Below are 460,143 nucleotides of genomic sequence, written 5' to 3' on the forward strand. Positions count from 1 at the left end.
TGCCGCTCCCCCACTCTGCTGTTCCCCCCATGATACCACCGCTGGCCACCCACTGAGCCCTTCCCCACTTTATCTGAAAACTCTCTTCCTTGCGCAGCTTTCTCCCCCGCCTGTGGGGTATCTCGATGCCTTGAGAGGCTCACACCGTGGCAGCGCACAGAAAGTTTTTGGAGGGAGACTTCCGCGTTGCTTTCATCGCTGTGAATGCTGTCCCCTTCTTCCAGAGTGCCCCTGCATACTATACGAGGTGGCCATGTCTCCTCTACACTAACTTCCCAAGATATTTTTCGGTGTTCTTTCCCACTACATGCGTGGTGTGTTTTCCCCTTTTGGGTCCGTGCGATCTTTGTGCCCGGAGCAACACTTTTCACCAAGGGCAAGCCCGCCGGGTTGCACACACCAAGAAACAGCCACGCCTTTCTGGGCACGCTTTGGGTTTTGGAGGACCGATTGTGCCCCCTCCCAAATAGCGTCCCAGAGTGATGAAGATCTCTGCCGGTTGTGTGCCCCCTGTTGCTGCAACTCTTAACGCATGCCCGTGCTTTGGAAAAGAATGAGGGCTGAGCAGGTGGGACTTGCATTCCAAGGCTTGTGTGCTGAATGGCTTTTCGGGCTTCAGAGAACACAGAATGCATCTGGGCACACAGCACCTGGGGATGGCATTTTACCTGGTGCATGAGTCAGGGAGGGTTGACCCGCTTTACCTCCCTCTGAAAAGGCTGCAAAGCCCTGCGGTTTCTGTGTCGTGTGACCCACCCCGGAGGTGCTGGGGTAGATCTCACTTTTGTGCTCCACCACGAGAGCTTGCTGCTGCTAATGAGGATGGTGGTGCCCTGCGTGGAATGGACTCGAAATCATGGCCATGACATGTGGCTGCCCTCTGATGCCCCCCCCCAGACTGGGGTCTGGCTCGGGCGAGAGGCTCTATTACCAGCGGGGGAGAATTGACAGGGGAGGGGGGACTGCTGCGTACAAGAACCATGTGGCCCACTCCCTGCTCTGATATTTACTTGCGTGTGCTCTTTTCTTATTCAGGCTCTTACAACGTGGAGCGTCGCATGATCCTCTACAGGAGAGAGATCCCACTGCTGCTGCTTGAAATTCCGCCCGTTTTGTTCCGGGAAAGATCTGCTAGATAGGACCCCTCCCTCTCTTTCTACCATCAACGCCAACCGAGGATGGCATCAACTAGCAAGGGAAGAGGGGTGTCATGGAGGCGCATGGAGATAGTGGACTTGCTAGATGTTTCGGGGTAGCAGAAGATCCAGGAACAGCTTTGGAGCAGCCACAAGAACCTGGACTTCTTTAAGATCTCCAGACAGATAACTGCATGGGGCCACTGCTGTAGCGCCATTGAGTGCAGAAGCAAGACCAAGTCCATGTGCCAGTACAGGAGGGTGGTTAACCACAACTTCAGGTCGGGGAACAACGCTGTGACCTGTCCGTATTACGCAGAGCTCCATGGCATTCTCCGGGGGATGCCACCGGTCGCCCAAAGCACATATCCGGAAGTTTGCAGATTGCTCGTGGCACCGTGCATGTCGAGTCTGCAGATCCAGACGTCGGAGGGATTGTTGAAAGAGGGGAGTCACCTTCCCTTGGAGAGGCATGACATTGGTAGGTGCTGGGGACCGGGTTTGTGTCTCAAGTGGTGAGCATAGGGCGTTGGGTGTTCTCCGGGGGCATGGCCGCATACACCGCTCTGCATGATCCTGGGGTAGACATACACGTAGAGCCACGTCACCTACACCCATAGGCTGCACCGTCGCCCACCCTGGACCAGACCCACCCGGTTATTTGACATTAATGGCAGGTTGCGGCTTGGAGAGATGTTGGGGGGCATGTGGGGAGCGGCCCCGCAATCAAAAGGGAGGGGTGTCTGGTTCCTTCCATGCCTACGTGCCAAAGGACACTGCTGCCAACACGATACTCACTTTTCGCAGGGCTGGACAGCCTGGAGCAGGAAGGAGAGGGGGCCTCCCAGGAACAGGACGTCTACCCCCCCCCCCGGAGGGAGCAGTGAGTGGGAAGATGCAGCCTTGTGTTTTGGAGCACTAGCCGCTCGCTGTGGGGAGTGGGTGAGGTGGACACGCTCTGTTCTTCTCATTGCTCGAGTAGTTCCAGAGAGAGAACTCGGCAGCTCACCCCATAAGGCCTACGCCTCTCCGGTGTAGCACCTTGCGGTTTGCCGTCCCTACCCAGCTTGAAAATTAAGATGTGCTGTTCTCAAACTGGCTCAAAGGCCAGGTTTGGGTTGCTCTGGTGTCATCATCCAGGCCGCTTACGCCCCGACCAAAAAGCCCCCCCCCCGGGTTCTCAATGTTGGGAAGGATCCCGGAAGAAGTGCGCCTAAGATGGCTTTTCCGAAAGTGGCTTGAACTGTAAATTGGCTGATGTCCACCATGCTTTTTCAGGTGGGGAGCAGTGCGCCCGCGATCAGAGGGGAAGCAGGAGCGCTCCAGACAAGCTAGAGGACACAGGTAGGCAAGGGGATGAATGTACTTCCGTGTGTTGGGTCCCCGCGAAGGAGATCTCAAAGCATGTATGCAACGTGCACGCTGCCCAGGGGCCCCCAGACTGCCCCTCCGTGCCCATGCTCTCCATAAGCGACAACCAGGTTCGCCCAGACGACGGAGCCCGGGCAAAGGTTTCCTGATCGTAGGTACAAATTCCCGTCAGCTAGCCCTCCCCGTCCTGATCTCCAAGTTATGTCCTCATGGACAATGTTGGGGGCTAATTGCAGCGTTCCTTCGCTGCTGTGTCGGGAGGGAAGCTAGCAGAAACCCTGACAGCTTGGAAGGATCGATACCTTCCCCAGGACCCAAACGGAACGAATCTGCCCCCATGGTCCCTGCCCGCAAATTCACCAGCAATAGCCATCCGCCAAGCCTCGAACATCGCCCAAGCTTTACGTGGGGTAGCGTTGGCCAATTGCAGAAGACAAATGTAGGTTGGCCGAGTAGTGTTTTCCACGCAATTCCTGTCCGTGGCTCTCATTTTATGGCGGCCACCACAGGCTATACTGCGCTGCACAGTTAAACCCTTTCTAATCTCTCTAACAGAGCATCTAGTAACCAACAGGCAGGCCACCTTTTCCCCTGCTACGCACCTGTCACTGATCAGAAATAGAAAGGGCCATACAGCAGCCAACGACATTGCTGAACACATCATGCATCATGCAACTGTCATGTCCTCGAATGATTGTGTCCTCGCAGTCATGGAAGGAGCTGTGAAGGTGTTTAGGGAGTATGTGAGAAGATCCGCTCTGGACGAGGAGGCGGAAAGCAGGGCTAGGAAGGTGCCCATCGCCTCCATAGATGCCCACGTGGTCATTTTCAGGGCCATACTAGATAAAATGCCTGATCACCGCCCAAAGCGGGACACTTTGGATTTTTTTGGGAGAGGATGTTTTTGAGAGAGGGAGAAAGAACAATCAGACTGCTCTAAGAAACAACATGCTAATAATGGCAACATCTAGCACAATGCAAAACAGGATTGTGCCCAGTTGTCAGGCTGGCCTTCTTACCTGGCAGACAGGGGCGACCACCACATCCGCTGCAGTGCCAGCTCCAAGCTTGTGAGGACCCTTGGCCAAGACACCCTCGATGGGCCCCCTGCCTTCTCCCCACCCCCACTGAGTGTAGTCTGACCCAGTCTGGTGTAGTGGCGAGAGTGTTGGACTGGGAGCTGGGAGATCCGGGTTCTAGTCCCCACTCGGCCATGGAAGCTCACTGGATGACTTTGGGCCAGTCACAGACTCTCAGCCCAACCCACCTCACAGGGTTGTTGTTGTGAGGATAAAATGGAGGAGGAGGGGGACTATGTACGCTGCCTTGGGTTCCTTAAGGAGGAAAAAAGGCGGGATATAAATGTAATAAATACATAAAATACATAAATAAAGATCCTGTTGCTCCTCCTCCTCTTGCTACCACCTGCAGCCAGCCAGCCAGCAAGCAGGGGCATCCACTGCTCAGCCTTCTCACCATCACTTTTGAATGGGCCAGAGAGAGACAACCTGGGGCGGGGGGGACTGTTTCGCATCAAGCTGGATGCTGCGGGGTTTTGTATGCTTGTTATGCCAGTCCAATTGTTCTTGCCATAAATAACGCATTTTGCAGGAATGTAAAGTCTGCATGTTGTTTTTGCTGTCCCCACTGGTCTGTTAGCACCAGAACCAGTTTTTGCAGCCCTGGCTCATAGGACCTTTTATCAACAGCCACGATACACAGTGGGAACCCCCATGTTTGGAGGTGGTATATCTCCAATGTCCAAACGCTGGGGAACAAACAGCAGGTGGCTCCAGTCTTCATGTTCTACCCATAGATAACCAGGGGTGTAGTGGCACCAGGGCTCCCAGGGATGCATGGCCGGCACCTTTCTTTATTAGCAGGGATGCTGATGGAATCCGCTATGCCTCCCCTCCCCAGACTTCCCTGTTCCCTCTGCAATCCTCACAGGAGCTGGGGGGAAATGAATTTTCCCAGCAACAAGATATTTTTCCCTGTTGTAATGCGCAGTGTTTGGGGGTGGCTTGGCCTTCAGTGGGGAATTAAGATGCATTTGCTTTACAAAAGACCTGCTTCTGCTGGAGAGGAAGCCTGCTAGACCTGGCTTGTTGATATGGATCAACACAGCTGCCTGCATTTTTGGACTCCTTGGGGACGTGGCTCTGGGGACTGTTAGGATGGGCACCTGCACTTCAAAGTGTACCACTACACCACTGTAGATAACAAAAGGTTAGCTACTGCCAAAAATAAAATGCTGAGCTAGATTTACTTTGGTCTAATCCACTAAAAAAGCAACCTGTGGCCCCTAGACAGCATCTGGGGGTCCACAGGATGGTTCAGATTCCTGGATCCAAGCTTGGATTCCTGGATCCCAGGAGTCTGAGCTCCCCACCCTCACCCCCTCACAGCCAGTGCAGAAAGAACCGCGCGGACTGCCTCTCCAAGGATGCAAAGGCAAGCTCCGAGAGGAGGGAAAGCGGGTGGTTCTGGGGAGGGGAGGGGACTAGGGAGGCCAGCTTATGAAGAATCCTCTGGCCTCCCTCCCTCCGAAGAGCCCCAGCCAGATGGGCGAAAAAGCCCACCAAGCTAAAATGCAGAGCGGGAGGAGCTTGGAGGCGAAGAGCACCTCCATGTTCCTCCCACTAAGCACAGGTTGCCTGTCAGCCTCCGAGTTCGGAGGCTGATGGGCATCCCAGTAGGATTGCTCCCTGAGAGAATTTGTTTCTGTTCTAATACAAAGAAGAGTGGTCCTGAACACGTACAGAATCCATTTGCCTCCTGACATCCAGTCCTTTACATATCTGGATTTAAGGAGAAGGACTTGTAGGTTAGGGAGCATCACTCTGAGGCAGTCTTGAGCTCCACCACCTGTTTTAAAAATGCATGCAGCCCTCTGAGCATGAAGCCACGTGTTTGCTGGGTGCCATCATTCTGCACTGACCATCTAATGGCAAGGATTGTCTTTCACAAGTCTCCTTTGCTCCTCTCCACTGTATATGCCCGTAGTAAGTGTCCCAGTAGGATGTGCCAGAGTTATCTTCCTAGACAGGAGACCAAAAAAATAAATAAATCACAAAACATCACAGACTCAAAGGAAGTACACAGAATCACAAGGGATGGTGAGTGATAATACATAATATACTCTTCTATAGAAAAAAAGGTTACAAAAAGGGGAAAGGAGAAGAAGTAATGAGCCTTCTGAGTCCAGAATTTCGATTTCCTCCGTGCAAGTTTTGATTACCACCTCCTTTTCTGATGCAGGATTGTTGTTGTTCTTCAGTCGTTCAGTCATGTCCGACTCTTCGTGACCCCATGGACCAGAGCACGCCAGGCCTTCCTGTCCTCCGCTCTCTCCCAGAGCATGCTCAAGTTCCTATTCATTGCATCGGTGATGCTATCTAGCCATCTCATCCTCTGCCGTCCCCTTCTCCTTTTGCCTTCAGTCTTTCCCAGCATCAGGGTCTTTTCCAGAGAGTTTTCTCTTTGCATTAGGTGGCCAAGATATTTGAGCTTCAGCTTCAGTATCTGTCCTTCCAATGAGCACTCAGGGTTGATTTCCTTTAGGATGGACTGATTTGACCTCCTTGCAGTCCAAGGGACTCGTAAGAGTCTTCTCCAGCACCACAGTTGAAAGCATCAATTCTTCGGCGCTCAGCCTTCCTTATAGTCCAGCTCTCACAGCCATACGTTGCTACTGGGAAAACCATAGCTTTGATTAGACGGACCTTTGTCGGCAAGGTGATGTCTCTGTTTCTTACTATGCTGTCTAGGTGTGCCATAGCTTTCCTCCCAAGGAGCAAGCGTCTTTTAATTTCATGGCTACAGTCACTGTCTGCAGTGGTCTTGGAGCCCAAGAAAATAAAATCTGTCACTGCTTCCGTTTCTTCCCCTTCCATATGCCAGGAAGTGATGGGGCCAGATGCCATGATCTTCATTTTTTTAATGTTGAGTTTCAGACCAGCTTTTGCACTCTTCGCTTTCACCCTCAACAAGAGGCTCTTTAGATCCTCTTCGCTTTCTGCCATTAGGGTGGTATCATCTGCGTATCTGAGGTTGTTGATAATTCTCCCAGCAATCTTAATTCCGACCTGTGATTCATCCAACCCTGCGTTTCTCATAATGTACTCTGCATGTAAGTTAAATAAGCAGGGCGACAATATGCAGCCCCGTCGTACTCCTTTCCCAATTTTCTGATGCAGGATAGGACTGCCTATTATTTTTCTTTGTAGTTTACACTTCCTTTTGGGGACCATTTCCATTTGTCCAAGGTTATCGGGCAGGGGCAGGTTGCATCTATACTGCAACATACTGTGCAGCTAATAGTCCACCTCAAAGGTTAACTGCACTAGAAATACAGAGGCACATGTGTGCCACTGGTCAGAATTGTAACGAGGCATCCAGGTGAGTCAGCAATGCAAGAGCAATCCAGAATATCAAATTAAAAACAACAACAACTGCATGTGCAAATACCAAAACTCATTTCATTTGTAAACACAACTAGATTTGAGAAGAGAGAGTGAAATATGTGTAAGATTGTTGATATTTCTTAAAATGCAAAGTGTAATAATTCCAGAAATATCTTGTGTAAGATAGTGAGAGCCAGTGTGTTATAATGCTTAGAACACGATTAGGGAGACCCGCAGGGTGTCTCCACAATGGAAGGAGAAACCAATGGTGGCTACCCGGATTTTTCAAGGAGCCAGCTTTGGTCCATGCAGGACTTCACGAATGAGTGCACTGCACCATTCTAAGTCCCTTCATAGGAATGTACTTCCAAGTGGGATGGGGGGATTGGAGTGAAGCTATCAGACTGGCAAGGGCTGACCAACCAATGCGAGAGGCTTCCCCTATCCTTCCTTACAACTGACAAAGGTGCGAATGATCGAAGCTTTGCATTCATTACTCCAAAGCAAACATTAAAGAAACACAGGTGTAGCCTTCTTTCTCCCCTGAGGCTCCTGATGCTGCAAACAATTGAAGCTTTGCATTAACATGCAAAGCTTCAAACCTTACAGCTGAGAAAGCAGCTTCGACAGAGTGCTTCACAGCCTTTAGGAGAGTTAACCCTCTGAATACTTGAAGCACTGGGTGGTATCGTCTGCATATCTGAGGTTGAACCAGCCCCCTTTCTAATCCCCTTTCTCCTTTCCACTGAAGCTCCTGATACTGCAAGGATCAAAGCTGCAAATTAATTACTTCCAAAAAGCAAGGAAGCAAACATCAAAGTTTTGACATCAAGACTCCTAAATGTTTTATTTTGATGCATGGGAATCTCAGTAACTTCTGGAGTGAATATTTCGGGAACACACCTCATTGACCACAATGGAAGTTACTTCTGAGTAGACACTAATTGGTTTGTGCTGGGAAACACAGGAATAGGAAACACCCCTTGACTGGGGTCACAGTGAAAGGCACACCCCTGGGCAGGCCTAGATACCCGAGGTAAATGCAAGGGTTGGGGCACACAACAACAATACCATGGAGAACCCGACTTAAGGAAAAGAATTGGACTGTAAGCAGTCTCAAGAAATCTGGTTTTTCCCTGATCTCTGTAACTTCTCAGCTAACAGCTCTGGGGTGGTTGCAGGATGGCCATGGCATCATGTGCCCTGAACGACCTTGAAATGGAGCCAAGAGTGGAGATTTGAACCCCCCTGGGTTCAAATTCCCACTCTACTGTGAAGCTTTCTAGGTGACCTTTTGCCAGTCACCATACCTCAGCCTAACCTACCTCACAGGGTTATTGTATGTCTCCTTGAGCTTATTGAAGGAAAGGCAGGATATAAACGCAATAAGGAAATAAATCAAACTTTAATGGAGCCAGAACACCACTTCTCCTGGCTTCTGCCTGGATAAAATTATTAACAAGAATGATGCCGCTAAGGGGTTGTCTCAGAATTCATACACATTTCATTAGGGGAATATCACCCAGTTCCTCATAACTGCTATACCTACAGACATTTTGGAGACATACATCTGTCTCCAAATTTGATGTATTTGGAGACATACATCAACATTCTGGTTGAATATTTAATGGATGGATAAATCTTTGGTGTGATCCTTACATGCTCAGCAATTTGACAGAATAACTCTGAAAAATATTAATTTATTCAAAATGGTTTAGCTCCCTACAAAACAATTTGTTCCAAACTGTTTTTATTCTTTATGTCAGAACCTTTCAGCTAATTTTCATCTCAGTGTGTGTCGATAAATCTCTGGGGCAATGATATTTACTCAGCAAATGTTAAGCATAAACAAAATAGAACACAAAAATCACACTATTCAAGTCTCAATAAGACGTTTTAGCAATATATTGATCAGCGTCCTTTCTTCTCTTTATTGGTTCTTTGATTCCCTGTGATCAATAAGAAAAAGATTCACACATCACAGAGTTCTTTGTGTATGCATGGATTTGCATGAACATTTATGGGATGCCCACACATACCCCAACAGACTTCAACCTTGATTGTGTTTTTGCCAGAAATATAACAAAAATGTTTTGGATAGTCATAGTGATACTAGGAAACAATGAAGTAAATATCGGAATGTTGTGTCTTGACATAAATCCCATTTATTTCAATAGGAAGAAAGTTCAACTAACTTACTTTGGATCCACCCAGAGCTAGTTAGACATTAAAATGATGCTTTGTTGCTTGCTTAATTGTTTCTGTTATTTTAAGAAAGTAGCTATACTCTTAAACTAGTTTATTTTCCTAATCAAAACCATTAGCCAATTGCCTTTCTCTTATCATCTCTCCACTCACAGAATATCACAGAGGTCTAAACCTTAAGTCTTATTTCTAACCAGAGATTCACTGGTAACAATACAACACAGAAGTCTTTCAGTTACCTCTCCTTGAAGACTTGCAGCTTCTTGAGATCAACTGCCTTCAGCGTCCAATTTGGACTCAGCTTTCCTGTAAATCTGTTACCATCTTCCGTTCCCAGAAGATCTCACTTTCTGCCTTCTGTGATTTCAGATCTATCATCCTTCTTCATCTGGATAGCCTCTGCTCTCAGCTGCTGCTTCAGCTTCTTCTTCCTCAGGCTCTTCTTTACCTGGATCGAGCTCCATACTGATGCCAACTGCCTCTCTCTGGACAGAACCCTCTAACAAATCACATGTTACCTTCTGGCAACCTGACAGTCCATTGACTTATAATTAAGGGCCAATAAGTAAAGATAGGATGTTCCCTCATAGACCTATCACTGACTGACCTCTGATGTCTTTTCAGATTCCACTGTCCAGTATAAAATCAATGGACATAACTAGATCTCGTAAGGCACATAGTCATGCCCTTAGTAACAGCTCTGCTGTTTCTTGGCAGGCTGCCAACTGTGAGCCACATATACAAGGCATCTTTTAAACCTCAATTAGAGGTAAACTACCAATCTCTTCACATCACATAGTTAACCATTCACAATCCAAATAACTTTATATTGCATAAAGCATTCTTCATTATTAATCTACATAACATTTATATAACCTTTCTCCTCAGGATTTACTGATTTTCCACAGGTGCTGGGGCAGGGGGAGGGGTGTTCTCCCAATGCAATTAGCAGTTTTGGATAAACAATTTTAATCAGGATTGCGGCAGAGGAGGAAAGGATTAAACTCCCCCTCCTCACCTGCTGCAATCCTGATAAATCCGCCAGAAGCTGCTATTTGCAGCTTTTAAATGTACTTTTAAGTACATAATGTGCTTTTAAAAACAGGTACATTAAATGCAAAGATATACTTCACAGCATGTTTAGTTTGGGCCTTAGGTTCTCCTCAGCAATGAAATAATTTACCCTTTGGTAGAGATCTAAATCAGCAGGGCTTAAAGTGAGCCAGGCCTTACCAGATATCGGCTTCAAAGCTCTGGCACTGAGAACAGATTTGGAAAGTGCCTCTGAGCATGTACAGAGGGTCTGTCCCTCCCCAGTAAATAACTTCAGCCAGTCTCCAGGCATCTGGGGTTAGAGGCCAGACTGCATACTTGAGCTTAGTCGCTTTCTTTTTCAGAAATTAACAATGAGAGTAAGGTTGCAAGGCAATCCCCATAATCGGAGCAATCAAAAGAGTACATTGTGATTTGAATATGAGGAAACACTATTAAGGAGAGAGACCTTTTTGCTCTGAAAGAGAATTTGAGAATTACCATAAGGATTATATTTATGCAGTTCTGGTCAGCACTGTTACTGCCTGCTATGGACAAAAGTTCAAGGAGATCTTTCAGTAGACAGAGGAAAACCTGTTCCCAGGGCAATGTCCTTCTTGAACCTTGCTACATGGAGGCTGATATGCACCCTGGCTCCTGACATATGACAGTTGCATACATGGTATTCTGAGAAAATACACCCTCTTTGAGATAAAAGGAATGTTAAGCCCTTCTTCATCACTACAGAGAGGTTGAAAAGTGATTGTTCATTGCACGCTACAAACTCTTACTATTTTCTTTTCATCTCTGTGCTGATCCACTTCAGTCTTGTACTCTGCTAGAAAAAAAAGATTTAATTCTGTGACTTCAGATTCCTCATAGTTTCTGTGACACTTAGTAGATTTTAGGGTCTAATTACTTTTAGGGTCTAATTGCTACTTTTTCATGTGTACGTGTCACCCGTTAAACCATATACTTTTATCTTAAAAGCTGCTTTTTCAAGTTGATACTAATCCTTGTTTCACTAACCAAACTGACCTCTGCTGTTACTTTGGGTTCCCATATTAATGTATTTTGCATTTAGATTATTCAGATCAAAGTATCACACCCTACCTAACCCTGCTTAACTCTATATTTATTTATTCAGTTTTCATTAGAGATCACATAGTAGGGGACAGAAGCCCTTTTTAGCAATAGGGTACTGGTTTTTACTTTCCTAAAGTGAGGCACATGGCCTCTATAGGTGATAACATTCAAAGCAACTATGGGTATACACACACACACACACATTGACGAAGCCAGGGAACATGCAAGGTGCAAAGCCAATTTGGAACAGAACTGGAGAACATAAGCCTGGTAGGAATTTTTAATTTGTATGAATTATAAGCTGCTTTTCAGACACATGCTCATAACAGTTTACAAAAGACTAAAAACATTAAAACCAACATTAAAAGAACACAGAATTAAATGGAAATAACTAGCCACACCCCTTATAGCAGCCATTTTGTGCTGGTGCCCACAACAGTTTCTCAAAGTTCCAAATATGCCCATGCTTGGGTTCCCCTGCACTAAATACTAGAAGTCTAAAAACCTGGCCTTTTTAGACTTCACTGTGAAAACTTGGGGCAAGACATTAACTTTATTCCAGCATAGAGGATGTCAAGCCAGATGTGGGGCAAAAAGTTGGGCTGTGGGAGTTTTGCTGTCTCTTCAGACCTTGAGTTGGGGGTGGAGGCATTTTCTGTTGCAGCAAGAAATATATCTTCAACCCTCTCCATTATTTGGAAATGGAGATATTGCTTGCTGTAGTTACCACAAATAAAGCACTGGCAAGTGCAACCAAGCAAAGGGTCTTTGACTTTCACATTTGTTGACCAATTTCAGGCTGTATAAAAACGAAGAATTAAAATCAAATACACTTGAAATGTGATCAGGGAAGGGTTTTGGTTTTTTTTTAAGTCCACATGTTGGCATAAACTTGCAAAAAACAATAACCCCAAAGCCAAAATTCTGAAAACAGAACAATTTGTTCTCCAAAATGACAAGGATGGAGTACAGCAAGTTTTGACAAATAGTTTACTTCATTTGTTCAATTAAAGGAGTGTAGGCCTTGAGCCTGCGCTCCTATATGGGTGGGCGTAGATCAACAGCATTTCATGCAGATTGCTCTTGGACCAGGGCTCTTCCCTGCAATGCCCGAGGGTCAGGGCAGCTCCCACTCACCTCAAGTGCAGTTCTCTGGCTCCCTCTCTCTCCCCCACATCTTTGCAGGAGTTGCTCACTCTCAGCAGGAGCTCTCTACCTTTGCCTTGTTGTTTGCTTCAGTGGTGGACTGGTTGCTGTGATCTGGGCTACCGGAGAAGGCTTCAGGGGTGGGGAGTCAGGAGTCCTTCCACTTGTCATCTGCAAGGTGGTGGTGCAAGGAGAGGAAAATGCAGGAGCAATCAGCCAATTAGCTGTAGTGGGGGGAAAAGATCTCTAGCCCAGTCCAGTGCCAAGTGTTGCCACTTGACAGGGGGAAGGGAGAGGAAAGACCCTTAAGTGGGATCAGGAGTGATGCCTGGAGCCAAAGTGGCTCCTGCTTGAAAAATAGTGAAGATCACTGTCTTAGACAGTAAACAAATGCAAAAACAAAGTAGATCATGAAAGCATGATGTCTGCCCAGCCCTGCCCATTTCAAGTAACCTCCTCTGCCTTTAATCTATTTATATCACACACTTGGGATTTTTACTGATTCCCGCTGTGCCTTTTTGATGGTGATGCCACATACATTTTATCTGCAAAAACAAATGAAAACCAATAGAGATAAATATCAGAGATTAATGAAAAATGAAGGGTTTTTATTATTTATTAGAAAAATAAGGTACAAGATGCACTTCAACCTCATACTTTAGTTGGAGTTTTACAGAGGAAGGGTCAGCCATTTTGTTTTGTGATGTTCTGTCAGTTCATTTGGCTGTGGCTGAAAGAAAGGGCGAACCGTTAGACTGGTGCTTCTCTAAACAAACAAGTGCTTTATATTGAGATATTATATCAGAGGAAACTTGCTATTATTCCAGTACTGAAATTAGTTGATTTTATTAATCAGTTTTTACCTGATTCTATATTATGGCTATTATGAATGCAAAGGTTCATGTATTATTATTTTTTGTTCTGATCCTTGACCTCTAAATAGATAAATCAGATTATCTGCTCCCACCACTTTCCCCCACAAAATAGATAAATACCAGTGATTCTTTTGTGGTGACAATCAATGTCCATAAAACTACCTCAATACCTCAAGGCTTTGTACATTATTGAAACTATTAGATACAATTTGTTGTTGTTGTTGTTCAGTCGTTCAGTCATGTCCAACTCTTCGTGACCCCATGGACCATAGCACGCCAGGCCTTCCTGTCCTGCGCTCTCTCCCGGAGTGTGCTCAAGTCCATATTCATTGCATCAGTGATGCTATCTAGCCATCTCATCCTCTGCCATCCCCTTCTCCTTTTGCCTTCAGTCTTTCCCAGCATTAGGGTCTTTTCCAGAGAGTTTTCTCGTCGCATTAGGTGGCCAAAATATTGCAGCTTCAGTATCTGTCCTTCCAATGAGCACTCAGGGTTGATTTCCTTTAGGATTGGCTGATTTGACCTCTTTGCAGTCCAGGGGATTCGTAAGAGTCTTCTCCAGCACCACAGTTCAAAAGCATCAATTCTTCAGCGCTCAGCCGTCCTTATAGTCCAGCTCTCACAGCCATACGTTACTACTGGGAAAAACATAGCTTTGATCAGACGGACCTTTGTCGGCAAGGTGATATCTCTGCTTCTTACTATGCTGTCTAGGTTTGCCATAGCTTTCCTCCCAAGGAGCAAGCGTCTTTTAATTTCATGGCTACAGTCACCGTCTGTGGTGATCTTGGAGCCCAAGAAAATACAATCTGTCACTGCTTCCATTTCTTCCCCTTCCATATGCCAGGAAGTGATGGGGCCAGATGCCATGATCTTCGTTTTTTTAATGTTGAGTTTCAAACCAGCTTTTGCACTCTCCACTTTCACCCTCAACAAGAGGCTCTTTAGATCCTCTTCGCTTTCTGCCATTAGGGTGGTATCATCTGCGTATCTGAGGTTGTTGATAATTCTCCCAGCATTCTTAATTCCGACCTGTGATTCATCCAACCTGGCGTTTCTTATGATGTACTCTACATATAAATTAAACAAGCAGGGCGACAATATACAGCCTTGTTGTACTCCTTTCCCAATTTTGAACCACTCGGTTGTTCCATGTCTGGTTCTTACTGTTGCTTCTTGACCCTCGTACAGGTTTCTCAGGAGACAGGTAAGGTGGTCTGGTACTCCCATCACTTTCAGAATTTGCCACAGTTTGTTGTGATCCACACAATCAAATGCTTTAGCGTAGTCAATGAAGCAGAAATAGACGTTTTTCTGGAATTCTCTTGCTTTCTCCATGATCCAGCGAACGTTGGCGATTTGATCTCTAGTTCCTCTGCCTCTTCGAAACCCAGCTTGTACTTCCAGTAGTTCTCGGTTCGCATACAGCTGAAGCCTAGCTTGTAGGATTTTGAGCATCACCTTGCTGGCATGTGAAATGAGCGCAATTGTACGGTAGTTTGAACTCTCTTTGACGTTGCCCTTCTTTGGAATTGGAATGTAAAAAGACCTTTTCCAGTCTTGTGGCCACTGTTGAGTGTTCCAAATTTGTTGGCATATTGAATGCAGCACTTTAACAGCATCATCTTTTAGGATTTTAGATAGCTCAGCTGGAATACTGTCATCTCCGCTAGCTTTGTTGTTACTAATGGTTCTGAAGGCCCACTTGACTTCACTCTCGAGGATGTCCGGCTCAAGTTCAGTGACCACACTATCATGGCTATCAGGGACATTCAGATCTTTCCTGTATAGTTCTTCTGTGTATTCTTGCCACCTCTTCTTAATCTCATCTGCTTCTGTTAGGTCCCTGCCTTCTTTGTCCTTTATCAGGCCCGTCTTTGCACAAAACATTCCCTTGAGATCTCCAATTTTCTTGAAGAGATCTCTAGTCTTTCCCATTCTGTTGTTTTCCTCGATTTCTTTGCATTGTTCATTTCAGAAGGCCTTCTTGTCTCTCCTTGCTATTCTCTGGAACTCTGCATTCAGTTGGATATATCTTCCCCTTTCTCCCTTGCTTTTCGTTTCCCTTCTTTCCTCAGCTACTTGTAAAGCCTCATCAGACAGCCACTTTGCTTTCTTGCATTTCTTTTTCTTTGGGATGGATTGAGTTGCTGCCTCCTGAACAATGTTATGGACCTCCGTCCATAGTTCCTCAGGCACTCTGTCTATCAGGTCTAATCCCTGAAATCTATTCCTCACCTCCACTGTATATTCATCAGGGAAATGATTTAGGTCATACCTGAATGGTTTAGTGGTTTTCCCTATGTTCTTCAATTTAAGCCAAAATTTTGCAAGAAGCAGCTCATGATGTGAGCCACAGTCAGCTCCAGGTCTTGTTTTTACTGACTGTATGGAGCTTCTCCATCTTTGGCTGCAAAGTACCTAATCAATCTGATTTCAATATTGACCATCTGGTGATGTCCATGTGTAGAGTCGCCTCTTGTGCTGTTGGAAAAGAGTGTTTGCTATGATCAGCGTGTTCTCTTGGCAAAACTCTATTAGCCTTTGTCCTGCTTCATTTTGTACACCAAGGCCATGCTTTCCTGTTACCCCGGTGATTTCTTGACTTCCTACTTTAGCATTCCAATCCCCTATGATGAAGAGGACATCTTTTTTTGGTGTTAGTTCTAGAAGGTGTTGTAGGTCTTCATAGAACCAATCCACCTCAGCTTCTTCGGCATCAGTGGTTGGGGCATAGACTTGAATTACTGTGATGCTGAATGGTTTGCCTTGGATTCGTACTGAGATCATTCTATCGTTTTTAAGATTGTACCCCAGTACTGCTTTTCCCACCTTTTTGTTGACTATGAGTGCTACTCCATTTCTTCTACGGGATTCTTGCCCACAGTAGTAGATATGATGGTCACCTGAATTAAATTCGCCCATGCTTGTCCATTTGAGTTCGCTGATTCCCAAGATGTCGATGTTCAATCTTGCCATCTCATGTTTGACCACCTCCAGCTTACCTTGATTCATTGATCTGACATTCCAGGTTCCTAAACAATATTGTTCTTTACAGCATCGGATTTTCTTTTCACCACCAGACACATCCACAGCTGAGTGTCCTTTCGGGTTTGGCCCATCCGCTTCACTCTTTCTGGCGCTACTTGGAAATTCCCTCTGCTTTTCCCCCATAGTATATTGGACACCTTCCGACCTGAGGGGCTCATCTTCCGGCGTCATATCTTTTAGCCTTGTGATACGTTCCATGGGGTTTTCTTGGCAAGAATACTGGAGTGGGTTGCCATTTCCTTCTCCAGTGGACCACATTTTGTCAGAACTCTCTGCCATGACCTGTCCATCTTGGGTGGCCCTGCACGGCATAGCTTATGGCTTCACTGAGTTACGCAAGCCCCTTCGCCACAACAAGGCAGTGATCCATGAAGGGGAGATACAATTTAGAACCACACAAATATCCACTGTCACCTATTATGAAGGGAATAGTCACATAGTTCAAATCTAGTAAATGTTTGAGTGATGGGAGTGGGGACCAGTTGCTAGTCATTACACAGTGAGACCCCTGCTGGAGAACAGGTACTAAACCTGGTACCTTTGTCTCAGGCCCAGAGACAAATCTAGCCTTCCTAAGGCCCCAGTCTGGCCCTCCGGAGTACCGCAAATGGCCACACCCCTCCCCCTGGCCCCTCCCCCTTTCCTCCAAAACCACCAATTGTTTGGTGGTTTCCCAGCTTCCCACCCTTCTAAAAGGTTGAAATTAGAGCTGTGCACAAATGGCCTCTTGACATTCCTCACCCTATTTGTGGGGAGAGAAATTGGGGGGGGCACGAAATTTCTCCACGGGAGGAGAAATTCTCAACAATTTCTCACAGGGAGGGCTCACTATTGGCAGAACTTGTAGTACAGCTTCTTTCTTTTTTCCTGAGAGTTTTGGTCATTTTGTGTGTTTGCGCTGCCACTGCAAATGACATCAGCTGTGTTGGCAGGCTGGCCTCCATTTTGTATATACCACAATGCAAGTGTGAGGGGAGCAGTGTCGTGTCATGCTCCAGGGAAGAGGCGGAGCTAGTGCTGTGCCATTATCCTCCAATTTCCTGAAAGTTTTCTTCCCCCATGAAAGAGGCGTCCTTTGTTCTGCCTCATTCTCAGGGTTTCTTGAATTCATTTTTATGGTATTTTGAGCTTACCTAATCACTAAGAGGCAGCCAAGGATGCTGCATGTGTGTTTTCTTTCTCTTACACATCTCTTAATTGCTCTGCAGCCTCCCAAGGTGCCTGCACTTTCTGAGCTGAAAAAGTGCTATGGGAAGAATTACTTCATGATATGGGCTTTAATTGAACCGTGGGAAACCAAGGAGGGTACAGGCAGCCAGAGAGATGATTGTCCAATGAAAGAAAGGACACTCAGGGCTTCTCCACACGGGGCTTTTATTTTGCTATTGAGATTGGTTACTCATGGAAGTTTGCGGGTTCTTTACATGACATCTTCAACCATCAGGTTGTGCTAATGACCTTTACCCCATTTTTTTAAACATCAGAGATAATGAGCTATCAAATTACGGTGGGTTGAGTTCCCTCATGAAAAGAGGAAATCTCACAATAAGAGGAGCTAGACCACAGTGCCATCTAGTGGCTGTATAATGAAACATATAGAACAATGCAGATAAGGGGGAAAGGGGTGGGGAAGGGAAGTGTGTGTAAAGGGAGCCTATTGTGATCCTGCATTTAAAATGGAAGCAGAGTTAAGTTACTGGTTAAGTTACGGGATTTAGCCTGGTGTAGAAATGCTCCCACACACACTCCTTGGCCACCTCTTAAGTAAGATAAGCACAAGAAGCCTGAACTCAATCTATAAGAATTTCTCCAAAATTGTCTTCTCCTTTGAATTTCTTTTCAGAAGCAATGTCTTCTCTATCAAATTGAGTGAGAGTGGTTGGAAAAAATGTGGCAGACATTTTCAGCATGGTGCTAGTTGAAATGTTTCTCCTAAGGTTCAGTTAATGGCAGTAATAGCTTTAAGCTACAATATGCTGGTTTGGGGAGGGGGGGCTGACTTTGCCCCACCCTGTTTTGCCTTCAGCACTGATATCACTGGAATGCGGCCTCCCAGAGCTTCTTCAAAATATTAAGGCCTTCGCCTGAAAAAGGCTCAACATCCCTGTATGAATGCTTCTCTACCCATAGGGCATTTCACAAGCCCTTTCACAACTGTGATGCGGACTGCATACGTGTGCATGTGGGGCTTTTAACTGCACCCTTCATACGTAAGCCTCTCATATTGAGTTTGTATTGACTATGAAGTGGACAAATATTTATTTCCAATGACTGAATGGAAATACGTGATGGCCAAAGATAAAACTATGGTTACAAGCTGAGCAGCATTTTTTTCTAACATTCTGAAGTAGTAAATGTATAATCTTAGGACCAGAAGCACTCTTTATAATATTGGTCCTTTAAGTACCACTGGCTTGGAACCATTCTTTCCCCCTCAAAACATTTATATAGTTGCAGTGGGGAGGAGAATAAAGGTCAACAATCTGGTACATTTTGTCCCCAACATCTGGCTTGAAGTACGGATGAAAGTGTTACCCCGAGAAGGCCTATACACTTGCAGAGGAGGGAGAAATGCAGTTTTAAAAAGCAGTTTGGAACTGCATGTCCCAGGTATTGCATGCATTTATAAAATTCCAAGTATGGGTTTATGCAATGTAAAGCAAATATCTATATCAAAAGTCCAAAACTGTTGTTTTCAAGCACTGCTTTTAAAATGAATGCAACAGTTCAAACAATAACTAAGACCTTAAGGGCACAATCCTATGCATGTTTAGACAGAGAAAAGGCCTACAACTCCCAGCATGCCCCAGCCAGCAATTCTGGCTAGGGCATGGTAGGAGTTGTAGGCCTTTTCTCTCTCTAAACATGTGTAGGATTGCACCCTAACTGTTCAGGCTTAACAGGACTGGGATTCTTTGGCCTTTTGCCAGATGTTCTACTTGCCATGTACTCCGTGTAACAGATTGGGCGTCAGAAGTTTACCATCTAGGGGAGCATAATAAGCAAGAAAGAAAGCCTAGAAAGCTTGATGATAATTAATCGGCCTACTTTAAGTGTCAAGTGTTTTGGTTTACAAAAGCATAAAAGGAACTGTGTAATGCAAAGTAAGGTTATTTTGTGCTATGACATGGTTTGGAGGGGATTATTGGGTCTGGAGTTAACGTGGGTGTGCTCACCCTGACCAAGATGAGTATTCAAGACAAACCCTGAGGGCAGATTGTTAGTAAAAAAGGAACTTTTGTTGCTAGTTTTTGTTCAAGGACATTTGAATGAAGAAAAGCTGATTGGATAGAGCACAAGTGACGGCAATAAAGAGTTAGGAGATTACTCTGGCTTCTTTGAGAGCTGCAGTATTATGTATTTTGCCTTCTGGAGGAAAGAGACTGCTAATCCTGCCTGCACCAGAAGCTGCTTTGCTTGTTGAGGAGCTGAGAGGGCTGAGAACCCCCTCTACAGGCCAGCGTTTGGTGACTGCTTCAGAGATGGAGTTCACTGGCTGCTGCTCCCTGAGCCAATGCTGAGAATGCCCATATTTTGTTATCTTTTGTAACCAGTTACTAGACCAGCCGTCCCCAACCTGGTGTCCTCCAGATATTTTGGACTACAATTCCCAGGCTTCCTGCCCATTGGCCATGCTGGCTGGGGCTAATGCAAGTTGGTCCAAAACATCTGGGGTTACCAGGTTGGGGACAGGTATAAGTGTGGGATGTTTGTGGCCAATCCATCCACACACATTTGGAGGAATTTTGCTAAGCCATTCAGGGGTCCTCTATCTTTTTGGACCCCTGGGCACATTTGGGAATTTGAGAAACTGCTGTGGGCACCATCACAAAATGGCTCCCATGGAGGATGTGGCCAGTCATATAATGGCTGCTGTGGGGGCCTGGCCAGTCAAAAGGCAAATAATTTACCCAAGAAACTGAGTACAAGCAGAGGAAGGGTCTGAACTCCAAAGTCAATCCACATATTTCACCTCACAGAAGCACAACCAAAATACCCATTTAAAGATGCAATCCTATGCATGTTTACATGGAAGTCAGTGGGAATTACTTCTGAGTAGGCCTACACAGGATTGGTCTGCTCATTCTATCTGTACACACACATTTTCCCCAGCCCCAAAAGGAAAGAAAAAGTGTTCCCTATCTCTACTTCAGGCTCAGCCACTCCGTTCCCTATCTGATGCTCCTACCTCCTCCTCTGCCATCAGAGCCCCCACCTGGGAAGGCTCGCGCTGTGTGTGTGTGTGTGTGTGTGAGAGAGAGAGAGAGAGAGAGAGAGAGAGAAAATGAGAATGAGAGAAGAGGGCTGGGAAGGGAGAGAAAAAGAGCAAGGCTATCAGCTGGGAGAAGGAAAAAATACCAAGAGAAAGGGTGAGAAGGAGAGAAAGAGCAAGGCTAGGAAGGGAGAGAAAGAAGAAGGATAGGGATGGGGGAGGGAGAGAATAGTGAGGAAAGGGTTGGGGGAGAGAAATAGTGAGGCTAGAGGCTGGAAGTGGCGAGAGAGAGCAAAGGGGGAAACTCTCTGTTGGCAGAAGACTGGCAGGGCCAGGAAGCAACTCTTTTCTTCTCTTTCTGCCCGCCCAACAGCTGATCAGCAGCAGGTTCAGGAAAAAGAAAGCAGAGCCTGGTGCCCTGGCATTTTTCAAGGTTTTTTGGTTTTTTTTTAAGGGGGCAGGGAATGCAGAGCTTAATGGGTGCCATTGGGGGGGGTCCCCACAGGTGCCATGACTTTAGGGACCACTGGTTTATCTTGTAAGGACCCCTGGATTACCTTGTGAAGGGGCTGCCTTTGTATGATATCCTGCTGGGTTGGGAGATCTCTGTTTACTGTCTTTTAATAACTCATTTGTTAATTAATTTGTCCTTATCCAGGTGTGTGCGAATAGGGTTAACTGCCTTGTTTGTAAGTACCAAGATTTGGGTTACGCTCTGCAGCACATTAAAAAAGTTTCCAGATACTAGGGGTGGGAAATGTGTGTGGCCCTCCAGATGTTGTTGGACTGCAACTCTGATCAGCCCTAGCCAATGTTGAGGGATGATGGGAGTTGTAGTCCAGCAATATCTGGAGGGCCTCACGTTCTCCATCCCTGCCATATACTTTGTGATTTGCCTATATCCTCTTATGGAACTTTCCATGCAAGCTACATGTTTCAGAGGATCATTTAAATTGATGGAAAGCATTATCAAACATATAGAAGGACAAGTCTTGCTGAAGAAGACTCAAAGTGGCTTCTGCAAAGGTAAGTCCTGTCTCACTGACCTTTGAGAGTTCTTTGGGAGGGTCAACACGCATGTGGATAGAAGCGATCTGGATGCATTGCAATATAGATTCCAACCAGCAGATGACAGCAGAAGACCTCCTGTAGCTGCTTTTAGTCTCTGCAGTAGTGATGTCAGAAGAAATCCGGGGGGGGGGGGTGGAGCTCACCGAGTTTTCATCAGCTCAGGTCCCCTGGATTTCAGCTCATTTTCCTATGAATTGGTCCAACTTGATCTGCATTGAGTCAGGCCAGTTCTTGGACTTGGCGGTGGTTTTTTGTGTAAATAGCAATTTGCATACTTTGTGCAAATTTTGGCCACAATTTGTGCAAATTTCAGCCATAATTTGCATAGTTTGCACAAACTGTGCTCGCAATTTGTGGAAATTGTTATGTACGCACTTTTTTTGAAAGTCCAAAAATTTCCCGGATTTCAGGAAGAAACCTGCGGCTTGCCTCGCAAATGCAAGCTGAGTCAGGGTGCTGCAGAAATCCAGCAAGCCCCAAAAGGGTAGGGTTTCCCGGTGACGGACACCCTTCCTCTACTGCTCCAAGGCAATAGGAATTGCTAAGCCAGATCCAAGCTGCTGGTGTAAACCTCCCATCCTAGTGATGATTTCAACCAATATGAATTACAGCATAGGAGCTATATCGCAAACTTGGCAATTCTCTGCTTCAAGCATGAGGGTAGCTCAGCTCTTATAGGCACTCCAGCAAACAGTCAACTCTTTAATTTTCAGTCCATAAAAGTCAAAAGTGGTTCCCACTCTCAACCGTCTTTCCTGACCAGATCTGCATCCCCTATGCTCTTAGTGTCACCTGTGGATTGAGGTGGAACCGTCTGCCTGGATGTTCTGCTGAACCACCTCCTGTCTTCAACCATCAGTGCTACTGGTAATACTGAGGAGGGCCACATCAAACTTAATCTGCTTTCTCCATTTGTTTGGCAACATTTCAACCAGGGTCTTAGTGCTGTGGCCCTAATTATCTTTGGAGTACTAGAGGCTGCAGAATAATGCCAGACCAAGCTGCACTTAGGCTACCACGACCTCCATTTCTTGCTTCTCCTTTTTCTTGGCAGGGCTCAAGAGAGAATCATATATTGTGAGTTATCAAAATGCCTCCCATCACCAAAGTTTTGCTGCGGCTTCCCCTGCACACCAACCAGATTGATACAGTCAGTTTGCTTCACAAAACTCTGCCTCTTCACTCTCGTTAGCTTTAGTGACTTGCTAGGCTGCGTGCCAAATTGATAAGCTACAGAGACTAGCCAGACTTATGTAAATCTAGACAGCTATGGTTTATGTAAATAGGAGCATCTATCAGCATAGTTGGTTATGACTGCACTGATTCACAGGGCTAACTTTTATATTGCTCTGATCCGTTCTTAAAACCAACCCCTTTCTGCTTAGCTATAACTGCAGGCCTGAATTTATTTATTAACAATAAGCCATCTTTCATGTTGAGATTGATTTTAATGGTGCCAAGGACCACACGGCTCTCCATGACTCTTTTGAAATGTTGATTTTTAGATCAGTTTCCCATGCCAGCCTTGTTCCCTCTGCTTCCTCAACTGAAACAGCTGGGCCATTTAACATTTTGCAAGGCTGTGATACAATACCCTTTGATTCGCACTCAGGTGATCACAACAATCTCTCAAAATCAGTTAGGGGTCTTGCAGCTTGGGATTTGATACAAGGGAGTGATATGAAATGTATTATTTGGTGTATTATTAGCCACCCAGCATTAACGTTTTGAAGCTGAGAATGAATTTATTCCCCTATTTTTGGTCTAGGGCCGTCATAAAGATCTCTCACTCTGTATATTTCTTTGTCCTCCCAGTCCCTAAACTGTTCGAGTTTATCTCTAGGATAAAACAGTGGGTGTGTCACAAAAGGGGGGGGGGAACATTTTAAAAATACAAATAAAAACAATCCACACCTTTAAGACAATACAGTTAAGACATGACAGCAACAAAATAAATAAAAACTACCTAAAAGCAACAATGCCTAACAGAATAAGGCTGCAATCCTACACATACAGTCCTGGAAATCCTATTGAATGCAATAAGACTTACTTCTAAGTAGACATGTATAGGACTGCACGGTAAAAGTGTTGTCAGCTGTCTAAAAAAGTAGACTAGGAAAGAATACATACAGAGAATGTTCTACAACTCTGGGACCACCAAAGAAAAGGCCCTGTTCAGGATAGATTACAACCTTATCTCCCTAAAATAAGGAAACGTTCACTATTTGATCTTCAGGCCATGAGTGGGGGAGGGGAAAACATATGGGAGAAATCATTCCCTACTTGGAACCCTGATGGTGCAAAGCTTTAAAGGTTACAAACAGTACCTTGAATTGGTCCTTGAAATAATTTGGTAACCAATACTAATGTTTTTTAATGTTCTCACCAAGCTAGACCTGTCAATAGATGAGTGGTGACATTCTGTACTAGCAGTAGTTTCCAAACTATCTTCAAGAGTAGCCCCACATAGAGTTCATTACAGTAGTCTAATCTCAAGGTCAAGGTCGAGAGCCAGTGTGGTGTAGTGGCAAGAGTGTTGGACTGGGAGCTGGGAGATCCGGGTTCTAGTCCCCACTCAGCCATGGAAGCTCACTGGGTGACTTTGGGCCAGTCACAGACTCTCAGCCCAACCCACCTCACAGGGTTGTTGTGAGGATAAAATGGAGAGGAGGAGGATAATGTAAGCCGCCTTGGGTTCCTTGCAAGAGGGAAAAAGGCGGGGTATAAATTAAATAAAATAAATAAATAAATAAGGTCACCAAGACTTACATGTGAATGGCAAGTCTCTATCTTTCAGTAAGGAGTGTCACTGATGAATTAACTGAACTTGATCAAAGGTACTCCCAGCTTCTGCTGCCACCTGAGGACTGAGGAGCACCCTGAAGCTATGAACCTACTCTTTAAGGGAGAGTGTGAAAACATCCAGAGTGCACATTTCCCAGCTAGCCAGTCCACTGATTTCTCCACCATGATTACTTTGTCTTACCTGGATTATGTTTAAGTTTATACGCTGTCATCTCAGACACTCATTCAGGGAAGCAACTGCCTAACCTGGATCTCAGGAAAAAGTGAAATAGAACTGGTGTCGTCAGTATATTGATGGCACCTCACCCCATATTAATTTATTACATTTTTATATCACCCAATAGCCAAAGCTCCCTGGGCGGTTCACAACAATTAAAACCATAAAATACAACAAGTTTAAAAGTTTAAAACTACAATGTAAATTAAAAATAAAAAGCAAATTAAACCTAGCAGCAGTGCAAAGATTTAAAATACAGTACATATTTAAAACAACAGAAAATGAAAGACTAAAATGCCTGAGAAAATAAGGTCTTCACCTACTGCTGAAAGGAGTACAACGTAGGTGCCAGGCAAGCTTCTCTGGGAAGCTCATTCCATGACCAGGGTGCCACAAGAGAAAAGACCACCTTAGAAGCCACCTACCTCACCTCCTTTAAAGGGGGCTCCCAGAGGAGGACCACTAAAGAAACCACTTTCAGTGGTTTCATATAGGTGTGAGGATAAAATTGAATCCTGAGGAACCCTGGCTGTAGGACAATTTCCACATGGAGGAAAAATAGTTCCCCAGCAAAATCTTCTGGGTCCTGGCCTCTAGGAGGTTCCTAAACCACTGCAAAGTACTGCCCCCCCAACTCCAATGGCTGGTCTTTAATTCATATCCAGTTTCACAGTAGATCTTAAAGTAAACAAGATCAGACAGGTTCAGCATATGGATAAACTAAACAATCCTGTGCAAGTAGAGAAACAGGTTGGTGGTGGTCAGATGCTGTAAACAACTTTTCAAATATGTAATGCATTCTGGTCACATCCCTAACTAAACTTCTTTGCCAGAGCCAAACCAGACAGGACCCAGGAAGTGAGTTAGCAGTCCCCTGATTTTTTTTTAAGAACCAAAATATAGCTGCAAAGTGTCCACAGAGGTGTTTGAAATAGCAGCAATCAGGAGGGAGAGATTCGCCCTTTCCTGCAGGCTTCTCCCCCTTCAGACCCCACCCCTACCCCCAGTTGTTTTCTCTGCAGGAGAAAAGATACTTCCTTGTATTTTTACCCTGTGTTGACAAAAGCAACTGGGGACCAATTTTATTCAGGAAAAATTGACCACAGGGAAAGGGTTCAGCAACCTGTCCCCTGCAGCTGCTCTGATCATATATGCAGACACCCCCCCCCCCCGCAACTGCATTTGAGTTTTAAAAGAAAACATTGGGAGAGCGCTCACATGTTTTGGCTAATTTTGCCCTCAGTCATTCTACTGAATCAAAGCAACTCATGTTTTAGATTTTAGCTTGAATGCTTTGGTGAAACCCAACACAGTAAAATAGACATAATTATGTGGAACAGGGCCTTCTTTGTGGTGGTGTAGAACTCGAGAAACACCCTTCCTATGGAAGCCTGCTTGGCCCAATCCCTTTTAACGGTAACAACTTCCTTGAAGTCATTCTTATTCTGTTCAACTTTTAATTGGTATTGATTATTATTACTGCTGTTTTTATGCTTTTAAGCCTATAACTTTTTTGTTATTAGAATTATAGAATTGTTCTAATTGTTTTTGCTGGGTTTTACTGTTTATTGTATTTTGTTCTTATCATCTAAATCACCTTGGTAGCCATTCGACTGAAATGTGGGGTATAAAAAAAAGAAAAGAAATAATGATATTCCTTCTCACATTACTTTCCCTATGGAGAAATTAAAAGCTTGTCTTGTGGCTGGCTTAGTTTAATATAAAATAAACCACAAATATCTCTCTCTGCACACACAAAAAACCTTTAGCAGAAAAATACATACATATTCTATTACAGGTAGAAGAAGATGGTAATATTCCTCCCATTTCCATCATCGGAGAGTTTCATCGAAAATTAATTAAATTAATTAATCAATTTGCTTTTAATAGCTCCAAAGCAGCAGGACACTAAGTGAAAGTGGTGACATCTGTCCCCCTGCTATGATCAGGAATGGTGTGAATATTTCTCCATTCCTCATCCCAAGCGCCTTCTTTACCCCCCACCTAAGATTTTGCTCCATCCCACCAGTTCTCTGGTGACGCTGCCACATCCATTTGCAACCGTGGCTGCAATTGCTAAGCAACAACAGCATGTTCTCCCTGCCAGTCTCCAGGTCAGCTAGGTTACTTGGCAACCACTCAGCCTCCAAACAAGGAAGTGAAAGCTGATTTGTGCGGGTCACAGGGAACAGACCCAGGTACTGAGGGGAAAGACTCCCATTTCACAGATAGTAAGAAGCCAAGAATAAGTCACAGAGGGGGAGCAGAATCGTGAGGAAAGGTATACAACTAGGAGCTGGTGATCCAGAGTGAACAAATGTCTAAATCAGCCCTTACAGTTACTTATAATGTTATAATAATAACTGGACATTATGCATAAACTAAAATTACTCAATGTGTTTGTGTCCCCTCTGAAGTCTACCTCACACAAGATTATTTTATGTCTGTCTGACTGTCTATGAAAGTCACTTCTGTGTAGGAAATTTTGTGAATCCTACACATGGTATGTAAGGTGTGACAAATACACACGCAGACTCCAGCTGTGTGACCGTGCTGCCCTGGGAACTAGTGGTTGAAGGTGCAGGATATTCATGTATTAAATAGAGATGTGTGTGCATTTTTCACACATGATGGATTAATTACACACAAGGTTCATGCAATTTCCTATACAGAAGTCACTTTGCTATGCGAAATTTCATCTTGGGTGAAGCAGCCATTATTTTCAGCACTGAAAGAAGCTAATTATAAACAAAGAATCCTGCCAAGAACACATCTCAAAAGAAAGCGGGGGCAAACCTTGTAAGACGGACTTGTGTTGCTGTAAATTGCCATATGTTGAATGCAATCTCTGTTACACAAAGAAGACAGTAGACCAATTTAAAAGTTTTTAAACAAAAAAAAGTAATGAGAAAAATCTGGGTTGTGTGACTGCAGAACCTGCTATTGGTTAAAGACCTACATGCATAGCTTGGATTCCATACCAAATAACAGAGCTGCATAGGTTGGAGTGGAAATTATACCACATTTTAATCTTGCTTTGTATCTCTCCCAGTGGGAGAGACTCGGGCCCCATCTACACAAACCATTTACTCTGGGGCTGCTGGGATTCAAGGTCCTTCAGGACATATGATATAGTTGCCACTTCGCAGCCAAACTGTAGTTTTCACCCAGAAAATGCAGATTTCCAAGGAGGCGTTTTGCTGTGATGTTTTTGATTTGCTGAGGGTTTCCCACGGTTGCAAGCTGTCCATCCCTTCCCCTAACCAACTTCGCATTTTGTGGTGCACGTGTAGTAGGCATGCCTAGTCCTTGTGGCACTCTGTGACACCCCTTTGTGGCTGCGCAGTTACAGAGTCATGGAGAAGCATGTTCATTTCTTCAACCACACCTTAGCACACCTTTGCGGCATTGTATCTTCGCAATGACCGCTTTGGAGTCAGTGGCCAAGGGCTGGGGGAGTGTTGGGGGAGCAGAAGGTCCAGGACCAACTTCACTCCAGCCACCATTTTGGAATGATGGGTAGGCACATACCTATCATGGGCACACGTCTTGGCGTGTGCGAACCATGGAGAGAGTCTTGGGCTGGAGAACTGCCAAATAGTTGGCATAGTAACGAAGGAGTAGACCACCCACATTGTACCTAACGAGGAACGGACAGACACAAAAGAACACCTAAAATACAAAACAGCCACTAAAACCCTAAGTGTTGCACCCCAACCCTCACATGGCTACACAGCTGCACATTTAAATATAATAGTTAAAAAAAAGAGCAGCACGACTGCCACAGTCTGTTTACTTCACTTTAATGGCTATGTGTTAGGGCACAGCAGATATTCTCACTGGAGAAGTCCACAGTAAATCACGTGTGTACCACAGCAGAAGCTAATTCGCAGCTACAATGCTGCGCAGTTACAACAGAGGGAAGGTTGAAAGCAGTGCCATGTAGATCACCCCTCGGTCTGTTTGACAATTATATTTCCGGATTTTAATCAGCCATGATCTGTGGTGCCTTCTGCACCTAAGTATTTTCTGACATTTCTTTAATATCTTATCCGGATTGCATACTTGCTACATTTAAAGCTTCTTTCCTAGTTTTAAATGCACTTGTATGTTTATTTGTTTACTTGTCATTGATTGGTGACTAGTAATGCAGGAAGGCGGTTTTACAACTGCATTTCAGCCCTTTGCATTTTTTGTGTCACATTATGAACAGTTGCCTTCTCTATGGAGCAGTTTTAGTTTCCCACTAAATTGAATTGTACAGATTTGGGAATAGCTTTTTCTCATTTTAATATCTCCTTCAGTAGAGAGGTGGATATCTCTGTGCTGACTGTCAAGAGATGCAGATCCTCCTCATTTTCCATAACTGTAGGCATCTATGGCACATCCATTCCTTTCACCATGCCCGTCTCCATGAAAAACTGGAAAGATCAGGAGGAAATCTTATCATTTTCACTGGCCTGTGTGTGTTTTTTTCTTCTTTTTCAAAGGGGAAAGCATGTCCACCTGTGCCAGTATGCATAATAATACTTTATAGCAAGGATGTGGAACCTCAGGCCTGGGGGCCAAATCTGGCCTGCCTGGGGTCCCAATCCATCCCTTGGGGGTTCCCCAGATGGCCACACCCCCTTCTCTACATCACCAAGTGGTTCCTGTTTCCCCACGCACATCTCCTGATCATTTGCTGGCCTTGTCTCTTGCACTCTTTTTGCAGAGCTCCCTGGCTGGTGGGGTTGCCTTGAAACTAAACCTTTTACATGAGAAGCTAAGAACTAAGAAAGGCAACAGCGGGCATAGTAACTCGAAATGTAAATCCACAGTGCACAGCTTGCCTCTGAATGAGGCGCTGCAGAGAAAGAAGCCCCCAGCCGGTGTAGTGGCCAGTGGCCCCCACAGTAGCCATGCCTCATGATCCCCTTTCAAGTCCTTTCTTTACCCTGCATTTTGAGCATGGGGAAAACTGCTGCCACCACTCACTTACCCTCACTGCAGGGCAGGGCCTCGCTGTGTGAAGTTTGCTGGATGGATTTATCCTTGTCTGAAGCACAGAACAAACCGAAGGGGAATCTCAAGGGAAGGTTACTTGTAAATCAGCCTGTTTCAACCTGGTACCTTCCAGGTTTTAGAATTCAGCTCCCATCACCCCCAGCCAGCATGGCCAATGGTCAGGAATCCTGGAAGTTGTAGTCCAAAAGTTCTGGAAGACATCAGGTTGAGGAAGGCTGCTTCAGACACTTTGGGGACTGATGGATACTACAGCTCCTGGGATATTTGCCACACAATGTCTCAGTAAGGGGGTCCCACAGCCTGGTCCGAAAGCACATGAAGCAGCCATCTTGCTGAAGCTGTGCAGGTTTGAGTCTGGTCAGTGCTTGGAAGGGAGCCCACTTGGGAATCCCATGTAGCCGCCTTATGTTCCACAATGGAAGAAAGGTGGGGTATGAATGTAATAAAGAAATAGAAAAGAGTCCAGCATATGAACCCCTGCAAGGTGGCTAGATGGAGACTGGAAATTGACAGATACGTGCAGAACACAAAAAAAGACAAATATAAATATGAAAAAGGACAAAAGTGAGGGAGAAGGACATTGGTATTACATCGTTGCTATCCTAGAGATTGTGTCTGCTTCTTTAATATAGGGCTGTTGAACCTCTCTCAGCCTGAAGGCCAAATTCAATGTCAGAGTAGTTCTTGGGGGTCGCACGTCGTGAGTGGGTTGGCCTTAAGGCAAAAGGGGTGGGCCAAACTACCAAAAAATACTGACATATTTCAGCTTAAAGCTCTCAGGCAGTATCTAATGAAATGAATGGGCCTAGTCTGGGTAGGACTACCACTGGATACTGCCCTTTACTCCCAGTAACGAAGCCTTAGGAGAGGCATTTCAACCTTTTAGAATGGGGAAAAAACTGCACAAAAGCTGGGAAACCTCCAGATGAGTGGTTCCTGATTGGTGGTTTGGGGAAAGGGGGTGAGGCTGGGGAGTGGGGGCATGGTTTTGTGGGAAACCCCAGAGAGGCAGATGGCGGCCTCAAGGCCTGGGCTCCGCACCCGGGCACCAACAGATCCCCAGCTGCAAAAAAGAAGAATGTAGCCAGAGCTTCTCTTGTCCTGCTTCTTTCCCTGGCCTGTCACCCAACCGTCCCTGCTGTGCTGTGGGGCAAAACAAGTGTCCTGTTTACTCCAGTAGAAAAGGAGGAAGACTCTGACAGGGCTGGAAGAAGGCTTAGGTGGAGGACGCTGTGGCTGCACCCTCTCCCACAGATGGATCTGTTAAGGAAGCAGATACCATGTCCAGGCTGCAACCTCCCACAGCCCACCTAGCCAGAAAGAAAGACTAAATGGCTGGAAAATGTCTATTTTCATCTCAGACCTTCTAATGTAAGCTTTTTAAGGCTGTTTCTGTAAGCAAAATAATCCCTTTTATGTTTTATACTTCCATTTGAGGTTCCTCTCGGGGGCATATAAAAAAAGATCAAAGCTTTTGAATTTATCAAAGGGTGGGCCAGGTATAATTTTATAATATGGTAGGTGGGAACATGCTGAAGACTGGTAATGCCCTTTCTGAAACCAAGGCAGAATTTCCCCCCCTATTTCAGGTTAACCTTGTTTGAATTATTCTGCTATTTTAAAGTGAAAGAAGATCCCTAATTAAATTGCCTGCCTCAAGTGGAGCAATAAGAACACCTCCACTAAGTTGCTCTGTTTGAGTGAGAGCGAGAAGGGTAATTGGTATCCAGCTGCTAAGTTTCAATATCTTGTCACCTTTGCATTTTCTGTTCATCCCATTAATTCCAGAACATTTTACACATTCCATTTGTTAGTTTCTGCAAATGTAAGCCTATTAACTGTAACAACATTTTCTTGCTGTGCATATGAATAATGTACATTTTCCCCTTTAAAACCTCACTTGAAGATGCTTTGGCTCACCGAGGTGTGTAAAAAAGAATGCTAGGCCATAAAACTAATGTAGGACACTGAAAATGATGTTGTTTTTCCAGAAAACAAAAACTTTAGGATTTGTTTGTTGCTTTAAAAAAAAACTTTTTCTGATCAGAAATATAAACCTTCAATATTGTTCAGCTGATATTATAATATCTGGACAAATATGTAGAACTGAGGTGGATCATCAGTTATTATTGAAGAACTCATGCCAGGAATAATAGGTAGAGGCGATGACCTGATCTGCTATTCAAAGTCACGTCTATCAAGCAAAACAATACAAGAGAACATACAACAGATGCTTTGGCAAGCATCTGTTGAAATTCATCGGTGTTGGGGAGAGCAATCCTATGGCCGCTAGACAGTGTCTAGACAGCCATAGGATTTTTCGGTTTCTGGGAACCAAGCTCCCTGCCCCCTCCCCTGCCCCTTCGTAACTGCAGTGCAGAGCAGGCGAAAAGAGGGCATTCCCAGGGAGGGCAGGGGACCGCAGAACTGTCTTTAGGACATTTTCTGTGTGTCGTCCAGCCTCCGCCCACCCCAGCTCTGAGCCCCCAGCTAGACAGCCAAAACCAGCCATCTAGCTGCAAATGCAGGGCAGCCGGAGTGCAGAGAGGAAGATCCCCTCCATGCTCTGCCCGCCCTGCATTGGATAGTCGGCCGCCTCCCAGTTCAGAGGCGGCTGACTATCCTAATAGGAGTGTGCCCTTAAAGACTAACAAATTTATTATGGCATAAGTTTTCATGAACGACAGTCCACTCTACCAGTTCACTTCAAATATACCCAGGGTGAGACACTGGAATAGGACCAGTTAAAAAAAAAAATGGCAACCCTAAGCCAGACCTTACTTGACTCTAGGAACTGCAAGCTTCTACACCCCAAGGCACCCAAGTGGGTACTGCACTGCTTTGCTTGCTGTGCCTTGGGAGCAAAGTTTTGCTGTGGAGGGAGGAGCAAAGCTGAGCGCTAATGTGGGAAGAAGGACGCAGAGCTGAGGTCGAGAGAGAAGAGGCCGAGCCCTCAACAGGGAGCTTCTAGTTCTTGTATTGTCCTATGGTTACATGCATCCCAGTTCTCTGAGCAGTGAGAACTCCAGGCATGCAGCACTACCCAGATTTATATTCTTTTGGAATGAGGTCATTGTTGTCTTGTAATGCTTGCATTTGAGTTGAGCATAGGTGGAGTTCCACAGCGTAAACCACTCCAGACACCCCCAAATGGGCAGGGCTCACATCAGCTTTGCTAGGAGGCAGCCAGCACCCGCAGAACTCCACCGATCCCAACTCTTTTGAATCCTGTTACCATCAGGGTCCCGCTTCTGAAAGTACAGGTCGTTTGCATTTGCAAAGACACCGCTGGATGACATCATCCTCAGAGAAGGGATGGGAGAGAAAGTGGAGGACGAACGATATGCCTCCTTCTAGAAGGAGTCTGTCTCTGGCTGTTTCCTTAGCCTTTGTTCAAGCTAATCTTCTTAACAACAGGAGTGTCCTGAGTACTTTAGTTTATTTACCAATAGAATATGGCTGGCCAGATGATATGCCTGGGCCAGAAGAATGTACTCAGCCTGATTATTTTAGTTCCATCCTCTCTCTTAGAATTAAGAACCACCAAATTAGATGGGACCTCTGAGAGTATACGTCCATTCACGCATCACGGTGGTTGCATGCCATGCGCAAGCCAGTTCCACTTTGAATAAGCAGCCTCCGATGGGCCTGATCGTAGGTTGCTCTGTGACATGTGAATCCAGGCACTATGGGTTATTTGTGGGTAAAACAACTCAAAGTTAACCTAAGTCAAAGTTCTTAGGCTGACTTTCGGTTGTTTAACCCATGTATAACCCATATTGCACGGGTTCGCACATCACAGAGCAACCTATAATCGGGCCCATCAGAGGTTGCATATTTAAAGAGACTGCAGCGTGTGACCCAGCAAATCATAGGTCTGGGCAGCATTTTTACCTCCTGGACCCTCCCCCCTTGCTGGCCACATCAGCTATTGTTATTATTATTACTGCTGGTTTGCTGCCAAAATTCTAAATTAAATTTGAACTTTTAGCAATGCATAGCAGCTAAAATGGAGAAATCTAACTTGCAAGCTAGCTAAATTTGATGCTCTTGGCACTCTGTAGCCGCTATGTGCCATTTTGCTTGCTTCCCTTAAAAAAAAAAAAAATGGGGTGGTGGGCTGCATGTTGCCCATCCCTGGTATATATTAATAGACAACTCAGTTCACCAAGTGCTGGTCCTAATGTATCCAAGACGGCATCATCTAGGCATAAGAAGGAGTTATAAGCAGGCCTGGGGAAAATCCAAGGCTGGCAAAAGTACCTCCAAAAATACTTTAGGGGAAAAAAAATAGGGGAGGGGTCAAAAATAGCATTGTGAAGACTGAGCATGCTCAGTGGGCATGGAATGCTGGCTGATTGTTGGAGTGGGGGAGGAAACTGAGAAGGGAGGGGAGAATGGAATGGAATAGAGTTGCTGGAGCACTGAACAGAAGCTCTCCACACTGCAACATTTTGTTGCAGGTCCCATTTGTTCTATAATACTCATAAGCTGTGTCTGTACTGAAAGTACAGCTGGGATCCCTTTGAATTTATTTTTTAATTTAATTTTTCCCTCCCCCCCGCCCCCCAATCATTTCCAGTGTCCCTGAGCCTGGATTTGAAAAACCATGTAAGAAGCCTCCCTTCTATAGCATTGGAGTCTGCCATTCAAAGGGCAAACAAATCCTACTGGGCATGCTCAAGCCCTCCAACACACTTAAAAGTAGCTCTTTGGATCCTATCCAGTATACAGACTTCAGCCTTATCACATAGAAACAGAAGAAGCTCATCTTTTCTTTTATGAGCAGTGGGGGGAGCTCAGGATTTGATGTGATTTTTAATACAACACATTGAACTTTCCACAGTATATCATCATCAGGGCCAGCATCAAGAGTGGGCATGGTCAGGCACCTGCCGAGGTCTCACACCTCAGCAGAAACCCACTGACAAGAGCCCCCAGAGTTGCTTCTCCTCTTCACCACTGCAACCTGCTTATTCACTTGCCTCTTGCTCTGGCCCAGACAATGGTGGCGGTCAGAAGGAGGAACAGCAGATGCCTCGGCCCGCTTGCTCACTGGCTTTCTGCCTGCCGTAGCAATGATGAGAAAGAGGAGAAGGAGCAATAACAGCTGTAGACAATGGCAGTGAGAAGGTGAACTCACTAAGAGAGGGGCCCACTGAGAGTATCTTGCCCAAGGTACCGCAAAAACCAGAGTTGGCGCTGTTCATCATCATTAACCGCCTTCAAACATGAATTGCGTGAAGCACACAGCGATTCTGGAAAGGGAGGTTGGGCTGCTGACCATGTTGCCAGATATCCACGCATAAACATAGAATCATAGAATAGTAGGGTTGGAAGGGGCCTATAAGGCCATCGAGTCCAACCCCCTGCTCAATGCAGGAATCCATGTCAGAGCATCCCTGATGGATGGCTGTCCAGCCTCATCTTGAATGCCTCCAGTGTGGGAGAGCCCACTACCTCCCTAGGTAGTTGGTTCCATTGTCGTATTGCTCTAACAGTCAGGAAGTTTTTCCTGATGTTCAGCCGGAATCTGGCTTCCTGTCACTTGAGCCCATTATTCTGTGTCCTGCACTCTGGGATGATCAAGAAGAGATCCTGGCCTTCTTCTCTGTGACAACCTCTCAAATACTTGAAGAGCGCTATCACATCTCCCCTCAGTCTTGTCTTCTCAAGGCTAAACATACCCAGTTCTTTCTGTCTCTCCTCAAAGGGCTTTGTTTCCAGTCCCCTGATCATCTTCGTTGCCCTCCTCTGAACCCTCTCCAGCTTGTCTGCATCCTTCTTAAAGTGCGGTGCCCAGAACTGGACACAGTACTCCAGATGAGGCCTAACCAGTGCTGAGTAGAGGGGAACTAGTACTTCCCGGGATTTGAAAGCTATGCTTCTATTAATGCAGCCCCAAACAGCATTTGCCTTTTTTGCAGCCACATCCCATTGTTGGCTCATATTCAGCTTGTGATCGACAACAATTCCAAGATCCTTCTCCCTTGTAGTATTGTTGAGCCAAGTATCCCCCATCTTGTAACTGTGCATTTGGTTCATTTTTCCTAGGTGCAGAACTTGGCATTTAACCCTATTAAATGTCATTCTGTTGTTTTCTGCCCAACCCTCCAGCCTATCAAGATCACTTCGAATTCTGTTTCTGTTTTCCAGGGTATTAGCTATCCCACCCAATTTTGTGTCCCCTGCAAATCTGATCAGCATTCCCTGCACCTCCTCATCCTCCAAGTCATTAAGAAAAATATTGAACAGCACCGGGCTCAGGACTGAGCCTTGCGGTATCCTGCTTGTTACTTCTCCCCAGTTTGAGAAGATCCCATTGATAAGCACTCTTTGAGTCCAATACTGTAGCCAACTGTGGATCCATCGGATCATTCTTTCATCTAGTCCACTTCGAGCTTGTTTGCTCATCAGGATATCATGGGGCACTTCGTCGAAAGCTTTGCTGAAGTCGAGGTATATGATGTCCACAGCATTCCCACAGTCCACAAGGGAGGTGACCTGATAAAAAAAATGAGATCAGATTCGTCTGGCAGGATTTGTTCTTGACAAATCCATGTTGGCATCGAGTAATTACTGCATTGTTTTCAAGGTGCTTACAGATGGATTGCTTTATCATCTGCTCCAGAATTTTCCCAGGGATTGATGTCAGACTGACTGGTCTGTAGTTCCCAGGTTCCTCCTTTTTGCCTCTTTTGATGATAGGGACAACATTAGGTCTCCTCCAGTCATCTGGCACTTCCCCCGTCCTCCATGATTTCTCAAAGAGAATAGACAGCGGTTCTGAGAGTTCTTCTGCCAGTTCCTTTATTACTTGAGAGTGCAGTTCATCTGGCCCTGGAGATTTGAACTCATTCAAAATTGGGTGTTCCTTGACCACATGCCTATTGATCTCAAGCTGCAATCCTGCCCCTTCAGCCTGTACATTGCCTTTACCAGGGGGCTCGTAGACCCTCTTTTGGGAGAAGTCTGAGCCAAAGTCGGAATTGAGCACTTCTGCCTTTTCCTTGTCACCTGTTATCATTTTGCCATCCTTATTTAACACCATTTCTTTCCTCTGTCTTTTACTATGCACATATCTGAAGAAAGCCTTTTGCTTGCTTTTAGCATCCCTTGCTAACCTCAGCTCCTTCTCAGCTTTAGCCTTCCTGACGCCATCCCTACAATTCTGTGCTACCTGTCTGTACTCTTCCTTTGTTACTTGGCCTTCTTTCCACTTCCTCTCTGTGTCCTTTTTTGTTTTCAGGTCATCTCTAAGCTTCTTGTGAAGCCACACTGACTTCTTCTGTTGTCTTCCACCTTTTTTTCTTGTTGGAATTGTTTGTAATTGTGCCTTGAGAATTTCCTTTTTAAAAAACTCCCACCTATCTTGGACTCCTTTTCTCATTGGAGTTGCTTGCCATGGGACCTTACTTATCATTGTTCTGTTAAAATTGGCTTTCCTAAAATCCAGGGTATGCGTTAGGCTACACTTGGCTTTTGCTTCCTTTAGAACCAGGAACTCAAGCATAACATGGTCACTTTCCCAGAGTTCCCATAACTGCTATTTTATCCACTAAGTCATCTCTGTTGGTTAGGATCAAGTCAAGGATAGCCGATCCTCTAGTTCCTTCTTCCTCCACTTTCTGTAGGAGGAAATTATCAGCAACACAAGTCAGGAATCTCTTGGAGGGGCCATGTTTTGCAGAATTTGGCTCCCAACAAATATCGGGGAAATTGAAGTCCTCCGTTACTACTACATCATGCTTCCTTGAAACATTGGCAATTTGCTTTTCAAAAGTTTCATCCTCGTCTTCTCCTTGATTGGGTGGCTGGTAGTAGACTCTGACCACCAGGTTCCTTTTATTCTTTGCTCCATTTATTTTGATCCAGATGCTCTCAATGGGGCTACCAAGCGCATCCTCCTGTATTTCTGTGCAGAGATATGTATTTTTAACATATAGTGCAACTTCACCTCCCTTTTTGTTCCTCCTGTTTTTTTTGAACAAGTTATATCCTTCAATTGCTGTATTCCAGTCATGGGAGTCATCCCACCAAGTTTCAGTTACACCTATAAAGTCATAATTTCCCTCCTGTATTAAGAGTTCAAGTTCATTCTGTTTGTTTCCCATACTCTGGGCATTAGTGTATAGACACTGAAGACCATGTGCTTCATAGTCTGCCTTTCTTCCTACATGTTTCTGAAAACTATTATTGGGAGCTATTAGAGCTGTTCTCTCTGTTGTGGTGCATGAGCCTTCATCCATTGTTACCCCCAACTTTATGTCTCCCTCCCCCATAGGATTCAGTTTAAAGCCCTCCTGATGAAGTTCATGCTGTGGCCAAACACATTCTTCCCATCTTTTGTGAGGTGCAACCCATCCCTTGTCAACAGTCCATCTTCCAGGAAGTATAGCCTGCAGTCCCAGAATCCAAATCTCTCACGCCAGCACCATCTTCGTAGCCAGTCATTCACCTGGATAATTTTTCTTTCCCTTTCTATCCCTCTTCTAACTACTGGAAGGATGGATGAGAAAACTATCTGGGCCCCAACGTTCTTGAATTTCCTTCCCAAAGCTTCAAAATCTGACGTGATTTCTTCGTAGCTCTGCTTGGCGGTATTATTTGTTCCCACATGGATGAGAAGAAAGGGATACCTGTCAGTGGGCTTTATGAGTGCAGGCAACCCTTCAGTCACGTCTCTAACCAATCCTCCTGGCAGAGAGCCAGCATACCTCCTGGCAGTCCATGGGTCTTCGCAACATACTTGGGTTTCGCTCCCACGCAGCAAGGAGTCTCCCACTACTACTACTCTTCTCTTCTTGTTGTTGTAAGCTTTGGTTTCATCGCTTCTGCCTGACTGACCTTCAGCCTCTTGCTCGCTCTCATGCAGGTTCCCCAGTAATTCTTCCTCTGCAGGCTGTCCTCCAGTCTCATCCTCAAGTACCTGGAAATGGTTCCATAGCTCTACTGCTTCCACTGGTGCAGAGTGTCTTCCAGTTCTTCTGCTCCTAACTGTTACCCTTTTCCAAGGAGTATCCTCTACTTCATTTTTCCTCACCTCAGCATTTTCCTCTTCTGCCTCAGATTGCTGTTGCTCTTCTAGCGTCTGTTCTTCACTTTGCTGCTGTAATTCCACTGTTCTGTCCAAGAACTCTTCTCTTATTCCCTGGAGGGTCGACACTCGCTGCTCCAGTCCTCTTACTTTTTCTTCCAACAGTATGATCAACTTGCACTTGTTGCACATGTAGGCCATGTTGATCTCAGGCAAGAAAACAAACATGGCACAGAGTTGCAGGTCACCACCACTGGAGACGCTTTTCCTTCCATGGTCTCTATTCCCTTTATGTTTCTAACTTTCTGATTGTGCTGGAATAGCCTGTGCTTTGTCCTCTATTCACTGGAGGTTAAAAACAGTCCCGCTGGTATGTAAGTGTGTATTACAAGAAAAAGAAATTAAAAAAAAAAAATTAAGTTAGGGGCCTCCCCCTTGGCCTCCCCTGCCAAACTCCCCTGGCCAATTCCTGTTTGCTCTCCCTGTTCACTCACTCTGATCGCTCGCTCTCTGGGAGCTTGCTTCCTTGTATAGCCCCTATTCCAGCTGGAGCAGCTTCCTCTGCTCTGCTCAGCTAGGAGACAGGAAACAGACTGAAACTTCCTGCCCACACAGCTGCTGGGATTACTCAGTCCACTCCCCTCAATTCAATTGGAGCTCTCAGGAGCACATGGTGAGCACACGGCAACTCAGAATGGAAAGGACAGCCCCCTGGGCTTACTCCAGCCCACTCACCACTTTGCCTTTGTCTCCTCTTCCACTGCAACTCTGCTGGCCAACTCCTGTTTGCTCGCTCTGATTGCTCTCTCTCTGGGAGCTTGCTTCCTTGTATAGCCCCTAGACCAGCTGGAGCAGCTTCCTCTGCTCTGCTCAGCTAGGAGACAGGAAACAGACTGGAGGTCTGCAGTAAAGAAGCCTATGCATGAGCAACTGCTTGCACACAGAGTTCATGCAGGCAGGATCTCTACACAGTCAGGAGCCCTGGTCACCTGGAAGAAAGCCTCCAGGCAAGCATCTGCCCACCTGCTCATGCATGGATGTTCAGGATGAGGGCCAGCAGCACAACATCACCAATGTTCTGAACTCAGCAGGGCTCCTGTAGGTTTACCTCCAAGACCCACTAGCATCAGAAACTAAACCTCCCTATCGGAGTTGTTAGAGCATAGGATTACCCTGTAAATCTGCATTAAACTCAATGGCACATCAAAGTGCTTAACTTTGGCTGGATCATGCCCATACAGTATTGTTTTATATTTTCCATCACTGCAGTGTTTGGAATCATGTTAGGAATGTGCTTTGTTTTTGGTTTAACAAAAATATTTTAATTTTCCCCTCTAATTCTCAACACATTTCTTTTGCATCAACAGAATAATGCCGACTTCTTTTTGGAGGCTATTTAAGTCCTAATTAGTCATTTTTGTGGCTGGGAAGCAAAGACATGTCATAGCTGAAAAGTAAAGCATTTCTGCTTGTAATCTAGATTTATATCCACCTCTGACATATCTAACACTTCAGCTATTTATGAACATTTGCTACTTGTTAGAAAGCCAACACAAACAATATGTGACCCAAAACATTTCTTCATACAACAGAAGCAGAGTTAAATGAATGGCCCCAACTGAGGCCTGAAGCTGCAGTCCTATACCCACTTACCTGGGGGTGAGCTCCATTGAACCCATTCTGACTTACTTTACATAAAAGTGATACATAAAAAGAAACAGCACATCATCAAAAGATAGTCAAGGGTATGCATAAACCATTATAAAGGTTAACAATATTCCCCTTTCCCTTTGGAAGGAAACAAAGGTAAATTTTATGGAGTTTAACCCAACAGTGTAACTGGCTAACTTTTGTTCCATTTTTTCAAAAGACCTCCTCGAGTCACTTTACACACTTTGGCTGGATCCATAGATTTGCTTATCTGGAAGTAGATCCCACTGAAAAATCTATAGGATCTATAGGTAAACTTGGCTAGGATGCAATTGTTAATCTGGACTCCCCATGATCATGAAACTGACAAGAAGCTTCTCTAGTCCAGATAGGGTTGCCAATTTTTTTACTGCCCTTGTTTCCATGCCTTGACCAGCCACCTGACACAGAGGTATTTAGTAGATGAAAGTCTTCCTAGTGTAGAAAAAGTAACAAGGGAAAAAATTACCTTCTAAACTTCTGTTGTGTCTAGCAGATGCTGTTCAAAACACAGAAGCAGCCTCCTCCCAATCTGTTCTATTTTGCATAAACCTTACTAACTTCAATGAAACTTGAGTGTAATTATTTGAGGCACACATCCCAGGCGACTGTCTTCACAGGGGATTTCCAGCAGATTGGGAATGTTTTGAGGTTGATCACGGCAGATGACATCATGGCCAACCAGCAGTTTCGGTCTTGAAAAGCTGCATTATTGGAAAGTCATTTTACTCCACCCACCACCCCCAAGTTAAAGCAGCTCCCAGGCGGTTCCGCTGCAGTGTGCCATGTTCCTCCACATTAATTCCTGGGCATGCCTTTATGACCTGGCAGTGACCTGGCAGTGATGTGGTCAAGGGGTGGGGCCGCCTCCCCATTCACTCATTTTCCCTATTGGCACTACTATCCCCAGGGAGAGGGAGTGTAACTAGCCTGAATTTCCAACTCATCAAAGTGCTATTGTGCTCTTTTGAGCCTTCAGAATTGTACTGCACTTCCTTTTTGCCAGTGGGAGTAACAAGCCTTTCTTTCCCCATTGAGAGCCATCATTATGTGCTTCTCTGATGTTTGCATTACTTCACTTCTCTGATGTTGCGTTAATTCGCTTCTGTGATGTTGCGTTACTTTGCTTCCCTGATGTTTGCTTTACTTTGGTGCTTGTCTGATTCTTCTGTTACTTCGCCACTTTTCTGATGTTTGCATTACTTTGCTTCTCTGATGCTTACAGTAAAAACAAGGAGATACCACTGAACTATGTGGGAACTCTGAACTATAACTCTGTGACAGTTTGCTGGAATGGGGCAAAATTGGAGTTGTGGGGTGCCCTCATGGGGAGGCTTCAGGTGCTGCACTGGATAATCTGGGATTTTGGCTTATTCATGAAAAGTGAGTGAACAGGGAGCTTATATTCTTTCCGTTGGAGCTATAACTCCCTGACTGTTTGCTGGAATGAGACTTATTTGTGCTAGTGGGGTGCTCTCATGGGGAGCAAGTATCTAGCCTGCCTTTTGTCTTTCATAAAAGTGCTACAGCGCTGTTTCTAGCCTTCAGAATTATGAATTAGTTACTCTCTGTTCCTAATAATGTAGTAGCAGGGGTAGCCGGGACAGGGGCAGGAAACAAGCTTCTCTCATTGGTTGAGCAGCCCCTGCAAGGCTGGTGATGTTCAGTTCTACTCCGCCCACCCAACCTGGAAGTATGTTGATTTCAAGTGCTGTGTGACCTGTGAAAAGCGTCATTTTAGGTATGATATACTCCACTTGTCTGGCTTTGTATGTCCCTGATGGATCAAAGCCAATTTCCTGAAAATGCGGAGAATACACTGATGCGCTTCTCCTTCCATTGTCGTGTAGATGGCCCCTGGACTTTAACTATTCTATATTTAACTATTTGTTATATTTGTTAGTCACTTTATAAAATAAATTCATACAGCAATTAACAATAAAATCCAAATATTATTGCAACATGACTTAGGTTCCAATCTCTTATTCAGCATTACATGGAAGTAAACCCCATTGAACTGAATGGTTCTTATTTTAGAATAGATATGCATTATAGGATTATTAAAAACAAAAGCATATACATCCTGATGCTAGTAGCATCAGGATTTGAAGACAACCTGAACCACCCCTCAAAATATTACACTGAACATCAGCAGTTGGCAACTTTCAGTTCATTAGTGGTAAATGGGACAGAAGCTTGTAGCTTTAGAAAATCAATCATCACATCTCTGACTATTCTCTAACTCAGGGCTGGGGAACCTGGAGTCCAATTCCTATCATCCCCAGCCAGCCTACCCAAAAATGAGAGATAATGGGAGTAGTAGTCAACATCTAGAGGGCCCCAGGATCCCAGCCCTGGTATAAATGTCAGACAGACTAATTATTCCTTTTCCTAAAATGGGTTCCACTGGTATGGCTGAGGTCTGTGGAGAGGATGAGCTTAAAGGCTCCTTGGGTAAGCAGACTAGTGCTTCTTTTAACATCAAAAAGCAAGGTCTTCCTATAAAACAAGTAGGTTTTTTTCCCCCAATGAGAATATAAGAAAAAAATGGCAGGATTTCTAATGCTCTAACAACATAGAAAAGTTAAGAAAAAGCATTTTGTTATTCCACTACCAGATAGATGAACAGAAACAGTTTGGAGTTGATGTTGCTTGGGTCATAAGTCTTCATAGTCTATCAATAGAAAGAGGCTGGAGATAATAATAATAATTTCTAATAATAATAATAATTATAATAATAATTATAATTATAATAATAATTTCTAATAATAATAATTTCTAATAATATTTCGCTCACCCCCCACCCAGCAACTTTTGAGACCTGGACTTTAAAATAATTGGAAAAGTGTTTCAAAAATTGCACAAACTGTATGTTTCATCATATCCCTTGACTCCCAATATAGCATCCCCCACAAAATCTCCTTAGGGAGTGCGTCTCCATCTTGTTGTAGCTTCCCAATGTGCTGCTAATAGCACAGGAGTACTGTGCGAATCAGCTTATTTCTCCCATCAGACAACTGTTTCCATGCCCACTCCCCTCTGATTTAGGGCAGCCCAGATGCTGCAAAAGAAGGTAGTGCTCCTGCACATTTGGTAACTAGGTGGAACAGGGCATTTTGGCAGGCGCGGCTTGTCACACAAGTGACATCCCTGAAATTCCCTATTCTATCACCAGGGGTGAGCAAACCTTAGGCTTGGATTGAGTGTTTTCATGAGAACCTCAAGGTCCACCAAGTGGAGCCAGGTGCAAACTAGTGGCTTAATACGCCAGACACAGAATGGAAAAACAAGCTCAGCCCAGGAATTTGTTCTCAGTACCAAAACTGGAGCTCACACACAAATCCTTTTACACACAATCTACAACTCTTTCCACTAATGTAGGAGTGGGGGAGAGTCTTGTCTCTTTTTGTTAACATTTTGTGGTCTTGTTTGTTAAACAGTTGGGAGTCAGAAACCAGAGCCAATCTTCTGCAAATCACCCCAAGACCTACCAGCAGATCCCAATGTACCTTCTGTCTGCCCCTGTTTTATATGATTATTAAAAGTGCAGGAGCCCTGTCCTCTTTTGCACCTGACTGTCTTATAATCCGAGTGTAATATCTCTGTTGTGGCATCTCGGGGGGGGGGGGGAATTGCAATGGTGCAGAATATTGAACAGGGGTGAAATCAGGGGCATAAGCCTGGAAAGGCTGGGCACCAAAGGAAGAAACTGCTTGATTAGTATTAGCTGAGAAAATGTCCTGAGATAATCTATATGCTTAAATAGCCACTACCTGATAGGAGAATGCACCATATAGGTGGGTCTCCTGATACTTTAAATTTGGAGTGAATATCTGGAAACATATGAGGATATTTCATTATAACAGACTTCTATTAGCCTCATTTAGTGCTTCATTTCCCCCTTTTTAAAAAAAGCACCCCCAATTCTCTTTTTACTCTTCAGTTTGATTAGTAGTACAGGTTGGGAGTGGAATTAGAAAGATGCCTACTACATGAAAAGGCCTTGATGAAATACTTTGTTTTTCAGTTTATTGTTTCTTGTAAAATAAGAAAACGTCTTTTCTTTTGTAAACCCAATTCTGTTGAGATTTTCTGCTTGAGGATTTGCGTCTGAAAATTGTATGTTTTTTTTGTTAAACTGTTGTATTTGTTGTATTTGTTGGAGTGAATTTGCTCCAGGCCTGAACAAGTAAACCCTTTTCTGTGGAGTACTATTAAAACAGACTTCCAATCTTAATAGGGAATACTACAGTGACACCTATTGGGAAGCCTTATGTTCCATGATGAAATAATAGTACATTGGGAGAAACTATAGGAAAAACAAGTGAAGAACCTTAAAAGGAGGTGCTTCTTTACACAGTGGATAGAAAACTTACGGAATTATTTTCTTCAACATCTGGTGATTCATGGAGGATAAGGCTAGGGATGTTAGAGAATTCCGCCACGGAATGAGGCCAGATTCTTTAGAATATATATTTACGTAGCCTATCATGGCAAAGAGCATAGACGCAAATGGCGTCCGCTACATCAGTTGCATCCCTGCTCTTTGCCGTGATAGGCTACATAAATATTTACGTAGCCTATCACGGCAAAGAGCAGGGATGCAAATGGCGTCCGCTACGCCGGACGCCATTTGCATCCCAGCAGCCGGAAGTCCGCCAACGGCCAGAGCTGGCCAGCAGCTCTGTGGACTCGCTGCGGAGCAGAGCCGGCCAGCGAGGATTCTGGGGGGGAGGGACGGATTGCCTCCCCCCCCCGCGGACTCCAGGTAAGGGGGTTTCACACATCCCTAGATAAGGCTATCAATGGCTATGAGGCTTGACAAGTGGTGGCTATATATTACTTCCAGTGGGGTGTTTCCACCAGGAATTCACTCCGAGCTTGCTGTGTGTTGAGGTAGTTAGGGATAGATGATGTTGTGGCCATCCAGCAGCCACCCTGGAGCTTATCAGGGAAAAAGCAGATTCCCTGAGGCTGCTTAAAGTGTGATTCTTTTCCTTAAGTCAGGTTCTCCTTAGTATAGTTGCTGTGTGCCCCAACCCCCGCATTGACCTCAAATATGCTAGGCCTGCCCAGGGGTGTGCCTTTCACTGTGACCGGGTCAAGGGGTGTTTCCTGTGTGTTTCCTGTCCCTGCACAAACCCATTAGTGTCTCCTCAGAAGTAACTCCCATTGTGGTCAATGAGGCTTGCCCTCTGAATGCTCACATCAGAACTTACAGAGATCCCTCTCAATTGACATGGCATAGTTTAAGACCAATTCCCTAAGTGCAGTAAAGCATGATCTTGAGGCTCTGATTCTCCTTTGTTTGGTTTAATAGAGATCCTGCAGGTTCAAAGGGGGGCTGATTTCCTATCTTTGTGTTCTCCCCCCCCCCGCCACCTTTCCCAGCACAAGCATATGTGTGTCTACTCGGAACTAACTCCCATTGTGCTCAATGGAGTTTGCTCCTGAAATGCAGGTTCATCTGGACTTTCAGGTGAAAGGAGAAAAGGAGGGAGGGGGGAAGCCTTTCTTATTGGTTGAGCAGCCACTGGCAGTTAGATGACATTCACTCCAACCCCCACCCCCACCAGGAAGTATGTTCTGTGAAGCGATTTTTACTGGTGTAGAGAACCTGCTCATGGAGCCCTGCATGGACCAAAGTGCAGCAAACCTGGTTCCTTTAAAAAAATCCAGTACTCCTCCATTCGCTTCTCCTTCTGTTGTTGTGGAAGCACAGCCCAGAATTAGGGGCAGCATGTCTCTGAATAGTTGCTGGGAAGCCACAGCAGGAAAGGGCTATTGTTCTCCTGTCATGCTTCAGGACTACCCATCATCATCTGGTTGGCCACTGTAGGAAACTCAATAGGCCCCTGATCAAGTCCAGAAAAACTGCTGTTATGGATAAGCTCCAATGTTGAGCAAACAGATTTCTGCTCACACAATGGGACTTTCCCCTTTCCTCCCTCCTGCAGCCTACTGCACATACCCCTAATCTTCTCCAGAGGGTCCTTCACCCCATTGGAGCAGATTTTGAAGACACTTGGAGGGGTCCGAGGGGGTAGGGGAATCACTGTGTTCCGCTGACAGAAGCCAGGACAAGTTAACTGAATACCACCCTATGTTCTTAAAATAGGCAAGGGACTTCATAACAATAATCCAGTAATCTACTTACTTCTTGATATGCTATAAAAATCAGTGGTTACATGTAATCAAGAGATCATTTCCTAAGTCATTATACCTTTCTCTGGGCTAATCTTTCACTGATGTTCATTGGAATAATGTTGGATCCTGGATACTTGGACAAAAAAATTTTTCTTAGATGAAGTTAAACAGGGAGCTGATGCCAAATTTTGATACATGATAATTTCTGGCACCCAGTTTAATCACTTACCTCTACTTGAACCTCTCAAAAAGATCAAGAAAGGAATTATTCATGTGTTAACTTAGCAGTGCCAGCGAGGTTGGCTGCCCTACTACTTTGATAACATGTAGAAAATTCCACCCATGTGGTTCAACCATACCCTGGGATTATGCCCACTGCTGCAACTAATGATGATAGATCACATAGAATGCTTCCTCCGCCCCCTTCGGTTACCTCAGTGGGGTTCCCTTTCTCACTGAAAGTTGGCTAGAAACCCACTTCAGTGGGCTATAAATGACTCTGTGTTACTATACATTTCACCTTGCAACTATACCACATTATTCATGCAGCAGACTGACATAAGGAGGGCCAGCCCTACCATTAGGCAGAGTGAAGCAGACACATCAGGCATCTGATTTAGGGTGTCATGAAAAGCAGCAAACTTAGCATTGTATGTTTGCTGCCAGAGAGAGGGAGAGGGACTAGTGGATTATCTGCCTCAGGTGCCTGGAGCACTAAGCACCTTGACTTGAATTGGGGGGAGGGTGCATTTGCTTCTCCACCTCAGGCAGCAAGATGTCTTGGGTTGGTCCTGGACATAAGCCTTATAGAGTGAAGTGAAGCTACTTAGGAAGAGCTTTGACCATGTTTAATTCATATATGCCTAATCTCTCTTTTCTTTCTTTTGAAAGGGGGCTGGAAAACCAGCAGTAGGAGCAGCTGCTGATTGACTGGTTCCAGACTTGACCCCTCCTCCTTCTCTCCCTTCCCCAGTCCCTGGAGTCATTTTGCACAAGAGACCACAGACTCAGTGAAGCTCTACTGAACTTCTAGTTCCCAGCTGAATATAGCTAGATATGAAGAGCCCCACATATGGCTATATATACACGTGGGAACAGGAAGTGATCTGGTTTGCTAAACCAGCATTTGTTATGTAAATTGTGATGCTGGACTCAGAAGTGGTGTGTGTGTGTGTGTGTGTATGCATGTGAAGAACTTGCTGGAACATCTGCCTTAATGTTGTATTTATCGTCATGCTTTCCTTACCATTTTGAGAGAATCATACAGCTGATTAAACTATTCCAGAGGGAGCTCTCTTAACCTAGGGTAGTATGGTCATCTCTATAGACTCAGTAACTCTGTCACAAATGTCGCTCCAACCCATTAGCATTCTAAGGGCCAAACTAAACATTACATGGGAGATCGAACCAATGATCAAATCTCCTGAGTGTTTATTTTTATTTAACAGGAGCCAGGGTGGGGCTCTGAATGTAATTAAAGTAGTGATACTGATGGACAGGCTTTCTTTTTTAACCTTTTTGTCTGTACCATTAGCTCAGTCTTAATCAGAGGTGGGCAACCTGTGGCCCTCCAGATGTCTTGGCCTACAACCCCCATCAGCCCTAGCCAGCATAGCCCATGGTGAGGAATCATGGGAGTTGTAGGTCAAAACATCTGGACGGCCACACGTTACCCATCCCGATCTAAATCAAGCCCCTGAAGCTATTATATTTGTATTTTTCCACCAGGGTAAACAGTAGCCAAGAGCAGATGCAGACTTAAATTGGTAAAATGACTTAGGGAAAAATGTTTAAGGGGGGGAAAAAAAGCTCTCTTCCCCCGCCTCTCCTCCCAATGTAGCTGCTCCAATCAAATTTGGAGCGCCAACTCCAACCTGGTGGCAGCATATAAATGAAACTAAAAGCATTAGGAGATCTGATCAAATCTCCCATGAAATGTGCAGTTTGGTCCATACTCCTTGTAGCCTTCCCCAACATTGGAATTCCATAGTTTGAGTAACCAACATATGCTCATGACATCAGAGCTGCAGCTGCCATTCAGCTTTAAAATGGAACGTTTCATGGACTTTGCTGGGATGGGGGCGAATTTGCCACAATTCTTATTTTCCTGCATGGCTACAGTGCGTCCAAGTTCATTTATGCCCTGAAACAAATCAGTGACTCTACAAAGTGTCTTATAGCCACACAGTGCCTTGGTGATTCTTATTAGTATATCAAGAACTTTATTTAATGACTTACTGCATTTCTACAGCACCCAATAGCCAAAGCTGTCTGGGCAGTTCACAAAACAAAAGTTAAAACCATAAAAATTTATGAATATAATAAAACAATGTAAACTCTAAAACAAATTAAAAACAGCCACAGAATAAAACCAAATTATTCTGGAAGAAGAATTAAACATGAACTTCAAAAAGGATGTTCCATATGAATTATAGGTATCTTTATGCAGTAACAAATTCTCCATCCTTTTGAAGCTTGGAGAAGCTGCTTCTTCTACTCTGAAACTCAGAATCTTTCACTTCAGCTAGCCATAGTCTCATATGCCTGATTTCCACAATGAGTGTTTAAGCCCACAGGAAGAATGTCTGTTTCTATGTCTGTCATATGTTGTCTCCCTGCATTTAGATTATTAAATGCCTACCAGTGTATGCATTTTAATATCTGGGAAAGTGTTGTTAAAATAAATAATGAGAAGATCTTTAGGAAACCAGAACCAAGCTTCAAAGATAAAAGACCTTTTGACACAAGGCTTACCATAACTTGACATGTCTAAAGATCTAGCAAAAATAGGCTATTGTCCTATATTGGAGCCAAACATTTACAGAAAGGGAAAATGTAGGTGGATACCTTCTCATTGGACTAACTGCTGTAGGTGCCTTCAAGATCTCAAATGAATAAATTAAAAAAAAATCTAATATGGACACATTGCCCCTCCATGGGATCTCTGGCTGTTGACCAAGACAGGCCAACCTGTGTCAGGGGTGATGGGCACATTTTGCCTACACTGCAATTTTGTCCCCATGTGTGGCCCATAGGAATGAATGACAGCCATTCGCATAAATATGAGAAAGTAAAGAGGTTCGCTAAAGGACATCTTTCAGAAGAGGAGTGCTAAATCTATCCCCTGCCCACCATGGTAACCCCACTGTCTGGAGTGCACGATAGATTTTCTTCTCAACTGTGTTCTGAACTGAAACTGGATATTAGTTCTTGGCCATGCTTGGCTATTTGGGGAATTTGGGAGGGCTGGATTTGAACCCCAGGTAGACGGGATTCAGCCTGCAGTCCTGCGGCTCTGCATCCCTGTGCTGCAGCTTCCCTTCAGAGAGAACAGCCAAGGGATAGCAGATGGGGATGCCAAAGGTAATGGCCCACACTTGTTCATCATTGTCCAGTGCAATATCAGTTGTGATGTTTTTGTGATTACACAAAGCAACTGAAGTGTGTCTACCCTATCTTATTTTATTTATTATATTTTTCGTCAGATGTAGGCCTTGCCTTTCCATAAAAAAATGCTCACAGCAGCTAGAAATAAAATGCACAACAAAAATACTCTGCATACCATAATAAGCAATAAGTCAGGAAAACAATAAAAATCAGATAAGAGCAGATTAAAAATTTTTTTTCAAGTGGGCAGTTAAAAACATAAGTACATTGAAATACAGAGAGCAGCAGAATAAAACACAGAGCTTGCTTCATTCATATGAAACAAAAACCTCCCTATTTTCTTGTGAAATCACTTCATCTAAAACTAGGACTATTGGATTTAAATCTCTGTCTACATGCATCCCCCCTTCATGGATCACTGCCTTGTTGTGGCGAAGGGGCTTGCATAACTCAGTGAAGCCATGTGCTATGCCGTGCAGGGCCACCCAAGACAGACAGGTCATGGCGGAGAGTTCTGACAAAATGTGGTCCACTGGAGAAGGAAATGGCAACCCACTCCAGTATTCTTGCCAAGAAAACCCCATGGAACGTATCACAAGGCTAAAAGATATGACACCGGAAGATGAGCCCCTCAGGTCGGAAGGTGTCCAATACACTACTGGGGAAGAGCAGAGGGTATTTCCAAGTAGCGCCAGAAAGAGTGAAGCGGCTGGGCCAAAGCCAAAAGGACACTCAGCTGAGGATGTGTCTGGTGGTGAAAAGAAAGTCCGATGCTGTAAAGAACAATATTGTTTAGGAACCTGGAATGTAAGATCAATGAATCAAGGTAAGCTGGAGGTGGTCAAACATGAGATGGCAAGATTGAACATCGGCATCTTGGGAATCAGTGAACTAAAATGGACAAGCATGGGCGAATTTAAGTCAGGTGACCATTATATCTACTACTGTGGGCAAGAATCCCGTAGAAGAAATGGAGTAGCACTCATAGTCAACAAAAGGGTGGGAAAAGCAGTACTGGGGTACAATCTCAAAAACGATAGAATGATCTCAGTACGAATCCAAAGCAAACCATTCAACATCACAGTAATTCAAGCCTATGCCCCAACCACTGAGGCCGAAGAAGCTGAGGTGGATCGGTTATGTGAAGACCTACAACACCTTCTAGAACTAACACCAAAAAAATATGTCTTCTTCATCATATGGGATTGGAATGCCAAAGTAGGAAGTCAAGAAATCACCGGGATAACAGGCAAGCATGGCCTTGGTGTACAAAATGAAGCAGGACAAAGGCTAATAGAGTTTTGCCAAGAGAACCCGCTGATCAGAGCAAACACTCTTTTCCAACAGCACAAGAAGCGACTCTACACATGGACATCACCAGATGGTCAATATTGAAATCAGATTGATTAGGTACTTTGCAGTACCTAACACTCGACAGTGGCCACAAGACTGGAAGAGGTCAGTTTACATTCCAATTCCAAAGGGCAATGCCAAAGAGTGTTCAAACTACCGTACAATTGTGCTCATTTCACATGCCAGCAAGGTTATGCTCAAAATCCTACAAGCTAGGCTTCAGCAGTATGTGAACCGAGAACTACCGGAAGTACAAGCTGGGTTTCGAAGAGGCAGAGGAAAGCTATGGCAAACTTAGACAGCATAGTAAGAAGCAGAGACATCACCTTGCCAACAAAGGTCCGTCTAATCAAAGCTATGGTTTTCCCAGTAGTAATGTATGGCTGTGAGAGCTGGACTTTAGGGAAGGCTGAGCGCCGAAGAATGGATGCTTTCGAACTGTGGTGCTGAAGAAGACTCTTACGAGTCCCCTGGACTGCAAGGAGGTCAAATCAGCCCATCCTAAAGGAAATCAACCCTGACTGCTCATTGGAAGGACAGATACTGAAACTGAAGCTCAAATATTTTGGCCACCTAATGCGAAGAGAAAACTCCCTGGAAAAGACCCTGATGCTGGGAAAGATTGGAGGCAAAAGGAGAAGGGGACGGCAGAGGATGAGATGGCTAGATAGCATCACCGATGCAATGAATATGGACTTGAGCACACTCCGGGAGAGAGTGGAGGACAGGAAGGCCTGGCGTGCTCTGGTCCATGGGGTCACGAAGAGTCGGACACGACTGAACAACTGAACAACAACTACATGCATCCAAATGGTTAGGGCATTTCATGACTGCATTTGAGAAGGCTGAGGTGTGACGGGGCTCTGCATCCAGATCACTGAGATCATTGCAATAGTATGCCTGATCCTGCTACACCCACTGTGAATCAATTATACCGAAACCCCCACTGCCTTTTGTTTGGGTTTCCATGGGGGACATGTGAAAGGCATTGAAACCTCATGGTCCCCAGCTTTATTGCTCAGCCATGGATTGGTGGCGTGCATGCTGTGACGGTCCACTCAGAGAGTCAATGACAATATTTTATTGCAAACTCCCGGGCTCTTTGTAAGATTTGAATCAACGGTGTCATATACCAAATCCTCCCAGTGGATGGCAGTGAAAGCTCATGGTTCACAGTATCATGCTAATATGCTTACATCAGTACTCAAGGCTTAAAGCTTGTCAAAGACTTAAAAGTGCTCTGCGTGATGCGATGTAGCGGGGAAGAAAGGAGCCTTGCGGCAAAGTGCTGGGCGCACAAGGGATTAATCATTCCAAGAGGTAGTGATGACCTTTAATTCAGGCGCTTTTAAAAGGGTTAGACGGGGAGATCCATTCAAAATCGTAACGTTCATACTGAGGCAGTATTCCTTTTATGATTACTAGATGCTGGGGCCGAACAACAAGTAGCTGTTACCATCCTGCCCTGCTTGTGAGCCACCCCTAAGCACCTGGGTGGCCACATTTGGAGGCAAGATGCTGGACTAGATAGACCTGGGTGGGTCTGGGCCAGCACGGCAATTTGGATTGTATCCCGTGTTAGTCCTACTTAGAGTAGACCCATTGAAAACAGTAGCACTTACGTTAGACTAATGTTGGATATAGCCATTTAATTGCGACTGCGCTATAGAAAGTATCTACTAGATACCTCGCCCCTCACTCCGAACATAGAAGTAGCCACTTGAACGCGGCACTTTTAGCAGGTGGCGGGTGACTCCCTTATTCTTATGCCAGGCGGCTACGAAGACCTTGACAGCACATATCTTGGTCACTACAGGGGACCCTCGCTGAGCACGTTTACTTTGAAGTACGTCCCACCATGTTCATTGGGACCGGCGGGCAGGAAGCCCCACTGAGCACCGTGGGACTGTGTAAACAGTCTGAGTAAACAGGCATAGGATTGCTCCGACTACGGTGAAGCGTAAATCAAGCAACGTTGAACAGGAGGCTGTGGGGTGGGGGAGAAAGACCCCTGCAAGGGAAGCGTGTACAAGTTCAGGGAGTGGGTTGATCTCTCTTTAAACGCAACTCTCCTCAGCTACAGGTTGTCTTGCGGGACAGGAAGAAGTGGCTGCTGAAGGCGAGTGCTCATGACTCGTGTCATATGACACAAGGAAAATGGCTGAAGAAGGGGAGAGTTGCAAAGTACCTGCCGCGGAACAGAAAGAGGACTTTGAAGTCATCGATAGCGCCCAGATCCCCAGCACGTCTGAGCTGAAGAGCGATGGCAAAGAGAGAGGGGCCGAAGAGCCGGGGTGGTCGGCTCCCATCTTGTCGCTGGCCAGGAAAGCATCGGAAAACTTCGCAGTGAGCTATGGGAATGCCCTGAAGTCTGCTGCCTTGGCAGGACTCATTCCCAAACCAGTCAGCAATGACAGCACAGCGAAACCAAGTATGGCTATGTTTATTGCTCGTTCTATGAAATAATGATTTGGGGTGTGTGTGTTTTTAGGTGGCTTTTATTGCGGCCGAACAGACACTGCCTACTAGGCACTTCCAAAAGGAAAATTTTCAGTGTGACTCAATTCCTACAAAGTATTTATCTTGTGATAAGCTGCTTTCTCGAAGGAGAAGTGCCCAGATGCAAGAGCCTGCCTGGATTGGATACATTTTATTTGGCGTGGAAGTGCTTCCCTTAAATTCCAGACTGTGGTCCTTGCTTGTAGGTACTGCTGATACAGAAAAAGCACTCTGCATATTCTCCACATGTAGTAGGGGTGAACCTTGGAAATGAAAATAGATTAAGGGTGCAATCCTATGCATGTTTAGACAGAAAGAAGTCCTTCAATTCCCAGCATTCCCCACACAGGATGGCTGGCTGGGGAATGCTGGGAGTTGTAGGACTTTGTTTGTATAAATATACAGAGGGGTGCGCCCTAAAGCGCTAAACTATAGGAAACCTTAACTCAGGCTAAACCTCGTGGTACACTAGTCTGGAGGTATTTAATGTTATTGTGAAGTACATACTCTTCGTTTTGGTTCTCCTATTATGTTGTTTAATGGGCTAACTTATCTTGATGTAAGGGACTGTAGCTTTAGTTCTGAGTATCTTCTCATCTTTCTCTCCCCCCCCCCCCCGCGGATTATGTGACATTTGCAACTGGACTTACTTTTCTTATGACTTCTTGAGAATTAAGCTCAGTTGCAATATGACTGCACTATTTCCCTTTATAAGTTGAAAACAGCTTAGATTAATATATGAAAAGAAAATATAATTGTGAATAATTCTGGCATAAAGTTGTTACTCCTAAATCTAGGCAACTCTGCGCACAATCCTATCCATGCTTAGACTGAAAAAAGTCCTCCAACTCCCAGCATTCGTCCAGTCAGAATGGCTGGTTGAGGAGTGCTGGAAGTTGGAGGACTTTTTTCTGTCTAAATATTTTTTCTGTCTAAATATGCATAGGATTGCACCCTAAGCTTATTTAAAAAGATACTTTTGAAATTCACTGAATTCTAAATATGGCTAATGGATGTCAGTTGTAACTTACTATTGTGTATAGGCCTAGAGTATTACAACAACTAGAGTATTATAATTTTCCAATGGGAAAAAATCCAATCCAAAGGCAAAGAGAAATGGAGATGTTCTAGTTTGGAAAATTAACTATTAAATTAATTTTAAGAGAATAAAATGTAAATTATGAGAGGAAGAGATGGAACACAATTCTAATAGAAAAGCATTCCTTAGGGCAGGAGGTGGGCATAAAGTAGATGTCCAGACATTTTAGACTTCAACTCCCAGAAGTCGATGCCAGCATGACCAAGGGTCAATGCCTTGAAGTCCAAAACATCTCAAGATCTACTTTCTGCCCACCCCTGCCTTAGGGTGCCTCTACATGATTTTTGGCAGAATTTAGGGTGTGCTAATTTCAGCATGTACAATCCTTACAAGATGCCTACTGGATCAGAGAATTCTGGAATTAGAGTGCGCTGCATAATCCATATGCAGAAATTATGTGCAGATCTCCATACAATATGGTATGGTACCTATTTCTTATGGTACTGTCTATGTCTGATTTAGCACTAAAATTTCAAAACAGCCATGTAGGAAACTTGGGGTGGGGGACACACAAAAGTGTTGCAAGTGTACTAAGGTTACACATGTAGGAGGTTATCCATCCTACTAAATTCGCTGGGGCTTACTCCCAAATAAGTGTGCATAGAATTGGCAGCTTCTCTTGAGAGGAAAGTCCCACCGAAATACACTGGATAAAACCTGACTGTAAGAGTTCTAACATTCTTCCACTCCTGCAAACATCTAGTGATGTGACTAAACATGTGATGTGGCCACCTTGGAATATTAAAACATGTTTCCAACCTTGAATGTAGGAATAGTATGGATTAAATGAATGGTATAAAATATGTCACAAAAGTGGAATGTATGAATGACACAGGGAAATCAATGAAACTGAATATAAATATATACAAATACATCAAAAACCAAGAAAAAAGTAGCCTAGAATTTCAGTAGTTATAGATGTTACCGACCAAGACTAACTGGGTTATTGTGGCATTTTATAGGCCTGTGTACACCACCTAAGATAACAAGCATATCCTAATTACTGGTGCATTACGCCATACAATACACTCCCAAATAGGAGGTATTGCGCTTTTTTGTAAGAAGAAAGGAAAACACCCTAATCAAGCTTTTAAAAATATGATCAAACTTATTAATTCCACTTTGCATAGGGAGTCTTAAGAATTCTGTGATCCCATTTAAAGCAACATAACCCTAAAGTCCAAGATGGAAAGTACAATGTAACTGAAATGTTCCCCCCGCTGATTTCTGCAGGTTCATACTTTAAAACAAACAAAAACAAACCTCAAAAGTTTTGAATATTTCAGTATGACAATCAAGAAGATAAGTTATAACCTTCCCTTCACCATTGTTATTTGCACACTCAACTTCTAAAGTTCTCTCTGGGTTCATCTTCTTACATAGTAATTGTTCTGTTTTGCTAATTACTAAAGGATATTGGCTGGCAGATGATTGGATTTGTAACTTAGTAGACAAGGATTTATATGGGCCATTGATAGACTCTACAAAGCCAGAAGTCTTATCTTGAGATTGTACCAACGTCCAAAATTGTGGGATACCCTGGATTACTTGATTTATGGATTTTTGGTCACCTGCCATTTTTCTGATATTCCAACAACTCAGAATATCTCAAGTCATCCTGTTCATTCATTCTGAGCAGGGATCATGTGATTTCAGTGTACTTTACAGTGCACAACAATGGCTCTAACATGGTAGTAATAAATACAAACGTTTAGTATCAAATAGTACCAGATAGTTGTATCTGAGAACATGAAATTTGCCAGGAACAGAGAGCTGTCCTGAAGTGAGGGAAGATGCAAAATATGCAGAAAAAGATACTTTATCCCATCACACTTCTACATGGAATTAACTTATTCTTAGTACAGCCTAAGAAATATTCATTCTCTGTGTTATTACCATCTTGTATGGCTGATGTCTAGAGATGAATAACCTCTCTTTAACAAGGACATGTGAAGGATATGGTTTATGTTGAAGTTGCTTCTTGAAGTTACACTCAGCCACATTTTAGAGCACATATGCAGCTCACATGCAGCTCTTGGACATTCTCTTACCATCTTGTATGGCTGATGTCTAGAGATGAATAACCTCTCTTTAACAAGGACATGTGAAGGATATGGTTTATGTTGAAGTTGCTTCTTGAAGTTACACTCAGCCACATTTTAGAGCACATATGCAGCTCACATGCAGCTCTTGGACATTCTCTCTGCGGCCTGTGGTATCCTGCCTACTTTTCCCCACTATCGAGCTGATCAGCCATCAGCTGCAGGGAAGAGAATGCACCAGTTTCCTGGATCAGGATCACTGGGGAGGAGAAGCTTTACCTTTGCCCCCTGCCCTGCGATCTTGATGCAGAAATTCTACTCTCCGTGATCCCATTCCTTGATTTCAGCATGAAGGGAAGGTAGATTGAACCCGCCCCTGCCCCCATCCCTGCATGCTGAGAGCTGGCTAAGAGGAAGAGTGTGTGCGTGCGTCCGTGTGCGCACGCGTGCACACGCATGTATGCATGCTTGTGAGTGGGCATCCGTGTGTGTGGACCTAACCCATAACCCGGCACTGCATGCAGCCCACAGGGCCAAAAAGGTTGCCTATCTTTGTTTCCAGACTAATCTGGAGATATTCTCCTCCAGAATTATTAGGAGGTTATAAATGAAAGCAGAAATATTTTATTGTGAGTTTCATGCTGTTGTCCTGTACACACTTATTTAGAAATAAGCTCCAATTATACCAATCCGAGTAGCTTCCAACTAAGGCTGCAGTACTATCCATACTTAATTTGGAATAAACTGCACTTAACTCAAGAGGGATTCACTTCTGAATAAACACTTAAGTTCAGTGTATATATGTAACTATATTTAGGGTTAGAAGAAGCATATATTTACATTTTATCAATGTCAGAAGTATCTTAAACTTTTAAGAGTTCTATACATAGTTTTGTATGAACTGGTATTATTAAATGCCCCAATATGTATACTCAAAAATTGCTTTCACACTTAAAGCTGGTTCTGACTCTCAATTTAAAATGAAATGCAACTGAAATAGCTCAACTATTCTAAAATAGACTTCATTTGAGCTGATAGTTTAGGTACAGTATTTGTCCAATACAACAAACAACTCGCTCACAATCATTTTAATTGCAAAGGCATTTTCTTCCAAGGAAGGCTGCAAGCCTATACCACTTACTTGGGAGTAAATCCCATTAACCTCCATAGGAGTTACTTCTCAATAGACATGCATAGGATTGCAGCTCAGTCTATCATTCCTTTGGCTAGTCTGTTAGAATTCTGCAACGCAGGCCTTAGGCTACTTTAGGGTGCAATCCTATGCATGTTTAGACAGAAAAAACTCCTACAACTCCTAGCATTCCCCAGCCAGCTGTCTGAACATGCAAAGGGTTGCACCCTTGGCCATTTTAACTTTAAAGCTAAGCAAGTAGTGCAATGATTTCTCTGCAGATCAACATTTAAAGCTTGCAAAAACCCATGTAAGTTCAGAATGCCTTGCTTAAGTTCATATAATCAAACTTGCAAGTAGTGTCTGCATACCGCTTTCCTTCTGTCCATTGTACAATCCACACTAGTGGATAGTGCCTAAGCACCTTGGTACTTATGTGCAGTGCACATAACCCTACATGTAGCAAATTCAGTGGGAAATCATCCAGTTTCTCATAAAGTAACATTTAGTCACTTTGTCCATCATAAATTTGGCCATATATTAATGTGCCGTTAGGAGCAAGTGGCTAACCTATAGCCTCACTACCCTATAAGGCCAAGGACAGCAACTTCTGAAAGATCTAGTTTCACATTTCTCATAGCCCCAGTTGCTGGCATTTAAATAATAATGTAGTTACAGTAAGTGCCAAACAGAAACAAAGTGGCTCCTAAAAAGAATACAAAACTTATCTGGTTTAAATTGTGCTGTAAATTATTTTAAGGTCTTGATTTTGGGGATTTGAACTCTGTAGTTATTAATATGCCTAGTTAATAGACAACTGTTCAAATAGCTTTTAAAATTGGGTAAGCAATTCTCTCCATGTAATTCAAACCCACAGAGTTGTCTAGCAGCATCTTGTAAATGCAGGCTATGTTTTGTTGGCAGCCTTGCATTTTACAATGACTACATCAGGATTTGATGTTGAAAGTGGGTGGAAGTAGAAAGAAATCAGCATTTCCTAGCAGGAAGGGTGGCATAGAAAGATGAAACAAATGGAATACATCCAAAGGTGAGAGTATAAGAGTTACCATTGCATAATAGTTTATCATTACTTATTGAAAGTAGCAAAACATGCCCATTTATTTGCCCATCAGAATAATGGGGGAGGGGGAGGGATTTCTCCTTTCTGTCTGATTATGTCAGAACCAGGTAGTCAATGAGCCATGGTGGGGAAAGCCTTGAAAGCTGTGGGGAACACATTGTTAAGTTTAACTTTATCTGACAGACTTTACGTGCCTTTAATAACTGCATGAGGCAGACATTCAAGTGGGGAGGCACCCCTTGAGGCACCCTGCTTGAAGTGGCAGTGGTAGGAAAGCTCCACTGTTCCATTTCTGCACACAGCTGTGGAAACAACAGCCCTGCCAAGGGAGTGGGTAGATGAGCAGAGAGAGAGAGAATGCCTCCAGTGGAAATGGTCAGTGCAAATTTATTTAGAGGAGCAAAGCAAATAGGAAGCACCTTTGGGCTTTTTAGTGTGCTTGAAGTGTTTCGCATACTTTTAACATCGTCATGAAAACAACCCCATGAGGTGGGTCATCTTGGGAACTGTTGCTGGAAGGAATAAAGGACTTGAATCAATTTTCCCACGAAATTACTACTCAGAGGCTGCAGTAGGCAAAGCCCTCTAGGAACGGGGCATTTTTCTTCCTCATGTAATACTAGAACGCAGGGTCATCCCATGAAGCTTTTTGGTGGGAGATTCAGGGCAGATAGAAGGAAGTACTTCTTCACACAGCGCAGTTAAACTATGGGATTCACTTCCACAAGGTGTAGTGATGGCCACCAATTTGGGACAGCTTTAAAAGGGGACTGGACAAATTCATTGAGGATAAGGCTATGAATGACTAGCAGTCCTGATGGCTATGTGCTGCCCCCAGTATCAGAGGCAGTATGCCTCTACACCAGTTGCTGGGGAACATGGGTGGGTGGGTCCTGTTGCACTCATGTCCTGCTGGTGGGCTTCCCGTGGGCAGCTCGTTGGCCACTGTGTGAACAGAATGCTGGTTCTCCTGCATGGCTGTTCTTATGAGTGAGGCGGAGATTCTGGGCAAACGGGGCACAAAGGGCATTTGAAAATGAAAATGCGGCATTTGAGAGGGCAGAAACTGAGGTTTCCCCCGCGGGCGAAGAGAGAGAGACCACAGCCTGTCTTTCTGAGAGCAAGAGAGGAGAATCCCACTGAAAAGTGAAGGGAGGGGGTCGACCTTCCACGACAACAGACGGGAGAGAAACTGCCTGTAAAGCCGCCGCCACGAAAGGCGGCGAGCAACTAAGATGGCGCCCCTCGCTTGCGCTGCCCCTCCCACGTCCCTTGTTTACAATTTCGCGTCGCTCTCCTTATGCCAAGTTGTCTTCATACCCATTGAGAATCGAGGTTGGGGTGGGACGTCGAGCTTTTCCTAACCAGTCGGAACATGGGCGGGCTGATCAGTAAGCGTGGCCAATCCGGGGCGTCGGGATTGTGCACCCAGAGTTTTAATTGGTTTTCAGGAAGGGGCTCAGAGACTTGGGCGCTTTTATCCAATGAGGGGCCTCTCTTTGGACTTGGAAGGGGTGGGAAGTGTTGCTCCGGTAACGCAGGTGGAGGTGAGAAACCAATGGGGAATAAAGGGGGGGGGGATGCGTGAGTGCGGAGGGGTTGTTAGGATCAGCCTGCCGAGAGAACCTGCCTTCGGGAAGCGTATCAGCACTGACCAGCCAAAATATGTGTGCAGAATGCGAGACCACAGAGAATAGGAGCCTTATCACAGGAGGGAAAACATGCTGTAAGGAGGCCAGTTATTCCGTCCCCTTCCTATGTAGGGCTTCTTTAGCCTTCCTAGGAAGCTAAGGTGCATGCTTCTCAGTGCAAAATGTAGATCATACCAAGACAGAAAGGGTTTCCCTGTTTGTTTGGTTTGTAATTTTTATGAATTGTTGTGAACTGCTCAGAGAGCTTCGGCTGTTGGATGGTATAGAGATGATGATGATAAATATAGCCTTGACTGGCTGATGTTTCTGTCCTCCTCAAAAGTCCTTCTCCATGTACTTGTGGAGAGGTCTGACATGGGATTCAAACGGTTGCACCAAAATGGTTTCTCAGCTATCTTGTTTACGAGTATATAATCCCTGATATATGAATTGAACAAATCTTGGAACATTTTTAGCTTTCTGTAACTGCTTCCCTGCCCCCAGGACATTTTTCATAATATTGCATGTTAGAAATGTATTGTTTGTGAGGTTTGATATTTGAGAATAAACCTGCACATCAGTTCTTCTTTCATGTGCATGTCTTCATATGTTTAGCAGCCAAATACGTGATGGAAGAGCGTTCAAATCTCATGAATATGATGAAACTGAGCATTAAAGTCTTAATACAGTCAGCTCTGACTTTGGGTAGGACTCTTGATTCGGACTTCCCGCCCCTCCAACAGTTCTTTGTGGTAATGGAACACTGTCTGAAGCATGGACTTAAAGGTGAGTTTGCTTTGTGTATTTGCCACTTAAGAATATTTAAATAGTACTGTGGCTTTCTGTCTTAGCAGTGTTCACATAAACATAGGATAACCACCAGGTACGTCTAGAACTTATTCAAAATGTTCTAGCGCATTTCTGTAACAGCTCCATGATAAAATGCTTAAAAACAGTAATGGATAAAGAGAAGAGGAATTATGTGTTTGAAATGGAATCCACAGTTTGACTCATTTGTCAACCTGCCTCTGTTTACTAAGAAAACAAAAGTGGCAATAAAGCAAGTTAAGGTGCAATCCTATGCAGGTTTAGACAGAAAAAGGTCCTACAACTTCCAGCATTCCCCAGTCAGCCATAGCTTGCTGGGGAATGCTGGGAGTTGTAAGACTTTTTTCTGTCTAAACCTGCATAGGATTGCACCCTAGATGTCCATCCACTGAGTCCATTATTGGACGTTGTTCTTGAATGCTAAGGGTTGAAAAATGGAACAAATTTAATAACATGAGGCCGTAGTCACATGTGGTACTAAAGATGCTTTTGAACCTCTCTCCTGCTATTTCTGTGCATACGTGAATGTAGCTATTATTTGACAGATAGTCCTTTTTGAACTGAATGTTCATTCTAGCCACATTATATAATAATATATTAAAAAACAGATTTTTTTAAAGAGCTTGACAGCTCAATCCTATATGTGTATTTGGAAGTAACCTCACTGGATTCAGTGGATCTTATTCCCAGGTAAGTGAGCATAGGATTGCAGCCTGAGTGTGAGGTGTGAAAATACCTTAATAGAGCAATCCTATTTGGTTTTTATTCAGAAGTAAATCATACTGTGTTCAATGAGGCTCACTTCATTGTAAATGTGTTTAGGGTTGTCGCCTAATTCTCCTTTTGTGGATATTTGCTTTATTTGCATTGAACTGAACTAAAGTAATATTTCTTTGCCTATTGCTCCCTTTTTAACTAGCTAAGAAGAGTTTTATTGGGCAGAACAAATCATTCTTTGGACCTTTAGAACTGGTGGAGAAACTTTGTCCAGAAGCATCAGATTTAGCAACAAGTGTCAGAAATCTGCCAGAGTTAAAGTGAGTTGAAACAGATTCAGGTTGGGGCTAATAAGGGGGAAAGGTTGTGTTTTATTTATAGCATCTATACCCCAATCTTTTAGCAAGAGTGGCTTACGAAGATAAGTAGCATGACAGACTCTGCCCTCAGGCTTACAATCTAAATTTAAGACATGTCACATAAGGAATAAGGGATGGGGAGGGAGGCGAGAGAAAGCAAGTTAGATTACAGCTCTGATAATGACCAGCTGGGATGGAAACAGTTCAGATAGCTTGTTGGAATGGCTGCTGCTAGGTGACAGCTGAGGGAAGGCCAAAGGCAGTGGGTCTCTCAGCAGAACTGATGGAATAGCCCAACTTCCCTTGTTGAAAGGGACAAGACTATAATGCTTTACAGTACCTTAATAAGATTTTATGAGTTGGTTTTTTTTAGCCTAGCCAGATGATCTCGCTACCTTCAGGACAGAGATGGGAACTTTTCACTGAAATTATCCTTTATTGAAGTGTATTAAGTGCTGATGCCATTGTTGTATACAGTGACAGCCTAAGCGCATTTCTCTATGCCTTTTAATTCATTTACTAGTAATATTTTACATTTTAAGACTGTCAGAATTGTCTTGCAAAGGAAAAAAGTAATACTGAACTCAGTAGGACCCTGAACATGATCTATTCATCCTTACATATATGACTTCCCTAGCAATAAACCATCAGTCCATATTCCCTTTGTTAAATAATTCTTATTTAAATAAGAATTAAATAAATCTTCTATTAAAAGGTGTTATACTGTTAATATTAATTGATAGTCAACCAATTAATCAATTAAAGGAAATAAAATAAGTTAAAAATGTACAGGCCTAAATATTTAAATTATTTTTCTGTCTCTTCCAGTAAGCATTAATCTCCTGGTGGAAATAGATACTATGCTTTTTGCAAGTGCAGTTCATGCTAAAATAGTCAAAATGTTTATCTGATTCCTTTTATATAAGTGATTTGACATGTTCGATGCCTGGTGTTCTTGTGGAATTGTAGGACCCCAGTAGGGAGGGGCAGAGCGTGGCTTTATCTTGCTGTGATGCAAAAGAAACTGGCAGACTACCTGAAAGTGCTCCTGGACCACAAGAATCTGCTGAGGTATCTCCATATTCCAGAATAACATTTTTTGCTAACCAGAAAAACATTTAAATTAAATGGTTGGATCCAGAGTCTTATCTGCTGACAGAAAGTGGGGGAGTCAGTTTTTCTTGCTTCCCTGCCTTCTGCAGCACTCAGGGCCATCTCCCCTGCCTATCCAGATCAGATTTTCAGGGGACATAGGGGACTACAGAGGGAGGGGGAATTGGTGAAGATTGCCACCTCCCCCTGTTCAGCCAGCAGGAAAGCTCTGCTGGATCAAAGGCCTCCCACTAACTGAAGGAGCCTTCCGTTTGCAGATGCTTGTGCTGGTCCAATCCAATGTTTGTATTTGAAATATAAAGTGGGTAAGAGATGCTGACCTCAGTATAATATTTTCAGAATTGTCCTTAAGTAAGTCTTCTGCCATGGCGGGTAATAAAATACCCCCTTAAATATTTCTTAAGAATCTTTTTCTTTCCTAGCGAATTTTATGAACCTGGTGCCTTGATGATGGAAGAGGAAGGAGCTGTGATCGTAGGTCTGCTGGTGGGGTTGAATGTCATTGATGCAAATCTCTGCTTAAAAGGAGAAGATTTGGATACCCAGGTGAATACCATCCCTGTTAACTAAGGAGTAATGTTCCTGATTCACAACCCTGTAGGCCTATGGTAGTCAATCTGTCTTAAAACCTTAAGTTTACACAGCTGTGAATAAATAGTAGCATTTATATAATGTTTCAGTATTCAGTTCTTCATATGCATTATCTGTACTCAGTGGGTTGGATCCAGAGTAATCATGAGTGGAGTGCTGCTCATGGGACATCCTGTCCCTGTGGAGAGAGGATTTTCACCAATTTCCCCTTCCCTCTGTGTCTCCTGAAAAGCTCTGGAGGGTTTGGGGGATCCTCTGGAACAGCCTGGGAGGAGGCCTGGATCAGCAAAATTGCCTCTCCCCCCCCCCCAAAGTGGGAGCCTCCACAGGATCAGAGTGGCGTGCCTTCCAATAACAGAAGGAACTATTCTGTTTGTGGAAGGGCATGTCTGGATCCATCCCAGTATCCACGAGAGAAAAGTGTTTTCATTAGTATGGGGAAAACTGACAGACATGCATGGCAAGAAGTGTACCACATGGAGAAAACTCCAGGCTGTAAAGGCCGTTGTGTGTCTCTTTGGTGTGAAGTAGGCCCTTATTATGTGTAAGATTGGCCATACCTCCAGAGTAATTCACTGATCTGTGCAGCCTCTAGCAACTGTTCTGGGAAATAGCTGTGGAGCTCATTAGATGGGGCAGAACAAAACAAGGAGGGGGAAGCTTGCTAAGCATTCAGTGCCAAACTGCATCAGAGAAAGCAAGGAGCCTAAGGATTTGTCTTTAATCTGAGGCCGTGAAAATCGGTGTCCTGTAGAAAGGGGTGGAATGATAATACCTATCGAGAAAGACAAACATGTTGTCACATCAACCTTTTATTCCCATAAACCTCATTTATTTTAATGTGAAACAGGTATGAAAATAAGTAAAACATAGTTAATCTGAGCAGGACTCTGGCCACAATGTTGTTAACCAAATTAGATTGTATACATCTAATATGTCTTTTCAGGTTGCAGTGATTGATTTTTCCTTGTACCTTAAGGATACTCAGAACAGTGACAATGGCAAAGAGTATGTATAGTTGAGCCTCTGTTCTTAATAATTGTTTCATAGACCGTGATGAAAAATTATGTAGGGGATGAGCACAGTTGATTTTGGGGCCTTCTCTAGTGCCTTCAGATTGTGGGAGGGAGGGAAATGGAATTTAGAATAGATACTGGTAAATGATTAGAGAAGCATAAATCAAGTATGTAGAATATCATACATGCACTTCTGGCTTGAGGATTCCTGACACCAGTTTCCTTATGTCTTGACACATTGGTGTGTCATCTGCCTTTTCATATCAATAAGTAGTTTTCGATAAAATAGTTAATCTTTGGAATGTAGTTATCTTTGCTGCTGTGACAGTCATATTTAACCCTGATGGTCAAAATGTTGGGTCAGGTTGATTTTAATTCCTTGGAATGAATCATTCTTTTTTAATATGGAGCCCATCTTATGAGACGTACTGGTTCCAAATAAGGGAACAGCATTTGCAGCCTTGCGATGAAATGTAGCTTCTAGTATGACAACTGTTATCTAATATAAAAGTAGCACTTGAAAAAAAATGGGTATTCTGAAAAAATAAAAACCTTTATTTCAATACTAGAGATGGAGGAATTACTGCTGTGCTTGATCAGAAACATTATGTGGAAGAACTTAACCGCCATCTAAGGTAGGTTTTGTTGGTTAATGCTTCTGTTTTCCCTCTACTGTGTGAAGTCCAACATTTTAATATAAACGATGCTATACCTTTAGAGGGACCTGCCGTTTTTCCTCTTACCATCTTGGTCTTGTGCCTGGTCAACCTCATATCCTTCTCCCCCACCAAATTCTCTCCCTGTGCTTATAATCCAATAGTACTGTTTTGCATTCTCCTGCCTAAATTGTCAACACTGACAAACAATGTTTTGAAAAACTACGATCAGTGTTGGTCACTTAGACTTCCTCTTTGGACTGACATTTGAATATTTAGAATTAAAACAGATACTGCTGATTTTTTGTTACAGTGGCACTGTTGGAGATCTACAGACCAAAATAGAATGCTTAGAGAAAACCAATTCGAAGCTCCAGGAAGAGGTTGGTGGTGATGAATTTTATTTCTGTCTTACGTCTTCTGCTTTCTCCTCTTACCCATTTGTATTGACTTCCTTGTTGAAACTGATAGTCATCAAATGATTCTCACAAGGATCTGAGCGGAGCAAAAACTTGTATGAATCAGCAAGCTAGAAAGATCACGGTGAGGAAAGCCATACAGTTCACTTTCTCTAGGTTAGAATACAACCTAAAGATCCACAGTCATTAGCTGCCTTTATACCAAGTCAGGCCATTGGTCCATCTAGTTCAGTATCATCTACACCCACTGACTGGCAGTGGCTATCCATGAATGGTCCATCCAGTTCAGTATTGCCTACATTGACAGGCACTGCTTATCCATGGTTTCAGACAGGAGTCTTTTCCATCTCTAACTGGTGATGCCAGGGATTGAACATGGGACATTCTTGCATGCAGAGCTACAACCCTTCCATGGTAACTGGACTGAGAAGAATGTTGCAAGTTTGAGACAGTGAGAGGTTCTGACTCTCATACTGTCTTCCTGAAAAGTGTAGTGCTTTGATGTCAAAGCATAGGGGTAGATCCAACATCATGTGAGTGGACTTCTGCGCATGCAACAAAGCTTCCCCTTTGTTTGCTTCCCCCTGACAACCGCCCCCCCCCCACACACACACTCACCCCAAATCTACTCCGGAGGGTCCCCAACCCTCCAGAGCAGATTTGGCACATGTCCAGGGGGCTACACAGGAGAAGGGAAATCCATTCCACCAGTGGTTTCCGTTCTGCTGGTGGACAGCTAGTGCTGGATCCAATCCATGATATGGTAACCTGTTTCTGTATTGATTTATTATTATTCCAGTCATGTGCATTGGTCTTAGCAGCTGAATGATGAGATAATGACCTTGCCAGGTCTTTAGTTTTGTGCCACAGTTGAGTGGCAAGTTTTTATGTTCATCCAGATGATACCTGGCTGTTTCTTTCTATTCTCTCTTCCCACATCACCCCCCCACCCCTGGCCGCCCTTTTGCCAGCTGGCAGCAGCAACAGATCGGATCAGGGCTCTTCAGGAAGAACAGCAGGAGCTGAAGCAGGAAAATGAACTAATACGTGAACGAAGTGAAAAGCATGTCGAGGTCAGATAAACTGTAGAGATTATATGCTTGAAGACTACTTAGGAGACTTGAGTAGTTCATTTTGTTAATGTTAACTGTTTATCTTTCAAAAGAGAAGCAGCTCACAACATACTCATAATAGTTACAAACCATATATACAATCCATTGCATAGGCTGGAGGGAGAAGTAATCCTTTATCTGTCCTATGAGACATCATGACAATGATTCATTGTGCTGGTAAAGAGACAGTGGATTGCATTCAAGCATGTGCTCATCAGAGTGCCGCCAATGCTGGAGGACAGGGGTGGGGCAATGATTTTTTCTGCTTTCCCCTTCCCCCAGCACCACTTCCCACACCCTCCTGGAGGATTGGGGGAGCTGCAGGGGGAATGAGGAATCAGAGAAAATGGCCACCCTGCTGTCTTCCTCCAGTGGGAAGCCTTGCTGGATCTCAGTGAATGGAAGGAGTCCTTCAGTTCACAGTGTGGTGAGCCTGGATCCAATCCTGTTTTTCTCTTTAAAATTTACATGTCTTTCCTTCTTTTTTAAAAGAAAACTAATCCCAGAATGCAGTATTTTGAAATACTTCCCATATTTCATTCTGCCAGTATTGCCCTCCATCCAGAGCCCTTCTGTATGTGCTGGGATGCATACACAGAGCTCCTCTAGGAGAGAGCTTCCCCATTCACTTCAGTAGAAGAGTCAGCTCTCTGTGCCATTTCTCTAGTGAAGCAAATAGATTAGGGTTGAGAGTGTTGTTAAGCTAACTGCAACAATTTCGGAAACTAAAACTTAATATACACCTTTGAGGATGTGGGCTGGTTTGCGCAATCAGAAAAGCTCACTGTAGGTTGTTTAAGCCATGGTGAGCTACAGTGCATGCCAGACGGTATTGTGCATATTCAACCCCCAACCGGGGTTGTACTGTCATGCGAACCCTCACATTACCCATGGTCTGTTGTAAGGTTATGAGAGGGTTGTTCAGATGCAATGACAACCCCCAGTCAAGGGATGAATATGCAAAAAGCATGCTCTGTGGTTCACTTTGGCCTAAACAACCCATGATGGGTGTTTTGATCATGCGAACCAGGTCAATATATTGTTGGCAGTACTGGCCATAGGTATAAAATAACGTGTAATCAGCCATAACTTCTCTTGTAGAAACATTTCTACTAGTAGGCAAATTTCTCAGACCATTTTGTATTGTAGGTAACTAAACAGGACACCAAAGTTGAACTGGAAACTTATAAGCAGTCACGGCAAGGCCTGGATGAAATGTACAGTGATGTCTGGAAGCAACTGAAAGAGGAGAAAAGAGTTCGAATGGTGGGATACCACTTTTCCTTGACTAGCAATGAATAATTGTTCATGTATTCAGTTTGGTTTGTGGTGTTCCAAGCCTATAATGCAGTAGGTCTCATGAGCTGCTGAACTCAGGTGAGACAAAAGGGGGTAAATAGTGGTATTCCACAATGAAAGCTGAAGTATAAATGCCAGGGCAGGTTTGAAACATTAACAAGAGCCAGTATGATGGAGTGTACAGACAGGTGAAGACACAAGGAATTCCAGTGGTGGTGGTGGAACACTGGTGGAGGGGAGTCAGTGCGCAGTGCTGGATTTTGCACATGCATGTGCTCATACAGTTCTCCACTATATCACACTCCAGCACGAAAGAACTGGAAAAGCTGGCTACAGTTATAACAAGTCAGGGCGTCGTTATTAGGCTTCTCCTTTAATCTTTATAGAATTCTTTTTGGATTTCCAAATCTTGTTTAGTGTCGAGAAAAAAGAAATTGATTATCCAGTGCAAATCTTGGCTTCCTTATCTAGTCCTTCCTATGAAGGACTAGATCTGCTGGTGGATTGTGGGAATACTTATTCCCAATTTCCACATACCATGATTCCAAAAATCCTGTGCACTTGCATGAAGTGCTTCCATGGGCACACACAGGGCACATCCCCTTTTTCTGTTTGGGTGCTACACCAGACGGTCTCCTGACCCTCACACAGGGCAAAGGAGGGGAGAGGGGAAGCCTAAAATGTCCCAGCATGCATACAGAAGCAGCCTTATTTGGATACGAACCACTGTACTTCTATTGAAGAAATAGGTTGTGTCATCTGTTAGAAACACAACTTCCTTTCACTTGTTTGCTCCCAAACATGGCTGACATTTTACCCAGTGCAGCAAATGTTTAATTTCTGTGTTTCTGCATTTTTGTAATTTTGAAGGAGCTGGAAAAAGAGCTGGAGCTACAGATTGGCATGAAAACAGAAATGGAAATTGCCATGAAACTCCTGGAGAAAGATACTCATGAAAAACAAGATACTCTGGTTGCCCTTCGCCAGCAGCTGGAGGAAGTTAAAGCGATCAATTTGCAGATGTTTAATAAATCTCAGGTATGTGTGTGAAGTAAATGGCTATCTACATAGCACCTTGAATGTGTACTGTGCTTTAAGATGATTAATTTGGTGGTCCATGGACATAATGGAGAACTCTAGTTTAAACAAATCAGGATATCCTGAAGTTGGTAAGGGAGAGGGAGCATGCAGTCCCAGCACTCAGGCCCAGCTTGGGAAACTATGACTTAGGAAGCCAGGAATGTTGTGTCTAAATCAGCCCACTGCCTCTACTGCACAATACCTTCTGGTTCAGTAATACAGCAGCTCTCTACCCTTATTCTTAATTCCCTGGGGAATGTTCATCCTGTTAGGTACAGTATCAGGATTCTGTCCCGATGTCACCATCCTACCTCTTCGTATGAACCCAGCCATAATATACGTTATATGCTTTTTGTGCCCACTTGTCTACTCAGGAATGCGTAGTGGGTGTGGGTACGTTCATTCACACTCTTTGTGACTAGGAGGAGAGTAACTTCCTGACTACTAGAAAGAGTGGAGCAGCCTCTTCACATGTTATGGTTGAAAGGCAGGTGATTACTTGGTTAAAAATTATTTCATTGCAACAGCCTTTCCACAGGAACAAAAGTGATTTCTAGGAAAAGTGTTGGTGTCTGTCTGACTAAGCTAGTTTTTTGACTGGGCAAGGAGGTGGAGACTGCAGTGCCTGTGTACCTCTCTGCTTACTGTTGGCACTGGTTTTTGAAGTCTTGGGGAATGACTAATTTGACATGAGCTGCTTAAATTCTTTCCCTCCAGAATGCAGAGAGCTCATTGCAACAGAAAAAAGAAACAATATCATCCTTTGAGGGCAAAACAGATCAAATGATGGCTTCTGTGAAGCAAATGGAGGACAGGTAACTCTTTCCAGAGGCCTGATCAACCTGTGACTTTTCTAATTCCCCAGTGATCCACGACTAGTTTACTACAAGCTGTTTCTAGTGAAGGCATGAATATCTCCCTGATGCATTCCCCTAATCTCCTTTACCCATCTATGCTCCCAGTTTACACACCCTTCCACCGTTTTCCACATATCTGCCTTCTCCAAATGACACCTCTGTCTCCAGGATCTAAAACGCTGTAAGGCATGTTCAGACTAGAGAAATGCCAGGCAGTGTCTGTGGTGTGATCAGCTGACAGCCTGTGCATTGCAAGCTGCCAATGAGATGGTTCCATCAGGTTCATTTCACCTGGCTTCTTCCCAACCAGCTGAAATTGCTCTGATGGAAATGTCTTCTAGGCAGATGGCAGCCCACACACTGAGGTACTGCCTGGCATTTTGCTAGTCTCAACATGCCTTGCAATATCTCCATGCTGGAGAGGGATAGATCAGTGTTTGAAGGTTGGGGAAGGCAGACATGCAGCAGAAAAGGTGGAAAATCAAGGGAGGAAGGGAGAATCATGGGGGGCTTGGGATGTCCAGAGCTGGGACAAGAAACTCTGAATTTGGAAGAGGGACGGAGCGGATTGTATGTGTAAGTTAAGAACTTGTTTTTATTCCATTGCCAAGGCACCCAAGGTGGTTTACATTTTAAAATGTTAAAAAGCTATGTATAAAATATAGAACAGCAGAGAGTTCTCTTAAGGCCATTAAAGGTCGTTTCAGGAGCTGATGGCCTGAGTTCTCCACCTTCGGTCTCTTCTGCCTTCCCACAGGGCAAACAGGTCTTAAATAACCCTGGGAAGAGCTGCCCAGTAGTTTCCCTCAAACTGTTGCTGGTCTCTTTAGGAGCTGATGGAAGAAGCTCCTTGGGCTAGGACTAATGAACAAAGTGCCGCACTAGATTGGATAACATTTATATCTATGGACCAGAGTGCTGAGAAGATTGCCTGCCCTGCTCTGACTTACAGCATGGTATAACATGTTAATGTATGATAAGGAAGTGTTCAGAGGCAGTAGCTCTGGTGAAGGACAAAAATCAGCATAATTCAACATAGTGATCACTAACTTCTGTGTGAGTGTATGTTTTTTGTGTGTTTTTTAAAGACTGCAACATGCAGAAAAGGCCAGGCAAGTTGCAGAAGAGAGAACTGTCAAACTGAAACGAGAACTAGGTGGCAAAATTGAGACCCTGAAGCAACAACTGATCCAACTGGATAACAAGTGGTATTCTTGCATTATATATTATTTGAAGCACTGATGTCTTTATCCTATCTTTTCTTATATTTTTATTTGTTTTAATAGACTGTGTTACAACTTAAACAGATACCTTAAAAAATCTGTAAGCCATTAAGAGAGCAATCCTAACGCCTATACCTCTTGGGTGAAGAGGATTAGGAGGGCATGGAAGTGTCCTTCTGTAGGCAAGGAGGAGCTCTGCCAGGTGTGGGGGGAGGGCGTGTGCCCTGGTGGCCCACGGTATGGTCTCAGAAAACTCCACCGGTATAGATTTACCGCTGGCAGTAGGGCCTGGAACTGGGCGTTCTGAGGGTGGATCTTGAGCTGGCGCAGGTAATTTCCTCCCTGTTGGAATTGGGGGGGGGGGGGGGGGGAGAGAGCTCTCTGGAAAAACCTCCTGACACCACCACCTGTTCTAACTTGTTGTGAGCTGGCAGGGTTTTGGACATGGAGGATCACTGTGCATGTGTGTGTATAATTTTCACACTCTCTGTCTGTCACTCACACTCACTCACCATTCAGGATTCCTTTATTCAGGGGTGGGTAACTTGTGACCCTCCAGATGTTTTAGCCTATAACTCCCATCAGCCCTAGCCAGCATAGCTAATGGTGAGGGATGATGGGAACTGTTGTCCAAAACATCTGAAGGGCCACGAGATGGCCAGCCCTGCCATGACAAGCCCTGCCATGTACCAGACAAAATTAGTTTACACCATAGCTTCTGATAAAGTGTGTGCTGTATACTTTGTGAAGTGTCATTTCTAATGCTTTCCTCCATATCTTCGATAAACTTGTGTATGTGGAGGAAGTTTGCGATTCTTCATCCCTCTTTAGTGAGGATGGTGGAGGGCAGGAAATAAAAATGTGTTTGAGTTTTAACTTTCCTAGCAGAACTTCAGAACTAGTTCACAGGGGACCAGCACCAGTAAACTCGCCTTTGCCCTTTCTTTCTACCCTAGTTTTATGAAGTAGTCAGAATTGCTCCACATGGACCATGATTTTATAAACTTCTGTCATGTTGCCTCTTAAGTAAAGCAACCTAACTTGTTTCCTGTAAGGATAGGTAAAGGAGTTTGACCCCTTTGATCATTTACTTGTGGGGGCATCGAAGGAAAGAACTGTGTAACGTATCGTAAATATGACTGCACCTTAAGTGTATGTATAGCATCTATATAAGCATATGCTTATGTATTCCTGTTTTATTATTAGTCCCTTTCATATCCATTTCTAACACTGAATCTGCCTTCTTGATTACTGAGCATACTAAATTGATATTTTCATGTTTGCTTTCCGCTATGAACACAAGAAGCTCTTTCCTCAACAGTCCGAACCCATCAGAGTATATGTAAATTGTGATAATCTGTTCCAGTTCCAAAACCCAGAATTTTTTTCCTTAGAATTTGAAAACATTTGGCAGGAATAGGAATACTGGAGGAAAAAAAGTTGACTATGGGGGCAATGTAGGAAAAATGGACAGGAGTGGAGTCCAAAGGAAGGATGTCCTTGAGGACATCCTACTCACAAATACCAGAAGCCCATCACAAATATTTTAGTTTTCCTAGCTTGTTAAAAATCCATATATTTTCAAATTTGCCTAGATGATCTTGAGAACAGAAATGTGGTTACTGGAACTAAGATCATTTAAATGCTGTGGTGTTACATCAATATATAACGTAACTTGATCATTAAAGCATTTGGGTCCTCTTAGATAGGACTTCCCTATACCAAACCAAACATCTGTTTACTATTCAAAGCACTTTGAACATGCAGGGTGCTGTACAATAATTCTTGTATTAATATGCACAACAGGCCTGTGAGAATGCCACTGTTCCATTTTGCAGATAGTGGACCTGAGGCTTCCCCCCCACAAGTCTACCAAAATGATCGACACTGGCCAAGCACAAAGTTGAACCTGATTTATTTATTTGATTTGTGCCCCATCTTTCCACCAAAAATGGCCCTCGAGGCAGCTTACAACCACTAATAAAACTTGGTAAAAACAATAGTAAGCAAATACATTTAGAGAGCAATCCTGTGGTTCCTTGACGAGCATCCCAGGCACCATAAGATGGCTAGGAAAACCCTTCCAAGGTTGGAGACAGCACTCCAACATCAGAAGGGGGAGTCAGGGATCCACCCCCAGACCTCTTCCCCTCACAGCCCTCTCCAGCTGCCTCTCCAAGGTCGGAAAAGCGACTTCAGAGGAGGAAAGGGTATTACGTGGGGAGGGGAGGAGACCAGAGAGGTCAGGATACGACTTATCCTGAGCCTTCTCCAGCCTCCTTCCCTCCCCCTCTGAAGCACCTTCGCTTAGAGGGACTGAAACACCCATCTAGCAAAGATACAGGAGATTGGAGGACAGAGAGGTGAAGATCGCCTCCACCGCTCCTCCTTCCCTGCCAGCTCCAGTGCAGCAGGGCATAGGAAACACAGAAGTCTCTAAGTTTGGGGGCTTCTGAGTGATTGTGCCCTAAAACACAATTAAAAACCCAACAGAGTAAAAGGTCCCAGGTGGATTGTGCTTATAGTTTAAAAGAGTGGGGGTGCTTCAAGACAGAGGACTCCTAACACTACTAAATAGAAGACATCATGCAGAAGCTCTGTCTTTTTCTCCTTAATGGATTTTCTGTGGTAAGAGGAAAGACGGAAGAAGTGATGGGAAAACCCAGGAGGGTTATGAATGAAAGACCTTGTCGTCTGAAAATACACATACACCCGTAAACTTCTGTGAACGAGGCAGGCTGATGGCACCATAAAAGCCTTGTCTGGAACCACCCAGAACTTAACTTGCTGGGACTTTATTGGCCAGGATCTACAGACTGCGCAGCTGGTTCGGTGCACCCACAAGCAGGCCTTTGAATCTATTTTTTGAACAGCAGCCTCCCTCTCCCCCAAGCCACATGACAAATGACTCTTGAAACTGATGGGAGTTCCAAAAGTTGTTTGCAATAGAGCATGAGGGTGTGCTGTTCAACAGAAATGTAACCCAGAATCTCACTGGCAAGCTCTTGAACATGCCTTAGAGTAGCTCTCTAGATCCCAGCGCCTGCCTACACAGAAATACAAACCCCTTGTTTGGTGAACTCATGAAAAGAGCATATTATTCATACCCTTCCATACCTATTTCACAATTTCCAGCTAGTTCAACATTGTTGGAAAACAAACTTTGTAACATAGGGCTTGCTTGTTTGAAATTTAAACAGTTCAACTCTTGAGAGAGAATTAAAATCTGAGAAAGAACAGAGACAGACTCTGCAACAAGAGCTGCATCAGGAGAAGGACACAACGACTTTACTAAAAACTGAACTGCAGCAAGTAGAAGGGTTGAAAAAAGTAAGTGAGCTGGAAATTTAATTTCCTTCTAGAGAGTAAGGGGGGGAATAACTTGGGTGCCTTTCAGCTAATGGACAATGTTCAGAGAATTCTCTCCTTTATGATGAAAAAAGTTGTTATATTAAAGTTACTGGCTAGGGAAAACTTAATTACCAGTGAAGTACTGTTAATAACAATACTAAACACACTTTGGCTAGAATCCAATTTGTGGAAGGCTTCCGTCATCTGAATAGGGAAGAGGTGATCCCCTCTCCCTCCTTGTACCCCAAATCTGCTCCAGGGAGTGATGGACCCTCTGGAGCAGATTTTGGAAGGAACGGCACACTACAGGGGAGAGGGGGAACTGACGGAAGCCTTCTAAAGGCAGAGGGACACAACTTGATTCCACTCTGAAAAAAAATGATCACATCAGTGCACTTCCTTTGAATTTTCCTAGATGCTTTTTATTGTTTTAATTTTTTTTAAAAAACACCGTATAGCTGACTGAATAGGGGGCTGAAACAGATGAGGCTATACAGGTAAGGAGCAGGCATGATTCTTAACAGCTGGGATCACCCAAGGCAGAGAACAGGGTTACTCCCCACCCCAATCGTATCCCCATGTTTTCTTTCTTCTATGGGAGTGAGTGGATGCCATTAATTTCTATGGAATAAAATACTTCATGGGGGGCAGCAGGGGGAAGGAGAGAGAGAGTGCCAGAGCGAGAGGGGACAATGCGGGAAGAGAGGCTAGTATTGGAGAAGGGGGAAAGTTGAGTACCAGCACCAATGGACTGTTGGAGAGAAAACAACCCAGGTGAAATTTCCAGGAAAGGGCAGAGGATTGCTAGGTTGATGGGATGGGCAAAGGACTAGAGTCTTCCCTTCATCCCAGCCTTTTCTCACCTGTGGAATTTAGTTACAATGCAGTAATTACAGTACTCCACATTTGGGAAATGGCGATAGCTTAATGGTTAGCATGTGGAAAGCTTAATGCTTAGCATGTGGAAAGCTTAATGCTTAGCATGTGGAAAGTTCCAGACATATCCAGGTAGGATTGAGGAAATACTCTTGCCTGAGAGCCAGCCAGAGACAATCCTGAGCTAGATGGACCAATGGTCAGGCTCAATAGAAGGCAGCTTCTAATGTTAGCAAGGGTGCTGTCCTGTGCATCCTCTTCAGTCTGGGTCAGGCTGATTTTTGGCAGGAACGCCATGCACTAAGGCTAGGCGACCATTCCATACACAGTTTCTACAGTATATTGGAGTGCTTTTCTTCATGGTACTGGCAGTCAGCCGCTGCCTTTGATTAATGCTACAGGAGATCTTCATGGAATGGCTTTCCAGCATTTATTGACTTTACAATAAAACAGTGCAGTGCTGCAAATGCAAGTAATTTATTCCCTCCCTGCCCAGTTCAGTTTTTATATAATCAGCCTAAAATAGGAAAGGAGGGTTTATCCCTAATAAAAAAAAAATACACGGCATTTCATATTTGTGTGTGTTTTATAGGAGTTGCGAAAACTGCAAGAAGAGAAGCAGCAGTTAGAAAAAATCTGTGAAGAACAAGAACAGGCCCTTCAAGAAATGGGGCTTCACCTTAGCCAGTAAGCATGTTCTAATAATTCCTGTTAATCTAGGCCCCGTTTCCTTCATCTTGCATTCTTAGAAGTTGCATTTTTGAACTATCATAAAAGGAATGGCATGTAGTTATTAAGACATGGATCTATATATTTTGGAAGACCTTTTAACATGGGATCCTCGGTCTATTTCTACTAGAAAGCTGGTTTTCACTTGATATGGCAGTTGTGTTTGTCACCGTATTTCCTGAAGTAAACTGGTGAAAGTGTCAAGGCCAGCTGTGCAGCCCTAAAACATGTAGTAGATGCACACAATGGAGCTCAGGTTGTCATGTAAAGCCAGAAGTGGCTCAGAGAATGTTTTTGTTAAAAGTCAGCGTGACTGCTGCAAAGAGAGGAAGTCATTTAGAGAACCACTGCTGGAATGGAAGTACAGGTGGCTGGAAAAGGATCTTACTGTCTTTAAAATTTGGAATGTGTTCCTTCTAGAAACATTTCAGCAAATTGAGAGCTGGTATGTAGCATAGTAAGTGAAGGAACCATGAATCAGGCAAGATTCAAACCAGGGAGTTCCTATGTTATGAACTCGGTTGATGGCTTTAGGCACACCATTCTCTTTCAGCTGCATTCCCATCTGCAGTGCAGGGATGACATTAACATTGTAAGGTTCACAAGAAAATACGGCTTTCTTTAAGACTGTTCAAATCACTACAAATTTATTTAATATGTTTTTTCTAGATCCAAGCTTAAGATGGAAGATATTAAAGAAGTAAATAAAGCATTAAAGGTATTCCAGCTTTAACAATATACTAAGATTGATTTCAGAATCTGGCTACTACAATTTTATTTGCATCTTTCCCTGTAGCATTACGTGACACAGTGTGCTTGAGTTATCTGGGATAGGGTGGGGCATTATCAAACCTGTCCTACTAGCTGAAAACACGTCATTCTTTCTTGTCCTAAACATGGCATGCTCTAATCCAAAGAATCATTGTCAATTATGTAACAGCACAATTCTGTGCATGTTTACTCAGAAGCAAATCCCACTATGTTCAGTGGGGCCCATGCAAGTGTGGATAGATAGGGTTGAAGCCTAAGTCTGTTGGGAGGAGCAAAATATAATTGATCCTTCCTACATCTGGCTTTGAAGGGGTGGATTGCCTAGATGCCCCTTCTAAACCTACAGTTTAGTGATAAGTTAATCTTAGAAGCAGAATACTAAAATAACGTTGGTTTTGTTTGAATATTAGGGCCATACCTGGCTAAAAGATGATGAAGCAACCCACTGTAAGCAATGTGAGAAAGAATTCTCCATTTCAAGAAGAAAGGTAATGTTAATGGATGGCAAGCCTTCAATGTTAAAGAAAGCAACATTACTTTCAGTGTTGCTTTCTTTAACATTCTATTAAAGGACAATCTGTAAAGCCGCAGTTCCCTTTAACTGCAACAAGGAGTACTAGAGATGAAAGTGTGTTAAAGTACATTTGGGCCTCTAAGCTCATGTATTAATGCTTGATTTTCCATGGAATTTAGGATTGCTGCATCAGCAAGTATACATTTGGCACCAAGTTTTCACCTGGTGCTTTGTGTAGGAGGAGGAGCTCCTTTAGGCATGCAGGTCGTAAGCTGTGTACATTCAGAGGTTGAGTCTTTTTATTAAGCCAGGAAACCACATATTAGGTGCAATCAATAATGTATTTGTTCAAGAACAGCCTTATAAATAGAATGAAATTACGTCGAGTTCATTGACTGTGGATCAAGACCTTAAGCCTTTTTTGTTCAGAACTCCTTTGATTTCAACCCAATCTATGCCCCTCTGGCTTATTTCTCATAAGACAGAGAAATTACTAGCACATGAGGAAATCGTTGTGACAAAGTCATTCCATTGATTTTAGTAGGACTTCTGCATAACTTTCTTTGGCTTGGATACAATATTTAAACAGCACTGCTTTAAATAGTATGCGTTAGATAGTCATGGCTGTCTAACTATCTTTGCAGCACCACTGTCGAAACTGCGGTCACATCTTTTGCAACACTTGTTCCAGCAATGAACTTGCACTCCCATCCTATCCAAAGCCTGTACGAGTTTGTGATACTTGCCATACTTTACTTCTTCAGAGGTGTTCATCAAATTCTTCCTAAGATATCAACTTGTTACAGGAGAACAATATAAGACTAGAGATTTTACCAAATGTTTAAGCTTTTTGGAAGATGTAAATTCTACTATTCTTTACCTATCACACAACTTACTTGTGGTACTATTTGCCATGTGGGAATGGGAAAAGATTTAATTTATAAAAATGGGATTTACAGAAATTAGGGATGTTAAATATTTTGCATAGATTAAGTGCCAGAAAAATGTCATATCCTAAGATGTGCTCAATGTGCTGCAACTTTGCCATGCAGTCATACTTTTGGTTTTAAATTACAAAAATCTATTGTTTGTATTTAGCTTTGTACTTGACATTTGTACATTAGATCTCTATCTGAACACTTTAATCTCATGGGTCTACATGACAGCTCCACTTAAAAATTCCTCTAGATTTGTATGTAGTCAAAGATGAAAATGTCAACATCTTAAAAGTTGTCCCCATGGAAGACCTTTTTTAAGCAAGGTATAAATGAATGTGCCTTTACTATACTTTGAATGTAAATATAGATTGTTTCTAAAGCACCTATAAAATAGTGGTTACGCAATAAAGACTGTTAAATGGAATTAAAGAAGTTGATCTGCATCTTCGTAAAATATTCCTTGGGAAAAAATTACCTATATGGCTTAATATCCATGATTATCTATATGCAAGTATTTCATATGACAAAAGTTTTGTTCGCTACAAGATGATACCAAAGCAAGGTCAGTATGCTATCTGTGTGAGCTCTTTAAGTTGTCTTCTGTGAAAGGCAACATTTTAAAAAAAAATCCACATTCTGACAGCAAAATATTATAAAAGTGTGAAACCTTGAGGCAGTACAATTGTGGAGTCATTGCTCACTATTTTTGTGGAATCATTAATATGCCTTCAGTGTATGGATGCTTTGCAGTTACATAAGCAAAATCTAGCATGAACAGAAGAAAATGGAAAAAGATGTAACGGCTTTGTACCTTGTTGACGGTGTAGATAGTGATGTCATTGGGCTGGTTCATATGATAAGCTCCCATGGCTTATGTAAGGCATGGTGGCTTATTTAAATCACAGCACATGCAGGGGGTATTGTAGTTATTGGATAGTTGTTTCCCCCTCAAACAAGCCAAGCCATCCGGGTTCACGAAACACAAGCCTTGCCTGGGCAGTGATTACTCAAATAGCACTCATGTATCCTCTTCTGAAAGTTACCCCTCCTTCCTCCCATCCGAACTTACTAAAACCTCTGACCGTTCTGGCAAGAGGGAGGGGAAGGCCTGTTCTCTGAGAGAACTCCACTCATGCCCTCCTTGTTGCCCTGGAAAGCAGAAGCAGTGGGGAATGCTTACATCTCTTGACTGTTACGCCTATGCACCCCCGAAGGTGAAAAAAACACAATGACCCTCTCTTCCTAGTTAGGGAAAGCATGGGTGAGCGGTGGTTTGGTGTCCTCCACGCCTTACAAATTGTGCCAACCCAAGGCCCAGCCTCTTCCCAATTAGAGTGAGCGAGGGACCAGGCAATGAAGGTCTGGCTTGCATGCCAAAAAAGAAAATAGACCCAAGAGCCACACTCCCTCCTATCAGGGATGGGTGGGGCTGTGCGCATCAGGCCCGCCGGATCTGAGGCAAATAAGGACAGCAAAGTCAACCTGACAGTCCAGCCTCCTCCCAGTCAGCACACAAGGTACTTCCACATGCACCTAGGGGGCACGCGTACCTGGTTAGGCCAGCCTAGCTTGCAAGATGCTGTGAGGTAAATCTCCGACAGCCTGTCCATGTGGCCCTCCCTCACTAGGAAACAATGCAGCTAAAACCACCTCTAGTGAAAACAGTGAACACCAACCACAGCCCTGGCTGTTAAGATGGAAGGGGAAGGAAAAGGAGGAAATATTTGGGGAGGAAAAAACCCTGTCAAAAAGTTAAAACTACTGCTGAGCTTCTAGAGCTCTGAAAAAACCTGTTGTCCTGTCACTAGACAAGACTGGTCTGGGAAGATGGGTAGCTCCTCCCCTTGGAGAGGATATTTTTTATTGGACCCTGCCTGTCACCCAGTGGGAGGGGTGAACTCAAAGGGAATACCCGCTCTTGGATACCAAACAGGATGCCAAGACCAGAACCCAGTAGATAGGGGGAAAGAATGGGGCAGCTGCAGTAAGACTGAGCAATCCTAAGAAACAAACCATGTTTAATAGTGATCTAAGATGTAGAACAGCAGTGCACAACCTGGGGGCACCTGACCTGCCCCCACCTCATCACCAAGTTCACTCTCCCAATAATCCAGTACAGATCAGCCTTTTCTTGTTGAAAGGGAGATCTGTATCCAGATCACTTATCCGCCTGCAATCCTGATGAATCGCTTTCCCCACTACTGCTAGCAGCAAGGAAAAAAACAATCTCTACCAAGATGTCTGGAATGTCTGCACAGCCCGAAGCTAAAAAGTTCAGTCCTGGCATAGGATTCATGGAGTAAGACCATGCTCAAGTATACAGCAGGCAGCTCAACTAAGATGGAATACAGACTTAGAACGATAGATTTGACAATATCGGAGACTTTTGCAAGGACAATTGCAGTCAGAGAGTGATCAGAAGCCAGATTATAATGGGTCAAGAGAGTTGGAAAGAACTGACATTTGGAATAATTGGTATGTTCCTAGAGTCAGAATGCAAACAGAGGGGCAGGAAAGGATATCACATTTAAGAATGTAGAGAAATACTGGCATGTTTGAATGGGAAGGAGCTGAAGGACTAGTCATAACTAGTGACCTTAACACTAGTATGAGCAATAAAGCTCCTGCAGACAGGTAAAATGTCTTTTGAGTAGGGCTTTAATTTTGTTTCTTACTACACATCCAAATATACACAACTTTGTTGCATACAATGCCTCAGATAACTTTTCTCCTTATAAGGCTACCTTACTTTTCTTATCACCTCCTATTGTGTGTGCTGTGCAGTAAATATGGTGTTATTACCAGCAGCTTCAGGCAAGTTGAGCCTCATGTGCCAGAGTGGTAGGCGGCAGTATTGCAACTGAAACTCTCCCCACGACCCGAGTTTGATCCCAGCGGAAGCCGGGTCCCAGGTAGCCAGCTCAGGTCGACTCAGCCTTCCATCCTTCCGAGGTTGGTAAATTGAGTACCCAGCTTGCTGGGGGAAAGGTAGTCTGGGGAAAGACAATGGCAAACCACCCTGCTACAGTCTGCCATGAAAACACCAGTGAAAGCGGCGTCCCTCTAGGAGTCAGCAATGACTCGGTGCTTGCACAGGAGCAACCTTTCCTTTTTCAGGCAAGTACTTCTCAACATTCTTCTGATCATTGGATAGTGCTACATGTTTCTTCTCACTGGAACCTTGATTATAAACAAATTGAATACAGATATTTCTATCTAAATATTTTCTTTCAGGATGGAACATGTTATGATGGATGAAAAGTAGAAATGTGACAAGATCAGCCTCGGATGGCCGCCTCTCTCCCATCAGCCAAGACAGCTAGGCTGGTGAGGATGAGGGAAGGCCTTCTCTCTGGTGGCCCCCACTCTGGAACTCCCTAGGGAAATCTGCTATGCCCCCTCTTTAATGAGCTTCTGCCACACATTAAAAATGTTCAGGCAAGCATTACCAAGTGCACTCACACATAACTGCTCTTAGCTTAAACACACCAAAACATCCCAAACATATTGTCCTCTAAAATTTTTGTTACAGGCCTGTATCAAAGACAAGTGTTGTGCTTGAGTTCTATTTAGTACTACTATTAGTTTAGTTACATGTGATTGTTTATATGAGCTTTAACATTTAAATTTCTTAATTGCCCATCTGGCCGGTCAGCCGGCCACTCTGGGCGATGTACAGCAATACAACAGTTTTAAAACATTCTACATTATATCATATTTCTAAAAAATACCCTAACCCACCCCAAATGCCTGCCTGAACATTTTTAATGTGTGGCAGCTCATTAAAGAGGGGGCATGGCAGATTTCCCTAGGGAGTTTGAGTGGGGGCCACCACAGAGAAGACCTTCTTCCCTCATCCTCACCAGCCTAGCTGTCTTGCCTGATGGGACAGAGGCAGCCATCTGAGGCTGATCTTGTTGAGCAGCCTGTCTGGTGTTGCTGGAGGTGCTCCTTAAGATAGGCTGGGCCGGAACCATATGGGGTTTTAAAGGTCAAAACCAACACCTTGAATTTGGCCTGGGAAACAACTGGTAACCAATGCAACTCCTTCAGCACCAGAGTGATGTGATCATGCCGGCAGCTGTCTTTAATCGGGCAAGCCACCGCGTTCTGTACCAGCTGCAGCTTCCAAACCATCAAGGGTAACCCCACATACAGCGTATTATAGTAGTCTAGACGAGAGACCAGGGCATGTACTACCGATGACAGCAGATGAGCAGGAAGGTAGGGGCACAGCCGCCATTATCAGATGGAGTTGGTACAGCACTGTCCGGCTCACAACTGACACCTGAGCCTCCATGGACAGCTGGGAGTCTAAAACAACCCCCAGGCTGCGGACCTGGTCTTTCAAGGTAACCATACCCTAGGTCAACATCCCCCAGCCTCCTCTTGTCTCCCACCAAAAGTACCTTGGTCTTGTCAGGGTCCAGCTTATTCCTCCCCATCTCCAGCCATTTGGACAGGGATTTGAAAATTGAGGGCTGTTTTGGGTGTTATAGAAATAATTATATAGTTGCAATTGTGCCCCCTTGTCTCAGTGGACTATAGATAAATCAGAAACATGTTCTGGCATGTGACATTCAGGTTTTTACTTCGCTCTTGAGTATTGGGATCAGCAATAACTAAGAACTGGGTGTTCTCTGCTGTCTGGCCAACATTTGAAGATGGGAAAGCATTTTAAATCAACCAGTTTTGCTGGGCTTTAAAAACGTATTTGTAAGTTACATTATTACTGTGCCATAGTCTCATGGCTGAGGGGTTGGTGAGAGAAGAGATAAAACTTCTCAAAGCTGTCTCATGTTCCCTAAGAGCTATGAACATTTCAGATAGAGGATAATGCTGGACAAAGATCAGATACTGCTATCACCATAACAGTAGAATGTCTATTCTTGATCAAACTCCAGTCCATGGGTTACCACCAAGCTCTGCCGAAACACTACTCTACCTGAATCTGAAGTCTTCAATATGAAGCTATGTCAGACTCCGTAATATTAGGTAACTAAACTGGTGGAGGCAATTAGTGTTTCAGAATAGTTTCTGGCAACATAGTGCTTTGCTTAAATCAAGAGAAATTCCAGTTTTTAAAAGGAAGTTTTATTTTAACAAGTTTCACTTAGCGCAATACACCTAAAAGTAAATCACAATACAATGAAAGATTAAATCAAGGCCTCAGATTTCATACGAACACCAAGACCAAAATCCTAAAGGTAGCTGTATTGCATCTCACATTTCCCCATTAACTTAAAAAGCTTAAATGTGCCTTACAAGATATTAAAAAAGAAAAACTAGAACTAACATGCCAAATGTTCACTTGAGTTTCCAACACAGCTCCTATTATCTTGTTTGTACAAAAAAGCATGTTCCTGAACATGCACTGAGAACAGTGTTTGGTGTTACATGGTATAAGAGCAACATTTAACATAATTGAAACAGCTTTAACCTAAATACGCTTACTGCTCAAATACACTCCTACAACAAAAACTGGAAAAAAGCTGAAAATTGTTTAACAGGAACTTCTTTACTTGACTCACACCCTAGATGAATGTTTCAGCATATTCAAAAATACTGAACCTGAATGTTTTAAAATGATCCTGATTTCACTTACAAGTAAAGCATAAATCACAAGCTTGTATTGCAAAACTGTTAAACTTAGTTTTTTGTTTTGTTTTCTTAAAAAAGTTGACCAAAAATTAGGAGACCAGTTACATTCCCCAGCCACCACTCATGTTGGACATGTTAGACATTCCAGCCATGCCATTCACTCCCATGGATGCACGATTGCCACTACTATAGTAGCTGCTGTTCATTGCACTCTGGTTACCTAAGGTAGATAACAGGTTAGACAATTTAGTGCAAAAGTATAGTCCTCTTTACAGACATGGCAACACACTCCCCTGCCACCCGAAGTTATCCCTCTTATACCACCTTGCATAATCCTGTACTATTAAAAAGACAAACTTCCTCTTAGGTAATCACAAATTAAAAATTCTATGAAGCCAACTGCAAACCAGTTTCTCAGATCTTTTGTAAAGAATGTGCAAAGCAAGTTCTAGAACATCTGCATGCCCTCCCTCTACTGCAGTCTAATGCACATTGCTTTTCAAATCATTAGATTAAAAAAATCTTTGCTTGATCAGTGGCTATCAGGAAATTTTTCTTGCTGCTCTAGTCTCATTTTCTAGTTTTCCTTCTAAAAGGTAGCTGAAACCAAAAGCCTGAATAATCTCAAAGTATTTGAAGTTAATTATTTGCCAAAGCAAGTTCATCCTTGCATACAATGGCTATGTAACTCCAATACACACCCATCTAAGACTAATAAAAACATCTTACCATATCCGCTCATGCTGCTTTGGCCACCATAGCCTCCTCCATAACCCCCACTCAACTGTTGGTTAGCTGGACCACCATAACTGGATTGGCTTCCTTTCAAGTTAAGGATATGCATGTTAAGACCTTGACTACCACCATCTTTTATAAAGAACCTATGCACTACATGCTACCTAAAAAGGGCAAGTCTGCTCCTATTTTATTGTAAACCTGGATCTCTAATTTGAAAATACTACTGCTAGTTTTTCCTTTGTTGCTAGGGGAAGGATTTGCAGACAGTGTCCTAATAACCACGTTCATTCTTGTGGCATCTGAATTCAGTTATATGAACCATTCAGTTAGGTGCAGGGTACTGACTTTGTTATATATATCTGAATATGGTATATGTATTCCTTAGTCAAGTTACTGTACAGTCATTTCAAATGTATTGACAACATCTGAAGTGGTATTTGGAACTCTGGAGCTAGATATTTTGCTGCTTGCACAGCCTTTGTATGCTAACACGACACAAGCCATTTCATATGTGTGGCTTAAAACTCAAGGGAGATGCCAATTTGCAACAGAATGTCAGCCTTCCATATCAAGTGACTAATAATTTTACAGAACATCTTTCTACATTTATAAAAAACAAAATTATGCATAGCCCTATTTGGTTAGCTCACTTATTTCACATCTCTGCAAAACTTTTTTGCAGTTGAGAATATGAAGTTTGCTTTTTTAACTTAATCTTATCTTGTAAAGCACAAAATCCAAGCCATTCTGCAAAGTGCTATAAAAGCAGCACACACACCCCAAACAGATGAAACCCACTACCGCTTTAAGAACAAAACTCAACACAAGCACCCAGCTTCTGAAATTATTACTTCTATACAATACTGAAACCCAGACACCCAAATTTGGGCCAGTGGTTTAACAAGACATCAGTAAAGGGAATGACTACTGTGACAATTGTTGCTAGTGTAATTCCACCCCTTATCCCATATCAATAACCCCTTCTCAGAAAGGAACTATAGTAATACAATGAAGAGAAAGCATCTATTTCTCCACACCCAATATGTTATCACTCCCCGCCCTGGAAACCACTCATACAACACACGCATTTATTTATTTAACAGCCTAATTGTTTGAATGTATACCTAAAAGGTTTATATACCTGCCAATGTGTTAGTGTTCCAATCTTGAACTACCCCTTCCGTTTCCTTGACTGTGATTAAGACAGAATGTTGAATTTCAGTTTTAGGCCACTTAGAATAAGCAGGAACTGTATAAAATTAGCCAACTTTGTTAAGTAGCAGCAACACTTAACATGAAACTGAATTGCTTACACATACCCATTGCTCCCATCATCTGACTGCCATATGCACCACCACTCCCTCCGGCTGTAGAATTCAAGAAGAGTTCTACATATCGGTGTTCTAAGGAAACAAAAAGATAGTAATGCTCTGAATACACAAACACAGGTCAAATTACCTCACATACCATACAAGAACTTCGTTATCTTGATACAAAACCCAAGACTTGTTCAATGCTGAAACTTAAACTTATATCATCCCCCACCAAATTTCCACGATGTTAGAGGCAAGACCAATATGGACAAATGATTTGTTTTACTCTATAGAGAAAGGAGCGTACGCACTTCTGTAGAGTGAGTGCTTAACTTACGCATATTTGCTTTGTCTTTGGACATTGCAGCAACAGCATCCTCATGAGTAGCAAACTCAACATCTGCCTCCCCTGTTACTCGGCCATCAGGTCCAATTTCAATGTGTACTCTTACAGGATTAAGAGGCGAGAAGAACTAGGTAGAGAACATTAGATAGATGCCATCATTAACTTATGAGAAAAATTCTCAAACAATGTTCTCTAAATACAAGCAATTGTGAGGAGAACACATCAACCAAGTATAAGCCAGCCAAAACAGTAACTTACATTGTAGATGTCATTCTCTGTAGCTCTGTAAGGTAATCCTCTCATATGTACACAGTGACCAGTTGTGCTTTGGAAAGTAGAGGATCCATCACCATATCTGTGATCTGACATTCCTGTAGAAAGGAGAGTCCATTCTAAATCTTTTGTATGTAGAATGAGTTGCCTCATTCGCCCTAATCAAGAATACTTACCTCTTCCAAATCTATCAGATCCAAAGCCATAGCCATCATTATATCCATTGTAGTCATCATAACCACCATAGCCTGCAAACCATAATGTAAAATATGTTGAAATGAATCTTTTAATAGTACATTCATTGCAGGCAATTTTTGAAGCATAAGAAAGCTTTGTATATTTACCTCCACCATAAGCACCACGTCTCATTCTTTCAAAACCACTTCCTCTACCAAGGCTGTTATAGCCTCTTCCCACACCTGGCCGGTCATAAGGACCTGGCCTTTGCATGGCCATTAATTTGCGAGGAGGATCATAATGAGTGCGCACTTCTGCTCTGCTGCTCTTGAAGATTTCAATGTACCTAGAAGGTTCATACACATAAAGCTAGTTGAGTTTTTTAGAACTTGCACACTGAATTACACATAGAGTAATACATTCTAAAATCATAGCCTTGGAACTGGCAATTTTAAGCCAGAATTTTTAGTTTATAATAATAAATAATCATCCAAGGCTAATTCAATAAATCAGTTTGAGGTTGTGTGTGCTCATTAAGGTATCCCAACCTTATGGGTTAGGGAGAGCAAACTAATTTAGCTTTTGAATAATCAGAACATGTTCTGGAGGGACACAAGTCCACTCAACAGCACCCATATTTTGCTCATATGGCAATATGCAGGAGGGTTAAAAAGCTAGCCTCCGCCAGAATTTTAACCCATCAATACACTCCAAAAAGCTTTATGGGCTCATGAGCCCATCCTATGCATTTGCATGGCAAATTAGCATAGACAAAAGATGCATGCTTCAATTAATAAGTCACAAAACTTAGAATAAAACCCTTTGTGACATTTTTGGAAGTTATAACTTTTATGTGAAAAATTATACAAGAAAATGTTACATTAATGTATAGAACAAGTTTAGTAATCACATTTTCTTATGGTAATAAGATACTAAGTGTCTTTAGAACTAGAGGCATAATTGGTGCTATTAGAGAAACTTAAAGCCATAGTCTCTCAACTTCCTTAAATATCTTAACTTGTTCAAAATTAACAGCCTTGAGTGATCAAGGAAATAACAGAACTAGCACTTCAGCCAGCCTGCACATATGTAAGAAAAAATTAACATTTTATGATAAAATTGGAGGTGTTAGTAGGGTATGATATTACATATTGTGAGGTGAGCATTTGAGAAGAGAGAATATGGATTTAACAACAGTTTACCATAAGAAGAGCGACATATCCAACCAACCATCCATCCCCACCTGTGCCCTATTCTTTCCTTGTGTTTCTTTAGAGCCTTTTCAGCTATTTCCTGTGAAGCAAACTGCACGAAGGCCTCCCCCGTACTCCTCCCCTGGAAGTCCACCGGCAATGTTATCCCATTTGGCACGATTTCCAACCCTTCAACCCAAGGACAAATAACCCCAGTAGGGGGGTAATATTAACATCACAAGCCCAATCATGATTTTCTTATAGCTTTAAAATACACCAGAAGTTATACTTTAAATTTAGAATCAGCATACCATACTATTAACACTATAACAGAAACATGTCAACACAAAACACTTATCACATATACTATCTGACAGATTCTTAACTGAGCCTGCTTGTATAAAGGACATTTCTGCAGCACTTAATTAACATTTCCATATAGTGCAGAATATGTTAAGAAAAACATTAAAGCAATTTTTACTAAAAATAAATCATTTTATCTATTCGTTTCTTTGTAAAAACACAGCAAGATAAATTCTATAGATTATAAAAAATACAGCAAGATCAATTCGAAAGATCATAACAAGTTCTAACTAGCAGACTCAAAGAGGATTTCATGCAAAATATTTAACAGCTCTAGTAATGAAATCAAGGATTTGCATTGTCATAAACACTCAATTCAAACATCTGTATATGCACACAATTAAGATTGGTAAAAAAAACACAACTTAGGAATAGGCTTTTTAAATAAAATCTAAAATTATGCAAGTTGATCTCATCACCATAATTCAACAGAATACATTCAAACTTATCTGGACTATTGCAATACATTTGAAACATTCTGATGACTTTTATATTTGCTTTAATCTAATCCTCGTTTCTCATATGCACAAGCAATACTTCAGCTCCAAATCAGTTTTTATAAAGCAAACAATTGTAAAACATGCCAAATCTTGAAGCTAACCTGTATTTATAAACATACAGGGCAGATACATATCTTCTGTATTCTTACTACAACTGTCAATAAGAGGTACTACCACCTAATCCAGAGTAAATAAAAAGCGAAAGGTACCAGTTCGGGTACAGAAAAGGAGACTCCAAAATCCAGTTGGGCAATGTAACCCGATACGTGCAGCACCTGGCAGAGACTAATTCAACCTTGGGACAATTAACCCTGGAGACCCTAGGACTACATCAAGACTAATTTTTTTTTTCTTCCCCCGCACCGCTTCCTCCCCACACTTTGCATAACATCCAACCTGATGATGTTTAGTGGACATCTCGGTTGGTCCTAATAAAGGTATTGCCAACTGTTGATTTTAGAGTTACTCCAAGGTTTCATTTCACCCTTTCAACCAAGCTATGATTATATTACCAGCCTTCCCCAACCTGGTACCCTCCAGATGCTTTGGACTACAACTCCCAGCATTCCTGACCATGTTGGCTGGAACTGATGGGATTTGAAGTCCAAGACACCTGGAGGGCACCAGGTTGGGAGAAGCTGTTCTAGACACTCATATCAAAAATCAGGTAAGCATTCTAAACACTTGGCTGAGTAGAGTGGAAGGATTAAAAAGGTAACTTTCCCTCCAGTCTATCAATATCTACTTTGTTAATGTGTCAACCAAACCTCAAACTTTGCATGGTTAGACTGGTGCCAAGTTTTAGTCGATACTTGAAATTCTGGAGGCAAACAAATGGAAAATAACTTAAGCTATTACTTTATCTTTTAAAATACCTAAAGCACAAACCATTCAAGATTGGCAGTTTAAGCATGGCTTTTTTTTACTAGTGCTGCTGGGCATTATTTCAGTGTCACTAGAATTCTAGTTTTACCCACAGCTATAGCTAGGACTTATACCCCACATACCTGAGAAAAACTGAACAATTTCTTCCTTGCTACAACCAAATGGAAGTCCTCTAAGACGTACAAAACCATCATTAGCAGTATCAGGGCTGTTAGGACCAGTATGCTTCAGAACCCAATCCATTTCAACGTTGTTTGACTTGAAGACTGCAAGAGGCACTTAGAATTAATGAATTTTGGAATTTGGCACAAAAGGTTAATGCACGACAATCATTTGGAGAACAGTTTCACAGTAACATACACACAGAAAAAGTCATGCATCTAAACTCCACCCAAATCAAAAGCTATTTAGTTTGTTACTATGTCAATTCAATCCAAACCTTCAACGTATCTGTGTCCCATTGTTTCTCTGTCTTTTTTCAATGCCAACTTCACATCTTCTTCAGTTTCCAATTCAACAAATGCTTCTCCACTTGGTCGTCCTTCCCTTGTGTAGATAAAACGGACCCCTGAAGATCCATTTAGTATTTTGCATTCTAAGAAAAAGTGGGAGAACAAGTTAACACACACTAATAGACATGACCACTGTCAGAAATGCCACTGAGTTCAAGTGTGCAAAGGCTTAGTTCAGTGGTGCAATCTGGAAACATGCACTTTAGTTTCAGTAGAGGTCACTCAAACTATTTCTGAAGTATTTTTATCCCAGGGTATGAAAGGTACATGATCAGTGTACATGGTGCTTCACAAAACTTGCCATCGATTAACAATCTAAACTGGGCATGGAGAGAAACTAGGAGACAAGAACAAGGAATAGATGTGAGTTTTGGTTCCATTATTTCTACATAGATCTCAGTGCCATCAATTGTAATTCTTATTTCTTTATAGTTCTATGCAATGCAGTCTTTCATACTTATTTTAAATACAGACTTGATACGACTAAGTCTTAAACTTCTATATATTTTAAACCACAACAATAATGAAGCAGCTGCTCCTCTTACCACAGGGTAGTGTACTCAGAAGTACTTTAAAATGTGCACCTTACTACTTCCCCAATGCTAGGCAATAGATTTAACCTAACCTGTAACATAAAATAGGGGGACAGTGGGGGAGAAAGAACTCTACAGCAGCTTTATATTTCGAAGACGAACAACAGAGGCCTGCGCCCTGCAGTCTCATGCCCACACAGGAGGAGCTAGTTGGAAAGTGTTCAAAAGGCGTGGGAAAAACCACCCACAGACGTGTCTTACCAGAGAAAAACCTCTGTACTTCATCCGCAGAGCAGGACCAGGGCAGCCCACGCACTTTTACGACATAACCCTCGCCGCCTTCAGTATTCAACATCATGCTGGAAGTGAGCGTAGTCTCAGTTTCGCCTTCTGTTGCTACGGGGCAGACAAAGGCATCGCCACACTGAGTGGGGCAGAAGATCGGAAACCCCACACACCCTTCCTCCCCCTCCCCCGAAGATTTGCCGCCCGCCCTCTACCCCACCTACACATAGCAACAGAAATCTTCGTCCGGGGCAGCGCGGGCGGTTTTAAGAGTCACTTCGCCTCTCCACAGAACAGCCGGGCGGCGGCGGTACGTTCTTAGGAAATGGCGCCGAGCGGGTATTGCGTTTCTGCTCGGGGCTGGGCCTGGTGCCGACTCCGCCTCAAAAAGAACAGGCCTCAACCGCCGACAGCAACCCGGAAAAGAGACAGCTGTGCAGCAGGACCGCGGGCCTACGCGAAGACCTTAGAACAGCGAGACCGAGACTAACGGCTACTAAACTACGAGCGGGCTCACCTGCTTCTAAAGTCTGGCGCGGCGTGGCCGAAAATGGAAGCCAGGACGCATGCGCACACATATGCTCCCTCATCACGCACGCGCTGCATAGTCTGCCGATTCCCCTCCCCCACCGCCTTTAAGCACCACCTACGCATGCCCTCTAACAGCAGCAGCGTCCTCTCCACCCCAGCGCAATCCCAACGCCTTCTTACTTGGGAGTAAGTCCCCACTGAACTGAACAGAACTTACTTTGGGGTAAAATTGCATAAGATCGAGCATTCTCCCCTCCCTCACAACACACTTTCTACCACAACCAACGTCGCCCCCAGAAAGCACAACCGCTCGATGGGAGGTCTCGAGATACTGTACGCATGCGTCCAAGAACAAAGCCACAAAACTGTGTTTAGTATTACTTACACATACTAAATACATACTAAATACATACCAAGTACACTTTATTACTAAAGTGTACTTAGATTTTACCCAGACGAAACGCGCCTGGAGATACGTCTAAAGAACAGCCATAGCCCTATAATGAAATACGGGGATAAAGGGTTTTACAGAATACCTCAGCCCCAGCGATATTTACGGGGAACTAAGCCCCAACTGAGTTCCTTAGATCTTCCTTCCAAGTTAGTCCACTTCTATGTAATAAGGGTAGTTTTAGACCACTGATTTCGTGGGCTTAGGATCGGTCAGTATGCTTAGCATCCTGGATATAAAAACACCGCAAATTTTTTTTTTCTAAGATGAGATTTCAATCCATATGAAAAGATTAATAGATTAACCGTTGTTCCAAAATCCCCCATGTAATCTAGCTCACAACAGTCCAACCTGGCTAGAGGCAGACAAATTGTGTCTGGTTCCGAGGATGGAGGGGCGCGAAAAGGTGGCGGCCAGTTTGCAAGGCGTCGGCCGAGACCACCGCCTGCTATAGGAAGGGTGGATGGCAGTTCCCCAAAGCGGGAACAGGCCGTCTTTGGCAACTGAGACAGAAGGGGAGGGGCAAGGGCAGAGGCTGGCCGCCGCTGTGGATTGGCCGACCAGAGGCGGGATTCTTGAATCGAGGTGAAGGCGCGGGAGGAACGCGCGCATTTCCTCCCAGGAGCTCAGAAGACTAAGACGTTTGCCATGTATCCCCCTTCCAAGCGCCTCTGCCTCAGCCCAGCCACTTCGCTGGACCGCAGCTTCCAGAAACGCTTGAAGAAAGTCTCGATTGAAGGGAACATCGGTGAGTGAGCTTTGCTAGCTCAGAGAGCAGCACCTTTGAATCCTTTTTGTTAACGCCCGCAAGGGACTGGGGGCAAAAAAGTGAAGCGTCCTGTCCAATGGAGGCTTATTGATTATAAGGGCTCCATTAGGACGGAGAATTGCCCCCCCCCCCCCCGGTTTGGCGGGACTTAACGAACTCGCATTTAAACTTGGGGCAGGAAAACTTTGTACTCTCCAGTGCCTCTAAGCTACCGCTAAGCAACCTCTGATAAAAAGTCACTTCATAAACAGTCAGGCACTCCTTGCTGTCACCAAAAATAAGGTAACAGATCAGACTTTAGCTCTTGATTCACACTATGCACTTCTGTAACGTTCGTTCTAAAATTACTTAACTAGACAAGTCATTCTGCCTCAACAAAACCTGAAGTTTTTCAGGCAGGTCACTACAAATGAGACTACTTACAGCTGCCCCAAATCATGCTGCACACTCCACTTGAAGTTGTGCAGAGACAAGTATTATCAGAGGCTGAAACTTCTCATACTTGATACTGGTTTGCTCACATAACATACTATGCTATTCAATCCATTATTTGGTCCTTTGGGGGGTTTAAAATCAAAACAAAACATAAACGCAGGGTCTTGGGGAGGAAGAAGTAACGAGGATGCAAGTGAGAAAACATAGTACGAGTAAAGACCGGAGATTTTGAAGGTAGCCATGTACCAGAAGATAGTGTTCCTTGCTATAATGCTACTAATGCCTAGCCCCAAAGGTGCCTCATTTTCTTCACAGCTGCAGGAAAGTCCACATTTGTCCATCTACTAGAAAAATATAGCGATGAGTGGGAAATAATTCCTGAACCAATTGCCAAGTGGTGCAACATTCAGACATCTGAAAATGAGTGTGAAGTAAGTGCTAACAGTTGTACTACAGTGATGGGGGTGGGGGGAGAGATGTATAGTTAACCTATACTAAAAATCCAGCTAAATAAAAAGGCCAGCATGACTTATGATTTCAGGATTAGACATAGGTATGAGTCACCGAGGTCTAAAGATAGTTACAATAGCGCAAGTGCTGAAGTTGTCAGTGTAATTAAGGGTGCTTTACACTTCTGGGCCATCCTGAATATTTATTTTTTTCCTACAACAGATGGGCAATATAGATCTTTGACACACTGAAAACCAAGTGACTGAGTAATGTCTAACAGACTTCTATTTTTATCATCAGGAGCTTTCAACATCTCAAAAGAGTGGGGGAAACCTACTTCAAATGTTGTACAGCAAGCCTACAAGATGGGCCTATACGTTCCAGACTTATGCCTGTTTGAGTAGAGTTAAAGCACAATTAAAACCGGCTTCTGCTAAACTACATGAAGCAGAACATCCTGTGCAGTTTTTTGAGAGATCAGTCTACAGTGATAGGTAAGAGCATGCATGCCTTGTGAAGTACCAAGCCGGGATCAGAAATAGTAATCTGAGATGTAAGTAGTACAGTGAATCCTTATCTCAGACTTTTAGAAGCAAACTTTTTGAGTGGCTACAAGTATTCTACATTTCCCAAGAATTCCCAGTTAATGAGTTCCCCATTTTTAAGTGGTCATGTGTGAATGCATAGCTACATCTACATTTGATCGCAATGCTTCTTCAGATTCTCATTTAAGAAATTCCTAGTTTTATCTTGCATTTTTCAGATCTAATCCACAAAATCACTAGTTTCAGTAGAGCTATGCTCACTTGCCAGACTTGATACAGTATGAGTTTTGGAAGTATTTTAAGTTTCAATATGTGCTCATTTTATCTTCAGAAAGTAGTATTAAGAGTGCAACCCAATACCTTGCAGGCCAATTCTAGGAATGTTTACTTGGTTGAAAGTCTCACTGTGTTCAGTGGGACTACTTAAGCATATATAGGATTGCAACTCAGCCATATATAACATTCTGAAGCTTTTTCCAAGTACATTGTATCTATTTATAAGCAATAACCTTTTTATTATAGGTATGTGTTTGCTTCTAACTCATTTGAATCAGGAGACATAAATGAAACAGAGTGGGCAATTTATCAGGACTGGCATGCATGGCTTCTCAACCAATTTGAGACCAACCTGGAGCTAGATGGTATTATCTACCTCCGGACAACTCCTGAGGTATGCTTCGCTCCCCCTTCTCACAGAGCTAGCTACAGTTTTAGATACAATACTGATACCAAAATTAGGAGTGCGGAAATTCATATGGATCTCTCATATCCATAATGTATATGTATAATCCTGAACTAAACCTAAGTTTGACACATTTTGATGGCATCCAAAGAGTGTATGATGACTGAAACTTTCAGACTTGTGTCCCAAAAGGATGCTTTTGAAGGTCAGGGGTCTTTCCAGTGCAACCTGGATGAAAACACTGGAAGAGTTTCCTTGTATGAACAAAATTAGATGTGACCATATGGGGTTCTGGATCTAGGCTGTAGCTATTTGCTAAGTTGGATTTGTCACAATGCAGTTACTGAGGTTATGTAATACATTGTGGTTAAAGATGGCCAGGTCACAATCTTATCATTTTAGATCAACACACATGAAACAGCAGCAACTTTTGTCTTCAACAGTAAACATGGGACATCTTGTAAATCCACATACATAAAACTGCAACTTTTCTCCTTGTTAACTGCCCAGGGGACTTGGTTGATGGGCAATATAAAAGTGTCACAAATAAGTTGATGCTTCATTTAAGTTATATATATACAACATTATATCCTACTTACTTAGAGCAATTGTAGTCCAGAGGCAAGCCGAAATCTAGAGCACAAACCTTTTGACTGTCATTCTGTTGTCTAGAGATTCCATATCAATACTCATTGTTGCCAAGAGACAACAATGAGGACTCAACTGTTAGTTTTAAACATTCTACTATTAGGATATCCATTTAAGTGCAGAATGTGAGCAAAAAAAATCCCAAACTTGTTAAAATAAGTATTACTATTGAGCAGAGGCATTTCAGTCTTAAGTTTGGTAATAGTGCTATAACTTCAATCTCTTATTCTAAGTTAGGAGCTTTTAGATGCAATGAGAATCAAGAGCCTGCAATCCATTTACCCATCAAGCAAATTTACTATTCATTACAGCTGCAGTCCTAAGCCTATTTACCTGGAAGTAAATTCAACTGATTTTAACAGAACATGCTAGCATGCTTTGCCTCAGGGTGTTAGGCCATGTTTAAGCCAATCAACAAGAGGTTCTGAAATCAGTGGAACCCCTACATGCAAAGTTTAGGAATCAAGTACACCTAGGTAGTTATTCTAGTAATTTTAAAGGCAAAATATTGATCAATTGGCATCATTTCTACATAAAGTATACAATTCCATGTAGGTATAAAGGTATGGAGTACCCACTGTAGATGAGACTAGTTAGATGCAGTTGAGAGCCCTTTCCATAATAACCATTCTGCATGCTTAATGTTCTATTTTGGCATTTAAAAACCACAGAAGTGCATGGAAAGGCTGCAGCGTAGAGGAAGAGAAGAAGAACAAGGAATTCAATTGGAATATCTAGAAAACCTTCACTATAAACATGAAATCTGGCTACATGAGAGGACAATGAAGTAAGTAATGTTTACACCTTTGACAATGTTATGCGGAGGGCAGGTAATATAACTAAAGCCTTGAATTTAATCTTATAACTGCATATAAAGGCTCTATTACAATTCAGCTGGTATGCTAGAATGTGTTTAGCCTAGGTTACATTACTGTCATTTCCCCCCTTAAGCAACATCTCTTACAGAATGCCACACCAGAATGGTGAAAATGTTAATTTGTAGCACAGTGAAGGCTACACACTACATATAAGTGCTTTAGGAGACCCAGAAGAAACAAGATGCATCCAGGAGTTCTGTTGTTAGTTACAACCAACACATTATACAGGTCTTCAACATAAAGTTCAGCCAAGCATTATAGTTCAACCTAGTAGTCAAAATTATTCTATCATGTGCCTACACTGCAAAATTCTGGGACAAGTGATAAGTGCAAGTAAAGTGTGGGTAAATGCAAAACAAGGTTCTTGTTAGCTCAGAAGTTTGATAGGAGCCATAGGTCTTTCAAGTTGTACTTTTGACTAGAAGCGTCTGTAAGCTATAATTCCCTCAAACATTACAATTTATAAACTAATGCAGGATTAACAAATGTAAGATGCCATAGTAGGAAGTTCTATTCAAGTCACTGGGGATTACTCCCAAGTTAACACCCAATATTAGGAAACTGAACTATGCGCCATTGCACTTAAGCCCTGGTGAATGCATCACTGTCTAGGTCAAATGTATTCCACAAATAGCTACTCATTTGAGACAGTGAGATGCTTAATTACTACTGGAAAAATAAGGCAAGGTGACTCTCCTACTGAAGAGGTAGACTAAAGTATACTTACAGTACAAACTAATTTTGTTTTGTAGGGTGGATTTTGACAACCTGAGAGCCATACCCATTTTGGTTTTAGATGTTAATGAAGATTTCAAAAATGATGAAATAAAACAAGAGTACTTATTAGAAAAAGTAAGTATCCTTTCCCCTTGTTTCACCCCACATGATTTTTAAACCCATATGCTACTGGGTTTAGTTCAACCTGCACTTTGTAGTTAGACACACTTCACAAGGGTCTCACTTGAGTGTCCTGAAGCTGTCTGTCCTCTCTTCAAGTGGCCTTTTCTAGTAGGGCTATCCTTAAACTGCTACTGTTTACAGTCTGCTCTGCAATCCAGTTAAGCCCTAGTACTTGAATGTCAGTTCTACTGACAAAGGCTGCCTGTCTAAACACCCTTGACTGTCTTTTGCAACATATTTGGCTAGTATTTTATGTGCACATGAGCTCACACAAAGTCATTAAATTAAAGCCTGAATTCTCAAATGCACACAAGTCAGTCTATCAAAAAATACCGCCATGAATATTGTCCACTGAGGGTTAGGTTTGTGTAACCCCAAAGTTCATTCACAATGTTGAACATTAAGCCAAACTAGGTATATGCATGTTTATCAAACATGTGCCTGCTGGTTTGCTTATCAAGTGAAGATGAGGGGATTAGTTTAAAGAGGAAACAGGGCACAAGACTGGAGCAAGACCCAATCCACATCCCCTGGTGCTGAACCTATTTCCCCTTAGCCTGGATCAGATCAGTTTTGGTTATGAGACCTGAGCTAGGAGAAACCTACTAGGAGTGCATAGAGACAGAGCAGGGAAGAGGATGGTTTGGGTTCCTACTCCTGCACTCAGTTTTACCTCTGAAGAGAACTTCTCCACCTCTGCTTTATAGGCAACCCAGCATGCAATTGTTTAATGAATGTGCACATCTTGTTTGCCCTAGGTTTCTGATCGGAATTGCCTTCGACACCTGTTTGTGTCTTGTTTTCACAGGTCAAGGCTTTTGTGACTACTTAGCAACTTGTGATACTGCTCTGAGGACACTTGTAAAACTGCCACTTTATCTACTGCATACAAACCACTTCCATAGCAAGGAGTCTCTTACTGTTTTTCTGTTTGTACATAGGGGAGAGGTTGCTACATAACAGAACTAAAAAGTTAACACATGCGTGTATAAAGTAGTTACTCAAGACACTGGGATTGTTTCAAGAGACAACTCATCTTGTGGTTTGGGTTTCTCTGAAGGAAATGACCATTCACACCATCTCATTCAGTGATACAAACTTGGTGTAATCTTGCTACTGGGAGTGTCTGAACAATAGGTTGTTACAATGCTTATGTCCAGTTGTATATCTTGCTTTGGTGTTTTAAAGATGCTTTTCCTACAATAAACATTTTGTAACTGCAGATGTCTATACTGTTTTCATCTAGAACCAATTTGTGCAAGGAATGTCTCCTTCATGAGAGCAGCACCACCATGCAATGGCAATTTCCAGCTGAATGTTGGCCATGTGCTTGCAGGGACAAAGTTGAAGATCAGGATCTCTCATGGGGATGGGGAAACATACCATGAACCCAGCCCAGTGTGTTAATGAAAGGTGGATTGAAAGCATATTGCCCTGGCAGCTTGAGTGCATTTCAGATTTTCTTAAGCCTTTATCACAGAACTTTTTCTGGTCCTTTAGACTATGGAGAAACACTGAAGTTCAGAAACATGGAATTATAAGAACTTATGGTACTTTAAGCTAATCCTCTGCATTATTTAGAAGCAACTTAAAGTGTCCAATAGTATTTACTTTGTGATCCCGTGCTCACTAGAGAGCATGTTTTAGAGTGCAATCCTATGCAGGCTTAGACAGGAAAATAGTCCTATAACTCCCAGCATTCCTCAGCCTGCACAGCTGGCTGGGGAATATTGGGAGTTGTAGGACTTTTTTTCTGCCTAAACCTGCATAGGATTACCCCCTGAGAGACTTAGGGAGCAAACCTATGGCTGCTAGACAGCAGCTAGATGGCCACAGGATATAGTGTTATCCGGGAACTGACCTCTCCCCATTTCTGCACTGCCTTGGAGGCAGTGCGGAACAGCCCCATCCTCCACACTTGCAAGAGGAGTGCGGAGCAGCCAAAAAGGGGCATTCTGGGGCAGCGGGAAATGCCTGTACAACACTGTCATACAGCAGACTCCTCCCCTGCTCCGCCCTCCCGCAGCTACACTGTCTAGCTGAAAATGCAGGGCAGAAAATAAGCAGCCTCCTATCTGGATAGGATTGTGTCCTTAAAATATTAAGGGAGCAAGAGAAACTAGTCATTTCTGTTGAGGTATGCATAGGATTGCACCATTAGAGCCTTAAAATATTAAGGGACAAAGAGGAACTAGTCATTTCAATAGCTAACTAAGAAAAGTATTTTTCATTTTAAGTCTTTTAAGTAGAAACCTGACTAAAGTGAGCTCTCAGGTCTGCCTTCCGTAGCTATGTAACCCTGAGCCAGTTAGAATATTTTAAGACAAGGGATCCCTGCCAACTTCGATTTAAAGCTGTTCCCAGACAAAAAGAATCAGGCAGTTTTCAAAAGACCAGACTTTCCGGGAAAGCCACGTGCCATGGCGCCTTCGCGGCCACCACTAGCACAGATCGCATTAGAATCAGTTCTTTTAAGGCCAGATAAAAATGGTGGCAAAGTTTCCTTTTGAGCGTTCTGACAACACAGGAAGAGGCCGTCTTTAAAAAACATCGAGCGTAGGTCACTGCGTTGTGCAGAGCTGGGGGAGAAGAGGACTTCAACCCACTCTAGCGTCACCCGCTCGCATCGTCTCCGTACTGCCTTCGGTCACGTGTTACGCTCCCCTCCATTTCGGGGATTTCCACAATGCAAATAGAAAGAACTTCCTGCCTCTCCCCCTCCATAACGCGATCCTTTATCGCTGTCCTCGCGCGAGTTTTATTACTCTCTCCGTTGACCCCCCCGGGGGGGGGAGAAGGCAGGCGAAAGAGGCCTAAGGCCAAGTTAATAACAACCGTTCCCTTCCGCTGCGGCCTACGAGCCACGCTCGCTGCCACCTAGGCCTCGGAATGGCCGCCGAGAGCGCAGCGCGCAGTCTAGGCAACACCCACCACAATGGCGGAGGCAGGACGTGGTCAAAAGAAAGGGGGGGCTGAGAAGGAAGCGGGGGAAGGAGTGAAACCTCACAATAACCCGGGGAGCGATGAGAAGGGGAGGGGGAGCCAGTCCATGCTCCCCCCCGCACTCACGGGCAAACGGGGGGAGGGAGCTTACATAGGCAGACAGCGACGGATCGCGGCGTCGGAATCAAGGCCCCGCCCCCCGGTCTGCGCCAGCCCTCGAAAACCCGCAGCAACGGCCTTAACGGTCGCTAGGCCGCAGGCTTCTTCCTCTCTCGGTCGCTCCGCCGCTCTGCCAATCGGCGGAGCCCACTCACCAAGGCCGGGGATCTCTGGGCCGGTCTCCTCAGTGTGACACGGATCCATCACGTCCCGCTTTTTTCTTTTTTCTACGGTCGAGGAGGATACGGAGGACGGCGAGTAAGCAATCGAGCGGGGCGCTAAACAATAAGCGGAGGAAACGAGGTGGTTAAAGCGGCGCCGCGCCGGCTTGCGAGAAAACGCTCGCTCTTCCTGCCGGAGCACGCGCGTGTGATCCCCCCCGCCCCGGTCCTCAAAACCAGGCCGCCCGCGCGGAGGAAAATAAAATACGCCACCGCGCGGCTCTCGCTTTCTCCCTGCGACTCACCAGGCTTCCTCACGGCTGCTCGTCGCCTCTATAAATAACTCCTTCCCCCACTTGTAGGCTTATGACATCAGATTAAGTAACCCCTCCCCATTCCCGTCCAGTGGAACCAACCAATCGCTCGGTTACAAAGGAACTGAGAGGCGGCCTTCTCAGCCCCCTCTTTCTTTCCTTTAAAGTCCCAGGGTCTTTGTATTTTCAGCGCAGAATGCTGGAAACAAGAGCTGGAGAAAAGGGCTCCCTACTTTCTCCCCCTACTTAAGAGGAGGACGGAAATTCCATTGAGCTCAGTAGGAGTGAATACAGAGTAAGTAAACAGGTTTAGGATGGAGCCGCACAGCTTGCCCCCTTGCAGAAGCTGGAACAAATTAGCTTTGTCAGCGGTCTATAAGCCCTCATCTCTGCTGGTGGACTCTTGGGTATGCTCCTGGAGAGGATCTAGAGTTGATAGATCAAAAAATATGCAGTCAGTACACTCCTCTCCGCAGATCCAAATGTTTCCCCTCGAGGTTCCCCCTTTCTTTTACTTTGCCCCAGCTTTCCGCCTCTCGCGCACAGACTAACATGTCAATTGCATGAGCTTCATCTCATGATTGTTGGCCTGACACAAGTCTCTCCCCCTGCTATTTTGTGAATTTCTAAAAATAATCAGTTGTGTCTGGCTGACTGCTGCACCACTATACTGAAAAAATGGAGTGATTATGGCAAAACACCAGGAAAACTCTCAGTGTCCCCCACACACACACACCAACAATGGTTCTCCATTTCGCCAGTCTTTTACTTTTTGATTCTTTTCAATTAACTCTTCAGTACCATGCGTTGTCCCTCTCCTTTGCTCAAATGCATAACTTCCCTGATTTAGGGTAGCAAAAAAAAGAGAGAGCAGCAAATACAAGTATGTCTTTTTCTCAGTTGCAGGCCTATTCCCCCTTTCCTCATCTCTTACATAGAGACCCAGTTAGTTCATCATGGTGGCAGTTCCTGGGTTGTTTAACCCAGGAATTGCTGGGGACGAGCACTGTGTGTGAGCCGCTTCTGGTTTTAATCAACAACCCAGAAAACAACCCCATTCCTGGATTGTTTCATGACATCTGAACCCAGAAACTGGATTGTTTGTGGCTAAACAAGCCAGAGTTAACTCAAACAACCCAGATGTTCTGGGTTCGGACATCATAAAACAGCCCAGGTCTTGGATTGAAATAGGAAGTTGCTTGTGCACAGTGCTCAAACACAGCAATTCCTGGGTTAAACAACCCCAGAATTGCCACCGTGATGTCCAAACTGGATCACAGACAGAATACCTTGGTACTGGCTCTGGATCAGAGCTATCACACCATAGCCCTTAAGATTAAAGTTCAGATTTGTCAGCTTCTAGGAAAGCCTCAAGTTTCTGCTATAAAATGTCCTGCCTCGACAAGTGAATGTATTCATGCAAATGGTTAATCCAACAAAATGCTTGGCTAACCAACTTTTAAGACTTCCTCTGACTAATATCTTCATTTGATACATGTTTATTTGGAATTAAATCCTTTGAGTAAATGCACATAGGATTGCAGCCTTACAGTTGGAGAGTACTTCCTAACATCCAGTCTAAATCTTTTCCATTTCCCTTTGAAAGCTTTACTGTGTCATTCTAAACATTTACTGCTTCCATCTTGGCCCAAGGACAGCAAAAGATGCAAATAGCACTGCCAAACATAGCTTTAAACCTATTGCAAGTGATTATGAGGGCCTGGGTACAATTGTGTCAAACCAATTGCCACAGGTACAAAAAGTTAAAACGTGCTGAAAATTGACACATTTACCCTTTTTACTCTAATTTATGGACCGGCATATCACATATTTTGGTCAAATTTTGATGAAAACTACTGATGTACTTTATTTAGGCTTCTCAAGGAAGGCAATCATTCATTGGTTTGGAGAAGGTCTGAGCAGCAGTTCAAAAGTTATTAAGGTTTTATTTCCCCATTAAAGCCTATGGCAGTCATTGGTGGCAGTTATCTTGTACATGCTCAGTTTCATTCTGAAGCTAGAATGCTGACAGTATTCCAATTTTTTCAGAGGAATTCTCTGTTGCAGAGAGAATCTAGTGCAATACCTATTCCATTAGTTATGGAATGTGATCTCACAAGGTCACACATTACTACATTGACTGGGATCCTAGCATGAAGGGGTAGGGAGGCTTTAACTTCCTCCTCCCACGCAAGATTCCTAGAGGTCAACTCTTTTTGGCCTGGGGAGCAGACAGGGGAGATTCTGAGGAGGAGGCTTTTTGTGAGGCAATATTGAGGGAGATCTGTAAGAGGAGAGAGATTGGGGAGGCCACAGGGAGAGCACAAATAAAAATGTACCCACTAGAAAAGACAGTGGAAGAGAGAACTACAGCCAAATGCCCTCATGCAACATTCATCTAGCAGTAGCTTTGAGGGCAGAGAATGACAGGCTGAGGCCTATAGCTGCATTCCACCCTAGGGGTGTGCAGCAGCAGCAGAACTTCTCCAATGTTTGTTTGTTTTGTTTTGCTTGGAGACTTAAATTATATACTTTTCTGAATTGTTCCTATTGGTTCCATCCCTCGTTTCTCCTCCTTACTAACTTTTTCCCAGCAAATATTTTTGACTTTCACTAGTGTTTTTATTCAGTTTTCAAAGTTTCATAGTGATGTTCTTGATGGGTAGATTTTTTTTAATCTATACATATGGGCTACTTATGTTTATAATAGGGTAGAACTAGTAACTTTTCCAGAGAGCACAGTCCTATGCAAGCTAAACACATTAGGAATTATTTCTCTGTTGATTAGCAGCAGTACATTTATGAGCAATTGCTTAAATTAAAAACGGGAATCCATTTACTCAAGATCCAGATTCCTTATTTCTACTGTTTGTTAATCAATAAGCTTGAATGCAGCAGCAATGCAAGGGTTACAGTATTCTGTTATAGGTTCTTCCAGGTGAAGGAATGCCCTTCAATGGGCAAAAGCATACTGGGCTATCATCTAGAAACCTGTGTTATGAACACATGTATGTTCCATTATACGTGAATAAAATTACATGTGTATAGATCCGGAGTCTGTGGACATTCTACATAGATTGCACATATGTTGAATGTTACATGTGAATAACTGTATGTTTGTACAGATCAATAATGCAAGTTTTGAAAACAATCTGTTTCACAGATTTTTAAGAGACTCCAAGAAATGGAGCATCTTGGCATTGTAGGGTTGGAAAATGTACTGATTTTGAGCACACCTGGATTACTTAATTATTTATATTTCACTGAATGTGTAGGCCAGAGCGTCTTCCCCTCTAAAAAGTGTTCACAGGGACTTACATAGAATATCAAGTTAGACAAGTGAATCTCATAAATCTTACACACACGTCTTTTCTGTTGTGATGTAGGAAGTATGCTATTTGCAGGAAGAGTGTGCATAACTCTTATAACTTCTTTTTTAACTGCAACACCACACCCAGCATGAGCATCTGCTCGTGGGGGCAAGGGAGTGCAACTGCCCCCGCCCCCAACTCTAGTAATAACATCATCCTGAGAGCAGCAACTAGTGCTGCGCCTGCCCCATCTATCTCTACTTTCAGTTTCCAGGTACACCAGCAAGGCTCAGGACAGGGCAGGATGTCAGTACATGGGAGCAGGGGATGCCCTTGAGTTTAACTGGTCTTGCAAGAGCAACTCCTTGCAAGGCAAAGAGTTAGTAGCAAGCAGTAGCATGACCACGTTCCTTCACTCCAAAGTACCTCCATTCTGAGAGTGGCAACGGTACCTTATGCTGCACATGCCTGCTTCATCTAATTCCAGTTCCCTGCAACACAGGAAGGCAAAGTCTAATCACGGCAGGTCAGTAAATTAAATCTGGGGTGAGGGTGGGGTGGGATTCCACTGAGCTCAGTTGAAACTGGCTGCATTGCAAATGGTAGAATGTGGACCTGGAAGGGGCAGTGAGGCTGCCTTTCTGGCAGGCCCAGCCAGGCAACACCGCAGCCTGTTTGGCCTTGGGTTGGGTAGCCTGTGCAAGTGCCTGCCTCGTAAAGCATCCCTCACTGACTGTGTGACTATGGAAATCACTGACTTCCCATCCTGTTTCACCTGGCATGGGCCCCTGGCTGATTTAATTTAAAGTGAACCAGTGAGTTGTTTTCCAGCCCACAGGTGAGGTGAGGTGTGGGGAGAACACAGGAACATCCCCCATCTGGGAAGCTGGGAGTATTGCTTGAGAGGACAATCCCTGCCAGTCCCAGAATCACAAGGGAAGATACACTCCTTATGTACATTGGCTTTTTGTGGATTAAGCCACCTCCCCCACCTGCCCCTGCTAAACATGCATAGGATTGGACTATGGTATGTTGATATGTGAAAGCACTTAAAAACCCTATGCTTTCACTCAGGAAGGCTGGGAAAGTGCTGAAAGAGAACATAAAGGAAAGGAGAGATGGCTAACTGTCACATTATGAGGATAGCCATTCCAAATTTCATCCATGCTCATGAACATCACAGGGTGGCGCAAGGAGGGGAAATTGATCCTCTGGGGATGAACCATAATCTTCAGATTGCCAGCTTTCATTAAAAAAAGCAAATCTCTAGCCTTTGTAGAACCCAAGATATGAGGCAAAATGTAAAGCTACTATTCTGCCTATTCATTTTGTGAGAAACTAACCAGCTCCCACCTTTTAGTGTTTTTAGCCAATGCATGAAGGCACAGCAACGGTTAACACATCTACTATCTGGGTCTGTTAACCCTTCTGTGTATGTTAAGCCTTTGGGGGGGTCTTCCCTATTAGGAAGTAATTGCAGCCTCATAAACACAAATTTAGATATCCAGGAGTATCCTGCTGTGTGTCTACCAAAAAAACAAAAGGGAGCAGAAAACACAGGAGTCCATGCTCTTTCTCACTCAGTTTCTTGTTAATATTTTTCCTGAGTTTATAAACATTTTTAAACTACCTTGACAATGTGTGAGATAAAGTTCGTCATTATTATACCCATATTGCAGGAGGCAGGGCTGTGGCTGAGAAAGTATGGGTTATGCAAGTCCTGCAAAGTAGCCCAATGCTGCTATTCTTATTTTGCGGAGGGGGTGTGTGGTAGTGTGTTACAACTCTGCAGTGTAGTCCAGTGTTATTGGTGTTTTAGGGAAATGCAGATGGAGCTGTGAAATTGATTGTAGCAGCAGTGCAGTTTATTAAGGGTTAGAATAGATTGTTATGATACGTATATATATAGTTTTAAGAGAACGTGCCATTTTTAGCTCTTGCAGGAGGCCCAAGTGGAACCTCTCCCAATCTCTCTCTTAGTGTTGTCGGTAGATCTGAGAGAGTGTGCAGCTCCACAGTGTTTTCTCATGTACTGTAGAAATAAAGAAACCTCTTGTGAATGTACCTGACTCTATTATGTGTTGCCTGTAGAGCCGAGCCTAGCAATGAGCTGCAAGCTGACCAGCTCACCCCACCCCACTCCCACCCCAATATTAGCCATGCCCTTCAACCCTGTAATGGCCTTTGGTGCAAAGGCAGTCATGGAAAGAACTGAGGGTTTCAGCAGTAGGTGGAAAGACGTTGTCTGGAGACCAGGTTTACCCATTGAGAAACAACAGAGGAGTAGACCTGGTACACAAATTTCTCAAAGGCTAGAGCTACCTATCTTGGGAGACCTGGTGACCAGGCCTTATTGCTGCTCAGTCACCAGATCTACCAGCAATGGTAGATCTGTTGTCTGATGCTATCAGGGCTTTTTGAAAATGTGCAACCATACACAAAATGTACAGTTCAAGGAAAAGTATACAATACCAAAATAACATTTTTGTAGTTCAAAATTCATGCCATGCAAAAGTTGTATTGTTAGCTGATGTAAAAAGTGGCTGATAATGTGAAAAGTAGTGACTAGCCCAGGCTCCTCTAGAACCCTAAAACCTGATCAAGGATACTCATTTGTTCTTCCACTGCTAAAGACACTCCCCACAGACTCCACTGCTACTCTCTAGAGCTGCCTTCCCCAACCTGGTGCCCTTCAGATGTTTTAGACTTCAACTCCAATCAGCCCCAGCCAGCACAGCCAACGGTCAGGAATGCTGGGGTTGCAATCCAAAACATCTGGAGGGCACCAGGCTGAGGAAGGTGATTCTAGAGCACGTTTACCAATGTTATGATATGGGCACAGATGCCATAAAATATACCATATGATATTCTTAAGACAGCTGTACTGTGTTTGTGCATTTGCGTTTTTTCTCTTGTTCCTAGGTGTTTTTTTATCCCTCATTCCAAATAAAGTTTTCTTGGAATTCATGATGCTTCTAAAATATAACACTCCTCTGCATTAGTGTTGATCGATTCCCAAGACCTTCTGCATGTAAGCTTTAAAATGTCACAGAATGTGATGCTCAGCAACAAAGCACACACACAAGGAAAGCACACAGGTGTGATGTAGCAGCATGTGCTACAACTACAAACTACTGTACAGCTTTTCCACCCCCACCAGAAAAATTCCAGCAGCCGCCCATGCCACCCAGCCTGTTTTATCCCCCCCTTATCTTATGTTCCAAAGCAAGATGGAAATCTTTCTGGGAGAAATCTCAATGTAGTAATGAATGAATATTTTCCTGGCTTTGTGAAACTTGAGCCAGTATGAGAAAGCCTTAACTTTGGTCTTAAACAGGCAGGATTTTTAAAATAATTGAATATGATATGATAGGCATTACTGAATTTATTCAAAAGGAACATGCCAAACAGGAAGGGAGGAGGATTAGCATTATATGTAAAGGATGTATACACATAAAGAAATCCATTAATCTGAGTGTGGAAGGTTGGTTGAGAGCATTTGGGTAAAAATTAGAGGGAAGTAATAGCAATATCATTGGGTCTGTTCTCAGGGGGATGAGCAGGAGAGAGCACACCCTCTTTCACTTTTATTCCACAATCCACTCCTTCATAAGTTGTGGAGCATGATATACAAACCCAGACCACTGGGTTGTTTAGGGGCTAAACAACCCAGGGGTCAACCCAACAACAAATCTTTCCCCATTTTTTTCTGCCTAAGTAAATTGCAATAATATCCTTATCCACTTGAGTCAACATGGCAGGCAACAAGCTAAATGATGAAGAAAGCATAAAATGGGGCATTCTAGTGTACTGGATCTTGTATACTAGTTCAAGAAAAAAAATGTTGCAACAGCAGAACAACAGAATCATAGAATAGTAGGGTTGGAAGGGGCCTACAAGACCATCAAGTCCAACCCCCTGCCCAATGCAGGAATCCAAGTCAGAGCATCCCTGACAGATGGCCGTCCAGCCTGATCTTGAACGCCTCCAGTGTGGGAGAGCCCACCACCTCCCTAGGTAATCGGCTCCATTGTCGTATTTCTCTAACAGTCAGGAAGTTTTTCCTGATGTTCAGCCGGAATCTGGCTTCCTGTCACTTGAGCCCATTATTCTGTGTCCTGCATTCTGGGATGATCGAGAAGAGATGCTAGCCTTCCGCTCTGTGACAACCTTTCAAGTACTTGAAGAGCGCTATCGTATCTCCCCTCAGTCTTCTCTTCTCAAGGCTAAACATGCCCAGTTCTTTCAGTCTCTCCTCATAGGGCTTTGTTTCCAGTCCCCTGATCATCTTTGTTGCCCTCCTCTGAACCCTCTCCAGCTTGTCTGCATCCTTAAAATGTGGTGCCCAGAACTGGAAACAGTACTCCAGATGAGGCCTAACCAGTGCTGAGTAGAGGGGAACTAGTACTTCCCGGGATTTGGAAGCGATGCTTCTATTAATGCAGCCCAAAAGAGCATTGGCCTTTTTTGCATCCACATCCCATTGTTGGTTCATATTCAGCTTGTGATCGACAACAATTCCAAGATCCTTCTCGCTTGTAGTGTTGTTGAACCACGTATCCCCCATCTTGTAACTGTGCTTTTGGTTTCTTTTTCCTAGGTGCAGAACTTGGCATTTATCCCTATTAAATGTCATTCTGTTGTTTTCTGCCCAGCACTCCAGTGTATCAAGATCACTTTGAATTTTGTTTCTGTCTTCCAAGGTATTAGCTATCCCACCCAATTTTGTGTCACCTGAAAATTTTATCAGCATTCCCTGCACCTCCTCATCAAGTCATTGATAAAAATGTTGAAGAGCACTGGGCCCAGGACTGAGCCCTGCGGTACCCCGCTCATTACTTCTCCCCATTTTGAGAAGATCGCATTGATAAGCACTCTTTGAGTCCGATTCTGTAGCCAACTGTGGATCCACCGGATCGTTGTTTCATCAAGCCCACTTTGAGCTAGTTTGCTCATCAGGATATCATGGGGCACTTTGTCGAAAGCTTTGCTGAAGTCGAGGTATATGATGTCCACAGCATTCCCACAGTCCACAAGGGAGGTGACCCGATCAAAAAATGAGATCAGATTCATCTGGCAGGACTTGTTCTTGACCAATCCATGTTGGCTTCGAGTAATCACTGCATTGTTTTCAAGGTGCTTCCAGATGGATTGCTTTATCATCTGCTCCAGAATTTTCCCAGGGATTGATGTCAGACTGACTGGTCTGTAGTTCCCAGGTTCCTCCTTTTTACCCTTTCTGAAGATAGAGCCAGTGTGGTATAGTGGCAAGAGTGTTGGACTGGGAGCTGGGGGATCCGGGTTCTAGTCCCCACTCGGCCATGGAAGCTCACTGGATGACTTTGGGCCAGTCACAGACTCTCAGCCCAACCCACCTCACAGGGTTGTTGTTGTGAGGATAAAATGGAGGAGGAGGGGGAGGACTATGAGCCGCCTTGGGTTCCTTAGGGAGGAAAAAAGGAGGGATATAAATGTAATTTAAATAAATAAATAAATAAATACAACATCAGCCCTCCTCCAGTCATCTGGCACTTCCCCCGTCCTCCATGATTTCTCAAAGAGAATAGACAGCGGCTCTGAGAGTTCTTCTGCCAGTTCCTTTATTACTCAAGGCTTCACTTCATCTGGCCCTGGAGATCTGAACTCGTTCAAAGTAATTAGGTGTTTCTTGACCATGTGCCTATTGATCTCAAGCTGCAATCCTGCCCCTTCAGCCTGTCCTTCGCCTTTGCCAGGGGACTCATAGACCCTCTTTTGGGAGAAGACTGAGCCAAAGTAGGAATTGAGCACTTCTGCCTTTTCCTTGTCATCTGTTATCATTTTGCCATCCTTATTTAATAGCTGAACCACCATTTCTTTCCTCTGTCTTTTACTATGCACATATCTGAAGAAAGCCTTTATGTTGCTTTTAGCATCCTTCGCTAACCTCAGCTCGTTCTCAGCTTTAGCCTTCCTGACACCATCCCTGCAATTCTGTGCTATCTGCCTGTACTCTTCCTTTGTTACTTGGCCTTCTTTCCACTTCCTATATGTGTACTTCTTTGTTTTCAGTTCATCTCTAAGCTTTTTGTGAAGCCACACTGGCTTCTTCTATTGTCTTCCACGTTTTTTTCTTGTTGGAATTGTTTGTGATTTTGCCTTGAGAATGTCCTTTTTTAAAAACTCCCACCCATCTTGGACTCCTTTTCTCGTTAGAGTCGCTTGCCATGGGACCTTACTTATAATTGTTCTGAGTTTGTTAAAATTAGCTTTCCTAAAATCCAGGATATGCGTTTGGCTACACTCAGCTTTTGCTTCCTTTAGAACCAAGAACTCAAGTTTCCTGGTGGCACTCACCAGAACTGAGTTCCAGCACCTTTGCTTCTATTTGTGTGTGCGCACATGTTCACTATTTTAATGCTCTTCGTTACAATTTAATCGCCATCTACTCCTGCGGAAGCATAATCCAAGAGTTCTGGTATCTTTTTTACAGAAGAAAAGCACTGAGAAAATGTCTCTGTGAGAATGACATTATGACAGTGCTTCTCAAACTATGGTGCTGTCCTTCGAGCTTCTCCGTGTGGCTTTCAGCAACCTTTCCATATGGCCATTCCGCTCATTGCATAGAGGAACTGGAATGCCTCTGAAAACAGCTGCAGATAGTTTGATAAGAGCTGCTACTTATCTGACATGGGGAAGAAGCAGAAGCCACTGCTTACAGCAGAGTCAGCAAAAGATAAGTTTAAAGTATAAACATATTTGTCCAACTATGAACAGTTCCGATGAAATGTTGCATAACCTCCAAGATTATAAAAAACAAGGAGGAACATGCGCAACAGTCACAAAGAGCTATGTGGAAGAAAAGGCATTTGTGTACATTCTAGTAAAAGGTTAATATGTAGCTTACTGTTTCTGATTAGAATTCATTTTGTTTCATGTATTTATGAAAGCTTCTGCTACAGCAGTTGTGCCTTATCCTCTACAGAGAGGGGAATGGGTTGTTAGCACCCTCTTTGCTCCTCTTCCTCCTGAACCAGCTCATCAGCCATCTTTGCCTGCCTGTGCATGGATTGCCTACCAGGTTCAGAAACTGAGCAGCCTTAAGATTCACTCAGTTCACAATCATGCAAGATCCCACTAACCATGTCTCCTCTCAAAATTCCCCATCACTACCATCACGTTTGTTTCTATCCATGGCTGCCTCTTCCACAGTGGGCCATCCTCTCCTTCCAAAATCCCATGGGTGTCTTCCCATACACAATACTCATAATTTGATCTCTCTTTCATTGAAAATGTATCACTGGGGCTGTTCGCATGACATAGCCTACCATGGATTATATAACCGACGGTAAAGCTGCAATGTGTGCAGGGTGCATACATTATTCTCAGTAAATAATTCCTGATCCAAGGTTGGACCCATATTCATAATTAAGATACTTGAAAGTAGATAAATTTTTGTGAATAATTAGTAACACAGACTTAGGCTGGGTTCGGACAATGTGTCATGACTCGTTATTTAATCCACAATGAGCTGCAGTGTCCATGGGTGCTACATGGCATATGCAACCCCTGCTCAGAGCTTATCGTGTAGTATGAACCTACTGAACATGGGTTATGCAAGGGTTGAACAACCATTGCATAACCCATGGTGTGTTTTAGGGTTATGTGAGGGTTGTTTAACCCTCACATAACCCATGTACATCAGGTTCACATGACACGACAAATCCTGAGCGGGGGTTGCATATGCAATGTGGCACTCATGGGCTTCGTAGCTCATTGTGGGTTAAATAACCCACAACAAGTCATGACGTGTTGTCCAAACCCGGCCTATGTTTGCATTACTAATTAATTACAAAAATGTATTTTCATTATGAATAAGGGTCCAACTTTGGATCAGGAATTTACTGAGAATAAAGGGCATATCTACACTATAATCCTATAACAATGTTATACCAATTCAACATGCATGGCTTTTGCCAAAGAATCATGGGAAAAGTATTGTCCAATATTTGAGAGAGTTAAAGAAATACACCTATTAACCCATGAATAAGAGATTCATAGTACAATAGGGAGCAAGCAAAATCTGTGAGCCTCTTCTGTGGGGTCAGGTGAGATATCTTACAAATAATTTTTGAAGTATTAAATTGAAATTAACAACTAAGATCCATTAGATGTGAATCTGCTGTGAACTCACTGGGTGGCCTGACTCAAATTACCATGAGCATGATCCTGTCAAAGTTAAGCAAGCTTAAGGGTGCTTCCAGATGAGACTTTTATCTTGCCATCACTCTGCCTCATTCAAGAATTTTAGTGGGGGGTGGGGGTGTCCAGACAAAACACTCACTAACACTATTCCCATCTTGTTTGGATTGAGCTTCAGTTTATTGGCTTTATCCAGTCCATTACCCTGCTTGCGCACTGATTCAGGACATCAACCAGAATCCTGTCAACACTCATCTAAGTTTACTGTTGGAGTAATTCTATAATTATCATATATACTAATGGCAATCTCAGTTATCTAAGTGCCAGCACTCATTTAGCTAAAACAGTACCATCCACACACAAGGGAGGTATTAGCGGGGGGCGGGGGAGGTATGCAGAAGTACAAAAAACCTTAAGGGAAATAAATCTCGGGGGGGGGGGCAATTCAGTGAGGACTGAGCATGCTCAATGCATATGGAATGCTGATGGTGGGGTGGAGATATAATGGAGTATATGGAGACCTGAACAGAAGCTCTCAACATTTTGTGGCAGGTTCTATTTGTACTAATAATAGCAAATATACCAAATAACACTAGTAGTTCTTAGAGCCATGTGAGAAATGTCTTTATACCAGCTATATGCATCACACACATTTCTCACTTGTTAAGGGTGGAGGCAAGACTACTTTCTGGTGATATGTTCATCATTGGAAGCTGCCTCATACCGGCTCATACTATTTGTCCATCCAGCCCGATATTGTGCACTATTACTAGCAGCAGTTCTCTGGGGTCTCTGGCGGAAAGAGATGTCATTCCCATAGCTTCTACCTGATCCCCCTAAGCTCCTTGAAGAAAGGGTGGGATCAAAATACAATATAATAAATAAAGCCCTTTCTTCTGTCTGTCCTAAATCTGAAAAACAATTTAATTGGATGGCTCTGAGTTCTATTTTCTATTTTCTCCACAGCATGCATGATTTTTAAACTTCTATCATGTCCTGCTTAGTTGCCTTCTTCCTAAACTTAAAAAAAAACAAACATTGCAACCTTTCTTTGTGGGGAAAGGTGCTTCACCCCCTTTTGATGTTGTTGTTGTTGTTGTTATCATCATCATTATTGATTTATAAGCCACCCAACATCACAGTATTTTTTTCTGCACCTTTTCCAGCCCTACAATATCCTTTTTGACATGGGGTGAGCAGAACTGTACACTGTATTCCAAGCGTGCCACACTATAGAATTCTGCATTGACATTATGATACTGGCAGTTTTATTTTCACTCCCATTACTAATAATCCATAGCATAGAATTTGCCTTTTTCACAGCTGTCACACAGTGTCAGAATTTTCATTAAATGATCCACCGCAATTCCAAGTGCATCACTTTACAGTTTATACTGATGTACGTTGAACCACATTTGTCATTTTGTTGCTCATTTACCCAGTTTGGAGTGAAAGAGCAACATTTGGGAGGTGTTAATTGTCTGCTTTGGTTTTCTTCACCATTCCAAATCATTTAATGCCATCAGCAAACATGGTCACTCACTGTTCAACCCATCTCCATATAATTTACTAACAAGTTTTAAAGCACCAGTCCCAGCGCAGATCCTTGGGGGAGCCCACTTCTAACTTCTCTCCATTGTGAGAATTGTCTGTTTATACCTACTCTCTGCCTTGTGTTTTTTAACCAGTAACTGATCCATTAAAGGGCCCATCTTCTTATCCTATGACAAGTTTACTGAGGAGAGTTTGGTGAGGGACTTTGTCAAAAGCATCACGAAGTCCCTCACCGAATCATGACTTTCTGTATTGACACCCCTGCTTTAGCCATGCAGTGAAGGCACCAAATAATACACAGCAATGGCCATAATGACATCACCAGCTTACCCTATTGACATCTCATAAAGTACAATGCACCAGTTTGATGCTAGGAACAAATTGCTCCTGTCTGAGAGGCCACCCATGGTTACAGGCACATGCTCCAGGGCTACCCTCAGACATAAGTTGGAATACCTCAACAGCCCAAATCTTGTCAGCCACAGCCTGCAAACAACTACCCCTTCAACAGAGAAAAGGCTGGGGCCTCACAAGGAAGGAAGGAAGGACTGCTATTCCAGTTAAAGCAGTCAGTCAGCTCCATTAGTCCAGTATTTGGGAGGAGGCTTCCATGTAGGACTCATAGGCCACAGGAAAAAGATAAAGGATTCCACACACACAAACTCTGGATGCAGTGCACATAGCCTGTCTGTGAGAGAGGAACAAGTATTTTGTGAAGGAGAGGGAATGAAGCCAGATGGACTAGGAAAAATGCACACTATAACAGCAGGGCACTTGTGAACTAGCCAGTAGCTCAGTGGAAAAGAGCAATGAAATAGGAGATGTAGGTTTGGTTCCTGTCGCCATTTGGAAGATGTTAATCTGACCTCTACAAGGAAATACCTACTGTATAGGTATCCTGCTGGCAACAATAATTTAGGAGGGGAAAGAGAGAAGCAGCAGAATGAGAGCCTAAGACCCTCACACCACACAGCCACAACTGAAGAGAATCATAGAATCATAGAATAGTAGGGTTGGAAGGGGCCTACAAGGCCATCGAGTCCCACCCCCTGCTCAGTGCAGGAATCCAAGTCAGAGCATCCCTGACAAATGGCTGTCCAGCCTCGTCTTGAATGCCTCCAGTGTGGGAGAGCCCACCACCTCCATAGGTAATTGAAGCTCATTCTCAGATCCTTGTGGTTTCCCAGGCCAATGAGACATCCCTTCCCTCCCTATGGGTGCTTTGCATGGGATGATTCCATCTATATAACCCAGTAGTGAAGGGGCCCTGTGTAGAGCTGTAGCTCTGTGGAAAAACCTGGATTGGTATACAAAAGTGACCAGGTTCAGTTTCTGGCTATGAGCATCCTGGTCAGAGACTGGTGCTATAGCCAAGCAGAGTGACTGTGAGATGTACCAATAGCCCCATTCAGGGAATTTGCCTGACTCAGCTATGGCAGCTATGTCCCAGGAAGCCTCCCCTTCATGCCACCCAGCCATGCCTTTCCCATGTTCTTTGTTGACTGCCAGTATCTGCTGGTTATTTTCCAAACAGACCTTATGATCAATCCTCCACCCAGCACCATCATTTACTTTGTGCAGTCCATTGAGCCCAATTACTGAGTTTATCTTACCTGCAACAGCCATGTCAAGAATAGGACTGCCGCCACCCCACCCCTCAGGTGCTCTTCTATGCTGTTGGTGGAATCAGCCTGTCCCACCCTTGCTAGGATTCTACAGCAAGGATACTAGCAAAATGCAGATCCAAACTCCAGTAAGCTAGTGGAGAACCCCATCTCCTCACATTGTGAGTCCCCCATCTCGGCACACAGCACTCACTGGCGGGATGCCAGGGTGATTTCCCCCGCATTAGTTAGCATTGTGCTCCATTGGCTCAAGGAGGTTTAGGAGCAATTCTATCCCACCCAGGTAATCAGTCAAAAGAGGCAACATCATGGAATTCACATCATTTCTAGTATGTTTTACACTTCTATGATTATACATTACAGGACATAGAAATGAAGTATGGGATGGATGACTAGAACTGTTTCAGTGACAGCTGTGAAATGCAGCCTTTTAGCTGGGATAATATATAATGGGGTAGAAGCTTTAGAATTACAGATGTAAATGAGTTTTGAGAGGCTGGCTCTATCCACGATTTTGCAGGTGGAAGAAAAAGATAATGTATTTCATGGCTTATTTTCATTACATTCATTAGAACAAAATGTAAAAACCCTGAGGAAAGGAAATGGAATAATGAAACTAATTAAATAAGACCAAAACCATTATCAGAGAATCTTCTTCAAGATTTTATTAAGTGTCTGGACATGAGAAGGCAAACTACTTAAGAAATACAATTCTCTCAGACCTTATGTCCACGGTGTTTATTAAGACTGAAGCATCAGCACCTTGTTTGTCTTTTTAATCTTTGGATGCCATGAAGTAGTGTCCAGCCTTTTCTCTACTGAGTGTAGTCTTGCTGTGGTTTCTGTTAACATGTCCATCAGCAGCTCAAGTTGTAGCTTCAAGTAGTTGTTCTCTTCCAGTAGTGCTTTGTTGGCTTTCTTCAGGGCCTTGTTAGGTGATTCCTTGTCAGGAGAGGAGAATAACTGCAGTAAGGGCATCTGTCGAGGGACACTGTCACTCTGCCACTCACCATCCTGGAAGACAAACTTTACTTTGCTCAGCTGAGCACATGGAGGGCCGTAATCCATTCCAAGTTCAGCTTGCCGGGTTTTGTAGTCCAACAGATAGAAAGTGGACAAGGAGGTTGCTTGGCGAAGCGTAGGCCTTCTGGGTAAAAATCTATGAGAGAAATGATCAGCCCAGTAATCACGCATATCCTGCAGAACGTGAGAAATGGCTTCCATGACAAGGACAGCTAGAGATGGAGGATACCAATAAGAGACCTACAGAAGAAAGTTCTGGAATAGAAAGCCAAATGTGCAATATTATATTACTGTGCTTTCAGATGAAGCTTTTGTTACACCATTGCTCTGTCTCATTCATGGAAATTTAGAGGGAGTTCAGATGATATCGTCTTCCACTCCTAATGCTCCCATGTTTTCTAACCATTTCTTCCATCTTTTTCCTTACCACAGAAAATATGTTAAGGAAAAAGGACGAAAGAGTTGCACACTATCTTCTGGTTGCTAATACTAGGAACCCTCCATCTACAAGCATCCTAGATCTTGGTTTAATAAGGACATTGATTAATTTGGGTCACCACCACTAATCTAATCTGTAGCCTCTGGCTACCTTGCCTCACCTATTAAGAGGTCTTTCTAACAAAGCATATGCAGACAGATCACCCACCAGCCTTTTTTTTTTTTAGAATTCTTTCAGTTCTCAAAATACTCTGCTTACCAACAGCTTGGTTGTAGCTACTCAAGTGCTCACATCAGTTGAAACTTTAGATATGAACTGGTATAGCACAGGAAAGAAACTGTTGCTTTTGAGTACACACACACACACACAGAAATTATGCCTGACATCACGTTGATAACCTCATGTCATCATGTGGCTTGAGATGTCTCACAATTGCTTTTCCTATTTTGGCCAATCATATTTTTCTATGTAATAGAAACCCAAATGGACATATTTGTGTTTTATGATAGTCAGCAGTCAGCTTAGTGAAGGAGTGTTGAACTACTTTCAGCCTGAGGGCTGAATTCAATTTTGTAGAAGCTCTCAGGGGCAAAATTCCAGTGGTGGGTGGGTCCGAAGACATAAGGGGGCAGGGCCAAACATACCAGAAATACTGGTATATTTTAGCTTGAAGCTTTTACTGCCAGTAACTAAGCATTAGGAGAGGCATTTCAACCTTTTACAGTGGAGAAAAAACACCCCAAAGCTAGGAAACCACCAAATGATTGGCGGTTGGGAAAAGTGGGGCCAGGGGAAGGAAGTATTGCCATCTGAGGAACCCAACAGGGCTGGATTGGGACCCTACATGGGCCAGATTTAGCCTGCAGGCCTGAGGTTCAACATCCCTGTCTTAGTGTTTAGTTTGAGTTAACTGGGAAGTTAATGTTACCATCTACATGGCACTTGTATTGTGTAAAGTACTTACAATACATACCTCTGACATGCACACAATAACCAGTGCATTAATTGATTAATCTGACACTTTACAGGTAGGAAACTGGAGATGAGATACTATGTTTTCAAGGCAAGAGGTAGGGCATAATTGTGGTATATCAAAATTTATGTAGGATGCTGGCCTACATAATGTATACCAACCAAATGCACATAAATAACATACTGCTTGAGTATACAGTTCACCTCCTACAGATGTTACAACTCATTTCCACATACACAGCTTTTATAATAACCTATAATTAAGGGCGCAATCCTATCCAGATAGGCGGCCACCTCCAAACTCAGAGGCGACCGTCTATCCAATGCAGAGCAGGAGAAGCACAGAGGGGATCGTTCCCTCTGTGCTCCTTGTGCCCTGCATTTTCGGCTAGAGAGCTGATTGCGGCTGTCTAGCTGTGGGGGGGCTGAGCGGGGAAGGAGGCTGCTGTACAACACATTGGATGTGTTGTACAGGCATTTCCACCCTCCCCAGCCTGGAACACCCCCAGACATGACCCTTTTCAGCCGCTCCGCACTCCTCTTGTGAGCGCAGAGCACAGGGCTGTTCTGTGCTGCCTCCGAGGCAGCACGGAAGTGCGGGGAGGTCGGTTCTCTGGGAACTGACCTTGGAGAGCGGGCTCCAAGGTTGGTTCCTGGAAAACAAGATATCCTATGGCTGTCTAGCGGCCATAGGATTGCTCCCTCCGATATATATTTTACCTTTTGTATCTATATTCTTCATTGGTATTTGGAATGCTTAAAGGGTATCATACAATGTTGAAAATTAACTTTGTATGATATAAAATGCAAAGTAGCTGTGTTGGCCATGAGAAAGATTCCAAAATTAATTTTAATGTAATACCTTTATTAGGCCAACCACATGGGCACAAGAATGTGAGCAAGCTTTCAAGATATCCAGGTCTCTTCATCAGGCAAAATGTTACAAAAAGCAAGGCAGTGGGAGGGAGAGGGGGGGAAATGTTGATTTGATGTTGGAGTTATGGTGTGTGCATGATCACAGTCCTGAGATGGAATCATCTTGTCTGAAAGAAAGATCTGGAGATCTTGAACGCCCGCACAGATTTTTTGTGTCCTTGGGATTTTCCTGAAAACATTATGATGCTAATATGGATTGTATGATATAGTAACTCTCATGAAACCACTCTGAAGATGCTTTCCCATATTATTAAAATATGCTCATTATTAGGAAATGTATGGAATGTGTCAGAGAACAACCTGGAAAGACATAATGTACAACAAGGATTTCCAGTTTGTGGGGCAAAGCTATCAGTTTATTGCGGCTGATTACATTGTGTAATTGCCAGTAGCTGATGTTGGAGCTGGGTCTCTCCTTTGTTATCCCACAAATGTGCTTTGCCTTCCGTTTGTTTCTCATACAGAACAGTACCAATAAGAGGGGCACACAACATGAAAAAAGCGCTGGCTAAAGATAAGACAAAATGAGGCGGTGCAGTGATGTATTGCTAATTAATCTCCAGCACTGTGCAGAAAGAGTAAAAATTAAGTTATCTGAAGTTCCAAATAAGTAAAAGTTACTCTGTACTGTGTTTCAAGGATATGCAAAGAGTCTATGCAAGGGCCTCTGTCTGCAACAAGCATGTCCCCTTGATAAAGGAAGGGGTGTCCCTCACCCATCCAGCCCCTATTAATGCTTTATTTTTTTAATTATTTATTTATGACCCCAAAATATCCCCTGCCTTTCTGGTGCCTATGCACCACTCAGATCAGCTAACAACATTTAAAATAAATAACAAAAGACAATAAAATTACAAAAGGGGGAGGGGAAACCAATAGCATAAGAAAATAGAGAGATGCAGCAGATAAAACAGAGACATAGGATAAAGCTCGTCCAACTGACAAGAACAAACACTATCTAAAGAAGAAGGTTTTGCTGTACGGCAAAATGCTTAAGTGAGAGTGCTAACTGAGCCTCCCAGGACAAGGAATTCCACAATTTTGGTACAGCTATAGAGAAGGCCCCTTCTCTTGTTCCCATCACTGCACCTTCATCATAGTTGGGACCTAGAGAAGGCCCTCTCTGTCAATTTTCAATGTTCTTGCTTTCATTGTTCCAAGTAGAGCTGTGCGCAGGTGGCCTCTTGAAATTTTCCACCTTACTTGTGGGCAGAGAAATTTAGGAGACAATTTCACCAAATTTCTCCAGGGGGAGGAGAAATTCTCCACAGTTTCTCCAAGGTAGTGCTCCCCACTAGCAGGGTTTGTAGCACAGCTTCTTTCTTTTTTCTTAAGGATTTTTGGGTGTTTCGTGCTGCAAGAGCATCAACTGTCTTGGCAGGCCAGCCCTCAGTTTGCATCTACCACAATGCAGGTGGGGGCAGTGAGGTGGAGTTAATGTTCTGCCAAAATCTGTCTTCCTGAAAGTTTTCTCCCCCCATGAAAGAGGCTTCCATTGTTTTGCCTCATTCAGGATGTTTCATAATGTATTTGTGTGGTGTTTTTGAGCTTACCTAATCACAGCTAGCCTCCCAGGCTGCCTGCACATCCAGATTTGAAAAAGCCCTATGGGAGGAATTGCCACATGGTACCTTAAACTGGCCTTTAATTGATGTGTAGGAAGCTAAGGAGGCCACAGGTGTCCAGAGAGATGATTGTACAATGCAGAACAGAACACTTGTGCTCAGTCCTCGGCCACCTCCTAAGTAAGCTAAGCCCAAGAAACCCAAACCTCACCCATGAGAATTTCTCTGAAATTTCTTCACCATTGAATTTCTTTTTGAAAACAATTTATCTTCTATCAAATTGAATGAGAATGGTCAAAAAAATGTAGGATAAATTTTTGGCACAGCACTAGTTCCAAGGTTCTATTGTTTTAGATTATTGTACACTGCCTTGATGGCTTTTTAACAGATAAAGTGGTATTTATATATGCTAATAAATAGTGTGAAAACATTGTTACCAACAAGATGTTCATCTAGAAGACGGCTTTATATGGCTCCCTGCTTCCAGGTTGCCACCATGTAGATCCTCCACTTGTCTGTCCACATGAGAGCTATGGGGTACATCACAGGCTGTGCTTGGATGGTGCAATGCACATGGAAGAACTACCGCTGGTGCACAGAGCTTGTAGACACAGTTGAACCTTTCCCTTTATATGCTAGCCCTATTCAGGCATTCTAAACCTGAATAGGGCAAATGTGTGAAGAGAACAAATGCTCCAGCCTTGGCCTTCTCCATCGCGTTTGTTGCCCTCAGCTCATGGAGGGAGGAATACAGTTAGCTTTGAGGGGCACCCAGGCAAGTTACTTTCCTGCCTGCCCGCCCCCGCCCTCTGTGTTGCCACCAACTAGTCATCCTGCTTTCCCTTCCTCCTTAAAAAAAGAAAAAGAAACCTGGCAGCCACAGTAGCAGCTCCTTCTCCTCCTCCTAGCTCAGCATGCCATTTTAAAAGTAAAGGCTTTTTTACTTATGGTTTAAGTAGCAGCGATCTGAACCAATCAAATGCTGCTTTTGAGGTGCCATGGCAAATGGGGGCATAGGAGTGGCAAAGTGGCAGTCCTTATGTCACTCTTGTGCCCTCATTGGCTACCCCCCCACACACAAAGGTAGCATATGATTGGTTCAGATTGGCGCTACTCAAAACATGTTTTAAAAAATCACATTGCTTTTTAAATGGTGCACCACAGGGCCTTCAGGCTTGCCTGGCTGGCTACCATGGCACATCTTTTTACCATTGCTGGGGCAGGGCTAGAAGGAGAGGGAGTTCATAGGGTCAGTTGGGGCCCCTTCAGACTTGCACACTGAGGCCCGGCCCTGGCTGCACCACTGGTGGAGTGCAGCTGTCTGTGGAGGCTCTCCACATTTGCTAGAATGCTGATTTTCCTGCATTCTTGCTCACGTGGAGAGCCTCTACGGATAGAAGAGGCTCTTCTCTTCAGACAGTTGCCCTCCACAAGTTGAGGACAACAAATACCTCATTTGGGGCTGGAGTGCTCCTTCTCCTCAGATGTTTGCCCTATTCAGGTTTAGAATACCTGAATAGGGCTACTATTTCCTGAATTTCCAGTTTAGTGATAAAGTACTAAACCAAAAGGACAAGAAGATTCTAGAGGCTACATAGAACCACCGATGTCAGTTCTGAAATACATGTTTGTTATTTTTAATCAAAAACATTTATGTTACAAAATAAATGAAAAGTGCTACAAAACTGCACAGAATACTCACAGCAAACTAAGATCCATAATTCCAAAATGGTGGGTCAGCATTTCCCAGTGTTGTGGGAGTCTTATCAAAAGGATCAGTCATCTCACTGCCAGGACTAAAACCTAAAAGGCTTCACATGTTACATGTGTTTTCTCATACATGGGGTACCAGTCATGTGCTCCCTCTGACACTTACCCACATTGCACATGTTTTAAAATGTGTTTCGGACAACAAGTATTGCATAGAATACACATACATGCTAAATGTGTGCCATATAAGCAGCCTTAAACACTGAGAGGATTAAATGCAGGAAAAAGTTGTTAATGACAACACATGACACATGTTTTAGAATGTGCGTAGATGAACAGGTGTACATTGGGCTTAGGGAAGTAGGGGTGGTGAGTGAGGTGGAAATGCTGAGCCCTTCTCCTCTCATAAATCTCATATCCTGAGTTACTTTTCTCCTAGGTAGGCTGTGAGATGAGAAGAAAGCCCTGCTCAGAGAAAAGTGGCTAGAGGAAAGCCATTTTGGACACACACACAAAAGATGGGGGAAGGGTTCCACACCTTTCTCCTGCCTGTTGCTTTCATTTATATCCCGCCTTTTTTCCTCCTTAAGGAACCCAAGGCGGCGTACATAATCCTCCTCCTCCTCCATTTTATCCTCACAACAACAACCGTGTGAGGTGGGTTGGGCTGAGAGTCTGTGACCGACCCAAAGTCACCCAGTGAGCTTCCATGGCCAAGTGGGGTCTAGAACCCAGATCTCCCGACTCCCCATCCAACACTCTAGCCACTACACCACACTGGCTCTCAGTGCACTTTATACCATATTTGGTAGACCCTAGAATGCTAACATAGGGGTCATATTGCTGTCAGAGCTGGTTGAATCTCCTGAACAAAGGCCAGAGTCTGTGTGTCAGGAAAAAAAATACTGGGAAGAGTCGGACACGACTGAACGACTGAACAACAACTGATTTAGGCAAGTTGGGGTACAACCCTATGCACACTCACCTGGGAGGAAGCTGCATTAAATTTAATGATAAATATGCATAGGATTGGGCAGTCAGTTGTAAGTGAGAAGGGCTGTTTATTGTCCAATTGCACACTGTTTCATGTTTGCCTTAATACAAACTTGAACAATACAAATGTACAATTAAAAGGTTGCTCCTGAAGCTGTTCCTTGGCCTGAAAAAAAAAACACTTGCAAACCATTTTACGTAATAGCTTTGCATCCTTAACTCTTGTCTCTGTCCTTCCCATTTCTCCTCCTCTTCTTTCCTCACTGATCTGGATGTTTTTCTGATCAAAGTGAGTATTATTTAGATCAGTCTGACCTACTTCTGCCCTGCAGCTGGCCCCCTTTTGTTATGGATGCAGCTACTATGGCAACCTGTGTAACACATCTGCATCATAAAGAGGAGCGTACACTCAATTCCATTGCTACTTTTGGGTTTCACTGCAGGCTTTTTTCACATGCTTGTGCCAGATTGTTTGTTCACAAACTGGGAATATATTGATGCTCAGTATGATCCAAAAGAATAAAGGTGCATTCTTCAGAAATTATAACTCTAGAATCCAGAAGGGGTAATCATGTTAGCCTACTGCAGCAAACACAATGAAGAGTCTTGTGGTATCTTAAATATGAACAAATTTATTATGGCATATAAGCTTTTGTGGACTAGAACTCACTTTATCAGATGCAGGAATTGTTATCCTAAGTTGTCAGATTTATATGCACAGGGGGGTGGGTTTGGTACTGTAAGAGGTGAAGTCAGAGGGAAATGAAATGCAAAGGTACAGACTATGACAGTTGCATCAAGGATGCAATCCCATGCATGTTCAGACAGAAAAAAAAGTCCCACAACTCCCAGCATAGCTGGCTGGGGAATGCTAGGAGCTGTAGAACTTTTTTCTGTCTAAATATGCATAGGATTGCGACTTAAAGCTTAAATATAGGTACAGCGACCATTCACAACGCAGTGTTGATAATACAATCCAGGGCATTTTATCAGAGCTTTAATACTCCTAATAGTAGGGTGACGTACTTGCTACTGTTTATAAATTGGATGCTTGCTAATTCAGGAATGTATCTCATTCATTGTGCTTGTAAAATTAGGTAACACACAATTTGCTCATTAAAGCTGAAAGTTAAAGGCTGTGTAATATTGCTTTATGACAATAAGACAAGTTTCATGATTTGAAAAATAAACAAAGATACATTTTTGCGAAGATACTTTTGCATACATAGTATTGGATTCTTAATGCTAAAATGCCAGCTGAAATAAAAGACTAATTACATTCAGGCCGTACGTATATTGGGGCTGTAAAAGCTAAAAACACACAGAACTTATTGGTTATTAATCATCCAGTTAAAAAAAAGATTTACATAAGTTAGCATACTATGAAAACAGTAGGAATATATATAATAAAAACCATGTCTGCTGGAAGTTGCATATAAATGGAACTATTTTTCTATTCTAACATTCACCTGGCATTTTGCTACTCAGATTTCAAATACATTAGTTAAGATCCAAGAAGCTTCAGGTTGGGCCGCCTGTATGGCCTATGTAGGAACTAGGAAGGCAGGCAAGTTCTTCAGGTATGCAAAATTACAGAAGGAGCCCCACCTAATAATCAGGGGTGGGGTGGGGTTAAATCTGTGATTAAAGCTTGCAGACCTAATAGGCAGATATTAGTATCAGTTACAAGGTGTAGCACAGCTGGGGTATGGGTCTGTACTTACTGGCCATATGAGTGTTCTCAGAGTATATCCGGAGAGCAATTTCCCTGCAGAATTTTGTATTGAACTGGAAGCATACAACAATAAAGACACAAATTTATTTAGGGTTGCAGAACCATCTCTAGGCAGCTCCTTGTTTTGGACTGTGACACACATTGCTGACCCCTCTAATCTCTGGTTCTGCCTGTTTTGACCTAATAGGGACCACTGTAAGAATTGAGACAGGCCACATGTGGCTTGCAGATAGTGAGTAAACTGAATCAGCAAGCCTGCCACCCAAATTATTTTGTTTGTTTGTTTATTTAGAAGATAGATAGGTAGATATGCCCCTCTACTCAATAAGCACTCCAGGCAATGTAAAAATAGAAACAATAAAATTATCCTCATCTCAGTCATCTGAAAGCAGTCCTAAATTGTTATTTTTCCTGGATGTAGAAATGCCAATAATAAGGTTGCAGTTACAGGACTCTGAACCAACTGGAATAAGATAAGGCATATTAGAAGGGTAAAGATTTGCCACCAGTGGCCTATGTATTTCTCTGATCATAGAAATTCTCCCACATCACTAATTTTGCTTCTACTAACTATTACTATTAAATGGGGTATACCAAGAGTGTCATAATTACTGCCGAATCCTGCAAGAACATAAAACTTGGTCAGGGTGGGTTAGGGCCTTTCCAGATGTTTTTTAGACAATAACTGTATAGTTATGATTGAGCAGTTGCATAGAATAAACACATCGTTCAATATATTTCTGTTGTGGGAAATCATGATGAGAACAGTATAGCACATGAGAGTATTCAAAGTGCTTTACATACATTATCCCAATTTCCAGAGGACCAGCAAAAACAACAAGGTGTTTTGTGGCATGCTGGCATAATCTTTTGTGGACTATAGATAATGATAAATTTAAGAATAAATTTGTTATTCTTTAAGGTGCCATAAGACTCTTGAAAAGAAGCCACTGTGGATTCTTTTCCCCACCCTGTGTCTGTTGCTCACGCAACCACCATTTCCTTAATTATCCGCAATGCGGCGTGAGTTAATGTGCTGTCTGAACCCAGCGTGGCAGGGGTGGCTTCTAAACCACCCCACAAGTCCTACAAGCCTAGCAAAACTGTCTTGGAGGAGAAGGGAAGGAGGCTGGAGAGGCCTCAGGATAATTCCCGGCCTCCCCAGTCCTCTCCCCATCCATCAAAATACCCCCCTTTCCTTCTCTCTGAGGTTGCTTTCCCAAACTTGGAGAGGCAGCTGGCACAGTTCTTTCCATGCTGCATGCAAGGAGGGGAGGGTCAGAGCTCTGATTCCCAACTCCGAGGTTGGAGCACTGTCTCTGACCTTGGATCTGAGAACCTGAACTATCCTATGACCCCTAAGTTGGTCTACAGCTCACAGGACTGTACCCTCCCTCACTTTATTGGAACAGGAAGCCCTCTTTTTGTTCTTAATTTCCAGGAGAATCCTGGATGGTCATGGGGAACCTCATGTAGGCCACACATTGTCCACCTCTGTCCTAGCATCTTGTTTCCAGAGCTCTATTTTGTCCTGGGCAGCTAACTAACCAGGGACTTAAGGACAGCCAAGACAAGAAAATAGCTGAGGACAGCTGAAACTCACATTAAAAAATGAGATTTATTTTTTTTTACAGGTAGGCTACTAATCTTTGTTTATTATGAGCCTGGTGGCCTAGAAACTAGCAGTTTGTAGAAGAGATTTGAAAGGAATCATGTGATACAGCAAAAATTAGGGGATTAATTAGAACATGGGACAAGGGAAATATTGATTCTAGATTGATGACCAGTGTGATTCTAGATTAGCCCTGCCATCTCACAGCTGGAGTCCATTGTCAGGCTGAACACGTGAGTAATTTAACAGACAGTTACCTATAGAGACTAATATAATTCAATACATGCCAAACAAATGTTTAAAGTTTACAGTAAATAAAGGTGTATCAGGAAGCAACATCTCTGATGCAAATAAAAGTATGTACTGTTGGGACATAATGCTGCTCCTGTGTATTTTCTGTATTTTCTTGTAATAGGTGTATTTTTTGATATGGGCCCTTTTGGCGTTTTATACCAATACCCTTGACCTATTGCTTATCTCATTATTGCTGTTTCCCCACGCTCAAGACCGCAACTAGGAGGGAGGAATGATCTCAGTACAAATCCAAGGCAAACCATTCAACATCACAGTAATACAAGTCTATGCCCCAGCCACTGAGGCCAAAGAAGCTGAGGTTGATCAGTTCTATGAAGACCTACAACACCTTCTAGAACTACCACCAAAAAAAGATGTCCTCTTCATCATAGGGGATTGGAATGCTAAAGTAGGACGTCAAGAAATCACCGGGATAACAGGCAAGCATGGCCTTGGTGTACAAAATGAAGCAGGACAAAGGCTAATAGAGTTCTGTCAAGAGAACATGCTGATCATAGCAAACACTCTTTTCCAACAGCACAAGAGGCAACTCTACACATGGACATCACCAGATGGTCAATATCAAAATCAGATTGATTATGTCCTTTGCAGCCAAAGATGGAGAAGCTCTATACAGTCAGTAAAAACAAGACCTGGAGCTGACTGTGGCTCAGATCATGAGCTGCTTCTTGCAAAATGTCGGCTTAAATTGAAGAACTTAGGGAAAACCACTAAACCATTCAGGTATGACCTAAATCAAATCCCTTATGAATATACAGTGGAGGTGAGGAATAGATTTAAGGGATTAGACCTGATAGACAGAGTGCCTGAGGAACTATGGAGGAAGTCCGTAACATTGTTCAAGAGGCAGCAACTCAATCCATCCCAAAAGAAATGCAAGAAAGCCAAGTGGCTGTCTGATGAGGCTTTACAAGTAGCTGAGGAAAGAAGGGAAGCGAAAAGCAAGGGAGAAAGGGGAAGATATATCCAACTGAATGCAGCGTTCCAGAGAATAGCAAGGAGAGACAAGAAGGACTTCTTAAATGAACAATGCAAAGAAATCAAGGAAAACAACAGAATGGGTAAGACTAGAGATCTCTTCAAGAAAATTGGAGATCTCAAGGGAACGTTTTGTGCAAAGATGGGCATGATAAAGGACAAAGAAGGCAGGGACCTCACAGAAGCAGATGAGATTAAGAAGAGGTGGAAAGAATACACAGAAGAACTATACAGGAAAGATCTGAATGTCCCTGATAGCCATGAGAGTGTGGTCACTGAACTTGAGCCGGACATCCTAGAGAGTGAGGTCAAGTGGGCCTTCAGAAGCATTACTAACAACAAAGCTAGCGGAGATGACAGTATTCCAGCTGAGCTATTTAAAATCCTAAAAGATGACGTTATTAAAGTGCTGCACTCAATATGCCAACAAATTTGGAACACTCAACAGTGGCCACCAGACTGGAAAAGGTCAGTTTACATTCCAATTCCAAAGAAGGGCAACGCCAAAGAGTGTTCAAACTGCCATACAATTGCGCTCATTTCACATGCCAGCAAGGCGATGCTCAAAATCCTACAAGCTAGGCTTCAGCAGTATGTGAACCGAGAACTCCTGGAAGTACAAGCTGGGTTTCGAAGGGGCAGAGGAACTAGAGATCAAATCGCCAACTTTCGCTGGATCATGGAGAAAGCAAGAGAATTCCAGAAAAACGTCTATTTCTGCTTCATTGACTACGCTAAAGCCTTTAATCGTGTGGATCACAACAAACTGTGGCAAATTCTGAAAGAGATGGGGGTACCAGACCACCTTACCTGTCTCCTGAGAAACCTGTACGAGGGTCAAGAAGCAACAGTAAGAACCAGACATGGAACAACTGAGTGGTTCAAAATTGGAAAAGGAGTATGACAGGGCTGCATATTGTCGCCCTGCTTATTTAACATATGCAGAGTACATCATGAGAAACGCGGGGTTGGATGAATCACAGGTCGGAATTAAGATTGCTGGGAGAATTATCAACAACCTCCGATATGCAGATGATACCACCCTAATGGCAGAAAGCGAAGAGGATCTAAAGAGCCTGTTGTTGAGGGTGAAAGAGGAGAGTGCAAAAGCTGGTTTGAAACTCAACATTCAAAAAATGAAGATCATGGCATCTGGCCCCATCACTTCCTGGCATATGGAAGGGGAAGAAATGGAAGCAGTGACAGATTTTACTTTCTTGGGCTCCAAGACCACTGCAGACAGTGACTGTAGCCATGAAATTAAAAGACGCTTGCTCCTTGGGAGGAAAGCTATGGCACACCTAGACAGCATTGTAAGAAGCAAAGGCATCACCTTGCCGACAAAGGTCCGTCTAATCAAAGCTATGGTTTTCCCAGTAGTAACGTACAGCTGTGAGAGCTGGACTATAAGGAAGGCTGAGCGCCGAAGAATTGATGCTTTCGAACTGTGGTGCTGGAGAAGACTCTTACGAGTCCCCTGGTCTGCAAGGAAGTCAAATCAGTCAATCCTAAAGGAAATCAACCCTGAGTGCTCATTGGAAGGACAGATCCTGAAGCTGAAGCTGAAATATTTTGGCCACCTAATGCGAAGAGAAAACTCCCTGGAAAAGACCCTGATGCTGGGAAAGCCTGAAGGCAAAAGGAGAAGGGGACGGCAGAGGATGAGATGGCTAGATAGCATCACGGATGCAATGAATATGAACTTGAGCACGGTCCGGGAGAGAGCGCAGGACAGGAAGGCCTGGTGTGCTATGGTCCATGGGGTCACGAAGAGTTGGACACAACTTAACCCCTGAACAACAACAACAATGGTATTACAATGGCAGGAAAGGGTATCACCCGAAGCCTAGCACTGCCAATTCAAACAGGTTTGAAATCTTGGTTGAAGAATGACAGCGAGATGTTGGAGCACTATGGGCCAATACAGATATTACTTTAAATCCGTATCAGCTACAATTTCTTTCATTTTTACTCCAGGGTAAACACATAGGGCCTGATTCAGATTGGGACCTTAGGGTGGAGTGGTGGGTAGGAGGGGCTTTTCAGATCCGGATCGGACTCCTGCTCCCTCTAGAGCAAACATGAAACAAAGACATAGTCGCTAGATACAAATTTAAAGTAATGTGTTTTGGCCCTATGTTGCTGCTGTAATAACGATTCGTTCTGTAAACAAAAAGGGGCGTTTCCCCCCCCTTCAGAATGATAGTGTCAGTTCATATGCAAAAAGCCCCATTAATTGGTTACAAATAGTACGATTAAATTAGTGACGCTTCTTTATGTTGACAGCTTTAGAAGTCAGCAAAACAAAGTCTATGCTAACTAGTTGTACAGGTGTAAATTACTAGCGCTCCCCAGCCCCTCTAGTAATGCAGGACAGGTGGAACAACGGTGGGGAAAAAAAACCCCGTCGTCTGAAGCCTGGACTGCCTAGGTTCTTTTGACGCCATTTTTGGGACCTCCATAAGGCGGAAGTGACTTCATCTCTTCATGGATTTCAGCGTAGTTGTGATTGGGCAGGAGCGTGCCCTATCCCCCAACAAAAGGTAGAAGCAATGGCAGGGCTTCCCGGTTCTTCCAACTCGGGTCTTATTTTGTGTGAAAAGGTGTCCTTTAAAAAGTCCTGCTGATGCAACCGTAGTCAGTTGTCGTTATTCCTTATTGCTGGTTGGAGGGCCGTGGCTGTGAGAGAGAGCCTAACGCCCTTGTGAAGTATCCTAGTATCATTATACCCATGCTGTGAGAGGGCACTGAAAGATAATGGTGTACAACAGCCCTGCGGTGTGGTCCAGGTTTATTATCTAATATCCGGGTTTTTTTTCCTGTGCATTTGGGGTGGGGTGTTAGGGAAATGAAAAAGGGGATGGTGCTGGGAGATGAGACTAAACTCAACCTCCCCCTCCTCCTCTCACGGGAGGCCCCCTATTTTCCCTCTGGGGCAGGAAAGCAGCTGAGGGTGATTTTGATGCCAAAAATGACCAACAGGAATAGGTTTTATCGCACAATGTACTAATGACCAACAAGAATGCCTATTGGAAACAATGGGAAATATCTGAAAGCCTATAGGAAATAATGGTAATGTAAGTGCCAATTGACATGACTGGGCTCTGTGGAAATCAGTGCAAGCTACACATTAGAAAGGAGTGGATCCTGAGGGGGAATGGAATGGGTCACAGAGATAGAAATTAAATGGTTTATATTGTTTCTGTTTTATTATGTTCAATGTTAGTTTTGAGGTTTGTTTTAATGTGGTTTTATTATATTCTGCAGGCTGCTTTGGAAAAAAAGTATTTTGAAAGGTGGCTTAAGGGTTAGAAGCCTCTTAAATAAACAAACAGTCCAGGGGCCATGATTGTAATCCAAGGCCTTTATTCCTCTCCCTGGGGCCATCATTCTGCTCTGAAAGTTTTTCATTGTTCTCTCCCATCATTTCTCCCTGTCAATGAGATTAATATAGTTTATTTATTTAAGAGGCTTCTAAACTCCCTTTCAAAATAAAAGTTTTCCAAAGTTGATGGGTGTTGTAGTCCAAAGCATCAGGAGGGTATGGGGTTGGGGAAGACTGTTCTTATTAAGCAGCCCTCTTAGACAGCCTTCCAGTCTGCATCTAATGCTTAATTGGACTAGGAAACCTCATGCTCCATGAACTTGCATTCTGAATACTGCATTTTTCCCCCTACCAAAGTGTCAAATGAAAATTGCTATTGGAAGCCTGGCAGTATGTGTAGTCTGAATTTTATTAGTCTATTGAGAGGAACAGCATGAGGCTTTTGTTCACAGACGAGTCACTGTGCTTCTTTAACTGAAGCAGAAACATGTGAAAAAGGAAACATCTGGAACTGGAGTACAGAATAAGAACAATAGGTAAAATAATAGGGCGTGGTGTTTATTGAACCGGCTCCTTACATGACTATCAGCATATCATATGAAAAATGAGGTTTTGGACACACCCCAGTTATGAAAAAAATTGTAATGATATTTTGTTCAGGTTGTGTACTGTGTTCAGTGATTGTATTCTGCATTTGTGAACAGTGCCATCTGGTGAGAAGGTGGAGTATTCAAGTAGCTAAAAAGAATTTTTTATTTTTCTAATATGCTTGAAATTAACTGTGCTTGAAATTAACAATAGTACAGAAAAGCAAGAACAGAAACATGCCCCCAAACTGGGTAGTAGAACCAATTCAGTGAATCCCTCCAAATATTGAATGGAAAAATGGTAAGGCTATATCAGCCATGTACCTTGGGAACCCTACGGATAACTAGAATCCAGGACATATAGCCCAGTAACAGAAGTCCCTCAGTAGACCTGTAGCTCTCTGGAAAATACAAGTTTACAGGTTGAATTGCTGGCTATGAGAGGCGGGGCTGAAAACTGCCACCCACACACTTGAGGGCCAAGCTAGATGATGTCATTGTGGAGTTCAAATACATTATTATTTCAATATTTAGTATCATAGGGTGCTTTAGAGCATTCTGTGCAGTTCACTTACATTATCTCAATCCCTGCAAGAGCTTATTGGTCAGTATAATTATCCCCATGTTGCAGATAAGAGGCTTGAGGCAGAAAACTAGAGGTTTACCTAAGGTCACCTTGTGATTTTCTGGCTCAACAATACAACCTGGAGTTTCTAGGATAACAGCTCCCACTTGTGGAACACAATTTATTAGGAAGTGTGACCCATGTTGTTGAATTGGATTTACTTTTGCATAAGCATTGCAGTCTTAGCCACGACGTTTATCCCCCTTCTGTCACTAAACAAACAAACCTATTCTGAGATTTTCACAGTTGAAAACAAGAAAGCATATTTTATGAGAAAATGGAGACGTGGCTCATCTTGAGAATCTGCACAATTGGGTAAAATGTAACTGTATAAATCCTGCCAACCATCTTTTGAATTATGATTTGGACAAGGAAAGAGCTGGGAAAATAACAATCAGATTCCACTCAGAGGACATGGTTACAAAAATCCATTTACATGTTTGCTTAACATGGTAAGCTGAACTCGGAAAATTTGCCCCTTACATACTAATATAATTTTATTTAGCTCTGAGATGCAGTTAGTGCAGAGGTGGGAAACCTGTGGCCCTCTAGATAGTCTTGGACTACAAATCCCATCATCCTGGCCATCTGTCATGCTTGCTGAGGATGATATGAGTTGGAGTTCTCCAATATACTGGAGGGCCACAGGTTCCCCACTTCTCTTAGTGCAAATGATACAGATCATATATCACTTGGCTCACTTTAATCCATGGTTACCCCACCCCGTTTACAAAAAATAATTTAAAAAACAGATTAAAGCAATCCTAAACAACCAACAATAACAAAAGCATGATCAGCAATTAAAAGACTCATTTTGTATAATATGGTTGTAACCCTGAATGATAAGGTCTCAAAGCAACATGGGATACAGATCTAAAATGTTCACATTCTGTGGAAAGTTGGAAGGGGATATGGAACAAAGTACTATTCTAATCTATTTCAGCCAATGCATGTGAGAATAGGTTAAAGTGATTTATTTATTATATTGGACCCATTAAAGGTACATAGATGATGTTAATCCTAAGTACTGAAGAGGTTATGATGAGGTTTGGGCTGTTACTACATATGTGGTGAACTTGTGAGATGGTTGAGGGCTACTGGAAACTAGTTTTGGAAGAGCTTAGTGGCTCTTTAAAAGACCTGTTTTAACTAATCCAAAACTGGCTTAACATTCTTTAGGAAAACCTACAGAAACATTGTGAGGTTTGCCATGCCGACTGCAAGTCTGGAAATACCTTCACATTGGAAGAATCACCATATGCTAGACATTAAGGGCACAATCCTATGGCTGCTAAGACAGCAGCTAGATGGCCATAGGATTGGTTGGTTCCCGGGAAATTACCTCGGAGCCCGCATTCCAAGGTTGGTTCCTGGAGAACTGCTCTGCACCCCCTCCCCCGCCGCCTCTTAGGCAGCGCAGCTTGGCTCAGTGCTTGGAGGAGCAATGCAAAGCTGGGAAAATGGGGTGTTCCTGGGGGCAGGGGGGGCAGAAGTGCCAGTACAATACTTCCTATGTGTGGTCCCGCCTCCCCACCCCACACTCTTGAGGTTCCACGGCTAAACAGCCAAAGTCAGCTGTCTAGCTGCGACTCCAGGGCAGCTGGAGCTCGGAGGAGATGCGCTCCTCACTGCTCGTCCCACCCTGCAGTGGGTAGGGTGAGTTTGGAGGCGGCTGTCTACCCTCATAGGATTGCTCTCTAAGTGATGGCATAGGCTCTGGAAATTAGCTTTAGAATGCAATCAATCCTCTACGTTTACTCAGGAAAAGGTCCTACAGCACTGGGAGTTGTAGGACTTTTTTCTGTCTAAACAGCAGAGGATTGCACCCTTAGCAGATAAGCTAACAAAACAAATTCATGCCTCCACTGGACAAACTGGTATCCATTTATCAGGGCCAACTGAAAACATTTTGCTGCCTGAGGTTAGGAACAAACTGGCACCCCCTCCCATTCTATGTACAACTGAACTGCCAGTTGAATTTTTCTTCAACACTGACAATGGGACAGCATCCTCTACCACACCTGAAGGTAGATTAGTGTAGGGGCTGCTGGGCAGGCCACATGGCATGTAATTCTCTCCCCCCAACACCTTGCTGCAGCCTCCCAACATTTGCTGTCTGAGGGAATTACCTCACTTTGCGTAATGGTAGAGCCAGTCCCGCTATTCATAGCTTATGTCCTCCAACACTTAACCTGTCTACATATTACTAAAACTTCTGAGTTAATGTGGTCAGATATTCAGTCTTCATAGGATTATACTAGAGCAGCAATTGAAGTAGAAAAATAGTTATACCTCCTGGATGTTTATTGCTATTGCTGTATTTCTGCCCTCTTTGTTATATTACATTGGCTTTGTCTATATTATCCTGCTAGTATGTTTACAGAGTTTTAAATTTTATTTTCCCCACTTATAGTTACATAGAATCATAGGGTTGGAAGGGGCCTACATGACCATCGAGTCCAACCCCCTGCTCAATGCAGACATTTATGAATCAATAAAAAGATGATTAAAAAACAATTGAAAGACAGAAGTGGCAGGTAGAACAGCCCATCCACAAAATAATATGTCATATTTTCGTGTATATGTGCAGAATGCAGGAGTGAGGTTTTGTTTTGGAATTTGGTTGCTCATCTCAGCCCTCTCATGAAACCAAAAGATCCAGCGCAATACGCTCCCTATAGTCAATAATTTCTTGCATCTCCCATTTTCTCTTCAACTTTACCAGGTTCCTATGCACCATCAGACTCATGTATCAGTTTTTCTTGGGTTCACGGGATTTTACAATTGCTCCATCGGTAGCAGGCCGCACACCTATGTAAAGTGAAATAACACGCTATTCTCATTGCTGCCACTACTCGCACAGTTCTTTCCACTTTATACAAAGAAGCGCTCTATGCCCTTGCCCATAGAAATGTCGGATGCGCCTTATTCAGAAACATGACCCTTGCTAGGTCTCTCTTCAAGGGGGATAACTTATGTGTTTCACAACAGAGAGACCAAGGTTCCTGCCATTTGCTGATTCCCCAAGCAAGCCCTTGGATCGTCCGTTTATGAAGTCCAATGTCACTTTAAGAATGAATTGGATTCCTCTTGATTCAAACACCGCCTTCTCAGACTTGCCTGCCAATCCGCAGGCGCTTCCCTCCTAGACCATCAGCCAATGGAGGCGCTCCACGAAGGGCAGCGCCGTAGGGACGTGGCTTGAGGCGAGAGCAACGGTAAGTGACAGCGTCGCCTAGCCAATGGCACGCAGAGATGAATCCAGGGGCGGGAAGTCAGCGCCCGCCTGAATCAATGGGGTAGGAAGTATCCGAGCGTTAGAGGCGGAGCTCGTGCTAGGTAGATAGGCGGCGAGTGGGTGGCGGTGCTCTAGAAGGGGCACGTGATAGGAGACGCTGGGGCTGTCCGGAGTGCTTTGGCGGGTGGGGTGTGTGGTGAGGTGAGTGTTCCACTCCCCCCACCTCCCTTTTGACCTGAACGAGAGGAGAGAACAGACGCCTCCGGGCAGGGGTCTCTCTCTTTCGCGCGCGGGGCATACTGGGATTCTGGAGGTGGCGAAGGGGGGCGTCTTGGCCAAGTCGCGGGCAGGGGGAGAGTGGGTGGTGTATATGGGGGACTGGCGGTGAATTGCGCTGATGCATGGGGTGGGTGAAGGAGGCCGAATGGTGAGATGCGTGAGGGGTTAGATGAGAACGTGGGACGGTGGGGGGGGGAGTAAGAAGGCCTAAGGTGTAACGTGTGTGTGTGTGTGGGGGGGTGTTGATGCGTTTGGTTCGCAAGGTCGGAATGGGGTGATCCTTTTTTTCTTCTGACAAGCGTAGTCAGGGTCACTTGTACTTCGGGTTCCGGGTGAGCTGCGTAGGCCCCTTGGGGTTGGGGGGAGGCAGCGAGGATACATCATGGGTGGGGAAAGCGGGCCTTTAGTGTTCAGGCATGCGGACCGATGTGGTAACGTTGCAGATCTATTGGCGAGCAGTACATCCATGGTATGACTAATCAGTATTTGGAATGAGTGTCTGATCGCTTCTAGAGGCTTAGAGATTCATACCTTTTGTGTTGGGGGAGGGGATATTGATATAAGTCGAAGGACCCTATAAGTGATTGTATCGTATAGGGAACTTACCCTAAACTGAAAGGAAGATCAAGAAATGCGTGGCTATGGAGTAGGAAGCACGGCCTCGTGCACAAGAGTTATTCCTGCCCCTGTTGAGTTTAAAAATATGTGTGACTTTGTGCAAGACGTATGTTGTTTTGCTGTTTCAGATGAGGAAAGAACAAGAATATGACCGAACGTAGCGCAGGTAGATTAATAGAGTGTATGTGTAATCCAGGGTGACATTGCTGTATGTAGAAGGGGAGTTCACACAGTTAATTGCTGTATGAAATACATGGTTTTGTTGTGGATACTTGGAATTAGCACTAAAATAGGTTCATTAATTAAACTAATTCTGTAACGTGCCAGGGTATTAAAACTGGGCTCCTTGGATATGTAGCTCTGAAAATAATTGAAGGAAACATGCAACATAAAATAATTGAAGCAAACATGAAATATGACTTAAGACTGTCTTGAACTTAATCTAGACTATTAGCAAAGGGTGTGTGAGTTGAAAAACTTACTGGAATTAGGTAGTTCAGGAAGATAAGTCTGAAGTCATCTCTGGTGTGAAGAAGGAAGTGATAATATAGCCATGTGCCAGTATAAGAGAACAAAGATAAACCCAACATGAGTAGTGAACATGAATAGTGTCATGAACATGAATAGTGTCATAAACTGTGCAGGCCTTGAACTTCAAATAGATAACACACGCACAAGAATGAGGAAATACTTATCAATATACTTAGAAGTATCAGCTTACTGAAAACGTACATTTTATACTTGTGCTTAATTGGAATACTACATTTCTCCCCTTCTGTTGCTAATGTTAGATGTTTTCCTGTATGCAGACCTGAGGCAGAGATACCTGATAGCAGCAAAAAGGATAAAATATGACATGGAGGGACTCTAAAAGTCCTTAACAAGTTACCTTTGTATTTTTATAAAAAAATACAGTTCTACACGATACTGCAGAAAGGCTTTTAATCCACAGTCAACTGAACTGTGAAAGGAGCCTGAATTCCTCACAGCAGTTAAGGTTTTAGGGGATATTACTTATTTATGATTCTTAGGCATGTTTGACACCTTTCTTGTCAAAAGTAGTAACAACTACATGTTTCTAACATGTTTTGTGTACGGTTACATTGAACTGGAACTGGCAAAACTCTCTACATGTACTTCAGGGATTCCTTTAAGCATGATTGATTGCTTTTATTTGGTATGGGCTTAAGTAGCTACTGGGTGTGGTGTCCTAAAATAACTGAAAGCTGGTTTGTATGAAGAGTGGCATGCATTGCGCTTCTATGCATGTTTATTCAGAAGTGCATCCCACTGTGTTTAATGGGGCTGACTCCCTAGTAAGTGTGTTTAGGATTGCAACCCTGGTGTAGGAGATTATAGTAAGGTTTCCAGATCAACATTACTTAAGAGAGACAGAGGCACATTCTGTAGAGGACCAGAAAGTAGTTTAATGCAAGGGACATATTATAACTAGCAGCACCAGACACAGAAGATTTAAAGCCTTATTCAGTATCGCCTAGTAGGAGTGACTTGCAAAAATGTCAGGTTTTCCCCAAAACTATATTTATATCTAGCTGTAGCACCATTTGATATATTTTTAATAGAAATGTAGTAGCTTTAAGTGTTTGTAGCCCAAGGCCAGGTGAACAGGCATATGCAAGACCTGCAAAAAGTAGGAATGGAAATGAGCATGGTTTTAAGGTAGTTGCTGCTCAATATTTAGCACATGGTCTTAAACCGGGAAAGTTCTTGGTGCAATTCTCACCTCTACCATGAACTGGCTAGGTGACTTTACCCAAGCCATTTTTGTTTCATCCATCCCCCATCTGCCCAGTGCAGGTGTTACAGACCCACCTTACATGTCCATTGTAAGAATTAGCATGTGTGTCTATGTGAAACACACTCTAAAGTGTTTATATAAGCATTTATAGAAGTGCAATTGAAAGAAGCTTGCTAACCTTGCTGAATTTTAAATTCATTTTTTCTTCAAGGGAAGTGAGTTTCAGTTTCATAATGGAACTATTTTTCATATTTGCAGCTGCCTTTCATCTCCCTATCTTCAGCATTTGATGTAATCTGGTCATCTTTGAGGATGGAATACTTTCGATGAGAGAATATAGGACAAACTTCTAGATACAATAGAAAGCTTCTTACACTGCAATAAATTCTGTGGAGTTCAATAGGGCTTACTACGAGGCAAGTGGTTGTAGGATTGGAGCCCAGGTGTTCATTTCTTCAGAGTTCCTATAATCTGGAGATATGTCCATCAATACTGTTAAAATCAGCTCAGAAAACCTGCAATTTGTGCCATATTTTAGGATTTTTTCCAGTTATGAGAAATCACTTCTGTTGGGAGACTTTCTGTGTAACCTATATTGAAATGTGTTAATTTGATTCCGTCTCTCGTAACTTGAAGAAAACTGGTACAGTTTTGCTAAGAAAAAGTTTCTGGTATAGAGGATGGTACAGAACGCTATGGAGGCTGTGGTGTGTGCAGTGAATTTAGTACTTATATTGACTAATAAAATAGCTGAATTGTTAACTTACAAACCATGAGGTAAAATCTGATTGAACAATGCAGGGGAAGGCTAGAGAGATGCCATTTCTGGTGGGATATTTGTTTGCTTTGATGCTAAGTACAGCAGGGGCTCTGATATTCAGGTGTTCTGTAGGGAGCCAGTGTGTACAACTTGATTAGCATAAAGAAATAATGCTTAATATACTTAAACGTGTAATTGTAATGTAAAATAATGAGATATTCCTAGCAATGTAACCTTGAAAATAATGTTTCAGTGGGTGAATCCCCCACTTGGTTCTATTGCCTGCCTGCATTTGCCCTCCCCCTCCCCCTCCCCCTCCCCCTCCCCCTCCCCGTGTTCCCTTTCCTTTCTTGCCCTCCTTCCTAAAAGACAGCAAGGGGGCAGCTGCTATTAGTGATATGCAAATGTTCCATGATGCAGTTCCAGTGGCAGCTGCTCGCTATCATCCCAAGAATAGGGCTAGAGGAAGAACAAACCTGGAAGGAAGAATAAAGGCTGGGGCTACCACCTCCACAACACACTGCTGACCTGAGGATTGTGTTATGGAAGCCCTCCATGCCACCTCAAAAATGCAGCCTGGTCTTCAAAAGAACATGTGAATGTCCCCCTGTTTGTAAGAGAGAAATGGAACTGTGACAGAGTTACAAAGGCTGTGTATAGAACTGTCTTGCCTCAGGCAATTTTACTTGTGCTGGACAGCCAGGCAAGTGATTATTTGCAAGCTTATAGTGATGTGGGTTGTGGCACAGAACTGCAGTTGTACACTAAGTAGTAACCAAAGTTACCCAGCTTATGAACCAGTGTAGTAACTTAGTCCATTAACTTCTTAGCAAAGAAGACACAAATCGGAGGTAGTTGTGATGGTCTGCTAGAAAAAAAATCAAAGTAATAGTAGGGTAATATCATGTTTAGGACCTGTTAAAATGTTACAAAATATAGTGAATAATAAACTGACCAGCCACAGTTTTTATTGGTATTCTGTTTTTAAAAGAACAATTTTAATATGCTGTTTAAGTTCTTTTTATGTTTTTTATTATTTTACCTTTTCACCACTGTGGAATCTGTTTTAGGTGTGGAGCAGTATACAAATGTTGTAAAATAAATAAATAAATAAAATATTGATAACTGCACATAACTGAGAAAGCTAGAAAAAAATCTACTGGTTAGCCCAGTTCAGTCTGTGTATCCTCTGTAACCCTATGTGAGGGATGAGTCTACACTAGTGATGGGTCAAATCCAACCAGTGAAATTATTTTATCAGGTTCTTGCTACTGTACCACAGGTGAAAGTTGCAGGCAAGTTCACTTTAATTTGCATCTCCTTACATTTCATATGTATCGCTGCAACCAGTTGGAGACTACTGTAAAGCCTAATCACCATGTAGTATAACAAATTAGATTTCTGACCTCTAGCACACTGAAAAATATAGACCATCAAGAATTTAGAATTGGTCATATCTGTTTTAGGTTTTGGTGTAATTGAAAACAACTTTAGTTCATGTTTTTGTCAGTCTCCTCAAACAAAATGCCCATATAGATATTATTATCTTTTGCCATATTGCAGGTCCTTCAGCTTTTTGTGTAGACATTCTAGCATCAAACTCACTGCTAAGCGGTAATTCATCATTAACTCATTTTTCAGATCAACCCTGTGTATGTTTTCTTGGAAATGAGTTGCAGTGAGTTCAGTGGGACAATCCAAGCATGTATGCATTGTTGTTGTTGTTGTTCAGTCGTTCAGTCGTGTCCGACTCTTCGTGACCCCATGGACCATAGCACGCCAGGCCTTCCTGTCCTGCGCTCTCTCCCGGAGCGTGCTCAAGTTCATATTCATTGCATCCGTGATGCTATCTAGCCATCTCATCCTCTGTCGTCCCCTTCTCCTTTTGCCTTCAGTCTTTCCCAGCATCAGGGTCTTTTCCAGGGAGTTTTCTCTTCGCATTAGGTGGCCAAAATATTGGAGCTTCAGCTTCATTATCTGTCCTTCCAATGAGCACTCAGGGTTGATTTCCTTTAGGATGGACTGATTTGACCTCCTTGCAGTCCAGGGGACTCGTAAGAGTCTTCTCCAGCACCACAGTTCGAAAGCATCAATTCTTCGGCGCTCAGCCTTCCTTATAGTCCAGCTCTCACAGCCATACATTACTACTGGGAAAACCATAGCTTTGATTAGACGGACCTTTGTTGGCAAGGTGATGTCTCTGCTTCTTACTATGCTGTCTAGGTTGGCCATAGCTTTCCTCCCAAGGAGCAAGCGTCTTTTAATTTCATGGCTACAGTCACCGTCTGCGGTGATCTTGGAGCCCAAGAAAGTAAAATCTGTCACTGCTTCCATTTCTTCCCCTTCTATATGCCAGGAAGTGATGGGGCCAGATGCCATGATCTTCGTTTTTTTAATGTTGAGTTTCAAACCAGCTTTTGCACTCTCCTCTTTCACCCTCAACAAGAGGCTCTTGAGATCCTCTTCGCTTTCTGCCATTAGGGTGGTATCGTCTGCATATCGGAGGTCGTTGATAATTCTCCCAGCAATCTTAATTCCGACCTCTGATTCATCCAACCCGGCATTTCTCATGATGTACTCTGCATATAAGTTAAATAAGCAGGGTGACAATATGCAGCCTTGTCGTATGCATAGGATTAGTAAAAACGTTTTGGAGGGAGATGGGATGGATTGACTCTTGCTGATGGATTTCCCCTGCTGTTCTGTGTTAAACAGTATAACAAGGTCTGTGAAAATTAAATCTCATGTTAGAGTACAATTTTTGGACTTTTAAGTATAGAGGGAGGCTGCTTTGGTATTGGTGATAAGTTGTCCTACTTGTGGAATGATAAAATACTGGTAACTGTTACTGAACATCAAACTGGACAGGCAATTTAGGATCAATCCAGATAACATTTTATATAGAATGGAAGTGAAATACCTTACAAATTTCTTCTAGGTCTTAACTTTAAGGGGATTATGAGAAGGTATAGTAGTGGATCGTTAGTTTACACTAGCTGGCTTGGTTGCTTCTGAGATGAACTATAGGGTTAGAGTCTTTCAGTACTTAAAACATGAATACACATCTGTGTTCTAACAGTTTCCAACCAGCTTTGCTTTGACTTGTATAGAGTTTGGCATCTCAGTTTCAGCTTACTGTGATTGAGTCACCATGTACATTGCTTGATCACTCCCACTTGGTTCTTCCAGCCAACGGGGGCGGCTAAACAAACCAGGGGTGGAGAGTCCCTGGCTTGTTTAGTGGAGATTTGCATAACCTGGGGTTTCCCAGTTAGCCATGCTCCTTTTCCCTGGTCCCACCCACTTTCCCCTAACACTGGTAGTTCGGTGGTTTCCCAGCTTTGTGCAGATTTTTCCCTATTCTAAAGGATTGAAATACCTCTCCTAAAGATTAGTTACTTGCGGTAATAGTGTTAACATAAAATATGCTAGTATTTTTTGCTCCTGTCCCTTTTGCCTTTGGCCCCACTCATCACTGGAATGCAGCCCCCAAGAGCGTCTCCAAAATGAAGTTTAGGCCCTCGGGATGAAAGAGATTTTACGCCCCTGTTTTTTGTTTTCAACCAAAAAAAATTTATAACAAGAAAGAAGAGAAGAAAAAAGTGAAGAAAAAAATATATACATACATAGATTATACTCCTGATTTAGGCATCCAAACTGGGAACTCTGGCTTGTATATCCCCCAACAATGCTGAGTCATAAGCCAATAACACACTACTCACGGCATTGAACCTTCCAATGGGTTAACTAAATTAGGGTGTAATCCTGTGGCCACTAGACAGCGTCTAGGTGGCCATAGGATTTTTTGTCTTCTCGGAACTGAGCTCAGTGACAGCGTTTTGAGACTGGTTCCCAGAAATCCGACTCCCTGCCTCCTCATAGGCAGTGTGGTTTGTCCCTGGCTCCATGCTCATCAGAGTAGTGTGGAGCAGCTGAAAAGGAGGCGTTCCTGGGGAGAGGGTGGCAGAAGTGCTGTTATGACGCTTCCTATGTGCAGTCTGCCACCCCACCCTGCTCTGAGGTGGCCTGGCTAGACAGCTGAAATCAGCTGTCTAGCCACAAATGCAGGGCAGCCGGAACGTGGAGGAGAAGATCCTGTCTGTGCTCTGTCCACCCATTGGATACTCAGTCCGACTATCCCCATTGGAATGTGCCCTATATGTGTGATACGCATCCTCAGGTAACCAACTATTGTAGTATTTTCAGTAGCTGTGAACTGTTAACATCCAAACCTGAGATAACACTACATATGGTAACAGTTGTTGTTAACATTAAGGTGTTTAATAATGTGCTAGAGATTCCTTAATTTATTTGCAAACATACAGCTCCTCTAATTTTATTATATATATTAAATTTTGTGTGTGTGTGTGTGTATGAAGAGAGTTAGTGGGTGGTAATTGAGGAGGGGAAAGGGGGATTCTGATATAAAGTTAAAAATATTTCAATCAAATGTTAATAACAAAAAACCAGGTAAAACAGTCTATGTAGATGCTTTGCCATCTACATATGTAACCTTAATATCAGTGCTTCTTTTACACAAGTTATATGATAACTGATGTGATGTGTAGCTTTCCATCAAGTTATGCTAGACACCTGGATAACCCACAACTTCTTGGGTGTTGAGTACTCATGTATATTCTCAAATATCCAGTGTTTTCCAAGCTGCATATAGGCTTCCCTAAACAAGTGTAAGATTAGGGAAGGCAAGAATTCTTCCTGGGAGCTCTAGTTCCTTTGGATGCTTTGTTGGATGAGACCAGAGGCCCGTCTCTTTCCAATGTTGGACAAGCAGGTGTCCCTAGGGAGTTTCCATACAGAGCATGAAGGTTACAGCACTCTCCCCAGTATTTGATATTCAGTTGTATACTTCCTCAGAATTGCTTTAGTTCTGTAGGACCTTCTGATACCCTGATGCATGTTATAGTTAGTGACCTAAATTAAATGGTAAAAGCAAATTTATTGTGGCTTTGACACTCACAAAAAGGCTATCTTACCTATTTCTGAAGTTCAGAGATAAGTATGGATCCTTGTGTAACCAAAATGGCACCATCCATCCACACACAAGTTTGTGGTATCAGCAGGCTTGTGAAACTTCAAGATTTGCAGAAGTGCAACAGGTCATTGGGAAAAAATATCTTAAAGGGAGAAGCCCCAAAACAGTCCAATGAGGACTAAACATGCTCTCTTGCCACAGAATGCTGCCCAAGGATGGGGAGATAGAATAGAGTATCCTGGAAGCGCGCATGGCTAGCTGGAACCCTGAACAGGAGCTCTCTACAGTGCAACAAACATGTCATAGAAGGTCTCACTTATTTCTACTAACAGCTGAACATCAATTAGAAGAAGGCGTGTTGCTTACCACTTGAGCAGACTAATTTGCTTTTCTTCTGCAGGGGGCAAATGCGCATCACAGTAGAAAAATGTGTTAAAGCAAAATTTGCTGGAAAGTCTGAGTAACCAGATTTAATCAGCAAGACTGTCCTAGATAGGAAAACAAACACTATGTAATAATATCCACACGTTAAAATATGGAGTATATCAGAATACTTTAAAAAGTCAGAAATCTCCAACCTGCTGTTACCATACCCTGTACTTGGTTTTGGCCGATTTACTGGATCCAGCTGAGCTACATTCTCCTGTAGTATTTAGTTAACTAATAAAAATACTTGCATCGCTCCTAGCCATTGTTGGAAGCCCTCCCCTGATAAATGATTGCCTGATTGAATTCTGTGAAGAGGCAATAGAACTGCAGCCCTAATATTCTATCATGTATGAAACTTGGCTTACTCTGTGAAGGAATGCTGGTTTCTACTGAGGTAAACTTCCATGTCCCAAGTTTTATCTACTATGGACTAGCCCACTAGATTTTCCTAGTAAGCATGTGTTAGGTTTTGTGGATTAAACGTCAGGTTTCTGAGTAGCTGACCTTGCTGAGGATAGTGTGGGAGTAGTGTAACCATTTTATGGTAAATGTTGAATGCTCAGGTTGGGGAAGAAATGTAAAACTGTCAGCATTATCAATTTTCTTTTAACCAGGGTGCCTTAAACCAGGGCTGGGGAATCTCAGGCCCAGGTACCAAGTCCGGCCCTTTGGGTTCTCCAGATGGGTGTGCCCCTGGCCCCACTCCCCTTTCCCCAACCACTGATAGTTTGGTGGTTTCCCAGCTTTTTTGCAGTTTTTCCCCATTCTACGGCACTACTGGTAGTAAGCACTTTAAGCTAAAAAATGGTGGTATTTTTGCCCTGCCCTTTTTGCCTTCAGCCCTACCCACCCCTTAAATATAACTCCCAAGAGCTGCTCTGAAACGGAATTTGTCTCTCTGGCTGAAAGAGTTTCCTAATCCCTGTGGCTTAGACTATGTGCATACTAAAGGTCAGGGCTTTAGCTCATCCCTAACAATTCCAATATCTGTGTGAGTCTCTCCCAAGCATCTTTATATCTATCATATGAACAACTAGGAATTGCAACAGAACGTTGCAGTATGGAGTGCTCCCCAGCCAACCAGCAATATCTTCTTTCACGATACTCCATTCCATCTCCCCAGGTTCTCCCCCCAGTCAAATCGGCATTCTCTGGCCACTGAGCACACTCAGTTCCTATTGGGTGGTTTTTGGAGTGCTCCCTTGGGTTTTTTCTTTAGACATGCGGAAGTACGTTAGACGTGTTGCCCTCCCAAGCCTGCTGATACTAGGGATGTCAGAGAATTCCGCCACGGATCTCGGTAAGGCCGAATGCCAGTGCATTCGGTCCCCCGAACTCCGTGGCAGAATGGCCTGCCACCCCCCCGCCCCCCTGTGGATCCCTCCCGGGACGAGACTTACCTGGGGCGGATGTTCCGGATGGCGGCGGCTCCGGTGGCGGCGGCGGCTGGTCTTCTGACCGGCTGCCGCCGCCATTTGCAGTCTGTTTTTTGTTTTGTTTTTTCCCCCATTTGGAGTAGGCTACGTAAAGACTTGCGTAGCCTATCACATCTGGGTTAAAAAAAACCCAAAAAACGTGTACACAAATGGCGGCGGCTATGGCCGCCGCCATTTGCGTTCCTTATTTTTGGCCGTCTTAGTCTACGTAAATATTTACGTAGACTAAGGTGGTGTAAATAAAGGGGAACGCAAATAGCATCCGCTACGCTATTCGCGTTCCCCTTTCTTGTCTTCGTCTTAGTCTACGTAAATATTTACGTAGACTAAGACGGCCAAAAATAAGGAACGCAAATGGCGGCCATAGCCGCCACCATTTGCGTACGCGTGTTTTTTTTTTTAACCCAGACGTGATAGGCTACGTAAGTCTTTATGTAGCCTATCACGGCTGAATTCAGGGATGCAAACTGCGGCGGCTACAGCCACCGCCATTTGCATCCCTGCTAGCCAGGGGCCGGATGTCCAGCTGCTGGCGGAGCTGGCTGGCGGCTCTGCAGAATCCCCATGGAGCGGAGCCGGCTGGCGAGGATTCCGGGGGGAGGGATGGAGTGCCTCCCCCCCCCCCCAGCGGAACCCGGCGGAGCCAGGTAAGCGTGGTTTCGTACACCTCTAGCTGTTACCTCCCTCTTATGCATGGGTGGTGCTGTTCTGGCTATGTAAGCAACAACACTTGGGCTTAAACATTGAAAACAGAGGTCATGATGTATGTGCGCATACCCAAACACGTGGAAGTAAAGCTTCCATTCTGCAAGCATGGATCTCTTTGCTTGAATGCTGGCCTGTTACGACATATATATTGATAACTTCCTTTTCAGCTAAGATTGGCTCTCAAAACAGTAAAACATTTAAAATTCATAACAAAGATGCAATCTCAGATTCTAGGAGTGTATGTGTGTGTGGCAGACACTTCTGGCCTGTGGAACATAGTCTAGGTTCCAGGCTCTTACCTCTAGAGGGAGGGGACAGGAGGAGCTGAGGTTGGGCTCTGGCTGGCTGATGGTAAAGATACTGACCCCCATAGGTGTATAGCTCATACTCCCAACTTTGACTGTCAGGTGCACAATGTCCTATTTTTCTGAAACATTTTGTGCTACTACATGTTTACCAAATATCTGCTTTCTGGTAGCCCAGAAGTCCCTTAAGCATTCTGGGGTGCATTTTGAAGCTCCTTTTTTGAGATAGAGGTGTACTTGTGTGCCTTCTCCAATCTGAAGGTTGTTTGTCATACTGTTAAATGGCCCTCTTCTCTAGAATCATATTTGAGCTAGTTCAAGGAGTGGGCAAACCCTGAGGAATTGCATGCAATGCTTTTTATATTTTGAAAAGGCTATCCTGGTGCTGCATAGTGCCAGATGATGTATGGGTTAGAATTTGGCTTGCTTGGTTGTGGGTTTTAATATGTAAAAGGGGTACCCTTAATAGTTACAGCAAAGACTAGAAAAAATGCAGAAGGTATCTGAAATGCTTGGATACCAATGGTCAGAGTTTCCACTGGCCTAGAAGTAAGGGCATCCTGTTACTGCCTCTCCATCTCTTCTCCCCATAGAGCAGAGATGGGCACTGAGCAGCCCTTCAGATGTTCTTGGACTGCAACTCCCGTCGTCCCTCACCACTGGCTATGCTGGCTAGGGCAGATGGGAATTGCTGTCCAGCAACATCTGGAGGGCCACACTTTCCCCACCCCTGCCATGGAGTAGAACTGTATGTAGATGTGAGCATTTTGCATCTACCTCAAACAGTGATTTGAGAGCAAAACATAAAAGGGAGGAGAAACAGGATTTCTCATATAATGCAGGGTTTCCTATAGGATAGAATAGCTCCACAAAAACTAGAAAATAGTACTTCAGTTATGAAACCTGGAGAAATGTGTGTGCTTGTTCCTAATACGGCATTCTTGCTGCCAATTCTGACTCATTCGGACTGACTACATTAGCTTTTGCAAGCTTCCTTACAATGACTACCTGTTTGGCTCTAATGCATTTCTCTTCATTATTTCAAGTGAAGAAATGCAGAGATGCTCCTGTGGTATCCATTATGTTACAAAAGTCCTAAATTACGCTGTGTAAATTCTGTATTGGTACGGTAACTACTTTGCCTGACTAAAACTGCTTTCGGCTCATGTCCTTGTTTGCTAAATGTGCTCATCGCCACACATTTATTGCGCGTGGAATGGTTGGAACCTAGTGGCGACGTATGGTGAAAACACAACCATACTAGGGTCTTTGCTAGTGTATGTATATGTTGAATTATGTGGATGGCTCCTTGATTTTGCCGGCATGCTTAGCGTTGTTTTCTGTTGATCTTTCTTTCACGTATGCATAGATCATGAAACAAAAGTGGTTGCTCTATGCAGCGTTGCTGTTAGCTGGAGCCTCCACTGTCCTGGCACATGAAGCGGGTGATCATGATCATGACGACGACGTAATAGATATTGAAGATGACCTTGAAGATGGTGTTGAAGAGATAGAAGAGTTGAAGCATGAAGCCAGCACTCCTCCTCCACTCCCAAAGGTTTGCTTGAATACATCATTCCGGTGCCGATCTCCATCAAAGAATCATGCTTAGTATTTTATAAATTCTGTCATTATGAAGATTGGGTCAGGTCTGCAGTTTTTTAATTGTAGTTTATTCTGACCTGGCCGTTGTCTGAGAACTTGGGGGCCAACATGCAATTTGGTGCTTGCTTTTGGCAAGTAGGAGCTGTTCCCTGATAAGATGTGGCAAATGTTAACTACATTCCTGCATCCCTGCTTAAGTTGCTGCATTGTCCAGAGTAGCTTTTGATGTTTAATGCTTGGAGCACTTTATGCAGGTGTATTGAGGTCATTGTTTCCTGTACATGGGAATTTGTGCTTCACTCTAAATCAGTACTGTTTAGAACTGGAAAGTTAACTATGTTGGCTGTGCACATGGCCAACACAACTATGTTGAAAAGCAAACTAGAAATGCACCCTAGCTTTGTGTTGGTTATGTGCTCTGCTCTCTCTTTTGCCTTTTGAACTACTGGATCTTTAAGGCAAAAGGAACGACAGAGTAATATGATGAGTTGCTGGCATAGTGCTGTACAACATTCCCAGCTTGGAAACTGCAACAGGAAGTGGAGCAAGCATATAAGTGATAACCTTCTGAGCAATCATTTGTAAGGCTGTGTTAGACTGAAGAGTTGATTTAATAATAAATACTGCTTTTAATGTTGAAGGAGAATAATTTGGAGTATGGACATACAAACCAAGAGTGTAAATATCAGTTCTGCTTGATCATAAGTAATACGTATCCATTTAAAATATTGTTCAGAATATGAGTTAACAAATTATATTGAACATCCTTCTCCATCAGGTTACCTATACGGCCCCAGTCCCAACAGGAGAAGTTTATTTTGCTGAGAACTTTGATAAAGGAACTTTAGAAGGGTAAGTGTTTGTGTCCAAAGAGGCACTAGTAGATTTACAAGTGTCCAAAGAGGCACTAGTAGATTTACAAGAGAAAAGCTTTGGTTTGAAAACATTTATATCCTTTGTTTGACTTGGTAATGAGATGCTTTTGGATTGTTTTTTATTCTTTTGAACAAGTCAAAATATAATATACTCAGACTTACTTGGCACAAATCAGCAACTAATAACCACCACAATAATTGGGGGGAGTGACCGAAGACAGTCAGAAAAACACAATTAAAACATCAGATGAAACAATGGCCTTCCAGAACGAAAAGGTCTTCAGCCTGGCCTGAAATATCAGGGAGGGAGCCATACTTGATTTCCTGTGCCAAGGGCATTCCAAAGCATGGGCACTGAAACGGTGAATGCCTTATCATGCTTTCCCAGCAAAGCATGCTTTGTTTTAAAATGCATAAATCACAGAGCCAATAACTTGCTTATTAGCAACACGTGATTAAATTGTAAGCTCTTGCACATGTGTCTCAGAGGTTTGAAGCTTGGTAACATTTACATCTACTTAACCTGTTACAAGCCATATTAATCAACTGTTCTTAAATCTGTGGGAGATGCCCGTCTCATCCCACCACTGGGGGAAGTACATTGAGTGGTGACACAAGATAGGGCCTTCTCTCTGGTTGTGCCCTGACTGTAGAATGTCTTTCTCCAAGGTATATGCCTGGCACCAAGCTTTTTATCATATTCGCACCAGGCTAAGGCCTATTTATTCACCTGGGCATTTGAGTGGTTAGCTCTCCTGCTGGCAAATTGGCTTCAGTAGAATTTTATCTTTTATTTTATTGTTAGATGTTTTAATGCAGTTCTCCTTTGTTGTTGTTGTTTAATGAAGGGCAGGATATAAATGGAAATAATACATTCTATAATTGGTGGACAGCTCTTGTTGAACACCTGCTTGCTATCCAATGTCTTCATTTGAACCTTGGTTTTTAATTTTAGATGGGTTATTTCCAAAGCTAAGAAGGACGATACAGATGATGAGATTGCTAAATATGATGGTATGTATAGCATCTTGCTTGGTCTTCATTGTGTGCTGTGAGGAGGGCAAGAAAAAAAAAATCATACTTTGGGGCACTAGCATTGAGCTCATGGATGCCTGCTTTTTTCACCAGCTTTTATTGAAGATAAAATAGCGTCTACATGTAGATAAAATGTCAAAATAGTAATCTTCCTCAAAGTTTTGGTACTTTAGTAGAGCAATCCTATGGCCTTTAGATAGATCTGAGGAGCCATAGAGAGGGGAGGAGACTGGAGAGGCCAGGATATGAGTTATTCTGAAGCCTTTCCAGCCTCCTTCCCTCCCCCTCAGAAGCACCTCAGTTAGACAGGCAGAAAGCCCATCTAGCAAAAAATGCAAGGTGGGAGGACGGGCAGGTGAAGATCACCTCTGCTACTCCTCCCACCCTGCATTGGTTGACTGGGGGCTCACAATCATCAAGGGTGCAACCCATAGGATTGCACCCTAAATTTCTGTAGGTGTATAGTAGAAACACATTCTTGGAGGAAGATTTTAATTGTAGGAGAACTACATTTTATCATGTTTTGTACATGTTGCTAAGCATAATGAAAAAGACATTCATGGGAAATTCATACTGTAAATCTCTAGCGGCTGTACTTGTTCAGAAATGGCAAGATGTTTCTTTTCCAGAAAGATTTTAATGACTTGTCTTTATGTTAGAATGTGGTACGTGTTAGGGCTGTTCACACATAACCCACAATTTGCCACGGTGCATTCCACAGCCTTTTTTAATATTCAGCCCCTTATCTGGGCAATCAGGAGTTGCTACATGACATCTGAACCCAGACTCTGTAGATTAATTGCAGGTTAAACAGCCCACACTTAGCCTAACTACAAATCATAAGTTTTAACTGAGTTATTTAACCCACGATTAACGTAATGGGCCAATTTGCACAATCAAACAAGCCACGGTGGTTTAAATAAGCCACGGTGGCTTGTTTGATTGTGCAGATTGGCCCATTAGGTTGATTGTGGGTTAAATAACTCACAGTTAAAACCTACGATTAGTAGTGGCTTGTTTAAATCGGTGGTGGCTGAGTGGTGGCCACGGTGGCTTGTTTAAATCAGCAGTGTGTGCTGGGTGCCATTAGCCTAATTACAAGGTGCAGCTTGTCATGTCATTCAAACCTGGGTGGCATGGCTTGTTTGAGGCGGAAACATCTCTCACATAATGCAACAGGCCACGGATTATTTGAGGGTTGTTTCCCCCTCAAACAAGTCATACTGCCCAGGTTCTCACGACACAGCAAGCTGCACCTGGGTGGATAATTGAGCTAATGACACCTGGCTGCTGCTACTGATTTAAACAAGCTTGTTTTGAGCATGCAAATAGGTTATAGTGTGTGGGTTCAGACGTCATGTAGCAACCCCCGATCAGAGATGAGAATTTATTCTGGCATAAACTCTTGTAGACTATAGTCTTCTGCATCAGATGCATGAAGTGCTACTGAGAGTTTCAGGCATATATACAGTGGGCAGTAGAACTGTAAAAGTGAAGTTATCGCCAACAAGTTCAATTTTATCACGAGAGGCTTGAATCGGGAGGCGGGGGGGGGGGGGGAGGAGATTTTTTATCACACTACATGTGTAAATTGGCTTACCTAGTCCAGGATGGTTGTGTTATTGGCAGCAACAGCTTTTAATAATGTGATTGTCACTGTTAGTACTTTTCTGCATTTAATTTTCCTCTGACCTCACTACTTACAATTCTTCCCCCCACCCCATCATATGTATTGTATATGTACCTGAAACTCTAGATAACCCTTCATGCATCTGAAGAAGTACACGATAGTCCATGAAGATGCCAGAATAAATGTGTTAATCTCTAAGGTGCCACAAGTCTCTTTGTTATCATTTGTTTGTGTGATCGTGATGTAACAGTATTAATTTTTGTAAGCCATTTTTATTCATTGCAGAGAAAGCAGGTTCTATGTTTGTCTTGCTTACTATATTTATATTCCACTTTTTTTTCAAGGTGTTCAAGGCACTGTACATGGAGTGTGTGTGTCACCTCCATTTCAGCCTCACAGCAACCCTGTGTGATAGGTTAGGCTGAGAAAGAGTAACAGGAGTGGAGGTTCACATGGATCCTAAAATGGCACTACCATCTATCTTTAGTGGCCCTAATGAACATTTACCAGACAAAGAAATGCTGAGCTTTATGATGGTAGCGTGTCGTCAATTAATAGCAAAGAATTGGAAAGCGTCTACAGATCTATCAATAATTGTGTGGTATAACTACCTTTGGAATATTGTGTTAGATGAAAAATTTAACTAAACAGATAAGGGCACAAAGACAACAAAAAGAATCTGACACCTTCCATACAATCTGGTATAAATTCATAGAGTTTATCAACAGACAAGGTTCCCAGAGAAAACCATCATCATGTCATGGACAGATATGGAGAGATACATTTCGATAATTACAAGTGAATCTTAAACCTCGGAAGAACTTCTGTGGATAAATATAGGGTTACTAATACATCAAAACTCCTGTGATCCCAGTTGACTGTAATTGAATTTCCTTTGTAATGTATGTGTTAGAATATTTTTATGTGCTCACTGATTACATTCAAAATATGTGATTAAAACTCAATATAAATATTTTTTTAAAAAAGAGTAATTGGCTCAAGAACACCAGTGAGCTTCATGGCTGTGTGGGAATTTGAAGACCTGGTTTCCCCAATCCTAGTCCAACACTCTAACCACTACATGAAACTGGCTATCCCCTATGATACCAAACAGCAACTTAAATTTATATCCATTGAAATCAGCATCTCACTGATTTCACTAAGACTTGTGACTAAAACTCTTGTTCAGATCTGTATCTTCCATTGCACCAGAGGCCTAGTTCTCAACCTGTGCCTAGATTGCATTATTTCAGAATCCATACCAAAGAAAATCCCTCCACATAGAAACCATTCTAGCCTTATCTCCAACATGCTTGTTTTCCTATGTAGAAGGAATGCTTTTGTATGGAGAAATACTCAGCCATGTGAGCCCCCAGATGCAGTTTAGCCAGCCCAGACACGGGTTTATTGCCTCATTGAGAGCTAGGTCGGAGTCTTGCAAGAACATTTAAACTTATTTGTAATCATTTTACTAGCAAATCTGTTCTATGGATGCTTCCTGCATATTCTTTCTTTCTAGTACTTGATTATCTTCTGAAGGTAGGGTTTTTTTCAATAGGACTATTCTTAGGATCATTTATACAGCAAAAAGTTATGCTAGAATCAATAGTCAGCGTGGCTCTTTCAGTAAATAACCCTTGAGCAGGAGGAATAACCAGAACAGGAATAAAGTTCTCCACATATATTTATCCACATTGACTGTTCCAACAGCACTCACATGTTGCCTGATTTTAGAGTACTTCATGCGTTTCTGATTCTGACAAAGAAATCATCTTGATATGAAGTGGCTCCTAGTAATATAGAAACTTGGTTTAACATTATGGATTGGATCCTAAGTTCCCTTTTGCAAACAAAATTGCTCCTCCTATCTGCAGAAGTGATTCCGCTGAAGGAAGAGAGGTAGGAGGAGATTTTCACCAATTTCCCTTCCTTTCTGTGGCCCCCTGTGCCACTCCATCCCACACACTGTTCCAGAGGGGGCCCCGAACCCTCTGAAGCAGATTTTTGGGTATGGAAGGGGGAATTGGCAAAAATTGTCTCTAGTCTGTTCTGCTGGCAAGAGCATCCTGTGAGATGTGAGTGGAACTTCTGCTGAGGGGATGCTCCCACCGACAGAGCATTAGCATCCAAACCATAGTTGCAAGATTGCAGTTGGGCTACGCTGTGGATGAATCTCCTGAGCAAAAGTAATTCTGTGTTTTATGAAGTTGCCTTTACTCATAAACTGACACATCTTGTTTCTTATAGGCAAGTGGGAAGTGCAGGAAATGAAGGAAAGCAAACTTCCTGGGGATAAAGGGCTTGTGCTGATTTCCCGGGCGAAGCATCATGCAATCTCTGCCAAACTTACCAAGCCTTTTGTCTTTGATACCAAGCCCCTCATTGTACAGTAAGTAGAAGTCGCTTTTTGTGCCCTTTATTTGGCATCTAGTAGTGAAAAAGTACACATAGACATAGACTGAGCACAAGAGCCTCTGTGGGAGTGCACTCAATGTGCTATATACAGGTGTACAAGGAAACAGGCTTTGTTACTGTGCAGCAAAAGCCAGCGATTTGTACAGTTAGTAAAAGCTGCCATTATGTTCTTGTAGGAACCTAGGTCAAAATGTCTTGCTGTCTTTTTCATTATCTGAATACATGTAATACTCAAGCCATGGTTTGACTGTCGAAGACATGTCTTGGGCTCACGCTCCAAGTTAGGCCCTCACTAAACCACAATTCAGTGACATCTGAATTGGGCAAACTGTGGTTTGCCTTCAAGCACAATTTAAAATTGTGGTTTAAGGTGGGTTTCCAAATAATTTGGAGGCAAACCAAAGAGGGTAAGCTCAGCCTTGATGGTCAAACCTTGGTATGGCTGTTATGTGAAATGAGTAATTGTCTTCAGGAAAAGATATGGGTGGGGTTTTTTTGACAATGTATCCTCTTGTGTTCCAAACTCAACTAGGTACGAAGTCAATTTCCAAAGCGGAATTGAATGTGGTGGTGCATATGTGAAGCTGCTTACCAAAAGTCATGAACCGAACCTGGTGAGTGGTGTGCTTTTGTTGCCTCCAAAGCTTTAGCTCCTAATGTTTTGTGTTGGGTTCTTCCCCAATGTTTGCTCACTTGCAAAATGAATGTGTTCAAAGACTAACTGTTGCTGTAAAAGAGTAGGCTGCTAGCCTACACATGTACAGTTGGAGCTGTTTTTAGGTAATCATGAATCATTTTTTTGGTCCACCAAAGGGGGTAAGTACACAGTTTTCACTGAAAACTGATAAACTCCTTGCTTTTTAGACTACCCCAGGCAGCACATTGCATACATTTCTAATGCTAATACCACCGAAAACATCTGTGGATTGGTAGCTTGAATTTCAAATTAATTACACACCTGTGTCTTACCATTTTGTTGTGCTCTGTCACTGGAGTCTTTTGAAACTCCGATTTCCGGAACTGCACTGCTCCTTCTGTAGAAGAGGCATTCTGACAAAGGAAATCTTCAGGTTTAGATGTTTTTATCATTTGTGTTGATTTATCAGCTATAGGAAGGTTTTTAATTTGCTGAATTGAGCAGAAGTAGAATCGAAGTGTTCGTGAGATGTAAACAGGATCTTGTCTTGAAAGTTAATTTATACTATGTTTTTGAAGCACTGTCCGTATGTGTGTTTTAAAGGATCAGTTCCATGACAAGACTCCCTATACAATCATGTTTGGCCCAGACAAATGTGGGGAAGACTATAAATTGCACTTCATCTTCCGGCACAAGAGCCCTAAGACTGGCAAGTATGAGGAGAAGCATGCCAAGCGCCCTGATGCAGATTTGAAGAACTACTTTACTGATAAGAAGACTCATCTGTATACACTGGGTAAAGCAACCACATTTTTGGAGTTTGGATAATTAGGTTTCTAAATACGTGTCTTAAAAAACATAGGATAAAAATAACATAACATAAAATTGACGTCTCTAGCTCGCTGATGAGCAGTATAAGAAACCTGAACTACTATCGCATTGTTGAATTTGAATGAAGTGATCTTTTTAAAATTCTACATCTGATTAGCTATAAAAATAGCTTCTGATTGGTATTTGAAGAAAACAATAGACCAGGGGTGCAGAACCTTAGGCTCATAAATCAAATCTAGCCTACCAGGGGTCCCAGTCTGGCCCTCCAGGGTTACCCAGAAGGTCCTGCCCCTTCCCTTTACAGTCAGTCATTTGGTGATTTCCTGGTGATTGTGACTGTTCCTACAGACAGTCATTTGGTGATTTTTCCATTCTTAAGGGTTAAAATGCCTCTCCTAAGGCTTAGTTACGGGTAGCAATAGCTTTAAACTAAAATATGCTGGTATTTGGGGGTGGGGGTTGCCCCTGCACTGTTTTGTCTTTAGTTCCATCCACCACTGGAATTGGGGAAGTCCCCAAGAGCTTCTCTGAAACTGAATATAATATGGTTGTATACCGCCCCAAGGGCATTTGCCAGTTGAGTGGTTTAAAACTCTTAACAAATAACATTTAATTCAGCCTTTGGGTTGAAAGAGGTTCAGCATCCCTACAATAGACTAAAGGGGAAAACAGAGCATCTTGGAGCTCATTTTATAATCTTCTCAAAAGTATTTTATCTTTATTTCCCTGGCTTGTTATCTTAGTTTTGAACCCAGACAACAGCTTTGAAATTCTGGTTGATCAAACGGTTGTAAACAGTGGGAATCTGCTGTCTGATATGACCCCTGCTGTGAATCCTCCACGTGAGATAGAGGACCCAAATGACCAGAAGCCAGAGGATTGGGATGAGAGAGCCAAGATCCCTGATCCAGATGCTGCTAAACCAGATGATTGGTGAGTAGCTATTAGAGGAGCCTTGGGAGAAGCAGTGGCCTGATTTAAGCTACTGTGACATCTTGGCTAATGGTATGAAAAAATCCATAAAAGGACTAAAGTGAAGTCCAACTTTTGTAACCTATTCTCAGATCATCAGGATACTTTGATTGCACTCTGAACTGCAGCAGAACAAAACAGTGTAACTGGGAATTGAAAAAATCAAACAGAAAGCAAACCAAAATCTTGCCTGAACAAAATTCTTTACTCAATGGCAAAAGGCCATCAGATAATAGAAAAGGCGTATATCTCTTGGATATACACAGTCTGGGTGCTACCACAGAGAAGGGTCTTTCTCTTGTTACCACCAACTGTGCCTTCACTGGGAGGGGACATGCAGAAGGGCCTGTAGCTGACTGCAAGGAATAGACAAGATCATATAGGTGGAGGTGGTCCTAAGGTATTCTGGCTCTAAACTTGAAGGCTTGATTTGCACCGGGAAGTGACAAGGGAGCCCATGAAACTGGTACAGGAGCAGAGTAACATGGTCCCTGAAAATGTGGCGATCTCGGTTTCTCCTGTCTTATAGGGATGAGGATGCTCCTGCTAAGATTCCAGATGAGGATGCTGTGAAGCCAGAAGGTTGGTTAGATGATGAGCCAGAGTATGTTGCTGATCCTGATGCAGAGAAGCCAGAGGATTGGTAAGTTGACACTGGTTCCGCATTGTATTGTTCTCTGTCTTAAACTATGATAGTAACTGTGCTGCTAAACTTTAAATTAGTTTTTCAAGTGAGTGATCATTTCGGGAAATTGAAAACATAGATTCAGAACTTGTGGCATCTTACTGCATTTTCTGTCTTATGAATTAACCTCTATCTAGTTGTATTTGTGAAATGTGGACTGTTATATTCCAATATTGACCTCTTACGTTCTGCATTTTCTCACTCACTTTTTCAGACACTGAACATATATAGTTCTGCTTATCAGTCTAAGATTGACACTTTGTTTGCGAAACTTGGAAAAGTTTGATAGGCTGTCTCCATCCTCTGCTGAGCATGTTGTTAAAAAGAAGTCAGTATTGATTAGAGTAGTTTTACCATACTGAAGACAAATTCTTCTGACTTGCTCTGACTTGGATTCCTGCATTGAGCAGGGGGTTGGACTCGATGGCCTTGTAGGCCCCTTCCAACCCTACTATTCTATGATTCTATGATTCAACTTTTATGTTAATGCACTGTATGCCACAGGCTCTTAGATGGTTTTGTATTATTATACAGTTTCACTAAGTCAAAAGACTGAAGTGTGGGCATGAAAACACGGTAAAATGTATATAATTAATGCATGTTATGGAGATTGTGGATAGACAGAACTTTCTCCCTCTGATAGTGCTAGAACTCGGTCACTATGAAATTGGCGATAGATTCAGGATGGAAAAAATGGTGCTTCTTCACACAATGTATTATAGGTTGGATCCAGACATAATCATGCGTAGAGTAGATCCATTAGATCAGGGGTGGAAAAGTTGTGGCCCTCCAGATCTTTTGGCCCACATCTCTCATCATCCCTAGCCGTCGGCTATGCTGGCTAGGGCAGATGGCATTTGTAGGCCAAAATATCTGGAAGCCACAAGTTCCCCACCTCTGCGTTAGATCAGTGGGGCTTAGTAACTATAGTCCTACTCACTTCATTGGGTCCACTCTAAGTATGAACAAGTCTGGATTCAACCCAATGAATTTATGGAGTATGGTATTATAAGATGTGGTAACGGCCATGGGTTGGATGGCTTTAAAATTGGATTGGACACATTTATGGAGTAATAGGTCTGTTGGTGGGTATTTGTTGCAATAGCGGAGTGTTTAGCTCTAAGTTAGGCAATGATATTCCTTTGAATACCAGTTGTTTGTGTCCATTGCAAACAGCAGGAGAGGGCTGTTGTCTTTGTCTTAGGAAGCTGTGAGCTTCATAAAAAGCCTCTGCTTTAGACCTACATGGCTCCTTGGTCTGTATCCTGCCTTGATTGGAAGTTTAACAGAATAACGATCACAGTGAAGTTGATTATTGAAATATGGCATGTAAAGGCCATACTGGCCCAAATAGCTAACAAAGGGGCAGATTGGTATTGCACAGTTCAGTAATATTGCAATCTCTACTAATCTTTTGTTTATGTAATTGGCATGAATGACAACCATAAGAATTGCTGTGGTATAGTCTTAATGACATGGTTCACATGTCAGGGTGGCAAATCATTAGTTAATTAACCCATGATTTGTGGGGATACACGTTGCGTGAGAGCTGCTTCCAGTTTGTATAAGCAACCTACAAATGTTCCATCTGAACTAAGAGTTAATCTATGATTAGTTGTTAGGTTAACCCTGGGTTGTTTAACCTGTAAACAATACTGAGTGTCCAGATCCAGCTCATTATAGCGCACATCCTGGCAAATAATGGGTTAAGTAATGATGCATGAATTGTCCCAATATGTATGATCACTCTTGTAAGACATGAGGCATGGTTAGGTCAGATTGTCTTGAAAATGTATACTGAGAAAAATACAAAGAAGTTGTGAAACCTTTTGTCTTTCCTAATTTTCTATTAGCCAGTGGAAGGAAATCCAGCATATAAGGAATTTAATAGTTAAGCAAATTGAGTTGCCTTATAAAATCACTTGGAGACCATCACTTCATTCAGAGACCATAATCAACCATTATGAACTTGTCTCTAGACTGGCTTGCCTCAGTTAAGCAATACACACACAAACTGCTATCTCAAGAAACTGAACACTGCTTTTATTTGTGGAGCAGTGTCTGGACATACTGTTGTCCTTCACAAACTACTAAGGTTTCAGAGTTCAAGCTCCAGGAGACTGAGCTGATCCTGCAGTGCTCTTCTTAAGTTTATATTAAGTTTATATTCTCATAAAAATAGGGTGGAGGAGGAATATATATATGTATGTATGTATGTATTTGTGTGTGCACGCACGTGCACACACTCGTGTGTGTGTGTGTGTGTGTGTATTATATAATATATACGTGCGTGTGCACATAAGGGTGTGGGCATAACAACTGTCTCACCCCACCACCACCATTCCTAGAAAATTGAATCAAAACTAAAAGTAAAAAAGCAGCCAATATTTACAACTCATTTGTTGACAAAACAGATTTTGGAGCAGTGAACATCAAAGGTAAAATAGTAAAAGGACAAAAAGATTAAAACACTGTATTAAAATTATGCTTTTAAAAAACAGGATGCCAGTGAAACCGTAGCTGGTCACTTAAGGAATGAATGCCTCCTGGAACAGTGCTGTTTTCCAGGAACATTGCAAACAACACAGTGTTGGCGCCAGCCTGAGTTACAAAGAAAAGGGGCCACCACACTGACAGCTCTTCTTCTGGTGGACTCCAGTCAGGCCATAGGTCCATGTGGAACCACCAGGAGCATGCCTTCTGATGACCTCAGTCTAGAGGCGTCCGTAGTGGTAGAATTGGACAATGGTGCACGTAGTCTTCTTGATGTATCATGCATTTAAATGGATATGTGACATTTAGGAACGCCAGATCAGCTATAAAAAATACCTTTAAGTTAGCTGATGCAGCTGGTGAGGCTAGATGAGAGGTAGTATGGATAAGTGGCATCTGGGGGTGAGTGGGCACACCCTTACTGGCAGGCCTTGTGTCAGAGGTGTTGAGTGTTGGCTAAATACTACCTCCTGTGTCACCTCACTGGCTGCATCAGCCAGTTTTTTTAAAAAGGCAACAAGATTTACCAGGTTTCTCATTTGGTAACCCTAGTGGAGTAAGTTACTACTCCATAGGTAGAGCTGGTCTGAATAATACTGAAAGTATTGTATTCTCATTTAGTCATACTTTTGCTACAACTTGTTTCTTCAAGATGCCAACATTTTGGTCGCTTATGTATTGGATAATCTGAATTAAATTTTAACTCTTGATTGTAGTTCAGAGGTCCTGTCTGAGTCTTAATAGACTCAAAAAGTATGCAGATTTTTGAGTTGTTGACAACTCAGCTACAATGATTTTACTTGTATTTTCGGTTCTTAGCTTCTATTATGCCAGGGTTAAAAAGTATTTCTAGCATAATTTGTGTGGTGGTTCATGTTGTCTATGACTTGAAGGATAAATCGCTATAATAGGTCAAAGATGTTCTTTTTAAAAAAACACACACATGTGGGATCCTAAAACAGAGCTCCTTTATTCAGGGATGAAGATATGGATGGAGAGTGGGAGGCACCTCAGATTGCAAATCCCAAATGTGAGTTGGCCCCTGGCTGTGGTGCCTGGCAACGACCCACAATTGACAATCCCAGCTATAAAGGCAAATGGAAGCCTCCCATGATTGATAACCCTAACTACCAGGTAAATTATCTTGTATTTATATATAAAGACCCAAATAAATAGAATTTAACTTCTTGATCGATTGTATTTGTTGTTCTTTAAGGTGCCACAGGATTCTTTGTTTTTGCCACAACAGAGATTAACATAGCTAGCTGGAAACTGTGTGATATGGAGTTAGGTTATAGGTCCATCTAGCACTACACCATGGAAAGGACTTGCATGCTATGCTATATACAGGTTGCTATTGTTGCCCACCAAATACTTTTATGCATGCACCTGCATTTCCCAGGAATGATATATGCTGCTTTACTGCCTATGTCTTAGCTTGTAACTTCAAACATTCCTAAAAAAAAGAAGAATCTACTCCAGCAGTGGTTCCCTGGGATCTTAGCAGCGTTCTTTCACAGCGCTGCTCCCTAGTCTACTTTTAATTGGAGATGTCGGTGATTGAACTAGGATATTGTGCATTCAAAGCATGTGCTCTGCCACTGACCTATGAGCAGAAAACTGCTGCAGATGTTGAGGAAATATTAAAAAGTTAATTGGAAAAACAGTGGAAAATACAGATCTGTATACATATCAGTAATCAATTTGTGGGTGTAAGCTGAGGAAAAAATGAAGATTTCTTCAAGTATTCTAATCAGTTCAGGAATCTCTGAAGGCTCAGTGAAAATGAATACTTGTGTTAGAATTGACTGAGTGGTGTCTGTTCATTCTTCAGGGCATCTGGAAGCCAAGGAAGATTCCAAACCCAGATTTCTTTGAAGACTTGGAACCTTTCAAAATGTCCCCCTTTAATGCTCTGGGACTGGAGCTATGGTCTATGACTTCTGACATATTCTTTGATAACTTCATCATCTGTACAGACCGGGCAGTGGCAGATGACTGGGGTAATGATGGATGGGGTCTGAAGAAGGCAGCTGATGGTGCTGCTGAGGTGAGGAATAAAAGGTTTGCTTCCTTGTGTGGTTCTGCCAAGGTTTAGCAGGGAATAGAATGCAAACATTTGCCTTCTTGTTCTGCATTCCTCTCTAACAGATCCGTGTGTGTGGCTTTGTATATTCATGTTCAACAGAAAGCAGAGTGCAAAAGTTTAGGTTTCTTCATTAATTGTATGGGAGATTGTATGTGCTGTCAATTCTAACTCTTTATTACAATCTTATGAGTTAACCAAAGTGACTTTCCCGTTTGTACAGATTAGAAGCTGGGCAAAAAACTGACTTGTTCTAAGGTCAAACAATAGAGCTTTGGATCAGAGGTCTTTTATTCCAGACCTGTGGTATATATGAATGTAAGAAACTGAATTATATCACTGGTCCATCTCCAGTGCTTCAGAGAGGAGCCTTTTCCAGCTCTATCTGTAGATGTCAGGGATTGAACCTGGAATCTGTTGCATGAAAAATACATGTTATATCACTCAGTTACAGCTGTTTTACCATAGTATTATCCATGGAATGGTGGGATGTGCCAAATATATGTGATTAATCTTCCTGTAAAACTCTTTAACTTGCTTGCACATACACATATTAGTTTGAACAGTGTTAAAATACACTTTTATTAGAGGTTGTTACTATTTGGGCATTCTAGTACTAAAAAGAGTATAGAAATGACTGTAATCAGTTCATATTCTTATTTAAAAATATTTCAACACTGGCTGTCATGCACAACATATCCAGGCAGTTTACAATGATAAAATTTCAATACAAATATAAATTGTAGCTAAGACAATCATAACATAAAACCAGTGTCCACGAATTAAAAAACATGAGAAGTGTTGTGAACCAGCAAATGTCAAGCTGAATAAAAAAGTTTTCAACATGCATCCACACTATGAAAAGGTCAGTGCATGTTTTATACCTGGGGAGAGGGTATTCCAAAGAGTGGGTGCCACCACAGAAAAAGCCCTCTTCCTGGTTGTCACCAGATGCATATCTGTAGGATTTAGCACAACTAGGAGGGCCTCTGATGATGGTTGCAGCAGCCAGACTGATCTATATGAGAAAAGGTGTTCCCACAGATTTCCTGGGCCCAAGTTGTTTAGGGCTTTATATGTTAATACCAAAACTTTAAATTTGGCCTGATAGCAAATTGGCACCCAGTGCAGTTTTTTCTACAACTGTGTTACATGGCAGGGCCTAGGCGCATCACACAACAGACTTACTGCTGCATTCTACACTAGCTGCAGCTTCTAGACAATGTATACTGGCAGCCCCACATAGAACATGTTGCTGTAGTTGAGATGTGAGATTACCAATGCATGGGTTGCCGTGACTCAACCATCCCTGTCCAGGAATGGCAGTAGATAGTCTACCAACCGAAGCTGGTAAAAGGCACTCCTTGTCACTTGGGCCTTCAGTGAAATTGATGGTTCTAAGAGCACCCCCCCCCCCACTACATACCTGCTCCTTCAGATGGCATGCAACCCCATCCAGAACTGGCAACCTGCCGAGTTCCCAGACTCAGAAAACGCCCACCCACAAGACCTCTGTCTTACCAGGATTCAGTCTCAGTTTATTGGCCCCCATCCAGCCTATCACTGCATTGAGGCACCAGTCTAGGACCTGCACAGCCTCTCCAGATTCAGATGTAACAGAGAAATAGAGTCAAGTGTTACTGCCAAATATATATGATTAATTTTCATGCAAAACTCTTTAGCTTGCTTATGCATGCGCATATTAGCGTGAACCGTACTGAAACACAGTTTTGTTAGTAGCTGTTACTATTTAGCTTCCAAATCTTCAAATGAACACTGCTTCATATAGCTGTTGAATTGATAGCATTGGGGACAAGATGGTACCTTGTGGCGCTCCCTGGCACAATTGCCCAGGGGGCCAAAAAAACAGTCACCCAGTGCTAATTGCTGAAACCAGTCCTGCAGGTAAAAGTGGAACAACTGTAAAATGGTGCCCCCTACCATCAGCCCACAGATATGGTCCAATAGAATATCGTGGTCATTCGTGTCTAAAGTCGCTGAGAGATTGAGCAAGAGATTGCACTCCCCTGTGGCAGCCATATTGCCTGTTACACTCTGGGGAGTACACACAACTTTAGATTTTAATTTGTTTTCTAGCCTGGCGTTGTGAGTCAGATGATAACAGCTGCTGAAGAGCGTCCCTGGCTTTGGGTAGTCTACATCCTGACTGTGGCTCTGCCTGTGTTTCTCGTTGTCCTCTTCTGCTGTTCCGGAAAGGTGTGTGCTCTGGAATTAGCTAGTTTCAAAAGCATATTGGTAGGATCAGTATGGAAGTAAACTATCTCTGAGAAACTTCATTGTGGAATACCTGTGACAATTGTTTCAGAAACAACCAAGTGCTGCAGAGTATAAAAAGACAGATGCCCCTCAGCCTGATGTAAATGAGGAAGAGAAGGTGGAAGAAAAAGACAAGGGAGAAGCAGACGATGAAGAGGAAGAAACAAATGAAGAAAAGCCAGGTAAGCAGAGTATATTATATTTGCTGTTCCTGAAATCACTTGAGAGATTTAGAAAGTTGCATATTTTAAAAGTGGAAGCTTAACACCAATGGAGAATGAGAAGATGAATACTGGTCTGCAGAAAACACAGTGCCATCCTATTAAAGAGTAAAACTTTATATATACATTTTAGAAGAGAAGCAGAGGAGTGATGGTGATGCAGAAACTGCTAGTCAAGAGGAGGAGGAGGAAGAGGAGGAGGAGGAGGAGGAGGAAGATAGTAAACCCATTGTAGAGGTAAGCAACACTTTGCACTGGGGGAATAATAAAACTAGAAGTTATGAAATTATTCTTATAGGAGTTCCCTGCAAATAAAGCATGTCCTAAATTATGAATCACAACCTTGGCACCATCTGTTGATAGGATCATTTGCACATCACAGCCTGTGGGATCTGTTCAGTGAATTCTGAAAGCCAATGCAACTTCAGTTTTTTAAAGAAAAATGTTTTATTTGTTTATTTATTTATTGCATTTATGTCTTGCCTTTGTTCCTCTTGCAAGGAACCCAGGGCGGCTTACATTATCCTTATCCTCTCCATTTTATCCTCACAACAACAACCCTGTGAGGTAGGTTGGGCTGAGAGTCTGTGACTGGGCCAGAGTCACCCACAGAGCTTCTATGGACGAGTGGGGATCTCCAGCTCCCAGTCCAACACTCTCACTACTACACCACACTGGTTCTCAATGCTAATATGCTAATTTCTGTAAACTGCTGATAGTTGCTATGAATTGAATGTTACGTTTGCACAGGATTTCCACTAGTACCCTTCAAAATTACAGCTGATATTCATGAAAGGAAATATTAGTTGGATTTTGTCACATGTTCTACACTCTGGTATGCTGTTCTGCACAAACCCTTGCTACAATCCATACCTCCAGTCTTTCAGGATATTGTCAAAATGAAGGTAAATGTACCAGTGCAAGAAGCTATTTGAAGACTGCTCTTGAATCATGGAGCACTGCTAAGTGCAGTGTCAGATATCGCATGGACTTGGTGCCATTCCTATATGATAAAACATATTCGGCAATATATAAACTATTTACAAGGTAAAAGACTATTTCAAAGAGATCATCGTTACCATGAGTATTTGTTTTACATTAAAGAAACACACACTTCGCATCACTATATTTTTGAGCTGATGGGAGTTAATATTTTGTAGTTAAATGGGAGAAAATAAACCTGGCTTCACTATTGATTTTTCTCCTGCATTGGTCAACATAGTTCTAGACTCCAGAGACTTATGGAATTGGTTTTTAATACTCAGTCTAAAAAGAATTATATGCAATGGGATAGCAACCAAGTTTGGTTTGACTGGCAGCTGAAGAAGCAAGCCACTGAGTTTTAAAAAGTAGCTTGTCTCTGTTGAACAGTAGTAATTGCTGTAGTAGAAAGAGTAAAGTTCCAGCTGTAGAATCACTCCTCTTGGATCTCAGCAGATAATCAAAGGAACCCTCTCATTACTTTCTAAAAATAAAATCTACATGTAAAGTGACCACATTGTGTATGTAAAAGTTGTTTCATCTTTGCAGGAGGAAGAAACTGTGAATAGGTCCCCCAGAAGCAGAAAACCAAGAAGAGATTGAAATACCCTAAGAACTTGATCAGATTAAATTTCCCCAACATGGTTTTGGGAGAAGGACCTTGGATACCTTTTACTGAAACTCAAACCTCAAGACTTCACCATCCACAGGTTCCTGTCAAATGCTCTCCAGTGTAAATGAGTGTTTAGCAGTCAAATATTTGCAATTGTGTTTTAAAATAGAATATTCCTGTAGAAAAAGAATGCATTTAACACAATCGAGCTATGAATTTCTGGAATGTTACAAGAACTAACATTTTTCTTTGTTTTTAAATAGAATGATAGAATTGCCAGTCTCTCAACCTTGGCTTAAATTAATGTATTAATCTGTCAATGGAAATGAACAGCAAACCTTAGAAAAATGCTAGGTATACAGTTTTTATAAATCTTTTTTTTTCTTTTTTTTTTTTTTACAAACATGGACATTCTTATACAATACTTATTTCCCGTAGTTTGATCATGTTAAAGTAAAGTGATCAATGCCATTACATTAATGTTTCCACTTCCATCAGAGATAGGATAAAGTTAAAATCCACTTAAAGAAACTATATCAAGCCTTCAAACTTTTCTCTTATCTGGAGGAAAACTATAGGCCATGAAATATGTATATTGGTCATGGGTACTGCCCAGTTAAAACAGTATTCACAATTGGCCTGAGTTTTGGAGCAAGTTCTGGTTTAGGGTACTAAGACTGAGACTGGGTTATCTTGTTGCTTTAGGCCTTGAATTCTTCTCAACATGGACTTTGTTTTCATTGTGTTTGGGGTTTTTTACCATTTTTCTCCGTGGTTTTTAAACTCCTTCCTCCTGTTTCAGCTTCTTCTGCTACTGTGCAGTTTGTTCAGAGTGCAGCTTAGCTGCTATAGAATACATATGCTCAGCTCACTGCTAAATCTGTTGTGTGTGTTTTTTTGAATCTCAAAAGGTAGAACGATACCTTTCTGGGGCCAAACACTGTGGACAGGACAGTGTTGCTAACTTTCTCATTGTTGCCATTGTATGTACATTCATGCACAGAGATGAGACATGGGCAAGCTGACCTAAAAAAAAAAAAAATTGCACCTAAAGCAGATGTCAGTATTTGTGGCTGAGGAAGGAGCATGTGAAAACATACTGGGCGTATGTAACATTTTGAGTCTCAATCTGCTCTTCATGTATCAGACTATATTGTGAATGTAGGGGGTTCCAATTCCAGCTGAATAAATTTTTTTAAAAAATGTGTTGCATCAAGTATCTAGCCATTAAAAACCCTTTTTGTGTGGAATACAGACTATCAGAGTGTATACCTCTAAGGATAAACGTATCCCTTAATGTTGTATTGAAAGACATGGGGGCAGGAGGAGTGAGTAGATATTCTGTCGTCTGTTGTCCTCTGTTTAAGCATATGGGCAAAACTGTTGTATATGCACTGAATAGGAACACTCGAGGTTTTTACTTGTGGATAAGAAATTTTCAAAGTAACTAAGAGAGCTTTTGCTGCCTGCAAGGTATGATTGTCCCATTCAAATTTTTGACCATAAATGCCCTACAGAACCTTTTGGCTTGGTCAGTGCATAGCTTATTCAGACCAGCTTAAAAGTCTGCTTCTGGACCATTTCCCTTTTAGAAACCAAATTTTATTCACCTTGTAAAACTTTCCTAGTTACCTGATCTTTCCACAGTGGTGCTGCTGTCCTCATTGGAAGCTACAGAGCTTGCAGGCATTGCTTGCTTTATTAGCTCTTTTTAGTTGTTAGGCAGCAGATTAAAAATGGAACTCCTGTCCATAGCTGCCTGTCATTCATTTTCCTACACATAATTGACTTGTAGTTGCCATTTAACACCTCAGTTTGTACTAATTGTAATGTATTTGAATTAATGCTATCTGTCTTGTGAACCAGATATTTTGTCCCTTTTTCCCCTTGGTGGAACATGTGATCCCCTTTTTCCAGAGTCCTGAGAGAAATGAACTTCTAATTTCCTTTTCAGATGAAGGTGATGCTTAATTTAAAGCTAAAGGTAATATACTTGACATTCACAGGACCCCTTCAGAATGCTCTCTTGTTTGCATGTTTTGGCTTTTTTCATGTCATTGATATTAGAAAATGCACTACAATAATATTTTTACAATCTATTGCTGGAAATGTACTACTTAAAAAAAAAACACAAACGTTGAGCCCAGTGTCTAATTGTGAACCCATCCATGTTAAGGAATACTCCACACTGGGAGAGGACTGTCGGATCAGCTATTTCAGAATAAAGCAAGAATTCACATATTATGAAGTCAGTTGTAGTTTCCAAATAACTGACTGTGACTTGATGATGATGAATATTATTAAGTTTGAAGAAAACACATTCTTTATGCTGACAGTTGAATTGATAGTGGGAAAAGCACAGTCCTAGATTGCATTAGTAACATAAGGAAAATGTTCTTTCAAAGAAGGGAACTTAAGGGAGCAATCCTATGGGGATAGATGGCCTCCTCCAAACTCAGGGGCGGCTTCCTATCCAATGCAGGGCAGGAGGAGCACGGAAGGGATTGTCTCCTCCACACTCCAGCCACCCTGCATTCGCAGCTAGACAGATGATTTCAGCTGTCTAGCCGCAGGACCTCAGAGCATGGGGTGGGGAGGCCGGATGATATGTAGGAAGTGTTGTACTGGCACTTCCGAACTGCCCGCCCCCAGAAGCGCCCCCTTTCCGCTGCTCTGTGGAGTGTGGGGACGATCTGCGCTGCCTACAAGGGGGAGGCGGTTCTCCGGGAACCGACCAATCCTATGGCTGTCTAGCCGCTGTCAAGCAGCCATAGGACTGCGCCCTAAAGGCATTAGACAACCTACTTGATTTTTACTTTGTTTGGAAAATAAAGTGCATTCTAGCAATTTCAAATCCATCTTGTGTTAGTGTGCTGGGTAAAAGTTAGGTGCTTTTAAACAAGATGATGCTCTTCAATGAGGAAGTGAACTTTCATGGAATACTTACACTGCAAACTAGCATAAATTTAAAATGCTGATGTAAAATGCACTGATAGTCTCATATGTGGATATTATGGACAGGGGAGCCTCATGCAATCAGCCATGAATGGGGAAAGGTATCTTGGATCAACGTTTGGCTCAGTTAATCTGTGGCAGTAAATACGGTGCTAAAGACTAATTTCTTGGCACCCTTCTGCCTTTTCTCCGCTATAGTTTTCTAAATGCCAGTATTGCCTACATACCAGTTTCAGATGCAAACCCCTCAAGTGTTGGTAAACAAGACTGTGACTTTCTCACAAAAGTCCTGACTGTTATAAAAATAATAAACCTGAAGATGCAGTATGCATATAAATATATTGGTTAAGTTATAAATAAATGTAAGCTTACTCTGATTAATAAAGAAACGTAAATCACTATTTTTTCTATTGTCTAGTCTGCTATAATGTTTTTAATCCTTGGGTTTAAGGTGTCACTAATCTAAGGACAGAGAATTTGGCAGGTCCCAAAGGAAACTTCAGGCTTGTCAGGGCACAAAACCAGCCAGTTTTGGAACAGCTGAATATCATACGAAAGGCACGAACGACAGTGAAAAGTTCTGCATTGTTTCAAATGTACTACTGAATATACCTTACATACCTTTTACCAGGTTAACTGTTAAAAATACTGAGTTGCAATTATTTCATGCTTTAACCAAGTGGAAATGGTGTTTTTTTTAAGGGAATAGTTCAAGTAAGTTTGTAGTGAGAAACTTGTTTTTAGAAGTCCAAGCAAGCTGTTGAGTGGTGTCAAGAACCTTTCCAACTTGGTCATCAAAATACACAATTGCTTGGCTTGTTCATAATTGCTTTTTTAGCTTGACTTGTTTAGTATCTGGACATGGTAGGATTTCTTTCAACCTGTCATAGTTCTACAAAAGTTAACAGGCTACAAGTAAAATTGTCTAGAAACTAGCAAAACTCCAGGGCAGGCATGGGTAACCTGTGGCCCGTAAGACGATGATAGACTACAGTTCCCATCAACATTGGCCATGCTGGCTGGGGCTGATAGGAATTGGAGTCCAGCATTTGGAGGGCCACTGATCTTCCACATCTGCTCTAGGGGATAGTGTTCTATAGAAAGTATCAAGCTTTTAATTGTGTGTGTGTGTGTGTGTGTGTGTGTGTGTAATACTGATCTTGCTTGTACATGATCCTAAGACATGAACTACTGAGGAAGAATTGGATGAACAATGTAGAGGTGTAAGAAGCCAGAATTTAAAAGCCATTCTTAGATGGTAGGCTACCTTGGGGACCCCACATATGGTGCTCCCGGGACCGCTAGTTCAAAATTACATTATAGTTCAAAATTACAGACCTGTGCTATGTTTTTGACTTGGGCAGGAGGGAATGACTACCATAGAACTATTGCCATGGATAATGCACAAATCTAGGCCAATCGTTTCACCACAATCCCTATTCAAAGACCTATTTGGAATTGCTTGGGCAACAGGTTTTTCTTTCATAAGGTAGCTTCAATAGTCTGGTAGCAAATTCCTTGATTTTCTCCAATTAGCCGAGAGGTTTATTTTTTTCCTGTAGATTTAAAGTTCATCAGTTTTGAGTCCATTATTCTGTGTACCCATTCCAGTTCACTAACTGAAAATCTGTATTTGAAAATCTGGCTGGCTCTTTAAAGTATTTGTGTATTTCCACATAGAACTACCTTTTTTCTGGTATCTTGTACAAGCATTTAAACTGCATAGAGGCAATCGTGTTGACTTGATTATATTCTATAGTACCAGCCCAGTTGCTGAGGTGCTGAGAGAGGGGTCCTATGCTAGCCCAAGTTTGTACTGTGCTTGATAAAACTGATAGATTTGTTTCATAAAGCAAGCAAAAAAAAAATGTTTGGTTTTACCTAATTTCCTGCTTTCTAATTCCCAAAGCCTAATGGAGAAATATTTTCTAATCTTATTCTCAAGGTAGCTTTGTTTCCACTGTCCGTGGGCTGAAGTTGAACCAGTAGGGGAATAAGTGTAAAAACTTGAAATTGTCATAAAATATCTGCTGCATAAAGCAGAAGCAGTAGGTGGTTTATAAAGCGAGAGGGGTGGTGGTCTTATAGTTAAGCAGTGACAGTGAGATTAGGATTCTACTTATCTTGAAGAATGTTAACTACTGGACCCTGAGATTTTCTTAAGACCTTTCGCAACCAGGCACTGTACTTTTCATCATGCAGAAAACAAATAAAAAACCTTAAAATGGCAGGACTTTTAAATTAAAGGAATTCGTGAGAATGCAAGTTTGATTTCGGCCCTGAACTAGAATGAAAACACCACACACACACACGCGCGTGTGTGTAATAATTAGTGATGGGATTTTTTCAGTACGAGAAGTAGCGCTATTCTTTTAAATACTTACTCTCCCCTTGTTACTGCTACTGTTACCGAATATGTAAATAGTCCTTCGCCGTTCTTCTAAGGGGAGGGGAAGAGGGCGTTTCAAGGCGCAGTAGCCCTACTAGCATTTCAGCTATCACTATTATAGGCAACCTAGGGGGAACCTTTTGTCAATTATGAAACTCCACCCTTTATGCTCTTCCGGAAAGGTCGTGGGGGAGGGGGAGTGAAGGAGATGGAAGCCGAGGGGGAAATCCTTTCCCCCAACCTTACCCTGCCTCTTCCGTTCTCATGTCCTATTGGCTTGTTCTACTGTCTGCAAACCGCTGTCTCCAATGACAGCGTGGGCAGTGACGTCAGTCACCACCTAGGGAAGTCCACCCCCTCAACTGGGCTGGCTCTCAAATGGGGGAGGGGGCGAGGAAAAGTGATAAAACAATTTCAAGATGGCGGCGACTGAGGCGCGGATAACAATGGGGAACGGGAGGCTCGGTTGGCTCTGGGCCTGAGCCAGGAGCGGGGCAGGCGAGAGAAAGTCGGTCGTGGGACTCGAGGCCTGAGCCAGGAAACGGGGCTCGAGTCCGGCGGGGAGCAGGGCGCCCCCGCCTGGAAAGAGTGGCGGCGGCAGGAGAGGAGGGAGCGTTGTGGCTGAGGGCTGCCCGGTGCCCCTCGCCGCCAGCCATGGCGGAGTGAAGATCCGCCTAGTCTTGTGCCCTCTCTCTCTCTCTCTCTTGTCCTCGGCTCATGGTTCTGCCTCCCTGCCCCATGGCGGAGTTCGTGGTGCCGCGGCACAGCGCGGTAATGGAACGGCTCCGCCGGCGGATCGAGCTGTGCCGGCGGCATCACAGCGCCTGTGAGTCCCGCTACCAGGCCGTGTCTCCCGAGCGCCTGGAACTGGAACGCCAACAAACTTTCGCCCTTCATCAGCGCTGCTTGCAGGCCAAGGCCAAGCGAGCTGGGAAGCACCGCCAGCCACCCCTTCCTCCCCCGGCTGCACCCCCGCCAGCCGCCCCGTCGCAGCCGCCTTCCTCTGCTCCAGCCCCGGGTTCCGTGGGCTCTGCCTCTACCTCCACTTCTTCCGACAGGCCCGGAATCAACGGCCTGGACGCTGACACCGCGGGCGGTGAACAGCAGCAACAGCACGGCCGTAGCAGCGCCCTCATTGCGGTAAGGTCCCAACTGGCTGGGCCCAGGGGTTTGTTTTGGCTTTGAGGCCTCCGCATCGGCTCTTTAGAAAGACTTGTGATGTGTGTATATTTTGTAGGAGTGGGTATTCTTGTCTATGAAAGCCAATGTCAATTTTTAGAAGAGTTGCGGTTTGAAATGAACTTTCCTTTAAAATTTAATAACTTAGGAATTGTTTTCCCCACGTCTTGAATTACCTATACTGGGGACAAAGTAAGAGGGTATTTGTTTATTTTTCTTCCCACCTCCGATGTAACTGTAGGACAAGAAAACTTAATCATTGCTTGTTCTCTGATTGTTTTCTCTCCCTTTACATATATACATATGGTCTCTTCCAGAGGCTTCAGGCCTCGCTATAATCCAAAATATGTAAATGGACAATTTTTTCAGGTAGTCGGCCAAGGTCTGTAGAAAAATAAGCAAGAAAAGTAGCAAACTGTATGTTTCCGGTTGCATTGTTACCAAAATAAAGGGTAATGTAATATTTTTGTTTTCTTTAAAAGCCCAAGTGGATGTTTTTGGCTCTCCAGCTGAATGTTGCATTAGTATGAACCATATTCATACCAGTTGAATCTATTTAGTGTTTGGAGTTAAAGAGATGTTCTTGACGCCCTACTCATAGCCAGTATAACAAGCATGTACGCATAATCATTTGGCAGTAAGCAGTACACAATTACTATTTCTTCCACTTATATCATGTTCATTCTCCAAGGGTCTAGGGTGGTTCACTTAGGGATTAGCCTATTTTATCTCCATTTTATCTTGTGAGGTAGGTTAGGCCGAGGTTTCTCTTGTCCAAGTGTGACTGCAACCACACAGTAGAAGGGAGAGTTTCACATATGTAGAAGTTCTACTAGCAGTCAGAAATAAGTGGAGAATAGGTATGGAGCGACTATGCAGCAGAGGTTGAGAATTTTCCTCCAGATAACTTGCTTATTCTTGGTTTCTAAACAAATTGATTCTAATGAATCAATTCACCATATTGTGTAGACAGTGAGTTTCTAGAAAATGAGAAAAGTTGCTTATGCCTTTCCCTCTCAACTGTGGGATTTGAAGATGTGTTTGGAAACTTGTCTTCTCTGTACTGGAATAGGTTTTACTAACGCATACACCCTGCCGACTTATTGAATGGCCAGCGCCGTGGGGCTATTGAATAATTACCAAAAAAGTTAGGAGTGCTAAAAAACCAAAGACCACAGCAAAGCTATTGTGGTCATCCCAAACAAGTATGCATGTGAATGTTCCATTTTCACTTTGAGATCTGTGCCTTTGAGTTAGGTATGATAGATCTTGATCACAATTCTTTTTACACGTTCAAGCTACACCAACAAATTACAAGAATTAAAAGAACTCCTTTATACAGACTGTCTAGCCCAGAGCTGTCAATTCAATCTAGCAACAATAATTCAAGGTCTAAAACAGGGCTTTCCCAATCTTACATCTGAGATTCTTTAACCAGAGATACTAGAAATTGAACCTGGGACCTTATGCACACAAATCACTGCACTGTGGGCTCTCCCTAATGACACAGTCAAAGTTTTGGCCTGCCATTGAAAATGGAAGACATATTCTCTGATCGTAATTTATGTGTTGAAATAGCAAAATATTGTTTAAAATACACTGGAAAAAAATGGAATGCTGTAAATTTGTTAGGATTCTACTTGTTTTCCACACTTATCTTAAAGTGAAGGAAATCAGCTGTGCAGGTAAAGTGGAAGTGCTTTGCCAGGCTATTCAGGAATATATGACTTTCAGCAAATCTGAAAGATGCATCTAAAAATATCCTGATGTTCTTAGGGTGGCATCCTATGTATGATTAGGCAGAAAAAGTCTGACTAGCTGGGGAATGCTGGGAGTTGTAGAACTTCTTTATTCTAGACATGCATTGGATTGCTCCCGTAGTAAGTTAGTGGGCCTATTCACACACGCATAGGGGGAGGGTGTTTAGGGTAACTATGGAGGGGGGGGTAGCAAAACCACAACATGCATGCCTGTTATACAACGAGGAACCACGCTGCGCCATGTGGTTCCGCTAGCCTCCCCCCCCCCCCCATAGTTACATGGCGATCTTACTGGAGTGCATAGGGTGCATCCCAATGTCTTCCACAGCATGAAGGGGCTCCCCGCGGCTGCTCCATCATCCCAAATGGCCATGCGACCATAGAGGAAATCTGCTGTGGCTAGAGAGTTGCCTGCAATGGCAAATGCTCTAGCCAGTGGACTCTATGGTTGCGGCCTGGAAGTCCTCCAGAGCTTGTTTAAACCACTGGGGAGCCTGCCAGATGTCATAATAAGCCTCCCCGGGTGCCCTTAAGCCTTTTGCAGGGGGTGGTTAGCAGGGTAGCTTACTAACCACTGGGAATGTGGTTTTTTTCTCCCCACACAGCACACTAAGCCACTGTGGTTAGCAAAAAAAAGTCTAACAAATACAGCTTAGCATTATGTGTGAACAGGGCCAGTGTCTAAAAAGGAAAACAAAATTAAGCCTCTTTCTATGGCATTTTAAGTTATTATGATCTCTGTATCTGGTTGAATCATAAGTTGCCTGGTCCATTCGTCATTTCTCTATTTAGAAGTGGGCTGGGACACAGTCAGAAGGATGGGGCACTTTAATCTTTTATCTGACAGTGAGATTGTGTGTCGTAAATGGTATGTATTCTAGCATGAAGGCTGTTCAAACCTTTTTGAAGTAAAAATTGATAGATTCCTTGATAACATAGCAGCTTGTTACATTTTGAAATATAGATGTAGAAGAGGGAAATGGCTAAGAGCATAATTGGGTGACTTGTTCTGTATAGACTTTATTGTAAGAGAAATAAGGGTTAAGTAGAGCAGTCATATCTTCATCTAGCTAGAATATTCTTGACAGCGATATGGTATTTCTAGACTAATTTAGTATGAATATTAAGGGCTACTTCATCCTCTACTTACCTTGTAGGAATATATTATAGCCTAATATTTTCCCTTAAACCTTGAGGTTTTGAATTTCTATCACCCCTGATTATTTTCTGGTGGTGTCTCTCAAATCCTTTTGCCAAAAGGGAAGGGAAAAGTTAAGAAACGCCTGAGTAGACCTGCTTATGACCTTACGCTCTCTGCGGAGCATATTTTATAGATGGTTTGATGCTTTGAACCGTTTGCGACAGTGTTCAGTAATCTGGTCATACAGAATGGGATAAGCTTCTAATTTTAACTGCTGAGCAGTTATGTGAAAATAAAGTACCATAGAAACTGGTCACCTGCCGCCTTCATTTCTTCTTCTCGTAACATCATAGAACTAATGTTCAAGTGATGGTACCACCATCAAGGTTGTTTCATAAAACTAAACAACATTCTAAATATTTCTGGAAGAGATGTTGGGGGATTGGACGCTATTTTCATAAGTAACTGATCTGCTAAGGTTTAAATAGATTGAGTTCAAATAATAATAAAAAGAAAATGGGAGTGTTTGGATAATCACAGTGGGGGAGGGAATCAAGCCATCGTGGTTTCTTCCCCACACACACATGCAGACGTGGTGCACATGTGTTGTGCGTGTGCCTGTTTACATAATTACCCACGCTGTAGCACAGGTTGGCATATTGTTCAAACCTGGTGTGCAGCACGGTGACGGTGGCTTCATATCCACCCTGCAACCCCCACTGCATGTCATGTGTTGTAGGGTGGGTATGAAGCTACCCTCGCCACACTGTGTGCCAGGTGTGCACAGCATGGGTGGGGGAGAAGCTACAATGGCTTGTTTTCCCCCCATGATTGTAACCCAGACAATATGTGTACTCTGTTTCTTTGTTCAGGCAGCAGTCTTGTTAAATGGGAAGGGGGAATCCATCTCCGCCAGCAGGAGCATCCCGTGATTGAAATTCCACTCCCACGATCTTAGGATCGATGCCCCACGCAATTTCTAAGAAAAGTTGTATATCAGTTTCTGATGTGCATATAAATTCAATGAAATGCAGCATGTATGAACTTAAGGGATTTTTATTTTCTTCTGTAACTAATGTTCCCCCTTTTAAAATAATGTCATGCACGTGCATATTCTTTTTCCAGGAAAATAGCAGTATCCAAAACGTTCAGTGGTGTACTGTCTGCTCATCATAATTAAACAAAGTTCTGTTGTTGGCCTCATTCCCTCCTGCAGTGCAGGAAGCCATGCCCTGGTAAACATCAGGCATACCTGGAGCCAGATATTGGACAGGCAGTGCTGCGTAGTTCATCTATCTTGGTTTGGAGATTTTGTGACCGATTAGATTCAGGTACATGGCAGCACCAATAGACATTACATAGCCTGTGGGCCATGTGATATCACGCTTCCAGATATGCCTAGGGTATGCTGGGATGTGCCTCCCTATGGTGATGCATGTTGTGGAGATGGAATGGCAGCAAAGCATTTGCGGGGCTTATAACCACAGTTGCTTTATATGGGTCAATAGAAGTTTCTGCTAACAAGTTGGATAACTTGTTACAAAACAGGTTGAGTTAGGGTGTTGTTTTTCATTGGTCTGTACTTTTTTGGCAAGATAATGCTGTTGTCTGGCATATCTCATTACATTTTATTGTAATTATCTTTTCTGGGTTATTAAGCACTAGGAGCAACACGTAGTGCTGTTGAGTTGAACTGGGGTGGATAAACTAGCTTTTACAAGCTACAGGAGTTCTGATTTAGCAAGAACGTTTCAGCTATAGATGCAATTTACTCCACTAAACGAGTTGAGCTGACTCCCATAAATAAAGTGTTCATAGTGCAAGCCCATTTAAATTTATTTTATTTATTTTATTTAAATAAAGCTGTTGTTTCTTTGAGGTAAGATCAGTTGTGTATTTTGTGCCCTAGGAACAAATTGTTAACATAATTTTGAGATCTGTATTTAAGTTCCAATACTTGAAATATGTAAAATGTTGCAGTAATATGCAGTCTTTTAAACAAAAGTTATGTTTGTATATCCTAAAAATCTTTGGATCTACATGGTAGCTCATGTAACATTTGACTAGGAAAGCTAATTGTTCTCATATTGTATGCTTGTAGGAAATCTGAATTTCATATGAGTACTCCCATTAACAAACGAATAGATTTTGATTGCTCTTCAAACAACTTGTCCCATATTTCTCTTATTCTATTCATAAGACTGGTATTAGAATATTTTCTAGAAAGTATTATCAGGGTGTTAAATATACAGATGCTGCTAGAAAAATAATTTCACTAATTTTTAATTTGGTGTGTAACTGTCTAGCAGCCTTAAATAGATTAAAGGCATTTTAGTATGTTGGCCGATAGTATTAATTTCTTTTTCAGTGTTTCCTTTCCTTTGAGATTTCATCTTAGAACAGGTTTTTCTTGACTTAACACTACTTTGGTGGGGCTGCTGTCTGACTCATTTGCCAAGCTTCTGTAAACTGATCTTTTGAGAGTGCTGCATATGTTAGTGTAGATTTTGTCCATTTTTATAGATTACTATATGAATCTTAGCATAAGCATGTACAAAGCAGTTCATCATATATCACTATTAGTATGTTGACAATAATCTTATTAGACTGAGAATAATTAGGAGTAAAATTGTACTGCGTTCTCTGTCTGTAATAACTGAGAGACAAGTGGAACCTGTTGAGGTATAGAGTTCTGTTCAGGATGCCAGCCATGCCTTTTTCCACAACATGTTCCACTTTCCCTCCCAACAGACAAGTGTTCTGTAGTAAGTGATCATGGTCAGTCTTCATTGGGTTGTTTTGTGTTGTACCCAACCCCAGGGCTTTTTCTAAAGTTTTAATTTTTTTCTACTTCTGCAAACCTTGAGGTTCACCGAAGTCAGCTATTACCTCCTCCTTGTGCATGGATGATGCCATTTTGACTAAGAAGAGATCAGCACTTGGAAAATTATTTTGCTATTAGTATATAGGATTAAATTATCCTACATAAGAATAATTTAGCATATCAGTGAATTATTAAAATCATTGTATGCTAGATTATTGTATGATCTGAAACAGGATTCCATGTGTAGAAGTGAGAACTTGGTCAAGTGCAGAGTCTACAGTACTACGATGGAAAAAGGTGTATTTCAAATTTGACTCGTCTATATAAGTGAGACCTGTGCAATCCACTAAGCCAAAAGCAGCCATGTTTGGTAGCCTGCCAGGAGTTTGATAAAGTTATTGTTTTGGGGCTGCCTGGCTGAGCCTGCAATACATGGAGATTGGTGATCACTTGGCAGATCACTTAGTAGACCAGAAGTTGTGCCTGCCTGAGAAGTTAACAAAATGGCACAGACATCCCAGCTCACAGAAGTAGCCATTGGACCTTGAGTTAGTTAACTGTTTGCACAATAAGCTTGAAAATGCATAATCAGAACTGAACTGAAAATCACATTCAAGCAGCCACCTGTCCTGGAATATTTTCATTGAAGTCAAATGCCATTGTTGTATTTTACACAAAATGATTTTCCCAAACAGAGATGGCAGTGCCATGTAGGAAAAGCATAACTTCAACAGATGGGCTTGCTTATGCAATGGTGCAGGTTCTTCTTTTCTTCTCTTATGCATACACACTGTGTTTTTTTGGCATGTTGTCTGTGCTTTAACAGTCAGAGGCTATTTGGAGTTAACATCTTCTAGGGCTGAGTAGCCATGTTATTGTGCTGCAGCAAAAACAACAGTGTATTCTACTGCAGGCTGAATGTATGGCCATTTGACCCTACTATCTTTACATTTTGTTTCTTCATACCTGTGTCCACGCTTTCAACATATATTTATAAACCTGTATTGATAGGAGATAGGGGGGCCGCAGTGGCTTAGTGGTTAAGACGCTGAACTGCAGACTGGAAGGTCGGCCCGTCAGCAGTTCAAGACCCGAGTGCTGCGTGACGGAGTGAGCTTCCGTCTTCAGTCCCAGCTTCTGCCAACCTAGCAGTTCGAAAGCAAGAAATTGCAAGTAGATAAATAGGTACTGCCTCGGCGGGAAAGGTAACAGCATTCCGTGCACCTCGGTGTTCAGTCATGCCGGCCACATGACCACGGAAGCGTCTTCGGACAGCGCTGGCTCTTCGGCTTAGAAACGGGGATGAGCACCGCACCCTAGAGTCGGACACAACTGGTTGGGGACACCTTTTTTTTACCTTTTTATTGATAGGAGAATCATCAAAATTTCAATGGTACAATAATTTAAAAGGCAGCAAATTTGATATCTCCTAGTTAGCAAAACTCTCCTCCTTCCAACTACGATAGTTGATTTTAAATGGTGAAAAGGTTTAGCCCAGTGGGGAAATAAAACAACTAAAAGAAAAAAAGGATTTGGAGGGGTTGTTTATGGTGAGAATGAGATAAGAGTTTAATAAACAGTTAAAGAATAATTCCAGAAATTGTTGCCAAATTGTATCATATGACTCCTGTGGCACATTCATTCATTCATGGAGAAATCTAGAAAGTCCCTAAACCAGTTCTCAGTTATCAGTGGACTTCCAGAACCATTATACAATTTGCCTTTTTCTTTTCTTTTTTTTAGTAATTCCTGTTCTGCAATCCAGTGCGTAATAGTTTTGGGAAGTACCCACATTGCAGGAAAATGTCCCAGAATAAGAAGATTGAATGAGAATTCTAGTTTCAAAGAAAGTGGTTTTGTGGCTCTTCCCGAATAGATTCTGTGAAAAAACAACTTCAAAACATGTGGACTAAAATTGTTTATGAACTTTTCCAGCATTTTCACTTTATAAAATGTCCACATAAAGAAAAAAATGGGGAAGGGGCAGGGGGGAAGTACGAAATTCAATTTTCTGCTGAATAAGCGAGATTTATAGATCAGTAGACAGGATTTGTTTCGAGGGCAGTCTTTCATTGTGGTTGTATAATGTTCTGTCCTAAATACAATCAGCTCTCAAATAGTCCATATCAGGTTTGGGGACACTTGAAATGAACTGGTATAAAATTTACCGTTGGCCTCAGGGAAGGGGTATAATTTATTTTTAAATCTAATATTTTCAGAAGTTTTGAGGCAGCAAGTACATCAGGCCCAGATTTCTGAGGCAGACTTTGCTGTAACTGATTGTATTGAGATATATCTGTTTCCGGGATCCCAAGTGTGCTGCAAATCTGTAAAAGCAAACATATATATTACAGTTTTCATAATTAAAATTCTGAAGAGGGAAGATTCATTGTTTTGTATAGTTTCCTTTTCTTCTTTTTAGAAATTGGAAGTATAGGTGTGAATTATTTTTATAAAGGCTTGCCTACTGGTTATAAAAGCATAATCTTATAATAGGTTGGCGGTTTTCCTTGGGACTCAGTACAATTTGCCACTTGGCTGGGGTGAGTGGCAATTATCCCCAGCTAAGTACTTTGTTGGCAAACTGAGCAACAAAGCTCCGTCCTGCTGGGCCATGTTAGTACAGAGCTATGGCCGCTGTACATACGGTACACTTGCTTCTAGCCTTAAAGCCTGAGTAACCATTTAAGACTAGACGGGCAAGAAGGAAAGCCATGAATGCAGCTTTTTTCTTATTGCATTGTGTTTAAATGTAGAGAAGTCTTATGGGAGTTGCCTGTGCAGTGTGCACGTCTAGTCTCAAGCTGCATTAGTCATTTAAGGGTGCAAGGGAACTGTTTATAAGTTTTAAAAATATTTATTTATATTTATCTCTTATATGAGGCTTCAAGTAGACTGCGATCGAGGAGCTGATCAAGTCCAAAGGTGCTTCAGCAATGTGCAACCTCAGATGCTCCCAGACCTTTCACTGGGTTCTCAATCTACAAGAAAATTCAATTTACTCCATAGCAATGGAAGAGGTGGAGCCCAAGCAAATAAACCAGCACTGAGGGAAGCAGTTGTGCACTCAGTGTTTCCAAGACTGTTTTAGGGTTTTAGTTTGAGAAGCACTTACACATTGTACAAAATCTATTTCTTTTTATTAACTCCAAAACAAATATAGATTTTAATCATGTGGCTTAACACAGTTAAAGAAAATTGTTGACTGAAAGAGATTTTACCCCTTTGTAATTTTTCACCTGTAGTGAAAAAAATTGATAGCTAATAAACTGATTGCTAGCTTAGAAAACCAAGATGATTGTACTGTATGGTGTATAAAACTAATTTAAAGTTGTTTCTGTTTTAGCAGCTTCATGAAACAGTGAAAAGGAAGCTTGATAGCTCTGTTTCCCCTCAAAATGGTGACCAGCAGAATGGCTATGGGGACATGTTTTCTGTGTCCAAGAAATTACGTCATGATGATAGTCTCAGTGGGTTGAGTGGCTCCTCCAATGGAATTCCTTCGGTATCGCCACTGCACCAGCTTGACAGCAAAACCTCCAGCGGAGACGCTTTACAGCTTAATGGAAAACATTCCATGGGGCTAGATGGCATCAGCAAAAAGTGTCTGCCGGATTCTAACCTTCAGCTAAATGGAAGCAGTGATGCTGATGACTCGTTCGCTATGGTTATTAACAAGGAGCTCAAACAAGAACCAGATGATCTTCCCTGTATGATTACGGGACCAGGAAGTTCTATATCTCAGAACAATTTGATGTCTGATCTTAACCTTAATGAGCAAGAGTGGAAGGAGCTCATTGATGAACTTAACAGATCAGTGCCTGATGAAGACATGAAAGATCTGTTTACTGAAGACTTTGAGGAAAAGAAGGATGTTGATTCTTCAAATTCAGCTGCACAAACTCCATTACCACAAGACATCATTATAAAGACTGAATTTTCCCCAGTAGACTTTGAACAGGAGCAGATGGGATCTCCACAGGTCAGATCTACTTCTGCAGGCACAACGTTCATTGGTACCTCTTCTGTCCCTGCTAGTGCTGCTTCTCCAGCAGTTAGTAATTCTCAAACTATGTTTCAGCCATCCAATCAATCAGTGACTGAAAATCCCAACCAATCCATGATGCAGCCATCAAACCAGTCTCCAAATGTGCAGAGGCCTCTACCTAGTTCATTGTTATCTGGACAAAGTACAGGGGGTGCCAAAGAGATGTCATCTGCTAAACAGCTTCAGCAGATAGCTGCCAAGCAGAAGAGAGATCAGTTGTTACAGAACCAACAGCAAGTCCACCAACCCAACCAGATTTCTAGCTGGCAGCAGTCTGGATCGTCTCACAGTCCATTGGCAGTCCCATACACAATGGAAAATCCCACTAGCCCTTCAATTTACCAACAGGACTTCAGTAACCAGAAACTCATGATGTCTAGTATGCCAAACAAGAGTTCTCCCAGGGCTGGAGGTAATTATGGTGGAAATATATTAAGCCATCAGCCAAACAGCTTGAACCAGAATTCTGTGTCTAATCAAAGCTCTGTGCTAGACTATGGGAATACAAAACCTCTTTCACATTATAAAGAATGTGGGCAAGGGGTTACAATACCTGGACAAAATAAGCCCCCTATGTTGGCATATATGCAGCAACGCCAGCAACCTACGCTGCCTCATATGAGCGATGAGCAGAATGGGATGTTTGTAATGAAGAAGTCTGGAAGTATTGCTTATAGGCCTCTAGGACCACACAGCCAGGTAAGTGCATCTAGTAGCAGGTTGGTTATAGTAAATGAGGAGGGCTGAATACATGGAGTAAACAGACAAAACTAATTCCATGGTGAGGTGCATATGCTAGGGCCTATTGTAAAGAGGAAAATGGAGATGACAGCACCAGCCTTTCATTGGGAAAGTAACATGTGACTTCATGATAGACAATCTGATCTAAAATGCCCATTGTATGGGGACCTTTTCACTTGCCACTAAATAGATCTTTAAAGATTGGTGTATCAATCTGTTAAAAAGGGTGCAATTAACTTAAGGAGATACCGCTTTTCCTCTGATGGTTTGTTTGCATTCCCTTGCTAAGGGTAGAAGATTTTTCAGTTTGGAGACCTCACCAGTTGAATGGAAAATTTACTGTAGTGGTGGTTTAATGATCCTCTCTTTAACTGTGGAGAGGCAACATGGACACTGTATGTGGTACTGAATGTTACTGATGCTATCTGATCATTTAACCACCCAAGAGCCTAGAAAGGCAAAGAATCATCATCTGTTTTATTCAGTGTGGACCCCCATTGAGCACCTCAGGTTGTAATCTAGAGGATTATTGCACTTGTAATAATCAAGAAAATACAGAATAATGCACCTCTGTTTGCCACCCCTTACCAAACATACTGACACCTATATATTCCTATTCTCCTTCTTTTGGCCTGAAGTAATAGGGTCCCCAGTGAGAGGACATGATAGAGGAAATGCATTCCTTTTCTTTATAGGAAGCAGCATCTGTTGTGTTTCTATTTGGTCCTCTATTTAATTAATGAATCCTCTTTGATATGGCGCCCTTTGGTCTGCTTCTCACAATGAGGCTTCTAGAAACTGCCTTTGTGTGACTGCTGCTCCACATGATAAGCCATCGTATGTGCCTTGGCTCATTTCTGTTGGAACCAAAGTTATGCTGAACATCAATTCTTGACAAACAGCTATGAACAAAGTATATAAGTAAAGTTCTCCAGGGCTTGGGCAATCAAAAAATGAAGTGAGTTAATATTGCATTTCTAAAGTGAAGTCCAGGCTGTCTTACCTAATTGCTCTGTCTGCTTTTGTAGGATCAAAATCCTTCTGCTGGTGTGCCTTGCATTCCTGTTTCTGTTCCTGGCCCTGGTGTGAATGCACAGCCTCCTAATGTTTCCATGGCAGGTAACCATGGCAACACAGCCTATCTCAACAGTCAGCAACAAGCAGCCGTAATGAAGCAGCACCAAATGCTACTAGATCAGCAGAAACAGAGGGAACAGCAACAAAAGCATTTGTTAATGGAACAACAGAAACAGTTTATAATGGGACGGAGGCAACTTCTTGCTGAACAGGTAAGGGGGCATGAGAATGAGAACGAGTAGCCTTTTCTTTTTGTGCCAGTCTTGTTATTTTGATGGACTTGAACCCTTGTTACCTGTTTATTGCCCAGCTCTGCCTGTTGAGAATTCTGAAGCCTCCCCCCCCCCGGGGATATTTGGAGAGGATTGCAATCACATATGCAGGGAAGGAAGAGCTGCTCTCCACCTTTCTTCACTCATCGTTTATACCCAGTGATCTCTTTACTTTAGTGGCTTAAGTTCAGAGTGGAGTGAGGATCCTTATGTAGCCAAAAGAGGGAAGTATCAGGAAACTTGAGGGAAGTACAAAACATCTTTAGGGAGAAAAAAACCTAAGTGAGGGAAGCTCCAAAACAGCCCAGTGGGGACCGTGTGTGCTCAGTGTCCACAGACTGCTGAGTGACAGGGAGGAAGAAGCAGGAAAACTGGGTGGGAGGGGGAATGGAATAGAGTATTGTGGAGGAGGGCATGGAACACTGAACAGGAACATTCCACAGTGCAAGATTTTGTTGCAGGATCCACTTGTTTTTCCTAATTTTCAAGAGGACAAACTAGCTGCTAATTTTTTATTTATTTAAACTTTATTTTAAAATATTTTTAGGCCGCCTTGAAGGGGAGAACCCTCTCAAGGCTGCTTAGGAGAGGTCAGTGGAGATAAACAATGGATAGAGAAAGGTGGCCAGCGGCTCTTCCTCTCTGTATGTGTGATTGCAATACCCGCCACCTTTCTCTGCTTCTAGGTAGGGGCGTCTTCAAAATTCTCAACAGGCAGAGCTGGGTTGCTCTCATGTGGTGAGTGGAATGTATAGTGAAATAATAACACATTTATTTTGAGGTGGTTAAAACAGCTGGTTTACATGAATATATCAACCATAACCTTAATGTATGGTCACTGCTGCTGCATTAGTTAAGAATTTATGGGCTATTGTGTAGGTTTAGGTTGTGATACTGTAGACAGTGATGAGGATTTGGGGGTTGGGGGGAAGTGCCAAATTGTCAAGAAGGATCATCTGTAGCAAACTTCAGTTTTGATAGTCTCAGTGAGAAGAAATCGTGGAAGGTGTTTTTAATTGTAAGTAAGAAGGTTAGTAAATTTTGGCACTCATCTTTTGCCTGATAGTTGAATGGGGACTTTTAGGGCACCATTATTAGAAGGATGTGAAAGATGAACAATGAGAAAACCGCAATAAAGAGGAAGGATTGTCACATAGAAAAGGGCAAAAATGTGTTCTCTGTTGACCCAGACTAGATATTAATAGGCTTAAGTTGCAGGAGGGTACATTTTGATGGAACATTTGGAGAAACAACAGTAAAAACCATTTGACAGTGGAATCGAAACCTAGGGGTAGGTGGACTCTAACTCCCTGAAGGTCTTCAAGCAGAGGCTGGATAGCTGCATGTTGGAGATAATTTTGCTCTGGAATTCCTACACCAAGCAGGGAGTTGTAGGCCATATAGTTTAAGGCCCCCTCTAACTCCATAATTCTGTGAAGAATCTGTTTAAAATAGCAGTTGGAAGGCTTTTCTTGATATAAGCATAAGATGGTCAACAGCTTTAAATTAATAAGAGCAAATGCAAGAGAGCTGCATTGTGGAGGGAATTCACTATATCAAATGTGGAAAGTTCTAGTGTACTAAGGCAAGCAGTTCTCTGGTTCAAGGATGAAACCAGAGGCGAAAAAGCGGCTCTGTTTCACAGTATTGGTAGCTGCCATTCAAAAGCTCTCTTGAAATTAGGCCATCGTGTGTGACTTTTTAGTAGTAAAGAGGCTATTTTTCTACCAGCTTAGCCAAGAAAGGCAGGATGAGGGGGAGAGTTAGCAGAGTAACTGCATTTCAGAAATTTGAAACAGTTGCTCTAGCTGCAACACAGTGTAGAAAGTGGGAAGATATAGAAAGGCGTGTGTTTGTGTCAGGCTGGAATGCAGTTGTCAAGGGGCTGTCCTTAGTTTTATGGGTGGAGGAGTCTTCAAGATGAGCAGAATGCATGTGGAGTCTCGTCTCATGCTTAGACTTTTATGGCTTAAGTTTTACACTATAAATTGCCCCCCGCTTTTGTACTTTTGGTCATGTGGATGTACACCAAGACTTTATATATCGTTGCTGCATGCTTTCTTTTATTTTCCTTTCCCCCCCCCCCCTTTGATCCAACATGATGTGTAGACTTGCACAGTGGGCACAAGGGAGATTTGGGCTACGTTCCAGACATGCAACTCAACTTGCTCTTGGGATCACTTTTACATTTTTATTCAGTCATGTTAACTGCAGGAAAACATTTTTTTTTTTGCAGTGTTTACCTGTGTGCTCCTTTTAACTCTTTCTGTTACCTTGTTTTTCTCTTTGTACCCTGTAGCATGCTCTGTCTCTCTGCACCACTGCAGATCTGCGCTTCATCTCCTCTGTCTCTCATTTTCTGTTTCCCCAGGCACACGTTTCTCTGCCCCCTTTTAAAATTTATATTTATCCATTAGATTTTTATACCGCCCAATAGCTGATGCTCTCTGGGCAGTTCGCAACAATTAAAACCATAAAATATAACACGATAAAACATAATTTAAAAGTTTAAAACTACAGTATAAAATCAAAATAAAATTTAGCATCAGTGTAAAGATCTAAAATACCATGACAAATTTAAAACAACAGAAACTGCAAGACTAAAATGCCTGGGAAAATAAGGGCTTCATCTGGTGCCGAAAAGACCCTTTAGTCTTTCTATGTTTGCTCCCCCACCTCAGCCACTATTTTTCACTTGGTGTCAGATGATGGACCTTGGGGTTCTAGGGAAGAACAAAGTGAATCCCACAAGCCTGAAATCTGCCCACTCCTGTCATAGATTTTTCCATAAACAGGTGAGAAAGGGCTACAAACGGTATTTAGGACTCCCCTGAGGGTGCACAAATAGTCAGGGGGCTCCAGTCAATCTAAAGATCTTCATGCAGGTTTAGGTTAGCTGTAGCCAATGATGTAAACCCAATTATATTGTCCTGTTTTTCCATTTGTCTTATTGAGTAACCAGTAGCTTATTTGGCTGGGTCAATACTCATTAGAAAGTATCATAGGGTTGGAAGGGGCCTACAAGACCATCGAGTCCAACCCCCTGCTCAGTGCAGGAAGCCTGATTCAGGGCTGACCCTGCTTAGCTTCCGAGATCGGACGCATCCAGCCCTTTGCTAGATTTGGTTGAACATGTTGCCCCTTATGAGTAAAATGAATTTGAACGGAGGCGTGACAGCACATTACTAGAACAATTCAGATAGCGTTTTACTGGACCTCCAACCTGAATCATTCTGGTAGTGTGCTGCTATCTTCCTCTCAAAATAATGAGTGGAGGAATAGCAGTTTGCTGCTAGAATCCCAAAATAATTTTTCCCCTGTGCCTGAACATGATGAACCCACCTCCTCAGAATTAAAATGGCACCACTGGTGTTATTCCCCTTAAATAAATTTATGTGAGAGGATACGTTGTTTAAACCCATGGTTAATCTACCCAGGGTTTGTCTGGTAGGTGATCAAACAAACCGTGGTTTGTTTGCTCAGTCCCTGGATTGATTTTTTCCCTCCTCCTTCACCTGATCCCTACCTGTATCCCAAATGCCTTTATAGCACTGTAATACTGGCATGTTAAAAAAAAAACTGGTTGTTTTTTTAACAACTCTTGGCTGACACCTCTGTAGCCTAGCAAAACAACCCATGGTTCTGGATTCGCATGTAATTACAATGCATGGTTTAAACAACCCAGAGTTTACAACCCAATAACAAACCATGTATTTTTCTGAGTTATTTGTGGTTAACAAACCATGGTGTGTTAGCGCAGCTGTGTTCACATCACAGCAACCCATGGGTTAAATAAACCATGGGTTAGCATTATATGCAAACCAGGTCACCATGTTGCCATACCTCCTTTTAAGCAAATTTGCTAGAGAGGAGTAGCAGCACAACAACCTTTGAAGAATGCCAGTGGAAGGGGCGATCTCCATTCTCTTCTATTTGGGGTAAAAATGTGGAATTCTGTTCAGTTTCCCTAAGAATGTCAGTTTGGCTGCTGCTCACTATATTGGTATAATTTTTCTTTTCTATCCACAACATTTTATAATCCATTTTTCTGTTCTGTTTTAAAGAGCAAAGCGCTGCACTTGCTTTCCTTGCATGTAAAGAAGTAGCATTTTTCCTGAATTACCTTTAGGGTGATGTTAAAGCCATGATAACCAAGTCATTGACTCATATAGCAGTATGATCTACACTGACTGCCAGTCCGTTTCCAGGCCAAATTCAAAGTCCTGGTATTAACTTACAAAGCCCTAAATAGTTTGGGGCCTGGTTTCCAGAAGGATTGTCTCTTTCCATTTATACCTGCCCAGACCCTATGATCATTCTTAGAGGCCCTTCTCTGGGTGCCACACTGAATGACTTGAGGTGGGTGGCTGCTAAGGAGAGGGTCTTTTCATTGGTGGCACCCCAGTTGTGGAATGCCTTCCCAAGAGAGGCTTGCCTGATGCCTACATTGTGGTCTTTTCAGCCCCAAGTGAGGACCTTTTTATTTTCCCAGGCTTTTTAGCCCTTTAGTTTTTAAAAAAAAAATGCGTTAGTGCATTTTTAGATTTTTGCACTCCTGCTAGCTTTTATCTTGGTTACTACTTTGGTTTTATTCTGTTTTAAACTTACGATTCTGTTTTATGTTTTACTATATTAAGTTGTATTTTAGTGTTTTAAGCCTTTGTCTTATAAGCCGCCCAGAGACCTTCAGCTAATGGGTAGTATAGAAATGTAATAAATAAAATAAAATAAACCTTTACAAGCATTGCTCTGTACAGAGAGAGATTATTTATGATGAAATGTAGGTTGTGTCTTCTAACGCTCTTGAATCTCCCCGTTTTAGAAGCAAAGACACCATCAGGAGCAACAGCTCCAGAGGCATCTGACTCGACCACCCCCTCAGTACCAAGATCAGACACAGAATCCATACCAACAGCAAGTTGGACAGTTCACAGGTAAATTGGACTATGCGGTTGACTTACAAAAGACTCCCTGGGATAGGGACATGGACTAGCAAAGTTCCTTCAGATTTTCTGGTTTGGTCATTAATTTTAAAATGCTGTTTTGCAGCCAGAATTCATAACCTTACAATGGTTTTAGGAACCTGGATTTTTTTTAAAAAAAGCTGCATTCCACGGAAGCCACTGAGGAATCACTTCTACTTCAGTGCACATGGATGTTGGGCTGTATTTTTTCGTGAACACTATTTCAGTTATTTACTACATTTGTATGTTGCCCAATAGCCAAAGCTCTCTGGGTGATAAAGCACTGCTAAAGAGAAACAAAAGCTGATTCAGTAGTCACAGTAGTAGTAAATTCTTTGTTGTTGTTGTCATTCAGTCATTAAGTCGTGCCCGACTCTTTGTGACCCCATGGACCATAGCACGCCAGGCCTTCCTGTCCTCTGCTCTCTCCCGGAGCGTGCTCAAGTTCATATTCATTGCATCGGTGATGCTATCTAGCTATCTCATCCTCTGCTATCCTCTTCTCCTTTTGCCTTCAATCTTTCCCAGCATCAGGGTCTTTTCCAGGGAGTTTTCGCATTAGGTGGCCAAAATGTTTCAGCTTCAGTATCTGTCCTTCCAATGAGCAGTCAGGGTTGATTTCCTTTAGGATGGACTGATTTGACCCCCTTGCAGTCCAGGGGACTCGTAAGAGTCTTCTCCAAGTAAATTATCTTACTTCATAGTTATTGACTGACTCAGTCAAGAATGTTACTTTAGGCAGGGCTTAGTACCAGGGTTGTGATAAATGCAGTGTTGTCTTACATTGGGAGCAGAGACAAACTGAATTGACATATTTTTTCATATGGTGATTGTACTTTCCATGTTACCGCTTATTCACTGAAAATTTCTAACATGTATTTGCTCTATCTAGGCTAACTTCTCAATATGAACAAACAGCAGCTGTAAATAAGGACAGAAGTTACCCCTTGAATGGTTCATTTGATTTTACCCCCTGAATTAAAGAATATGCATGGTTGTTTTTTATCTCCATCCCCTTGTTTGGTGGTTGTACACAAACATGTAGTAACAAGGGAATTGTATAATACTCCTTGTTCTGCCCAACATCTTTTCCAGGTCCTAAATCCAAACTTATTTGTTACATTTCTATACCACCCAATAGCCAAAGCTCCCTGGGCAGTTCACAACAATTAAAATTATAAAATACAATATAAGAGTTTAAAACTACAGTATAAAATAAAAATGAAAACCTAGCAACAGTGTAAAGATTTAAAATACATTAACAGATTTAAAACAACATAATCTGAAAGACTAAAATGCTGGAGAAAATAAGAAAGTGGTGCTGAAAAGAACATAACTAAGCACCAGCTGAGCCTCTCTGGGAAGCTCATTCCACAACTGGGGTGCCACAGCAGAAAAGGCACTTCTCCTAGTAGCCACCCACCTCACTTCCTTTGGTGGAGGCTCCCGGAGAAGGACCGCTGAAGACTATTGTAGGGTCTGGGCAGGTATCTATGGGAGGAGATGATCCTTCAGGTAACTTGGCTCCAAGCCATTTAGGGCTTTGAATGTTAATACCAGCACTTTGAATTGGGCCCAGAAATGAACTGGCAGCCAGTTCAGATGCAGAAGTACTGGCATAATATGATGTTAACCCTGTTAACAATCTTGCTGCCCTGTTTTGGAACAGATGAAGTTTCCAGACTGTTTTCAAAGGCAGCCCCATGTATAATGCATTGCAGTAATCCAGACGAGAGGCTACCAGAGCATGGATAACTGTAGCTAGGCTATCTCTGTCCAGATAAGGATGTAGTTGATATTTCAGCCTAAGCTGATAAAAGGTGCTACATGCCACTGAGTCCACCTGTGCCTCTAGTGACAATGCTGGATCCAAGAGCACCCCTAAACAACTAACTTGATCCTTTATGGGGGAGTGCAGCCTCCTCCAGAACAGGTTGAACATCGCTTAGCTGGGCAGACGAACCACCCGCTAACAGTACCTCCCTCTTGTCTGGATTGAGTCTCAGTTTATTGGCCCTCATCCAATCCATTACTGCACCCAGGCACTGGTTCAGAACATCCACTACCTCACCTGGATTGGATGAAAAGGAGAGAGCTGGGTGTCATCTGCATATTGGTAACACCTTAGTCCATATCTCCAGATAACCTCCCCCAGCTGTTTCATGTAGATGTTGAACAGCATGGGGAATAAAATAGAGCTCTGTGGCACCTCATGGCATAATTGCCAAGGGACAGAGCAGTAATTCCCCAGCACTACCTTTTGGAGTTGGCCATCATGTAGGAGTGGAACCACTGCAGTGCAGTACTTCCAACTCCCAGCCCAGATAGCCTATCCAGAAGGATACCATGGTCAATTATATTGAAAGGTGCTGAAAGCCATTCATTAGTAGCAGCACTGTTGAATATTTGCACTGGTATATAATGGGAAAGGTTGTCCTGATCTCAGGGCTTCTTCATTCTCTATTACTACCACAATATCTATACCAATGCTCCAGTAAACTTTGTCTTCTCTCATAGTTTTTTGCATTTTTAACCATTAATGTTCTCGTCCCTGCCCCTTTTCCAATACATTTTTAAAAAATAAATGCATTTCATAACCAGGAAGTCTATGGGTTGTATCCAGAAGGCAGCGTGCACAGCAGTTTCTTCTCTTCCCCTTCTCTCCCTGCACCCCACGAAAACCCTCTCCAGATGTCTGGGGCTTCTGAATAGTAGAAGGCTATGTTGTACAAGGCTGCATTGGGAAGGGGGAAATCACCCAAAATCAGGCAGAGGGACCTTGTGCCAAGGGACCCCTCCGCATGATTTCAGGCAAATCCCTGCTCCCGCTGCAGCACCATATGACAGAGCCCCCACTGTTCAGGAGGGCCCCCAGCCCTCTGGAGAGAGTTTCATAGGGTGCAGGGGGGAGGGGAAGAAAATATTGGGTTCATGAGCTGCCTTCTACTTGCACAACCATTGGGTACAATTACATATGTCATAATAGGTAAGGGCTGGTTCACACAGATGCTTTTCCTCACTATGGGATATTCACCACACTGCTAGCCTGTAATTTGGGACATGCTTGTGGAGAAACACAGAGTGAAACAAGTTCTACATTGATACAGCTTTAGAAAATTCCAGCAGCTGAGAAGATAGTCATGGAAATCATTGTGGCCATATCCGTAAACAAGGCAGTTTACAATAACACTTTCCAACGTGAATATGAGCACAAGCATGGCCAAGAGTGTCTTGGCTCATATGCAGAGGAACATGACAATATGAATCAATCCCATGTCTGGAATAAATTTAAATTGCCAGACCTGAGAGTTGTAGCTGGAGCAAAACTAACAATATACATAGGTGGCAGTCTTGAGCTATCGTTGTACCATATAGTTCAGTATACTCAGCTGTCCTTAATCCTGTGCTTGGTTGTTAGTCTTGTGAGATGTTAATTTGTTTACCCAGGAGATGTTAAACTGCACAAATGAGATGGTTCAAGGAAAGGCATACTCATGGAAGCTGCCTCTGTCTGATTTTCAGCAATCCCTCTCCCCAGCCCAGCCTCCCACACCAAGCCCCTCTACACCAAATCAGTGTACATTCAGGAAAGCCCCCAGTAGCCAGGAGAGGTTTTTCAGGGGGCTGACGTGGCAGGGCAGAGTGGGCAGGGAAGTCACCTTCTTCCAGTCCCCTCCTAGTAGCACTACTCAGGATCCAAGCTAATGAGTCCTAAATATAGCTACAAAATGTTGCATGCTGCAATATATGTGTAATGTGATGACAGGTGTTGAATTGGTTCTTATAAACACCAATGCTGAAAATCTCATTTTATATTATAGGTTCATCTCCAGCAATGGCAGGGGTAAACAGTTTAGGCCAATCCAACTCCAGTAGTCCACGCATGTTTTCTCAGACCCAGAACATGATACAGATTGGAGCCGGGCACAGTTCTGTCTCAGCAGGCGGCAGTCAGCAGGATAGAGGAGTAACTCAGTATACTGGCTTGCAGAACATTCAGCGAAGTAGTTTGTACAACATGGCATCAGGTATGGCACAGATGGTCCCACAGCATACAAATCCAAGTGCCAGTGGACAGTCACAGTTGCAAAGACAACCCAGTTTGGCTCAGGGCACTGCTCTTCCTGCTGGATATGGACAGAGCACCCTAGGAAACTCAAGCATTTCTCAGCAACACAGTAAAGGAGCACTGAATCCTACATTATCCAAACCCCAGATTGCAAGATTGCCAACAGCTATTGGGTCCCAAAATCCATCGTGGCAACACCAAGGTATATCAAATATGAACAACCAGGCACAAGGAAACAGTGGTTTAGGGACATTTACTGCCAGCTCCACTTTCCATATGCAGCAGACTCACCTAAAGTTGACCAGTCAACAGTTTGTGCAAGGGATGCCTCAGGTAAGCCTCAACACCAGCAGGCCAATGGCCTCTATGAACTCAGCTGTCTCTGGACAGATGCTGTCATCCATAGGTGCCCAGCAGAGAACAAACTCTTCCACCCAGCAGCCAGTCCCATCACAACAGGTCTTGCCAGGTATGAGTCAGGCTGTCCCAGATCTGACTTCTTTCAGCCAGAATCAGAATCAGCAACTGTCCAACCGAGGCAATCTGCACTGTAGTCAAGGTTATCCAGTGAGGACAGCCAGTCAGGAAATGCCCTTTGCGTACAATAGTCCATCTGGAGGCAATGGACTACAGAGCTTAACTGGGGATACAGATCTCATAGACACTTTGTTGAAAAACAGGACTTCAGAAGAGTGGATGAATGATCTGGATGAGTTGTTAGGGAATCATTAAAATGAGTTTTGGGGTGTCCCCCCATGAATCTTTTTTTAATTGCAAACTATATTTGGACCAAATACCTGTGGCAGTAAGAAGATTCACAGGCACTAGTGGGAATGTATTGGAGCGGCTCCCTTCTGGGTCTAACAACATGAGAAGATCACACCAATTTGATAGAAAATAACTTTCTCATTTCTGTAGCGTGTCTGGAACACTGCGCATGAAAATAGTCTCATCAGTTTGGTGCGAGCCAGAAATTTCACTTTTAACAGTGTTTTGCATTTTGAAGATTTAAATGCGAACCCATGCAGTGGTGGTGCAGAAAGTTAAGCCACCAACGAAGACTCCATATATATTCAGTGTTAAGTCAGTCTTTCTTGCAACTAGTACTTGACAGGTTTCTTGATCCTAATTTGGCCTACTAACTAGTGAAAGTAATACCCTACCAACTTTTTCTGAGGAAAGAACGTGCAACCCTTGTTCCTTTGTAGGAATCCTCTCTAATTTTGAGAGGACAGTTTTCTAGTCAGCAGTGGTGTGTGTCCCTGCTTTCTCAGCAAACAAGATATGAGTGTTCAAAGTAATAATTAAGGCTTTCTGTGCTGGAGATTGTCAAGTGTTAAAACATGTCCAGGAGTAGGTTTCTATAGACTTAAACTGGGAAACTCAGTCTTAATTGGCTTATGGCTTACTAAGCTAAGCAATTTGCACTCTGCTGTGGAGGGAGACTGAGCTCTTGGTTTTTAGAGGGTTTTTTTTACTTGGGGAATTGGACTTAGAATCAAGTGTGTGCACTTTTTCTATCACCTTTCCAGCATTCATTAAATGAGAGAGTTGAATTAATCCTCTCTGATTCAGAGGCCATTTATAATTAGCAATGTTTTTGTTGTCACACACATGCTGTACCAATAAGACCAGGATCTATTTCTTTTGGTCAGGTATGTGAAGCAAGCCTTGTGCCTTGGAAGCTACTAACATGAAAAAGTTTGCAATAATGGCACAGGGAGCCGGAGGAGGCATAATACTTTAATAAAGGTTGTTCCATTGTGAGATTCCCCCCCACCCTTTGGGGAAAAGTGGTGATTTGATCTCTTTATAAATATGTAAACTAATCTCCAGTGAAGCAGATGCTGCTATTTCATCATGGTCCATGGAGATGCTTTCATGGATGTGTTGGGTCAGTCCCATACAGGGCAAGGAAAAGAATTGTTCTTAACGTTTTACCAAAAAATTATTCTGCTTGCCAACAAGCCACCTTTTGCCTTAACCTTTAGTTTATAAAGGTAATAAATTTGAAAGTTGTTTTGGATGCACAGATACCTCTCTGTTCCCTACTCTGGGTTTGGTTTTGTTCTTTAATGAACAGGACTATTTACCTCCTGTTATAAGGATCCTTAATTTACTTAATCACACCTGCAACTGAGAATCAAAGAATTTCCTTCACATCCAGCACATTCAGGAGCATTTCTACACAAGAAAAGTGTGAAGTTTTAAGTCTGGGATATTTTAGGCAGGGAAACAGTTAAGGGATAAAACAGTTGAACCATAGGAAAGAAAGAACATATTTTACTGTATCTGCAGTGTTTTTCTCAAATGTGCACTTTGGAAAAAAAATCTGCTTTAACACTACTTTTTATTTAATCTTTCCCATTGGTTTTGTTTTATATGCTTGCCATTCATGAGCAAGTTCCATATGCCATGCTAAACAGATTTTTGTATTGTATCTTGATGAACTGTTGATGGGGAATAAATGGTAAAAGCTGCATGATGATGAGTGGTTCCACTGCTGAATGTCCAAACTGAAACAATTTGCATTACTTGTATATTTTCTAAGAGGTGGTTAATTTAATGAATGAAAAAGTAGTTGTTACTGACATTGTAAGTAAATTAGATTAGAGTTAAATTTACTAATCTCTTCCATAAGTCAGCAGTTGAGTGAAATTGTTTCAGTGAGCTTGGTTTAATCAAAAAATTGGTCCAAGATGAATGTCATCAGGAAAATCTCCTTTTAATCTTTGTAGCTGCTTTTTTTGGCCAGGGAAACGGTGGGGGAGTTGAAGTGGAGATAACTGTACTCATTTTGTAAAAGTTTTGGGAATTTTGCACCAATGTGCCTTCCGTTTCTTGTTGGAGGTACTTGGGACCTCATACTTCTTAACTGTCTGGATTCTGCTAATTTCCCCTCTTGGCACACTGAAAAATAACAGATTTTATGGAATTTAAATGATATTAAATTGTAGATGGATTTCCCAATTAGAACTTAGGTTAAAGGAAAATTCATCACCTTGCGTTTCTCATGCTACAATCAGAATGTGATGTCCAGTAAAAGGCTGATGTCTCCTCCCTATCTTTATTGTAGTTACATAGAGCTTTGTCAACTGCAGGCATATGCTGTTGAACTTCTGTTCAGATAAAGCAAATTGTTAAGCAAATTGGCTGAGAATTTTTTTGGACTGGGATGTGTAAAGAAATTGCTTTACATTTGGATTTAAGAACTTTTAAATTCTAGCACGCACAACAGCCCTTTGGCTTCTGTCCATCCATAATTGTTCAAATCTTTAAAATGTAGCATTGGTGGAACAATATTAATGTGCTGTTTAGTTATCATTGAACATGGAGGCTGGGTGGGGAAAGGCCAAGTGCTGTTCTTCAGTCACTTGCAGCAGTTCATAAACGAATATATGCACTTCAGCTTTCCATTTGCTGCAGCTTCAGAGCAATAAGATGTGGCTCTGCTGAGCTTCACCTAGCCTGCTGCCTCAGCTTTATTTATAGACTATGGTCACGGACAGGTGAGGTGGTGTGAAAGTGTCACTGCTCAACATCCACTGCCTTCCAAAAAACCCACAACTCAATGGAAAGGGTGCTCAGTTTTCTATTCTACACATTTTCTTTGTGTAAATAAATGTTTACAGTTTTATATTAAAGATTGAATAAGAGTTAGATCTTCTGAGTGTATATTTTTTACTTTTTATAGATTTTAAAACTATAATTCTTTATATATATGTTGGGGGTGGTTATGATACGTTTTACACTGTTTAAATTGTGAACAGTTCAAATTCAATGCTAACCTTTTTTTGTCATTGAAATGTATAAAGAGCCCATTAATACCATCTTTCTTTAACTACAGTTACTGTGGCACACCAAAAATAATTCTTTCATTTCTGTTATGTCATTATAAAAAATAAATATTTTGCTAGTGTATTAAACACATTCTTGTGGTTTTTGAAACAGCTCTTGAGTTGAACATAGTCCTGCATCATCTTTGCTGTTGAGAGTGATCCTTTACATTTGTTTCCCTTTTACCTGATAGAAAACAAGCTTACCTTTCTCCTTTCTGTTCTCGTACTGAACCCAGTAATGAAAGGCAGACATGAATATGCTTGAAGGTCAAGAGCAGAGTATCGGCTTGAGGCTGCCACGTACGTGTGTGTGTGTGTGTGTGCGCGCGTGCATGTGCGCGCACACACAGTATAAAAAGATTTTACTTAATGCATCATGTTTCACATTAAATTAGTGGGACACTGTAACATGAATGGTTGTTGGTATTATAGTTTTAGTTCCATATATATTTTTGGCCCTGTTTGAATTGTTGACTTAATACTTCAAAACAATATAGGTATCATAACATTCTCCATACACCAAGGCAAAATATGATAAGAGGAAATGAAAGTTTTCAATTGACCTGTATTGAAAAACATTAAAAATACATTGTTTCTTAGGCCTTATTTATCTTAAGGGTGCATGTATCAGGGTTTTACAAAATAAGCATTTTCTTTGCAATTTTCATTTAAAAAGTAGAATATCCTTTCACTGAGTAGAGGGATTGGCCAAAAGATAATTGTAACTTTGAGGCATTAAAGTTTTGTTCTGGGAAACAGCAAAGCATAGGCATCATTCAAGGAAAGTGAAAATATTTCTTAATCTCAACATTGTTTCCTTCTTGCATAGGAAATGCTGTTTGTTGTGTTTTTCTAAGATCTTTAAAGACCATTTCATTGACTTTGCAGAGGCAAACCCTTGGTTGCTACAAAGTATACCTCAATAATATGTGTGTTTGCTGCAGTCATGCTTAACTTTTTTTTATATTTAAACCTACCTTTTAATGTGTAAGGACCTCCCCCACACCCAGCCTTTGATGTCATGGCCAGGTTATTGTAGTAAATATATCTTCCTCTGTTGCCTCTCAAGGAACTCAAATATGTAGTCTACTGGTTCGTATGATGAGCACAAAGATCACAGTAATATCAGTGAGTTATATTGCATAGTGAGTACCTTTATCTATTATTTCCTGTTTCAAACTAGAATAATGTTTTGCATCTAGAACAACGCACTATTTTCTGACTTTTATCTCTGTTTCACCCAAGTTTGAATCTTCAGAATCTGTTACATGGCACATTAACCACAATATTAGTGCTGATAAGAGGAGTGTTGCAGTAACAAACTATACCTTTAGTTTGGGAGCGTATTTTAATCCATTATAATTTTCTTCATGGTTTTCAAAATACTAATGTTCTTCTCTGAATCCTTATTTAATGCAATATTACATAGAGAAAAAATATATTCTGTTTCAGATTCTTACTGTGCGTTTTGCAGCCCCTCTGCAAAGATTCCTGCAGAGGATTAGAGGGGGCCAATAATACTTTAAATATCATGCATCTAGATATTTATTTATTTAATTTATATCCCTCCTTCCACTACACAATAGTGTTCCAAGTGTCTTTAACAACAAAACACAAGATAAAATGCAAAATTACAATTAAAACCAAAACAAATCAATTAAAAACACATTAATAAAATGAAATAACACACAACACTTAAAACCTACTTCAGCAAACACATCTGCTTGAAAGTCAAAAGCCTGCCTGAATAAAAATGTATTTGCCTGTCAGCAGAAAGACAACAGAGATGGCGCTAACCTAGCCTCTCTTGGCAGGGAGTTCCAGAGCCTGGGAATACCCACCAACAAGGTCCTCTCTCCTGTTCCCATCAAATGTGCTTCCAACGGTGGTGGGATAGAGTAGAGCCTTTCCTGAGGATCTTAAAATCTAGGCAGGCTCATATGGAAGAATGTGGTCTTTCCAATACCTTGCTCCCAAGTTGTGTAGGGCTTTATAGGTCATAACCAGTACTTTGAATTGTGCCTAGAAACAGTCCAGTAACAAGCAAAGCTATTATAACGTGTGTCACATGACCAGCCCCAGTCAATAGTCTGGCTGCAACATTCTGGACCAGCAGAAATTTCCAAACACTTAAAAAGCAGCCCCATGTAAAGCATGTATCAGTAATCCAAACAAGCTGTAAAGAAGGCATGTATCACTGTGGCCAAATCTGACATCTCCTGAAATGGGTGCAGTTGGCAAACTAGCCTTAACTGTGCAAACACACTCCTGCCTACTACCAAAACCTGGCTATCCAGGTTCAGGACTGAATCCAAGAGCACTTCCAAACTGAACTTGGCTTCAAGGGGAGTGTAGGAATTCAAGATAGGTTGAATTCCTGTTCCTTGATCTGCCTTTTGACTGAGTAGGAGCACCTCTGTATTGTCTGGACGTAATTTCAATTTGTTCACCCTCATCCAACCCATTACCAACACTTCACAACAGTTTCTCATTTGGGGCTAGCTAAATAAGTTGGTGACACTTGCACTGTTATCAGTCGTATATTAAAATTGGGAGACCAGTAGCAATGAAGGCAGGAATGCATTTTAAGTCACATTTCTCTCATGATTTTAAACACCACAATGTAAGATGCTAAATGAGCGGTATAAATTTGATTAAGGAAATCAAGCTGGTGCCAATATTTTAGAAGATTGTCATCCAGGAACTCTGCACCAGGTTTTGAGTACTAACTACTAAATTCTATTTATATACAAGGTTTATTATATTTTATATATTTATTAATAATAATTAATAGATACACAAGAGCTAAACACTATGTGCATAACCATCCTGAACTGCATGTGACTAAGTGTCCATGCAGTTGTTTTGTGTGAGATATTGATACTATAGTCCCTAAGGCTTAAAGGGGAAAAGAGTAAAAATAAATGCACAGGGAATGCCAGTTGGAGGCTTTCACACTTCTAAAAAGATCCTAGGAACAATGCAATATCAATATGCAATATCAAAGGATTCTGGCATCTTGAGTTACATTCACAGATTTCATGATTTACATATGTATTAGAATGTGTTTGAAGGGAGGTAAAATTCTAAATTAGATTAAAAATCCAGGAGGAGGATGGATCAGTATTTTGGAGATTCCTGGGAAAAAGCATTATAAGCCCCTTGGAAAGCCTTCTCTTAGCAGATCATTAGTAGTGTTGTGAATACAAGACTTGCGCCATGATTCTGGATTGGTCAGGGGTGAATCAGTAAGACAAATGATCTTTTCCACGTGTACTGCTCATTGTATAAGGCTTGCAGACTAAGACTGTAATCCTCTGCATTCATGTTTGACTATAGGCCCTACTAGAACCTGTGGGACTTAAGGAAATGCGGCTTGAATAAGTCTAACAATAGGTTGTTTAGCAGGATGAAATAAAGGGGAGCAGGAAGATTACGGTCCATTATTTTCTGCTTATAAAATGAAAATACCTTTCAAATAAACTTAGGGTTGGATCCAACTTCATCCTTCCATTCCTTCCACCAGTGCACTGTTGGAACAGGACTTCTTCATCCTCTCCTCCCCCACTGTACACAGTCCAAACATGAGTCCCCCAGCCCTCCAGAGCAGATACAATGGGTGGGCAGTGGCAGTGTGGGGAAGTCCTGTTCTGCCCAAGTTATCTGTTCCATTGGTGGAACGACAAAGTTGGATCCGACCCTTTGTGTTCTTTCCTCACTCATCCCCCCCATAAAGGGGACACAGTTTGAGGAATCTAACATTCTGATATTGTTATAAGGCATTTTAATTTGGAGATGTGCTTTAACAACGCACATTGGACTATTTAGGTGTCAGTAATCTGTCTTCAAAGTTGCTTTTTACTGTTGAAGATCTACTGTTACTTTAAAAATCCATCCCGCCATCATAGTTTGTCATATGGTGACCTTTGTTTAACTTTATTACTGTTCATGTAGTGTTTTTGAAGATGCTTCCTCAAATTGGAATTGTAGATTGCATCACCCGAGTTTTGGTTTGATACCTGAATTGTACCTGGTTGTAATGTTGCACTTAGATTAGCAAAATGAGTGCAACTCCATAAATGTTATCAAGGAATTCATAGCTCCTGTAAAATGCATTTTGAAAGACCTGTTTCTGACCTTTTCTAGACTTTAGGCTTATCTTCATTAGTAGCTGTGTGGAGCTACCCTCAAACCACTTCCCCAGAATTTTACTTCTAAGGGTTTTGTGGAGATAACTATTGGTTCAGGTGAACTTACTAATATCCCATAAGGCTTGAATATAGCAGCCAGAGAGAAAAACAAATTTGAGTGACAATTGACATGACCCATTTTATTTGATAGCAGTTTCTCCTCTCCACCTCCCTGCCCAAATCCATCATTTTACCTATGGAAAAACATTTCCTCAGTGTAATCAATGAGCTCCCTGCTGTTTCTCCTGTGTTGTATATGTGTTTAATTATAACATGTCCATACATGTACACTTAAAAACTATGTGTGCTCATTCAGGGATGAACAATGAGGTTTCAGGGGTTCCCGTATCTTCCCCAAAACAAAACATTAACCAGCTTCCCCCCACATCCAGTGTATTAAATATGTCTTGGATGAAAATCTCATTGAAACTCCACTAGTAAATGAGGCAAAAGTAACCTGAATAATCATGGGTTGTCCACAGCCCTTGCAAAAAGAATCCCTTTAGTAGCATGGGCTCAGCACTAGCATGAGTAGCATAAGGTTGAACTGAACTCTTGGCAAAGATCTGTATTACTATAAAGGGTAAAAGTGTATTTCTTTAGGGAAATCAGTTTATGTAGCTTTAAAAGGTAAAATTGTAAAAAATCAAAAGCTAAGTAATCTTCTCACTACGTAGTTCATTATTTGATAATGGTTTATTTGGTTAATGATGAAACCAGGAGGCCTGTATGTCTTGGTTGCAGGCAAATGGTTCTAAGTTCAAGCCATCTTTAAACAGTGGGGTGGGGTGGAGTGGGGTGGGGTGGGGGATCAATAGTTGGATCCTTGAGCAGGGGGCCACCACTGACAACTATCCTGGGGGCCCCTTTAAAATGTTTCCAGCTCAGTGCTCTGAGCAGCACTGAGGTGCTGGGTCTAGCCGCCATTTTAATTTCCCACAATGCCCCCAACATAACATCACTATAGACAATTGTGGGGAATTAAACCTGGCTAGATCCAGGCACCCAACATTGCTGCCTTTCACTGACACCAGGTTATCCCACTGGGCCCAGCAACAAGGAGGGAACAAACCAGGGGGCAGTTTTCCCATGAAAACTCAATCCTGGTAGGGTAGCCACTTATGAATTGCCAATAAAGAGGACATGCATCACCAAAAAAGAGATCACCAATTAGCATAAAATGTGCATATGTGAATGAATATAGAGATGCAAATGTAGAAATAATTATAATTTAATTAGGAAGGCAGTACATCTCACCCTAATGTGGAAGATTGTGACCAGGTGACCTGCATGCCTTGTTCAGTCTGCTGTCCAAGTGCTGTTGATGGGTAACTTCAAGGCCCCTCCTGCTTACCCTTTTTACAGTTCTTTATACCAGTCTTGGACCTGACAGCCCCTCAGATAAACTACTGTCCTCTGTAAAAGAGGACACGTGATCACCCTTAAATCTGGAGTCAGCTCTGAAGATAGCTACAGGCACATGCTGCCTTTCAGACAGTGATCAGGAAGAAAGGAAATTACCCATGATAAACTAGACCAGGAAGGAAGCTTTCTTGACCCACAGTGACTTCCTTGAAGAAAAAGCCAGTCTTTGCACATTTATGCAGCCAAGGCCTACCCTTAAATACCCATGTCCTCCTTTTAATAGACATAGTACCATGGGATGAGGAAGAGACAAAACCAACTTTTAGATGTGAGCCAATTGAAGATGACCATGCAGAGGGAAAATTAGATTAAGCTGTGAGCCATGCTGGGGAAACACATCAGTGTTCACTTGATGTCAGCTGTTCTCTTACCTACTCACAGGTAACTCAGAGGAAGGAGAATGCTGCTCAGATGTTCCTATATTCATTTATGTATGCCTTCATTTATGTATTTTGATGTTTATATTCTGGTTTTCCTCTTTGTTTCTAAAGCACAGAACTTTTTAATCTGCATTGCTTTAGCTAATGGGCTAACAAAGGACAGGAAGGGTGAGGCTGCCATCTGCTCTCAGGTCGATGCACATCTTTCTACTGCAGGCTGTCCCAAAAAGAGATCTTCAGCCTCCAATATGTTGATGAAACTTCTAAAAGTACAATTTCCATCATGCAATATATGAAGTGGCCCATAATACATAAAATAAAATAATCGGATGAAAACTGCATAAAACAGGCTAGTTTTAATGCCTAGGGTGGGAGTTTAGGCTCGAATGAGTGCCTGTAAGGAAGCTCACAAAAGTGGCTTGGTAGTGGTACTGCTGATGGGATCCAGTCATAACTGTCCAGCGAGCAGGGAGTTAACTACCCAGCCTTTTGGAAGAGGAAATGAAGGCTTAGCGGTGTCTGATTATATTGACAGCAGCTGTGGGTATGTATATGAGGAGCAGAAAAGTCACAGCCTCCAAATCTGTCCAGGGTTGTAGCTGCCTCATTTTTTATCTTGCAGCTTCTGAGAACCAACATGCTGCCTCAGATAGCCTTGCTGGCCACTGTTACCATTTTGGGAGTCTTGGAACAAGGTAAGGAACGTGCTGCAATTATTATCGGGGCAAATTTAATGCCATCTATTTTAGGCACTATGAACCAAGTAGAATCTCTTAGGTTAAATAGGAAATGTGCACTCTACAGTTGACTTGGCTGTAGGGGAGTATAAGATGCACACTGGTTTGCGATGCCCTGGCAATCCTTTTATGTGTTTAAAGTCTAAAATAGAATTGACTTGTGGCTCTTGCCTTCTATGTTAGAGGGGCAGAGAACGGAAAGTGGATTTTAAAAACCGTGCTTGGACCAGTGACAATTGTGTAAAAAGCTTAGCTGGTTTTAAATAGCAGTAATGAGATAAAGAAACAAACCTGGGGAGAGGATCAAAGTAATTATGCAAAAAATAAGAGATTTTTTTAAAGGATATGCTACAGAATGTAGGCTTAAACCATGGGAATTTTTTAGTAGCTGCAGGTGTCCAATGGGAGGGGTTAAACAGTGTAAAACTGTTGCCCATGAGTATTAAAGCAAAGTACTGTATAAAGTGAGGTAAGTGGAAGAGGTAATTTGTGAAGTGTTCCTGTTGCATCCTGGCAGTTTCATATGCAATGGCATGTTAATGCCTAAAAAGGCACTTGGCTTTTCTTTCCCCCAACTCCCTTTTTGTGTAACAAGCAGGAAAAAAATTCTTAAGACACAAATCTAGGAACACGATAGACATAATATCAACTTTGTAGATAGCAACCAACCTGTTCATACCTGTGATATTAGAGAAATACTTGGTTAGGAAGCCCTCCATCCCACAAAGCTTTAGTTGTGACGTATATTGATACTGAGGAGGAATTAATAACAATAATATTTTTACACTGACACCTTACCAACTTAAATATGTTGATTAGAATAGCATGTTAATTTTTTACTAGTGTATTATATCTGAGAATTGCTTCTGGTGATATGTTGGGGATTGACTTAAAAATCTACTCATGTGAGAGTTGGAAACCCAAAAGAGTTCATTGCTTTCATCGCATGAGAAAAGTAAAAATGTAGGCTGTATTTTCCTTTTCATGTGAGCTCATGGCTCCCACATTACATTGTTCATGTGAATAGTCTGTCTCTGTTAAATAGATTTTTCCCGTGCCTCAAGCTGGCACAGCATATTGCTGTAAGCAGGTTTGAGTTTAAAAATTAAAAGTTCTAGAAAACAGTGTGTGTGTGCGCATGCGCGCACACACACACCCATGGGGTGGGGAACCTATTTTGGCCTGAGAGTCAGATCCCATTTTAGAGAAGCTTGTGGGAAGCCCACATTCCAGTGGTGGGTGGGACCAAAGGCAAAAGTGGATGTGGCTGAAAATTCACCCCCCACCCCAAATTCCATTGTTGCTAATTTATAGGAGGAGACATGTCTACTCAGATATAAGCATAAGCATCACTTCTACTCAGAAGTAAGCAGAACAAGCCTCTGTAGGGTCAGAAGGAAGCAGGGCTGAATTAGCAGTTTCCTCCTCTAATCCCTCCCCTTCTACCCCACACAGAGCAACTCCTATCTCTATCAGCAGCTGATAGGAGATAAGTGCTATCTTCTATCGAAAGATGTTCTGCATACACTCCCCACAAAGGCAAAAAAAATCCAAGGTACACAGGATGTGAGAATTACCTCCACCCTACCATGTGAAGACAGTACCTTTGGCAACAGGAATATTCTCTGTTATGGGGTTTCTGCCAATGCCTGACACCGCCCCTCTTTCTATGCTACAATGGAAAAACATGAAAAGTCAGCTAAGCACACTAGGGCTCATAGCAAACATCCAAGTGCAAATAAAGTATTCATCAAAGATCGTTAGGACTGATGAACACTGAACTTGAAATGATATATCAAATGGGGGGAGAAAAAGTTGACCATAGCATATGGGTCCAATCATGACTTTGTAAAGTTTGGGGGAAATGAACACAGTTTTTAAATAAATGTGGAGCCCCAGAAAATAGAGGGAACATAAGAAGAGCCCTGCTGGATCAGACCAAGGGTCCATCTAGTCCAGCATTCTGCTCACACAGTGGCCAACCAGCTGCTCACAGGAAACATACAAGCAGGACACAATTGATTGATTGATTGATTGCATTTATACCCCGCCTTTTTTCCTCTTGCAAGGAACCCAAGGTGGCTTACATTATCCTCCTCCTCTCCATTTCATCCTCACAACAACAACCCTGTGAGGTAGGTTGGGCTGAGAGTCTGTGACTGGCCCAAAGTCACCCAGTGAGCTTCCATGGCCGAGTGGGGACTAGAACCCGGATCTCCCAGCTCCTAGTCCAACACTCTTACACAAGTGCAACAGCACCCTCCCGCCCATGTTCCCAAGAGGCTGAAAATACAAACAAGGGATGGAAGATCTAGTGCAGGGGTGAGCTCCTTGTGGTTCTCCAGATATTGTTGGACTGCAACTTCCATAAGCCCTAGCCAGCATAACCAATGGTGAGAGATGATGGGAGTTGCAGTCCAACATCTGGAAGAGAGCCACATGTTGCCCACCCCTGGTATAGAGAGAAATAGACCTCAAGAAAGAAGAGGACTGGGAGATTTAATAGTTTAGGGGTAAAGTAGATCTACTGGAAGATCTCTGAGTGATTTGCAGTAGATTGGCAAGGCTTTCTGAGGGAGTAGTCTGCATGCTAACCTGTAGTTCTCTGAAGTGCAAAAAAAAAGTGTTGGGGGGGCAAGCACTCAGAGTGCTGCCTGACTGAGGGGATTGGGTAAAACAGAAAATGGGGTGTGTGGGAATAGAATGGATTATTCTGAATGGGGACATGGCTGACTGACTGGAACACTTGTTGCTGGTCTCACTCGTATGGGCCTATTCGGATTCGTCGTTCTCATTCTAGGATCAGCCACAATGCCAGACTCAAGTTTATGATAAGGAAATTAGCACAGTGAACTGAAGTTGTGTCTCAGTAACTTGAGTCTCTGCTAGTTCTTGGGTTCCTTACAAGAGGAAAAAAGGTGGGATATAAATTCAATCAATCAATCAATAAGGTGATCTCAGCTGACCATCTAAAGAATATTCCTTCCCCCTCCTTACCAGAGTCTGTCATTCAAAAGCTAATCTGATGACAGAACCAGCTCCATTAATGAAAATAAAAGATTCTGGGCCAGTTCACACATCACAACGGCAAATCGTGGGTTATTTAATCCACGATTCGTGGGGATGCGTGTAGCCTGCAAGCCATATCTGCTTTTTGTAAACAACCTCCAATCAGCGTGACCAGAAGTTGTCGATGTGATGTCCGAACCCAGACTGCTGGATTGTTTAGGGTATAAACAACCCAGTGGTTAACCCAACAACAAACCATGGTTTAACCACTGGGTTATGTAGACCCTAAACAACCCAGCGCTTGGGGTTTGCGAGTTGCACAACCTCTGATTGCAGTGATCGGAGGTTGTTTACAGAAACCAGGAGTGGCTCCCAGTTGGTGCGCTTCCCCCGCAAATCGTGGGTTAAATAACCTACGATTTGCTGTTATGATATGCGAACCAGGTCATTTTCTATCTTTTTTTCTTAACATCTTTGGGGGCTCGTATCTTTCACCTCTTAGTTGTCATTATTTTCCAGAATATAGAACTGGGCATGATTGTAATCATACCTGGTGGCTGTAGAGTGAATCAGGTGGATTCAGTGGAATCTAATTTATAATTTTTAAAAGCCAGCATGTTCTAGTTTTCTGGGCCAGGAAGGAAAATGTATGGACAGTTCTCATTACATATTTAAAAGTGGTTTGACTATAGGTCATGGTGTTTAAAGCAGCCACCTGGCATGGGGATGCCATGGGTGGTTGTCCAACACGTCTAGAGGGCACCAGCTTAGGAAGGCTGGGTTAGCGAGCGTGGGCTTCTCATGCAGCATCGATCCCCTTCTCTGACTTGTCTTTATGCTTGGGAGTCAGTCCTCCTTCCACAGTTCTTCTAAAATGCTTGGAAGAAGAATATTAGGAATGTCAATGCCTACCAAAGCAATGCTACACAGCTAAAATAAAGGCTGCAAACTAATCGCATTCATGTAACTGTGCACAATTTGCAGTTTAATCTGCTTGCAGAGTATTGTGTGTCCTGGCTCACAAGCTTAGAATTTTTCAGGCCCTTAAGAACATAAGAAAGCCATGTGGTAGCAAATAGTTTAACTTGACTTGCTGTTGAGAAGACAACGCTGGTGAGAATAAAGGTCAACTAGTTTGCAAATGGATGATTCTGAAATAAATGTGGTCTTTGTTTGCTGCTTTTGCATGTGAAAAATGAGTGGTGTTTGTCACTGTGGGCGAGCAAGCTATTACTAGGTTGGTTATCCATTGTTTGTGTCTCACCAGGTAAAATAACTGGCTTTTCTCTGCTCCCCCTTTTTTCCCCCCTTTCCATCCAGCATATTTTGCCATGCAAGTGATCTATGTTCGTCGGAAGTGCAAAGTCTCTCCTCCTATAACTTCAGGTCCACCAGAATTTGAAAGGATCTTCAGAGCCCAGTAAGTCAACTTACTTGGAGGGTGTTTTTGTGGGGTGGCAGGAATGACTCATTCCCTAAACCACTTTTAGAATAAACTTCCATTGGGATCAGCAGGCTTAATTCTGTGTGCACGTGTTTCAGGGTGTTAACTAAGGACACGCAAGCAGAGAGGTTGTACTGCTTCTCTCCACAGCCCTTCCACCCCAACCTCAGTCTCCGCACTGGACTGTACAGACTAAAATGTCTTCTCCATCTATGCATTAGAGAAGCTCATAGATACGTCTTTCAGTTTAGCAGGAGAGACTGTTCAGCAAAGGTTTCAACAGGCGAAGACACCTTTTAACAGGAAGTGACATTGTTGTTGGCATGGAGGAAGCATTTTGCTCTTCAGGTTTTTGCCCCACTTTCCATATAACACACGTGGCTAACATCTGTATATTATACTTACTGGTTTCATGTCAGTGTGAGCTGACTAAAAGGTTGCTGCGCTCAAGACCAGGCCTTCCATACTTGACAGGGTTCATGACAATAATATATTTGAGGGTGAACATTTGACTTCATGGCTGGTAGCATTTTGGCAAGTATGCAGCCAAATTCTGAGCGTGAGGGCGGATGAGTTGTACGGAGTGACTGGGAAGTGTTGCTAAGTGAACATCTCTGGAAAGCTCACTTAGCCTCTCTCTCCTTTGGTTTCTAATGGCACTTTCAGAGATGGTGAAATTGCTGTTAGAATGTCATACGTCCTTGCAAAGACTTTGCAACAAGTGCCATTCAGCTTATGAAAATATTTTTTTGCTCCTCCCCTTTCCCTCAGCTTTTATGTGAGAGAGGCTCCACCTCCAGGAGGAAAACTTTTAAATTTTGTAAAGATATTAAAACACCTATGTGGGTACTAATTCGTACATTTATTCCGGAGGGAACAAAGTTTGCAATAGATTGTCAGTGGTGGCTATACTACCTCTTGTCCACATGGAAAGTCATTTGTGTGTGGGGGTGGGGGAGAAAACTTTACATGAATAACAAGTGTGATCTGTTAGAGAAAATGCTGCTGTTTTCTCTGATGAGGTAACCTCTAATAGCAATCCATGCACTACCCTGTCAGCCCCTTCTCCTTTCCAAATAACCTCTTAGGAAGCATTATTTGCACTGAAGAAAGGATGGGAGGGAAGGGAGTACTTAACCCTTTCCCTGCCGGCTGTTGCACTTCCCCCTGAATCTTCCTTCATCCCAGCTTGCTTCCAGACCAATGTTTGTGAGGTCAACACAGCTCTGGAAGGCAGCTGTAAGTAAAAACTGCTGCAGGGAAAGAAAAGGAAAAGTCAAGTGGCTGGCAAAGGTAAGATTAAACCTTCCATTCCCTTCTCCAATTCAAATTGGTCACTCCTGAGGGAGTTTGACAAAAGAGTAGGGGTCCATTGACATTTATTGTACACAGCTGCAATATAACATGTAATTTATCCCTCAGTGTAAGACCACAGTGAGCAGAATTTACCAGCTTACAATCTATTCTATGCACATCTGTTTGCAAACAGAAACACATGTTTATTGTCCTTAGAATCAACTGGACTGAAACTCATCCAGCTGTACTCAGTTCAGACTTGCAATTACTTCTTCCTAAGAAACAGGCACCAGTTGATCTCTATTGTAACATAGTTTACATCAGTGATGCAGAGCCTCTTAAGCCCGTGGGCCAAATTCAATGTCCGAGAAGTTCTTGGGAGCTGCATTTGAGTAATAGGCTGGGCTGAAGGCAAAAGGGGGTGGGAGCCAAAGGGACAAGGCCAAAAATCCCAGCATATTTTAGGTTAAACCTCTTACTGCCAGTAACTAAGCCTCGCGGAGGCATTTCAACCTTTTAGAATGGGTGGGCGGGTGGCAGGCAGGGTTGGGTGGGAAAGGGACAAACTGGGAAACCCTTAAAAGTTCAGCAGTCAGGGGAAGGGGGACAGAGCCATCTGAGGAATGTCAGAGCTGGATTTGGGGACCCAGACAGACCAAATTCAGCCTGCAGGCCTGAGCTTCAACATCCTGCTTTCCATGGCATTGTGTTTGAAGGCTGACTGGAAACTTCAATTGCTTCAAACTGGTAGTCTTATTTGAGCCATATGACAGGATTAAAATTGTTAGATAAACTGCCTATTTTTTTTTACCTCAGTTCTCTCACCTGTATTCAGCAGTCTGTTCCCAACATAATTCTTCCCCCCTTAATGTTCTGCCTCCATGAGAAGACCCCTTTTCATGACCTGATTCCTCTGATCACAGCAGCTTAAACAAGCCATGGGCGGCATGGCTTGTTTGAGGGGATACAACCCTCGAATAATCCAGCAACAGGTCATGGGTTATTTGGGGGTTGTTCCCTCCTCAAACAAGCCAAGCTGTGCCTGGGCAGATAATTAGGCAAATAGTGCCCAGCGTGCACCAGCATCCTGTGTGTTCTCATGTCCAGCACAAAACTCTTCCTTTTCCAGGAAGCCTCTGAAACAATCCCATAGTCCTCGTGCCCAACTGTAACTACGCCTAAGTATGCATAACTATAATTATCACGTATTCTTTGCAGCTACTTCAGCCCCCATTTCCTTCCCCTTCCTCTGTTGTCTCTCTTTGTCAAATGTTAGAATGTAACACTGGGGCAGGGACCTGTCCTTTTTTTTTACTTTGTAAAGCACAATGCACAGTCACAGTGATGGTGCTATATAAATAAATACAGTAAAAGATATAAATTGCCCATATATTTTCACAGCATTAGAAGCAACTAACTCGTTTGTGTGGGTCTGCGTTTAATGGAAACTGTGGATTCTCCACATTCAACAGGAGTTATCAGCCTTCTTTACCTGCCAAGGACAGAATTCTGCAATATGACCACAACCATATAGAATCTTGATTCCCCCTTTTCTGAATTGATCGTAGTAATTGCTATTCTGCATGCTATAGTCAAAGTGAATATTTGTCCTATGAAATATCAAGGAAGCATTAAGATAATCCTTCTAGATCTTCTTCAAAACTTACATATTTTGCAAATTATTCAATGCCAGCCTTAGATCTTTTGGTACCTGAAGTGGAAAGTCAAAACACCGCCCCGCTCTGCTCATGTTTTTTGTGGCACATGTTCCTAGTTCTCACTGCTTAGGTAAACTTGTGTTTGGGCTGTACTAATTCAGACTGCAGGTTGGAACTCACTTGATTCAATGCCCCTCCATGCAAAAACATTCCATCCATGAATGAAACTAGCTGTCAGGCATCTAGTCAGCTTGTGTTCTGTATACAGGGAATGTTTTTGTGTGGCGGAATATTCAGTCGTATGAATCCTCTGACATGGTACAGTTCAAACACAAGTTTACCCAAGCAGTGAGAACTAGGCCGTAACACTGTGGGTTGGAGGTAGGACCCTGACATTAATCTGAAGATAAATTTTCCCTCTGAACAGCAGATTAATTGTTCTCTGTTTTGTTTAGAGCAAATTGCTCAGAATACTTCCCAATATTTCTCTCACTCTTGTGGGTGGCTGGAGTCTTTTCACATCAAGGTAAAAAGCAAACCTTTTGTAGCTTTAAAATAATAAATGATAACCTTGGATAACATTTTAGCTGTCTAGGGTATATTATTTCATGCTCATATGATCTTAATGCATTTTGGGTGTGTTTTTTTTTGTGAAGTGTTAAAACCTTATTTCTGCTCTTCTGCTATTTGTCTTAGCTGTCTGGCTTATCACTACAGGTGGCGTTGTGCTTTAAGTGGTTGAGATGACTGGTGCAGGTCAGTGCTTCCCACAGTGTGTCTTCCATGTGGATGACATACCTGCATCTGACACTGGTGTTCCCTCATTGAGGAGTCTGGGTCCAACCAAGGATCCAAGCGCACGGGTGTTTAAAGATATGGGTATCTTCACACTTCACTTGATTACTACAGGAAGCACTGGTGTCCCTACAGCAGTTGTGTCACGTCAAGTGAGAAGCCACTCTGACCTGCTCTACCCTCTGATCTATTTTCAGGTTCATGAAAAGTTAAGCTAAAAATAGAGGACTGCATGGGATCACTCCTTGAAAATGCTTTATGCAGCGCATGAAACAAACTGGTCTTTTGTAAACTCGTGCCATGGGGCGAGTCACCACTTACAATGCTTCCCTTGCCCCACAAAGTCCCTACAATTGTGGTAACTTGGTAATGCCAGAAAAATGGCTCCCACACATGGTAGCCATGTGTTAAGCCTGTCAGAGCAAAAAGACCAAGGGAGTGAGTCTTAGGGCACTTTTAAAGACTGACAGATTTATTGTAGTATAAGATTTCATGGACTAGAGCCACTGAATCAGTTGCCACATAGGATGCTTTCAAGCCACGACTGTGCAAAAAGTGGTGGTTTGTTTGCAGCGGTAAGGCAAGGCTCACGGGAGGGCTCCTGCCACCTCAGACGAAAGGACCTCCAGCCCAGCTTTGTCTGCTGCCTCCAAATAGCTGGTGAATGGGCATTTGTGCACAGTGCTGTTTCTTCAGTTGGAAGCCAGCACCAGTTTGCAATATTTTAAAGGTTTTGATTGAGAATGTTTTTTATTTTGTGTTAAGCGTTTTTAACTGAGACATTTTGTATTTCAAATGTTTTAACTGTGGACATTTTCTATTTTAAAATTCTATGTTGTCAACTGCTTTGAGATGCCTTTTAGATAAAGTCAAGTGGGCCTAGAAATGGATTAATAAATTACATGTCCCTGATAAGTTTCGTGGTGGGAATTGTCCTCCTCATGTGGTGTTGTATCATAGGGGTTAAGGGCATGGTCTATGAGTTGTAGATGCCACTTAAAAGCTCAACAGGACAAATTTATTTTGCACAGTAACTCATTCCAGTTTCTTCTCCTAGATTTTTAAAAAATGAGCTTTTGAAAGTAGGTTCAGCATTTCATAGGCTTTCCATAGTAATCACTTCTATTATTGTCTTCTCTGGCAGGCTTGGCTGCATTCTGTGGGTTAGTTTACCTGTATGCTCGCTATCGGTACTTTAGTGGCTACACACGTTGTGCTCAAGAAAGGTGAGTAGTTCTAAGCATAAGGCTCATGTGTGAATTGTACCAACTAGCTTGTCAGCCTCCTGCCAGTTAATTTTGCTGAAATCCAAGCCGGCTTTTGGAGTCTTGATAGCAACAAAAAGCTGTGTCTGGGCTGTACCACTTCAGGCTACAGGTGGGGACTTAAATGTCTGAATGCTCTCCCAGACAAGAAAGACTAGATAACCGGGCTTCTAGTTTTGCCTTTTCCTTGACACCTAATGGACATGTGTACTGTTTTTTATATGGAGGAGTAATCACTGCAGTCCAAAATGGTACAACCCAGACACAGGTTGAGCACTTTACCAAGAAGCAAGCCAAGGAAAATATAACATCTTGGAAGTTTTGATCTGGCAACCCCAGGTGCACCTCATTCTTGATCTCCTCCTCCCAAAACTAAACTAAACAAAGCAAAACAAAACCCTCCAACAACAATAGGCATTTGTGGGAGGGACCATCGCTCAGTGGTAGAGAACATGCTTTGCATAGAGAAGGTCAATCCCCAGCATCTCCAGCAATCCCCAGCATTGAAATTCTACTTGCTTTGTCATCAAAGAGGCTCACAAAATATTAAAACCACAATAATATATCTGGTTTAATTAAATTAACATCTCTGAAAAAGGGGCAGAGTTAACTAATGAAAAAGCAGAAAAGACCATACAAGGGGAAAAATGTGAGAGGAGAAGTACACATTTCCTCTATGTTTGGAGAATGCTTGAGATTGCTTAGAAAGTTTCAATTAAAGGTAGCTTGTTTGGATAGAAGGCTTTTGTTTTTTAATTCCTCAGTAATGTTTTGAGTTTCTGGTCTCAGCCCTTATAAAAGATAAGCTAACAGTGCAATCCTACGCATGTTTACTGAGATGTGAATTCCACAGAATTCAGCTGGGCTTGTTTCCAGGTAAGCATGCATAGGATTGCAGTCTAATCCATGCTTGCCAATTCCATAAACATTATTACAGAAATTGTAGTTTTTAGTATAATAATGGCTCCCAATGTCTTGGGGAGAGTTTATTTTATTTTAATTGCAACTTCTCTAATGTGGTCATTACTTTGAGAGCCAGTGTAGTTAAAGTGTTGGATTGGGACTTGGTAGATCCAGGTTCTAGTCCCCACTCAGCCACAAAGCTCACTGAGTGACTTTGGGCCAGTCACTGATTCTCAGCCTAACCTACCTCACAGGGTTGTTGTGAGGATAAAATGGAGAGGAGGAAGATTATGCAAGCCACCCCAGCTTCCTTGCAAGACAGAAAAGGGCAGAATATAAATGTAATAATAATTACTTTGTACAAAAGTTTCCAGAGCAACATTTGATTACTTCTGCTGTGTGAGAATGACAGTCACAGCTGATTTAGCTGATTTAATGTGTGTATTACCCCCTTATAGCCTTAATAGCCTCTCAACAAATTCATAAAAAACTGCATGCTATTCCATTCCATTCACACATCCTACGAATTAGGTTAGCTCAAATTTTTCCTGCCTTCCTATACTTTCCAATTAATTGCAGCTATAATGTGATGCACAAATCAGTTGTCACAGAGAAAGCCTATTTATCATGTTAACATGTAAACCATTAGTGAAGAGAAGCTTGAAAGCTATCACAACTGACCACCTGAACCAACGGTAACTAACCTATTTTGTTCTTTTTGCACAGACTGGGCCCCATGTACTTCAGTGCTGGAGTTCTTTGTTTTCTTATTGGTTTGTCTGTGGTAGGGCTCAGTGTCCATTTTGCACATCACTGGACACATTTTTGGTTCCAGAAGTGAGCTTCTGAGTCAGCTATCAATACTCTTTTGCTGCTAAAATACACTTGACTATTGCACCATAGCTCTTAACTTCCATTTTTCTTTTCTTCAAATTAAAGTAGTTTAAAGTGGCTTAAAGTGACTTAAAGTGGATTAAAGCACTTCTGTATAAGTATCTTTTCTGACTCGTGTTGATGTTGCTATGGCTTTCACCTCAAAAGTGTCACTGGATCAACTTCTGCTGGTAGAACAAACATTTAGAGAATGGGTAGGCAAATTGTGACCCTCCAGATGTTTTTGGCCTACAACTCCCATCATTTCTCTCCATGGGCTGGCTATGTGGGCTAGGGCTAATGGAAGCAAGCCAAAACATCTGGAGGGCAACAAGTTTGTTATTCTAAATCAGGAGTGGACGAGTTATTTTTATGAGGCAGAATTATGAACTATGCAACTTTCCATATTACATGAAATGTTCTGTCTATCCAATATTTGACCTAGAATTGGGAGGTGGGGGTGCACCTTGGGCAAGAAGTGGGGCTACTGAGTGAATCCACCTTGTTGTTACCATCATCCACTTTGTTTCGCCCTGTGGGCCACATCATTGCCCAGGAGCAGGAAAGACAAATGGGAGTTGTTGCTGCTAATCCTTGCTCGTCACTGCTTGCATGCGGGAAGAGGGCATAGGAAGAGGCAGCACTAGCGAGGAGGAACAGAATCAAGGGGCTCAGGGGACATCAGTGGGCCAGTGATGCCGGTCTGTGTGTTTCTTTGAATATCTCTGCCCTTAAAAACTCAAGTTGGATCGCGAAAGGCTACCCATTGTAACCTGGAGTTATTAACTCACAGTTTATTTCTAGCTTATCTTCTATACCTTCTCTAACCTATTTTCCTCCTCCCCATCCCACCGCACACAATCTCTCAGGAATTTATTTCAATGTTTTCCTTTGCTCCAGCTGTTAAGATCACAGGAAGTTGCTATATAGTCTGTCTAATCCAGTATTGGCCACTGTGACTAGCAGCAACTCTTCAAGGCAGCTTTCTCAGCCTTGCTACCTGAGGCCCCTTTAAGTGGAGAAACGAGGAATTAAAGCTGAGGTCTCCTCCCATATACAAAATGTCTACCTACTTGTTTCAATTTCTCCTCTGCCTTCCATCCTTGGTCCTGCTTCCATGTTGTATCTCTTCATGGTGAGCTACATTCTGTCACCTATGGAAGGCTGTAAAATGATTTGACCATTTTATGGTTCACAGCTCTGTAGTCGGAAAGTGCAACTGCTGTCAGCATGTGTGCAGTGATAGATAATCATATTACTGGAATGTGTAGTTTTGCTATGAAGTGGCGATGCCCTCTGAGCATTATAGTACCAATTCATTCATAACTGGCGCTTGTCAATTTGAGCGTAGGACTTCTCTTTAATCTAGAGAGGGGCAGAAATTGATGCAAGGAAGTTCTTATATTTTATTCTTAATATGGTCCAAATTCATGGCTAACTCTGCTTTTGGATCTTGCAGTTCTCTAGATCAGGGGTCCCCAACCCCCAGGCCGCGGACTGGTACCAGTCCGTGGCCTATTAGGAACCAGACCTCAGTAGGGGTGTGCCCCCTTACCTTGGGTCTGTGGGGGTGGGGGGGCGATCTGTCCCCCCCCCCCGAATCCTCACCGGCCCTGGCTGGCTCCGCTCCGCAGCGAGTCCGCAGAGCTGCTGGCTAGCTCCAGCCGCTGGCAGACTTCTGGCCACTGGGATGCAAATGGTGTCCGCATAGCGGACGCCATTTGCATCCCTGTTCTTCAAGTAAGATCTTTACGTAGCCTATTACTGCAAAGAACAGGGACGCAAATGGCGTCCGCTATGCGGACGCCATTTGCATCCCAGCAGCCGGAAGTCCACCAGCGAAACCATCCCCCCCCCGGTCCATGGAAAAATTGTCTTCCACGAGACGGGTCCCTGGTGCCAAAAAGGTTGGGGACCACTGCTCTAGATGGTACAAAAGCCAGCTGTCTCACATCGGGAATATTTTTTTTTTACTTTATAAGTTATTGTTGCAACTGCTTTGCCTTACAACTGTTGTGACATGAAACTAAGAAGCATATAAACTGTCTGACAAGATTTTGCACAGCTCTTGGCCAGACTACAAAAAGAGGTGAAAACTGTGTTGATTTGTATATCTTGGCTACAAGAGTGCCCACCCAATTCCAACAACCTGCAAAAAGTATGCAGTTCCATGCATGCCATGTTACAGAATAAAAGACAGAAGCCTGCATTGCCTGGAGGGTTTATGGAGTATCTACCAGTAAGCAGTGTAACTTTCTGAATGAAGGGTTGTCAAGTGCTTGCCAGTGGTGTGCTTTTTTCTGCTCTCTTGAATAGGAAAGTTTAAGTGAGTCACACACATTTACAGCATCCGTCCATATGCATACGAGCTAGTCTAAAGTAGCCCTGTCCACATTTACAGTTACAAGACTTCCTTTTCCCAGCCAGTAAGATATATCTGTCCAGGAAGCAAAACTTGTAAGTTTCTCCTTTTTCATGGCAGAGGAAAGAGGGTGAATTATAAGATCCATCTCTAAAACACCTATGACTTGTTTCTCAGTGGCTGTCTTTAGGGAAAACATTGAGAACAGCCGTATCAAGAGAGCAAAATACCCTGCCTGAATAGGTGAATGCCCAGTGTGCTGGATAAGCTCTACCATGCAGAGAAAGTGGCTGTAGGTTTTAGTTTAAATAGAAACAGAACACTTTCCCATTGCAAAACTTCTCTTGGCTGTGTCTGTACCTTCCTGATGGCCTGTCATTCACATACTTCTAATATCCCTGTACAATATTTTCAGTTGGTTGGTCAGACTTTCCTGCTTAAGGAAAGAGCGAATACAACAAAACATGCTACTTTAAGTGGAATTAAAATTTTACAGTGCACATTTTAATATATATATATTTTATATAGATATACTGGAAAAAAATCAAATGTATCCAATAATAAAAAATACAGCACATTAAGTAGTATAATGCATTCCAGTGTATAGCTAGAGACATTGAGTTTTTATTTTAAATTACACTCTAATCCCTACCATTTGAGAACTGGCCTATGTGGTTTTTTTCTTCAAAATTCACACCAACCAGTGAATAACAGATATGGGTTTAAAAGGATGGACTTTGCGCTCATCTCAAGGCATGAAGACACTGGAGACTTCAACATGAACTGTATTGTATGAAGGGGGCATGTACAACCCTGGCAGGCACAGTGTGGTATTATTATTTCCCTGCCATTCTGTCACCTCCGCACGTCACCCTCATTTCTTCCTGCTCCAGACCAATTACCCTCCATATTTAATCCTCCGGTGTAATCTGGAGGGGCTGGAGATGGAGTCTGCTTTTCTTCCGAAACAACTCAGTGCTTCTCTGCAGCTTATAAGAGCTGCACAGTCACGTTGCTCTCTTGCTTAGCCTTCACACTCCTTAAACCCGTATTTCTAAATGCACCCTTTAATGATACATTCAGGCATCAACACCCGAGGGGAAGAGTGTGGTCCTTGCTCAAGGGAACAAAGAAACATCTTTTCCACAGAAAGTTCATTCCATGGTTCTCTCTTTGCAGCTGCGAAGGCAGCTGGATACAAGACAGGCAAGCATCCGGTGCTGCTGCTTTTAATTCAGTCCAGCACCCATGCGTGAAAAATGCTTCTCTTCTCCTTGTAAGTGTGGTCAGGAAACACCAAGGCCCTGCCAAGTTTCACCACCAGCTTTTTCTTCCTGCTCCTGGAGCAGCAGGTGCCTTTTGAAGCACACATCTTTGCTTCATGAGTAGACTGCTCCTGTGCTGCCACGTCTGCAGTTTCATGGAAGAGAGGAAGAAGAGGGGAAGAGCTCATGGCCAGCTTGTGCATTGCTCCCTCTGTCTTCAAGTTCAGTCGGCTTTCTTCAGGAATATCTGGAAGCACATGAATTCAAACATCTATCAGAGCTTGGCAAATCTGCTTTTTTGTTTGTGCTATAGAACAACTCCCTCTGAAAGCAAACTGCAAGCACAAAGACTTGGCTTCTTCGGTGAAACCACGCCTCAGGCAATCACTCTGTATAACCTCTGCATGTGGTGGGAGAGGACTTCACTGTTGGAGAGAAAAGAACACCCTGTTTTGACAAAGCCCCAAACAGATATAAATGCTGCCCAGAACATCTTGCTACAAAGCTTCCCTTTTACCAAACTTTTCTGCACCACCCCCATAAACCCATGCCACTCCTCCATAAATACCACTCCTGACCACCCAACGTGTGCTGCATCTTCTGAGATGTTGAGGTAAGCAAGGTCACATGCCGTCTCTTGGCTTGCTGAGCTTTCTCATGCATACCCATTTTGAAAAAATAGAAGTGGTCCTGTGGCAACAGTTGCCAGAAACCTATGCCTCTATCTAGGGATAGCCCGGGTCAGTTATTCCATTGACTAAATGTATCTCTGCAGGCAGGACTGATGTGGGCACCTGGCATCCTTGGATAGATGCTAAAGCTTCAGCAGGGCCTACCACCACTGATGTTTGCTCTTGGCCGTTGGCAGCTCAGGGTAGCTGCTAGGCACCTGTTCTAAATTTCCCACTTTGCCCCAGAGCAATGCTACTTCGGGTGCTTGTAGCTGCCTACTAACATAGGGGCGTGTGCGCGCTATGGTGGGCACTTTGCCAAGGGCCCCTTGAAACTTGGAGCTGGCCCTGCAGTCAGGGCACAATGCATGGAGAGGCTTTTTTAAGCGTCTGGAAGGGCTGTAAGAGAGCGCTCTGGGCTAGAAGAATGTACTAGTTCAGGATGCCCATTCCCTGTCAGGTTTGAGGCTAGGGAATCTCTGCAACTTGCCCTGCCTGGACAGTTCAGTGGAAGGAAATGGTAGGTGTGAGCTGATGCTATCAACACACTTCAGAAATTGCTCCTCCAAAACAGCCTATTACCTCACTCAAGATGATCCATACAGGAGAATCAGTCTGGATGGTCAGCCGTATTGCTTCCAGAGGCCCAAAGGAAGGTTCCACTTCTCCTTCAGCAATGCCCTTTAAAAAGGAGCCTGTGGGAAGACAGAAAATACAATCTCAGGACAGATCTCAGCTCCTCTCAGTGGCAGCAACACCACTGCACTCTGAAGTCACCCTGGTGAAGTGGGCCATTCCAAATGCAAGCAGTTATACCTAGGAATACCAGCACAGGCACGGGCACCTTTGCATTCAAGCATGTGCTTTTTACAAGATGCAATTCACCAGTCCAGTGGTCCCTAAGCCACCATCTCCCTCTTTAGGAGAAATCAACATTCAGAGCTGGCTAGACTTGGAATCCTGCTTTTAGCTTATATCTGACAGAACTGGCTCTAGGGGTGTGTGCTCATCTTTTAAATGGCCAAATGTCACTCCATAAGCTGGCCCATTTCATATAAATTAGCATTTTTGCTGTCAGCTACCTACTGTAGGTTTACCTGCTGCCATCACCCTAAAATGTATGGCAAGCTTGGCAAAGTTAACACACAAAAGTCATGAATTTGAATATATGAAGTGTTTCCCTGTGATAATTGAGCATATAATGAACATGACCTATTGCTGGCTCAGTACAGCTGTTTAGACTGGAGGCAGCCTACTGGGCTCAGGTTTCCCTGAGTAGTTTCACCCTCTGACTCATTCATACACTGGCCTCTTCCTTTCCAGCAGCTACTAACCATGCAGTAGAAAGAATGAATGAGTTATGCCCTGTCCCCTCTCAAGGCTTCTGAAAGAGGAAACATCATATTGTCCAGGAGGAAGGATGTGGCTTTTATTAAAATCTGAAGAGTGGGCGCAGTCCGTATGAATTCTGGGAAATATAACCATAGTTCCGAACATGAAAGAGCACTGCCTTTGCTCTCAACGTCACCTGACAGGAGATTTCTAGAGAAAGAAAGAGCCTACATACAAAAAACAACCAACCAACCACTCCCCACCATGATGGCATCAGACCACAGAGAAATATGACTGCATGAAGCCTTGGTATAATGCAATAAGAGGCTATGTGTAACAAAGGCTATGCAAATTTACCATCTGCCCCGCCCCAAAAGCTGAGCTCAGAAGACTGTGTGTTTGTGTGTGCTTGCGTCCTTGCAAAGCCTCAGCTGTCCAGTAGGTGGCACTGCTTCATCATAGATCACATGAACTCATTCTGACTGCTGATCCTTATGCAGGATCATCCATACATTGGGGTGGGGGGTGTAGAAGCAGGCTTGGAGGAGCCCCAATGGTTGCAGAAGTACATACAAATGTTGGAAAAATATGCTGTGGGGGGGGACCCCCAAAACAGCCCAATTTAGTAATTACTCAGGAGATGCTTGCCTGTAAAGAAAAGACTTCAGCAAATGCCCAAAACTAACACAGATGCAGGCCTGATCTCAGTTGGGCGGGCCTTCCATAGCCTAAACGTCATACTGCTGGTGGTTCCCAAGTGGATCTCTGACTCATGTGGAACCACCTGGAGTCCCTCTTCAGAAGACCTCAGTGGAATGGCTTAGACAAGGGGCTGAGTATTTGAGAAGGCCTCGTGTGCAAATTGCCTGACCATTTCTATGGATACAAAGACGCAACCTGTTGTCATTAATCAGCCAATTATCTGCAATTCTTTTCAGAATGTGAGGTGTGTGTGTGTGTGTGTGGGGGGGATGACACAAAAAGCTGCCCAGACAGACCAATAGGATCAGCCAACAAATTCTGCCACAGGCTGGCGCGGTTCCAATCCTAAATACATCATATGGAAGCAGGCGCCAGAGATTTCAGTGGTGCTTATTTTTCATCTTTATGTGCTTAAAATCAGAACCTAAGAGAAAACAGATTCTCCCTGCCACAAATAGCTATTTGAAGGCCAAGCTACATGTTCCACTACTTGCATAGTTGAGCCTATTTTTCCTTACTCTTGTGTAAGCATGCATGGCCCCGATCCAGATTGGGACCTTGGAGCGCCAGGTGGGAAGGTGCCCCATGCTCCATTTTCCTCTGAAATTAAAAAAAAAGATTAAAAAGCCTCCAGGGAAATCAATTGAGTTTTTTTTTTCCTTTCTAACTCCCCCCGCCCCTGGGAGGGGAGAAATGTGGGGAGTAGAAAGATAAAGAGGACCAACTAATTGATTAGCAGAATCTGTACTTTGGCTCTGAGGTTAAGCGCAAGCAGGCTGCCGTTTCCGTCCTTCGGGTTTGTCCAGTCACTTGAACTCTACGTGTTGTCAACATTTGTATCTGCACAGTGTTAACTGAGGAAAATCCACCTGAATAGAGTCTTTAAAATGATTAAGACATAAGCAAGTTTTAACCCTTAGAAAATGGCAAAATGTCATGTGGGTTCTACTTCCACTCTAAATTCCAGATCAAGTGGGGAACAACCCTAATTCAGAAGACACTTGTGCTGCCCCTCAAGCCTCCTCTGCCATCACTCTCTGTGTAATTGTGTTATCTGAACAGCAATATACACAGTGCATTATCCACAACCAGCAGGCTACTGTTTGCCTTGAACCAGCAATTTACCTATCTGTATGTAGCCGTCAGATGTCCTGTGGTACTTGAATGCTGTTGCTCTCCCCTCCTGCAGGGCTTCCTTATCTGACTGGAGACTCTATGCAGGGAAACAGACAATCTTTGCAAAAAGCCAGCCACAAGGATTTAGATAGCCTGCTGTGGGTACAGCTTGAACCACTATGACCCTAACGCTCCAGGGGATATTTACGTTTGCAGAGGCAGAGCATTACTCTAACATGCAGGCTTGTTAGAAGGCCTTCTCTATGCCTTTCAAGGACCCATAAAAAAAAGTCTATTACTAGTAAGTCTATACTAGTCTATAGCTAAGTAAGGATACCATTTTTTGCCACAAGTTGTGTACTTTAAATAGGGAATGACTAAGCAGATTTGCTTCTAGGTTTTGGAATCAGATCTCAGAAATTAGAATGTGGGTTCTGACTATTGGGCACCAATATCTCAGATGCTCTCATTGCTATGCCTTTGACCCCAGACTGATGATCTTGTACTGACATCCAGCTACACAGTAATGAGAATCTGGGTTATAACCTCCTAACAACATATGCCGCCTTCAAAATCCTAGTGCAAGCAATGCCTTATGAATGACAAAGTTACCGCCTATCCTCAGGAGATCATCATGGCAATGACACTACTTTGCAAAAACCTTGCTATGACTATTCACTTAAGAATGACCCAGAATTAGAGCCTGCAATTGGTTTTCAGAGGCTTTGGGAAAAGCATCCATTTCATTCTTCCAGCTCTCCTAAACTTCATCCATAAGTTCAGAAAACAAACAAAAAAACTTACATCAAAGGGTAAGACTTCCACTGTTGTGTTGAAGAGTTTGTCTTCAGGGTGTTCAATGTTGCCACTGCGGAAGAAAAACCTGTGGGACAGGAACCAATGATGACTGCAAAGATTCTCAGGGGATATATTAGCACATGAAAGTACCCCAGCAGGAAGGAATTTACCAAAATGTCCGGGGCCCAACAGGTGGTTCTCCTAGCAAGAAAACCCACTTTGAGAGAGACAGCTCTAAGTGCACAAACAACCAATTACAGATTGATTGTTTGATTGCTCTTGCAAATTAAGCACTCCATATTGCATTTGAATGAATATAAGTAAGAAGCACAATTATCCACTCCTGTGGTGAACACAGTCTGCCGTTCCGCTATACCAAACTGGAGAAATAAGTAATTGTGCATGCATTTTGAATGCAAGGACAGAATCTAGGAAGGGTGAGGCCACATGGATAAGAAGTTCCCAGCTCTTAAAAAGTAACCTATTAAATGCTCAAGGGAATGTTATAGACAGAGAGATTTCCAGAGACTGCATTCAATTTTCCCCATAGCTCCTACAGACATATTTAAAATTGCAAACAATGGGTTAGATCCAGCATAAGCCTCCCGCAGACAGAAAGGCTCATCTGGTTCACAAAAGGCTTCTGATCCAGTGGGCAAATCCTGCTAGTGGTGATCTTTGTTGTTCCCCCACTCCGCTGCAGTTCCCTGTGTCACCCGCAAATCTGCTCCAGAGAGTTGGGAGATCCTCCAGAAGACTGGGGGATGTGGCACTGGGGGCTGCAGAGGTAGGGGGAAACAGCAAAGACCACATCCACTCCCTTCGGTCAGTGGGAGCATCCGAGTTGATCTCTGCTCAGGGAATGCTCCTGCTGGCAGAAAAGATGCTGGATCCAACCCACTGACAATTCAGGAGGAGAAAAGCTTCACCCCTTGGACCAAGGACAGAGGCCAGGTGCCACAAACGTAAAACAGGCCTGGTGAAGAATAAAAGCACTATCATTTGCAGCAATATACAGTGCCTTGCATAAGTATTCACCCCCCTTTGACTTTTCCACATTTTGTTGTGTTACAATGTGGAATTAAAATGGATTTAATTAGGCTTTCTTGTCACTGATCTACACAAAATAGTCCATAATGTCAAAGTGGGGAAAAATTTACATATTTTACAAAATGATTTACAAATAACAATCTGAAAAGTCTAGATTGCCTAAGTATTCACCCCCTTTGCTGTGACACCCCTAAACAAGCTCTGGTGCAACCAACTGCCTTCAGAAGTCACATCATTAGTTGAATGGAGTCCACCTGTATGCAATTCAAGTGTCACATGATCTCAGATTAAATACACCTGTTTCTGGAATGCCCTAGAGTTTGTTGGAGAGCATATCTAAACAAACAGCATCATGAAGACCAAGGAGCTATCAAAACAAATCCAGGATAAATTTCTGGAGAAGCACCAATCAGGGTTAGTTTATAAAACAATATCCCAAACTATGAACATACCCCAGAGCACCATTAAATCCATTATTACAAAATGGGGGGAAAAATGGCACACTCTGCCTAGAGAAGGCTGTCCACCAAAACTCAGTGACTGGGTAAGGAGGGCATTAGTCAGAAGCAACCAAGAGGCCAATGGTAAATCTGAAGGAGCTGGAGAGATCCACAGCTGAGATGGGAGAAACTGTCCCTGGGACAACTATCACCTGGACGTTCCACAAAGCAGAGCTTTATGGAAGAGTGGCTAGAAGAAAGCCATTGCTGAAAAAAAACCGTATCAAATCCTTTTTGGATTTTGCCAAAAGGCATGGGAGAGACAAAGCAAACATGTGGAAAAAGGTTCTCTGGACTGATGAGACCAAAATCGAACTTTTTGGCCTTACCACAAAATGCTATGTGTGGCACAAAGCCAACAGTACTTATCACCCTGAGAACATCATCTCCACAGTGAAGCATGGTGGTGGCAGCATCATGTTGTCAGGATGCTTTTCATTGGCAGGGACTGGGAAACTGGTCAGGACTGAGGGCAAGATGGATGGAGCCAAATCCAGGGCAATGCTAGAGGAAAACCTGTTTCGGTCTGGAAGGGACCAGGGACTGGGGTGGCGGTTCACCTCCAAGCAGGGCAATGACCCTAAACACATAGCCAAAGTTACACTGGAGTGGTTTTAAAACAATAGTTTCAATGGGTCTGCTCTAAGTATGACTAAGACTGGATCCAACCGAAAGATAGTCCTCCCTTTCTGATAACTCCAAAGCATCAGACCAAAGTGCAGCATTAATATAAATGGGAAAATCCATGGTGCGAACATTGGACTTAAAAGAAGAGTGAAAATACAGGAAGACCCAAATGATTTAGTGGAAGTAGGTGCCTAATAACCACTTAGGAAACACCAGCGGGTGGGGAGACCAAAGGGATATTGTCCCAGGAAGATACTGTCCGAGCTGCTATTGGTTACACAAAAGATAAGGAGGCAGACACAGGAACACATGCCTCCCAAATGAGATCCTCTCTCCAGCTCCTTTGAGAGAGTCCAAAGAAAATGTAGCATCTGCCCCTTTTAAACTGTGGTCACAGTACCATTTTATCTGCAAACAACACACTTGAAAACAGGATATTGGCAGCCTGGGTTTCCTTCATCATACAACCATTTTCAGGCAGAGCTCAGCACTTTGAAAGCAGCATCAGAATCAAAAGGAAGGTTGCGAAGGGTTTACAGAGGCCAACTTGTAAATACAACTGTCTGCGCAGCAGGGATGAAACTAAATGACTAATACCCCACCTTTCTTGCTGAAGAAAGCCCCTCCGATTAACAAAAACAAGCCATGATACCAGGAAAACCCAATAAAACCATTTAAAACCAACAAATTCCTATGACCCAAACATCCGAAATGGAAGAATAAAGTATCAGCAAGATATACAAATTAATTTACCACATTCCCAAAGCCAGGTTTTCGCTATTTGGCTAAAGCAAAACAATGGCGAGGCAAGTTTCCCTGGGGAGGGCGTTCTACAGGCCCCACGTCTTGTACCTACCTGTCAAACATGAAACATCAGAAGGATTCACAGCAGGCCCTCTGAATATGATTAAAGCACACAGGGAAGATGCAATACAAGAAGAGGCAATCCTTAAGGTCCCAAACACAAAGAAGCAGCAGAGGGTTTTCCTGCACGTGTGTGTACAGGCAGCTCTCAAACCGCCTTTTTCAAAGCAGCGCTACACTGCCTGCAAGTCTATGTCAACATACATTTGGGGGGAAAAGTGGGCTGAAACCTTTACATGAGGCACCTCTCCCTCACACAGATCTATGATCAAGGAAGAACCGATCATGCCCATGCCTAGGGGCCCCTGGCTGAGTCTGGAACAAGGGAGCTGGTGGGTCTCCAGATACACCAGCTGCATTTCTGTACATTTTTTAGAAGTATCAAAATGGAGAGGACTCATTCAAGGCAGTCATGAAGCCACTATGGGGAGGAAATACAAACAAATTGAACATCCTTGAAAGCACAAGACTTGATTGCAGATTATATTCAGATAGAATCATAGAACAGTAGGGTTGGAAGGGGCCTACAAGGCCATCACGTCCAACCCCCTGCTCAATGCAGGAATCCAACTCAGAGCATCCCTGACTAATAGCTGTCTAGCCTCGTCTTGAATGGCTCCAGTGTGGGAGAGCCCACCACCTCCCTAGGTAATTGGTTCCATTGTCGTATTGCTCTAACAGACAGGACGTTCTTCCTGATGCTCAGCTGGAATCTGGCTTCCTGTCACTTGAGCCCATTATTCCGTGTCCTGCACTCTGGGATGATCGAGAAGAGATCCTGGCCTTCCTCTCTGTGACAACCTTTCAAGTCCTTGAAGAGCGCTATCATATCTCCCGTCAGTCTTCTCTTCTCAAGGCTAAGCATGCCCAGTTCTTTCCATCTCTCTTCATAGGGCTTTGTTTCCAGTCCCCTGATCATCTTTGTTGCCCTCCTCTGAACCCTCTCCAGCTTGTCTGCATCCTTCTTAAAGTGCGGTGCCCAGAACTGGACACAGTACTCCAGATGAGGCCTAACCAGTGCTGAGTAGAGGGGAACTAGTACTTCCCAGGATTTGGAAGCTATGCTTCTATTCATGCAGCCCAAAAGAGCATTTGCCTTTTTTGCATCCACATCACATTGTTGGCTCATATTCAGCTTGTGATCAACAACAATTCCAAGATCCTTCTCCCTTGTTTTGTTGTTGAGCCACGTATCCCCATCTTGTAACTGTGCCTTTGGTTTCTTTTTCCTAGGTGCAGAACTTGGCATTTATCCCTATTAAATGTCATTCTGTTGTTTTCTGCCCAGCACTCCAGTCTATTGAGTTCACTTTGAATTTTGTTTCTGTCTTCCAAAGTATTAGCTATCCCGCCCAATTTTGTGTCATCTGCAAATGTGATCAGCATTCCCTGCACCTCCTCCTCCAAGTCATTAATAAAAATGTGGAAGAGCACTGGGCCCAGGACTGAGCCCTGCGGTACCCCACTCGTTACCTCTCCCCAGTTTGAGAAGTTCCCATTGATAAGCACTCTTTGAGTCCGATTCTGTAGCCAACTGTGGATCCACCGGATCGTTGTTTCATCTGGCCCACTTTGAGCTAGTTTGCTCATCAGGATATCATGGGGCACTTTGTCAAAAGCTTTGCTGAAGTCGAGGTATATGATGTCTACAGCATTCCCACGGTCCACAAGGGAGGTTACCTGATCAAAAAATGAGATCAGGTTCGTCTGGCAGGATTTGTTCTTGACAAATCCATGTTGGCATCGAGTAATCACTGCATTGTTTTCAAGGTGCTTCCAGATGGATTTCTTTATCATCTGCTCCAGAATTTTCCCTGGGATTGACGTCAGACTGACTGGTCTGTAGTTCCCAGGTTCCTCCTTTTTACCCTTTCTGAAGATAGGGACAACATTAGCCCTCCTCCAGTCATCTGCCACTTCACCCCTCCATGATTTCTCAAAGAGAATAGACAGCAGTTCTGAGAGTTCTTCTGCCAGTTCCTTTATGACTCTAGGATGCAGTTCATCTGGCCCTGGAGATCTGAACTCATTCAAAGGAATTAGGTGTTCCTTGACCACATGCCTATCGATCTCAAGCTGCAATCCTGCCCCTTCAGTCTGTACTTCGCCTTTGCCAGGGGGGTCATAGACCCTCTTTTGGGAGAAGACTGAGTCAAAGTAGGAATTGAGCACCTCTGCCTTTCTTTGTCATCTGTTATCATTTTGCCATCCTTATTTAATAGCTGAACCACCATTTCTTTCCTCTGTCTTTTACTATGCACACAGCTGAAGAAAGCCTTTTTGTTGCTTTTAGCCTCCCTCGCTAACCTCAGCTTGTTCTCAGCTTTAGCCTTCCTGACGCCATCCCTGAAATTCTGTGCTACCTGCCTGTACTCTTCCTTTGTTGCTTGGCCTTCTTTCCACTTCCTATATGTGTCCTTTTTTGTTTTCAGGTCATCTCTAAGCTTTTTGTGAAGCTACGTTGGCTTCTTCTGTTGTCTTCCACCTTTTCTTCTTGTTGGAATTGTTTGTAATTGTGCCTTGAGAATTTCCTTTTTTAAAAGCTCCCACCCATCTTGGACTCCTTTTCTCGTTAGTGTCGCTTGCCATGGGACCTTACTGATCATTGTTCTGAGTTTATTAAAATCAGCATTCCTAAAATCCAGGGTACACGTTTGACTACACTCGGCTTTTGCTTCCCTTAGAACCAGGAACTCAAGTACAACATGGTCGCTTTCCCCCAGAGTTCCTGTAACTGCTACTTTATCCACTAAGTCATCTCTGTGAGATGACATAGATGGCTATAGATGGCTATATAGCTATAGATGGCTATATTGCTCTCAGAACCTCAGAAATGAAACGAAATTCATAATGCAGACAAGTTCTAAGAGAAAGCAAGGTGGATTTGGGCATCAACAAGGTGGGAACCCTTTGAGCAAGCTAATTTCGTTGCTTTAGTTTGCTACCTGTAAGACTGTGCAGACAGAACTGAAAGCTAGAAACAAGCAAGCGGTGAGACAAGTAGGGCAACAAGTGAATGAGATACAACCTGCCTTTCAGATGAACTCTGTTCTAGCACAGGGGAGAGGCAATGAGTGACTTTTAAAGGTCAAGCAAATTCTTCCCATCCATTGCTTCCACACTTACCGTTCAATGCGGAGCGGCTTAAAGAAGCGAAAGCGGATGAAGTCACCTGCTGTGGGGGTAAATGCCCAAAAGAAATCTTCTCTCAGATAGGCTTTCTCCAAGGAGAAGTGCTGGTAGGTTTTCAGACTGGTGCTCACTTCTGCAGGAGGGTTGACGTGCTCTTTTCGAAGAGCTTGCTTTCCAAAATCTTTGTCCTCAACATACAAGATAGAAACAAAACAATTCAAACAAATTTATTTAAATGTGTAACCTAGCCCCACTGCACTTTTGTGGGAAATACTCTGATTCTGATGCCTGGGGGGGGGGGGTTAATTAAGGGACTCACACCTCTTCCTGCTGTAGCCTTCCTCTCCTTCTGTATTAACCGTATCTACTGACAACATCACCATCCAGCCTGTTGACCAGATACAAAGCCCTGGCTTCACTTTAAATCCCACCACCTAGCTTTTGCGCCATATATTATTCAATCCACATTAAAATTATGTTTCTTCTCCCTTAAAACACCCCAGCAAAAATGCTGCTTCACACTATGGTAATCTCCAACCTTTAATACTACTACTTTCTCCTCTCTGGCCTATCACAGTCATAACTTGGTCCTCTCATCTCTATTGTTAACCACAAGACAGAGATGTGACCATTTCTAAGCATGTTAGTTAAAAATGCTTTTGATGTAATGTGTAGTTTTGTCCTAAAGACAAAAGCCTTGAATATTTTAATAATAGTAAAACTTTCCTTTTCAAGCTAGCACGCAACTACCAAGGCTACGCAGGTTTGGGTCATTTTTGGTATTTAGGTTTTTTTTAATTGTGTTTTATTTTCATTTTAATGATTGGGTCTCATCCTGAGCCCTTGAGAAAGGGTGGTACAGAAACAGGACTAAAATAAATATTCCTTGAGCCATTGAGGCTGCCCCTACATGGAAGGAAGGAAGGAAGGAAGGAAGGAAGGAAGGAAGGAAGGAAGGGCCAACATTTGTCTGAAGTTTTTTTTTTTTGAGGGGGAAAAAAGCCAACATTTGACTAAAATAAATATTCCTTCAGCCGTTGAGGCCGCCCCTACATGAAAGGAAGGAAGGAAGGAAGGAAGGAAGGAAGGAAGGAAGGAAGAGCTAACATTTGTCTGAAGTTTAAAAGAAAAATAATCTGAGACCCTGTCCTTTAGAATGTTATTGGCAGAACATCCTGAAATAATACGAACTTCAAATGGATTGTGATGCTGCAGACTTCCAGTCAAATAGTCACAAGGAGCCTCTGCCCTCTCAACAGCCTCCCTTTCGGAGGTGCACTGCTGCTCTGAGGCTTTTAACGATGCTGCAACACGTAGCCCGTGAATGCTTCCTAGCCACTATTAATCAGAGTTGATGGCTGCCATGCTCCAATTCCCTTGCCTCCTGACCTGATGCCTCCTTTTTCCTTCCGAACCATTTGCAATTTCTTCCATACTCTATCAGCAAAGCATCCACTCCTCTCCACGGAACAGCCCAGCTGACCCCCTTTCCCCAGGGAATACACCTGCATTTGAAAGCACCTGCTATCTCTGCCTAAACTGCTACACGTTTAAAAATCTATTACATTTTATATACAGATCTGTCTGACATATTGAGATGCAGCTTGCGTCTACATGCACACGTGCATGTGCACCACTCGCCCACAGGCTCACCAGTTAAGTGCAGACTGTATTCTGGCTCAGAAAGTGGCATCCAACAAATCCCAAACCTCAAGCAAAAGTCAGCTTTATCCCTTAGAGGTGCAGAGAGAGAATGAGAGGGAGGGGGGCAAAACTTCCAGTGGCCAGAGGGTGCAATTTAAGTACTTTTTACCTGTTTCTCTCCCACTATCCATCTTTATTTCCTTGGTTTATATTCTCCCTTCACCCAAGGAGCTTGGAGAAGCATGCCTGCAGTTTCCAGGCAGTCTCCCATCCAGTCATAGGGTTGCACAGCAGGCACCTTGGAACTTTTTCTGCCCAGCCCTGACTTGATGCCCTTCTCAGGCCCAGTCTTTGCCTCCCCAACATCCTGTTTCTCCCCACCCTCTTGAAACCTTCCCCACGCCTGCAAATCCCAAACAGCACTTCAGCGCTCCAGATTCCAGGTTGGTTGGAGCCCTGAACACAAACAAACACGAACAAGCAGTGGGGATTACGGAAAGTACTGAAGAAGTCATCCTTGAGAGGAGCTTTAACTAGTCACCCTAGAAAAGACAGAGCTCTGTGACCTGCTCTTTACATTTTTTGTATTGCCACTGCTTTGACATTGCCTACTCACTTTCAGCTTCTGGATTTTCCCAGCCAGGGAGGAGTGGGTTCCTACATGTTGGAAGAGTGAGGGCTTGAAGCGGATCCGCAGGTTCGCCTTCTGTCTGTCACAATGTTTCTGAAATAATAAAAAAGCACAGCAGGAATTCAAAATTTCTGCTCCCAGCTTGGGAGGATGAAACGTGAAGTGGGAAATAGGTTGGTTAACCACTTTCACTTGAATTTGCCATTCGGGACACAATCATTTTTCAGCACTCTTAAGTGTGGTAGAAATGGCTTGAACACACATTTGCTGCATTCTGAAGTATTTGTTTTCATGCAAAAAATGTGTGTTCGAACCACGCTTAACTGTTATGTCCTTCCTGTAGTGGAGCACACATTTACTGTGCTAAAAGCAAATACCTCAGAGTGCAGTAACTGTGTGTTTAAAATAGGGATGTCAGAGGAATCCATCTGGGGAGGTGGAGCTTGCCAGGCTTTCATCAGCTCGCCCCACGGGAATTCGGTTTGTTTTCTGGTGAACTGGCCTGACTCGATGCAGATTGAGTCAGCTAGTTCATGGATTCGGGGGGGGGGGGATTTGTGTAACCTGCATCTTACATAATTTTGGCAAATTATGCAAATTGCAACTGCAATTTGTGCAAATTGCAACTGCAATTTGTGCAAATTGCTATTTACGCAAAAAAAATTAAAACCCAAAAAAGTTCCCGGATTTCGAGAAGAAACCTCTGACTTAGCTCACAAATGCAAGCCGAGTCAGGGCCACCACAGAAATCCAGAGAACCCCAACAGGGCTGGCCATCCCTACTTTAAAACATTTCCACAACACACTCAAACTGCATGTCTTCATCTGTACCCAAATTGGTACAATGGTCCAGTTCCAAGTGGACTATTACCTTCTCCTGACTCATAGTCCAACGGGCATGGATTGAGCTCAGCTGTCCAGCTCAGTTCTGGCATCATCACCGGTGAGCTAGTTTACACAGTCAGACTTTTGTACAACAAAATGCGTCCCTCAAAAATGCCTTTTTTGAATTAGATTTCAATTGAGCCATGCTGCTAGACTCAACTCTAAGAAAGGGAGGTGAAATTTATTGTTAGGATCTTTCTGGGCAGAGAAGAGTTTAATATTAAAAATACATGTGCATGCACACAGACACACACAGGTGCTTGGGTTAGAGGCAGCGCTGTACACACTTAACATGGTTGATACACTCCTGGTTGTTTATATGGAGCCTGAAGGGGAGTGTATTGTTGACCCTCCAGCAACACATGAGACTCAGCATATTGAAAAGGGAAAGGACAGAGGGGAATCTTGGGCATCTGCATGCAGCAACCTTCTGGCTGGTGTAGGGAGTTCCAAGAATGTGTCATTAACACTGGATTAAGTAAAAAGCTATCAAAATAAATTATGACCTTCCTCCCTACTTACTCAATGGTTCATGTTCAAAACTTCCTTTGCAGCTCTCTCATTTTGCCCCACCATTTAGTCTCCACACAATTAAAAGCAAAGAGGGGACATCTTCCTTTTCTACAGTTTGTATTGTAAAAAAAGAGAAAAGTCTGACTAACTCTAGATGGCCAGCAACTTAATTTGCAGCACTTAAAAAAAAAGTCTGTGCCCCACTCCAACATCTGGGAAAGCTTAAAGGGTATATTTGTGTATGAAAATATTCAGGTACCTGATGTGCATTGGAGAGCAGAGAGGCATTATTGACACTGCTGAGAAAAGAAGTTTCTGAAGTTGCAAAGCACGGACCAGCAGCTTTTCACACAATTGCTACTGATATCCTTGTGAAAAGGAGGTATAATCTACACCCAGTTCTTTAATGTCTTCTGAACTTCTTTCCCTGCCTCCCACAGAAAACCTTAAACCTCATTAAAGAAAGTTCAAACATTGTTATGACTGACTGGTCTAGTCATACATCTCATGCGGTTTCTCGTCCTGTCCATTACCAACCCCTCCTCCTTCATTACTGGAGCAATGTTTTCTCTTTTAAACATTTAGATTTATGCCACTGAACCCTTGCACTGATTCACCTTGTTAATGTCTCTTGATAATTTCTTTTAGCAGAAGCTAAGACTGCCTCCTCAAGGATACCCACTTCTCAATGACCTCTTCTCAAGGTCATCCCCGCACCATCCTGTCTGTCTTTTATTAGGCAAATGACAAATGTATTAAGGTTGTGAAGATGTAATTGCATAATGTCAGCATTTATTAAGGGGGCAGGGAGATTTAAAGCCTGTGGCTGCAATTTCATGTGGAGGAAATGTGCAATGTAGTACCAGGACAGTAAAGGCCAAAGCAAAATGAAATGTGCTAAAGCCACCATCTATAAAGCATGTCATTCTTTCAATGGTCTTTTTTCTTAAATCCCTTCTCGTTGGCACACTTGGCTCTATTTTTTATCCAACACAAAATCCCGCCTGTCACACTTTGCTTCCCCTTCTCACTCCTTGAGGTCTGACATACTTTATGGCTGGTCCGAAGAAGTGGTGGTTTGAACATATATTTTTAGCGTCAAGATGTACAAAATTAATCCTTAGCCAGAGTTCTCTTTAGCTAGGAAAAAATGGTTAACACACACAAATGGAAATGGCAGAATTCTGTCCTCAAGAGAACTCAAGTCTCCCTCTGGCTAAGCCTTTTAAGCCCAAGAAATCCAAGATTTTATCAGTGGGAGTCTCCTGTGGTCCCACTCCCAACTGAGCTGTGTATCTAATAGGTAGAGAAGGGGCCTCTTGTAACAGCCCTGTCTCGTAGGCACAGGCTGCTATGCAAACACATTTGTACTACCTGCAACACTTGGGATTGTGGGGACTGCAGGCCTTTTCCCTGACGCCTAGTTCTAAATTAATCCCCTAATCCAGCTCTCATTACTTTAGAAAATTAAAAACCTGGCTCCACCTATGGGAGAATTCCTGAATTGGGGTAGCAAAGAGCTCTTGCCTGCATGCAGCTAAGTGGTTCCACTTTCTTCCTTGTTTTTTGTTGTTGTTGTTACTGATGCAGCTCTTGAAAGCAGCTATAGCAGGTGAACCCTCAAAGTTAGTTTTCAGACAAAGGGAGAACAAATATCTGGATCAGGCAACACATTTACCACAAAACCTCAGGTCAGGCAAACTTTCAGTCAAGCAGACAAATCCTACAGGTTACCGATTTGATTCTACACAGCAGGATTTACAAGGGAAAAGTCTGTTTCCAAAGGTGGTTGTGCGGAGTTAATCATGCAAACAGTGGGAGACGGAGCCAGAAATCCATGCTGGAACTAGGTTACATTTTTAAATAGACAAGGATATAGATGTCCTCAAGTGCCCCTGGAAACCATCAAGAGGGGAAACAGTTGGGTAGGACAAGACAAGTGAGCCTAGATACATAGTGACACTGAAACACTGCTCTAGTTTGAGGATTTATAAGTGAGAAAAAGAACCAGCAACACCTCATCAGGTTGGCACAGAGCAATTCACAAGGCAAATCCCAACCTGGCCTAGATCAGAAGGGGATACTTTTTTGTTCTGAAGGACATGCCAGCTGCCACACCTGAGGAACAGGTGGCCCACCGTTCCTGAAGAATGGAAAGACAGCATCGAGGACCGAGAAGTAAGCGTCCACAGACACACATGCGTCATTGCTCAGCCCATCCTGGTCCTTCTGCCTTTTACACTGGCGGCAGAAGTGGCTGCAGGGTCTTCACTGAGCAAGGGCCAATTCACGCTCTACTCTCCCAATAAAAAGGTGTGTGCATTCAAGGCCTAATCTGCTTCTATTAGCCTCTGGAAGTAGGGAGCAAGACTCTCTTTTCCTGTGGGTGCAACGTGGATAGTTGCAGTGCACTTGCAGCACTCACCGGACTCCTGAGCTAGAGAGAGCCAAAGTGGTGGCTAGTCATCTTCGGCAACAAGAGCAGCAGCAGCAGCCTCTTTCAGCAAAAGCATCTTGCCGGCTGTGCCACCTGCTGCTTGCCCTGAGTATATTTGCCCAGGGGAGAGCAAGCATGATAATCTTTGCCCGAAAAGGCTACATGCTGATTGGTACCAGGTAAGTAGACAGGCAACAGGAGATCCTCAACCTGTGCAGTAGATATCATTATTAAAAATACACAAAGGTCAACTACAGTGTTGCAGGCTAAGGGATCTACTGGGCTGTGACCACCTCTCTAGCTGCCAGAAAGACTGTTACATAACTCCTGATGCATTTTACCTGAAAACGTTTTGCCTCAAAGCAATGCAACCCAGCACTCACCCATGCCAGGAGCTCTCTTGCTTTGGGCGGCAGCTTTTCAGCATGCCACAGAAAGTGCTCTGTGACTACTAACAACTTCCAGCCACCATAGAATTCTACTCCCTCCAACCACCACCCAGAGCTCAAGTATTCCTCAGCATCTCCACAAGGGATCCACAAGTGTGAATAAAACCTTTAGATTAAATATAGGGAAATACAGAAAGACACACAACACATTTTAAAAATGGCCACTGCAGAATCCCTTGCAGAATCTTCCATCGTTTCAGTAACTATTTTATGAAAAAACACTACTACATAAAAGAGTAGAATGAGACCATTTCTTCTAACAGAGGATTGACTTACTGCATCTTTTTCTGGGTTGCAGACTTTCACCCAGAGGATATGGTCGAGGAGCCAATCTATGGGTTTGTCTTTATAGAACATGAGTATGAATTCCACAATCAAACTGAGATCCAGTGACTTGAACATCTTCCCTGAAAGCATGTTGGAGACAGAAGAGAATAGGCCAGTACAGTCATGAAACTGACATGGTCCCACATTTAAGAATGAGAATTGTACATTGGATCAATAGAAGAACCATTCCTTCGTTATCCTAGGCCTTCTCTAGTGCAGGGGTGGACAACTTGTGGTTCTTCAGATGTTTTGGCCTACAACTCCCATCAGCCCTAACCAGCATAGCCAATGGTGAGAGATAATAAGAGTTGTAGGCCAAGATATCTGGAGGGCCACAAGTTGCCCACCCCTGCTGTAAGGACAAGAGCTTCTTTTTTAATTTATCTAGCTTGCTGATGCCAAGTGAATTAGCATTCAACACTGGCACATTGCTAACATACCCTACACACTGTTGTGTCTCTTGCATATGTTCTAGACCAGGGAAGGCCAACAACTGTACTCCTGGGCCCATTTTATTCTCCAGACAGTGGTCTAGGGGCCAGAAATATATTTTGTTTCCCATCCCAAACCCCCCACAGGAGATCAGGCTCTCTAATAAAGTTAGTGCCCCTTAGCAGTAAGGACTTTACAACAGACGAACACATTTGTTCTGGTGCTGCCAGATGTCATTATGTACTAATCCAAAGAGAGATGTAATATTACTGTGATCCACCCTTTATTTAGAAAGTTTTATTTACCTTATGAGAGAACCACAAACACACACTATCACTTTAAAGTCTGTTGTTGAGGCTCTACTCTGGGTACCATCTTTTGTGGATGCAAGATCAGTATCCACTTAGGGCAGAGTCTTTTCACTTGCTGCCCCAGTATACTGGAAAGCAGTGTCCACCCTGTCCCTGGAGAGATATTTGGTTTCATCACTTGCCTTTTTTTGTTTTTTCCATTATTGTTACAGATTTATTGTTGTTCTGCTAGTGTAAACAATCATCCTGACCTTTTTTCACCTGTGATACAGGTGAAAAACATCCAGGATGATTGTTTGTACTAGCAAAATAACAATAAACATGTAAAAATAATGCTAGAGGTAGGGAGGAAACACACTTGCCTCCTTTCAAAGGGAGACAAAAAGTCTTAGGGAATGAAGCCTTTGTTCACTGAAGATGATGTCTCAAATCTTGAGGAATGATTCTACAGCTGTTTGGTTTGCTTTTCAATCCTACTGATTGTATGTTGTTTTTAATTTATTATTGCCTTTTTGTGTGAACTATGCGTTTATTTTATGCTGTAAAGCACTTTACCAATTAGAAAAGTGGGATACAAACGTTGCAAGGACATAAATGTTGGGAAACTTCTTAACCCAACCTTGATGAAAATTTAGTAGCACCCTGGTGGCCAAGAAACCTACCTTATTAATTGGCCATTGAACTGTCTCTGTTTTAGTCTACTCTTTAAATGGAATGGAGCTTGAGAGGCAGCCATACCTGTTGGGCTGCTTTCAAATCCACTCCCCTCTTTCTCAGGAGTAGGCAAGGCTGCTTGTGAAACTGCTCTACATGGATGTAAAACGTTCCCTGGTTCAGCTGCACCTAGTGCTCCTAGATCCCATTCTTGCCAGCCAGCTGGGAGCGGGAGAAAGGGTTACCACTTTGATTCATGTGTAACCACAGAATGATCATAGCAGATTAACACCTCTCTCTTCCCAGCTCCACAGACAAGTATGTACAAGAACTGCCTGCTACTTCCAACTTGTAATAAGAGCCCCTTAGGATGCTTGGCCTGTTTAACAAGCCACATCAATAAAACATTTGTGTCACATAAAAAGCAAAAGGAAATTGGAGATGGCTGCCACTGCTGTGAGTTCTGTGTATTCTGAATTGTTCTCTGAAAGAATGAGGAAGTGACTGACTCAAGCCCACGTCCTGCCCTTGTGCGAAAGATGCATCACTGAAAACTTTGGTGATGCTCTTTTGCCCCGGCAAGCTGAGCTAGAGGAACAGTCCTGCCAAGGAGCACACGTGCTTCAGCATTATGCCTAAGCAAAACACCTCTGGAGGAGGGGCTTATGTGGGAGGGAGTCTTACCAATGAACCCAAGCTGTGAGAACTCCAAGATCATCCATTCCTCCGATGGTTGTTGCAGAGCAAAGTTCTTCATTGTGCTGAGATAGTTTGGTTTGGCTACAATATCATCTTCCAGCTGCATGACAGAGGGAAATGTCAGTGCTCATGACAGAACATGCACACCACTGGGAAAAGAAGAACCTCTATCCTAGGATGCACCCAACAAGCAAAATGGCTGAGAAATGTCTGGCCAAGGGCAGGAACTCATTAAGCAAGATAAAATCCACCATTTCCATCAGTTTCCTATTTTCATTAAGTAAAATAATGAATAAGACTCAATTAGTCATGATAGGTGAGCTGCAGAACATACTGATATGATATAAGAGAAGATCTATTCCCATAATCAAACAGGGCGCTTATTTTTCTAGTCATTTTAAATAAGCAATCATTAGAAATAGGTCCTCTTATCACAAGCTATGGTTCACAATTCGGTACCAGCCGGGAATATGCTGGCTCCAGGGTCAAGTCAAGACCACACAATGTCAAAACTGACAGGTTTTGTTTCTAAACTAAATGTCTCATTCTACCACTCCAGCTAACTCACAATAGTCTCCTAAAAGTTAAAATGATAATTTCTCTATCTAAATTCAAGCAAATTTCCTGTGGCCAAGTAAAGCTGGAATGCCAAAGTAAGTTCCAGGTCTTGCCTGAGAGAGATGGCACCAAAATGATCAGGCTTACTTCAGTGATGCCCACAACAATTGAATCAAATTAAAGTAACTAATAGCACTGACTAAACCATACTATCTCTCTTCTCCTTCTACCCCGCCCCCGGAACTTCTTGTTTCTATCCAATGTTCCAGACATGACATTCCTTGCTTGGAGCAAACAGAAGTAATATTAAATCTATCCCTTGACCAATGGTACATTTACCTGAACATAATAGATGCCTTTGGACTGTGCATACATCATTAAAAAGCAGTAATCTAGGTTCTGTTTAGTCCTCCACCTACAAACAAAACAGAAAGATGTTACACTGCTGGCAGGCAACAGGTGCTTTCTTTGGAGTAATAACACAAATTCAGCAGAACATTCAGAATCCAGAAAACTTTAATTTTGAGGCCATAAAGAATCCTGGATCTGTTGGGTATGCACGGCCATCATGCTAGTTTGGATTCTAATTGATTTTTAGGCTAAACTAGATGTGACATTATTAACACAATTAGCTATTGCATGGCTAAAAAACAAAGTAAAACAGCAGTTGCAGGTAGACTGAATTCAGACTGGAACCAAAACATGGGGCAGAGGGGAGACTGGATTTGACTCTTTGTCCCCATCACACTTCTGATCCAGATGTTGCTCCCACACGGCTGCTATAGGCATTGAGAGGAAAGTGCCCATTGGTGTCAGTAGGAGCTTTTCTTCTGATGCACATAACAGCCATGGGGGAGCAGCATCTGGATTGGGACTGCTGTTGGAGCAGAGTTAAAGCTCCAGTAGTCCTGATTTAAATCCCCCCCACAGCTGCTATTTACTTTAAAAGCCAACTGTCATGTGAATGCTAATTCCATAAATAAACTCATGAGTAATTTGGTCCTAAGATGCATGTTCTACTGGAGTCACAGCAAAAAAGGAGAAGCAAAGAGCTGAATACAATTTGAATGGCTTCCTTGGACACAAGGAAGAGACAGAGGGAAAACACGCAAGAGGCGATTCAAGCCATATGCAACCTGTAATGAGTGCTTGATCTCTTTAAATGCTTTCTGTTTTCTTATAAGCAAATTTAAAGGCCCATTCTAAAGCCATATAAGAAAAAAAAAGCCTTAATAGTGCAGAATACCAGTTTAGATCAAGTTGCCCGTTATTACCTGACTCTTTCCTTGGGGTCACCGAAAGATTCTCGGAGGCGGGAGAAGTCTGGATAGAAGTGTGGGGAAGGAGAAATAACTTCTAGAAGACCAGAATGTATTTCACTGGGGAACCTGAGTGGGAGGAAAAAGGAAGTAGTCGTCACTTTTGGCAAAGATGAGAATGCAATCCAACACCAGTGATTAATAACCCCAAACCCCTGGCACACCACAGAGCCAGGCAACATTAAAAGCTCTGGACAAATTCTCCACAGGAGCTGCTGCACTTTTAGGTCCTGTTTTAAAGAAAAGAACATCAGCAGGGGTACTTGTTACCATTCTGAAAATCCTTCAGCTCTTGCATTTCTCAAATATAACACAGCACCTGGAAGGTGCAGCTACATTTTTCAGCCACATTCATGTCTCCTTCTTACATGCATGTTGCTTTTGAAAGTTGCACAACATGTTTTGTTTTGAAAAAGAAATGTTAACTTTTGTGGATTACGTACCAAACAACCTGATCGTTGCAAAAGGCAGCAGAATCTAAGAATAGGTCCTTTTTCAGTGTATATTTTCCCATCATAACCAGACAGCTCAGCCACCAAATAGCACCCTCCCTGAGCCAGATACAAAGGAGAAACATGTGTGGGTGGGTGGGTAGGTGATCTTAATGGAGTTCATATACCAAGGACAAGAAAACACTAACTGTTCAAGCCTTCCCAAAGGCAAGTCAGACATAATGCCCACGCACGACTAGGCTAGTATGTTCTTTCCTGTCCCAAAGGGCAGCCAGGTCAAAGGAAGGTTGGAAGATGTGGCACTGAGCTGTAGCCTCACAAATAAAATGTCTTTGGGATGATTCAACAGGGGTTCTAATTGATCATAATATTTACAATTGAGAAGACATTCCTCCCTTTCCAGATCAGATTGGCTAGCCCAGGAGTAGGCAAGCTGCTGCCATTCAGATGTTTAGGACTCCCACTCCCACTAGCCCTAACCAGCATGGCTAATGGTCAGGGATTAAGAGAGCTGTAGTCCAAAACATCTGGAGGGTACAACTTTGCCTACTCCTGGGATAGACATACTGCTGTGTTTTTCCCTGTTTCTGCAGCATGTGTGTATAGGGGAAGGGGCTGTGGCTCAGGGCTACAGCACCTGCTTTGCATGCAGAAGGTCCCAGGTTCAATCCCCTGCTTCCCCAGGTAGGGCTAGGAAAGAACCCTCCCTGAAACACTAGAGAGCCACTGCCAGTCAGTGTTGACAGTACTGTGCTAGATGGACCCAGGGTCTGACTCAGTATAAGGCAGCTTCCTGTGTTCCGATTTTCTTGCATTGTTTACAAGGATTTGCTCTGAGGCCACATTACTGTGGTCATGGTGCACCTGCTCCTTGTTTATTACACACTGTGATCTAACAGTTGTCTTCAACTTTTCCAGACTTGGGACGCACCTTTAGCCTAAACATGCATCTGGAGACCCACTTCTTAATCTTTTACAATATATTTGTAGGAGGAAGTGCTCCTGGAGTGATGCACCATTGGTCATGCAGTGATCCAGTAGTGGGTCCTGACCCACTAGTTGAAAATCAGTTGTTTAGGATGCTCAGTTTAATCTGGGAATTAAATGGGGGGGGGGGGTTTGATGGTCATGCTTATGGATAGAAGGATGGACTGGATGACTTTCTGGTCCTTTTATTTCTGGTTTTAAACATCCAAAAGCTTGTGGATGCCTCAAAACCCACCCATAAAGAGGACACTTGGGAAGTACTGACTGGGACAGGAGGGTAGTTTGAACATCTCCAGGTCTAATAAACGTATGCACAAAATACTTGGCTGGGGAGAATTTGAGAAACAGGTCGTGATTCCCTTAGGGGGGCATACATCACCTTTAAAGATCTGTGGTCTTAGTCTGCTTTATACTTCAAAAGACTTTTATGCTTCAAGTTTGGGTGTTATGAAAATCTTCTCTATGTACATCATGCTTTCAGAGGTACATTGGTAGGATTCAAAGGGTGGCAGATACTCCAGAGTCTATCAGTCATCTCAGGTTTTGGAAGGGATGGGCAGGGAAAACCAGATATTCAATAACGTACAATTGACCCCTTTCAGCAACCCTCTTTAGGGTTGCCTGCAGTCAAACTTGCCAACAAGCAAACTTGCCAACAGGTAAACCAGCTGAACAATTTCATTCTGTTAAAATTGTTTATTTTCAGATAAGAACATAAGAAGAGCTATGCTGAATCAGACCAAAAGTCCAGCATTCCATAGTCCAGCATTCTCTTCCTACAGTGAGCAACCAGATGCCCCAATGGGAAGCCCACAAGCAGAACACGAGCACAATAGCAGCCTCCTGCTCACGTTCCTCAGCAACTGGTATACAGAGGCATATTGCCTCTGACACTGGAGGTAGCACATAGACATCAGGACTAGTAGCCATTGCTAGCCTTATCCTCCATTAATCTAATCCCCTTTTAGAGCCATCCATGTTGGTGTCCATCAGTACATATTGCAGCAGCAAATTCCATAGTTTAACTAAGCACTGTGTGAAGCAGGACTTCCTTTTATCTGTCCCGAATTTCCTACCATTCTAACTAAATAGTTAACTATCTCACTAACTGAGACAGCAATCCTACGGCCCCTAGACAGTATCTGAAGGGCCATAGGATGCTGGGGATTCCTGGGCCACAGACAAAACAGGGTGAAATCTGAGCAGGGATTTCCCCCATGCCCTGCCCCTCCCAGCCCCTGTGGAAAGCTCCATGGCAGCTTCTCTCCTGAGGCTGGTGTTACGACCTCAGAAGAGGAGGAGGAAAGGGGGCATGCCAGTGGGTCAGGAGGGGGGAGGCCATGGATCCACTGGATCAATAAGCCTCTCGGCCTCCATCCCTGCCCTCAGCCAGACAGGTGAGCAGGGTCAGAGGCCCATCTTGCTCAAAATACACCAAAGGAGGATGGAGAGGGTATAAAAGCCTTCTCTGCTCCTCTAACTCTGCCTGGATCTTGCTGTCCAGGCTTAGGACAGATGGAGGATAGACAGGCATATCAAATTTTGATATGCTTTTCCTGTTACGGCACAGCTACCATAATCTTTTTTATCCAAGATTCAATTATGGACAAGCTAAAGGGCCATTACCAAGAAACCTCACTTTATTTAAATGTCCTCGTGTTACATAAATATATCATTGAATATTCAAACACCAAAAAGTCTGTATTTTTTCTAGTGTCTTAAATAATACACATTTTGACAGCATTTGCATATACAGTTTCATTATTTTTCCTGTAGTGAATCTTGATCATATGGTTAGAAGACAACAGGAGCAGGCAGTGGGACTGAGGAACAAAAAGTAATCCCTCTGTTTCTGTTGAGCCTCATTAAAAACACAGACAAGCAACCCTATTTCCAGTCAGCAACCTTGTGTTGTGTTCCTTTAAATTAATCTTCTTTTTGCAATATTTGAACTGTGGCTTCTTATTGCCAATGCTGTTCTCTTGATACAGGAGCAATTGCCTTTTCCTCTAAGCCATCTAAACTAAAGACCATATTTGTCTCCCCTGAGTTCCCCCCTCCCCACACACTTCTGCCTATTCAATTTAAGGCAGTTAACGCAAGCAATTTAACAGGGGAAGGGGGAACGCAGCAAATCACTAAGTTGATTAAAGGAAGTCTGAGGCACTTGTCAGAGGGCCACTTTCTTAGACAACGTCCATCAGTTTCATCAGGAGTCCATTACACAATCAGTCCTATAATCTCTTGATAACTGTGTCCTCTTGCCAAGAACCAAAAGGAGACAGAGTGATCTGCGAGGCTTCACATAGCAAAACCGAGGCAATGGTTTCTTTTCCAGCACTGAAAACACAATGGTTCTCCCCTCAGCTGTTACAGGAACCATCTCTCATCACCTGTACATTGCAGGAAGCACGGCTTCAGCTAGTAGGTCACACCATCCTTTCCTTCCACCCCCAGCCCGCAGACTTGATCTTAGCTACTGCTATTAATAGGCAACATGCAGAATGCAGGAGCAGTAATGAAGTTGGGGATTCTCCCATTACTTTTAGCTTCTAAATGTTCTGTCCTTCGAGCTCTGATGCTGCTAATTCCTGCCCACTGTCTTTTACAAGCTTGCAAATAATTAAAAACAATCCACCAGAGTCTCCCATCCAAATCCTTTTTATAAAAAAAAAGCCCAAAGCAACTGATTGATGAGAAAACCCTGACACTGCAAAAGAAAAACCACCACAGAATGCTCCAAGACAGAAATTAACTGTTAAGTCAACAGGGAGCTCTGGAGAAATCGGAGATGCAGACCTGGCAGGAGCGGGGATCAGGGGGGAATATGACCTAATGTAGTAAAGGGCATCGGGGAGGGGATACTGTTGTCAGCCAGAATGGAAGTGTACCCCAAAGACTCTATTAAGCCTTATTTTGGTTTTAGGTCAGTGCTGCCAATTACCACTCCCCTCTCATGTGGTGAAAAGGCTGGGGGATGCAGATAACAAGCATCATGTGCCTGGGACTCATGTAAATCTAAGACAGCAGTACCTGCCATTCGGCCTACAAGCAGCATAAAAACAGGCCATAGGCCACATAGCACATACTGCTGTTCTAAGTAATCAGTCTCTCAACAACCTAAGAATCAGGGGGTGGGTGGGGGAAATAAATGGATGCCATGATTGGTTCCGTAGCTGATGGAGACTTGAAGCTGGTTTTTTAGCAGGCAAAGAAGAAATTAAGTTTAATCGGCATGCAAACTTGATGCATGTGCTTTAGTAAAAAGCGATCTTATGCTGAAAGGACATGTAACATTAAAACATTTTCATTACTTTTATTAAAGGTAAAACAAAAAAGTATATAAAAGGCAATATTAATACATGATGGTAGAACACTGCTTACAGGCTTTTGATATTTTCTGCCACTCCTGTTGTATACTGTGGATCTGTCTGCAAAGGAAAATGACACAATGTAAGGCAATGAGCACAGCCGCTTATTCTGCTTCTCAAAAATCATCCCTACTGTGCCAATACTATTGCTTGCTCTTACCATTAGATATACTGCATTTTAAAATTCCGTACTCCTGACTCTATCAAGCTATAGAGAAGCATCCTGCCTAACTCAACACACTCCCCACAGAAATGGCTATCTGCCACCTTTTGTTCCAGTACATGTGCATATTCTTGTTCCTAATATCACACCTGTTTGGTCACCTGTGGTGAGTTAAGAATGACCAGACAGGAAAGCTTTACAAAAAATTGGCTCTTTTTCCCTTTTAAGCCATAAATGACCAATATAAATATGACTGGCACACTAATAAAAAGAACAGCCACAAAACTTGGCACCTGACAGCAAGATACACATGTGCCCCCAAGACATGCCATCCTGCTTTAATATGTAAGGCATTTCCACATCAGAGATCCTGCGCAGGAGGGGTCTGCCTATTCCATATTGGTTGTGTCTCAGTCTCTGGGGGCAAGATATCTTCAAGTCTTCTCATACATTCAAAACACGTACATTTTTTTCCCCATCTCATTAGTTTTCCTAAATCTTCCAAAGGAGGGGGTGGGGGGAAAGCAAACAACTGTGTAACATGCTGTCATAGCCCTGGATTTGGATTGCTGCTCAAGACTCAGAAAGAACTATTTAAACAGTAGCTATTAATGAAATAAAACAAAATAACAGCATCTTCTTACACAATTATGAATGCTCACTTTTCAGCTTCAGTTTTTAGCTTACCAACTCTGTGGTTTTATTGAAACTCCTATATAGGAGTTTCAATAAACTCCTTTCAACTTCCTTAGACATTCTGACGCTCCAAATGTCCTTTCTTACCCAATCACTGACAGAAGCATCTTACAGCTGACCAAAACATTACCTGATCTCCATGGTGACTGTAATGCATAGAGCCACCTGCTATGTGAAAAATGCCAATGTGGTTAAGAGTTTAGCCCCCTTCACATATTGCATGCATGAAGGAGTCTTCATGCAATTACTAGCGAGTAGGGCTTTGCTCCTCATTCCACTCTGCCAAGGGGCATGGCCTCCCTCATTCCTACCGAGACATGTACCATTAAGCATGGACACCGGCAGAGCGAAAGGCTCTATGAGCATCTCTACACCAGCCTAAAATCCCACATTTAAAACAGGGCTTTCTGCTTCTGTTTTAAATGCAAAATCATGATGAACTCCCTTTGCACAAGCTTCCTTCCCCCTGTCCTTTCTCCCCTTTGCTGAGTCTTCCATATGTTTAATTGTATAGCCACTAGATGGCGCTGTGGTCTAGTTCCTCTTATAGTGGCTTTTCCTTTTTCATGAGGGAACTCAAGCGCTGTATTTTGATAGCTCATTATCTCCAGATTAGGAGTGTTATTCCGTGCGCTGTGGATACAGTTAGTGAGTGAGAGGCGGCCTGTGGCAAACCGGTTTTGTGGGATCAGTTCTAGCTTCTTCCTGCTGAAGAAGTGCACAAGGTGCTTTCATCTGTAAAGCTGACCGCCTGCTTACTTGATCCTTGCCTATCTCTGCTCATTATGAGCTGCAGAGAGAGGCTGGGTGAGGAGATCAGGGTGGTGGTGAATGTCTCCCTCGAGGAGGGAGTGATGCCATCAGCCCTCAAGGAGGCAGTGATAAGACCGCTCTTAAAGAAGCCGTCCTTGGATCCCCAAGTCTTGAACAACTTTCGCTCAGTCTTGAATCTGCCATTTTTGGGCAAGGTGATTGAGCGGGTGGTGGCGATGCAGTTGAAGGCACACTTGGAAGAAGCCAATTATCTAGATCCATTTCAATTGGGCTTCAGGCCTGGGCATGGGACAGAAACGGCTTTGGTCGCCTTGGTGGATTGATATGAGGAGAGCTTTGCATAGAGGTGAATGCTCCTTCCTTGTTCTCCTCGACCTCTCAGCGTCTTTTGATACTGTGCTCAATGGTATCTTCCTACTGCCTGGAGGGGTTGGGCATTGGAGACATGGTATTGCGGTGGTTCCGGTCCTTCCTCTACGGCAGGTACCAGAGGGTAGCACTGGGAGAGGAGGTTTCGGACCCGTGGCCACTCACTTGTGGGGTGCCACAGGGTTCCATCCTCTCCCTGATGCTATTTAACATCTATATGAAGCTGCTGGGGGCTATCATCAAGAGGTTTGGGGTGCGGTGTCATCAATATGTGGATGACACGCAGCTTTACCTCTCATTCAAATCTTCCCCAAGGTTGGCCGTAGAATCCCTGTCCAAATGACTGGAGACGGTGAGTGGCTGGATGAGGAGGAATAAGCTGAAGCTAAAGACTGACAAGACTGAGGTACTTTTGGCGGGAGACAAGAGGAGGTTGTGGGATGCTGACCTGGTGTTGAATGGGGTATGGTTACCCTTGAAAGATGAGGTCTGCAGCCTGGGGGTCATTTTAGACTCCCAGCTGTCCATGGAGGCTCAGGTGTCATCTGTGAGCTGGACAGCACTGCACCAACTCCATCTAATATGGCTGCTGTGCCCCTACTTTCCCGATCATCTGCTCCCATCGGTAGTACATGCCCTGGTCTCTTCATCTAGACTACTGTAATGCACTCTACATGGGGTTACCCTTGAAGACAGTTTGGAAGCTTCAGCTGGTGCAGAACGCAGCGGCTCACCTGATTAAAGGCAGCCGCCGGTGTGATCACGTCACTCCAGTGCTGAAGGAGTTGCACTGGTTACCAGTTGTTTTCTGGGCCAAATTCAAGGTGTTGGTTTTGACCTTTAAAACCCTATAGGGTTACAACCCAGCCTATCTCAAGGAGCACCTCCAGCAAAACCACACAGGCCGCTCAACAAGGTCAGCCTCGGATGGCCTTCTCTCTGTCCCATCAGCCAGGACAGCTAGGCTGGCGAGGACGAGGGAGAGGGCCTTCTCTGTGGTGGCCCCCACTCTGTGGAACTCCTGCCCTAGGGAACTCCGCCATGCCCCCTCTTTAATGAGCTTCTGCCATGCATTGAAAACGTGGTTGTTCAGGCAGGCATTTGGGGTGGGTTAGAGTATTTTTAGAAATACGATGTTTTAATGTGGAATTTTATTGTTTTAAACTGTTATACTATTGTACATCGCCCAGAGTGGCTGGGTGACCAGCCAGATGGGCGATAAATAAATTTAATAAATAAATAAATTTAATAAATAAAATCTCCAAGCTTTTAAAAAATGGAATAAAGGTAATTTAGTGTGGGAGATGCCCTGGAGGTTGACAACGTCATCTAAAGGACTCACAAACTTCTGTGAGTAACCAATCTCAATAGCAGGATAAAAGCTCCATGTGAAGAAGTCCTATGTATGTAGGTTTCCCTCTGCAGACACCCATACCTAACGCAGGGATATTGGGCCTTGTGACCTCATGGCTGGGCCAGTGTCATGAAGGACACTAGCATATGAAAAGGGCTAGTATGTAAATAGGAGTGTGGGTGGAAACTCTGAACATCACTGGGAGTTTTAAAGTGAGATGTGATGCTTACAATGGAGCAAACGGGGAACTGTTTCACCATGCAAATGGGGTAACTTGGAGACAGGACTTAAAGGGAGAAGGAATTAAGGTGATAAGGGAGGAGATAAGGTGATCAGTCAAAAAGGGATTCCACCATGTTAAATGAAAATCAGGGGGTTGGGTTATTCTAACCTTAATAAAATTGAAAGGGTTTCACCAATCTTCCTGAAAATCTCACATGCCAGACAGAAATGTCTATTTTATATAACCTAAACATTTCAGGAAGATTGGTTAAAGATTGAGGGAGAAAGGGAATTTAACAGAAAAAAATACTCAGCCATGCAGTTTTGGCACTGAAAACATGTGTTGGCAACTGTTTGTGTCCATCATTTGCCAAAAAGCTGGAGGCTATATATGAAACCATATACGTTTTCCTATTCTCTTTGTATTGTAGTTGGTGGAATGGAATTTCTTTTTTAAAATTCAATTTAGTTATTTTTAAAATAATTTTTATTGGTATAATGAATCCCTATTAGATTTCATAAGCCGGCACTTGGAATGCTGAGAGTGGGGACAAGGGGAGCGGAATAACTGCTGTGCAGAAAAAAGGCAGCAGCAGCAGCTAACTGAGTTTCTGGGTCCTCTCTGTGTGTGTACGCAGACAAGCGATCCCCTCAGTGTGACCAGAACCCAGTGCTTCTGTTCACCGGTCTTCACTCCAAGCTGTTCCCCTTCTTCCTCTGCTCCCCTCTTTCCCCTTAATCGTTTGTGTTACTACGATCCCTTTCTACATTCAAGTACTGGGAACAGAGGGCTTAGAAGGAAGCTATGGCATGGAATAGGAGTGAAACTTTGCTTCATAAGCAGGCCTGTCTCACCTTGGGGGCAGCAAGTTTTGCTGCCTGGAGTTTGAGAAGCAGGCAATCATGCTGACAGAGCTGTGGTCAAGCCATGGAAGAATGGAGCAGTATGAGAAAAGGTTATGTTTGTTACTCCCTGCAGCTAGCAGCCCCACAAGTCCGGAGTGTTCCCATGTACCCTGATAAGGCCTAGAGTAACATCAGCTGCCTAAAACAATGAGAAACTGTCCCTGCAGGTTTCTCCCCTGCCCCCATGTCATTCAGAACCAAATTTTCAAGTTAGCAGCTACAGAAAAGAACCAATCAAAAAGCAGTCAGGGAATTAAAGAAAGTAAGAGCACTCTGTGAAAAAGAAAAGAACCACATTTGTTCCAACCCGGCTTGCTTGATTTTTACCTTTTGCTTAACTCTAAACTGTATTAGCAGATTTTGATTTGTTTTGAGAGCTTTTTTTGGCTCTTGCCTCCCTTTTGGGAGAAGAAGGGTCCTCTTTTCTCTTTTGAACACATTTTCTCTTGGCTTTGAGACTATTTTGGGCTATCTTTCCCAAAGCCAGTTTCTCTGAGCCAGGCACCTGGCGCCTGAGCAGCTTGGTGTAGTTTTTGCCTGCTATTTTATTTTGCTGACCGGTGAAGCATGGGCTTCACAACACTTTTCAATTTAAAGTGTTGTCTTCACTCTCTACCTGGATTAATTTTCCCTACCTGGACTTTGCTGAGTTCTAAACTCTGAATTCTAGGAGAGGTCTCTTTCAACCTTCCTCTGGGTCCACAAAAGCCTGGTCTTCAGATCTCTGCTTGGGATCTGCAGAGACAGCTATGTTGTTGTTCAGTCGTTAAGTTGTGTCCAACTCTTCGTGACCCCACGGACCATAGCACGCTAGGCCTTCCTGTCCTCCGCTCTCCCCCAGAGTGTGCTCAAGTTTATATTCATTGCATCGCTGATGCTATCTAGCCATCTCATCCTCTGTCATCCCCTTCTCCTTTTGCCTTCAATCCTTCCCAGCATCAGGGTCTTTTCCAAGGGAGTTTTCTATCCGCATTAGGTGGCCAAAATATTTGAGCTTCAGCTTCAGTATCTGTCCTTCCAATGAGCAGTCAGGGTTGATTTCCTTTAGGATGGACTGATTTGACTTCCTTGCAGTCCAGGGGATTCATGTAAGAGTCTTCTCCAGTACCACAGTTCGAAAGCATCAATTCTTCAGCGCTCAGCCTTCCTTATAGTCCAGCTCTCGCAGCCGTACGTTACTACTGGGAAAACCATAGCTTTGATTAGACGGACCTTTGTCGGCAAGGTGATGTCTCTGCTTCTTACTATGCTGTCTAGGTTTGCCATAGCTTTCCTCCCAAGGAGCAAGTGTCTTTTAATTTCATGGCTACAGTCACCGTCTGCGGTGATCTTGGAGCCCAAGGAAGTAAAATCTGTCACTGCTTCGATTTCTTCCCCTTCTATATGCCAGGAAGTGATGGAGCCAGATGCCATGATCTTAGTTTTTTTAATGTTGGGTTTCAAACCAGCTTTTGCACTCTCCACTTTCACCCTCAACAAGAGGCTCTTTAGATCCTCTTCGCTTTCTGCCATTAGGGTGGTATCATCTGCGTATCTGAGGTTGTTGATAATTCTCCCGGCAATCTTAATTCCGACCTGTGATTCATCCAACCCGGCATTTCTCATGATGTACTCTGTATATAAGTTAAATAAGCTGGGTGAAAATATACAGCCTTGTCATATTCCTTTCCCAATTTTGAACCAATCGGTTGTTCCATGTCCGGTTCTTACTGTTGCTTCTTGACCCTCGTACAGGTTTCTCAGGAGACAGGTAAGATGGTCTGGTACTCCCATCTCTTTCAGAATTTGCCACAGTTTGTTGTGATCCACACAATCAAAGGCTTTAGCGTAGTCAATGAAGCAGAAATAGACGTTTTTCTGGAATTCTCTTGCTTTCTCCATGATCCAGCGAATGCTGGTGATTTGGTCTCTAGTTCCTCTGCCTCTTTGAAACCCAGCTTGTACTTCCGGGAGTTCTCGGTTCACATACTGCTGAGGCCTCGCTTGTAGAATTTTGAGCATAACCTTGCTGGCATGTGAAATGAGCGCAATTGTACAGTAGTTTGAACACTCTTTGGCATTGCCCTTCTTTGGAATTGGAATGTAAACTGACCTTTTCCAGTCTTGCGGCCACTGTTGAGTGTTCCAAATTTGTTGGCATATTGAGTGCAGCACTTTAACAGCATCATCTTTTAGGATTTTAAACAGCTCAGCTGGAATACTGTCATCTCCGCTAGCTTTGTTGTTACTAATGCTTCCTAAGGCCCACTTGACTTCACTCTCTAGGATCAAGTTCAGTGACCACACTCTCATGGCTATCAGGGACATTCAGATCTTTCCTGTATAGTTCTTCTGTGTATTCTTGCCACCTCTTCTTAATCTCACCTGCTTCTGTTAGGTCCCTGCCTTCTTTGTCCTTTATCAGGCCCGTCTTTGCACAAAATTTTCCCTTGAGATCTCCGATTTTCTTGAAGAGATCTCTAGTCTTTCCCATTCTATTGTTTTCTTCGATTTCTTTGCATTGTTCATTTAAGAAGGCCTTCTTGTCTCTCCTTGCTATTCTCTGGAACTTTGCATTCAGTTGGATATATCTTCCCCTTTCTCCCTTGCTTTTCGCTTCCCTTCTTTCCTCAGCTACTTGTAAAGCCTCCTCAGACAGCCACTTTGCTTTCTTGCATTTCTTTTTCTTTGGGAAGGATTGAGTTGCTGCCTCCTGAACAATGTTACAGACCTCCGTCCATAGTTCCTCAGGCACTCAGAGACAGCTATACATTCCTTTTAATCCCCCTCCCACCCGCTTCCTTTTCTCTAAAGGTTCGGGCCATTCTGCTATCTAGCTGAAAGCTTCAAACACTGCATTTAACTACTTTGGATTGGTGGAAGTTTAAGTATACCTAACTGCAATTGAAACTGCTGCTGGGCTTACTTGGGCCTACTAACAGTGCTTTGGGCCTGATAACATTGGGCCAACTGGGCCTACTAACATTTTTTTTCCCATGGGCCTTAGCAAGAGTTAAACTGTAGTGTATTTTACATATTGTGCACATGTATTTTCTTTGTAATCATTATATGTTTCACATTTTACTTCTGTATATGATGTCCTTCTGCATTTAATTTTCTTTATAAACCATTCATATCTTTAAGACTTCTCTTGTGGCATGATTTCATTTGTTTAACTCATACAAGAACAGAATGCAAAAGGAGGATCATCAAATCAAACATGCTATAAAGGCTTTGGACAAGTCAAGTTTACAACCCCACAAACCACATGCAAGTTGAACTCAAATAAACAGTAAGTGAAGACAATTCCTGCCTGCATGTCTAAAAAGACATGATACATAAGGAAAAACGAACAGGGAGGGATGAGGGGGGGAAAAACAGGATGCAATCCTAGGCAAGTTTAGGCAGAAATAAGTTCTACAACATTCCCCAGCCAGCCTTTCAGTAGGAATGGTGCTGCTTCTTGCTCTCATCTCCCTCAGCACAGCCTGCTGGAATGGAATTTTTAGGCCGCCTTTAAGAGTAGAACTTATAAGGGCAGAAATTACAGGATAAAAAAACCCCCAAAACTATACAAATGGACAACTTTTAAAAAAGAAACATTTTATTTTTGAAACAGAATATCTTTTTCTACAAGAAAATGGTGCTGATTCTGAAGTAAATGTGTTCAGCATCAGGACAGCAGAAGCAAACTCCATTTTATTTCTGCAGTCATAGTTGTGATATAATTTAAGTGAGTTTGAAGTGTAAAACTACACATGTTCAGAATATTATTATTTTTTAATCACAGTTGGCAAACAATTTTACACCATGGATTGGTGAGGCAGGGGTGTGAACTTGTTCCTGTATTCCAAAGGCTGCTTTTCTGTGTGATTCTGAAAATATCACATGTTATTTTAATTATAATTATCAGTGATGTAATGGTTTGGGGTGTTTTTGTGTATGTGTGAAGGGTGTGTGTGTGCAAAGGGTTCCCGCTGGCTTCCAAGGGATATAATTTATTACATACAAAGGGATACCTATACTTTCTCCTGAACAGTCCAGTCCTTACTTCTTACAAGTAATATATGCATAATCTGGAGAGCTTCGGCTATTGGGCAGTACAGGAATGAAATAAACAAACAAACAAAGAAACAATTAATTAAATAAATAATTTTGTGCTGTGCTGCTTCTAAGTAGGCCTGCTCTGGTGGATGCTTTGTGGTGGATTTTTGGATGCTTTCACAACAAAAGCATGGATGTTGGGAGGCTTTCAGAACTTGTTCCTACATTCCAAGGGCTGCTTTTCTATGTGGCTCTTATTTTAAAATAACATCTTATTTTAATTATTATCATTGTTATTATGGCTGTGTGGACTCTCTGTTCCCATCTCTCACTCATCATCTTAAAGTCATCTGACTCTCTGTGAAATGGGAGTTATTGCTAGAACAGGAGAAGGTGGATGTAAAGGAGTACTTTTGTGTGGTTACGTGATTCCCCCCCACTTTGCATGTTTTGTGTCTCAGTTGTCTTCTTCTGTGGTATGGGTCAGGGATTCAAAGACTGCTCTTCATCCACCAATCCCCCTTGGCTCTGCCTCTCATGACCCATTGGCTATGCCTCTGTTGACTTGCCCTCCATCCCACCATTCAGGCCTCCACTGTATGATAGTGGTGTTTAAAATTATACATGTTTAGAGACAGTGGATAGGGAGACATTTCCCCCGCTTTCTCATAATGTTAGAACCCAGTATTCTCCCCATGAAGCTGATTGGTGGGAGATTCAGGACAGGTAAAAGGAAGTACTTCTTCACACAGCATGTAGTTAAACTATGGAATTCGCTGCCTCAAGATGTAGTCATGGCCACTAATTTGGATGGCTTTAAAGGGGCAATGGTCAAATTCATGGAGGATGAGGGTATGAAGGGCTACTAGTCATGATGGCTACAGCTATCTCTAGTATCAGAGTCTGTATGCATATTTACATCAGTTGCTGGGGAACATGGGCAGAAGGGTGCTGTGGCACTCACGTCCTGCTTGTGAGTTCCTCATGGGCAGCTGGTTGGCCACCATGTGAACAGAATGCTAGACCCTTGGTCTTATTTAGCATGGCTCTTCTTATATTCATATTAGACATAGGACCTCAATGTTCAGAAGCACTGTACCTCTGATTGCAAAGACACAGAGAGAGGAAGACAGAGACAGACAGACAGAGCGGTGTGCATGTGTGTGTCTACACACACATACACACACACATACACACACACACACACACACACACACCCCATGGGGGAGACATTTGCTTTTCAAAAACCAAGGAAATTCAATCATCAAAAAACCTGCCTGTTTAAAAAACCAGACAATAAGGCTATCTCATGCTGGTCCAAACTCCACAAAGCCAGGAAATTGGAAGCTAAGGCTGATGCCTTATCTGACATGCCCCGTGATCAGTCATGATGTTGTGCAATGTCACAAATTGCTTCCTTACAACTTCGCCTCCATGTACCCACACTTTTCCTGGGTCTTTCAGCCCCAAATCCAGATTGGGAGGATGGAGTGCCTGGGGCCAGAAAAGATGCTCCACATTGTCCTGGGCCTGTATTGCCTTATTTATTTTTTATTTATTCATTTCATTTCTATACCGCCCAATAGCCAAAGCTCTCTCGGCGGATCACAAAAATTAAAACCAAACGGCACACAATAAAATAATATAAAATATAAAGAACATTAGAACCACAATATAACAATACAACCACAATAAAACCTATCAGCAGTGCAGGCATTTAAAATACATATTTAAAACAGCAAAGCTAAAAGTCTAGAAAGCTAAAATGCTAAAATTTTTATGAAGCATCTCAGCCTTACTGTATTGCTAGAGAAATCCAACTGTGAGGTGATTCATACCTTTATTCTGTGAGTCAACCAATGTCGTTAGTGGGTGAGTTTATAGTGAGAGATGGGTATCTCCTTTAACGTAGATGGGCTGAGAGCAGTACTACTGCTAATAACTGTGTGTGATACATGTAGCTGTATGTCCTAGCAACAGTATGACTGATGATGTTGCCAGTAATGGTGAGAAATGTCAAAGCAGGTTGGGGTGGGGGGTAGGGGAAATTGTTTCAAAGTTTATGAGGAGGCGCCAAGAAAAAGTGGAACTTGGTAGTGTGGGGGTAGGGAACAATGATTTTGAGCAGAAATCAGTTACTACATTTATTAAATTGAAGTATGTTTGTAGAGCAGTGTCTTTTCCCTACTAAAAGGTACTCACAGAGACTTACACAGAATTGAATATAGACAACTGAATTCACAAACCTAAACCCATACATCTTTTTTGGGGTGAAGTGATATTGGGAAGATGCTGTCTGAAACAAATAAGTAGTGTGCTGGACGAGGGTCTTTAAGCCTTCCACTAATCACTTGTTTTAATCTACAGCACCATACCACCACATTGTTTTATCTTCACCAAGCATTTCAAGATCCAAAACAACCATGGGTAAGTCCTACAGTGTGTGTGGTAGTGGAAATCTCAATATGGTAGAAAATGAATATTTTCCTTTCAGACTTCAAACCTATTCTGTTGCAACCAAACATCTTGTATTAGAAAGCAACCCCCCAAAATCTTGCAGTCTGCATGCTGCTGGAAATCTCAGTGTGGTGCTGAATGATTTTTTTATCTCGTTCCTGTTGGTGCAATAGAAAAACCAGAATAAAAAACGTGAATTACAATGTAATACACGCTTACCGTAGAGTGACACAGAAAAATAATATAAGGATGGTGAGGGGTGCAAGAAGAGGGCTCCCTCTCACTGTTCAACCCATCCTGCAAGCTACTGGTGTAAGCAACAAACACGCATGGGGCACCTCGCAGTTGGATTCCTCTAGCAATATAATAAGGCTGAGATGCTTCATAAGGCAATGCAGGACCAGGACAACATGGAACAGCTTTGCTGGTCCCAGGCACTCCATCCTCCCAATTTGGATTTCGGACAGAAACACCCAGGAAAAGTGTTGGTGCATGGAGGCTAAGTTGTATGCAAGCACAATTTGTGACACTGCTCAACATCATGACTGATCACAGGGCACGTCAGATAAGGCATCAGCCTTAGCTTCCAATTTCCTGGCTTTGTGGAGTTTGGACCAGCATGAGATAGCCTTATTGTCTGGTCTTTTAAACTGGCAGGTTTTCTGAAGATTGAATAAGAACTGGGTGTTTATCATAAAGAGTAACAGCACTGACTGTTCATGCTAGGGATACTGAAGTATGCTAAATAGTGTATCTGAGGTATCTTTACCCTTCAGCATCAAAGTTTATTGACGCATAGCCTATTCTCCTCCATTTCCATGTAGCAACCAATACATTTTGAAAACTTATATTTTAGTGTTCTAACTCTCATTTAATATTTATTTATTTTCTTTCTTTAAAACATAGGTATATCAACCTTCATCCAGTTTCTAGGGCAATGAATAGCAAGTATATTATAAAACTCTAAAATATATAACAAAACCATAACATTAATGATCAAATGAGGCAGCAACTAAAAAACAGATAGTAGGCTAAGGTATTTCTCAACCTAAAATGCCCCAAAAGGAACGTAACATAAGGAGTGGTAACACACACAAAAAGCTTTCTTTTTTTTAAGACATATGAATTGGCAAAGGAAACTCAGCTGCCAGTACTGTTCCTATAAACAAAGTATACATATTATTTGAAGTTGACTGTTGCTTTAAAATTCCTACAAGATCCACAGACACTGGCTAAAAGCTAAAGATGGAGACATTAAAATGTCTTGTTTGAAGTCAAAGCATGCCCATCAGACTCCTTAAGACTTCTTGATGTGTCACTTTTTCCAATGAACAATTTGTCTCCATGTCCACAAAAAACATGTACCTAGCCATAAGGACAGCGCAAGTGTCTTCTCTGAAACAAGAAGCCAATGCATGCAGAGGCTTCCCAATGCATGTACTAAAGCAAGAGACACTCACGCTGCCCTTCTGATTATTTAGGGCAAATACCTTTTCTGTAAGGGAGATCAATTTCAGCGCAAAAAGCACTTAACCTATGAAGCAGGCCTGCATCTAGGGTTTGGGGGTCCCTAAGATGCCTCCAGTTGCCATGCTGCCGGCACCTGTGCCCACTCCCACCACTCCCTAGTTGGTACAAGTTGGCGATGCCCCAATACCTGCTGACATCAGGGGCAGCGTAATGAAGATGGTTCAGGCAGGTGGGCCTAGAGCTCTGTTCAGCGCTGCTGCCAGGCTGCCCCCAACTAGCCTCCCAAAGGTAACAATAGTCATGGTAGCCAAGGAGCTATCACTAAATGACCTTCTGGGCCCAAGTGCCTAAACATATTGGTACTGCCATCTGAATTACACCTGCCCTGCCCCTGATACACACTGGGAGTTGGGATGACGTCACTAAGACGTCCCCTGTTGCCACTGCCATCCAGCTGAATGACATCAGCTGCGGTCGCATCCTGCTAGGGCCTCAGCGTTTGCCCAAGTATGCTACATGGTGGCACCACGCCAGATGCGAAGCAGCCCTGTATCCTCCATTATGTCTCCTGTTTTATGAAGACATGCCATTCACCCCTAAAGATGGCCACTTTCTTCTGATTAATTACAAGGACGGAAATGCAAAACACAGAAATCTCATCTTGACAAAAAATGCTGGAAAAGGGAATCGGAAAGGAGCTATTAAGAGCTGCTGTTCTCTTGGCAATAATGTGTTGCTGAAGGCTCTTTTGCTCAAAGGAGTTTGGAAAGAAAAACAAAGTTATTTCAGGCCACAGATAAATAATCTCAGTGGGAATGTTACGAGAAAATACATGCACACCAACAAGAAAATACACACATACCAAAAATACAAAAAACTCTAAGATAAAAGGCATCCACAATGTATTAATACACTATGGTCATTCTAACTCCAGAATTCAGAAACCAATTCAGAAGCAAAGCGTTAGTGTAGCAAACAGCATAGGCCTCAGTTTTAATTAGGCCTTTCCTTGGGATACCTAGCAGGGGACAGCAGAGGATCCTGAGAGAACATTGGAAAGATAATTCCCTACGAGGTCTCTTTGCACAAGGGTTCAGCCAACAGCTATCTAACATTCTGTAAGAGCAAAGGTCAAGACACGGAGTGCTATTTAAATTAAAGAGACAAACGCAAGGGCCAGCTTGGCAGTAGCCATGCAGCCTTCTGCTAACATATTGACCCTCCACGACTGAGTGCATCCAAGCATTGTTTCACATTTGAAACAGCCCCTGGGCCTCATTGGCAGGATATGCCCAGTGATCCTTGTCGGACAGCAGAGTGAGGTTAGACTTATCTCCCTGTGCCAAAGGGGAACCTGGCCCACCGCTGTGTAGAGATACATCCTGCTGTTTTATGACTACGCACAGCCTCCTGGATCAGCTTCAAGTCTCTGTCAGAAAGACAATAAAGGGATAGATTGCTATCAAAGCTAGATTCAGAGGGGAAAGAATAATTTTACCTCAGCAATCATGACAACAATGACAGAGTCTTCCTTCTCCTGCTGGTTGAGCTCCGAGATCAGAGAGTTTAGGGTATCTGCCAGGTAGGAATGCACCTCCCGCTTGACACTAGGGATCCCCATGACTACTGATACTGTAAAGGAGCAAAACAAAGCATATTTAAAGTTATTTATTTATTTAGAATATTTCTGGATTGCCCCTCCACTCAGTGAACACTTGAGGTGACATATAATAAAAGCAATACAAAGAATACATAAAAATACATTTTAAAGCTGGGAATTAATCATAAAAACAAGGAGTGGCATTAACTATTAAAAGCTCACGGAAGAATATCATCTTCACCAGCTGTCTCAAGGCCACTAAAAAGGAAGCTAGCCTATCCTTCCTGTGGAGGGAGATCTTGGTAACAGCCAAACAGTTCCTCAGCATCTCACACTTCCTACCTCAAAAGGACGCCAGTTTCCTTTTCTACCTGCTTTCGGCAAAGTTCTCCATGTGTTTTGGAGAATGAACCAATATTCCCAGTGTATCATTCATGGGTACACAATGGTGGCCACTATACCTGTCATGGAATATGGCTCTCTAAAGCCACATTGGTCTCTAAGTCCCTGGCCTGCCCACGTTGAGCAGAGAAGTCTGCAAGGGGCTTCTACGCATGACTGTATAATGCCTGAGTATGGTACTGGATTAGTCAGATCATCAAAAGGAACTCTATACAGTCAGGCACTGTCTCTCTTAAAATCTAGTTAGGGAGAGTGGGAGACCCTCTGAAGCAGATTTGCAGGAGGGGAGCACGAGGACTGCAGTAGGGAGGAAAGGAAGGGAAGGTCCCATTGTGCAAACAGAAATCCACTTGCGAGACATTTTTGGCATATGTCATCCATGCTCAGCTTCTGCAGGTCTTCCTGCCCATCTGCATGACATAGTGGGGCATAATAGGATGACCTCGGACAATACAGTTTGCAAGGCAAAAGGAGTAGAGAAAACCCTATCATGCCAGCATTTGCTGCTTCATGCACACATATACTGAGAAGCACAGGGAGCTCCCGCCCAAACCTGCCTTTGGGCTAAAACAGCAAGCTATTTTCTAGGGCTGATCAATGCATAGGCAGCATTTATGTGTATACTTGGCTGCCCCAAAAAGCCTTAATAGGACTCAGGGCCAGTTTACACAGTAAACTCCAGGTGGAGGTTGCTTACAAGTCACTCCATGGTAGAGACTGTTATCAAGTGGCTTAAACAGGCGATAGGAGCAATTTTCTCCACACCAGTGCAGGAGCCTGAAAAGTTTGTATTGCCACAGAATAAAACATTGCCCCAACCACAAGAGAAGCTGATCGTGAAGTTGGCTTACTTCAGCCTTCCCCAACCCAGTGCCCTCCAAGTGTTGGACTACAACTCCCATAACCCCCAGCCAGCTAGCTGGAGATTATGGGAGTTGTAGTCCAACACACCTGGAGGGCGCTGGGTTGTGGAAGGCTAGCTTGCTTTGTAATAACGGTCACCTCAGGAAGTGATTGAAAGCAGCTCCTGCAAGGCCACTATGACACGTAAATCGAACCTGACTTGCCGATTGTAAGATGACATTAGCATCCTTGCCTGTCTTAACTACTCACCTAAGACTGGGAAAAAGTAAATGTGGGCCAGGCAAGAGGTGAAGGGAAGTGACGTCAGGAGCAGCAAGCAAGCAAGCAACATTCTGTTACCTCCAGTGCGCCCCTGTCCTACGTGCACAGCTGGCTGCAGGCTGTTCTCCTTTGACAGCAAATGTGGCAAATGATGAAAAATGGTGGGGAGACGCAGCACATTCTTGTTAGTGATATTCCACAGTTTCAATTTTGTTTCATCTGAAAAAAGAGAGAGAGAGCACGCAATCGCTTTGCAAGACTGTAGAGGGGAAAGAGAGACTGTAAAGCTTTAGGGACATATTCACTTCATAGCACCATCTGGCCAGCTGAGATGATCACTTAACGCAAGTTAATCAGTCCAATCTTCTTCGCTTGCACCCACTAATCCCATTAAGTTTAGTAGGAATTACTTAAAGCTCAAGACAGATGAATATTCCACTTCTCCAACCCCACCAGTCTTTTGAGATGAGGAAAGTTAAAGTTAAATCAGACCTTTGGCAAAGTGCCCTAAATTTGCACCCAGCATTCATGCACTTTCCTTCCCTTCTGAGTGGCTGTGAGATCACCAGGTGCTCCTGAGAGCTCCAACTGAATTGAGGGGGTGTGGCCTGAGTACTCCCAGCAGCTGTGTGGGCAGGAAGTTTCAGTCTGTTTCCCGCCTCCCAGCTGAGCTGAGCAGAGCAGAGGAAGCTGCTCCAGCTGGTCTAGGGACTATAGAAGGAAGCAAGCTCCCAGACAGCGAGCAAACAGGGAGAGCAAACAGGAGTTGGCCAGGAGAATTTGGCAGGGGAGGTCAAGGGGGAGGCCCCTAACATTTTTTTTATTTTTTAAAAAACATTTTTTAAAATGTATTTTTCTTGTAACACACACTTCCATACCAGTGGGACTCTGTTTTTAACGTCCAGTAGACACAAAGAGGGAAAAGAGACTATGGAAGGACAAGACTCTCCAGTGGTGGCGACCTGCAAGGTGTGTGCAATGTTTGTTTTCTTACCTGAGAACAACATGGCCTGCACGTGCAACAACTTCAAGTTGATCACACTGCTGGAAGAAAAAGTAAGAGGGCTGGAGCGGTGACTGTCGGCCCTCCAGGGAATAAGAGAACACGAAGAATTCTTGGACAGAACGGTGGAACTACAGCAGCAAAGTGAAGCACAGAAACTAGAAGAGCAACAGCAAGCTGAGGCAGAAGAGGAAAATGCTGAGGTGAGGAAAAATGAAGTAGAGGATACTCCTTCGAAGAGGGTGACAGTTAGGAGCAGAAGAACTAGAAGACACTCTGCACCAGTGGAAGCAGTGGAGCTATGGAACTGTTTCCAGGTACTTGAGGATGAGACTGGAGGACAGCCTGCAGAGGAAGCATTTCAGGGGAACCTGCATGAGAGTGAGCGAGAGGCTGAAGGTCAGTCAAGCAGAGGCAATGAAACCAAGGCCTACAACAACAGGAAGAGAAGAGTAGTAATAGTGGGAGACTCCTTGTTGCGTGGGATCGAAACCCAAGTATGTCGCGAAGACCCGTGGATTCGCCAGGTATGCTGTCTCCTGGGAGGACGGATTGGAGACGTGACTGAAGGGTTGCCTGCACTCATAAAGCCCACTGACAGGTATCCTTTTCTTCTCATCCATGTGAGAACAAATGATACCATCAAGCGGAGCTACAAAGAAATCACGTCAGACTTTGAAGCTTTGGGAAGGAAACTCAAGAACTTTGGGGCCCAGATAGTTTTCTCATCCATCCTTCCTGTAGTTAGAAGAGGGTCAGAAAGGGAAAGGAAAATACTCCGTGTGAATGACTGGCTACGAAGGTGGTGACGACGAGAGAGATATGGATTCTGGGACCACGGAAGATGGACTGTTGACAAGGGATGGGTTGCACCTCACAAAGGCTGGGAAGAATGTGTTTGGCCACAGCATGAAGAACTTCATCAGGATGGCTTTAAACTGAATCCCACGGGGAAGGGAGACGTAAAGTTGGGGGTAACAATGGATGAAGGCTCATGCACTGCAACGGAGAGAACAGCTCTAATAGCACCCAATAATAGTCTTCACAAACATGTAGGAAGAAAGCCAGACTATGAAGCACATGGTCTTTGATGTCTATGTAGTAATGCCCAGGGTATGGGAAACAAACAGAACAAACTTGAACTCTTAATACAGGAGGGAAATTATGACTTGATAGGTGTAACTGAGACTTGGTGGGATGACTCTCATGACTGGAATACAGCAATTGAAGGATATAACTTGTTCAAAAAGAACAGGAGGAACAGAAAGGGAGGTGGGGTTGCACTATATGTGAAAAATACATATCTCTGCACAGAAATACAGGAGGATGAGCTTCGTTGCTCCATCAAGGGCATCTGGGTTAAAATAAATGCAGCAAAGAATAAAAGGAACATGGTGGTTGGAGTCTACTACCAGCCACCCAATCAAGGAGAAGACGAGAATGAAACTTTTGAAAAGCAAATAGCCAATGTTTCAAGGAAGCATGATGTAGTAGTAATGGGGGACTTCAATTTCCCCGATATTTGTTGGGAGACAAATTCTGCAAAACATTGCCCCTCAAGAAATTCCTGACATGTGTTGCGAATAACTTCCTCCTACAGAAAGTAGAGGAAGGAACTAGAGGATCAGCTATCCTTGACTTGATCCTAACCAACAGAGATGACTTAGTGGATAAAGTAGCAGTTACAGGAATTCTGGGGGAAAGCAACCATGTTATACCTGAGTTCTTGGTTCTAAAGGATGCAAAAGCCAAGTGTAGCCAAACGTGTACCCTGGATTTTAGGAAATCTGACTTTAATAAACTCAGAACAATAGTAAGTGAGGTCCCATGGCAAGCAACTCTAACAAGAAAAGGAGTCCAAGATGGGTGGGAGTTTTTAAAAAAGGACATTCTCAAGGCACAATTACAAACAATTCCAACAAGAAGCAAAGGTGGAAGACAACAGAAGAATCCAGTGTGGCTTCACAAAAAGCTTGGAGATGACTTGAAAACAAAAAAGTACACATATAGAAGTGGAAGGAAGGACAAGCAACAAAGGAAGAGTACAGGCAGGTAGCACAGAATTGCAGGGATGGTGTCAGGAAGGCTAAAGCTGAGAACGAGCTGAGGTTAGCGAGGGAGGCTAAAAGCAACAAAAAGGCTTTCTTCAGATATGCGCATAGTAAAAGACAGAAGAAATAAATGGTGGTTCAGCTATTAAATAAGGATGGCAAAATGATAACAGATGACAAAGAAAAGGCAGAAGTGCTCAATTCCTACTTTGGCTCAGTCTTCTCCCAAAAGAGGGTCTATGACCCCCCCTGGCAAAGGCAAAGTAAAGGCTGAAGGGGCAGGATTGCAGCTTGAGAGCAATAGGCATATGGTCAAGGAACACCTAATTACTTTGAATGAGTTCAAATCTCCAGGGCCAGATGAACTGCATCCTAGAGTAACAAAGGAACTGGCAGACGAGCTCTCAGAACCGCTGTCTGTTCTTTGAGAAATCATGGTGGAGGGGTGAAGTGCCAGATTACTGGAGGAGGGCAAAAAGGGTAAAAAGGAGGAACCTGGGAACTACAGACCAGTCAGTCCGACATCAATCCCAGGGAAAATTCTGGAGCAGATGATAAAGCAATCCATCTGGAAGCACCTTGAAAACAATGCAGCGATTACTAGAAGCCAACATGGATTTGTCAAGAACAAGTCCTGCCAGATGAATCTGATCTCATTTTTTGATCAGGGCACCTCCCTTGTGGACTGTGGGAATGCTGTGGACATCATATACCTCGACTTCAGCAAAGCTTTCGACAAAGTGCCCCATGATATTGTGATTAGTAAACTAGCTCAAAGTGGGCTAGATGAAACAATGATCAGGTAGATCCACAGTTGGCTACAGAATCGGACTCAAAGAGTGCTTATCAATGCGATCTTCTCAAAATGGGGAGAAGTAATGAGCGGGGTAGCGCAGGGCTCAGTCCTGGGCCCAGTGCTCTTCAACATTTTTATCAATGACTTGATGAGGAGGTGCAGGGAATGCTGATAAAATTTTCAGGTGACACAAAATTGGGTGGGATAGCTAATACCTTGGAAGACAGAAACAAAATTCAAAGTGATCTTGATACACTGGAGTGCTGGGCAGAAAACAACACAATGACATTTAATAGGGATAAATGCCAAGTTCTGCACCTAGGAAAAAGAAACCAAATGCACAGTTACAAGATGGGGGATACGTGGTTCAACAACACTACAAGCGAGAAGGATCTTGGAATTGTTGTCGATCACAAGCTGAATATGAGCCAACAATGGGATGTGGATGCAAAAAAGGCCAATGCTCTTTTGGGCTGCATTAATAGAAGCATCGCTTCCAAATCCCGGGAAGTACTAGTTCCCCTCTACTCAGCACTGGTTAGGGCTCATCTGGAGTACTGAGTCCAGTTCTGGGCACCACACTTTACGAAGGATGCAGACAAGCTGGAGAGGGTTCAGAGGAGGGCAACAAAAATGATCAGGGGACTGGAAACAAAGCCCTATGAAGAGAGACGGAAAGAACTGGGCATGTTTAGCCTTGAGAAGAGAAAGGCTGTCACAGAGAAGAAGGCCGGGATCTCTTCTCGATCATCCCAGAGTGCAGGACATGGAATAATGGGCTCAAGTTACAGGAAGCCAGATTCCAGCTGAACATCAGGAGAAATTTCCTGACTTTTAGAGCAATATGACAGTGGAACCAATGACCTAGGGAGGTGGTGGGCTCTACCACACTGGAGGCATTCAAGATGAGGCTGGACAGCCATCTGTCAGGGATGCTCTGGCTTGGATTCCTGCACTGAACAGGGGGTTGGACTCAATGGTCTTATAGGCCCCTTCCAACCCTACTATTCTGTGATTCACTTTTTAAATCAAATCTCAGGGACCTAATTCTCCTTAACAGTTATGTTCTAAATCTGCACCATTTGGGGAGATTGACTGAATGCACACACCAGTGATCCGAAATTTCAAAAGCAAAACAAATCAGTGTGTATCTGCCACACAAAATCCAGTTGTTCAGGATACCTACATTTAATTTAAAAACAAGTAAGGGTCTTGTGGCAACTTAAAGACTAACCAATTTATTCTGGCATAAGCTTTCATGGACTATAGCTCACTTGGCTTGTACCATAATACTTTTATTAGTCTTTAAGGTGCCACAAGACCATTATTTTTGCTGCAATAGACTAACATGGCTACCCTCCGGAAATTTTTAAAAACAAATGTATCTCAAATTTAATTTCAAAATGGAATTCTGTTCTACACCCTTCCAGTTTGCAGTTATAAACCGTTGTAAATCATGAAACCCCCAACATTTTCCAGGTGCAGCCACTCTGAGGCTCTTATGCAGTTTCCACCAGGGGGCACTGAAGTAGTAGAGGTGATACTCTGCCACTCTGCTCCCAGCATAGCCTGTGAAGGCAAGAAAGGGCTTTCTCTGCAGGAGGGAGCAACAGTTAGAGAGGGCCAGGCCTGTGGGAAATCACTGCCTAGAGCCACTTCAAAGAGGGGAAGCAGGTAGAGGGAATGCTTAGAAAGCTTAGAAGCATGAGGGGGTGAGAGGAGTGATAGCTGAGGCAACAGAGGGACTAAGAACAGCAAGACCCTGTGCCTCAGATTCACAAGGGACAAAAAGCTATGGGAAATACAGGGTGAGTAATTTGGTTGCAGAAGACTAAGGGGATCTCTACACCTCAAGTTTATTGCGCATTCAAGGTTGCTCATTCACTGAATTGTGTGGGTCCATTACATGACGATGTCACTGTCCAGTCATTGTTTCACTGTTTCCTCCCACCTATCCCGTGTTTTCCTCAAACAAAAAAACTGGGGTATTTTTCCAGATATGCGCAAATGGAGCACCATGTCCTCCCTGTGTATTTCTCCCCTAGCGTGAATGAAGCACTGAGTGTGGTTGTTGGGGGCGTGGTCATGATGTTGAAGGTGGTGACGAAGGTCTGATGGGCCGAGTGTTTGGCCTTCCCGCTCCTGCGCCATTTTGGCTCCTCGCCATTTTCAGCCTGCCTGTTCAAAACAGAGTGGCAGCGGAGCAGGGTGGCAGAGTGGCAGTGCATGGTGGCGGGGGGGGGGCAGGAGAGTGGAGGAGCAACAGAGGGGCTGAGCAGCAGGGACTGGCCAAAAGCATGGCAGAGCGAGGCGGGGCCCCAGGGAGATTGGTGGGGGGGGCTGTCCATCTGTCAGTCCCCATCCACCAGTAATGTGCAAGGGAAGGGAAAGGGGCAGGAACCCAGGAGCAAGTATCGCTGAACCTGGTGCATGTGTAATGCCTCTTCAGGGAAACATAACACTATGGGAATGGCCATCTACAGAGAAAGAAGCGTGTGTAAAGCGAATCAGTTGTGATCCTGCATTTAAAAAGGAAGCAGAAAGCTCCGCTTTAAATGCAGGATTTTAGGCTGGTATAGAACTCCCCCAAGCACACAGAGGTGGGATTTTTACTGGTGTTTCACATACTATTTAACACCAGCTGGTAAGTTCAAGATTACTGTATGTTTCCAGTGGATTAGGAACATTTTTCATCATATTCACATCACATACATGGCAAGTGTATGATACCTAAAGGGAAATGTTTAATGTCACCACGCCACTCTACCTCTCTACAATAATATTTTCAGAGACCTTTATATGCTCAGCACTGCACCCTGGGACCTGCTCCCTGTGATACGCCTGCCCTGGGACACACAGAATGCCTATCTATCAGATGCTCTATGTGAACGTGCATGGTTTCAGTGCATCATGAGCTCATCCTCGTTAAAGCCTGATTTACCAGATAAGCTGCTCCACGTCCGGTTTATGTCCCGCAGGGCCTGCTTCTCAGAGATGGCTCGTTTTATTTCATCTAGGACTAGGTTCAGCTCTTTAGACCGCTTGAGGCTCTCCTGTTCTGCAGCGTGCAAGCGGTCTCTTAGTGCTAGGAACTCTCGCTGATAGATATCCACAACATCACCTGCAGAGAAGAGAAAATGCTGTATCTTTTTCTTCTGTTGCAAAATGAAGGATTTCTGTACTGTAGACTATGCTATTTTTCTACAGTATTTCAAAGGAGGAGGAAGCATCCTCCTCATACTGCTAATCTGGAAATGGTGGGGGGGAGGTAGGGGGAGAAAATCTCCTGATTTAACTAGATGTATATTAACTCAGAACAATATGTGCCCTCCTCAAGTGGGTCCCACACATCTTTTAAAAATTTAAACATTCACACCTGTATTCATGGTTAATGCCCTTGGGCAGGAGTTCAGATAATACACATAATTTTAGAAGTACCCAGGAGCAAAGCCACAGTTAAATGGTTTATATATAAACCAAATTCCTTTGAAAGTCACCTTGGGAAAGTCAGCTTGCTACAATACATAGAATTCCTATTTTGTTAGAACAATACCTACTAAGGAAAGCAGAGGGAAGCAGGTATTAGGTATATACTTTGTTCATTTTTTTGAAGAAGTAAGATTATGCGAGGTACACGCACACACACGCACACATTTTATAAAGCAAGAGCAGGCAATTTGTGGCCCTCCAGATGTTTTGGACTACTACTCCCATCAGCCAGCACAGTCAATGGTTAGGGATGAAGGCCACAAATTGGCCATCCTTGCTATAAAGATAGTGGTTCATAGCAATAATATACACACTATACATGGACACTATAACAGAACACAAACTATAAAGATAATGGCTCGTATATACACTATATTGGCTCATATACACACGATAAAGTATAGGCCCACTGGCATAATGCTGGGCTCACTGAGAATATGCAAGTGAGAATGTAACAGGACCAGCTTTTTGTCATCTTTGTACCATTCCAAGTAGTGGATAAATGCCACAGAGTATATACAGGCAGCAGTATCTAACCACAAGTTGTTTTATTTCATAGAATCATAGGGTTGGAAGGGACCTACAAGACCATCGAGTCCAACCCCCTGCTCAGTGCAGGAAGCCTGGGTAGTCTCCCATCCAAGTACTAACCAGGGCTGACCCTGCTTAGCTTCTGAGATCATAGTCACTCCTCGCCATAGAAGTTTGTATGAGTGTGTACACACACACACACAAACACACCATGTACTACTTTCATGTATGGGCTGATCTACTGAATTGGTATAAGGTCACATTAGTGAATTTGTGCACAGCCTAGCAAATCCTGGCCTTTTAATAAGACCTCAGAAGTATTTCAGAAAATAGCCAATGGAAACTAATTTGATAATCCTAATTTCTCAAGGGTTAAGACCAAGAAGATACAGGGAGGAAACTGAAAATCCTACTTTATTTATCATGAGGAAATTATTTCCACAACAATCCAGTTTAGGCAAAATCCATCATGCAAGTACTGTTCTGGCTTGTCCTTTCAGGCTGGGCAATTATAGGAAATTTCATTCTGCAAAACCAAAGATTGGGGGGCGGGGCAGAATAGGATCAGAACTATATTTGAAGCAAGAATGGGCTTCCCTCAACTAGCCTAAAGTTTAGCTAGTTCCCAAGTATTATTACTATAGCAACCAGTGCTCCTGACAGCAGCCACTAGAAAGACACAAAAATAGCCTCCACAAAAACAAACCAAAAAACAGTCTCTCCAGTTTATTTCCCACACCCCTGATAAACTGTGTACAAACTGGAATCCAGAATTCCAGCAGTGAGCAACTTAGGGAGAAAAGAAAAGTAATCAAGGGGCTTAATTAAAATTCCAGGCCAAAGACTCTGTAATGAAAACAGCATTTGAAGACTAACGAAGCCAGGATTCCTACCACCATCACCTCATAGCAGGCCAGGGGAAGCTCAAAAGTCATACCTACAAGGCTCCTTTCTCTCTCCAGCTGTGCCTGAACTGCCAGCTGCTTCACAGCAGACCTGCATGAGGGGACAGGACCTCAGACTGTCCCTTTAGACAGATGGCACAAGGCAGCTCTTGGGGAAACAAAATCAATGGATAGCGCGAGTATTTAATTAGCAGGCTGTTAGGCATTTCCCCAAGTGTCCTATATGTAAACCATGCTCATGATAAGCTAGAAGCATACTGCAGGCAAAGTCAAATTCATATTATTTTCAACAGGAATCATAGAAGAGTAGGGTTGGAAGGGGCCTACAAGACCATCAAGTCCAACCCCCTGCTCAATGCAGGAATCCAACTCAGAGCATCCCCAACAGATGGCTGTCCAGCCTCATCTTGAATGCCTCCAGTGTGGGAGAGCCCACCACCACCCTAGGTCATTGGTTCCATTGTCATATTGCTCTAACAGTCAGGACGTTTTTCCTGATGCTCAGCCGGATTCTCGCTTCCTGTAACTTGAGCCCATTATTCTGTGTCCTGCAATCTGGGATGATTGAGAAGAGATGCTGGCCTTCCTCTCTGTGACAACCTTTCAAGTACTTGAAGAGCACTATCATATCTCCCCTCAGTCTTCTCTTCTCAAGGTAAAACATGCCCAGTCCTTTCCGTCTCTCTTCATAGGGCTTTGTTTCCAGTCCCCTGATCATCTTTGTTGCCCTCCTCTGAACCCTCTCCAGTTTGTCTGCATCCTTCTTAAAGTGCGGTGCCCAGAACTGGACACAATACTCGAGATGAGGCCTAACCAGTGCTGAGTAGAGGAGAACTAGTACTTCCCGGGATTTGGAAGCTATGCTTCTATTAATGCAGCCCAAAAGAGCATTGGCCTTTTTTGCAGCCACATCCCATTGTTGGCTCATATTCAGCTTGTGATCGACAACAATTCCAAGATCCTTCTCGCTTGTAGTGTTGTTGAACCACGTATCCCCCATCTTGTAACTATGCATTTGGTTTCCTTTTCCTACGTGCAGAACTTGGCATTTATCCCTATTAAATGTAATTCTGTTGTTTTCTGCCCAGCGCTCCAGTCTATCAAGATCACTTTGAATTTTGCTTCTGTCTTCCAAGGTATTAGCTATCCCGCCCAATTTTGTGTCATTGCAAATCTGATCAGCATTCCCTGCACCTCCTCATCAAGTCATTAATAAAAAATGTTGAAGAGCACTGGGCCCAGGATTGAACCCTGTGGTAACCTGCTCATTACCTCTCCCCATTTTGAGAAGATCCCATTGATAAGCACTCCTTGAGTCCGATTCTGTAGCCAACTGTGGATCTACCTGATTGTTGTTTCATCTGGCCCACTTTGAGCTAGTTTGCTCATCAGGATATCATGGGGCACTTTGCTGAAAGCTTTGCTGAAGTCGAGGTATATGATGTCCACAGCATTCCCACAGTACACAAGGGAGGTGCCCTGATCAAAAAATGAGATCAGATTCATCTGGCAGGATTTGTTCTGGACAAATCTATGTTGGCTTCGAGTAATCACTGCATTGTTTTCAAGGTGCTTCCAGATGGATTGCTTTATCATCTGCTCCAGAATTTTCCCAGGGATTGATGTCAGACTGACTGGTCTGTAGTTCCCAGGTTCCTCCTTTTTACCCTTTTTGAAGATAGGAACAACATTAGCCCTCCTCCAGTCATCTGGCACTTCACCCGTCCTCCATGATTGCTCAAAGATAATAGTGGTTCTGAGAGTTCTTCTGCCAGTTCCTTTATTACTCTAAGATGCAGTTCATCTGGCCCTGGAGATTTGAACTCATTCAAAGTAATTAGGTGTTCCTTGACCATATGCCTATCGATCTCAAGCTGCAATCCTGCCCCTTCAGCCTGTACTTGCTGTTGGTCTTCTAGCTTCTGTTCTTCACTTTGCTGCTGTAGTTCCACTGTTCTTTCCAAGAACTCTTCTTCCCTGGAGGGTCAACACTCACCACTCCAGTCCTCTTACTTTTTGTTCCAGCAGCATGATCAACTTGCACTTGTTGCATGTGTAGGCCATGTTGTTCTCAGGTAAGAAAACAAATATTGCACACACCTTGCAGGTCACCACCACTGGAGAGTCTTGTCCTTCCATAGTCTCTTTTCACTTTTTGTGTCTAGCTTCCTGGTTGTTCTAGAGGTGCCTGTGCCTGGTCCTCTACTCACTCTTTGCCTTTGTGTCCTTTGTCTCTTCTGCCACTGAAGCTCTCCTGGCCAACTTCTGTTTGCTCCCCCTGTTCACTCGCTCTGATCGCTCACTCTCTGGGAGCTTGCTTGCTTCTGTAGTCCCTAGACCAGCTGGAGCAGCTTCCTCTGCTCTGCTCAGCTGGGAGGCGGGAAACGGACATATCCAGAAGGCAGTGATGGACAAGCGGTGGCTCCTGCAGCCCTGACTTTTTCTCCCATAGGCTTCTGTTCTAGGTCAGTTCCTTCCTCCCTATCTTAAATTCAGCCATGAGTGAAGACAGCAGGATGACCCTGCTCCGATCCTGCTGGCACAGAAATCAGAGCTGTAGCACCTTCATGGCATGTACAGGCCCTGGTCATTCTGAGTGATGGACCCCAATTAGGCACTTTGCAGAAATAAAACTGCAGCAAAGACAAAGGTGAGGATGATGGGGAAGTGAGAAATAGTTTTAATAAATTGACCCATTTCCACCAAGAGCACCTGTCTTAGACTGTGAAAAGTGCTGATGTTTTGCAGTATCCACCAGTAAACATAACATTCCCAGCACTATCTGCAGTTGAATAAGAACTTGCATCTGTTCATGGCAGATGTCCAAGGCTGACCCTCACACTCATCAACAGCTGCATTCTCAAGTCATTACTGAAGCAAATACTACAGAGCAAATAGAGCCCTATCACACCTCTTTGTATATCCTGCAGAAAACCTCTCTTACACCAACATTTTTGCACTGTGTCTCTTTTTGAAGGAGAGATTTCACAAGCCCACATTCTACAGCTCCATTAGTAAAGCCAAGCCCTTTCCTTCTTTAGATTCTACTAGCTTCATCTGCCAAAAATTGTTTAGAAGTGCTGAGGACAAGGCTTAAGAGCGCTGAGGAAGAAATAGGCCTTTACAAGTTATTTAGATGCAAAACCATGTCCATACTAGCTGACAAAATGAATATGGATCTATTTTGAACCATAACAGAGATGTCTCTCTTAGCATAAACGTTCAAGAAAACTACCAAAACAAACCCAAGCCAAACACACCGTATGATGTACAGACACAGAATGCAAATAAAAGTAGGGGGTGGGAATCTAAATATAGATAGACACGTTGCTGGTATTAAACAGGGTACAAGAAATGGCTACTTGAATGTTTCTTGTAATGTTGGCACTCAAGCCCCATCTCAAAGGATGCGTGCAATCGAAAGAAGGTCTTACTGAGGTTGCAAAGAAGTTTATGTCAAAGCAAAGTCCAAAGTCATTTTCTTTTCTTTTATTTTTTAAGGAATAAAGGACATGCATAGAACAGCAGCATGTTAAAACAAGTATCAGCTACAGATATGTTTGATTAATCGTTTGACATTTCTTCTTCACACTAATAACTCTGAATATTTCATAACTATACATGGCATGTACACAAATAAGTAGAAATTACACAATACAAGTAGAAAGTGGTCTCCCTATGACTCCATATCATTTTCAGTTAGTTTATCCCATGGATATTAGAATAAGTCTATACCACCTAATTTTAAGAGCTTAAAAAGTGCATGAAAACCATCACATTCCTATCCAGATCTATCATTTCCCTCCTGAAGACCATTTAAATTCTAAGTACTAAGGACCATTTTTCATATTACTGTCATGCTGCACACACACTCTCCCTTATCATTCATATGGGAAGAAGAGTTTGCCTTTACTAGAATTATGTATTTTTGCATTCTCTACATATCCACATATTTCTTGAAAGGAGACATGTGAATCAGGGTATATCTGCACAAGCTGATCTGTTCCATAGAGTATAACTGGTAGTTTGGAAAGTATATCCTAAACTTATCAAAAAACCAACACTCCATATCTAGATCATGTGTATATCAGTGGCAAAACCTACAGTGGTTCACAAGTTATGGTTGAACTGAACACACAAAAGCTGGGAAATCATTTTTCCAACCATAACACCAGCCCCCTTTCAAACCACAATGCACCTTGGACAAAGGGACCAGCACATGTGTGGCAAGTGACAAAGGGCAGGAGCCCATTGGGATGCACACGTGACTGTTGAACCACAGGGCTCTGGGACCTATCACTCAACAGCCTGAGTGCTCAGACCTGTGAGATATTACTGTGAGATAATACATTGTTACACAACGTAGCAGCACAGACTTAAATACATTCCCCTAACCCCTATTTATTCAGCCACAACCCCATGGAAATAAAAAGTGTGAATCAACCACCCTTCTGCAGGGGCAGGGCACAGCCCCTGTAATTCCCTCTCCCTGCATTGAACCTTGATTGACCTGGACCAAGCTGCTCTGCCATGGGGCTCCAGATGGCCCCTTTAAATCCCCTCCTTCTGCCTGCATGCCACAACTCAGCGGAACATTCTGAAGCCTCCAAGCAGACTCATATCTCTCCCAATCTTTGACTGCTTTTGCTGTATTTCAGCTTGGCTGCTAGGTAGCCCATTCTCTCCTAGCCTGGCAAATTTGACGGGTTTCCATCCATATTTTACACGACAGGCAAAATATGGTCATGCCTTTCCACTCTTTTTTCTCGAATTTTCACACTCAAAAAAATTTCTATGCCTATGCACTAGAATAACTCCCCAGGGACCTATATCTCAACTGGCAACACTAACTTCTGCCCATGAGGCCCTGCATAGGCAACTAATCCCTTTTCCCTATAACATACCATAACAAGCCTTGTTATGCACCAAACCTAGCTAATCTGCTATAACATTATGTAGCTATCCAAGTGCAACATTTGGGGCAGATCAGACAAGGGAGAGTTTAACTATGCCCCCAAAACTGACTTTTTGCCCCCATGGGAAAAATGTGCAAAATGGCGTTCCCAACCATAGCTATGGGTGGCCCACCTGGGCCATCTACAATAGTTCCAGTTGCTCATAAAACAAGTATTAGCCTTACCACAATGACCTTAAACATAATAAATAATCATTTTAACAAAAGTTTAGGAATGCCCTTCAGCCTGACTATTGTCCTTCCTATGCCATGTTTATTGTTGGGTTGCTTGTCTTTCACAGCAACTGTGTGTATATTCACCTATTCACCACCCCTCTAGATGCTTCATCTGTACATTTCCCTCATCATCTTATTCGGGGCCAAATGACATGTTATGTTAATTGTGTAGTATGTTGCTGAGCCTAATAGTTTTATTTACTTCAGTGTAACTCTGTGTGGTCCTGATTCAGATCAGGAGCAGTGCACATGGGTGAGTAGGATTACTTCCCCCATTTTCCCCCTGAAATTCCACCGGTTTTTGAGGGGGGGTTAAAAAGAAAGGAAAAAGTCTCCACTGGAGTCAATGGAGGCTTCCCCCCATTCTTTTTCCAGTCCCCACCCTCCACCCCTTACAGGGCTATTGGAATTTAAGGGGGGAAATGAGGGGAGGCTTAAGCCTGGTTTGTGCTGGTCCCAATCCAAATCAGGAACACATGCAGTTACACTAAAGTTAATAAAACTACCAGGCTCAGCTAACTATACTACTCAATGTGCCATTTGGCCCTCAGGCATCTCACAGACAAGTCCCATTTTCCTCCCTTCTCTCATTTAAAGGTTTTCCCAGTTCATCACTCTTATTACTGTAGTTCACAGCTGCCTATATACACATTAGGCATTAAAACACACACTGAAGCCCACAGTGAAGATTCAACCATAGTACACTAATCACAAGCAGAAGAAGACAGCACATGTAGAAGTGTTAACACGCAAAGCAATGATTAAAGAAAAAGGGAAGATGAGAAATGCCAACAGGTGCAGCAGAAGGACATGGGTCTCTTCGCACAACTCCCAAGACTGAAGCTATAGTAAGTGAACCACCTTTTAAGGTGACTACCAATTTTCATTTGGCATTAGTCATCTAGTTTTAATAAATTAACAGTGCAACTTGTTGTGGAAGGGTGATTTCAGTGGCACAGAGTGCATACAGATACATGGAGCAACGTGCCAGATCTGCAAGTGCACTCACCACATTTTGTTTAGGTATACAGTCTTCTCTCTTGCACTGGGAAAACCAGTTCTGCATTGGGGCAGTACCACCTGGCTGTGCAGTATGCATAGCACTGGTTGGCTAGAATCTAGCCGCTAGAAGAAGGGTAAGCAACGTGGTGCCCACGGGCACCAATGTGCCCCCAGACACCTTCCTTGGCACCTGCCAAGATACCCTACTCCTCCCAATTTTCATTTTAAAATATTTTTATATTCTTTTTCTGGTAGCTTTGACAGCTTCAAAGTGAAGGAGGAGCCTCTAGCTGCTCCCATCTTAATTTTCCATGAATGCCTCTTGGAGGTTATCTGTCCTTTGTGACAAGCCACATCCACCTATGGCAGCCATTTTATCGTTGTGCCCAAGACAATTTCTCAAATTTTCATTTTTTTAAAAAAAATTCCAAATGTGTCCATGGGTCCAAAAGGTTGCCTACCTGTGTGCTAGAACTAGTGATGTTGCTAACCCTCCTCACCAGAGCAGCTTTTCAACATTTTAAAAATAGATTCTCTTTTTTAAAAAGTGTGTGTGTGTGTGTGTGTGTGTGTGTGGAGGGGGACACAAATGAATGTTTAACTGAATGAACATTAAATGAATGTTTAAATGTATATGTGATGCTTTAGAAGTTTGAAAAGGCCTGCCTGAAGCATAAGTGGAGTTTCCTGAGGAGCAAATCAGTGGCGTGCATGTTTTTCCTTTTCACAGAACAGCCAGGGAGGAAAAACGGGTGTTTCTAGAGTATGTCTGTACACACCCATATTGTACTGCTGCAGAAGGCAAGTGAAGAAGTCAAGCAAGCTGCAATTGAACTTTGGCTTCCCAATCTTTTATACAAAACCTGGGAGATGAGTAGAAGGCATGACGTTATTCAGTGACTTAAAAGAAAGAAGCCCCAGCCCTTCTCCCCCCAACCCCACACAGTATGAATGGAAATGTCACTGATTATCAGTCATTAATGATCTGTCTCTTCCAGCAGAGAGCTGCACTTTTCATTAAATTGGAAAGCTGGTGCACCATCAGAGAGATTTCCTTTCATTAGGTGGAAAGGCAGCAAATGTGAAACTGTCCCTGGTTTTAATGCTTTTAATCTGTAAAGCCCAGAACTAACTTGCCCCAAATCTCCTGCTTCTGAAAAAACCCCCACCAACAAATAACTTCAGCTTGTAAATAATAGAGCAATCTATTAATTAAAGGTAGTTGTGTAACTGTACAGGATAGCACAAAAGCTGTAGAAAAAAGTCTCAGACAATGACACCCCACCCCCCAACACACACACATTTCCACCCCATGTGACAGGCAGTAGGGATATACATGGAATTCTTTTCATTTATTGTGCTATTGGATCCCTGTTTCTTAGAGAAGAAAGCTTATCTGAACATGCATTTCAGATTCTACATTTTAGATTCTAAAACCATAATTTCCTTGTTTTCCAAATTTGTTGCATGGAGCTATCCCTACCTTTCCTTCCCTTTGGTCAATCCCTATGGAGATAGTATACAATGCATACAATCCCATGAATTTACTTGGCTCCCTGTCAAAGGCAAGAACAGGTACTGTGTCCTCCACATTTGGGGGCCTGTTTTTACTTTAAAGTCACCACACTGAGACTCCTTCAAGAATCACCCCATACAGCAGCTGTTATTTCATGGTGAAAAGCAGTCACCACATCACCACAAATACTAAAATAGAAAGATGCATGCTGATGTGGTGAAGAACTACTAGATTTGCACATTCTCAGATGGCTCAGCAAATAGTAACATTTACCAAAAGGGTTAAAATGGCCTCCACACAGCAGCTCTAAATGTGTAAGTGACCCTCGAAGCAGTTTGCTTCTTGACTTGGGAAAGTTTGCTATGACATATCTGAGAAATCTTGGCACTAACAGCAAGTTGACCTTTACCTTGTTTTATGGCAGGGGTAGGCAACCGTTTAGACCATGGGCACATTTTGCAATTTGAGAAACTATCCTGGGCACCACCAAAAAACGGTTGCCACGGTAGGCGTGGCAAAGGACAAGTAACCTACCCCAAAGACTGAGTACAAGGTAGAGGTCTGGTCCGAGCCCCAACACACCAAACAACTCCTTTGAACCCACAGTTTTCAGCACCAACCAAAACCTATTTCATAGCAATCCCTGTGGCTGGTAAGATGTGTTAATTAAAAAATAAGGGTGGGTAGGGCACCTTGGCAGGTACCTTCCCCTATTTTATGCTGTCTTTTCCTCTAAATGAACTTCATGGCTAGAGCTTATTCAAAGAAGATGCAAGTCCCCCAAGTGAACATATTCTGCAAACAAGACAACCCCCACAGCCCTTTAAGATATTAGGCAACAAATACTGTAGTGGGTGCTCATTCTCTCACATACTGGCTCTCTCACACACAGAGGCATGGATGCACTTTCCTCTGAGACCTGGATCTTTAAAGAATAAAAACAACCACCTTGTATTTTGGAGTGAGGCAGTTTCTGATAAAGATACAGTGTATTTTAGTATAATTTTATATCACATTCTACCTACTAATGGTAAGAGAATCCTGTCAGCTGTACTCCAATGATTTAGCCAATAAAGCCCTGTGACCATCACGGTTTCCCATCCCGAACCGAAGGTGAAACTGTTGTGGAGCATCGCTGGCATTAGGAATAAGAGGAGAAAGTGTCATTTAGCATTGGCTAAAGAAATCGAATGTTTGGGGCTGCTGTTTGCAGGTGGGGTTAAAACTTCCTGTAGGAGATACAAAGAGAAATTGTGCAAATGCAGAGGGAGGAAAAGATCAGAAGTGTTCAAGGGATGGGGAGAAGCTAATTGGGATAATCACCTTGGCAAAGAAGAGGAGAACAGAAGCAGAGAAAAGGGTTGCTACTATTCAGGTCTCCGAGGAACAGACCTGAGCTGCTGCCTGTCACTACAGCACTTCCTTTAAAATCCTCAAAGGGGGGAGGGAGATTTTCCTGCCTTTCCCTCAGATCTAGTAGATAGGTTCCTCTACCGGTATTGCTCCCTTTCAGCTATACCCCAGGTTCCTTACAACTGGATATATTCCAACAGGTAGATCATTTGTAATTTGCACTACTGCATAACTTGCATGCAGATAGAACAGCTTTCCCCAACCTGGTACCTTCCAGATGTATTGGGCTACAATTCCCAGCATGCCCCAGCCATGCTGGGAGTTATAGTCCAACATATCTGGAGGGCACCAGATTGGGGAAGGCTGGATTAGAATATAGCTACATTTACAACACTCCAAGAAGAGTCAAATTCTCTTCTTTATAGATGAGGAAGGAGACAGACTACAGCCACTGCAATAGGCTAAAGCCAACTTGCAGGGGAATCGGGTTTGGTTTTTGTTGTTTTTTTGCTATGCCACTTTATAATGGTGATGAGGGACAGAGTCCTCCACATTTGACCAGGCATTGACCAACCATATTGATGCCTGTCTGGATGCTGTATGTTTAGTGAATACATGCAAAAATTTTTTATAGTTTTTGTTATATGTAAGGCAATATGACAAGTATTAATAATAACCAATTGTAAAGAACAATATAGGATACGGAATTGCCTGTAAAGTGAACAACATTATCGATATCACAGATATATGAATAAGGAAGCCCACCTCTCTCTCTCTCTCTCTCTCTCTCTGATGCATGAGTGTGCCTGGATTCCATTAGTATTAAGGTAATAATGTATATAACAGACTGAGATAAAAGAGGGGAATAAAGTCAGTTGGGAGAAGCATAGTTCCTAGTGAATATAATTTAAATAACAGAAAATCAGCCACAGAGCAACTCAGAATGAGGTTGCTTTGGGGCCAAAGTTTGGTGGGAACCCAGGAGAAGGCCTTCTCAGTGGCTGCCCCATGGCTGTGGAACAGCCTTCCCAGCGAGGCTAGGATGGCTCCCTCCTTGATGTGTTTCTGGGCCAGGCTAAAACATTCTTGTTCCATCAGGCCTTTGGGACATATTTGGAACCTGGGGGTAAGCTGCTAAAATGCTGTTTTAATATTTTAATATAATTTTAATTGTATTGTTTAATTTATATTTTAACTTTTGTATATTTTCATATGTTTTAATTGTATATGTTTTAATTTTTGTAATCCGCCTTGTGTCCCAGTACTGGGAAAAAGGCAGGGTATAAGTAAATATAATATAATAATAAAAAGTTAATGGCATGAAAGACTGAGGAAATGTGTTGCTGAGCAGAATATCAGGAATATATTTGGCTCCCAGCCTACCATTCTAAATGTCAGTATACGTTGTGACAGCCATACAATGAACTAGTTTGAGAAACAGTTCCCTCTCTCTCTCTCTCTCTCTCTCTCTCTCTCTCACACACACACACACACACACACATTGGCCTAAGAAGTACACCGGAGAACATCAGGCAAAGTATTTTTCTAGCTAGTGAACAAATTGTACTGACTTGAAAACCTACACTACAGAGTGTATGCCAAGTTTCACAACCTGGCACATTTGCTACTCAGCTTTTAGTGCCTTGGATTTCAAAGCAAACACTGACAAAAATATCGACAGCCAAAGCACCACTTGGCTAATGTATTACTGAGCTGTTTACAAAAGTATCTGCCAGAGACTAGACGGATAGTACTTCAATAGGGTCAAGAGCCTGCCCAAGATGACAGAGAAATGCTTTTGATCCAAGTGCTTTCTGGCTTAGAATCTAATAATTGATCCTCTTCCCTTCCCTTCATGTAATCACTAGAAGAGAACAATTAGTTCAGGTAAAGACACTTTAATAAATAACAATTATCTCTGCATCCCGTATTGGAAGAGGGGCTGACAGAAAGTAGTTTGTCTAAGACCGCCACCCAGTTCCTGGCTAAGGTCACAGAGGCTGGTGAGGCAACACAGAAAGCAATAAGTGGCTCCTGCCACTGAACAACAACTGAGAAGGAAGGGAACCTCATGCCCTTAACAGCAAGTTCTGTTAGAAACATCTCAGTTGAGGGCAACTGGTGCAGCACTGTGCACTAGGCATGCTACTGGTGGATGACTCCATTTTACCAGGAATGTCCTGGCTCAGAACTCATTCTCTTATCCACTGCACTACACTGGGTCTCTTAGAAATGTTATACCTGAACTAACGTTAAACATACAAATGATTTAATCCTTCTGACGCTCAAAAATGCAGCCAAACTGAGGCTGCAATTTCAGCATATTTAAAACCCAAGTGGGTACTTAACACGAGGCAGGTTTTCATAGACAAATCTAAGGCCAACAGTTTCCAGTAAGAATCCAGGAGCTTACTTACAAACCTAACCAGAAGCTGTTCTGTGCAAAGAAGCTTCTAAAATCCACACCATCAAGAACATAATTTCATATGTTTCAGATGTGAATTTAGGGCAAGAAATAATAAAAAGAAATATGTATTCTTTTGTGTTTCAGAGCTGACCTTCTCCAATGAGCTGGTTCCAAAAATAACCATAACAACACTATTGCACGGTCACCTTGAATTGAAAAGCAATCCCTAACAGCTCCTAGGATCTACTTGAAAGTTACTAACCAGGTTTTCCTAAAGATGCAATGGCCGTAACTCCTACAGCAATAGAACTTGCATTCTGAATTTAGCTTTAGGTCGAGTGCTTTCCATTCCCTTGGAAACCAACGGACTTGCCTTACTGGAAGTCAGTGAGAATTAGAAGTGCAAGTATAAGTCGCCCTTCTGAACTGGTGCAATAGAGTGCAAGGGTCCTCTCAGATGAGGCTTTTACAGCCCCACTGTCCTGCCTCATTCACAGAAGACTATGGGGAGTCCAGACTCTGAAGTCTTCTACCGATGACCCTCCAGTGTATTCTACCACTTCTTCCACTTTTTTCCTTACAGCAGAAAATTAATTAAGGAGAAAAATGTCGGAAGAGCTGCACAATGCCTTCCGATAGCCAGTGCTAGAAGTACCCTAAGGGATTCTGTTGTTCCATCTTATTAGCAGGCCTATCATACAGGCTTCAGGGAATCAGCGCTTTAAAATCTGTATTTCAATTCAGGGGGATCTCTGTAAATTCTGATGTGTGCAAGCCTCACTGAGCACAATGGGAGTTACTTCTGAGTAGACACTAATTGGTTTGTGCTGGGAAACACAGGGGACAGGAAACACCCCTTGACTGGGGTCAAGGTACACCTCTGGGTAGGGCTAGCATACCCGAGCTAAATGCAGGGGTTGGGGCACACAACAGCTATACCACGGAGAACCCAACCTAAGGTAAAGAATCGGACTTTAAGCAGTCTCAGGAAATCCAGTTTTTCCCTGATAAGCAGATGGCCATGACGTCATGTATCCCTAACGACCTCAACATACAGCCTGCTTGGAGTAAATCACTGGTGGAGACACCCCCCTGGACTTCATTGGTTTCAGGACTTTATCAGAAAAAGGGCAAGAGATGTATACCTCATCTATAGCCTTCTGTGTGTAGATACAACAGCCCATGGGAATAACCTACATGCTACTTTAACTGACTTAGAAGTTGCTATTTCAAATAGTACGAACACTCTGCAACACATATAGCTAATTACAAAAGAAGTCTGACTACAGAAAGCATAATATCTCTCAAAATAATATCTGAATGCTGGAGCAAGAGAAAACTTTAGTACACAACTATATCTAGTAGCTTTCCAGCAAGATCACAGTTGACACATATTCAGAGAAACCAAGTATTGGTTGGTAGTGTACCGCCCAAATGCTGAACAAGAATGCCTAGAGCATTTCCAGCAAACAAAATGCTTTGAAAACTTTTCTTGCTTATCCTACGAAACTATTCTGACCTAGGTTGGGCTTCTGATATGGTGGCTTGTCTGAAGATAGCTACAGTCAGGGCCAGAAATATTGGAACAAGGATAACTCTTTTGGCAGTTGGCCTCTGTATACCACCACATTGAAGTTGAAAGGAAACACACCCAGATGGGAGTGAAGTCAGGACTTTCAACTGTAATTCAAGGGGTTTGGCCAAAGTGGGGCACTAACCATTCAGGAAGAACAGCCAGTGGCATACACACACCCCCATCGTTGGTGGCTCATAAGTAATGGAACAAACCAACATCATTTCAAACTTAAGGATCGCCTTTAATACCTGGATGAAAATCCTTTGCAGTCAATGACTGCCTGAAGTCTGGAACCCATGGACATGACCAAATGCAGAGTTTCCTCCCTTGAGATGCATTGCCAGGCCTTTACTGCAGCTGCCTTCAGCTGCTGCTTGTTTGTAGGTCTTTCTGTCTTCAGTCTTGTCTTCAGTAAGTGAAAACCATGCTCTATAGGGGTGAGAGCAGGTGACTGACTTGGCCACTGAAGAACATCCCACTTCTTTGCCTGGAGAAACTCTTGGGTAGCTTTAGCTGTATGTTTTGGGTCATGATCCATCTGCAATATGAAGTGGCGTCCTGTCAGTTTGGCAGCATTCGGCTGAATCTGAGCAGAAAGTATAGCCCTATACACTTCAGAATTCATCCTGCTGCTTTTCTCAGCAATCAGGTCATCAATAAACACCAGTCACCCGGCTCCATTGGCAGCCATACATGCCCATGCCATAACACTGCCTCCACCATGTTTGACAGATGATGTGGTATGCTTTGGATCATGAGCTGTTCCTTTCCTTCTCCATACTTTTCTCTTCCCATCATTCTGGTACAAGTGAATCTTGGTTTCATCAGTTCCAAGAATCTTATTCCAGAACTGGGCAGGCTTTTTTAGGTGTTTGCTGGCAAAGGCTAATCTGGCCTGTCTGTTCTTGAGCGTTACCAGTGGTTTGCACCTTGTTGTGAAGCCTCTGTATTTACCTTCATAAAGCCGTCTCTTGACTGTAGATGTTGACAATGACATGCCTACCTCCACAAGAGCGTTCTTGACCTGGCTAGATGTTGTGAAAGGATTCCTCTTCACCATGAGCAGAATTCTGCGGTCATCCACTTTAGTTGTCTTCCATGGTCTTCCAGGCCTTTTGCTGTTGCTGAGCTTGCCAGTTAATTCCTTCTTTTTCAGGATGTTCCAAACTGTTGTGTTGGCCACTCCCACTGTTTTTGCTCTCTCTCTGATGGGTTTATTTTGTTTCCTCAGCCTAATGATGGCCTCCTTCACTCGCATGGATGCCTCTTTGGACCTCATGTTGGGAGTTCCAGTGAACAGCTACCAAGTGCAACTGTAACACTCAGAACCACCTCCAGGCCTTTTATCTGCTTGATTGGTCATGGGGTACCCAGGAAACAGGCCACACCTGGCCATGCAGCTGCTTGTCAGCCATTTGTTCCATTACTTATGAGCCACCAACGATGGGGGTGTGTGTATGCCACTGGCTGTCCTTCCTGAATGGTCAGTGCCCCACTTTTGCCAAACCCCTTGAATTACAGCTGAAAGTCCTGACTTCGCTCCCATCTGGGTGTGTTTCCTTTCAACTTCAATGTGGTGGTGTACAGAGGCCAACTGCCAAAACAGTTATCCTTGTTCCAATATTTCTGGCCCTGACTGTATATGTTTCCTGATTAAGAGCCAGTTCATACATTCTACCTGCCAGCATATTTGTACAACTACATGTTCGTATCAGCTGTCTGTTCATATGAGTAGCGTAACAAGGCATAAGCATACTTGTGAAATGGTAACAGTCATTTTTGTACCCAGTGTGAATCAGTTACTTTATCCAATAAGGAAAATGGTATACCTGCAAACAAAATTGTTTATTACAAATCAGTACAAATAACAATGTAACAATGATACATCTATCAATATAAAAAATTAAAACCTGAGTATGTAAAATCTAAACACTATAACATAATAGGCCTACTATGTTTTATATACTCGGGTTTTAATTTTTATATTGGTATATGTGTCTTTGTTATATTTGTATTTATTTATATTTATTTATATTAAACAATTTTGTCTGAAAGTATATCCTTTTCCTTAACTCTGGCTTTTGTGGATGATACATATTGTTATGGACTACTTTTTGCTCTGCTGTTTACTGCATTTTATCTGGTAAACCAAACGTGCTTATGACAGATGGGACTGCCTTGGAAGTGTGGGATGCTACTGCTTAAAACCTTCATATTTTCTTATAATGGGATAGTGTGTGACCAAGCCTGCATATTCCAGATCCATCCTTGCTCAGATATTCTTAGCAATGGAAATGGCTATACTTTTATCTCTACATACACCTCCAAAAGAGGGGGTGGGGAGAGAACGGCCCCATTCACACATTATGATTAACAGCCTGTTTGCTCCCACCGTGCTAAACAAACCACAGACCTTCTGTCACTGCTTTGTTTAGCATGATGTGTGAACTGGGAACTCTGGCTTATCTCCCCTCTGACAAGCCAGCATTATAACCCAACAACAAACTCCTGCTTGCAGTTGGAGTGAAGATGCACTGTGCACTAGCAACTGCCTCTTCCACAATGATCCACAATTTTAAAAAACCATGGGCTGCTGTGACGTTCAAACTGTGCCACCGTATGTGTGTTCAATATGTATTTTAAGTTTATCATAGTGATGAGACCCACACACACCTTTCCACACTCTATGCTCTTCCAAAACTTGCAGCTAGAAGTAAATGCTAGAATCTGGTTTTTTTAAGCACATGGAGAAAAAATCATCATCATCATCTTGCACATAATTGTTCAGAGGCCAGGTGATTCACATAACAGAATCTGCTGATGTACACAAGAACATTCAAACTCAACACCATACGGGAAGGGAGGAACAGGAGTCTTCATGCGGTGAAACATCCTACGTCCAGGGCCTAAGGCAACTGCCAGGAGGAAGAGACTTGCTTGCTGGAACACACAGCTGACAGATGCAACACTGTGATGGATAATATCTATGCCATCTTTGACCTGCTGTTTGAAGAGATACGGGCCTGCTCTTAGCACAAGTATCTGACAGTTCTAGCTTAAGAAAAGAGTAAGTGGGGGGGAGGGCTGAGACAGCAAGAAGAACGTGATTTCTCCTCTGAGAGTATTTTATTTTTATTTATTCACTGCCTTTTTGGGTAGAAATAAAAAGCCATCACAAGGCAGCTTACAATAAAAATGTTAAAAGCAATACAACAATGGAGTATGTCTGAATTAATACAGAAGTGTATCCGAGGCCTTGCTTCAGCTACTGGTTTTGTTGTAGACAGTCCCTGCCCCCCCCCCCCCCGCCATCCCTATGGCTGTTGCATTCATGTAAAGCTCATTTAAAAGCCAGGGTCTTATTTCTATGATGTACCCATGTTGGTCCAAGCATTCTTCAATATGCTTGGAGGTTACTCAAAACCACAATAATAAAAGCTCAGCTAAAATGTATACCACAGATTAGGAAAGGCAGCACCAAATCCAAGAGGTCACCGGCATGGTTAACACGCAGCATCAAGGAATCTATTAGAGAAAAGAGGGCTTTCTTCAGAAAATGGAAGTTTTGCCCAAATGAGGGAAACCAACAGGGAGCAAAGGCTTGCACAAAGTTGATGCAAGCCGACAGTGAGGGATGCAAAAAAGCAGTTGGACTGTTAGAAGACAATGGAGTTAAAGGAGTACTAAACGAGGACAAGGAGATTGCAGAGAAGCTGAATGAATTCTTCTCATCTGTCTTCACTGCAGAAGATATACAGTCAGTCCAGAAATATTGGAACTGTTTTGGCAGTTGGCCTCTGTACACCACCACATTGAGGTTGAAAGGAAACACACCCAGATGGGAGCGAAGTCAGGACTTTCAGCTGTAATTCAAGGGGTTTGGCAAAAGTGGGGCACTGACCATTCAGGAAGGACAGCCAGTGGCATACACACACCCCCATCGTTGGTGGCTCATAAGTAATGGAACAAATGGCTGACAAGCAGCTGCATGGCCAGGTGTGGCCTGTTTCCTGGGTACCCCATGACCAATCAAGCAGATAAAAGGCCTGGAGGTGGTTCTGAGTGTTACAGTTGCATTTGCTAGCTGTTCACTGGAACTCCTAACATGAGGTCCAAAGAGGCATCCATGCGAGTGAAGGAGGCCATCATTAGGCTGAGGAAACAAAATAAACCCATCAGAGAGAGAGCAAAAACAGTGGGAGTGGCCAACACAACAGTTTGGAACATCCTGAAAAAGAAGGAATTAACTGGCAAGCTCAGCAGCAGCAAAAGGCCTGGAAGACCATGGAAGACAACTAAAGTGGATGACCGCAGAATTCTGCTCATGGTGAAGAGGAATCCTTTCACAACATCTAGCCAGGTCAAGAACGCTCTTGTGGAGGTAGGCATGTCATTGTCAACATCTACAGTCAAGAGACGGCTTTATGAAGGTAAATACAGAGGCTTCACAACAAGGTGCAAACCACTGGTAACGCTCAAGAACAGACAGGCCAGATTAGCCTTTGCCAGCAAACACCTAAAAAAGCCTGCCCAGTTCTGGAATAAGATTCTTGGGACTGATGAAACCATGATTCACTTGTACCAGAATGATGGGAAGAGAAAAGTATGGAGAAGGAAAGGAACAGCTCATGATCCAAAGCATACCACATCATCTGTCAAACATGGCGGAGGCAGTGTTATGGCATGGGCATGTATGGCTGCCAATGGAGCCAGGCCACTGGTGTTTATTGATGACCTGATTGCTGAGAAAAGCAGCAGGATGAATTCTGAAGTGTACAGGGCTATACTTTCTGCTCAGATTCAGCCGAATGCTGCCAAACTGACAGGACGCTGCTTCATATTGCAGATGGATCATGACCCAAAACATATAGCTAAAGCTACCCAAGAGTTTCTCCAGGCAAAGAAGTGGGATGTTCTTCAGTGGCCACGTCAGTCACCTGCTCTCACCCCAATAGAGCATGCTTCTCACTTACTGAAGACAAGACTGAAGGCAGAAAGACCCACAAACAAGCAGCAGCTGAAGGCAGCTGCTGTAAAGGCCTGGCAAAGCATCTCGAGGGAGGAAACTCTGCATTTGGTCATGTCCATGGGTTCCGGACTTCAGGCAGTCATTGACTGCAAAGGATTTTCATCCAGGTATTAAAGGTGATCCTTAAGTTTGAAATGATGTTGGTTTGTTCCATTACTTATGAGCCACCAATGATGGGGGGGGGGTGTATGCCACTGGCTGTACTTCCTGAATGGTTAGTGCCCCACTTTTGTCAAACAGCTGAAAGTCCTGACTTCACTCCCATCTGGATGTGTTTCCTTTCAACTTCAGTGTGGTGGTGTATAAAGGCAACTGCCAAAACAGTTATCTTTGTTCCAATATTTCTGGCCCTGACTGTAGGACAGATACTTGTGCCTGAATTTTTGTTTTCAGGAAGGGAGTCTGAGGAACTAAGGCAAACAGTGGTGACAAAAGATGAAATTCTCAACCTTATTGACAAATTGAAAGTAAATAAATCACTGGGCGTGGATGGAATCCATCTTAGAGTTCTCAAAGAACTCAAATATAAAATTGCTGCTCTTCTAACCAAAATATGTAACATGTCCCTAAGATCAGATTATGTCTTAGGGACATAACATGTCCCTAAGAACATGTCCCCTTCCTTCCCGACCATCTGCTCCCATCGGTAGTACATGCCCTGGTCTCCTCTCGTTTAGACTACTGTAATGCGCTCTACGTGGGGTTACCCTTGAAGACGGTTCAGAAACTGCAGCTGGTACAGAACGCGGCGGCTCGCCTGATTAAAGGCAGCCACTGGCGAGATCACATCACTCCAGTGCTGAAGGAGTTGCACTGGTTACCAGTTGGTTTTGGTTTCAAATTCAAGGTGTTGGTTTTGACCTTTAAAACCCTATATGGTTCCGGCCCAGCCTATCTTAAGAAGCACCTCCAGCAGCACCAGACAGGCCGCTTAACAAGATCAGCCTCAGATGGCCTTCTCTCTGTCCCATCAGCCAGGACAGCTAGACTGGTGGGGACGAGGGAGAGGGCCTTTTCTGTGGTGGCCCCCACTCTGTGGAACTCCCTCCCTAGGGAACTCTGTCATGCCCCCTCTCTTTAATGAGCTTCCGTCGTGCATTAAAAACGTGGTTGTTCAGGCAGGCATTTGGGGTGGGTTAGGGTATTTTAGAAAATGTTTTTATTGTAGAATTTTATTGTTTTAAACTGTTTTACTGTATGTTGTACATCGCCCAGAGTGGCTGGGTGACCAGCCAGATGGGCGATTAATAAATTTAATAATAAATAATAAATAAAATAAATCAGCCTCTGTACCAGAAGACTAGAAGATGGCCAATGTAATACCTATTTTTAAAAAGGGATCCGTTGGGATCCAGGAAATTACAGTCCAGTTAGCTTAATGTCTGTTCCAGGTAAATTGTTTGAAAGCATTAAGGACAAAATTAGTAAGCATATAGAAGGACAAGCCCTGCTGAAAGAGAATTAACTTAGCTTCCATAAAGGTAAATCTTGTCTCACTAACCTTTTACAGTTCTTTGGAAGTGTCAATAAACATGTAGCCAGGGGTGATCCAGTAGACAGTATTTACTTGAACTTCCAAAAGGCTTTTGATATAGACCCTCACCAAAGATTCTTGAGCAAACTTAGCAGTCATGGAATAGGAGGAGAGGTCCTCATATGGATCAGTAACTGGTTAAAGAACAAAAAGCAGAGAGCTGGAATAAATGGTAAATTCTCCCAATGGCGGCATGTAAATAGTGGGGTCCCACAGGGATCTGTATTAGGACCAATGCTTTTCAATTTGTTCATCAGTGATCTGGAATTAGGAGTGAGCAGCGAAGTGGCCAAGTTTGCCAATGACACCAAATTATTTAGGGTGGTCAAAATGAAAAGGGATTGTGAGGAGCTCCAAAAAGATTTCTCCAAACTAGGAGAATCAGCATCCAAATGACAAATGTGGTTCAGTGTAAGCAAGTGTAAAGTGATGCATGTTGGGGCAAAAAATCCCAACTTCAAGTATAACCTGATAGGATCTGAGCTAATATTGACCAACCAAGAAAGAGATTTGGGGGATGTGGTGGACAGTTCAATGAAAATGTCATCCCAGTGTGCGGCCACTGTAAAAAAGGCAAACTCCATGTTAGGCATAATTAGGAAGGGAATTGAGAATAAAACTACCAATATCAAACTGCCTTTATACAAATCTAGGGTGTGACTAAGCTTGGAACACTGTGTACAGTTCTGGTCACCACACCTAAAACAAGACATTGTTGAGCTGGAAAAAGTGCAGATGAGGGCAACTAAAACAATTGAGGGGCTGGAGCATCTCCCCTATGAGGGAAGGTTACAACAGCCGGGATTGTTTAGCTTGGAAAAAGGGCGAGTAAGGGGAGACGTGACACAGGTGTACACAATTTTGCATGGTGTGGAGAATGTGTATAGAGAGACATTTTTCTCCCTCTCTCATAATACTAGAACCCGGGGTCATCCCATGAAGCTGACTGATGGGAGATTCAGGACATATAAAAGAAAGTACTTCTTCATACAGTGCAAAGTTGAACTATGGAATTCGCTACCACAAGACATAGCGACGGCCACCAATTTGGATGGCTTTAAAATCGGTTAGACACATACACAGAGCAGAAGGCTATTGATGGCTATGTACTACCTCCAGTATCAGAGGCAGTAAGCCTATGTGCACTAGTTGCTGGGGGACATGAGTGGGAGGGTGCTGATGCACTCGTGTCCAGCTTGTGTGTTCCTAGTCAACAGCTGGCTGGCCACTCTGTGAACAGAATGATGGTCTGATCCAGCATGGCTCTTCTTATGTTCATTAAAATGGACCTAAGATCAGTATTTAGTAGTGCTGTGCCGAAAATTTCAATTCTTCCATTTTCGGCATGGAGGGGGGGATAAAATGAAAACTCTGGTGAAAGAGGCTGGGAGAGGTGAGAATTTCAGAGAATTTTCTCCTTGGGGAAGGGGACAGGGTTTCCACACACTTTTTAAGTGTAGGCAATTCTTGAGGGGTCTTCTTTCTAATTTTTATTTTTTTAAAAACACCCCCTGCACTTGCGGGAACCAAGGACTAGGGATGTCAGAGAATTCTGCCACAGATCTCGGATCCCCCGAAATCCATGGCAGAATGAAGCCCCCCCACCACGAAAGGCGTGCAAAACGGAGTACTTACCTGCTGCCGTCCGCGCTGACTTGCGAATGGCGGCCGCATCTCCCGCTGCCATTCGCTTCCTCATTATAGCCGTGATAGGCTACGTAAATAATTACGTAGCCTATCACGGCTAACGCAGGGACGCCATTTGCGTCCCTGCGGAGGCTGTGATAGGCTACATAAGTATTTACGTAGCCTATCACGGCAAAAAAACAACAACAGCAAACGCAAACGGCGGCGGCTACACCATTTGCGTTCCTTTTTTTTTGTTGCCGTAATAGCCTACGTAAATATTTACGTAGGCTAAAACGGCAAAAAAAAAAAAAAGGAATGCAAATGGTGGCTGCCGTAGCTGCCGCCATTTGCGTTCGCTGTTTTTTTTTGGGGGGGGTTGCCGTGATAGGCTACGTAAATATTTAAGTAGCCTATCACGGCAAAATACAGGGATGCAAATGGCAGCAGCTACGGCAGCCTCCATTTGCGTCCCTGCAGGCTGCCCAGTGGCCGGTGTCCAGCTGCGGGCGGCCCTGGCCTGCGTTTCCACGGAATCTACATGGAACGGAGCCGGCCGGAGAGAATTTCGGGGGGAGGGACGGAGCGCCTGCCCCCCACCGCGAATGTCACCCTTCGAAAAGGTAAGTGACTTTTGTACATCCCTACCCAGGACTCTTCTCCAGCCCAGCAGTTCTTTCCAAACTCCTAGGAAACCATGTGACCTCTCCCTGTCCAATAGGCATTCAGGAAGAACTCCCAACTGTAGAAGAGTCCTAGGCTTCTACAAGCGCAGGGGATGTTTAAAAAGAAATAGAGAGAAGACCCCTCAAGAATCACCTACACTTTTAAAAGGTATGTGGAAACCTGTCCCCCGCCCCAAGGAGAAAATTCTCTGAAATTCACCCCCTCCCTGTGAAAGAGGCAGAAAAAAAAATGCCTCTTTTGCAGGGAGAGAAGAAGTTCCTGAAAAATAGGGGGCAGGATTTGGCCCAGGACTAGTATTTAGGCCAAAGAAGGCTGACACTTGATTGTGCAGCCTTGGTTAGGTGATCAGTAGCAACACTAAGGTTTGTGAGCTCCTCTCCACCTTCTTTTCAGACTTAGGAACTACCTCTGGGTAGGGTCACATCTGTGCCAGTGCTTTTTGCTAACCATATTTAGTGCCATGGTTGCAAACTGTGATTTGGTGCTAACTACGGTTAGCAAAACCACCGGTGCAGATGGAGCACCAACCATAATTCGCTCCAAAACTGAAAAGGGGGAGGAATGCCCATGAAAGAGGGAAGCAGTCAAGGCAAGGAGCATGAAAGGTTGGGAGTGCTCCTGATTGCCTAAGTGATTGGGCAGCATTTTGTCTTCACTGAGCCAGTATTAGGAAAGCAGGAGGAAAAGGTTTCTGGGTCTCTCCTTCTTTCCACTGTTGATCTTTGCTTTAAGCCCATACTCCCACCTCAAGCAGAGCTACTTCATTAGGAATCTAATTGTTCAAGTAGTGAACACAAATAAAGCTTTCTAAGCATTTTCTCTGTTCCACACAAAACAGCAGCTTTGTTTTTGTTTTTATGTTCTCATTCAGCTGGGGAATAAAACATGCTGGGAGTGAATGGTAGACTATATTAAAGAAAAAACCTGGTCATCAAAATCTAAAAATAGCCATAGGACTAGTAGAATGGATGGACTCCAAAGTTAAAAGGCTGGATGTCTGCAACACTTTGATGAGGATCCCTTTTTCAGCTGGGCAGGGATTGTTTCAGAGATTCAGGGATTGTTTCATAGCTTCAGAGAACTATGTGAAACATTTGCTTGATTTAGCAATCAAAATGCTGCTTTTTTTGAACTGGGGCACAAATTGACCTGGTAATATTCCAGTTAATGCAGGAACAAAAGGCCAGTTTTAGGACCAACAGAAATGCAAGACATTGAAATCAGCACAGGGTTCCTCCAGTGAAACTAAAGCTCTGTATAAATGGCAACATGAACAATGATAGTATAGCCAGGAAGGGCAACATGAACAATTTTGTTGTTGTTCAGTCATTAAGTCGTGTCCGACTCTTCGTGACCCCATGGACCATAGCACGCCAGGCCTTCCTGTCCTGCGCTCTCTCCCAGAGTGTGCTCAAGTCCATATTCATTGCATCGGTGATGCTATCTAGCCATCTCATCCTCTGCCGTCCCCTTCTCCTTTTGCCTCCAATCTTTCCCAGCATCAGGGTCTTTTCCAGTGACTTTTCTCTTCGCATTAGGTGGCCAAAATATTTGAGCTTCAGCTTCAGTATCTGTCCTTCCAATGAGCACTCAGGGTTGATTTCCTTTAGGATGGACTAATTTGACCTCCTTGCAGTCCAGGGGACTCGTAAGAGTCTTCTCCAGCACCACATTTCGAAAGCATCAGTTCTTCGGCACCCAGCCTTCCTTATAGTCCAGCTCTCACAGCCGTACATTTGTAACTATAATGGACTTATTTTGAAAAGTCAATGTTTGGCACGACTCAGTAAAATGGCTAAAAAGAGGAGAGTTGTGTGTCTGACAGATGCAGACCAAACGTTACCTCAGGCTGGAGGTGAAGGAGCATTTTTAGGAGCCAATTAAGCATTCCTGGGATGTGTAAGACGTGGGTACACCCAATGCAATTCTTAGCTTGGAGGGGACAGGAAAGAGAGAGAGAAGTGTGTGTGTTTGTGTTTGTGTGCGTGTGCGTGTGTGTATGTATGTGTGTAAGTGTTAGTTGGAAGATGGAATGACACTTTCAAAAAGAATGAGCAACACTGAAACTGCATATTTTCTCAAAGACAGATGAGAAATCACAAGATTATATTTCAATTTCTACACAAACTTCAAATTAAAGTTTTAAAACAGAAAAAGCTGAACTTTGGAACATGTGTTTCACAGGCATGCTTCTCAACTGCTCCTAACATCAAATTAACATTCTTGTTAAACTTCTATTTAAAATTTATTGTATACACCTGTAGCCATTTTTATTTTTGCAAACTGCTGCATACTACGTAGCATTCTGAAGACTAATTAATTCACCAGACCATTTTTTTAAAAAGGATGTTTCTCAAAACAAGAAAAATTCCTTCCCCTACAAGCTTATAACTGCTGTTTCTCATGAGCAAAAACACAGTGCAGTTCAATCGTTTGAAGAAATCTGTTAATTAACAGATAAAATACATTAAAGTAAATAGATACAATGCTTGGCTATACTATCAAATTACTCATTCAAGGACCACCTCAGCACTTAGTAATGTGGAGGTAAATTGAAGTTAGTAAGACTGATCCTACCAGACAATTACAGCACCAGAGATTTAGAGTTTCTCCTACTGGAGCACTTCCAAATTATACAGAACGAGCAAGCACCAAGATTTCTAATAAACCAGCTTTCCCCAACATGGTTCCCTAAATAAATGCTGGCTGGGGATGATGGGTTTGTAGTCTAATATCTGGAAGTCACCAGGTTGAGGAAGGCTAGAATAAGCATTTCCTTGGTGCAAGTGCAATCATGAGAGATTGAACTGAAAGAGGAGACTGCAAGTTGATGTTTTCTTTGATTGCTTTGGCTATTCCAACCTTGATGAACGATTAACTAAATCTTATCCTGGGAAAGCCTGCAACTGGCACACAATAACCTAACTCTTCTGAAGGAGAACAACACAATCCCTCCATAATAAATACAAGAGTGGCTACTATCAGGAAGCCACAAAGGCAGATATCATACCTTATATAGAAATAAAGCTGCTCTTGAAGCCTGTTAGAAGGCTATAGCTGGAGCAAAGTCAAGAGGGGATGTTGGGGTGGGGGGCTAGCTGGAGCACATTGCCAGTGAACTAGCCTTTGTCTAAACTGGCTTTCTATTGAATTCTGCTTGGAAAGCCAGTGCTAAAATCCTTAACGAGCCTGAGATCTAAAGGAACTTTTTCCCCTATGCTCCACTGAGATTTGTGCAATCCACTGTCAGCAGCTGCTTCTCCCCGCTCCCCCCCACGCCCAGCTTCAGAACTCTCCTCCCCTGAAAGATTTTCAAAATCTAGGCTTGATCATTGTTTTCTGGGACACAATGCAAAAACGGTTGAGGTGCTGTGCTTTTTCCCTGCATGGAGACTGAAGCGAAGGGAAAAGATGCACTCACTGGATTTCTGCCTGTTATGCAGGTGTTAATGGAGCACAGCACCTAACAAGAACAAAAAGTGGCAGCACTTTTAATATGTTGGGGACCTTTTGCATTCAGAACTGATTGATAGGTTTTAGTTTTCCAGCTGATAAGCATCTGCTAGCTTTGTTCACATAGTCCTTCCCCCACCCACCCACAAACCAGCATGCAAATTCATTTTTCTCTTTGTTTATCTATAAATATTTCCCTGAATTTCAGGCAGTCCTGTTTGTTCTGCTTCATTAAGCCCATGAATCTTGTCTTTACCCTCCTTGCCTCCATGCCAATCATATGAAAAAGTATTAGGTCTGATGTAAGAGGATAAACTGTCCGAAGGAGCTTGTCTCAAAACACTCCCCATCATACTGGAAGATGCCCTCATGCGTTTTGCTTCATGAGACAGCCCCTTTTTAACCCCAGTGAACTTGCAACATTGTATGCATGATTACTTAGTATTGGAATCATAGAGGAGGTAATACTAATTTGGGGATGTGGCTCCATAAATCTTCCAGATTTCCCAACTAGAGCCAACATAATGAAAGATCAAAAGTCAAATACTTAGCTGCTGCAAAGTAAAAGCAAGAAGGGCTGCCTTATCTGAAAAGCCACTCCTTAAAGCAGTTTTTAAAAATGCATCCCAATAATCAGTGTCAGAAATCCCACCTACTTCATCTGTAAAAAAGGTAAAGGTGTCCCCAACCAGTCGTGTCCGACTCTAGGGTGCGGTGCTCATCCCCGTTTCTAAGCCGAAGAGCCAGCGCTGTCCGAAGACGCTTCCGTGGTCATGTGGCCGGCATGACTGAACACCGAGGTGCACGGAACGCTGTTACCTTTCCTGCCGAGGCGGTACCTATTTATCTACTTGCAATTTCTTGCTTTCGAACTGCTAGGTTGGCAGGAGCTGGGCCTGAAGACAGGAGCTCACTCCGTCACGCGGCACTTGGGTCTCGAACTGCTGACCTGCCGACCTTCCAGTCTGCAGTTCAGCATCTTAACCACTCTGTAGTCAGTGACAAATTCATCTTAAAAAGAAAGCACCAACTCACACAGACTCTGCCTTCCAAACTAACCTGTTTTATTCAAACAAAGCCTCTCCACAGGGCTCTCTCAGGCTGTGGCCTCTGTCTCCTCAGGCCAGAAGCAGTGGGTGTCGCCCTCAAACACTTCCTGGTTCCACCCAGGAAGCGCACCCCACTCAGGCTGAATCCAGCAGTTCTTTCATACTGTTACAGAGTGGATGTCCAGAACAGCTGCTAGCAGAGAGGACAGGAGAGGGAGGGGAAAGGAATGGGAATGTTCTGGTCTTGTCTCTGCTCTGGATCCATATTAAACAAATCTGACATAAAGAACAAGCCACCTACACTTTCCTCATATTAGCAAACACTACACACATTAACAGAAAAGTTAAATGCCATGTTAGGGATCATTAGGAAAGGAATCAAAAACAAAACTGGCAATATTGTAATGGCTCTATACAAACCTATGATGCGACTACAGCTAGAATACCGTGTATAGTACTGGTTGCTGCACGTCAAAAGTGTATTGTAAAGCTGGAAAAGGTGCAGAAAAGAGCAACCAAAATGACCAAGGAGATGAAGCGACTCTCCTATAAGGAACGGGTACAACATTAGGGGCTATTTAGGTTTAGAAAAAAGGCAAGCAAGGAGGACATGATAGAGGTGCATAAAATTAAGCATAGTGTGGAGAAGGTAGAAAGAGGGAGATTTTTCTCCCTCATAATAAAGGATAATAATAAAGCTGAATGGTGAGAGATTCAGGACAAACAAAAGGAAGTACTGCTTCACACAGTGCATAGTTAAACTATTGCTTCCCTGGGATGTGGTGATGGTCACCAACTTAAGAGGGCTTTAAAAGGGGATGAGATAAATACACGGAGGATAAAGCTATTAATGGCTACTAGTCCTGATGGCTATACACTACCTCCAGAATCAGAGGCACTATGCCTATGTACACCAGTTGCTGGGGAATACTACAGTGAGAGAGGGCAGTGCCCTCACGTCCTGCTTGTAGGATTCTCGTTGGCCACTGCAGGAAACAGGATGTTGGAGTAGGCAGACCTTTCAACTGATCCAGCAGGGCCCTTCACATATTCTGAACAGCCCCTGTAGAATTCCTCCAAGCTTGAGCCCATACATATAATAATATAATGAAAAGAAGACAAAGGAGAAGAGAACTAAATATAAAGATTAGGACTTACTGGGGAGGGGGAAATTGGAAAGGAAGGAAGGAAGAATGGGAAGGAAGGAAGGAAGGAAGGAAGGAAGGAAGGAAGGAAGGAAGGAAGGAAGGAAGTCTACTCAGTTACCCAGACCAGGGATGCTTCGAGGCAAAGCTATTATTGTGCAGTTCACAGAATGTTATGGTGGTGGGTGGGGGAGCAGATGTCTTCATCTTCCATTTGTAATGCTCTCGTGTTTTCCCACTGTTTCTTCCATATTTTTTCTTACCACAGAAAATCCGTTACGGAAGAAAAGATGGAATATCTGAAGTCTTTTGACTGGTAGCTCAAAGAGACCTCTATCTGGAAGCACCCCAGCTTATTTTTCTCAGAACATGAATCTTTAAAAAGTCAGAAGGCATCTTTATTTTTTATTTTTTTTAAGGAATACACGCAGCTATCAAATCAACCTTAGCACATGGTAGGCAAGCCGACCAGGGCTTCAGACATTCATCCCAGAATCTAGAGCTCCGCCTGCATGTGAGGCTTTGTTTGCTGACTGTGGGAGGGAAAGAGGCTCATTCACTTCCTATAATCCACAACAGGAAAAGTGAAGTCCTGTTGTACATCATGGAGGTGAGTTACTATTACTTTAAGTATATAAGAGAAGAGCACACAACACCATTGCCAGGGCTGTCCTCCCAGGCACCTTGACATTTTGGATAACTGCATGTCTTTCTTTAAAAAGCTTGCTGCCATGTGTAAGTTTCAGGACACACCCGCTTGCTCTGCAGACAGAACACAACCTACAGAGTAAGGAAAGCCCACATGAAAGAAGTGGAAGTTCCCTGAATATATGAGTATATTCGGAATATTTGTAATTCTGTGTAAAGAATATGTATTTATTTGTTACAATTATATCCCACTTTTTTTCCTCTTTAAGGAAACCAAGATGGCGTACATTATCCTCCTTCTGTTCATTTTAAACCCTGTGAGGTAGGTTGGGCTGAGAGTCTGTGACTGGTCCAAAGTCACCCAGTGAGCTTCCATAGCTGAGTGGGGACTAGAACCCAGATGTCCCAAATCCCAGTCTAACACTCTAGCCACTATACCACAATGACTCTCAAAATGCACAGAGAAGGACAGGAGAGTAGAAATGCACAGTGAATATGCACTAGGAAGCCACAGCTTATCATAGCTGCCTGAACAGTATCTTCCTAAGCATTTGGAGAAGAATCTCTCTTCCACACCTTTCATGTGTATACATGACAAGCCACCAGTACACAGGCAACAAACACAACTGCCATGTAAAGTGCAAAGGAGTTGATCCCACATTCTGTACCAAACACAAGCTACTAAACTGACTCAGTTACTGAAGAGTTTTAGCACAAAATTTAAAAAATAATAATTACAGTATATTAATGTCAAGAATATTAATAGATAATCTCATCTATACACACGGATTAACAATTTACAGGAATTAAATTCTCTGGCTAGTTTTATCACATACAAAGCATGGGAAGAAGCATGAAAAGAAATACTACTCCAACATGTATAAAGTGAGATCTATTCTACTATTATAGTCATAGTAGACTTTTCAAAGACAATGTCAGTACATGGTAGAAACAAAAGAAAAAGTTGTTTTCTCAAAACCTGAATGGATCTGAGGGGGAAAGAAACCACAGAACCCTTTTCTTGTACAACTGTGGGTTAATTCCCAGTTCACATTTCAAGAATAATTCCAATAGAGAAGACTGTAACTCAGCAAAGATAAACAGAAGCCAGCAGCAGACATCTAATTGTATCCTGCCCAGGGTTGGTCTTTGCTAGAAAATCCAGTTCTAATGTAGCATTTTCTACTGTCTCTCTCCATCAACCTTAACGCACTTACGTGAAGACAAACTTCATGTCAAGGGAGGCCTAGTTATCTCTCCTGATGACATTTTCTATGACTTATGTAATATCAGAGCCTGTAAAACAGATAATTATATTACCTAGCTTTTTCAAAAGAAGCGGAAACCATTAACTTTCAGATTAATTCAGTGTTATCTCCAGTTTCATTCTTTGAGAGAAAATTGAAAGATTTTCACCCCAACCCTCTTATTGCACTGCAGGCAGTTTAAGACACATAACCCTTTGGCTATAATTCAGTCACACAAAGAGATACAAATAATTGCACAGACAGGATCTCAGGGCTTCATCTTCACAAGATGAAGTTATTATACAGATATCGTTTCAGGGTATGTAGGAAGTTCTGTGTACACTGTCATGTGTGATTAACACAGAGAGAGCTTCCTGCTGTTTGTACATGCAGTGAAGAGACTTGTACTTATAATAATAGTGCTGTTGCCACACATGCTCAGTTGCATGGTCATGCAACTTGTGTGCATATATGTGCAACATCTAAGGGTCCCTTTAACAGAGATCTGGTGCGCACACAGCAGATACATGCACTATGATGCGCTTACTAAAATGGGGAACAGCTTCTAAATTTCTAGAATGAGGAAATTAGCTCAGACACCTGTTCTAAGCCCCAAAACAGAAACTTTATTTTATTTTTTAATAGATTTTTGTTCTCAAAATGTATGCATCTATTACAGGGGAGAAGGTTGGCTTCATTGGTGTACCCGCTGCCTAGCACAAAAGTAGGCAATGCAGTGCTTGAGAGCACCAATATCCACTTGGACACCTTTCTTGGCACTCAGAGTGCCCTAATTCTCGCACTTTAAAAAACAAGCAAAACTCATTTCCTTACTTGCAGCTGGGATCACTTCAAAGCACATCGACCACCTCCAGCCGCTACCATCTTCATTTCCCGTGAACGTCCTGGGTCACTCTCCAGGAGCCCCTGCCAAAGGAAGTGAGGTGGGTGGCTACCAGGAAGAGGGCCTTTTCTGCGGTGGCACCCTGGCTTTGGAATGAGCTCCCTAGTGAGGTTCGCCTGTCACCTATGTTGTATTCCTTTCAGCGCCAGGTGAAGACATTTTAATTTTCCCATCATTTTAGCACTCCGGTCTTTTAGCTCTGCTGTTTTAAATCTGTATTTTAAATCTCTGCATTGCTGCTAGGTTTTATTCTGGTTGTACTTTTATACTGTAGTTTTAAGATTTTATATTTTATATTGTTTTAAGCTGTACTTTGTGGTTTTAATTTTTGTGAACTGCCCAGAGAGCTTTGGCTATTGGGCAGTATAGAAATGAAACAAACAAACAAACAAATAAATGTCACTGAGCTATATGTAGGGCTCAGAGACATCCTTAGGAAATGAAGATGGTGGGCAGCTGCAGGCCACTGCTTTCCTCTGCAGCACACCCAGCCACCAAAAAAAAGAAGGGGAAAAAGACAAAGGGGTCACTTCTGCCTGGTAAGCTGTGGGGGTAGCTAAAGAGAGTAGTGTGGGGATGGGGAGAGCAGTGAAGGGGCTAGAGAGGGTAGCAGCATATCAGCAGAAAGCCAACCAGGAGGATATAGAGAGAGCAGCAGGAAACCAGCAGGGGCTGGGAAAGCCAATTGGGAGCAACCTGTGGGATTGGGGCAGGTTGTGTGCCTGTATGTCTGAATGGATAATAACCGCATGTATGTGAGAAAGAGAGAGGGAGAAAGGGGGGATTTTAAAGGGATTCTGACAAAGACTGTGGTTTTTTATGTGCTTGCAGTGAGAAGGAGAAGAGAGGGATTTGCATGCATGCATGATGGATAGATGGGGTGCATGCATCTGTGTGCAAAATGATGGTGTAGTGTGTGTATATGTGGGGGGGGGAGATGAGAGAGACAGAGAGAGAGGCCATCTCTACATGAGGGTAAAATCCCACACTCTTACTGGGGCTTCTGCTTCTGGATTCTTTGCGGGATTAAGATCAGCTCCTTTATATGGGCTTTTGGGGGGATTTTCTTTCTCAGCAAGTTCCCTATGTTCTTTTATAGAGCCACTGGATAGCGCTGCAGTATAGTGGAATTGCGCATTTTCATGAGGCTTCTATGGAAGGATATAGCGGGATAGAGAAAATACTGGACTTTCCTTGTTATGAAAAAACCTGAGATAATGGTTACAAAGAGCAAGAGAGGCCCTGGAGGATTATGATGTCATCTAAAGGAGCTGCAAAGTACTGTGAGAATTATATTTATTGTAGAATAAAAGTCCCATGTGAAGAAGCCCAGAGAGAGAAAATACGAGAGATTGGTGGTGAGCCAGGGTGAGAAGGGAGAGTGTATGGTGATTCAGAGTGAGAGAGAAAAAGAAGTAGGGGGAAATGAGTTGGCTAGCAGAGGGAGGGAGCGCGGGGGAGAGAGAAAAATAATTTGCTTTCTGTGAAATAGGTTTCTGTTGGCACTGAAAACTGCAGCTTCAAAGGAGTTGTTTACTGTGTTTGGAGCTCAGCCCCTACCTCTGCTTTGTACTCAATCTTTTGGGTAGGTTACTTGTCCTTTGTGACTAGTCATGCCTCTCATGGCAGCCATTTTGTGGTAGTGCCTAGGAACAGTTCCTCAAATTGCCAAATGTGCCCACAGGCCCAGAAAGGTAGCCTACCACTGCCCTAGCACATCAGAGAATATACCAGTTCTAATAGGCGTTCACTTGAAAAAGACAGAAATTGAGAAAAAGAGAGATTGGGAAAATTAGCGTTTACCAATTAAGGTGGTGCTATGAAAATAGCAGAACAGGAGATTGGAAGGCTATGCAACCAAGGAAGCTTGGGTGTTGGAGACAATGGTGGGACATGGGAATGGAAATGGACAGATTCAGGAAAAAATGAAAAATACAGCAGGACTGGCTATAAGTACCTGACTTCAGAGGAAGGGGAACCGTAACTGAGCCAAACAAGTCTGTTACACAGTTTGCGAGTGTAATTTTATGTTACAGGATAAGAATCTTACAGGATAAGAAACAGGATAAGTTGTGAACACAATCTAGAGAACCACACGATTAGCTCCACATGCCCAATATGGCTTTGAACATATTATTTTTGACCTTAAGAAATATAATAGGGCATATATATTAATTCACTGAAAAGCAACTCTGCCTGCATAGCAAACCACTTCTGAAATCAGAAAAGCCTCAAAAGCGGCATGAGTGTCAGTTATCCAAAGAAAACAGAATCGAAATTCCCCCTGGATGCACACAGGATGCACCTAAAAGTAGCTCGCTGGAATATGTCCATGTTAATTAAAGTGCTAGCAATTTGCCATTATTAACATTTCTGCGCCAACAAGCCCACAGACCATAGCATCTGTGTGGTGCGTAGGCTTTGCACATCAGTAAATACACCCTTATTATTTCTGATTTTCCTTTGTTCTGGATATTTTGTTGGTAACTGTAGGAAATATAACCACTTGTGTTGATTCTGAGTCTAAATGTACAGCAAGTGGGTATTCAGATTCTCATTCACATTGTCAGCATTAAGAGATTCTGCAAATTTGTGTAAAGCCCAGTAGCATTATGGAAATAGATTTCACAAGGGATCAGGCAAGACAAGAGAAATGAACAGTTGGAAGGGATTATAAACAAGCATGAAGACAGACCCTCTAATAAAAAAGGACTCTGTGGAAATTAACACAGAACAAAGAAGAAATAGTGGCAAGGATGCAGTAAATGTGGGATCTTGTTACCAACTTATTCTAGGGGAACTGAATAGGGCAACACTTTGCTGTAGAGCAAAACAATTTCTGAATATTTGTTGTCAGTTACTGCTGGAGAGGGAATCACATGTGCATGTGAAAAAAATTTTGATGAAGCCATTGTAAGAAGAGCTACTTTTGCAGCAAAGGAAAGCTGCTTGGCAGCGTTATGATGGGGGAAACCACCATAACCAACAGCCTATAATAAAGATTTCCAAAATAGCAGGCTGCAAGGGTCTTGTGGATACGTTAACAGGTGGTGCTGGAGACAGTACAGCAAGAGATGGTTTGGAAGGGAACAACTGCCAAAAGGCGGCTTGAAGTCACTTAAGCCAGGCTGCAAATGTTGTTTCATGCTTCCCTCTTTCAAGAGGTCTTTTTCCACATGGGGAGAGATTACTGGAGATGCGTAGTAATTATATTTACAAAATATACAGGCGGAGCACGGAAACAAGCTGGCACACAAACAAGCAGCAGAAGCCCTAAAGCATTGTTAGTTCCTCCAACGGCAGCCCCATACAGCCCTCATCCTTTCAAGACTGCTTCTTGCCAGCCAAATCTTCCTTCCCAAATTCAAAACCACCTTTTTGAGCTCTCCTGGCACACATACTTTAGTCTTACCAACCCAAGCCTCAAGTGGAGTTTAGCCTCTAGCCAAGCAGGAAGAAGATGACATTCCAAACAGGGGGTTGGATTCAGACTTAGTCATACTTAGAATAGTCCCAGTGGGGCTTAGGTTAGTCATGACTAGCTTAAATCCTATATATTCCAATGGGTCAACTCTAAATATGACTAAGCCTGGGTCCAACCCACGGCCTTTTAAACGAAACACACACACACACACCAGTTGTAATGGCCCAGTGACTTTCATCAGAGCACAAAATATAAGGAAGTGGTCACTAAACAGAAGAGAAACTCTGCAATAACGTTTTAAGTAGTCAGGTTCTGTAGAGAAAAGTATTAAAATTCCACGGCATCAGTGTTAAAGTGTGCCCGGTGGAGTGGGGCATGCAATATAATATTCATCTGAGGAACTGGGTGAGGTTCTGCAGTACATCTGACTCCCACAGGCCATACATTTAGTAGCTTCTCATTGTCCTTGTTCCCTTCCCAACCACTTGGTGAATTAGAGTAAGTGTGTGATTTGGAAGCTGCCAGTGCAAAGGATTTCCAGGGTGGGGTGATGAAGAAGACACATCCTTTAAACTTTCAATTATGAGCTTATATGCCCAAATCAGAGTGCAGGTAGCTGGTAGACCAAATAACTCATGTTAACGGGTGTGTGATATTACTTCCATTTGGTCACATTCATCTGTGTGCTATCCATAGTGCAGAGCTGATACCTGGCCTTTCCATATCCTGAGGTAGCAGCGCATCCCCATTTCTGCACTCCCCATTTCATATACATCACCCTAAGATCTGCCACTTCAAGATAGGAGACTTCAGGGCAGGTGGGAGAATCAGCAGGTGGAAGGAACATGCTTCTCTTTGCCCTACCCATCAATTTCCCCTCTGTAAATGCATCCCAGGCCATTCTATTTTTCTCACCTGAACTGCAAAAACATAATTAAATCTTCTGGTGGAGGAAAAACAGCCTAATGGCGTTGATTTACAAGGGAGAATTGACGGGGGGGGGGGGTGAGCACCCTTGCCTCTGCTGATCCTTCCCTGCTTTCATACCATTTCGGCAAATGCAGGTTTGGGAACACACATGTTGGCTCATACTGGGAGTCAAATTAACTGAGAGTCAGGTATTCTGTGAATAGCATTTAAGCCACCGTAAGCTGCAGCGCACGTCAGGTGTCTTTTCAATATTCAAACTGTGACACAGCTTGTTGTGTCATCAAGAACCTGGGCAGCAGGGTTTTTGCAAGGGTTAATCAACCCTTTCAAAACCCTAGAACAGGCCATGGGTCATGAAAGGGTTAATTAAGCCTTGCACAACCCCCCTGCCTGGGTTCGGATGACATGACAAGCTGCGGTTACTGCTTGAATATTTAAAAAGGCTGTGCACATGCGCCAGCACATCCTGCAGCCCACCATGGCTTCAGTAAGCCATAGTGGGCTGCAATGATCATTTGAACCAGGTCAGTGTGGGAAATCCTATTCACAGATTACCTGACTCACACTTAATTTGACCCCCAGTATCAATAAGCCCCCCTTCATGGATCACTGCCTTGTTGTGGCGAAGGGGCTTGCGTAACTCAGTGAAGCCATAAGCTATGCCGTGCAGGGCCACCCAAGACGGACAGGTCATGGCAGAGAGTTCTGACAAAATGTGGTCCACTGGAGAAGGAAATGGCAACCCACTCCAGTATTCTTGCCAAGAAAACCCCATGGAACGTATCACAAGGCTAAAAGAGATGACGCGGGAAGATGAGCCCCTCAGGTCGGAAGGTGTCCAATATGCTACTGGGAAAGAGCAGAGGGTATTTCCAAGTAGCACCAGAAAGAGTGAAGCGGCTGGGCCAAACCCGAAAGGACACTCAGCTGTGGATGTGTCTGGCGGTGAAAAGAAAATCCGATGCTGTAAAGAACAATATTGTTTAGGAACCTGGAATGTCAGATCAATGAATCAAGGTAAGCTGGAGGTGGTCAAACATGAGATGGCAAGATTGAGCATCGACATCTTGGGAATCAGCGAACTCAAATGGACAGGCATGGGCGAATTTAATTCAGGTGACCATCATATCTACTATTGTGGGCAAGAATCCCTGAGAAGAAATGGAGTAGCACTCATAGTCAACAAAAGGGTGGGAAAAGCAGTACTGGGGTACAATCTTAAAAATGATAGAATGATCTCAGTACGAATCCAAGGCAAACCATTCAACATCACAGTAATTCAAGTCTATGCCCCAACCACTGAGGCCGAAGAAGCTGAGGTTGATCGGTTCTATGAAGACCTACAACACCTTCTAGAACTAACACCAAAAAAAGATGTCCTCTTCATCATAGGGGATTGGAATGCTAAAGTAGGAAGTCAAGAAATCACCGGGATAACAGGCAGGCATGGCCTTGGTGTACAAAATGAAGCAGGACAAAAGCTAATAGAGTTTTGCCAAGAGAACATGCTGATCATAGCAAACACTCTTTTCCAACAGCACAAGAGGCGACTCTACACATGGACGTCACCAGATGGTCAATATCGAAATCAGATTGATTATGTCCTTTGCAGCCAAAGATGGAGAAGCTCTATACAGTCAGTCAAAACAAGACCTGGAGCTGACTGTGGCTCAGATCATGAGCTGCTTCTTGCAAAATTTCGGCTGAAATTGAAGAACGTAGGGAAAACCACTAAACCATTCAGGTATGACCTAAATCATATCCCTGATGAATATACAGTGGAGGTGAGGAATAGATTTCAGGGATTAGACCTGATAGACAGAGTGCCTGAGGAACTATGGATGGAGGTCCGTCACATTGTTCAGGAGGCAGCAACGAAATCCGTCCCAAAGAAAAAGAAATGCAAGAAAGCCAAGTGGCTGTCTGATGAGGCTTTACAAGTAGCTGAGGAAAGAAGGGAAGTGAAAAGCAAGGGAGAAAGGGGAATATATACCCAACTGAATGCAGAGTTCCAGAGAATAGCAAGGAGAGACAAGAAGGCCTTCTTAAATGAACAATGCAAAGAAATCGAGGAAAACAACAGAATGGGAAAGACTAGAGATCTCTTCAAGAAAATTGGAGATCTCAAGGGAACGTTTTGTGCAAAGACGGGCATGATAAAGGACAAAGAAGGCAGGGACCTAACAGAAGCAGATGAGATTAAGAAGAGGTGGAAAGAATACACAGAAGAACTATACAGGAAAGATCTGAATGTCCCTGATAGCCATGATAGTGCGGTCACTGAACTTGAGCCGGACATCCTCGAGAGTGAAGTCAAGTGGGCCTTAGGAAGCATTAGTAACAACAAGGCTAGCGGAGATGACAGTATTCCAGCCGAGCTATTTAAAATCCTAAAAGATGATGCTGTTAAAGTGCTGCATTCAATATGCCAACAAATCTGGAACACTCAACAGTGGCCACAAGACTGGAAAAGGTCAGTTTACATTCCAATTCCAAAGAAGGGCAACGCCAAAGAGTGTTCAAACTACCGCACCATTGCGCTCATTTCACATGCCAGCAAGGTGATGCTCAAAATCCTACAAGCTAGGCTTCAGCAGTATGCGAACCGAGAACTACCGGAAGTACAAGCTGGGTTTCGAAGAGGCAGAGGAACTAGAGATCAAATCGCCAACATTCGCTGCATCATGGAGAAAGCAAGAGAATTCCAGAAAAACGTCTATTTCTGCTTCATTGACTACGCTAAAGCCTTTGATTGTGTGGATCACAACAAACTGTGGCAAATTCTTAAAGTGATGGGAGTACCAGACCACCTAACCTGTCTCCTGAGAAACCTGTACGAGGGTCAAGAAGCAACAGTAAGAACCAGAGATGGAACAACCGATTGGTTCAAAATTGGGAAAGGAGTACGACAAGGCTGCATATTGTCACCCTGCTTATTTAACTTATATGCAGAGTACATCATGAGAAATGCCGGGTTGGATGAATCACAGGTCGGAATTAAGATTGCCGGGAGAATTATCAACAACCTCCGATATGCAGACGATACCACCCTAATGGCAGAAAGCGAAGAGGATCTCAAGAGCCTCTTGTTGAGGGTGAAAGAGGAGAGTGCAAAAGCTGGTTTGAAACTCAACATTAAAAAAACTAAGATCATGTCATCTGGCCCTATCACTTCCTGGCATATAGAAGGGGAAGAAATGGAAGCAGTGACAGATTTTACTTTCTTGGGCTCCAAGATCACCGCAGACGGTGACTGTAGCCATGAAATTAAAAGACGCTTGCTCCTTGGGAGGAAAGCTATGGCAAACCTAGACAGCATAGTAAGAAGCAGAGACATCACCTTGCCGACAAAGGTCCATCTAATCAAAGCTATGGTTTTCCCAGTAGTAATGTATGGCTGTGAGAGCTGGACTATAAGGAAGGCTGAGCGCCGAAGAATTGATGCTTTCGAACTGTGGTGCTGGAGAAGACTCTTACGAGTCCCCTGGACTGCAAGGAGGTCAAATCAGTCCATCCTAAAGGAAATCAACCCTGAGTGCTCATTGGAAGGACAGATAATGAAGCTGAAGCTCCAATATTTTGGCCACCTAATGCGAAGAGAAAACTCCCTGGAAAAGACCCTGATGCTGGGAAAGACTGAAGGCCAAAGGAGAAGGGGACGGCAGAGGATGAGATGGCTAGATAGCATCACGGATGCAATGAATATGAACTTGAGCACGCTCTGGGAGAGAGCGCAGGACAGGAAGGCCTGGCATGCTATGGTCCATGGGGTCACGAAGAGTCGGACACGACTGAACAACAACAATCAATAAGCCACCATGGCTTATATGATCATGCGAACCTTTCCAATGTTTTTCTAGTTTTAAGACTGGTAAGTGATGTTCTGGGAGAGTGTATTTAAATCCTTCACCCCCTAGCTGTTATTAACTCTGTAAGAGTGGGGGGAAAGACAAGTGCTGGTCTCCTGTGCAGTGACTAGCAGCTGGGGTGGGTGATTCACAATGGTGAAAGGCGATGGGGTGAAAGGGTTAAATATGCTGCCCCCAAACAATGTATCTCTGATCTTCAAAACAACCTAGTGGGCCACTAATTAGCAAAACAAATAGACAAACACTAAACGCAGGAGATTTTAGACACAGATCTCCAATTTATTACATTCAGTTCCTTGAGGGCTATATACCTTTCCTCAGCTGGTTACATTGTATGTTTTAAATAAAGTGGGAAATACTGGTACCCTTCCTCACCCATTACTTGTGGGTTCAAGAGTATGCTAGTGCTTGTAAATGAAAACTTTAAGGCCCCCGTCCATTTTGGAGTTCAGTTGTAAGATACTACCATTTTACTTACTTTCTTGTAATCAATCAAGATTGTAATCAAGATTATGCAAAGCAGCACAGCAAGAGTCACAAGCAGCTTCTAAAGAAACCAATCTTTCTTCTAAAACTAACAAATAAAACCACAAAACCTCTTGTATGGAGTTTTTGTTATATTCTAAGTCACTTTTAGCCCCCACCCCCATGTTATTGAACAAGGCTAGAGAAAACTAGGTCTTTGTGTTCGCAATTTGTTTAGCCTGCAAATATGACAATGCTGCTTAAATAAATCAGTTTGTTTACTTTCATGAATTAATGGTTTGTGTAGGCCTTCTCAACTTGGGGAAAAAGCAAGATCAATCTCATCGATAAAGGAATAAACAGAAAATAACTATTAAAATTATAGAGGTGGGCATGACACAGAGTGTCCCCTTCGAAGCCTCAAAAGACTAAGATATATGGTGCCAGTTCACTGCCAAGGCCCCCACAGAAGAGGTGTGACATCACAAACAATCAAAAAACATTTACAAGGTTGTACTCATGAGGAATGCAAGGGCAGATTTTTAAAAAGAAATAACTGAAGTAGTCTACAACACATATAAAATTCACACTCTGATCCTCTGCCAACAGGTTTTTCTGCAATCTATAACTATCTCTTCATGTTCCTTAATCCACAAGAATAAGTTTAATTCCATAACCTTGGGAGTGAACTAATAGTTAACTGAAGCTTTCAAGTAACATCTGTGCAATAGGACAGCTGCTGTGAAAGGAGTTCTGTCTAGAAATCAATAGCCCTGTTGCAGAAGATCTAGCTGAATATAGAGTTCTTGGTGCCAAAGCCTCTCAGCAACACCTTGCCACCATCAAGCACTAACGCCTCCCATCAGGGAGTTCTATAAGCTTTTATCATTCCTCTGAGGATATCACCTCTCTTGCTTTTCCCTAGCTCCTTGTGCTTACCAGGATATTCCACACATACCTTCTAATCCAGTACATATCACCTCTATTTCAGAAGAACAATGAATTCTAACTAAAAAAAAATGCCCTAAACAAACAACGCCTAAAAGGGTTGGTTCCTGCAACTGCCCAGATAGTGTAACGCTGTGATGACAGTGCCACATTCAGGTGCGCCCTTTCCAATTTTTCATTAAATGTTGCAAAAACAAAAAAACAAACTCATACTGCTAATCTACATGAGGTAATCAAAACATTATGAGAGGGAGAAATATTTTATTAAAATTACCTATAAACAGAAGACAAACAGATTCCAATTCTCCAAATAGATAGTGAGTTCATTACAGCTTTATTAGCACATAGTTCCTTTAAAGGAATCACATCCATTTGGAAGGGATAGATTAAAAGTTTCTGGCTTCATAGATAAAGTGACCTGACCAAGGTAACCCCAAATTATCCATGGAAGATTTAGGGCTTCTTCACACAGAGCTTTTATCCTGCTATTGAGATTGATTACTCATGGAAGTCTGCAGATCCTTTAGATGACGTTGTGAACCTCCAGGCTGTCTCCTGCACTAAATGACCTTTATTCCATTTTTTAAAAGATTAGCGATAATGACTTGAGCTATCAAATTTCAGTGTTTGAGTTCCACTTGAGTTCCCTCCATGAAAAGCCACAATAAGAGGAGTTAGACCACACTGCCATCTAGTGGCTGTATAAAGAAACAAATGGAAGACTCAGGTAAAGGGTAAAAGGAGGGGGAGGAAGGAAGGAAGTGTGTGTAGAGGGAATCTGTCGTGATCCTACACATAAAATGGAAGCAGAAAGCCCTGTTTTAAATGAAGGATTTTAGGCTGGTGTAGAGATGCTCACAGAAATGAAACACACACATTTCCCAAATCTTGATTCTGTGATCTATCCCTTTAAGTTGGTCTCTCTCTCTCGCACGCACGCGCACACACACACACAGTTTCCTAGGCCGTGTTTCCACAACAATGGAAGGAGAAGCTAATGGAGAAATACCGGATTTTTAAAAAGAAATTGGCTTTGCTGTGAGCAGGGTTCCACAAGCAGATTCTCAGCACCAGTAAAAATCACTTCACAGAACATACTTCCTGGTGGGGTGGGGGTTGGAATTAATATCATCTGACTGGCAGGGGCTGCTCAATAAGAGAAGCTTCCCCCTCCATCTCCCCACCCCACTTCTCCTTTCCCTTGAAAGTCCAGATGCACCACATTTCAGGAGCAAGCTTCACTGAGCACAATGGGAGTTACTTCCAAGTAGACACACATACGCTTGTGCTAGGAAAGTGGGGGGGAGAACACAAAGAGGGAAACCAGCCCCCATTTTTAACCCACAGGACCTCATTGACCACAATGGGAGTTACTTCTGAGGAGACAATAAGGGGTTTGATGTGGGAAAGAGAGCAGTAAACACAAAGACAGAAACCAGTCCCCACTGTAACCCACAGGATATCTATAACTAGGGATGTACAAAAGTCACTTAGCGTTTCACGGATCTGCTTCGCGGTGGGGGGGAGGCGCTCCATCCCTCCCCCCCGGAATCCTCGACGGGGGGGAGGCGCTCCATCCCTCCCCCCCGGAATCCTCGACGGGGGGAGGCATTCCGTCCCTCCCCCCGGAATCCTCGACGGGGGGGAAGGAGCTCCGTCCCTCCCCCCAGAGTCCTGCCTGGCCAGATCCGCTCCACGGGGATTCCGCGGAGCCGCCAGCCAGCTCCGCCAGCAGCCAGACATCCGGCCGCTGGGTAGCAGGGATGCAAATGGTGGCTGCTGTAGCCGCCGCCGTTTGCATCCCTGTATTCAACCGTATTAGGCTACGTAAATATTTACGTAGCTTATCACATCTGGGTTAAATTAAAAAAAAACCAAACGCATATGCAAATGGTGGTGGCTACGGTGGCCACCATTTGCATTCCTTATTTTTCGCCGTTTTAGTCTACGTAAATATTTACGTAGGCTATTACGGTGAAAATAAAGGGGAACGCAAACAGCGTAGTGGGCGCTATTTGCGTCCCTTTTTGATTCACCATTTTAGCCTACGTAAATATTTACATAGGCTAAAACAGCGAATCAAAAAGGAACGCAAATAGCACCCACTACGCTATTTGCGTTCCCCTTTATTTTTGCTGTAATAGTCTACGTAAATATTTACGTAGACTAAAACAGCGAAAAATAAGGAACGCAAATGGTGGCCGCCATAGCCGCCATTTGCGTACGCTTTTTTTTTTTTACCCAGATATGATAGGCTATGTAAGTCTTTACGTAGCCTATCACGTCTGGGTAAAAAAAAAATAATAAAAAGACCAGACTGCAAATGGCGGCGGCCGGTCAGAAGACCAGCCGCCGCCGCCATCCGGAACATCCGCCCCAGGTAAGTCTTGCCCCGGGGGGATCCGCGGGGGGGGGGGTGTGGCAGGCCATTCCACCACAGATTTCGGGGGGCTGAATGCCAGTGCATTCGGCCTCACAGAAATCCGTGGTGGAATTCTCCGCCATCCCTATCTATAACAAAGCTGTGAAGTACTTTCTTCCTAAGGCAATTAATCCAAGCTTCGAGATCATGCTTAATCACTCTTATGGAATTGGGCCTCAAATTGGGCTTTGAAATGTGCCATTTCAATTGAGGGGGAACCTCTGTAAGTTCTGATGTGGGCATACAAAGGCAAGCCTCATTCAACACAATGGGAATTACTTCTGAGGAGACACTAATGGGTTTGTTGTGGGAAATAGAGCAGTAAACACATAGACAGAAACCGGCCCCCATTTCAATGTACATGATCTCTCTAAGGAAACTGTGAAGTACTTACTTCCTAAAGCAATGAATCGTAGCCTCAAGATCCCGCTTAATCGCACTTAAGGAATTGTGCTTAATCGCACTTAAGGGCTTGGGCTTTAAAATGTGCAGTGTCGATTGAGGGGTTTCTCTGTTATTTCTGTGGTCATTGAGAGGGCAAGCCGCATTCAGAACAATGGGAGGAAACACCCCTTGGCTGGGGTCACAGTGAAAGGCACATCCCTGGGAAGGGCTAGCATACCCGAGCTAAATGCAGGCTTGGGGCACACAGCAACTATACCAGGGTGAACCCAACTTAAGGAAAAGAATTAGACCTTGAATAGTCAAGAAATCCGGTTTTTCCCTAATAAACTCCAGGGCAGCTGCTGGATGGCCACGACGTCATGTATCCCTAATGACCTCAACATGCAGCTGGCTCGGAGTAAATTGCTGGTAGAAACACACCCCTAGTCAGGTTTGAAGCTTTCATTTGTTAGCCCCAAAACTTGATAAAATTTTAAGAAGTCCTGAAGAATAATAAATTTGTAGGAGAGGGGATTATGGTTTCTGTTCAGACATGAGAAGTAGTCAGAACAAGTGTAGTTTCACCTTAGATTAGGAAATAATTTTATCTAACACTAAAGTTAGCAACTTTAGACTATGATTCATGCCCCAATGCCCTGAATTTACAGCCAGAAAATTAGCTGTCTCCAGAGATGTTATCTATGAAGATGCCCGAAATGTTTCAGCTTCAGACAATTAAAAAGGCGACAAACCTGTAGATCAGGATGTTGTCATTCTATTTCTATGTTTACATTTAACTGACCAGCATTTTGCTTGTGTTTTTGGTAGCTCACTACAGCTCTTCTCAGTTTTCTTATGGCTTGAAAAATATCTCCAATATATCTAAATTCTGACTTTTCTTTACAAAATTACTTCAACCTGAAAACAGCAAGCGAAATAGGCTTCAAGTTTAAAAAAACAACAACCTTGGGATAAATGTTACACATTAACACAAAAAACCCATAATGCATTAACATATATCAAAACCAACAACCAAGCATTTTATTAATAATTGGACTGCAGCACTTGTTTTCACTCTTCTATTGATTTCAGTGGGAACCAAGTGTATATAAATGGCTTCAGGTTCAGGAAAATGGCCGAGTAGTCTAATGAAGTTCAGCCTAAAATAAATTTCAGGTTGGTTATGTCAAGCCATTTACAGTTAAAAGTCATCACTATCTTGGAAAAACGTTTTCTAGTTACACCTTACTAATACCAAGTTCCAGGAACCTCATCTTTCCCCCTCCCTACTAGTATGTTTCTGTGACTGCCTGGGTTACAAACTGTTCTCTTGTTACAAATTATCTTGTAAGAATTCACAGTCATCATGGATGAATTCCAATGAAGTTTTATTCTGCTGATGGAACTTTCCAAGGACAGGGGGGATTCTCCCTCCTTCCTGCAGCCCCCAGCGCACCCCAAATATCTGCTCTAGAGAGTAGGGGAACCCTCTGGATCAGATTTTCAGGGGGCATGGGTGCCTGTAGCAGGGAGAAGGAAAAAATCACAGGACTGGACTTCTGCTTGCGTGACGTTGGCTTCCAGCCAACAGTGCCAGCCCTTTTCACTCACCGTATCACATCCAGATGCATTTTGTATTGCTTTCTCTGATTTTATACAAGAGCTCATTCAGCTTAACTGTTGAGTAGAAATATATCGGGCCACAGTGGCTTAGTGGTTAAGATGCTGAACTGCAGACCAGAAGGTCAGAAGAACAGCAGTTCAAGACACGAGTGCCGCGTGACGGAGTGTCCTCCTGTCTTCAATCCCAGCTCCTGCCAACCTAGCAGTTTGAAAGCAAGAAGTTGCAAGTAGATAAATAGGTACCGCTTCGGCGGGAAAGGTAACAGCGTTCCATGCACCTCGGTGTTCAGCCATGCCGGCCACATGACCACGGAAGCGTCTTCGGACAGTGCTGGCTCTTCGGCTTAGAAATGGAGATGAGCAACACCCCCTAGGGTCGGACACGACTGGCTGGGGACACCATTACCTTTTACCTAGAAATATATCAGACCTAGACACTGTTCTCCAATATGAGTGTGTCACAGTCTCTCATTTTTTTCAATACCTTGTTTTTGTTAGGCAAATATTTCTTATTTGCTCATAGGAGGAGGATGCAAAGGTTGGCCCACAGGTAAGAATCATGCTTTGCTTTCAGCACAAGAGAAACAAAACAATCAGCTTCATAAAACCCACTAGGTGGGGGGCTGGGTTGATGGAAGAAGGTACTGATCACCCAGAAAATAAATACAATTCCTGGATTAGAGACATTTCCATCTTTCATAGAAGAGATAACCAGTTTACATCTTGAAAATATCAAGGCAGATTGTGCATTCCAAACTGAGGAAACTGTGTCAGAGCAAGAATAACTTACTGAAAGGATGGGAGTTAATGCAGCTGAGATAATTATCTGGATCCCTCTTTATTCCATTAGTGGGTTGAATCCGTGTCTGGGAATACTATAAGCGGATTGCTCAAGCATTCTTTTCCCCTGTAGTTTCAATCCTGATTGGAATTATCTCTATACAGTTGTATCAAAGAAAGATTACATACTTTCCAGGCCTAGCTATAATGCCTTCTTTTCCAAAGCTTCCTCACCAGATGACAGAGAGAAGTGCTGTGTTTATTATCAATAAATACAGAGATGAGGAGGTGTCCTTTTAACCACCTCAGTAGCTGAATTTGGAAAAGACAGATAAAATAGTGGACAGCTATGGTCCTCTAAGTATGTTCAAGATTATGGTGAGTCTAATAAATGCTTCCTAATGCTTTTATATATGCAAGCAACATTCTATACAAGAGGGATGAGAAAACACGGTGAAGTTTAGAGACAAGTGGTGCAGTATAAACCAGGGATGGGCAACTTCTGAATTCTCAGGGGACCACTATTTTTTCCAGACAATGGGCAGTATCCAATGGGCAGTATCCAATGGGCAGTATCCAATGGGGCTACTGCACTTGCACAATTGACATAGCACTAGCGTAAGCAACCTCTAGCACAATGCCAATAATGTAAACTGGGGCAACAGGATTTACCAAAATAAACTTTTGCACCAGCTTATGCTATTACTATTGTGCCAGAGGTCACTTACACTAGTGCTACATCAATTAAGTAAGCACAGTGGTCCCACTGGATATTGCCCAAAGATTTGGGATTAGAAATGTATTTTGTTGCACCATGTGACCTTCTCACAGATTCTATAGTAATGTCAACACCATCTAGTAGTAAGCACCTCACAGTTATGGAAGCACATGGTGATTGGGCATAGCTGGAGCTTTCCATACAAAACCTCACAACTTTTGAAAACAAAATTTATTTTGCCTTGGAATAAAACCACTGGCTGTACAAAGACTATACCTTGATTAGAATTTGGTAAGGCCACAGGTTGTCTGTTGGCCACTTCTACTAGTATATACAACAAAAGAGAATCCATTGTTTAGTATTTAATTGACCTGTACAGTTGTGTAGTAATGGCTGAACAAAAATATGTAATTAAAGCTTCCAATATTATTTATAACTATGCAAGCTAAAGTAATATTCAGATTCATTGAAATCCCTATTAAATCCCCTTAAGAATATCACAAATGAGAGAAGAGGGTGGACAACTCTCTTCCACTTAGGTATTTTATCAAAAGCTTCTTCCACTATAATAGGTATGGATTGCTTATGCGTCTCCAGATGTTGTTGAACGGCAATTCCCACCATCCTTCACCACTGGCTATGCTGGCTAGGACTGATGGGAGATGCAATCCAACAACATCTGGAGAGCCACAACTTGCCCACCCTTGTACTACACTATCCAGTAACAGGCAGCATGTAACATCATCTATTCATTAATTGCAAAATAACACTTTATTTGCTTATCCCTACATGCCTATCTAATATGTAACAACTGGCAAGGGAAGCAATCAACCAAACATTTTAATGCTCAAGATCTCCTTCCAACTGCTCTCATACCACCGCCAAGATTCTAAAAGCATCATGTCTAGAACCTCACAGGGGAAAGAACAGCTGTGTGTGTGTTGGGGGGGGGGTGATTTTGGCTACAGCCTATACACACTCATCAAGAAAGCCCTACTGAAAACCGCAGAACTTATTACTAAGTTTTAAGAAACAAACAAACAAAGGACTGCACTGTTTGAGGGCAAAAACACAGCCTCCCCTCCACTCAAAATCACAACCTCCCGAAGTTGGGCTTCTTTACAGATATTTGCATATATGTGTAGTTTGCACCTAAGAAGTCTCACATTAAGTTGTTTAACAAGTATATGTTACAGCTCTGTAACTGTAGGTGTGGGAGTGTTGTCTTACATAGCTGGATTTACACTAGCTTATAAAGAAAGGAGAGAGAGGAGTGATAACAGGTGTCAATTATCCTCAAATCCTCCAGTAGGAGTTCCTTTCACCTTTCGCCAAAGCAAGCAGCAATATTGCTTGTAAAACTGTTAACACAGCTTTTTTGCTCCCGTACAAGCAAAGAAATGTTTCTTTAGACACTCCTGAAATAAGCACTACAATTCATACACAGACACACTGCAAGCAGCCCTTCCACAGCTTTCTCCACAACACTCTACAAGTAAACCTGAAATCAATATAGCAACAACCTTCAAGAAGAAAGACAAAAGTGTATTAGTAATTCAGTAGGCACTTAAATCTCTCACTATAATAAAGAGGTATGGAACCTAGATATCACTATTAACAAAGCTGCCAGCGATTGCACTGAGTTTCATTGTAACTTCGGGACTTTTGCAGAAGGGAGAGGCTGGTGATGGCCCCATTTAGTATTCAATTATAGGAAACACATACTTGAATGGCCTTATTTTAACCAACACAAAACATTATCTTAGATTCAAGTCATTCACATACTAAACTGCCTTCATTCTCAAAGTTCAATACACCTCAATCTTTTAGTTAAAATTGGCTTTGCAATTACTATTTATTTTGTCAAGTAATCTGCATTCAGAGCACGCTAATCAAAAACTAAACAATAGGTCGTCTCACTGGTACCGGATAACAGGCTCGGCATGGTATTTAATAGGGTATAAACACACAGTCCTGGTTCTAAGGCATTGATTTCTTCAACTATTTCCTATTACAACTGTTTAATTACCTGGAATACTGCAGCGATTACACATAGTTAGCTTTTATTTTCAAACTGTGATTCCGTAAGGCAGAAGATGCAGAAATGCATTTGCGCTATCAAACAATGTGTGAGAGAGGGCCAGCGTACTGGTTACAGTGTTGGACTAGTACCTGGGAGATTCCAGTTAGATTTCTTGCTCATCCACAAAGCTCAGCATTAGACACTCTTGAGCCAGTCACTATCGCTCAGCCTAACCTACCTCACAGGATTTCTGTAAGGATAAAATGGAGGTGGGGAGCCTTGTTAGACTACCCTGAGCTCCTTTAAAGGAAAAGCAGAATAAAAATGTAACAAACAAATAGTAATACATTCCCTAGCTATAGCAAGGGTGGGGAACTGCAGACCCCTGGGCCAAATCTGGCCCGCCAGGGGTCCCCATCCAGCCCTCTGGGGTTCCTGAGACGGCTCCTCCTCCTTTCACCAGAATGCCAGTTGTTTGGTGGTTTCCCAGCTTTTGCATCTTCCCCCTTCTAAAAGGCTAAAATGTCTCTCCTAAAGCTTCGTTACTGGCAGTAAGGGCTTAAAGCTACAGCATGCTAGTGTTTCTTCTCCCCGCTTTTGCCTTTGGCTCCACCACCATTCGAATGTGCTCCCCCCATCACCTGAGCTTCTCTGAAAGTGAATTTGGCCCTCAGGCTAAATGAGATTCCCCCACCCCTGGGCTACAGATAGAGACCGATACATCATCCAGTTCTGTCATACAGTGTGGCCGAGACACAGTACAAGGCATGGGACAATGAAGAAAAGTTCATGTTTGAGTCTCAATGGGGTCTGTTTACTTACCCTGGATAAAGGAAATTGCTGAACTCTGGGACGCATTTGAGAGGGGTCATAGTTAGTCATCATACACTCTCATTCAGAATGCAACATGCTGCCATTGTGCTTTCACAGCAAGGGCAAAACCTGCCTTCCAGCCTTGACATTGACTGGGTCCAGATGATCATTGGAAGAAAAGAAGCCACCGTGGCTTCTTTTCCACGCCCTGTGCATGCTGCTTGTGCGCCTGCCTAATTTCCCTAATTAACCACATCATGGTTGTCGCACCTTGCTGAGTTCAGATGACACATGGTGGGGGTGGCTTCCAAACCACCCTATAACCCCTAAAACAAGCCATGGTTTCTGGGGTGGTTTGGAAGCCACCCCTGCCACGCAGGTCACCAGGCTTGGATGACATGACAACCCACGCCTCAGCACGGGGAAATGGCAGGCACACGAGCCGCATGCGTGGGCTGGGGAAAAGAAGGCGTGGTGGCTTCTTTTCCCTGCTATTCGTCCAAACCTGGCCAGAGCATGGTTATGGCCCACCAGAGATCCCACAGGAAGACACTTTTATCTTACTGCACTTCTTCCCCTCCCCCTCACGAGTCCTTGCAATAAACAGGCTTATCACTACCAAAACCACAATGATGAGCATCTTGCCAGATCTGATATAAGAGCAGTATAGTCCAGCAGATATAGAGCTGGACTTGGATGTTGGAAACCTAGGCGAAAGTCACACCGCTGCAATGGATTCACTGAGCAAGAGTGCATGTCACACTAAGCCACCCTGAGAATAACCCACCATGGGTTGGTTGTTCACTCGCTAACCTGACAGATGATCAGGTGCCCTGCAGCTTGCCGTAGCTTCTTTCCTCCCAGTCCCCCTCAGTCCTCCCGCCGGCTCCCACCATGTATCACAGGTGCCTTTGTGGCAGAACTCGTTTAAGTATTTATTGCATTATACACTGCCTTTCTGCCAAGGCACCCAAGGCAGTTTACAATTTTTAGAATACTAAAAACAAATAAATAGTACAAAATATAACACAGCAGAGTTCTTTCAGGCCAACTGATGGTTTCTTCAGAAGTTGATGGCAAAAGGTCCCTCCCTGCCCTGGGCTGCTTTTGCTTCTACTCAGAGTACACAGGTCTTGTAGTCTCAGGGGAGGGGAGGAAGGGGCTGCCCCAAGGGTTCTCTCAGGCTGACTGATGGCCCCTTCAGGAGTCAATGCTACAAACCCCCTGGCCTGGGCTTCTCCACTTTTACACAAGGCATGCACATCTATTATAGATGCCAAAAGTCAAATGCTGTATTCTATCAGCAGCTACCTCCAACAAAGAACTCTAGATCTGAAGCATTCAACAGGCAAAAGAGATTTATTTCCTGATCCTATGCCTGTTTTCTTGGAAGTAAGTGACACCACATTCACTGGGACTTTTTAAAAAAAGTAAAGGTAAAGGTGTCCCCAACCAGTCGTATCCGATCCTAGGGGGTGGTGCTCATCTCCATTTCTAAGCCGAAGAGCCAGCGCTGTCCGAAGACGCTTCCGTGGTCGTGTGGCCGGCATGACTGAACACTGAGGTGCACGGAACATTGTTACCTTTCCCGCCGAAGTGGTTCCTATTTATCTACTTGCAATTTCTTGCTTTCGAACTGCTAGGTTGGCAGAAGCTGGGACTGAAGACGGGAGCTCACTCCGTCACGCAGCATTCGGGTCTCGAACTGCTGTCCTGCCGACCTCCCAGTCTGCAGTTCAGCGTCTTAACCACTAAGCCACCGCGGCCCCTTCACTGGGACTTATTTCCATGTAAATTTATGCACAGGGCTGCATAAGATGAGGTCCAAATGGCCATGTAGAGTTCTGTAACAGAATACCACTCTTGATATATAGAGAGTAAGACCCCAAGTCTGTTTTTCCATTTTGAATGGAACAACAACATTTGAAAATATTCATTCTATATTTGCTTAACACTGCTGGACAGCAATTGCACCATTAGTTCTATAAAGATCAATGCAGCTCTAGGTTTTTGGTTGTTGTTGTTTTCCCCATTTTCCTCAACAAAAACAAGAAGCTCTGGTAAAATGGCATTTACCACACTATCAGTTCCAAAACTAATTTTCAGCTATGACACTGCAAAGTTGTTAGACAGACCTGTTACAACATATCAAGGTGTGTAAGCATGATAAACAAATGAATTACTTCAGTGATAATCTACTGCAACCAGATATTGTAGTTAGTTAATTGGTGAAAGACCATGGGTAAGGCAGAACAGAACACAAGAACAATTCCAGAACTGCCAACTCCCAATTTTGTTTACCTCTCAAAAAAAAATTAATTGAAAGCATAAACCCACACCATAAAACAAACTTAACAATATACTAAAGCAAAAACAAAACAATTCAGCTGTCCACCCGAATTTAGTTCTGCACCTCTGATGTATAGGATTATAGCCTTAAAGTAGATTTAAAGTATTACTAATAATAATATTAATAAGAATAATATTAATATTTCTATACCGCCCCATAGCCGAAGCTCTCTGGGCAGTTTACAAAAAATAAAACATTAAAATACAATATATTTTATATAAAACCATTTACATAAAACATACGGACAAACAACATATAACTAAAAACAACTTTGAACTAAAAACAATTTGTTTAAAAAATCCAACAATAAAACACAGCTTAAAATAACACTGCTTAAAAATAATATACAAAAGTCAGGAAAAGGAACAAAGTAAGGCCGTTAATTAAAAAAACATATAGTTGTTTAATCACTTGCCTTTAAACCAATTCATTACTTTAAATAAGTGTCCGTAATGCTAAAACCTCAATATAGGGTTCTGAAATATTTTGAAAAATCTTCTTGGAATATTGAAAGTAATGTAAGATAAACTTACAATTTAACTATTGTAACAATTTAACAGCTACCACTCACTGCAAGCTTTAATATTTTCTTTTTTCACTTCTGATTTACAGGAATGTAATCAGAACCATATATAGTATCTTTACAAGATATAGTAAAATACATTCTTAATTCACATTCCCACCAATTAAAATTTGTTCTCACTGATTAACTATAGGTTTGAGTTGATTAAATCTGTTGGTCTTGCAGATCAAAGCCAGTAGCCCCTGGTTAAAATTATTGTCTTTTAAGTAGAACATAAAGGCTGTTGGATTTACATGACAACTGCATGGTCAGAGTATTCTCTTGTGGGAATCTTCAACTGGCAGCTTGTAGGTTCAAATCCAGCCTCCTGGCATATCCAAATTAGCCTGCCATCACTCTAGATTCACCATGCCGCAAATATTAAAGAAAAGCACACATCATTAGTCTCATGCAGCTTTCCTTCTAGCTGGCTGTCGCTGCATCTTCCTGTCCCAGTGTTAGATAGTCTCACACTCATAGCGGACAGCAGAAGCTAGAAAAGATATGAGATGTGGGGATCTGATGTGGATGGCAGCAAAATGGGGCAAGTAGCCAGAATCCAGAGAGCTTTAACTCTCTCATATTCTAATAACAGATGGATGGGAGCCAGCTGGGAACCTGGGTGGCATTGAATCCCTACACTGTGATTGATATTATTATGAAAAGCAATAGGATTTAAAACATCTGGTCTAAACAAGGGTTTGGCAAAGATTCCAAAAATAATAGAATATAGGATAAGATCTAAAGGGTGGGAAATCAAACTATGAAGCAGATGAACCAGAGGCTGGGATTTTTGAGGAAGTGAGGCATAATGGGGAAACAGAAAGCAGAGAGGACAAGACAGAACAATAGAAAGGGATGCAAGAGAGGAAACATACAGGAAGGCAACTCCCCTGAGAAAGATTGTTCCCTGAACGACGGGAAATAAAGAGAAGAGTGTGGGGTTAAACCAAGAAAGGGGGGGAGATTAAAATCAAGGGAGACCCTCTAATAAACTTAGTCAAAGAGGCTCCAGCAAAAATCTCATTCTGACTGCACTAACATTAGTTGAGTAATTTATGGCACTTATTTCTTTGTAGCTTACAATTATTTTAAGAAACTGAAATACCATTCAGAAAATTAAATATGGAATGAATGTCTTAATATTTATATTCTATTCAACCTGACATTTTTGCTCAGTATTTTTAGAGAAAAATAGAGGAGACAAGGGTAGCAGTGTAGAAGAAAGAAAGGATAATAAAATACAATAAAGAGAACAAATGCAGACGCAACTATAGTTTTTAATTATAGTATTAAGGATAGGCTGACCATATTTCCTTGAGACAAAAATGGGATATTGGGATGACAAAAATGGGACGGGGTTATGTAATATTCCATATTCATAAAAAGCCACAATATAACAAAACAACTGCAGCTCCCTTTGTGGTCTCTTAGGCTATAAGAGACCTAAAAAAACAACCTAAACTCACTGCAAAAGAACATGGAAAGGGACACAAATGAATAACACTAATTTACTGCATATACACGGTGATGCATGCCATATGCCAGCAAATTTGGAAAACACAAGAATGGCCACCAGATTGGAAAAAATCAACTTATATACCCATACCAAAAAAGAGAAACACTAAAGAATGTTCAAACTATCGAACAGTAGCACTTATTTCACATTCCAGTAAGGTAATGCTCAAGATCTTGCAAGATTGACTCCAGCAATTCATGGAACGAGAATTGCCAGATGTACAAGCTGGGTTTAGAAAAGGCAGAGGAACTAGAGACCAAATTGCCAATATCTGCTGGATAATAGAGAAAGCCAGGGAGTTTCAGAAAAACATCTATTTCTGTTTTATTGACTATTCTAAAGCCTTTGACTGTGTAGATTATAACAAATTGTGGCATGTTCTCAGTGGTATGGGGATACCAAGTCATCTTGTCTGCCTCCTGAGGAATCTGTATAACGACCAAGTAGCAACAGATCACGGAACAACGGACTGGTTTAAGATTGGGAAAGGAGTACGGCAGGGTTGTATGCTCTCACCCTACCTATTCAACCTGTACGCAGAACACATCATGTGACATGCTGGTCTTGATGAATCCAAGGCTGGAGTTAAAATCGCTGGAAGAAACATTAACATGCAGATGATACCACTTTGATGGCTGAAAGCGAGGAGGAGCTGTGCAACCTTATGACGGTGAAAGAAAGCGCAAAAACTGGGTTGCAGTTAAACCTTAAAAAAACCAAGATTATGGCAACCAGCTTGATTAATAACTGGCAAATAGAGGGAGAAAATGTGGAGGCAGTGACAGACTTTGTCTTTCTAGGCACAAAGATTACTGCAGACGCTGACTGCGGCCAGGAAATCAGAAGACGTTTACTTCTTGGGAGGAGAGCAATGACAAATCTTGACACATGATAACCCACACTCAAGGGTTGAGTATGGGTTGTCACTGAACTCTGGGTTGTTGTTGGAACATGGGTTATCATGTTGTCTGAACCCAGCCGTGATAACAAACCATGGTTAGTTAACCATGAACAACCCACAGTTCACAACCCAACAACAAAACATGGGTTTTCTTCTTGGGTTGTCCATGGTTAACCAACTATGGTTTGTTAGCGTGGCTGGGTTCAGACAACATGATAACCCATGGTTCAACAACAACCCACAGTTCAACAACAACCCACGGTTCAACCCATACTCAACCCTTGAGTGTGGGTTATTGTGTTGTGTGAACCCAGCATGGAAAGGAAGTTTCAGGCAAAGGTGCAATCCCTTTTTTATTCATCATTGTGGGTTGTTTCCATGTTCAGTGCTGCTGAGGCACTGTTTTCTCCAATCAGCAGGAAGCAGAGTTAAAATGGCAGTTCACCATGAGAGTCACTATAGTGCTATATTTCCCATAAAAATCCAGCAATGCCTGTCCCCATTGACAAGGTCCCTTTATATTTATTCAGAAGGAAGTCCCATTCCTCAAAACCCTGTTTTCCCTGCAGTTACCAATTAAACAGTAGTTGTAGGGACAAGCAGGAGCTTCGCTTCCTCCTTGACCCTTTCCTTTGAAGTGGCTCATTAGTTGCTTCCTGTTCAATTGTACCAGCTGGAGCATTCCTGAGCTGCCTTTAATCAACCAATTCCTGTTCCATATGGTGGTGGATACGAGGTAACAGGCAGACTTTTCTAAGTTTTTGCACATGCTCAGGGTCACTGAAACGTTTGTCAATCTAGGTAATACTTACTAATCAGGATCTAATCTCCTCCTGAGTGACATACAGCTCAGTGACACAGAGTATGAAGAAACCTAGTGAAGCCTATTGTTACCTAGCAATGTTATCCCGTTCCCTTCAGCCCTCATGGTTATTCGGAAGCCTTTCAAACAGCATTGTACATGACAGCTGTAAAGTAACAAAAATATAATAGTCTGCAATGACATCCATAAAGGTCTGCAATACAACAAAAGATCAAGAATCAGTACTCCCAGTGAACACTGTCCTTTTGTCATACAAATACCTGTAAACCTCCCAGAGAGCTGTGGCTACTGGGTGGTATAGAAATGTAATTAATACATACATACATACATACATACATATGTCTATGGCAACTTCATGATACCACACTGACTCAGTTCCATAACCCCATAGTCACCCTTTCCTAAACACAGAATGAAAATTCTCTAGAAAAGCATTTGCTTTTTAACAACTAAACTGTGCAACAAAAACCTACAGCGGATTCCTGATGAAACACTGTGAATGCAACACTCCTCTGTGCCTCCCCACCAGCTAATACATAAAATGACTTGGCATTTTACTCCTCCCCTCCCCAAGAGTAATGTACAGCAGGTTATAAACCTGTGTTTACCACTGAGTGAACACTTAGAAGTGAGCTTCAGCCAATCATGACTCCCTGATGAGTGTACCTGTCCTTGCTAAAATGTGCTTGTCACACTCTCACTTTATGTTTTTACTTGACTGTATTCTTAAAAAACATTAAGAACCTAAGAAGAGCCTTTTGGATCAGACCAAAAGTCCATCTTGTCCAGCATTCTGTTCACATAGTGGCCAACAAGCTGCCCATGGGAAACCCAGCAACTGGTTTACATAGGCTTACTGCCTCTGATACTGGAGGCAGCACAGAGCCATCAAGACTAGTAGCCATTGATAGCCTTCTACTCCAGGAATTTGTCCAATCCCCTTTTAAAACCATCCAAGTTGGTGGCCATCACTACATCTTGTGGAAATGAATTCCATAGTTTAACAATGCACTGTGTGAAGAAGTACTTCCTTTTATCTGTCCGGAATCTCCTACCAAACAGCTCCATGGGATGACCCCGGTTCTAATATTATGAGAGAGGGATAAAAATATCTCCCCATCCACTTTCTCTACACCATGAATAATTCTGTACACCTCTATCATCTCTCTCCTCACTTGCTTTTTCTCTAAGCTAAACAGTCCCAAATATTATAACCTTTCCTCATAGGGGAGCTGCTCCAGCTGCTTGATCATTTAGTTGTGTGAAGCACCTGAAAGTATGTGAATCAAATCTTTATAAATGAATAGATATTGCTTTTTTCTTCCTTGGAAAGCAAGCACAGCAAGAGAAGCTGGATATAACTTAAATTTGCTTCATCGGTACCAAGTGTGTATGGTGATAACTTCCAGTTTTAGGCTTCAGTTCCAAACTTTTTATAAGAGTTTAGTCAAACAGAAAACCTACAGCAGCGGTCCCTACCCTGAAGACTTCAAGATGTTTTGGACCTCAGCTCCCATCAGCTCCAGCCAGCATAGCCAATGGTCAGGAATCCTAGGACTTGCAGTCCAAACATCTGGAGGATGCCAGATTGGAGAAGGCTGACTTATACCTTTGTCCCCAAAAGACACTTGTCTAGTAAGTTAACTTTGTGTCATTTTGAAAAAGTTCAGAGTTGTTGTCAAGGAGCTACTCCTTAAGGATCTCTTGCCTCCTTAAGAGTCCCACCTTCCTTTTTTTTAACTTCCCCTTCCCAGTCATGTGGGTGATTGACACATCAGACACAGGATTTAACCACAACAGTTTACTGGTAAATTTAAAGCTAGCAACTAAAGGTAATTTAAACAATAGAACTGAGTGATACAAAAGGCATTAAAAGAAAATAAAAGTTGCAAAACAATTTTTTTTTTTTAGGGTAAAGTTCCTTTACCCTAGCTGTCCTTAGACTTTTTTAGGCTGCTTCTTCCTGCTCACTCTTCAAAGTCTGCTCTCACTTCAGGCTCTGGCTGTCTTTGCCTGACACTCCCTTATTTTTGCTCTGTTACAGCTTGGTCTTTCTCTCTTTTACCCACTCTCTCCCTCTCTTTATATATCCTCCTCCCTCGAAACGGAAAGTACTGCTTCAAACCTGAAGAACTGAAACTTAAGTGGAGAAATGAAACTGACACTTAACCAGAGAAAGGAAACTACTCCTCTCGGGGTTACCTCCTCCCAACAGAAAACTCCAGGTCTCTAAGCCTGACCTTTTCTCCCTTTGCCTCTGTAGGCCTCAAACTTTCACAGTTGTACTTCGTAGGTGGCTTCTAAGCACTGTGTCACATCAACACCCATCTTCCAACAGCCAGCTATAAAGTCCTCTGTTTATTTTAACAATGTTCATAATCCTTTAATCTGATCAGTAATGTCTGCATACTGGGTAAAGCTACCCAATTTCATTGCATTAACTTTTTTTTTTACCTAGCACACCATCTAAAATTATCTCCAGCTCTGTTAATATAAAAACTGTCTAGTTTCTCTCTACTTCAGTTTTCCAACTACCTATCAAGGAACGCGTGTGTTTCACCTAAGAATGGAGACAGTTCATTCCAGCAGTCCCACCCCAGTACCTGTTAGAGCCTAGTTTGAGTATCTGCAGCTTTCTTCCACATTCCATCTGGAGGGAGCAATCCTATGGCCGCTAGTCAGCGGCCATGATAGTCATAGGTTATCTAGTTTTCTGGGAACTGACCTCAGGCCCCGCACCCTGAGGTCGGTTCCCAGAGAACCAACTTCCCCCCCTACTGCGTTGCTTTGCAGGTAGCGTTGAATAACCCCATGCTCAGAAGAGAACTGGAGAGGCCAAAATGGGGTGTTCCAGGAGGCATTCCAGGGTGGGGAAGGCAGAAATGCCGGTACAACACAGTCTATGTGTCGTCCAGCAGCCTCCTCCTTCACTCCACCTTCCCATGGCTAGACAGCCAAAATCAGCTGTCTAGCCACAAATGCAGAGCATGAGAAGCGCAGAGGGAATGATCCCCTCCATGCTTCTCCTGCCCTGTGTTGGATAGGCGGTTGCCTCCGACTTCGGAGGCGGCCACCTATCCCCATAGGATTGCGCCCTAAGTCTCTGACTGAATGCAGACCACATGACTCCACATCAGCCACTTTTTCCCCCTCTCCCCGCCACACCCTTTTGCTTTGTTTACCATCTACCTGATAAAGTGTTCTGGAGAACTTGAAAGATTGCACACCATTTTGTGGGCTTTGAGTTGGCTTAATAATCCATATTATCTTAATATATATTTGGGATTTTTTTCTTATGTCCAACACAGCTACCTTTGCATATTCTGCATATGTGGTAACCCCAGCTGACCAAATGGGCTTCTATTTGTCAAAAAGTGGGCTCTAAAAATGGTATGTGCCTCAAACGCATGTAATTTACATCAACTTCTAAATACTTTAATTTGGTAAATTGCCATTGCAGAAAATAATCAAAGACTTCTACCACCAACTGCAAATGGAGCTCAAAATGCTAACCAGCTGATTTGGATGCTTTGCATCTGCATATCACACAAAAAGCCACTTTCATTTACTCCCACAGATGGCTCTTTCACTTCTGTACCTACTCCCAATTTTTGTTGATCATTTATCCCTTGCTGATCCCAACCACAGACTAAAACTAGGCATTCCAAAGTAAAATTATTTTCCCTGGAATTTCAAGGCCTGCTAACAAGTTCTCTTTTTTCATTTTACCTAAACAGCATTAACATCAGTAGTGAATAGATATACAGACTGTTATAATATTTCACTTTAAGCTTAGCCATAGCTTAAAAGAATACTTGGAAGTGATTGTTATGCAACTATTCAAGCTGATACACAACATGCGCTTTGTGAATCATGGAGCAAAAAGGGGAAGCATAGGGAAAGATTATTTCTGTTTTCACAGAACTGGTTTTACAAATTTGTGTTAAATTTAGCTTAATAACAAAAATGTGTTGCAGGAATCTAATCTCTGGCTCATGTATTTTCCATTAGAATGCGACATTTCTTATGGGGATTTCTTCACCAGTTTCTTTCTGTGAAGGGAAAGTATTACAGAATTGGCTGCAAATATCCCTATGGGTGGAGAAAGCAATAGGGAAGATAGGTTATTGTATTAGCAATCAGCCATCATGTTGTTGTTGTTCAGTCGTTAAGTTGTGTCCGACTCTTCGTGGCCCCATGGACCATAAATCAGTCATCATACACTTCCAAAAAGAAACAGTCAATCTACTAAATTCCATATGGCAAAATAATTACAGCAAAAATAGTCTGATTACACCTAGACTAGTAGAATAAAGCTTGAGCACGCTCCGGGAGAGAGCGCAGGACAGGAAGGCCTGGCGTGCTATGGTCCATGGGGTCACGAAGAGTCGGACACGACTGAACGACTGAACAACAAAGTAGAATAAAGAGGGTAAGGTTCCCAGCTCACAGACAACATAAATAAATATTTGATCCAGTTACCTCTCTATGTGCTTTCAAGGCAAGTGTAATAAACTTTGCAGTTCTGAATGTGGTACATCTGTCCTGGTCAGACAGCAAATATAGCAGTTTCTCGTGGCTGGTTTTCTTTGTTTTTTTGCCAATAGTAGCTGTATATACAGTGTTCTTAAGGCGCAACCCTATGGGGATAGTCAGCCGCCTCTGAACTTGGAGACGACCGACTATCCAATGCAGGGCAGGCGGTGGAGGGGATCCTCTCCTCTGTGGTCTGGCCACCCTGCATTTGCAGCTAGACAGCCAATTTTGGCTGTCTAGCCAGGGTGCTTTAGAGTGGAGTGGAGCGGGGCTAGGCCAGATGGCACATAGGAAGCGCAGTAATGGTGCTTCTGCTCTCCCTGCCCCCAGGAACGCCCCCCTTTCCTCCCCTCTGCGCTGCTCTTACAAGTGCGGAGCCGAGGACGAATGTGGCGCATACAAGGTGGTGGTGGGGAGCTCGGTTCCCAGAAAATGAAAAATGCTATGACTGACTAGCCGCTGTCTAGCAGCCATAAGACTGCACCCTTAACATAGTAAAAATTTAACACCCCAATAGAAAACAGGCAAGGCCTTCCACCATTAATGTGTTAAATGGGCAGATTCTAAGATTTCTTGAGTAGAGAAAGCAATAAATGTTTGCATCTTATTCACTTTCGACGGGACGAAGAAGTGAGGCAGCAAGAATTTTATCTTCTGAAGCAGGCTTCCTCAACATGGTGCCCTCCAGATGTTTTGGATATCATCTCCCATGATTCCCAGTCAGCATGCCCAATGGTCAGGAATGCTGGGAGCGGTAGTCAAAAATATCAGGAGAGCACCACACTGGGGAAGGCTGTGCTAGAGGAAGAGATGAGAAAACTGTGAAATGAGAACAGTCATGGAGTATGGCCATGCTTCTTAAACTCTGTACTAAAAACTTCATTGTCAGGCTCTGGAAGAGGCAGGACATTTAACAATTTATACCCACAATGCATCCTATTCCACTAGCCAGCTCAAAAGCAGAAAGCATTCAAGGTTCGAGCACCTGGATTCATAACAATAGAGACATTCAGACTTTGTACACACGTAACGGCAGTGTTCAGTGGCAATTTGTGTGTAATTAATTAACCCATGAATGTTGGGGATGCACACTGTGTGTGAGCTGCTTCCAGCTAAACAATCCAAAGTTAACCCAAGAACAAAACATGGGTTCACTTTGGGTTGTTTAACCCACAAACACCCCAAAGTGCCTAGTTCAAATGGCAAGGTAACAACCTACAAATGCAGCATTTGCAGGTTGTAGCTGGAAGCCAGAACTGGCTTGCGCATGGTGTGCATTCATGGGTTAATTAACTCATGAATTGCCACGGAATGCCACCATTATGTGCAAACAGCCCCCTCTAAAGGAGTGACTAGAATCTTTGGGAAACATGGCATCTTCCTGGGAATTCTGGATAGTACAGAAGAATGAATTCAATTCCAAACTAGAAAAGAAGCAGGGCAAGTAAAAGATAGGCTATCAGAGCAACAAAGAAGGAGGGAAAAGATCTGGGCTGTTTGACCTAACAAAGGAGAGCCTGAGGAGGAATATGACTGAGCTCAACAATCCCCTAAACTGTATGAAACTACAGTAGGAAGACAAGAGTCTTGATTATGTAAATTTGTTGTATTTCATGTTGTTATTTGTATTGTACGCCACCTAGAGTGGCTGCGTAGCCGGCCAGACGGGCGGCTAATAAATCAAATCAAATCTATCAATAAATATAGAGGTATTCCAGCAAAATGAGTAACAGAACATTAGAAAACATTAAAAGACTGTGATTCTAAAATAATCTCTCAGGAACAGCAAGATATAACAGGTGATGAGTTATTCTTCTGCCTCAGTTGTCATCTACTGAGTATCAAGAAGAAATCTATAAGAATATTGGAGTAGGAAGTGCATATTACATATCACTATTTCCCCTCCTTTATTCTATCCTTTAGAATATTTATTCTAAGTACACTCATACTTAATACAGAATATAAGCACTTTGGGGTATGATTTCTCCATTCTGCAGAATTCCTTTCACTCAGAAATTGTAGGTTAGTCAGGAACATCAATCTGGCATTGTGCTTATATTACAGGACCACAACCTTCTATAAATAATAATTTAAAAGTCTTCAGCATCAGCTGATGGATTTTGGACTTGGCACAATGGGTAGGAATGTTATGCATCATTGCAGCATATTCGAAGACACCATCCCCCAAAGAAACTGGGCATGGTGACCCATAGTTCCTGGAAAGGGGGGTGGGGAAATAGTGCAACAATATGCCAAGTTTGTTTCCATGGGAATTTGGAGAAAAGGCCATTTGTCTAAATCCACCCAATATAGACTGACTTTTTGCAGTTGCTATGCATTGAGAACAAAGTGGAAAATTAGTTCATCTAAAGGGGTTCAATACATCAAGTACTCTCAGTGCTCAATGGGACTTTTTGGCAACTAGTTTAGAAAACTGTGATTACAAATTCATGGTTCCCCTTCAAACTAGTTCCACTTGATGTGCAATGCATCAAGTGAAATTTGATTATAAAACTTAATGTGCTGGGGAGGGGGCTGCAGGGAGGAAGCATCCATCTCAATACTAGTTAACAGCCATTCACATTTCAAAACTTGTAGACAGCAAGCTATGATTTAAAAAAATAGTCAGAGCTGGTTTCCATGTAAGCTGACTTCCGTTGCTGTTGTTTTCACATATACCTTAAGTGCTCTTAGGCATTGTGCATCACCAAGACCATATATATTAATGCTCATCATTGTTCTTTCCATAAGCAGGCTACTCACAAGCTCTCAGTTTTCACAAAGACAAAGTCACACACTGTTATATGACAAATAGCTCTTTTGAGGGGAGCATTACCTGCCGAAGCCTGTTTGTTGGGCACACACCCCGTGTCACTCCTAAGCTGTGGACTGCACTCCCTCAAGAACGATGATTGACCGCGACGCTCTTGGCCTTTAGAATCTTTTTAATCTTTTTAATCTAGCCTTTTAAATTAAGTAGTTTTAGGGCGCAATCCTATTTAGATAGGTGGCCGCCTCCGAACTCAGAGGCGACCGCCTATCCGATGCAGGGCAGGAGAAGAACAGAGGGGATCGTTCCCTCCACACTCCTCCTGCCCCGCATTTTCGGCTAGACATCCGATTGCAGCTGTCTAGCCACAGGAGGACAGAGCAGGGGAGGAGGCTGCTGTATGACACATTGGATGTGTTGTACAGACATTTCTGTCCTCCCCGCTCCGTAATGCCCCCATCCACGCCCCTTTTGGCCACTCCGTGCTCCGCTTGTGAGTACAGAGCACAGGGCTCTTCTGAGCTGCCTTGGACACAGCACTGAAGTGGGGGGAGGTCAGTTCCCGGAGAACCAGATATCCTATGGCCATCTAGCTGCTGTCTAGCAGCCATAGGATTGCTCCCTTACTGTTTTTAATGTTCTTTTTATTGTTTCAAATTGTTGTGCACACCTTGAAGTCTTTTTACCAACTAAGGCAGCACAGAAATATTTTAGATCATTACCATCAGTTCGCTTCCTAACAGATACACAAATCCACATTCTCTTCTACCTAGGTATTAAACATTTCATTATGAAAGTCATGACATTATTATTTCAATGCTATGTGAGACTGCTTTGGAAAAGGGGCAGAAAACTTCAGCTGGTCCAAAATATGGCAGTGAGAGTGTTAACAGGGGCTGGCAGATATGATCATATTATGCCTGTGCTTTGTGATCTGCAGTGGCTTCCAGCCAGTTTCCAGACTCAATTCGAAGAGCTGGTATTAACCTTCAGAGCCTTAAATGGCTTGAGGCTGAGTTACCTGAAGGATTGTCTCCTCCCATATATATTTGCCCAGACCCTACAATCACCTTCAGAGTGCCTTCTCCAGGTGTTGTCATCAAATGAGGTGAGACAGGTGGCTACTTAAGGAGATGGCATTTTATGTGGTGGTTCCCTATCTGTAGAATTCCCTCCCCAGAGAGGCTTACTGGGCACCTACATTGTGGTCTTTTTGGCGCCAGGTAAATGTCTTTTTACTTTCCCAGAATTTTTAGCACTTCAGTTTTTAAAAGTCTTGTTTTAACACTGCTGTTGTCTTCTACTTTCTACTCTTTTATTATTATTTTTATTATTATTTATTACATTTATATCCCACCTTTCTTCCATCATGGAACTCAAGGTAGCTACATGTGTTTCCCAGGTGGTTTCCAAAAGCTTCGGCTATTGGGCAGTATAGACAGGTAATAAAATATATATATTCATTACAACACTAGGAAATAACTGCACATATATTCAGCAATTTATTTGCCTCGCTGCTAAATGCTAAGAGCTTTTTATGTTCGGGACAGGCATTTGACTACATCTTTCCTAATCATATCTGTAGTTGCTTTTAGTTCAAAAAGCTTTATGGATAATACCAAAATACTAAAGGACATCTGTCAACAGACCAAATGAACGACATCAGTCGCTCCCTCCCTCTGCTCCTGAAGGGGACTGGTCCTCCCGAAATGTGAGAAAGTGAGTTTTGAAAGGGTTGATTTTAAGCCAGAATTAGTGAAACCCGACTCCAAGACAGCCTGTCACATATCGTAAGTCAACATTCACATGCAGGTTTTGGCAAGCGACACCATGACCCAGTTCGCAAAATCACTCCGGCTTAAACGAACAACAGTGGCTTGTTTAAGTTGCAGCACATGCTGGGTGCCATTTGCCTAATTACCTGCCTGGGTGTGGCTTATCATGTTGTCCAAATCTGGGCAGCATGGCTTGTTTGAGGAGGAAACAGCCCTCAAATAACCCATGGCCTGTTGTTGGGTTATTTGAGGGTTATTTCCCATCAAACAAACCATGTCTTCTGGGTTCAGATGACATGACAAGCCATGCCCAGGCAGGTGATTATGCAAATTATGCCTGGCATGTGTCGCAGCTTAAACAAGCTACCATTGTTTAAGCTGCAGTAATCTTGCGAACGGATCATGGTGCTGCTTGCCAAAGCCTACATGTGAATGTTGACTGCAAACCGAGCCCATGATGAGAACACTTGTCACAAGTACTTGAAAGGTTGTCACAGAGAGGAAGGCCAGGATCTCTTCTTGATCATCCCAGAGTGCAGGACACGGAATAATGGGCTCAAGTTACAGGAAGTCAGATTCCGGCTGAACATCAGGAAAAACTTCCTGTTAGAACAGTACGACAATGGAACCAATTACCTGGGGAGGTGGTGGGTTCTCCCACACTGGAGGCATTCAAGACGAGGCTGGACAGCCATCTGTCAGGGATGCTCTGACTTGGATTCCTGCATTGAGCAGGGGGTTGGACTCGATGGCCTTGTAGGCCCCTTCCAACCCTACTATTCTATGATTCTATGATTCTAAGTGTTTGTGCTCCAAGAGCCAACCTACACATTCAGCAAAATAAATCATTCTGGGACTGAGCCACTACAGCTGAAAGACTGAACTTTCTAAGCTTCCCCATGTTAACACACGCACACGTATGCTCACACATTCTCCCAGCATGAACTAGCTCATCGAGAAGAAGAGTAGGCTAGAAAACTATCATGTCATTTTTTTAAAATGTGTAGCACTGTCTATTTTATATGGAGGAGCATTCATAAAGTGACTAGCCCCACCCCCCATCACTACAGTCTCAAATGGTACTTTCCTGGAAGGACTTTCCAAAATGATTTTCATGAGCAAGTAGATGTGATCAATCTTTAGTTTATTGCCAAACTTTGGAAAGCATAGCTTTTCAGATATGCTCTCTGGGAAAATGTTAGCCAGTTGGAAAACGTAGCAAACAAACAATATGTGAGTCTAACACTGCTATTGTTTCTTTGAAGAATCAGCCTAAATGAACCATTTGACCTTATCCAAATCAATTTAAAGCAAATTAAGGGTGGTCAAGAAGCTCTGAGAAAATGACCTGAAATTCATGCTTCATGCTTTAAAAATAGTTTATCAGTGTTTCAGTTGCCTAGCTGTAATAGGGAGATAATGATCTTTGCACATTGTCACAGAAATAAAAAAATAAAAATACATTGGCTTTGGGGAAGTACAGCAGATTTGTGAGATGGGGTCAAGTATTAGATATGCCTTGCCTAGCAACACAGTTCAAAACAGGTGACTACAGATGACTGCAATCAGAATACTACAGATTAGACATCAGGTTTTGAAGCAGTATGTGGCCCTTGTATGCACTGTACACAAACAACACAATAAAACTGATTGAGAAGGCCTAACAGGCGGAGGAGGTTGCAAGCGACAGGAGGATGGAGCTTGGCCCCAAGGCTGGAACTCACTAGGGAGCTGCAGCTGGCTTTACAAGGCTAAGTGAGGAGCCAGCTTTGTGGAGCTGTTGCAGCAGCAGCACTGAGCAGCCAGGGACAGATGGCTTTAATAGTGAGTCTGATGGCCCTCCCTCTTCCTAGAAATGCTTCAGGCTCACATCTGGATCACATGTGGGGCTTTCCTCTTCATCCCAAGTGGGCCAAATGGATGGGAAGCCTTGAGCTGTTACATGGGCGCTGTGTCATCAGACCAGAGCTTTGGCCCAAGCCCATCACAACTCCTGGGGGATGTTGGCCCTGGGGTGTTGAGGAAGATCTAGAGGTGGGATGGGCATTCTAACAAAGAGCAATGTGGGGTCCCAGTTATTGGGCCACCTTGGGCAGCATTTCATTCAGGTAAGTCGACTCTGGCTGTGTCTCAGGAGATACTGAGTCCCCATCTCAGCTAGGGCTGGCCGCAGGATCCTGCTCCTCCTCTTCTTCTGAGGAGGTCTCATTGAGTCCAAGTCCCATGGCTCCTGGCAGCCTATGTATTATTTCTTTCTTTCACACATTTCTATCCTGCCTTTCTGCGGCTAGTGTGGCAGAAGTAACAAAGCCAACTACAATCTCCTCATACAGCAGAACTGTACGCTAATGTCATGTTGCATTTTTGAAGCAATACCAAACCTACAATAAATGGTTACACAACTTAGTTTATCTTCCTTTGGGCTCCATGAAACACACATCAAGTTTTTTATGACTGGGAGTGTTTTTTGTTCCTGCTGCAGGAGCAGCAGCAAGAGACACAGAACATCACTTTCCAGGATGGCACTTTAAACCCATGAGGTTTACATACAGAAAATCTGGTTGAGAATAGATTGCCTCTGAGCCTTCTTTCTAAGCTCCTTAGAAAGCTGCAGTTGGGCTTGTTGCAATGTTTGTGATGCTGCGTTCACTGTAAACTATCCAGACAAGACTTTAGAGCAGGGCTGGTGAACCTTTTTCAGCCAGAGGGACGAATTCAATTTCAGAGTTGGGGGGGGGGGAGGCTGAATTCCAGTGGCGGGCGGGGATGAAGGCAGGGGTGAGGCCGAAGCCAAAAGGGGCAGGACCAAAACAGCAGCATATTTTAGCTTAAACCTGAACGAATGGTACTATAAAGTTTATAGTAACATACAAGGACAGATCCCATAATTGGTTCTGGAAAGTCAAGGTTAAAACACCTGTTCTACAACAGGGGATTCTGAAATGCTCATTACAAGGAATGTCCTATGATCCCACAGTAAACACTGAATCCTGACAACGGGCGTCTATTTCTACAAAGGAATAGATAGCATTCGCTCTGTACTCAGAGGAAATGTCATATGTTACCTGTCTGTTTTTCTAACCAGGATGCTTTTTGATAAGATCACTATCTGATGAATGGTGGTTTATTGAGATTTCATAATTAACATTTCTTTCCATCACAAAATGGGGTGTCCTAAAAAGTGCCATCTTTGTTCAGTTCTTCTGATTTCCCTGACCCTTCCCCAATAGCTTTCTAATGGTGACAGGAACTCCATGTGAGAATTTCACATGGAAAATGGAGTAGGTAAAAGGTCATATTATTATTATTGTTAGAAACTAGCAGATTATTTTAAAAGGAGCCATTGAATTCAGCATTATCTCTTTTCTCATCAAAATCGCAATATGCCTATTACTCTGGTTTGGCCAACCTGAAGAGGGAAGAGAAAGAAACAAAGACTTTTATTCTTAACAAAAACAGGCTGTTAATGCAGTATAGGAACAGTAAGATGTTTTAATTTATTCAGCAGGTATTCCTTACAGTGATGATGGGCCACAGAAAATCTCATTACAAAGATGACATTGACTGAAAAAGTTAAGTGCAGTTAATCAAACCCTATGCATGCAGTAAATCTAATTTTACTGCAGAAGAGTAGACAATACTTTTGTAACTCAATCTGTCACTCCACAAATACAGGGAGCCATAAGCAGCAGAAAAGCCTCCCTTGTAATAGCTCTGAATCGGAATGTTAAAACAAAACAAGCCTCAGTCATTCTCCTTTTTCCATATTTTTAGTATATGAGGTGAAAAATGAAGAGAAAATGAGAGACAGATGTTGCCATCATCATCACACCTCAACTCATTTTCCATGGCTTTCAGTGGAATTTTGTTTTCAAGTTAAGTCTGTTTAGAAATGCAGCCTTAGCCAGGTCAAGAAATCACAGAATGAGAATGTCAACAACCTGTCTCATCCTTTAAGTTAGCTGATGTATAATTGCATCGATCTTTCTTTAACTGGATACAGCGGGGGTAAATTCATTTTATCCACTACAAGAAGTAGCCTATGCAAAAAGCAGATGTAGTCATGGACATCCGTAGCAAATGATTACCAGCTTGTGACAGTACTAAGCCTGTACAGGGTAAGCAGAGCACGTTCTGTTTGAAATCGGTGCCTAATGCAAGCAAATTATTTGCTGAATATTTTTCAGAAGCACTGACAGGGAGTTACTCCTTTGTGGGGGACAGTTGCCACAATGGAACACAGTGGTTCAAGGGCTTAATTGTTACCTGGCCACCAGAGCATTTTTCCACCTCTGGATCATCATTCAAACCTGTCACTACAATCAGCAGGCAGAAGTCAGTGCTGACTGGTAGCCTATTAAAGAAATGCTTTCAGTCCACTTCCTCAGGTGCAGAAACCACAACTCTGCTTCTTTCTTCAATTCGGTATGTGACAAAGTCAATGACTCACCATTGTCCTCCTGTTTTTGAAAGTCAACATTGTCCAGTCAATTTTTAGGTGGGGACTGACAAAACAGGCTTTAAAGATCATTATACCTCTACACTGCAACACCCAAACAGAAATGTCACTGGTTTCCTTTTAAATGCTTCTGCACATACTCCCCCCGCCCCACGCCCCTTCCATGTGTTTCATGGTGGACAGATCTAAAAAAGCTTTTGTAATTTATTATAAACCACAATCTACATTGCCATATACTAGATGGGCCTTTGGTGATGGTGGGAAAGGCACTGACAGACATAGGTTGAACTACCATTATGTAACTCGGGATAGGAACAGGGCAGGTGGATGGCTTTTCAGCTGTTATTATTATAAAGCACTCTGGCTGCTCAGGTTCTAGAGAGGGGCAGGGAGATAAGCTTAGTGAAGGAAAAATATTAAGGTATGGTCCTATGGAAGCAGAAACCAAGATCTAAGGGAAACTGAAACACCTAGGACATTGGTGCTGAGGAGGAAAACAGAGAGAGGGCAGAGATGTTCTTATGTTCTTCATGCAAATGACCAGGAGGTCAGGGATCACATATGGATCTGAAATAACCAGACAAACCGTTGACTGCAGGCCTCCAATCCTGTGTACTAATGGCAAATTCATTCTGTGTGTGTGGATCCTTCTGTTGCCAAAATGGCACAATGCATGCACAAGAGGGAGGTATCAGCAGGCCCAGGGGAACTCCAATGTTTGCAGAAATACAACAAATATTTTGCGGGGGGAGGGGATGATGCTGAGTGAAATACAAACAAACCAAAACCAGCCCGCTGAGGACTAAGTATGCTCAGTGGGCACAGAATGCTGACTGACTGTTGTGGGGGAAGATGGATAATGGGGGAATGGAGAATTCTGGGAAAGGGCTTTACTTGCGGGTTGAAATTCTGAACAGAAGCACTACATGCTGCAACAAGGTCTCACTAGCAATGGCTTATTGCTGGTCTCTCTGGGTGTTTCTGGAGGAAACTTTTATCTGCTATTGCCCTGCCTCATTTACAGAATTTTTGCGGGGGTCCAGATGTCTTCATCTTTGATTTGTGACATGTGAAAAATCTGTTATGGAGGAAAAGATAGACTAGCTGCACAATGCCTTTTCATTGTTAGCATTAGGAGCCCCCTCTCAGGAATCCCCCTTTGCCACTGATGTGTTCCTGATGGTTTTGGTTTGTTTGAGAGTTTTGTGGTTGGTTGGTTTATAGTTATTTTATGATGTTTTATGATCTATTATTGTAAGCTGCTTCAACAAAAGTGAAGCGACAGGATATAAACACTAAAAATAAACAAACACAAGTCTTGGTTGTATCATGAACCAGAACTCCGTCTCAGACACTTTTGCATCAGAAGGCAAGCCCTGAAGCATTATGAGCCCTGATATGTTGAAGACCAATGTGCCCACAGACACCTCTCTTGGTGCCCACCAGGTTCAAAGATTTTTTAAAAAATTATTTTAACAGGGAGGCTAGCATGCTGCAAAGGGAAGGGCTGCCTTCCAGCACCATCTTTAGTTCAGTTCAATAAAGTGGTTTTGTGTTTTGGAGCTCAGACCCCACCTCTGCCTTGTACTTATGTTCTTGGGCAAGTTACCATTTTTAATCTTGCCAGTTTGCCTTCAGGGACATGAGTACTTTGTGACCAGGCATGCTCACCATCACAGCCATTTTATGAATTGGCAAGTCCCCATGGCAGTCATTTTGTGAGAGTGCCCACAACAATCTTTCAAAATTCCAAATATGCCCACTGACTCCAAAAGGTTAGGTAGCCCTGGTGTAGTATTTTCAGGGGGCTGAAAGGACCGGGAAATCCAGTTCCGCCTGCCCAGTTGCACATGCCTAGTTCTGGATCCAACTCATAATGTAGATCTCTGTTATTTGTAAACAGTCAAGATCAGTATACTCATTAAATATATATTTTAAAAATATAAATGTCAGGAAGATTTATACCATTAGATAATGGAGAGAAAGGTATTTTTCTATATTGCTACATTAAGTAAGAAGAAATGATTAGCAGCCTACACAAAAAGAAACTGCAGAAAAGTCTTCTTTCATCCAGTTCATCTCATTGGCATACATGTGCTTAATTCTGTGTCATTTCTTTTTTAAATAGGAAATCATATTTCATTGCCTTTTGTAGTCATTGCACATACATGCACATATATCCATTTTTAGTGTCTAAAAGAACAGTGACAAAGGAGAGCATATGTAATATTTTCAAGAACAGGATCCATACAGCAGTAGCTACTATTAGAAATTTCTTCACTGGTATCAGTCCCCAAATCTCTTTATCTGAAGCTCTGTAGGGAGATGGTTTTAATGGGATTTAAACCACAGTTGAAAGAACCTTTTAGTTGATGAGTAATGCAGGAGAAGCAAGTAAAGGCATCTCAAAGCCAAAACCCATTATATAGCAGTAACAAAGACACATTGTTTAAATGGGTGGGGGGGAGTAAAATAACCTCCAGACAGATGGATGATGTGGCCCTAATGACTTAAAGTGCAGAAACTAGCAGCAAAAGTAGAGATACCAAGTTAATAAAAAGGCGAAGCAGTGTGCAAAGGAGAACGTCCATTATCTTTGCCAGACTAATACTAATAGCCAGGAATGACTATTCCTTTATACAGTTGCTTGCAAGAGCAGTTTGACAAGAGGCTAGGGTTAGCGAAGCTGCCCAAACCTAACTCTCAAAAGGAGCGCTACCAGCTCATGCCTGCAATTGTCAATTAACAGTATAGCCCTTTTGTTATGGAGCACTATTATAATATAGTGCTCCATAAAGCAGACGAAGCTACAGAAAGTAATTGCATATGATGTCCCTTTCTCAACTTTTCCAGTCTGTCCCAATCCCAGGGATATAACATGGTGGAGAATGCCTGGTGGATTCACTCTGCCACATAATCAGTGACTCCCATTATTGTTAATAATTGTTTTGTAACTGTCCTTTCTTAATGTTTATTCCTAATGTGGAAGGCGACCAATGTAGAAAGGAAACAACAGATTAGTATTTTATCACCACTGGTATTCAATTGTGTATATAAACTCCTGGTTGATTAGTGGAGCAGCAGGTTTCACCATGTTAAAATGGGACAACCTTTCAAGTATTCACCATACCTAGATCTTCTGTTAAATGCACAGGGTCCTGCTCCTTGACTGAGACCACATTCCATTAAAAAGGAAAATATTTCACAGCAGTGAGTGACAAGATGGGAAATTGATACCAATGAACTGTTAGAAAATGCAACATGACAGCAAAATCTAACCCTGGCTGTGTAGGCCAATATCCCCTGGCAGTAGAAAAATAATTTAAACCATATTATTGGTAATTCTTGGATACTATATAGCTTGGCCATACAGCTTGCTTTGAGATGAAGAACTGAGAACGTAGCCAATAGAAGCTTGGTAAACAGAAGGATAAAATGGCAAAAAGAAAGCCAAGATGACTGAGGACGGTGAAACTTAGCACAGCTATACAAACAAACACATCATCACATTTTTTTAAAGTACTAGAAAGAGGTGACTGTTGCCTCTAATTCAGTTTAGCAATATCTAAAAAGAAACCTTACATACTCCAAGGATTGGGTCCTTCATAGCCAAGATATAGCTTTCTGTGTTCCAGTGAGTTATGGACAATTTCTAAGTTCGGGGGGGGGGGGAATCCAGTGTTAGCACTACTTACAGTAGACCCACTGAAATGAATGGGACAAGTTAGATTAACATTAGATATAACTCATTGGATGCAGTTCTAAGTTTCAACTACTGACCCAGTTCGCACGTAATAGATAGCTATGGGTTGTTTTACCCATAGTTAGTTGTGGCCACATGGCAGTGAGCGAGGATGCTGTCTCCCATGTGCTCATCACTTACACTTTCCTAAATAATCCAGGAACACCCCTGGTTCTCGGTTGTTATCATGACATCCAAACCTGGAAACTCTAGATTGTTCAGGGGCTTAAACAAGCCAGAGTTTCCAGGCTCAGACATAATGATATGAATCTAGAAATGGGGTATTCTTGGGTTGTTTAGGAATGCAGAAGCAGGTGAGCAGGCAGGAACCAGCATGCTCACTTGGTCCTGCACATTCACAAACAGCCAATAGTTTGTTAACCACAGGTTGTTTGATTGTACAAACTGGGTCACGTAGATCCAATGGTAATCCACTATCTGTCATTAGGTGTTTGTTTGTTTTAATTATCATAGTCATTTCACTTTAAGACTGGTTTATATATTACAAATATTAATTTCAGGGCCAGGTCATATAATTTTTCTACCTCTCTGTACAGATCCTGGATCACCATAACAATTATTATGCAAAGGAAGTGGGAAAAGACTCTCAACTTTCATGAGTTAATAGAACAGTAATAGTCTTGAAAGAGCTTAGAGTATCTGCCACTTTGGAAATCATAGCTTCCTCAAGGCAAACTTGTCCTGCAACCTTTAGCAGAGATTTTGCTTCTCTTCTGGTATAACAGATGGGAGATAGGTGTAGCTATTAGCTGGAGGGTGGTGGGTTGCTGATCTGAGTAACATGAGTTTCACAATCAATTTGGTATTCTCTCTGTAATTTAACTTCATAGAAAACTTGATTCAATCTACACTGCACTTATTTTTTCTGTGTTGAAAATCCCCACATTACGAAATTATAACTGCACGATCACAAGAGAGAACTGACACTTATGACCATACAGGGAAAACTCCTCAGGCCTTCTGACATTAGGTAACAAGGTGTTTCCACTGAAACAGAAGCGAGATATTTGATAGTGTTACAACCCAGTCCTAAAGCTTAGACATGCTTAACACAGGCCACTTGTTATGCAGTATAACAGGGGGCAGCAATGTGATGCCTATGGACACCTCCCTCTGTGCCCAAAGAGTGCCTTGCTGATACCTGTGGGGTTTTACATTTTTTTGTATTTTTTAAATTAAAAAAAATTGGGTGGCCAGGAGCACTAAAAAGTGAAACATCTGCCGCCAGCTGCTTACCATCTTTATCCCTCAGAATTCCACTGGGAAGGAAGGAAAGATGGCAGGCAGCTGGAGTCCAGAGTTTCACTTTGAAGTGCTCCCAGCTACCTGAGGGGGCAGGGGAAAGGTAGAAAGGAAGACACATACTCCACTGCCTGTAAAGGGGAGGTCAGGGGGTGGCAGCTGGGAAACTAGGGGTGAGTGGGGAGCAGTGGAGGCAAGTGGCTCCTATTTCAGTGGGGCTGTGCATCCAGTCTGGGTTTCAGTCAGAACTCTAAAGGAGCTATCCAAGGTGCTGAACCCATTTTGTTTCTAACTCCTTTAGAGTTCTGACTGAAACACAGAGCAGATTCACAACCCCACTTAAACAGGAGCCACCAGTCTCCACTGGCACAGAGTGATCCAATGGAGTGGGAGGAAACTGGGATTTGGGAGGGGGGACCCAATGGGGTGCGGAGGCGAAGCAGGGAGACCAAGAATGGTAGGGATGGCTGGTGGGGTGACTCACTGTGGAAGAAAAGGAAACTGGGAGAGTGAAGCTGGGATGGGGAGGGCTGTGGAGAACAATGGGAGGGTTACGGAGGCCTGTAGGGCGACCTACAGAGAGAGCTTCGGCTATTGGGCAGTATAGAAATTAAATGAAATAAATGAATTATTTATTCATTTAATAATTAAATACATGAGGGAGAAAGTGGGGAGGTTTGGGTGTGTTTTGGCTGTGCAGTGTGTGAGTAAAAGAGAGAGTTGGGGGGTGATCCTGAAACAGAGAGAGAGAGTGTGTGTGTGTTGGGATGGAGATCCTAAGAGGGAGAAAAGAATGAGTGACTGGGGTGATTGGATCTTCTGTGCTGGGACTGTGGGGTGAGAGGGGAGGAGAGCGTGTGCATTGGTAGCGTTAGGGAGAGAAAGAGAACTGTGGGTTCAAAGTTGTGGCTTTGCGTTTGGAGGCTCAGAACATGCACTTTTGCCATGTATTCAAGATCTTGGGTGAGTTACTTAACTTTTAGCCTCACCAGTTTGCCTTTCTATGAAACTGGTGTTTTCTGATTGGCCGTACCCTCGCATGGCAGGTATTTGGAGACGGGGCACCCCCATGAGAGTCAGTTTGTGATGATACTTGTAACACTCCCTCAAAATTCCCACAAAATGTGCCCACCAGCCCAAAAGGGTTGGAGACCCCTGCAGTATCACAAAGCACATTATTCCAATAGCATGGCTGGCTGACACAATAGGATCATAATACCAGAGCACCTCAGCTGTTATGCTTCCATCTTGACAGCCAAATGATGCTTCTCTTAAGACACCTGCCTACTCTGCAGGTGTCTTAAGAGCCCCTGCACCAGCAACTTAGTGTAAGATAGGGGATAAGAACTGCTGTGCCACTGTAGCATCAAAACCTGTGGCACTACATCTGCATCAGGAATTGACACTGGCTTTACAATGGCACAGCAGAAGAAATTGCTAATGCTTTTGCACCAGCCGCAGCCATCACTGCCAAATGTGGTATAAATACAAGGCCATTACACGCAAAAAAAGAAAAAGACAGGGTATCTCCAAAGTAATCAGGGCCTGAAATGGACACATCTCATACACTATCCCAAAAGCCAGTTTTACCACCTCAGAGCACAAAATGTTAGCACCAGCTTTATTATGTTTGCTCACCACTGTGATTCTCAGTTTTCCCTTATCAGGTAGCCCAGCAATAGTAGGTACACACTTTGGCCCAAGTCCTTATCCTCATTCTTTGCCCTGCAAGCCATTCCTTACCCTGCCACTATCTTACATACCTATAGAATCAAAGTTCACAGCCAAAAAAAAAAAAAAAAATCCTATGGGAAAAGGGAAAACTATTTTAGGGAAATATATTTTATTCATATATTTATGAATACCCTGCCTTTAATGCAAAACCTTTCCAGGCTGGATTTTGTTCTTTTGGTGTACATGCAGTGACAGGTAAATTCCTACATTGAGATTATAAGGAAAGGCTTGTATTTTTTGCAATTACGGATGACAGTGTTATTATTATTATTGTTATTATTATTATTATTTTACAGTAGGTATACTGTTTGGGCTACCATTTTTCTTCATACGTTACAAAATACTTTTTCCTATACGGAGATTAATTTCTGTGTTTGAAAAAGTAATGTCGGAAGTGGCCCCCGAGGGTGAGAAAATGTAATGAGCGAAAAGTTATGCAAATGTTTTCATACTCCCATGTTAGGAAGGTAGCTGCCAGGTACATCAGCTTCCCTGTTGCATACACCTCAGAATGAAAAAGACACCTGAACCACTATTCAGTACATTTATGTGTACGTTCTTTCCGTCATGAATTAATCAGTCTTCGCTTCTCAAAGAGGAATGTGCAATACAGCCCCCAAATGCCTTATTAACATGCTTCAAACACAGTCCGTCCCTTTAGTTACCCACCTTCATATGCCATTGTCATCGCTTTGCCAAAACATATGGACAGGAACAAATAGGCATTTTCTCTCACTGCTTTAGGGAGGCTCATAATTACAACACTTTAATACATTTGATCTAAACACATTTAAAATACACACACACAGTGGGGGGAAGATCTCAGAGAAACACTGTAGTTCAATACATCCACCCACTAATAAAAGCAAGGGGAAAGAAATGTAATGTGTGTAAAACACACACACACGAACAAAACAAACCAGGAATATCATTCATTGGTTTGATAAGCATTTAGCCACCAAATAATTTTAAGCTAATGCAAAAGTCACTGCTGGCAATGATGTAATATCCAGCTAAGCCAGTGTTCTCAAACAGGCAGTTATCAGATGTCATACAGAGGAGTGTACAGGGCAAGGCTGGAGAACTCAATTCCCTCCGACCTTTTGTTTACTTTGAGTAGCATAAAGTTCAGGGACACCCTGACCAAGAGGGGGAAGGTTGCATTTCTTGTACGGCCACTTTCTCTAAAACCCAGACTTAAAAGCAAAGCCTACAACACTAGGAGTTCTAGAAGTTCTATTGGGTAAATAAATATTAGCACAAAGAGGGGTAGCCAGGCACAGAAACAGGGTGGGTGGGTGGAAGAAACAAGAACCTGTGCCAGGGTGGCAATCGGAGGCCAGATTTTGCTACACTTTCTGCCTGCGCTAGTCCACAAATTGGGGGTGGGGAGAAATGGTGCGTGTCAGGGTGGGGAGTCGTTCATCACAACTTCGTACAGAGTAGGAAAACAGTGGACCTCATCTCACCCATAACTGGCTCTTTTGGTGTCAGGAGAACAGATACTCCAAACGACGGATTGAAAAGCAGACAAACAACACTGAAGCCAGTAATCTGGGGAAGGAGAACAACTGGAACGGGAGGCAGGGCTGAGTGTCAGGGGATCGGGGGTGGTGGGGGGAGAAGGTGAGGCTGAGGGGCTCAGCAAACAAACACAGCGAATTGAGGCTCCGCGGCCAGCCAGAGGCAGTCGGAGTTCCGATCAGGGTCTCCCCCGCACCCACCCTCGGGAGGGAGCCTCCCAGCCGGCGGCAGAACCTGGGGGCCCGCGGGGTGGGATGTTCCAGACTCCCCTCAGGGGGGCGGGGGCCGCTGCCCGTCCAGCCGCGCAGCCGGACCCTCCGAGGCGCAGTGCGCAAGGCGCGCGGGCGCTCCGCCCCTCGCCGGCAGGCTCCGAGCGAGCCCCCGCTTACCTTTGTGCCCGCCGAAGGCCCCGTACCAGGAGAGCGAGAAGAGCGCGCAGAGGCAGCCGAGCAGCAGCGTGAGGAAGGTGCCGCTGCGGAGCCTCATGTCCTCCGTCTCCTCGGCGACGGCTGCGGCTGCAGAGGCCGCATGTCCCAGGCGCGACGCGGCGGCCTCAGCCTCCCGGGCCCCGGCGAGGAGCGGAGGCGGCGGGGGCTGCCCGTGCCCAGGCGGGCGGGAGAGACGCGCCGCCGCCCCCGCCGCCTTCTCCTTCTCCGCCGCCGCCGCCCGCGGCCCTCATGCACTGGCCGCGCCCCACCGGGCCGCCGGCTCCAGCGGGCAGCAGGGGCTGCTCTCGCCGCCGTTTGCCTTTCCCCGGGCCTGGAGCGCAGAGGGGGCCGCTGTGCCGCCGCCGCCGCCGCCGCCGGGGAAGGGAAGGGGCGGAGATGGCACCGCCGTGTTAAAGGAGCCGCGCGCGCGCCGCTCGCCAGGCTGCCCGCGCGCCGCCAGCCGCAGCAGCAGCCCCTGGCGAGGGGTGCGCGGCGAGAAGACACGTGCGAGCGGACGCGGGCGCGCCGGCTGGCCGGCGTGTGCGATCGGGGCCGAGGAAGAGTGGCTGGCAGCCGCTTGCTGGCGGCGGACGTGGGGCCTGGGATTCGCTGGCAGAGCCGCTGCAGGAGCGGGATGCCTATAGGATACCAGCCCCAAGCGTATCACTGGGACAGCTGGACCTCACGCAGGCGGCAGGGCGAGAAGGAAGCCGCTCTCCGCGCTACACCCCGAACTTCCCGAGAGCCTCCTAAGAGAGGAATGCTTGAAACCGCGGGGCAAAGCACTACCACGCCGCTACCCACCACCACGAGCACGGGTTTGCCCTCTGGCCAGGTTCACACGTGCGTCTTAAACACAAGAGATGGGACAACTACAAGAGGGGACTTGCATGTGTGACCGCTTCTCAGATTTTTGCATCAGCATCATCAACAGAAATAAAAGGCTTTTTAAAGGACTCAGTTCACACATTCCATTTCTAGTCATCAAGTGTGGATAAATTCAATAATACAGATGAATGTCTGAGTCAGCCCCTGGCCAATGGGACACAGGCTGGGCATTAAACGATCTTTCTGCAACCCTGCATGCTACAGTTGGGAGGGTGAGTGGTGCACTAAGTAAGGGGGGGTCTCCTGAGCACTTCTCAGCCCAACTGGGAGGGAGAACAGCTGATCAAAGTTGTGGTGCAAAACATCCAGAGAGCACCAGGTTGCTTACCCTGCTCCAGGGGAGGTCGGGGTGGGGGGTGGGGAGCCTCAACTGGCCACATGGGGAACCTCCACAAGCCGGATTATGCCTGCAGGCCAGCAGTTCCCCATTCCTGCCATTATAGGGCACGGCATCAGCATTCGCCTTTCAAGCTCATTAATGGGTTCAGTTCATTTGCCCCTCACCATTTGATAAGTTGCAACTGAACATGTGAATAGGGAAGTCATCCTCAGTGGGCCCCCTCGCTCAGAGAGTCTCCTTTCTCACCACCATTGTCTCCAGCCGCTGTTGTTCCTCATCATCTTTCTTATTATGGCTACCACTTGCTTGACAGGCAGACAACAAGCAAGCAGGCTGTGGCATCTCTTTCCCACCACCTCTGTTGTCTGGGCCAGAGAAAGAGGCAGGTGAACAAGCAGATTGCAGTGGTGAAGAGGAGGAGCGACTCCAGGAGGGTCTTGTCAGTAGGACCTTGCAGGTGCCCAACCATACCTACCCTTGACACTGGCCCTGTATGGTTTATGGGTAGGTGGAAATGGTGAGGTTCGCTTTTAATACTTTCTCAGTCTTATGGTGGACGATCATGGTTTTGCAATTCTCATCATTCTGCAAAATTTAAAGCAGGCACAGGCTCCAGGGGATGGTTTCATGCTACGCCATATTGTGGTATTGATTCCTGCATTGTGAATAGTGTTGTTCCGTGTGTGTGTTCTTGATTCAAACTTCTCCCTGTGGTCCCTTTTCCTCCTCTTCCCCTGCCCCCCCCCCCGGCTTAATCAACACGTTTTGGCCAGGGTCCACCGTCAAAAAATTGATGCTATGGGAGGCGTGGCAAAGGACAAGTCAGCTGAATAAAAGGCAGAGGTGCGGTCTGAGCCCCAACCCACTAAACTACTCCTCTGAATCCAGTTTTCAGCACCAACAGAAACCCATTTCACAGCAATCCCAGGTGCCAGTAAGGGAATGTGTTAATTTACATAAATGTGGGAGAGGTAGGGCACCTTGGTGGGTGCCAAGGAAGATGTCCAGGGCTCATTGATGATTGCAGGCACCATGTTGCCTACCCCTGTCCTAGCGCATGGAACCTGTTATTATGGGAAATATGGACTAAGTGGGGCTTGAGAGCACAGCATTAAAACAGGCTGAATTAATTGCAGGCAACATTCCACAGCACCACCACAGATCTAGATTGAAAAGGAAGCCACCTTCAGTGCCAAAGCAAGCATGGTTATGACATCAGTCTAGTTCTAAAACTGTATACATTTACAGAGAAATTTTGAGACTTTGGCCTGGGAATGAGGGAGCTCTTTCCTATCGCAGCTTGCTGTGTGTCAGCGTGTCAGCCTTCGCTGATCTGGTACCCTCCAGATGTTTTGGACTAAGACGCCCATCAGCTCCAACCAGCATGGCCAATAATCAGGGATGGTTGGGGTTGTAGTCCAAAACATCTGGAGGGCATTAGGTTGGGTAAAGCAGCAGCATGCTGTCAAAGTTGAACACGATGATTTGCTTCTTCTTTTAGGGAGTAAGCAGTAGCTGTAGCAGTGGTTCCACAACTTTTCAGACTGCTTTGCACAACACTGTGCAAAAAAAAAAAATGTTTACCATGAACCCTCACATATATGCATATGCAGTTATAATCCAAGCTCTGTAGTCACCACACACACACACGCATTCTAGCCAGAATTAATTGCCCCAAACACAAATATGCCCCCAACTGGCAGCCACATGCCAACTAGCCTTAATCCAGTCCCCTGCTCCACAACTCTCTACCAATTGTTCTTTATCTTTTTCGACTGCCATCAGTGAATCATCGCTCTTTATTTGACTTGTACCCCACCTTTCTACCAAAAATTGACACTCAGGGCAGTGACAATCACTAGTCTTAAATATTCCAGCTGGGAGAGGCAGTGAACAGCGGCCTCCCAACCAGTGGGTCACTCTCTTCTTCCCTCTCCATATGGTTCATTGATTGGGTGGGGGCACATAAATATGCCTGTAGAACTGTTCTGAACAGGGGAAAGGCATTGCAGTACATTTGGGGTTTTCCCTAAAAATCAGTCAAGTATCCCAAGGGCTAGAAGAAACATAGCTTGGAAACCATGGAGTTAACAGTACTTCTAGCTAGAGAGAACATTGCTGCAGAAGACACTATCATTTTACAGCTTCCAAAAGCTTCAGGATGACACACAGCAGTTAGAAGGAAGAGACAGCAAGGAAAACTCAGGTTGCCCGCTAATGCTAAACTAAAAGAAGCAGGGGAGAGCTGTTCTCTGCTTTTTCTTGCTTGCGCAATCCTGATTGAGGACGCAGAGTACAAGAGAAGAGACAATAATATTCCTGTGTCCAGAATGTCTCAGCTCAGGTCAGCTTCAGTCAAGCCAGCAGCGCCATCTGCTGTTCTGACTGTGGATGTTGCAATGAAGAGAAAAAGAGGACACGTATCCTAATATCTATCCTTGCAGACTGGGGATGGGTAGAAAGGAGATCTCCAGATGTTTTGGACTTCAACTCCCAGCATTTCTGACCATTGGTTATGCTAGCAGGGGCTTCTGGGAGTTGGAAGTCCAAAACATCCGGAGATCTCCTTTTTCCTGTTGCTAGCACTTGAGCAATAGAGCAGTCGCATCTGTCTCCACATCAGCCTTCCTCAACCTAGTGCCCTCCAGATGTTTTGGATGACAACACTCCCAGCATTCCTGACCACTAGCCATGCCTACTGGGGCTGATGGGAGCTGAAGTACAAAATATCTGGAGGGCACCAGATTGGGAATGGGGGCAGGTTGGGAATGGGGGCAGGAAAGGAGGCAGGGCTCTCTGACAGCTGTGGGTCAAATTCCCGTGTTGTTACTGTAGCTGCAGGGAAGAAGGGTGGGCAAAGTGGCTGGTGAAGGAAAAAGCAGGAAGAGCAGAGGCTGGCTGAATCCTCTTGCATGTCTCCAAAGCTTTTCAAGCAGCCTTCCCCAACCTGGTTCCTTGAAGATGTGTTGGACTACAACTCCCATCACCCACCCAGAGCCTGGATCAGGTTGGGGAGGGCTACTTAAAGTGACTCAACTTATGGGGTAATTCTAATATTTAACCACATACACCAAAGCATACACACACGTATTATATTCTAAGCTACAAAGCGTGAATGCAGTTTTTAAGCTTTGTTCTCTCTGTTGTATTCTGCGTTAAGCACTCCAGAGAGGAGGGGACAGGTAGGCTACAGAATTCATCATATGTTCTGTGAATACAATACATCACCAGTATCACCCAAAGCACATTTATTTTCTTAGGGCCTTCTCCCATAGTTCATTGCTCTTGGAATCAGACAGAAAATGCATTGCAGCAGTGCACAACAGAACCAGCTGCCATTGGCAAAAAAACCTTTTATAACCACAAATATGGTTTATGGCACAAAGAATGACTATGTATCTCAAGAAAACATGGTTACGAACAAACGAAAGCATTGTTTGTCAGAAAATGGGGGAAGTGGAATAGCACTTCTGCTTAACTTTACATTGAAGCATGATTGGCTAAGCTGCATAGAGTCACATAAGTACATGCTTCGTTTCCAAGGTTCTATAGCCAACCAATACTGACAATCCATCCCAAGCAGGCACTCAGGCTCAGATGCTGCAATACCAAGGGTACCTAGTATGATCCTCTGTATGTTTACTCAGAAGTAAGTTCCACTGAATTCAATGATGCCTACTCCCAGGCACGTGGGATAGGACTGCAGCCTCCCTCCCTAGAATGTGTGCCTATGTTTGCAGCCTTAGGATTAATACTAGGAGTAGGATGGCTAGCCTTGAAAACTGCTCAAGAATTTGTGACCATTTAATATACTTCTTCTACAGTTCTTTCTGGACTGCCACCTGTAAATTCGGTCCTGATTAACCTCAGAACCTGCACCAAATGGGTCCAAAGCACCCCAGTGGGTAACCAAGTAATCCCAACAGGTAAACATCAACCCAAAACACCACTACAGACAAGATTGTAACTTGAAACCATATTTATGGCTTTATTGCTGAAAATTCAGGAGAAATACAAAACAAAGAAAATAGCATGGTGGTTATATGAGCGTTCGAAATTCTCTCTCCAATTACAGGGAAAGAGAATGCAACAAAAACAGAAGATAAATCAAAAGAATTGCAATTGCCAAAGCTAGTACTATGAACTTGGCCAATAAGATAACAGCTTGAGCTTCTAACATTTGTTATGACTCCTCTTTCCAACTTACTCCTGTTTACTACTTGCAGTTCAAAGCTAAACGAAAACAATTCAACCTATGTGTTAACCCGCCCCTGGCCTCCTCCTGCTTCTTACTTGAATACAAAACTTATGCTGAAGCATTACTAAGTTCCTCTAGGGATAGGAAGAGTAGAGGAAGGAGTTGGAGTGAACAGAAAACACAAGACTTGGGAATAATTCCAGTTGTCACCTCCGAAGATGGGATATATAACTCCTTAGATATAACCTCCAAGTCTCAAGCTTAGGAACACTCCAAGTCCAAAACCCAGAAATCATTCTAAGTCCCAAACTCAGAAATCACTCTAAATCCCAAACTCAGAAATCACTCTAAATCCCAAAGTCTAAGAATCTAAAAAGGTCCATAGTTACCTAAGTCCGTGGGTCTGGTGGCACAGCAGAAAGAAGGGAAGTGGAACAGCAGCAGGAGCAAAAGACACCAACCCTGGAGCTCCTATTCCCTGGGCTTTTATACCCCTGCTCTGGTCAAAGGTGGGGTCCAAGGAGCAATGAGACAATCAGCCTCTAATAGGAAATGGGGTGTATGTGGTTAGAGCATTTGCTCGCCAATCAGAAACAAGGTATGCCATCTATTTCCCACGATTTCATGTGTCTGGGGAACGTGTTTGGCACTATTACAAACGGGCTACTTTAAACGTCTCCACATATGACCCAAACTCTGCCATCTGGGCATGCTATCTTGATTGACGCATTGCTCTTCAGTATATCTTCTTTAAACTCCTGGTCATCTTTGGCCATTTTTGGTCATATCTGCCCAAACACCTCCTCCTAGTTGTTGCTCGTGCTCAGGGCTACACTTCCCCGCCCAACTAGCATCGAGTGGGGACATTCTCTTATCAGCAGGTGTACACCACGGGAAGTCAAAACAGTACTTTTCCTCCTCTCGGTAGGCATCTGAGCATGCTCAGTTCTGCTGTTCATCTCATTTAGACACTCTGCCAGCACGTCGTGGCCTTGAGCAAGCTCTGTGAAGCCGCTTGTAAAGACTGCTGCATTTTTTTCCCTTCTTCAAAAACAGTCCTGAAAAATCTCAGTTACAGTCTCAGTTAGTGAAATAATATCATTTAGTATAGAATCAAACTTCATGGTCTTCTCGCCCAGCGGTCAAGAGTCTGGAATACAAAGCTGCTTACGAGTCTGGGGTCTTCTAGGGGCTCTTCCTATAGGCCTCTCCCAGATTAAACCAGCCATCTTTACTCTTTGTTAACCCTTTTCAGCACCAGATTAACACCACCAATCACCTAATCGTATACACAACACACATACACTGTATAAGAGGGAATTTGATTTTTCTTGAATCATTGCCTCAGTTCACTAAAAAAATAAGTTCAGTGTGTCTCAGCGGTGAAAACAGCAAATTCACAATGTTAGGGCTTACAAACAGGGCCCTGGAACAAAGTGCTGCAGTGAATTTCTAGTGTGGGTGTTATCCGAGCCTATAGCTGAGCGGGTTGAGAAAAACATACGAAGTTAGTATTGAAGACAGAAATCCTTGCTCTGACTTGGGTCTTAGAGTCGTTTGCTCTGCTGTAACACAGTCTACATGGGGCTGCCTTCAAAAACTGCTCAAAAACTTCAGCAGGTCCAGAATGCTGCAGCTAGACTGTTGACTGGGGCTGGTTACAGGGAGCGCAAGACCTCCTTATTACAATAGCTTTGTTGGCTGCTGGGCAGCATTGAAAGTACTGGTTAAGCCCTTGAGACCGTGTGTGTTTGTGTGTGTGTGTGTCTCCATGAGTGACTTACTCCAAGCTGGCTGTGTTTGGACATCGTTAGGGATACGTGATGTCATGGCCATCTCGCAGCCACTCGAGTTTCATGCCAAAAAACTGGTTCTTCTAAGATGACTTTTAGTCCAATTATTTTCCTTAATTCTGGTTGTCTGCGCATCTGTTGTGGTGTGCGCCACTCTCTGCATTTACTCCGGCATGATAGCCCTGCCTAGGGGTGTGTCTTTCAGCTCATTGACCCCACTCTAGGGGTGTTTCCCCAATGTTTTCCCCACTGTTTCTGCCATTTCAGAGCTGGAGGTCAGAGTTCTGTGCTACCTCCTGGCATTTACTTCACTTTGCCTACCACTAAACTCTGGTGGCATCTCCACAAAGCATAGGTATGCTCTGGACAGCCTCTAACTTCTTTTTCAAAATTAAAGTGTTAAACTGAAATAGCACTTTTGTCGGCAGTACCTACAACTCCCCCCTATCTCGCTGTCTTGGTATGTCACTATCTCGCTATCTCGCATTTGTCCAGCAATACCTATATCACCCACTACCTCACTATGCTACTATTTGGGGGCATAGCTATTGCTGGACAAATGCATGATAGTGACCTAGTGACATTGAAAACCCCTTTGTAGGTGTGAATTTTTTAAGTCCTTCCATTCTGGATGGGTGATTTCTTTCATCTCTCTATGCCTCTATCATGCATTTGCTCTATCATGCAAGTGCGCTATCGTGCTATTGCACAATTCATCCCCTCCCTGCTGTCCTTCCACTTGCAGGCAAAGACCACTCTATTCATGTGGGCCCTTGGTGTGTTAGTGGGTCTGTTGAGCTAGATGCTGTTTTCACTCTGCTGTTACTGTGTTTTTAATTGTGCTTTCATGTATTTGCTTATTATTGTTTTTATCTAGTTTTATTCATGATTGTATGTTGCCTTGAGTGCCATTTTTGGTAGAAAGTTGGGATACAAATCAAATCAGATCAATCAATTGATCGATCAGTCATTTACTTTGGAATTTACATTAGCAGCATTAAAAAAAATTCACATTAAATAACAACAGAGCTAGGAACAGCAGGAATAACTCCCCCCTTTACTACTTTCTTTTGGGGTTTGGGGGGTGGGGCGAGGTGGGGTGATACACTGGTGAGTATTAAAACTGCATTAAAGCTACATTAAAATCTTGGATGTATTCATTGATTTTCTTGGGAAAATCCCATTTCTGTTCTTGGGGACATTTAAAAACAGCTCAGAGTGAATCAGAAAATGACCTCTCCAGACAAGGGCAGGCTTTTCTCTGTCTGTGCCCTTTTAAAAATCGCTACATGTCCCACCTTCTTTTTCAGCCACTCCATTTTACTTCCCCCTCTCACCCTGGTGCCTGTTTTTCCCCCTGTCCACATTCCATGCCATTGAGTTATTATGCAGCTGTCTGGGGAGTTCCCCCCACTTAGTTTTTTTCTTGTAGACATTTTGTACATGTGTGTACCTTGTGGGGTTACCCTGAGTCTGTCAATACCTCCTTCTTGTGCAGGGATGGGGGAGTTTTGGCTACAGTTGCTTGAGCACAGGAAAACCTGAATTGGTCTTAGAAGAAATGGTGAATGAAGCAATTGAAAACAAAATTGCAAGTGTCTTAATGCCATTATTAAACCGAAGCTGAACCCTGATAGGACAGAGACCCTATGGGTGGGGTCCCCCAAGCCCAGGAATTGGGGCGTTTGCCTGTTCCGGACGGGGTTGTACTCCCTCTGAAAGAGCAGACACATAGTTTGCACTTGCTCCTGGATCCATCCTTGTCACTGGAGGACCAGGTGAGCTCAGTGGCCCAGAGGACCCATTACCAGCTACGCCTGTTCATGGGTAGGGATAGCCTAGCCTCGGTGATCCATGCACTGGCGACCTCACAATTAGGCTACTGTAACATGCTCCGTGTGGGGCTGCCCTTGTGCCTGGTTCGGAAGCTGCAACTTAGTGCAGAACGCAGCAGCTAGAACTTGGCCAGTGGAGCACTTTGCTATACGCATATTACATCTGTATTAAAAGAACTGCACTGGCTGCTTATTAGCTACAGAGGGAGCAATCCTACCGGGATAGGCGGCCACCTCTGAACTTGGAGGCAACCGCCTATCCGTCGCAGGGCAGGAGAAGTGCGGAGGGGATTGTCCCCTCTGTGCTTCAGCCGCCCTGCATTTGCGGATAGGCAGCCAATTTCGGTTGTCAAGCCGTGGGAAGGTGGAGCGGGGAAGGAGGCTGCCGGACAATACATTGGATGTGTTGTACCGGCATTTCCACCTTCCCCACCCTGGAAAGCCCCACGGAACACCCCGTTTTCACCGCTCTGCGGTTCCTCCTCTGAGCGCAGGGCTGTTCCACGCTGCCTATCCACAAATGCCTGGGGAAGGTGAGTTATCTGGGAACCAACCTTGGAGCGCAGGCTCCGCAGTTGATTCCCAGAAACTGATGCATGCTATGGCCATCTAGCCTCTGACTAGCGGCCGTAGGATTGTGCCCTGAGCCATTTTCAGGGTTTTGCTGCTGGCATGCAAAGCCCTAAACAACTTGGGGCCAGGAGACCTAGCAAACCAACTTCCTCTATATACACCAAATTGACCCATGAGATCTTCTGAGGAGGCCCTATTGGTCATTCCATGACTAACAGTGTGTCGTTCAGTAATGGGACATAAGCAGGTCGTATTGGTAGTGGCATCCACCCTCTGGAACACTCTCCCCATGTGTGGTCCGAAGGGTGGAAACTGCGGAGAACTTCATACACCTCTTGAAGATGTATCTATTTAACTCAAACATTCTCTGACTTGTAACTGCACGGCTGTTTTACCCCAGCTGTTTGTGTAATGTTTTTATTATTTTATACTGTTTTTACATTGGTTTTTACACTGAATTTTATGTATTCTTTATGTAAGCCACTTAGAGATCTTGGGAAATAAAATATTTTAAATAAATAAATAAAAGTAGAGAGATCATATTATCCATCACATTTAATAATTGCATTCTGTATTAACACATTCATCTGCAAGTAATCAAGTGTGGAGTAATAAACACCTGAACATGTGTGTGTGTGAACCAGCCCCAAAAGGCAAGACATGACAGAGGTTTATAAAAGTCTGCATGTTGTGGAGAGAAAGAAATGTATATTTTTTCTCTCTCATAATGCTAGAACATAGGGTCATCATCTGATGAAGCTGACAGATGGACAGTGAGTTTAGGGCGGACTACAGGAAGAATGTCTTCAGATAATCCATAACTGTTTTAGCAATGGCTCCTAGCATAGGAGCCTTGCAAAGGGATTAGATTAATTCAGGCAGTGGGGACAAAAGTTAACTATTACTATCATGTTTGGCTTCAGAGCGCTCAGAGATATGTTAAGATAAGCAACTGTTAAGACAGATTGCTGGACTAGATGGACCTTGATCTGGTGTAGCAGGATTCCTATATGGTTGAAATAGGAGCTGTCTGTATGTGGGAACCAAGTTGCTGGGCAAAGCTAGATAAGATGAAGGGCTGAGCGGTGCTTGCATGCCATATCAGAACAGACAGTGTGTGGAAGAAGCATCACATGGTGATGGGGAATTCTGCCCATGCACTGCTCCAGAGTGGATGGGATGGAAAGTCAGGGAAAACATGCAAGGCTGCTTGGGCAGACATGGCGCCTACACAGCTTGGCCTCCACTCATGCTGGACTGGGAGGGTTCACAGTCTGCAAAAGCGGCTCCACAGCTGAAAACCCAGGTTTAAAAGTACACTGTAGACAAGACTTTAGTAAATGCAAAAAGGGACATGGAGGGCCTGAAAGTGTCCAAACACCTATAGCTAATGAATGTGTTCGCAACTTGATAAGTACATGCTGAAATAATTGGTACATTCCCTGTATGTATCATAAGTAGACTATAGACTCTGCCTTTGGTTGCAGAATCTAGCAGATTGCTGTTCGTGCTAGATAATGTACCACTAGCAAAGTGATACTGAAATAATATGCATATTCACATGACTTATTGGCCTGAAGAGTATGTTAATAAAATGGTTGTTGCTGTTCCAGTGTTGAACAAGCACACAAATTGACTGTGGCCATGGAGGTTACAGGAGGATGTATGGCTGACAGCATTATTTATTTTATTTATTTATTTAAAATATTTCTTGGCCACCTTTCAGGGCAGAAGCCCTCCCAAGGCGGCGTACAGCAATAAAACACATAAAACTGATATGATAAGAATAAAACATAACAAAAACCATAAGAACACAATAACGGCAGCAATAAAAATGAACAAAAACAGCAATAAAAACAGCAACAAAAGCAATCATATCAGGAGAAGGCCAGAGTATTACTGAAATAATGTCATATCTGAAGCTGTCTTGATCACTATGACCCCGCACTTCAAGACATCAGTTCCCCAAGAACCAAACTAGTGCCAAACAAGACATAGCCCAGAGAAGAGGTGTCTGTAATCACAAGGCTTTGGGATGATTTATCACTGGTGAAGTACATGGTTGCTTCTTCCATCATTGATCTTGCTAGTATGTTGGGATTAGCAGGTATATCTGCACCACAGACATCATCAGTTTTATGCCATCTTAACTGACATAGCTCCTTCCAAGAGTATCCTTGGAACTGTCATTTGGAATGGGTGCAGAATATGATCTCTTAGAGATCCACAGCTTCCCTCGCTGAACTACAGTCCCATGAGTTGCCTGGTGAGAGGGAATGGCTGTTAAACTAGTTCGTCCATAATGCAGTGTTACTCCAGCGATCAACACAGGGATTGTCACAGTAGACTCCTGGCTTGGAGTTGTCCAGAATGAGCATGCTAGTCCTCCATCAGAGCTTTGAAATACCCATGGAATCCAGCATCTGGAAGTGCCCTCAGACAAAGTAATTGAACTGTTTTCCCAAGAGCCAATGAACAGCACCAGAACACATAAAATAGAGAGTGTGGTAGAACAGCGGCATTTTCAAAACAACCTTATACTCTTTGCCGCGGTGGAGTGCAACTAAAGTCAAATAATGACATTATTTTGGTTGCTAACTTAAAATTATTTACTGTACTGGTCTTACAGAAATCAGTGGCATTATTCCAAACCAAATCATTTCTAGTTGTCACATTACAGCTCAACTGAGCCACTGTGCTGGCAAATTAGTGTTTAGGATGTAGTGTAATATTACAACCTGCGGCTTATAACGTGACCCAATTTGTTGTACAGATTTCATCTCTAAAACTACCTTGATCATTAGGGCTTAGCAGTTAGCATTTGTTGTCATGTCCTTCTATTTAGGGCATGCCCAGACACTGGTGTTGCTGGTGTCTGAAGTCCAAAACTAGGAACTGGAACTGGAAGTAGCCCATCAAAGAAGAACATGTAATCACAAGGATTTAGCGTGACTATCAATGAAGGAGCCAATATTCCAGCCATTGAGCAATGCTGCTAAATAGTGACAGTTGCCATAATCAGATGTGGCATAGTGGCATTACAGAGCTGCTGTACATCACAGAATTGGGCAAACAGAGGGACTGATGTTCTATTTATTTTAGTATTATTTAATTCTGTTCGATTTTCATGTTATCCCCTTTGGCAAGGTGTCAGAAACTATAAGCCTCTGGGCCAAATCTAAAGGAGGGCTGAGCAGAAATGTTTTGGACTTCGACTCCCAGAATTCTTGATCGTTGGGCATGCTGGCAAGGACTTCTGGGAGTTGAAGTCCAAAAAAATCTGGTCTACTCCTGCCTTAAGGAGTATTGCCAGGACTGTCAGTTGCCAATCCCCTTGGGTGTATGAAGGGAAGGGACAATTCATCTGTCACAGCATCTTTAAAGCATTTCTGCCACTAGGTGCCATCATGTTACCATGATGTTGCCTGTCCAATCTGAATATATAAGAACCGGTTCTCAGCATTCTATGGCTTTGTCATGCTCGGACTGTCTCAAAAGCATAACGGTGCTGTAAACTAGGCTGTGGGAGAGAACGGAGGAAGCAAGACACCAAAGATGCTTGCCTCCCAACCAGAGGGACAGGGGCAAAGGGGGAAATGCATTTGCAATGCCTTACCCCTCCTTCCCAGCCAGAAGCTCACTTCCTCAGCCCAGTCCTACTTTTCAAAGCTTTGCCTTGTTTTGGAAAAGATGTGATGTGGGAGTGGGGACACTGGGGATTGATACTGGAATAGTGAGAGGGAGAGAGCGAACCTGGAGAGTGGAGAGACTGAGCGGCGGAAGGCGACAAAGAGGGGAGTGGGAGATTAGATTATTAGACTTTAATTTAGATGCTACCTGATAATAGAAAGAATGTGTTCAAGGCAGCTCACAATATACAAAGTAAACTTTGCCAATTATACGTAGCAGTTTTAAACTGGGGACAGATGAAAGATTTAAGAGGTCAGCATAGCATGGCAGATTTGGCATTGTTGCCTTTGGTATGCACCAAGGATGGAGAATCTGTAGTCCTCCAGATGTTGTTGGACTCCAGCTCCCATTAGCATGGCCTATGGTAAGAGGTGCTGGGAGCTGGAGTTCAGCAACGTCTGGAGGGCCACAGGTTCCCTACCCCGGATATACACATACATTGTTTTCATCCCATTGTTCACTCTGTTCAAGCACATTTTGAGAAATAATTGTAGGACGTGTGTACATACCCCAAACAACGATGTCTCTCACTTGATATACAGCAGCCTTTTCCTGCCAGGCTGTTGGTCCAGGGGCCCAGGCTCCTCTGACTGGCATCTCCCCAAGGTCTTGCTATCCGAGTCCTGTTAGCTGGAGATGCTATGAACTGAATCTGGGCACATCCGCATGCAACATACCGAGTGAGCGATGGTCTCTCCCCACAGCTCCTTCAGCAATCAGGGAGGGGAGGGGAGAAAATCTGTCTCAAGGTATAATTGTGCATCATGCCTCAGAGGAACTGTTTAGTGAATGACTGATGCAAACAGTAGAGGGAGCCTGACTAGCAACACGGAGAATGACATTCGTTGTGTCATAACAATGGGGCAAAGCAGTATCAGCAGCGCAAGATACATGACAGCACATTCTAATAACAGAAGGGGAATTTAGAGGCACAGTCAGAGAAGCACCTGCTGCTAATGCTCTGTATTAGGGCTTCTCCAGGCTGTAGTCAATTTGCAAAATAATAGGCATGGTGCTTAGTGTGCTGTTTAGTCTCACTTTTATTAAATACTGAGCACTACAGTGGCTTCAATATTTTAATGCTACAAATAAATAGCAATATATGAGCTGTATTTTCCCCTTTTTATTCCTAATTTCTGAACAAAAAACATTGTGTCCTGCACAGCTGCACTTACCTAATCTTTCAAAATCATCTACTTAAAAAAACACAAACCATTCTGTTTACAGCTGCTAGTACTACACTGAACATCTCCTTCTACTGTCTTCCTGCAACTTTCAGCCATGACTAAGACTTGAGTAATGTCAACATCCTAATCCTATGCATGTTTACTTGGAAGTAAGTTACATGGAGTTCAATGGATCGTATTCCCAGGCAAGTCTCAGGCTGCAATCCTACAGACGCTTGCTATGGAGTAAGTTCTGTGAGCAGCTCATTTTTATGCACATTTCGTAGGGAGGAAGCTCCACTGAACTTACTGGGTCTAGCTTCTGAGTAAACACACATAGGATTAGGCCACATATCTTGTAAGGAATGGGCCCTAAACTGTGGTATTTGCTTTGCTTGCTATTCCAGGTTTCTTTAAAATTGCTCAAAATATGACAGCCACTTTCTTATCACATGCCAGAGGGTCACTGGACGTTTCCAGATGTGGAAAAAAATGAAATATTGACAGCCTGCCTAACATATTAAGCAGAATGGGGTTTGCTCTCTGTACCATAGCTTATTTCAGGCACGCAGTTAGCAGTGCAGGGGAAGGATAAATGCCTCTGTACATATGTCATTCTGTCTGTATGAATGTGCCTCAATGTCCTATGTGAAGAAAGAAGTTTATAGTATATTGCTCACAGAGGTGTAGAGGTCACAGAATGGAGTACAGCAGGGCTTCAAGATCTTTTCATTTAGCAGCAGCTAAAGCAGCCTTAGCAAACCTGGTACCCTCCAAATGTTCCACACCACAATTCCCATCATCCCTGATTATTTGCCATGCCAGCTGGGGCTGATGAGTGTTCTAGTCCTAAAATCTGGAGGGCACCAGGATGGGGAGACTGGGACAAGATAAACTGCTAGATGTACTTATAACAGGGAAAAACTGTGTAAGAATGGCAACAGTGTGGCTAGCAAGAAAACTCCAGTTAATGGCCTTTCTTACTGAAACATTAAGAGCACTGTCCTTTGCACGTTCACGCAGAAAAAAGTCCCATTGCATGCAATGTGGCTTACTCCCTAGCATAGGGGATTACATTCTGCATAGTGTTTAGGCTGCATTCGCATGTGTTGTAAGCCTTGAGTATTCTCCAAGTGATGCTGCTTTGGGCTGAAGGCCAGATCTTGTACCATGAATTATTAATTGAGCTCTCTTGTATTTAACTGAAGCTGCCCTTTTCCTGCTGTCTTATTCATCATACATGCCTTCCTGTTTCACTGAATGAACATGGGACAGTATGGAATCACTGTGCACTTCAATAAGATGTTCTCCCTCAAGTATTTGAGTCATATCTTAGGTACATTACTTTATTTCCTGTTTATTTTGCCCCTCATGGCTGGACAGGAGCCAGGCCCGATTTTCCATTATATAAGATTTAAAATGTGTTGAAAGAGCCTGTGCATAAAAGAAAAATGTTTTAAAATAAGGTACTCATTTTCTAATCTTACGTTAAAAGATTTCAAAAATTTACATTTATGAAAGAAAGCACTTCTATGTTCTAAAACTGATGCCAGACAGAAATTCTTGCAATCATTTCATTTTGAGAGCGTCAAAGTTTACACTTTTATTTCTGTAGTTCTATTAGATACTTTTGGGGGAGGGATATCCTATCTGCACATTAATTTTAAAGATGTACTCCTGTATATTGTCACGCAGGATGTCCTAGAATCCTTCCTTCCTTTCTTTCTTTCTTTCTTTATTAATTAATTAATTAATTAATTACATTTATATACCGCCTTTTTTCCTCAAGGAACTCAAGGCAATGTACATAGTCCCCCTCCTCCTCCATTTTATCCTCACAACAACATCCCTGTGAGGTGGGTTGGGCTGAGAATCTGTGACTGGCCCAAAGTCACCCAGTGAGCTTCCATGGCCGAGTGGGGACTAGAACCCGGATCGCCCGACTCCCAGTCCAACACTCCAGCCACTATACCACACTGGCTCTTTATTCCCATCAATACAATTTTTGGTAGACCTGGAGGATGTAGTGTCACTATCAGCCTTTCAAAACTAAACATCAAGACATCTTCTTGCTTTAAAAACAATTCTGGTGCTTTCACTCTCTTGCTTGCTGTTTTGAAAGAGAAAGATGATCATTCTTCAGCCTCAAACAGAGTTGTTCTTGATTACAGCTGCCCTGCTACAACAACAGAAAACCTAAGTCAGTATAATAAGAGATCTTGCACCTGTGTAATTTCTGCTTTCATCTCCAATTATCCGTAACATTTTAAGGAGAACAATGGCTTCATATGGAAGAGGAAAAGCCTCATAATTTTTCATAATTTGAACATAAAACAGTAATGTTCCAGTCAGTTCTAGAATGCCCTCGACAGCTGTACTGGTGCTTGACTCACTATGACAGAGCAAGGAGATAGATCCAAAGATACAGAATACAAATATTTACACATTATATAATCTGAGCCTAGAGCTCCCTCTTTAGGATTTGTTGGGGAAAGGAAAATGATCATGGGACTCCGCTGAGTCATAGCCATCTGATTTAAGTCCCTGCAAGTAGGCCCAAAGGGGGCAGGGGAAGGGTTTTCAGAGGGCCAACAGTTAGTCCGGAGTCTTTTGTTTTGTGACCCAAAGTATCAGTTAAGAAACCAAAAGTGCTGATGCCTGAGCGGAATGTGATGCCCTTTAGTGACTGGACAAAAAAGATTCCTGTTAACTTGCTTCTACAATGTTCCTAATGAGAAACAAGGACCTCAGATTTAGTCACTACAAACCCATCTTCAGCACATTTAACTGCCCAATGATTGCCATTGTAATTACTGGACCTGCTCCTATATCTTTAACAGTAATGTGACACACAGACACCCAAGCTACAAAAAGTTTTACCCACTTAATTTATGAGGGCCAAACTAGGGATGTGTGCGTGTGTAGGCCACATTTGTTTATTCATCTGTCCATTCACTTAAAAAGCTGGGAGTGGGTCAGGGGACTGCACCCTTCCAGTTGATTTAGGGCATAATCCAGTGCATATTTAGACAGAAAAAAGTCCTACAGGTTGGGCTCTTAGGCACTTTTATTTCACCTCAATTCAGCCCCAATACTGGAAATAGCAGGACTGCGAGAAAAGTGTCTGAAGCAAGGCAGAGGAGGGTTTCACTCTGATCTATGTACCTCTTTCGATGTAAAAGTCAGACCCCACCTGCACTTTATATGTGAACAGGGCAGACATGTGGACGACAAACAGGGCTGCTTCATCATATCTAATTTGGCACTCGTATATGAACTGGGTGAAGCTTTTCCTGGCCCGGGGAGACATTTTCTGTGTGTAAGGCTGCTGTTAAAAGCACTGAAATAGGGCATATTTAAATCGGGCATATTTAATATTGGGGATATTGTCCCTGCAATATCTCCAATATCGTCAGTCTGCAGACTTCAGAAGAGGTGCATCAGGTGTTCCCACCAGTGGATGAGGCCTTACTATCCTCCATCTCAATAAGGAATTCTAAAATAAATTAATTCCTCTCTCTGTTCGAACCTCTAGCCTATGGGCTGGATCCAGGATCTGCCTTCCATGGATGGATGGAAGGTGCCTCTGACCACTTTTGGGGGATCCCCCTTCCCCCTGCACCAGAGCTCATCCCATTCAGCTGGTTCCCCTGACCCTCTGTGTAGTATTTTCAGGGAGCTGCCATGGGAAGGGTGGAACCAGGAAATTCCCTTCGGCCAGCACAGGTGCACACACCTAAATCTGGATCAAACCCAATGTGCCGCTTGCAAGTCTATTTAGAAGACAGCCCCACTGAGTTCCTAAGTGGGTGTAGCATTGCAGATGGAATGTATTTATATTAAGCTGCTTTACTACATTTTTCCACAAGTAGGACTTTTGTTTTGTTTTAAACTGGCTCTGCTCTTATTTCCTTAACAGCAGCCTAACAGAGAAGGAAACAATTTTCTTGGCATAGGGGAAAGCTTCAGCTTTTAAATTCATGCCTGTCAGAGTAAAGATGTAGCCCCACCAAACAAAGGAGCAACTATATTATAGCCACAAAAACAAAAGGTGCTGGAATGGGGAAGGCCATATAAATTGGATGAAGGCTAAGGCTGCTAAAATATTTTATCATGCTTCTGAGGAAGAACTCTAACCCAAGCTGTGTAAGATACCCAGTTCTCCCCTAAAGTAGTTGACAGTACTGGAGGCCTTTCTGGTTTTTATTTTTTTTGCTCTGTGATTTGCTTTGGCTTTAGGGATGATCCTTCCTCCCCCCCTCCATTTTTTCTTGTGTTTATACTAACTCTGTCTGCAAGCAACATAAGAAAGAGTAATGACAGTTCTCCTAATCATGTAAAGCTGAATATTATGGGCAAGGTAGATACAGTATTTGTTTTATGGTAGTTAATGTTTATGTCATTGTAAATCTCTCAATTTTCATCTTTCAGGAATCTCTTTATGGTAGCATAATGACTATGCAGGTATTGGTGATGCTGTCTTACTAGGGCAGTAAGAGAGAAGGAGGTTAGGTAAAGGGATGAGGTAAAAGGAAAGTGATCATGAGACTCAGCTGAGTCATTTACAGCTGAGCTTGCTTCCCTGTAGAATCTCTTGCTCTGAGTGGAACAGGTTATTTGGTGGGCAGACAATAGAAGAGAAACATGACAGTCTTTATATTAGCAAAGCCAAATCTGAGTTACGGCCGGCCTTTATGTTTTCAGAGATGGGGTTCAATCATTGCTCCTTATCCCAGAATGCTAGCTGTAATCTGATGCCTGTAACACTTATCAGACTAATTTGTTCAGTCTGCAATCTCTATTTTGAGACTGGGTCTGAACTGCAAACTTCATGGCCACAGCATCTGGCTGAATTTTTGGACTTTTCTGTTCTTCCCCCATCCCCTGCTTCTTACCGCCTAGCTTGATGAAAAGTTCTGGAGAACTTGAAGAATTGCACAATCTTTTGTGGCGATTTGGTTGGTCCTAATGAACTTATTGCTGAACTGTGGATTTTGTAAAAGGAGAATGAATGTTTGACAGCAAGGGCCAAATGGAATGATGGGTAGTGTCAAAAGTGAAAGCAGGGAACAGTTATGTGAGAAGGAAGAGTTAGTTGAGTTAGGATGGAGAGCGACAATGGGAGGGATGAGGGATTAGAGTTAGTGAGAAGATAAAGGAGTTAATGGGATCAAAGGGAGATGGCAAGTAAATGCTGGTGGCAAGGGGAGATATTAGAAAGGGGAGTCAGTGATGTTAGATTAGGTTACTAGTTTTATTCTTTATCATATGACTACTTATTTTGGCTATTATGTTCCACAAATAAATAACATGTTTAATGTTTTAACTACCTGTGTTCTGATTTGGGTGGATTCTAAGCTTGGCATATCTCATTATATGCACTTGATTTGAAAGTGTCCTGTGCCCAAAGACAGCATTGGGCTGGATGTGATTCAAGTTCATTTCATATAGGACACTCCCCTGCACATGTGGGTGTATGATTTAGGGTGTCCCAAAGCTTGCTGCACTGGACACAGCCCCAGTCCCTTATTCTTGTGGCTATAATTACCATGGAGCTGCCATCCTTGGCAGTAACCTTGTACCTAAATAAAGCTTTGGGCTGGACACAATTCAGTGCCATCTCATAAATGACACTCTCTTGACATAGGCGTATATGATTTGGTGTGGCCTAAACATCATATGCCCCTACACCCCAAAATAAGCTTTGGACTATCCCATATCATATATTGACATAATTGGGCGATTCTCCCCTTCAAGATGTGCAATGATTGTATCCAATCAAAACCATTATTCTTGCACAATGCACATTCATGCATGATGACCCCAGATGACAGTATAACAATGCTTCCAGACAGAAGGCTTCTAGCACTAACTATCAAAAGGCATTGTTCAGCTGTTCCATCTTTTCCTCCTTCATGGAGGAAGTGGTGGGAAAATATGGGAGGGCTCTAAACTGAAGACAGTGTCTGGACACCCCCCACCCTCTTTCCAATAAAATTCTGTGAATAAGGCAGTGCAATTGCACAATAAAAGCCTTGAGTGGAAGCAGTTTTTCAGGGAACAAAGACTGAGAACCTTTACGGCTATCTGGTCTATCCTGTTATCATCAATGGAAGACAGAATTGCTTAGGACCAGTGCAAATGTTTATGTGACTGTCTGTGCCATGCACAAAGTCATCTAAAACAGCTGATCTGTTGGAGATTGTCTCCAAGACCAAATATTTAAAATGAAGAAATAGCTTATCTGGGCATCCTTTTATTTATATAAATGTTGATAAAGCTGGAAAAACCTTATAAGCAAAGGGAAGGTTTGAAATACCATTTTTGAAGGGAGCCCTGCCCCTAGCTGCTTAGAGGAGGTCTTGATTACCAGGATAGTAAATCTGTACTAATGGGCTTTTTCTTTGAAATTTACAGTGAGACGGATATACTTATTTGAAGCAGGAGTTAGGGATTTCTGTCCCTCTGGCCAAGGCCATCACTTTTGTTCTGAGAAATATCAAGTTTGTAAGACAGCCCAGTTAATCTATATCATATACTGCTCATTGGAAGGACAGATACTGAAGCTGAAGCTCAAATATTTTGGCCACCTAATGCGAAGAGAAAATTCCCTGGAAAAGACCCTGATGCTGGGAAAGATTGAAGGCAAAAGGAGAAGGGGACGGCAGAGGATGAGATGGCTAGATAGCATCACCGATGCAATGAATATGGACTTGAGCACACTCCGGGAGAGAGCACAGGACAGGAAGGCCTGGTGTGCTATGGTCTATGGGGTCACGAAGAGTTGGACACGACTGAATGACTGAACAACAACAACAACAATCGAATACAAGACATTACTAACTCCATCAGACAGAACCTATGACGTTAGAAGAGCCTAAATTAGATCATTTCCGTGGACTTAGAAGTACCTAATTGTACATAAGACTGGACTGCACATCATTCAAGGTGTCTCTCTCTGTTGCTAAGAAATTAGAGCAGTAGGCGCCCTAGAGAAAGGATATTAATACTGAACAGAAGTTGATTCTTAACTATCTGCCTTCAGTTACTTAGAAGACTTAGATAGCATCTTCTGCAAGCTGGACCATTATCTAACCAGCTTCAGAAGTGTACCAGCCCTCTCTGAGCAACATATTGTGTAACCAACACTCCTAAGAATCCTGTTAAAAATCATCTCTAATGTCAGTCATGTTTTCACCACTATCTGACTCGGCTCTAGAAATGCATGTCTGGGACAACGAATTAGCTTTATTTAAGAAATAGTTCCAAAGTATGAGAAAAAAGGGTAAGTTCACTAATGGCAGTGTCCTGAATGCATAAATGTAAATTCCTCAAAACATTCACGTGTTGCTATTTTATTTCAGAAAAAAGGCAGGGAGAACAATCCTATAGCCCTTAGATGGTTTCTGGGGGGGCACAGGATATTTTAGATTCCTGGATCCAAGGTTGGAGTGACCCACGAGTCTAAGCTCCCTGCCCCTCCCAAGAAGGTGCTCCTGTGGGTGGGGAGGATTCCAAGGAATCCTCCAGCCTCCTTCCCTCCCCCTCTCCAATGCTTCAGCTAGATGGGCAAAAAAGCCCACCTCGCTGAAATGTACAAAGATTGCCTCCACGGTTCCTCCCGCTCTGCACTGGATGGCCATTAGCCTCTGAGTTTGAAGGCTTATGGCCATCCCCATAGGACTGCATCCTTAATGAATCTGATTAGCTCGGATATCAAAACCAACTGTCAGATGCTGGACAGTGCAGAAGACTGAGTAAATCACTTTCAGGTGAAGAATCCAATTATATATCTGTAAGTACTGCATGAACTGCATGTAAGTACTGTAAGAACCTCGTGTGGCGCAGAGTGGTAGGCGGCAGTATTGCAACCGAAACTCTCCCCACGACCTAAGTTCGATCCCAGTGGAAGCCGGGTCTCAGGTAGCCAGCTCAGGTTGACTCAGCCTTCCGTCCTTCCGAGGATGGTAAAATGAGTACCCAGCTTGCTGGGGGAAGGGTAGTCACGACTGGGGAAGGCAATGGCAAACCACCCCGCTATAGTCTGCCACAAAAACGCTAGCGCAAGTGGTGCCCCTCTAGGAGTCAGCAATGACTCGGTGCTTGCACAGGAGGAACTGCATGGAACATTAAGCACATCTGTCTTAATCCACTCATTTGCAGCTCTTGCTCTATAACTTGCTAAAACAAATTCTTGTTTTGCCTCCAAAACAAAAAAACCAAAGAATGTTTTGTTAAACCAAAGAATGTTTAAGTCCTATTGAGGTTAAGGATTGGGGGTGCTTCCAGATGAGGCTTTTATGGTGCCATCGCCCTTCCACATTCACTGAGGCTTACAGGGGGTCCAGACAATTATGTCTTCTACTCATGACCCTCCTGTGCTTTCTTACCACTTCTCCTGACTTTTTCCTTATTGCAGAAAATCCATTAAGGAGAAAAAGATGGAACAGTTGCACAATGCAGTTGCACATGATTGTTGGAAGCACCTTGAGAGTGCAAGTGTTTTATTTATTTAAAAATTTCTCACTCTTCATCCCATTCAAGTTTCAGGGCAGCATACAATTTAACGTTATCCCAACAATCCTATACATTGTTGGGATAATGAAGTAAGAAGTACTCAGAAGTAAGCCTGATTTAAGTCAATGAGGCTTACTTCCAGGTAAGTGGTGGGTTTACAGTGCAATCCTATTCATGTTTACTCAGAAGAAAGTCCCATTGTGTTCAATCCCTGTAATAGGAAGTGGGTTGTTTAGGACTACTGCCTCAGTTACTTGATAAGTATCAACAGGGGAGAGCTGTTGCATTCATGCCATTTGTAAGATTTCCATAATAACCTGAGTAGCCACTGCTGGAAACAGAAAGCTGAATCAAATTAACTTTTGGTTTGATCCAGCAAGGATCTTCTTCCCTTTCTTAAATTTATGGTATACAGGTGGAAGAAAAACCCAAGTTAGCATGACACATAAATATAAGGAATACATCTGGATAGTGGGCTAGAGGCAAAAGAATATTGCCTGCATTTCCTTGAATGCACACATACCAAAACACTGCTACTGTAACATTAAACAAGGGATAATTGTTTATTATAGTAAGAGAATCACCAATAATCCTTTAAGAGCCATACTGGATCAGGCCAAAATCCTGTCTAGTCCAGCATCCTGTGCACAGTGGCCAACCAGCTGCCTACTTAATGGGTTAGCATGACACAGTTTTGTTTAATGCAGGGGTGGGCAAAATGTAGTTTGGGATCTACTGGTAGTTCTCTGGGTGGCTTGCAGCATAACAACCCCCGGCTATTTAATAATAGCAACAACAGAAGTATTTTTCCCCATGTTAAGTAGGCTGCTTAAATGAAGAAAGCTTGGGGAGCAGGGAGAACAGATTTTTGAGTGAAAGGACTGCAAGTTCAGTTCTAATACTGACAACAAAAACTTGGTCTGGGCCATGTGCTCAGCGACACCCTGTTCCTTAATTTTAGTTGGTTTATGTCTGCCCTGAGCCCGTACTTTGCACCCGAGTCCAGCTGGTGGGCCTTGAGGGTCTATTAAACACAGTAGATCCTAGAAGCCTGAAGTCTGGCCGCTCCTGGCATAACGGATTCCAGTTCAGCAAAAAAAACCCACAACGCCTCTCGAGGGGTTTGCTGGCCATGGCAAACTTCTCCACGACCTCGATCAAACGTCTTAAGCATTGCCTGGGCTGGAAAGCCATCAGACTTTTCGGGGCCTACTTAATCTGTGCAGCCTCATACTGCCACGCAGTGAGTCAGCAAACCGGGGTGACATCAGGCGCCGAGGAGCAGGCGGGGCCACGGAAGGCAGCTCCGCCCAGGCGGCTTGCCGGGGCAGAGTTCACCCTGGTTTTGCAGAAGCCGTCCTCGGGCTGCCTGCTTACTTCGATGCCAGCCCGCGGCGGGTTTTCCGGGCGCCAGGAAATAAGAGAGCGCGGGCTCATGCTTACGTGCGGGCTCGAAAAGCCCCCCGCACGCCCCCCCCCGGCTGACAGAGCCCCGCTCCTTCCAAACCACACGAGGGCACAGAAAGGCTCATTCCCGTTGGGGCGGGGAGGGCGTATTGCAGCCATAGGGTTGCAATGGCGGCGGCCGGCCACCCCTCCCTCTCTCTCCAGAGCCCCCTTCAGGAGCTCTGCCCCCCTCCTCCCCCTCCTCCCCCCTCCCTTCTAGAAGCAGCCCTTCGGTGCAGGAGGCGGGGCGAGTCATCACGCGCTCCGCTTATTCATCATCGCTGCTGCTATTTCCCCCTTCTTCCTCCCCAACCTGGGCAGGGGTTTTCCCAGCCGCGGCCCGCCTCCTCCGCAGCACCGCCTATAAAGACGCCGGGGCGGGTTGCAAAGCGACAGGCAGCCCCGAGGCAGAGCGAGAGGAGCCGGTCCGGCGGAGGCGCTGCAGTTGTCGCGGTCAAGGCCGGCCTCCCGCTTTCGCGAGCCAATTCTTGCTGCGCCACTCGATCCAGCCGCCGCCATGGCTCCGCTGACGGTGAAGGCCTACCTGCTGGGCAAGGAGGAGGCGACCCGCGAGATCCGCCGCTTCGGCCTCGACTGGCCCGCCCGCTACCAGCCCATTCGGGACAAGGTCGCCGAGCTCTTCCAGGGCTTGCTTCGCAATGCCGCAGCCGCCACGGGCGCCTTTCAGATGTACTATAAGGGTGAGTTACGCAGAGCTCGGCTTAAAGCGGCGAGTGCGGCCCCAGTAGCAAAGGGGTCGCATTGTCCGCACGCCCCTTGAAAAAAAAATAAAGTGGTTTTCTCCAGCAGCAATACCTTGAACAGCAGCAGCCTGATAGGTAGCAACCTTGTAACCTTCCATCACTTATCAAGAAAACCCTCACCAGGTGGATTGCCACCTGTCAGGCAGTGGGTCAAGGTACTTCATGACAGTCAGAAATAGGGGTCTCTGTTTTAGTGAACTAGTGGAAATCTAAGTTTTTTCATGCAAGGTCTGGGGGTACTCTTTTTTTAAGGACCAAGGCTCTGTTCATCTGTTGCTGTGTAACAGGCAGCAGCTCAACAGGTGTAGGCTTTTCTGACGTGGTTGGGCAATGGGGAGCATTCGCCTGTTAAGTGTTTCTGCATCATGTAGCAGTTAAAGGTGCATAAAAACAGTGGCAAAACTAGCAAGGTATTCTGTGCTAACTAATCTTGAATAGTTATCACCCCAGTTCCGTATTCACTTAAACCAGTGTTCTGTCTCTTGAACTTTGTCTTCAAGTCTGCTTGGAAGCCACACACCTTTGTCTAGAAACCTTGCTTGCTAGTGGAGGCTGGCAGTGGCCATTGATATGAAAAGGCACTCTGCACATGTTCAGAGGTAATCTTGTCTCTTTGGCACAGCTCACAACTTCCAGAGTTGAGGCCTGGCACTAATGCATCTTACAGGCTAGGCCCTATTAAGCCCCAGTACAGGTAACATTTTCAATTCAAGTAAAGGAAGGAGTTGGGGTAGGGAGAAGAATCCACACGAAGTATTTCAGCTGTAATTATGGTCCCATTCACTCATACTTCTTGTCTCATGTTGCTGCAGCATGCATATTAATATAAGAAATGTGTAGGTGAGCCCAATTGTTTACAACCTTCCCTTCTGATCATTGCCTGGAAGGGAAGGTGATAATCTAGAAAGGTTGCATGCAGCTGGCCCCATCCATGCATTTCTGGTGTTCATAGGCATAGTTTAGTGTAGATAGGAAAGCATGCAGCTTTCTGAGCACCAATTTGGGGAAAACCTGAACATTTCCCTGGATGATCTTCACTAGTGATTAATCCCATGCCCCAAATTGCACATTTTTACTTATAAGTTAATTTAGAATAAGTGTCATTGCTTGATTCTATGCATTGATGACTTGCAAGCCAACTGTAAATGTTTGTTTTGGCATGTTTGTACACTTACGCATAGACAATAACACTTGTACATTGTAGCAACAGATTCTACTGAGTTACATGAACCCTGTAAGTCCTGCACATTTTTCAGTGGAAGCTTTCAAAACAAAAGTCACTCTTGGATCAACGTTCTCAAGAATGTGACAGGGAGGGATGCATTGTGCATTGCGCAGTTTAAGAGGCTGACATCTGAGTGTTGTTTACAGAAAGGAACTTTGCAATGTCTGCTCTTAATCTGGAAAAGCAGAAAGCAAAGATACCAATTGTTGTTACACCCGTTTGCCACTTAATGTGTATTGTTTTCAGTTTTGCCTCAGGATCACAGCTGACTTGCATAGGCTTATTTGCACAACTGGCAATGCCAGCTGCTTTTGTGGTGCTCTTGAAATGGAAATCCTGTGAATGTAGCTCGCCATTAAATGAAAAATGGAGGGGAGTTCTCATGTTAAAAAGCAGTTTACAAAAAGTCTCTATTCTATTGCTGCTTTCTGTAACAGTTCTCTTTAATAGTTTTGCATAATTCACCTCTTAAAGCTTCAGTACAGATTTACTAGAGATTAGCTTTTGTTGTTGTCATGATAGAAAAATAACTTGATTGGTACCTGTATACTTCTTTCAGTGGAAGGTTACATTGATTTTATCTGAGTACTATCTAGCTAGTGTTATGTCATGCACTCTGAAGTTTATTTACCTTTAAATGTTAATTTAAGTGACTGAATAAAGCTGTACAGCTATTCCCTATACTAATATTGCCTACTCAATCACACAGCATATCCCACGTACAGCATGTTAAGATTCAGCACAATGTTTTCTGCTGCCCTATTAATAGCTGCTTAAATGGTACACTATTTCAGAAATTTCAGGCTAAGGCTGTATATTCCTTCTGTCAAAATGAGTTGTTATTGTTTTCTTTCAGATGAAGATGGAGATATGGTTGCTTTTTCCAGTGATGAAGAACTGAAGCTGGCCCTACCCTGTGCGAAAGATGGCATTTTTCGTGTTTATGTTAAAGGTAACCTCGATTCTCTTGAGCCAGCTTGGTGTTCTCTTGATCAGTTTTGGCAGCTGCTGTGCTGTAATGCAGGGGTGGGCAGAAGTCAGATCTCCAGATGTGTTGGACTTCCTGCCGGCATGGCCAGTGGTCAGGAATGCTGGGAGTTGAAGTCCAAAAATCTGGAGATCTGCCTTCTGCCCACCCTTGCTGTAATGCATTCTTGACTATGCCTGAGCAGTTAGAATTGGTCTAAAAGAATGAACCTTCACTTCACATCTCAGAAACTGCTTTCAGAAGCTAGCTCCAGAAGAATAGCCACTGCAAGAAAGATAACTTGAGGTTAAGGAGAGAAACTGAAGGACGCTACAAACAGTGGTGTATATGGACTTAAATTGCAATGGCAAAAATCTTGGCAACTGGGAAGTCTTCCATGGCCAGTACAAGAGTGGCTTTTTTGCCATTGCAGTTTAAATATAAGGCACTAAACTAATGCTAGCAATGCAGGTATAGTTGCAATGCAGCAGCAGCAGTCTGAAGTGGTACAGCCCAGAAACTAGGCCAAAGAAAAATTTTGCCTGTCCTCAGAAACTATAGTAGTGTGTCATTTTGAGGAAATGTAAGAAGAAACAATATTACTGATCCAAAGATGATACAATCTTGTATTCTTTCCCACTATCCTGAAGTTGTCCTCCTTTCCACCCCATGTTGAATCCCAAGGGGCTTTGAAATACCTCATATTAAGTTGTTATGTAGCAATGGGGAAGAAGGGGACTGCAGTTCAGGATAGCGTGCAGGGAAGTCCTACTATATATACGCAAACCCAAACATTGGCCCTAACAGAGAGTCCTACTGGACATGTGTTGGCATTTTCATGCTAGATTTCTGCAAGAAACAAGATATTGCCAGGCTCATAGGCAAAGGCGAGTAGCCTCTATAATCTTCTGTTAGTATTTGTCGTAGCATTCATTTCTAACTTTCCTTAATATCAGAATAGTGGTTTTAAAATCTGAAATCAAAAATAATGTTTATATCCAATCTCTGAACATCTATGTCTTACACATGCTTAAATCTGAAGACTGGGCATAGGACTAGTTTGTGTAACCCTGTGTTTATCGTTATTACAGGTACAATTCCTACCACAGCTATCATTTGCTAATTCTACCTTTGCACTATGTGTACTTTGCCCAGCAGTATGCTCTTATAGAAGTCTGTCTGGTGATAAAGTTCCATACTGGAAATGTAAACCCACCTCTCCAAACCTTTTATTTGGACCAACCAAAAATCACAAAATACTGTACAGCAGGGGTTGGGCAACTTGTAGGTCAAAATATCTGGAGGGCCACAACTCCCATAATCCATCACCATTGGCTATGCTAGCAAAGGCTGATGGGAGTTGTAGGCCAAAACATCTGGAGGGCCACAAGTTGCCCATCCCTGGTATATAGGCTCTTGAGTTCATCAGAACTCAGGTTGGATGTTAAAGCAAAAAGTAGGGAGCAGGGGAGAAGAGAGGAATGTTGCTACCTATGAGAGAAGCCCGAGTCTGCCGTTAAGTCTTAAGATGGAATGGAGGAGTGTTTTGCAGACTAAGTAGGATAGACTCTGCCTGATGTGCAATATATATATCTTGGGATGCAGTAAGCCATTCTGTGAAAGTGAAGCAGTGGCTGCTCTGCTTTGGAATACGCAAAAGCCAGCAGTCAAGCAAATCTGTCTCTGCCACTAACTGGAATTAATGGATCCTTTGTCTACTGGTAGAAACTGTACTAAGGCTGACATTTGAAGAGAAATCCTGCCAATTGAAAATTAGTTTGCAGGTCTGACTTGATAGAAAAAGAAAGCTATGGTTACTCAGAAAAAACATATCCTATGTAAGCAGGGCTGACAACTTTAAGAAAATGATGCTTCAGTCATCTTTTCCAGAATGTCTTACTTAAGCAAATGTTTAATTTTTGCTATTAAGCATAGTCCAGCACTTTAAAACACACAAGTTTTGGAAATTAATGCATAAAACTTTGATGTATTTAGATGTAATTATAATCAAAACCATGACTGTCCCTGCAGAGAGGAAGGTCTGCTCACAGAGGCCCTCCCTGGCGCTATGGATGTCCCGCTAGTGGTGTTGAAAATGGGGAAGTTTGGGGATGTCACAATAACTGGAGATCCACAGGATCCTAGACCTCCTTGTTCTGCTGATATGCCCATAATGGACTTGGAAAGTACACCAGCCCAAGAGCTGATGTAGTAAATGTCCTCCCTTTGGAAACAATGGGTGGGGTGGGGAGAAAAGGCCTCCTCTCCCTTCTGCCTTGGCTAACATGAGCTGACAGGACCTAGGAAGTGGCAGTTCCATCTGCCCAGGACCTCCATAGACCCCCCCAGGATTGCTCTGTAAGGTTGCAGTCCTGTACCTATTTACCTGGGAATATGCCCCATTGAACTCAACAGGACTTGCTTTTGAATAGATATGCATAAGATTGCATTGCAAGTCCACTTCATTGGATATTTGACCCTAATTAAATATTTACTTACTTTTTGCTATTGGGAAAAACTTCCCTGATTTTTATACAGTACATGAAACTATCATAACATACATTTAGTAAACAAAACTAAAGTTATAATGATAAATGTCTGTTAATTTTTTGTTGTTGTTCAGTCGTGTCTGACTACATTGCTGATCTATACCTCAGCTCTAACTTCTCTAAAGGCTATTATGAGAAGTCATTTAGCTCGCTTCTGAAGCAAAACAAAGACAGGAGTGAGGATGAGGCGAGATAAAACATAGAATCATAGAATAGTAGGGTTGGAAGGGGCCTACAAGACCATCGAGTCCAACCCCCTGCTCAGTGCAGGAATCCAAGTCATGTAGTCTTCCATTGTATGCTGTCCTTTTACTATTGTCTCGTCTCGTCTTCCTACTTGGAATAATTTAATACTGAGTATTCAGTGCTGGCAGTAGTTGAGCAACAATTTATATTTGTGTCCTTCAGAGAAAAAGGAACTTAAACGTGAACATCTGCACCGCCAGTCCTGCAGCCAGGAGCGTCCTCCAAATGTGGTGCATCCCAATGTGATCTGCGATGGCTGTGATGGCCCAGTTGTGGGTGCCAGGTTCAAATGCACGGTTTGTCCAGACTATGACCTGTGCAGTACTTGTGAGGGAAAAGGTACTCATAAGGAACACAACATGATCATGTTTCCAAGTCCACTGTTCCACCCACTTGAGGCGAGTATTATGAGGAAAAGGCAGCTGTAGAAAGGTGGCTGTAATGATCTTGCCGAAGACAAACTGCAGCTATTTTAAAGCAACAGCCATCTTGCAACATATTTCTTTTACTCTTTAGTGGCTTCCACGAGGTCGTTGGCTTCGTAAGATGAAACATGGTGTTACACCCCTTGCATGGCTGCAGGCCTGGGGACAATCATGTCCTGCTCGCCAGTGCCAAAACTCTGGCCAGGCACAAGCTAGTACCACTCTGCAGAATGCTGCTCCTGAGCAAGGTAAGAGTTTAGGTTTCTGATAACTAGGATGCTGGTTGCAAATGGAAAATAAACGAGAATGACATCCTGGCATCGTTCTAAGCGCATTGCTTGGAAATGGCATGGTTTCAAAAGAACTTGCTTTTAATGTGTTTAAGATCTCATCTAAGGAATGCTCCACTGAATTATAATTAAGAAGCAAGGTGTGCATGAATACTTGCCTTGAACTTTACTTTCCCTCTTATTTTTTATTTTTTTTTCCTTTCTAGAAGAAGCCTCTAGCAATCAGTCTCAGGATCCCAATGTCACCTTTCTGAAGAATGTTGGAGAAAGTGTTGCTGCACTCCTGAGTCCACTTGGTAAGCTGTTGCTTGTACTTGGCTATTGTCTTCGTGCTCTGCTTATTATGGGCTTCCCAGAAGCATTTGGTAGACTAGATGAACTTTTCATGGTTTGATCAGCAGGGCTGCTCTTTAGTTGCTCTCCCCCTCTGGTAAAGGGATAAGTACTACTTGCAGTAATGTTATAGTAATATTTCTGTGGTTAGGCTTTTTACATCCTAGAAATAATGTTCCATCTATGACTCGTCTTCTCAAATACTAGTATTGTCATAAACCAGTGATAGTGTAGTGAAGGCAAAAGTGGGCTTCTACTCACCTATTTTAATTGGTGCATCCTTTGCATGATAAACTGACAGTACTTCAAATATGCTATGACTATACTATGCAAAGGAAGGTTATAAATACTGGAAGCTCCTACAGAGCAATGTGGGGTATGAGAAAGAAGGTGACACTGCAAGCTACAATCCACTTCAAGCAGGATACATGCCAAACACGTCAGCTAATCTGTAGTGTTATCCAACTCTTATGTAAACAAGGTATCCTTTTTCACATTTTCCCAAATGATTGCTGAGTGGGAACACATAGTTTCTACCCCTAGGTCCTTGACAAGGTTATGGGAGAGCTACTTTTGTCCGATGTTCAGCATGGCAAACCATTTATTTAAAATACTTTTATGCCACCTTTCATGTTTAACATATCCAGGTGGTTTACAATGCTAAAACTATAGTGCAAATATAAATTAGGCTATAACCATCAGTTATACAATAAAATCAGAAGCCATGAATTAAAAAAAAACATAGAATAGAAAAACACATCCAAGCAGTCTATACTCAAGTCCCTAGGAATGAGAACCTGTAAACAGAAATTTATACATCTTTAAAAGTGGCCACCAACTTCCACCTCTCATACTGCTTTTCTAGGCATTGAAGTTGATATTGATGTGGAACATGAGGGTCAAAGAAGTAAAGTGTCACCCACACAACCTAGCTCTGAGACGAGCAGTTCCAAACCTAGCAGCTCTGGTGACCAGACCAAGCCAGAAGGAAGAACCAAAGATGAACCAGCTTCAGATGCTGGAGATGCTCTTACAGACCAGATGCAGGAGATGATGGTATATTCTCCCCCTACACAGATGGAAGAGGACAGCCTTTTGTCACAGGTACAAGAACTGCCAGTTCTGAATGTGCATCCAGTGGTGTAATGATATATGCGTTGTTCAGCTTACGCCGGTCACTAAGACTAATACAGAAGCTTCTTTGTACTAATGTTTTGTTACACAAGCTTTTGTTTTAATATGCAAGAGAGTAGTAACTTTAGAAATGGTGTTGAATACTGGTAATGTTTGAGAGGGAAAATGGAATAGCTTATTCAAACAACTCTTGACTTGGATTCCTGCATTGAGCAGGGGGTTGGACTCGAGGGCCGTGTGGGCCCCTTCCAACCCTACTATTCTATGATTCTATGAACTCTAATTTATTAGCAAAGCATGCTTTGTTTTACTGCTCTTAAGCTTTTCATACTAGGCCTTGCATAGGCATAGTTTTGCTGAAGCCAAAACATTACACGACTAGAAACACATGATGGATATATTTAAAATAGTTAGAGCCTATAAGTGAGCAGAAGACTCCTGATAAATCTTCCAAAGAAATGAAGTGTGATTAAACGCATACATCACCATGTATAGTAAGGTTCCTGTTTTAATTGTTTATATGTATGCAGCTAAAATGTGGCTGCTAATATTGCATCTGAAGTGTTTTCTTGGGTATCTAATGCATGCTGCTAGGATTGACCACATCTGCTGTGGTATATACTGCTTAAGGTTCTCTGCTTCCCTCACCTTTGTACTGGGAGGCTGAAAAGTTACCGAACACTACTGGCTGTAACTGTGCATGATTCAAGTAAACAATTTCATTAGGTGCCACTTTGTTAACTAGTACATTGTATATTTGTGCACTCCCAGGAGCCAGGTGAATCCAGTAGTAGTTCAGCAGGAGATGAGGACTGGACCCATTTATCTCCAAAGGAAGTAGATCCTTCAACTGGTGAACTGCAGTCCTTACAAATACCAGAGACAGACAGTCCAAGCTCTCTGAATCCAACTGAAGCTCCTGCTAACACTGGACCAACAGGATTGCGAGAGGCTGCCCTTTACCCTCATCTTCCACCAGGTAGGAAGCGCTTGGAAGGCTGCACACAATTCTGCCATGACAGCCAAGGCTGTTTTACATGTTGAATACCTAGGCCAGCCTTCCCTAACTTAGTGCCCTCCAGATGTTTTAGACTACCACTCCCATTGTCACTAACCATCGGTCATGCTAGCGGAGGCTGATGGGGCCTGTAGTCCAAAACATCTGGAGGGTGCCAGGTTGGAGAAAGCTGACTAGGCAAATAAGTCTTTGTCTGGTGCTGGGAAGACAACAAAGTTGGTGCCAGGTACATTTCATATATAGGGTACTTAAGTGTAGGTGACTTGTAAAGAGGCCCGTCATGAAGATCATAAAGTTTGTGTGGACTCATATTGTAGAAGGTAGTCAAGTCCCAAGCTGTCCATGGCTTTGGTAACAAGCAGCACTTGTTGCCAAGCCCACTGCAGAATGGAGTTTTGTTAATACCGTTGTTAGGTAAGAAATCTGTTTCTACCCATCAGAACGGGAAGGACCGTTGCCTAATGTCTGCCTCAGCGTTTGGACCATTCTGCCACCTTTCCTTATAGAGCTTGTAAGAGTCAGATTTTGTAGAGTGTAGTAATCTTGGGTATAGGCAACTGCCCACACGGTATTATGTGAATAGCTTTCTTCTAGAAGAAGAAGTAGCCCTGGACAGCCAGTAAATGGTCACTCCAGCTGTGGAGTTGCATAGGGAGCCCCTTTGCCTACAGTTCTTTCTAGACAAGGGCATAACAGATTCAAATTCTATATATTTACAGAAGCAGACCCCCGTCTGATTGAATCCTTGTCCCAGATGCTGTCTATGGGATTTTCTGATGAAGGAGGCTGGCTCACTCATCTGTTGCATTCCAAGAACTATGACATCGGAGCAGCGCTGGATACTATCCAGTATGCCAAGCACTCATCAGCTTCAAAATAGCATCTGCACAACTCATAATTCTAAAAAAAAAGAAGTTAAAGTTGCTTCTTCTATGTAGCCTACTTTTTATATATCTTTCTCCCTCTCACTGCAACAAGCTGACTGTATTTCCATATTCAGTTCATACTTTAAGAATAAAGGTTCATACTAACTTTTCCAACTTACACTACTGCATTATCTGCTTTGTCATACTCCAAGTAAGGTACATGGTAAGTGCTAATATTTACATAATGGGCAAAACTACAGGGGAAGTTGTGCCAGCTGGTGTGTTATTTATCTTCAAGGGTAATAAGTGTGCTGTGAACTTTGCAGTAAAAGTACAGGTTTTAGAACTCAGCTCAAAGGTATTTTGCTTTCACAAATCTGAAAGTATCTGATATCTTCTATAGTCAGTTACTGTACTTAGCCCATATGCAGTTTTGCATGCAAGGTCATGGATTATAATGACCACAGCTCCCCTCTTTGGATAAAGCTGCCCTAATCATGAGTAGAGGGCAAAAAGAAGCACTGACTTTCTTCATGCAGTGACACTAGTCGCTTTGCTACAGCTGGGCTTAGATGATCAGGAATCTAGTTAGTGTATTATCTTCTGGGATCAACCAACACAGGTTACAAAACATTCAAAACATAAAAACCGTAATCAAGTACATTCATAGGAAGAGATTAAAACCTGTAACAATGATTTAAAAAGCCAAGTTAAAAGGAGGTATTGACTCCCTTCTGAAACACAGAGAGAATGGGGACCACTCATAACTCCAGAGGGAGTGCATTCCAGTTGAGGAGGGCAGTTTCAACAGCTCCAGAGCCAGCACCCCCGTTTACCCCACTGACTATGACTAATTTAAAGAAAATAGGGGCAAGGAGTAGATTATTTGCTTTTGTACGAGGGAAAACCCCAAACCACAAACAATTTGAGATTTAGCAAACCTAGAAATGGCCTATAGCAAGTACAGTAGGACTAAACATTGGCCATTTAGTGTATTGTATTGCTGCTTTGTCCGTCTCAGAGACACACTCCACCTTCCCCCATAAATGGCAAACTACATCATATATTCCATGCCCAGACAACAGCAGCACTTCAGTACAACCCCCTTTTATTATTATACAACTTATATCACAAGGTAAGCTTAAAGACAGGTCACAGTATTTAACAAAGATTCTTCTACAACCCAGCTGTGAGAAGAAGTAGAGCTTTAAATATAATCGTCAAAATCATCTCCTGTAGAAAAAAGGTTTCTGTACAGCTTTTTTGAATTAGAGATAGCAAGAGGACTTGCCAGAGGAAGGGAGATAGACTGTTCAGGCACTCTTTCTTGAAGATGATGAGCACTAGCCAGAGCTGAAGCATGTTTGCTTCTTCCCATAGGTATATTGGCTACTGTGCTATCATCAGTGATGGAATCCTGGTGCACGCTATCAGATGGGATGGATCCACTCTGCTGTGTTGTATGATGCCAGTTACAACTGATATTGAAGGAGGTGGCTGTCCTCTTATCGCTTGCACCTGCAGCAGGTGTTTGGACTAGCATCCCCTGCCTCTCTTGCGTCATAACAGTTGTGGTACCACTATTACAACTCTTACCAGATAAAAGGAATTTCCCCCATTTGGAAAGTCCAGCACCTCTTGTCCCTGGATCTTTGTTCTCTCTGTGTACCACGTGCTCTTCAACAGCAGGCATCGTCATACTTTTACATGTTGCCTGTCCACAGCTTTTTATACCCATCGTGTCTGAATTTCTTCTGTTCTATAATAAAATACAGGAAATAATCAGCCATGCCAGACTACAAATGGGTATAATCCTGAGACCTTTTCTTGCTTTTCATTTATCCTAATACACCTGGAGGTTTTTTGCACTGCAGCACACTTTGTTCTTGCTCTCTGGATGTTTAACACACTGATCTGGATTGCATGGGTTGATCTGTTAGAAGATGAAGGGCTGATAGGAAGGTGCTCAACCGTTCCGCACATAAATAACAGGCACCAACATGCAGCCACAAATGGTGGTTCTGAGTTCAGATGACCAAATATGTCAGCCTGTCCTATTCACCGACAGGACTCTTTTCCACAATATTTTTTAGCAGCAAGGGTAATCAGCTACCAAGTTAACCCACAGTGAACCTAGATCTAATCTACAGGCCACTGGTATTAACAAAAGCAGGTTAGACATTTAATATAGATTTTACTAGTCATACTTACCAAAGTTAAAATCAAGACAGAACAAAAATATCTTCATAAAATACTGAAGTCAAGTGTGGTGCTTCTATTAAGCTGATTAATTCAACTCTTCCATAGTAAGGTCAGCGCTGCATCCCATACAGACGGATGCTAACTATGGTGAGAAAGGTGTTAGTCGTGGAGTAGAGACTCTCTGGGTGCAACCCTATGCATGTTTAGACAGAAAGAAGCCCTGTAATTCCCAGCATGCTGCAGTCAGCATGTCTGGCTAGAGGAATGCTGGGAGTGGTAGGACTTCTTTCTGTCTAAACATGCATAGGATTGCACCCTTATGCTGTCTGGATACCACGGTAGTGGGCCTATGAAGGTTAAGTAACACACTGGCACGGAGCATGCTATAGCTGATTTGTAGAAGAGAGGTAACAGACTTGGGTTATGTCTGAACACTAAAATGTGCCCTGTGGAGTATCTTGAAAATCTATTCCAAAGGCACATTTTAGTGCTGCCTTTGTGGTTGGATAATTTAAGCTCTTCATTTGGCAGGGTACTTTGAACAGAGCTATGCTAGTTATGCAGACTGGTTCTTATGACATTAAAAATACATGAAGGGGGCCCATACTACTACAAAATATGAAGTACTTGCCCTCCTAGGAAAAACAATACCTCAGAACTTTTGACATCCTTTGCAAATCCAGGAACTCTCATTTCCTCAGACCTCCAGGCATCACTAGTGTATAACCTGGCCTTCTTATGCTTCCTAGCAGGCACAACAAATATCAAAGAGAGGCCAGTCAATTCACGCAGAACACCATGGAGGGAAAAAAGTAACTCTTAGATTAGTTTTGTTATTCCAATATACTAGCATTCTTCTGACACATTCACCAAAAAGCACACCATTAGTTACTACATAGAAATTATAGGAAACTACATACTACCTTGAATGTTCCACCACATTTCTCTTGGAACAGTAGGTCTGCTTTTCTGTAGACACCATTACTTCCCCTGTGTCTTCATTCTCTTGCTCATCACACGTTTCATCCAGATATTTAGTCCAGCGGCTGACCAAATCTACATTTTTCTGTTGTAAAATTATGGAATGTTTCAGAGAGCTATGACTACCTCTAAACGTTAGAATAACTGTTCTGTTGCTTTAATAATCTGTTTTCATAATAGTGAGAAACCTGAATATGTAGGGCTGCGTGTTGTTGTTATTACTACTAAAGGTCTGTATCCAGGTAATCCAAAGTTCTGTGCCAAGAAAAGCCAAATTCTGTGACATGTATAAATTATATAAATAAACTTATTCTGGTTTTGCTGAATATCTTACTCAGCACTCTGCTCATTCCAAGATTTCAACAGGTGCTGCCTGAATGCATTCAAGCCTATCTTCATACCCTAAGGGCTAGAAGTGACAGTAGGTATTTTCAGAGAGGTTAATTTTTTGGCCACATTCCACTCTTTTTCTGTGCTCTTGTGGAACCATGACCTATACACGAGCCTGTTTATATGCAATTTGCTTCAGCAGAAACAAAGGTTGCCCAATGTCAGATGGGAATATGGTCCTTACTTAACTAAACAAATGGATAATTTAGTTCATTAAGTAATTGCATATAGATATATCCTGAGACCTGAGTATCCAGGAGATCTTCCTCCCAGCTGAATGCACACCAACTGCCCACTCATAGGCTCAGTTCCTACACAGTCCCTTAAATTTTCAAAGTAAGTTAGAATGCTGTCCACTAAGCTCTCATCATCCCCTTTACTTGATTTAGGGTGCAATCCTATGCATGTTTAGGCAGAAAAAATGTGTTACAACTTCCAGGATTCCCCAGCTAGCAAAGGCTTATGACAGGCTGTCTTCACTTTTGGCTTTGAAATGTTATTTACATAATCCAAAGGGGCTTACCTGCCAGCCCAATTTCTCTTCCAAGTTAAGCACTACGTTTTCATCACCTCTCTCTATTGGTTCTTCTACACATCTAAACACAAATCAATGTATTCAAAGTTTAACAGCTATATAATTGTGTGTGTGTTTTGTGTCCACCCATGCATTGAAAGGTGAGCATCAGCTGCAAAGAATCAGGTGAGGAGCAGGTAAAATAAATGAGTTCAAATTAGGAAACAGAAGACTAATACACACACTGAACATCTGGAAAATCCAACTATTGGGCTTGTGTTTTTAACGAGGGAAACAAAGGAAATCTGTTTGATACATGTAATAAAAAGTGTTCACATTGAGATGGTGTGCATAAATTGTGCTAGACAAGACACTGCCTCTAATTTCAACAGAACTTCCTTGCTGCAAACAAATGAGTTTAGGGTGCTGGCCTAAAGGAACATCCAGAATGCTAGTCAACAGTTTCACTCCTCCAGCACAAAGGAATTATTTGTCTGCAGGAACAGAGACTTATTATCAGATGTTGAACCTACTTCCATAGAAGCTAAACAAAGCTTTCTCAGTGTCAGTTTTCTGCTCTTTCCTCTAGATGCTACAAGGAATATGGATAAGTTTGCCAATATATATTGGAATTAACTAAGTCAGAGCTGCATCATTACATTAAATCATTGCGCTACAAAAATGATGTAGAGTGGCTGCACATTTTAAATTAAAATACATTATGTTTAATTTATAAGACACATAAAAGAACAGTAAACAGTTAATACCATACCCAGGGAAGTTCGCAGGTGCCTGTTCTACGTCGCCTTGCAGCAAGTTTAGTTTTTGCACATGGCGCCTGCAATCAGATCCAGAACCCTCGCCAAAAACCTAAAAAAGTGGAAGTTTCATTAAAACTATTCCCTCCACAGTTCTTTAATGCTATCTTGGCAAATGAACAGTATCATAATGACATATAAGTGGCCCTTGTTCCAGGGACATTCTTTTGAGATCATATTCTATTTCTTGTCAATCTAAAATGCATACAACTTCTTGCTTTTGTTTTTAAATGTGCAGTTTAGGTTTGATTACAACTTTATACTGGAGGAATGCAGGCCTGAAGTCCCCAATTTGGCAATATCTCCTATTGGCTCCACCCACTTTCCCCTATCCTGACACCAATCATTTCCTTGTTTCTCAGTTTTTGTGCAGTTTTTCCCCCTTTCTAAAACGTTGAAATGCCTCTTAGTTACGGGCATTAAGAGCTTTAAGCTAAAATATGCTGGTATTTTTGGTCCTATCCCTTTTGCCTTTGGCACCCCAATAGCTTCTCTGTAATTTGGCCCTCAAGCTGGAAAAGGCTCAACATCTCTGCCATTCTTGGACAAAGAATGTTATCCAGTTAGTTCTTAACATACTTTAGCCACAACATTGCTCAAATTATCAGAAATAATGAATAGTAGAGCTGTCTTCTTTCTTCAAAGGCGTGTTTTATAGTAGCTCTCCCTCAGTACTATATTAACCTGCAATTTCGATTATAATTTTTATAATTATCACATACTAAAATATCTGCTAGTTAAATATGTACTGTAAATAACAGAATCAGCTTTGGCTATTGGGCAGTACAGAAATGTAATAATAAATAATAAACATTCCACTGCTTAGCCCCCCCTCCCTTTAACGTGCCCCTCTCCAAATTATCGGAGAAAATTCATACTGCAAATTAAGGAGAGGAGCTAATTCTCCACCACTATTTCGGTTTTGGAAAAGATAATGGGGGGGAGATTTCTAAAAGTATAACTCCACAATACTATACATGTCTACTCAGAAGTAAGTCCCACACCAATTTTATTTTTTTTAAATTATTTTTAGGCTGCCTTTAAGGGTCTCAATTGAACTTACTCCCAGCGAAGCATGTATAGGATGGCAAGTTGAGCCACCAAGGAAAAATAATCCTTCTAATAAAAACCTATCTGACTGACAGTATTGACCTGAATAAAGGAACTCTCAGTACCTACCTTCAGAATTGACTGCTTTTCATCACATATTTTGCAACTCCATTTTTTACTCTTTTTAACCTAAGACAGAATTACATGTATAAGTTATCAGTTATCTTCACATTCACTGTCCATGTTTATTTAAGTGTTCACCAATTTTCAATGACAGCTGAAGATGTATATGAAGGGGCCCAAGATCAGCTCTAATACTACAGTCAGAGTTGTGTGTACTCTGCACTTATACTAGAATTCCGCACCAAGAAGATCAGAATTCTGCAAACTGTCTGAATAATGTATTTAAAGATGTTTCATGCCAAAGTGTATGCTACATGAAAGGAAAACAAAAACTGGGGTCTCTGCACAACTGCTCCACAGTCACTGCTCCAAAAAGGAGCAGTGAAAAGCATTGGGGCAGGGCAGGGGGAGTTAATACCTCCCTTTCTTGAGTAGCTGGAGACTCAGGGAAGTGCTGAAAGCGTGGAGGACACTGAGAAGTGTCAGTCCATCACTTAAAAGCAAGAGGATCACATTGCCGGGGGGGGGGGGGAGAGATACTGTCCCCCTCCTTTTGGTGCACTTACTTCATCCCCCCCCCCTCATTTTCAGTGCTTCTGAATTGCTCTACTGGGTCCCTCTTTTCTCTTCCTATTTTTTCTCCCTGGTCCTTTGCAACTGTGTGCAGATTAGCCTACATGCAGCCTTGCCTTGTCAATTTCCTTGTATTTTATCCACTCCACTTCACCACTCCCTTGACAGCAGAAACAAGCAAGGAAACTGACTAGCCAAGGCTCCACATATCAGACAGCCTAAGTCATGCAAGACCGACAAAAAAAAAAATTGTGATCCCATTTACACATTTTTGAGGCACTTTTTTTTTTAAGATGGGGAACAAAAAGGGGTGGTGATCGGAGTGGGGAGGGAGCCAAGAAGAGGAGACAAGATGGGTTCTGTCACAAAGGCACCCGGGATACATGCCAGAGCTGGCTGGAAGACTGAGGGGGAAGGAGGGAAGAAGAGGCCATGGCAAGCCCGATTGTCTGTCAGGCGTCCCATGGGTTGGTCTGTGAACAACCAACCCACTATTGCTTATTCGCAGAGTGGCTTAGCATGTTGTGCAAACCTGCCTGCTAATGCCCCAGTCACTGCTGACCACATTTAGCCTGTTTTCCCTTTTTGGTCAAAGCACGTAGCATGGAAGTGTGGTCTCACATGCAACGGAACGATCCCTGTGTTATCAAAAGCACACAGTCAAACCCCACCTTGACACACTTTATTAAGAGCAGGGATGGAGAGTTAAGTGATGAAAAAAGAAAAGAGGTAGAAAGTAAATTTTTGTTAATGCTTCCTAAATAAACTATGCTAGACAATCTTAAAGAATCTCAAACTTGCTTGCAAGGAACAAGGATCACCCATGATGTTCATACAGAGCAAGTTTTCCATATTTTCATATGGAATAATACCCTCTTTTTTAACCCTGAAAAATCAGGAGAGGGTTGGGGGAGGTGATCCTCCAATCTGCTATCATGTGGGCTTTGCACACTTATAGGATTTGTTGAAATGAGACAGGCACTTCATTCTCGAGCCTTTTGCCACACTGGTCAGACGAAGAGTTTGGGAGCATGCACACTAGGCACCACCTAAATACCAACTTGCATGAACCAGGGAAGTCATATGTACATTGTGTATGTGAGATCCTTTGTCCAGTAAGTATGACTCTTCTCCTGCCCAAGTGGTAGAAGAATCATGCAGATTGGGTAAATTGTGCATTTTGTTGTTGTTCAGTTGTGTCCGACTCTTCGTGACCCCATGGACCATAGCACGCCAGGCCTTCCTGTCCTGCGCTCTCTCCAGGAGCGTGCTCAAGTCCATATTCATTGCATCAGTGATGCTACCTAGCCATCTCATCCTCTGCCGTCCCCTTCTCCTTTTGCCTTCAGTTTTTCCCAGCATCAGGGTCTTTTCCAGAGTTTTCTCTTCGCATTAGGTGGCCAAAACATTTGAGCTTCAGCTTCTGTCCTTCCAATGAGCACTCAGGGTTGATTTCCTTTAGGATTGACTGATTTGACCTCCTTGCAGTCCAGGGGACTCGTAAGAGTCTTCTCCAGCACCACAGTTCGAAAGCATCAATTCTTTGGCGCTCAGCCTTCCTTATAGTCCAGCTCTCACAGCCATACGTTGCTACTGGGAAAACCATAGCTTTGACTAGACGGACCTTTGTCGGCAAGGTGATGTCTCTGCTTCTTACTATGCTGTCTAGGTTTGCCATAGCTTTCCTCCCAAGGAGCAAGCGTCTTTTAATTTCATGGCTACAGTCACCATAAATTTATACAGTCTATAAATTGTCCACATAGTGTATATATTTGTATATACAACTACGTGGCTCATAGAGGTGTTATTTCTAACACTCCTGAAGTCCTGGCCTAGGACCCACCACACAAAGGACAGTACTATGGGTCCAACTGTCTGAACTAAGCCTTAGTTTCAGAGTCTAGGAAGAAGCTGCACATGACCTAAGTTTCATCATGGATCAGAATTTTCACATTCATCTAAAGTTACTTTTGACATCTGCAATAGTTGGCACTGTTTGCTGTACTTCACTTGGCTAGGGTGCAACTTGTCAAGAAACAAGTCCCTTTATTTACTTCTAGTCTAAGGTGACGGGGCTTAAACTTGCTTGAAGTTGTTGTTCAGTCGTTCAGTCGTGTCCGACTCTTCGTGACCCCATGGACCATAGCATGCCAGGCCTTCCTGTCCTGCGCTCTCTCCCGGAGCGTGCTCAAGTTCATATTCATTGCATCCGTGATGCTATCTAGCCATCTCATCCTCTGCCGTCCCCTTCTCCTTTTGCCTTCAGTCTTTCCCAGCATCAGGGTCTTTTCCAGGGAGTTTTCTCTTCGCATTAGGTGGCCAAAATATTGGAGCTTCAGCTTCATTATCTGTCCTTCCAATGAGCACTCAGGGTTGATTTCCTTTAGGATGGACTGATTTGACCTCCTTGCAGTCCAGGGGACTCGTAAGAGTCTTCTCCAGCACCACAGTTCGAAAGCATCAATTCTTCGGCGCTCAGCCTTCCTTATAGTCCAGCTCTCACAGCCATACATTACTACTGGGAAAACCATAGCTTTGATTAGACGGACCTTTGTCGGCAAGGTGATGTCTCTGCTTCTTACTATGCTGTCTAGGTTGGCCATAGCTTTCCTCCCAAGGAGCAAGCGTCTTTTAATTTCATGGCTACAGTCACCGTCTGCGGTGATCTTGGAGCCCAAGAAAGTAAAATCTGTCACTGCTTGCATTTCTTCCCCTTCTATATGCCAGGAAGTTGACAGCCCTGGTATGTCTGAGATTAGTAGGTTAGTCTTGCTTGAAGACTAACCTACTAATCTCAGACATACCAGGGCTGTCAACTGCATTTATGCAGAAATGAAAAGCATGCCACACATGCTCAAAGACAGCCCTCTATGGACTCACCTGGTCACCACTAGGAACAAAGAATTCCATGCCAGGTGAGTGGGTGGGTTACAAGAAGATAAACAGAGCACTCCATCCATCTTCTCACCCAGCAGAGAAACCAAGCAGGAAGTCCCCTCCTTCTCACCCAGCACAGAAACACAGTGGGCTGTTGGAGGAGGGACAGAACTCCTCATCCCTTCCTCTTCCAGGCCAGAATAGGCTCATAACATTTTTTTTTTTTTGTCAGACTCGTAATTTCTGTGAGCGTATTTACAAAGCTGCTTAAAGGCCCTTTTTCCTCCTCCGTAACTCAGCCCCATTTCTGAAAAACAGGCTGGAGGACTACAATCTAAATTCCAGCAAATCCTGGTTCAGATTTGTTTTCCTAGGGCACTGGGATGCTGAGCAGGGATCCCAGTAGCCCTTGGTGTTGCTGTTTTGAAGAGCAGCTGCCCATGTGTTCAAAAGCTTCAGAGCCCTACAGAAATAATGGATGCCTTCTAAAGAGCCAATATTCCTTATTCCTTTATTACATAGGAACAGCACCAGTGCCTATTATTATTAGTATTAGTATTAACGTCTGGATGAAGTATTTCTGCTACCCCTCAAAGCCACTCACGGTGACATTTCACCGCCTCAGTCTAGGTCAGGCTCTGCTTCTAGCCCTCATGAGAATAACAAGACAGAGAGCAGCAGCTGCTGCTTTTTCCTCTTCCTCCTCCCCACCTCTGGCTCCAAAAGCCAATCCCCCAAGAAACTACAGCTTCGCCCCATATCGCCTCACCTGCTGGACTTGGAAGATGTGACAGGAATAGCACCTCAGCACCTGAAACTGCTGAGCCATCAGCGACTCTGCACGAGCCCCGGGCGTCCACCGCTGCTCACTCGCACTGCGCGGGAATTAGACGCCCCCGTCGTCGTAGTCCCCGCGCAAGCCACGCTCCGCATTCCCTCCAGCTTTCGCGGACTTCTTTACGGCAAAGCATTTGGCGGGAAGACGCCCAAGCAGGCTCCTCCCCCATTTCTTACGTCAGCCCCTTTTTATTGGCTAAACCGCGCACACGGTGCAGGCTCCCAGGGCGTGAAGCCGTGCATGTTTTGACGGGGAAAAAGTCCTCCAATCCCCAGCCAGCTGGAGCTGTGGGACTATTGCAGCCCAACTTTCCAAGTGAAGACGTGCACGAACTCATGGCCTGAGGAATGGGAAACATCCATAGAGCGAGAGCTGTTTTGTTAGCAGAATGGATCTCCTGGTTATTTTGGAAGCCTATGCAACGTTACTCCTACTTAGAGTAGACCCATTGACATGAATGGGACTTAAGTTGGACTAACATTGATTATGTAACCCACTCTCTGTCGTCGGAGTGGTAAGAATGACAGCTGCTTATCAAGATCCAGGATTTTATCGTTTCAAGGATTTAGCAGTACCCTGTCCTTCCCCCCACCAATACAACCAAAGAGAGAAGCTTGTGCTATTTCAAACGCAGGCCTTTTTGTGTGGGAAATATGTGAACTGGTTGAGTTTTTTTTTTTTAATTTAAAGATTGTCATGCAAAAGTTTCCTGTAGTAGTACGGGAGAAATAAACTGTTGTATATGATTATCCCCATTTTCAAGACATGAAAAGGTGAAGCTGAGAGATGTGCCCATTTTGGGGGGAGGTGTAAGAAGAAAGGGGAAACTAAGAGTGGTTATGGCATCTTCAATTTTATTGCTATTTAACCTGATATGTGGAGGCTGATGCTGAGAGAGAGTGGCTTATAATGCCAATCCTACAATGCAGTCCAGTATTATTCCCATATTGAAGCTTGGGAGAGTAGGGAGAAAGTGCTGAGGCTACATTATGCTAACCCTGTAATGAGTCCACAGTCTTGGGGTGCGAACCTGGGTTGAGGCAGAGTGACATAACAACACTGCTCTAAACACGTGCAAGCAGACATGCATTCTTAGCTCAACAAAAGACTATGAAAATTCCTAATTATATGGGAAACCAGGGGGCATGTTGCAGAGAGATAGCTATGTTAGTCTGTTGCAGCAAAACCAAGAAAGAACTAATTTATTATGGCATACGTTTTCGTGGCCCACAGTCCATTTCATCAGATAAATAAACTGCTATCCTCAGTTGGCAGATATACATAGAATCCCTTTAACTTAACACCTGTAGCAGGAGATAAATCTCTGGTCTCAATTAAGACTTAAAAGAAATCAAAACTGCTAATAAATTCAACTTTAGCTATTTCGTTCAGGATCATAGTGTCCCAATTCTTTTGCATAGATGATTTTCCTGCATAGAAAGTGGCAGGAAGTTGTTGCCAAGTGATAACATATGTCACATTGGTAAATGAGCAAGTGAATGGGTGGTATGGGTGATGTTGTTGAGTCTTGTAACAATGTTGCCTGAGTAGATACGGGACAGAGTTGGCATCTGGGTTTGTTGCAGGGGATAATCCCTGGTTTTATGTATTTGTTAGGTGATCCAAGTTATGCAGGTAAGGTATTCTAGATTATAAGGGGTGTCCATAAGGGAGAACAGGCCTAACACCCAGGACCTGCGTAAGAGAAGTGTAATTGGCCAGTATCAGAAGGGATAACTGATTATTGGTTTTAGATGGAAGCTGATGACAGTAAGTAGTATTTATCACTTTTTCTTCTAGGCCAATCCTCCGGTAGGTGACTCCTGGGCACTGTTTGATCTTGTCAATCTGTTCCTTCACTTCATTGGGTGGGTGCTGTCGTCTTAAGAATGTCTACTTTAGAACAATCTATTCTTTTCTGTCTTAAACAGGTATAAAATTTCCCTCAAGTTTATCAAAGCATCTCATACTTGCTTGATTCCTTTCATTCCACTTCTATGCCATCTACTGGGCAGATAAAATAAAGCATAAGCAATTCTATGGCTATGTGTGATTCTGTTCATTTATTGAATATGTACGTGATTGATCAGACAAAAACAATGTAAAATCACATGTATTCGTATTTTTTTTAAAAGAAATTACAATAAATTACTGAATAATTAGTAAAAGCTAATATTTCTATTGCCTGCTTTCCAGGTGCAAGACTAAGGAAGGAGGACTTAAACATACAGAGTATGCCACAAAATTGGAGTAACACTGAGTATTGCACCAAGTGGTAGATTCCTTGTACACATCTACCCTAGGCCTTCAGACTTTTCACTTTCTGAACTGCCAATGTGACCCATACTCATCGCTGGCCCAGCAACAGCCACGCTAGCATTCACACAGTTTCAATGAAGCTCATGTGACTGAATAATATACATATGTATTGAGCATGTATACAAATATAAACAAATATAGTAGCACTTCTTGAGAGTGAATGCCTTCCCATAGGGAAGCTACCAATCCCAAAATGGAGCTCCAGTTTTCCTCTGGTCCACACGTGATTCACAGAAGGCAGGTCCCATAACTAAACTCTATGCCACGAGAGCACAAGGTGATCTAAACATCACACAATGTTAAAGTACATTACAGAAACTGTTTGACTTGTAGTACCATAGTGAGATCTCTATGGTGTGCAACATCTAGACCACCACACAGCCGTAGGTTAGTTGATTCAGGTAAACAGGACTAAGATCTAAGTGGAAGAGAGACATAAACCATGTCCACACCTGCATTATCTATGGAGGTCTAGCTAGGTTTAGTACACACACAAAATCTGTAGATCTGACCACAGTGAGAAACAGGTCAGTTAAGCAGTCTCTCCAGTGATGCAACGCTTTTATGATAACTGGCTTACATGGATATGGGCACAGGGCTTGCCCATTAATACCAACTTCTTCAAATCCCAAATTTATTGAGGCTCCCTTAGAGCCCTCGTACCGTGTAAAATTATGAAAGACGCAAGCTAATGCTCAAAGCAGCAAGACTTGTGGCCTTATCAGTAGCTTGCAATTCCCAGGACTGTGACATTCATCCTATGCTAATCTCCATGGTTGTTGCAATTCTCAGTGCTTCTTTCTTTCAGGGAAATTAAAAACAAGCATATGGCACTGAAGAGTTAAAACTGGGCTAAAATATATTAGTATGCTTTTTTCTTTGGAGATTTTGAAAACCACATGCTACTGTAATGGTATATCACTTGGGATAGAAACCAGCTGTCCCAAGGCATGGGTGCATTCTAGCTGTAGGATGCCAAGAGTAAGAGAATAAAACGTCTTTACATTTGACAAGTTACTGCATAGTATCTAGGTTCCTAACAACGGTCTTTTAGGCAGGCTGAGAACCTCTACAGCACTTTCATACATTGTGTTTGCTGCCTCCCTTTGACCTAACACATAGAGGAAGGAATTGAAGGTAGGCTGCATTTCTTGTGAACAATTACCAAGGACCCTAACGCAAATGAAAGTATAGCATAGTTAGACTGAAATCAAGCTTCATTAAAGAAAGATAGGCAGAGGCACACATGCATAATTTACTGTAGTAATTCTAGGCCACAGAGGCTATTAGGTTCTAGGCTTTCATGCTTTTGAGAATGTAATGTAAACCCAGCAAGCAAGGTGTCCTCCTGGGAGGTATCTATATCAAAAAGTCACTGTGATAAGCCCCTTTCTCAGCTGAAACTACTTTAATTGATGGGTAGTTATAGGTGTTGGTAAAAAAACAAAACAAAAAGTGTCCAGCCATCCACCATGTTTCTAGATTTCCCACCACTTACTAACCAAACCTTGCTTTATTCCCCTGAGTTCAGCCTGACACTGAGGAAAGTTCATAATCACTGGATGAACTGAACTGCCTTTCCACTTTCTTTTGGTCCTTGATCTTCTGTGTAATGTCAACTTTCTTCTCAAAGTAGTTTACTAGGGCTGTCTCTGTAAGCATGGAGGCTAAGATCTGTTCAAAGGAGATGGACCAGTCTGTGTCAATGGTGCTGCCATATCGTGCAGCTGAACTGCCAGCCTCACAACCAACCAGCACTGTATCATCGGCAATATCTTCACACTGCAGGGAACCTGTGCTAACCATGGAGTATGAGGACATGGACATATCATCTTTAGTTTCATCATCTGAAAACAGCTGTGTGGGAGATCCTGGACCCTCGCCACCGCCATCTGCAAACATCTGATTCTCCTGTTGGTGTTTCTCAACCTGAATATCTCCAGAAGCTTTGTCTTCTGGGGGTGGTTGGGAATACTGCTCTACAGTTGAATTCTGACTCTGATCAGAGGTTGGAGACTCTTCTTCACTTACTGGGTCCTGAGTGCTGTTTGTTTTGAGATTGTCAGCCTTTTTAGCAGGTTGGTGGGAGAACTTTTTGCCCACCTCTCCAATGCGCAGGAGGAGGCTGGCAACGGTGGCAATGGCATGGTACAGCTCTTGCTCCACAGGGTCCTCGCTGAACATGTTGTAAAGGGTCTTGCACAGCTCTATAAACTGCTCCTTAAAAAGAGAGATACACGCTGTGACAACTGCTAAATGTTTAGGTGCAAAATCTTCAAACTGACAATGATGCAAAATGATAAGCTAACCAGTGAGAAAGTCTAATATTCATTATTTTTTTATAATCTCAAGTTAACAACTATGCAGATAACATTGCAGGTTTTCATAATGTAGGACATTCTCATTTGAGATGCACACTCATGTTTCACATAGTAAGACCATGAATGATAAGTATGGAACTTACCTGTATTTTTAAAGTTCAAACAACTAACTTGGCCAAACTCCATATTTCTCCTCTGCCTGCCTATATAGATGTGTGTATGACAATAGCAGACAATTCCCCCAACCACCACAGTTGCCTTCCTTTTGTTTGTTATCCTGTTAACTAAGTAATGCTAATCTGAGAGGCTTTACTTCGTTTTTATAAGGCCAATGTGGATTTGTAGCCATGTCCACAGGTAAGGCCATGTATCAGGCAAAAAGATATGGTTATCTGTTTGCTTGCCCTTTTATGATTGGGAGTTTAATGTTCATCCCTCAGATTGATTAGCAAAAACCTATTCTCACCACCCAATGATAAAATACATTTTCTGTCCCATAGAAATACTGAAATAGGGAAGTTTCCCCTTTGCATGCCAAGAAAAAAGAGACTTCCCCTCGCTTAGAGAACTGAGGCAGAGGTGCATGTGCACGAACATGAATTGATGGCCTGTGCATTCAAAATGTCTTTGTTCGAAGAGAGGCACATGCACCCCCATTTTCAGAATGAGGTAAACTTAGAATTTTTCTCCTGAAACAAGAATTGTGTGCCTGCCTGGCTTAGAAAACCATCATCAGTTAAGTGTGTGTGCAAAGCTTGCTTTGTTTACCTTGTTTTAACCTTTTTATTTGTAATGCTATGTAAATTCTAGATAAATAAATTTAATTTTGCTTTTGTTAAATTCTATTGATTCACATTTGCCCTACCATGCCTGCTTCGCTGATGTGACTGCAAGGTTTGGAATTCTCTAAGTCCTTTTATGAGACCTTTGGACACTCCATAATTATTGGGACTCCTATGAGGGAGTTTTAATGAGTTTTTTTTTTATCAGAAACATAGGCGTTGTTCAGATGTAAAGCTAAACTGTGGTTCAGTATTACATAAACAAGATTTGGGGTCATTACTCTTCCCTTCCCTCCCTTCTGGTGCAGCCACAAGGAGATCAGAAGAGTTCACTTATTTTTAACAAAGCATAGTTGATCTTTGGCTGCATTTGGATGACATGATAGCCCATGATAGGTTAATAAGCTACACCCAGTGGCTTATTTTTTAAATAGCCTATGATTCCCTGCCACACAAGCAGGCTAATAGCTTATTAAGCTACTGTGTGTAATTTGACTCACATCCCCCCTCCCCCACCCTGCTGCAGTCCTCCCACCCGAGCAGTGGCGCTGTTTCACCTCTGAAGCACTGGAATTTTGCAGGATCGAGACAAAACTTCATACACAAAACCAGTCAGGAGGCACCAGATCCATTATCAAACCCCTGCGCGATCACTCACCAAGGAGGGAATTTCTCAAATGCACCAAAAAGGGGGAAATGGTTAGAAACCCTTGTGGGTTTGCAGGATTGGGATCAAACTCCACACACAGCCTCTCCTAGTCAGGAGGCACCCGATCCACCACCAAATCCCTGTGCATTTACTCCAGAGGAGCAAAAATCCTGAATGCACCAAAGGGGGGAAGTGGCTAGAAAACCTTGGGGGTTTGCAGGATTGGGACCAAAACTCATATCCTGCCTCTACTAAGGAAGCATCCGATACACTATGAAAACCCTGTACCCTAACCCTGAAAGCAGCGAAAATCCAAGATGCACCAAAAACGGGGAGATGCCTATAACACCTTGGGGGTTTGCAGGATCAGGACCAAACCTCATGCCCTGCCTCCTCTACACAGCTGGCTTGGTTGCTTTAATGTGTTCCTAAGCAGTAAACCACTGAAGAGCAGAGTGGCAGCTGTTTTGATCACTCTTGCTACACAGCTCTGTAGCCAGCCCAAATAATGGGTTAAATAACCCACTCTGCAGACCGTGGGTTATCAGACCAGGTTATTTTGGCCAAATATTGTGTTGTCAGTACCCAGTCTTTATGTCCAAACCTGGACAAACTATGTTTAATGTTAACTATGGTTTAAGGAAACAAGCCAACTTCAAACTGTGGTTTATGAAATTAGCTTTTTCCCCAATCTATAGCTAAGATTATTATTTTAGGTTCAGATTAAACAATAAACTGTGGTTAATTGAAAACTTCTGATCTCCTCACAGCTATGCCTAGAGGAGGCGGAGAAAGCACACAAGCCCAAGATTGTGCATGTAACATTAAACAATTGTGTAGCATTATGTCTGAACCAGACCATGGTAGTTACTATTGGATGCAGCAGCAGTCTGTTAACAGTTGTTTTCTAAAGTTATGGGGATGCTTGTAAACCCCACCTTGAACATGTACCATAATAAATACATGGGTTTTTAAAAAAAAATTGAAGTGTGACTAGTAGTTAGCAGGTGTTCTGTGAATATTTCCCTGAAAGACTTGTTCTCAGAGAGCCAGCCATGTTGTCAGGCAATACCACATTCCAAATTTTAAGCAAAAATCACATCATAAGAGGATTACATGAGAATGAAATAGAATTAAAAAAGGGTGGGAGTGGGGTAATCTCTGGCTGTGTGAACTTAGATGTTTACCTTAATTCACTTGCTTGGTATCCTCCATTTCTTTATAAACATGATATGTCCCTTAAACAGGAGTGCGCAACCTGCAGCCCTATGCCTAATTTCAAAAGTCCTCTGCAAGTGATCAGTTCAGGCCTCTGGTAAGAGCAATTGCCCCTTGCCCAGCAACCCACTGGGTGGGGAGAAAGAGACATAGGGCCAGTTCGCACAATCAAAACAAGCCACCATGACTTAAGCTGTGGTGGCTTGTTGTGAGCTGCAGCATGTGCTGGGCATGATTTGCATAATCACCACCCAGCTGTGGGTTGTCATGTCATCAGAACCTGGGCAGCATAGCTTGTTGGAGGGTTAACAACTCTCAACTATCCCTACAACAGCCCATAACTTATTTGAGGGTTGTTTAACCCTCCAACAAGCCATGCCACCTTGGTTTGGACGATATGATAAGCTGCGCTTGGATGGTGATTATACAAATCGTCCCCAGCATGCGCTGCAGCTCACAACAAACCACAGTGGCTTGTTTACACCACTGTGGTTTGTTTTGATCATCCGAACAGGTCAGGGAGGGAGGCAGAAAAAGAGAGAGAAGGGGGTGGCAAAGAGAGAGAGAGAGAGAGAGAGAGAGAGAGAGAGAGAAGGTGTGGCCCCCAACTACTTTTGGATTTAGCCCTGCCTATCGCCAGCATGCAACCCCTCACAAATTACCCTCTGAGAGAATGTGGCCTCAACAGAAAAAGAATTCCCCATCCTTGTCCTTGAAGGTTGAGATATCAGAATCAAAATTAGCATTGTAATTAGGGTTGAAGATGGAAACATCCAAATGAAAGTTGGTATACAAGTTCAGGACACAATTCTACATATCGAGTTTGAACCCTTATTTGCTTACAGGCCTGTTTCCAAAGGGGTGGAAAAGATGTAAAATGTCCTGTAATGCATTATCTCTCTTCAGCACTAAAATATTACAGTGAACATTGGTATGTATATTTGATATCATTCTCCATTTGAAGTTCAAACACCAGTTCGATCCCTACAGCAATGTTTAATGGCAATGGTGAGAAAAGATACAAAACATTCATATCATACAGTGATATCTGAAAGAAGCTCTCACAAATTTGGTCTGCTAATTGTAGCAATAGTATTTTACAAAGTCCAAAGGTGGCAAAGTGCAGGCCATGCTATTTCTCTCCAATGTCTTGGTCCTTTAAAGATAAGCCATAGTATAACTGTACTTTATTGTCTGAAAGGAGTCACAGAACTCAGATCAAGGATCACATGTTACAACAATCAAAAACATTAAACTTTCTGATTCAGCCCAGTACTTTGAAACTATATAAACACTAAGTATCTCAGAGATTCCTTTTTAAATGCATAGCAGATTTTCAAATAAATTCCTACCTGACTCATTTTAGGAAGATCTTTGATAGTTTCTTTTTTGGAATCTTTTTCCTTGGCCCACATTCGTAGGTGGTATCTGTAATCTTGGGGACTGGTGCCTTTCTCCTCTGAAGGAAAATCAAGCCAACATAACAAAGACAGAAGTGTAAGAATATGCATATTCTTGAATTTGGGTGACTTTGACACAGTGTTGGGGATTTCTTTTAGCTCAGGGCATGTTCCTTTAAGAAACTATCCAGCACAGCTTAAGAGAGCAAATGTTTTGCATGCTATTTCAAACTAGCAGCAGTAAAAAAAAATACCCTCTGTTGCAGCTTGCAAGTTACAGTTGCAGCTTTGGACTGCTGGAAGCTGCAAGCCACAACACCCAACACCCAAACATAATGAAGTTGACAGCTGAGAGGACAATTAATTCTTGTTACTCCATTTAAGGTATTTTACTGTCCAAAAAAGGGAAGTTTTGAGCCCAGGCACTGAACCAGGGTGCACTTCTGGGAGGATGGACGCTTCATGAGTCACAAGGAAAGGGTACGTCTGCCAGTACTAAGAAAACTTGATTACCTTGATCTTTGGAGTTGCTATTTCTTGCTGCCTTGTCTTCCTGCACAGCTGCTTCTACAAACCCAGACGAAACAAAATAGTAAATACCTTAATCAAGAGCAGTGCATACAACACAGGACAACAAAATGTCTCTCCTAATATTGTTTACACTGAAGAATACATAACAAAGCAAAGGATGCATATATAACCTTAAAACAAGCCATGGGCTGAGGGTTGTCTAATCCTCAACCCCTACAGTCTGGGTTTGCACAACATGACAAGCCACAGCAAGTCAGGTGCCCGTGAGTGCCATGCAAAAATGGCACCAGTGGGTGCTTAGCCCAACAGCCCCCACGGGTAAATTAAGACATGGTGGGCTGTTGTGTTGTGTGAATCAGGTCAAGGTGAAGGGAAAGCCAAGCTGCAGTAGAAAGAAACACCTCAGCGAGATCTGATTTGCATGTATGTTTGCACATATGTTGGTTTCCCCCTCAAGCACTTTTGATTCTGTAATGGGGGTGGGTAGAGATTTGAGAGCAAAAGCCTTTGCTTGAACAAACACAATAAAATCTTGTTTCCTGAATATTTCTTTCACTCATCTTCAATGGTTGAAATGTGAAATTAATTATACGCATGGTTAATTAGAGCAAGCAGGAACAAGGCTTTTTAGTTTAGAAAAAAATGGTGACAGAGACATTACAGGCTAGAGCTGCATCAACTTATAAATGATGTGGAGAGAGTGAATTGATAGAAATTAGTGTCCTTCAAAATATTAGAACTAAAGCTAAAGACTAATAAAAAAGAGTTCTTCACATAAAGTCCAATTAATATGGGGTTCACTGCTGTCACAAGCTGATGAAGATGGGTTTTTAAGAAGGATTAGGAAAATCCTTTAACAAAAAATGATACCTAAAAATGGTGATATAATATTCATGGGCCATATTCACTATATTCATCTCTGCTTTACCAAATGCTGGGGACAAATGTCAGGGTATGGTATGGCTATCTGCAGAATGCTGTGCTGATGAGCTTTTCAGTGTGTATCTGGCCAATTTTGGAAACAAAAAGCTGGACCAGATGGACCAAGAGAATGATTATGTTTATATTAAGAGAAGAAAGTGAGAAAAGATTAACAGAGCATTCTGGAAGAAGTAATTATAGAGTTACTTATTTGATGTGAAGAGGATAAAACAAATTAGACTGAAACAGCAGAGTGCATAATATGGCCAGCACAAAAAGAAGGGAATTGCCAGGTTCAGACGATCACAGGAGGAAAGAAGCCATTGTGGCTTCTCTCCGTGCCTCTACGCATGCCCCACACATGCTCATTGTTTATATAATTACTTGCGCCACCGCACGGGTTGGCATGTCATCCGAACCCGGTGTGGTGGGCAGGGATGGCTTTGTACCCACCCTACAACCCACGACTTGCATTAGGGGTTGTAGGGTGTGTACAAAGCCACCCCCACTGTGCTGTGCGCTGTGTTCAGACAACATGCCAACCTGCACTGCCGTGCGGGTAATTATGTAAATGACGGGCACACACACAGCGTAGAGGGAGAAGCTCCCCCCCCCCCCCATGATTGTCCGAACACACCCAGTAAGTAATGAAAGACAAGTCAGAATAAACTGCACCACGAACTACTGGAGAAAAGGATCAGTGCTTTAACTTGGAAAGGGCGGAGAGGAAGTGTAATACAGGGCAAGATTAAAAATATTCAGATAAAAATATACCAACATGCACATTTTACTCTAGATCACATTAAATATTTAGTATTCCTCAATTTTTGGTATCTGTTAATACATTCTGCACTTTTCTGCTACTCTTTGACAAACTATACAAAGGCAACACATTTTAAACATGGAGCCAACAGAAAATATATTGGTAGTAGTACGCACTGGATAAGGCATAACTCTTTGGCCACAACAATAAGCCAGGGTTCCAGAGAATCTTCAAGCTCCCTGCTTGATCACTCTTGCTGCAAGTGGGTGTGGCTAAACTCTGTCCCTGGTTTGTTTATTGTGATGTTCGAACGAGGAGTTCTGGCTTGTCTCTCCCCAAACAAGCCAGAGATATCAGCCAACAAGAAAGCACAGCTTAGGATTTTGGCTGATTTGGGGAAAGATAAGCCAGAGGTCTCAGTTCGGATGTTGTGATAAACAAACCACAGACAGAGGTTACTAAGCGGGAGCAATGGAATGATGCGTGCCAGCATGCTGCTCAATCCTGATATTCTCAATCCAGAGAACCCTGGTTTATCATGACATGCAAACTGGGCCTTTATATTGCAAGAATACAGAAAAAGGTTTGGCTTGGTTGGGCTAGTAAGCCTGACTTTCAGCTTCCTCTGGTGCTAAACATCGCCATTTGTGAAACAAACCTTATGGTTACCAGTTCAGTTATTAGAAGTTGTGCCTCTTCCAGGTCAATGACCTGTGCAGTGAATTTGAGATAGTTATATATGGAATCAGAGGAACTAATAATTGAATTTTTAGTGAAACTATCTAAAATTGATCATAGATTAAGAAAATAAAATAATATGTCTGGCTGCTATGTCACAGTAGCAGCAGTGAGGAGTAGTACTAAAACAATGTCATTTTATATGGGCTTTCACTACATTTGGCAGGCAGTAATTTTAGCACACTAATAGTGGCCCACTTTTGTGCAGGCTTTCAAACTAACCTTGAGAATCACAATGCAGGAAGAGATCCAGTTCTGAGACAAAAGGAGATACTAGGGAAGCGAAGACAAAAGAGAGAGAGAGAGAGAGAGGCTTTGAGGGCAGGGAGGAAGTCGAGACATAACAAGAGTGAGTCAAAATACAGAGCAACAGAAAGGGGGGGGACAAAAAAAGGAAACAAAATATACAAGATCTGAGCAAGAACCCTGAGTAGGAAAAGCAATCTGATAAGATCAAGCAGTTTTAGCCTTCCTCAGTAGCGTTCTATCAGCACTTCACATAAAAATAGCTCATCTCCCTATAGTAAACAACAGCAGCAAGATAATTTCTGTGACAACAATTTGCTGAGAAGGATAACTAAGAAAACCACCCAGAGTAGCTTCAGAATATTTAAGTGTTCATCCCTCAGTTAGGCAAGACTGATCACTGTTACCTTCTGTAGCATTATCCTCTGTGAAGTAACTTGCAGCCTCCAGAGCAGACTCTGCTTCCTCTGGGCTCAGAGCTATGCAAAGAGAGGAAAGCGTGAAGCCATCACTCTATCTATTATATTTTATTATTTAATTTATACTGTAGGGATAATAATTTGGTCCAAAAATCTATTTGGACTCTTTAAACTTAAACAACAGGGTCCCCATTAGAACTGGTCTAGTATAGAGGTTGACTAATCCTATCTAGTACAGAGGATGGGATTCATAGGCTGTGATCCCCCCTTGACTCAGACAGCATAGTTACTTTATAAATAGATGCCCATATGCTTAGAATTTATTTGTTAACAAAATATAAATGTTAACAAAATATATTCAAGACAAGAATTATAGAAAAAAGATAGTACCATGGTATTAGTTAACAAAGTTTAGAACAGGAAGATGAACTGTTGCTATAGCTTTCTGCCATCAGAAAAGACCCCTCCTAGTAGCTTTCCTTTATTTTTATAGTTTTACCCTTGAACATGATGCATGATGTGACCAGCTATTGTACTCTTTTATTCTCACCTCTTTACATCTATCTATACTTCCCCTTACATCACTTGTTACCTCTTTTTCCCCGTGACCTCTGTCCACATCAAGAGAATTGCACTCTAGCTACGTTCATGTACCACAGTATTAACCACAGGATGACACGTGTTTCTCCTGACTTGCATACTCTGTTAACAAAGCACAATCTTTTATAATTCTTCCTTCATGTACCTTTGTGCTAGTCACTACATCCTCTTTTTAATTAGCCTGTTTTTACTTGAGGCTTTTCATTTATAAAGGCCCTGAAATACGGTCAAGCTGAACTGTGGTCAACTAGCCTGTCCCAAATTTGATATATATAATATAGTATAATATAATTACATGCGTGTGTGTGATATAAATCAGGTTTTGTAGGGGACAAATATAGTTATAGACTGATTCCCTACAGTACCCTGAGTTATTAGAAGAACTCAAGACAACTTTCAAACACTTATCCCTGACTAATGGGACTTATAGATGGTTGGTGTTGTTATTGTTGTTGTGATTTTTAAACTGTCCTTCATCCAAAGATCCTTCATACAAAGATCCAAAGGGCAATATACAAAACAAGACCCCAAAATGGTTATATAACCCTAAAATATGACAAAACATAATACAGACATAAAACATTTTTAATTGAACCAAAAATGAGAACAATACAAAAAAACCAACTACTCATCTTACTAATATATAGCGTCTGCAAATAGGGCAGCCGAGGGGGGTGGGAGAATTCTTGCTGATTCCCAGTTATCTCTGCAGCCTTCTAAATATGCTCCAGAAGTTTGGGGGACTTCCCATCCCCACCCCAGAATAGCATGAGAGGCTGAGGGAGAAAGGGGGAATTTGCAAAAATGCCTTGTTCACTGAAGCCTCTATTGGATTATAAAGAACTTTCTGTGAGTGGGAAGACACCATTGGGTATAATCCAATGATTCAAACTCTACCAGGTGGTATGCTGATCAAAAACCATGTCATATTTCTTTTAAGTTATGGAACTGAAACAGCATTTCGGAGTATCTAAACAGCAGCATATAATTTAATTGTCCTGATTACCTCTTTTTCTTGTCTCTGCTGCTCTGATCAGTTGTTGCTAACTGGTTTTTTCTACAGTGCTTTTAAATCTAGGTTTTAAAAAATCTAATCTTATATTGTTTTTAATATGTTTTGTTAAAATGTTTGGTTTAATACATCCTAATCCCCCACTTGTGTAACTCTGTTCCAACTGATGTCCACCAGGCCTCATTGTTCCAGGTCTTAAAGTCCTAAAAATTCACCTCTTTACCTTGGCCAATAACTGAGTTAGGATTCTGCTGAGGCTGTTGTGTACATGGTACTGTCTGGGTTTAATTGTTAATTTTGGTTTTTACCTTTGTTTTTATTAATGGTCTTATTGTTTTGTTGTGTTCTGTGCTTTTAGTTTTGTTGTACACCACCTTGGGACGGTTTGCCCTAAAAGGCAGCTTATAAACTTTTTAAATAAATAAACTGCCCTGGAAACTTTGGGTCAAAAGGTAGGTTATAAATATTTTAATAAAAAAATAAAAAAAAGTAACAGCATAATCCTAACTACCCTTGGACAGCTGTCCAAGGGGGTAAAGAGGTAGCAGAGGTTGACAGAGAGAAGCCCCACCAGCAAAGGTGGTGTACTGGTCACCTGAAGGTCACCAGTACACCTCTGAAATTTCCACATAAATCTACTTTTGCTGTGTTCCTGCTGGAAGTAGGCCCTGAAATTGGGTATTTGGGGGTGGGGGGGACGCGGCAGGCTGAAGATGGCTTTGGTTCTGCTAGACCCAAAGTCCCTCTGTTCCCCTGAATTGAGCCCCTCAGCTATGCCGACCTGAACCTAGTACAGCTAATGTATTTCCTTATTTACTGCATTTTTATCCTGTTACTCAGATATTTATCAGCTTCCAAAGTACCTCACATCATTTTTTAAAAAGAGAGAGAAATACAAGCCCTGACATCAGGCAAACAAACTAAAATGACAACACAAGGGAATGGGGATGGATAAACATCAGTTTTCAAGGCCAGAACAAGATGGTGAGCTTTAAGTGGGCATTTAAATGCACTTCAGGCCAAGCTGATCTTCCCTTGCTGGCATTCTTGCTTCTTGGCTCATATGAGCCACTTTTTCCTCCCCTCCAACTTGCGTTAGGATTGCTCTATAAATGGTTGTCTGTCTTGCTGATTCCAGAGAATTACAAATGAAACAGATGAGGCGATACATTTTTATTGAGCCAATCATCTTGTTCAGCTGGAAAGATATATCATAGTTTATCATTATGAAAATGAGCCTATGTGAGATACAGGCTTGTACGCACCCCTCCTCTCCTCCCGCCCAGCACAGCCATGAGGATATTGGAAGCTTTTGCTTCTGTTTTAACAAATCACAGTTAAGTATTATGTCTGGACAAAATGCGGTTAGTCTTAACTACAGTCTACAGAAACATGCTAACTTCAAACCATGATTTATGTAGCTGGCTTGTTTCTATAAATCATAATTATGATTAGCCACACTACAGGGGTCAGATGTAACAGTACACTGTCATTAACTGAAATAGTTAAGGGAAATGTTCTGATCACCTCTTTGCTGCTATGCTAGGGGAGCAAGGGAGTGTGCAAGCTTGACTCATACGGTGCATGTAGTTGTACGGTGCATGATTTATGACTGAACTGAGCCAATGTCTGCTGTAAATGAATACAGTTCAAATTTGTCAATAGGCAGACAGGCAAGGTAACTATTTCTAAAGAACCTTCAGTTCATTTTTTCTGCTCTACTACTACTGCTACTATTATTACTACTCTTTTAGTAGGCCCAACCCACATTTGTAAAAGGCAGGAGAAGAGATGACATATAACAGGAAGGCCTGCAATGAAGAATCATAGAAACAAACTCCCAAAGCAGCTGACAAAAACTTAAAAGCTGCTCAGAGAAGCATTAAGTGGTGCAGGGAGGAAGGAACTTACACAAAGTTGCAATATGCATGACCCCAAAAGACTTGAGCCCTTTAGCTTAATCCATGATTTAAATTTTCTCTCCAATTAATGATTTCATTGATTAACACACATCAATCAAGTCAATTAAAAATTGCAGGCCTAATAAATGTATTTGAAGGCTGTGTCCCAATGTGGTTGAAACAGCTGGGCATGATATACCAGCATTACATTATACCAGATTCCCTCAGAACATTGCAATGACCACCGTTTTTGGGAACTTCTACAGATTGTTTCTTAGGTCAATGATGCATCTGTGGACACAGAGTATTAAAAGTTTACCACTTGGGTAATCTATAAAGAGCCATAAAGGTTGGAACCCTAAATTACCGCCACTGGATGTTTAAAAGAAAGAAGTGGATCACCTGGAGGTAGGTGTAGTTTGTACAGTAGTTTTAGTTTCTCAGTCAGATCACCATGATACATTCCACCTGTTAAGAATATAGAAAAGAGAAAAGATGATTAGCATTAAGAATACTGTTAGATTGACAACTTTTTCTCTGGCAGGATTCTTATGCCTAACAGTTGCCTCACATGCAAAATACATTTAGCAGGTGACACTTTTCCCATGTCCTTACTTGATTTCTGCATGTCAGCACAAAGCTTATTATGTTTCCTTCACAACAGCCTTGTGAGGTAGGACACTATTCTAATATTAGACATGGGAAATTGAAGCTGAGAGATACCCAAGGTCACACAGTGGCAAAGATAAGAGTTTGAACCTGACCTCCCAACCAGACTACACTGGTTTAAGCTTCTATCAATCATATGTAATGCTTATGCAACCTTTTAGAAGCCATAAGCTTCTTTGGCTGCTAATTCCAAATAGAAGATCATAAGAATAACCATTTTTTGTTCTACGCCACAGCAAGGGGCAAATGAATTGGTCAAATAATGAGAGAGCTTTTCTACACAAACGTCTTGTGAGTATATCATCTGAACTTGTAGTCACTCTCTCACGCTGAACAACGCACAGGAGAAGAGGGAGGAAGAAAGAACTGTCTCAGCATGAAACTAAGTATTTCAGAGCAACCACTTACTCATCCCAGTTGCAAACTCCTTGAAGTTAATAAGTGCATCTTTGTTCTTGTCCAGGAGTCGGAACATTCTTTCTGCTAACACTGGTGTGTGAAGGCCGCAAGACCAAGGAGTGAGAGAAGCAAATAACTCTTCGAACTGCTCTATGTTGATGCGGTACTGCTCCAGGTAGGGCAGGCTCTGGTCTCGGTGGGCAGCTATGGTGCGATTTCCCCAGTAACAGCTCATTAGGTGTTTTGCCTGTGAAGGGAAGGGATTACTAAATCAAATTATAATCAAACCCTTTTCAAAACCTCAGCCTTGAAGACCTCCCTAGGATGGGGAAAATCCTAGTATCTGTGAGCTAAATACCACCAGGCTCTTTATGGTATTTTTCAGGCCTGGGCATGGTCTTTGATCAACTCTAAAACATGCAGAAAAGAGACCACAACAAAATGTGTCTAACAGGGAATATCACCAACTTGGGATATAGATTCAGGCAGAAATACTTCAATAACTTAACTGGAAAGTCTGGAAACGAATGGCATTTTCTTTGGCAGCTCTGTGTAGCCCTTAAAACTTCCAAATGGAACTTGATTTAGAACTATGTCAGTTAATGCACTTGGTAAGCAGATAATTGAAAAAGGTAATACTAATGCTGTAATGAACACTCTACTATTCCAACCTTAATGAATAACTTCAGTTCACTGATGCCTTGAAAGGCAGTGGTTGAAACCACTGTAGCCTCCAACCTCTGCAGCTAAGGAATAACAGCCCTAGTTGGCCAAACAAGATCGAGAATGGCACAGCTCTGATGCTGCAACCCTACGGATATTTATTAGGGAGTAAGTCCCACTGAAATTAGTGGGAGATGCTTCTGAGTAAATGTGCATAGGGTTAGGGTGAAAGTTGCTAAATGAAATTCAAAGGGTTGCTCTATCCAAAAGGTTTCAATTGTAATGTATCTTTCTTTTTAAAACAACAAACTGGGTCCAGCTGAGTGCAGGCACAGCCTTCTTCAAAAGCAGTAATCATATCAATCATTTGCTTGGTGGGAGGGGACAGCAGGTGGTCAAAATCTCCCCCCACCCCCCAACTGTTCCTGAACCGCTGCTAGGCAGGATTGCTACTTTTGGGAGATGGGCCCACCTGAGTAGTTTCAGCGGCTGGATCAGGGAGAGGAACTGTGCACACAATACCTCTCTGCAAACGCAAATTTGTGTTTTGGGGTGGGGGCAGAAACATTTTTAATTATTTCAACTGAAAGGCGCTTACTGTAGTAGTGGCAGCAATTTTCTCCTCTTTTTCTTCCCTTTATTTAAAAAAACACTGCTTGCTGTGGTGGCAGAGGCAGCTCTTCCCCCGCCCCTCCTGCTTTTAATTGATTCAAAAATGCCACTTGTGCCAGTGGTGGGACCAGTTTTCCCACCCAGAATGTTGCCCAAAATCAGTCAGCATCTGCTGATGTGGCAACAGAGGTGTTGTTGCTTACACAGTTAAAAGCAAGAAGGAGGTGGGGGAAAAAGAGCTGTTGCCACCACTCCTGCAGGTAGAGTTTTTAAAAACAGTATAAAAGATGAAGCCACTACTGCCACCCCACTAAGGATACACACAAATAATTCAGAACAGTTCAGCTCCCAATCCCTCAGAGACTGGATCCCTACTTTGGGGTTTGCTTGAAATGCTCCCCCTCCATAGGGTGAACCCCAGAACTGGACAAATGTAGTCCAGCCTTAGTGGAAGCCTATTTCTATGCATACAGAGCCCCTATTGGGACAATCCTCTATTATTAAACATAGTGGTAATGGTTCCACTGCCTCCACCCGCCCTTGCCTTCAAAGCCTGGGATTTATTTTGGGAGAATAATGGCGCAATGCTATGCATGTTTACACAGAAAAAAATCCTCCTACTCCCAGTATTGTAAGACTTTTTTCTGTCTAAACATGCATAGGATTGCACCCTAAGTTTGTTTACAAAGCCATTATTTTCCACATTTGCTCATCTATCTATTGTGTCCTTACACATGACACACACTGAATAAATATTTTATTTGTTATGATTTATACCCCACCCCATCCTGAAGATTCAAGGCAAGTCAGACAAGCAAACAATACAAAAAATAAAAATTAAATCAGTAGATCAGAGTAAGTTTTCTTGCAATTCAGTAAAATTTCCCTTTATTTTCCCAGATGCAAAAGCCAACACAACTGGCTGGGCATACAACACCTTTTGAAATATTCTCAGGCTTATTGGACTTTGGTGAGCCTGCAATAGAGAGGAGGTTCCATAACTGGGGTGGGAAAGACTGCTACAAATATTGAGGGCTCCTTCACACAGAGCTTTTATCCTGCAGTTGAGATTGCTCCTTCACAGGCTCTTTACATGATACTGTGATCATTCAAGTTGTCTCCTGCACTAAATGCCCTTTGTTCCATTTTTAAATTGATTGCAGATAATGAGCTATCAAATTACCCTGTTGCGTTCTGCTTCAGTTTCCTCCGCGAAAATAGAAAAAGTGGCAAGAAGAGGAGCAAGATAAATGAAAGATAATGGAGGACTCAGATATGGGGAGAAGGAGGGGGAAGGGGCGAGGGAAAAGGAAACATATGAAAAAGGAGGTCATTGTGATCCTGCATTTAAAACGGAAGCAGGATTTTAGGCTGGTGTAGAGATACCCTAACCATAAAGAGGAGACCATTTTCTCGTCTTGTATTTTATGGTTTAAATGGTTGTGAACTGCCCAGGGAGCTTCGGCTATTGAGCAGATAGAAATATAATAAATAAAAATAATAAAACAAAAAAAGATTTTATCATGCATTCCTACCTTAAATACTACATAAAGGTCTTCTAATTCTTGCATAGAAAATCCAATGTCACCAGAGACAGCTCGTACCTACACAATTGCAGAGAAACAAATAAATCTTAATTCTATTAGCTGTGAACCTGGAAAAGTTAAATTCAATAACAACAGGAAGCTATGTGTTACAAAGCATGACAAAATGACTTTCAAGGCCTGCGGACTTGACCGGAGAAAGGAAGGAGTATGTAATGATTTTGAGCAGAATACCAAAGTCTGCATTTGGGAGTTATTGATCTCAAAGACAGGAAGATGCAAAAACCCCCAATGACAGCTAGAGAAGAATAGCTCTATTCCCTCGAACTCAGTGGGTAAGCACAGCACAAAGCTGGTCAAAATCATTAAATGCTTTCCTGCTCTCAGTGCACTGTAATTGGAAGTGGGAACAGGAAATCTGTCAACTCCTTCTTCCTTTCAGCTTTTATCTCTTTAATTGTCAAACATCTACAAGGGCATTAGAGGCATTTGCTGGAGACATCTGATGCTATCTGGAGGGAATGAACACCACAATGGCACAAACAACAGAAAAAAGCAACAGCAAGAAGATGTGAAAGTTACTCTTCCCTTAAGATTCCCAGGCAAAGAAGCTTTGAGGATTACAAAGGTCAGTATCTCTTCTTGCCACACACTCAGTGGGAGAAAAGAGGAGAACTAACTAGTAGGGTTTTGTGGCAAAGCTTGCCAAGTTTTCCTCAGAATAAAAAACACAACTTTCTCATCCCAACCTGTTATGTCAGCAGAGAAATACATAGGAATTGCTCAGACCCAGCAGGTCTATTCCAAAACAATCACTCACAATCCCTTCATCCTCTCAACCCAACTTTGCCACAAAACAGCTCCCTGTAAAAGAACATTAAGCAAAAGGTCCTTCAGTAACATGCTAGATACTTGTATGCCTGATTAAGGGTGCAATCCTACACATATTTAGACAGAAAAAAAATCCTATAATTCCAGCATGCCCCAGCCAGCCTGGGAATTGTAGGACTTTTTTCTGTGTAAACATGCATAGGATCGCACCCTTACTTATTTAGATTGTGCAGGTCATCTTAAAAAACTCAAGTTAGGTAATGATTAGAAAAACAAGATCAAAATACTTTAATATATGTATTTAAAAAACTGCATGCCACATACCACACTTCTCTTAGCTGTGTCCTCCAAAGAATGGATCACCTTCAATCTCTGCTTAAAGCGCATCTGCTCAATGTCATCTGCTTTCAAATGGCCGAATTTCTGTAGTTGGAAAAGTAGACGGGGTTATAATTGAAGCCATAGGGGAATACCATGCATTTGATGAAATATTCAAAGGTGGTAGATGATTGACTAAGCAATGATTTCACTGGGGAGTAAGCAAAGCTTAATCTGAAGCAATGGTGACTAACTGCAGCCCTTTAGCTATGTTTGGAATCCATGGGCACAACTGGGGGCAGGGGTGGGGGGAGGATACATTAGCAGCAGCAGTTAAGAGTCACCTTCTGAACACTGAAAATGAAACACAGAGAAGCTTTGCTTTTATGGCATTAGCTTAGGAATTCAAGAACCAGAACTAATAAGCTTTAAAAGGAAGCAACAGGAGAAAGCAATGACAGTAGCAAAACTACAGGGGTGAATCCATTCTATGCTTAACAGAATGGCTGAAAAGCCCATATCCTGAATTTGTGCATGCACCATGCCAATATTAACGGGTTTTGATTTAATAAGGAATATAAGACTAATACGTAGTTAAATGGTAAAAAACATCATAGGAGTAAAAAGGTAAAGTGGCTCTTGACCTCATAGGCTGTTTTTATAAGTTCAAAAATATCAATTTCCACTGGTGGATCATCCCCACTTGTCAATAAGGCGTGGAGGTGGGGAATACGTGGAAAAACACTCTGGCGGTTAACTACATTGTCCAAGTACCTACAGAAAAATCAAAAGACAAAACAGAACCTTGGATTAGCATATAATCTGAAGGTTAGAGTCAGCAGAGTCAGTATAATTCTAAATAGCTAACATGCGTTTACCTATCTGCGTAATTCCACTGATGGTAGGTTCTTATTAGTACAATCAAGTTTATGATTTGTTCTTTATATCAACTTTTTGATTTATTGCAGTTTTCAGAAAATTAGGTGCATATATTCTACAAGAAAGCAATTTAATTTAACAGTTGAACGTTTGAGGCTCCCATCATTGATGGGAAAAACACTTCATTTCTATATTTGTTATATTTATATCCTGCCTTTCTTTTTCAGTAGAAAAAGTTACAGCAACAAACAAAACTAGTACAAGACAACAAATTACCAAATCAAACTGAAGGGGCCTCTTCTTCTGCCAGCTGCAGATGGCATCTGCTCTAGAAGGAGAGGGTCTCAGTGGCTGTTGGTCCTAGCAGGCCAATGGAAAGGATCTCACTGTCTCTACCTTCTCCTTCTGCTAGTTGGGGGTGGTGGTGAAGGATGGTCACTGATTTGAACTGAGAGGGAAAGGGTGGGAAGGCCATCGATCCCAGTTGCCCAATGGAATGAGTCTCACTTGTCTTCTTTTTCTCTTATAGGATGGCTAATTGGTAATGGGGTTTACTCTGAAACTGGATGTGTTGGGTAGCAGCTGATTAAGGCAGAACTGAATTGCTAGTTATAGACAATATTCTTGCAAGACCTCAGTTAAATAACATGATCAAATTCAGCATTGTAAATGTTCACCTCTTGCCCCTGCTAGCCCACCAGGCTGAAAAGAATTCACTAGCCTCTTCCATGGAAACCGGATTTTCAAGTCACATTTCTATTAGACAGAAAATGGAGCTGGGCAATGGCAATTCAGAAGGCCACAAATAAAGTACTTTGGCCAAAGGGGTGCTGCACTCACAATAGATCTTTCTGGTCTTTACTACCTACGCTGATATCTTCCACAACACACTGACACACAGTGACCGGCTTTGAGCAGACTGCTTTTTATTGCTCTTGTAATATAAGCAGTTCCTACCTAGTAAGGAACTAATGCTGAAGGGAAAGTAGCTTCAGTCACGAACCAGGGATAGGAAAGAAGAATTAATGGTACTAATAACTACAAAAACATTGCCATTTATTTAATTATAAAACAGAAAATCAAGGCTACCTGCCCAAGACAGTCATGGCCTCGCCTTCATCAGAGCAGTTTAACAGCTTCTCCATGTTGGCATCCAGGATAGCCAGAGATACCTGCAAGATGACCTTGATGCCTTCATAGAAGAAACAGTCAACAATCACCACTGCACTTTCAAAAGGCATGACACTGAGGAACAGAGTGAGGAACCATGACAGTGATATACTGGAAATGACTCCCAGATCCTGCATCTTTTCAGACAGCTGGGGAAGACAATCCCGTGTTAGCTCCTCAAAGATGCCCTGGTCTACCAATGCACCTAAACGGGCAACAGAGACAAAAGAATAAAGGGTGGTGTTATCCATATCATGTAACTGGGAGTGTAATGTAAAGCCATATTACAGATGAGGGGCTGAGGTAAGGCCAGTGCAAAATAAATTTCAGGAAAAACCTGATCTGTCTTGGGATGAGTCCACATATGTGTATTCTCCACTTGATTTGCAAGCGAATATTGTGAGCTGTGTCCACTAAAACATAATATGCCCCAGGAATTGATGAAATGGAACATGAAAGCTCTGTCTGCAATGTTTAAGCTATTTCATTCATGGAAAATCACCACCTGAAGTAGCAATCACTGAGTGAAGAGCATGCATGTGTGAACTATCCCTCATACACAAATTTGCTTCTGGAAGGGATAAGCACACTGATATATTCAGAACTATTGTCAAGTTTCTTTACTTAGTTCACTGGGCCTTGCATGCATTTAACAGCAAAACACAACCTGCTGTTTTAAGTTCAGCAGTGTGTTCATATACAATTAAATAATTCCATATATAATTGATATAAGGAATCATAGGTATTCTATATTTGGTTTAAATGTCTGAAATCCCAGTAATGTTCCCAGAGCAGCTCAATACTTACCACACTGTTTCTCGCTCTGTCAAAAATGTGCTTTAATCTTTTTAAAACCTTTCATCAATTTTCTATACTCCACCAGTGCTGTTGCTATTCTCCAGTAGTTCCTGCCAACTTATATCATTTTTTTTGGCATTGAGTTATTAATCATCCTAGTTTCCAAATTATTTTGAGAAGATGGTATCCTTTTCAGACTCAGGAAGCAATAGTATTGCTAAATTCAGCACTAGTTAAGACCTTATCTTGAAGGCTTATGTTCTGCTCAAGAAGGATGCTGCAAAGCTCAAAAGGATTCAGAGGAGACATACGAATATGCTGAAGAGTCCAGAAGGTGACTGGGTATGTTTAGGTAGAGAGGAGATGGAAATATTGATACATTTTGGAATATCTGAATGGATTTCAGGAAGGATATTTACTTATCCACTAAGCCTAGGATTAGATAATGTGGGTATAAAGCAGGAGTGTTGACCCTCTTTCAGCCTGAGGGCCGAATTCCATTTCAGAGATGCTCTGGGGAGGGGGGTGGTATTGCAGTAGTGGGTGGGGCAAAAATTCCAGCATAATTTATATATCTCACTGCCAGTAACAAAGCCTTAGGAAAACATTTCCATCTTTCAGAATGGGGAAAAAAACTGCACAGAAGCCGGGAAACCACTAAATGACTGGTGATCAGGGGAAAAGGGAAAGGGGCTGGGGCTGGAGGAAAGGGGCATGGCCATCTGGCGAAGCCTGGAGGGCCAGATTTGAACCCCTCAGGAAAGCCACATTTAGCCCCCAGAACTGAGGTTCTGAACCCTAATATAAAGCTACAGAAAGGCCACAGTAGGTTAAACATCCCCCACCCACCCCCAACACACACACATAATCCATCCTAAACACAAGAGAAATTCAGCATTTGAATAGGTTGGCTAGGAAGGTTCTAGGACTTCTGTCCTTGAAGCTTTTCAAGCAATGACTGGACAGGATCCATCCTGTTTTAGAGGCTGAAAATTGGGCTAGATAGTTCATTTGGTTCTTTCCAACTGCATACATTTAATATTTAAAGAAAACTCATATACAAAATTACATTGATTTTATGAAGCCGAAGTTTTCAACATGCACCTCCAGTTCTAAGAACAAGCTTACTTAACTATCCAACTACTCATAACCAAACCGCCCTCTCTCAATGCTTCAGACTGCTTTGCACCAACTAATCCTAGTTTTCAAGGTTAACTAGAAGACTTACCAACCACTCTGGTGTTATAGTAATCTGGCAGCATCCTCTCACACAAGGCCACGAGGAGCCAGAAAGCTTCTTCCTCATTGCAGTACAGAAGGAGTACTGATGTCACAATGTTCATGGCCTGGCAACAGGTCAGTGCACGCACACACACAAAGAGAGTAATTCATGCTAGGTGAGAAGCATATTTAGGAAGGCAATCATTTGCAGTGATTTAGTTTGTTAGAGCCTCAGACATAAATTATAAATGAGATGCCTTGAAGAGATGATTTTATAGCTCAGAACCACATCCTTGGCTTTATGCAGCTAGTGCCTTGCTTTTATTAGAAGCTAGGTAACTGCCCAAGAAATTCCACCGGTGCAGTGGGAACAGAGGACTTCTTACATACCCTTCATCCCTCAGCATTCTCTTCCCCTCCTCCTTCCTTTCCCCCAAAGCTCCCAGACAACAGAAATGTTCCTACAGGCTGAGCATCTCATCAGGGTATGCTTCCTCCTTCCTGACTGTGCTCAACCTAGAGTGGTGCTCAGGGTCAAGCAGGGCTCTCCACCCAGGCAACGTATTCCCATAAGCTTCAAGGTGGTTCAACTGGAATGAGCAACGCCATCAAATTCTGAAATAGTTTATGATGGCTGCTCTCTTACCTGGCAGTAACCAATTGTGGGATTCCGAAAAGCATATGCCGTAAGTACCCTCCGAAGTGCAGCAATCCCTAGCTCATTCTGAAAGGCAGGGTGCTCAGGCATTGAACGATGCAGATCTCTTTCGATTTCCTCTGTGGCAAGGCTATACTTTCCCATTGACTGTTCCACCAAGTCTGTGTAGTACCCGGGGTGAGTGGCCATCTCATTCCAGGCTCCTGCAGTGACACACATAAAAACTAGTTGTCTTAACACAGAGGATATGCTTGAGGCTGGTGCTCTACATGCTTCTATCAATTTCAATCGCTTGGAGCTGTTTTAGACCCAGAACTAAATGTATGACATAATTTACTAATAAGCACAACATATTCAGAAGTGAAGGCAAAAGGAGAAGGGGACGGCAGAGGATGAGATGGCTAGATAGCATCACGGATGCAATGAATATGAACTTGAGCACGCTCCGGGAGAGAGCGCAGGACAGGAAGGCCTGGCATGCTATGGTCCATGGGGTCACGAAGAGTCGGACACGACTGAACGACTGAACAACAACAAATTCAGAAGTGATCTTCTGCCAATTATCCTCCACTCCGTATGTGGAAGATCTTTAAAAAAATATTTGCAGGGAAGGAATCTCAAAATGGGCCACAACTGGTTTAGGACTAAGGAATGCTACCATTGAAAGAAACTATTCGTGATGCTTGAGGCTGCCTCTTTGGGGAGCCCTTCCATCTCAATGGTGGAAGTAGCCCACAGGTGATTAACTGAAAAACTTCTATTTCCTTGAACTGGAGAACCTGTTGAGCACACAGCATGACCACTCACCTGAAAACAGGAGCCATAACTCTCCACGAAGATTCTCTGGGATCCCTTTAAGCACCAGTTCACGGGTCTTGGCTGTGCGATACATACACATTCCCCTCCCATATTCAAAAAAATGAATGTTCCATGACTCCTCTTTCATTGTCTCCTTTGCCTAGAGAGGAAAGAGTTAGTGGGATCACATTATTGGAAACTTCAGTTGACCTAAACTCTGAGTTTTTCTTTCCACTCCTGATCTTGTCTGATCTTGGAAGCTAAGCAGGGTCAGTCCTGGCTAGTACTTGGATGGGAGACCACCTGGGAATCAGGCTTCCTGCACTGAGCTGGGGGTTGGACTCAGTAGCCTTGTAGGCCCTGTCCAAAACTATGATTCTATAATCCAAAGTTCAAAGTTCTACAGCATGCTTCACTGTATAAATGATCTATGAAGACTGATCTTTTATAGTAACTAACTTGCAAAGATATTGCAATAGAAATGTGTAACGTTGAAATATGATATCAAATAGCTTCTCTCTAAATGAGCAGAACAATTTTAATTCTATTTCAATGCATATCATGATATCATGTTTTAATGTTTTTAATTTTCTTTTAAATTGCTCAGAGATATTTTTAAATATGGACAGCAGTATATCAATCTATTAGATAAATTAAATAAGAATTCATAGAGATCAATGTGCAAGGCATTAGGATAGCCTCTGAGCTGTGCTATCTAGTCTGGTTTAGCCAAATGAACTTCGTCTCAATCTATAAAACACAGAGTAAGAAAGTACATTATTACTTTACTTCTGTTTAGAAGCTAGTGTTTTAGATACCTAAAGGATACATGCAAACATGCTTTAATGGACATACTAGCACACACAATAGCACAATTCTGTTTAAGCAGACTGACTTTTACAATGCAAGGTAGTACAACGTGCCTCAGATTAAGTGCACTAACAAACCTTTAATGGAACACTATAACCAAGGAACCAACCGTTGCCACTGGTTTTCAGGCCCTATTCAAGGTGCTGGTTTTAATTTAAAAAGTCCTTAAAACCTCTCCCCATACAGGGCCAGCCCTCCCATGGGGCGAGGTGAATTACCTACCTCAGGCAGTAGAGCAGGCGTAGTGGCAAATTACAAGCTCCCCTCCTTGCTAGGAGGTGAGCACTCGGGTGGATGCTCTGGAGAGCCCCACCAGCTGCTCTCCCACTGTGGCATTTGCCACAGTGTGAGAATAGAGCCAATGGGGCTCTCCAGAGCTCCAATGGGGCTCTACAGTGGGTGTTTCAGAGAGCCATGCTGGCCCCACTCTTCCACTGTGGCAAATGCTGGACACAGTGGGAGAGAGGCCAGCAGGGCCACCACCTACCAAAGCAGCCACCACCTACCCTCTAGGATTCTCCCAGAGCAAGCTGGTGGGTGGGCAGGCTCCCTGAAGAGCCATGTCAGCAGTAAAAGGCAGCTGACGCAGCTCTTCAGAGAGCTGGAGAGGCCAAATGCCTGGCTCTGAGGGGGTCCTTTGACAGAACCAGGCACTGTGGGAGGGGTGTTCCTGGAGATCGCTTGAACTCAGAGCCAGGCATTTAGGCTTGGTTGGCTCTCTGGAGATCTGCATCAGTCACTTTTTATGGCTGATGTAGCTCTTCAGACAACAATGGCAATGGGGGGCTAGGTGGGAGTCATGCTGGGGTGCTGGTGACGCAGCAGGAGTGTGGGGGAGAGGTTGGAGACACTGCAGCAGTGGGGTAGGAGACAACATGATGGTGGGGTGGGAGGACAGGAGATGATGTGGGGATGAGGTGGTGGGTGGGAAAAGACGTGGGTGTGGAGTGGGAGGTGATGTGGGGTTGGGAGACAACATGGGGGTAAGGGGGAGATGATGTGGCAGTGTGGTGAGAGGATAGGAAATGAAGTGGGGCAGGGTGGGAGATGTGGTGGCAATGGGGGATGCACATGGCCTCAGGTGGTGGAGTACTTGCACCAGCCCTGTCCCAAGCGAATAATTAAGATCAATAAATTGGGCCTCGTATAGAGTCTTCCATCCCTGGGGGAGGTTAGATTTCCAAGGACCTAAGTGAATAGCTTTTTTAATAGTGGCCATGGAACTTTCAAATTTACTTCCAAAGATGACAAAGTTAAGCCATCCATACACTTTTATAAAAATATGTAAAGGGTTTTAAAAAAATTCACCTATGCCTATAATATTTAGATGAACTTCTTTTAAACGTTTTCCCATTTAACTGTATCTGACTGTGTTTTCTCTTATAATTATGAGGGTTTTTTTATGATAGATGGTTTTATAGAGGATTTTTATTATACTTTATTGTTTAACAAACATTGACTCCAATTGATAAAAGAATTGGTATCTTACCCCTTTTGTTCCAATGAGTTCATCAGAGTTGGGCCCAAACAGTTTAAGCAACCCCTGGGATGCTGTTGGTACCTCGTCTGTGCAAAAATTGGCCAGCTGATTGTTGAGAGGAGAGGCAGGACTGAGTGCAAGTGGGCTGCTGGGAGACAGCTCTGGAATTTCCTAAAAACAAATATATGAACTGAAAGTTACAAAGGTACAAGCAGGCTTCCATCACAACTTAAAAGACATTTGGTGTGGCCAAACCCTGTTCCTTGCAGGCTTCCTTCTATAGGTACATTGCAGGTGACAGCAGCATTAACTTCTTCATCCTGCCTGTTCAGTGTATTTTAATTCACCCTTGCTTTAAGAAGGCATCTTCTTCTGACTCTCCACTGAAGCGGCTATCTAAGATGTACATGGGCTCTGCAACATGAAGGTCACTTCATATATTGCAGTGCAACAATCACTTGTTCACTATGGGTGTGTGCCTATTAGGAGGCTATGGCCAACCACCGCTCCCCATGTGAGTTTGCAGAAATGTGTTTATCATGTTCATAGTACATTTGTATGTGTACACGCTAAAAAAAAAGCAATGTGTGAAACAGCGCTGAGTACCAGCCAAATGGAAATGACCAACAAGCTTCCCAATACTCCCAACAGATACCCAGATTATTTGGTCAGAATTAGAAAGATAAAGTGCTGTGCCACATTACTAGTCCCAACCTATATAAATTGTCACTGGTCAGTGAAGGTCAGAACAGTGAGCTACCTAACTGAGCCTATCTTCCATTTCCTCTAGTTTGTAGGTACTGGATGCATTTTTTAAAGCATTCTTGCCAATTCAGCCAGCTTTCCCCAACATGCAGAGCTTCTTTCCTTTGGAGGGAAGATACTTCTCTGTTCTTCTTGCTCCCCCACCCATTTGCTTCTTAAGACCATTTTTCTTGATGCCTCTAACTCCAAAGCCATCTCACGCCACTGTTCCTTAACTGCATCCCCATTCCTTGTCATTTGGCTCACTCCTACAAAGTGGAATGGCAGTGAATTATTACCCCATTATCTCATGTTGAAAATCATCATTTATGAATCTGCCCTTAGTCAGAGAATTTTATCAGAGATCTCAGGCACTTCCCCCTTTACTCAGCATCTAAGGCAGCCACTGCTGCTTAACCTGCTTTCCCAGAGATTGGTACAGCACAATGTATCATTTCTCTCTGATAAAAACAAAACATGCCGGATTGAATCCAGGGCGCACAGTGTGTGGCTCTGGGCAAATAGCAGTTCAGTCACAGAACTGAGCTGAGGAGCAACCACCAACCCTACTGTCTCATGAAGAGAGGGTATGAGGAGGGGTGGAACGTATAAACAGCATGGAAAAGCAGAGCCAATAGTTTTCACACACTCCAATGCTATCAGGGGCTTCTGGGATCTACTGCTTGCATTGACTGGCCGCCTGACCTGTGCCTTTGCAGCCAAATGAACATTCATGCTACATTATCAGTGACGTACATTCCCCCCAGCCCCTTCCAGGGAGATTGTCTCATGTGAGAAAATAATCGTGTGTAACACTAGAAGATACCTTATATTAGGTCAGAATATTTGTTCAACTAGTCCAGTATTATTGACTCTGACTGGCAGCAGCTAGGGTCTCAGGCAGAGATCTCTCTCATCAGCTGCTACCTCGTTTTTTTTTAACTGGAGATGCCAAACATTGAACCTGGGACCTTCATGCAAGCATGTGCCCTACCACCGAGCTTTGATCTCTCCCCTCGCTGCCCTTAGTCACAGAACTTAAGCAGAGTTCTCAACCACTTTCCCCCTTACTTTGACATCTGAGGCAGCCAATGCTGTCTAATCAGTTTTATCTTAAACCAGTGCTAGTACATTGTCAAGTATATCACTGGGAAAGCTTTTCTCTCTCTGATAAGAACTCTTCATAGGATAAAATTCACATTGTTCATCTCATATTTTAAAGCTGAGAAAATAAGTCAAATTGACTCAAGAGGTTGATACATTTCCAAAGCTTTTGCAGAAAGCTAATCAAAACATTAGTCCACTTTCTGTATGCAAATGAAGCACCTGGGTTCAGTGTCCGGTTTTAGAAACAGAAGCTAGTGGAAGGGACCATATGTTAAAGTGCATTTGAAATTTGCCACAGCCATTGTGGAATGCTAACAGGGCTCTTCCAGAGTGCATTTGTAGTACCTCCTGTGCACGGTCACCAATACTCTTCTTCCGCTCTTTGCCATTGCTACAGGATTGCTTCGATGGAGTTTTCTGCAGGAAGTCAGAGATTCGCTGTACCAGGAAGTCTCGGTCTTTCAGGTTGGCAAAAAGGAAGGTCATTTTGCTTTTGGTGCTGATGGAGAGTGGGCTAGGCAGGACACTGGAACTGTCAGCTTTCTCAACAATTGTAACCTAGACAATACACACAGGAATCATTTGGGTGTATCAGTCTTCTCTATAATTACAATGTTCAGTAAGTAAGGTTGAACTTGTAATAGATCATCAATGGACTTGACAGTTAGCTTTCTAACAACTCCATCATCAGTACATATGGGTGTTAATGCCATCAAGATCTACTTGTTTTTCTCCTCAGAGAAAGCTGTCAGACTGTATGTCAAAAATGGGAAATTAAAATGCTACAAGCAGTGCAATGAAGAACAGCCTATTTTACTTTAAACGCCATATTTCCCAAACATTTGAATGCTTTTTCTTTCAGACAGTTGAGATCTCCTCAATTTCTTAAGCTAAACAAAATGGCAGTTTGACTCTACTCTGGAAGCTGCTTTAACACAAGCTGCGGACAGGCGGAGAAGGTGCCCATGCATGGTTCTCTCTCGTGTCCATAAGCCTGCTTCTCTGGACTATGGAAAGAGCATTCCTGTTCCCCCCACACTGCCCAAAGAAGAAATCTGTGGCTGCAGAAGGCAAAAATGGTTAACCACTGGGCTAATTTACTGAGGCTCAAAACAAAAATCTTACAACTTTTGAAGAGTCCCTTCAATCTAAAACCAATGAGTAATTGCTTGGATATTAAGAAAATTCATCACCAAGAACTCTCACCTCCCTGAGAGGTATGATGAGATGACAAGCTTCCTCTGCCTTGCTCGCAAAACAAATATAGTTGTTGGAAACAAACATCTGCCCAAGGATGTGGATTTTGTTGAAAGGGGTCCACAAAGTACAGTCTGTGTGCCCATCAAGACGTTCATCTTTAGGCAGTCGAAAAGTAGCACGGTACCACTCATTTTTGGCTCGAGCATCCAGATCTCTGAAGAAAAAGACAGCAAACACACCAGGCACTTGGCAGGGGCGGGGGGGAGAGGACCCTTTCTACTATCCAATCATTACAGGAACTCCCCCTTTTCAACACTGTTTCACCCACAATTCTTCTTCCTTCAAGTGTAGACATTGTTACACCAGAATATTGGCTAGCAAAAATCCCTAATATAGCTCTATACTTTTCACTGTAAGCATGGAACAATTAAAACAATGTTGTCTTCAAGGACCACTCAGATATGCAAGTTCTTAAGTCCTAGGCAAAGAACCAGCAGCACTACAGGGATGAAATGCTCCCAGAGCAGCTGGCAAGGACCACAGGAACCCTGATTTGGCAGGAAAAAACCTGCTCAAGGATGATGTGAGAATAAAGGTTTAAAAAACGAAAATAGGGGGAAAAGATGTGGGAGAGTTTAGAGATCCCATTAAGTTACATATGGATGTAGCTAAAACAGGATCCACTACACTCTGGAACAGAACTAACCATATTGTGACCAGGCATATGGATTCTTTTCCAGGACCGAACTCCAGGGACACCAGTCCTGCAACTTTGCAGCAGAAGCAGCTGTGCCTAACACTGGCTGGTTGGTGCATATAATGTCATAAATCCACATGCTCACTTCTCCCTGGAGCAGTTTTGCAACTTTGAAAAGAAATGACTTTTTTTGTTTAAAAACAAAGCAATGAGCTAACTTTTAATTGCATAAATGTACAAGAAGTGGTTTAAACAATTAAAAAGAAAAGCAGAGACAGCCTGTTTAAAGCTTTGGGGAAGGATAAACCCGACAACTAAATCAATATTAAAATCAAAAGCAAGTTCGCCTATCAATTGCAAAGCAAAGATGGTGGATCCAGTCCACAACAGGTCTGGTACCCATACCCAGAAGGATCCCCAGAGGGCATAACAGAATCCTGTTTGCCATACTTCCAAGTGCACACAGGCACTCAGCACGCCAGGCTGCTATGGGGAATATGGTCAGCGTAGGCCTCCCACATCCTTATCTAGCCCTCTATCTACTACTCATGCACAGACTTCCCATTCCCTATAGAGGCCTGGTGTGCTGAGTGCCTGCACACACACCCCGCCCCCAGTGGGGGTGGGGGGTGGATGGAGAGAAACATGGCTCAGTTATGCCCTCTGCAGATTCCTCCACATGGGGATTCACATCCATAGTAGACCATCGAGCTCATAGTCTATAATCAGAAAACTAACAAATTTCCATTGGAATGAAACAAACAGAGCAACATCACATAAATCGGTTTTTCTAGTGGTCCCTTTCCATATCCTGTACACCATCCATGTCAAAGATTCCTGGACCACTTAAGCAGGTTTGTACGATGTAATCAGGGTCCATGGGAAGAGGCTGAGAGCTCTGACGAATACAAACCCAAACCCTAATTAGTGGGAAACTTCATCCACATGCTTTGTTTATATGATTTCTGACAGCATTAGGGAAAAAATGGGGGAAGGAAGTCAAGCACTGTCTTGCATGTGGGAGATATTAGGGAGACAATGCAGAAAGCTCACTGGCTGGTTCAACAGCTGAAATTTCAGTCAGAGCTACCACCATGCTGCCAAAGGTGCCCTGCTGGGGGCAGGGGGAGAAAGAGTGAGGACTAGAGTCTTTATGTTGGGGATGGGAAAAGAAGGATCCACACGTGTCTCGATTGCAAAATAAATAGTTGAAAATGTACAATCATGGAAGTCAGAAATGTGCTATTTTTTTTTTTAGAAGGAAGCAGAAAAAATAAATCAGTGTTTAGAGTGTCATGATACAAAATTCTGAACTAGAAAGTTAGATTCTGCCACTCATATTACAGTCCAGGCCATGAACATACTTAGAACATCCTTCAAATGATTCCTTGTGTATGGGGTTAAACAAGGCTTCATAGGGCTACATACAACTATGACATGATATTACACAAAACTTCCTTTTAGCTCCACTTGGTGTCCTCCAAATCTTGGAAGAAAGAGAGACACGCACTTACCTTTTGAGGGCTGAGATATTCTTGAGAGGCTTGCTGGGCTTGGGGAGGAGCATGTCCTCAGTGAACCCTTTATTGTCGAACAGTTGCCGCATGGCAATGTTAGCCAGCTGTTCCATTAACTTGAAGGTCTCACTGATGTTGAGGAACATTGAAAAGTAGAGCTCACTGTCCCTGGTACTCACTTTGATGCATTCAGGGAACAGGAGCGTGGCATTCTTCTCCAGCTGCATTACATCTACCCACTGGACTATTAAGGTCACTAGGGAAGCATGCAAACCCAAATCATCAATTACTATCAGATTTCTAACAGACATTTTAAACAAATGAGAGCCCAACATTTTTATAACCTACCTATTTTTCTTTTTCTAATGACAGCCCAACCTGGCAAAATTCTGAGACAGAAAGAAAGCAGGTTGCGTGGGAAACACTGCAAAATATTTTACAAATATTGCTAAAGCAATATTTGGAAGTTCAGCACTGATGTAGCTCTGCTGATTGCTTAACCATAGCTAAGTAATCAAAAGTGAGCCAAAGATTGCAAGTTCCCTCTCCACTCCTTTCTGGAATGAGAATTTCCCCCCACTGACTCTAGCTGTTAAGTCAGTACGGATGTTAATCATGGATCCGTGTTTAATCACAGAGCTGAAACCAATTTAAAACAAGCAATAATATCAGACGAATTAAACATGTGAAGTTTTAGGAAACGTCTGGCTCTCCATCAGCCCTAGCTAGCATAGCCAATGGTCAGGGATGATGGGAATTGCAGTCCAACATCCGGAGGGCCACATGTTCCCAATCCCAGTGTTAGACAACAACATTCAGCAGAATGACAGTTTACCTTCTTTGCCCAAAAGGAAGGAGTAGAAACAAAGGTGATTAACGGTCAGATACAGCCAGCCTTGCCTGGGGACACGTCCTTTCCAGTAGCTGCAGGAGTAGTAATTGACTAGTTTCTCTACTTCAGGCATTCCAAATTGTTTACGCATCTTCAGTTCTGCTTCCTTAAATTTGCCAGGGTCTTCTTCTCCCTGAGGCTGCTGATTCTTATTCTCTTCTGCAATAATGCCCTGCAGGAGGAAGGAGAGGGTGACAAATGAAAACCTAACAGCTTTTTGGTTTATTGCAGTATTTATTTGTTAAGCACACCAGGATGCCACTTGAAATTACACTTCTGGTGTGGGTATACTGCTGGTTTGAAGCACTCAAAGCTCTATATTGACCCAGGTCACATGTCACAGCAGCAAATCTTGGGGTTATTTAATTTGGGGGAACACCCACTGTGCGTGAGCCACTTCTCCTTACCTTAAACAATCTCTAATTGGGGTGATCAGAGGTTGGCAGCATGACATGTACACCTCGACCATTGGGTTGTTTGGTGTTTTACCCAAGGTTTGTTGTTGGGTTAAGCACTGGCCATTTAACCTTACACAACCCAGCAGTCCAGATTCACACATCACGCTGACAGCCTCTGATCACAGGTTGCTTACTGTAAGCAGAAGCAGTTTGTGTGGGGCTCATGTCCCTGCAAATGATGGGTTAATTAATTAACCCATGATTTGCTGCCATTACATGAGAACTGCCCCGTTGCATAGTGTGAAAAAGGTGGTTGCACATCCACTGGTACTGTGCTTGCTGAATGGAATATGGTTGTGCGAGTACCAACGAGCCTACAGAACCCTACCAGTGACATTATTAGGGACAAGCCACACTACATCCATCAGTGTCCACACAACTGTGTCAATCTCTTTTACATTTTTATAATGTATTTAATGTTTTTCTATGGTACGTGTGGAAAGGTCTGAAGTGCTTCTCTTACCATAAAGAAAGCCATGCAGGGACTGAGGGAGGGTAATGGCAATGGAAGGGAGCAACAATGCATCCAGGAGAAAAACAAAGTGACAGTACATTTAAGGAGAAGCAAGAATAGAGAAAAACTCCCAGAATTCTGTTCAAACTGATCATATTGTTGATTTTTAATTATACAGTAGAATTTTAAACTAGCTCTATTTTATTGTTCCAGGTAAAATGTAAACATTCTAAAGGGCTGGATGTGCCTGATCTCATCTGATCTCATCAGCTAAGCAGCTGACGCCTGGGAGACCACCTGGGAATCAGGCTTCCTGCACTGAGCAGGGGGTTGGACTTGATGGTCTGGTAGGCCCCTTCCCTTCCAACCCTATGATTCTATGATTTATCCCATATTGAGTTTTACATGGAGATTCAGAGTCTGCAACTCTCTGGACTGCCTCATTATTCTGTCGCTAAAGTACAATGGAGGAAGAACAGATGCCTCTTACATGTATCTTGCCTTTGACAAAGGTAGTGATATCTTCTTCATTGTCAAAGATGGCAAGAGTCTGGAGCAAGTTATTCTCTAGCCATTCCCAGTGTTTTGTGATTTCCTTCCGGGATGACCCTATGAAGAAATTAATAAACAATCATTAAATATCACCAGTGACTCTAAGTTTGCAATTTAATACATAAATCAAGCATCATTAAACGTATCCAAGGAAGTCATTGTTCTCTCACAATTTCTTCTCAGAAAGGTACTGTGCTACTTTTATTAAGGCTGTTTTTCCAAATGATGTAAGCATAAATTGCTACTGTTTATACTGCTTTATCACACGTGAAGTCCTCCTGCAGAACACATCAATAACCACTTAAAGGCAAGCTTCAACCTTCTGATCTTTATATTTAAGATTCACTACTACTTTGGTCCAATTTTCTCCCCAGTTATCTACCTCTGCTGCCTCCCTCCCTCCTCTGCTGTAAACAAATTTGCTTATGATCAGCCTGCATGGTTCTTTTCTTCTGCTCCTGACTTTATAACCCTTTTCTTTGTTTTAAAAAACTAATTTAATACAAATAACTGAACTTTAATAACTGAACATTCTATCATAATATTTTGCGTCTCACTAATAAATTCCAAGAATTAAAAAAAAAGATTCCTATTTTTCTAATATATTCATTTCTTTTTCAAATGCCATTTCTTATACCTGAAAAAAAAAGTGTGTCAAATAACTTTCAGACCCTATTTTTCACAAAAAAACTTTCCTGGACAGCCCCACAGGTTCACCCATTCTGTGAGCCAGTATGCGGCAATAAATGCTGTGTTAAAACCTGGGTTCAAATCCCAGTTCTGCCATAAATTCACTGGATGACACAGTTTTTCATTCTTAGACTCTGATACCAATCTGTAAATTGGGAGTGCCACAGTGCTGTTGTAGTTTATGTGTCTTTCAGCTTTACAAAACATGCAGAAGATACTACATTCACATTATGTTCCCAAGCCTTGAGTTCACATGCCCCTTCTTTTTCTTCCTCCCCTTGTGCATGGGCTATTTCCTTCCTCTTTCCTCATATGGGAAACTCAGGTCCAAATCTTTGTTCAACCACAAAGCTTTGGGCAAGTCATGGCCCTTCAGCATAATCCAACATATGATTGTCATCTGATATCCTATGAGAATACACAAAAGGGTTTTATATCTTAATCCCAAGACATATGTAAAGAGAGGAAAATACTTCAGCTGCAAAGACAGTTGTTATGATTTTTTAAAAACTTCCTACCAAAATCACCCTGTTTTACCCTCCCTACCCAAAATTTACCCTATTCCACCTGATGACAGAATCCTGGATTAAAGCACTGAGTATAACGGCCATACATCCATGGTCCACATGTATATACAGATTATTTTCAGAATTAGCTTTTCAGAAAGTGTCCCTGTAGAACCCCTAAACAGATCAAAAAGCAATTATAGGGGGAAACTGGGCAAAATAGCAAACATGCACCAGTGGAAGTTCTGTTTTTAAAAACACTTTCTTTGATATATAATAGTACTTACTTACCACATGCCACTGCCCAATAAATCTGAGAATCCTGTGTCTGGTGCAAAATCCTATAAGGTGCAACTCTAGCACTGGAGTCCAAAACCACATCCAGGGTTCCCACAAGCAGTCCTAACATGACAAAGATGCAGAGAAAAACATGATGAATGTGGTCTGACAGAGAGAGAGAGAGAGAGAGAGAGAGATGGTGGGATGACTTCAAAGAATGTGTGTATCCCCATATGTAATTTTAAAGACAGTATTTCAGTCTTGAAAAATGGATACACATCCACCCCCAATCAGATGTACGAGATACAACTTGCCTCAGAGCTATTGTTGACAATTGCACAGCTCAGATGATAAGTAATCATTTTACAAGCCTAATTTTGTGCTTCAGCTTCCTTTAGGAAAGACAAGAATCTGTTTCCTTTTGAAAGACAGAAAGGAGAACGTGGAGTCTTAAAGAAAACTGTTACTCAAATAGAAGCTATGCTTGAACAAGCTACAGTCGCTGGTGATGAGGTTTAGATCTCCTGTGTATGCAGTATTCTGCCAAGCAACATGAGGAAACACTGTCAGACTGCACTGCCCAAAACAGGGAGGGGGGTAGCGCCTCTGGCTCCCAGGCTAGATGCAGTCTGTAGGGCCTCCCCATCTGGCTCATGGCCTCCCCACTTATGGACATTCTTAGAGAAGGCACACTGGGCATGTGCCCTAGACTTTTTTTTCTTTTTTTAGCCCCAATGACATAATCTGCCTTAATACAAGCTATCTCTTCCCTCTGAGCTCAGAAGCCTTGCAGTGACTAGGACACATTTGGTCTGCCAAGGGAGTGAGTCGTATAGGAGATATAGTATGAAGGCCGAAGACTTTTAAACTATAGGAGACACTGACATCTTTCCTTTCACAGTCTGCTTATTGGGGGTTTTCTCTCTCTCTCTCCCTACCTTTCTATTCTTACATGCCCACTGCTCGGTACCTGCTTGCAATGAAAGTTTGAACAGGAAGGTGGAAGGGCAGGAAGGGTTCCCTGTGGAATACTGGTATTTCATACAGAAACTGATTTTACTGCCCCAAACTGGAACTTTTGGGTTCTACAGAAGCTCAGCTGGTTCAGTACAGCAACACATTTAATTAGTCTCTACAAACTTATTCCCCCCCCATCCCCTCCACCTTTAAACTTCTCCCACATAGCTGCAGGCAGCAGATTATACCAAAATGATGGTCACTACTATATGATATAATGTTCCAGGAAGTTCTGGGGAGGCTGTGTGCAAAGTGCCTTACGGCACTGCCATAAGAATGTAGGCAGCTGCCTTATACTGAGTCAGACAATTGGTCCATCTAGTCCAGTATTGTTGACAGTGACTGGCAATGGCTCTCCAGGGTTTCAGGCAGGTGTTTTACCAGCCTTACCTGGAGATGCCAGATCAAATCTGTGACCATTTGCAAGCAAAGTATGTATTCTACCACTGAGTTATGGCCCCTCCCTAATGGGGCTTTTAAATAAATTTTACCATTTAAAAATAGCAAACAAGACACCAGTCTTCAGCCACCTCACCTCATAAAGTTAATTAAGGTATGTACAACCCTCACACACTCTCTATCCCAATTTCTCTCAAGTGCTATCCCTCTGAAAATAACTACTTGGCTTGGGGAATTATCTCTCCCCCACTCCATTTCCAATGAATAGTCTTCTTTTCCAAGTCTTCCCTCCCCTATCCTATCCTGGTCTTTCTTTCTGCTCTTTATTCCATCCAGAGGACGTTTTGGGGGATTCTCAAGAGGGGAGAGTGGTGGATAAGAGATGTTCTGAACTTTATACAGGCAAGAATATTTATTTCTCTCCTCATCATCATCCAAATCTTTGGGAAAAGTGAGTTCACATGACTAAGGACTGGGGCTATTTTGTCAGTTGCCATTATCCAGCAATGGAATGCCAAGCTTTAATAAAATCAGGTGTTAATGGGGGTAATAAATACTGCTCACTTGTACTGTCCTATATATGTCTACTCAGAATTGTCCCATTATGTTCAGTGAGGCTTACTCCTAGGAAAATGTATATAGGACTGCAGCCCAAGTCAGTTTTTGCAGTCTGATCCTCTGCATGTTTACTCAGAAATAAGTTCTGAATTGTGAGCATGATACTACAGGTATATTGAACTCCCCTCCCCATTCTGCTGACTTGGCTACCCTTTCAGCTCAATCCTGTGCACATTTTGTCATTTGTGTGTGTGAGTTTTTCTGCATAGACTCTAGGTTTTCTACAAGAGGCTTTTAGCCCACACCTTTACCAAGGGTTCTGCTTCTGGATTTTTTGTGGGATTGGCTCCTTTACATTTCCTAGGGTTTTTCTTTCTCTGCCCTTCTATATGTCCCATTACACAACGACTAGGTAGCGCTGTGGTATAGCAGAATTGCACAAATACATGAGGTTTCTATTCCATTGAAAAAAAATACCAGACTTTCCTCATTAGGGATTTATTTTTATTTTATTTATTGTATGGCACATTTACATCGCATTACAATAAAAACATAGAGCGTAATAAATATGAAATGTAAAATATAAAATATAGACAGGAATATTACAAACTTATGTCTAGGTTACAGATATAGTTTTTTACTTCAGTTGTCATGGCCAGGAAATCAGCAAAGTCTCCATTGTAGGCTCGGTTTTGACACTCTGTCACTATATGTTGGATAGTTTGTTTTTCAGCCCCACAATCACAATTTGATGATGTTGTTTTGCCCCATTTATAAAGGGCATCTGCACATCTACCATGACCCGTGCGAATTCGGTTCAAGGTTGTCTATATTGCATGGGGCTGGTCAAATCCAGGTGGTTTTTCCAAGATGCAGGGCAAGCTTCGGCATTGTGGATGGCAGTTTCCTAGCCAATGTTGTTTCCACGTGTTGTGGATATTGAAATCATCTTCTAGAAGAGCTTTAGCAGTAGAAATGGCTGGATGTCTCGATCTTAACCTGTTTTGCTCCAAGTAGGTTACGTCCTGTAATACTGGTAGCTGGAGATTGTCAATAATCTTCCAGTATTCTTGAAGAAGGGCGCTCTTTTGTCTTGCATCTGGAGGTGGTATATGGCTCAAAACAGGCAGCCAGTATGTGGAAGTAGATCGTATTATCCCACTAACAATACACATTGACTCATGCAGTTGTGTATAGATCTTTCTTGTGTGCAGACTATTAAGCCACACTGGGGCACAGTACTCTGCTGCTGAGTAAACCAGACTGAGTGCGGTCGTTCTCAGCGTATCTGCTGTTGAGCCCCAGCTAGTGCCGCATAGTTTGTGTAGAATGTTACTTCTACTTCTCAGTTTAGCAGCAGTCTTCATCAAGTGTTCTGTATAGGAAAGTGTCCTATCCAGTGTGACCCCAAGATATTTGGGATGCATGTTGTGACTGAGCGGGTTTCCCTTAAATTGAACGTTGAGCTCTCTGCCTGCTGATCTATTACAAAGGTGGAAGCATGTTACTTCCATCTTTGTTGGACTGGGCTGTAACCTCCACTTACAGAAATATTTATCCAGTATGTCTAGATCAGAAGTGAGGACATCTTCAGTTGTCTCAAAGGATTTATGTTGTTTGGATATAGCCCAATCATCCGCGTAGCCAAACGTCCTCGACTTTGTGTGTGGTATATCAGCTATGTAGAGATTGAAAAGGAGAGGTGCAAGAACTGAGCCTTGTGGTAGTCCGTTGTTTAAAATTTTAGGGGAAAAACCCGTGATAATGGTTGCAAAGCATGGGAGAGGCCCTGGTGGATGCTGGCATCATGTAAAGGACCCACAAACTGCTGTGAGTGGGGAATCATGAGCACACAATAAAAGCCTTGTACAGAAAGGCTCTCCAGCTTCAGTGGCAAGGGAAATGCGTTTTGTACATGCTCAGAGATACTTTGTCTGTAACTCAGTCCTAGTATTGAAAACAGACTCCTTGGCTGAATTGTGGTGAAGTCTTGGCACAAATTAAATTATGGAGAGGAAGAGACAAGGACAGCTTGCATATAATGAGGAGGAGGTAGCATCTGTTTGATGAAGCATTGCTGGAGGATGGAAAAATGAGGAGGGATTGTTGTTGGAGAGGAACAGAATGTATGTGATCTGGCTGCAGTTTTCTTACAACAGGTGTGGTCAGGGCTTAATCCCTAAAAAGGGAATGCTAAGGCTTTAATCTGTGTAGGATATATTCCATCACTATAAAGTATGTGGTGAAAGTAGGCTGCAATTGCTCAGTAGTCAGAGAACAGCATTCTGCATACCTTCAGAGGCACTCTTTATTTCACTTATTTTTGCTAACTTTAGTGAAATGTAAATATATTCTAGTAATTCTAAATGTGCAAGATACATAATATATGTGTTTGTACATACACATATGTATATACTAGGGCAACGTATGACCCCTGACACCCACTAAAATTGTGTGTGTGCGTGTGTGTGTGTACATATATATGTATGTATGTATGAATTAAAAGTGGCCTCTGGAGTGGCCATTCTGAAGCTTTTTGGGTCATTTTGGCACTTTGTAACTTCTCTGGATGTCATTTTTAACTTTTTTGTATATTTTGTTTGGCACTGCAGTGGGGAGAGGTGCGGCCTATGGGGGGGGTCCAGGGAGGAAAAATAGCCTCCAGACCCCCCGAAGTTGCCCATCCCTAGTATATACATATACATGTGTATATGCATACACATGCAAATTTATGTCTTGGATCTGTGCCCATCTTTCAAGCAACTAGCAATGCCCCTGCCCCACACATTAAACTTATTTAAAAAGCTTCCACTGGGGAGGAGAAATCTTCCTAACTGCTGTGTGCATATGTGTGTGCGTGTGGAAGGGAGAGATTTTCAGGGGGATCACAGCACACAGGGAGGGGAAGGTTAACCCTCCTCTCCCAGGTTTTTTTTGGGCAGGAGCTAGATATTCAGGAAGCCGTACAATGTACTAGAAACTAAGTGCTTATTCCATCCCCTGTTAGTCACTCAGTATCTGTCTGTTAAAAGTGTTAGAGACACCTTATGCCTTAAAAGATGCTCATGAAATCATTGCCTAGTTATTTAAGAGTGAGTTGCCATAGTTAGGTGCTATACGTTCAAGCCTTCAGTCACATGTTCCTTCCTCATTCTCTCCTCCTTCTTCCCCTTGTGCATGGGTGATTTCCTTCCTCTTTCCAGGTATGAAGCAAAACACAGTGTGCCCTTTTGTCCAAACTGGCAATTGGCGAACTATCGTTTTCACTTACCCTTCAAACCAAGATTGGAAACTAGGCTCAAACTATGGTTTCCAATCCCAGTTTGAGAGGCAAGCACAAGCTGTAATTTGCACATGAGTGAAGTAGGGAATGACCGGGTTCGCACAATTACTGCAGCCCACCATGGCTCATTTAAGCCATAGTGGGTTGCAATGAATGCCAGCAGACATTTTGAATGCCGTGGTTTGTTGTGTCACCCGAACCCAGGTGACATGCCTTGTTCGAGGAGAAAACAATCCTCAAATAACCCTAAAACTCCCCATGGGTGATTATGCAAATTGTCTGAACCAGATCAGTGTCTTCATCCAGATCCAAAGCTATACCCATGTGGTCAAGTGCCTTAGTTTGTGAAAAGGTTTGACAAGCAGTTGAAAAACAGCCACTCAGACAATGCATGTTTAACAGTGAGAGGTACACAACACCTGAACAAGAACAGAAAATCCTTCGAAGCTCTAGGACACAAGCTAAGTTATTGATGGTGTGGAAGTTTGAGATAGTTTTCTAAATAAACCCTGTAGAGTCAAATCCTGCAATCACATGAAAGGAAATACTACGCACATCTACAGCAAACATAAGCACCAAGCCTCAGCTGTTTAAAAGCTTCATGAATAATCTAACTGCTAAAACTGATATTCTTTGTATCTTGTGAGAGGCTATCAAACCCATACACACAGAGGATGGTGATGAAGAATCTTAGCAGACTTAGACTTAGCAGAAGTTTTCCATTTCCACCTACATTACACAGCAAGTGAAAACTTTTCCTTCTAACAAGGAGAAATCAGTAAACCATATTTTGAAAAACAAAAAAAATGCAAACTCTTATTTGATGTTATTCAAATAGGAATCTGAGCACTGTTTTGTTGTGTATAAACAGTATAGGAGATAAACAGTATACAAACAGTATAAGAGGATGTGTCCTACAGTCATTTTTTTATTGTTGTCTGGCTATAATCTTCCATTAACAATTGATTAACAAACAGTATGCAGGCATAGCGCATACTGACCCAGACATTGATTTCTGTTTTTCCTCAACTCTTAAAAGGCGGTATTTATTAAAATATAACTACACCCACAACATTTGTACAAGTTTGTACAACATCAGACATAGGTTTTATGCAATGGTGCAATTGCCAGCCAGTATATTTGAGCAAGTGCCTTCAGAAGTAGTAATATTTACTATTTCAAATACACGAGCATCCTGTTACACTGTGTTGGGGCTACTGCAGATTTTCTGAGGGGAAAAGGTCTAACAAGAATCTCACAGTGAGAGTGCAGTATTATACTGACAGCATACAGTTGCCAATGAAATATTAAAGAAGTTATGGTAATGCCATTAGCTCTCCAACTGGCACTATGAACCAAAAAATAATACTTTCTCCCAATATCCGCTTGCAGTATCTGAGATCAACTAAGAATGCTATCTTAAATATATACAAAGGCCAAACAGAGACATTGAGGGCACAATCCTATGGGGATAGGTGGCCACCTCCAAACTCGGAGGCGACCACCTATCCAATGCGTAGCAGGAGAAGCACAGAGGGGATCGTTCCCTCTGCGCTTCAGCCGCCCTGCATTTGTGGCTAGACAGCCCATTATGGCTGTATGGCCGCAGGAAGGCAGAGCAGGGAAGGTGGCTGCTGGACGACACATTGGATGTGTCGTGCAGGCATTCCCCGCCCCGGAACGCCCCCTGGAATGCCCTGCTTTCACTGCTCCACGCTCCTCTTCCAAGCATGGAGCGTGGGGCCGTTTCGAGCTGCCTGCGAGGCAGCGCGAGAGATGGGGAAGGTCAGTTCTCAGAAACCGACATATCCTATGGCCATCTAGTTGCTGACTAGCAGCCACAGGCTTGCTCCCTGAGAGAGGCACTGTTAGTGGTAGCTTCATTAATATAAACTGGAATTCTCTTCCGTTTGGGATTCACTTTCGTAGCCTGAACACCTTCCAGGAAATTCCTATATGGGTAATTTTTTAGTTGTTAGAAGAGGCAAGCAGACAAACAAAGGTTTATTTTTTCACAACAATAAAATCTAGAGTTTTTACAGAGTATACAAGATCTATATATTTGATCTGGTGATTTTTTAATAGTTAATATTTTATAAAGATTGTTACCAGTTGGAGGATTATACATTTATTATAAAGATGCTCAAGTCAACTAAAAAGTTTAAATCTGGCACAAACATAATCCAAGACATATACTGGTTACCAGACAAGTCTAAAAACGAAACATTTGTTTGGATTTCATGGCCATTTTTGGCCCCATTTTTTTCTGCTATACTATTATATACCTTCTGCCAACTGAAGTCAACACCTCATATATCTGATAAAGTAGACTCTAGTCCACAAAACTGTATGCCATAAATATGTAAGTTAGTCTTTAAATGGGCCACAAGACTCCCTGCCAGCATTAGATGAAGACATTTATTGCCTGAAGCAAAGGACAAGATGACACCTCTCCCATGCCATATACAGAAGCTGACTGGACTAGCAGTTTGATTTTATTTCAGTACTGGAACAGGACAGCATCCTCAATCACAATTGATGGCAGCTAACTAGCTTTGCAGGTAGAGGGCAGGCTGCACACACAGTTCTTTCCTCCAATACCTTGCCACCACTTCCTACTCTTCAGCATGTGCTGCCAGAGGCAGCTGCCTCACTCTGCCTAATGATAGGGACGGTTCTGCTATTTGCTGGCTTTGCTGTAATAGACTAACATGAGTACAGGTCATCTGGGAGTTGTCCCCTTGTAGATGCATCCCAAAACAGTAAAGGTTTTTTAAGCCATCCGGAAGGCTAAAATGTGTTACATAAGGCACAATGCTTGCTAGAAAAAGTGTCAAAATATTGTGCATGATATTTATTTTATCATAGAGGCCTGCATTTCAGCACAGAGCAAGCACATGGGGAAGACAGTTGGCTGTGGGAGCTCCGGTGTCTCTCCAGGCTTGGAGTTAGGGGAGGGAGCACTGCCAGTAGCAGCCAGTAACATATATACTTACAGAATGCAGTAAAATAAATACAGCCACTATGATAACACAGGGACAGTGAAGCAGAAGACACCACACCAACACTGCACCTGTGACAATGCAGGCACCATGTTGGCACTGTGTCCAAATTTATCTATAGTACAAACACATTCTAAACAGGACTGTGGCAATGCACATATCTGATCTGCTTTGGGCCTTCACAAATCTGCAGGTTCAAACACAACACAAGTATGGGAGCATGTTGTGATTTGAACAAATGTAGCTTGTTTCTGCAAAAAGGCCAACATTTATGTTGCTTATAGGTGACCTAGACTGTGTGACATAATATTGTTACCAGAGTCAAGGAGATTAGCCTTTTTTAAACACTTACAACAAATCTTGCAATAGTTTCCTTTAAAACTAAACGCTGAAGTCATGTGATTTCTGCAGATTCCCAGAAAAACATATGACCCCCTTGTTTATACATAATACCTTTAAAACTCTATATAACCCTATTGTTTCTGGTAGCAAGGTGTTTAACAACAACCACACATTCCTATATTTTTCCAAGTGAAAATATGTAAGTGATTATTCATCAAGGGGAGAAAGAGCTGATTTTGACAATATTTTCAACTTTCCCTTGAAATGCTGTACAGCCAAGTGAAAATCCACAGATGTACACCCACAGAAACCCCATGCTATATATATATATATATATATATATTTTAACAGAGACAAGATGCATATTCAAACATACATGTTCAGGTCCATGCATTGCCCAAAATGTACACCTGATGATGTTGGCACAGGGGTGGGGGCATCCTGAGTCTGCTGACATCACCCCGTGGGGGGAAGGGCTCAAAATGTTCCAATGGCCTGATGGAGCTAGTTAGTGCCACCATCAGTTGCCTTTGGGATCTTCCCCACCTCCTCATTCTCCTCCTGCTCCTGCTCCAGCAGGACTAGTCTTGAAGGAAGGGGACACCCGAGTCCCTGCTTTGCACAGACTAGAGGATGGAAGGGAGGCATCCTCAACAAACTCAGCAAATCTAAACCCTTGGGGATTCACACCTGGAACTCATGCCCTCTAGCCACCCAAGCCACGGGGGCCCCGGCTGGGGGCGAGTAGGGCCCGGCTCGATTTAGGGCCGCTATCCACTGAGCACCCATCACGGCCGAGCGCCCGCTCAGGATTGCTGACAGCTCGCCACGGCCACGGAGGCGCTCCCGCCCCGAGCCCAGGCCCCGACCCTCCGCCCCACGCCTCTCTCTGTGAGGCGGGCAGGGGGCAGCTGGGCGCGGCGGCGGCGGCCACTCCCCGCTCGCCGGCTGGCGAGCGACCCACTCACCCGTCAGGCCGCCCCCCTTGCCGTGGCCCCGCCGCCGCTGCAGGAGGAAGAAGGGGTTGGCCCGCTCGGTCACCCAGAGCGCGTTAGCCAGCAGCACCTCCTCGGGGCCCAGCCACATGCCGACGCCGTTGCCCCCTGCGCCGCCGCCGCCCGGGCCGGCTCCGCGGCTCCTCTCCAACTGGGCCGGCACAGGTGGGTCACGGGCGCTGCGCACGTCGCGGCCGGAGCCGAGCGCGGGCCAAGGCGGCTTCCGCCTGCGGCGCCCTCTGGCGGCTCGGCGGGCGCAGAGCGGGCCCGGAGGCCGGTCATTCTTCTCCCTCTCAATGCGCCTCCTCAGCTCGGCTGGTTATTGCAGCTCCGGGTCTTTCGAAGCCGCCAGTGGAGGCTGGTGGCTCCGATGTCGGTGGGGCTGTGCATGCACTCCGAGTTTCAGTCAGAACGCTAAAGGAGCTATCCAAGGTGCTGGATCTGTTGGGTTCAGCACCTTGGATCGCTCCTTCAGAGTTCTGACTGAAACGCAGAGCGGATCCGTAGCCCCACTGGCCTCGGAGCCACCAGCCTCCACTGAAAGCCTCCCAAGCCTTACTCCGCCGGGCGGCGGGCAAGGTCTTTTGCCTGCGGCTGTTCATCATATTTATCAGGGCCGCGAGGGCAATTGTAGGGAGGCCGCGACGATGAGACTTAGAGCTCGGTTCATAGTGGAAAAAACCCGAACCAGCCAAGTTTTTGGCGTGGATGGGGCTGTGATCTGGGAGAGAAAGGCCCTCCACCAGCGGAATGGTTTCCACCGATTTCCTGTGCTGAAGCTCTTCAAACTTTTGATCAAATTCCAGCTAAATACAGTTGCCTGGTTTTTTCCCCAATACACACAAAATAACACACGTTTGCACACAATTGGTTTATATGTTGTATAAATTGCATTTTACTCTTTTATTAGGTATTGAGCTCCTACTTAAGCTGTTTTACTGTACAAGTTCCATAAGACTATCAGTTATAGACTAATAATTATAAGTGAATTCCTGTTTCTTTAGTTATCTTGATATATTATGTATGTTCTTTTTGTTGCCTTTATTTTGTTAACGTTATTTCAAAATAAATTAAAAAATTAATGATTAAAAAAAAAGTAAAGAAGGTCCCAAGGGCCGCAGTGGCTTAGTGGTTAAGACTCTGAACTGCAGCCTGGAAGGTCGGCAGGACAGCAGTTCGAGACCCGAGTGCCGTGTGACGGAGTGAGCTCCCGTCTTCAGGCCCAGCTCCTGCCAACCTAGCACTTCAAAAGCAAGAAATTGCAAGTAGATAAATAGGTGCTGCTTCAGCGGGAAAGGTAACAGCGTTCCGTGCACCTCGGTGTTCAGTCATGCCAGCCACATGGCCATGGAAGCGTCTTCGGACAGCGCTGGCTCTTCGGCTTAGAAATGGAGATGAGCACCACACCCTAGAGTCGGACACAACTGGTTGGGGACACCTTTACCTTTTTAAAGAGGGTCCCATGTTCAAATCCTGGCATCTCCAGGCTGAGATGGGAAAGATCCCCCTATGATAACCTGGAGAGCTGCTGCGAGTGTAGCCAACGCAGAGTTAGATGGCCCAATGGTATAAGGCAGCTTCCTACATTTCTCACAATGGTTCCCAACCATGGATCCCCAGATTGATGGACTACAACTCCTATAATTCCCAGCCAGCATGGCCAATGGTTAGGACTGATGGCAGTTGTAGTCCAGTATCTGTGGACCTACGGTTGGGAGCCACTATAGCAGTCTTCCCCAACCTGGTGCCTTCCAGATGGTTTGGACAACTCCCAGAATTTTTTACCATTGGCCTTGTTAACTTGGGGTTGATGGGAGTTAGTCCAAAACATCTGGATGGGACCAGCTTGTGGAAGGCTCACCTGTGTCTTTTCTTCTGTTCCAGGTTGGAGCCCTGATATTTAAAACAGATTTTGTGGTTGAGTTTTGACTCAAGTCAAGCCCTGGTTGAGACCTTTCTTCCCTGTGACCTCCTCAAGAACTAGCTACCTGCTCTCTATCGTGGGAATTACATACCCTTGATGCATTTCTTCACAGCCGAAAATAGGGACATGGAGATACTTTTATTATCCATAATCTCATTCCAAGGATTACCGCTTGAGCAGCCCACCCCATAACACACTGATGAAGACTGCACTCCATCAGCAGCATGCTGTATTCTATTCCGTAATCGCTTAGCCTGCATTGTTTGTAAAGGACAAGGTGGTGGTGGTGGTTCTTTCGGTTTAAAGAAATGCTAGAAAAATATTGTCATCCTCTAGTTTCTTGTCTACGGGTCAAAATGAGCCTGACTGGTCTGAAATAGCAGGTTATGTACTGTATCGAGCCTTACTGTTCATGCACATGCATTTACTAGAAGCCAAATCTCATTGAACTCAGTGTGACTTAATTCTAAGTAGACATGTATAGCAGCCTTCCCAACCAGATGCCCTCCAGATGTGTAGGACTACAAACCCTACTATCTCCAGCCAACATGGCCCTTGACCATACTGGCTGATAATGATGGGAATTCCAGTCCAACACATCTGTTAGGGAAGACATGTATAGGATTGTGCTGTCAGGAGTGGTGTCGAATGTAACCTCTAGAGATCCTCGGGACGGAGCTGAGGCCTGAAGACAACTCTGGAGACTCATACTAACAAAACCATTTTAAAAAGGTATTCCCAACAAAAATGAAGATAGTGATTTATGAGGGATAGGTCCCAGAGAATTGGGCCTGTCCCTGGTAAAGAGAGACAGTTGAAGGTTATGGAATCACACTGCTGGAAGGAAGAAAAAGGCCATCAGGATCAACCTCCCATCTCTCTTCCATAACCATGATAGAAATATTCAAATGTCTGGCAGCTGACAGATGAGGAACACACAACGGTTCCAGAATAGAGTCACCTCATACACACACTTTGGCAGGCTTTTGTTCCTTTAATAGCTGCAAGAATGGCAGAAATTCCACAAGCTCAGCTTTCCCCAGCGTGGGGAAGCAGTAATAAGAAGTAAAGGCACAGGAAGCAGTAAAGACAACCCTTTTCTGGAATTGTGCCTCAAACATGAGCTTCATGTGTTCACACAGACAGGGAAAGCAAAACAAAAGAATATTCTCAGGGGGACTAGACAATCTGCTCCTGACCAGAAATATAGCACAACTGCCCATGAACTCATTCACAGATACAGGCAGGATTTCACTTTGGGCACACTACTACAAATTTAAAACGAAGTGGTGTGGTGATGTTCTGACCTGGCACTGCCAAAATCCAAATGCATGATTGTCTTGCCATGGGTTGTTAGCCAACATGCATGAATTAAGATGGTATTGGGATGCAAGTTGGTTCCACCTAATAACCTATCTCTAGCTGTAATAATCCTGGATGCCCCGGCCCCCCAAAAATAAAAACAAAGATGGAGGAGAAACTTCAAGAACAAGAATCATGGAACCTTTTCCCTCAGACAACCCCCCTCCACCAAACTGATTCTGCAGCTACCATCGCCAGCATGGGTAGACAAGGAACAAGCATGGTCTGAGGCCCCTGCCCAGGGCCAACATCAATGGTAGGTATGGTTGGGCACCTGCTGAAGACCCACATGCCAGCATCGGCCCACTGACAACAGCCCTCTGGACTTGCTTTTTCATCTTAGCAGCCTACTTATTCACCTGCCTTTCACTCTGGCCGAGACAACAGTGGTGCTGGGGGGGGCAGTAGATGTCACTGTCTACTTCCTCATTGGCTCTCTGCCTGTCAAGGAAGCAAGTGGTAGTAATCACGAGAAAGAGGATGAGGAGCAATAGCAAATGGCGACAATGGCAGTGAAAAGGTAGAGTCACTGAGGAGGGATTAAGAGTGTCTTGCCCAGGAGCCCTCAGAAGCCTGGGGCTGGCGCTGGAACTGGAGTTAATGGCTGATGGCATATGAGAATTCCCCTTCTGAGCTATTGGGCAATTACCTGTTTTAGAGCACTGCAATACCTATTAATGAGTTATCACTCTACCAGATGAGGCAGCACCTACACAGCATTTCTTTACAAATTCCTGAGGGAAGCACTACAAGAGCCACAGCTTCAGTTCGGTTTTAGCCTTAAGAGATTACAATTACTAAAGCACAAAGGATTTCTCCACTCCTTGTCTTTGTAAAACTAGCGTACAAAGGAACACTGCCTAGCAATGTTCACTTAAAATGTCTCTGCAAAATTACTATACTTGTCAGAGCCATTCACAAAACAAAGTGGTAGATGGATTAAATATCTTCCTTTGTAGTCCCCCACTTTACCACAGACTATTTAAACACTTTGTGCTTTTTATGCACCTTGGGTTGCACATTTGCAAGCCACAAATCAGCAGTCCTGTTCCTAGCTTTAGCCACTCAGTTCTTGTTTTCTCCTCTCTCTGCCACAAGACAACTCCTTTTCCTGAAGCGTAACCTACCATTTTGTTAAAGATTACTAGGACAATGAGGGTCAAAGGTGAAATGTAATATGAATGATGGCCAATTTAATTGCTATTTGGAGGTAGCTTATTTAGGTAGCTTCAGGTGACAAAATTCAGCACTGGCCTAGTCCCATATCTCACCACTAGATGCATTGCAAAATAGGTGTGAAGATGTGCGTGCATATGAGTGTTAGTTCCACAAGACCAGAGCAATTGTTCATACAATCCATCATTTGATCACCATCTTGACCATGTGCAGTAAGGTTGTTAAACACAGAAAACCAAACTGGCTATGTGAAAGTACATGTGAAAAGCAACGTGTGTACTAAAGGGTTTCTTTGGAGAGGTAAAGCAAGCAGGCAAATGGGCTTATTTTTAATTTGTTCCCAATCTGTTCAGCATCTAAGTACAATAAATCTGATCAGTTGTGCATTAGGATTTGATAGGCAGTGAAGTTCTCACAAATACAGAGCCCACTGAAGAACATTAAGCAGTTACAGGTTATGTTTTTAAATAGCTTTTTATTGAAATGTATTACATTAGCAAACCCCAACTTAAAGGTATACACTATTAACGTCTCAGCATATACCACACAGCTACAATATAGCAGTATACTTACATCAAAATATGTAGACTAAGAATTTTTGTGGCTGCCAAGCTACAGCTTATCACACAAGTTTGAAAGTTTCGATTGTCAAGAGGATGGCATACTGTTTGCACATGCCTAGGTTAGAAACAAGGCAAATAGTCCGTTTCACTTTTGCCAGGCCTCTGGTAGCTTGTTTGCATTTTTCAGCTCTTTCTTGTTCACACTGGTATAATTCACAACATGGCAATGTAGAATTCAAATACATAGGCCCTGCCACTGTATTTTACATACACAATCTTTGACATTTTAATCACTTTCACTTGTCAATTTTTTTTAATTAAAAAAACACCTTCTGCTAAAAATTCTCACTGCATTTTGTGCATAGTTAGTCTTGGCTGATATTTGGGGGTCCTGAGCAGACACATAGCCCTTAAGTACATGGCTACCCACTTACATTTCTATCGGGGCTAACAGTCTGTAGTTCCATGTGCTCAAATCACAATTCAGTACACCCACTGAAATAGATGCTGACACCCCAAATCAACAGTTTGTGTTTGTAACAGAATGCCCATACAAATGTTTCCTATGGGTAGCCACAAACCTAAGGATTGCATGCGTAGCCCTTAAGTGGCACACAAAGGACATCTATCTGATATCTATTTCTATCTCATATCCATTTCTTTCACTGCAAAGTTGACCAAATATCTGAGTTACTGCTAGCACTGTGCACTTCTGAAAACTATTTTTTCCCAACAGTGTAGTGATTCTAATCACCACAGTGAGCAATGTGCAGATGTCGAGGAGATAAGAAAGCATGACAAATGTTTTGTTCTGGTGGTGGCATTTCTACTACCTTAAATCTACACATGATTTTCATAAATATCCAGATATTGCCTCCTCTCGCTCTTTTTTCTGGCAAAGCTACTGTGGTTTTAGTTGCTGCATAACAGGAAGGAATTCAACAGATATAGCTTTCTTCCATTACCACTTCTGTATTCCAGGATGAGCTGCACAAGCGGAATGTGGCCTAGCATACAGCTATTAAAGGCACAGGAGCTTTATCAGGAAAAAAGGTGGTAAACTTACATATACAGTGTCTGGATAAGCCTAGGTCTGGGGGTTATTCTTCCTGAAACAGACATCATTATGCTCTTGCTAATCACCACCACTACCACATCTGAAACAGCACAGACTAATTAGCTGATAACAAGCATCTCTTTTCTGCCCAGTTCCCATAACTGGACAATTTATTGGACCTTAGAAGTGAAGGAGCCAAAGCCATTTTAAATATGCTGGAAAAATGGCATCTTTTTTTTTCACCAAGCTACGGAGCTGGGTAAGTGACAGCTCTTTTACATGTGCTTTTTGTTAATGCAGATCAAACTCATTAGCTTGTTAACAAATGTGATAGCTGGGTACGTTGAGGTTCTTATGTCCTCTTACTGGGGTCATCAGAAGTGCTCAAAATTACAGGGGGCAGAGGTACCCCCCCCCCAAAGCTGTTGGAAGGGTACAGTGGACATATGATTTGACTAAAACTGGATGGAATTAGAGGTTGGGGCTTGTAGATTTCTTAAAAGCCATCTGTCTTTCCCACCATAATTTCAGCACTAGTCCTGGAGGCAATAAGAACATGCACTTTTAAGCAATACAATTGCTTGAAGGATCGCATTTGTAGCCATTGCTAAAATTCAGTTGACAGACTGGCAATTCTAAGGGGATCAATCTTACGCTAGTGTAAACATCCTGGAGTCACTGGAACTACACCAACTGAACGACTCAGCAAATCATCCTCTTAAAATGATATTCCACTGTATTCTGTTGTCTGGATGCACCAAAAGGAGTAAGAGTTAAAGAGCTATAAGCTAAGCAAGCATAAGTGAACAAACACTGGAAGAATAAAGGCAAAGGCAGACAATTCATCAGAGTAAATATACAAAAAGAGATTACAAAGCTTTAGCCAACATGGTTCAGCACTCCATAGTGCCTGCCACCTATAAGGAAAACCGTGGGCAGATGATGGAGACATAGAAGCAAGCAACCTGTGATCTTCAGAACAAGCGGACAAACACTTAAGCATTTACATAGCACCATCCATGCAAGAAGCTTGCCATTCTTCATAAATATTAATGAAGTCTCACAAAATTCCTGTGAGGTAGGTATTATTACCATATTATGAGGAAACGGAGGCATTGAACATAACTTACTTGCCTAGAATGCCTGATGGAAAAATGTATCTCCTGTTCAAAATCGCCTAGTTTCCAGTCTGGTGCATGTGTGAGTCACACACCAGGATCATCTTCCTTGGTTTCGCTGAACTGATAGGAAAGCGAGCCAAGGGCCCACCTATAGCAAACACACTGGTGTGCGAATAACTGTACTTCACGTGCATTCTGCTAATTTTGCCCATTTCAGAATACAATACAATCTGGGCTTGCATACTGCTGGTTTATTGCAGGTCAGCTCTGAGTTACAACTGCTGTCATCCCTCTGCAGTCTAAGTTGAAATATCAGGGAACCTATCTTGTTAACTAGCTGGATGACAGAAAAGAATTCAAGAGGGGCAACTTTTCCCATCACCGCATCTCAATGCCAGAATGAGCTTTACAAATTGAGCACCACAGAAAATGGGCGGTGTAGTTCAAGTTTACTGTTTGAAGAGGGGCAACTATCCCCGCTAAAATTGAAGATGATGCAAAATATGTGGGGACAGACCTTCTGAGTGAAACTGGAAGGTCTGCTTCCTACAGTTGGGCACAACTGATTGACACATGTGCACATCTTTTGCCCTTCCCACTACTATCTTTGCTTTCTGCCTGGCAGAAAGATGCGATAGCCACATAAGTGAACCTACTTTCCATCTGGGTCACTTTTTTGTTCACTTTCAAACTTTGTGCAACTGTGCAGGTCTGCAGCATCAATTTCTGCAGCTGTGCTGCTTCAGTACAACTAGAATACACCCTTCTAACTGCATCTATCAGCTGCAATAAATAAAAACAATACAGGAGGGTCTGAAACCCTTTTTGCCCATCCCTGGAAGTGGCCAGAGGGTAGACAAGCCCTTAGCTGCTAGTGTTTTACTGCAAACATAGGACTTTGAAAAGGAACAATAAAACCAAATTGCTCTTTTGCTAACTGCTAATATCTGTATGGAAAGGACTATGTCCCCTTCATTTAGCACAACAGTTCTTCATGGCCATCAACAATACATTGATGTAACATAATAAGTGGTCAATTGAGGAAAAGCGTTAGCATAGAACGAGCCAAAAGCAGAGAAAAGTCTATAAGAATAGATTATTATTGGGTGAATATAGTATTGTATTGTCAGCTTGAACACATACTATACATCATGCTATACATCCAATTTTCTTTTCTGAGTAAGCCAAAGATATGACAAAGTCAGCAGGTGGTACCTTTGTTATGTTAAAGCATCAGATGAATTATTGGGGAGTGGATTTGCTCTGTTCTTCCCCACTAGATGTCACTATAAACAAGAGAAAATTATGGACCACTATGATGCCTCTGCATTCCTTTGTCTAACCTCTGAAAATTCAGATAGAGCAATATAAATGCAGACTTACTGTGACAATACAGTCTTCGTGAGTGCACACGTTTTAAAGATAATATGCCCTTTCAATAGAGACTGAGCAGTAACTACCTACTATGAGGAACAGTATGATATGTGTGGGATGGGGGTGGGGGGTAGGGAACAGGGACAGGTTAGGACATGATGCTTTAAAGTGAATGAGAAAAATGTTTATGTAGCAGGAATAATTAGGGAGCATCAACAAGCAGTGTAACGAGCTACTGACAGAGTCTCTCTCACTGGACGTTTTTAAAAATGAGGTCACAGAAATATTTTGAGTTGTGGCTTGATTAAATACACTTGTTTAGGGGTAAAATAAATGGACTAGATGCCTTTAGACCATCCAGCTCTAAAACGCTATAAAGATGACCACTGAGGCATGGCCATTTGAGTACATAACAACCAATAAAAGCACAGATGCCAGGGAGAGGGTTTTCTCTATGGAAGGAAGAACAGTAGCTGACTGAAGTCCAGGAACAGGAAGAATGCTCCACCTTTAAAAGTGGGAGACATCTTACAACTGCATTAGTTCAATATGAATAAATCATACTACAACATGATCTTAACTTGAACTATTCCTCATCTATCTACCATGTACTTAGGAACACTTCCAGGGAAGCAAAAATGAGCAGGTGTTCCACACTACATTTTTGGGGAGTATATGATTACTATTCCCTTTCATGTTACTCACATTTTCTCATCATTATTTGTTCCTTGAATTCTCTTAGGGTTGTTAATTACATAGGTCACTCTCCTGGGAGCAAAGACATGAAACAGGCTTTCCTAATATAAGCCCCCCCCCCCGACACTTTAATAACAGAGAGAAACCTGGTTCTTATTCATACACTTCTCAGGCCAGCAATTCTCTCGAGAAGGCACATAATCCTCCCCCACCCCCACGCTTGTAAGGTGACAAAGATGTTTCATGCAGAGGCAGGGAGAAAATTATGAGAAACAAGTTATGCGTATGGGCCTCTGCATGAAGTATTCACTGCACATGATGTGTTGTGTGGGGAAAAGAGTACATGGCTACTCCTCCACGCATCTGAAGAGGTTCTGCAGTCTGGTAAGTGTGTGAACCTGGCCACAATCACTGTCACAATTCCCTACACCTGCAGCAATAATAATAATAATAATAATAATGGGAAAAGGAGAGGGCATCGTTTTTATCAATTGAAGCTGATAGAATGTGCATATCCATTCATAATATTCTTTGTAATATTATACCTTCTACACACTTGTACAGTTTTGAAACACTGCAAAATTCAGTGAATGTTATAATAAAAGCAATACATACTCACACACTAAAATGCCCCCCTCATAAAAAACACCCTCTAGTCCCAATCCAAAAGAAGTTAGTCACACAAGCCCCATTAATGATTGATATCAATGGGACTTAAGTGGCAAAATGTTTCTCTGGATGTGGTCCTCTTTGCACTAGTTGTTTTTTGCAGGGTGGGGTGTCTTTTGCTTCCAATTAATATTCTTTCAGTCTGTGGATCTACCCAAATAACAGTGATCTTTGAACATCCCACTCCATCCTACCAAACTCTCAAAAGTTAAATAATAGTTTAATGCTCTGGCTATCATAAGAATTCAGTAAAGTCCAGAGCAGTCAACAACTCATAGCATTAAAATTAACTTCAGCTAGTTAATTTTTAAAAATTAGATATACCAATAGCGTGCTTTATTACTTAAGGAATAATTGCGGATTTATAGTTAATAGGGCGGGGGTACTGAACCTATTTTAGACTTTTCTTATCAATGTTCTAGCTATGCACTAAACACTTTTCCATAACACAGCACTTCACATAAAGTGACAGCTGTTTCATAAGTTGTTCTCTTACCAATAGACAAGTGTATCCCGATATTGGCAGTTTGTAAAAGGAAAAATGGATGCTGGATTTGTGTGTGTGTGTATTCAAGTAATATCACTGTAGTCTTGTAATTGTAGTCAATATTACTGATCTTTTCCACCAAATCGTCTAAATTTAATTCACAATACTTTAAGACTGTGCTTTGAAAAAGAATTTGTTCAGAATTTCTTATGATTAGTAGAATATATTAAAACTTACCTGGCACATATAACAAACAGCTGCCAGTGCTAAGTCCCTAAGCTCTGTATCATCCAGTCAAGAATGATCAGATACACAATATGGCCATTTCAGCAACACAACAAGGAATCACCTAGCTTCACAGAGCTAGCTTTAAGTCTTTGCATTAAAATTTCAGCATCACTACATTCCAGGGCTGGCGAGATCTTGTGAAAGCCCAGTTTGTTAAAAAACAAGACGTTTTTTATCTGTCTGCTTACAGCTTAAGCTGTCAAAATGCAACAAGACACCCACACAACAGTCCTTACCTTTCCTTTCAGTTTTCGGTTACTCCAACAATCAAGATTCATAAGAGAATTAAGCTTGTGTTCACACTACAAGGATACCATTTCTATCTCTACAGAGCTCAGATTTGCAGTAAAAAAGAATGACATTTGTCAGTTGTTAATGTTTTATGTAGCATCCTCAGTAAGAAAAGCTTCTTTAGATGCACAATTCCCTAGTTTAGATGTGGTTGTTGCTGTTTGCTTCAGCAACAACTGTTAATTGCTTTAAAAACATTATAGCCTTTGTTCTTTTAGCTGTCCATTTTTGCATCAGTTAGAAAGTTTATTTCCTACTATTTCTGTCCCATTCTAGTAAAAATTGATTTGCTCCTGGATGTCAAAGCAGCTGCCACCTTTCCTCCTTGCTGCATTAATAGTGATGTTCTCTGGAACAAGTGTAGCTTCAGAAAACTGTTTGTTGCATCATGATTAACAGTTATTTCAGGTAAAAACATGTAGGAAAGAAGCTTCCAGTTCCTTTAGTATACAAGACCAACATAACTGGCTTTTAAAAAATTAGAGTGAAAAAACACACATCTTTGAAAACCAAGCAATAACCTATTTTTGATTCCTGGATTCTTCTTAAGAAGTCTTAATAATCTAAAGGCCAAATATTGGGTTTATAAATTTCAGCAGCATCGTTTAAGTCAGAGATTCCTTTAGTAGGAAGGCTGGAAAAATAGCTGAGTTTTGTTGTTGTTGTTTTTGCATTCTTTCTAAGTAGCTTTTGTCCATATTTAGCCTCAGCAATGCAGTGTGAAAAATTCCCCAAACCTTGTATGGGTGTTGAAGGCTGTAATGCTGCTGTAATGTTGCATTCTTCCACCATCAGCCTGTTAAATGGGAAGCTGGAACGTTAATACATTTCTCACAGACCCCTTTGGAATGGGGATGTTCAATGTAAGATTAAGGATAGAATGAAGAGTAGCTGGAGTGTTTCAGGCAGTTAGCCTACCACCTACTCCATCAGGCAACTAAGCTGGCAAACACTGATTTTTTTAAAAAAGAGAAACACCATGTGCCTACTCAAGAGAGGTGACTGTTGCATAAAATTAAAACTGAGTAGGGCAAAACCTCTGGCATACCGACACCATCACACCGGCACTGCTAATGACAACTTTGTCACTCGGCAACCTCCAGCAGCCGACTTTGTGCACCTACTTCATCCATTCGCAGACGTCATCCTCAGATATTGCCTCAGCTGAGCTTCACCTTTGCAGCCTGGCAGCCAGGCACATGTTCTGGAAAAGGCAGCTCTTCTTCAGACAAAGGACACCCATGGAAGGAGCACACAACAACAGGAATGAGAAAAGGAAAAGGAAAAGGGAAACAGAGCAAAGCAAGAAGAATGCAGATCCCCTTCAGGTCTTGTTCTCATCATACATGTCCAAGACAGGCTCAATGGAAGAGAAGTCATTCTCATAAACCAGGCTCCGAGGAGAGAGGGAATTACGGTGAAAAAAATGGCCACCTACAAAAGAAGCAACAAGAAAAAACAATCCCATTAGGAACGGGACAGAAGAATTAAAAGTGGCTTTGCTAACAACAGTCTGCCCATTCTTTTCCAGTTGTTTTTCATACCAAGGTCATAAAAGTGCAGAAGTAATCTCCATTTCAAAAAGTTAACCCAGCATTACTAGGATATATGAATCATCTGAAAATAAGACCGACCTCTTCCCTATGGCACATCATTTCATACAGACAGAAATTCAAATTTTTGCATGGACATAATAGCACAGACTAAAGGAATTTTGGTTAATTAATTAGTTGATTAATTGATGAAATGCAGAAATTTACTTATGACAAAACAATAATTCTAAATGAAAATATGTTCTGTGTTCTTAGATTACGCATGCGCAGGTCGTAGCTGGCATCACCTTAGGGGAGACATTCCCCATTCTCTCAACTGGAGGATATAGCTCTTACGACAGTGCTTGACATCTGCAGTTTTTAGATATATTTATATTAAAGGTTTTCTTAAAAAGATAAATCTGCTGATCAGCCCATGAGGAACACCTTTTTAGTTGATCAAAATGACAAACAGCACAATCCTATGTATATCTTTTCAACAGTAAGTCCCATTAAGTTCACTGGGACTCACACCCAAGAAGCTGGGTATAGGACTACAGCCTGTCATCTTAGCAGAAGGTGGGACACCATGAGGTACACATAAGCAAAATGTTATTTACATATTTTCCTGCTACTAGCCTGCTGATTATTCCCATATGGAAACAGATGTTTAGCGTCTAATCTTTAACAGATAGAAAGAACTGCATTTCCTCCAACAATGCAATATGGAAGATGAAGTGTAAATTACAGGATATTAGCTGGGCCACAAACTTCAAGTAGCTTTTAAAATATGATTAGTCACCATACCAGTTCCCAACATCTTCTCTGTCATACTATAGCATGACTAAGAAATAGAATTAAGTTTACTTATCTGCAGGGCCATATTGTCAATGGCTCCCATCGACTTCTATCAGACAAACATTGCCTGCGGGAGTCAAGTAGATGGCCAAATTTACTACTTCTCAACAAAGTGCGGTCACCAAGGATGAGAAGCTGGTTTAACCCTCATCCCAAAAATACCCCCAAGTACATACCCTTAAGTTAATTCATATGATAAACTGTAACATGCTAGATTGGGACACTGTCATGGTGAGGACAAAAATCTGACTCTCCTGCTCTTGGTAGTGAGAGGAGGACCTCTACTGACAGGAACACACTGCATGGACCCCACCCCCCAAATCCACTCTTACAGTATATGGGCCCTCTCTTCCTTCTACCCATTGTAACAGAGGTTGTGCTAGAAATAGTGTGTCTGCCATACGTAGTCCCCAGGGTTCAGTCACCCTTCAGTATCATATCCTTGCTTGACTAAGAAACAGAGTCCAGGAAGGTTCTATGAAGAAAGTAGTAGACCCAGTTCTCAAGAGCTTCATTAAGTTCTGTGGGACAAAGAAAACAGGCTGCAAGTGGCAAGGCTGTAGGGGTGGGGAATCAAAACTTGTTCTCTCCATGAAATTCAGTTCATCAGGGATAGTGGGCAGGATTAGGGACAGTATTGTTTGTGGGAGTGGAGCTAAGTACATCTCTTAAATGTTTTCCTTTAGAGGCAAATGGCTACTATTCACTCATATGGTGAAAAAGTAAAGGAATGCATTTGTGGGGGGCACTGTTGAAGTGAGAGCAAAATCTGCCCTCCATCCCATCCCTCCTGTCACTCAGTGGTCTAGCCTCTACCGGCAGCAGCAAGGATCCTCAGGAGGCCCTACACCACATAGGTCAGACCTTTTCTACGCACTCCCTTCTACTCTTCACAACAATGGCCAGTTTTCTAGAAATAAATAATAATGAATGCCTGCATGTACGTTTGCATGTGTCCGAGACACACATCCTCTTGAAACCACAGCAGCCTGATTCCTGATGTGAAGTTATTTCTCTATTATTGATGAAATCACTCTGTCAAGTAATAATCTACCTTTGCCTATTTTACTTCTCTGAGAAAGCCTTTCAAAAAGGTAAGCAAGTTCAGCATTCACTGAAGGCAGGCCAATCAAAACGATCACTCTTGACAGCCTAACCACACAAGTATGCCATAAAACAAGACTATAAATTATCTCCTAAAAGGCAGAAGTACTATTAGTTTTGATCTCAAAACATTTGTTTCATGATTAAAACCGGACAGCTTTTTCTCTTAAGAACAAGGCTGACTTGGAACAGGGTGCTAACTAGAATGAAAGCCTCTTCATAGAATCAGTTAGGACGGAAATAGTACAGATATATGCTGTGCAAGTGTTTGTGTACATAACTCTGACATACAACTGTTCTGCTCTGCTAATTCCAAACCTATACAACAGATAGCATGACAAATATGCACAAGGAATTATCTATAGGAAATTATATTCTCACTTTATCTTTCACTTTATTGAGTGTTTAAGTCTCAATATATTCCACGTTTTCTTCACAGTAGCTTACGCAATGAAGTCTAGGACTGGCAGGCTGCCCAGTGTGGAATATGAGAGATACTTTGGCTCAGTACTTGGTGTAACATGATACTGTCACTTTAAGAAGCTCAGCCGGGCATGGGTAGAAACCTGGATGGCCTACATCTCTGGCTGAATGAGATGTCATGAGGGCATTTGCATTTGATCACATACTCAAGCCAAGATTTAGCAACAGGATTCCATCAAGCCACTCCAATCTTAGATTAGACACAATAATCAGAAACTATGCAATCTCCTCCCCACCATTCTTTCTTTTTCCTCCTCTCTTGCAGAAAGCATTAGAATTTGTTTAGCCCCCACTTCTACAACTCCCTCTGAACCATAACCCAGCCCATTCAAACCCTAGCCTTCCATGCACAGCAGCCCTCAGTTTAGACCCTGGGCAGATCTTTGAGCAAATTTTCCCACCATTCAAACCCTGAGCCTGGATGTCTGCAGTGTTCATTCAGTTTTTTGTCTTGTGTGCTTAGTATGTGTAGGCTTGTTTATGATATATGAGCAGAATAATTCCATCCTAGACTTCATATAAGTGCCTATTGCCAATTAACTTATTCCCAAGAGTAAGTATTGTGTATATTTTTATTCTTCTGTGTTGAACAAAACAACCCCCTTTTGGAGTAGACCTGTGCCTCATTGGGACAGATCTGCCATGACACACTACATACAACCAGCGTTGAAAGTTCCCTTAGACATGTGTATCTCTGAGCATGTGTATAATACCATGAGTGTTCAGAGAGGACACTCGTTAAGATTAGCCTGCTGCAGTAAATATAAAATGTGCAGCCAAATTGAACAGGAAAAATTGCTTGTTCTGCCAATAAAATACACATCTAGAACATATACATATTACAGACACACACAGAAGGTCTGAAATAGGAGTCAAAACCACAAGCTGAATACCAATAAATAAAGAGAATGGTTGAGTTTCTGTTCCATTATGAATATACTGTGCACACACATAGATACACACAATATATACATATCTCCCAAGAGACACAGTGGAATGGAGCCCACTAGTCAACATGCTTATTTAACAGTTACATTTGAATCCCAGCCCAGCTTTTAGTGTTCTTTAATTGTTCATTACTACAATTGCTGATATGCCTGGGCTTAACATCTCTTGGAAAGATCAAAGTTGGTCTCTGAGCAGATTTATTTAAGACTCCAACATAGTTTTTAAAACATCAGCATCGTGTATACTATAAGAGAGTTGAGCCCTAGATCACCTTATTCCTGAAAGAACAACAGATACTGAAAACTCCAATCTTCTCTCTTCTTTGAACTGTTACATATTGTGCAACTGACACTGCACTTTAAAGAGCCTCTGAAGTAAAAAATATTGCTACTTTAAAAATCAGTGATATTAAGAAGCAGGTGCCTAAAGCAAATAACTTCCTCTGTACTTTGGAAATATGGCTTAGCTATAAAATTTAGACAACCAACTAATCAGCAAACCCAAAAGGCTATCATTACATTTTTTTCTAAAATTAAGTCTATTTTCACTGTAACTTTACAATCCTTTACTGTCAAAGGAATCAGATTAGTAAGTGGTATCCAGCAGCCTTCCACTGCAGGGCCCAATAAAGTATACACAGATAATTATTATTTTTAATCAAAATTCCCTCCACATGGATAAGCATTTTTCTTTCTAGAACAAAACATAACCCTCCAGAGTTACATAAAAATTATTGGAACTGTTTTGATACAATTGCAAAATAAGCCCCCAAATCACCAGTGGAACCCTCATCACAGGTCAAGACCATCTGTTAACACTTTTATTGGAGATGGTATCTGTCAGTCTTGGAGGCATGGAATATGTGCATGGGTTTGCATTCATGCAAGAGGAAGGGAAACATAATGCATTGACTGCAGAATAGCCTTCACTCAGAATACATTTTGGAATCACTGGCCAAAACTCAACACAGAGTGAACTGCACCTAAGCCCACTGATTTCAATTTGCTTAAGAGTACCTAATTTTTAAGTACTAATTATACTGTGGCCATTATATATAGACACATGAACAGGAAACACAATTATCTTGAAACTGATAAGCCTAGGATGCTACCAGCTTGTTCTTTCCTGAGGATTTCCTTCATCCCCTCCTTGTCACAACATTCAGCAAAAAAAAATAAAAAATAAATCCTTCAGTCTTCAAATACTGAGCCCAGTGCTGTGCAATGTCTTCATCAAAGACTTAAACAAAAGGAGTGGATAATAAATCAATCAAGTTTGCAGATGACCACAAGATTTAGAAGGAATACAAATGGTAGAAGATAGGCTGAACATTCAAATTTGTCTTAAACTTGCCAGCTCTTCAAATCAAGTGAATGTTAACAGTGACAAATGTAAAGGACTGCACAATCCAAACTACAAAAACAAATGTACACAACACGGATGACTTGCTGGGCAACATTTAGGGATTGGAGTGGATAGTAAACTGAACATGAATCAACAGTGTTACTCTGCAGTGCAAAAGGCCAAAAGCAGGTCATATTGTACTAATTTTACTCCCAAGACTTTGGAAATTAGTCTACAGCTCTATCCTGCATTGGGAAAACCTCATTTGAAGTACAATGTTAAATTCTGAGCACGAAAATTCAACAAGACTTTTGGCAAACTGAAAGAGATATTCAGATGTTAGGGGCAGAGAAGGCAAATCATAACAGAAGCTGAAGAAGCTTGATACAGTTTTTGCATATTTAAGAAGGATGGCAGATATAACTATGAACAGAATTGCCCACTCTTTCTGTCAAGGATATGGCAAGTAGTACAGCAACTACATGATAGTAGATTTAGATTAAACATTAGTGAAATTTTTCTCTTAAAGTGTGCATTTGTGCAGTAGGATAAGCTGCCCAAGATGTTGGTGAAGCCTCTATTTTCAAGAGGCATTTGCAGTGGCAGGGGTATTTTGTTACACCTTACCATTCTCTTGTGACAGTCATAGATTCAACTAAAGAGCTCACTGGGTTCCCCTCAAACCCTTCATTTCAATGGAGGTCCCATAATTCCTTGTGTGCATTCTTGAGAAGATTTGGTACATGAATGGCTGCTCATCCATAACTACATCAGTGCTGTTCATCAATACAGATTCCTCAAGTGGACCTCAGGATTTCTACTGTGCCTCCCATTCTGAGACCTCCAGCCTAAGGTGATGTCTAATTTTCAACTTTAATGGTATTGGCTCTTCCAAACTCTTTCCAGACTGTAAGGAGCAATAATGTGTTCTCTCTCCAGTCATTTTCTACACACACACACACACACACACACACACACATACACAGAGCTTATTTCTGTTCTATTTCTTATCTTTGACGCTTGCCCCCTTTGTTATTTGGCTCAACTCGCCCATATTGATGTGTAGCACCAATTCCTTTAAACTTAAGGGCTTAAAAAAAAAATTCCCTCCCAACAGAAACAGAAACTCCCAGCTGTTTCCTTAAAATGCACCTTATAACATTACAGTAAGATGCTGGAGAAAACATTTCTGCTGCAGTTAGTTGACTGACAGTCTGAATTGATTTCTGTCAAGAGGTTTGCTTTTCAATGCAGAGAAAGCAGCAATATGGGCTAAATTTAAACACAGCCATGGGCTTTTTGACTACAATTTCTTTCACTTTTCCTAATCTTTGCAATGAATACTATATGCCTGCTCTTAGAGTATACGAAGAAAAATGCGCTCATCGAATCTGATGAATCTATTTCCAGTCTCGCTGTTATTAGCGTGAAAGACAAATTACTTATGTGCTTATACTGTTGCATCAATCTGGGCTTGCTTATGACCGCAGTTTCTCTCAGCAACTACAATTGTGGAAAGTGGAACTAACAGCCTAGTAAGACTCTACAAATAGGAGGTCTGGACAAATAGGTCGTCCTCTCACCTTTGGCAGGATGACACAAGATGCGTCCATCTCAAGAGGTAGTAAAAAGACTGGCCTTTTATTTATTTCTCTCCTCCTTTTCGTTTAACATTTGTTAGCTTTTTTTTATCTGATAGCATATCTACTACATCTACATGTAGCTTGAAAACATGTAATGAATAAGATGCTAGAAACCTAGGAAGAATTAATAAGATGATGAAATGAGGCCTGCACTAGTGCAGTATTAGTGGTTTTATAAATAATGCAGAATTAGTGGGTGGTCTCTGATTTGCAGCCAAATTTATCCCAATACACAAATGCTACAGCACATGGCTTATTAATATGCTGTTATTTTGCAGTACACAAGCTGCTTGCACTGATTTCTCAAACACTGGATCTAAAAGTCAGATGGCCTATAGATGAATATCCAGATGTTAATAGAAACTACCAGCTGTGTTAACTGTCTAAAATGGTTTCATAGCATATGTTTTCTAAAAATTATATTCTGCACTATGAAGACTTTCAAATGATGAGAGAAAGCCCTGTGGGAAAAGGCAGGGAGGTACAGCATTCAGCAGTACCATCAGCACTAGAAATGTAAACTAGAGTCAAAATATGACAGATTGCCTGTACAACCTACTGTGGTAGGATTACCTGTTCTGGAAGGGATCCTACATTTGTTAAGAGATGAGGTATGCCATCTGGGAGTACTATCCAGCTGTGTTCAAAGATACGCAGTTGCAACTGTAGCCGTGTGTACTTTTCATCAAATTCCTGCTTTGCTACTCCTTGGAGGACAGGGACTTTGCCATTGTGCTTATTTAACTTATATGCAGAGTACATCATGAGAAATGCCGGGTTGGATGAATCACAGGTCGGAATTAAGATTGCTGGGAGAATTATCAACAAACTCCGATATGCAGACGATACCACCCTAATGGCAGAAAGCGAAGAGGATCTAAAGAGCCTCTTGTTGAGGGTGAAAGAGGAGAGTGCAAAAGCTGGTTTGAAACTCAACATTAAAAAAACTAAGATCATGGCATCTGGCCCCATCACTTCCTGGCATATAGAAGGGGGAGAAATGGAAGCAGTGACAGATTTTACTTTCTTGGGCTCCAAGATCACCGCGGACGGTGACTGTAGCCATGAAATTAAAAGACGCTTGCTCCTGGGGAGGAAAGCTATGGCCAACCTAGACAGCATAGTAAGAAGCAGAGACATCACCTTGCCGACAAAGGTCCGTCTAATCAAAGTGATGGTTTTCCCAGTAGTAATGTATGGCTGTGAGAGCTGGACTATAAGGAAGGCTGAGCGCCGAAGAATTG

General features: G+C 42.9%; 11 protein-coding genes across 44 annotated transcripts; 6 read left to right on the forward strand and 5 right to left on the reverse strand.

The window, feature by feature from the left end:
- Positions 1-53,382: 53,382 nt before the first annotated feature.
- On the forward strand, positions 53,383-79,848 carry RUFY1 (RUN and FYVE domain containing 1). 6 transcript variants are annotated; one of them, XM_084839092.1, is made up of 18 exons: positions 53,383-53,665; positions 61,318-61,504; positions 62,466-62,583; positions 63,592-63,693; positions 64,158-64,281; positions 65,273-65,334; positions 65,912-65,977; positions 66,312-66,381; positions 67,389-67,490; positions 68,679-68,795; positions 69,699-69,866; positions 70,626-70,723; positions 71,854-71,973; positions 75,189-75,318; positions 76,808-76,902; positions 77,614-77,662; positions 78,126-78,203; positions 78,874-79,848. In XM_084839092.1, exons 1-18 carry the CDS (start codon positions 53,645-53,647, stop codon positions 79,015-79,017), a joined length of 1,851 nt encoding a protein of 616 aa, XP_084695218.1. In that variant the 5' UTR covers positions 53,383-53,644; the 3' UTR covers positions 79,018-79,848. The 6 variants fall into 6 exon arrangements, with proteins under 6 accessions (XP_084695218.1, XP_084695214.1, XP_084695220.1 ...); XM_084839088.1 differs by having other exon boundaries at positions 61,334-61,504; XM_084839094.1 differs by lacking the exon at positions 53,383-53,665 and adding an exon at positions 58,965-59,054 and having other exon boundaries at positions 61,334-61,504.
- A 4,397-nt stretch (positions 79,849-84,245) lies between these two features.
- On the reverse strand, positions 84,246-101,792 carry HNRNPH1 (heterogeneous nuclear ribonucleoprotein H1). 8 transcript variants are annotated; one of them, XM_084839126.1, is made up of 14 exons: positions 101,744-101,792; positions 101,433-101,555; positions 91,863-91,991; positions 90,996-91,151; positions 90,679-90,822; positions 88,859-88,997; positions 87,783-87,961; positions 87,615-87,686; positions 87,424-87,536; positions 87,157-87,292; positions 86,826-86,909; positions 86,648-86,698; positions 85,498-85,590; positions 84,246-84,988 (listed from the first exon to the last, which is right to left on the reverse strand). In XM_084839126.1, exons 2-14 carry the CDS (start codon positions 101,479-101,481, stop codon positions 84,870-84,872), a joined length of 1,464 nt encoding a protein of 487 aa, XP_084695252.1. In that variant the 5' UTR covers positions 101,482-101,555; positions 101,744-101,792; the 3' UTR covers positions 84,246-84,869. The 8 variants fall into 8 exon arrangements, with proteins under 8 accessions (XP_084695252.1, XP_084695250.1, XP_084695251.1 ...); XM_084839124.1 differs by having other exon boundaries at positions 87,424-87,557; XM_084839125.1 differs by having other exon boundaries at positions 91,863-91,997.
- LOC146354504 (deoxycytidine kinase 2) lies at positions 93,431-99,397 on the forward strand. 2 transcript variants are annotated; one of them, XM_084839136.1, is made up of 7 exons: positions 93,431-93,616; positions 94,388-94,503; positions 94,823-95,016; positions 95,590-95,737; positions 97,069-97,184; positions 98,028-98,127; positions 98,984-99,397. In XM_084839136.1, the coding sequence occupies exons 1-7, from the start codon at positions 93,517-93,519 to the stop codon at positions 99,005-99,007; spliced, it is 798 nt and encodes a 265-aa protein (XP_084695262.1). In that variant the 5' UTR covers positions 93,431-93,516; the 3' UTR covers positions 99,008-99,397. The 2 variants fall into 2 exon arrangements, with proteins under 2 accessions (XP_084695262.1, XP_084695261.1); XM_084839135.1 differs by lacking the exon at positions 98,984-99,397 and having other exon boundaries at positions 98,028-98,293.
- A 151-nt stretch (positions 101,793-101,943) lies between the features above and the next one.
- CANX (calnexin) lies at positions 101,944-169,280 on the forward strand. Of its 15 annotated transcripts, XM_084839107.1 has the most exons (17): positions 136,610-136,748; positions 137,502-137,539; positions 139,391-139,548; positions 149,133-149,321; positions 150,147-150,220; positions 151,199-151,257; positions 155,156-155,297; positions 155,856-155,937; positions 156,564-156,756; positions 157,535-157,724; positions 158,293-158,406; positions 161,919-162,075; positions 162,776-162,991; positions 165,125-165,244; positions 165,354-165,486; positions 165,659-165,762; positions 167,056-169,280. In XM_084839107.1, the coding sequence occupies exons 4-17, from the start codon at positions 149,136-149,138 to the stop codon at positions 167,107-167,109; spliced, it is 1,824 nt and encodes a 607-aa protein (XP_084695233.1). In that variant the 5' UTR covers positions 136,610-136,748; positions 137,502-137,539; positions 139,391-139,548; positions 149,133-149,135; the 3' UTR covers positions 167,110-169,280. The 15 variants fall into 15 exon arrangements, with proteins under 15 accessions (XP_084695229.1, XP_084695228.1, XP_084695235.1 ...); XM_084839103.1 differs by lacking the exons at positions 136,610-136,748; positions 137,502-137,539; positions 139,391-139,548 and adding exons at positions 101,944-102,047; positions 136,230-136,456; XM_084839104.1 differs by lacking the exon at positions 139,391-139,548 and having other exon boundaries at positions 136,610-136,789.
- On the reverse strand, positions 117,074-118,207 carry CBY3 (chibby family member 3). Of its 2 annotated transcripts, none has more exons than XM_084839137.1 (2): positions 118,144-118,207; positions 117,074-117,701 (listed from the first exon to the last, which is right to left on the reverse strand). In XM_084839137.1, exon 2 carries the CDS (start codon positions 117,645-117,647, stop codon positions 117,165-117,167), a length of 483 nt encoding a protein of 160 aa, XP_084695263.1. In that variant the 5' UTR covers positions 117,648-117,701; positions 118,144-118,207; the 3' UTR covers positions 117,074-117,164. The 2 variants fall into 2 exon arrangements, with proteins under 2 accessions (XP_084695263.1, XP_084695264.1); XM_084839138.1 differs by having other exon boundaries at positions 117,082-117,686.
- Positions 169,281-172,850: 3,570 nt separating the features above from the next.
- Positions 172,851-198,461, forward strand: MAML1 (mastermind like transcriptional coactivator 1). 2 transcript variants are annotated; one of them, XM_084839087.1, is made up of 5 exons: positions 172,851-173,603; positions 182,717-184,114; positions 185,185-185,445; positions 190,328-190,439; positions 194,291-198,461. In XM_084839087.1, exons 1-5 carry the CDS (start codon positions 173,181-173,183, stop codon positions 195,268-195,270), a joined length of 3,174 nt encoding a protein of 1,057 aa, XP_084695213.1. In that variant the 5' UTR covers positions 172,851-173,180; the 3' UTR covers positions 195,271-198,461. The 2 variants fall into 2 exon arrangements, with proteins under 2 accessions (XP_084695213.1, XP_084695212.1); XM_084839086.1 differs by having other exon boundaries at positions 172,852-173,603; positions 182,714-184,114.
- On the forward strand, positions 190,360-219,293 carry LTC4S (leukotriene C4 synthase). Of its 2 annotated transcripts, none has more exons than XM_084839140.1 (6): positions 190,360-190,439; positions 204,995-205,067; positions 209,439-209,538; positions 212,972-213,042; positions 214,456-214,537; positions 216,206-219,293. In XM_084839140.1, exons 2-6 carry the CDS (start codon positions 205,010-205,012, stop codon positions 216,318-216,320), a joined length of 426 nt encoding a protein of 141 aa, XP_084695266.1. In that variant the 5' UTR covers positions 190,360-190,439; positions 204,995-205,009; the 3' UTR covers positions 216,321-219,293. The 2 variants fall into 2 exon arrangements, with proteins under 2 accessions (XP_084695266.1, XP_084695265.1); XM_084839139.1 differs by lacking the exon at positions 190,360-190,439 and adding an exon at positions 204,133-204,373.
- On the reverse strand, positions 218,325-348,283 carry MGAT4B (alpha-1,3-mannosyl-glycoprotein 4-beta-N-acetylglucosaminyltransferase B). The gene is made up of 16 exons (XM_084839122.1): positions 348,161-348,283; positions 347,890-348,094; positions 268,793-268,972; positions 262,080-262,220; positions 260,373-260,506; positions 246,454-246,500; positions 241,586-241,699; positions 240,651-240,726; positions 239,739-239,853; positions 237,607-237,737; positions 233,032-233,139; positions 230,766-230,959; positions 224,605-224,683; positions 223,810-223,897; positions 221,233-221,345; positions 218,325-220,226 (listed from the first exon to the last, which is right to left on the reverse strand). The coding sequence occupies exons 2-16, from the start codon at positions 347,984-347,986 to the stop codon at positions 220,203-220,205; spliced, it is 1,641 nt and encodes a 546-aa protein (XP_084695248.1). The 5' UTR covers positions 347,987-348,094; positions 348,161-348,283; the 3' UTR covers positions 218,325-220,202.
- A 24,485-nt stretch (positions 348,284-372,768) lies between these two features.
- On the forward strand, positions 372,769-385,700 carry SQSTM1 (sequestosome 1). 2 transcript variants are annotated; one of them, XM_084839131.1, is made up of 9 exons: positions 372,769-373,075; positions 375,220-375,315; positions 378,288-378,523; positions 378,642-378,798; positions 379,047-379,136; positions 380,039-380,277; positions 381,079-381,286; positions 382,045-382,414; positions 383,572-385,700. In XM_084839131.1, the coding sequence occupies exons 1-8, from the start codon at positions 372,892-372,894 to the stop codon at positions 382,203-382,205; spliced, it is 1,371 nt and encodes a 456-aa protein (XP_084695257.1). In that variant the 5' UTR covers positions 372,769-372,891; the 3' UTR covers positions 382,206-382,414; positions 383,572-385,700. The 2 variants fall into 2 exon arrangements, with proteins under 2 accessions (XP_084695257.1, XP_084695258.1); XM_084839132.1 differs by lacking the exon at positions 383,572-385,700 and having other exon boundaries at positions 379,050-379,136; positions 382,045-382,369.
- Positions 382,567-392,683, reverse strand: MRNIP (MRN complex interacting protein). The gene is made up of 7 exons (XM_084839133.1): positions 392,489-392,683; positions 388,276-388,335; positions 387,051-387,148; positions 386,288-386,360; positions 385,317-385,459; positions 385,045-385,138; positions 382,567-383,950 (listed from the first exon to the last, which is right to left on the reverse strand). Exons 1-7 carry the CDS (start codon positions 392,546-392,548, stop codon positions 383,399-383,401), a joined length of 1,080 nt encoding a protein of 359 aa, XP_084695259.1. The 5' UTR covers positions 392,549-392,683; the 3' UTR covers positions 382,567-383,398.
- Positions 392,684-394,601: 1,918 nt separating this feature from the next.
- TBC1D9B (TBC1 domain family member 9B) lies at positions 394,602-440,222 on the reverse strand. Of its 3 annotated transcripts, none has more exons than XM_084839082.1 (21): positions 439,953-440,222; positions 430,396-430,506; positions 428,847-428,965; positions 427,388-427,616; positions 426,550-426,808; positions 424,345-424,552; positions 423,484-423,696; positions 421,297-421,458; positions 418,947-419,097; positions 418,128-418,342; positions 417,489-417,606; positions 415,382-415,667; positions 414,058-414,187; positions 413,420-413,518; positions 412,256-412,324; positions 409,455-409,692; positions 408,780-408,845; positions 404,853-404,924; positions 401,760-401,813; positions 401,199-401,305; positions 394,602-397,096 (listed from the first exon to the last, which is right to left on the reverse strand). In XM_084839082.1, the coding sequence occupies exons 1-21, from the start codon at positions 440,068-440,070 to the stop codon at positions 396,404-396,406; spliced, it is 3,717 nt and encodes a 1,238-aa protein (XP_084695208.1). In that variant the 5' UTR covers positions 440,071-440,222; the 3' UTR covers positions 394,602-396,403. The 3 variants fall into 3 exon arrangements, with proteins under 3 accessions (XP_084695208.1, XP_084695210.1, XP_084695209.1); XM_084839084.1 differs by having other exon boundaries at positions 415,382-415,484; positions 439,953-440,202; XM_084839083.1 differs by lacking the exon at positions 430,396-430,506 and having other exon boundaries at positions 439,953-440,161.
- Between the last annotated feature and the right edge of the window lie 19,921 nt (positions 440,223-460,143).

Source organism: Heloderma suspectum, chromosome 2 (genome assembly GCF_057233095.1).
Source record: "Heloderma suspectum isolate Gila_16-S chromosome 2, 16-S_ref, whole genome shotgun sequence".
NCBI classification, from domain to species: Eukaryota; Metazoa; Chordata; class Lepidosauria; order Squamata; family Helodermatidae; genus Heloderma; species Heloderma suspectum.

Coding starts and splice junctions, on each gene's coding strand:
- SQSTM1 (XM_084839131.1), top strand. CDS start 372,892: ATGGCTCCGCTGACGGTGAAGGCCTACCTGCTGGGCAAGGAGGAGGCG. Junction 375,316..378,287: donor TTTTCGTGTTTATGTTAAAG/GTAACCTCGATT, acceptor TGTGTCCTTCAG/AGAAAAAGGAACTTAAACGT. Junction 378,799..379,046: donor GAATGCTGCTCCTGAGCAAG/GTAAGAGTTTAG, acceptor TTTCCTTTCTAG/AAGAAGCCTCTAGCAATCAG.
- TBC1D9B (XM_084839082.1), bottom strand. CDS start 440,070: ATGTGGCTGGGCCCCGAGGAGGTGCTGCTGGCTAACGCGCTCTGGGTG. Junction 430,507..439,952: donor CAAGGGGGGCGGCCTGACGG/GTGAGTGGGTCG, acceptor TTGTCATGTTAG/GACTGCTTGTGGGAACCCTG. Junction 424,553..426,549: donor AATATCTCAGCCCTCAAAAG/GTAAGTGCGTGT, acceptor CTTTTTCTTCAG/AGATCTGGATGCTCGAGCCA.
- LOC146354504 (XM_084839135.1), top strand. CDS start 93,517: ATGTATCCCCCTTCCAAGCGCCTCTGCCTCAGCCCAGCCACTTCGCTG. Junction 94,504..94,822: donor CATCTGAAAATGAGTGTGAA/GTAAGTGCTAAC, acceptor TTTTATCATCAG/GAGCTTTCAACATCTCAAAA. Junction 95,738..97,068: donor ACCTCCGGACAACTCCTGAG/GTATGCTTCGCT, acceptor TAAAAACCACAG/AAGTGCATGGAAAGGCTGCA.
- CBY3 (XM_084839137.1), bottom strand. CDS start 117,647: ATGGAAGCCATTTCTCACGTTCTGCAGGATATGCGTGATTACTGGGCT.
- LTC4S (XM_084839140.1), top strand. CDS start 205,010: ATGCTGCCTCAGATAGCCTTGCTGGCCACTGTTACCATTTTGGGAGTC. Junction 205,068..209,438: donor TTTGGGAGTCTTGGAACAAG/GTAAGGAACGTG, acceptor CTTTCCATCCAG/CATATTTTGCCATGCAAGTG. Junction 213,043..214,455: donor TGGAGTCTTTTCACATCAAG/GTAAAAAGCAAA, acceptor CTTCTCTGGCAG/GCTTGGCTGCATTCTGTGGG.
- MAML1 (XM_084839086.1), top strand. CDS start 173,181: ATGGTTCTGCCTCCCTGCCCCATGGCGGAGTTCGTGGTGCCGCGGCAC. Junction 184,115..185,184: donor CTCTAGGACCACACAGCCAG/GTAAGTGCATCT, acceptor CTGCTTTTGTAG/GATCAAAATCCTTCTGCTGG. Junction 190,440..194,290: donor GCAAGTTGGACAGTTCACAG/GTAAATTGGACT, acceptor TTTATATTATAG/GTTCATCTCCAGCAATGGCA.
- HNRNPH1 (XM_084839123.1), bottom strand. CDS start 101,481: ATGGATCCGTGTCACACTGAGGAGACCGGCCCAGAGATCCCCGGCCTT. Junction 91,152..91,862: donor AGTACAGAGGTTTTTCTCTG/GTAAGACACGTC, acceptor ACTTTTTCTTAG/AATGCAAAATACTAAATGGA. Junction 87,293..87,423: donor CAGAGAATGACATCTACAAT/GTAAGTTACTGT, acceptor TTCTCTACCTAG/TTCTTCTCGCCTCTTAATCC.
- CANX (XM_084839095.1), top strand. CDS start 137,138: ATGGGTGGGGAAAGCGGGCCTTTAGTGTTCAGGCATGCGGACCGATGT. Junction 165,245..165,353: donor TCTTCTGCTGTTCCGGAAAG/GTGTGTGCTCTG, acceptor CAATTGTTTCAG/AAACAACCAAGTGCTGCAGA. Junction 165,763..167,055: donor ATAGTAAACCCATTGTAGAG/GTAAGCAACACT, acceptor TCATCTTTGCAG/GAGGAAGAAACTGTGAATAG.
- RUFY1 (XM_084839088.1), top strand. CDS start 53,392: ATGGCTGAAGAAGGGGAGAGTTGCAAAGTACCTGCCGCGGAACAGAAA. Junction 61,505..62,465: donor TCTGAAGCATGGACTTAAAG/GTGAGTTTGCTT, acceptor CTTTTTAACTAG/CTAAGAAGAGTTTTATTGGG. Junction 76,903..77,613: donor ATGGGGCTTCACCTTAGCCA/GTAAGCATGTTC, acceptor TGTTTTTTCTAG/ATCCAAGCTTAAGATGGAAG.
- MRNIP (XM_084839133.1), bottom strand. CDS start 392,548: ATGGCTCAGCAGTTTCAGGTGCTGAGGTGCTATTCCTGTCACATCTTC. Junction 387,149..388,275: donor AAAAGCAGTCAATTCTGAAG/GTAGGTACTGAG, acceptor CCACTTTTTTAG/GTTTTTGGCGAGGGTTCTGG. Junction 385,460..386,287: donor AAGAGAAATTGGGCTGGCAG/GTAAGCCCCTTT, acceptor ATTTTACAACAG/AAAAATGTAGATTTGGTCAG.
- MGAT4B (XM_084839122.1), bottom strand. CDS start 347,986: ATGAGGCTCCGCAGCGGCACCTTCCTCACGCTGCTGCTCGGCTGCCTC. Junction 241,700..246,453: donor GCAGAAAATATCAAAAGCCT/GTAAGCAGTGTT, acceptor CCTCCCACTCAG/GTTCCCCAGTGAAATACATT. Junction 233,140..237,606: donor GCAACCCAGAAAAAGATGCA/GTAAGTCAATCC, acceptor TTATTATTTCAG/AAACATTGTGACAGACAGAA.